Here is a 534,480-nt window from a genome sequence, read left to right on the forward strand (position 1 = left end):
AGAATATAACTAAAAAGGTATAAATTATGAAAAGCAACACTATGGAAATACTGGAGCTGAAGAGTACAACAGTTGAAATAAGTTCGCTGGGGATCAGAACAGATGTGAGCAGGCCGAGGAAAGAATCAAGAATCAGCAGATGTAAAGATGGAGCAAGTGAAATCATTGAGTCTGAGGAGCATAGACACAAAATCATGAGGAAAAGTGAACAGAGCCTAAGGGGTGTGTGGGACATCACTATATGTATCAATAGATGCATGATGAGAACCCAGGAGGGAGAGAGAGACAGAAAGACAGGGAGAGACACAGACACAGAGTTAAGACTATTTAAAGATATTAAGGCCAAACACTTTTCAAATTTGATGAAATCATAACTTGCATATTCAAAAACTCAATGAACTAAAAGTATGACAAATCCAAAAAGATCCACAAAAGGCATATTATATTCAAATTGTCAAAAATCAAATACAGGAATTTGGAAAAGTTAGAGAGGTAGCAGAGCCAGAAAAATTTGTCACCCCACCTAGAACTGCCCAGGCAAACTCTGTCTCAGGTAAATCTTTTGGAACTCTGGAGTCTATTGGAGGCTTGTAACTTCCAAGTTAAGCTTTGGACAGAAAAGGGTGGCTAATCAGAGTCAATTTTAGCTCTTAGCAGAATAGCAGTTCCCGCTTCCTACCCACCAGTGCTGTGGCGGGCAGCTGTGCATGGGTGTTTACAGCAGCTTGTGTGAGATTGGCAGGAGCCAGGCAGAGGGGAGAACCACATTCTTCAGGAACTGCACGTTTGTTCTCTAACCACTGATTGCTGCTTCTGATTACAGATGTGCAGACAGGGCTCTTGTTGCTCCTCCACCTAGTGTTGCAAGCCACATCCTCTCTGACTAAAGTGACTTCCAGGGAATGGAAAGGACCAGGCCTTTTTTTCCCTTCCTTTATTTCTTCTCTTTTCCTCATTTTGTGACCCAGACGTTGAAAAATAAGACATCCAGGAGTTCCCTGGTGGCTCAGCGGATGAGAGTCCAACCTGACAATGCAGAGGACACAGGTTTGATCCCTGATCCAGGCAGATTACCTCATGCTGCTTGGCGCTACTAAGCCGGTGAGCCACAACCACTGAGTCCGTGCTCTAGAGCCTGCCAGCCACAACTACTGAGGCCCGTGTGCCTCGAGTCTGTGCTCTGCAACAGGAAGTCACCACATTGAGAAGCCTGTACATCACAATGAAGATTAACCGCTGCTCACCTCAACTAGAGAAAGCCCATGCACGGCAACAAAGACCCAGTGTAATTTTAAAAAAAAAGAAGATATCCAAAAACAACTGCAGTACAGAAGAAATTAGAAGGTCATTGTGCATGCCCAGGGGAAAACACAGAGGTGGTCTCAGAGGATGGGGAAGATTTAGACAAGCATATTCCATGGAGCTGATCTTTGGGACTATCTTTAGTTTTTTAACAAAGGCGTTAAGCTCTTGGGAACCGTACCATCTTTTTGGGTTTTCATTAAAGTAATCGACTAAAGAAAAAGCTGTCCTGAGCTTCCCTGGTGTCCAGTGTTTCGGTCTGTTTCCACTGCAGGGAGCACAGGTTCCATTGCTAATTGGGGAAGTCCTGCATACTGCACAGCGCGCCCAAAAATAAAATAAAGCTGTCTTAATGTCCTTGTCCAGAGAAGGCAATGGCACCCCACTCCAGTACTCTTGCCTGGAAAATCCCATGGATGGAGGAGCCTGGTGGGCTGCCGTCTATTGGGTCGCACAGAGTCGGACACGACTGAAGTGACTTAGCAGCCGCAGCAGCAATGTCCTTGTCTGCTAGCTTCAGCACCTCTGTCATTCTGCATCTGTTACTAGTCATAATTTTTTTTCCTAATTATGGGTCGTCTTTTTCTGCTTCCAGGCACGCCTCCTAATTTTTTATCGGCTATTGGACACTGTAGGTGTTACTTGTTGAGTATCTGGAATTTGGTGTCTTCCTTTAAAGGGTGTTGGACTTTGCTCTGAAAAGCAGTTAAATTATTTGTGATGTGTTCAGTCTCTTTGAGATTTTTTTTCTTTTTTTTTTTATTTCATTTTATTTTTAAACTTTACAATATTGTATTAGTTTTGCCAAATATCGAAATGAATCTGCCACAGGTATACCCGCGTTCCCCATCCTGAACCCTCCTCCCTCCTCCCTCCCCTACCCTCCCTCTGGGTCGTCCCAGTGCACCAGCCCCAAGCATCCAGTACCGTGCATCGAACCTGGACTGGCAACTCGTTTCATACATGATATTATACATGTTTCAATGCTATTCTCCCAAATCTCCCCACCCTCTCCCTCTCCCACAGAGTCCATAAGACTGATCTATACATCGGTGTCTCTTTTGCAGTCTCATACACTCTTTGAGATTTTTAAAAATAGTTTATTTCAAAATAATTATGGATTTACAGGAAATTTCAAAGATCATGCAGAGTGGGCCCATTGAACCCTTCACCCAGTTTTCATCCACAACTGTCTGTTGTATAGTATTAAAGTCAGGAAATTAATGTTGATACAATGTATGTATAATTTTGTGCCATTGTATCACATGTATAGATTCATATGTGGTTGTCTTCCTTATAATGGTTTTACTTTCCATGGTCCTAAGACACTGAATAGGAAAATTCCGAAAATGAATAATTCATAAGCTTTAAATCGCACACCATTGTGAGCAGCATGGTGGAATCTCTCGCCGTTTTGCCTGGGACGTGAATCACGCCTTTGTCCTGTGTCAGCTATCAGACCAGCTGCCGCAGTGTCACAGACCTTGTGCTCAAGTGACCCTTTTTTTCCTTAATAACTGCCCCCAAAGTGTGAGAGTAGTGATGCTGCAACTCAGATCTGCCAGAGAGACACCGTAGAGCGCTTCCTTTAAGTGAAAAGGTGAAAGTTCTCAACTTGATACGGAAAGAAAGAAGTCATATGCTGAGGTTGCTAAGATCTACGGTAAGAAAGACTCCTTTTTTTCAAAATTGAGGTATAGTTGATGTACAATATAAGTTTCAGAAGTACAACATAGTGATTCACAGTTTTTAAAGGTTATATTCTGCTTAGTCATTATAAAATATTGGTCATTTTCCTTGCACTGTACAATATATCCTTGTAGCTTATTTATTTTATATGTAGTAGTTTTGAACCTGTTAATCTCCTACCCGTATCTTGCCCCTCCCCTTTTCCCTCTCCCCACTGGTAACCACTAATTTGTTCTCTGCATCTGTGAGTCTGTTTTAGTTACTGTTGTTATCGTCACTAGTTTTATTTTTTATTTTTTTTAATTTAATTTTATTTTTAAACTTTACAATATTGTATTGGTTTTGCCAAATATTGAAATGAATCCACCACAGGTATACATGTGTTCCCCATCCTGAACCCTCCACCCTCCTCCCTCCCCATACCATCCCTCTGGGTCGTCCCAGTGCACCAGCCCCAAGCATCCAGTATCGTGCATCGAACCTGGACTGGCAACTCGTTTCATACATGATATTATACATGTTTCAATGTCATTCTCCCAGATCTTCCCACCCTCTCCCTCTCCCACAGAGTCCATAAGACTGTTCTATACATCAGTGTCTCTTTTGCTGTCTCGTATACAGGGTTATTGTTACCATCTTTCTAAATTCCATATATATGCGTTAGTATACTGTATTGGTGTTTTTCTTTCTGGCTTACTTCACTCTGTATAATAGGCTCCAGTTTCATCCACCTCATTAGAACTGATTCAAATGTATTCTTTTTAATGGCTGAGTAATACTCCATGTGTATATGTACCATAGCTTTCTTATCCACTCATCTGCTGATGGACATCTAGGTTGCTTCCATGTCCTGGCTATTATAAACAGTGCTGCGATGAACATTGGGGTACACATGTCTCTTTCCCTTATGGTTTCCTCCGTGTGTATGCCCAGCAGTGGGATTGCTGGATCATAAGGCAGTTCTATTTCCAGTTTTTTAAGGAATCTCCACACTGTTCTCCATAGTGGCTGTACTAGTTTGCATTCCCACCAACAGTGTAAGAGGGTTCCCTTTTCTCCACACCCTCTCCAGCATTTATTGCTTGTAGACTTTTGGATTGCAGCCATTCTGACTGGCTAGTTTTATTTTTTAAAGCCCACATAATTGATATCATACAATGTTTGTCTTTGTCTAACTTAATTCACTTTTCATGATACTCTCCAAGTCCATTCATGTTATTGCAAATGGCAAATTTTCATTCTTTTTGTGGCCTAGTGATATTCCACTGTGTATGTATACATCTTCATCCACTCCTCTGTCAGTGGGCATTTAGGTTGTTGGAGATTTTATTACTTTCCTGCTATTGACTTCTATTTTGGTTTCATTGTGATCAGAGAACACACTCTGATTTCATTTCTTTTAAATTTCTTGAAGTTTGTTTTACGGCCCAGGATGTGGTCCACCTTGGTATTTGTTCGCCATCACCTGAAAGCACGTGTAATCTCCTGTTCTGTTGTTAGGTGGCACGTCCTATAAATGTCAGTGGGATCGAGCCGGCTGAGGGTGGCTTTGGGTTCTTCAGTATCATCTCTGGTTTCTGCCTGAGGCTTGTTTCAAACTTTTGCTAGAGGAGAGTAGATTAACTTCCATCTGGGGGTAGTTTGGATTTACTACTCAGGTATGCTGGCTCCAGGGTGTCCACCCCATGCCCCCTGCCATCACTGGGGAAGATCCTCGGGCTGCTCAGAGTTTGAACATCTTTCCTTGTTAACTCTGGGGATTTGTCAGCTCACAATTCCCTGGCTGTTCTACCTCTTTGAAGAGTTTTTCTCTGTACATGCAAGTCACATACTTGGCAAACTCAAAGGAATTCCACACACAAAGCAATGCCTCATTCTCCCCAGCCCTGACTTCCACCCTCTCCACCCGCCAAGGCCACCAGCCTCTGTGCCATCCCCTCATCAAGGATCGTCTCCACACACCCAACCAGGGCAGACCCCACTTTTCCCGGAGTGTCCAAACCCCCAACCCCTGATTGTTCAGTGTCTGCAAGGAGCTCTTTGATAGGTTTTGCCCAGTTCCTAGTTGTTTATCAAGGTAGGTTAAGTGTGATCTTTTCTACCGTATCATGCTTGGAGGAGGAAGTCTGTTTCATATTTTTAACATTCTGAGAATAATGCTTTTGCATGGCCACACAGGGAAGTGATGACAGTGGAGTTTTAAGTTCCTTTTTGTTTTAAGTGTTGCTAAATAGGGAGAAATAAAAAGTTACAGAGGCAGCCTGATGTCTAGGAGGAAACAGTGGGTGGAACTCCAGCATCCTGCCTGCTCTTCTGTCCTGCCTACCTCCCTTCCACCTCCTTTTGTCCAGAGAAATCAGACCTGTGAGTCTGATGTGACCCTCCTTGGGGCAGGCTTCCTTACCCGCCACAGGCAGGGTTAGTGGGTCTCTTTGGCAGCCCCTCTCCCACCTTGCACACCTCCCCCACCCTAGAGTTTCTCCCTCCTTCTCCTCCAACACCTGTGACACTTCACTCAGATGGTCAACACCACCTGGGAGTAGAGGAGCTGGTCTGGGAGAATGTGTAGGAGAATGAAGATCATAGATCATATCTGGAGAGCCCACAGCCTGGAGGAAAGCAGAGGAAGAGAGGAGTCCAAGGTGGACGTGGTGAAAAATCAGAGAGCTCGAACATCTTACTCAAGGCCACACGGCACATTGACCTTGCATGCTTCGATGTGCCTTTGCAGCAAAATCAAAGGCGTCCACTCTCACTGAGCTGTGTGGCCTCTCCTAATTGGCTAGCATCCACTCTGAGTAAGACGTCCTTCCCTGGAAGATAGTATTTTGATCTACTTACATATGTGTACTCTTGTCACCTAATGTGGGCTGAGACTCTGGGTCCTTGTTCCACTATAGCATCAGGAAGAGCCAGCAGATTAGGCAGAGAGAAGAAAGGTCGTAATTCTTGAGTTTCAAGTCATTTGGGAACTTCCTCACAGTGCAAATGGTTTGAGAGAAAAGGGTTTAGTGGCAGAGAGGAGGCCTTGGGGAGGCCTTTGTAAAAAGGCCTCCTCTCCTTGTGATTTAGAGTAGGGAATACACTGGTGAGCCAGATGATTTTCCATTCCACCGAGCCTCTAAAACAAGAGGACTTTCTCTGGGAAGAGGACTTTCTCTGGGCTGGAGAAAGAAGCAGTCTGGAGGGGAACAGACGGGCACACCAGGCTCCTGCGAAGGGTTCTGCCCCCCTCGGAGCTGTGGGGCAGGCCGTGTGGGCAGTGGGTAAATGGAGACCCCAGATAGCTTTGGATGGCCTTGGAGCAGGGAGAGGCAAGACCCAGGGGTCTGAGTCTACCCACACAGCCACAGGGGCACCGAGGGGGTGGGCACAGGGGAGAGGGCACAGGGCATCACACAGCCCAAGAGGTAGGAGGGTACACAGCGTGATACACAGAGTAGTCCTTGGGGATCAAGGCCATGAATGCACTGTGGATGTCAATAATGTGTGTAGAAGCAGACACAGGCCCCTGGCCTAGTCCGTGCTGGGCACCATGTGACCCTTGAACACCGATGAAGCAGCAGTAGTGGACAAGGCTGTGGTTGACTGAGTTCCTGGAACTGCATGGCTTTCCTCTACTTGAATGCCACAGAGTGGGAGCATTCACGGCATTACATGGCTGTCTGGATTTGTCCACGCAAAAGCAAAGAGGTGTTGGGAGTCTGGGTGCAGAAGAATCCTAAAGAAAACATCCTTTAGGTCTAGCTCTGGAAATCAGTTTACAGTTTCTGGAACTTAGTCAATATGGTGTTGTTATTGTTGTTGTTGTTCAGTTGCTAAGTTGCATCCAACTCTTTTTGACTCCATGCGGTGCAGCACACCAGGCTTCGCTGTCCTTCACTATCTCCCAGAGTTTGCCCAAATTCATATCCATTGCGTTGGTGATGCTTCAGTATCAGTCCTTCCAATAAATATTTAGGGTTGATTTCCTTCAGGACAAGTGTGGCTAAGTGAAAGCCACTCAGTTGTGTCCAACTCTTTGCGACCCCATGGACTATACAGTCCATGGAATTCTCTAGGCCAGAATACTGGAGTGGGTAGCCTTTCTCTTCTCCAGGGAATCTTTCCAACCCAGGGCTTGAACCCAGGTCTCCCACAGTGCAGGCGGATTCTTCACCAGCTGAGCCACCAGGGGAGTTCCCCAAGGGGACTATCAGGTGAACTGGGACTACTGCCCCATTCAGTTCACTTCAGCTCAGTCGCTCAGTCGTGTCTGACTCTGCGACCCCATGAATTGCAGCACGCCAGGCCTCCCTGTCCATCACCAACTCCCGGAGTTCACTCAGACTCACGTCCATCAAGTCAGTGATGCCATCCAGCCATCTCATCCTCTGTCGTCCCCTTCTCCTCCTGCTCCCAATCCCTCCCAGCATCAGAGTCTTTTCCAATGAGTCAACTCTTCGCATGAGGTGGCCAAAGTACTGGAGTTTCAGCTTTAGCATCATTCCTTCCAAAGAAATCCCAGGGCTGATCTCCTTCAGAATGGACTGGTTGGATCTCCTGCCCTTAAAACCAAGCTGGACTCTGTGGGGCTCCCAGGCATGGAGGTCTTTGTGTCCCCCATTTCTTGTAGGTAAGACTTCAGCCTCCCTGACCTTCCTGGAGTTCCAAAAGGCAGATTGGAACAGCTGCTAATTCAGGGAAGAGCAGCCAAGAAACAATCTAAGGCAAGATTAAAGGAATTCGAGAAGCTCATCAAGATTGGGAGACCCCGGTCTTGTCTGGCCCCACCTTTGGCCCACTGCTATAAACCCTCATCCAGTTCTCTGAAGTAGAGGCACACAGGCTTTTTGAGGAGAAGTGTGGTGTGCTTCCCTTTGCCTGGCAAGGCAATAAAGCTGTCCTTTTTGACTTCATCCAAAACTCTGTCTCTGGGATTTGTTTCAGCGCTAGCATACAGAGAAGTTGGGCTTTCAGTAACATCCTCAGGACTTAAACAAACCTGTATTCTCCACTGTTTTTTATAAGCAGAATTGTTGCCGGCAAGGGGACTCCTTCCAGGGCCGAAGAGTGGGCTTTTGTTTAACACAAATGAATTGTCCAAATGGCAGGGTCATAGCCCATATTTTAAGAACTTGGTTTAAGAACTTTGACAAAATTCAACATCCATTTATGATAAAAACTCTCCAGAAAGCAGGAATAGAAGGAACATACCTCAACATAATAAAAGCTATATATGACAAACCCACAGCAAACATTATCCTCAATGGTGAAAAATTGAAAGCATTTCCTCTAAAGTCAGGAACAAGACAAGGGTGCCGACTTTCAGCATTACTATTCAACATAGTTTTGGAAGTTTTGGCCACAGCAATCAGAGCAGAAAAAGAAATAAAAGGAATCCAAATTGGAAAAGAAGAAGTAAAACTCTCACTATTTGCAGATGACATGATCCTCTACATAGAAAACCCTAAAGACTCCACCAGAAAATTACTAGAAATAATCAATGACTATAGTAAAGTTGCAGGATATAAAATCAACACACAGAAATCCCTTGCATTCCTATACACTAATAATGAGAAAACAGAAAGAGAAATTAAGGAAACAATTCCATTCACCATTGCAACGGAAAGAATAAAATACTTAGGAATATATCTACCTAAAGAAACTAAAGACCTATATATAAAAAAAAAAAAAGTTTAAATAAAAACTAAAAGAAATTGAAAAAAAAAAAAAAGAAGACACAAATTACTAATTTCAGGAATGTGTGAGAGATCATCTCTACATTTATGACATAACAATTAGATCTTAAAAGGATAAGAGAATATTATTAACAATTTTATTCCAATAAATCCTACAGCAGAGATGAAACATGAAATCTCTTGAAAGATACAAAAAATAATAATAATAAATTAAAACAAATTTAAAAAACAATTTAAAAATGTAAAAAAAAAAAAAAGAAGAAGTTGGATACCTTGTTGGGCCTCAGGTATCAGAGTCTCTTGCATGGGTAATCAGCATTGGGTTTAACAGGCTCTGAACTGGGAGCAAATTAGTAGCTTTCCCAGGGACTTCAGCATCCCAGACAGTGGGGCCCACTTGAGAAATAATGTGGGCTGGAATGGAGACCTCCTCTGGTTGGGACTAAAGCAGGTTACCATGGCTGAGTGCCTTCTCTGTGAGGATCTCCAGAGTGGAGTATCATTTGAAATAGAATGGTCCCTTCCCAGCAAGCAGCTTCATTCTTTCTGGAGCTATTAGTAATTGTCCTCCGCTCTTCCCCAGTAGCCTACTGGACACCTTCCAACATGGAGGGCTCATCTTTCGGTGTCACATCTTTCTGTCTTTTTATACAGTTTATGGGGTTCTCACGGCAAGAATACTAGAGTGGTTTGCCATTCCCTCCTCCAGTGGGCCATGGTTTGTCAGAACTCTCCACTATGACCCATCCATCTTGGACGGCCCTGCATGGCATGGCTCATACCTTCATTGAGTTATGCAAGCCCCTTTGCTACAATAAGGCAGTGATCCATGAGGTGGGGGTGGCACTCAGGCATGAGAAGAAACTGATGTGCAGAGGTAAAATTCCTAACAAGCAGTTGCATGGGGTGGGGAAGAGGGGATTCTGAATCACTTGGTTCTGAATCTCATTCCTGAGAATTAGACTGGATTGTCCAGGGAAACCAGTCAGCACAGAGCAGCCTGCCCCCATACCTAATAGAAAATAATCTTCTTACCTGCCACATCAAGGGCTGCTGCAGCTCCTCTGGAGAATGACCAGGTGTCCTCTGGGAGCCAGGGAGGGTCCTGGGCCCTGTCAATCTTCTGGAGCCCTGAGTCCCCTTCGGGACTGAGGGCAGTCCTGCTTCCAGTGATCCTCCTATTTATATTTTGGACAGGTGGCCCTCTTCCCCGCGAGTAACATTCATCCTTCCGGTAGCCTTCCTGGCTGCACTTCACACACATCCCTTCTCCACAGGGCAGGGCTCCAATCCGGGCTTCCTGGACCCTGTCCTTCCCATGAGTTTTCACAAGGAAAGGTAGCCCTGAGGTGGTGCAGGCATGGGAGCTGCAGTTTATTTTTCTCCCTGATAGCCCACCAGGACTTCCCTGGTGGCTCAGACAGTAAAGAATCTGCCTGCAACACAGGAGACCTGAGTTCGATCCCTGGGTCTGGAAGATCCTCTGGAGAACGGAATGGCTACCCACTCAGTATTCTTGCCTGGAGAATTCCATGGACAGAGAAGCCTGATGGGCTACAGTCCATGGGGTCACAAAGAGTCAGACACACTTTTACTCTTCACTGATAGCCCAAAATGTAAGAAAGGAGTGTGCTGCCAAGGACTTTAGTGGGTGGGGCTCTTCAAGGGATTGTCACAGAGATAAGTCCTATAGGCAGTTTATTGGCCTGACCCCAGAGTTCCAAAGAATAGCAAGGAGAAATAAGAAAGCCTTCCTAAGTGATCAGTGCAAAGAAATAGAGGAAAACAATAGAGTGGGAAAGACTAGAGATCTCTTCAAGAAAATTAGAGATACCAGGGAACATTTCAAGCAAAGATGGACACAATAAAGGACAGAAATGGTATGGACCTAACAGAAGCAGAAGATATTAAGAAGAGGTGGCAAGAATACACAGAAGAACTATACAAAAAAGATCTTAATGATCCAGATAATCACAATGGTGTGATCATTCACCTAGAGCCAGACATCCTGGAGTGTGAAGTCAAGTGGGCCTTAGGAAGCATCACTACTAATAAAGCTAGTGGAGGTGATGGAATTCCAGCTAAACTATTTCAAATCCTAAAAGATGATGCTGTGAAAGTGCTGCACTCAATATGCCAGCAAATTTGGAAAACTCAGCAGTGGTCACAGGACTGGAAAGGTCAGTTTTCATTCCGTCCCAAAGAAAGGCAATGCCAAAGAATGTTCAAACTACCATATAATTGCACTCATCTCACACGCTAGCAAAATAATGCTCAAAATTCTCCAAGCTAGGCTTCAACAGTACTTGAACAGAGAACTTCCAGATGTTCAAGCTGAATTTAGAAAAGGCAGCAGAACAAGAGATCAAATTGCCAATATCTGTTGGATCATTGAAAAAGCAAGAGAATTCCAGAAAAACATCTACTTTTGCTTCATTAACTACGCCAAAACCTTTCACTGTGTGGATCACAATAAACTGGAAAATTCTTCAAGAGATGAGAATACCAGACTACCTTACCTGTCTCCTGAGAAATCTGTATGCGGGTCAAGAAGCAACAGTTAGAACTGGACATGGAACAAGGGACTGGTTCCAAATTGGGAAAGGAGTACATCAAGGCTGTATATTGTCACCTTCCTTATTTAACTTATATTCAGAGTACATCATGTGAAATGCTGGACTGGATGAAGCTCAAGGTGGAATCAGGATTGCAGGGAGAAATATCAATAACCTCAGATATGCAGATAACACCACCCTTATGGCAGAAAGCAAAGAGGAATTAAAGAGCCTCTTGACGAAAGTGAAAGAAGAGAATGAAAAAGCTAGCTTAAAACTCAACATTCAAAAAACTAAGATCATGGCATCTGGTTCCATCACTTCATGGCAGATAGATGGGAAACAATGGAAACAGTGACAGACTTTATTTTCTTGGGCTCTAAAATCACTGTGGATGGTGACTACAGCCATGAAATTAAAAGACGTTTGCTCCTTGGAAGAAAAGCTATGACAAACCTAGATATTATATTAAAAAGCAAAGACATTATTTTACCGAAAAAGGTCTGTATAGTCGAGGCTATGGTTTTTTTGGTAGTCATGTATGTGAAAGTTGGACCATAAAGACACTGATGAGCACTGAAAAGTTGATGCTTTTGAACTGTGGTGTTGAAGAAGACTTTTGAGAGTCCTTTGGATAATGAGGAGATCAGAACAGTCAGTCCTAAAGGAAATCAGTCTGAAATATTCATTGGAAGGACTGATGCTGAAGCTGAAACTCCAATACTTTGGCCACCTGATGCCAAGAACTGACTCATTGGAAAAGACCCTGATGCTGGGAGAAATTGAAAGCAGGAGGAGAAAGGGACGACAGAGGATGAGATGGTTAAATGGCATCACTGACTCTATGGACATGAGTTTGAGCAAGCTCTGGGAGCTGGTGATGGACAGGGAAGTGCTGTCCAGGACTTGTGTGCTGCAGTCCATGGTGTTGCAAAAAGTTGGACATGACTGAGTGACTGAACAAACTGATCAGGTTAGGGGATCAAGGCTGAAGAGGTGTCTAATTAAGCAGGGAAAACTGGGCTTGTAGCCATCAGACCATGAGAAAAGGTTTGTCTTGCAAAGACAACAGCGAGGGCCCTGTAAGCACCCAAAATCAGTTTGGTGAGCCTGAGGAGACCTCTGGGGTTAGTCAAGGGGAGGAACAAGAGCCAGAAAAAGTGACTAGAGTCCCAAGTCCTAAACCCTTCAGGGAGAGAGGGAGGAGACCTAGGCCCTGTGTCACTAAGCAGATTACCTTCATTTTCAGAGAAAGGAAAAGATAAACAAAGAGACTTCCCTGGTGGCTCAGACGGTAAAGTGTCTGCCTACAATGCGGGAGACCCGGGTTCTATCCCTGGGTCGAGAAGATCCCCTGAAGAAGGAAATGGCAACCCACTCCAATACTCTTGCCTGGAGAATCCCATGGATGAAGGAGCCTGGTGGGCTACAGTCCATGGGGTCCAAAAGAGTTGGACACGACTGAGCAACTTCACTTTCATTTTTCTAACAAACAGAGCTGCAGGGTAGAACAGAAGCCAGAAAGTGGTAACAAGACAAAGTCAAAGTCCTCCTTGGGAGGTTGTCCTTGTGCTATTGAGGATGGGCACTTCTTTAATGAGCAGGACAGAGGTAACCCCCACCCGCTGGGAAAGCTGGCAGGGAGGTGCAAGGACCAGTAGACAGGCTAAGAAACCAGCAGGGGATGAGAGAAGGAGGGTATGAGAGAAATCCAGGGCAAAGAGAGAAGGTGCCCATCCAGGATGCTTCCTCAGCCAGAGATTCACAGGCCCCCTGAGGAGGGTGCTTGATTACTTCCTCTGCTCAGGTGTTGATAAAGTCTGAGACCCTCACATGTAACCAGGGGTGCAATGAGGCTGTGAGCCCTGAGAGGCACTCAGAGAGGGCTGGGCCACAGATGTAGTGGGAGACTCCCATGGTCTCCTTATTTGGGCCCCCGATGAAGTTCTGACTTTCTGGAACTGGGCCAAGACTAAGAACGAGGAGGGAGGGGGAATCAGACTTGAGGACCCACGAGGGGAAACTAACCCAGTCAGGTTGCCAGTTGCCACAGTCTTAATTTGGAAGTCCAAGTGGTGGACTCTGTGGATCTTCTCAGGTCCAAAGAAATGGAGTAATGGGGAGAATGACAAACATGAAGAGAAAAGCCTTGGGCTTGGTGGGCTCCTTTGGGGCCAGAGAGCTGGTCTCCACTAGATCTCCCAGGCAGCATTAGCTGCCACCTAAGGGCTACTCAAATCTTCAGGACTAAGTCCCAGCCGTCCTCTGCAGTGGGCAGCCACAGCCTAGTAGATGGGTCCACTTTATGCCCTTTGATGTCCCTTTTGTGGTTGCCACAAAAGATGTTGCAGGAGAAGGGTGGGGAGGAGTGAACAAGGTCTCTAGCGAGTCACCAAGTGAGGGTCCTTGGCTTCACACAGGAAAGAATTTAAGAGTAAAGTGGTTGGAGAAGGGGCAGGGATTTCTAGGAACTGGGCCACTGCCCACTTTTTGCCCTCTTAGGGTCAGCCTCAAAACTGTTATGCTGCCTGTGTGTGTGTCATTTAGATGCTAACGCATTACATTGAGCACAGACTGAGGCTCAGAGTCTGCTGGAAGTCGACTCTTCCACTGTCTTGGGCCTGATTGGTTCCAATCAGCTTTTGTTGTCGGAGAAGGCAATGGCACCCCACTCCAGTACTCTTGCCTGGAAAATCCTACGGATGGACGAGCCTGGTGGGCTGCAGTCCATGGGGTCGAGAAGAGTCAGACATGACTGAGCGACTTCCCTTTAACTTTTCATTTTCACGCATTGGAGAAGGAAATGGCAACCCACTCCAGTGTTCTTGCCTGGAGAATCCCAGGGACGGGGGAGCCTGGTGGGCTGCTGTCTATGGGGTCGCACAGAGTCAGACACGACTGAAGCGAGTTAGCAGCAGCAGCAGCAGCTTTTGTTGTATCCTCAAAGTCTGTTGTTGTTGTTCAGTTGCTAAGTCATGTCCGACTCTGTGACCCAATGAACTGCTTTAATGGTTGTGCCTTCTCCTTCCTACCTGTCTCAAGAGGAATAACAACCTTGTCCTATCTTTATCACAGGAAGTAGTTCTGCATCTTAAAAGGAGGTTCTTACCCAGTGACAGACACTTGGAGATATGGCTGCTGGATCCTTCACATTTCTGTTTCAAAGTGATGGCTCCCAGGTTCTTGACAAAGACATTCCTGGGTCATAAACTTGACAAAAGGCCTATCTAATTTTCAAAAGGATTTATATATGTTTAAAAGAGATGTTGTTAATATCTATCTATAGCATCATTGGCTCAATGGACATGAATTTGAGCAGACTCTGGAGGATAGTGAAGAGCAGGGGATCCTGGTATGCGGCAGTCCATGGGGTCACAAAGAGCTGGACATGACTTAGAGACTGAATAGCAACAACAGACATTACCAAACCAAGCCTGCATCTGTTCACCTGATGCACAGCAAAGTCAACCTACTGGCACCAAGTGGTACTGAAGGAAAATACAGCGTTTGCTGCAGGACCAAGTTTACTGCAGCTCATGTGCAAAAGACTCAACTCCCCAGTGGCTTTTGGGAAGGCTTTCAAAGACAACATTAGGGGTGAGGGTTCAAGGGTATGTGATCAGCTCGTGATCATTCTTCTTAGTTGGTGGTGGTAACAGGGTGGCGTTTTGGGAATCTCGGTTATCAGTTTTTTGGCTTTAACCAGTGTAGGGTCTACATGTTGGTGGTCAGTGTGCTGTTAACTTCTTCCACCTTGTGGGGGGTTTCAGTATCTGCACAACAGCTCGAGGATATGGCTCAGGATTTTATATAGAGCCCTTGAAAAGGAACTGAAGGTTCTTGACTTTCTTATGGATCCTTACTGTCTCACTGTCTTTCCCTGGACTTTTCTGAATCAATTTTGAATCCATTCACTGGCACATTTTAGCCACATTTGTTACAATATTTTGGAAATTGCTTGACATTGTAAGAGGTAAAATGTTGTGGGTACACTGAGTACTGAAAAATCCAGAGCTGTTAAAGAAAAAAATATTCAATGACACAGTAAGACAGATCTTATTCGGTGGTGGTGGGGGGGGGTGTCGGGGTGCATGATTTCAATTGGTGTAGGGACCACTGGCATGGAACCTTGCAGTTTGGGAGAGAGGTTATGCTCAACTCTGAATACAGCAAGGGCAGTGGGAATTTATATAGCAAGGAGCAGGATGAGGTGGGTGGATGGAAAATTATCAAGGGAAACATCAGGGGAAAGGGAATTCTGGCCGAGCTGACTGGGCCTGGGTGGTCAGACATCACCAAGGCTGGTAGAATATGAGGAATCAAATCAGATATGGAGAAGTGGGGGCGGGCTGTTCTGTTTAAACTGACTTAGCAGGATTCTTGCTGAAATCTGACAACACAGAGACAAAAAGGAAAGTCCAAAAGTCAGCCTTCCTTCAGTTAGAGAATCTTCGTCAGCTTGTTCCCTATATTGTGCAGGCCCTTGGTTTTATTATTCTTAACAATGGTTTAATGTTAAAATGTTAACATATTAACAAACTCCAGGAGATAGTGAAGAACAGGGAAGCCTGCCAGGCCTGCTGCAGTTCAAGAGGTGGCAGAAAGTCGGACGTGACTTGGCGACTGAATAACAACAACGGTTTTTATTTATTGAGCCCTTGCTGTGTGTCAGACAAAAAGTCAAGTGTTTTAGATACATCTACAAAACCTCTCCACAGCCCTGTCAGGAAGATATAGTTATCTCCAACTCAAAGATGAGAATATGAAACTCAAAAAGCGAAGTGACTGGTCTAGGGTTCCATATGTGCAGACTAATAGTGTTGGAGTTGGAACCCCACTTTGTCCTATTTAAATGTCCACTGTGGTAACCTGTAAGTAGGACAATGCAGAAGACAGATATAAGCAACAGAATTCACCTCTAAACCTCTTGTCTTCCGGGAAACCCCCAGCCCCTGGCCTGCAGCCCCAGAGGATGGCACCATGACCCCTGGCCCAGGTGAGCAAAGACACACTCCGCTGTACTGGGCGAGGCCCGACCCCGCGGTAGCCAATAGCGCGGGCTCCTTTGGGGGCGGAGCTCTCCCGTTTCCGCGTCCTGATTGGGCTACTCGGGGGCTCTCCAGGATGCGCGCTCTGATTGGGTGTCTCTGGGGCGGGGCCGGGGCGGGGCGGGGCGGGGCGCGCCAGATTTGGGAGCGGGTCTTGAGCGTGGATCACGTGGAGCTAGCGCGCGGGTCCCAACTCAGGTGGTGTTGGCAGCAGCCGGGAGCTTGGTGTTTCTGGCTGTGCTTCTTCCCCCGCGGCTCCGAGAAGCGGGATCGGGTGAGTGTGGAGCGCCTTGCTGGCGCCTGGGGTAAGGGGCCGGGGAGCGCGGCCCCAGGTCAAGACCCGTGCGGTTGGGTTGACCGCACCTCGAAGGCTCGGTGCAGGTGCCGGCGGCCGCCTTCCTTGTGGAACTCTAGATTTCAGTGCAGCGCGTCACCTCGTCCCAATATCTTGCCGGCGCTGCTGTATCCAGGTGCTTCCTGTAGCCCATTTTGCAGACGGGGAAGGGGAGGCTCAAAGAGGGGGCCCCACGAAGCCCACGCGGTCCCACTGCACTTGCGGCCGCCCTGGGGTGGTGGTGGGCGAGCCTGGCCTCCCCACCCCCCACCCCTCACTCCGGCCTAGGAGACAAGCGCTGCCCTGTGGGGTTCACGGCCCAGGGCCCTGAGCGTCGAGGTCCAGGAAGTTAAGCGACCTTTGATCAACTGAGGCAAGCACAAACGCGATTAGAGCTGGCAGACTGGAAACACCAGTTCACGTTCTTATGGGCTCATAATCTTTTTACTTGCCGGAACGGGCAGTGGACGTGGGCGATTATGGTTTTGTTTAGCACAGAGTCAGGGAAAAGAGTTCAGATTCCTTCTGTCACTATTATATGCCACCTAGCTTCTGAGCCTGTTTGCTCCTTTGTAAAGTAGGGCACACACACAGACAATAATTTCCTCAGGACCAACAAGGGGCTGATCCCATTGTGTGACAAAGACCCAGGAAAGATCTGGGGGTATGGGAAGGATGGTAACCCTGGGAAGTGAATTCACTTACTCGGATTGTTTCCCTGGGCTTGAGGTGATGATCATGGACAGTGTCACAGGTAAGTGACATTTCTCCAACAGAAACACCAACAGCATGACACAGTGACAGCTGCAGTAGGTTGTGTTTCCCGGGGTGCTTAGAGGTAGTAAAGATGGCCCTAAGGTACCCAAGTCTCTTTAATAATAATAGTAGCTGCTCTCTCTCTCTCTTTTTTTAAATCTCTTGACCACACCACATGGCATGTGGGATCTTAGTTCCCCAACGAGGGATGGAACTCATGGCCCCTGCAGTGGAAGCATGGAGTCTTAACCACTGGACCACTGGTGATGTCCTGTAGCTGCTGATTGTTGAGTAGTCACTCTGCCTGGTCCTGTCTGAATGCTCTGTGTTGTATACCTTATTTAACTCCAACCAGCTCAGGACTGTTGTCATCCCTGTGTCATGCACAAGGAGACTGAGAAACAGGTGTCCGCAGCACATTAGGAAGTGGAGAGCGGGACTCAAACTCTGCAGGCTGGCTCTGCAGTGAGTTCAGCACAGCTCCCTTGGATGTGGCCTTCACTGATGGGAAGTGGGGCATGGCGGGGGTCCGACCCATGGAATGTCCACTGCTCTCACGAAATGAACCTTGATCTTCTCCAGTCGGGTTTCTCTTGTTGTTAGTTTCAGACAGGTATTTCTCAAACAGGTACACTGGGAAACAACATGAGACCTAGGTCCTTGAGCACAGTTTGAAACCTGTGAGCTCTATTCTGCCAAGGTGAGGATCTTATCTCATCCCTGCACTGGACTTTAGGCCCTCGAATCTCATCTCCTCGTCTCTGTTGTGTTCCTTATTTCTGATCCTTGACAACTGAAACCTCTTCCCATTTTCGGGCCTTTGGACTGGTGTTTGCTCTTGCCCCATGTCTCATAAGCTTGGCTCCTTTCCACTGTTCCGATCTCAGCTCAGGCGCTTTCCATGGCAGGTCTAAACAAGCCCTCTGACTGTTTATTGCCCTCTAACAGTCATCACCAGAGAAAGCGATGGCACCCCACTCCAGTACTCTTGCCTGGAAAATCCCATGGATGGAGGAGCCTGGTGGGCTACAGTCCATGGGATCGCTACGAGTCGGACACGACTGAAGTGACTTAGCAGCAGCAGCAACAGTCATCACTCCCTGATGTTATCTCTTGTGAACTTATTTACTTTTTTATATCCTGCTTCTCATAATGGCAGGGCCTCTGTCTTGTTGACCTCTGTATTCTGAGGTCCTAACTCAGTGCCTGGGACACAGGTGTCACTTAATAAATATTTGTTAAAGGAACGAATGAATCCATTGTAGGTTAATGATAGTGAAGTAAAGCTCCTAAATATCAAAAGCTTATTTCTCATTAAATGTAGAATTACTATATGACCTGGAAATTCCACTTCTGGGTATAACCCAAAAAAACTGACAGTAGGGACTGGATATTTGTGCGCCTGTGTTCACTGCAGCGTTCCTTGCAATAGCCAGGAGGTGGGAGCAGCCCAGGCATCAGATGGATGGGTGGATGGATAAACAAGCAGTCTCTCTGAACAGTGGACTATTATCCAGCCTTTAAAAGGAAGGAAACTGACACCTGCGCCACACAGTTGAACTTTGGTGCCATTGTGCTGTGTGAAATAAGCCAGCTACAAAAGGACAAATATTGTGTGACCTCATTTACAGGAGGTCCCTGAAATAGTCAAATTCACAGAGATAGAAACTAGCATAGTTGCTACCCTATGCTGGAAGGGAAGAGAATGGAGCATGCTTAATGGGGACACAGTTTTAGTTTAGGAAGGTGGAAGCATTCTGAAGATGATGGTGGTGGAGCTGCATGACAATGTGGATGTTTTTAATGTCACTGAGCTGTGCACTTCTGTCACAGTTCAAAAAAAAGTGAGAAAAGTGCAAGGTGTCCTGTTTCTCAGTCAACGTCCAGACCTGAAGGATAGACGCTCAGTGTATCTTCTGGTCTTCCCTCTGATGTAAAAGAGGACAGTCTCGGGATCTTTGTCTCACTTGTTTGCCAGCTGTCAGGGTTCTCTGCCTTTCTTGCTGTAATTTAGAATGCTGCAAGATATACATTATGCTGTAATAGATATTACAGATTTAACTGAAACAAAACAAAGAATCCTGAAGTTATTGTTTTAATAAAGAATTCAGACCTCTTTGACTTTTGGTTTTTTTAAAAAAGAACTTTAAAAAGAACTCAACTTGGGTGGATTTAATAAGAATGTGAACTGAGCACTCCATTTGGGGGTGGGGGTGACTTGACCTGAGTGATAACAGGATGCAGGGTGAGAAACACCCCCAGAGAGTGGCAGCAGGAGCAAGGGGGCCCTGCTAGCCTTGGAGGGGGGCCAACCACACAGACAGCCCTCACCCAGGGGTTGAGAAGGAACTGGGACTCCCAAGTTTGCATCTTAGATGAGAGGAGAGTTTGTTGGCACTTCCCGGGTGGTCCAGTGGTTAAAACGCTATGCTCCCATGCCGGGGCACGGGTTTGATCCCAAAAGATCCCACATGCTTTGCGATGCAGCCATAAAAGAAAGAGTTTGCTATGAGGGCAAAGCAGTCGGCTTTGCCACCCTGCGGGTGGCGATCTTAACAGGAGATGCTGAGACCACAGGCGGAGGTGGAGTGGAGTGGATCTGAGTGCCTCTAGGAGCTGATGCAGGTGTAACTTTCCTGGAAGAAGGGGGAGAAAGCATTCCAAAGGGACTTTAGTTACTTATTTGGTGGTTGAGAAATACTTGCTCTGTATTGCTTGAATCCTTTTTAACATTGAGCAGTTGGAATTTCAAAGAAACTTTTCTCTTTAAAAAGACTGTAGGACGAGTGTACCCATTTGGTCTCTGGTTTTCTGTGGGTTTGCCACCACCTGCTGAGGGCACATGGGAAGCAGCCATTGAGTTCAGAGGAGCCATTGGCCAGGTGTCCAGACCACCTCGTCTCCCTGCACCTCCGGGGGGGGGGGTGATGTGGCGGAGGCCGTGGCACCGGGGTTGGGGCCACTTCTGCCTTAGACGCATTTGTGGCCTAAGTCCTGCACTCACTGCTGGTTTTGCGGGAGTGGCCGTGTTTCTGATCCTGTTGTGCTCATGTTAAAATAATGGCTGCTTCAAAAACCCCAGTTTGGGATTTCCTGGTTAAAGCTTCCTGCTGGTAGATATTTGCTTCCCCAGAGATTAAGGAGGATACTGTGACTGGGGACTGTGTGGCTGGTTTATTTAGTGAGTATATGTGTCTAGCAAGTGATACTGCATGTGCGCCTTGTGCAGGAGAACCATGCTCTTCCTGCTGTGTCTGCTCTTGACTCTCCCAGCTGCTGTTGATGGCACCTGTGACACCAGATGACCGGGCAGCTTTCCCTCACCCAGCAGTTCTGCCCCACCAGCTTGTGTCGCTCATTTCAGCTCAGTTCTAACGTGAGCCAGAGTGAGCACAGACCCCGCAGGTTAGTCCCACCAGACAGCCGCCCCTCCTCACTTCAGATGCCAGTCACAAGTATCAGGTCCCCAAGGGACCCACAGCTTCTGTCCAGCTTGACTCCCAGGACCCTCCTTGGACTCGAACATGTTCTAGAAGAGCTGTCAGAACCCAGGCAGACACTAACTTACGTTCACCAGTTCATTAAAGGATATGACAAAGGACACAGACAAGCAGCCAGAGGAAGAGAGAAATGTTCAGGGCGAGGGCTGGGAGGGTTCCTATGGAGTTGGGGTGCACCACCCAGAAGCTCCCTGAACCCTGTGAGGGGGTCATTAACTCCATTTCCAGCCCCTTTCCCTCTCTGGAGGAGTTGAGGGGGCTGAAAATGCTTCTCATCATGGCCTGGTCTTTCTGGGACCAGCCCCAACTTGGGAGCCTCCCACCCCGAGTTGCATCATTGGAACAAGAGATGTTCCTGTCACTAGGAAATCGCAGAGACCTGTGTGTGTGTGTAATTATTTATATTCTCACAGTGCTCTCAGGAGACTGCGTCTGATGGGCTCCTTCTCAGCCTGGTGTCCTCTCCTCTAGTCACCACCCTCCAAGCTGACCTGCCACCAGCGCTTGTCCTTGTGGGCCTGGTTATCTGTCTGCATTTAGTGTGCTTGCTGTTTCCTGCTCACCTTCCCCCAGGAAGCCCCGTGAAGTTTCAGTCTGTTTGGGTCCCACTGTGTTCCCAGTCCCGACCTGTGGCTGCTGAGGGGAAGGGCCTCACTAAGTAACTGTTAAGGGAGTGAATTTGAAATGAAAGCTTATCTAATTAGTAGAAAGTACTGAAAAGTTGCCAACCATCAATTAAAGGAGGTCAGTTCCTGTAAACATTTACGCTGTCCCTTTAGCTGAAATAGCACTGAGCTCAGACTCTTGTTCTTTGTGGGCACGTATGTGAAGACACAAGCCTGCTGTACTGTGATGATGCCGAGTCCAGGTGTGTACCTCTGCCCGTGGACCTTACCAGAGGTAAGGGTCAACCCAGAGCATGCACTTTACTTGCAGCCCCAGCCACGGGACACCAGGTGGTGGAGCCTGTGTGGGGTTTGAGACTCTCCTCCAAGGCCAGTGGGCTGTGCAGCCCTCCACTAAGATACTTTTCTGAGTCTCATTTTCATTACTTGAGAAATAGAAAAAGTAATGCATAAGTCAGCAATTCACTTGTTCATTTGGCAAATATTACTCTCATATGGCTGTGCTGGGTACTGTGGGAAATTTTTTACAAAGTAACCATCAGCCCTTGCCTTCAGGAAGCTGGCTCAGTTGGGGAGCTAAGCCACAACCAGGAGAAGTTCAGGTAGGAAGAGAGGGTGCTGGACTCCCCGAGGCTGGAGCAGCCTCAAGGCAAGGAGGCCGGGTCTCCTGAGGAGCCAGTGACCTGCAGGGATCCACAGGTGGTCCCACACGGTGGATCTGCAGCAGAGTCCTCATGCTCTCCAGGCGGTTCTGGGACAAGGCCCACACGTGTGTCAGTCCTTCAGCAACTTGGGAACTGACAGGTGGTGATGAGCTGTGACTGAGTTTAATTTTCGAAGTTTTTCCATTTTTAGGTGCCTCTGAACCAGCACAATGGCAGCTCCAGTCAACAAGGCACCCAGAGATGCCAATTTGTGGTCCTTGCACGAGAAGATGCTGGCACAGCCCCTGAAGGACAACGATGTCGAGGTGAGGCTGTGGGTGTTCTCGCAAGTTCTGCTGTTGGAGGTCCTTGTTCAGGCCTCTGATTCTTACCAGAAATTAGCTGTGTTTGGGACAGCCTTGTGGTTTGGACACAGGACAGGTTTATAGACAGTGGCTACAAAGTGGCTGAAAGTCCCTTGAGGGTGCATTTAGATCTGAGTTTCTGTGAAGAGCAGTGTGCTGGCTGCTGCTGAGGAAAGGGGAAGGGGTGGGCTCACTGAGACTTGACCCTCTTCTTACAGTTCAGAGGAGCATTTCTAGAAGCATCTTTTATTTATGTATTTTCACAACAGCTTTACACATGAGATAAGTGAATGCACTTAACATACAAGTTGCCCATTTAAAGTACACAGTTCAGTGGTTTTTAGTGTATTCATGATTGCTTTTAGAACATTTTAATCCCCCCAAAAGAAACCTCAAACCCATTAGCAACTGCCCCCCTCCATCCCCCAGATTCCCAACCCTCAGCAACCACTGGTCTGTTTTCTGTCTCTGTGGATTCATCTAGGTATCTGTTACTTTAAGGCAAGGAATAAGGAACAAAGTTCAGGAGGGAAACTTGGTGAAATCTAGGGATGAAAATAACAAGGTGGCGCAGAATTTTAAAATTCCGTGGGATGCGTGTTTTAAGGATCATCTTCTCTTCCATTGTTTTGTTCTCCTTAATTCACTTTCTATTAATTCCTTCCAGGTGCTAAAAGCTTTGAGGAGGATTTCCTTTGTTCCTCAGGTGCTGTGGGAGTCATCTTAGTCTGGTTACACTTGGCTTCTGAGGGCAAAATCTGAAAGTATAAGCGTCTCTTCTCTTTACTCAGTTACTGCTCAGATCAGAGCAGATTTTAAACTGCAGTGTCCCCTTTCCTGTTTTCTTCTTGTCAGGTTTACAACATCATTAAGAAGGAGAGTAACCGGCAGAGGGTTGGACTGGAGCTGATCGCCTCCGAGAACTTTGCCAGCCGGGCTGTTCTGGAGGCCCTAGGCTCTTGCCTGAACAACAAGTACTCTGAGGGGTACCCAGGCCAGAGGTATGTGAGTATCATCCAGGCCTGCCTCCCAGGAAGAGAGTGGACATTTCAGAAAACAGCCAGGTTCTCAATGGCAGGGCCTCCTGTCCCCTCCTCTCTTAACAATTCCTAGCGGGTGGTGGCACCCATGTTCTGGGGGCAAGATACTTGGGCTCACTTGCACAGTCCCCCTGGGCCTTTCTAGAATAACAACCAGGCCCGAAGGAGCAGCTGCTGGCTGCGGCTGAGCCTCCAGAGGAAGGTTGTGTAAGCAGGGACCCCAAGGTGAGACTGACCTTCCACACTGGAAACTGGGTTAGTGTTTTAAATGCTGGGTTTACCTACCAGAGATTTCGGTCAGCTTCTCTTCCTGAGAACCAGGAGAAGTCATATTCATTTGTGTTTCTTACGGTTGTCATCAGGCAGAGATGGTGATGACAAAATTTAACACGTGGTTTTTGCAAAATTGCACACTTGTGTCCCAGAGGACATGGAAAAGGGAGGGTCACCTGCCATTCTACACTGATTAGACAGTCATAATTTTTGGACCCCCACACCCTCCCCCTGGAAGGGGGTTGTAGGGTCACATGCCCTCCTGAACCTTGTCCTGTTCACAAATTGAGTCCTTCACAATAAACCAGGGATCACGAGTGAGGTGCTTTCCTGAGTCTTGAGTTTTTCAAGTGAATTTCTGAAACTGAGGGGGTCATTTGTAGCCAACTGGGGCAGCAGTGCTGGTGGCCCAGTGACCAGGGACTTGCCTTTGGCGTTGAAGTGGGGGCAGTCTTGTGGGCCTGCGCCCTCAGCTTGTCAGTCCGCACTGACTCTGGGTGGTCAGTTTGGGAACCAAGTGGAATTGTGGGACACCAAGCTTGTGTTCAAACCCCAGGCTGCCTGGGGTCCCAGTGTTTCTAGTTGACCCTGGAGGATATACTTTGGTGCCTCTGTCCAGAGATGCGGTGCTACAGCCTTGCTGCTTCTTGCTGGGACTGAGGGCATGGTGACCATGGCACACCACCCCTGCCCCCAGCTCTGTTCCCACTACAACAGGAGGAGAGAGGAGCACCCATTCTCTGGCAGGTCAAGTTGACTTGAAGAGCATGGCTTCCGTCCCAGGCCAAAACTAGTCACAAATAATAAAAAAAACATAAGTGCATGATACATTGTGATATGCAATTATTAAACAAAAAATAAAATTTTATTAGAAATGCAAAGTTAATCCCCCCAAACCAGTAACTCCTTCTCCCAGCCCCTGGAAAGCACTGTCCTGCTCCACATGCTATGAATTGATCCCTGGGCAGCTGGCACAGGCCATCACATGGCTGTGACAGTGTCCTCAGGGTTCATCCGAGATGTGGGGTCAGACCTCCCCACAGATGGCAAGACACGGCCACCTGGGCCTGGTGGAAGCCGTCTTGTGGGTTCAGGGTGTGTGTTCTCACCCTTGCTCCTTCATCCCACTAGGAGCCTGGCCTCTGTCCTGCATGCAGAAGTGGCGCCAGTGGGCCTATACCTCCCGCCTTCCTCCGCAGGTACTATGGTGGGACGGAGTTCATCGACGAGCTAGAGGTCCTCTGTCAGAAGCGAGCGCTGCAGGTCTATGGCCTGGACTCCCAGTGCTGGGGGGTTAACGTCCAGCCTTACTCAGGTAATGGCCAGGTCCAGACAAGCCTGGGTGGCCCCCTTCCTGCCAGCCTCCTGGGGCTCCCTGGAAAGGAGAGTATAAGCAGGACACCCTGCCAGATGGGGGAGATGAGGTCTCCCCCATCCCCCTCAACTGCCTACTGCATGCATGCCTCCTGGGTACCCCACCCCTATCTCTGAATGTCCCTGCTACTTACTCGGGCACCTGGGTCCAGGAGAGGGCATGGCAGCAGCCAGGCTGTTGCGGCCACTTGTGATTGATGGCCTTGTGGGCAGGAGTAATTGTGCCTCCCGGGTCTGTCCACTCCAGGCTCCCCAGCAAACTTCGCAGTGTACACGGCCCTGGTGGAGCCCCATGGCCGCATCATGGGCCTGGACCTGCCAGATGGGGGCCACCTGACCCATGGGTTCATGACTGACAAGAAGAAGATTTCTGCCACGTCCATCTTTTTTGAATCTATGCCCTACAAGGTACGGGTGTGTGTGTCTCCACTCTGTGGCTTGTTTCTCAAAACTTCCTCACTGGCCATGCCTGTAGGAATAAGGAGCTTCATTTCCAAGGCACTTCAGGAAGTCTCGTCATCACTGTCTCTTATCTCCCTGCTCTGGGGACCCTTGGGTGTTCACGGCTCGCTGGAACCCCCCAGGGCATCCTGTCCGAGAGTGACGATACCTGACTGTTTTAAACAGTTGTGCCTGTCTTGCCTTCGAGTCCTGGTCAGGGGCGAGGGCAGCAGAGGGGTCTAGGCAAGGGGAGGGAGTCCTCTTACCCTCAACAGCTGGGTGTGCTCTGGCGGAGTGGCCCGTGTGGCTGGAGGGAGCAGTGTGAGCCCAGTCTCTGTGACATCCACAGGTGAATCCCGATACCGGCTACATCAACTACGACCAGCTGGAGGAGAACGCCCGCCTCTTCCACCCGAGGCTGATCATTGCTGGTGAGAGCGGGCCAGGGCCCCAGCCCCCACACGGGAGGTGTGCTCTTCCACCACGTGCTGGTCCCTGCTGGCTTTGCTGTGCAGCCGGGCTGCTCGGGTCTGAGTATCTCCGTCTCTCTCGGGACTGTTAGTACTGCCCTGCTCTCCAGAAGCATCTGGACACACTGGCCCCTGTCGAGCTGGAGTGGTAACAGTGGGGAAACTGTCCCCCCGATCCTGTGACACAGGAGCAGAGGACAGGGTTGCTTTTGGCACGGATGGGATTTCTCGAACCTTAGAGGGAGCAGCCCCGGCTTTCAGGCAGGCACACTGGGTGGGCGGGGCAGGGGCTCTGCTCGTACTGGAGCTGACTGCCAGCCAAGGTCTCTCCAAGGGTGACTCCACATCACCCTTGCCATCTCAGGGACTAGCTGCTACTCCCGGAACCTGGACTACGCTCGGCTGCGCAAGATCGCTGATGACAACGGGGCGTACCTCATGGCCGACATGGCACATGTCAGTGGGCTGGTGGCGGCCGGCGTGGTGCCTTCGCCCTTCGAGCACTGCCACGTGGTGTCCACCACCACCCACAAGACCCTGCGGGGCTGCCGCGCCGGCATGATCTTCTACAGGAAGGGTGCGCTTATCCCTGGGGGGGGTCGGGGTCCCGTGAAGAGCCGGGGGCGAGAGCACAGCAGTCCAGGTCGTGGGGCAGGAGGGCGGGGAGGGGTCTGGATGACGGAGCCTTTGTTTGGGGTTTCCATTCCCGAGAAGCCAGATGAGGGTCCCACGGTCCTTCAGCCCTAGATGGTACCGGTGACTAAGCTCCATCAACAGAGACAACCCACTCTGGGGACCAAGTCTCTTTGACCCCTGAAAGACCCCCTTGCCCAGCCCCTGGCTAGGGCTGGACACACCATCGCCCACTGGGCCTCCAGGGCCCTGCTGCTCCTTGGAGGCCCCTCCCCAGCTGCTTTAAGCTTTCCAAGGCCAGCAGCCTTTCCCACCCACCTGGGAGACATTTGTTTCCCTGCTGTACGTTGGTGGTACTTGACTGACCCAGTCACAGAGCAAGGCCTGGCTCTTCCACAGAAGTGCTGTGTGATCTTGGGCTAGTTGTGCAGCCCCTCTGTGCCTTGTTTCCTCACCTCCGGATCATCACAATAGCGCCTGTCCCTTGGGATGGCTGTCGTGAGGATTAAATGAATGAATTTAGGGAAGCTGCTCAGAGCAGTTCCCGGCTCACAAGAAGCTCAGTGGAGATGCTGGAAGCTCCCATCCCTGATCCTTAACTATTCTCAGAAAGGAAGCTTCTTTCCCATTTCTGGCCCAGTGAGCCCCATCTCCTCCAGAGGCATCATCTTGGACGGCTCTTTGAGAAACTGCCGAAGGTGTACTCCTTGTTCCTGTCTTGATGGAGGGATATTTTCATCCTTCCTTTAATCTCTAAAGCTTGGTTCCCCCTCCCTTGACCCCTCAGGAGCAAGCACCCTCCCTGGTCTGCAGTGTCAGCTCCAGGAGTGGGGTCTGGGCCAGGTCTGTGTCCAGGCAGGGAGAGGACAGAGGGGACAGCCTGTCCCATGTCCCATGTTGTCCTTCATCCAGGAGTGCGCAGTGTGGACCCCAAGACAGGCAGAGAGACTCGCTACAACCTGGAGTCGCTCATCAACTCTGCTGTGTTCCCAGGCCTGCAAGGGGGACCCCACAACCACGCCATTGCTGGTAATGCACCCTACCCCATGGCTTCCCTGCTGCTACCCACCCCCCACAGCCCGATCCCCACCTTGCTCACGACCCCACCCCACCCCAGGCAGAAGCAGTTCTCTGGTGGTACACAAGCCTTAGAGAATCTGTGATGACCTCAGAGTTACTTCTCCATCTTTGGAGAAAAGCAGTTGGTGGAGGAGCCGGGGTCAAGGTGTCACTTCCCTTTCAACCAGTGTTTGCAAGGAGGGATGTGGAGGAAGCAGTGAAGGGCGAGTTTTAGGTTTGGGGCTGGGCAGGGTGGCTCCCTTTACACTCCCAGCTCAGCGCCCAGGTGCCCCAGCTCTGTGATGGTGGGGTGTCCATCCACTGGCCACTCCAGCCCTTTCCACATGCTGACTGGAGGCTCCTGTGCCAGGACTCGGGCAGGTAGCTTGCATCCTCCTCCATCTTTGGTGCCCCTTTAAGCAGCCATTGGGATGGAACAAATCCAGAGGAGCCTGGATGAACTGGTGGATCGGCCACTCCTCTCCCCTGCTCTGCTCTGAAAGCTGCTTCACTTCGAATCAAAGCAGTGGCAGCTAAGTGAAGCATGTCCCACATCCACTTTGCTGGGGACAGGGAGCCGCTCTCCCATGGCGATCTTAGTCTGGAACTTCATGCTGGACAGGGGCTGCCTGAAAAACTCTTGTTTAGAGAGGTCTGGAGAGCCAGCCAGGGAACGGCAGGGTTAAAATGGGATCATTTGGGAGGAGATGTAACCCTGCCTTGGTGACACTGAGAAGCTTGGATGCCTGAGTGGAGACAGGTGTTTCTTTGACTCACGGTCTGCCTTTCATTTCCTGCCAGGGGTCGCGGTTGCTCTGAAGCAGGCCATGACTCCAGAATTCAGAGCCTACCAGCGCCAGGTGGTGGCCAACTGCAGGGCTCTGGCCGAGGCCTTGATGGGACTGGGCTACAGAGTGGTCACAGGTACAGCCGGAAGTGAGCCCATGGGGTGGCCCTGCTCCTCGTCCCATCTCCGTCCAGGTGTGGCAGTAGGTCGTGGCCTGGGCAGGTGGCCATAGCTCTGGGGTGACTCAGGAGTCCCAGCTCTGGACACATGACCTCTGGATTCAAACCTTGAAACATCCTTGCGAATCACTGGTCTTGTTTTACAAATGGGCATCTGAGGTTCCTAAAGCCACACGACTACTGGAGTTAGGGGCAGTGAGGGTAGGGGTAGGAGGATGGGTCGAGGGCCAAGGGTCAGCTTAGGCCATGAGCATTTTTGAAGTCAGTGGCTGGGGATTATGCAGGGTTCATTCACAGTGAAGATCAGGTGCTTGAGAGATGCCTGGGAGGCCAGGGGCTGTTCCAGAAAGTTCTTCCATACCCTCACCTACACCACTTTGAAGATACAATCACCTTGGCAGGATTAGGGGTAAAGCACATGATGTGCCAGTTACCCGGGCACCTCCATTGCCCCCTGCCCGCTGCCCTGAGGCCCCTTAGAGGGAGCCTTGAAGATGGATCTAGAGACAAGTGGGAAATTCCCAAGGGGGGTCGTCACCCCGACAGGCTTCCGGGAGCTGGTGGGTTGGGATGCAGCCATGGGCCATTTGGGCTGGCCATACACCCTCAGCCCCCTCTGCATTCTCCGGTTCCCTTTCTCAACTACTCTGTGCTTCATCTCAAACCCTGAGACCCTGGGTCTTCAGCAGGTGATGACAGCCCTGCAGGACACGTGGTGGGGTCACCTTCCTGACCTCACCTGCTGTAGCCCCCTTGCACCCTGCCACTTCTTTGGAAGAGGGATCCCTGTGCTCAGCACAGGATCACCTTCCATGTCTCCCACCTGGTTTCCAGGGGGTTCTGACAACCACTTGATCCTCGTGGACCTCCGCTCCAAAGGCACAGATGGCGGCAGGGCAGAGAAGGTGCTGGAAGCCTGCTCCATTGCCTGCAATAAGAACACCTGCCCAGGTGAGCATCCTTGGTCCTCTCCTGTCTGGACCTCTTGGGGCTGATGGTGACTTGCTCTGGGGACAAGATGTGCTGTGTAGGACAGGAGCCAGGCTTTCCCCCGCTGCCTGCCCCCTCTGATGAGACACTGAGCCTGCCCAGGACAGAGCAGGAGAGGGTGCGGGAGGTGGGGGCCCTCTGGAAAACTGGATTTCTCAGCGGCTCATGAGTAAGATGTGGGAGATGCATCTCAGATGCAGATGTGAATGCCTGGTGTCAGGAGCAAGGACCACGTCCAGGAGGCCACTTCCTGGTATTTAAAGTAGTGCAGCCGACACCTGGCTCCACCTCCTGGCTTCTGCCTTCCGCTCTGGCCCCCTTGGGCTGTGTCTGCTTGAGTGGTATCTTCAGGCCCATTCCTTTTGCCTATGCGTCCCTTTTTGGTTCAGGGGGGTCAGTGGGGGACAGAGCCTGTTTATCTTGAAGGTGATAAAAGCGCGCTACGGCCCAGTGGGCTGCGCCTGGGGACCCCAGCATTGACCTCCCGAGGGCTCTTGGAAGAAGATTTCCAAAAGGTCGCCCATTTCATTCACAGAGGTGAGGGGGAGGCATGGCTGCTGGCCATGCTGAGCTGTGGGATGGCGGGGGAGGACCGCTCTCGTCAGGGCCGGTGATGGCCAGGGGACAGGACCTCGCCCAGCAGAATACATGGGCAGAGAGGGTGGCGGGCGTGGGTGGGAGGCACACACTGGGGCCTGGACGGCAGAGCAGTTGGCTGGCTGCTGGGCACGTGGGCAGTGGTGTCTCTCGCTGGCACAGGCATAGAGCTGACCCTGCAGATCCAGGACGCCGTAGGGGTGAAGGCCACCCTGAAGGAGTTCATGGAGAAGCTGGCAGGGGCCGAGGAGCACCAGCGGGCCGTGGCGGCCCTCAGGGCAGAGGTGGAGAGCTTCGCCACCCTATTCCCGCTGCCTGGCCTGCCTGGCTTCTAGAGGAGCGCCTGCCTGCCCAAGGACCCAGCACCCTGTGGGCCCCACACAGGCCTTCTCAAAGGCCTCTTTTCAGAATTTGCTACCTTTTTTACCTGCTGCACAAATCAACATTTAAAGCTTCTGGGACAAGTTATGAAGGAGTATAAATCTGAACCTCACCTTCTTGCAGCTTCAAATACAGTTATCATGGGAAAATGGAATACAATTTAGCCATTCCACCTTAATTATCCAGATGAGTGTGGGCACAGCTACTGGGAAGACACTGGGACCTTTACCCCATCTTGATCCCCTGGGCTTCCCGACATTGCAACAAATAGAAGCACTGAGCTGCTGCTATGACACCAGACAAGGGCTCAGCTCTGATGTGAGTGAGGAAGGAGCATCCTGGCCTGTGCTTTCAACCAGAATCCCAAGTCAGATGATTTTGTTCAGGTGCCACCCGGCTAGGTGGGAGTCCGGCTCTCACACCTGGGGAGGAGGGGGATGTTTGTGGTTTCCTCTCCCAGTCTGGAATGGGCAACCCTGGAAGCCAGTCTGGAGCCACCAAGGTCCAGACGACCATTTCCCTCCCCTGATCAGGAAACCAGAGGTCACCTTCCCAGAGAAACTTTATTTTCCACAAATATCAAGTGCAAAACATAGATGACCATTTTTAATAAGCACAGTCAAATTTTTAACCACAGGATGTCTACAAGAATTATAGTTTTAAAAAATACAACCAATTTTTGTATTTCAAAAATATCTCAACTCAAATAAATTAATTTCTTAAAAAGTACACTTTTCATACTATTTGTTTGGCATGACTGGTTAAACTGGTGTAGCCACACCGAGAGCTGTGGGCACACACATGTGCAGCGTGCTCTCACCCTGCAGTGCCCACAGCTCACCCGGGGGACCCACACTCACACATGACAAGGAACATGCAATAATAAAATAGCCTTTAAAAAAGTGACAAATACGACTTGGTCACGCCCTATGCTTCTCACCGTGGCCTGAACGCAGCGGTGGGTGGGGGCTCCAGCGCAGCGGGCAGGGCAGCCGCCACCTCTGGAGGCTGTGGGGTCGTCATACTGCCCGGCCTGAGACAAAGGGGCATCCCCAGGCTGCCGCACGCCCACCCCACACGCCTGCTCCCTCCTCCCCACAGCAGTGGTAACCAAACCTCCTCAGGTAGGGCCAGTGTGCTCAAACCCTAGCTGAAGCTGGTTTTGCTTCTGGGCAGAAGTAGAGATTTGATGCTTTGTCTGCTAATGCTGTCTTTCTTTAAAATTTCAGTTTTAGCAGTTTCTATCACAACACTGGGGAAAAGCCAGAAAGCCAGCTGGTTTGCTTCACAGCACGAGCCAAGGCACTTTCTCAAGCCTCTAGGGAGATGGGAAAGGCTGTCCACTAGCCGAGGGCTCCTGTCTGTGTGGAGACCATGTGGCAGCGGCAGCATCATGGACTGAGTGGAGAAGCTGGCCGGGCAGGCAACATCAGGCCAGGGAGGGGGCGGCAAGCTGTGTGCAGGGTCGTCTGGACTGCTTGGCCTCTGGGGACGTGTCATGAGCTGCAGCAGCACTTGGGGGAGAATCTATCAGCCTTCCTGTGACTTGTCACTAGTTTGGGGGTGAAATTTACAATCTCTGCAGGTGGTAACTGACCTAAAACAAGATGTTAAGAACCAACTGGGAAATGACCTGGGATCAGTTTCTACTGAAGGAGCAAGCCCCCCAGGGGCTGTAAAAGGGTTCGGCGGGTGTGGAGCTTCTGGAAATCTCTTAACTGCCAGCTTGAGCAGGTTCTTCATAACCTGGACTACTTTAAAAAGGTGGTGGCAGGGGGGCGCGGTGCACGTAACAGACTGGAAGTGAAGCTGAAACCAACCTCAAGGTTTTGGTGCCTGGGCCTCCAAGGTGACACCAGAACTGAACAAGGGGTGCTAACACCCTGATTTCTTAAGTGTCTTGGTGTTTGAACACTTATTATTACAGAGCAAACAAGATGAGCTGCTGCACAGGCTACCATCGCTCAGACTGGGTGCATCTGACACTTCTGGCAGGTTCCGGAACTGTGGCAGGGCAGGGAGAGCCTGGTTCCCTTTCGAGATCCTCTGAAGAGAAACATACTTGCCATCAAGCAAGCCTGTGAAACAGCCACACTGCAGAGCTGGCGTCTAACCAACATTTAAATGCTGGAGTTCAACCACTAGTTAGCAAAGGCTACTTCTAAGTGAAGACACAGCTCAAGGGACTGGCTCCCGGGTGCCCACTCTGTGGCTGCCCCATGGCCAGGCCTGCTCACACCAGCCAGGCTTGCCCTCCACACCCTGGGGGTCTCCTGACCACTTAAGGTGTAGCTTCTGCACAAATACTCTCCAGAATTGGACTTTTGCTTCAAGGAGGCCAGTGTGACTGACCTGCTGCCCCTCCCAGCTTCCCAAGTAAGAGGTGTGAACTGCTGAGTCCATGCTGATGGCCCAGGAACAAAACAGGTGGGCCAGTGATCACCTTGTATCTGGTCACTGGAGCCCCATGGCCCACCAATCTTCCCTCGACGTAAGGTGTCACAAAAGCTCATGTCCCAGGAGGCCCAAGTAGACACAATCAGCCACCTACCTGGAAACAAAGCAGCCTCAGAACACGAGGAGCGGGGAGTGGGGAGTAACAGGAGGACAGTCTTCCTGCCTGTACCCACACTGCACATTTAAAAGCTGCCGGGCCATCCCCGGAGACGCCTCTGGGGGAACACAGGTGACAGCACAGGTACACAGCCGAGAAGACAAGGCGACACAATGCCCCCAAGGGGCCTCAGTCACAGACTCTGGAGCAGGACCAGCCCTCCAGCGGGAATGGAGGCCCTGAGCAGAAGCCCAGGCAGGGAGAAGCCACCAGACTGAGGTGACATGGAGCCAACAACACGGAATGCTGCCCCAGCAGGCTTGCACACACATGCTCAGGAGCAACCACTGTGGCTGGTTCAGGTGTGTTTATCACAATTTGGGGAAACGTAAAGCAGTAACACCAAGAGTTCTCTCTACTTTAGGAAAAACAGCATGAGGAAAAGAAGGTACAAAAGTCTCAAGATTGCAAAAACCACCCATCTATATACATCAGGGGTAACTGTCAGAGCCTCGGGGGTCCTGGTGGGTGAAGGTGTGGGGGACTCGGGGTGGGGGGGGGCTGCAGCAGAGCAAGCTGCCGTAAGGTGCCCACGCTCCAGGCCAGCACAGCCCCTGAGGCAGATCACTGAGACTGCCACACAGCCTTCCTGGAGACCCCAGCCTGGTGGCTGGCTGAGTAGGACCCAGCGGCCGCCAGGCCCGTGACACCCCACGAGGTAGTGAAGTGGTTGCAAAGGTTTGCTGTGGGTGTGAGGACTGGGGTGACCTCTGCCAACTGAGCTCCAGCCTGTCGGCAGACCCTTTGAAAGAACAGAGTAGGATCACCTGGCCAGGGGGGTGGACAGGGCTGGCTCTTCCTCGAGGAACCCCGTGGCCTTGTCTCCGGGGCTCCCCACCCCCGAGAACAGATCTGAAAATTGGGTGCCAGTGACTCCGCTCACTCCTGCTGAACTGGAGAGCCCAGTGACAGGCGCCTCCATGCCTGGTCAGGAGGTGAGGCCTGGGTAGGGTGCCTTCAGGAGCCTCCCTGAGAGGGCGGCTCCACGAAGCCGAGTGAAGAGCCTCGTCCTGCTTCCCGTGTCCTCCAAGCAACAGCTGCCCCCCTGATCTTGCTTGTGTGAGTGTCCAGAGAACCTGCCCGCAACCAGCGTGGTCCTCCACATGGGCTCTGCCCCGCTGCCCTAATCCACCACTGAGACTTTCTTCTGTCCCAGCCTCTGGGCCTGACGCCAACCACTCTCCTCCAAGGGACACTGCCAGAGGGCCAGGCCCTCCACCCTTGCCCAGAGGCACCTGGGAACCATGGCTGCTGCCTTGGTGTCCTTCCCGCTGACAACAGCAGGAGTCCAAACAGCTCAGAGGACCGCTCAGTCATGCCAACCCCTCCCCAACCCTGGGCCACAGGTCTCAGTCACCGAGGCGGGCTGGACTCAGATCTTGTACAGAAAGCTGGGCACGTAGTCGAACCTGAGGGCAGGCTGGCTGGTCCCGCGCCGCTCCTGCGTGTAGTGCAGCCGCAGCAGCTCCGCCAGGTACCGCACCACCTTGACGTCCTCATGCACTAGCCCCAGTGTCAGCTGCAGGAAGCTGGCCTGGCGACTGGCAGCCAGCTCCGGGGCCTCACCGCCGTGCGCGGGCAGGTGCAGGTGATGGCAGAAGGTGTAGAGGAAGGCCTTGGCACACAGCTGTGCGAGCATGCTCTGCACGTGCAGGAAGTAGGTGCTGCCCCGCCGGATGTGTGTACGGTGGTCCGCCAGCCGTGGCACCAGGGTGCCCCTGTAGAGCGGGCAGCGCAAGGTCTTCCGGTCCAGGTCAAGGATGCTCGTGTAGCGGCTATAGCGGCTCAGGGCGTGCAGGGCACTGGCACTGGCGGGGGATGCCACCCTGAAACACACAGATCAAGGTCAGGGGGCAGAAGCTGGGATGGGCCCCCTCTCAAGAGGCCAGCCCCGGCCAGCCCCACTCGCTGGTGCTCTCTGGAAGGCAAATGTGGTCGCGAAGATCTTCACGGCTCCTCAGCCCTCATGATGGAGGTCAAATCCTAGTGTGGCTCATGAAGCCCTGATGACCGCTTTCTGCTGGTCTCTGAGGCCCAGCTGTTAGTTCCCTGGGGACTCCCCTGCAGCCATGCCAAGCTTTCCAGTGGGGGGGCAGGTTCTGCTCTGCCTGAACACCAGGCCCTTTCTGCTGTGCCTGGCTTATGACAACTCAAACCTCACCCAGCCTCCCTGACCTCCGTGTGCACCTGTTTCTTCCTCTGTTACCTAGTCAAGTCCCTTTACTTCTGAGCCTTGTCTGTGAGGCAGATGCTGGTCCTAGCTACTGGGTCACCTCAGAGGGCAAGTCCGGGGTGCTCAGGACAGCGCTTGGCCCTTACCCCGAGCCTGGTGCTGACCAGTGTGGTGCCAGGAGCTTCTGCAGACTTGGATCTGTAACCCATGCAGCACCCTGCATGTCAGAGGCAAGAAGGTGGGTGGGGTTCGCTCAGCAAGGGAAGGAGTGCCAGGGGAGGCGGGGTAGGGACTGTCCTGGGTCCAGCTCTCAGATTCCATATTGACTTAGCACATGGGACCAAGCGCAGTGGACACACAGAGGCACCCTCTGCTTGGACCCTCTAGCACTGACCCTCAGGGGCCTCGACCTGCCTCGTTATCTCAGTGTCCAACCTACCTGCCGGCCTGGCTCACCACCCACCTCAGCTCTGAGCACCCCTGGGGCCCAGGTTCAACGTGCATCCCAGGGGGCAGCCCTTTCCTGCTCTGAAGGGCAGCTGCAGGACCCCCGCCCTAGCCTTGGTTCATCCCCTCAGAGTGCCCCCCACCTCATTGCTGCTCACTGCCCAGGACACCTTTAGAGAAGCCGCAGCAAGCCCAGTCCCCACTCTCCTCCTGGTCCTTCGGTCAACCCTCCAGTGACAGGTGCCCTGGAGGGCAAGGCCCCCAGCCTGTCCACTGTGGCTCACACCCAAGCAGGACCCTCTGGGGGCACATGTCCCAATTCTCAACCCCTGTGCACTCAGGAGCTCTGGGAGGGAGGGCTCACGGCACGAGTCATCAGACAACCTCCAAGGTCTCAGCTGCCACTGTTGACGGGTCTCCCACTTTCCTGGAGGAACCCTCCATGACTCCAAGGCCAGGGGCCAGGGCCTGGCTCTGCCCCTGCCACCCAGCCTACCTTCCTCAGGGCAGGTCTTCACCCCGTGGACATCAGAGCAGCAGACAGGGATCAGACACAATTGGCCCAACACCCAGCCCACGGAGAGGTCACAGCTGGAGTGGGAGCAGGGCAGCCTGTCACAGGGATGCCCCACTGTGGACACATCTGTAGTCCAGCCTTGGGCACAGTGGCTGCCACTTATCAGCCTCAGTAAACATCTGGCAAATGACTGCTCAGTGATGCAACCCTCCTATTTCCCCAGAAGGGAGGAGGGCCCTGCCTGGGTGCCCACTGCAAGGGAGCAACTCAAGCATGCCCTTCTCTATGGTCCAGGGACTGGACTCCAGCTATCACCCCTCTCAATGCCCGCATGTTGCAGGTGAGCAAAGGCAGGTTTGGGGAGAGGAGCGAGGAGGCTGAGCCCAGAGCACATTCAAGGACAGGAGTCCTTCAAGCTAGACAAACAGAGTGGAAAACCCCAAAAGGAACTGCTAAAGCACAAGGGAGTGAAGTGGAGACAGAGTTTTTAAGAGGTGGAGGAATTGGCTCTCACAGCCGACAGGACAGTGGAGGGGGAGCCAGGAAGGCTGCCTTTCCCAGCACTGCTACCCTCCTAAGACCCAGACCTCGCCTCAGTCATTTACACCATAGTGTGAACTAGAGACTCAGCAGGGACCTGAGATCCAGAAGTCCAGTCATTCCCAAACCTTGCTGCAAACCACGTGACTCCACTTCATACCCCAAGCCAACCCGATCAGAATCTCTGCAGGTGGGGCCAAGGAGCCTGTGATTCTAGAAATTGCTCCCAAACAGTTTTGATACAACAAGGTACAGACCAGGGTCAGGAACCACTTCGCAACCGAAGTCCCTTTGGAAAGGATCTGCCCAAAGTGACACAGTGAGTTGGTGTGGGGCCCCCCACAGGACCCATGAACCTCACCCCAAGGGATGGCCACCTGACAGCTCATCTCCTACGGTCAGGGCCTGTCCCACCCCGTGACCAGTTACCTCTGCAGGCCAATAAGCTTCCACTTCTGGAAGTCCGTGATGTGCAAAGGGGAGGAGAGCCAGTGCTTCACGGGTTTGCCATGGCGGCCGTAGCCAGGGACAAAGATGGAGAGCGCAGTCACCAGCTTCCTGACCATGGCCTCCTCTTCCCCCAGGACCACCAGCGTCCTCCCGCTGAGCAGGGAGTAGATGGCTGGGTGGGCAAACGGGTACTGGCGGATGAACTTTAAGGCGTTCTGGCCTGCCCTCTTCTTGTGCCTCTCGGAAGAGGGGCCAGCAGGAGGCATGGAGGAGGGAGTCCTGTCGGAGCTGGTGGAGGCTACGCTGCTCCCATAGCTGGTGGCATCGGAGTGGTCATCCAGGCTGGTCTTACTGCCGTCTAGGCTGGTCAGCAGGTGGCTCGGGTCCAGCTCATAAGCAGGGAAGCCTTCACAACTATTGTCTCGGGAAGAAGGACTGGCATTTTCCACCGAGAAGTCCACGTGGAACCCTTGGTCCTTCTGCCGGTAGCGCTGTGGGGGAACGCTCACGACCCCGTCCTCATCGGAGAGTGTGTGGCCTGGGGTGGAGAGCGGCACCAGCAGAGCACCAGCTTCCCTCCCGATGCAGCAGGAGGCATCTGTCTGCAGCAAAGCGAGGCCCGAGCTGCCCTCCTCGGCCTCCCCCGCCTCCGGTGGGCTGATGCCTGCCTGGAAGTGGATGGCCCCCTGGCTGCCTTCTGCGTAGGACTCCTCCTCGTTAATGGCACTTGGATAGCTGGCCTTGAAGTCGTCAGGGATGAGGGCCTCAGAGGGGCAGGTGCTGAGGACTTCGATGCTGTCCCCGCTGATGGTCCTGTGGCTGACTGCCTTGCTCCGGACGACCTGGGGGCTCAAGGGCACTGTGAGGCTGGACTGGCTCTCAGACTTCGACAGCACAGAGGTGGGTTTCTCTGTGCCCAGAACCTCGATGCTCTCTCCGCTACTAACGCTCCCTTTCATGTCCATCTCCAGGTAGTCCAAGTTCTCCTGGGGGTCAAAACTGCTTGATTCCATCACGGCCGCTTCCCTTGATGCCTCATCCCCAAGGTCCTGCTCCATCTTGATGAGCACGGACTCCACACTGGATTTGTAGGAGCCCACGCTGATTAATACTTGAGGAACCAAACAGTCTTCTGGAGACTCAGAAGGCGGCCCGTAGTGATGGGGCTTAGAGACTGTGCTCTCCTGTTTCTCAGCCAGTCTGTCGCTGACCTCCACCAAGTCTTCAAAAAGGAAGCTGGTGATGTGCTGCTGCTTCAGGAGTGCTCTGTCAATCTGACTGGTCAGGAGGTAACAAAGGTCCCCTCTGAACATGTGCTCAATGTGGCGGAGCTGCGCCAGGGTCTGGGTGAAGTACTCGGTGTCACAGAGCTCCTCCAAGGTCTTGAGCTTCTTGTCGAAACACTTGGTGGACTTTGCTTTGATGAGTTTCGGGGTGTAGGAGGGTCTGCAGGCATAATGGTCGGTGTCAGCAGACTCTTCAGGGTCAGAGGTAGTGGCTGCCTGGCTGGGCGGATCCTGGATGTGCTCCGATTCCCTAGGACACAAACTGGACCCCCTCAACTTGCGATGAGGGTATGAGCGGATCTGCCTTAGAAGGTCTTGATGTTCGATGATGGACTTCTCTACACTGGCCAGTTCATTGGCCTTCTCGATGGCCTGAGATGAGTAAAACCCTTTGTCATTAGCTTTCTTCTGGATCTCTGTCTCCGTGTGTAGCACTGTCCTGGTGTAATCCAAATCTTTCAGTTTTTTTTCAAGTTCCCCGGCAAAAGCCTTCCTGTTGCCTGTCTTCAAGCACTCTGATGCTTTGGAAAATTCAGCTGAGAGCTCCTGGAACTGCTGCATAATTTTGTGCTGGTCTGCCGAGATATAAGCCATACAAAAGGGCCTCACGAAGCCGCGGGCCTCCAGGTCGTACAGGGTGAGATGGTGCACGTAAGCAAAGGCCCCTTCCTTGGAGTCACCCAGCACCACCTTGGAGTCCTCCACAAAGTTCAGTTTGGGGTAGGCAGAGCCAGGAGGATGCCCCACGAAGGAGGCCTGGTAATCCACAGACATGATCCGCAAAGAGAAGTAATTGAGATCAAAATTACCAAAAACTTTGGTGTCATTGGGGATGGTCAGTAAGGGCTGGGGTCCCACCTGCTCAGAGAATTCGGAAATAAGGATGAAGTCCCGAGAGAACTTGGCCCCGGACAGTTTGGACCATGGATTGGCTCCTTGGCTGGCGAAGGGGAAGAGCGGCACCGAGTACTCCTCGGGCAGTGCCGGCTCATTGTAAGGCTCCTCCTCGTACTCGTCCTCTTTGGTGAAGGCCACCACGTCAGGGGCGCTGATCATATTTTCAGGTATATGGGAAGAACATGGAGAGGAAGTAGAACAGATGCGGAGGTAGCCAACGCGGGGGAGCCAGGCCTCTGGAGGAGGAAGCAAAGTCCCTGCGGAGCAGTCTTCTTTGCGTCCTCAGGGGTCCGAGGCTGCCAATCACAAACCGGAGGTTCGAGTTCTCGCAGCCCCTCAAAGGTGTGGCTCCTTCAAGGGTTCCGGAGGCCTCAGGAGACCCCAGGAACTCCGCAGGTCAGGAAGACCCAGGAGACTGGTTGCCCTTCGCCTCCTCCCGCGACCGCGGCGGGCACCCGCAGCGAGGTCACCGGCGCTCCCCCGAGCACACCACCACGGCAACAGCCCCACCTCAGGACAGTTGCCCAGTGCGCGGCTGCGGGCTGCGGCACGGACCAGCCAAGCGTGACGACTCCCACGGCCCGAAGGCAGAAACCGTCACGGCTCCTCGGACGCCACAACCCGGATCCAGCTACCGCGGCGCCGCCATCTTGGTGTCACATGACTCGAGCTGTCGTGCCGCGTGACCCGGAAACGTCCGCGTCAACTTCCGAACCGGAGAGCTGCGTTTCCCGAGAGCGGAGCGGGAAGGCAGGGAAGGGAGGCGGCCGCGCAGGGCGGCCTGGGAGTTGTGGTTCACGGGGCTGTGCGACTAGCGCTGGCGGAAGCGGCTGAAAGGCGGGCGGAAGCGGGCTGTGCGCGGGATAGCAGGCCAGCTGGAGACTCCCGGTTCCCGGGGCGGGCGCTGCAGATGCGCTGGGCCCGGGGATGATATTTCCGGCCGCCCACCGCGCTCTCCGGGGGCTGCCGCGGCCCGGTACTCGGGCCCTGACTCGCGCCGCCATGGAGGTGGCCCTGCGAGGCGTGCGGAAAATCCTTTGCGTGGCCGAGAAGAACGACGCGGCCAAGGGCATAGCCGACTTGCTGTCTGGCGGCCGCATGCGGCGGGTGAGGAGGTCCCCGGGCGGGCGGGACGGGGACGAGCGGCCTCTGCTCCCTCCGGGCGTCCCCGCCGTCGGGGCAGGGCGTCCGGGCGCCTGCTACGACCGACGGGCTAAACCCGTTTAGAAACGGAGTTAATGTCTCTAGTTTGTTTGGAGACCTTAGGTCCGCCTTGGGCGGCGGCGGGTGCCAAGCTGGTCTGAGACGCGGAACCGCCGGCCGAACTCCCCTGGCTTGCTCTGGAGCCTGCGGGGTCGTCGGTCTGGGTGCATCCGACGCGGCGACCTGCCCGAGCCCCTGTTCCGGCGGGCGAGGTGGCGATAGTGTCTGTTCTGGACCACGGGAGGCGCAGAGGAGAGAGACGGTGAAAAGGTTTGGGAAGGGGGTGACCGGAGGCCTTACAAGCTGTTCAGGAAGCTCTCAGTTACAAAAGTGGGCCCCGAAATGGTTTTCTGGACATATCTCGGCGCGCGGGTGGAAGTCCCTTCTTTCACATCTCAGGGTCCTCAGGCCTCTGCTTCTTGCCTATAGGTGGTGGGAACTGGAGCAGAGGTTGTACGGGTGCTGGCTGACAGCATCACCTGTTCCCAGAGCTGAGCGTCCTGGTGACCAGCCCCAGGCTATGCCAACTCCTAGGGCTCCAGGCTCCTTGAGATTGGCCTGTCTACACAGCTAACTTTCTGTATCCTTCGGCCTCCGTTTAAATGTCTCTTCTTCAGGGAACCTTTTCTTCACGTTTCTTTCCCCCAGAAGGGTCAGGGTGCAGTGTGATAAACTGTCACTGTGTCCCTTTCTACTTGGAATGCACCTCCTGGTTACAGTTCCATAATGTGCTGTGCAAGTTGCTCATCTCATCCGAGTCCCCGTCGCCCTTTCATGGACCCTCAGCTCCGAAGGAAAGAGCTGTGGCTGTTGGGTCCCCTGCTGTATCCCTCATACCCAATATGTGTGTGGAGTACAGCAGGCCCTCACTCAGCACTTCTGGGTGCACATTTGACCTCAGTCTTGAAGTTTTACCAGGCAGTGAGAACCACATAGGCTTCCCTGGTGGCTCAGACTGTAAAGCGTCTGTCTATAACGTGGGAGACCTGGGTTCAAGCCCTGGGTTGAGAAGATCCTCTGGAGAAGGAAATGGCAATCCACTCCAGTACTATTGCCTGGAAAATCCCATGGACAGAGAAGCCTGGTAGGCTAGTCTATGGGGTCGCAAAGAGTCGGACACGACTGAGCAACTACACTTTGCTCCATGTACCACATGTACAAAAGGCAACCCACTGGCTTGAAACAGCTTGGCAAGTTCAAAACTGGAAAGCTGAGAGTGTAGGGTGCTGGGGGAAGGAACAAGTGGGCATAGCAAGAGAGGATGAGAGAGCCACGTGTTTCATGGATGAGTATCAACTGTCTTGAAGGTACCATTCATCAGTGTTCACTACACCCCCAGTTTTGTTCTCTATTTAGTTCCAGGTTTTATCACACCAAGAGGAAATGCCGTAGCCATTAAGCAGTCACCCTCCTTTCCCCACTCTTCCCAGCCGCTGGGAGCCACTAATTTGCCTTGTGTCCCCAAAGATGTGTCCTGGATATGTCATACGAAGAGATTCATGTGATATGTGGCCTTTTGTGTCAGTCTTCTTTTACTTAGCATTTTTGGAAGCTTCACGTTATAGCGTGTGTTAGCACCGCATCTCTTTTCACAGCTGAATAATATCCCGTTGTATAGACAGATCGTATTTTGTTTATTCTTTCATCAGTTGGTGGGCATTTGGGTTGGTTCCACCTTTTGGCTGTTGGGAATAGAGCTGCTGTAAATGTTCGCTTACACGCAAGTTTTCATTTGAATACCCATTTTCAGTTCTTTGAGGTAAATTCCTAGGAGTGGTATTGCTGGGTCATAAATTAATTCTATCTTTAACTGTTTGAGGAACTGCCAAACTATTTTCCACACTGCCTGGAACATAATATATTCTCTCCATTGATGGTCTAGTTTTTTCATATTATGTCAACACTTTTTCCTTTTTTAATTATCACTGTTCTGGATGCATTCTAAGTTGCTTCAGTTGTGTTGTGTCTGAGTCTTTGCAAGACCTTGGACCAGAGCCCTCCAGGCTCCTCTGTCCATGGGATTCTCCTGGCAAGAATACTGGGGTGGGTTGCCAGGCCCTCCTCCAGAGGTTCTTCCCAACCCAGGCATTGAACTCCTTAAGTTTCTTGCATGGGTAGGCGGGTCCTTTACCACTAGCACCACCTGGGAAGCCCAGTTATCGCCATCCTCAGTCAGTCCAGTCGCTCAGTCCGACTCTTTGCGACCCCATGGACTGCAGCGCGCCAGGCCTCCCTGTCCATCACCAACTCCCAGAGTTTACTCAAACTCATGTCCGTTGAGTCGGTGATGCCATCCAACCATCTCATCCTCTGTCATCCCCTTCTCCTCCCACCTTCAATCTTTCCCAGCATCACGGTCTTTTTAAGTGAGTCAGTTCTTTGAATCAGATGGCCAAAGGATTGGAGTTTCAGCTTCAGCATCAGTCCTTCCAATGAATATTCAGGACTGATTTTCTTTAGGATGGACTGGTTGGATCTCCTTGCTGTTCAAGGGACTCACAAGAGTCTTTTCCAACACCATAGTTCAAAAGCATCAATTCTTCAGTACTCAGCTTTCTTTATAGTCAAACTCTCAGTCTGTACATGACTGCTGGAAAAACAATAGTTTTGACTAGACGGACCTTTGTTGGCAAAGTAATGTCTCTACTTTTTAATATGCTGTCTAGGTTGGCCATAACTTTTCTTCCAAGGAGCAAGCATCTTTTAATTTCATGGCTATAGTCATCTTCAGTGTGATTTTGGAGCTCCCCCAAAAAATAAAGTTTGTCACTGTTTCCCCATCTATTTGCCAGAAAGTGATGGGACCAGATGCCATGATCTTAGTTTTCTGAATGTTGAGTTTTAAGCCAACTTTTTCACTCTCCTATTTCACACTTATCAAGAGGCTCTTTAGTTCTTCTTTGCTTTCTGCCATAAAGGTGGTGTCATCTCCATATCTGAGGTTATTGATATTTCTCCTGGCAATTGATTCCAGCTTGTGCTTCATCCAGTCCAGCATTTCTCATGATGTACTCTGCATATAAATTAAATAAGCAGGGTGAGAATATACAGCCTTGACGTACTCCTTTCCCGATTTGGAACCAGTCTGTTGTTCCATGTCCAGTTCTAACTGTTGCTTCTTGACCTGCATACAGATTTCTCAGGAAGCAGGTCAGGTGGTCTGATATTCCCATCTCTTGAATTTTCCACAGTTTGTCGTGATCCACACAATCAAAGGCTTTGGCACAGTCGAAACCACCACCATACTAGTGGGTGTGAAATACCTTGTGGTTTTAGTTTGTGCTTCCCAAGTGACTGATGACACTGAGCATCTTTTCATATGCTTGTTAGTTGCTGGGTTGCCTTTGAAGAAATGTCTGTCCATGTCTTTTGTCCAGCTTTGAATTGTCTTTTTGTTATTGAGCTGTGAGTTCTTTCTATATTCAGGATACTAGGTCCTCCTTAGATGTATGACTTGCAGATGTTCTCATCCATTCTGTGGGTTGTTTTCTCTTTTGATAGTGTTCTTTGATACAAAAAAGTTTAATTTTGATGACATCCAGTTTATCTAATTTTCCTTTTGTTGGTTATACTTTTACTATCATGTCTAAGTATGACCAATCTAGATAGCATATTCAAAAGCAGAGACGTTACTTTGCCAACAAAGGTCCATCTAGTCAAGGCTATGGTTGTTCCTGTGGTCATGTATGGATGTGAGAGTTGGACTGTGAAGAAGGCTGAGCGCCGAAGAATTGATGCTTTTGAACTGTGGTGTTGGAGAAGACTCTTGAGAGTCCCTTGGACTGCAAGGAGATCCACCCAGTTCATTCTGAAGGAGATCAGCCCTGGGTGTTCTTTGGAAGGAATGTTGCTGAAGCTGAAACTCCAGTACTTTGGCCACCTCATGTGAAGAGTTGACTCACTGGAAAAGACTCTGATGCTGGGAGGGATTGGGGGCAGGAGGAGAAGGGGACGACAGAGGATGAGAAGGCTGGATGGCATCATTGACTCGATGGACGTGAGTCTGGGTGAATTCCGGGAGTTTGTGATGGACAGGGAGGCCTGGCGTGCTCAATTCATGGAGTCGCAAAGAGTCAGACACGACTGAGCGACTGAACTGAACTGAAGAAACCATTGGCAAACCGAAAGAGTTTTAGCTCTTATATTCAGGTCATTGATCCATTTTGGGTTAATTTTTCTGTGTGATGTTAAGTAACCTGTTTTGTGAAGTCTTTCCTCAGGCTCCTCTCCATCTATTTTCATCTCTGTTTCCAGATGCATTTTTCACAGCTCTTGATGCTGGGATCTCTGTCATGGGTCACGTTCCAGCTGCTTGTCCCTCTCTCCCATGCATGTCACTCTCTAAGACAGAGATGGGTCTGTTCACTTATTTAGCCCTCACACAGGGGTTGCTTCCCATGACATAATCCCTGCCTTTCAGGGACGTAAATTCTGAAGGAGGAGCCCAGACATCCACACGCAGAGCTCAGAATCAGGGGATGGCCTTTGCAGCTTAGTAGTAGAAAAGAATGGAAGTAACAAGTAATGGCACCAGGGGGTAAAATCAAGTCGTAGTTATGATAGGTAATTATTATTATTTTTTTTTTATGATAGGTAATTAGATACTCATCATGGAAAAGACTTGTATGTAGAAACATATATACGTTTGAGAGAAGTTCACTGTTAAGATAAAACCTTTTTTCTCCTGAATAGTAGTACTTAAACGGTAGTAACTACTGAAGATAGTTCAGAGAACATAAATGTGTATAAGCAGAGCAGTCCCACTTGGACAGTGACCACTGATAGTAACTCATAGATCTTTTGAGGATTTATATTCAGAAGAAGTCTTGTAAATTCAGTGGCAGCAACGTTATCACTTCCTGTAGAGCGCTTAGAACAGGGACTGCTCTGGCGTCTGGGGGGGAGTTTGTTTGTTTTCTCTAATTTTGACGGCATGGATGACTCTGCAGAGAGATCACTGAAGCCACCTTCTTGGTCTGTATACACAGTTTTCTTCTTTCTCTAGGCTCCAGAACTCTGCTGGAATTTAAGCAGCCCACTCCTGAGCACCTTACCCAGTCAATGGAATCATGCATAATTGAGTGCTGTCCTCAGCTGGGAACTTAGGGGGAGTCGGTCGGGGGCAAGTTTGAAATGCCAGGAAAACGTTTTGGTTCCTCAGGACAGTCCACTGGCGGAGACTGCCTGGGAGAGCTTTGCCCTGGGGTGCACACATCTTATTAGACAGGTCATCCCCCGGAAGAGGATTAGAACACAGTTTCAAGACTGTTCCCAGGAAAGTGGGGACCATGGACACATACCACGGGGGCTGGGCTGGGGCCAGGCTGTTGGCTGGACTCAGCCTGTGGCAGCCAGAGAGTCTGGGCCTTGGTACGTATCAGAGCCCATGCAGGAGTTTGTCTGAGAAGCTTTGATGCGTTCTTAGAAAGAGGTAGAAATGCTGCTGATTCAACTGTTTCTCTTCTCTGGACTAAAAGGGCTTAAGCAGCAGTTGCAGTTTGTAGGAAATGGCAACCCACTCCACTATTCTTGACTGGAGAATCTCAGGGACAGAGGAGCCTGGTGGGCTGCTGTCTGTGGGGTCGCACAGAGTTGGACATGACTGAAGCGACTTAGCAGCAGCAGCGGCACTAGACCCAGTGAACTGGTGTATCAGATATGAAAATAAATTCCCACTTTAAGTTTGCCATTGTGGCTTGAAGGGATCTGCACTCATTGTTCCCCACAGAAAATTTGTGTGAGGCTGGGGGAGAATGTTCTGGACACAATCCTCCTTGGTGCTTGCAGGTTCCCAGAGTCCCACTTTGCTTGTGTCTTGTCTTATGTGCTGTGTTGGTGTGAAACTCACACATGTAGTTACTTTCAACACCTTTTTGAAGGCTGGGATCTTCTCTGAGAGGGTCTCATTCACAGAAAAGTATAGCTAAGGAGGCAGGTGTAGGCTGGTTCCCAGGCCTGACTGGGACTCACAGCTTCACTGGATTTCAAAGCCAGAGAGAGGGACCTTACAGATGACTTTACTCAGAATAAAGTGAGGTTCAGAAAGGTGAATGACTTGCCCATGGTCCTGTTTATTGGTGCAGTTGTATGGCTGGGAAGTAGAGATATGTGTGAAGAACAGAGAACTGGTGACACACGTCGTAATCCTGTCTGGAGTAATTGTCACGTGATCTTGGACAAGTCCAGTCTCACCTGTAGAAACATGTCCGCTGACCTCAGTGGACATGACCAGGTCCCTGCTTTTCCCTGAGTGTGGAGGGGCCACTTCACAAATGGGCCTAGTGATCTCGCCTCGTATTTAGCTGTAGGAAGTTCTGTTGCATTTGTAATATTCTGCAGGAGTTTGCTTGATCCTTATGTGAGGACTCAGTTTGTCTTTTATGTGCTTTATATATTTTTTTCTATTTTTGTTTCACTTTCTAGAGGGAAGGACTTTCAAGATTCAACAAGATCTATGAGTTTGATTATCATCTGTGTGGCCAGGTAGGTGCTGCAGGGCTTCTATCCTGTGGCTGAAGGATGCTTTTGGATCCACCTGCCATCTTGCTGTACATTCCTTGGTGTGTTAGTGATGGCTAAAGAGAGAGCTTGTGTTTTAGAATTAATCAAGGAGAATTAGCCTGACCATTGTAGACAATACAGTGTCTTTTAAGAAAAACTGTTTCTGTGACCTGAAGATCACTGGTGACAGGTTATCATTTTATAATTCATAAGGAAGTCTATTTTTTATAAAACATGGTCCCAATGTAGCTGTCTATGACAAGAGACAAGCTAGTATACTGTAGTTTAAATATAAAAGGCATCATGGAGCCAGAATTAGAATGGTATTAATATTACTGTGGCTTTGGCTTTGAAGAGGTGTATTTGTTTATTTCTTTTCAGTCTTCTGGTTTGGGGAGGTTGTGTGTGTTTAGCTTTGCAGCAGAGCTAAGATGAGGGTACAGAGGTTTCCCACACACACACCCTGCCTCAACACAGCCCCCCAGCAACCCCCTCGGATGGCACCTTTGTTACAGTTGACGGGATACACGAGATCATCTATACCTGGAGTCCCAAGTTGACATTAGGGTTCACCCCGCTCTTGTGCATTCTGTGGGTTTGCATGAATGTGTACCTGTACCCACTATTAGGACCCCATGCAGAGTATTCTCACTGCCGCCAAAGCCCCTGTGCTCTGCCCATTCATCCTCCCTTCCCCCCAGCCCCCTGAGAACCACTTTTTTTCTCTTTGATAGAAGTTATAAAAGTTCCCTACTTTGACTTGGCAAAATCTAATTGCTAAAAGGCTGATGTAAAGTGGATAACCAACAAAGACCTATTGTGTATCACGTGGCACTCTACCCAGTGTTATGTGCCAGCCTGGATGGGATGGGGGTTTGGGGGGAAATGGATACACGTCTGTGTGTGGCTAAGTCCCTTCCCCGTTCACCGGAACTGTCACAACATTGTTAAATTGGCTGTACCCCAATACAAAATAAAAAGTTTGACGTTTAAAGAAAAACAAGGCTAACGTGAATTTTGTCCTCATTCAGAATGTCACCATGGTAATGACCTCAGTCTCAGGACACTTGCTGGCCCATGATTTCCGGATGCAGTTTCGCAAATGGTCAGTTCAATCCCTGGGGGCAGAACATTCTGATTATTACAGTGACCTGTAAAGCATCACGGGAAGTCTGAGGCATGTCAGTGTTAGGTAACTTACAGCAGTAAGATAACTGAGTCCATTCGGCTCCTGTAGCAAAACACAGTCAGTGGGTGTCTTGTGCAGGACAGAAACACATTTCTCCCACTTACAGAGGCCAGAGGTCGGAGCGCTAGATGGTCTTGAGAGCCGGCCAGGGCCCCTTATAAGAGCTCAAATGGCCTCCAGGAGGCCCTACCTTCTGGCACCATCCCACAGTTGTTGGGATTCCAGCCTGTGAATCTAGGAAGACACAAACGGCAGATACCATGGCAGTGACCTAGGATTAACTTGTTTGCTGTGAATTTTCACCACATGCTTAGAATAAATACACGCTTTCAGGTGTGTTCCCCAAAATACCCAGACCCCTGACCAAGCAGGGATTGAACCAGGGCTGTACAGTGAAAATGCCAAGTCCTAGCCACTGGACAACTAGGGAACTCCCCACCCAGACCTTGGGTTGCGTTTACCCTGTTGCAGATATACAGGAAAGGGCTCCAGAATTTCTTCTCAGCAGCTCCTGTTAATCCCCAGGGGAAGTGCCTCTCCGAAGGTCACAGTCTCACTCATGTCCTCTGGCTTTTTCTCGGGGCCTGTGTCTGGCAGGAACGCACCACCAGGGCACTGGGATGGCTTTCTCCCTCCTGCGCTGAGTTAGGATTTTGTGTTTTCCTTTCCAGGCAGAGCTGCAATCCTCTTGTCCTGTTTGAAGCAGAAATTGAAAAGTACTGCCCAGAGAATTTTGTAGACATCAAGGTAGGATCTTGGGAGACGCGTGGCCCTGCAGTTGAACAACCACCACGTAATTAAATGGAGAGGTTTCTATATATTTTGATGGTATTAGAACTGAGGTTTTCCACTAAACAAGGCACCATGGTTTAAAACATTCCCATCCTTTCTGTAGAGGTGAGGCCACTTCGGCTAAGTGGCTGAGGGCCCGGGTGAGCGTTTGTGTGGACTGTGGCCACCTGAGGAGATCTTGGGGGTGAGCGTGCTTCTGTCAGAGCAGCTCCTGCTCCCCGCACTGGAGGGAGAATGCAGGCCCTGAGTGGCCATCTGGCCCTGAACTCTGCTTTCTCAGGCTGTTGGGGCACCTGTCCTTGGTTCACTCCCGACTGGGGGCCCTTCTTGGGATGAATCTCAATTCAGGGTTGATTTTTTTTTTTTTAACCCAGGACATGGTCAGAACTCCTAGAGCTGAAAGTGTGTGTTAGAGCCAAGTTTCTGGGCTCCTCACGTGGGTGTCATGGTATAAACCCTGTCTTCTAGGAGCTCCCGGGCAGGCTGGCTGCTCTGGTGACCTAGCCTCCTCAGTGCCCCCGGTGGGGACAGGCCTCACCTAGCTGGCATCTCAAGGAGCCTCGCCAGCAGTGGGCAGGTCCAGTGCAGAGCTGTCGGGCGATCGCTCCGCAGGGCCTGCTCTTACCCTCTTATCCCAACTGGGCGTTTCAGAAAACTCTGGAGCGAGAGGCCCAGCAATGCCAGGCCCTGGTGATTTGGACCGACTGCGACAGAGAGGGTGAAAACATTGGGTTTGAGGTCATCCACGTGTGCAAGGCCGGTGAGTATCTGAGGCCACAGTGGGTGGTGCTCAGCCCAGGTCCCCCTGCCAGACTCACCAGGCGTGTGTCAGGGCTTGGCCCCCATAGCCCAGGGCTTGTTGCCTGTTTGGTCCAGGCTGTACGATGCCTGGACATTAAATAACCATTGACATCCGCTGAATGATTTCAGGTAAGTGAGAGGGTGACCTGAAGGCCACTGTTGGGCTTCAGAGAGTGGGGGTGCTTTTCCCTAGGCCCAAGGCCCAAGACAGCAAGGGACGTGGGCATTCTCGCGAGACTCACTAGGCTTCTTCAGCTGGTTGCTGAGATGCATTCAGCCCCTGTTTCTGACAGCTCTCAGCCTGGCCACCACAAGGCTTCCCTCTTAGGCAGCACATGGCTAATTTAACTGAACCAGTGAAGTTGGACACCATAGCCTCTTGGACTGGTTCACCCCCTCAGGGTTCAGGGTGGTTTGGGAGCAGCGAGCCCGTGTGACCAGCCTGCCCCGTGCCCCCTCTGTTGCGCAGTGAAGCCCAGCCTGCAGGTGCTGCGAGCCCGTTTCTCCGAGATCACCACCCGCGCTGTCCGGACGGCATGTGAAAACCTTACGGAGCCCGACCAGAGAGTGAGCGATGCCGTGGATGTGAGGCAGGAGTTGGACCTGCGGATCGGTGAGGAGGGGGCTATGGGGGTGGGGGACTGGGGCTTGGGCGCGCATCCAGCCATGACCTTGCCATCTGTGGTGTCTACTTCTGTCCATCCTCTCTGCCAGGGGCGGCCTTCACCAGGTTCCAGACGCTGCGGCTGCAGAAGATCTTCCCCGAGGTGCTGGCAGAGCAGCTTATCAGCTACGGCAGCTGCCAGTTCCCCACCCTGGGGTTCGTGGTGGAGAGGTTCAAAGCCATTCAGGCATTTGTGCCAGAAGTCTTCCACAAGATCCGAGGTGTGGGCCGGGGCCTGTGGGGCAGCCCGGGTACTGGTCCAGGGGGTGGTTTGTGCCTCGCCGTCTTCGCCCCCTTGTCATGTGTCTGAGGTGGCTCTTGCTGTCCCTGTGATGGGCCTCTCTCTCCGAGTCATGGCCTTCCTGTGTCTCCGACAGTGACTCATGACCACAGGGACGGCGTGGTAGAGTTCAGCTGGAAAAGGCATCGTCTCTTCAATCACACGGCATGTCTCGTCCTCTACCAGATGTGCATGGAGGTGAGAAGGTCTGAGAAGGTCTAGGAAGGTGGTGATTTGGGAAGACTGTCCTGGGACTTCCCAAGCTGCTCCTCTCTGTCCTGTGTCCCACGGGACTGCAGTTTTCAGCATGCATCTCAGGACATCAGCTTTTGGCACCAGTAAGACCCCATGAAAACAGTTTTGACTGTGGAAGGAAAGACTTGTAGAACTTTCAGGTGAAACCAGGAATGTTAATAAATGTGTAGCTGGAATCTGTCCCAAAACAGTGCACTCTCGCCAGAGGCAGATAAGGACCCGCTAGGCCAGCCAGGAACCACAGATCCTGGAGCTGGAAGCTGGGGAACTGGGTAGAAGCAGGTGCTCTGCAGGCCCTGAGAACTGGGGAAGATGCTTGGCCGGCCACGGTGACCTCAGCTTTCCCTATCTTCCCAGGATCCCAGGGCGATGGTGGTAGAGGTCAGGTCAAAAGCCAAGAGCAAGTGGAGGCCTCAGGCTCTGGACACTGTGGTACGTTCTGGATGGGAGTTGGTGGGGGGCGTTGTGCCAGCCCCAAGGAGCCCTGGCGTCCGTGGGGGGGCACCAGCTTCTGCTGCAGAATGTGCCCAGGGGCATCTGTCTTCCTGGTGCCACGCAGGAAGGAAAACAGACCCCAGAACAGGACGTGCTCGAGCAGCTAATAAACGTGTCGTAACTGCTCTGTGCGGGGCGTGGGGAACGAGCAGGGAGAGAAGTCACCGAAGCGTCCCAGCCTTGGGTGGTTGCTGCTGCGGTTTTGGTGTTGTCCTCTGTTTTCCCTGTCTTTTTTAACAGCGTTGTTATTGGAATAGCTAGTTTTTTCCACCAAAGTGGAAAAGCATTTTCTTTGTTTCTGCATAATCTGTGTAAACCTCATTTTGCATACCCACTTTATGAACCTGCCCCCAAATAGGGCGTCTCAAATTTTGTGACCCCAGGAAAAGCCACCTAGCAGGACACCTTAGGGTGCCGCTTCCCAGCCCCCACTCTTCAGGAGAGTTCAGGGTGTGTTCACTCTGAAGGTGGAGCCTGTGGGACGGCAGGGGCAGCACGGGTTACAGGCTGTGTGCAGTGGCCCTACGTGCGTCATCCCTTGCTGGTTGACGTGCTCAGATATGTAGCCAGCAGCATTTTCAGAGGGCCCCCCCCACCAAGGGAAGGGATAGCTGGTGACCCCCTGAATGCCTGCATGGATGTTTGTCACCATCGGAGGCCCCGAGGTCTGGATGGTGTCCCCAGAGTGCAGGTTTCAGACTGCGGCAGTGGAATAAGTCCTTTAGCCCGTTGTTAGAAACGCAGTTCCTGGCCCCGCCCCTGTCCAGCCCTCCTCGTCAGATCCCTTAGTGCCTGTGCCCAGGAGTGTGTCCACTCCTGTCCCCACTCATTCTGGCTTCTGCACTGAGTCCGACAACCCCTGGGCTGTGGCCTGACTGTCTGACGGGCCTGGAATCCTTCCCCAGCACAGCCTTTTACACGTGTGTGACGCAGCCAGGGTGATGGCCGAGGGGTGCTGAAGAAGAGGGTGTGGACGTTGTGTTCTCTGACCCATGCTCTGTCACACATCTGACAGGAGCTGGAGAAGCTGGCATCTCGGAAGTTGAGGATAAATGCTAAAGAAACCATGAGGATTGCAGAAAAGCTCTACACCCAAGGGTAAGCCTGAGTCCTCGTTTGGGAAGAGAGTTTGATGCGTCTAAATCAGGGTGAAGCATCTTAGAACTTGAGCTCGTGGGGAAACCAGACTGTCTAGATGTCACCAGCTCTCCATGGAGAGACTTTGGCCTTGTCTTCTTTTAGAATGGAAAGGGCACGTCAGAGTCACTTCAACCTAAAATAAGATCCCACAGAGTACGTCCAGATCCCACTGTTGACCTCTCGTAGACGGGGCGCGGGAACCCTGCAGGGCAGGCCGCACGTGTGGCACCTGTGTGCCTGTGGGAGGGCGGGGCTGGGGTGGGCGGCCTGGAACCGGCTCTGACCCCTCGGAGTGACCCACAGGAGTGCCTGCTGCTCCTCCCCTTGGGGTCTCGTCTCGGGACTTCCCCAGGGTTGGGCACCGCAACGTCTTGGATCAGATGGGCTGCTACTGGGGTCACCAGTGTTCTTGGGTCAGTTCAGTCGTTTCTCGACCACCTCAGCCGTTTTTCATTGTGTGTGTTTGGCCTTGTCTAGGTACATCAGCTATCCTCGAACTGAAACGAACATTTTCCCCAAAGACCTAGACCTGGCGGCACTGGTGGAGCAACAGACCCCGGATCCACGCTGGGGGGCCTTTGCTCGAAACATTCTAGAGCGCGGTGGCCCCACCCCACGCAATGGGAATAAGTCTGACCAAGCGCACCCTCCCATCCACCCCACCAAATACACTGACAGCCTGCAGGTGGGTATTCCTGGCCATGCTGCCTCAGGACCACGAGGAGGTCAGGGCTCAGGCCTAGGTTGAATCTGCTCTGTGGGATCTGACTTCAGGAACAGCGTGACTGAAAATTTCTTTTCCATTGTGGGGAAGAGATGTCATATCAACACTCTCCTCCCACAGTCTGTGCCTGGCTTCACTGAGGGATCCCACAGCCCATCCAGGCCCCGCACCATGCTGTCCCCTCCCTCCACTGCTTCCCTGACCCTCCCGCAGACCAAGCGGCCCTTCGCTGAGCCCTTACACAGCCCCCACCTTCTCCCCCTGAGACTGGGCTGGTCATGCAGCATGACATCTGATGGTTGTGTGCATGTGCTGGATTTGCTGGGCTTGGCTTTGAAGGATTGTATTCGACAGGCGTTTGCACCGTGGCTGTGTGTGTGGATGTCACATCTCCCTTGCAGACGTTCTTAGAGGAGGATTTGGGATCTGAGTGTGAACGTCTTACAGGCTCCTGCCAGGGGGCCTCACTGTGTCTCTAGTAACTGAAAGGGCAGAGGTTACCGTTACCCTGTGTTTGTGGTAGGTCTGGGGCTGCCTGAGTGTCTTCACGCCGCATGTCCTGCATACACGGGCCCTCTTGGAAACTTGCTTTCACCTTTTTTCCTGCTCAGACAGGCTTTACCTCAGAGGAGTTGCTTTCCAGTCTTGAGGGAAGGGGACTCCACTTGTGAAGTTTATGGGCCTGAACCCACAAGCAGCATGGATTTGCCTGCCCTGCACACGGGTGTGGAGCTCTGGGCTGGGAGGCAGCACTGGCCAGACAGTGTCTGGAGGCGCTTGGGTTCCTCTTCTGCCCGCAGGGGGATGAGCAGCGACTGTACGAGCTCATCGTCCGCCACTTCCTGGCCTGCTGCTCGCAGGATGCCCAGGGCCAGGAGACCACTGTGGAGATCGACATCGCGCAGGAGCGCTTCGTGGCCCACGGCCTCATGATCCTGGCCCGGAACTATCTGGACGTGTACCCGTATGATCGCTGGAGTGACAAGGTGACGCGTCTGGGCGGGGGACCGTCCTATTCCTGGCTCAGGGACCAGGTGGGCTGACCATTGCGTCTCTGCCTCTGTAGACCCTCCCTGTCTATGAGCAAGGCACCTGCTTTCAGCCCAGCACTGTGGAGATGGTGGACGGGGAGACCAGTCCCCCCCAGCTGCTCACCGAGGCTGACCTCATTGCCCTCATGGAGAAGCACGGCATTGGTCAGTAGCTGGTTGTCATAGTAACTGGTACTCCTTAGCTGAAGTGAGGCTGTCTTCTCCGTAATTCATAGCTGAAGGGCGGCTCAGGAGCAGTGAAGAGCTTGCCTCAGGGCACAGAGTGTGTGAGCCGTGAGCCCCTGGGTCCAGGTGACGCCACAGTCGGCGCCCTTGGCCGCGGCCCTGTGCGTCCGCAGGTGGACACAGGCGCTCCCCATCACTCAGGCTCACCTGGGCCACGCTGACCAGCGTTCTTGGCCCTCACAGGGATTTGTTGGTTTTTGTTGTATATTTAGCAAGGTACCAACATTTAAAACTGTGAAGACCCACGTAAAAACAGGTACCTTCTTCTTCAGGAGCATCAGGGTTTGGCGGCTTGGCAGCCGAGAGTGGCGGTTGTTTTTTGGCAGTCACGCTTGGCTTTGTTCACCTGCTCAGCACGTGCAGGGCCCCCATGCGATCTGAGTCTGCCTCTCGGGTTCTTCATGGATGACCATGTGCTTAGCTTCTGATAAAGTATTTCCCATAGTTGTTTAAAAATCAGATTTTTTTTTTTTCTTAAAGAAACTGGGCCAGAATACTTTTTCCCATTAGTCCTGTGGCCCAGGCTTTACAGGTGGGTTCCTTGTGACTGACCTGCTGCCCCTCAGTTTTCACCACAGCTCTAAGGGCAGCTGAGTCCAGGGCGACCAGCGCCACAAGGGGTGGGAGTATAGGGAGAGGGTGGAGCAGGGCAGAGCCCCAGCCCTCACTGCAGAGGGAGGTGGGGGGAGGAGCTTACAGGGGATTTACAGCGGGATGTGACTGCTGGAGTGAGTGGGTGTGAAGGAGAGGTGAGGTTGCTGCCGAGGCTTCTGCACGGCTGGCTCTGAGTGGAGTTGTGTCCCCTGGAGTAGGAAGTCCAGGCAGAGGAAGGGGCCTGTGGGGCTGGGGGCTAAGGATGAGCCTGAGTGACAGGAATGGCCTGCAGGTACGGACGCCACGCACGCTGAGCACATCGAGACCATCAAGGCCCGGATGTACGTCGGGCTCACGCCAGATAAGCGCTTTCTCCCTGGGCACCTGGGCATGGGGCTCGTGGAAGGTGAGGAGCTGGGGGCTTTGGGGGTGATGGTCACGAAGCCCCACAGTGTATCCAGGCCACACGACGCTACTCTTTTCCACAGGCTATGACTCCATGGGCTACGAGATGTCCAAGCCTGATCTGCGGGCCGAGCTGGAGGCTGACCTGAAGCTCATCTGCGAGGGGAAGAAGGACAAGCTGGTGGTCCTGCATCAGCAGGTGCAGAAGTACAAGCAGGTGTTCATCGAAGCCGTGGCCAAAGCCAGGAAGTGAGTGCTGGGCGGCCCGCTGGGCCCTGGGGATGGCCGCTCCGTGCACTGTGGCCTTGCCAGGCACTCACCCCACCTGCAGTTTCCCTTCTCTCCATCCGTTTGTTTGGCTCCTCACACCAGAGCCTTGTCAGCCTGGCAGCCACAGCCAGGAGGGTCTGGTCCAGTCGTTCTGGGCTTTAGATATGCCATCTCCATCCCATCCTGAGTTAGCAGGTGGTGGTTTGCCTGTGGGTGCACCAAGTGTGGGCGTGTGCCCCGTTTTCTTGGGCCTTCGGGGGTGCCCGTGGCCAGTAGAGTGTCTATGTATTCTGTTGGAAATAACACATTTTTTTACTCCATGCCAATTTTGAAAAGAAATGCACGAGCCATTTAGACTTGATTCCAGACTATCTGGAGTGTGTGCATGGCCTAAGGTCTGCTTGCTGTGGGGCAGGTGGTGAGGCAGGGGCACCTGCCTGCAGCTGGATCACTCCCAGGAGCGGCCACCTCGGGAGCGGCCACCTCGGGAGCAGGCCACGTGGCCCCCATGGCCCCGTTTGTGGGAGAATGCTGTGTGAGTCACACGTGCATGATGGGCGCCTGACTTGAAATGCTCTCCGTTTCCTCAGGTTGGACGAGGCCTTGTCCCAGTACTTCGGGGCGGCTACAGAGGTAGCCCCACAGGACGCCCTCCCGGCTGTGCCCGAGCCCATCAGGAAGTGTCCTCAGTGCAGCCGGGACATGGTTCTTAAGACCAGAAAGAGTGGCGGGTCAGTGTCTGGCTATGCCTCACCCTACCCCCGCCCCTGAGGCCCAGTACTGTCATGCAGGCCCATCCTCTGGTTCTGTGTCCTATTTAAAAGCCCAGACTGGGTGCTGGTGCTGAAATGGTGGCCTCGGGTGTGAGGCCTCGTGGGAATTGAGGGCTGGTGGAGGCAGGGCTTGTCCCCTGGGGATGGACGATGCTCCATGGACGGTGGCGCAGGCCTCCTGATCAGTGACCCACTGAGCCCGTCTGCTCCTCACAGAGCTGCAGGAGGGTGAGGCCTGTGTTCTTTGAGGCGCGTCCAGCTGGGGGCTCGGAGGGCACCCTGGGCAGCCAGGCCCCACTTCAGTCTGGGCGCTGGTGGCGGCTTGGTGGTTTCTCATCAGGAGACAGCATCAGCAGTGATTGAGGGGGTTTCAAGGACACAAGTGCAGGCTGGCCCTCCCGTCACTTGGTGTCACGGACCATGTCTCCAGAAGCTTGAGTATCACCTGTGATCAGACATAAGTGTCCCCACCAATGGCACCGTCCCAGCGTCGGGGCCGCCCATCTGACCCGGCCTTGCTCCCCAGGTTTTACCTCGGTTGCACGGGCTTCCCTGAGTGTCGGTCGGCTGTCTGGTTCCCGGACAGCGTGCTGGAGGCCAGCAGGGATGTGAGCGTGTGCCCAGTGTGCCAGCCGCACCCAGTTTACAGGTGAGATGGACACTCGACTGGCCCTTGGACCTTTGGTCATGTGTCAGAAATCACAAGGATCTCAGAGAACTTATGCTTATGAGGATTTACCACATTCTCAAAGTGAAAGCAGGTTTTTAAATATTTGTTAATTTGTAACAATTGCATACTAACAGATAGGTCTTTAGGATACAATTTATTTTCAAAGCAAAAAAATGAGAACAGCTTGTGTTCCAATGTTGCCAGAATAACATCTGGGTTAACAGTAGGGCAGAGCCGCTTGCTGCTGGGCGCCATTACCAAGCCATAAGCCAAGAGGCCCTGGACCTTGCTGCAGTGGGGCCCGAGGACAGGCATTTTTCAGAGGCACCTTGGTGTGGGCGGTTGACTGGGTCCCAGAGCCCACCCCCCCAGCCCCCTCCTCCCTCTTGTGAGGTGGCTGTGCCTTGTGTGGCTTCCCTGGGGTGGGGGTCGGGGACAGCCCCCTGTGGACCCAGGAGAAGACTCTTAACCCAAGGATTGAGTGCTTTGTCATCTTCTGTTCTCACAGGTTGAAGTTCAAGTTTAAACGAGGCAGCCTGCCCCCAACCATGCCCCTAGAATTTGTCGGCTGCATCGGCGGGTGTGATGAGACCCTGAGGGAGATCCTGGCCCTCAGGTTCTCCCAGGGCGCTGCCCGAGTCAGCCAGCCTGCCAGCCAGACCTCCGGCTACCTGCAGGCTAGCCAGTCCCTGAACAGAATGGACAGTGGCCAGCAGGGCCAGCCCCGGCCCCCCGTCACCAGGCCCTCGAAGGCTTTGACCAGGACTCTTCCTCCACCCGCCGTTGAGAGTGAGAGCAACTCGGTGACCTGCAACTGTGGCCAGGAGGCCCTGCTGCTCACCGTCCGGAAGGAGGGCCCCAACCAGGGCCGCCAGTTCTACAAGTGTGGCAGTGGTGGCTGCAGCTTCTTTCTATGGGCTGACAGCGGCCACCCAGGAGCCGGGCCTCCCTCCTCAGCGTCCAGACCCCCAGGCGGCCCCCTGGAACACCCCCCGGGCTCAGGGACTCTCTTGGGCGGGTCCAGCAGGCCTGGCAGTGGTGGCAGCGGTGGCGCATCCTGCCTGTGTGGCCAGCCGGCTGTCACGCGCACCGTGCAGAAGGAGGGGCCCAACCAGGGCCGCCAGTTCCACACGTGTGCCCAGCCCCGTGAGCACCAGTGCGGCTTCTTCCAGTGGGTGGACGAGAACGTGGCCCCAGGTGAGGGGTGGGGCTGCCCTCCCTACCAGGACTTCACACCCGCGGGGTCACGGGCAGCCTGCTCTGCCCCGGGCAAATGCCCGGCACTGCACAATACTCCATGTACAGCTGCTCTTGTCTCCGTTGGGTGGTGGTTGTGGTCGTGCCTCCCAGACAGGGACCATGAGGCCCACACTGGCCACGTGGCCTGTTGGGATCCCCACGGTGGGGCTTGACCTGGGAGCCCCTCCTACCGTTGTGAAGCTGGCAGGGTCTGTGTCGGGGCCTGGTGTAGTAAGACGGAAGCCCTGTCCCTGACATTTGGAACCTGCCCCACGTTACACGGTTTGAGTCGGCCCCCCGCAGATGGGTGTGGGGAGAACCACTGCCCAGACAGAGGGTCAAGGTAGATGAGGTACCTGAAGGTACCTGGTCATGTGTCTGAGAGAGACCGAATGGCCTTGTATGTCTGTATGTCCTTGAGCCGTTTGGTGTGGTTTCTCAGCCTGTTTACTCAGTAAGATGGGCGCCTTCTCCCTTTCTCTCATTCCTATTAACCTACAGCTGTGATCCTGACACATACGTGGCAGGTCTGCACACACAGGAAGAGCCCAGAGCCTGGGTGCAGGCCAGGGGTTGGAGACGCCACTGCTCCAAGGGACTCACGTCTGCCTTGTAGGAGGCAGTCTGTCTAGGAGGCATCAGGGCTGGACCACCTCCCGCACGGCGGGCATCAGGGTCTCCTGTTGGGAGGAGGTGGTGTCTTTGGTCCTGGGTGACGGGGCAGTCCATGCTGTGAGGCTCCTGAGGGACAGGGAGGGTCCAGAGCTCAGGCTCCTCGAACGGCGGGTGGGAGCGAGTGTTGGTTACAGCCAACGTGTCTTTGTCGCATGCGCACGCGATCGGGTGGCTGGGCTAATAGGTCCTCGTCTCTGCATGTGAGGTGACATGGGCCCCTAACCAAGGCCATGGTGGCAAGGCTCTCGGAGGGCATTCCCGTCTGCACTCAGCAACCTTCCATTCTCCCCACAGGGACCTTCGGAGGCCCCCTCTGGCCAGGAAGCAGGAGAGGAACCCAGGGGCTGGAGGCCAGAAGCAAGAGGCCTCGGGCCGGCTCCTCAGACACAGGGTCTGCAGCCAAGAAACCCCGGAAGTGCAGCCTTTGCCACCAGCCTGGACATACCCGTCCCTTCTGTCCTCAGAACAGATGAGGCAGCGTCGGGCTGAGGGGGCCCCCTGCCCTTCTTCCCATCCTTATGTCTTAGGAAGCACGTTGTTTCTCAGGGTCCACCAGCAGCTCTCGGGGTTTGGCCTGTTTGTTGAGTCCGGGTCCAGATCTCTCTCTGCTGGACAGTGGCCCTGTGTGCAGGACCCAGGAACACTGTGTCTACGGCTGAGCAGCCACAGAGGCTGCCTTCTGTGACTCACAGGGGCTGTGCTGTCAGCGCCTTAGTGGAGATTGGCCCTGTCTGCAAGGGGCTTCCACCCACAGATGGCCTGAGAAAGGGTGGGATGCCAGGGAGAGGCTCCTGTTTGGAGGTTGTGTCTGCAGAAGGTTTTTGCTTCTTTATTAAGAAGCTGCAGCCAGGATGCCCCACAGCTCAGGTGCCTCAGTAAAGAATCCAGCCCCTTGACCCTGGCAGTGTAGCATCTGGGGAAGTTTGGCAGGACACTGGGCAGTGCTGACCTGCCTTGCCTCCCCCAGCTCCACCACTGTCCTTTGGGGCAAAGAAGAACTGGTGCAGATGCTGCCGTTTCGGCCTCCCAAGAACCATGGAGCTGAGTGGGAGTCGGTGGACTTTGGTCTGCAGCTCAGATGATAAGTAGGAGTAAGCTGAGCATGACTGAGTTGTATGGCTGCTGAAGCAGCAACCTGTTCTGGGACTCCTGGCCCCAAACCCTTCCCTCAGACCAGCCCTCACACCTGGACTGGACAGTGGGCTGCCCAGAACTGCTCCTGGAGCCTCTGGTCACTGGGTGTTGGTCTTAGCCCAGTGGCCCAGTCCACTTTGTCCCTTTGGTTTTCACCTGTGCTGACCATCTCACATAAACAGCCGCATAGTCGTGGCCCCTCTCTGCTTCCCTCTTGGTGCCCGTCTCCTGGGGTGGCCCTCACGGTCACGCAGCGGTGCCTTCTGTGATTTTCTGACTGAGCTAGTCCGCTGTGTTCACTCGTCATCAGTTGATGGACACGGGGGTGTTTCCACTGCCTGGCTGTTGGGAGCAGTATAGCTGTAAACTTCTGCGTGCAAGTTATTTGAACACCTGTATTTTTGGGGATCCACACTTAAGAGTGGGGTTGCTGGGTCAGTTAATTCTATGCACTAAGCTCTCCACAGCAGCTGCGCCATTTTACCTTCTCACCAGAGTTCCCCTTTCTCCACATCCTTGCCGACGTGCCCTTGCCCATATTGCCATCCTCATGGGCCTGAGGTGGCATCTCATGGCTTTTACTTGCATATCCCCAGTGACCACTGCAGTTGGGCATGCTTTTCACCACTCACATGGCCTTTCATGTTTCTTTGGAGAAATGAAAGGTCTTTTTTAAGACCTTTGCCCGTTTTTCAGTGGGGTGGTTTGTGCTTTTGCTGTTGAGTTGAAGGATACGACCTTCAACTCATCTGTAGGTTGCAATCTCTCCACGGGGATCTCCCGTGCCCACCAGGACCAGAAATGCCGAGTGGGACTGGGGGTCCTGGGCTGGGCCTTCACAGGGTGTCAGGTTCTGGGGGCAGGGTTGCTGTTGGCACAGGTAGTGAGACCATCACACAGATGGGTGGACACTGTGAGGGAGATTTCCACACAGGCCTCCCAGGATGCTGGGCAGAGGCCCCGCTGCCCTCGGGGTGCATCGGCCACCTTTCCCCCCAGACCTCTGTCTCAGGTTCCTGAGCTGCCTCCGTGTTCAGCTCAAAGGTGGGAGGGGCCTGCTCCGCAGGGCAGGGGTGCACCATCCTGTCTTCACCAGTATTCATGCTGGGCAGGGGTGCAGGGTCAGCCTGGAAAGTTCCCTGAGGTCATACAGGCGGGCGAACCTGAGGCCCACGAGCTGAACTGCTGGCTCAGGAAGTGGGTGGCTTTGCTGAGAACACCCAGAGCACCGTCCAGGCCCCGTGGTGGCCCTGGGAGCACTGGGCTGGTGACACCAGCTTTGGTGTCTGTCCTTAGTGAACTGAGTGCCACCAAACAGTTACGTTACTGGGGTTTTTAACTTTTTAATTTTTTTTATTTGGACAGTATTTAAAAGACTATCCTGATTATAAAAGAATATGCTTAAAAATGCAAATGCGTCAGATGTATGTGACTTAAACCAGGCTGAAGGCTGCTCATCCTGGAGGGGACCAGGCTGGGGACAGCAGTGGTCCTGGATTAGAGGCAAGGGCTTCCCTCTCCCATCCAGCTCCAGCCTGGCCCGTCAGGGCCCTTGGACCTTGACTACAACCCGGTCAGGAGGCTTGGTGAGATCCCCAGGGACCTGAGTGTGGCTGTGCCCAGCAGGCCCCAGTCTGCAGCCTCAGCGAGAGAGTGCCTGTGCAGACTTTGATCAGGGCTTTTTCTGTTTAGTAATTGCACAGCCTGAAAGCACTGGCTGCGTCGGCTCTGGATGTGATGCACTGTCCTAAGGGGTCCTGCTTGCGAGTTAATCCATGAAAGGACTTGTCTAGTCTGGACACTTTCCAGAGGCCCCCAACTTTGACGGACACTGGACCATCTGTCTCGGTCACTGGTTCGGGAGTGCCTTGCTCTGTGCCAGCACTGGGTTAACACCCCACCCCCACCTGTGAAGTAGGTATTCTGGACCCCTCATCTTACAGGGAGGAGGCCAAGGCTGCCCCACCTCCAGCCTGTCCCCTTGCAACCATCACAGCTGCTCACCACCGAAGGCACTCAAGCCAAGCAGCTCCTGAGACCATGTGACCTAACAGTCCTTGGGGAAACCAGTCTCCTGCCCTCTGCCCCTCTGCAGAGCCACTGAGCCCATGGGAATACCCGGGAGGCAGGTCCCTCCTTATCCGCAGAGGCCACTGGCCCTGCAACCAGAGTGCCCAAGAGCACCTCCTCCAGCCTTGTCCCCATGTCCCAGGTGGGAGGGGGTCGCCTCAGGACATGGGACAAGAAGGAGGGGCCTGGCACAGCTGTGGCGGCCTCACCCCAAGCCCATGTGGCCCCAAGCCCTCCTCCCTGGCTCGTTTGCCACACGGGGTTACATGGGAGCCACAGCTCCCACAGGGACACCTAGACACGCCTGCGTCCCCGTCTATACAAAGCAGGGAGCCTGCCCTCCACTTGAGGGTCCATGTCTCTCTGCATGTGGACCACTGCTGGCCAAAGGGCCCCCTGGCAGCCCCGCCCATCCAGGTTACAGGGCTCCAGGGGTCAGGCTTTTTGGAAGAAAGAAAACCCTGACCAGCTGGTGCCTATTACTAAAGCTAGATGCCACTCCAGGTCAGTCTCCTGCTTCCAGGTTGAGCCCAAGCCCCTCTGGCCAAGCTCACAAAGCCTCAAATGGCTGCATGTAAGAGCCCAATATGCGTCTCACGGACATTTGAGTTTTTTTTTATTCTCATTCACAGTCCTTGCGGCATAGCTTTACTTCGGCAGGAAGGATACCAGAGAGGAGAGATGCCTGGGAGGGAAGGCAGACAACACCCGCCCCCGCCCAAGCCCCGGCCAGCTCCAGGGAGAACACAGGGTCAGCGAGGACAGCTGGTGTTGGCACAGTGGGGGCTGGGCTGGCAGCAGCCAGGGGCACCCTAGGCTCTGGGCCAGGTGAGCAGCAGAGAGAGCCTTGGCTCCCCCAGTGACGACAGAGCCCTCCCAGGGCCTCCGAGGCTAGAGGGGAAGGGCCTTCCCCCAGGTTAGCCCCCGCTAGTCAAGGCTAGAGAGCAAACCAGGCATACAGCACGGAAAACAGGCCTGAGGGTCAGCCAAAAGCTACGTTCTGAGGATCCCAGGTGACTCCAGCCCCGGGGGTGGGGGGGACCAAACAATGTCCACCCAAGCACCAGCAACCTGGAGATGCCCGCACCCAAGGGAAGCATGATACCCTTGAGACAGAAAATGACAGTGGCCTCATCCCTGCCTGGGACTCATGGCAGCTCCTGCAAGCCAAGAGGGCAGCCCACACCCCCTCATTCCAGCTAAAAGCAGTGGTGTCTGTTGCCCAGCTGCGTCCACCCTCTAGAGCAGCCCCTCGGGGGCCTGTAGGCCATGGTACAGCGCAAAGCCCAAGTCGTCGATCTCTTCCTCCCGCAGGCCATCTAGGAGGTTCACACTGCGGTTGAAGTGGCTGGGCAGGCTGGCCCGCTCCAGGCTGCTGAGCAGCAGCTCCAGAGCCTGCAGGAAGTGCTCCCCCAGGGCCTCCTCGGCCCAGTCAGCCTCCTGCTCGCCCAGGCGCAGAACCACCTGAGCCAGGCGGTCCCGGCCCAGCCGCCATAGAGCTGGGTGACTGCGGCAGACAGCGCAGAGCAGCAGCAGCAGCCGCCGACGGGTCCCAGCGTCCTGCTCATCCAGGGCCCGCAGCCGGGCAGCCTCAGCCGGGTACCAGTCCTGCAGCCAGAGGTTCCCAGCCAGCCCCTCCAAGGGCCAGGCCAGCAAGAGGTCTCCGTCCTGGGCTCCGGCCACGGCCAGCAGCACGGCCACGGTGAGCTCCAGGCACTCGTGCTGCACCTCCAGCAGCAGCTCATCTGAGGCCACGCATGGCCGGATCAAACACCCGAGGAGGCTGCCGATGGCTGGCCAGTTGACGGAGGCAGTCAGGGCCTTGCGGAGCAGCTCCAGCAGGACCCGGGAGGAGAGGTAGCCGCCCACCAGGAAGCGGTCCCAGGGGCTGCTCCCACGGGGGCGGAACTCCAGCTGAGTCCTACGCACAGCCCAGCAGCGAGGGTCTTGGGCTACAGTGTCTGAGCCGGCCACCAGGCTCCACAGGCCTGGCTCCAGTGCCAGGGGCACCAAGAGCCGCACAGGGTCGGCAGCTCCCACCTGCAGCCCCTCGTAGAGTGGCCCGCCGGGCACAAGCGCCCCGAAGGGCAGGTCTGGGAACTTGTTCCGCAGATAGGCCTGTAGTTCCAGGGCAATGTCGCCCGCCAGCTGCTTGGCCAGAGACACGTGAGCCCCTGGCACGGTCACATGATCCCGCTCAAAAGCCAGCAGTTTCTCCTGGAACGTCAGACACAGCGGCGGTGCCGGCGAGCTAAGCAGAGGCGATGTCTGGGGCCCTGTGTCAGCAGGCCCTTCTGAAGAGGGAAGGGGGACGGGTCAGAGACCCGCCTGGGATGGGACCACCTGAGATGGCACTGAGCTCAGTGACGCATTCTCACCATCTGAGACCCCTCCCAACACCCTGAGGCTGAAACCCAAGGTCTCAGTTCCCCAGGTGAGGGCCCCCGCCATCACAATGCTGCCACCTCGCTCTGGTGCCAGCCCCCATGGTCTCACGTCCTGGTGGCTGGAGCCTCAGCACCACGCAGGAGGGAGAAGGCATCCAACACACAAGGGAGCCCACAGGGAGCAGGGACCCGAGCAGGTCACACGGTCACCAGGGCAGGGCCTGGGCTACATCTCCCGAATGTGATCACCGAAATGGGACCCACCCAGGTCAGAGGGGAAGGGGTGCCGCTCACCTGGAGCAGAGAGTGAGGGGGCTGGAGGCGGCACCGGCTGGCTGAGGGCGGCGGGCGGGGGCCGGGACTGGAGGCGTGGCGTGGCCTTGAGCAGGCTCAGGTCCTGCCAGCTGTCCTCCAGGCATGGGGCGTCCCCCTTGGTGTCGTCCTCGTCCCGGGGGCTGGTGGCCCTGTCAATGAGCTGCAGGCAGAGGGACACAGGTGAGGGCATCTGAGGCCTGGGTGGCCACGGCAGAGCCAACCAGGCGGAGAGGCGGAGGCAGGTGCAATCTCAGGCAGTCCCACCTCCCCAGCCCTGCTGTGGAGTCCGTGTCAGCAGGCCGCCCAGCCTTACCCGCTTCACGGCCAGGGTAGCAATGCCCAGCACTGCAGCTCCGCCCACTCCCAGCACCAGGCGGGCATTGGCCAGGAGGAAGTCTACAGCGCCTCCCAGCACCTCGCCATCACGCCGCTTGCTCCGATTCTGGGAGAACTCCGCCATGGTCAGTCTGCCTGTAAGGGAGCCAGGGTGCAGGGGCCACTCAGTGAGGGGCCGGCCTGGCATCCAGGCAGGTGCTCTACAGTCAGAGTTGGGGTCACAAGGGGGCTTCCAGAGAATTTCCGATGAGAAAGGGGCCACCTGCAGGTTTTCTTGGGAGGAGACTGAGAGCTGGCCCAGAGACCTCCCCCCACCAAAACCCTCAAACAACCCACCTGTATGACTTTCTCACAGAGAAAGACCCTAAGGCCCATGGCAGGTCAGAGAAGGGAGACGATCTCCCCGATCCCACCTTCCAGGCCCCCTGATGTCGCCAAAGACCATGAGGTGGGTCTTATCAGCACCATCCCCATTTACAAAGAAATAGGTTGTGGATCACACAGTGAGTGGTGGGGACTCAGACCCAACCTATGATCCCAGGAGCAGGTCTATCTTGGTTCCTAACCAGGCCCTGCAGGAGAAAACCAAGGCCCAGAGAAGACCACGGCTTGGGGACCCAGGCAGCCTGCACTGGACAGCCTCAGGCCTTTGAGGGAACCTCAGTGAAATTCAGGGGCCCACAGTTACCCCCAAATCTCAGCAGGGCAGCCCCAGAGGCAGGGCTACCAAGTCAAAGAACAGGACAAGTGAGATGGCCCACGATACCCTGGGGGGCAAGGGCTGGCTGTCAACAGGTATGTGTCAGACAAGGCTGAAGGCCCTGCTGTGGGGACAGGGTGTAAGGGGGCTCTAAAGACCACAGCAGGGTCGGTCCAGTGCCCTGGACAAGGGATTCTAAGGCTCGGGACAACAGTGGGTGGAGAGGGGTCTCAGCTGCTGAGAGCCCAGGCCACGGCAGGTGAGCTGAGGGCCTGAGTGTGCCAGATACTCTTAGCTTGTCTGTAAGATGGAGCAGGTGCCACGACAAACCGTTAGACATGCGGAACCCAGAAGTACAGATGGCTGGGACCTCAGGTATCTTTGCCAGGCCCAGCAAGCTGAGCCCCAGACCTCAGGTCCTGAGCACTGAGAGTGTGTGTGACCAAGGGACAAGCCCAGGGGACCAGTCAGATGGCCAGGCAGAACTGTCACCCTGAGGATGCCTGAACAGATGACGCTGAGCTCAGAGCCAACTCAGCCCCAAGGACTTTTGGCTGCCCTGCTCCCAGCGGGTGCCGGAGCCCGGTTGCCAGGTGGGGCCTACAGCCCCGCACCCGCCCCCCTTTCCCAAGCTAAAAATAGGAAAGACGGCGGAGGGGGTTGACCCAGCGTGGCCCCGCGGCGGCTTCCTTCATCAGGACTGCCAACCGCCTCCAAACTGTAAAGCGCACAAAGCCCCCGCCTGTCTGACCCGGGGCGCGCAGACCCTAACCAGGGAAGGGGAGAGGGAAAGGCCAGGCCTCCCCTAGCCTCCACCAAGCCCCGGACGCGAGGACACCGAAGCCCGGGGAACGCCAGGATGGGCCCAAGAAGCGACCAGAGCTCGGCCCGATCCGGCTCTCTCCCGGCCGGAACCGCGCGGCCGGTGGAGGCCACGCCCCGTGCCCCGGCCGTACCTGCGTCGCGGCTTCGGCGCCCCGACCCGGGGACGCAGGGGGCCTCTCGGGCCGCGCCCCGGGGCCGCCTGGGAATGGAACGTGCAGGACCCGGGAGTGGAACGCCGAAGCCTGGGGCGGGCGCGGGCCCCCGGCTCGCAGACGGATGGGCCCTGACTCCAATCAGAGCGCTCAAGGCCGTGCCCACGTGCCGCCCTGAGGCGGCCTCGGCCAATGGCGGCCGAGCGCTCCTCGGGGCGGGGCTCCTCGGCGAGCACCTCCTTAAAGGCGCAGGGCCGTGCTCCCAGGACTCGTCGGTGGGAACGTGAGCTCCTTCCCGGCAAAGGAAGCATCCGGTGGAGCTCCTGGTCACTGTAGTCTGCGGCCGCCTCTCCAGTGAAGGGTATACTGGTCCTGTCACTTACTGGGACCGCCATGTGCCGGCCCAGGGAGGCCTCCCTCGAGGGGCAAGCGGGCACGTAACCGCGCACCCGGGCTGGCCTACGACCCGGGACGCCTAGGAGTGTGGGCACTGGCCCCGGAGCGTCTCCCTGAGGCTCGTGGCTCCGGACGAGGATCAGGGCGTCCTACTGCCACTGCCGCCAGAACCACCTGGGTCCCCGGCTTTGACCAACGCAGGGACAGCCGCGGGCCGAGAAGGCCCTTCGGGGTACCGGAACACCGCGCTCCTCGAGGCCCCACGCCCCAGAGCTGGCCCCGAGCGGCCCCGGGCTGAGGGGCGGGGCCGGCGCGCTCCCCGCCCCGCCGGCTCCGCGGTCCCCGCCCCGAGCGCCAGGCCCCGCCCGCGGTCCGCTCCCCTCAGCCCAGCGCCGCCATGGAGGGCACCGGGGTGCTGCCGTTCGTGCGCGGCGTGGACCTCAGCGGCAACGACTTCAAGGTGAGCCTCCGGGCGGCAGCCGGGACCCCAGGCCCGCCCCTCCGCTTCCTGCGCGCCCGGTACCGCAGACGGGCTTGCCCGGACCCCGCCCCGGGCCGACGTCCCAGGCCTCCGCCCGGCGCCCGCGAAGACAGCCCAGGCCGGGCGGGGCGGGCAGGCGCGCGCAGGGTCCCGGAGCTGCGCCGGGGCGCGCGGGGCGCGCGGGGTCTGCCCACCGGGGAGGGTACTGGCGCCTGGCCCCGGCAGGCCGGCCGGGGGTCCCGGTCGGAGCTCGAGCTCGCGCCTCCCCAGCCCTCCCCGCCCCTGTGAGGTCATAGCCCAAGCCGGGCCCTGACTCATGGTTGCGCCGCCGGCTCTGCGCTACCCGCACCCGCCACCCCCATCCTGTGTGGTCTTAGGCAAGTCACTTCCCCTCTCGGAGCCTCGTCTTCTCGACTGGTGGAGGGGCTTACATTGAAACCCCTGGAGGCAGGGATTAGTTGTGGAGGGCGTGTTGGGCAGGTGGGCGAGGCCCTGGGTGCCAGTTGTCTGAGCAGCTGCCGAACTGGCAGACCAGGGCCGCTGGGAACACCAGCCCAGCCTCGGGGCGGATCAGTGGTTCTTGAGAACTGAGAATGAGGCCGCAGGGCTGGTGACCAGAGAGGAGGCCCTGAGAGATGGCTTGGTTCCAGGATGGTCCTTAGGGCTGCAGGGTGGATGAGTGGGTCGACCCCGGCTGGCGTCAGTGGAGCGTCAGCCTGGGTCTGCAGGGTGCAGTGGTCCAGGCAGTGGCTGGGGTCAGGGCAGAGGAGACAGGCCCTTTCTTCCTGTATTTACCCACCCTTGACACCATGCACACTCCTCTGCCTCCATCCCCACCGTCCTCACCTGGAGTCACCAAGTGTCCTCTCCAGTCTAGGAGAGTGAGTCACCAGCAGGGAATGTGGATGTAGGGAGAAAAGGCACCAGTCCAGAGCACTGAAGGCATAAGCCTCCCCAGGCTTCTGGCCACAGGGCTGGGGTCCTGAGGTGGGCATTTGAGTCTGGGGGACAAATGGGTGAGTGAACTAATGAATATTCCTGTGTGGGAAAGGGTGGGGAGCTGGGGCCTCATGCAGGGGGTGGGTGGCAGGGCACAGGTGGGGCCTTGGCAGAGGCACAGTTCAACAAATTGAACAGGCACAGCCTGGATGCAAGGCGAAAACATTGAGTTGATCTGACCGCACAGCGGACTGTGGGGTGGCACCTAGAATAAGCCTTCCTGGGCCGAGAATCCAGCAGGAGAGGCGGGTCTTAGGTCAGCAGCCATCCTGATCACCAGTGGATTCTCAGGAGGCTTTTGTCATCAGAGGGCTTTCACCAGCCCTATTCTACGGGTGAGAAAACTGAGACAGAGTGGCCAAGTGATGTGTCTGGGGTCACACACCCAACTAGACGTGACTACTGCCCCCCAAAGGCTCCCACGGGCTGTGGGGGCCACAAGGTGGCAGAGCAAGGGTACCATGTCCCAGACCTGTGACATTCCCCCAGGGTGGCTACTTCCCTGAGAACGTCAAGGCCATGACCAGCCTGCGATGGCTGAAGCTAAACCGCACCGGCCTTTGCTACTTGCCAGAGGAGTTGGCCTCCCTGCAGAAGCTGGTAAGAGGCTTTGGGCAGGCAGGGGAGGGTCCTGGTGGATGGGGCTAGCCAGGTGGGCAGAGCCTGTGCAGGACATTGCCTGTCACAAGCAGAACTGGTGGAGAGGGGATGAGCACCCTTCCTGGGAAGTATGCAAGAAGAGGCTAGGTGTGCGAAAGAGGAAAGATGCAAGAGTAGACTGGACCTGGATGGCCTAGGGTGCCTGGTAGGACAAGGCTGTGGTAGCAGATAGGGGCTCTGTGGGAAGATCCCTGGGTGGGGCAAGGCCCTGGTGGTGGATGGGGGCTCTATGGGAGGGTCCCTGGACAGGGGAAGGCTGTGGTGCCAGTGGGTGCTCTGTGGATGCCCAGCCCACCCTGCTGAGCCTCTGCACCCTGTGCCGGCCCAGGAACACCTGTCAGTGAGCCACAACAACCTAACCACTCTGCATGGGGAGCTGTCCAGCCTACCATCGCTGCGGGTGAGTGCCGCCCAAGACTGCAGAACTCAGGGTGGGGCCTGGGGGCCAGGCCAGCCCCTCTGTCCAACCTGGTGTCAGGGGGGTTGGGGGAGAGAGCATGCAGTAATGACCTGAGTTGAGTAACACGTAGGAGAAAAGGTGAAAAAACCTAAGTCTGATCCATTTTGAACTGCTGTGATAGCTGATCCTGGCCGAGCAGCACTCCAGCTATTTCTCAAGGGTCTTTCATGTGATCCCAACCTCCACCAAGTTCACAGATGAGGAAACTGACCACGGGGGCAGGTCACTTGCCTGTGGTTTATCCCCAGTGATAAAGCTGGGGCAGGGCAGGGGAGGTGGTCTGGGTGGGTCATTCCTCCTGCTGTTCTCCATGGAACCTCCCGTCCCAGATCTTCAGGCCATTCCAGTGGTCATTCCCTTTAGGTTGGAGCCCTGAGATGCGAAGGGCACACCTCTGGAGTCGGGTTAAAGCTGAGCTCTGCATTTTCCGAGATGGCCCTTCAGTGACCGCCGTGAAGTGGCAGGGTGTCACCATGCAGACACTGGGCAGACAGGGAGCCACAGTGGCGGCTCCTGTTTCTCCTTCTGTCACCTGTGGCCATGGTGCCGTCCCCTGGTCCGTCCCCCCCTCCTCGGCCATCCTGCACTAACGTCCTGCACCATGAAAGCCTGAGCAGATTTCAGCCCTAAGGGCACAGAAAGCAGGCTTGCTGTGAGTCTACACTCAGATGCTTTTGGTCCAGCCTTCTTCCGTCTGTGCCAGAAACTCTGACTCAGAGCTCCATCCCTATCTTGCCCTGTGGAACTGGGAGGAAGAGGGGTTATTCCATCAGAAAAAGTTCCCTGCGTTTCTGTGTGCTGGGCTGTGAGGCACGTTTGAGTTGGGCTTTGAAGTGTGAATAGGAGCTCATTGGTAGAGTAGGAAGGGCTTGCCAAGTAGAGGGACTACAAGCAAAGACCAGAGTGGGAGAGCACTCAGGATTGGTCTCCCGTGGGCTGACGGAGAAGGTAGCCTTCCCTGACCTCTGCTTCTCCTTGGAGTGGAAGCCAGGGCTCATGGACTCTCGTGGTTTATCCCCAGGCCATTGTGGCTCGAGCCAACAGTCTGAAGAATTCAGGAGTCCCTGATGATATCTTCAAGCTGGACGATCTCTCAGTCCTGGTCAGTGGTCACCCACCACCTGGCAGTGAACCCTACTATTCAGTGACCCTCCCCCCACTGCCCTGGTCCCTGGGGCCATGGTTTTCCTATTGTACAAATGAAGGAACTGGAGACGTCCGATGGACAGTGCCTTGCCCAAGGTTGCTCAGTTCCCTGACTTAGGCCCCTTCCTCCCAGGGTCACACTGTCTCCCTTTGGCCTGGAAACCTCCTCCTCTGCTGTCCTCTCAGCACCCATCCCAACCCTTGAGCGTGTGCAGGCCTGGCGGGGTGGGGTCAGCCCTGCTACCCCTGACCCAGCCTCACTCCCTCCCCAGGACTTGAGCTACAACCAGCTGACAGAGTGCCCGCGGGAGCTGGAGAACGCCAAGAACATGCTGGTGCTGAACCTCAGCCACAACAGGTGCCGCGTGCTGGGCTGGGCCGGGGAGATGGCTGACCCCAGAAGCGGAGCGCAGCCCTGACCACTGGCCCTCTGCCCACAGCATCGACAGCATCCCCAACCAGCTCTTCATCAACCTCACTGACCTGCTGTACCTGGACCTCAGCGAAAACCGCCTGGAGAGCCTGCCCCCCCAGATGCGCCGGCTCGTGCACCTGCAGACGCTTGTGCTCAACGGGAACCCGCTGCTGCATGCCCAGCTCCGGTGGGCGCCCGCCCTCCCCACTGGGTCCGGCCTAGCTGGGTCGACACCCGCCTGCCTAGCTGTCAACACCAGGCATCCCGCCTACCCCGCCCACACCCACCCTCGGGCCCTGCCCCTGGCCTGAGGCAGTGTCTCCCCACGTCTCCCCACAGGCAGCTCCCAGCACTGACAGCCTTGCAGACCTTGCACCTGCGGAACACACAGCGCACCCAGAGCAACCTGCCCACCAGCCTGGAGGGCCTGAGCCACCTCGCAGGTGGGCAGTCCCCGGGAGCCCTCAGCCCCTTCCTTCCTCATGGAGGAGGCCGCTGGACCCTACTTCCCTAAAAGCCTCTAGGGGGAGGGGTGCCTCCAGGGGAAGGGGTGTGGTTCCCACCCATCATGTGCCTGAGGCCACAGAGCCAGAGGGGTAGCCAGGCTTCACATAGCTGCCTTGGAGCCACTAGGGGCCCCAGCTGACATGCTCACCTGTGCCCAGATGTGGACCTGTCCTGCAACGACCTGACGCGCGTACCCGAGTGCCTGTACGCCCTGCCTGGCTTGCGGCGCCTCAATCTCAGCAGCAACCAGATCGCGGAGCTATCCCTGTGCATCGACCAGTGGGTGCACCTGGAGACCTTGAACCTATCCCGGAACCAGCTGACCTCGCTGCCCGTGTGTGCAGGTCTGGGGAGGGTGGGGCGGCCATAGGCCATCTTGGCACCCACCTCAGACCCCACATCTGCTGTGTCCCCTACAGTCGGCCATCTGCAAACTGACCAAGCTGAAGAGGCTGTACCTGAATTCCAACCAGCTGGACTTTGACGGGCTACCCTCAGGCATCGGCAAGCTGTCCAGCCTGGAGGAGTTCATGGCTGCCAACAACAAGCTGGAGCTGATCCCCGAGAGCCTCTGCAGGTGCTGGGCTGAAGTGGGGCCTCCCCCGCGCCCCGTGGTCTCTGTGCATTGTACAGAACACGAGGGGTTGACTTGAGTTTGTGGATAAAGACACTGGGTTCATGCCAGTGGGTTCCCCAAGCGCCCTTCAGGGACAAGGGGCAAGGCCAGAGGGACTGCACTGCTGCCCCCTTTGAGACGCTGTGCTGCCTTTGCTCCCCGAGGTCACAGCATCCACTAGCATGGTCCCCGGCACTGAGAACAGAAGACCCCTGGCAGCTTCTGAGCTAATTTGAGGGCAGAGTGTGGTTTTTGATGCCCTTTTGCTCGTGTCCAGGGGTCGCTGGTTCTCAGAAGGCCATAGTGGAGGATGCTGCCTGTAGGAGCCACAGAAAGGGCCTCCAGTCACTCAGCCACAAGGAAACTTGCCCCGCCCCCAGCCTTCTGGGCTCTTTGGAGCTGGCTGGTTTCTTAACTGGCCGGGCTGCTCAGGTCCTCTGGTCCTACCTGGCTCTCCAAGCCAGGACTGGAAGGCCCCTGTCTGCCCACTCCTGAGGCCCGACCGTGTCCTCACAGGTGCACGAAGCTGAGGAAGCTGGTCCTCAACAAGAACCGCCTGGTGACCCTCCCAGAGGCCATCCACTTCCTGACGGAGATTGAGGTCTGGCGGGCAGCTGGCGCTGGGGGTGGGGACAGACCCCCAGGAAAGACCAAGCAATGGGGTCCTGGGGAGAGGGCAGCAGGGGCTCCTGGAGGGCTGGCCGGTGCCAGGGTGGGGAGGAGGTGATGCTTATCTGCAGGCAGCTGGCACTGGGGGTGGGGACAGACCCCCAGGAAAGACCAAGCAATGGGGTCCTGGGGAGAGGGCAGCAGGGGCTCCTGGAGGGCTGGCTGGTGCCAGGGTGGGGAGGGGGTGACGCTTATCCGGCATCCACATCACACTCGGCATTGTCACTTAAGCCTCACAGCCAGCCTGTGAGGCCGCTCTTCGCAGATGGGGAAGCCAGGCCCACGGGGGTGGCAGGGTGGGGACCTGGGCCCTTTGGCCCTGGTGGTGCAGAGGTGGAGATGGGGTTTGGGGGCACTGAGGGAGAACCGGGGCTCAGCACTGGCTCTGTTCACCCATGAGGCAGGTCCTGGATGTGCGGGAGAACCCCAGCCTGGTCATGCCCCCCAAACCTGTGGACCGTGCTGCCGAGTGGTACAACATCGACTTCTCGCTGCAGAATCAGCTGCGGCTGGCGGGTGCCTCCCCTGCCACGGTGGCCGCGGCGGCCGCTGGTGAGCATGGGATGCCTCTCTGGGCCTTAACTTACTCATCTGTAAACAGGGTGGGATGTTCTCTCTGGATAGGGGGTGTGGGGTTGGCCCCTGGTTGGCTGGATGCCCTGGGGATGAAGGGGTCGGAGCCAGCCGGGTCAGCCGTGTGCCCCTCCCTTCAGCAGGGAGTGGGCCCAAGGACCCCCTGGCTCGCAAGATGCGGCTTCGGAGGCGCAAGGACTCGGCCCAGGACGACCAGGCCAAGCAGGTGCTGAAGGGCATGTCAGATGTGGCCCAGGAGAAAAACAGAAAGCAGGAGGTAATCCGGCTAGACCAGGGCTTGGCTCTGCTCGCCAGGGACCCAGGCCGGGTGGGAGAGGGGACAAGGGCAGAAGGGCTCCGTTCTACCAGAGCTGGGCATGGGCAGAGTCAAGTCAGTGTTGTGCCCGCCCCCACCAGGAGAGCGCGGAGGCCGGAGCGCCTGGGGGCAAGGTACGGCGCTGGGACCAGGGCCTGGAGAAGCCGCGCCTTGACTACTCGGAGTTCTTCACCGAGGACGTGGGCCAGCTGCCTGGCTTGACCATCTGGCAGATCGAGAACTTCGTGCCTGTGCTGGTGGAGGAAGACCTCCACGGCAAGTTCTATGAGGCAGACTGCTACATCGTGCTCAAGGTGCGAGTCTGGATGCTGCGAGGGGCCGCGGGGGCGTCTCTTGGATCGCTCTGGATGGGGTGGGAGGGGAGAGCTCTGCAGAGCATGGCGGTGCCACTGGCAGGGGCTGACCCAGATGCTGCCCCGGCCTCCAGACTTTTCTGGATGACAGCGGTTCTCTGAACTGGGAGATCTACTACTGGATCGGCGGGGAGGCCACACTCGACAAGAAGGCTTGCTCTGCCATCCACGCCGTCAATCTGCGCAACTACCTGGGTGCCGAGTGCCGCACGGTGCGCGAGGAGATGGGCGACGAGAGCGAGGAGTTCCTGCAGGTGCGAGGGCTGGGTGGGGCTGACAGGGATGTGTCCAGTGCGGGGACAGATGGGGTGAGGTCAGAGGAGCGAGATGAGACCACTGGTTGGGAGCTGGGTCAGGTGAAGATGAGATGGCCAGGCTAGTTTGGGAGTCCGCTTGGTGGGGGTGTAGCCAGGAGAGACGGGAAGTTGAAGCAAGAGTTGCAAAGGGACTGGCTACCAAGGAGGTGGGGCCAAGGGCAGGGCCAGAGTCATCCAGTGAACTGGGTCAGTGAGAGATGCTGGCCTGCCACCAGCTGGTTACATGCAGACACCTACAGAAGATTTTGGGTACTTACCTAAGTTTGCCATGTTCTGTAAACGTGCTTGGTCCTGTCCCCTGATACGCTTGAATCTTACCATGCTGTGTCTTGTACAGGAGCAAACGGGTTCATGGTTGTGTGTATACTAACACCCCAAGTGTGTTTTTGTCTGCAGGCATAGATCTTATATTGTTTTTTAACACTGTCATGGATTCATAGCATCTGATCCATCTGTACACAACTCTGCTTCTCCTGACAGGTGGTATTTGGTGGGGGTAGGGGGGCAGTTCAGTAAAAGGTCACACACCCTTTCACAGGTATTTGACAACGACATCTCCTACATTGAGGGTGGAACAGCCAGTGGCTTCTACACTGTGGAGGACACGCACTACGTGACCAGGTGAGGCTTGTGTGTGAGGGGCACTGACCTGGACTCAGTCGGGAAGGATGGGGGAGGGCATTGGGGTAAATCTGCCCTTGGTGCCCCCCCAAGCCACTCTCGCTCTGGCCCCCAGGATGTACCGCGTGTATGGGAAGAAGAACATCAAGCTGGAGCCCGTGCCTCTCAAGGGGGCCTCCTTGGACCCAAGGTGAGCCCCATGATGTGAGGTGGTGTGCTTAACCCCGTACCTCCTCCCCACAAGTGTAGGGGGACAAAGCTGGGCTCTAGATAAGAAGCCGCCCAGCCCTTGTCCCACATTGCAAGGAGGGATTTGGGATGAGGTCAGAGGCACAGGGGCAGTTATTGCATGTGGCCCATTGCAGCCCCTCCCACCACTTCTGTCCAGGTTTGTTTTCCTGCTGGACAGAGGGCTGGACATCTACGTGTGGCGAGGGGCCCAGGCCACGCTGAGCAGCACTACCAAGGCCAGGTAAGAGGACTGCACCCTGCCCAGACATCCTGGGTGCTTTGTGCAAAGGAACATGGTCACCTGAGGAGGTATGGGCCTCACTAAGGCTTTGCATCTGCCCTCAGGCTCTTTGCAGAGAAAATTAACAAGAATGAGCGAAAAGGGAAGGCAGAGATCTCGCTGCTGGTACAGGGCCAGGAGCCCCCAGAGTTCTGGGAAACGCTGGGTGGGGAGCCCTCCGAGATCAAGAAGCACGTGCCTGATGACTTTTGGCCACCCCAGCCTAAGCTGTATAAGGTGAGCTTCATCAGTGGTCAGGATATGGGCGGGCCTTTGCACCACTGTGGTGGCTGTGGGCTCATTCTGGACTTTGGTGGGGAGAGGGTGCCACCTCCTGGGCAGGAAATGCCAGGGTCTGAGTGGGGCCGTGGAAACTAGCATCAGGCTCTGTGGTTCCAGGAAGGTGGGACTGGAGAGAAAGGCCGAGAAGTACATGGGTGCCTGGCCTGAGCACCTGGTCTTGACTCTGTGGGTGACAGGAAGATGGGGGTGATGTGGGCAGGAAAAGGACCAGTTAGAAAATCTGTAAGGACCCAGAGAGGGAAGGCAGGTTTAACAACCCTTCTGCTGGTAGGATTTCCTGGAAAGGAGGTTGGGGTACAGGGAGACTAGTCTGGAGAGGAGCAGGCTATGGACTTGAGCACAGTGGCCAGCCTAACCAGGGGCTGCTGTGGGTTGGTCTTGTGTTCCCTGGACCCACCCTAGTTAAACCCATCTCTTGCTCCTGCCAGGTGGGCCTGGGCCTGGGCTACCTGGAGCTGCCACAGATCAACTACAAGCTCTCCGTGGAACATAAGAAGCGGCCCAAAGTGGAACTGATGCCTCGGATGCGACTGGTGAGACTCACAGGGAGTTAGGCCCCTGGGCCGAGATCCCTCCCTGCTGGCTGACCCTGGCCTTGACCTCCAGCCTCTGGGGCCCCGCAGCTGCAGAGCCTGCTGGACACTCGCTGCGTGTACATCCTGGACTGTTGGTCCGACGTGTTCATCTGGCTCGGCCGCAAGTCCCCACGCCTGGTGCGTGCCGCAGCCCTCAAGCTGGGCCAGGAACTGTGCGGGATGCTCCACCGACCACGCCACGCCATGGTCAGCCGCAGCCTAGAGGGCACCGAGGCGCAGGTGCGGATGAATGCAGCTGCCCTCAGAGGTTTCCTCCCCGAGGTCCTGTGACCGCGTTTTTGCCCTGACGCCCCATGAACGGGTTACAGACTACATAACATCCCTACACAGCTTCCAGCACTGCTGCCAGCCCAGCCCCTTTCCTACCCGCCCCTCCCACTCCCAGGCCACACCCCTATAGCCCGCCCCTTCCGGCCCCGCCCCGTTCCAGGTCCCAGGCCCCACCCTGCTCCGCGGACCCCGCCTCCTTAGGCTGTGCTTTCGCAGGTGTTCAAGGCCAAGTTCAAGAATTGGGACGACGTGTTGAGTGTGGACTACACGCGCAATGCAGAGGCCATGCTGCAGGGCCCGGGGCTCGCGGGGAAGGTGAAGCGTGACGCCGAGAAGAAGGACCAGATGAAGGCAGACCTCACGGCGCTCTTCCTGCCGCGGCAGCCGCCCATGGCTCTGGCCGAGGTGGGCGCAAGCCCCGGGCCGCGGGGGCGGGGCGGGAGGGCCGGCTGTGCCGGTCCTACCGTGACAGGTGGGGTCGTACGCAGGCCGAGCAGCTGATGGAGGAATGGAACGAGGACCTGGACGGCATGGAGGGCTTCGTGCTGGAGGGCAAGAAGTTCGCTCGGCTGCCAGAAGAGGAGTTCGGCCACTTCTACACGCAGGATTGCTATGTCTTCCTCTGCAGGTGCCCTGCACCCCCCCCCCCCCCTTACCCGGCCCTCCCCCGGTGCTGGGGCCTCTGTTCAGCCCTGCCCACCGCCCTATGACCTTGCAGGTACTGGGTCCCCGTGGAGTATGAGGAGGAGGAGAAGGAGGAGGAGAAGGCGGGGGCCGAGGACAAGGAGGGCAAGGAGGCGGCAGCCGAGGCGGAGGAGAAGCAGCCTGAGGAGGACTTCCAGTGCATCGTGTACTTCTGGCAGGGCCGTGAGGCCTCCAACATGGGTTGGCTGACCTTCACCTTCAGCCTGCAGAAGAAGTTCGAGAGCCTCTTCCCTGGCAAGCTGGAGGTGTGGGAGCCTTGCCCCAGAGCCCTGGGCGGGGGGCATTCCTGGGGAGGCTTGCCCCACTGGGAGCAGGGTGGGGGTCCAGGGAGCTGCCCCTGACGCTTCCACACCTGCAGGTGGTGCGCATGACGCAGCAGCAGGAGAACCCCAAGTTCCTGTCCCATTTCAAGAGAAAGTTCATTATCCACCGGGGCAAGAGGAAGGCTGCCCAGGGCGCCCTGCAGCCCAGCCTGTACCAGATCCGCACCAACGGCAGCGCCCTCTGCACCCGGTACCTGGCTGCGGGGCGGCCGTGGGTGCACAGAGGTCGGGCCTGGCTGCTCCCTGCTGACCCCTCCCTCACTTTCCCCTCCCCTCCCCCAGGTGCATCCAAATCAACACCGACTCCAGTCTCCTCAACTCGGAGTTCTGCTTCATCCTCAAGGTGGGGTCTCGTGTGGCTGGGACCGAGGGGCAGGGTGGGGAGCAGGGTGGGCCTGACCTGACCCCAACACACCCAGGTTCCCTTTGAGAGCGAGGACAACCAAGGAATTGTGTACGCGTGGGTGGGCCGGGCGTCAGACCCTGACGAGGCCAAACTGGCAGAGGACATCCTGAACAGCATGTTTGAGGCCTCCTACAGCAAGCAGGTGACCGGGGTTGGGGCGGGTGGTCAGGTGACAGGGAGGCGGGGCTCGGGGGGCCAGGCGGGGCGGGGGGGTGATCAGGTGGGGGCGGGCAAGCAGTGGGCCCTGAGCTGACCAGCCTTCTCCCCCCAGGTCATCAACGAGGGCGAGGAGCCCGAGAACTTTTTCTGGGTGGGCATTGGTGCACAGAAGCCCTACGACGACGACGCTGAGTACATGAAGCACACGCGGCTCTTCCGGTGAGGTCGCCCCGCCACCGCTCCCAGCGTCCTCAGTCCTGGCCCTGCTGCCATGACCCTCAGCCTCTCCCTGACCCTTGACTTCCCCCAGATGCTCCAATGAGAAGGGCTACTTCGCAGTGACTGAGAAGTGCTCTGATTTCTGCCAAGATGACCTGGCAGACGATGACATCATGCTCTTAGACAATGGCCAAGAGGTGAGACCCGCCCCCCCTCCGCCCGACTCTGCCCACACTGGGAGCCTGACGGTTCCTAAAGAGGCATTCTGAGGCTGGGAGACCACGTCCCCTGCTGTCCCCACAGGTCTACATGTGGGTGGGGTCCCAGACCAGCCAGGTGGAGATCAAGCTGAGCCTGAAGGCCTGCCAGGTGAGTGGGGGAGGGGCCGAGGATGGGCCTGGGGGAGGGGCCAAGGCTGGGGCTGCCCTCACCAACCCCTTGCCCGCCCCCCAGGTGTACATCCAGCACATGCGCTCCAAGGAGCACGAGCGGCCCCGCCGCCTGCGCCTCGTGCGCAAGGGCAATGAGCAGCACGCCTTCACCCGCTGCTTCCACGCCTGGAGCACCTTCCGCCAAGCCCTGGCCTAAGGCCACCGCGCTCCACCTCTGTGGAGGGATAAGTGCCCCCCTGCCACCGTCCCCAGCGCCACCAGTGGGGTGACCCTGACCAGTGTCTCCAGGGGTCTGGCAAAGCAATCTCCCTCCACTCTGAGCTCACGTGTGACTCCCCTTCTGCCAGGGATAAAGCAGGTGTGGCTGTCCTTTAAGAGATATTAAATGCTTTTATTTTCAATATTAAAAATCAGTATTTTTAATTTTAAAACGCTAATTTAACAAAAATGACAGAAAAAAAGTCCCCCAGAGTACAATCTACAGGAAATCCATCCTGACCCCCACACGCACACGCACACGCACATGCACACACGGCCAGGCCTTGATCCTGGTTCCCGAGTGGAGCTTTCACACACACACTTGCACGCAGCACGGTGGTCGAGGGGGTGCTGGCCCAGGAGCAAGTACCAAAATAGTTTTAGAAATGACTGTGGTGCCCGGCACAGGCGTTAGAAAAATACTCTTTGTTTGCAAAAGAAGAGGGGACGGCACATGGCCTGGGAGGTGGTAGCCGTGGACCCGGCTGCCTCCCCTGTGGCGCCTGACCTTCCGGGTGGCCTCTGCCTGCAGGCAGGGCCCGGTGGAGTCCCTGAGGCTCAGGGCCAGGCTGGCAGGCCCCACAGAACCCCAAAGTTAGCAGGTGCAGGTCTACATGGAGGACCGGACCTCTGGCTCCAGCTCCGAGCAGGGCGGGGGCGACCTGGCAGTTCTGGCCTCCCTAGCAGAGACAAACAGGATCAGCAGAAGGCCAAGGAGGTCCAACGGGGCAGGCGGCCTGCCACACGTGTGCCACCAGTCTCCAGGATGGGGGGCCCTGCAGTGACAGCCTGAACCCCAAGGCGAGGGAGGGGGTCACACAGAAGGAGCCACAAGGTCTGTGTCGGGAGAGGCTGGGGGAGGTAACTGACTCAAGGGGACCAGGCTGCGCACCTGCAGCCTCATTTGATCAGGATGGCGCAGGCTCGAGCCTCCTCTTCGGACAGGTTCCGCAGGTTCTTCTCAGATTCCTCTGAGGAGCTGCAGGGAGGGGCAGCGGTCAGCAGATCTGGGGTCAGGCCCTCCTCAGTCCTTCGCCCAGCTGGGGTATGAGGTTGGCTGAAGGGTCAGGGAGGGAAGTTGGGAGCGACCAGCCCCTCCTGTGGACCCAGCCAGCTCCTCACCCCAGGAAATCCTTTACGTCCTCCACCGTCATGTCCCCCGTTGTGTCCAGTGTGGTGTCGGCACTGGTGGCCGAGTCAATGGACATAGGTGAGAGCATGGCCTCAGGTGGCTCTGGGGTGTCTGCAGGGAGGAAGTGAACAGGGTCCTTCTAGGGCTCCAAGGCCCCGTCCACACTTGACCTGGTCCCAGACCAGCCTACGGTGGACCATAGCACCAACCAACCCCTCCCCAGACCCTCTGGGCAGCTGCCTCCTGCAGAACACCCCCACTGCCACGAGACAAGCTGCCCAGCTAACGCGCGGCCTCCTCACCAGCCTCCTTGCAGATGGGATCGGGGCTTCCATCACAGCTCTGTGGGGCCAGGATGATGCCCGGGGTCCCATTAGCCTGGCTCAGCTTGGGTGACTCTCGGGACCTGTGGCTGCACAGATGGGCTGTGCTGCAGACCCCCGGCAGGCATCTCGTGGCTTGAGGGCCAGACCCCCGCCCTCCCATTCCTGAGCCCTGGGGCCAGAGGGATGACCGGGGAGGGCCACCCTGCTGCTTGCTGAATTGGGGGATGGAACAAGCCCAGCCTTGGTCCCAGCGCTGCAACCCCCTGGCCAGGGGCTACCCCTTCACGCACCTGATGTGTGTGGCACCTCGGGGCCAGCGGACGTCCAGAGAGCAGAGTGGCTCGGTGATGTTCCGGGCACTCAAGGAGAAGCGCTCAAACTCCGAGGGGGAAATCAGGTAAAACCCTAGGAGGGGGCAGGAAGCACAGTAAGGGGCCACGTCCCCGCCTCCCAGGAGCCCTGACTGCAGCCGCCGGCCCGCCTCACCCTGGCCGTGCCGCGTGAACACGCAGGAGGCGATGCCGCTGATGTCCTCCTTGCGGATGCAGGCATAGTGCACCTGGGGCCGCAGGCCCGGCACCGAGAACACGTGCACGTCACCCAGGTTAGTGAGGCAGGCCAGGCAGGTCTCCGTGTAGTCCTCGCAGGCCACGCTGGCAAAGGTAGCCAGAGCCACCTTGCGCACGCGGCAGCCCTCGTGGGCTGTCAGCTTGAACTTGGTCTTGGCGCTCACCTTGGGTAGCGTGAACACCTGGAGGTGGGTGTAGAGTGGGTGCTAAGCGGAGCCCGGGCCAGTACACACTCCAGTGCCCCCAGTCTAGCCCGGCCCCCACCACCTCCATCCAGAACCACCCACCCTGAGCTGCCACCCTGACCCCAGCTCCACAGCCCAGAAACCTCCCAGGCCCCTCCACCTGTGGCAAAGCCAGTCATGCTGGGTGGTCAAGTTGGAAGCCAGTACCCCACACCACAAGCTCCTGCCAGACCACCCAAGGGTCCTGAGGGGCACCAGGGTTCCCCAAGGTGCCTCTGCCATGGCTGGAGGCTCTCAGGAGGTCCCAGTGAGCAGGAGTGGATGCAGGCCAAGGGTCCGACGGCATCCAGGAGGCGAGAACCCCAAGGGGTCTCGGAGACTGCTCACCTTGAACTGCTCCTCGGACGCGATAAGCACAGCATGGCCGCCCTGCATGTCGGGCGCCTGTGCGAGGTCCCGCGAGGCCTCGTAGGGCTCTGGCAGTGGACGGCCGCGCCCGTCCAGCACCGCGATGGCCACCACGGGGGCACGGTGCATCAGCTGCACCTCCTTGCCCAGCACAGCCTCTACCGCTCGCTCTGGCCGCTTCTCACCACCTGCCACTGCCGCCGGCACCTCCAGTGCATAGGCAAACACGGAGCCCGAGTTGGTGCCTGCCCACATGGTGGGGCCATGGTGGGCCGCTGCAGGGAGACAGGCTGGTGAGGCGGGTGTGTGCCATCCCTCCCCTCTGGTGCCCTAGGACCCTGGACTGGGTCTCTCCTACATCCCTGGTGACCCCGGCCAGCCCCCTGCAGGCACAGGAGTGCCCTCTAGGGTCCCTCCACAGGCACATCAAACTGGACCCTGAGCTCTCAGACCTCTCCTAGCATCCCAGTGACGCGGCCCATCACCAGTCCCAACAAAGACTTGGACTTGGGCCCCACCCGCAGGGCACCCAGGCACCAAGTCCCGGGCCCATCCAGGATGCACACCACACAGTCCAACTCGTAGGAAAGGGAAGGCTCTTGAGTAGACAGTGAGCTAAAAACACTGGGGTGCAGATGGACCCGGCAGTCACACTGTGCACCCTCAATGGCCTGGTGACCTCAGCAACAATCTTAGCTGGGAGGGAGGGGATACCCGAGCAACCAATAGGTGAGCAACAGGAAGCCACGCTTCTCAGGGAGACAGTGGAACCAGGTCACGCCCCCCTCCCCCTGCCGCGGGCTGCCACATGCAGACAGTGGGAAGACCCCCCAAAGGGGCCCTCAACAAATGACATCAGAAGTGGGGGGCTCCCCTCCCAGATGGAGGAGGAAAGATGCAGAGATACCATGCGCACACGAGCTGGACGCTGACCCCATGCCAACTCTGAGAAGGCGTTTCTGAGGTGAATGGGGTCACCTGTGGGCCAAGGGTGACAGGCAACCCCAGCCATCAGTATCCACGCTCCAGGCTTCAACACAGGCCCTGTGCCAGAAGTGAGGTCCGCCAGACACACCCTGAGCTGCCCAGTAACCTTCGTTTTAAGTTGTGTTTAAAACGTGTTTACAAGATACACGATGTATGGAGAACAGGTCGGGAGTCAGTGCAGGGCTGAAATGCCCCATTGCCAAGTTAAATTGATCAGCGGCTCTGTCCATAAACCTCAACGCACCACTGCCCTGGGCAGGACCTGCTGGAGCTCTGCCCACTTGGGGTCAAAACCAGCTCCTCCCAGGCCTGCCCTCTGCTCCAGTCACACTGCCGGGGCGACTCATATCCGCCTAGGCCTTGGTGCTGCAGCCCGTACTTTCCCCAGATCCTGGGCTCCCTTCTCTGCCCAGGTCTAAGGCCGCCCCACCCACTCACCGAGCCTCACCATCGGGTTGTTCCAGGGGCTGCTGGGGGTCAGGGTACCCTGTTGCCAGTACAGCCTGGCACTCAGAAGGCACACAGTATTTTCCAGCCTTCCAGAAGGCACGGGTCCACCCCATCACCCATTTCCCAGAAGACCAAGGAACACACCACCCCTGGCTGCCCACCCCGCCCAGTCTCACCATCTCGAAGGAAGGTGTCTGCAAAGTATAGACAGCGCACAACGCCCGAGAGGGAGTCGTCGGCTGAGCGGGGCTCAATGCGGCGCTGCACGGGTGTCACCTCCACATCCTGGGGACCGGCCTGCTCCGCCAGCTGCGCGTTGGCCTCCTGCAACTGCAGGGGCGCAAGGTCGGGCCACCATCCTGCCCCCCGCCCCCATCACCCTGCCCACCTTGCCTGCTGCCCCACCTTGCTGCCGGCAACCGTGCGCTTCTTGCCCGATGCGCGGCTCTTGCGGATGCGCCGGAAGGACTGGCGCAGCGACTTCTTGAGCGACTTCACGCGGGACAGCGGCCCCTCCATGGCCAGGGAGTCGCTGGGGTGCAGGGTGCACCTGGGGGTGCAGGCCGGCCATCAGGGAAGCGCAAGTCAAGCAGCCGAGGGGCAGACCTCCCCCAGCGGGGCCCTCTGAGGCTTCCAGCACCCCAACCTGCACCCCCATGAACCTCAGGAGGGGCTTGCTCACGCCCACCTGGCCAGCACGGGGCTCCTGCGCAGATAGTCAAAAAGGCCAAAGCCGTGACTGGTCCCAAAGGCCACGAGGCCCCACTCGGCATGGAGAGTGACGGCTGTGACGGCGGCTGGTGGCAGGCACTGGACGAGAGCGCGGGGCTGGAAGCCGGCTGGCCAGGGCAGTGGTCCCAGGCGCGGGCTCAGCCGCTCATGGCCTTTCCATGTGAAGCCCTCGCGGTCCTGCAGCAGGTCCAGGCTGGCCACGCCCACCGTCTGCTCTGCCGGCGTGTCACTCAACTCCAGCACCAGCACCTGGGCGGCGGGGGACAGTCAGCTTGGAGGACAGGACACCCCCACCCCACCCGAGCCAGTGACACCACTGCCAGGGTGCTTCCAGGAGTCTGTCTGGAGAGCATCCTCTGAATAAGCACTGACTGGTGCCTACTGTATACCAGGGCCCTCACTGAGCAACACCATGGAGACCAAGACCTGCAGGCCCCGCCCTCCCAGGGTTCACTTAACAGGTTGCTCCCGCCCAGGCCCCAACCCTGTGAGGGTCCCCAAGGCCCCAGCTGGCCTCCCCCGTTCCCACCTCTGGGTTTCTGCCGGGCCAACCCCTCTAGCACCCTAGCAGACCCGCTAGAAGCCCTCGAGCCCCGCAGCCCTGGCAACACCTCGGCCCCACCTGACCCGCGGTGCCGGCCACCACCATCTGGGCCGTGTATTTGCAGAGTGCCACCTTCTGCACGCCGAGCCGCGGGTCATCGCTGTAGGGGTCGAAGCAGCCCACCTGCGGGGATGGGAGGGGAACTGGTGACAGGGCAGAGCCCAGACCAGGCTCCCCGGGCCAGGAGGGGGTGGGGGGCTCGCACCTTGCGGAAGGGCGGCCAGTCGTCCTCGGCGGCCTGGGCCAGGCTGTCAGCGTGCTCGCAGTCCGTCTGGAAGAGGCCGGCGGTGCAGAGCTTGTAGAGCGGTCGCAGGGCCACGCCGGAGGCATCCCAGAAACGCACCGTGCCGTCCTCGTGGCTGCGGAGAGGCGGCGTCAGGCCCAGGGCCCCACCCCACCACTCCACATCTGTTCAGCCAGCAACTGCTCACTGGGCCCCCAGCACCTAAGCCAAACACTGACTGGACTCCTACTGCATACAGCAAACAGGAAGCACCAACTGTATAGGGCAAGCAAGTACTGAGCACCTACTGTATGCCAGGCCACATTGCCTGGCCCTTCCCTGCAGAGACGATGAGAAGGTGCAGAAATATCACTGGAAATAATGAGAAAAGGTGCGGAGCAGTGACTCAGGGCACAGAGGACCATGGGGGTTCTGCCCCCAGGGGCCTCCAGAACACGTGACAGAGATGCCCCCAAAGCAGAGGAGTATGCTAGGGCAGGAGCAGGAAACCTGGGGAGGCCAGAAGGAAGCAGCCCAGGACATAGCCATAGAGCCCGGGTCAGGGCCCCTGGGCGGCGGCGGCAGCCCAGAGCCAGGGAGGGAGAAGCTCAAAGTCTGCGGGCTGGCTGGGACACCTCCAGAGGCCTGAGGGTCCCGGCACAGGCAGACGGCAGGGGCTGGGCAAGAAGGTGGGGCCTGAGTCACCGGGCACGTTGGCGCCCGCCAGGCCCAGGCCGGGCTCTCCGGCACCTACCCTGGGCAGCTCGGCGTGGGCTGGCCCAGATTTTCCGGTCCCGGGATAGGCTGAGTGGGTGGAGCTCAGTTTCATCAAGGAGGGACGGGCCTTAAACCAGAGTCTAGGGAGGCTTCACCTGGTGCACCCAGTGAAGAGGGTGACCTGGTCCCACCAGGGGCCAGGCCTGAGTCAGCGGGCAGGTCAGCACCCGCCAGGCCCAGGACAGGCCTCGCACCTGCGCAGGTGGCACCAGACCCTGCTCGCCTACACACACACACGCTCACATACCTGTCACAACTAGGCTGGAGAGGTATCACCTACCCGGTCAGCAGCAGGCCTCGCTGGGATGGCTCCTGAGCCAGGTTCCGGCCCCCAGTGATGGGCCAGCTCTGGGGGATGGAATTGGGTGTAAGCTGAAGTCATGCCAGGCACCACGTGCAGGACGCAAAGGCCCGGCAGATGTCCCACCTACACCTGCCACATCCCCTCCTCGGGCCCAGCCTGCAGTGTACCCCCGGGGGACCCCTGCCCCACCCTCCCCACCGGCACACACCGAGGCCCCAGAGGCCGGCTGGGGGCTCTGCTGCTCGCCAGCGCTCACGATGCGGGCCCAAAGCTTGGCGGGGACATTGGCAACGTGGGCCGAGCAGGTGATGGCGGACGAGTGCAGGGGGGCCAGGTACGGGGCGGGTACGGCCGGCCAGCCAGGCGTCTGCAGGTCCAGCACCACCAGTTCCTCTTCGAGCAGCACGGCGAGGGCCTGGGGCTCATCGAACTCTGCGGGATGGGGCGGGTGAGCGCAGCCAGAGATGCGCGGGGCCTAGGTCTTGGGAGGGGGGCTGGGTACGCACCATCCTCGGGCCGCGTGCTGTGCACCGTGAAGAAGTCGATGACGCGGGAGGTGAAGTCCAGTGTCACCAAGGTTTCAGCCTGGAGCACGCTCACGCAGTGGCGGTCGCCATAGCTGGCGCGGGGCATGCCACCACTAAAGATGACGAAGTGCTCGCTGTTCAGGGTGAGAAAGCCGCATGAGCAGCTGGTGGGGCTCCAGGAGAGCCTACCCCCACGACCCTACCCCCAGGCAGGCCCCACCTACCCAGACGCACAGCTTCGCCACAGGACCTTGTTGATGGCTTTGCAGGGGAAGGGGCCTGTGGGGAGACAGCACTGGCCTCACTTGCAGGCTTTCAGGCAGGGACCTGAGGGCCCTGGATCGCATTTCTCACCACTGCCCCATCCCCTCCTGCCTCCATCATCCCCACCGGGCGGCTGTTCCTTGCACCCCAAGGGGAAGGCATGCTACCCAACGTGGGGCAGAGGGGGTGCTCTCACCTTTGGCCTGGTCCTGCCACCTTCCACACATCCCCCCTGAAGTTCTCCAACTGAGGCCAGTCGGAGCTTGGGGTCACAGCCAACCCTACACAGGTCCCCCACACTCACCATAGGGTGTGGTGGCCACTGTGGGCTGCGCTGTTGGGGAGTCGCCGGTGTCCGCGGCCCAGATGGCGTAGCTGCCGTCGCTGTGCGAGCTGACCACTGTGTGGCCACTGCGCTCCCAGCACACGCTCTCCAGCTGCTGTGGGGTGAGGGAAAGGCGTGAGCTTGGCGGCGGTGAGCAGAGGCCCCAGGTGGCCGCCAGCCTCACCCACACACCTGGTTCCCCAGGAAGATGCGCTCAGCACAGCGAGCAGCCTGGTTCCAGATGACCAGCAGGCCCCGGCTATAGCCAATGAGGATCTTGGTGGGGTCCCGCAGGTGTCCCTGGAGTGACTCCACGGGGCCCAGTGCCTTCCCACACCGGTAGTCATCAGGCACGCTGAAGGCAGCAGAGGGAGTGAGCGGGCGGGGTGGCCAGTGGGGGGGGCGGGGGCTGGTGGAGGGGGCACAGGGAAGCTGGGTGGCCTCTCACCTTCGCAGAACCTCGTCTGGGCCCAGGGTCTGCCCCTCAAGCAGCGTCAGGGTGGGAACATCCAGGAAGAAGATGCTTCCGCCCTCGGTGCCCAGGGCGGCCATGTCACCCGCAGCCACCAGCAGGACCACTGTGATGTGGGCGAGGCTGGGCAGGCCGCTGTGGGGCCGAGGGGAAGCAGGTGAGGGTGGGAGCCCACACACCTGCTGGGGAGGGCATGGGGGCCCGTGACTGTCAGCTCACTACAGCCCCTCTGGTCTTGCTGGGCCCTGGTCATGCAGGGGGCTGGCCCCCGGGAAGGCCACGGTGGCGGCTGCAGACACCATAACCAGCTCACTCAATTATTCACCAGGACGTCGGCAGGGAGACGGATAAAAATAGGTCCCCAGGTCTTGGAGACAAGCCCTGGAGCTCCTTCCCCTACCCAGAGGGGATAGCGGCAGGAACCAGGTCCCGCCTGGGCAGGGACCACAAGCTCCAGGACTCTGCCTCCAAGCCCCACCAAGAAGCCCCATGCCCTCAGACATCTCCTGACCCTGAAGGGGGCCCCCAATCACTCCCCCACAGGAGCTGGAACACCTCCGATCCACGCTGGGTCCAAGCCCAAGCAGGACAAGCCTGTTTCTGAGCTGGATGGGCATCTTGTGACCTGGTCAGACTTGCTGCAGCCATTCCAACAAGGGCTTGTGGGCCAGGAACCGCAAGGCCCCTACTCTCCCCGTGAGGGTTGAACCCCACGCTGTTGCCCCCGGGGCGTCCTGCCAGCACCTCACAACCCAGGGAGACCCTTCTTGTTCTGACCTGCCCTCTCCTCCCCGCACAGTAGGGCCCATTGTCCCGCACCTGTCTAAGGGTCCAGAGGACCAGTGCTGAGGTCAGTTCCTGCTCCAGATGCCCCTCTCGCTACAGGGGCACAGGGCCGCTCCCCAGGCTCTGGGACACAACCTCCCCACCCTGGGCCTCCTGGGCCCTGGCAGTGCCAGGGCACAGACCCTCCCTACTGACCATGGGCTCACCTGGGACTCCCGTCTGATGCCCACAAAGTCCACAGAGCAGCTCTCTGGACCCAGGCCCAGCCCGAAGTGCACCACCCCACCTCAAGTCCCAGCCCTGGGGCAGCTTCCTGTCCCCATTGCACCTTCACAGGCCCCCCACTACATCTGGCAGCCACAGCCGGCCAAGCCCCTCGGTACCTGGCGCCGTCAAAGCCAGGCCGACTGGGTGCCTGGAAGTGGATGGCTTCCTCCAGGTGGGCGCAGCCATCATGGTGGACGATCTCCCACAGGTGGAGGCTGTCGTCATCCAGCAGGGTCAGGACTCGACCCTGGCGGGTGAGTAAGACCAGGACTGAGCTGACTGGGATCGGGGGCGGGGCAGGGGGTTTCTGGGGGCCGGCAGCAGGGCCGAGGCTCACCTGACCAGGCAGGAAATGCATCTGGGTGACAGTGGCCGCATCTCGGTGCAGGCCCGTGAACTCCACACCAGGGGCACCGTAGCTGAGGGTGACGGGTCAAGGGTGGAAAGCAGGCACAGGCCAGGACACCAACACCAGGGATCACCTAGCCCCTCCTCCCCAGGACCACTGCATCAGGCCCCCGGTGACACGGGGAGGGGTGTCACCTAGCCCTGTCCTGGGGCCCTCCCAGGTCTGGGGGCTCCTCTACGGAAGAAGCACTACGCTCAGGATGCAGACCCATTCGGTCCTGCAAGTCAGTGCTGCGTATGGCCTTCCCTTCCTCATCTGTAAAACCGGCCAGTGACTTGCTCGCCTGCCTCCTGGGGCAGACACAGGACACCTAAGAACGCAAGTTCTCCCGGCACACCCGGCCCAGGCCCAGTTCACGGCTCTAAGTCAGCCTCACGGGTCTGTGGGCGCAAGAGCTGGCCTGGCACATTGGCATCATGGGCAGAGATGCGAGGCCAGGCCCAGGAAGCCCGGGGCAGAGCAGAGTCCAGGCTGCCTCTCCACAACCACAGGCTGCTGCCAGCCGCAGGCCAGGAAATCCATGCCCTCATGGGGCTGGCAGCCTCACTGAGTGGGGAGAGGCCCCAGGGACTTGGAGAGGTGGATGCCTGGCTACAAGTGCCCAGTGTAAGCGCCAGCGTCCCAGCAACCTCAAGCTTCACCGTGGACGGCGGGCCAAGGGGCCCCAGCGGGGAAGACTAGGCTGGGGTCAGCAACGTTGCTGGGAGACAAGGCAGGAGCCGTTGCTTGGAGCTGGAGCCGGGAGAACACAGACAAGGGGACAAAAGAGGGGCAGGAGTGCTGGGCGGGAACCAGGTCGCCAGGGAGACGGGCCAGACTCGGGAGTGGGATGGCCCCTGTGACCAGCCTCAGTTTCCTAACACAGGACACGGGTAGGAGTGGTCTGGGGGACGGGGGCTCGTCCTCCTCTGAGGCCGTCTGGCCGCCCATCCTTTGTCAGCATGAGGGGCTGGTGTGTGTGCAAGGAAGACCCCGCCACCGGCAGAGACACACTGTGCCGGGGAGAAGGGGCCATGGGACCACGGCTCCCACAGGCAGGCAGCAGTTGGAGGCAGGAGCAGCAGGCAGGGAGGGGACTCCTGGGCAGGCAGCAGCCTGGGGCAGACGACCAGGGCACCGTCTCCTCCCTGTCCCACAAATGCCTCGGGGTCCACGGAAGAGGAGGGGGCACCTAGACCCAGCCCCTCCCCTTGGTCCCTGGAGCTGGCAAACTCACAACTGCCCGACCAGTGCCCTGAGTCCCGGATGGGGAGACCCCATCCCACCCTGTAGTGGCCAGCCACACCCTGCACCTGGGCCCCACCTGGGGGGCTCACCTCGTGCAGTGGGGGTGGGCTGCTCCACAGCAGGAAGGAGGCATCCAGCTGCCAGCCTCCCCCCGCCCCACCCCCTCCCCTTGGAGCTCTCAGGAGAATGGCCCTTTGTGCGGCTCACAGGCCCATTGTGCGGGGCCAGCGTCCAGGTGGGGGCCGCGCCGCGCTCACCACGCCGAGCCTGGCACTGCCCCCAGCCCTCAGCTGGACACACGTGTCTTCAGGCCGGCACACGTGTGTGCACCCAGTTCCCAGGGTAAGGCCTGTTGTGACCCTGGTCCTCCCACCACCCTTGCTGGGGACCATGTGCTGCCAGCCCCGGCCTACCTCCCCAGTCACAGCTGCTGGGACAACAGGCGGGTTGCCGAGGTAACTGGCTGCAGCGATGGGCAGCTGTGGACTCCTTCATCTCTGAGGCGCCGCCTCAGGGCAGCAGCTGCACGACCTCCACCAGGGGCCCGGCCCGGCGCCCCACACATTAGCCACGACCCCAAAGGATACATCTTGACGGCCCCAGACCGGGTGCCGATGGCCATGATACGAAGCTCAGGGTCAAAGGCCAGCGCACTGGGCTGGTTGGGGAAGCCATGCTCCACGGTCTGCAGGGAGGTGGGGGTGTCTGCAAGGCACAGCCCCCACCCGAGGCCCACCCATGGCAGTCTCCAGCTCTGTCCCTGCTGCATGCCCGGCCCCCGGACCTCAGTGTCCTCAGCTGTGAAAAGGATGACCACACCTCCCGCAGGTGAGGAAGGGCCTGAGCCCTGGCACCACCACAGGCCTTCCCAGCCAAGGCCCGTCCCACTCGACACTTGGGTCCATGACAACAAACAGAATGCGGCTCGCAAGGGAGGATGCGCGGGCACAGACGCAAACCCAGCTGCCCCACGGGGTGGGCTCTGCACCCCACTCGCCCAGGCAGACTGAAGTGGGGTGCAGTCCTTGGTACCCCACATAGGCTCTGCATGGCAGTCAGAGACCAACACGCAAGGTTGGCTAGGCAGAGGCTCTTAACTCCCCTGAACCAGGGCTGCTCCCCACTCCCAGCCCCAGAGACAGGAAGAGGGGGGCCCAGACAGAGGGTGCTTCCTGCCCAGTCCCTGAAGGTGTCACGCACCTCCCAGACTCAGGCTCCGACCTGGAAACTGGGGGACATGGCTCCCACCCATCCCTGGTCAGGGCAGTAGGCAGTGCTGCACACTGGGGGTGTCAGTGGAACAGCTCCCACCGGGTTCCCTGCTCCTGGCAAAGCCCTAGTTCTCCCACCCGCCCACCAGCACAAGGAGCCCTAGTCAACCCCAAGGCCTGGTTAGGAGCCCTCCCCGGGAAGGTGCACCCCTGGGCCCCCAGCCCCCAGTACCAAGGTGGGATACCACACGTGGCTGCCAGTTCCTCCTGACCACTGCGTCATCAACACACAGGTTTTATAAGAACCCCTAGTCCCCTGAGGCCTGTGTCCTTCTCCAGCCCCAGCCCATCCAGGCAAGGACTGAGTCGTCTGAGCAGCTGGCTCGGCCCTGGGCAAGTCACAGCACTGTCCGAGCCTCAGCTTCCCATCCAGGCACTAGGGAGCCCACCTGAGGACAGAGTGGACCACTGGACCAGGGTGAGGGGGCAAACACTGGCACCACTGTGCCCACACTGGACCTGACCAGGTCCTGCAGCCTGTTCCTCTGTTCAGGACCCTCGGGGACCTCCAGCTCACTCCAAGTCAAAAGCCTAGTCCTTACCACCTGGCCCTCTCCGACCTCCCTTCCATGGACCCCTGGCTGCTGGCCTTCCGCTCTCCTCCAGTCCACCATGGAAGCTTCCTGCCTCAGGACCAGAACACCCACCACAATCCCTCTACCTGGCATGTGCCCTCCCCACTTTGGAGCCTTCCCCCAGCTCAGCAGCTGCTCCTCTACACCCTCACCGGCCTGACTTCCTCCACAGCACTGACCACCAGCCCAGCCATTGCCAGCTGCACACCCCACTCCCTGTTTCGTCTTCTCACTGTCTCCCCAGCTAGGACACTGGCCCCTCAAGGCAGTATGTGTTAAGATGATACAGAGTGGACACACAACAGGCAACCAGGGGCAGGGGCTGGGATTTGGACCCAAGACAGCCCAAAGTCCACACTCACCCGACCACCCTCCACCCCCGGCCACTTGGGAATCTGAGGCTTTTTGTTTTTGCTTGTTGGTGTTGCCACGCGGCATGTGGGATCTTAGTTCCTGGACCAGGGATCGAACCTGAGCCCCAGGAAGTGGAAGCACAGTCTTCACCACTGGCCCACCAGGGAAGTCCCGGGGACCTATTTTCTAGTGATCAATTGCCAGTCCCTCTAGTGACCCTCAGCCTAAGTCCACCCGCCTCCTACCACTGCTGCCCACTCAGAATGCGGCCTCGCCCGCCTTAGCAGGGAGCCCAGCTTCTGCCACCAGGGGCCAGATGGGGGAGCGCCTCCCCTCCACCTTTCTGGGGCCCCCACTTCACACCTCGACTCCCTGGCTGAGGAAGTGACACTTTAGCATGACGCCTGCCCCACCACGCTGTCCTCTCACCTCCAGGGGCTCACCCTCAGTCACTCAGCATAGGAAGGGGCCACCTGGGAACCCCTGGGCACTAGCCTCCCCTCTGGGCCCCTTGGCCATCAAGCCCGAGGATCCTGGCACCCTCTATTGCCACCTGGGAAACCTTGCCTGCCCTGAGAAACGTCCCGGCCTTGGCCAGTGCAGAAGCAGTGCCCAAAGAGCGTCTCCCTGGACCAGGGTCTCCTGCCAGCCTCTCGGAATCTACAGCAGCCCCTGCAAGGGGCCCTGGCTCTCAAGCTGAAGTCAAACCCCACTGACAAGGGCACACAAAGACCAAGCCCCCGCTCACTCTGTCTCTGGCCAGGTCGTCAGTTCTGTGAACCTCAATTTTGTCACCCTCATGTGAGCATAACGACTCGAAGCCCCAAGAGCAGCAAGGGGGCATGTGATCAGAGGGCTTGGGTGTAAAACTGAGGCCAGAAGTGACACCCCTGGGGGGAGTTAGCAAGCGGCAGGCCGGGCCTCTCTCAACCACACACCAGAGCAGGAAGGCGGGGCTAAAGGCAGCCCCTTTCCCGTGGCCCCTCTGGCCCTACCCAGGAAAGAAAGGAAGGAGCAGCCCTCCACCCCCACCTCCGCCAAGGCTCCAGAAGCGGTGGGTCGGCTGCCCCCGCGATAGAGTCCGCAGCAGGGAAGACCGTGGCCCCATTTCATCGCAAGGGAAACTGAGACCCCAGGATTCGAAGTGCAGTGGGTTACACGGCCAGGCATCCCCCCTGGAGCCCCGGGCAGGCCGGGCACAGCTCAGGCGGGAGTCCCAGGCAGTGGGGGAAGGGAGGAGAGGAACCGGGAAGGGATTTCCCAGCCCCACCCCCCAACATCTGCCCCAACTCAGCACTCCTCCCCACCGTCCTGGGTGCGAAAGCAAAACAAATCGGGCCCAAAGGCTGCGCAGGGGCGCCGAGGTCCCCAAGAAAGAGATAAAGAGGCAGAGAGTGGAACCAGAGCGAGAGTTGAGAGCCGCACGGAGGCGGAGAGGCCCCTCGGGGAGAGGCCAGCGAAGTCCGAGGCGCGGAGACATGAGCGGAGGAAGCGGAGGGCAGGGATGCAGGCGCGCGGCTCGGGCGGAGCGGAGCTGGGCGGCCCGGCCCGGCGTGCGCCCCCTCCCCCGGCCCGACGTGGCTCCGGCCAGGCCCCCGCCCCCGCCCCCAGCCAGCTGCCCCCGGCCCGCCGCCGCACCTTATGGAAGGCGAAGAGCTCCTGCTTGAGCTTCTCGCGCTGCGGGTCTGCGCCCTGCCTGCGGAACCGAAACTTCATCATCTTGCGCCCGGCCGCCCGCCGCCGCCCGCAGGATGCGCCGCGCGGCCCCGCCGGTCCTGAGGCGCGGGCGGGCGGGAGCCAGGCGCGGGCGCGGCGGGGCAGGGCCTGCACGGGGCGGGGCTGTCCGACGGACGCGCCGCTCGGCCAATGGACGACCCTCACACCGCCCGCCCCCGCCCCTCCCTGGCACTCAGTGGGCGCCCGCGAGCACGCCCCGCCGCGCGTGCGCCGCGGCGCGGGGCCTGCCGGGACTTGTAGTCCGAAAGCGGGGCTTCGGCGTGGATGACTGGGGACTGGTTTTTGAGTGGCAGCGCGTGTTTCCTAACGCGGAGAAGATTTTTCCCTTCCTGCCAGGAACCAGCGATGAGCACACCCAGGTTATGAGGCAGCCCCGTCCCTAAAGCCAGGAAAGCTCTGACCCGGGTGACTCCCTAGCCCCCAGCCTCAGTTTCCCCATCTGCGCTATTGGCCCAGTGATTGCTCAGTTGTATTGTTTGACGGATTTCCCGGGACCCCACGTGGACCATACCCCAGCGGGCCAGAGTACCGCCCACGCCACGCTCCTGTCCCAGCTGGGTGGTCGGTCGGGAATGCCCTCCTCCGCCCCCAGCCCCTGGGGAACTCCTGCATCTCCAGGATCCTACATTAAGAAGCTCTGGTGGCCTCCATTAAGAAGCTCTGGTGGCCTCACGGGGGCCACCACGAGGCGCACCACGAGCTGAAGAGAAGGATGGAGACCCAGTTGGGAGAAGAGACCTTTCCTCGGGAGCTGGCATTTGGTCCTGAGATTGGATCCGGCCTTCTCCAAGATGGAGGGAAGGCCTCCCTGCGCAGAGAACTGTTAAAACAAAGCTGCACCCCTCCACTCTGAGAGAGGATGGCCTATCGCCACCCACCTCCCAGGCTTCCTTTTCTCATCTGGATAATGGCCTGAAGGCTGAACCTTCCCTTCCAAGGCTGAGAATAGGCTGCTCTGGGCTCAGGGTCCCAGAAGCTTAGGTGGGGCTGACAGACTTGGCCCAGACCCCACCAGCTGTGTCAAGGGAGGCGTGCCTGACTTGTGACCCCAGGCAGCTGCCAAGCCACAGGCCCAGCCCCCACACCCCACCCATGTCAGCCCTGCTCAGCCCTTCCTTGGGATTGGATCTGGAAAAAGGGTGAGCCGGGGAGCAGGAAAGTGAGAGGAGGGAAGATGATAAGAACAAGGCTTGAGTGTCTGCAGGTGTGGCAAGCACTGTTCACACCCCTCTCCTGGTTTCAGCTGATTAAGTGCTCTCAACAGTCCTGGGAAGGAGGAAAGCCCAGTGTTCTAGACGAGGAAGCTAAGACAGATGCTCACAGGCAAAGGTGCAAGCTGGCTGCACTGAGAAGCATCAGGCCTCTCCGGCCACTGCCCGCACCCAACTCGGGTGCTCTGAGGCCTGGGTTCTGGTGCGTGCCCTCCCACTCTCGGCTGATTTTGACTGCCTGAGCCCTAAGTGGCCTCTTCTGCAAAGTGAAGGCCTCACATAGAGAAGTATTAGGAAGGTGTTAATTCACATCCTTAGTTGCCTTTAGAAGCTGTGTGACCTAGAGCAAGACATTTAAACTGTGTCTCAGGTTTCCTCATTTGTAAAAAACGTGGGTAATCCTAGTACCTGCCTTTGTTTTTGTTGTTCAGTGGCTGTCATGTCCGACTCTTTGTGACCCCATGGACTGCAGCATGCCAGGCTGCCCTGTCCTTCACCATCTCCTGGAGCCTGCTCAAACTCATGTCCATTGAGTTGGTGATGTCATCCAACCATCTCGTCCTCTGTCGTCCCCTTCTCCTCCTGCATTCAATCTTTCCCAGCATCAGGGTCTTTTCTAATGAGACGGCTCTTCACATCAGGTGGCCAAAGGATTGGAGCTTCAGCATCAGTCCTTCCAATGAATATTCAAGGTTGATTTCCTTTAGGATTGACTGGTTGGATCTCCTTGCTGTCCAAGGGACTCTCGAGTCTTCGACACCACAGTTCAAAAGCATTAACTCTGTGGTGCTCAGCCTCTACCTGCCTTAGAGGGTCATTATGAACAAGAGGTGAATTAGTATTTGTAAAGCCCTGAGACCAGACTGTGCCAGGCAGACAGGAAGTGTCATGTGGGAGTCAGCTGTCATTAGAGTTCTTGGTAATTGCTGTTTGAGCTCCGCCCCTCTGTCACCCTGGTCCTTGCCCTTTCTCAGTCTCCATTTCTGTCTTTGAAAGGGCAGCCATGCCTCCCCCTCCACACAGTCTAGAGGGACACAGAACTGAGTGAAGACCACAGCAACCCGGAGTTTGCTGTGCTATACTGGGAATGCCGGGGGTATTGGGAACCCAGAAGAGGCATCTGACCTGGGGTAGGTGTCGTGGAAAGGGGCAGTTCAACAGTAGAGAAGGCAGGAGGGAGAGACACGAGGGCCCCAGGCAAGAGGGGGTTCCCGACACCTGTGTGAATGCCTGTGGAATGGGGCCCGAGTCTGGACTTTAAAACAGCCCTTTACCAGGTGACTCTGAGGCCCCAGCTTGGCCCCATCGGATCAGGTTGAAAGGAGTTAAATGGGTAAACTGAGACATGAGGCAGGGTTAGGAGAGGCACAGGGCAGGTCTGGGGCACCAAGGACTGCTTGTACCTCCCCTACCCCGAGAGCCTGGGCCCAGCCTGTGATCACCACGGTTGCCCTGGGGCAGCAGGGCCAAGCCTGCTCAGAGCAGGAAGCAGACTCAGGGGAGCCCAGGCAAGGGCTTGCACACAGGGTCTTCTTGACCTTGGGTGACCCCCATACCTGTCCTGGAGGTGGGGGAGCAGGAGGGCACCTGAGTCAGCACTGGAAGGGAAAGCTGGTCCATCCTGCAGCCTCCCAGCCTCAGGTCAGCCTCGGGCCAGGGACGGGCTGGGACTTCTCGGCATTTCCTGGGTGGGGTGGCCTCTCCCTACATCCTCCTCCTCCTCCTCCTCCTCCTCCTCGGCCACCCCAGGGTCCCGCCCAGCTCTGAGGTGGGACCTAGGTCTGGCTTCAGATCCCAAGACATCCTCTTGCCAACTGGGTACCCTCTGGTAAGCCATCTTACCTGGCCATCAGTTTCCCCATCTGTAAAACGCAGTAAGGACTCAATGAGTTAATTTAAGCAGGAGTGGAGCCCAAGGCTGAGCAGGATCTGTCCCTGGCAAGCCGGCTCAGAACTGGCCGCCTCTCCAGTCTTCACAGGTACCAGGTGGGCTTCTTCCTCAGAAGACCTGCAGTTGCTGTTTCCTTGCCTGAGATGCTTTGCCAAATCCCTCCCCTCCTTTTAGTCTTCCCTGGTGGCTCAGATGGTAAAGAATCTGCCTACAGTGTAAGACACTTGGGTTCTAGTCCTGGGTTGGGAAGATCCCCAGGAAAAGGGAATGGCAACTCACTCCAGTATTCTTGCCTGGAGAATTCCACAGACAGAGAAACTCAGCAGACTACAGTCCATGGGGCTGCAAAGAGTTGGACACGACTGAGCAACTTTCACTTTACTTTCCTCCTCCTTTTAGTCCTGACTTGATGACACTTGTTCAAGGAACCCACTCCCCGCCTCATGCCACCAGGGCCTCTAGATTTCCAACGCCTCCCCAGCCTGTTCCTCTCTGCCTGCCTCTTCCTCTCTGCCTGCCTCTTCTTACCCACCATCTATATATATTATGTGTCTCCCAGTTTAAGAATGAGCTCCCTGAGGGCTTGGTTTTGAATGCTGTTGTTCACAGCTGTGTCCCCAGTGCCTAGAACAGTGCCTGGCACACAGCTGATACTCAACACATTTATAAAATATATGAATTAATCTTAAAAAGTCAGAAAGCAAGTGTGACAAACTGTTAACACATGTGGTTGGTAATGTGGCTTAAGTATTTTTCAGTGTGGTTGAAATGTTGCATTAAAAATATAAAATGCAAATAACAACCCACACTGGGAGTCAAAGGTCATAGGACTTGGTGGTTGATGGATGTAGGGAGAGTAGGGGTGTCCCAGAGCCAGGCTGGCGTGCATCCAGGGTGTCCTCAGAGGCAGGCACCCCAATAGACTCTGCATTTGTGCTTTATCTGCTCAGATCTTTGCGGTGACACTGGAGGTAGTCACAAGGACAACCCTTTTTATAGACAGGAAATGGAAGCTAAGGTCCAAGGCCACCTGCTGAGAGACGGCAGGAGAAGGGATGGTGAGAAAGCCCCCCAGGGAGGCCAAACAGGGGCGGCCCAGGATGGGAGGAAGGTCTGGAGAGCCTGGCTGCGGGAGGCAGGCCCGCCTTCCAGGAGCTGGCCCAGATCCCAGCTGAGGCCGCGACCCTCCTCCTCTGCCCAAACCACACAAGCAGCTTCTTCCTGGCGGCTCCCCCAGGGGCCTGGCAGGCCCCAGGATTCCAGGAGTGGAATCTGGGCTGGGGGTGGGGTGGGCGAGGGTTCTAGCAGGGTTGGGGGGCTGACTGAGAGTACTGGGAGCCCAAGCTGGGATAGCCCTCATCCTTCATGGTGAGTTTGAGCCCGGATAGGGGAGTCCTGGTGGGCTGCCATCTATGGGGTCGCACAGAGTCGAACACGACTGAAGTGACTTAGCAGCAGCAGCCCTCTCCCTGTAGGGGTGTCAGGTTTGAGGTTCCAGGGGACTGTCACAGACCTTTTGGAAGGTGGAGTTCTGTGCTTTGTCTCTGTGGCTCCAAGTTCTAATCCTGCTCTGCCACTTCATCTTTCTGGGCCTCAGTTTGCTCATCTGCAAGATGGGGGCAAATGTTAATTGCTACCGTTTATTAACACTGAACACTTGATCTGTGCCAGGCACCATGGTCATTCCTTTCATCCTATGCCTGTTTTACATAGGAAAAAACCAAGATCAGAGAGGTTAAGTAATTTGCCCAGAGGTACATGGCAATGTCAGGATTTGAGCCTGGGCCCCAGATAAGATATATCAGAGGTTGAGATGAGAATTAAATCAGGCAGATCATAAAGGGCCTCACTCACAATGAGTCCAGAGAGGGTGGGAGTAGGGAGTTAGGTTCTGGGTCTCAGCCTGGAGTGGCAGCACTGGGTCACACAACTCTCTGGAGGTCCATGGAGCTGGGGTAACCCTGACCCACAAGACCTTGGGCCACCCTGCATACCCACCCCTGGGGCCTTGGCTGAGCCAGGCAGCAGCAGCAGCAGGGAGCCCTCGTTGTTCCCCTGGGGACTCAGCTCTCCTTCTACACCAAGGGAGGGCTGCCCCCCCACCCCTGACCACTGGAGGCACCAACACTGGGGCTCTGCTGCCGCTCTGTGGGCACCAGGGGAAGTGCGCCAGGGAGCACCCAGTTGGAGGGCCCCAGCCTCTGAAATCTCTTAATCCACGCCTACTTACCACTCAGCTCTGCAGCCCGCGGGACCCCAGATCTGCCCAAATGCTCCTCTGCTCAAAACTCTCCATGGGAAGCCGCTCCCAACAGCCAATTGTTACATTTTAAGAATTTTTGTGAGTCAGTTGTCAAACACAGCTGTTACTTAAAAGTTAAAAACAAAGGTAAAGTTCAGAACTAAGTGCTTCCTTCCTTAATTAATTTTTCCCGTCTGCTGCCCTTCCTTCACTAACTGCATCTGTGTGATGGGAACACTGTAGTAATGCTCACAGCCACCCCGCTGACAGCTGGAAGTCCGCCAGAAGGGCATACTGGTGGCTCAGCTGGTAAAGACTACCCCTGCCATGCAGGAGACCCCGGTTCAATTCCTGGTTTGGGAAGATCCCCTGGAGAAGAGATAGGCTACCCACTCCAGTATTCTGGCCTGGAAGATTCCGTGGACTGTATAGTCCATGGGGTTGCAGAGTAGGACATGACTTAGTGACTTTCACTTTCACACCACAGAAACGGGCCACCACCACAGCCAGGCTGGTTTTCATTTTCGACACCAGTGCCATCCAATAGAAACACAATGCAAGCCACATATATAATTTTAAATTCCCTGGTAGCCAGACTTATGGAGAAGGCAATGGCACCCTACTCCAGTACTCTTGCCTGGAAAATCCTGTGGAGGAGCCTGGTGGTCTGCAGTCCATGGGGTCACTAAGAGTCAGACACGACTGAGAGATTTCACTTTCACTTTTCACTTTCACGCATTGGAGAAGGAAATGGCAACCCACTCCAGTGTTCTTGCCTGGAGAATCTCAGGGACGGGGGAGCCTGGTGGGCTGCCGTCTATGGGGTCGCACAGAGTCAGACACGACTGAAGCGACTTAGCAGCAGCAGCAGCAGCCAGACTTAAAAAACAGGTTAAAATTATATAGCATATTTTTATTTAACCCAGGTGGGTCCAAAATACTATCATTTCAATGTAATCAGTAGAAAGTAACTAATATTTTTTTACATCTTTTTTTTTGCACCAGCTCTTCAGATTCTGGTGTATATTTGACATCTCAAGTTCCTCTCAGTTCAAACCAGCCACACTGCAGCCAGGCTGTCCAGTGGCTGCCAAGCAGCTGCCATGTTAGACAGCACAGGTTTAAACTTAAGACTTCAATGAAGAAAGTATTGATGATGCAGATTAAATTGGAATGTAGTGTTGAGACTCAAACATTTCAACCCAAATAAGTTTGTTCAATGATGAGAAGTCATAGGTCATATATCAAATTTAATGACACACTTATTGGGAAGAGAGGTGTAGCAGGCTGAACAATGGCCCCCATAGGTGATCAGACCTTAATCCCCAGAATGTAAATTGTTCTACATTTCTTTTAACCTTGCAAATGTGATTATAGCTCTTTACATGGGGAGATTATTTTTGGTTATTCAGATGGGCTCTAATGAGGGAGAGGCAGAGGAAGTGTGGGACACAGAAGAGGAGGTGGCCATGTGACCACAGAGGCAGAGACTGGAGTTGTGTGCCCACAAGTTAAGCAATGTCGACAGCCATGAGGCGCTGTTGGAGACAGCTGAATGTGAATGGGCAGATTCTAGCCCAGGGGTAGTGATTTTGGGTTTCTGACCTCCAAACTGTGAGGAAATCGATGTCTGTTGTTTTAAGCTACCAGGTTTGTGACTGTTCCTGCAGCCACAGGAAAGCAATGCAGGCAGATGGAGTACAACTCCATTCACGATATTGTGGCTGAATTACCACGGGTGAGCTCCAGATAGAAGAGTTCTGCAACAACAAATACAAGCATCCTGTGAGAAACAACTGGCTAAACAGAGCTTACAAGTGCTGTGTGCTCTATTATTGGTAATGTAGGTGCTACACACCTATTGGCACGACCTACAGAAACCTCGCGTGTATGTGACACACATCAGATGGTCTCATACCCTCAGCAGTCAGACACGCAGATGTTTTCTGAATGAATGGATGTGACTTCAGGCCTCAGTTTCCCTCACCACACAACAGGATTATGGAAATGGGATGGGCTGCCCAGATGGGAGAGGCTGGAGTCAGATGTTGTTAGAGCACCTACTGTACACAGGGTTGGGCAGGGGCAGAGATGGGACTCGGCACATGGCCCAGACACTGGTGCCCCAGCAGAGGTCTGGGGACAGTCTGATTCAGGGAATCGGATTTAGGCCCCCCAACTGCCTGGGTACAGTCTCAGAGATGGCATGCCACAGAACCACTGTACAGGGACAGAAACCAGAGCCAGAGACATAGCAGGACCTCCGAGGGCTGAACCCTCCATCCTCCAGCCTCATCCCTCAGTCCTGCAAGGCAAAGGGCCTCACTACTCAGGGACTGGGAAGGACCCAGGTCTGGCTTTGTCGCAGTGGCAGAGGGGAGTCTCTCGCAGTCCTCCACACAAGCGCCCATCCTGTGACCCCTGAGTCAAGCCCAGGCAGAGTCAGGGAGCTGCCCCTTCCATGTGCTCTGGATGACCTTCCTCTCAGCTCCACAGCTCGGCCAGGGCCCATCTGCCCAGCCCAGTAGCTACCCCTGCAGGCTCAACTGGCCACAGACCACAGGGAAGCTCTGCTCACCCCATCTTCATTTCACATCCTGTCACCAATCTGCAGGCCTGAGCCCTGGCCACTCACTTGCTCCCTATAGACTCTCCTCTCCCTGTTAAATGAGGAACTACGTGGCTTGCCAGGTATTCACAGCAAGAATTCGGCCAAGCAGAGTGACTCTGGGCACTGGGAGTGAATGACGGAGACTAGACCAAAGCCCTGACCAGAACCTGGAAACCAGGTCCAGGATCTGAAGGGACTAGAAGCTCCTGGGCCCTGGCATCTGCACCCTCAGCTCTACACTCTCACCCTGAAAGCAGGGGCTCAAAGGGCTGTGCTCACCACGGGGCCACAGTGAGGGCTTGGCCAGCACACGCAGGAACTTGACAGTTTTGAATGAAACTACTAGTGCATTTGCTACAAAGGCCAGGCTCTCCCTGCCTTTGCTCATGCTATTCCTCCTCCACTGGCCTGCAGCCTCTCTGATCACTCCAAAAGACAGGCATCTGCAACTTGGCAGAGCAGGATCCCGGCTCCTGTTGGTCCATGGTGCCCACAACGAGCATCCAGACACATGGGTTACAAAGTCCATCCTCACAGCAGTTCGAGAAAGACAGTGGGCGAGCCAGTCCTCAGCCCTGGGTCAGCAACTGCTCACCTCCTCTGGAGTCCTGGTGGGCAATGGACTCTGCCCTCCCACCCCCTTCAGGGTTTCAGGGCAAAACAAAGGGATTAAGGAAGAAAGGCAAATCCTCTCTTACAACAGCATCAGACAACTGTTTCAAAATATATTAGATTTGGTTTTTATTGTAGAGCACACATATCAGGGCAAAGTGCTGCACACACAACTACAAATCATTTTTGGGAAAAAAGCTGTAAAAAAAATACAACTGCAACTGCTTTAGTTACGAAGTCCCAACTTGAGGAATCCACGCTGGCAAAGGAGTTCTGGCCCCAAAAGGGGCTTCTTGATGGTGGCTGCCCAGCTCTCTGCAGCCTCCTCTTGGACCAGCCCCTGCATGGGGCAGCCTAGGGACTGGGAGGGGCTCCACTCTCAGTGAGCCTGGGTCTTAGGCCTGCTGGCAAACATTCCTAAGGAACCGCGATCAGCAAAACCTTGCAGCCCTAAACGATGAGTGGGTGGAAAACTGCCAAAAACTTTACTTTTTTCCCCTTTTGTTACTATTTTTTAAAAGCCCCTTCCCCAGGTCTGATGCCTGAGGTGGAGGAGGCTCCCACCCCATCTGTAGGCCCAACCTCTGGCCCTGGATGCATGCTGCAGGAGGGCCCTTCCTAGGGGGATGACATAGGGAGAAGGCCCACGCTGGTCGATGGACGAGAAAAGAAAAGGAAAGGAAAAAGCCAGGAGGCCAAAGGAAAAAAAATGAAAACTCACAACAAAAGAAAACAAAACCCTACCACACACCACAACAACTTTCCATACCCCAAACACTAGGCCTGGAAGGACACCAGTCCCTCCAGCTAGAAACAACTCCTAAAACTGCCTAACATGGCAGGTCTATAACTATTCCGTACAATCGCACGCATATGCTTCAAAGGAGCGACCAGCAAAGAGGCGGGCTCCCAGCAAGAGGTCAGGACCACTGCAGCCGGTTCCTTGGCAGCCGGGGACCCGTGGGCAGAGCAGGCCAGAGGGCATGCAGGAAGCCCGAGGTCTCAGCCAGTAACAGCTCTAGGGCAGCAGGGGCTGACACCATCCAGGCTTCTGCGCGTCATCCCCCCAACAGCGGCAGGAGGGGTATCCACGTGAGCTGCTGGGCCTGGAGAGCAGGTGAGCTGTGGGAGGGCAGCAGGCCCCCTGCAGAGCCAGCAGGACCTCACCCCAGTGCAGACATAGGTGGGAGAAGAGGGAGACAGAACTTCATTTACAACACTGAGAAGATTTACATTTAAAGCAACAAGAATTTTCTTAACCAAAACATTTCGCTGTTTTTAAATAACCCAGCCTGACATAGCTCTCCATGCCTCTACTGGCCCCTCCAGTGTGCGCTTTTGTGCCTACAGATGCCAACAGCTTTTCCATCCAGGAGGAAACCCAGAACAAGAGAACCAGGTCCTGGCCAATCCCGTTCTTCAGCCTTAACAGGCAACAAACCAAGGGGAAAAAAATAGAATAATAAAAAAAGGGGGGGAACCCTCAAAACAGAACAAAAGGAGGGGCAGCTAGTGAGGATCACGCGAGTCCGGAGGCGCTGGCCTTAGTGCCGCCGCATCTTCACCTTGCGGGCGGGGCTGCCCGCCGCCTCCGAGCAGTCCTCCCCGGGCTCGTAGGACTTGCGCCGGTAGTTCTCGGAGCTGAAGCGGCCTGCCCGCCGGTGTGCGGGCAACAGCACAGACCGCCGGTTCTCCTCCTTGTCCATCTCCAGAATCCGAGGCCTGTGGGGAAATGTTGGGGATGCGTTACCCAGTCACCCCAGCTGGCCAGTTCTCTGTGGGGGCAGTACTGGCAGAAGCACTGCCCCGTGCCCTGGCCCCACGAGGTGCCAGTGCCCCCAAACCCGGTTTCTAAGACATTCCCCAATCACCCTGTGGGTCTGCTGGGCTCTGAGTCTGTACCCCAGGACACTGAGAAGGTTGCCGGACACAAGGTGGCCTTCCTATCGCAGCCTTGAGACCCTGCCTGGTCCTGCTGCCTCCCTGGCTTCTCAGTCCTCCTCAACGCCCACTCTCCCTCTCTGCTCACCAGCCCCACTCCCCGAGGAACTACCAAGCTCTTCCTGTCTTGTGGTTTCAGCCTACATGACACCTTCTGACCGTACTGCCCTTCCTACATACCATCCCATCCTCCAGTCTCAGTGTAAACAGCTTCCTCAGAACCCTACTGGGAGGAAACCCTGCTCCGCAAACTTCCAAGTCCCTCACTTCCCCTCGAACTCCCACAGAACCCACAGGAGCACCTTAGCGTGTCCTGAGCAAGGGGAGGCCTGCAGCATCCCCACAGGAAGGTAGTCAGGGCTTAGCTGGGAACACCACCAACTGCAGCAAAGTGGACAGAAGGCTCTGAAAAAATGGGCGATGGCAGGCTCCGAACCACCTACCCCAGACCACCCACCCATCTCACTCTGCAGTCAGGCGGTGGCACCACTCTGCTGGCCTGCACTGAGGGACCACAGCTGAGTACCTGTGGGCAGCATCGGGGTCTGCCTTGCGGTGAGACCGCTTGGGTTTCAGAGCGGGGTCCCTGTTGTTTCCCGACAGACGATCTGAGGCATAGCTGGGTGGCAGCACGGAGCTGCTCAGGGACTTGGTTTCCAATCGGGGTGCATCTAATCTCGTCCTGCAAAGGAAACGCACGTGGGGTCACCCGTGGGCCTCTGGGGAGGACATGGCCCCATCAGACCAACTCTGGCCAAGCTAAGTGAGGCCAGCACTCTCTGTTTTGTGCTCTGGTCTCCTCGTGGGTCAACCAGGGACTGGTCTGGCTGACTTGCAAAGACTCTGCTGCCCCAGGGAAAGGACCCCTAGGCTCTCTCAGCCGGACAGGGTGGCCCCACCTCACCCCTCTCAGGCCTAGAGACCCTCTGGGGATGTGTGCTGCACCTGCCAGAGGACTGGGGATCCCACACTCCCAGACATGCCTACCCCTGCCTGGAGACCCGACAGGAAGGTCCCCAGGTCCAGCGTGTGGAAGGGCTGGAAGCGAACAGAGGCAGAGCCCAAAGAGGCCTAAGGCCCAGCTCCACATTCACTCATAGCTCTGGTCCCACCACAGCCACCTGGTAGCCTTTGCTGGTTCTTGAACACTGACCAAGCCAAGGTCAGAGGGATTCTGAAGGCAAAGCCTCCACCAAGCACTGGAACACACTGCCTAGTCAAAGACGCAGGAAGAAAGGATGGAGAAGGTGGGTGGGGGGCAGCCCAGGGCAGCGATCGAGTCCTTTATGATGTCAGGCCAGGGGGAAGCTGGTATGGGAAGCCTCTGAGAAGCCCGAGGTCTTTTGTGTGATCAGAGACAGCCAGCAAGTCAGGTGGCAAGAGAAGCCGGGGGTGCAGCTGGCAGGAGGCCCTGAAGGCACCTTTGCCATGGGCTGCTGGGCACAAAAGGCAACTGGGTCCTGAAGAAGGTGCTGTGGCCAGGCAGGACTCAAAGGACAGCCTCCCCGAGAACACTGGGGGAAAAGAGCAGAAGGGAACGTGAGAGCTGCCTTGGGTTCTTGGGAACAACTGCATCCAGTCCTCACAATAGACAGGAAAACTGGGTGAGGAGGGAGGTCATGTGTCCTGGAAGTCCTGAGAGAGCGCTAGTCTAGGTGTGACTCCAGGCCTGGCAAGTAGGAGCCACAGGGCTCCAAACCTGGGCTGGGGTAACTCTCTGGAGGTCAGCAGGGGACGCCTTTGCATCAGGGAACCAGTATTCTGATGTCATCAGACTCAAACTGGTGGACAGGAAGGCAGGGCCAGTGTCCCTGTCCCTTTGCTTTGGCCTCTTAGATGGAGAAGCCAGAGGAGCGTGGCTACACTGGCCCACCAGTCTCAGCCTCCCCTCTGGGGACCCCAGGCGACAGGACCTGGTAGCAAGAGGAAGATGCACCCTGAAGCTGCCCTCAAGAGTCAAGCTAGTCACATCCCTCCCCTTCTGAGCAAAGGCTTCTCTCAGTTCTCAGGGTCCAGAGACCCAAGACAAGCTGCCTCCTTCAGGGCCAGGGGCACTGGGAAGAAGTGGCGCTGGGAGCACACCCCCGGGCAGGAAAGCCTGTGTGGGCAGGATTGAGGGCCCAGAACCACTGGGTAGTTTCGTCAGGTGAGTGCAGACGGCCAGAGGAGAGTCTGGCCCATACCTCTGGGGCTAGAAGGCACACCCTGCCACGCAGGCAGGGCTGGCAGTCACTGAGCCTGTGGGCACTACCTTCCTGAGCTGCTGGGACTACGGCGGCCGGCCTGAACAGTGGGAGGCCCTCACTGTGGGCCCACGGGCCAGCTCTCTCTCTAGCTGCCTGAGAGAAGAACAGGAAAGGGCAACTTCCCACACCTGCACTCCACCACTGTCACATCAGCCCACAGGGAGGGGGTGATCAGAGGTGGCTCTACCAGGAGCCAGTCTCCCCAGCCACTCTGGGGATCTACGAGCTTGGGGCCCTGAAGGGCTCCTGACACTCCCTAGAGGCTATGACAAGTACATCTCACAACCAATGGAGGAGCTCTACTTCCAACAGCCACCAAGCTGCAGGAAGCCAGGCTAGAGCCAGACCTCCAGCCCAGAGCCCACCTTCAGAGCCCACCCCTCTTAAAGGGCAGCCAAGGCCAGGGCACAGGCCAGGATTCAGTGGACAGAGCCACAAGCTTGGAGGCAGAAAGCCCAGTTCCAGCTATGAGGTCTGGGCCTCCTCCAGTGGTAGAAGAAACAAAGATCTTCCTTATAGATCTGAGTCAACGTCCAGGGGTCACAGCAACGCACTCCAGGTGTGTCAGGAGAGTTCCCAAGACAAAGCATAGATTGGTTGTAGGTACGGGGGAAGCCAGAACCAACGGAGCATGGCCAAACATTAATGGAACACGTTAACACATGACCTGAGAGGAAAGGAAAGGGCTGATTGTCCCAGGCACTGCCCTCAGATTGGGGAAGAATGCAAAATCAGAGACCCAGTCAGTGGACTCAGTCCACAGCTGCTATCCCGGGTTCCCCTGAGGCCCAGGTGGGCCTCCTCACTGCGGTAGAGCTGAGAGCAGTCCCTGGAGGTGGACCACGGCTTCTCAGAGACGGGGAAACAGTCTGCTCTTCAGGCCCCGCTGCCAACCACCTGTGACTTCTGGCCCCAACGTGACCTGTGCCACAAAGCCTGGCCTTTCCAAGGGGGCAAGGAGACTGGGGTACCAAGGCAGGTACGTCTTGAGTGTTCCTCATCTTCGAGTGCCCTGGCCGCTCTAAGCATCAGACTTAGCCCATGCCCTGTCCCTCCCCCAGAAGGACCACCAGCAGTCCTCAGACAGGTGCTGCAGCAGCCTGCTGTGGTCAGGGGGCCAGAAGGATACCTGAGCAGTTCCCCAAAGAGAGAAGCAGCCCAAGCACATACACGGTCCTGGGCTTCCAGCAGACTGGCCCCTGGACCCAGGGCTATAGAACATCCAGGCCCTGAGGGCAGCTTCCTCCAGTCATGCAGCCTAGCAACCACCACACCACACCACATGAGCTTAAGCCAGAGCCCCAGGAGGCAGGGCTCCACACAGCCATGCCACAGGGCCCAGATGACAGGCGTGCAGTGATCCCCTAGTTGAAGCCCTGGTAAGGGCTTCCTGCCCTCTTCCTAAAGACACAGGCCTCCCTGCGCCTGGGCTCTCCCTCCTCCCGCTGCACCTGACTTGAGCACAACATCCTTGCCATGACCCCAACCCATCAGCTGGGAAACCTGCACTGGGCGGGCTAGGAAACAGCAACATGCCAGGAGCCTGGGGGCACTGAGGGGCTGACTGACCTGCAGCTGTGACCTTACCCCACATCCTGGAGGGTAGCCCCCTTGCCACTTAAAATACCCTCAGCCCCCCGTTCTCTACTAGTACAGCAGAGGCAAGAAAGCCCTTCTGTATGAGGCTCCAGACTCTCTCAACTCACAGCACCCACCCCAGGGTGGGGCTCAGGGTGCTCCACTATGCAAACCACCGCCGGCCACAAGAGCCAGCACCAGGAAACCAGGGTCCAAAGCCGCACTCAGCCATTTACTTGTTGTGACCCCAACACATTATCACACTGAGCTGCAGCCTGAGGAATGCACTCAGGGAGGCTCTCCTAAGGTCACTCCCAGCCTCCAGGCAAGAAACTACGACACCACGTCCTGAGTGAAGACTCAGCATTACCCACCTGCAAAGGAGCCATGTTTTGCTGAATCAGAAAGCACCTGGCCACCATCTGCCCATCTCCCCCATGAGGGCTTTAGAAAGACTACCCCAGTGCTGACCAGCCTGAAGTGGTGACAGAGCCCCCAGGCCCACTCTCAGCAGCCTGTGTGATCTTTATCCAAACCCAGGAGAAGGCAGTGCTGGCTCCCCCACCTACCTACAGGGAACAGGGCGGGGCTCAGTGCCCAGAGCCCACCCGAGGGGACCTTACTCAAGGACACCCAACAAGGCCACATCTGTGACCCCTGGCAGCGCCTAAGCCAGGATGCTCCCCTCTCCATCAAGTTGCCACCTTGTCCTTTTCCACTTGGTGCTGCTCCTCACTGCCAAGAGCTGTCCTCTGGACTACCTCAGTGCCAGGGCCCAGATGAACACGGTTCTTCCAGCCTCCTTTGCTTTCCGAGTGTCAAAATGGCTGAGCTTTGAGTCTTGAAGGACAGCTAGATTAACCAACTTTCAGTGTGTAGATGTGGGTCATTTGCGTGGGGAGTGGGGTGGCTGTGGATCAGAAGGTGACCGTGTTCGAAGGGAAAGTAATCCCAACAGAGGCCGCTGCTTCAAGAGCCTGGGACATCAGCTCACAGGCCATCCTTGGAGCTGCGGGTCCTTTAATGGCAGCGAGGAGCAGTCAACAGCCCAGACACTGAGAGGACCTGACTCTCACTCAGCAGGTGACAGCGCGGGCCTCCTCTTCTCTGCTCCCCAGGTTAGCTGCTTACAGTTGGCCACTGCATACCTCAGCAGCCCTGCACATCCACCCATCCCTTTCTGCCCCCTTTCCAAGGTCTGTGCTTCTGTCCTCCAGCCCAGTCCCTGGCTGGCTCCTGGGCCCACTCAGGTCAGAAGGTCAAAGAGCCCCAGTTACCCACAGCAGCCATTCTCCAAGGTCAGAACACTGGCAAGGGCTCAGCTGGCCAGAGTGCAGACTCCTAGCCCACCGAGCCCGAGCACACAGCTCGGGCAGCCAGGTACGGGAGCCACCACCCAAGGAAGGATGACTCGGACTCTGGCCACTTTCACCCGCACGTCCAGTGAAGAGCTCCCTGTACAGGCTATCATGATGGGCTGGGAGGGACAATGGGAGGCATCGTGTTGGTTCCACTCCCCCCCACCCCCGGTTCCCAAACAAAACCTATCTCCGGCTGTTCTTGGAGGTCCCAGGCACATCTGACAAGAAATCACTGGGGAGGGAGGCCAGAGAGGAGCGACACTCAGCTGCCTCATTTTCAGGTCATGGATTCTGGAATACACTGGGAACCACAGGAAATGCAAGCATAAAGACAGATGAAAAACCTTCTTCCGATGGATTCTGGGAATATCCTTAGGCCAGAGGAGAGAGGCTGCCAGGCTGACCGCTGTCTGGTGCTCCCCTTGGCGCCCAGGGCTGTACCTGCACCGCAGGACCGTCCACAGCTCCATTCTACAGATGACAGACTCAATGTTCTGATCTGGCAAAGTGGCAGAACCACGCTGAAGACGTCACCATCACAATACTCTGGAGTCTGGACCCAAAGGGCCAAGATGGTGAAGTCACAAACTCAAGTTAGAGAGAAAGATGGTAGGCCAGGAAGTGAGGATGCACAGTGGCCAAAGGGGAAACAAGTTGAGCACAGAATAGATACCATGAGTCCATGCTGCCATCAGGAAATGAGAGAACGAAGTAAACAAGGGGGACAGAACAATCTCCTGCAGAAGATCCCGAGTGGCCTTCAAGGAGGTGGCACTCAGCCCCCACTCCTCACGTGTGGGCCACCTATAGCGACGTCCTTGCTGAGAGGACAGCGTGGACAGGAGGGCAGCAGTGACTGTAGAGGTAGAAACCCAACATCATCACCCTAGCCAGGCGCTTGAGGTCAGTGTGGACAATGGAAGGCCCTGTGCCCGGGTAGTGATGTGACAAGAAGGGCACTGCCCCTCTGCGGCCTCCTTGCCAAACCCACAACCAGTGTGCATGAGGCAACACTGCATACTCCCCCGCTGAGGGCCTTCTGCCATATACCTGGCCGGTCATTGTTATCACGAATAAGGTCAGTGTTATTACGAGTTAGGCAAGTCTGAAAAGGTATCACAGCAGGTGTGACACAGAAGTGACATGACCACCAAATGTCCTTCTGGGACAGAAGAGGACGTGAGGAGGAACCGGGACGTGTGAATAAAGGATGGACTTGAGTTAATCGTCCAGGTCATTACTGGTTTCCCGACTGTGATGAAAGTGCCACACTGACATGAGACGTTACCAGGAGGGGACAGAGTGCACTCTGCTGTCTGCATGCCTCTATAAATCTAAATCTGTTCTAAAAAATAAGGTTAATTTTAAAAAAATAAGACAAGTTATAGGACATTCTGTTCCAGCCTGGGTCTAGGCACGGGCCCCGCCCTGCTCATTGATTTCCACACAACCTGAGCAATCAGCCAGCCTCTCAAGATGCCAGCCTCCATCCAGGGAGGACTGTCTTGACCCAGTGTCTGCACAGCTCAGTCCAAGTACCGCTTGTGAACACACACACGAAAGTGCTGGAGATGCCAGGATTGGCCATGTTGATCATTGCTTCCCTGACCCCCGGCCAAAGAGTAGGGACAGCCACAAGGCACGCACCTGCTGAACACACAGCCAGCCACTTACCTTCGTCCCCTCTCCTCACTCCCTTCTCCTCACAGAAGTGAAAACTCAGGCAACTTTACAGCAAGCTGCTGAGGGACACCTAAAAATATTCAGTGAAACGCACACGCAACAGATCGGAACCAAGGAGGAAGGGAAAGGAAGAGGTGGGAGAGGCAGGGTCGGGAGGAATACTCCCCAAACCCTGTCTCAAGACCCAGGTCACAAACCCTGGGAGTGTGTGCTTTTGCTCAGCCCTCACACTGAGGGCTACTGACAGAGGGAGCCAGACACCAGGGCACTCACTTCCTGAGGATGATGACCGCTCTGCGCTCCTTGATGTCCTGAGGCCGGATGCAGTGGGTGATTTCATCAGCAGCGTATCCACTGAAAAGAAATAGCATGTGAGCATGGATGGAGAACCAAAGATCCCACGGGTGGGGGGGCAGAAATAGGGTCCTGGTCTTATGGCCACCCTCTGCCCCCTTACTTAAGAGGTTCAAGGATCTACACAGAAGGAAATAATGTGTTAAGATTCATGATATTTCTGCCCAGAAATCATTAAGGGAAAACCTGGGATGAGGTAAAGGTGGGTCTTGAAGCAGAAGCCCAGAAGGAAATCTCCTTGCACAAGCAAGAAGCCCTTTCAAAGGGCCCCCGAGAGGGCACACCTTGAGTGGCTTTGGAGGCAGGCAGAATGACTCAGGCCAGACCACGGGGAGAAGAACCGCATCCCCTCCCCCCACCCCACCCCTGGGCTGGCAGAGGAGACCAAAGCAGACACTGATAGCACTGAGTCACCAGAGAGAACTACGGCAAAAAGAGAATTTGTCTACTTAGAAAAAAAAAGCTTTCCACAGCCTTTTTTTTAGGGGATCCAAAATCCTGATGACAGCTGTATTTGGAATGTTTTAAGAATTCCCATCACACTCAAGTATCTATTTATTTTCATCAAGCTACATGATTTTTAAAACTGCTCAGACCAGTGAGTGTGGGTAGATGGCTGTCCTCTTCACAGCTAATGTCTCTCCAACTTGGAACTTTGGAAGCAAACTCGGCTCCCTGAGCACATGCCCTCACTGGGGACCCGGCAGCCAAAAGGCACCCCCAACCCCAAGTTACCCAACTGAGCACAAGGAGTGCCACAGCCAAAAAGACACTCAGCCACAGGCCTCCTCCTCCTGCTCAGGGTCCCCTGGCCTGCCCCCCCACCAATCCTGTGTTCAGCAGTCAGTCAGCTCCTTCTCAGCTGTCAGAAACACGGCAGGTCTCTGAAGGACTTCTCAAAATGGCCAGGCTCCCCCAACTTGGGCAAGAACTGGATGCAAGAGCAAATGAAGTCCAAGAAAGAACCACGCCTGATACGAAGATCTGATTTGAAGCCATGCTGAAGGTGGGAGGAAAGGACCCTTATGTTAGGAATTTTCCCCTCTGAGCTGCTCCTCAGCCAGTTTTTCCATTTTCTCTGTAAATAACAGTCCCAGGAGAAACTACAGACAAATATCCACAGTCAAATCAATCTGAAAACACTAATGAGTTTAAAAAAGCATTGGTACGTTAAAGGATCTGAGAATTACTACCGCAAAAGAATCTGCTGACTTCATTTAACTGAGCACTGACCAAAGAACGTTCTCTCAAATAACACCTATTAATATCTGGAGGCCCAGAGAGAAATGCCATACAGGATGCCGTAGCTGAAGGGACCTGGGAAGAACCTGAGCTCTGTCACCTCAGCTGAGCTGCATGCTGGGTTGAACCCTCAGTGCCTCCATGTGCAGGGACAGCAGCAGGTTCTCAGGTGCTGGTGTGGTTGTGTTCTATGACTTATGACTCCTTAGTGGTGACTCATGCTAAGATTTTAAAAAGAGGTCAGTGCCTCCTCTCGTCCAGGAGAATTACGTCCTAGGTCTTCCTGGTTGGCACCCTGGAGAGGAGTAGTGGGAGGTCCACCTGCAGGACGACTGTGAGAATTCAGTTAGACAATGTGGGGTGCCTGGCACCCCACATTTACCAAGCAGCTGACACCAGCCAGGGGCCCTGGACCGCCTAGATCCAGGCTCTGCCTGCAGCAGAGGCCTCCTGGGCCCCTCCCAGAGCTGGGAGCTCTAGACCTTGTCCTGTGCTCTCTTGTCACTTCACTTTGGGGAAGCACAGGTATGGGCTGTGAGACAGTCCCATGTAAATCCAGGACTTTCCAAAAAGCAATCCAAGGCACATCTCTATGGCCAACATCTGTAGTACTGGCTGCAGGCAACCTTCCTTGTGCTAATAGGAAGGACCTAACTTGTGCTAACAGGTTAGTGGTACTAACCTGTCTGACTTGGCTACAGGAGCTGCCAAGGGCCCTGACTTCCCATCTTCAACAAGGAATTGCATCCCATAACACAGAAGCTGCAAATCCAGATGCTGATCAAATTTTACCTGTCCCCACCTCCCAAAGGCTGCAGAAATTCTTTCTGCAAGCCAGGCCAGGTTCCTGCCACCCAGCCCAACCTCAGAACTAGGACAGAGGCGGTACTGCACAGACTCCACCTCAACAGCTCACTAGCACTGGTTTTCCTGAACTTCTGACACAACCTACTGACCCCTCCTCAGTATCAGGCTCCACTGGAAGTAGGAGGCTCAAAGTCCTGATCAATGGAAGCTCTTCGGTCTGAATTTCAGCAGAAATGGTTCAGCAGAGACCAAAGGAGATTATTTACTGCCAAGGAACCTACTGGCTACAAGAGAAACTGTTTGAAAGTCCCATTCCACCAACTTGAAATTTAATATGCCCTGGGTCCAGTCCTACCCTTGGCATGAAGAAAAGTGCTGGCGCCTCCCACCCTTTTGTTTTCACAGGGAGAGAGGAGGAAGCACCTCGGGATGGTATGCCCCTGGACAGGGCCCTTCACAGCCCTCTCTACGCAGCAGTGACCAGTGCATCACCAGCACACAGAGCCAGAGCCTGGCTGCCACCCACCACGCTGCACCTTAGAGTGATTCTTCAAGAGTCTCTCCTCCCTTGGGAAGCTCTGCTCAACCCTCTAGGCTGGGTTTCCCCAAACCGCTCACCCAAGTCTCTTAACTACTACTGTTCGGGCTTGTGGCAATTGTCTTCCCTACAAGACAAAGCTCTGCAAAGGCCTTCCACATCTCTGCCTGCAGCAGATGGTAAATGACATCTGTGTTGAGCTCGATGTTTCTGCTGCCTTGAAGACTCAGAGACTGCACTAAGTTAGTCCTTCCTCAGAGGATTAGGTGCAGGTCAGAGGAGTCTGGAAGACTCTTTATAAGGGATTGTGCAGGACTGCACGCCTCTCCTCAAGGGGACAGCCTTGCACACAGATTTATTAAGGCACAGTTCCAAGGTGGCTGCCATTGCCCATCTACTACGGTTTTGCTCAGGGCAGACAGAACCAGAGATGGAGGGACTGCCTGATGACAGCCTCCCTCCAACGGGGGCTAGCTGCTTTGGCAGCCCTCATGAACCTGCCTCACCTGTGAGAGGCCTACAAGACCTCCTTGAGGCTTAGGGAGGGGGGAGGGGAGGGGCAGCAGGCTAGCCTCCTGGGCACAGAAGCAGAACTGTGAACTCAGGCTCAAGTTATAACCACACCTGAACCCCTAGAAGACACACAGCCACTACGATGAAGCAGTCCTGGGGCTTTCTGAACCCAGAATGAAGGCAGTCAACCCGCTCCAAGTCCCAATTCTGTACACATCAAGGTATAAATAGAACACAGCTGAGCACAGAAGCAGCTCATCTCCAGACTCTCTACCAAAACCTCAAGCTTCAGTAGTGTGAAAGAGAGTCAATCTTCCGTAACAGATCTAGGATGTCAATAGCCCTACAATGCGGAGGCAAACTAAGGGCCAGAGAGATTAAGTAACCTGCCCAAAGGCCAACAGCTAAAGTGGTGGCACTGGAACTCATATCAAACTCTTGGTTTCAGTGTCACCACTATGCCGGTTTTTGCTTTTTGGGTGGGAATGCAGTGAGGAGGGAGAGGAAGAAAAGCCCATCTGTGTTTCCCAGGGACAAGGTCCAGTCTGTCTGAGTGGGCCTCACCGACCTCGGCAAAGGATACAGGTGTTCCCACCACTCCCAGAGAAGAAGTGCACAAAGATGAACCCCTGCCTCTGAGTAGCTAGCATCAGCCACACACCAACTGCCCAGCTGAAAATGGCTCTCTAGAGCTTCCGCTGAGCTTCATGACTGAGACTGTCACCAGCCCACCTGCTTCCTTCCCTTTGCTGCCCTCTGCCTTCTAGTCAGGCCTGGGAGAACCAAGGCCAGCCAACACACCTGGCCCAGAACTCCTCCTGAGAATAAACAGCCCTGACTTCCCCCTGAGGTCCCTCCCCCTCTCATGGAATCAGAAGACTCCACACAAGAGATGTGGCCCAGACCTATCTGCCCTACATTCCTGACTATTTTAAGCCAGAAAGCTAAATTTTACTTTCAACCAGCTTAACAAAATCAGTCCTCTGCCCAGAACTGACAGGGTGCCCACTCCACCCAACATCAACTGTTATCTAGAGGTCACAGGCTGTGCTCACCACAGCATGTCTTGTGGCCGGGCGACCCTGCCACCTCAGACAGGCCTGGGTCTTTGGGCACGTGGCCACCACAACCACAACCCAAGAAGCAGTGATTAAAAATAGCACAAGTAAGCAATTAGGCTTGTAATTATTCCAGTTAATCCAACTGAAATCTGTTTTAATCTGCCATTTACTATACAGAGAACAGGAGAAGGAATATGGAATGAACTGATATATAAAAAGAAAATATAAAAGATATTTATTTCCCTAGAAAACCACATTAAGAGAGGACCTATTGAGGCCCAACATGGAAAGGTTACAAAAGCACTTCCAGAAGGGTCTGTGAGGCGTTGCTCTAAATACCCACATTTGGACATTGCTGAATCAATGTTTGCCACACACTGAAATCCATGCCAACAACTGTTAAATACAAAACTGTACTCCTGCCACGTTGCCTTGGACGGGTACACCCCCCACTGCCATGAACAACACAAGTCTGAGTCAGATGAGAGTGACTAGAACCCTCCCCATCTGTACAGAACCACTGTCTTCACCAGTCCCTTCCTATGGGCAGCTCACAGCTCTGGGCTGGGATACACTGGGAAGTGAATGCAAGCTCCTCTCCCACCAACCTGGGGAAGAGCCCAAGCAGGACTTGAAGAGGCACCACCAACAGGCAGGTGTTCACCCACCTGCACAGCAAGCAAGCTGAGAAAGCTAAGCGAGCAGGGCCTGGAGGGCTTAAATTAGTGGGGGTGTCCAGAGCCCAAGAGTAGTGGCTTTCCACTGGGGAACATTTTACCCGCAGGAGACATAGGGCAACATCTAGAGATGTTCTTCGCTGTCACAGAAGGTGCTTCCAGCCCCAGTGGACAGAAGGCGGGGATCCTGCTAAACATTCTACACCACAAAGGACAGCCCCCAGCAACAAGTAACGAACCGGCCCAGATGCCAACAGCAGTGCTGCCGAGAAGCTTGGACTTAAGAGCTTCATCGAGGCAGCCGCACCAAAGCCCCTGCCCTCAGGTCCAGGTTGGCTCTGAGAACTATAATGAGGGCCATCTGCCCCTAGTCAGCCTCGAGCCATAGCTCCTCACCTACAGCTACTTCCCAACCGCTCACTCCACCCAAACCTTCTCTGCTTGGCTTACTCCCAGTCACCTCCAAGTCACTCTTCAAGCTGCCGCTTACTTCCTCCTGAAAGCTTTCACCCTCCAGAGTAGATTCCTGCAGTTACTTTCCTGGGCGGTCACTAACCGTCTGTGGCCTCCCCCGGGCCAAGAGCTCCATGAGGGGAAGAACCCTGTTAAAGGCTCTCCCACAAGAAGCAGGGGAACACTTGTCATCCTGTGTATGAAAGGACCCAGGTAAGGGCCCACCCAGTGCTGGGCCCTCTAGGAGACACTAAATCACCAGATTTAGTTCTAACAGGCCTTGGAAGTTGACATCAACCCCACTCACAGGCGTAAAAGCCGGCTTGGAGAACGCCCACAAGATGCCAAAGTAAATGAGAGGGCAGCTGGGTTCAAAGCCCTGGGGCAGCACTTTTCAGGACAGGGCTGAGCCTCCCACGCTGACTCTTCAGCCAAGTCAGAACCCAGGAGGAAGGGACTGGGAAAGCCTCAAGACTGTATACTCTTCTAAGGAAAAGATGAAGAAAATTTTCCTGGTGATGCAATCCTGCTGCTGATCACTAACAGACCTGCACTTTAAGAACTTGAAACTTCTCTTCAATACAGGGAGTGCGTGTGTGGGAGGAAAAGGGACTCTCAAAGTCACAAACTGCCTCTTGTGCCCCTACCCTTTACACATCAGACCACTGTGAGACCTTGAGCTGACAACCCATAGATTCTGTGATTATGTGAGACACCAGTATCCCATGAAGAGACCAAATGGCCCTTGAGTGAAACCCTTTTAGGACAGAGAGCCCTTCAGTGAAGTCAGGCACCAAACTGCCTCACACAGCAGGCCACCTGGGAGAGTCTGCCCTGGAAATCCCATCCTACAGGGCTCCACTAAGACTTCAATCTGGAAGCACCACACAGATCTAAGAAGCTCAGGGTCCAGGTGACAAGTGGGCACCTGAGAGGTAAGTGGCCCTCTATTTTTTGATGCACAATGAAGCCAAAGCACTGCTTCTGCTGCTAACTTTCCCAACTTTCCCTTGGGGAGACCTTGGTATCACTCGGCTCTGCTGCTCCCCTCAATGAACACAGAAGACTTGCCTCACGATGTTAAGAGAACTCCAATGACCCTGTTTCTACCTATGACAGTGGCTTATGGCACTGACTGAACTTCAGAGGTAAAACGGCTCACAACAAAACCACAGTGTGTCCTGATCCTGTACCAGAATCTGGTGGTCAACCAAGCCGCTCTGAATAGCCGCAATCTAGATCTCCTAAGAGGTTTTGGGGATTACTTATGTACATCGCTAGATGTGCTTGTTTCAGTACCGGAAAGAGGCAGCTTTCAAATACATTTTCTGCTTCATAGAAACAGCAAAGGTGTTCCAGCAGGCAATCTCCTCCCGGGGACTAGGGAACGGAGGTAATTCTCAGCAGGATCCCGGAATGAAAACAGGCCTAGAGCCCAAGTTGTGCTGACACAACTACACAGCCGAACACCACGCAAAAAGACAAGCTTTACTGTGTTTCATCTGGTCCTGATTACAGGCACATCTTACAAAGCAGCAGTGGGCTCTTCTGCAGCCAAGGGGGGCTGCGTTTTAAGTCTGTTCTCCTGGCCCAACCACTGATGTGTTCAGCTCCAGGGCAGCCACTCCCCCTCCTGGGAACGGAGAGCACCATCAGTTAAATCCTCCTGGGGCCTTCCTCTGTGAGGATCTCCTCTGTTAAGGAATCCACGAACACGTTCTCTGACAGACCAGAAACGGCAGACTTGGGCTGACTGTTAGGCAGTAATTCCAACAAATTTTCTTAAAAACACACACACTTGGAGCTGGAGACCCCAAATGGAAAAGTGACTTGTTCAAATGAGGAACGTTAAGAGACTCTTAAAATTAGCCTTCTGGAAAAATGCCTTTAGACTAGTTCTCGGGTCAAGTCCTCGATCTCAACAAAGGTGCCCTGGGGATAGTTTTCTAGCTCCGCGGCTCTTACCGCCCGCGTTTTATACGCAGACCCCATTTCCCCACCCCCACCCCCGCCCCGCACACAAAAGCCCGGGTCAGAGGCGGAAAGCGGAGGCTCCCGTGGCAGCCCCCTCCTCCCAGGCGGTTACCTGAGCACAGTCACGCTCCCCCTGCGCACCGGCAGGGAAAGCACGGGCTCCGACACCCGGATAGGCTTGAACTGGAACTTGCAGCCGAAGCAGAGCGCGGAGTCGCTGAAGAAGGACACGGACACGATGGGGCGCTCGAAGATGTGGATGGGGTCCACGTGGGACACGATGCAGCCGCCAGGCTGGTAGTCGTTGATGACGGCGCTGTTGACGAAGCCCTCGGGGATGACGCGGTGCTCCACCAGCTTCTGGATGACCAGCTGGTGCACCCACTCGGGGATCTCGTCCACGTCGCCGGGGGGGTAGAGGCGCTCCTGGCCGGGCCCGCGCTTCTGCAGCTGCGCGCCGTACGTGTAGCCCTCGCCGAAGAAGTACTTGTTGCGCAGCGGGGCCCGGTCCACCGTGTGCTCGTTGTACAGGCCCTTTTCGGCGCGGGACACCACCTCATCGATGCGGGCCTCGATCTTGGCGCACTCGTCCTGGCTGAACAGACGCATCTGACGGATGCCGCTCTTCACCTTGCGTGCCTCCTCCTCCTTCTGCAGCTGCTGCTCCTCGAAGTCGCTGCGCTCGGGGTCCGAGTCCTCCGGGTACTTGCGCTTGGCTCCGGGCGCCGCGTAGGGCTCGGCCGCGGCGGCGGCGGCGGCGGCAGCAGCCACGGCGGCGGCGGCGGCGGCCGCGGCCTCCCGACTGCCCGCCTTGTAGTTGTCCCGGGACGTCATGGACTTGAGCTTCTCCCGCAGGTCCGTGTAGCCGCTGGCGGCCGCCATGGCCCGCGCCGCTGCTCTAGGGCCCTCCGCTGCGGGCGGGGCGGCCGGGCATGGCTCTGGGGGACGCGCCCGGGCCCCTGGCCGCAGGGGCCCTCAGCGCCAAGCCCGCGAGCGAGGCCGCGCGGCCCGGCTGGGGCGTCGAGGGTCGGCCTCAGGGGCTGTGGGTCATGCGGCGGCGGGGGCGACGGGACTCCCTCCTCCTCCGCGTCTGGGGGGGCAGGAGCGCCGGCAGGGCCTCATGCCGCGCAGGGCGGCCGCGGAGGCTCGGCCCGACTCCCGGCCGGACCCTCAGACGCCCAGCCCGGCCCGCACTTTAAAGCGCTCCTCACGACGTCACGGCCGCCCGCCCGACGTCCGCCAGCGCCGCTCCTCAGCGGACTGCTCCGAGCGCACGCGCAGTACAGCCGGCCACCGCGGCTCCGCGCGCACAGAGCATGCGCGTGCGTGCGGCCGGGTCAGCGGAGAGGTAGGCGCACGCGCAGACGAAAGCCGCTTGCCGTCCGCGGCCCCTCCCCCACCCACTGAAGGGGTCCGCGAACGCCCCAAACAGCAGCCTGCCTCCTCGCCGCGCCACCCACGCGGCCGAAGGGCTCCCTCCACAGGAATGCGCTCACGCCACCAACGCTGTCGCCGCGCTGCGTCACGGCATCGTCCGAACGACCAAAAACGCCTCAAACCCCAGCGCGCAATCACCGGGGAACCGCCACAAGCAAGGCTGCCCGGGCACCGCCCCTTTGGCGCTTCTGATTCTGTCATTGGGCCACCCGCCACGGGCCGGGCGGGACCAGACGGCAGCTTCCGGAAGTCGGTTGGCGCGCGTGCCTGTCCATCCGACGGTCGCCTTGGCTACTGCGTCCATCCCCCTAATTAGCCGCGAGCGGGATGCAAGGACCCCTGAAGGATGACCGGGTGGCTAAAAGAGTGCCTGAGTGGAGACGCGACCGAAGTGAAGCCCTTTGCGCGCAAGGGAACACTCGGATTGCTGGGTCAAGAGCTCCGGCCGAGTGCCCTTGTCCGACGGCCGCCGCCGCAGATGCCACCCCCACCCCCGCCGCCTCTCCGCGTGGACGTTGCCCGAGTCACGTCCAGGCGGCGGCGCGTGCGCGGCCCTCCTGGGCAGGGTGCCCCAGGGATGGCGGGGAGACGGGACTGGAGCACGGACCTCGGACCCGGGAGTCGGGGCTCTACCGGGCGCCTAGCCCTTTGTTCAGACCCTCCAGGCCCCGCCAGACCCGCAGGCCTACTCGCGTGGTCACGCTCCTGGGCCCAGTCCCTCCCACCCGCGCCTTCATTGTAGTTTTTGGAGGCTTGGTTCACTCCTCTAGCAGCATCCCCAGATTTTCTCTGGAATGAAATGCATCTTGGGTTTCGTAGTCTCTCCTTTCTTTTTTTTTTTTTTTCGTAGTCTCTCCTTTCCGACCGTTGTGCGCCCGCCCCATTGTCCCTGCGCCCTCTCCACCCACCGTCCCCTCTGGTCAGGGCCTGAGCTCCGGACCCTGCGACCCGGCAGGCGTGTTTTTGGACCTTTACCTCCGGCCTAGGACCCCGACAAGCTCTGGAGGCGGGAATGACATCAGTGCCCACAGGTGCGGTGGGTGCGCGGCTGAGATGCAGTCCCATATCCTGTCCATTAAGCAGAGAGGACCACTGGCCTCCATTGGGGGCCTGTTTCCACGTCCTAAACTGAGGGCCTAACGGTCTCTGCTGTGAAGTGGGGCCTGTCGTGGGGTAACTTGGCAAGGCCAGGCCAGCAGGGCCAGTGGGATGGGAAGGCCTGGACACCTGGGACTCTGGCCCTAACCCCCTTGAGAGCAGCAGCAGGTGTAAGGGAGACGGGACAGGCACCGAGCCTGTAGAGAATGGCTCCTGGCCTTTTCTGACTCAAGCTGGTGGGCATCACTTGTAGTAGTGGCAGGAAGGCAGATGCACGTGGTGAGAAGGTGGCCAGTGGGCAAGGCCAGAGCCAGGGAGCTAGGCTCGGGTTCTAGTCGTGTCTGGGCCATTCTAGGTGAAGGCTTGGGTAGGGCCCCTTTACCTACATACTGGCAGTGTGGCTGCAAGGGCTCAGGCCCTTCAGAAGCCCAGCACCCACCTCTCAACCACCCTCCAAGAGGGGGCATTGGACTCTGCTCACACACCTGGTGGCAGGGAGTTCACTACCTCAGTCGTCAGAAAGTCCTGCCAGAGCCCCCCAGTGCTTCACTCACTGGACAAATGTGGGAGTCACCTCCTCTTTCAGGGCTCCCAGACACCCCCTCTGGGTGGCTTTCCCATGCTCTGCAGTCAGGGCCCTTCTCTCTCCCATCTAAGCCTCAGTGGAAAGGGAGAAGCTCTGGAACAAGACTGCCTGTGTTTGCCTAGTCTAGGCCAGGCCAATTAGTGGCCCCTTTCACCTGTGGGGTCTCAGTTACCCCAGGAAGACAGGATGCGAGTGTGTCAGGCTTCCACGCCTCCCAGACATGTCTCCTGTTCTCACCCCACACCAGGCCGGGCACCAGGGGCTGGGTTTCTTCGGTTCTCACTCTCCCCACGACCACCTGGAATTCCTGTCTTCCTGGGACTGGGGGATACAGAGTGATCTGACTCTCCTGCCACCCCTGAGTTTTCCCACTCTACCTCTTGGGGTCGTTAGCTCTGACGAAGAGTCGACCTGCTGCTGCCGCCACAGAAGCACCAGAAGAGCTGTAAAAACAGGAGCCTCACCCTTAAGACCCAGATCCTGAAATTCCAAAGTTCTGGTGTTCTGGTTATCTGATTCTGTGCGACAAACCTTTCAAAACTCAGACCTGTCACCACCTACCACATAAATCTGCAGTGTGCCCAGGGTTGGGCCCGGAGGCTCCTCCCTGTCCCATGCACTTCAGCTGGGGCCTCACTCACATCCCAAGAGGCCTCTCACCTGGGCAGAGCCACTAACTATGAGTGACTGTGAGCAACTCCCAGTGCCTGGCATTTGCCTGGTATGCAGTGGGTGCTTAATAGGTACTGAATGAATAAATAAATCCTTCCTCTGACACTATGGCACCAGCCGATTATGACCCCACACACCCCTCCAGTCTTCCTCTCCCAAGCCTAGTGCTCCACTCCCCAACAAGTTCCTCAAAGCACTAGCACTCTCCATCAACATTCATTCAGTTACTCTTTCATTCACGTGACAAATGTTTTGTAAGCACCTACTCTGTGTTAGGCATTGTCTTAGGCTTTGAAGGATACAGTAAGGAATAAACACTGTTTTCTCTGTTTAGAATGTTCATTTTCCTCTCCTCCATCTATTCCTAGCAGACTCCTACTTATCCTTCAAAACCCAACCCCAACATCCCATTCTCTGGGAAACCTTTTCCCAGACTTCTGCCTCCTCGGCCACTGACATGTGGGACATCCCTCTCTCTCTACCACTCTCAAGTCTTTTGTGGCCCTTCCCATGACAAGGACCTGGGGTTGGGACTACCCAAAGTGGGGGAAGGTTGGGAGACAGGGGCCTGCAGGGAGAGGTAAGGATGGATATCTTTGCTGACAGCTGTGTTCAGGAGCATAACTGGGCTTCCAACTCCTGCCGCCTCCCTCAGGCTCATCTTCCAGTCACTCAACAACTGTATTCCAGAAAAGAATACAGAGAACTCCAGAAAAATATTTGCTTCATTGACTACGCTAAAACCTTTGACTGTGTGGATCACAACAAACTGTAGAAAATTCTTCAAGAGATGGCAATACCAGAACACCTTACCTGCCTCCTGAGAAATCTATATGTAGGTCAAGAAGCAACAGTTAGAACTGGACATGGAACAATGAACTGGTTCCACATTGGGAAAGGAGTATGTCAAGGCTGTATATTGTCACCCTGTTTATTTAACTTACGTGCAGAGTACATCATGCAAAATGCTGGGCTGGATGAAGCACAAGCTGGAATTAAGATTGCCAAGAGAAATATCAATAACCTCAGATATGCAGATGACACCACCGTTATGGCAGAAAGCAAAGAAGAACCAAAGAGTGTCTTGATGAAAGTGAAAGAGGAGAGTAAAAAAGCTAGCTTAAAACTCAACATTCAGAAAACTAAGATCATGGCATCAGTCCCATCACTTCATGGCCAATAGATGGGGAAACACTCATCTCACACGCTAGCAAAGTAATGTCAAAAGTCTCCAAGCTACGCTTCAACAGTACTTGAACAGAGAACTTCCAGACGTTCAAGCTGGATTTAGAAAAGGCAGAGGAACCAGAGATCAAATTGCCAACATCTGTTGGATCATCGAAAAAGCAAGAGAGTTCCAGAAAAACATCTACTTCTGCTTTATTGACTACCCCAAAGACTCTGACTGTGTGGATCACAACAAACTGGAAAATTCTTCAAGAGATGGGAATACCAGACCACCTTCCCCCATGAGAAATCTGTATGCAGGTCAAGAAGCAACAGTTAGAACCAGACATGGAAAAATAGACTGGTTCCAAATTGGGAAGGGAGTAGGTCAAGTCTGTATATTGTCACTCTGCTTATTTAACTTATATGCAGAGTACATCATGTGAAATGCCAGGCTGGATGAAGCACAAGCTGGAATCAAGATTGCCAGGTGAAATATCAATAACATCAGATACGCAGATGACACCAACCTTATGGCAGAAAGTGAAGAACTAAAAAGCCTCTTGATAAAAGTGAAGGAGGAGAATGAAAAAGTTGGCTTAAACTCAACATTCAGAAAACTAAGATCTTGGTATCCAGTCCCATTACTTCATGGCAAACAGATGAGGAAACAATGGAAACAGTGACAGACTTTATTTTTGGGGGCTCCAACATCACTGCAGATGGTGACTGCAGCCATGAAATTAAAAGATGCTTGCTCCTTGGAAGAAAAGCTATGACCAACCTAGAAAGTGAAGTGAAGTGAAAGTCGCTCAGTCGTGTCCAACTCTTTGTGACCACATGAACTGTATAGTCCATGGAATTCTCCAGGCCAGAATACTGGAGTAGGTAACCTTTCCCTTCTCCAGGGGATCTTCCCAACCCAGGAATCGAACCCAGGTCTCCTGCATTGCAGGCAGATTCTTTACCAGCTGAGCCACAAGGGAAGCCCTATCTAGACAGCATATTAAAAAGCAAAGACATTACTTTGCCAACAAAGGTCTGTCTAGTCAAAGGTATGGTTTTTCCAGTAGTCACGTATAGATGTTAGAGTTGGACTAGGAAGAAAGCTGAGCACTGAAGAATTGATGCTTTTGAACTATGGTGCTGGAGAAGACTCTTCAGAGTCTCTTGGACTGCAAGGATATCCAACCAATCATAAAGGAAAGCAGTCCTGAATATTCATTGGAAGGACTGATGCTGAAGCTGAAACTCTAATCTTTTGGCTACCAGATGCGAAAAACTGACTCACTGGAAAAGACCTTGATGCTGGGAAAGACTGAAGGCGGGAGGTGAAGGGGATGACAGAGGATGAGATGGCTGGATGGTATCACTGACTCGATGGACATGAGTTTGAGCAAGCTCCGGGAGTTGGTGATGGACAAGGAAGCCTGGCATGCTGCAGTCCATGGGCTGAGTGACTGAACAACAACTATATGGAGAAAAGGCTGCCAGACAAACCTTTTATTTGCACTGAAATGACCAAGAGCCATGAATCCAAGTTCAGCAACAGTACAGAGGGCACCTGGGATGGGGGGGACAAATGAGGGGCTAGGACAGGGAGATGGAACAGATTTGAACATCAGACCCCAGGAGAAGTGAAAGCAGGTTCAGTTTGCCTAGGCTTCTGGTGTGGGGCTACCATGCCACAGCGGGGGTCAGGGCAAGGCCACAGTGGTAGGTGGCAGGAGGGCCCACTGGTCAGTCCCTGGAAGTTCCTCCTGCTATCTGACCCCAGGTTTGCATGCTGTAACTCCATCCCAACTCTGTTGGTCTTCTCAGGTTCCCGGGGACTTGGACTTCTCCCCCTACTGCCTCTTGGTCTCTCCGAAGGTTCTGGCCCAGTAGTTCCCCTGGCACCATACAGCCAGCCTCCTGCCAGCAGGGGCCTGGGGGCTGGGTCAGAGTAGTGTGATCTCGCTGGGGGGCAGCGTGAGCCTCTTCTCGCGGGCACTGAGCAGGTTCTCCACATGCACAGCCACCACCCGACACAGCTCCAGGCCCTGCAGGAGAGACATGAGTCTGCACTGTCCAGCTCTCCTGGGGAGAGACATGGCTGGGAGAGAGGTGGAGGCCAGACTCTCCCACGACTGGGGCCCCACCCTTGTCCCCCCCTCCGCAGGGCCCTAGGAGAAGCTCTGGCAGCTGGAAAGGAATCCTGCACTGCAGGCGGGAAGGGGTGAGCCAGGTGGAGACCCACACATTCACCAGCTCTGCTGCATGTAACCTGGGCCAGTTACCACACCTCTGTCACCCTCAGCGGCCTTGTCCCTGAGGTCTCGGTTGCCCAGGGCCTGCCTCACAGGGCCGTGGCGAGGATGACATGAGACTTCAAGACATGTAAATCCTTCACATTTAAAAACTATTAGCCCTGTCAATAAATGAGCTGCCACAGTTACCACCTGGTACCTACGGCCTAGAACGAACTGGGCCCCAGCCTCAGGGATCCCATGGGTTGGGGGAAAGGGGTGCTGCAACCAAGTGGAGAAGCCAGAAAGGCTGCCTCTTCCTCCTCCTCCTCCATCCAGCTACTTCCTAAGCATCCACTACACACTGGGCACTGTGCTATGGACATCATGAGGACACAGCCCTGCCCTCTTGGGGCTCACGTTCTAATGGGGAGATGGACAACCTGAGAACCAATAGTGACTTCCAAGCCATATAAGACCTACTGAGGCAGAGAGTGAATTATCAGGAGGATCAGGGGAGGCTTCTAGAAGGAGGTGATGTTTGTGCTGAAACTGGAATAAAGGGAGGGAAGAAGCCCTGTGATGCAGTGGGGAGTGTGTCCCAGGCAGAGGGGACAGCGAGTGCAACAGGAGAGTGTTCTGGGGCAGGGAGGGGACAAGGGGGGGGTGGCGGGGGAGCTGAGGTCACAGAGGTAAAAAGAGGAGGGGGCAGGGACAAGAAGGACTGCTGGGTTGGGGCCCAAGGGCCTGCGAGGGTTGGAGGTGAGGGCAGAGGCCTACTGGCCTCCAAGGGTGACACTGAAGGAGAGAAATAGGAGGCTGTCTCGCAGAGCAGCTGTGGAAGCCTCCCTGGGGGGAGGGCCCGGTCTTGCACCAGTTAGAGCTCGTCCAGGGGAGGGGGCTCCAGAAGGGGCCCAGGAAGCAACAGACAGGCAGGTCCGAAGAGGTGGGGTCTCTGGGGGAGTCCAGGAAACAGGCTGAATCCAGGTGAGGCCAGGATCAGTGTGACCTCAGCGGGAACAGGACTGGGGGGTGGTGGGAAGCAGACTGATCTCGTCACAGGCTCCCCAAGGAGCATGGTGAGGGGCCGTGCTCTGACCTTGACCCTCAAGGGCAGGGCTAGGGTAGTGGGAGCCCCTGTCTCGTGCCCTGGAAAGCAGCCCAACTAATGTAGGCCCTGCCTTGGGGTGGGGGAGTTCTGGGCCCACATCTTGAGGGGTGCAGTGGGCTGGCAAGGACAGACAGGTGGGCCTAGCCCCATTCAGCCTCTTCTCCGGACCTCAGCCCCCTCTCCAGTAGGTGAGAACTCTGGTCTGGCCCTGCCCCGGGGGCTGTAAGACGTGGACCTGGCTGACCTAGAGGACTTGGCTTTTGAGGAACACCCATGGGTGCTGCAAATAGAGAAAGCTCAGGACAGGGAAACCCCCATCTCCATCTGTCAAGCCCCGGCCCCACAGTCCAGCCTCCAAGCTTTAGCCCAGGGAAACTGCCCATGTCCCTGCCCTCCTAGCAACCTTCTATGGCTCCCAAGTGCCCTCGGGAGGAGGCCCCAGGTTCTTAGCTTTATATTCAAGGACCCTTAGGACATCCCCAGTTTCCCATCGAATACCTCATTCTTCTGCAAACAACCTGGGCCCTCGTTTCTAGGATCCCACCATCAAGATACGTCTCCAAGATCATCTTGAGACCCGCAGGTCTGTGTAGTGTGGGCTTAGCTCTGTCCCCTATGCTGGGCTGGACACTCCCCAGAACTTTGTCAGGCCGAGGAGAGCATAGTGTGCAGAATTCGGGAGTGGGGAGGGAGGGAGCTGGGCAACTCCCCAGGGGGCCCACCTGCTCCAGCTGCAGCTGCACGGTGTGCTGGGCAGTGACATCCCCAAGTGCAACCTCCACATAGGGGCAGCTAGAGTCAGCTGTGGGCCGCTGGGTCCGCGTCGACTGGATCTCCTTCAGGGGGAACTTCACCATCAGCTCCTGGGGGGGATGGGGAGCAGACAGGCTTGGGGGTGGGACAGTCTCACCTACCGGTACCCCTGCCCTAAAGGATAGATACGCAGGGGGCAAGACATCCCAGTTCGAGCACTCATCCCCCAGTAACCGGCTGTGTAACCTGGAGCAAGCAGCTTTACCTCTCTGGACCTCAACTTCTCACCTGTGACATTACTTCAACAATGATGCACATGTGTGCAACGTGCCAGGCCCCACTCTAAATGCTAGAGCTCCAGGTAATGCCGGTGAGCCCTGACCTTCCTGCCTCTTCACACCCACCCCTCTGGCTGGGAGCATTCTTTCCGGCCCCAGGAGCTAACGCAGAGCTTCCACGGCTCTCCCCAGGAGAAGCCAGAGCGATGAGAGCCAGCGGCCCCTTGTGACAGATGGACACAGCAGACAGACACCCCAGCTTTCCGGCCCACAGAACGGGGCGTCCTCTGAGGCTGGTGCTCCCTGCTGGACTGAGTCCCAGTGCCCACAGTGGGAACCTGGATGCTCACAGGCCCGCCCCGGCTGTGTCCCCCTGGCTGTGACCTCCTCCTGGTCTCTCTTCCTCGCTCCATTGTTTCCACACAAGCCACTTGCCCTGGATCCCTCATGTCAAGGTTCACTTCCCGAGGAAGAACTAAGAATGGGGGCAGCAGGTCCCTTTTGTTCTGGACTACATTGTGTCCCCAAATCCTGACCCACCGCCTCAGAACCTGGAGACAGGTCTTTGAAGAGGGGAGTCAGGCTAGGGTGGGCTCCCATCCCATGAGTCCTTATGAGAAGAGGACCTTGGGATTCATGGACCCCAGAGAAAGGGCCATATGAGGGCTCAGCCAGGATGGCCATCTACAAGAAAGGAGGGAGGCCTCAGAGGAAGCCGACCCTGGTGGCACCTTGATCTTGGTCATCCAGCCTCCAGACCCACAGAAACAGTTTCTTGGCTGAGGCTCTGGCAGAGCCACACAGGTTCTGCAGGCCGGCGTGCTTCACCTGTTTCTCCTGGACAACAGCCTGAGTCATCGTCCCAGGTGACGAAGAAGGGGGCAGAGCCTCGCCCAAGGTCACACAGGTGTGAGCAGTGGAGCTGGACGTCCCTGTGGGGAGGGGTGGGTGGGGCCAGGCTGAGCCACTCACGTGGGTCTCAGTGCTGAGGAAGTTGAGGCCGTTCTGGTTGACAGCGAGGATGCAGGGGGCTGGCACAGCCGTGGTGCTGCAGCTCTGGACCAGGAAGAAGGAGGAGCCGAACATGGGCAAGGCGCTGAGGAGGCCTGGGGGTGGTGGTCAGGCGACAAGGGCTCATCAGTGCATAAGCCCACCCCTCCCCCCACAGCCCATCCGGCACAGGAGCCCCCAGCCCGGTGCTCCTCCTGCCAGTGCTGCCGCCCACCCCGGACCTTCCTCCATCCCCGCTGGGCCCCCAGCCTAGGTGGGGCCTTGGAAGGCCTTTAGAAACCTGACACCAAAGATGCTTCTGTACAAAGGAAAAGGCCTCCTCAGCACCCTACCCTCCTCAGCCAGGCCCCCACGACTCCCTCCCCAGCCCAGCTCCTTCTCACCCAGAAACTGGGCGCGGGCCTGGTGGGGGCTGAGCGCCTGCATCTGCTGCCGGTGCTGGCCAAGCAGGCGGAGCCACGTCGAGCTGGCCTCGGTGCGGTACAGCTGGGCTGGGATGTACCCCTGGGCCTCCCGCCTGGCGGGCAGGCAAAAGCCGGCTGACCATTAGGGGTTCCACCAAACCTCCTGACGGCTGAACGTTGGGGGAACGCGGACGACAGGGTGGGGACGGGCAGTGGTACAAGTGGGGCTGGGCACACAGCATGCCCTCAATAACCGCTGGCCAATACCACTGGGCTCCTTGCTTGCTGACAAGGGAACACAGGCTCTGAGGAGTTCACCAGCTCATCCAGGGTCATACAGTGACCCCACATAGGTTCGTCCTTTGTAGTCCCCGCCCCCTGGGGAGTAGCCGAGGCCAGAGGGGTAAGAAGGAAGCACAGGGTGGGGGAAACATCAGAGCAGCAAGCAACCCCCAGCAGTGGTCAGCAGAGCAGAGCAGTGGGCTCCAGATGATCACAGGACCCTCAACTCCCACCTGTCTAGGCCTCTCCAGACCATATGCTGGCAGCCCTAAGGCAGCCCTGGCCTCAGGACATCTGAAAAATGCCAACAAGTACCAGTCTGGGCTGCACACTGGGGAAGGGAGGGATGTCAGGGGAACCCCTAAAAGACTCTTCAGGCTACATCTTTCCTTCTCTGCACTGCTGGGTAAGAGCCTGGCCTCCGGACCTGTCCCAGGTCTGAATCCTGGTCGCCCCACTCTGGGGAAGCCATATCCCCTCTCTGGGGCTGAGTTTCCTCATCTGCAAGAGGGGACATTAGAGTGCAGTTTAGGGTATCTGCCAGGGCGATACGTGCAGATGCCACGCAGAGAGTAAGGGCGCCACAACTGTCTCCATCCGGGCCTGGTGACACCTGTATGTGCCTCCTCCACTTTCCCTCCCATCATAGCATCAGAAGGGTGTAAGTGTCGCACCCTTACAGCAGGACATACCCTGTCCACACACTGCCTTTCTTACAGTTATTCACAGCAGGGGCTCTCAAAGTGTGGTTGAGGGGCTGGGAGGGCAAAGTCGCTTCCGTAACAATCTGAGCGGTCATCTGCCTCCCCCTCGTTCTCTCACAAGTGCAGGTGCAGAGGCCACATGACCTGTGCGGTCACAACAGACTGACCGAGAAGCAGGGACGGGTTTCCAGCTGTCCGCTATTAAGCCAGATGGTACAGATTTGCAAAGGGTAAACCAGTGCAGCTCCTCTCACTGGAACTCTTGGGAAAATACACTTGTGTTTTTGTGACTTATTTATACGTCAACATTTATCTTAACATTAATATGTAGTGTCCTTGTTTTTCATTAATAAATCAGTATTTTAAATTGTTTCTGTTTTCATTTTGAATAGTGTAAATATATCAATAGATATGACCCACAGACACAGCAGCTCTTTGGGGCCCAAGTTTCAAGAGGAAGAAGATGGAGAGTGTGAGGACGACCGAGGTCCCATCGCTTCCAGAACATCAGTTTAAAGGCCACCTGACACCCCACAGTTTAAGGAATCCTCTGCTGTTGGAGATTGTCAACGCCATCACAGTGGACATTCCTGTGGCCAACGCTCTCTGCAGGGCTGTGTGTACTCCCTGGCCACAGTGTATGTGTCCTGAACGCATTTTATCACTTGTTTGCTCTGAGCTATTAATACCAGTTGGAAGCGACCTGTCCTGCTGGGAGGCAGGGTCCTAGCTGGACGGGCTGGGCTGAGGTGGGGTGGGCAGCTCAGGGTTGGGGCAGGGGCAGGAGGGCACTCACGCGCTGGGCAGGTAGAAGTGGTCCTTGGCCCGGTGCTGCAGTGCGGCCAGCTTGGACACCTGCTGCAGCTGCTGCTCGCTGGGCCGGCCAGCCGGCATGCTGCTGAAAAGGCCCTTCAGGTAGTCAGGCAGCACCTACAGGGGCAGGAAGAATGTAGGCGAGGGGCTGCAGGAGGCCAGGCACGCAACCGGGGAGGTCCAGACACAGATGCTGAGCCATGCCAGGGTCATGCTTCTGGAGAGGGGGGCGGTCACTTTCCTGGGCTTCAGGGAGCAGTGACAGAAGCACCTGGACGGTGAGCAGGGAGGGCTGTGGCTTGGAAGCCAGAGGAACTGGGGAAGCACTGGCCCCTGCTCTGCAGAGTGCAGGACCCAGGGGTCGTGTTTCCACAAGTCCCAGGGGTGCTGCTGGCTGACCCACAGGCACAAGAGCCCAGTGACGGGCCTTGGACACAGAATGGCCGCAGCTTCAGGCCCCCAGCTTCTGAGAAGCACGCTGTCTCTACCCAGCGCGTCTGTGAGGGTCCGCATACGAGGGAGACCCCGACTTTGTCAGGACCACTGCCCTGACTGAGATGACCTAGTCCAAGAGGGGAGTGACAGCGCCCCAGTGTGAAAAGGCCGGGCAAAGCCTCAGAGCGGGGGATTTCCCTGCTGGTCTAGTGTTTAAGAATCTGCCTTCCAAGTCAGGGGACACGGGTTCGATCCCTGATCGGAGAGTTAAGATCCCACATGCCTCGTGAGAACTAAGCCTGCAGGCTGAAACTAAGACCCAACATAGTCAAATAAATAAATATTAAAAAACAAAAAACAATGCTACTGAGCACAGGACAGGCGAGGTGCTCAGCGCTGGAGGAGAGCAGGAGGAAAGAGGTCAGAACGGCCTGAAAATGTGTCATCTGGGCAGCCTGGCTGGAGGGGCCCAGACCAGCAGCAATACAGGAAGAGCAGGCTGGCCCGGCTGACAGAGGCCTGAGAATTAGGAAGTGAGGGTGACGACATGCCCACATGGGGACCAGAGGCCTCGGGGCTGGAATCACAAAGACCTCGGATGCCAAGCCTGGGGGAGCCCAGAGACTCCGGAGCCTCAGAGTGGCCACACGCACGGACCTGGTTGTAGTGCATGGTCACGTAGAGCTCGTTGTCGAACTTGAGCGGCTGGTCCCAGAGCACACGCCGGAACCACAGTGCATAGCCGCCATCCACCTGCGCCATCTCTGAGGCCACATCCAGGATGTAGGTGCGCCGGCTGAGTGGACACACGTGCTGGCCTGTGGGGAGCGGGGGCAGATGTGGCGAGCCCCCTCCCCGCTCTGGGGCACAGCTTCCTTGGTGAACAGGACAGGGGGCCCTGATTTGTGGAAGTTGTGCCCCTAGGTGGGAATAACGCTCAAAGCTCAGCTCGCCTGGGCCTAGGGAGGTGCCCCACCCAGGTGCTGCTCAGAGAACACCCAGCCTTTCTCCCCTCTCTAAGAGGAGGCTACACCCAGAGAAGCACAACAGGCCTCAGGTCCTGTGGGCACCTTTCTGTAGGACTCCTATGGGGAGACCCCTGCTGGGCTCCCGGGGGTGAGGGGAGGATGCGGGTCTGGCACTGAGTGGGTCTCGGCTGTAAGTTTTTATTTCCCGAAGTGACATTTCTGCTCCCTGTCCCACACCTTTGAAAAATTTTTACTGAAAATAGGAATGTGGCATGATGATAAAGTCCCAGCTCTGACCTTGGGCAAGTCCCTTGGGCTCTGTGGCAGGCTGAGAAAGAGCCTGACCTCAAAATGCTCCCGTCCTAATCCCCGCCTGCCTTGAACACACACCTTCATGGAGAGGAGATGTGGAGTGTGATTAAGGGTCTTGAGAGGGAAGATAATCACAGGGACCCAAGTGGACCCAGCATAGTCTCGAGGGGCCTATGAGAAGGAGGCAGGAGGGTCACAGAAAGAGACTGGAAGAGGCTACGCTGTGGGCTTTGAAGATAGAGGAGGGCCATGAGCCAAGGGACTTGGGTGCCTCTAGAAGCTGGAAAAGGCGAGAAACAGACTCCTAGAGCCTCAGAAGGACTTGGCCCTGGGGACGTTCTGACTTTCAGAACCATAAGGTCATACACATGTGCTGTTTAAAGTCACCAAGTGATTTGTTATGGCAGCAACAAGAGATTAACACAGGCTCCCTGGGCCTTGGTTTTCCCATCTGTAAATGGGAAGGACAACACATTTCATTTTATGGGGTCCTGGTGGGATAGTTGATAGGATTAAGTGCTGTCAGCTGTCGCCTCTGCTCCGTGAACTCCCTTACTAAGATTATTTTGTTACTGCCTTCTCCGCCCCCCGGGTCGTGCTGGACTCAGGCAGGGCTGAGGACATGTGGTTCAGAGCTGAGTAGCCCGGGAGCCAGCTGGAGTTGGGTGGGACTGACCGGCCAGTGGCAGAAGCTCAGCCATGGCCTAGAGCAGGTGGGCTGCAGGGGGAAAGGGTTTGGCCTCATGGAGAAGGGCCAGGTGAGGCCGAGGGTGGGGCTCCTCTCAGCCGCTATGAGGACAGAGGAGGCAGGAAAAAGTACTTGCACGTGTGGGTTACAGGAGCCACATTCTGTTAAGTCCTGCCCTCCCAGACAGCAGGGCCTACTGAGCACTCCGGGGGGCAGACGGAGGCATGGGGGAGCCCTGTCTTCTGCCATCTTGCAGCCTGACAGACCAGATGAGCTCACACAGATCGATGTGGGGTGGCAGGGGTCAGATGCGGGGCTGGGGGCTCTCGGTGCAGAGGCTCCTGCACCCGGGCGGGGGGCTTCCTGGAGGAAGCGGCATCTAATCGGGGCCTTACAGTCAGGATGGGGGGGCATGGGCACAGCTTGCCTCGTCCTCTGGCCGCTCACCTCGGTTGGTGACAACAAAGATGACGTACTCGTCAAAGGCCTCGGGGCGGGTCAGAGCCATCTCAGCACAAAGCTCTTCCACCACATCCAGGGCCACCTGTGGATGGGGGAAGTGAGAGGCTGGACCAGCCAGGTGACCTCTGCCCTGAGCCCTCCCTGGCCCCGCTGCAAAGGCTAGGCTCCCCGGGCCCTGGGTCAGCCCCACACAGGAAGGACGCAGCTTCTGGAGTTGTGGGTCCCGAGTCTGCCCATCTCTCATTTGCAGCCTGACTATGAGCTGAAGGCCACCCACCTCCCCTAGGCTCGGGCTTGGGCTGCAACAGAGAGCTAAGTCCTGCCTCGTGGGGGAGGTAGGAGGTGGCTCAGCACCCTTGGGGTCCCACCCCCCAGACACCCCTTCACTCACAGTGCATGTCTTGATCTTAAGATGGCGCTCCAGGCCCCCGGGGAGAAGAAAGAGCTGCCTCTTGGAACTGCGGCCAGCCTGGGGGAGGGTGCGGAGAGAGGAGAGGCTGGGATCTCACCAGGGTCTTACCCAGCCCTGGTCCCCTCCGCAGGTGTGCCTGGGCCAGGACAGGGGTCTCTGGGTCGGCCATCCCCCTCCCCGAGCACCGCCTACGCTCACCAACATGGCCCGCAGCTCCATGCTGCCCGGGAGCTCCAGGCGGCCGCCAAAGCGCAGCGTCTTCTTCAGGTTCTGCTCACAGGCCTTGGCAATCCCTGCAGAGACCAGGGTCAGGGGGGCCGGGGCAGGCCCAGCGGAAGAGCTCCTCTGGCCCTAGCCCCAAGCCCCCTTGGTGGGGGCTGCTCTCCCTCCAGTGGCCGCAGAGACCATTCAGAGGGCAGTGACTGACCCAAGGTTAAGAGCCAGAGTACAAGCACTGGATTTGAACCCACATCCTATCGGAGGCCCTCACGCCTCAGATCCATGAGCCCCCGGAGACAGCTGGTGCTGGGGGCTTGTCCCTGGCAGCTGTGTCCATAGCCCCCATGCAAGAGACCGCATCGTCTGCTTCTCCATTTCTCTGGTTAAGCGGTGCCCTCGCCCCGCTCTGGGGAGAGGCCAAGTCAAGAGTTTGGGGGCATATTCAACCCCCTTCCCTGGAGCTGATGCAGGGGTGTTTGTTGATTGACTCAAAGAGGAGGCTTCAGAGGCAGAGAGGGTGAGGTCTCATATCTCCTCCATGGCTGCCATGGTAACCACAGGTGCCCTGACCTCTCTCCTAGGGCGGGGACCCAGGGGTTCCTCTGGAAGCTAGACTTTGGGTGAGGCTGAGGAGCAGCCCCTTTCCTCTAAATTCCGTGGTGAAAAGGCCAAGACCCTGCCACCAGCCTTGGTGCCCTCTGAAGACCCTTGTTGATTCCCAAAGACCAGAGAAAGGGCCATGCCGCCACCTCCTCCTCTCCCACATGCCACACATCATCTCGGGTCTTTATGCCTGCTACTCAGTTCATCTAGAAATCTCTCCTCCGTGCTCACTATCCAGAGCAACACTTCCTCCAGGAAGCCATCCCTGATATGCCATCCTCCCCGTCATATCAGACAACCCATGGCATCAGCCCCTGTGGGACCTCTGCCAACATTTGGGGACAGGATTGATATTAATCACCACTGCCCGGGCAAGAAGGGCTAGGCCCTCCTGCTGGCTGCCCAGCCAGTCCTCGTATGGTGGGCCCCTGGCCCTGGGTCCCCACTCGCTTGCCCCTCACCCTGGAAGGGCAGGCCTGGGGTCCGGCTCACGTCTTGGAGGAAGTGGGTGAGGTGCGGCTGGAGGACCTCAGAGCAGCTGTGGTAGGCGGCCACGATGTACAGCAGCCTCCAGCCTCGCTGGCAGCTGTCCCTGTGAGCACACACGGGCTCCATCGCAGTGGCCACTGCTCTGCAGCCACCCCAGGAGTCTCCCTGCCCGCCAGGCTCTTCTCCTGAGGATGCCCCCGCCCCTGCCCAGTGAGAGCAGGGCCGGTAGGCAGAGTCAGACCAAAGGTCCATTCTGTTGGGAATTCTGAGTGGCAGGGAGGTGGGAGGGAAGGGAGGCAGTGAAGCCCCTGACATACCCATTGTGCACAGAGAACAAGTCTTCCTGGGGTGGTGGGGGGCGACGGTCCCTGAAGAGGGGCCAGGGACCCTGTGCAGAGCTGGTGGCAAGTAAGACTGGGTGGGAGGGGCAGGAGGACGCGCTGAGTGGTTCTGAAATTCCTGGGGGATGCAAGCAGGTGGACAGGAGGGTGGCCCAGTGCTAACAAGAGCAGCACAGGCTTTGGGCCCTGCCATGTGCTAGTCATGTGTGAGACACGAATGCTTACCTTTGTGCTGCCCTCGCTCCGGGGTTTCACTTGTGGGAACCTCTGGTGTCCAGGTGCAGCACTTTGGCTTCCTTTGGGAAGCCACCCACCCCTCCCCAGGTCCCTGTGTGTATAAGAGCCAGGGGACTTCCCAGGTGGCTCTAGTGATAAAGAACCCGCCTGCCAGCACAGGAGACATGAGTCATGGGTTCAATCCCTGGGTCGGAAGATCCCCTGGAGGAGTACATGGCAACCCACTCCAGTATTCTTGCCTAGAAAATCCCACGGACAGAGGAGCCTGGCGGGCTACAGTCCATGGGGTCACAAAGAGTCAGACACGACTGACGTGACTTTAGCGTGCATATATGTACCCATGAAAGCCAAGACTGGCCAGTTAGAACCCTGAAGCCTCTGGCTAAAGTGACTGGTTCATGTCAATGGACATGAACTTGGGCAAACCCTGGGAGATGGTGAAGGACAGGGAAGCCTGGTGTGCTGCAGTCCATGGGGTTGTAAAGAGTCAGACATGACTTGGAGACTGAACAACAATAAAAAAATGGGAGCCAGGCTTGGCCAATTAGAGTTCATCCTCCCTCTGGCTATGGTGATTGGTCTGGGAACAGGCACAATTCCCAGGTCTAGCCAATCAGAGCTCTGTGGTTGGCTCAAGGATGCCCATGGGACCAAGACAGGCCAATAAGGCTGGATTTGGGAATTTTTGCTGCAAATATTGAATCAGTCTTACTTTGCCTGGGATTGCTGAGCTGGGGAATGTCCCCCCAGAGCTATCATCTTGCCAGTCTATGAGATATATTGTTTGGGAGTAATATCGACACATAGAAAAGCAGGTCCAGGTTACAGAGAAAGACTGCTTCCTGATGACACCTAGATCCAGCTATGCCTAAAGTCCTCTGTTAGACTTTTCAGTTACCTGAACCTTCTTTTGCTTAAACCTGATTGAACTGGGTTTCTGTCACTTGCAACCAAGAACCTGGACTCACCCATTATCAGTGCATTTGACAGATGGGGAGACTGAAGCTCAGAGACCAGAAAGGGCTTGTCCCAAACCAAGCAATTTCAAACATATGTGCTCTGTCTCTGGCGTGAGGAAGAGGATGAGGCAGGGAGAGAGTTGGGAGGGCACAGGCTGGGAGATGGGAGGCTGACCTGGCCTCTCTGGAGCAGGAAAAAGTGGGGAGGGGAGGACACTCACTGCTTGGTGCTCGTGTTGTCTGTGATCTGCTTCACGACCTGGCAGTAACACTCGTCCCGCATGACCTCATGGTCCCTGCACAGCTGTGGGAGGGCGGGCCAGGTCACAGGTCACATGCCCACAGGAACACAGTGGGCTCCTGAAAACAGGCCTGGCGTCCCTTCCCCAGAACCCTCCCCACCAGCGGGATGCACTCCTCGTTGGGCCACATGGTTCCCACCCCAAAGGCTGCAGCCCTGGCTGACAGATGGGGAACCCGAGCCACAGGGCAGGAGCTCCTGTAGGGGCTGGACTGACCTTCAGGAGGGTGCACAGCACGTCCAGTTCACTCTGGCCCTTCAGCGGGGCATCCCCCATGAATCGCATCACAGCTGGAGAAAACACTGTCCCACTCAGCCACCGGCCTCCCAGCTGCCTGCCCACCAGGAACCCCGGGTTGGACCCCTCCCTCAGAGGCTACGGCCAGGGCCGGTATGGGGAAGGGGGCTCCTCCTCTCCTCCCACATCTGAGGGAAGGGGTGGTGGTCACCAAGGGTCACAGTGCGGCGTCCCTCCTGGCCCGGGGCCCTGGCCGCTGTCCCACCCCCACACCTAGAAACATGTCTGTGGCCATCTTGTTGAGGCTGCTGTCGCTGAACTCAATGAGGGAGTCCTGGAGCGGGGTCTGTAGGGAGAGGAATTGGGTCATGACAGGAGGAAAAGAGAGGGGAGGAGAGGGGGAGGGGAGGGAAGGGGAGGGGGAGAGTCCTATCTTAACAACAGAAGAGTCCACACCACAGAAGGCGGTGGGTGGAACCGTGAGAAGATGAGACACTTCCTTTGGGAGGAACCCAGGCCTTCGGGCAAGGCTGTTTGGCCCATGGGCCTGGGATGCACTTTTGTATGGCTATTTCAGAGGGACCTGGGGCTGGGCACCTTCGTAAAGCAAAGCATGTCCTCCAAGGTTCTGGACTCCCGACCCTCCTTGGATTTCAGCCTGGGGCCATCCCTGAAAGGGGAAGTGGATGCTACTGATTAGTCTTGCCTCTGAGACAGCCTCTCCCACATGAAGTGGGCCGGACCCAGTGTCAGCCCACCTGGCAGCAAGGCCCCTGAGGCAGAGGCTGCAGACAAGCCCCCTCCCAGGGTTTCTCCTTCCCTCCCAAACCTGAGGCCTCCTGCTTGGGTGGCTGGGAAAAGCCCCACCCCAGTAGGACCCTCCTCAGGGCGGGCCACCACTCACTGGGGTCTCCTCTGAGGGTCTCGGAAGTACTTCTGGGCAAACTCGAGCATTGTATACGGTGGAAGAGCCAGGCTGTCCTCCCCACGGTCCATGGAGCCAGCTCTGAGTGGGGGGCCCTGCAAGAGGGCCATCGGCTACTCCCGCTAGTCAGAGCCCGCCCAACGCCAGCCCAGGCTGACTGTGCACAAACCCTCTCTGCCTGCCCCCCGACCCCATGGGCCACCCCTTGCCCCATGTGGCCCCACTGCCTCCCCGATGACCTGGTCTAGCTGACCTTATCCCTCACCCCTTTATCTCCCTCCACCCTAGCGAGCTCTGTGCCACCACAGGATCCAACCTGCCCCACTCACCAGGCCCTGCCCCGTTGAAGGTGGATTCACCATCTGGCCGCCCCAGGCTGGTCCTGCCCCACTGGCCTGGTCACTTACTCTTCCACTGACCCCACCCACCCTACCTGACTGGACACACCTCCAGCCGCCTCTGGTCACATCTGGCGGCTCACATCCCTCAGGTCATAGGTCTGGCTGACCCTACCATGCTGCCTGGTCCCAGGATGGCCTGCCCTTGGCTGACCCCGCTCCCCTCCACCTCCACAGTCAGGCCAACCCCACTGCTGTGTCTGCTCCTCTGACCAGCCCCGGGTTCTCACCTCCCTCCTGCGGCCCACCTCCTGTGCAGCGGCAGTGGAGGCCACGGCGGCGGCCACAGCGGCAGCGCGGCCCCGGCCTGGCTCCGCAGGCAGCTGTAGGAAATCAGGTGCAGCTGCAGGCTGCACCAGGTCAGAAGGGAAGCGGCCCACGCGCCCGTGGATGGTCCCAAACCTCCAGCCTAGGGGCAGAAAGGGTCTGAGCAGTGAGAGGGTATCACCTGGGGAACAGGGGGGTACAGAGTCTGTGAGGGAGGTACAACTTGTGGAGGCGAGCAGAAGGACACAGGCTTAGGGAAGGGGAGGCAGCCCCTCAGCGGCAGGCTGGAGTCGGGGTCTGCAGAGAGAACACAGTGCCTGTGGACCTTTGGACCACAACACAGAGGCACTAATGTCCACGGAGACCCGTCAGCCTGATGTGTGGACAGGGGCTGGGCTGCATGGCCATCTTAGCAGCTACAGCCTGGCAAGACCCTTGGGGACCACAGGACCTGCATTGCGCATCTGCTCTGTTTGGGGTTTCTAGGTCTGGTGGCTCAGGCAGCTGAAGGGGGGCCCCAGGGTACCCACCGAAGTCAGGGCCCCGGCACCGCAGCTCCTCCAGGTACACCACCTTCTTGCCGACCACACAGCCTGCGCTGTAGCCTGCGGGCCAGGCCCACGTCAGCACCCGCCGGGGAAGCCCCCGCCCTGCCGCCCCCACACTCACACCCCGTCCCCCCCCCGGTGCTGACCCAGTCGAGGCGGCTCCAGGGGCTGCAGGTGGATGATGTCACCCTTGTGGAAGGCCAGCAGCGCAGGGTCCTCAGGCAGGAAGTTCCTCACAGCAACCACGTAGTCCGAGTCCTGCGTCAGTCAGGGGCTGGGTGAAGGCTGTGGGCCCATGCCCTCCTCCCAGAGGCCAGGGCCCACTCCCCTGCCCCGCACACAGGCTGTGAGAGCATGGCCACAGGTCTGACCCACCCCTACCCGTCCCAGAGCCTCAGCGCTGAGGCCAGGTGCCAGGCCTGGGGACTGCCCGGTCTGGAAGAAGCATGGGGCTGGATGTGGTCACCAGGTGGTCAGTGATGGGCAGTGCAGCCCCTTGCAGGAGGGGAGGAATGAGGCTGCTGCCGAGCCCAGAGGCCTAAGTGAAGGACCCTGGAGAGGCCGGCAGCAGGGGCATAGGCCCCAGGTTGGAAGGCACAGCTCGAGCAAGAGCCTGAAGACACAGTCGCAGACACACAGGTGTATCCACCCCTCCCAGGTAGGCGTGGCTGGTACATTCAGGCCCTCAGCCTGCTGCGGGCATCTGCAGGAGGGCCCTGACCTTCTTCAGCTCCAGTATGAAGTCATCCACCAGGGTCTTGACCTGGTGAGCTCGGGCTGAGAAGAGAATAACCTTCTCACTGGCCAAGTTGAACTCCAGCATGTTCTGGGAGGGAATGGTCACAAAGAGGATGTCCGCAAAGCTGGAGGAGGGGGAGGTGGCATGAGGCAGGACACCACGGACAGAGGGACACCCCCCACCACTGTCTGCACCTCTGGCCCCTGCCTGCCTCCCCTCCCCTCCTGCCCGTGGCTCCAGCGCCCTGCCCATCACTCTGTGAACCCACAACCTCCCAGCACCCCCACACTTTGTTTTTTATTTATTTTTCTGCCTCTTGATCCAACCCCCCAGATTTTGCCCACAGATCTGTCTCCTTCACTAAGCAAACGCTCAGACTCTGGAAGGAAGGAGCCTGCATCTCACTGATGCCTGAGACTCCCCGTGCTGTGGCATAAAGGACCATGGGCTGCTGGGAGGGAGGGGTCGGAGGATGCAGGAAGGTTTCACACTCAAGCATCTGCACTTGGCTGTTCACATGCGGTAGCCCTGCCCTCAGTAGGCTCTGGGGTGGGACTTTAGGGGTGTCCAAGCTGAGGATGGGGTACTGGCTCCCAGCTCACCACTGCCTGGCTGGGTGACCCAAGACAAGCAACATCTTTCTCTGAGCCTGTTTCCTTGATTAAAGGATTTGGCATAGAGCCGGGCACATGGTAGGTACAGTCATCCCTCAGTATCTGTGGGGAACTGGCTCCAGGGCCCTTGGAGGGCAACCAAATCCATGGGTGCTCAAGTCCCTCTCATAAGATAACCTGGTATTGGCATATGACCTACGCACATCCTGTTTACTTTAAATCATCTCTAGATTACTCTTAACACTTGAAGTGAAGTGGAAGTCGCTCAGTTGTGTCCGACTCTTTGGGACCCCATGGACTATACAGTCCATGGAATTCTCCAGGCCGGAATACTCAGGGCATCTTCCCAACTCAGGGATCAAACCCAGGTCTCCCACACTGCAGGTGGATTCTTTACCAGCTGAGCCACAAGGGGAAGTCCAAGAATACTGGAATGGGTAGCCCTATCCCTTCTCCAGGGGATCTCCCCAACCCAGAAATCAAACCAGGGTTTCCTGCATTGCAGGCGGGTTCTTTACCAACTGAGCTATCAGGGAATTCAATGTAAACACTGTACTGCTGCTGCTGCTAAGTCACTTCAGTCGTGTCCGACTCTGTGCGACCCCATAGATGGCTGCCCACCAGGCCCCGCTGTCCCTGGGATTCTCCAGGCAAGAACACTGGAGTGGGTTGCCATTTCCTTCTCCAATGCATGAAAGTGAAAAGTGAAAGTGAAGTTGCTCAGTCGTGTCCGACTCTCAGCGACCCCATGGACTGCAGCCCACCAGGCTCCTCCATCCATGGGATTTTCCAGGCAAGAGTACTGGAGTGGGGTGCCATTGCCTTCTCCCTAAATGCTGTACAGGTAGTTATAAAAGAACAATAGATGTTATGGGAATAGTTGCCAGTGAGTGAAAAATTTGTTTTGCATTTTGGAATTTTCTGGAATTTTTTTTTCTGAGTATTTCCCATCCACCATTGGCTGAATCTGCAGATGTGAAGCCTGTGAACACAGAGAGCTGACTGTACTCAGCCGCCAGCCATCGAGCGAGTCGGTCCGTGGAGGAAGTGCTGGTGTCAGTCCATGCCCCGAATCCTGCCAACCCATGCCCCGCCCATGCCCTGCGTGAACCCTCCCCCTCGCCTGACGCTCACCTGTAGGTGCGCAGGACCCGCAGTTGCCCACTCGCCTCGTGGCTGCCCTTGACCACACGCAGGAGCTTGATGCCCGTGTGGGACACAGCCAGCATCTGCACCCCGGTGCCCACGCTGCCCTGGGGAGGGGACAAGGGGTCTTCCAGGCTCATTCCTAGAGCCCCTGGGGGGCAGAGAGTGGGCAGGGGGCGGGCAGGGGGCTCCTACCGTGGCAGGAAACAGGCGGGAGAAGTAGACCTCCCAGCTGTCCCGGGCAGTGCTGACCACGGCCCGCTTCACGCTCTCTGTCACCAAGGGCCGCTGCGTGTCCAGCTGGTTCTGGGCTAAGGGACATGGGTCGGGTTAGGACCGGGGCCCCCTCCCCTGCTGACCCGCAGTGCATGGAGGGGAGGTTGACCCTCAGCAAGGAGGTGTCAGACCACTGCGTTCCCAGCATCCATATGGGGAAACTGATATCCACAGACAGGACAGTGGGGACCGCAGTCAGGCCAGTATAGCCCAACCCAGACCTGCCGCTGGGCCCCGGGGAGAGGCCAGGAGCAGCGCAGAGAGGGTGGCAGGGGCTCCAGCAGACTGCCCCTCTCCCCCCACACCCCGCAGTACCAAACAGGGCTTTCATCTGGAGCCGCTCCTCCGCAGAGATGCGCAGGCAGGCCTCGGAGAGAGTGTCGTGCAGGACCTGTGGGAGGGGCGTGAGGCGGGCGGCTGCAGGGTTCCCCAAACCTGGAGCCCAGGCTGGACTGTGTCAGGACGACTGGGGATGGGGTGCTTTCCACGCAGTGAGGGCACCTTGTAAATCAGACCCCACTTCTGAGGACCCTCACCCTTCTCATCTCCACCCTCCCCAGGCCCTAGTCTCCTGATCCACACAGGGGATCTTGGGGTGGACCCTGGGGCCCACGAGCTCAGACCAGCCGTGAGTCTGCTTATATGGGATGTGGGCTCCCCAAGCCCATCCACGGCAGGGGGCGCAGCAGACCAGCTCCCTGTCCTCGCTGCGGGCAAGGACCCCAAACCCGAGCAGGAGGCTTGGCAGACGGCTGATCCACACGCCTGCTGCCCTGCTGCTACTCGAGGCCGGGAGGCGGGACAGGACCTCACCTGGCGGAACAGGAGGTCCAGCTGCACGGGGTGGCTGTGGTCGTCCTTGGGGTAGAACACCTGCGGTGTGGGGCTACCATGAGGCCCCGTGCTCCTCACCAGCTGCGCTGTGACCCCTGGCCCATCAGGCCCTGCGCCCCCTCCAGCCCTGGTAGGGCCCCAGCACCTCTTTGCGCAGGAAGATCTGCCAGGGGGTGTCCCGGTAGCCATAGAAGTTGGGGTTCGGGAGGCGGTGCAGCCGTGTCTGCACAGGATCCTCAGGAGGCTCCAGCGATCGCGAGGGCAGTGCTGGGGAGGCAGGGCCCAGGGAGGGCGAGGTTGGAGCAGAGGGGCCTCCTCCTGCCTCGTGGGTAGACACACCTGATCATGTGGGCACGTAGGCACACTCTCTCAGCCCTGCCATCCTCCCACAAACAGAGACCCAGCTCTACAGTCCTAATGTGGTGGGGGTGGAGGTAGGGGCCAGGGATACGCGGAGCAGCAGAGACCAGGTGCTGCCCGGAGGGAGACCCTGGTAAGGTGTGTGAAACAGTTCAGAAAGGACAGTGCTCTTGGTGCTGGGAGCTGGGGCAGAAATCAAATGGCGACCTGGGAAAATCTGGGGGCTGGTCTGTGAGGGGCCTGTGGTCTTGGCGGTCGGGCAGACCTCCCTGAGGAGGTGAGGTTTGAGACTTCGTGATGAAAAGGGGCCAGGCATGCAAGGATCTTCTGCGAAGAGCATTCTCAGCAGGGGGAACAGCAAGGATGAAGGCCCTGCGGCAGGACTGAATTCTGATGGGCCCAGAAACAGTGAGGAGCAGAGAGCCCCAGGGCACGGAGCAGGAGGAGGTGAGGCTGGGGTGAGCCACAGTGAGGAGCCTGGGGTTCATCCCAGGGGCCGCTGGAAAGTCGTTGGCGGGTGGATGGGAACTAACTGATCTGTTACGATCACTGTGGCTGCCATAAGGCAGGAGGTGCAGAGGTTAGGTCTCCAGCTGTGATGTCAGGAGGCCTGGGATTCTGTCCCTGGTCTGACACTTAAGAGCTGTGTGATCTTGAGTGAGTCACTTAACCTCTCTGTGTCTGTCTTCTCATCTGTAACATCTACACAGACAGTACTGTGTTGAAGAGTCTGAGTGAGGATTTAGAGTGGGCTGGCCTGAAATCAGTGCCATGCAAATGCTGATACAATTGCACAAACATCCACATAGTATGTCCACACAGGCCCAGGGACATGGACACACAGGCCACCGTCATGCAGACCAAGACTCACCTGTGCTCACACTGACTAATTCCTGCACTCAGACACCTGCCCTCCAGCCCCTCCCTCCCTCCTGGCCCTCACCTGGAGCGGGCCCCACGGATGGCCGCTGTGTGCTGGTCACTGGCTTCACCAAGGCCACGGCCTCTCTGGGGACCTGTCCCCACAAAGACAGCCCACCACAGTACACAGAGGCTCCCCCAGAGGCCCCCCTGTGTCTTCTGTTCCGCCTGGACCCCACCAGCCCCAGCCCCTCACCTGGGTGCCGGGTGCTGCCACTGGGGGGCTCATCTGCCCCCTCAGGATCGTCAGGGCCTCCTCATGGGGATCAGGCCGCTTTACGAACACCCTCCCGCCGTCCTTCCTGGGGAGCGGGACGCTGAGCCTTCTCTTCACAGCCACACAGTCCCACCCAGGAACTTCCTCTCCCCCCATCACCGTACATGATAACCCCGAGAGGACCAGAGACAGGCATGGGGTCACACACAATCCCTAGAGAGCGGTCCTGGCCTCCCTGTGCCCTTGGGGGGAGTCTCATCTGGACCACCTGGGTGAACAGACACTCCCTAAAGGCTGTTGGGCAGGGTGCTGTGAGCCCAGCAGACAGGCACATGGGAAGGCAGTCACGAAAGAGGGCCAGAGGGCTGAGTGGGTGGGCTGACCTGAGGGCCTCAGGCCGGCCCCCCCGGGGCAGCTGCTGGTGCTGCCTGACGATGTCCTTGATCTGCTGCGTGGGTTGCGGGAAGTGCTCCGAGTTGAGGGTCGAAGACCGGACCAGCTCCAGGCAGGGTGAGGCTGTGGCGGGGCATGGTATAGGGGGTAGGTGAGTCCACCCTCCCATCTCACCTTGGGAAGCCCCTGCTGCAACAGGACACTTAACTGCTTTCTGGAGAAGCCCAGCCCTGAGGCAGAATGGGGGCAGCCACGGGCTTGGTGGGCGTCCTCGGGGCCTTGGCCAGAGGGGCGGGGGCCGCAGGCTTCGGAGCAGCCTGCAGGAGCACAGGCTTGGCTGGGAGTCCAGTGCCTACGAACTTCGGCCGGGCCTCTGATGCTAAGGGTTTCTGTGGAGAGCAGAGTGTGAGGAGGGCGTCCTGGGTCATGTCAGTTTGCTCTCAGGAACCCCACGTTGGCCCAGGAGAGGCGGAGGGGGCTCCTGGTTTAGAGAGGTGCAGCGATGCTCTGGGGCAACACGGCACTCATGGGGGGCCTCTGGGGCTCACCTCTGGGGGGAAGGGTCTCGGGGTGGGGCTCAGGGGCTGCTGCTGGAGTGCCATGGCCTGCAGGGTCATCTCCCGGGCCTGCAGAGAGTTGGGGTGAGCGGGTAGGCCCAGGCTTGGGCCCCCGGCAGGACACCCCAGTCCCCTGGCACTCACCAGCAGTACTGCCTGCTTGTGGATGAAGGCTTGCTGCAGGGCCAACGTGGAGGCGTCCAGGCCTGGAACTGGGGTGACCGGGTTGGGGGGCATAGATCCAGAGATGAGGGAGGTAGGAGTGGGAATTCCCCACTCTTCCCACCCTGTCAGCTCACCCCGCAAGCCTGAGGCTGCCTCTGTTCTAGGGCTGAAGCTGCCCTGAGCACCATGGGGCCCCGCCGAGCCCAACCCTGAACCCGAGCTGGAGGAGGCACTGACTGGGCTTTGGCTCTGGGGGTCTCCTGGGGGGGCCTTCAGTGCTGCTGCTGCCATCTCCACCTGGCTGGCCTCCCCCTTTCATGCGGTAGGCAATGGCTGTTGGCTTCTCCAGGTCCTGGGGAGCAGATGGCTCAAGTGACTGCCCCAATGCCACGCTCCCCAGGCTCCAAGGCAACGGGCACCTGACACCGCCCCCACCCCCTCCCAGGGGCCCCCCTCCAGCCACCCCAGGGCCGGGCTGCAAGAGGCTCCTGTGCATGCGCCCTGCTCTGGCCTTCAAAGGCCCGATGAGTCCCTACCGCATCCCCGCAGGACAGCACGGGGTCGAAGAGGCTGTCCAGGTAGCAGTCCAGCCCCTTGTGGGGCACAGCAGGCTCTCCAAGGCTGTCCAAGTCTGGTTGGGTTGGGGGAAATTCAAATTCTTTCCTCCTGCTGATCACCCCTCTCGCCCCCAGGCTCCCTCCCCACCAGAGACAGTGGCCACTGCTGGTGGATCTTGGAGGGTCACTGTCCCTCTCTGAGGCTCAGGCTCCCCATTTGTACCGTTCTCATTGTGGCTGCAGTACCCATCTGAGTCGGCCACTACAGGCATGAGCCCCTGGGGCTGGGGCTTGGTGGGTGCATCATCGTCGGAGTCCCAGCTGTTCCCAAACACCCTGGGGGATGGGGAACACAGCAGCTGAGCCCCCCGGCAGACCCTCCTCTGTACCCTGGAGTTCTCCCTTTGAAGGTAGGCCCCCTTCCTGAAGCCCTCAAGTTCAAGTTCAGCTCACAGCCACCAGCATGCAGGAGGGGGGGCCTCGGGCTGGGAGAGACCACCTCTACCTGAGGCCTCCCCTGCAGGCCAGGGGCCCCTCCGCACCCACGAGGAAGTAGGCTTTCCGTCGAGGGAACTCCCTGAGCAGCTCGAGGTCCGACACCAGGTCCAGCACGTAGTCATGGCCGGCCAGCTCTGCCCACTGGACCCCGTTCTTCATGGCCACTGTCCAGCCTCGCCAGCCGTCAACCAGCCCCCTGGTGATAGCACATGGAGGGATGGGAATGAGGGACGGCGCCAAGAGGTACCGCCCGGGGAGACCCTGGATGGAGCCAGACACGTGACTGGAACAGACCCTCCGGGACTGGGGGACCTGGTCTCCCGCCCCCACCTCCTCCTTCCTGGGTGTGCAGGGGTGTGCTGGGCGGGGCACGCCAGGAGCCAACCTGTGCCTCAGAATGTCTCTGGCCACCTCCTCCCCCGTACTCCAGGACTGCACCGGGCAGGAGAACAGGTCACCTGGGCAGTAGCAGGGGTGGGGCTTGGCTCCAAGCATCTGCAGCCCATCCTGCCGCCTCCCCGCTCTCGTCCTGGGCCCTGGCTGCACATCCTCACAGCCCTGCTCCCAGCCCCAGTCCAGGTCCTGCCCTCTCTCCAGGCTGCTCACAGCAGGGCCACCCAGCTTCTCCTAACCCCGGGCTCTGCTGCCCCTCCATGGGAGGCAGGGGAGGGCAGCTCACCGTTGAAGCAGCCCACGTCCAGTGCCATGCCAGCCTTCTCCTGGGTGGCTGTCCACTCAAGCTGAGTTGGAGGGAAGGTGCGGGCAGCCCCAGAGACCATGGCCTGCATGAGGCGATGCTGACACACGGCCTGGAAGCCACCGCGCCCATGATCAGACACAAACCTGGCAGGTAGGAATTGGAGCAAGGATGAGGCTAGCCAGATGTGGGGGAAACCCTGAGACTGGTCAGGGATGCCCAGGCCAGCCCAGAGATCTGAGGTTGGGCTGCCAATGATTAGGGAAGCTTGGCGCTCCCAGGCTAAGCTGAAAGCATCCAGGCCAGCCAGGGGTACCTCAAGCCAGCAGGAGTCCAAGGACACCAAAAAGGTTCCAGGCAGGCCCAACTAAGCTCAACAGAGCAAAATGTCATTGCCAGGATGGGGCCTGCAGGAGGTGTAAGCAAAGACCTGGCCTCCGGGGACTTCCATTTTACCAGGCCACCCGGGTGGTCATCAGTCCTCTCTGAGCCTGCCACCGAGTTCACAGATGGCTGTGGGGGTTCCAGCTGACCCAGGGTCAACCAGCCTGCTCCCCGCCAGGGGCGGGCACTCCTCATCCGCCCCTCCCTGTGGCTGGTGGCCTGTGGCTACCACAGGGAAGCTTAGAGCCATGCCCATGGGAAGCCCAGCGGGCAGGTAGTGGCCCTTCCCCTGGCAGAGTCCCAGGGAGCTGCCCCTACTGTGCTGAGCTCAGGAAGGCTCTGCATGCTCTGCAGCTCACAGCCACTGGTGGGTCCTGTTACCATCCCCAATTCCCAGGTCAGGAAAGAGGCTCAGAGAGAGGCAGTGAGTCGCCCCAGGTCACACGGCGGGAAAGTCAGAGCTAGGTTTCGCACCGAGGGCCTGCTTGAGCTCTTTCCCATGCAAATCAACCTCGTCACCAAGGAGGGGGACATCACCATCACCTTAACACGATCAGGATGCTGACGACGGCCGTGCTTACACAGCGCTTACCACCAGCCTGTCCTCTCGGCATTTCACACGTGTTTGCATGGTTAATCCTCACACAGCCTGATGTAGGTACTCTAACCATGTTCATTTTACAGGTGAGGAAACAGACTCAGAGAGGTTATTTAAATTGCCCAAGGTCACACGGCTTACATGTGGCTGAGCTGGGATTTGAACACAGACTGTTGGAATCTACATGCCTAACGACCCTGCTGCAACCCACTGCTCACCACGTGAGAGGTCAGCACCTCTCTTCCAGATTCCCCACACCCTGGTCCGGCCACCGCTGAGCTCTGGAAGCCCTGTATCCAGTCTTGTCTGACCCCTGCCCTCTGACATGAAACCCTGGGCCAGCCCCCGAGCCTGAGCTTCCAGGCACAGAGCCTCCCTCCTGCCTGGCCTGGCATCTGCCCTGGGCCCTGGCCCCCCAGCTCCACTCACTTGAGCAGGTATTTGTCCAGGCGCGGGGATGGTGCGAAGCCGCTGAGGCAGGCGGCCAGCAGGAGCCAGCCCCGCTCGGCGTTGTGGGAGCTGGGGTTGCGCCACACCTGGTTGGCCAGTTGCGCCAGGATCTCGTCCCGCAGCTCGGGCACTGCCAGTCCCTTCTGCACGATGTAGCTCCCAAAGACGTGGTCCCGGGCGCCGTGCAGCTGGGGGTCGCCCATGAAACGTAGGATCTGGCCACAAGCAGATTCTCCTGGGCCTCTCAGAGGGCTGTTCCCACTGGTCCCCACCCCTTCATATGCATCCCTCACATGTCCTTCCCAAGTCCCCCTGCCCATATAAAATTCCCCCACAGTAAAACTGTAACAGGCTTGTGCATGCTAAGTTGCTTAAATGGTGTCTGACTCTTGTGACCCTATGGGCTGTAACCCGCCAGACTCCTCTGTCCATGAGATTCTCCAGGCAAAAATACTTAAGTGGGTTGCCATGCCCTCCTCTAAGGGATCTTCCCAACCCAAAGATCGAACCCCCGTCTCTTACATCTCCTGCATTGGTAGGCGAGTTCTTTACCATTAGTGCCACCTGGGAAGCCAGCCTGGTTTACCCTGGGCCAAGTGACCAGGGCTTGGGGAAAGTCAAGATTCTCCTGCTCACGAACCTTCTACAGCCCCAGCCCCTCCCCACACCCTGGCCTCCAGCAGGTCCCTCACCTCCAGCTCTATCCAGGCCCCAGAGGGCACTTTCTAGCATGCATACCCAACCACATCCTCCCATGGAAGCACCATCCGTGGCTCCCTTGCGCCCCTGAGAGCCCAACCTCAGCTCTGGGCTTGTTGGTCAAAGCCTCCTGCCCCTCTGGCCTTACTCTTCTGAGTCTCTGTTCTGACCATGGCAACTTCTCTCCTCTCTACCTCTCCATTCGCCCTGGCTGGGAGACTGCCGCCACCCTCCTCTCCAGCTCAAATGCCCCCTCCTCCAGGAAGCCTTCCCTGACTCTGCCCAGGGCTGCATGAGGGGCCTTGTCTGGGCTCCCCGACCCCCATCCCCCGCTCTGTCCACAGGAGTGGGTCACTCATTAGGTCTTCTCTGCCTCCCCTTTCAGACGAGGCTCTATTCTGGAAGCTCCAGAGAGGCTGGGAGGCAGCCATGTTGCCGAGACAACTGCAAGACAGGCCCCCATCCCCAGACCCCACCCCAGAGAAGAGGACAGACACTGCCTCTCAGAAGTCCCTCCCAGAAGTCCCTCCTCCAAGGGCTCAGGGCCTGGGCTGGTGGAGGGTCCAGGGGAGCAGCATGGGGGTCTCCTGTCTGGCCTCAAGGCTGGGGCTGTGATTTGGAAGGTGGTCTGTGCAGACTCATACCAGCTTGAAGATGCCCACAGCCTCCACATGGTACTCCGCTGGCAACCGCGTGAGGGGCGTCCTCAGGGGCACGGTCAGCATCCCAAAGGCAGGCTCCTGGGCACAGAGCAGGCACCTGGGCACAGAGCTGGGAGGCAGGGGCACCTCCGGACCCGCTGCTCTAGGCCGGGTTGGGGCACACGAGCCTAAGGCGCCCGGGCTCTGGTCCCCAGCATGCAGATGGAGATTCAGCGCATCAGGGCAGAGCCCCTCTAAGACGTCCCCGGAGGGCAGGAGATGAGCAGCGGGGGTGACATGCTGTGGGTCCACTCACTGCTTGTCAGGTTTCTGAAATGTTTCCAAACAGCCACTGCCGGAGCCCCGGAGGCCCCCCACCACCATCCAGGCCCCCGGAGTCCCTAGATTCCTCATGACCCAGCAACTGGAGAGCTCTGGCCTGCTCTCAAAGGGCGTGGCCAGAAGTCGGCCATATCCGAGGAAAATGCCAGCTGTCACTGGGTCTCCTCCAGCTCTTACCTTGAAGTGGCACCGGACAAACTTGGCCATGGGGTAGTTGTTGATGTCCAGAGGCAGCGTGACCCGGGGCTCGGCCCGAAGCCGAGGAGTTCGCACAAGGGCCACCCGGGGCCCCTGGGCTGTCCTGAGGCCTGTGGACAGAGAAGGTCTGAGGGGCCTGGCCCCCTGGCCAGCCCGCCCCCCAACACCGCCCAGCACTGACGTACCCGCCACAGCTTGCAAGAGCCCAGCCAGCTCCACCGGGACCTCCAGGTGCCCCACGGCCACCACCTGCCGCTTGCTCAGCTCCTGGGGGGTCAGCACAGGGTGAGGGGACAGGCCTGCCACACCCCCGCCTGCCGGCCTCCCTTCCTGTCCCCCGCAGCTGCCTGGACCTCACACCCACCTCCTGCTCCCGCAGCCATGCCTCCTCCACCCGGAGCCTCCGCTCCGCCCTCAGCTGCAGGAGAGCAGACGGTCAAGGCGGGCAGCAGTGGGCAGAGGGGACGGCGGCCCCAGGCCCACCTCACAGACGGGGGAGGCAGTGGTGTGGCCAGAGAAATGGGTGTGGGAGGAAGAGAGCAAGAGACTCAGGCAGAGGGCAGAGCAGTGACACTTTGGGGAAGGAGAGACGCACAGGATGTCGGACAGCAGCAGAGAGGTGCGTTCTGGGGCCCCTCCCTGGAAAGTGTTAGTCCTTCCGTCGTGTCCAACCCTTTGCGACACCCCACGGACTGTAGCCTGCCAGGTTCCTCTCTTCGGGGATTCCCCAGGCAAGAATACTGGAGTGGGTTGCCAATTCCTTCTCCAGGGCATCTTCCTGACTCAGGGATCGAACCCGGGTCTCCCACATTGCAGGTGGATTCTCTACTGTCCCGGGGCTACCAGAGAAGCACCTCCCTGCTGCCCCACAAAACTCCAGCAAAGGTGTGCAGCTCCTCAGGGCTATGTTTGTCTGTCTGGCTGTGGAAATGTGACAACAGGCCGAGACCAGCACCGAGACAAGGGCACAACCAGAGCGAGTGCTGCTCGGGTCGCTAAATTCTAATCATGCCCGGTTTGTAGGCCCTGCTGTGAGCCCTGTGCCGGGCCACACCCTCCCCGCAGCCTCTCATTCAACCCCTGCACACCCCAAGGGATGGGTGAGGAGAGCAGGGCTAGAGAGGGATAAGCGGGGATTGAACCCAAGCCTGTCCAGGCCAAATGCCACCTCCCCGTCCCTGCCGCCCCATGGACCCTGACGGGGCAGGCCTGGTTCCGGGGGGAGGGACGAAAGCCCAGCCTACAGCACCTTGAGGTAACGCCGGTGGCTCGTATACGTGTGCACCAGGGCCCGGAACTTCACCAGACGCCTCCTCATCTGCTGATACCGCTGCCTGGGGCACAGAGAAGAGGAGAAGGGGTTTTGAGTAGGAAGGCCGGGGGGGCAAGGGTCATGGGTGACCATGGGGAAGAGATGCCTACACCTGCCTTGTTGGGGTGTCAGTGTCCACACTTCACTCTGGGACCCAATGCAAAAAGGGAAACAAACTCAGAGACGGGCAGTGACTTGGCCAAGGTCACACAGCAAATGGAGTGGCAGGGCCTGTTGGCTGTCCCAGGGTCTGGGAGATGCAGGGTGGGGCCCCTCTTGGTTGGATGGATTTCTACCTACCAGTCACAAGGACCAGGGGGTGGGAGGGAAAGACACACAGAATCTGATCACCCTTCCCACAAAGGAAGGGTGCATGCCTCTGGGAATGGGGAACTCACTACCCAAGTTCAGGCTCGGCCTTCCTGGGGCCTGGCCACAGAAACCCAGGGAGCCTTGCCCACCCTGGGCCTGCACCTGGCCAGGTAGCCGCGGGCCCGGCTCTGCAGCAGGATGATCTTGTGGCGTAGGGAGCGGAAACGGCGTTGGACAAAGAAGCCGCGGAGGCAGCGCTGTAGTGTGACGGCCGCCAGGCACAGAACGTGGTCCCGCATGCCCTCCAACAGCTGGTGCAAGTGCTCTTTCAGGAAGAGCTGGGGGCAGCAGGCGAGCGCTGAGGCTGAGAGCTCCCGGGCACTGCCTGGGCCCGCCCTCCCCAGGAGTCCCTGGAGACAGAGGACAGGCCAGCCCCGGATCGGGTGGAGGGCGGCCAAGTCTGGAGAGGTGGGGAAGGCAGGATGGTGAATCAGACAGTGAGAGTGGCCAGGCAGAGTGTGGAGGTGGGATCAGCATCCATGCCCCAGCTTGGCTGGATGGCCTCTGGCCTGGGCACTTCTGAGCCCACAGTCTCCAGCCACAGGGCACCCAGGGGCTGAGCGTGGGTAGGACTCACCTTGCTGACACCAACACAGTACATGTTTGGTGTGACCGTGCATAGGCGGCTCAGCACCGACACACACATGTCCCCACTGGCTGGCAGGTTGTGCTGGAGGGCCACTAGACAGCGGTATCTGCAGGCCCCAAATCCAGCTATTGGACCCATCCGGCTGCCTGCTAGACCTCAGGGTCACTACCCAACCCCTGTCTCCGGGAAGCCTAGGTCCCAGCAGAGCCTTTACTCATAGTCTCTTCTAACCAGAAAAGGGCTTTCTGTCCCAAGGCTGCTTGAAAAGAGCATTAAACTATAATAAATGCTTTCAGTACAAGAAAATGCTTTAACGCCATCTGCTGGAAACTTGTCATAGTAGTAATAGGTATGAAAATCACTTCTCTTTGGAGTCAACACATACATAATAAAACTATGAAAAATGCAAAGTAGTAAATATATCTGCCACGTAACAGCTAGTACGTGGTGGTCTTGTGTAGTGTACAACCTGAGCAACCGTGCATGGCCAGCCCTATTCTGCCTGGGTTGTGAATTCCTGGGGCCATGGGGGCCTGGGTAGGGGTCTGCAGAACTCAGGAAGCACCAGACCAAGGTACCTGTCGATGAACACCTGGAAGGGCAGCCGCACCGGAAAGCCCTCCTTCCGAATCCGCACAGTCTCCAGCAGCCCTGAATAGCGTAACTGGGCCGTCACCACATCACATTCAAAGAGGCCTGGCTCCTGGGGGGAGGGCCCAGAGAGGAAGCCTGTGTATCGGCCCAAACATATGCAATGGTCTCCTCGGTGGGCTGGGCAGATGGGAGGTCCAGAGAGGCAAAGCCACTCGCCCAAGGTCACACAGCATGGGGAGAGGACTTGGCTCCCCCAGGGGCACCCCCATCATATACCTTCTTGTGGTTGGGCTTCAGGCACCGGACAAACAAGGGGTTACACCTGGGCAGAGTCGAGAGGAGGGCAGTGTGAGGCCCTGGGGATGGAGGGTGCTTGCCCCCAGGGTCACAGGGTGGGGGCACCTGCCACACCCACCTCTCCATCTTTTCCACCAGGTCCAGAAGTGACTGCTGGAACTTGGCGGCCACCGTGTGCGCCTTGTAGAGCCGGGAGACGGAGCTGCTCTTGCCCAGGCGCTGAGGGGCAGCCTGCGGGGCATGGCTGGAGAAGAGGTGTGCTACCACCTGGGCCAGCAGTCAAGGTCAAGGTGCCAGGAGACGGAAGGGGAAGGGCCCAGAGGCAGAAACAAGGAGGGAAATGGACGGAGAGAAAGAGAAAGGGGAAGAACAAAAGGCATCAGTCTCTGGACCCGGGGATCAGAAAGTGACTGCTGGACCCCTGCCCTGACTGAAAGCCATGCCCTCCCGGCTGGCATTCTTCTCAAGTCAGGGTGCTCATACCTTCCAAGTGGCCTGCCTGTGGGGGAACATGGGGCACTAGAGTCTGCATGCCTGGCCCCAAGGGGGCCTGTGACACACCTGGCCATGAACTCTGGCAACGACCTGGGGGGGATGTGGAGGCCGAGAGGACAGGGCGTAGGAGAACCCCTCAGGGAGGGATAGGCCGGGCTGAGCCAGAGTCTGGACAAAGTTGGGGAAGGGGTCTGACGGCAGGCTGGGTGCTCGGGGGGCCAGGGCAGCGAGGCTCGCTCACCCGAGTCCGGCTCCGCACAAACAGGTCCAGCACGTCCTGGCGCACCTGGTCGTGGTTCTTGTCTAGGAACTTGTGCACCTGGAGAGGGGGAGGGGAGGGGCAGTTCGGTGTGGACCCCACCCTACCCCAACGGCTTGGGAGACAGGGCGGAAGGCTGACTCATCCCAGGGTGTGTGCACCGCCTGCTCCCCTCCTCTCCCCTCCTCCTTACAGTGGGTCAGGGGCTCATGGCCCCAGGGGACCCTGGCCCTGCCCTCCAGGCCTCGGTCTCCCTGTCTGTCCTGAGAGGGACGGGTCCCTCCGCCTGCTATGGTTCCCGCCTTCCTGTCCCACTGTCCTCTCCACTCCCTGGGGAGCGGGAGAGGGGGCAGTAGCCACATGCCCAGTCCACATCGTGGCCTGTCCTCAGGACTCTGACCTGTGCCCATTCTAGAGATGAGGAAAATGAGGCCCAGTGGGGACAGAAGCTTGGAATCCTGGTCTGAGACACCTCAGGGCAGGAAAGAGCCAAGATGACAGCAGTAACAGTGATCACTGCTGATGGGCGCTCCTCTTCACCATGTCTGCCGAGCCCTGGACTTCTTCACTCACCCCGGGAGATGGGCACTATTGTTCCCACTCTTCTGATGAGAAAGCTGAGGCTCAGAGAGGTAGAGGGACTTGGCCAAGATCACACAGCTGAGGATCAGCAGGGCCAGACTGCAACAGGTCCGGGTGTCTCTGGCATGGGGACTGGGACTAGAGGCTATGTGGGCCATTCGGGATCTCACCTGGTAGGTGACTTTGCCCGCGTAGTGCTTGATGGTGAACTCGGGCAGTGGCATCTTGGGCTTGGAGTAAAGTGGGTTGGCGCCATGGTGGTAATGGCACTTCTGCAGAAAGGTGTGGTCTGTGGCCTGGGGGCAGGCAGGGGTCAGCAGGTGGGCAAGGCCCGGGCAGGCAGTAGCTGGCCTGGTGGCAAATTCTCCAGCCTTGACTGGTCCCCTGCAAGCTGCAGGGAGGAGGAGCAAGTCCCTGCTCCCCTGGCTGTCTGCTGCTCAGTATGGACAACCTGAATGGACCCTGTGGAAGGGTGGGCTCCCAGCTGCCTTCCCTCCAGCCCCTCTGTCTCTGCTCTCTCTAGTCCCACTGACCGGAGCACCCATACCACTCTCGTGTTTTCCAATCAGAATCTGAGGCCCAACTCCAAGGTCACCTCCTCCAGGAAGCCTTCTGTGACTCCACGGGCTGGCAAAGCCCCTCCTCCAGAGCCCCCATCCAGCCTCAATCACCCCGGGTTTGAAACCCCAGGTTGGGTGTCCTGAGCCCCCGAGCGGAGGCCAGAGCAGAGTGGAGTGCAGGACTCGGGCCCAGTGGGGACACGGGCTCAGAGTGCCACGTGCCCCAAGCAGCGTACTCAGCGCACACCTGGGGGAAGCAGCACTGGTCATCGAGGATGCGCAGGATGCCATAGGGCTTCAGCGAAAGGAGGTTGATGCAGGGCTGGTTGTCGGCGAAGGTGACCTCCCGCCAGTCGATCTGTTCGCGCATGTACTCCTCCTGTGGACAGCGGTCCTCGGCCTCCAGCCCCGCCCAGTGCCTCCCACCCTGTCCCCCAGGTGGACACCATCCAGAGGGGCCCAACCGGGGCACCTCCACCTGCACCCCTCCCAGCACAGGGAGCTCATGCCCAGCAGGGCAGCACAACATGAGCCACCTCTGGGCCCTGCCTGTCCCCAGCCTGATGGCCCTGCGAGGGTGAGGAGGACCACAGGAGGGCTTCTCTGGGCTCAGCACCCTCGCACCTGCCCCTTCAGAGCAGGGCCTACGCACATGCTGGTCCCTAGCTCAGAGTGCCTCGCCCTCCACTGGGCCTATGGATGACCTCTCGTTTGTCCTTAAAGAGCCAGCACAGCCTGTCTGCCTCTGAGGTGGCCCAGCGGCTGGCAGGACAGGATGGAGAGCGGACAGAGGCTTCTCACCTGCTCTTCCTGGAAGACGATCTTGTTGAAGAGGTACTGGAGGCTCTCGTTTGCATAGTTTATACACAGCTGCTCGAAGCTGTTGAAACTCAGGTCCTGCCAGATGGGCAGAGAGGCTGGGCCCTGCACTTCTGTGGCCAGCAGCCCATCTGTCCCCACCCAGGGCCTTCCCACTCCTCCTTCCCCATGCAGCCTTATCCCCGCCTTCCACAACCACAACTTCAGCAAGCTGAAGCCCTGCGCACAGACCCTCTGCTCAGACCCCTCGGGGGCTCCCTCTGGGCACAGCTGAGAGCCTAGTGGTTCAGGAACCATGGGAGGTGGCCCAGGTAGTGGCTGAGGCCCAGGCCCTGGAAACTTCTACCTAGGTTCCGACCCTGGGTCTGCCACTTTCTACCCCAAGTGCCTCAGCTTCCCCATCTGTAAAATGGGGATGACAGTGCCTACCTCCCAGGCGACTGTCAGGATTAAGTGAGTAACAAATCAAGAGCTCAAAACAGCAGCCGGCACATAATAGGTGCCATGGGAACCTCAGCGGCCGCTTCCGCTGTTCTGATCTTGCCTGTCTTTTTCCATGTCCCCCACTCTGACCCCCCAAATGACTTCCAGCTCCCCACACCCCTGAGCTTTTGCATGACTGTTCTCTCCACCTCAAATGCCTTGACTGGCTCTTAAGGAACCAGCTAGGGATCTTCTCCAGGCTCCCCCAGCACCAGGATGCCTCTGTTATGGCTCTGACCACATGTGTTTGTCCGCGTCTGTCCACTGGAACCTCACCCAGTCCCTCCTGGAAGCACCCCAAGGGTAGCGCCCAGGTCTGGTCCTTTCTGGGGTCCCTGGTGTCACCCACAGAGCCTGGCACCTGGAAGCCCCAGGAAGTGCTTGTGGGTGAATGGAGGGAGATAATAATGGGGGAGGGCCCTGAACAGTTGATGGCACTAGAGCCTCCCCTGCAGAGCCCCACCTCGAAGCCATAGATGTCCAGGACAGCAATGGACAGCGCGTCCTTCTGTGGGGACACCAGCGCATTGACCCTGGCGATGAGCCAGCTGAACAGCAATGCGTACAGCACCTTGGCGATGGCATCCCTGGAGCAGAGAGGTGTTGAGGGGGCAGGCACAGTGAGGAGGCAGAGGGCCTCAGGTGGGGCTGTGGCCTCACCTGGCGTCCACGGCGCTCTCCACCGTCAGGGGGGTGAAGATCTTCTCTCTCATGGTCTCCTGGGGTGTGGGGGGAGGGGGCTCTGAGTGACAGTGCGCTGGCCACCACCTCTGGGAAGTCCCCAGAGAACTGGGGGGAGGGGCGTGGAGCGGGGATCGTGGAGCTGGTGTGACTGGTCTCAGGCACAACCAGGGGGCAGGACGCATACCCTCATCCCTCTGCTGCCTGGCTTGCTGGTGGGGTGGGGGCTGCCCCACCGTCAGGGAGACAGGAGCTTGTATAAGCAGACACAACAGTGATGTCAGCCTCGGGAAGGGAGGATGGGCAGGGGCTGTGGGAGGGACAGGCCCAGCCAGGGGTCAGGGGTGGCTCCCTGGGAGCAGGCGATGTCTATGTTGTGTTTGGAAGGTTGAGTGGGTGTGAAAACAGGAACAGCCATGCAAAGGCCTGGAGGCTGTAATGCCTTTGGGGTCTGAGGTACCCAACTCTGGGCCCAACCCAGAGATTGACAGGAGTGGGAGGCAGGGGAGAGGGGCAGGGGGCCCACACAGCATGGGGCATGAAGCGGCCCCAGCCACCAGGGACTCACGGTCACTTTGAAGGTGATGGCCTTCTGCAGGCCCTCAGGGGAGACCTGCAGCAGCTCGGCCACGGCCTGGATCTCCCGGGCGCTCACCACAGAGGCCACCTCCTGCGCGTCTGTCTGCAAAACACCCCCAGGAGTGCCTATGGAGCTAGATGAGCTCTTTATATAAAATTCATACAAAAAAAGGGAAAGATTGAAGGCAGGAGAAGGGGATGACAGAGGACGAGATGGTTGGATGGCATCACCGACTCAGTGGACATGAGTTTGTACAAACTCCAGGAGATAGTGGAGGACAGAGGAGCCTGGCGTGCTGCAGTCCATGGGGTCGCAAAGAGTCAGACACAAGCGACTGAACAGCAACATACAAACACGGAAACAAGTGAGAACAGCCAGGAAAATTCTGAAGTAGGAATTCCAGGGACTCCATGAGATAGTAAAACATAGAGTTAGAATAATTAAAACACTGTAGGGTCAGACACATCGTTCATAAACAAATCAACGAAGCACAATAAAAAGTGTGGAATCGGACACAAAAGGACACAGGAATTGAGCATGTGATAAATATGTATTTCTCAAGTTGGGAGACTGAGTGACCATTAAAAAAAAAAAACAGCCTGGGATCCCTACCTTTTACCTTCCTAAGGTAAGTTTCTGATGAACCAGAGATTTAAATGTTTTTAAAAAATCAAACAGAAACCCTAAAAGATCTTGAAAAAATTACAGAAAAAGGCTTTTATAATTTTAAAGCGATTATTCTCTAAAAATGATGAAAAGTCTGAAATTTGTATAAGAAAAAACTTGATAAAGGAAATTTCTGAAAATAATCCTTAAAATCTCTGTAGCAAAAAAAAAAAAATCCAAAACACCAAAAAAATCTGTAAATAAAATAAAAAAAAAAGATAAATCGGAAAATATATCTGCAATTCTTACAGATTTTCTTAACGTATATAAAGAGCTCTATATACCAATGAGAAAAAGATGAACAACCCCAAATTGTGGACCAAGTGCTTCCAGCTGTGAGCTGCCAGCTCTCAGCCTCGGGGGGATGCCCATGTCCCGAGAAAGCTGTCCTGTGGCGCAGCACCCTCACCTCGTCCTTCTCAAAGTAGACATTGCCCAGGTGCAGGATGGAGGCCAGGATGCGGAAGATGCTGTCCTGGTCCTCCGCGCTGAAGCCCAGCACCTCCATGGCGGCCAGCAGCCGGCGGAAGTCGTCCGCATCGCTCTTCCCTGAGATCTCACAGTTCCCACCCTGGGTAAGGACAGAGTCGGGGTCTAGGACCCTGGGTGGGGGCCTCGGGGTTCCTGCTCTGCCCTGGCCTGCAGCCTGGCCTGGGCTCTCAGCTTTCAATCCACTCCCGGGGCGAGGGGCTCCAAGCAGCCCCGCATGCCAGGCCCTGTGCTGAAGGCTCTGAGAACATTCCCTTCATCTAACCCTCACATGCCCTGCAATGCAAAACTATTCTGTCCCCATTTTACAGACAGGAAAGTGAGGCTCCAGAGGGAAGTGTGGTTACCACAGGCCACTGAGTTCTGTTCCAGGCTCCAAAAAAACAATCACATAGGCTGCCGCTGCCTTGGTTTCGGACCCCAGTGACACCTGTCCCCCTTGCCACAATGAGACACTGCAAAGGAACTCACCCCCCCAAACCCCAACACCTTCACTGTCCATCAGGACATGGTCTCTGGGCCCACACAGCATGATGGGGCGGGGGCACCTGGCCAGGGGCCCTCAGACACCTGCTGGCACTCACCTGATTCAGGTAGTAGTAGGTCTCGGCCTCCTGAAGGCTGAAGGCCTGCCGGAGCTGGGCAGGCAGCCCAGCCAGGAGCTCATAGAAGATGTGGTAGTTCCTCTCGTTTCTGGCCTATGGAGCGGTGGGTGGGTGCACAGAGGGGAGCCACCCACCCAGGTAACCCCCAGACACACATATAAGCCCAGGTGTACCCGCAAATACACACACACACAGGCCTCAGGTGAGACTGGCGCCTCTGAGTCGAGTGACCCCAGCCTGGCACTGGCGGGGGTAGGGGGATCTGGCGTGCTGGTGGGAAGGAGCCCTGAGCAGGGTTTAACTTTGGAGAAATAAGCACAAGGTGGAAGGAGCCCCAGGAGCCTTGTGGAGCCCACCTGCTGGTGGGGAGACAGACTCCTGGCAGACCACCATGAGTGGGGAGAAGTGCTCTGCAAGGAAATGCTGCAGCAGTGGGTGGGCAGGTCTGATGGGTGGAGGGGCTGCATTTTTACCAGGGGATCTTCCCTGAGCAGGTGGCATGCTGGGGAAGACTCGGAGGAGGTGAGGGGCTTGGCCTGGCAGGTGTCTGGGGGCGAGTGCTCCAGTTACAAAGAACAGTTGTGCAAAGGCCCTACAGCAGGATGGTGTCTGGTGTGCTTCCATGACAAGAAGATGGGCCACAGGCTCACATACACACACACACAACGTACATACAGATACACACACACACATACACAGATACACACAGAGATATACACATACACACACGCATATATGCACAGATACACACACGCACATATACAGAGATACATACATGCACATACATACACACATAGACACACGTACACCTACACACGTACATACACACACACGAGGAGATGGGCCACAGGCTCATACACACACACACACACACACACATACACTGCTCAGCTAGGTGCCAGGCTTCGAGGCTCTGCATGCCCCCCACCTGGACACACAAGCCCTGGAGAGCCAGCCCACCTGAAACACGATCCTGGATTTCTCGAGCAGGTACTGGGAGGTTATGGCACCAGAGATCATGCCCCTGGGTGGGTGGGCACAGTCGGGGTCAGGGCTGCGCCTGGCACAGTGCACACAGACCCTGCAGGTTCCTTCACCAGCCCACTCACCCTTCCAGAAAGATCTCCACAAACTTCCCGAAGCGGCTGGAGTTGTCGTTCCTGACGGTTTTGGCATTACCAAAGGACTCCAGGAGGGGTGTGGCCTCCAGGATCTGAGCGCCAGAGGACAATGTGGGCATTGTGGGGAGCACGCGGAACCAGCCCAGGTTCCCCTTCATGAGGGCGGTGGGTTCCCTGCAGACCCCCGAGGCCGCCCAGGCCCCCCGCCCTGCCTCCTGCTGCCCCACTGCACCACACATGCGTGTGCACACACACCCAGTACCTTTATCTTCAGGAGCCACCAGGACCAAGGAGGAGGAAGGAACAAGAACAGAAGTGGGTCACCTACAGGACTGACCAGCTCCCCCAGGATGCGGGGTGCCTTGAATCACAGAGGGACTGGCCAAGCCCTCCAAGTCCTTGGTGGGCAGGAGAGTCGCCAGGTGAGAGCAGACCCCTGAGCCTTGGAGACCCAGGTGTCTGGGCTCAGGGACCAAGGTGTAGTCCCAGGCTGGGGGCTCTGAGGATGTCTTTGTGCCCCAGCATCCTGGAAGGGCCTCCTTCCTGCCCTGCCTAGTTCCCACCTGGGGTCCTCTGCATCCTGAGTGAGGTCCTGCCCCTGTCCCCCACAGCTCCCACCCCTTGGGCTGGAAGGCCTGGCACAGCCCCGCCTCGTCTCCTGTCCCCTCCCTCGATCTGTCCAACACTATAGTCCCCTTGACTGTGCCCGTGCTGGCCCCTGGGCGTTAAGAGTTCTGTTCCCCTGCCGCTCTCAGCCCTTCCCTGCACACCTGTCTCCTGATGGAACATCAGCCCCACAGGCAGAAATCTGTCTGCACGTGCCTGATGCCCAGGGTCCACACAAGACCTGGCACTTAGGAGGCCCTCTACAAACATCTGCAAGGGGGCTTCTCTGGAGGTCCAGTGGTTAGGACTCTATGCTTCCACTGAAAGGGGCACAGATTCAATCCCTGGTTGGAGAACTAGGATTCCCGTGTGCCACACACTGCAGCCAAAAGCAAAAAAAAAAAAAGAATCTGCTGAATGGATGAAATAGGGGTTAAAGAGCAGAGCCACCAGGGCATAGTGAATTACAGTGCCCACTTAGTAAGCAACTACTGCATGCCAGACCCTTTGTCCCAGTTACAGCATCATTAATGATCCTACGAGGTAGATGCCAGTATCAGCCATTTACAGATCAGGGAGCTGAGGCTCGGAGAGGTGTGCCGCCACATGCCCAGTACTCCAGGGTCAGAAGAGCGAGGACCCCACAGCCCGAGCTCGGTGGTGTAGGCAGCGTTTTCTCTGGCTGCGCTGTTTCCTTGGGATGAACTCTCAGGTGAAGCAGTAGGGCCGGGGATACAGAGAAGTGACACCTGTTATCCTGGCGACCGGGCCAGTTCCCTGCACTCACAGTCTAGCTTGGTCCCAGAAATATTGCCCATTGCACAGAGGAGTGGCCTGAGGCCCAGAGAGGCCTGGGGGCCAGCCTGGGGGTGCTCCAGGAATCAGGGTCCACCTGGGCTTTGGCCTGTACTATCCCTTAGTCTGGGTGCCCCTTGAGGGCATCTGGAGTGAGTTCTCCCCCTGGTGCCTGGCATGAGGCAGGCACGCAGCCCGGGGCGGGACCATCAGGGCCCTGGGGCCATCCAGCCTGGCCTGCAGGTGCGGTGGTGCTGTGTTTGGGCTGGGCAGCATTCAGTGCCCTCCCAAGACCCCACCCCAGGGACCCTTGTCACATCTCAGCCCAGACATGGAGCCTGTGGCCCAGACATCAGTTGATCAAGGCAAGACTGGGTTCCACAAGGACTCATGGCCAAAACCAGTCCAACAGGAGGAGCCCTGAGACGTGCTGGCCCCTGGGCCATGGTGCTGCAGCACCATCGTGCTGGTCAATGGGAGACAGATGAGGATGACGGTCAAGTGTGGCAGGAGTGGGCAAGACAAGAGACGTTGTTTAAGACCGTAACCCCAGTCGTGCCCAGAATGGACCCAGAGGGCCCGACTGCAGGAGCAGGCTTAACAGGTGCTGTGGCCTGCTCCCAGAGCCTAGCCTGGGCCTGGCACACAGTGGGTCCTTGGGAAGCCTTTACCGAGGTTCTAACATTCTCAGTTCAGGGAACCTAGCTTTGAGCAGAACTCCCATTCTGCAGACCCTGGCCAGGCCTTCTCAGTGTCCCAGCACCTCCTGCCTGCAACCTCCACATTCAGGCCAGTCCTGCCTCCTTCACGACCATGAAGCTGAGGCCAGGCAGGGAGTGTGGGTGGCACCCCTGGCCCATGCAGCCTCTATTTGGGCTGCTCCAGGAAGCTGGAACATAGAGCTCATGCAGAGAGATATGAGCAGGAAGGAACTCCCAGGGAGGGCAGGCAGAAAGAGTCCCCAGTCCTATGAGCCCTCCCTGTGCATCCCTGGGTGCTGGGCTGGGGGAGATGGACAGACCACGCAGCTGAGAGATGGACTCACTTGCCGTGTGACACCCCGCTTCTGACTCATGGCCGCCAGGTAGCGCAGAATCAGCTTCGTGGCCTCGGTTTTTCCCGAGCCGCTCTCTCCGCTGCCCGGGCAAAGGAGCAGAGTGAGCTGCCACCTGCTCACAGTGCCGTCCCCCAGGCTCTCCTGACCTCGCCATGACACAGGAGGACATGGGTAGGAGGCTGGTCCCCAGCCCCACCCCTGCTCACCTGATAATTATGCATTGGTTCTGTTTGGCATCGAGCATTTTGGCGAAGGCGAGATTTGCGATTGCGAAGAGGTGGCTGGAGAGACAGGCCAAAGGGTTCCTGGGCAGGCCTTGCCCCATGCCCCCAAACCTCCCAGTGGGCGGGCAGGGGGCACCTTTGCCCAGCTGAGTGGCCAGTCCTGCTCCACGCCCACTCCTAGGAGAATGTTCCTGCAAGGCTCCCTGTCCAGAACTGAGCCTGCAGTTCTGCAGAACAGTGGCCTGCAGCCCAAAGAGGGCTATGGCCAGGCTTGGGGAGAGACTGTTGGGCCACCCACCACCACCTGCCCCGACCCCCAGCTCAGACAGGGCCCCAGGAGACCCCAGGCTATCCCTTCTCCCAGCCCGAGAGACACTCACGGGGGGTTCTCGGCCAGGGCCCGCCCACTGTACTGCTGCACCTGCTCCGGCCCGTAAATTCCAAACATCTGGTACGGGTTCACCGACACCAGGATGCTGCCGATGTACGTCTGCTGGGCAGACAGTGGCCTCAGTGCCTGTCAGCATCCCTCCCTCCCCTACTTCTGGAGTCGGGATCCTTGTTTTGTGGGGACAGATGCCTGGCTGCCTGGCCCTGGTGCCTACACCTTGGCCTCTGACAGTCTGATGGGTCATCTGCTCTGGTGGTGGAGTGTCAGGCACTGACCAGGCTGAGGCCAGAGAAGGCTGAAGCAAGCAAAGCCCCACAGCCACGATGCTGCAAGGATGGCCACGACAGCTGCTGCCTGCTTCATTCATTCACAGTTGGGGCCGCCCCCTAACTGCCTCTTCTGGAACCCGGGTCTCTGGAAGCTTTAATCCACTGGACCCCTGGTGGCAGGGGTCACACACTTCTGGGTTCCCTGTCTCCAGGTCTCTGCTCCTGGCACCCACTATTTTCAGACTCTGTATTCTAGGACTTTAGGTGCTAGTGCTCCCAGCTCTTGCATGCTATGGCTGAATAGTAGAAACTCCAGCCTGGGGTGGGCAGGAGAAATCCATGCTGTCAACTGCAGCCTCAGGAGGCAGGGGAGCCGCAGCCCTCAGATCCCAGCCCAGGGAGGTGCTGGCCCCAGGCCTTACATAGATGAGATTCCGTTCAAATCTGGTCTTGAGGTTGGCCAGCACGGTGGTCTCCTGGAGGTCTCTGTGAAGGCATGGAGAGGGACAGTCAGGGGCCACCTTCCCATCTGGGCAGGGCCTTCATCAGAAAGGTCAGAGTTCAAGTCCCACCTCTGACACCAACCGTGATGCCTTGGGCAAGTTACTTAACCTCTCTGTGCCTCAGCTTTTCCATCTGTCCAATGGGCATAACAATCACTGTCCCCATGTCTCCGAGGTGGGGTTGCTCTCAGGTAGCAGATGTAAGGGCTGTCCCCATGGTTGGATAATGATATTGACCAGCACAGCCTTCACATCTGGGGCACCTCCGCTGTGCCAGCACCCCACAACAGCCTCCCCACATCCTGCAGGTGAGAAACCATGGCAGAGAGGCTGAGTAACTGCCTGGGCCCAGCCAGTAAAGGCCAGGGCTGGGGTCTGGACCCAGCCCCTCCAAATTATCGGGCTTTTGTGACACTGCCTGACCCTCGCTTTGCAGAGGAGGAAATGTTCCGGAAGGTGAGGGGTGCCTGGGCAAGAGGCAGTGCTCTGGCTGGGAGCACGGTGACCACGGCGAGCACTCACTTGAGCTGCGTCATGTCCTCCACGCCGTCTTCCTGCTGCTGCTCGCGGAGCTGTGTGGATGGTAGGTTGCGGATGGAGTGCATCTGGAGGAGACACCAGCGGTCAGCCATGCGTGCGTCCCCAGCCCCCATGGCCTGGACATGACCAGGACCCACTCGCGTTGCAGGAAAGGGAACCCTGAGGCCAGGTTGGGTGGGTCCCACGGGACCCCCACCTCGGAACGCAACCCTTAGTCCAGGGACCCACGTCCGGCCTCAGTACTCCCACATGTTCCCAAGGGTCCTGCCCAGGAGGTGAGCACATGTAGGAGCAAGGCCTCCTGCCTCACATGCTCCTGGGGCTGACCCTCTTCTCCAGGGTGATGCCCAAGTTGGCTTATGTGATGACTAGCATCCATGTCTGCTGCCTGGGGCCCTTCGAAGGATGAGGACTTTCCCATTTGACACCACACCCCGTGACCAGCGCTGAGCAAACTGAGCCATGCACACAGACCCGGGCTCAGTACTGCCTGCCGCTCAGGCTCTCCCCCAGCCCCCGCGGTCTTGCAGAGCGCCTGTGGACATGCACGCCGGCCTGTGGTCCATGGACGGGGGCACACACATGCAGCATACACTCTCAACTTCCATTTGACAGTTTCTCCCGTGTCCCGTGTCCCCGCATCTGGGGGTCTCAAAACAAAAGTCCCAATGCCCGCTCTGGGCGGCAGGGCCTCCTCTGTGCACATCTAGTGTGTACAATGGACCTGAGGATGCCACGTCGGCCTGGGCCATAGCACATGCACTCATGTGCTCTCCATGTTTGGCTGTGCTGTGGCTGAGCACTTGTTCCAGGCCTGCACGTGACCCACGGAATGGAGAGGACACCTGGGCACCCGCCTTTCCTGCCTCTTCAATCCAGCCCGCACCCCTCCACCCCTGAGAGGCGAGGAAAGGGGACACCAGGAGGCAGCCCTCGTGCTAAGTAGGGCACAGCAGGTATCACCCCAGAGGCCCTGGCCTCCCGCCCACCCACCTGCCCAGGTGCGCCAGCCACTCACATATTCCAGGGTGAGGAGGGCCCAGGCATCCTTGCCCCTTACTCCTGGGCGCCTCGTGCCCCGCTCCCGCAATGCTGCGGCCCACACAGCACGGGGCACCCGCCGCCGGGGCCAGGGCCCCCCCAGCAGCCAGGCTGCCCCAGTCGCCATGGCTGGGCCACTGGCCGCCCACTCCACTGGGCCCCGTCTGCGGAGGCTGAGAAACACACGCGGCCACTGCATGCCCCGCCCACCCCAGGTGTTCCCGGGGGAGGCTCCAGTGACCACCCCCCTCCACTGAAGGCTGCCAGCACGGAGCTCGCGTTCCGCCTCAAGCGTGGCAGCCAAGCGCGGACTTGGCACCCCTTAGACAGACTGCCTGCCTCACACCCTACAGGCGCCCAGACAGACTCCTGGCTCAACGTGAAACAGTGTGACCCCTGGGTCTTGGTACCTGCCTGCCCTGTTCAGTAAAGAGGCTGTAAGCCTGGGTCCTAAGCCCTCACATTCAGACAGTCCAATGCCCTGCAGCCCAGGAGACTGCCCTTAAGCAGGAGCCCCCAAGAGAGCAAAGACCCCAGTTTGGCAAGAGGAACAGCATGTATGTGAATGGGGGTGGGACAGGGTGGTAGGCAGGGTCTGTAGTTTTGTGCTCAGCCAAGATCTCTGCAGGGAGCTGAGGGTGGATGTGCTATCCAGGTCGGACGAGGACAGGGCTGCTTGAAGCCCAGGATGGACAAGATCCCTTCCTCCACATGACCTGCAAGGAGTTTCTGGCGTCTCTGTCCTCTGCTTGCCTGTGCCGGGCATCCAGCCCCTCATTTATTTCTCTAGAAGCTCCAAGAGGCTGTTCTTTCCAAGCTACAGATGGGAAGACCGAGGCCCAAGCAGGCAGCCGCTCTCCAAGGTCCTGAGAATGTCTCCTGCCCTGTTTCCCAGGAAGGAACCCCAAGCCCTCCCTCTGACCTGTGCCCCCATACCTTGCTCCACAAGCCTTTGGTGCCAACCTCTTCCGAGGGGCCCCCATGGGGCAGGCCGGCAGCTCCAGGGCCCAGGCGACAGGACAGGGGGCGGGTGGATACTTGCAGCTGGGGTTGGTGGGCCTCCGCAGGCAGCCAGAGGCGGGACCAGAGCAGACTCCAGGCTCTTGGCCTGGGGATGGGCTCTGGCTCCTGGGTCACCTGGACAAGGGGCTGCAGAGGGGCAGGACCAGCTCGCTGGAAGGAGCTCAGCTTCTGTATACGAGGCATGACCACTGCAAAACGCCCAGGACTTGCCTGGAACCGTTCACCTGCCTTGGGCAGGGGTCCTGGGGCCCCTGTGGGTGCCAAGGGAGCTGGGGCACTGGGCAGTGTCCCCCACCGGCGCCATGGTGGCCATGTGGCTCTCATCTGGTCAGAAGCAGCCAGCGGGTTGGAGAGACTGAGCCTCAGTGCTTTCCGATCTGAGTGGGCATCGCTGGAGGGTGTTGGGGCTGGGGGCTCAGGCTCTATTGGTGTCTGGGCGTCCCCTGGGCAGGCCTCTTCTTCAGGCTTTTTGGGGCTGGGGCTGGCTGATTTGGTCAGCTGTCCGGGTCCTGGGTCCTGGTGTCTCCCCAGGAAAATGCAGGTTGAGTCAGAGGCTGGGTCTTCAGCCTGGAGAGCAGGGGAGGGCACTGGACCCCCGGGCTGGAGGAAGGAGCTCGAGGGCACAGGGGGTGGCCTGGAGAAGCCACGGAGGCTGCCAGGGCCTCCGGGCCAGGGCGAGGGTGGGCGCTGGGTGGCAGGCATGTCCACGTCCCAGCTCGGGGCCAGCGGGGGCACTGTCCAGGGTGTCTCCGAGTCCTCGGGCTCGCCCTGGCTCTCTGGGCACTCAGGGGCGGCAACAGCCGCATGCCAAGACCCAGGCCCCTGCGGCAGCAGGAAGGGCTGGCGGGGCCGGGGCTTTACGGCCCTGGTGGGCGGCTCACTGAGGCGGCGCCACGTGCGCGGGAGGCGTGAGGGCAGGTTGAGCGAGCGGTGCCGCGGGCGGGGACCCAGCAGAGGGGGCGGTGAGGGCGGCCGCGGGGGGCCCAGCAAAGGTGAGCGGAGTGCGCCAGGGCGTGGCGAGGCTCGGCATGGGGACGGGGGCTCCCGCAATGAGCGGGGACGGCGGGGTGGTGGTGAGAAAGGCGGCCGGAAGGGGACGGCGCGGATGGAGGGCTGGGGGGACAGGGGCCCCAGGGGTGAGCAGTAGCCCAAACCGGGCCGGCTCCTCAGTGAGGGTCGGGGTGAGGGTCCAGGAAAGCCGAAGGCAGCTCCTTGGTGGCGAGAGCTCCTGAAGGAAGGCTGCGGTCCGGGGAAGGCCAGTGGGTCTGGGAGCCCCTCAGGGATCAGGGGTGGGGGCTCTGCCAAGGCCCGCCAGCTGGCCTGGGGTGCAAGGGGCACGTGAGCCGGGGCGGCCCAGGGTGGCGGGTGCAGGCGGAGGGAGCTGTAGGGCGAGATGGCCGGGGGCAGGCCTGGGGCCAGGGCGAGGGGCGGGGCGAGGGTTGGGGTGGGCGCTGGGCCGGGCATGGGTCTGGGGCCCAGACGTGGGGTGCGCGGTGGGGTCGCAGGGCGGTGGCAGTTGTTGTTGTTGCGCGCGCGTGCTTGCGCCCTACGCAGCACGATGGGCGTGCTGGGGCGCTCGGAGTCCATGCCCGCCAGCTTGTAGCCGAAGCGCTTATAAGCCGCCTCCCTGACCGTCGGGCCTCGCCCCCGGGCCTTCCGGCTGCCCCTGAGCCGCGGGATGGGCTCCTTTTCCGACAGGGTGTTTTTGAGGAACCGCGCCAGCGACGTGGCCGGGCGTGGTGCGGGGCGGCCGATGTCCGGGCTGAAGCCCAGGCCCCGGGGGCCGCCGAAGGCCGAGAGGGCACGCTGGAGGTGGCGCTGGCGCGACGTGAGGAAGCCCCAGAAGGGGTGGCCGTAGGGCACCGGGGGCAGCGGCGGCATTTCGTCCTCTTCCTCGTCTTCATCTGCATCACCCAGGGGCAGAGGGATGTCCAGGGAGGGCGGCAGGGGCACCTCCAATTTCTCCTTCCCGAACAGCTTCACCTGGGGCCGCGGGAAGAGGCGGAACCTGCGGATGAGGGACAGCTTGGACCTGGCAGGCTTGTCCATGCCCTGCTGCTCGAAGAAGGCGGCACTGGGCAGGCGGAAGGAGGTGCCCGGCTGTTCACTGCCCCCCTCCTCGGGCTCCTCCAGCTCCGCTATGTCATCCATCGGGTGGGCATATGGGTTGTGGGGTGACAGAATGGGCGGAGGCACCCACGGGTACGCGAAGGCCGACTGCTGGGGTGGAAGATAGGGCCCTTCAGGGGGGTAGACTGCCTGGGCCCCACCATAGGTGCCTTCCGCGAAGGGGACACCATAGGGCTGCGCGTAGGGATCCAGGTGGGGCACGCTGTAGGGATCCAAGTGGGGCGCAGCATACGGGAGCTCGTAGGCCAGGTCATAGGGTGGGTATGGCGGGTAGAGCGCCTCGGGAGGGGCGTAGGTCTCCGGGTAGTAGCTGTGCGGTTGCACCTCGGCCGCGTAGGCCTCGTAGTAGCCATAGGGAGACGCGAACGCCGATGGGGGCGCATAGGGGGGCTCGTAGTCGTCGTAGCCATAGCCGAAGGTGTAGTCGGGGTAGAAGGAGCCGCTGTAGTAGTCAGGGCCGTAGTAGTCATAGGGGTCCTCAGGCACGTACTGGTGCGCGTAGTCGTAGGGCGGCCAGGCTGGGCCGTGGGGGCCGTAGGCGCCCTGGAGGGGCTCCTGCTCCTCCTCGTACCGGTACAGCGATTGCTGGTCGTAGTAGTCATCGCCCTCGCGGTGGTAGTCGTAGTATTCGCCCAGGTCCTGGAAGCCCTCAAGCCCATACAGCGACCTGCGGGAGCCCGAGTGCCGGAACGGGGCCTCATCCTCAAAGGGCAGGAAGCCCACGGGCTCGCCTGATGCGTAGATGCTGTGGGCGCGTGGGAACCTGCGCAGGCGGCCCCCTGGCCGCAAGATTTCAGCGCCCGACGGGAAGGGCAGCTTGCGCGAGCCCACGCGGGAGCCCGAGCGGTCCAGCCAGGCGTCTAGTGTGGCCTGAGTGCTGCCCGACTCCTCGGCCTTCTTGATGAGGAACTTCTTAGTGAGCCAGTTGATGGCCGTGGACGCCTTGCTGAGCGACTGGGCACGCGGGCGCAGGCGGCCGTAGCCCCGCCGTCCGGGGAAGCGGATCACCATGAAAGACGGCTTCTTGCCCTTCATGGCGCGCTTCTTCTTGCCCATGCGCATCTGCGTCATGAGCTTTGACGTGGATTTGAGCACGGTGCGCGCCTTCTTCTTGCGTTTGGTCTTCTGGGGGCCTGTGTGGAGGCCCCAGAAGAAGGCTGATGCGCTCCGGAACTGGCCCTTCTTGGAGATCTTGGGCGTGCGGTCTCGAAATCCCATGAACAGCCGTGACGTCCCCTTCAGGCTCCGCTTGGGCTTCTCCGGCTCCGGCGCCTTCTTCCCTTTCTTCCCTTTCTTGGCTTTCTTCTCATCCTCATCTTCCTTTGCCATGGTGGTCACCTGCTCCCTCCCAGATCGTCTGGTGTCACAAGCTCAGGACCTTGGGGACACGGGGACCTGCTGAATGTCCTGCCTGTGGCTGGACATGCAGCCTCCTTTGACTCAGAGCAGCTGGGACCGACCCTGTGGCCTGGGAAGGTTCAGCCAAGCTCCTTCTGGCTGGGACCAGGATTTCAAGGGGGCACATTCATAATTCATCTCCTCGAGCTCCGCCTAGAGTTTCACCCTCAAGGCTAGTGGAAAGCGCCTGGGTGTTGTTTATTGGAAGTGGGGGAGGCCTGGCAGGCCCATGCTGGGGCAACAACTTAGCCTTACAGTCTCCACAGGGACAACCGTGCTGACCCCAGTTGAGTCCTCCCCAAGCCTCTGCTGACCCACCCACAGAAGTGAGCGCTTGGGTCAACTGGGCCCCAGAGAAGGGGAGCCTCCTGCCCTAAACCACACAGCAAGTCTGTTCCGGGCCACAAATGGAGCCCCATCTCCTGAGCCAGAGCCAGATGTTTAAAGGCCAGCAAGTAACCCTGGAGGGGAAGCTGGGACCCTCCAGGTCCTGGGTAAGGGAGGGGGAGGGTGGGCAAGGCAGGTGCCCAGGACTGCTGTCAGTGTAACCAGAGCTGGCCAGCTCTCAGTAGTGTGAATAATTTACTGGGGAGAACCAGGCTGCTGGCTCAGAAGGCAGGGCAAGAAGGGGGCATCTCAGTTCCAGTGGGGCTTGATGGGGCCTCTTGCCTGGCCAGGGCAAGGGGTGCAGAGGAGCAAAAGCAGTGGGTGGGGCCTGGCTCTGGCCCCAGCTCTGCCGCCAATGGGCTCTGTGGTCTTGGGAGAGCCCTCTGTCTTCTCTGGGCCTGTTTCCTCCTCTGGAATGAGTCATGACCCCACTCTGTCTCCTTCACACGGAGGAAACAAGATGTGATGGAGCTGCTGGGCAGCATCCCTGACCAGGGGCACCATGTGTGTGGCCCGTGTCCCAGGCCCCTTCCTGGCCCTGCCGCTCCTCCCGGTTTCTGCCGCTGCTGAGACAGCCCTGTGGTCCCTGCCCTTTCCAGGTACAGCTGATTCCTCCAGGGTGGCCGCTTGACCCAAAGCCATGTGCCCACTGTCCGGCCGGTGACCAGTCCACTTAAAAAACCTGCACTATGAGAGGCAGGGGCTGAAGCTTGTTAGATGAAAGGGACCAGGGGAGAATTTAGGGGCCGCACCTCTGGGACCCAAGGCCTGGGTACTGTCTCTCCCCTCGCCCACCTCTGCCCAGGAATCGAGGATCAGGACATAAGGGCCTGGGGAGCTGAGGACAGGTCTCCAGCTAACGTCAGGCTCTCCACTCATTGGACTTCCGTTTAGTCCTCGGGCCCCACAGCCAACTCTGTGATTACCTTAAGGTTTTCCTTAGAAGATCCTGGGGCAGAGGCGCTCTAGCCCTGGGCCTACCACTTGCTGACCCTTTGGAGCCTCAGTTTGCTCAGCTATGAAATGAGGACAGAGAGGCCCTTCTCAGACAAAGGAGAGGAGCCAAGAGGTGGGTGTGTGAGGAGATGCACCCCCATCCTCCCCTCCTCTCACTCCCTCTGCTCCCTCGCTTCCTTCTCTGCCTCTGCTTCTCCTCCCCCAAGACTCACCAAGAGCCCTTTGGTGCCCAGCAGTTCAGGGGATGGTGTGGAGTGCTAGGCCAGGGGCTGCTGGTGTCCCCAGGGAGTGGGAACCAGAGTAGCCAGGCACCTTCCAGGGGGGGTGGCACACAGGAACTGGGCCCCCACAGGGTGGGATCTCAAGGGGGCATCCACCCCCATCACCTCCTCTGCTGTCTCCCCCCACCTCATTTTGGGCTGTGGCTGCTGCCCACTGGAGAGAACATGGAGCAGGGGTTCACTCTGAACCCAGAGGGGCCAATACCCCACCCCCAACTGCTTCTCCCGGAGGTGGTTTCCAACTGAGACCCAGGCCACTGTTTTCCCATGAGGGTCTCACAACAGGCTATGGGTGGAGACCATCCACTCATCTCCAGATGAGGAAACAGAGGTGAAGTGACTTGTGCAAGGTCAACCAGCTAGGGATGGTGGAATTGGGCTCCGACCCAGGTCTGGTGGTCCAGAGTCACCCTTCTTACTAGGTCACCCTTGCCTCAGGGCTCCTGGGTGCTCGGGCTAGCATGTGGCAGGGGGAAGACAGTGGGTGCAAGCAGGGGCTCAGCCAGCCTTCCAGTTCTGGGGCCGAGGGCCCAGTGCCGGTGGGAGTTGCCTAGGCCCTGTCCCTGCTCAGGGCCCCCCTAGACCCCTCCCAGGCCTGGCTCCAGTCCCTCAGGACAGCAAACACTGACTTGTCTGTTCATTCACTGGTTGAGAAGTGTTTGCTAGAAGCCTGTCCTGCAGCAGGTGCTGTTTAAGCACTGGGGACGCAGCTAAGAAAACAGAAACCTGCCCTCATGGAGCTGACATTCTGGGCAGGGGGACTGGCAACAAATAAGGTGAGTGAGTGAAAGACACAGGCAGTCGGATGGTGTGAGTATTGGTGTTGAAATAACACAGGGAGGCAGCACCAAAAGGGGCCGGGGCAAGGTGCCTCAGAAATGATACCCGGGCCAAGAGCTGCAGGAGGGGAGGGAGGGAGGCCTGAGGGGAGCACAGTGGTCCTGACTTGAGGGAGGAACAACAGAGCCAGGGTGACAGCACAGTGAGGGGCAGACGTGGGGGTGGGTTCGGAGGTCATGGGTGAGCACTTGGCCAGAGCCGTAGCAGAGAAAGGGTGGAATCAGACCTCCATGGTCTTCACAGAGTTCCTCTGGCCACTGCAGAGGCTGCTGTGGGAGCCACCGCGTGAGGAAGGCTGGGGCCAAGGACAGAGTGAGGGTTGCCGATGTGTTTGCATGTGGAGACGAGACTGCCTGCCAGAGTTCCTCACTGAACCGGGCGGGAGTGGAGGCTGCCAGCAGACAAGGCTATGGGCAGAGCAGAGAGAGACTGGATGTCAGCCCTGCGCATGGAGGTCTGGGCCATCCACTGTCCGGGTAGCTGGCAGGAATTGCACGGATCGGAGCTGACAGTAGCCATCAGTCAGTGGCGTCTTGGCAGGACGGCACTGGGGTGGGGGCATGCGGAGGAGAGGCCCCAGCAATGAGCCTGGGGCTGCACTGCTGGGGACCAGAGCCGGTGGCAGAGACCAGAGGGAGGTGTGGGGAGATCCTGCATCAGTGTCACCCAGGACACTTCCCCAGAGCAGACGGGAGCCGTGGCCTGGAGCAACTGTATTTGTGATACTAATGGTAGGCTGCCTGGCTCTATGTTCATCACACAGAGGCTCTCCTCAGCCCCGGGAGTGGAGAGCACCCCAGCGCCCATGCTTGCATACAGTCGAGGGGCCCAGGGAAGAGGCCACATGACTCACTGTGTCAGACCCAAGACGGGAATGGGACCGACCGAGAGCTGAGCCTCCCCCAGAACCTCTGGGGTCCCTCTCTGAGAACATGGGCTCTGCTATGGCTGGGTTGGCCTCTCTGAACATCAGTCTCTTCATCTGGACAGTGGATTTTGGAGCCCAAGGACCTGAGGTTCCCTGCTGCCCGGCAAGTCAATGGCTACAGTCCAGTGCCAGCCTCTGAAACAAACACCAAGCTGCCAAGGACACCCAGCGTGGGCAGACAGAGGTGTGGCTCCAGGAGGAATCCCTGAGCCCCTTTCCCCACCTCAGTTTCTTCAAATTTCATGTGGAGCTGGGGGCGGGGTGGCACCCTGTAGTCTCTAAAGGGGGCCCCCTTTCTAGCTGTTGAGGGTCCCGCCTCTCTCTCGGCCTCCCCAGCCTCAGCTGCAGTCAAAGAGCGGCTGTCAGAGAACAAATCTCATTCGTTCACATGTTACCTGCCAGGCACCGTGTGGGGCTAGGGGCCACAAAGTGGAGCAGAACCAGACACAGCCTCCACCCTCCCACAGCTCCCAACGTCAGGGGTATACAGACATTAAGCAGAAAGCCACACCAATAAGGGGGGACTGCGGCCATGGGAAGAGCTGAGCAGACCAGGCTATGATGTGGGCGGGGGGGGGGGGGGATGCTGCAGGGGGAGCCTGGAGGGCCCTCCAAGATGCTAACCCTGAACCAAGATCTGTGAGATGAGGGAGCAGTTCAGACGGAAGAGGGCAGTTTTCAGGCAGATGGAATAGCATGTGCAGAGAGCAGGTGGCAGGAGGGATGGAGTGAGGTGAGAGTGCAAGTGAGAAGTAGCCAGGATGGCAGGAGGAGCCAAGTGAGGCTGGGCGCTGGGGTGGGACTGTGAGCCCTCCAGCAGTGGGGGACATGGCCGGGCTCTGAGCTGTCGGGGTGCTGCAAGCCTATCTGTGTTCTGAAAGTGGAAGTGACCAAGTGTGCTGAGCCATACTACATGCTGGGCCCCAGATCTCACACCTCCCCCACGTAGACGCGGGTCTGTAACGGGTCTCAGGGAGGTTTGGTCTCTGAGCTTTGAACCCCTGGCTGCAGAGTGTCGTGCTCTCAGCAGCTGCTCCTTATGCAGTTGTCCTGGACAAAAGCTTCTGGGCCACTGTGTGGAGATGGGGTGCAGGGACAGTGGCTGGGCCTGGGTTGGCTCTGGTAGGGGACATGCTCAGGTCAAGTGGGCAGCCCTGGAGATGGCCATGGGGGCTGGCCTGGGGCCCGAGGCGAAGTGGGAGGTGTGGGGAGATGACAAGTCTGGTCTGGGAAGCAGAAGGTGTGTGGTGACCGTGGGTCCAGGTGGAGAGTCAGGGAGGAGGATTAGGTGGGTGTTGAGGCTCCTCCAGCCCTAGGGACACCTCCCCGGCATAAGGCTCTGTGAAGGGCCAGGTCATGCTGACCTAGCCTCGCACAGACTAGACAGCATAACTCTGCTGACCACAGATCCAGAAGGCCCAAGACCCAACACAGACACCCAGACTGCCCCGGAAACAAGCCCACCCATGGGGAGGGATGTGGGGGGCCAGTGACCACAGCCCCAGTCATGCCTCCCAACCAGACACTGGCCAGGGACACCTGGACCTCTGGCATCCTCATCCTTCCCCAGCCCAACTGGGGAACAGACAGGCCTGGAGGTGACCCCTGTAAGCCTAGGGCCCTTCGCCACATGTGAGGCAACCATCACCCAGGCAGAACCCCTCCTTTGGGACCGCATGGCTGAGTTGGGCAGCCCACCATCATCAAGAGAACTGCACTCGACCTCGAGCATCACGCACATCTCACAGATAAAGAAAGCAAGGCCAAGATGGACCTCACAGTGGGTCAGGACAAGGCCCCAGCTCAGCCACTGCGCCCCCCTGCCCCTGCACCCAGGGGGTTGGGGGCAGACCCCAAGGGCCCAGGCCAAGTCACCTTACCTGGGTCCTGTGGCGCGCTCCCTGCCCGCATGCCGCCTGATGGGGGTCCTGTGGCCAGGCCCCAGGAGTGCAGCCGCCGGTGGAAAAGCTGGCCTGGAAGAGAAGCCCAGCCCACCCCGCTGCCCGCCTGGGCCCCATGCATATTTAATAATGTCCATTATTCCTGTTTTGTCACTGGAAAGGAGACTGAGCAGCTGACAGAGGAGCCAAGAACAGCAGGGAGAGCAGAGCTGTGGGCCTGTTCCACACCCCAGCCCCTCCCCAGACCCCCTGGGGCTCTGCCCCCACCTGCCAGCCAGCACTGGCTGTCCCCCCAAGTCTGTTACCATCCCCCCCATCCCTGGGAGGGGCCCCTCCACCCTGCCTGCAGAAGCAGCAGGAGCCAACCCGCTCTCACTGCAGAGCCTCCCGGGGGTGCTGGCCACCGTCCTGGGGCAGAGCCCTGCAGAAGGCCCCTCTCCCCCTCTACCCTGGTCCCCCAAGCCCAGGCTCCACCCGCTCACTGCTGCCCCTGACTAGAGCTGGCAACTGAGTTCTGCAAACTTAACACGTTGTCCTTAGTAAACAGGAGTCATGGTTACCTTTTTATTTCAGGAAGGGGAGCCAAGATTTGGAAAGGGAATGGGGTTTGGAGAGAAAACAGAGTCCAGACTCCAAACTCCCCACCCTAGGGGTATCAACCAGGCTGGGTCCTGGGTTTTGTGCTGGGCAGGGGCTGCCCTGAGAAGGGGTGACCCTTCTGGACTGGTCAGGCCGTGGGGGGCATGAACTGTGCCTTTAAAGCCCCAGATCTCTGGTTTTCATCACAGGGCAGTCCTGGGCAGGTTTGGGGTGGGGATAGGTGTTTGTCTGGGGCGGCCCCCTCCCTGAGAACCAGAGAAGCTGGCAGGAGCTGAGAGGCCCCCAGGACACAGGCGGGCCTGGGTCCCTGCCCAGCACTGAGCCAGCTTCTGCATGGGCCCCAGCGGGGGGAGGTGGGCAACCACCTTCCTCTGCGCCAGAAGCAGTGGGGTGGGCATGGGCCCAGAGACCCACATTCAGCACCCCTCGGGGGTCCGTCTCACAGGAAACACCCCAGCCCAGTCCACCCAACCTCATCCTCTGCCCAGCGAGTTCCTTATCATCTGCCCGCTGAAGAAATGTGGAAACAGCAGACGTGAGCCCCCTTCCCAGGGTGTGCGTGTATTTTGCTGGTTTGGGCTCCTGAGTCCCACGGGTGGGGGTGGGGGCACTACTTCTTGACGATCTGGATGACGTCCTCGTGCTCCATGGTGTGTGTCAGGCCCACCCGCTGCGGGCTGTACTTGGTGCTGGTACCCTGGTGGGGAGGGGGACTCATCAGCCTCGGAAGCACCCGGCCGAGGCTGACGGAGCTGCACGGGGGGAGGGCGGGGTGGTGCTGGGGTCTAAAGTGGGGGTCCCAGCACAGGCAAACCCTGCAGCTTCAACAACAGGACTCCCAGGAGTCAGACCGCCCTGGATCCCAAAGCAGGAGGCCGGTGTCCGGTCTGGGTCAGCACGTGTGCTGTATATCTGGACAGCAGGGCTGACGGACACCCTGGTCCCCAGGTGGGAGGATGGGGGCGCCTGCCTGACACCGGGGCTGCTCTGCCCAAAACTCACCCACACGAGCGCGTACTTGAACTGGCTGGCGAGTGACCGGTGGATGCGGTGGCACTGGAGGGAGAGTGGGACAGTGAGCCTCACGAAGCCTCAGCTCACAGCCACTCGGATGCTCCCGCTTCCCGCCTCCAGGGCACCTGCAGGCTGTGGGGCCACAGCCACAGGAGGACCTGGGTCCTAGCGGAAGGGGCCCTCTGCCCCCTGTGCCAGAGCAGCAGCCCTGACAGCTGCTCCCTCAGATAGGCAAGTGTCCCAGGAAGGAGCGAGGCCCTGTGGGGCAGGCCTCCCTGGGCCGAGACCCAGGCCCCTCTGCCACAAGCCTCGCCCATGCGCTCTCCATGCCAGCTGGCAGCACACGGCCCACACCCCACGATCCCTCCGGCCTCTGGGCCTCTGCACAGGCCACCCACTGCCTGGAACACCCTTCTGCTCCCAGCTTCTCCACTTTCCTTCCTGGCATGGCTGAAGCCCCATAACCTCTACAGCTGGTGGCCAAGGGCCTGAAAGGGCTGGGGTTTGTGTCCCCTGCAAAGATGCAGGGGGCAGCGACAGGGAGAGCCGGCTCCCAAGGGCACCTGGGTTAACAAGCTGCGGCACCCCCACCCTGGTCATTGCAGTCCCCACCCCGTGTGGGACTATTTAGCTCCAGGATTGTGGGACTGGAGTCTGCCGACCACGAAGGACCCAATTCTGGCAGGCAGCGGGGCTCCTTTGTTCAGCATGGACTGTCCCTGGTGACGGGGTGCAGGAAGCACTCAGCCCCTTGGGGTAGGGGGCACGAAGAAGGGCCAGCATTCGGGGTACACGACTTGGAATGAACCATCCGGAATTGCCCAGGCTGGCAGCCTTCCTGACTGAACATCTGGAGGGCCCCAAGGACCTGGCAGCTCTGGTGTGACAGGACAGTGACGACCACTGCTTCCCAGGTGTCCCTGCACCAGCAACGAGCCTGTGCCAACCCGTTGGCGTTGCTCCACGCCCGACTGCAGCCGGGTGGTGGGATGCATGTCCACTGCCTGACTGCACGTGGCTGAGGGTTGGCCGAGGGCCCAGAGGACATCAGACAGGACCCCGAGGGGACGGGAGGGGCTCCCCACCCCTGGCAGGTCTCACTCACCACGTGCTCCACAGAGGCCCCTTTCCGGAGAATGATGGCGTCCGTGAAGTCTGGCCTCTCTGCACAGGTTGGGGGGTGGGTGGGAGTCAGCAGAGCCAGGGTGCGATGCCACAAGGCTTCTCTTTACAGGAAACAAGGGCCCTTCCATTCTCCACCGACTGCCCCCCTACTCTCTGGCATACCCTCACTAAGAGTCCTGATCAGGCAGGCTCTACAGCCTTGACTCGACACAGAAAATCAAAATACACCCCCATCCAGGTGCAGACCCCTGCAAGACTGTCAGCCGTGAGAGCCCTGGCCAAAGGGACCCGCAGGAGAACTTGGACTGGACCAGCTCCAGCCGGGCAGCTCGTCTCCCTCTGCTGATGCTAACTGCCCAGACTCACCTGCGAGGCGTGTGCTCAGGGGTGGGACTTGGGGGAGGCTCCTGTGCTACCGGTTCCCTAAAGCTTGGACGTGGGGCCTGTTATCACTGGGGAATCCACTGCTGGGCTGTCTTCCCCTCAGCGCCCCCTGGAACTTGGCTTCCTGTGCCACTAGGGCCCAGGTAGAGGGTGGTGCTGGCTTAAAAACAGGAGAGGCTCTCACATGGAGCCTGCTAGGCCAGGGTTAGCAAAAGGGGGGAGGATGGCTGCGCCGGACTCACGGCCTCGCTTCTTGGTGTAGATGCAGGTCAGGGCCAGGTACTCCCACAGCATCTCCAGCAGATAGTCCAGGTTCAGCTTCATGCCGCAGCTGCCGGGAGGAAGGAGGGGTTGGTCAGAGCGGCCCTGGGGCTCCTAGCACCAGACTAGTACGGCCCTGATGGTGCTCGAAGGCAGCACACCGGTGGGCCCGACAGCTCTTCAGCTGCCATGCCTCCCATCACCATCACGCTCCTGCCCACAGAGCCCGGCCATCTCTCTGGCGCTCTTGGAGGGCCCAGGGCACGTGTGACAGCCAGGGCAGCTGGGGGCAGAGGATGACTGCACAGAGCCCTCCCCAACGGCAGCCCAGCAGGGGTTTCAGCGGCTGGGTGGGCCCTGGCTTGGTCCTCTGCTGCTGCACCATCCTGAGTGGAGTCCCGCCCTCCCCCGAGGTGAGAGTGAGCACATCAGAGTGGCTGGTGGCCCAGGTGTGGCAGCAGGAGGGGAGCAGGTGTCCTGAGGAGGGACCCCTGTGCCTGCTGCTCTCTGTGGATGCTGGGGATGCCCAGGAAGCAGTCCTCTCGTGGGCCCAGACCACCTTCCTGGTCCCCGAGGTCTTAACTCCTCAGGAGCTGAGCCCCACTGTGGTGCTACAAAGCATGTGGGTGGAGGCCGTGTGCAGCAGAGGGCGGGGCACGAGGCCAGGCTGCCCCCACAAGGCCTCTGCAGCCATGGTAGGCCGGGGCGTAGATGGCCCCCAGGACTCACCCCTCAGAGAAGCCCCACCTGAGGATGTTGGGACCTTTTCCTTCTGGTGATGACAGAAGCCACGTCTCCCAGGGCCTCAGCAGCAGCCTGGGGCTCCCTGGTTAACTGCTAAGCCACGAAGCCCTAACCACTCTCACCCTGGACCTCAGTGGACGAAGTCCTTCTGTTTCCTGAACCAGAGCTCACCCCACATCACCCGTTGTCCCAGCCTGGTCAGCGTAGGACCTGGCCCAGGTCACGAGCAGCCCCAGGACGGCCTTCTGCCTTAGGCTGCGCAGAGGCCAGACAGATTGGCTCTGCTCAGCCTCACCTGATGACCACACTGTCAGGTTTCCGGGCCAGGCGGTCTACTTCTTCCATCGAGATCTGGTCAATCTTGTTATAGACCTAGGGTTGGAAAGGCAGAGAGTGCTGGGGAGGGGAGGAGCAATGCTGTGCGGGACCAGATCCCACCTGCTGCCTCGGGGATGGGGAGGGATGCAGCAGAAGGGGCCTGAAGTCCGGCCCCCAGAGACCAGGATGCACTCTGGGGGTCAAGCTGGATGTGCCTGCATGACTCAGCAGCCCCTGGGGTGAGGCTCTTGGCCGGGTCAGCTGGGGCAGGGGTTCCTCCTCCCACAGGGCCCGGCGCCACTTACATACAAGCATGGCATGTACACGCGGTTGCCCACAATCACGTCTATGAACTCGTCTGGGGAGCAGTCTTCTCGGAAGAGCACCTCAGCGTTGAAGATTTCTGAGGGACTCAGGTTAAGGATGACCTGTGCACCAGCAGCCCCTTGCCCCCCACCCCCACCAGAAGGGCCCCAAACAGGTGGTCTGCATCACCCATCCCTGCCCCCTCCCCCTGCCCTTCTGGTGAGGATGCTGTACTCATGCAGGATTAACTGCACCAGCTTCTCTGAGCACTGAGTCAGCGTGACTGTGGAGTTGAAGGAGATGCCGCCTCCTTTCTTGGGCTGGGGGAGAAAGAAGGAGGCACCACTGATGGAGGGGCAGCTGCAGCCCTGCTCTACCCCATGTGCTGGCAGCCTAGCCCCCAGCTCGCGCCCAGGTGACAGGTGATGGGCCTCACCTTAAAGTAGATGTTGGGCTTGTGCTTGTTGAGGCGGATGCCCACCGACTCCAGCTCCTTCTCCAGCAGAGACCTGGTGGAGCCCCACGGCCTTCACAAGGGTCCCGGGCAGGCTGCACTGCCTCCATATCACAGTCAGCCCCCCACCCCATACCTGGACAAAGACCAGCCCTCTCCCCCACACCACCAGATCCCGAACATCGCTTCCAGCCACCAGAGATAACAAGGAAGAGCCCCGGACACTCTGGTCAGCCCAAAGGGAGACGGGCTGGTGTGCCCTCAGCCGCAGGTCAGGGTGTGAACGAGGCTCTGCTGCTTGGGGCTGGGCTCCTAGTGGGCTCTGGGCAGTACTCGGCGCACCCAGGCCAGCACGGCACAGCCCGTGCCTCCACACACAAGCCTCCTGGGGAGGCCGCCCACACTGGGTGCAGCTGTGGACCACCCTGCCCCTGCTCTCATGTGTAACCGGGCCAAGTGCCCTGGACCACCCACCAGGAATTCAGGGACACAAGAGCTGCAGCCAGTGTCCCGCCACCCACCCCAGGGCTTCCCTGGGCATGCCAGCCTACCCCGCCCCACCGCAGACCTTTGAACCTCGCCCTTGGTGGCGTCCAGCATCATGATGACGACATCAGCTGTGCGGGCCACAGCGATCACCTGCCGGCCACGGCCTTTCCCTGGTCAGAAAGGTGGGTGCTGGTTACAGTGACAAGCGCAGGGCTGTGGGACCCCTAGCACAGGGAGCCCAGACTCCTCCCCTTATAGACCCGCATGGATTCTGCCACCTGTCATCCTGGAGCAGGCATGTCTCTTAACCCCTGTCCTACTCATAGAGATGTCAGTTTTAGGAGGAAGCTGACATCAGCACCTAGGGAGGAGTAGCGCTCCCCACTGTGCCCCCACCAAGGCCTGAGCCTCCACCCCCACTGCCCACTCCTGCCCCCACCTTGTGCTGCGCCTTCGATGATTCCAGGGAGGTCCAGGAGCTGGATGTTGGCGCCTTTGTACTAGGAAGCAGGAGAGGAGTGAGGTGGAGCGGGAGGGCTGGGAAGGGCCCAGCTGAACCTGGCTTGGCCCCAGGGCCAGGTCTGAGCCTTGTCCCACCCCAGCCAGCCCAGCGCAGACCATGCCCTGAGAGTGGGGAGGCCTCCGGGAGGGGCCCACAGTAGTCACTGCTGGTGCTGACAGTGCTTCAAAGAAACCACCTCAATCGGTAGGTGGGAGGTCCAAGGCCACAGGACCCTGCTGCCCAGAGCTCCAGAGCTTCATGGAGAACAGGACCTGGCTGGCCAGCCTCAGGGAACCAGGGAGGGCTTCATACTGGCAGATCCTTGGAACCAGCCTGGACTGCAGGATGGGCCAGGCGTCTCTGGGGTCCCGGCAGCCCCAGTCCCCAGAGGTGTCCATGCTTGAGGCCAGGGCAGCTCAGCCAAGAGTCTCCCCCATGCGACCCCCTCCCATACACAAGCTCACCCTCCCTCCCGGGGCCCAGCAAACCCCAACTTACTTCAATGACCCCAGGGATGCAGGTCAGGGTTGTGAATTCATAGGATGCAGCCTCGCTGGCGGTGGAGGTCATCAGACTTAAGAAGGTGGACTAGGAGAGAGAAGGCCATTGCAGCGGCAGTCGTGCCCTGCCTCCTGGAGAAGCCCACACACTGGGCCCCCCCTCCCTGCCAATTACCCTGGCTGGGGTGTGATGACAACAGCTGGAAAAGTCACCTCGGGCCTTGCCCAGAGGGGGCTGGACATCAGAAGGCCCTTTCGTGCCCAAGGCCTCAAGCCCGTCTGGAGTGAGGGACACAGGGACCTGGTTCCTAAGAGGGTTCCCGGTCTGTATCAGGGCCCATCCCCAGCTCCACAGAACCCCCAGACCCTCCTGGGCCTGGCAGACTTGAACTGGGTGACGGCACAAAGCTGCTACTCCAGTGAGGGCAAGGGAATAGGGATCCTCCAGCCTGAGACAGCTGACTGTGAGGGAGGGTGCGTGGGAAAGGGTCTGGATGGACCCTGCAGCCAGTCCATCTGTGGACTGAGAGACCCGGCCTTCAGTCATCTGTGCTGGAGGACCCTGGACCTCCTCCTGATCCCAACCTCATGAAGGAGGTGATAAAACAGGGAGCACGGTGACCCTAGTGATGGATGCTATGGCCCAGAGGCCAGCAAAGCAGTGGGCAGTGCCAAGAGCGCAACCTGGCCTGGCAACCCCATCCTAGTCAGCAGGAAGCCAGGCACAGCTCACTCACACACCCTCAGGCTTGTGAAAGAATCACTGTCACACACTCTCCACACAGGGCGCCTCTTAGAAACTTCAGGAAAGATAAAAACCTGGTGGTGCAGACAGGTGTGGGCAGACAGGCAGCCCTGAGAGTCACAGTTGCCAGAGGCCAACCTGGGGGACATCCCTGAACCTGTCTGACCCCTGCAATGGGCGGTCTGGGCCCTCCTGTGCTCAGGGCCCTGATTCCCAATAGGACCCAGACCCCAAGAGCATAGCCCCTGGTCACTAGAGTGGCTCCTTCCAGCCTGGGCTCCTCATCCGGGAGAATGCCTTGCAGACTGGAAAGTAAGATTGAGGGAAAAGGGTAAGATGAATGAGTCCCCAGCAATGTTCAAGGAGTTGGAGCCTGGCTGTGCTTACTAACCACCTGCCTGGGGGCAGCTGGGCACCGAGGTCACACCTGGCCAGTTCAGGGCCTCACTGCCACCCACTCTCCCCCTCCTGCCACTGCTGCTGCGCCCCGGGCTCCACCTGGGCCTGTGAGCCTACTCTTCTTTCCGCCTCAAGGTCCACTCCTCAGGGCTCAAACACCTGCTCACAGAGCAGGCGCCCCGGCTCCCGAACCTGCCCTTCCGGCTTTCCTGCCCCCCATTTCCCAGCTAGGGGGCTCTGAGGGAGCAGGGACAGAGTGTGCCTGGCATGTGGTGCACGCTCAGTAAACGAGACCGAGGCCAGCAGAGGCTCTCTGACTGGGAGGTGACAACACCCCTGTGGGGCTGACAAAGGGGTGCAGACTGACTCTGGAGAGGCTGGCTCTCCTCCGTCTGTGGAGTCGACTCAGAGGCAGGGAAGAGGTGCATCCAGGTGGGAAAGGAGACAAGCCGCCTTCCTCCTGAGGCCCACGCTGCCCATCACTGACCTTACCCACAGAGGGAAATCCGATCAGTGCCACACGGGCATCGCCTGACTTCATGACATCAAAGCCCTCTCCTTTGGAGGAGGACGATTTGGACGGCTCCAGGAGCTGGGCCCGATACTTGGCAAGTTTCGCCTTCAGCAGACCAAGGTGGTACTCGGTGGCTAGAAGACACAGCACAAGATGGGTAAGTGTCCAGGGCGGGCTGGGAGGGACCCATATGCTCTGAATGCTGGCCAGGAGGCCCCAGAGCCAGGTAGCAATCGTTGTCAAGGAGATCAGAGGAGAAGAAGACCACCACTCAGTTAAAATGCCCTTGGCTTTTCACTTCACTTAGGACAAAAGCTCCTTACTGAGACCTGGAGACCCACTATCAGGGGTTCTCAGCCCGAGCGGTACCACTCCTGGGGGCATTCTGGGGGTGTTTTCTGCTGTCGCTGGGATGATGAAGTCCTTCAGTATTCATCAGGCAGCGGCCGAGGAAGCCAGCTGCCCTACAAGGTGTGAGTCAGTGCAGCAGAGCCAAGAACTGTGAGGTGACTTCCCAAGCTTAGAGACCGGGCCCAAACCCAGGTCCGCCAGACTCAAGTCAGGACCGCCTCCACCCACCTAACGGCTCCAGGCTGCTGGCGAGGATGTACCTGTTAGGTCTCCTCCTGGACGGCCCCCCACTAAAGGGCAGAGCGCCAACTCCCCAGGCCCAGCCGCCAGGAGACCCGGGTTCGAACCTCGACCCTGCCTATCCAGGTCGGACGCTGCTCCGAGAGCTGAGGTTCTCCACTCGGCCCTGTGGTCCGGCCCTGATCCCGCCCGGCCCCGACGGCTCCTGCCCGCCGCCCGCAGCCGTGGCGGGAGACGCCCCGCGGGGCCGGCCCTCACCCTTATTCTTCTGCGTGCGAGCGATCTCTTTCTCGATCTCGGAGATCTTCTCCAAGATTCCCATGGCGGCAGCTGAACCGAGCGCACCGGCCGGAGAGACGGCAGCAGACCCCTGAACTCTGGAACCGTCGGCTGCGGCCGACCAGCGTGCGCCGGAAGCCCACGGAGAACAGCGTCCCCGTTCGCCTGGCGCTCGGGGATTCAGAGTCCGGGCGGGAGACGTCGAGGGGAGCGACATTAGTTCCGCCGCTGGGTGGGCGGAGGCTGGGGAAGCGCGATGGGCTGGACCGGGGCGGGGCCCGGCTGGCGGGGCGGGGCCAGGCGAAAGAGGGCAGGAATGGGGCGTGGGAGGTAGAGCGGGACCCTCAGTTGATGGACTCCGCATTGCGGGTCCCAAGCTCAGCCGGCTTTGCTGGTGTAAAGAAAAGGCGCCGAGCTGAAAGCTTCGTGGCTTCTTTTGCGTTGAGGTTAAACGTCTGTCCCCAACTTCGCCTTCCTACCTGCCAATCAGATGCCTCCTCATAGGATGCAGTCGAGACAGCATCTCCTAAGTGCAATCCTTACCTGAAACTGCTGTATCTGAGTTTAGACTTGAGGAAACATCAGACAAACTAGAAAGTGGTACTTTTTATAGGACAACTGGGCTGTCTTCAAAATTGTCAGTGATATAGGTGGATGGGATGGGGGAAGGATTGTACCAGATTAAAAGATGTTAAGTATAACGTGTGAACTTTGCCTGGATTCTGGTTGAAATTTTTAAAAGGAGTTATGAGAAGACATTCTGAGGACAATTGGGGAAATTTTGACTTTAGACAGAATGTTAGAGTTTTTGTTCAGTCGTTCAGTTGTGTCTGGCTCTTTGTGACCCCATGGTTGGAAGTCCAAGGTCAGGGTGCCAACATGGCTGGGTTCTAGTGAGGGCCCTATTCCTGCCTTACAGACCACTGCCTTCTTGCCCTGTCCTTACATGGCCTTTCTTCTGGGAGTCTGCACAGGGACAAAGGAGGGAGACAGAGACACAGCTCTCTGAGGATGCTTTTTTTTTGCCAGGCCTCAAGGCATGCAGGATCCTAGTTTTCCAGCCAGGGATTGAACTTGGGCTCTATGCAGTGGAAGTGCAGCGTCTTAACCACCAAACCACCAGGAAATTCCCTTCTGTATGTTTTTAATACAAGGTTGGGAGTAGGGAGCAGGATATTGGAAATCATGCTGTGTTCAAATTCAAGGTTCATAACTGTGAGCTTGGTTAAATTTCTTAACCTCTTCTACACTCTAAAAACAAGGATAACATGGTTGTTGTAAAAGTGAAATAATTTGCTTGCTCGTAAGTCCTCCTTGAATGCCAGAGCTGCTGTCAGTTGAGTCTCCTCGGTGGTTACATCTTCCCCAGATTCAGTCCATGTTTGCCAACACCGTCATGCACAAGGCTCTGGGCTGAAGAGGGCTGTTGTAAGCCCAGCTTGCTCTTCTCCTCCACTGCTGACAAAGCCACGATACGAGCCCTGTAAAGTGCCTGACCCAGCAGCTCAAGCTGTTAACAGTGGGGCTGAGATGTGAAGCCCAGTGACTGCAGGGTAACAGGCAGACTGCGGGGAGAACACCTACATGTTTGGCTCCGTGAGGTTCACAGGGGATGGGAGGGGAGAGCCTTTGGGAACTGAGAGGTACAGGCAGGTGTGGAGCCCCGGCCCATGGAGAGCAGGTCTCTGCCCCACATGCAGCTCCTGGCTCCTACTGCCACACTTGTGCCCACGGAGGTGTGCTATCGGTTTACACTCAGGGACACAGAAATGTCCTGAAATGTGACCCACCTTCCAAGAACCCTGGACCTCTGCTGTGTCTGCTTCACTCGCAATCTCCAAAGGGTCTCTTTCTTCATAAATAATGTGGAATCAGGCCACTCCCAGGATCGAGAGAGATAACCTGAAGACCAAACCAGCCTTTCCTGTTTGGAATGTCTGGGTCCTCCAGACCCAAGCCTGGGAAGCCAACTAGGAACCTCATATGTTCGCATCACCCAAGGAATCTTTGGACTTAGTTGCTTTGCAGCATGTGGGATCTTAGTTCCCCAACCAGGGATCAAACCTGCATCCTCTGCATTGCAGTGAGTTCTTAACCACTGAACCACCAGCGAAGTCCCTCACCTGAGTAATCTTTGAGAGTTGACAAACTTCTAGACAGGCTGCTGCTGGATCTCTGAAAATATTCAACTTGTGCATCAAAGGATACCATATCAACAGAGTGAAAGGTAAACCCAAGAAGTGGGGGAAAATATCTGCCAGGTGGGTACCTGATAAGGGGTTAATATCCAGAATATATAAAGAAGTCACTGACCAACAGCAACACAACCTGATTTTTAAAACGCAGAAAAGACTTGAGTAGACATTTCTCCAAAGAAGACAATATGGCCAACAACATGTTAAAAGGTGCTCCACACCACTAGCCATTAGGGAAATGCAAGTCAAAACCAGTGAGATAACACCGCACATCCGTTAGGATGTGTGTCATGTATGTATGTGTAATGTATGTACATGTAACAAGTGCTGGTGAGAACATGGAGAAATTGGAACTCTTGTGCACTGTTGGTGTGTGTTAGTCACTCAGTCATGTCCGACTCTTTGCAACCCCATGGATTGTAGCACACCAGGCTCTTCTGTGCATGGGATTCTCCAGGCAGGAGTACCAGAGCAGGTTGCCATTTCCTTCTCCAGCACTGTTGGAATGTAGGAATGTAAAATGGTGCAGCCAACTATGGAAAACAGTATGGAGGTTCCTCAAAAGTTAAAAATAGACCTACCATCTGATCTAGCAATTCCACTTCTGAGTATATATCCAAAAGTGAAAGCAGAGACTTGAAGAGGAATTTGTACACCCATGTTCATTATTTGCAATGCCCTTCAAGTGGGAGGAATGCAAGTGTTCGCTGATGGATGAACAGATAAAGGAAAGTGGTCTATACAGTGGTCTGTTCTTCAGCCTTAAAAAGGAAGTTCTCAGACACGTTAAGTGAAACAGGGCAGTCACAAAAGGACAAATACTGGTAATTCCACTTACACAAAGTCCCTGGAGTGGTCAGATCCACAGAGACAGAAAGTAGAGTGGTGGGTGTCAGTGCCTGGGGGTGAGGAGCTGGTGTTTAAAGGGGACTGAGCTCTACTATGGGAAGCAGGGAAGGTTCTGGAGATGACAGTGGTGAAGCTTGTACACTATGAATGTGCTTAACATCACTGAATTGTACACTTCAAATTGGCTAAAATGGTCAATTTTTAAAGGATTTTTTGATGTGGACCATTTTTATTTTTAAAATTTTGTTTTCTTTTTGGCTGTGTTGAGTCAGCTTCAGCACCCAGGCTCCTTGTGGTGGCTCAGTTGTGGCACCTAGGCTTAGTTGTTCCGAGGCGTGTGGGATCTTGGTTCTTGACCAGAGATGGAACCTGCACTTTCCTGAACTGGAAGGTTGAAAATCCACCAGAACTGTCTTGATTTAGAAATAGGGCAGACTTGAAGCTTAAATACCTTTATTACTTTTTAAAAATTATTTGGACATTGATAGCTCTGCAAAATACTTCTCCCATCCCAAACTCTCACACCCTTTCCACATATCCTCCCCAAAGAAACAAAATACTCATCCTTCTGCCCATTCAAATCTAATTTTTAAAAACATGTAAGATCCAAAATCAAATATTACTTTTCTTTCCCAGAACTCGTTAGTAATTTTAAACCACAATGCACATACTCAATGGCATTTCTTTTTTAAAAATTAGCTTATCTGACTATTTTATGAGGAAAAACAATATCATTTCAAGGCCTTAGAATATAAATTCCCTGTTTCTGAAAGCAAAAGACATTGAAAAGCCCCTCTGCCCCCTGGAGTCTGCTGTGCACGTCACCCATGGAACCAGCGCTGCGCGGGCGGCACCACGCAGTCCGTCCGTCCACACGTGAGACATGTGGAGCTGGAGAGGGCGATGGGTGGGAGGGGGGGCTCCGGGCAGAGGGGGGCTGGGCGTGCAGAGCGGAGCAGAGGAGCAGGAGCTGGGTCCTGAGTGGGGACGGGAGGTGGTGGGGAGCCTGCATCTGCCCTGGTTTCTCAGTGATGAACAAGAGTGTCCACCAAAAGCATTGCACGTAGAACCAGAGGTGCGTGGATTACTGAGGAGGTTCGGGAGTGACCACAGCTGGGGTTGACGGTCCAAGCTCCCCCAGGACCTAAGTCAGGGTGGAGGGTCTGGGGGTTCCTCGGGGGATATGGAAACCCCTGCTTCTGCACCCCTGGGAGTTGGGATTTTACGAGAACCAACCTTCATCACAGGTGTGTCCCAAAGAGCTGGCAAACGTACCACATCTTCATCCCCAAACACCACTGCATTTGACCCCTGGCTCAGCAAGGAAGTCAGCCCACAGCAGAGCCCTGCCCACCTGGGCCGCCAAGCAGCAACATGCCGACACCCTGTCCAGCCCACTGGCTGCCCACTCACAGCCACACACATGGGCTCCGACCAGCTCTGGGAGGCGGCGGGGGGCGGGGCGCCTCACCCCCAGGGGTACCTGAACCCTTCAAGGAGCCGGCAAAATGCAGGCGCTGGTTACTCACTGAGAACTTGAGGGCAGGGAAAGGGAGCCTGTGCCACCCGGCTCCTGTGCTGCCAGCCGGCTCTAAAATCAAGAGGATGTTTCTGACTCATCTCTTGAGACGGACGTGAGCCATCCTTCTGCTGCAGCCACCTTCCCAGCACTTCTCCTTAAGGCTTCTCCTGACATGCAATCTCAGCAACATACAGCACGTACTTCAATAAAGGATTCTGAGACTAAGAGACCCGCCTCACCGCTCACATAGACCGGAGGGCTTTGTCTTCTCCCTCCGCCCTGGACCTGTCCCTCACGCCAGTTCCGCTCCTGTGGGTTATGGCAACACCACCTCTCAGTTAAAGCTTTCCCTCCCGGGTTTCGAATGAGTCTATAAATCACCAGAAGTCACCAAACCCACCCAGGCCTTGCCGCATATGGGGGCTGTAGCGGATGCCACATGAAGCTCTCTAAACGTTTAAACAAAACAAAACAGCCGCGCACGCCTGTGTGCACACACACACACACACTTTGGCACATGAGCCTCGGGTTACTTGAGCGTGTTCAAGCTCAGCCCCTCCTATGCCCCGACACCGCTGAGCTGCGGGTCGAGGGCTGCAGCGGCCCCTTCTGCCTGATGGGAGAGGTCGCTGGGAAGTGCTGCTGTTCTGAGTAGCGAAAGGAGGAGGAACAAGTGCTAAACTGGCCCCCCAGAATGGTCCTCACGTTTAGCACTAGAATGGATGCAATGCTGCAGAACGTCTCACCAGGTGACCAGTTTCAAACTGCTGGCTGATTAAATATACATTTACATATAGATATAAAAATTACTAAGTCAACATTTGCTGTTTTCAATGTGAAAACGATAAAATGTAATTCTGAATAATTGTGCATTTGCCATAGGGTCCTTGCTAAAGGAACCATAAAAATAATTTTGTAATAAAAAAACTTTTCTTTTTTTAAAGTTTAGTATTGCCCTCAAGTTCAAAAGTTTGGAGCAAACGTGCTGAGTGGGCAGGACTGGAGTCTGTTCCTGCCAGGGACCTGGAAGCCTCAAACCCTGTGGTCCCAACGGCAGGCCCAAGGGACCCACTGGCCACAGGCTAGCTTGGCTCAATCGCCCTCGCTGAGCACTTGGCCTGCGCCCCGCACGAACTCCAGGGGCACGTGGGAGCTGGGCTCTGCCTTCTCTTGACTTACCCGACTAAGCAGCCGGGGGCGGGGGCCCTGGGTGGGGACCACTGAGCACCGTGGCCCAGGGTGGGCTGGGGCTGACCTATGCAGCTGGAGGCAGGGGTGGAGCAAGGGCTGTGCATCTCAGGGATACAGAAGTTAGCTGTGCAGGAAGGAAAAGTGCATTGACGGCAGCCTAAAAACAGCTCACGACCAAACCTCACAGGGAGGGAGGAGGAGCCGAGGTCGCCCTCCACCTGCCCTGCGGGCTGGCCACTCCTCGGATGCTGCGGGCTGACATTCATGCTTTCGATGCAAGTCTGCTCGTGAAGAAACAGGAACACACGTTCTCCCGGTTCTGGCAGGTACACGGTTTTCCTGGCAAAGTTCTTTTTTGCCAAGTTCAGTTTGTTTGGTTACTGTTCCGAGCCGCTGTCACCGGAATTCGTAGATGGGGGCGCTGTGTTCTGGAACGTGAGTGAGATTTAGCGACTGATACCTGTGGGAGGAGAGGCAGAGGTGTTAGAGCACCCTGAAAACCACACAGGGTGTGGAACCTACTCCGCGGGTGCCAGGAGACCCCATGCCCAGATGAAATGCAAGCTTATCTCAGCTTCCTCAGGGGAGGTGAACCAGCGACAGCCTGTTAGGCAAGGAGAGGCTGGCCCTCTGGGGGAGGATGCAGACCAGGTCCTCTGCCTGCACCACCACCCTGCTTCCCTCTGAAGTCGTGCGCCCCTCAGAGCTCCCAGGGGACCCGGGCACGTGCTGATCTGCCCAGAATCTGGAGGGCTTGGAATGATGACATCACAGCCACACCCCCTACCTCAGCGACTCCATGTTCCTCCTCCCTGGACATGGCTGTGAGACTCCAGAGCATCAGGGGCTCTGCGGGGAGTATGACCCCGTGATGGATGCTCTCAGGAGTCAAACAGGGGATGGAGAAACAGGCAGGGACAGCTCCCACTTGGGGACACCCTGCATGGATGGTGTGGGTGTCAGCTCCCTCACTTGTCCACAGAGGAGTGAGGTGCAGCACAGGAAAAGTGGCTCATCTCTCCCCCAAACACCTCAAGGAAGGCCGTCATGTTAGCCGTCAGAGCAGAGCCCTCCCCTCCCGGTGGGCCGGCCGGCATCATGAAGACATCTGAGTGCTGGGGGCATGTGGAGACGCAAGAGAAGCAGAACCGTGTGCATCCCTGGCGGGAGCGGGAAGCTACAACGGCCATGGGAAACGGTTCCCTAAGAAGTGACCGCAGACTCACCCATGACCCAGCAACCTGCCCCAGCCGCGTGCCCTGAGGAACTGAAAGCAGGACCCAGACAGGCTTGGGCACACCCACGTCCACAGCAGCCAGAAGGTGGTGATGAGCCACAGATCCATCCATCCACTGATGAACAGATGAAGATAATGTGGCCCCCATCCACGACAGGAAATTGCTCAGCAATAAAGACGAAGGACTGACACGCACTCAACATGCAATATGGGGTCTTCAAAACACAATGACAAGACCCAGAGGGCAAACAGTGCACGGGCCCACATTCGTGAAGTGCTCAGAACAGGCAAACCTATACTCAAAGCGGATTAGTGGTGCCTGCAGCTGGTGGGGGCGGGGAGCTGGGTGACGGCTCCTAGGTGGACAGGGTTTCCTCTCTGCCAGTGGAAACATTCTGAAATCGGGTGATAAAACCGTGCTGACACGAAGGCCCCCTGGACTCTACACTTTCAATGAGAGGATCAGATGGCACGTGAGCTGCTTCTCAATAAAGCTGGTGATTTTAAAAGAAGACCAAAAGTTTTAAACACTCATTTGAAAACTGAACAGGTGTTGAAATCCCAACAATGTCTGTTCTCAGAGAAGCCAGGGTAGCACGGAACCCCTGGGCCCTTGGCCACTGCTGGTCAGCCCTGGGCAGCGTCCTTCATGAACCTCTAAAGCATGCAAGACTTAACAGGAAATAAAGAGCTTCAACATGCAGAAGAAATCAGGTGTTTGAGGGCACAGCCACCCTTCAGGTGGACAGGGCACCTACAGAAGCTCAAAAAGTCATGAGAGGCCCCAGAACTGCGGCAAAGGCCACACCCAGGAGCACGTGGCTGTCACCTTGGCAGAAGGCAGGCCCATAAGGCCCACGGGCCCTGGCTACCAACAGACTTCTAGCAGGAAGGTGAGCACAAAATCAGAAAGGCTACTGACAGCAGAGTTCACATGGGATCTCACACTCTAACTACCGAGTCTGGGAGGAATGAAGACAGGACCCACAAGCCTGAGATAAACGTAGCTGAAAATAGGGCTGCTTGAAAGCATTCAGCAGTGAATCCCTGTACCCAGAACTTCACCTTTGCACCCATTTACACCACTCTGGGGAGGCAAACAAGCCCCCGTGTGAGCACTTTGGGAACTGTGGCCAAGCTCTCAGTCCTTACCACTCTGAGCTCCTGTGGTAGTAGTAGCCCTCTATGGAGGCCGCTGACTTCTGGAAGCAGATGTAGTAGAAGCCGGCAAAGGAAGCACCACTGATGTCCTTGATCGTGTGGTCCGGGACTAGGAACTGCTCCTGCATGCGCACAGAGGGTCAGTGTCAAGGCTCCGGCCCCCAGGCCTCCCTGCCCCTTGCAGCTGGCTCTCAGCCTCACTGCGTGACCATGAACCATGTGCCACCTGTGTGTTCTAGACCAAGCACGGACCCACATCTCAAGGTTTCTAGGGTCAGAGCTGGGAGCAGGCTGTGGGTTGGGACTCAGGTCTGGGCCGAGCCCCGGCCCCGGTTCTCAGCACAGAGCCTGGGAAGGAGGATGCTCCAGGCTTCGGTCTGTAGAAACACTGGCGAGATTTCAAAATAAAACAGCTTTTTCCCACAGGCTGGGGGCCTGGGGTTGGCACTAACTCACCTCCTGAGCTTGGTACCCGTGGCTCTAGCTCAGGAAGTACCAGAGGGAGCCCACCCGACAGACTCTTCAGGAGCTAGAAGGGAAACCCACCCCCATTCCCTGAGCTGGAGGGACCAGGGGCGCTGTGATGGCCCACAGCCTGGGCGAGAGGGTGGCCGGGGAGGTCACTTCACTTAGGGGCTAAGAAGAGGAGTCTCCCAAGTCCATGGGACCCTCAGGATGACCCAGCCTGCAGGGTGGAAGATGAAGCCAGAGGGAGAAGGGTCACAGAGCACGGGGAGGGGTCACAGAGCAGAGAGGGTGAGGCCGGGCCCCCTTACCTTCCACCTCATGAAGACATAGTCCCCACTCTTCAGCTCTTCGTAATCAAAGTCGTCTGAGTTAAATGATTTTGCATACTGATAAAAAGCCAGAAACTTGCCCTGAAAGCCAAAAGCAGAGCAAAGGATGAGGGCTGGGTGGGAACGCAGGCCTGGGGGCGGGGCCGAGGCACTCACCCAGTGCTTCCGGTCCACGTCCTCGTCAGCGTCCCACTTGCGGGTTAAGAAAGGGTGCTTCCTGCTGATTATCTCTCCTTCAAAGAAGGTCGTGAGGGTCGGGTACTCCTGTGGCAAAAACACAAATATCAAACAAGATGTCCAACAGGAGTTCTAACTTTACACAAAACAACAAACCAAGTTCACTTTAATTTCTCCCCAGAACTTTGAAAAGAGGACCACACTGCTGGGCAACCACCCACCAGAGGCAGGTGCAGCAACACCCACGGCCGAGGAGGGAGCCTGACTTGAGGGGCCCAGGGTGGGGGTGGGATGTCTCCTGGATTCTGGGGACTCTGCCAGAAGCAGAGGACCCTTCTTTGGCGCGCTTGTGATGTGTTGATGGCTCAGAAAAGAACTTGGACAAGTTACTTCTGAATATTCTAGCATACAGAGCAGATGGTAACTTGATAGGTTTTACTTTCTAAGGAAAACACCCAGAGAGGCTACGAAATCACAGCCCCGTCTTCATGCCTCAGCCTGGTCATCGCTTCTCAGACTGGCTCAGTCTATCCCTGGTGTGCCAGCTCTTTAGGTTCGAGGGGCAGGGAAGGGGCTGTAGAATAACCCTGACGTGAGAGGCACTCGTGTAATTAATTCTATCATGTGAGCTAAGACAACTTACATGACGGGAAACACTGATGACCACGTCTGCCCCGGGAAACCATAACCACCAGAAAAGCAAACGAGTGGTCATCCTGACTGGGTGCCTGAAATGTTAATACTCCCAACAACCCTGCTGTTTGTCCCTCTGCTCATACAAAGGCACAAAAGATTTGGGAAAAGTTAATTGAAGAACAAGTAACCACTGTAAAAAGTTTACCATTTCTCTGCATTTGTAAAAACCCACCCACCAGGCAACCCCTCAGTGTCACCAGGCAGCCCCTCAGCGCTGCCTGCCAGCCCGGGTAATTCCTGGGGGTGCTGTGATGACCCCCACCCAGCAGAGCACAGATCACCATCCTGAGGTCCTGAGACCATGGAGGACCTGCTCTCTTCCTCAAACCCCACGTCAGCCCCTCTCGCTCAGCATTAAACATTTCTACCGGTTTAAATGCCACTTCTCCCGGCTTGCCTCCCAGGTGGCTCGGCGCCCCCAGAGGGTACTGCGGCCTCGCTGGCCTGGGGCTTCCAGGAAGGCCATGACCACTTTTCTGCACATGCCAAGGCAGCCTGCTCTTGTAGCAGTGAACTTGAAGCACTGCAGATCTGCCATCCCCCTAAAACTGAAACCTTCGCCCCAACGGTGGCGCCGCATTCCTCAAACACATACTGACACAGACAGAGCAGAAAAATTACAGAGACCAAAACTGCCTAAGCGAAAACCTGATTTTTAAAGGTATAAACCAAATTATAGCAATCCATTTGAGAAAGACCTGCTAAGGGAAAAAATGCTTTGTAAGCTGGCAGCTGACTTGAGACGTTAAATTAACGGCTATACAGTATACTGACTTCCTGAGTTTTGAATCTTCGTATTTTATCAAGATGTCCATAAAGAGAGAGAAGGATGAATGATCAAGTATAATAACAAAGAACAAGCTTATGTTCAAGTCACGAGTTTTCCTAACAGGTGATTCTACACCGACCTCTCTCTAAAATGTTCCAGGCAGTCTATCAGGGTGACCACTAGGTACCCACAAACTCTGAGAATTAAATAAAATAAGTATCTAATGAATGAATGAAGGAACAGAAGGAATCCCAAAGATAAAACCCCTCACAGGGCAAGCAAGGACATTCCAGCTCTGACTACAGCCAGGGGGAGGGGGTCACAAAGGGAGGGCGGGCATGGCTAGCATCCCCAGGTGCGGGCCCACTGCGCTGGGCCGTCCTCCCCTCGCTGGCTCCAGGCCCACCTGCCTGGAGGTGAGTCCAGCTTTCCGTGAAGACCCACCTTCTGGAAGATCAAAGTCTGATTGACCAGTAAGGCAGTCTCTGGGTCTGGTGGCATGACCACCTGTGTTCCAAGTAAACCCAGCACAGCCTCAGAGTGCCCAGCATTGTCCGGGGAGTGTGTGGTGGGGCTGACACCCTCCCGCTGGGCTCCCAGCCACCTATGTTGGGCTCCCCAAAGATGCCCCTCTCCCTACGGGTGGCTGGCTGGGACTGCAAAGAGTATCACTTGACACCCATTCTTCACAATTCTGGGATTCAGTTTCCACAAGGCAAACCAAACTTCCCAAACTGTGTGTTTGTGACTCAAGGCAGGTAGGAGGCCAGTCATCTCCAATCATATAGTTAGTTTTCCTATTTCCATACACATGAGAAAGACCATGGCTGATTAGTCATGTTAAAATAAGTCAGATATCTGCTATTTCCAGAACTATAAATGGAAAAGCAAACAAAAATTTTGCCACACCGTGTGGCACGTGGGATCTCAGTTCCCTGATCAGGGATGGAATCCAAGCCCCAGCAGTGGAAGCATGGTGTCCTAACCACTGGATTCCTAGGGAAGTCTCAGGCTGTACATCTTAAATGGGTGAACTCTGTGCTATGGGAACTATATTTCAGTTAAAAAGAGTTTAAAACAAGGTGAATTCAAAGACTTGGAAGACTCGGGCAGGATGACAGACCCTTAGGAAGCACAGCCCCCTCTGATGAAGGTGGCTCCGAGTGGGAAGAGCTGGCAGCGACACCCCCCACCTTGGGAACTCGGCTGTTGGGTGGCCTGGGGCGCTACCCTGCATTCGGGCCACCTGCCCCCACAGGGCCATCCGCAGCCTTTCCGTCTGTGGGTTTTTAGTCCTGCCCACCATCTGTGTGCAGCTCGCTGTGACCATTTGGAATCAGGTCCCCATTCCACACTACAGACTCTGCTGGTTTCCTAACGAAGTTCAACATTTTTGCTCTGCACTCAACACACACGTGTGGCCGCCTCCGAGTTGAGAGTGTTCTGTTGCTGGGTCTTCTCCAGCACAGACCCAGGTGAGAATCCTTCCTCATGCTGTCACTTGCTGCCCCGACTTGACCTGATATGTTTCCAGAGATCTGTCTCAACAATCAAATTCTCAGGAGTCTCTCAGCCATCTGATAGAAAAGCAGGAGAACCAGGGGGACAGGGAGACGAAAAGCAGTGCTTCCCGACTGTGGGGGCCCAGCCTGGGGCTCAGCAGTTCCGAGCTGCCCGCTCACTGATGCCGCGTCCCCTTGGGACCTGAAGCGGGCACCTGGAGCCCTCACCTCCTCACGGGTAAGCCAGCTGACACAAACAGGTGAAGGCTGTGGGCAGGAGGAGGCGAGGGTGTCTGCCAGACCCTCACTACTCTGAGCAGCGTGGCCAGGCCCCGCTCCTGCTCGCCAGTGGGAACACAGAGGGTGCTCTCTCTCGCCTGTGACATTCCTGAGTTCTGAAGGTTGAAAAGCTGGCCTTGAGGGAGGGAACAGCTCCTTCTGCAGGAGGAACCTCCAGGGCCACGGTCTTGGAGGGGTGCTGCTCATTCCAGAAAGTGAAACTGACCATGATGGCGGCAGCGATGCTCTGATTATATTTTTGTTTTCCTCAAAAAGGATCAAAGTAAAATCAGTAGTGTTGGTCACATGGTGATCTGCTGATAAACTTTAACGTCTGTGAATGCACACGTCCACACTGCCTGCTCCCGCTCCCTGACAATAACTGCACTCAAGGTATGGGGCTCCTGAGTCAGGCTTGCAGAGTCGAGCTCGCTGGCCCTTCACACCTGGGGTCCCAACGTGCTGTCCCCACCAGGCCCCCGCCTGCGGGAAGAGCACTTACCTCAGTAAGGCCTTTGATCTTCAGATACCCGCAAAGGTAGGAGTTCCCCGTGTCCACGTGCTGAAAAGACAGGACAACACAGCCGTGTCATAAACGCAGGGTCCATCGGGGACAGCGGAAGCATGTCCAGCATGCAGAGGCCCCTTGGAGGCCGGGGAGAAGGGAGCCTGGAAGCTGGTACAGCTGGGTCTCCCCGGTCCAGCAGCAAGCTGAGTGTTTAATGCTGAGTGAGGCCTCGTGTTAAGAAACTAGGGGGACTCCCCTGGTGGTCCAGCAACCAAGGCTCCACGCTCCACATGCAGGGAGCCCAGGTTCAATCCCTGATCAGGGAACTAGATCCCACATGCTGCAACTAAATATCTGCATGCCAGCAAGGAAGACCAGGTGTAGCCACATAAATAGATACATATTAAAAAAAGAAAAAAAACTAGAAACGTTTGTTGCAATTCTCAGATCTGAGGACCCTATACCTTCCAATGCACCTTCAGTCAAACACCAAAGTGGTGCTTCAAAGCTGCAGCGAGCTTGGCCAGCATGAAGCACGCGGCTTCACAAAGCTGGAGCGGTCCCATCGTCTGCTGCAGTGGATAAAGGTCCGCACCTGAAAACCACCGCAGCTCTGCAAACATCCTCACCTGCTGACGTGGGCATCTGACAAAATGGAGCAGCCAACCTGAACTTACAGGGGTCAGCAAGGGAGCTGTGTTCAAGGACCCACGGCTTGAACCTGAAGCCTTGTTTCAAGGGTGTGATTCTCACCAAATTCAATACAATTTGGGTTTCACAGCTGCCAGAAAGGGTATCAGGTGGCAAGGATACTCGCTAATAAGATTAAAAACTCAACTAAATTGGCTAACATTTTGGATGGATTATCACATGCTTGAGAATCAGAATTTCAGTTTGGCCTCCATCCAACCATGTGTCTCTCCCTCTCTGCTCAAATTGATCTTTTTGAACCAAGGGAGTGTCGACCCAGCAACCAGCCAGCATCTCAGTGAGAGAGAACAAGGCGAAGGCTCAGCAAGAAGGTGCTCGAAGCACACCTGTGTCTAACCGCTGCTCTCCCTAATATTCCTCCTACAGTGACCTGGCCCTCACTTCACTCTTGGCTTCCTGGATGGCAGAAGAGAAAGAGAGTAGTCAGAGTAACATTTAAAAAAAAAACACCACCACCAGGTCAGAACCTTACAAAGATTTGAGGAACTCTTGAAATTGCAATTTTAGGGGAAAAGAAACCACTCCAGAAGCACATGAAGAGAGGCCCATCGTTAGTCATCAGAGAAATTCAATCAGAACCACAAGAGATGCCACCTCACCCCCACTGGGATGGCTATAATCAAAGAGGGGCCGTGACAAGTGTGACAGGGACGTGGAGAAACTGGAGCCTCTGACACTGCTGGTGGAGATGGAAAATGGTGCAGCCACTTTGGAAATCAGCCTGGCAGCCCCCCAAATGTTAAACAGTCACCACACAACCCAGTATTCCACTGGTAGGGAGACACCCAGGAGAAACGCGGACAATGTACACATAACAACTCGCGCGTGTATGTGCACAGTGGTGTGTTCATGACAGCCCCAGAGTGCAAACACCCACAAACAGCCATCTATGCATCAACAAAGGAACAGAATGCTGCAGAGCCACTAGGGGACGATGACACAACAGCACAGAGGGAGGGAGCACTGGCTCCTGCTGTGATGTGGACGAACCTCAATACACGGTGCTCCGTGCGACAAGCTGGACACAGAAAGTTACTGTATGATTCCCTTTGTGTGAAAAGCCCACAATAAGCAAATCTTAGGGGAAGAAAAATTAGGGGTTGCCTAGGGGTGGAGTCCTTGGACTGCATGGAGATCAAATCAGTCAATCCTAAAGGAAATCAACTCTGACTCTTCATTGGAAGGACAGATGCTAAAGCTGAAGCTCCAGTACTTTGGCCACCTGATGCGAAGAGCCGACTCACTGGAAAAGACCCTGATGCTGCGAAAGATTGAGGGCAGGAGAAGAAAGGGGCGGCAGAGGATGAGATGGTTAGATAACATCACTGACTCAATGGAAATGAGTTTGAGCAACCTCCGGAAGTTAGTGAAAGACAGAGGAGCCTGGCGTGCTGCAGTCCATGAGCTCACAGAGAGTCGAATATGACTTAGCAACTGAATAGTGTTGGAGGGGTGTGGCAGCTAAGGATTCTTTCTGGGGATAATGAAGATGTTCTAAAATTAGACTGCAATGGCAGTTACACAGCTTTGGGACCACACTAAAAACTACTGAATTGTATACCTTACATGTGTGACTTGTGTGACAGGTGAATCATACCTCAATAAAGCACCTATGAAAAACAAAGAAAGCAGGAAAGAGGTGGAGTTACAGAAGTCAGAAGTTTCTAAGACAACAGAGCCCAAGAACCCAGTTGTGGCTGAAAAACCAGCTGATTGGGCAACTCACAGGCCAGACTGTCTCTGTGACAGTAAGACACTCACCCATCCAGGTGCAAGGTGGCATTCCTGGGTGTAACCACCACCCCCGCCAGGAGATGGCCAACTCCAAGTGGCCTCCAGCCACTGCCCAGGTTGCTCTGGCCACCCTGGGACCTGCTAGTCATGCACCAACCCAACCCCTACTCCCACCGGTTCACAAGGGAATTGGCACCAGCAGGAATTCAGAAACAACATGCTGAGGACAGGGAGGGGAGCTGCCGCAGGAACCAAGACTTGTCTGTGATACCAGGCTGCCCCGCCACTGGTCCCCAACCCCATTAGACACCATCAAACTCAACAAGGGGCCCAACTCAAGATCATCCCAAACATGACCCACACCAGGCATCTCACTTCTAGAATTGTATGATGAGCTGCAAATCTTCCTACTCAATTCTCACATTTGGAGCAGAAGAGAAGGGAGATTGCCACAGTGGTCATCTAATGGTGAGAGCTGAAATAACTCAGCCACGACCCTTTTCTTTCCCTGGCCTTGTCTCACAGCTCGCAGGATCTCAGTTCCCCGAGTAAGGACTGGACCTGGGCCACAGTAGTGAAAGCGCCAAATCCTAACCATGAGACCACCAGGTAATGCCCATCTTTTCAATTACAATAAATATCATAGCTTATATTAGAAATTTCAGTTTGTAGACCAGAGACACAATTAACAGAGATGGAGTTCTCTTGATCTAAAGTAAACAATTTGCTCCAACAAAGCAGTAAGATAAAAAGAGGCAGGTGAATGATCGGCAGTTGGTGGAGACAAAAGGTGGGAGAAGAGAGGCTGTTTGAGATTTAAAATCAGTAAAGAGCAAAGGGCAGGAGAAAAATTCTGTCCTCACACAGGACCTACATTCTACATCTACATCCTACATTCTGTCCTCACACAGAACATCAAAGCTTCTGCAAGACCTTTGAGGGGATAGTGCTTGGAGGGGCTTTTAGGCACAGCTTAGGAGATGAGGTATCAGACTGAAGACAAAGGGGCGAAGGGAGGAGGAAGTGGGTCCTGATGCAGGCCTGGGCAGATAGACAGGAGGAACAGTTTTCCAGGAAGGCAGAGCAGAAAGAGGATTAACCACAGCCGATCTCCATGGGCCAGGAGGAAATGTCAAGTGTGCTCCCATCTGCGTGAGAGGAGTGAAGTGCAGGAAGGAGCTGGGACAGGTAAAGCTAAAGTTCCAAAGCCATTAGGAGCTGGCAGCAGGTTCTCAGAAATCCAGGTCAGATGGGAGGAGGAAATACCATATGAGAAATAAAAGTGGGTGAGTTACATTTCCTAGCATGAGTATGAGAGACTAAGGAGGAAGCCCTGACATGTGGATCAAAGTTAAAAATACAGTAAGAGGGTCCCCTAGAGCCAGGAAGGAGAACAGGGAGATGGGAAGGTCTGGGCAGACAGATGGAGAGAAAAGGAGTGGACTGGAAGTGGCTAGAGGGTGGGGAGTAGGGAGTGTCAGGAGTCTGAGCCAGGAAGAGACCATGGGTTGGGGGGCTAGGAGATCAGCTTCTAACAGACTGTGAGGAGCCCACTTAGGATGTGAGTGCCCAGGCTAATGGGGCAGGAATCGGGGTAGGATGGGGGCCCTCAGGTTCCGGGGCTGATGGAGGGAAGAGACGGATGAAGCTCTGCCGAGGAGGAAACCCCCGGAGGAGGAGGCGGGCCCCAGGGCCTGGGCTTCATGGGACCGAGGAAAACGTGGGAGGCAGCAGGCACGTCTCGGGCCTGGAAGAGTCCAGAGTCAGAGGGAATCCCTGGAGAGTTTCCCGGACGGGGTCCGAGAGGGACTGGAAAAAGGACTGTTGCTGGGGCGACAGGCCACGGGGAAGCAGGGCCGGATCTGAGGCGGCCGGTCCCCGGCTGGGGCCCGCAGGGTTGGGGCGCGCCGGAGGGCCCCCGGCAGGCCCAGGCAGCTGGCCCGTCCGTGGCCGAGGGCCCGAGGGGGCGGCGGCGCGGCCCGGTCCGTGGACGTCTCGAGAGGCCGGGCCGCTGGCTCACCTGCAGCACTACCTCCACGTCGTACGAGTTCCCCTTGCTCTTCTGGTGGCCGCGGAACTTGGAGCCGCTGTAGAGCAGGCTGGTGGCCACGCCGGGCTGCTGCGTGTTGATAGGCGGTGGCGGGATGAGCGAGGCGGCGGAGGCGGCCGAGGCACCGGCCGGCGGGGGACACTCGGTGCGGACCGGCATCGCGGGGTCCCCCGGAGCCAGGGCTGGGGGAAGGGGAGGAACCGCCGCCGCCGCGCGGAAGCCGAGGAGGGCAGACGGAGGGGAGGCCGGCGCGCGCGCAGGGCGGGAGGGGTCCACCCGCCGGCCGCAAGCGGACCGAGCGCTCCGGCCACCACCGGGGCCCCGGGACCTGCGAGCAGGGCCTCCGGGTTCTGAGCGAACCCCCTCCCCGCCTGCCCTCGCACACACGCCCCTTCCGATTGGCTCGGGCGCGCTGGGGGGCGGGAGCAGGCTGGCTCGGCGCTTCCGCCCATTGGCGGGCGGGGACAGCACGTGGCGGCGCCGAGGCCCTCTGGGACTTGTAGTCTTTTTCCCGAGGAGCGGCGCGGGGGCTGGGCCGGGGCGTTTGTGATGCTGATTGGCTGCGGCGTGCGCTGAGGCGCGCGGCGACGGCGCGCTACAAGTGTCGTGCGCAACATGGCGGCGCCCAGAGATAGTGAGGGTGCCGGCGACCGGTGAGGAGGTTTGTGGAGTCTGAGCACGCGGCGTGTGGTCCCTCCGCTCCGTGTTCCCCGCGCTCTGGTCTCCAGCGGTCATTCTCTGAGGCCCCCGCGCGATGTGGAGGCGCTGCCTTCGGCTGCGGGACGTGGGGCGTCGCCTCCTGAACCTGCCCCGAAGTGGCCTCACCGCCTCCGAGGGGCTGGGGCCAAAGCTCCCTACCCCCATCCGGGCCTACGTGCCCCCGGCAGGTGAGGGAGGCCAGGGCGGAGCAGGCTGAGGGGTCGGCCTTGCAGCGTCACACGTCGGGAGGGAAGTTCCCCGCGAGGGCAGGGATCGCTCCAGGGCACACTCGCGTCGTTTCCTTTGGCAGGTGCGGTTTTTCTCTCTTTCATTGGGGAAGCAGAGGTCATCCTTGTTTTCAGGCGGGGAAATTCGACTTCTGGGTCGGGATTGCGCCAGAGGCGCAAAGCAGACTCTGAGAGGTTTGCGGGGCAAAGGCCAGTCTGCTAGGCTGCTTTCTGTGTCCCCGCGACCGGCTTTAAGTCATCCATCCCGGCCGCTTGCTCCGCAGCTGTCCTGGCCCTGCCTCCTGCTGCCCTCCCAGAATACCTGCCACCTCTTCTAAGGAGTTGACACCCCGTGCCTTCTTCCTGCATTTCCGACTCGGATGAGGCTTTCTGTAGCGGATCTTTCGTTACTCCTAGGGAGAGATTTTGGGATAAGAGTGGGACTGACTTTAAGTGAGTGAAGACAGTAACGCTTTCTTTCCAGCCAATTAGTACTGTGCTGAAGTTGGGGGTAAGGAAAAGGTCACTGTGGTGTTGGAGCTGTTCCGAGGACGCCCGTGTGGCCTCCAGCCCCCTACCAGCTGTCCCAGCCATCAGCTGCATAGAGAAGAAAGGTCTTCAGAGAGCCTGCCTGTCCAGCTGAGAAGTACACCGGTGAAGTCCAAGCTGGGAGTCTCTGCTTACAAGTTGTCTGTTGTCTGCACAAGTGGTTTAGCTTCTCAGTGTCTGCCTCATCTAAAGAGACAGCTTGTGCTGGGTTGAGGGAGATGCTATAGATAGGGAGGCCAGCCTGCCACCTGTTTTTGTAAATAGTTTTCCTGGAACCCAGCCCCCCTCATTCACTGACACACACCTAAGGCTGTTTTCATTACGGTGCAGAGTTGGCTGGTTGTGCCAGACACCGGATGGCCTGCAAAGCTTAAAACACTTTGGCTTTTTACAGAAAATGTTTGCCAACCGTGCTGTGGATGCTAGAGCGGTTTGGGGGAAAAGTGTTTAGTCATCTGGCCCGTTTATAGTAATTGCTGTGGTAGATACATTTGCCCTGAAGAATTTTTAAACAGCTTTACTGAGATGATGCACTTAGAATTCACTCACTTACCGTGTACAGTTTAATGGTCCCTAGTGGCTCAGGTGGTAAAGAATCCGCCCTCGTTGCGGGAGACCTGGGTTCAATCCCTGGGTTGGGAAGATCCCCTGGAGGAAGGCATGGCTACCCACTCCAGTATTCTTGCCTGGAGAATCCCCATGGACAGAGGAGCCTGGCGGGTTACAGTCCATGGGGTTGCAGTCGGACATACTGAGCGATTAAACACAGTATACTCAGAGTTCTGCTGCCATCAGTTCTAGAAACTTCTTATGACCCCAAAGGATCCCTGTACCCTTTAGCTGCCACTCTGAGTACCCCGCCCCCGCCCCATCCCTCCAGCCCTAGACAACCACTACTTCATTCTCTGTATCTATGAAGTGAAGTCGCTTAGTCGTGTCTGACTCTTTGTGACCCTGTGGATGGTAGCCTACCAGGCTCCTCCCTCCATGGGATTCTCCAGGCAAGAGTACTGGAGTGGGTTGCCATTTCCTTCTCCAGGGGATCTTCCCAACCCAGGGATTGAACCGGGGTCTCCCGCATTGCAGGCAGACACTTTAACCTCTGAGCCACCAAAGATCTGTATCTATAGATTTCCCTATTTTGGACATTTCATATAAATGGAATGTGGTCTTTTTTGACTGGCATTTCTCCATTTAGCGTATATTCAAGGTTCGTCCTAGGGTTAGCACGTGTCGGTACTTCATTCTTTTTCATAACTGGTAATATTCAGTTTTGGGGACACACCGTGTCTTATTTACCCAGTCATTCATTGATGAACATTTGGGTGGTTTTCATCATTTGACTATTCTGAATGCCTTTGTAAACATTTGAATACAGGTTTTTGTGTGAGAATGTATTTTCGTTTCTCATAGGAAGTAACCTAAAAATAGACAGGACATCCCCAGTGGCTCAGTGTTAAAGAATTCACCTGCAAGGCAGGAGACCCGGCTTCGATCTGTGGGTCAGGAAGATCCCCTGGAGAAGGGAATGGCAACCCACTCCAGTATTCTTGGCTAGAGAATCCCATGGACAGAAAAGCCTGGTGGACTGCAGTCCACAGGGTCACAAAGAGTTGGACACAACTAAAGCAACTTAGCACTCATGCAAGAGTAGACTTGCTGGATCAAATGGTAGCTAACTAACTTTCTGAGGATTGGCCACCCCACTTTCCAAGGTGGTCGCGCCATTTTACATTTCCCCAGCAGTGTGTGAGGGTCCCAGTTTCTCTGCCCCCTTACCGACATCTGTCTGTCTGACTATGGCCTTCCTAGCTGGTGTGAAGGACTGTCATTTGAATTTCCCTGAGGATGAATGACCTTGGAATAAAAGTTATGACCAACCTAGATAGCATATTTAAAAGCAGAGACGTTACTTTGCCAACAAAGGTCCGTCTAGTCAAGGCTATGGTTTTTCCAGTAGTCATGTATGGATGTGAGAGTTGGACTGTGAAGAAAGCTGAGCGCCGAAGAATTGATGCTTTTGAACTGTGATGTTGGAGAAGACTCTTGAGAGTCCCTTGGACTGCAAGGAGATCCAACCAGTCCATTCTAAAGGAGATCAGTCCTGGGTGTTCTTTGGAAGGAATGATGCTAAAGCTGAAACTCCAGTACTTTGGCCACCTCATGTGAAGAGTTGACTCATTGGAAAAGACTCTGATGCTGGAAGGGATTGTGGGCAGGAGGAGAAGGGGACGACAGAGGATGAGATGGCTGGATGGCATCACCGAGTCGATGGACGTGAGTTTGAGTGAACTTTGGGAGTTGGTGATGGACAGGGAGGCCTGGCGTGCTGTGATTCATGGGGTCACAAAGAGTCGGACACGACTGAGCAACTGAACTGAGGATGAATGATGTCAAAAAACATCTTTTTAGGTGCATTTTGGACACTTGTGCATTTTCTTTGGAGAAGTGTCCATTCAGATGCTTTGACCATTTCTAAGTTGGGTTACTTGTCTGTTGATTATTGAGTTGAGAGGGTTTTTTATATACTTGGCCCTCCCAGTTAGTCCAGAGCCGCCCCAGAATTGTGGGCAGTCAAAATCTAGCTGTGAGGCGTAAGGCCCGCCAGGTGGCGCTGTTTAGAAAGAGACCGCTGTCACGCCGCTCGGAGGAGGCACGGCCTCCGCTCGCGGTGCATTGTGGGGGTTGCAGTTCTGTCCCGAGCAAAGGCCTGCCCAGAGATTGAGGCTGATGAAAAGAGCACTAGTTAGCCCAGGGAGCCTGGGACAGGACAAGGAGTGTCGGGGGAGGTGACACAGAAAATCGCCTGTTTCTTTATATGGATTGGAGCAACCTTGCAGGGAAAAGGGGCCCCATGGACGTCAATTTCCACTTGTGCTCTCTTCACAGCCGCTTGTTAGCGTTCTCTGCCTATACATCCAGTTTTCTGTTGCCCAGCTTTTAAAATTCAGTGCTTCTCCACATTCGCATTTCTTTGTATCTGCATAGTCCTTAAAATTGCCATTTAAAAGGTACCACGTGTGGTTTTGTCATAGAAACAGATATTCTGTAAAGGGAGTGATTGTGCTCAAAATAAGGGTTCAGTATGACTAGCCTGTCTCTCCCATCTCCAACGATGGGGTTTCCATTGCTGTCAGCTCACCTCATCACTGAACATGTGGGTGCTTCACGGGCTCCTGGTCTCATGACTTGTCTCATGAGACCCTGGACCTGGGAGGGTCCCGGCAGAAAACCTCTGTCTTTTGAAATTGGGGAGTGTGGATTCCACCAATTGAGTTTTCCAGATCCTGTTCTCCGCGCCTGTGTGAACCCCTAATGTGACTCCCTACTCTGTCAGCCCTCCTTGCGGTGACCTGCCAGGGTCCTCCCCAGATCTGGGCCTCTCCAGCCATCCTCTGCCCTGTGACTGCAGGCTCACCCTGCCCACCACCTTCCTAGCTCTGAAACCTGCTCTCTGAGGCCCAGCACCTTCCTGTGAACGGTTCCTTCTCCTGGAAACTCCCCACCCCCATGCCCTGGAAAGCCACCAGTGCAGGTGGGCCTGCCCACTCTCCTGCGGCTCTTGGGTGCCATCTGGCTGTGAGGAGGTCTTCCTCTAGCCCAGACGAGACGAGCCTTCCCGGTGCATGTTTGCAGCTTGTCTGGTCCTCTGGCGTCCACGGTTGCTTTATTGTTCGCCTAGATTAGTGTCCGTCGTCCCATGAGACAGGACGTACCTCATGAGCAGGGTGGCTTTTGAGTCCTGCCCTGGGAGGGGGCTGGTCCTCAGCAAGTTTGTTCCTTCCCCCAGCAGAGCCCTGAGCCCACTGGCTGACATCTCTGATCAGGTGCAGAAGTGGCCTGGCTAGGGCAGAGGAGGTGGGCAGAGGACGAAGACCCCCTCAAGGGAGACCTCGCTATCCCGGCAGCTTTGTGTGGTTCAAGCTCTGTCATCCATCTCTGCCTCCAGCCACCCCCACCCCACCCCCAGCTGCCCCTCAACCCCCAGGTCTCTCGACCCATCTCCAGCCATTGGCATGTGTAGAATGCTCTGCTGGCACTTCCTGCTGGTGGGTGGGCCCATCTCCCCCAGAGATGGGTCAGAGTCTTCAGATCCCCCCACCCCAGCCCTCTGCTTCCTGCCGGATATGGCCTTGGACTTGGCTTCCCTACCAGGCACTGGAAAACGTGCTGGACATAGTCTGGACGCCTTGACCCAGGTCTCCCAACAGATGCAGGGGCCTCTGGACTCGGTCTTACCTGCTGTCTGAGTGAGACCAGGCTGGCACATAAAGCAGTGGGCAGTGGGAACTTCCTATTTGGGTCAAAAGTATGAGAGAAGTACTGTTGTGATTTCAGACAAAGGTGGTAAATTTTGCCATCGTAATACTTCATCATGTTGGTGGTCACACCATCTGTAGATTCAAGTGTGTTGTGCTGGGGGGGTGGAGGGGCGTTGGAGAAGTCTTGGAGTCAGGCAAGCTGCAGCTTCATGACACGGCCACTGTCCTTGGGAGCTGGTGGGGCTGTGGCTCCTCCTTCCCTGCTTTACCCAGTAGCTATTGACCATGTGGAGCGAGGAGACTGGGCGCTGCCATGGAAGTCTGGGTGGTCAGTGTCAGTGTCAGCAGTGAGGTCATGAGCGCCTCCACTCCTCCTTTAACTGCACTTTTTGAAAAATCTTTCCCACAGAAAGGAAAAGGTTCTATCAGAATGTCAGCATCTCACAGGGTGAAGGTGAGTGTCTGGAATTTTCTCTGCCTCTTGTTTTTGTTTATTTCTGTGAATGGGAGGTGAGGGACACTTTTCACCTCCAGCCAGCTCTTTGGTGAGCTTGTCCCAGTGCTCTTGTTGGGTATGTTTCTATAAGCCATTCCCCACGAAGGGACTTGGGGCATCTTGCATCAAATCAAGTAGCTAAATATAGGGGTGATCACTCCACTCTGCCTATCAACCTGAGAGGTTTCCGTTTGATCTTTCAAGGTGGCTTCGAGATCAACCTGGACCACAGGAAGCTGAGGACACCCCAAGGCAAGCTCTTCACTGTCCCCAGCGAGGCCCTGGCCATTGCTGTGGCCACTGAGTGGGACTCCCAGCAGGACACCATCAAGATGTACACCATGCACCTGGTAACAGGTCACAGCTTGCCCCTGTGGCCACCACAGGCTTCCTGGGGCCCTGGGAAGAAGTAGGGGTCCTGTCCTGATTCCAGTAAGGCTCTGGGAGGCCCCCTGCAGACAGCCCACCCCACCCCCAGCCCAGGGCCTGGTTCTTCCAGAGTCTTGGAACACAAGTCCTTCCCTGGCCACTTTTCCACTGCAGTAGCCACGCTTTGTTTGGTTGGCTCTTGTGCTCTGTGGTGGTCTAGGTCAGGAAGAGACAATGTGTGGAGAGTCCATGTTTCCTGGCACGTGGACCCAGGCCCCAGGCAGGCTCCTCGGCCTCAGGCCTGTGAGCCAGCCTCCCCTGGACTGTGGGGGAGCAGGGGTGACGGCTGCAGACGGAGCCTTAGAGTGGCTCTGCAGTCCACAGGGAGAATCCAGAGAAGCTGTCCTGGCCTGGCAGCTCTGTCCCCTGCCGTCTGAGCCTCAGGGAACTGGGTGATGAGCAACTTGCCCGGATCCAGCAGTTCATTCATGTCTCCTGACTCTGGTCTCCCTGGGCCTGGGTGTCCATGGCTCTGAGACATCACTGCTGTCATAGTGGTAGCATCTCCTGGAAAATAGCACAGGGCCTGGTGGTACAGAGCCTGAGACCTTGAGGGAGTTCATTCCTCCTAGGGCCTGGGCAAGGCCCTCAGGATGCTGATGGGCTTTCTCTCTGTGCCTTTGATCCAGACCACACTGTGCAACACATCTCTGGACAACCCCACCCAGCGGGACAAGGACCAGCTCATCCGGGCGGCCGTGAAGTTCTTGGACACCGACACCGTCTGGTAATGGATGTGTGGGCGGCCTTTCCCAGGGCCCCAGCAGGTCCCTCGGGCCTTTTGCTCAGAGTGGTCTCCGTGGAGGAGGCAGTGGACCCTCTGATTCCTCAGTACTCTACTGCTCTGCAGACCACGGGACAGAGGACGTGCCGGATGCACCAGTGTCAGGACCAGCCCTCCCATAGCCCGGCAGCTGCCCCCTGGCCTGGGACGCAGGGGCTGTTAGCCTCTGTGGCTGTCGCAGGCTCCACGGCCCAGGGGTCACTTCTGACCATTAGCATGTTCTCACAGGCATGGTCATCACTCCTCAGCTGGGCTGCAGATGGTCCTTGGCATCCAGAAGCTGGTCTCCTCCTTGGCTGTTTTCGCAGCCAGGTTCTTAGGGTGTTGACTGGATGCGGAAGGAACAATTGAGCCCCCCATATGCTCTGGGGTTACCACCCAGGTGGCACTTGAAGTCTGCTCCGGGGCGAGGGGCAGAGCGGGCCCCTGCAGAGGCCATGGTGCTGCTGTTGGAATGTCTATGCCATCTGTGTTGGGGACAGTTTGATGACAGGGAGGGTGCCCTTCCAGTCCAGCTCAGGGAGGGGGTCTTCTTGGGAGCATCCCAGCTCAGAGAGTAGAGCCATGGGAGCCTCCCTCTGCCCTAGGGCCACTCCTCCCCATTGGGCAGCACCCCCTCCATCCCTCTGCACCCCCACTGCCTCTCTGCCACTCTCTCACACCAGCCTGGCCTCCCTGAGCTCACCCGTTGGGTTCCTGTCCCCGGCACCCTTGAACTCAGCTGACCCTAGCTCTGTCTCTTGGTCAGAACAGTGGCCTGGCCTGAGGTGGCATCAGGCAGGGCCACCAGCAGCCGCATCTGTAATTGGGAGGGAGGCAGGCTCACAAGGGGTGTACAGGCAGCTGGGTCTTGCCGCCTCTTGGGAGAGGAGGGGACTGCAGGATGCAGTGATGAGCTGGCACAGAATCCTAGGACCAGGGGTGCGAGTCAGGACAGTGTAGTGTAACGAGCAGCACTGGGCAGCTCTGTGGGCCCTGACTGGTCAATAACCAGGGACGTTTGGGACAGTGGGACTCAAAGTCAAGGGTCCAGGGAACCCTTGGAGGGCTTATGAAGCTGCAGGCTCCTGGTCTCTGCCCTGTGATGGTGTGGGTTTCCAGCAGGTCCTGGATGAGCCCTGGGCCACTCTTAGAGAGCCTTGCTAATATAGGGGGAAGGCAGGGGTGGAGGGGTGGTGGTGGAGAGGTTTTCTGCTGTTGCCTTTCACGTTTCTGTATCTGTCACTGGACAAGAGAATTGTACTTGTTTATTAATGGAGACACTTTTGCACTGAATTAGCTACAGGGTGGAAGAACCAGAGACGCTGGTGGAGCTGCAGAGGAATGAGTGGGACCCAGTCATCAGCTGGGCCGAGAAAAGGTGAGATGCCCCACACCCGGCAGCTGGGGTCTGGGCCACACTGGACAGCCAGGGCCCTGAGCTGGTCGACATTCTGAGTTCGGGGCACCAGAGGACTTGGACAGTACAGGCCCCCTTGGGGGTGGTTGCAGCTGAGTGCTTCTGCCCCATTGGCTGTGCGACTTTGGGCTGGTGACCTGATTCCTCTGAGCTTCCCTTTCTGTGTGTGGGGCTCGTGACCCCTGCCTCCCTGGGTGTCATGAGGAGTACACGGAGTGCTGCACACTGCTGGGCACACAGTGGTGCCTCCACTGGCCACTCCCACCCTGCTCGATGTCACAGTTGCTCTGCAGCTGAGTCACAGAGCCAGGTGTGTGACATGGACACACATGGAGGACAGTCTGGGCAGGGCCTTGTGGAGGGCCAGTCCAGGGACTGGTGAGGCCCAGTGGCTTCCTTCCCAGGAAGACACTTGTGCAGAGTAGACAGACCAGTGATGTGAGCGGGGTTAGGTCAGGTTTATTTCATCCCAGGGTTGTTGGGAAGGGCTCCTAGCCTGGGCTCTCCGACCTTGGTATTCTGTAAGCTTGCACACTTAGAGTGGTTTGGACGTAGCATTTTTCATCTGTACACATTTTCTGCACCCATGATGTGTTGGCATCCTCTGGTTTTGTAGTAAGAGGTGGAGCCAGTGCACTGAAGGATCAGGTAAAACCTGACAACTGGACGCCACGAGAGAACCGTGAGGATGCGATGCTGTTTCACTGGGGAGTTCAGTGACGTGAGACATGAGCTCGCTGCCTGCAGGTTTTTGCTGTGGTACGAAGTTGTCCGCTTTTGGTGGCAGTTAAGATTTCTCACCCATAATATTAATAGATAACAGGAAAATGTGGCCCCTTCCTGTGTTTCATTTGTACTATGAGAAGCTTCAGGAAGAGTGTTTCTAAACCAATGAGAAAGATCAGTGATATACGAAAGAAAATTACAAAAATTGCTTTCATTTCATTATGTTTTTCCTGCATTTTACATAGCTGTGATTGTTCTTGAAAGTTTTGTTTTTGAAGCCAGCTCATGTCCTCTGGGACAGTGCCTTGTGTGTGTGATGGAGGCTTATTAATAAACATGTGAAAAAGTGATTGACTGATACAGGATTGTGGCTTAGTCGGTAAAGGATCTGCCTACAGTGCAAGAGACCCAGGTTCGATCCCTGGGTGGGGAAGATCCACCGGAGGAGGAAATGGCAACCCATTCCAGTGTTCTTGCCTGGAGAATCCCATGGACATGGACAGAGAAATCTGTCAGGGTACAGTCTGTGGGGTTACAAGAATCAGACATGACTTAGTGACTAAACCACAGGATATATGCAAATACCGTTGTAAGGAAAACAGTATTTGAAAGAAGCCTTTTATGATTCACACGTGAAGACTTCCTTCTGAAAAGCAGGCAGCCCACAGCTCTGATGGACCTTCATGCCAATGAGTTCGAGTTTCAGGAGCTGCCTGTGGCCCCTGCTTCCTGACTTGCCAGCCCTAGCTTCATGCATAATTGATCTGTCCTCTGCTCCTAAGGGGCAGAAGGTTATAGGTCAGGAGGCCTGACGGCAGTGGCTCCCAGAACCCCCAGTGGGGCCTGTGTGTGCTGGGCAGGCTGGGGCTTTGCTTCTGGCCGGAAGCAGGGCTGTGCAGCTGGACAGACTCACGCGGGGCCTCTTTCTTCTAGATACGGCGTGGAGATCGGCTCTTCCACCAGCATCACGGGGCCCAGCATCCCCGCCCGGACTCGGGAGGTGCTGGTCAGCCACCTGGCCTCTTACAACATGTGGGCCCTGCAGGGTGCGTGGTGTTTCCTGTGGGCCATGGAGGGTGGGCATGATGGGCATGGTGTGCAGAGCCCAGGATCGCCAGAGCACTGGGTTGGCGGGGAAGACGCTGTCACCTGGTTCATGGACTGGCAGGCTCACCCCTCCCAGGAGGACGTGGCTGTCTCCTCTTCAGGAGCCTCCATTCCAGTCCTCCTGTCCCAGCTATAGTCACAGGGGTGGAGTGCTCGCTCTGACGGGCAGAGCCGGGTCTGGTGCCTACCCAGGCAGGGGCAGAGGAGGGACTCCTGAGGAGAGCAGAGGCTCCTGAGAAGGTGGAGGGGCTGGCACCCCACCTGGTGGCTCCCTGCACATAGCAGGACCCTTGGGCCAACCTGGCTGTGTCCCCATAGGGATTGAGTTTGTGGTGACCCAGCTCAAGTCCCTGGTGCTGACCTTGGGCCTGACGGACCTGCGCCTGACGGTGGAGCAGGCTGTCCTGCTGTCGCGCCTGGAGGAGGAGTACCAGGTGAGGCGGAGGTGGGGCCCCACTGCGGTGGAGGCTCAGGGTGGCCCCCAGATGCCCTGGGGCCACCTGTGTGCTCACGGAGGCTAAGCCTGGACACGAGACTGGCACACTGTGGTCACCGAGGCTGCTTCGAGTCCATGTCTGATGTAGTGGCTCAGAATGAACAAGGCTTGGCTGCTCTGCCGTTGGTATTTTTTTAACTCAGAATCACCGTGTTCTCTGCAGTTCCTTTGTTACTTCTCCAGCCTCAGAAGGTTAATTGCTATTACAAATTGACTCCTAGCATGATGAAAAGCCTTTTGTAATGACAGTTTTTCCCAAGTTGGTCTAGTTATCTGCTTGGAAAAATGCCAGGGGGAGAAGCTGGTTTGTGTCACGAGAGAGCCGGCGACTATGGTGTCAGAGCCGGCTGGGTGGGGGCAGGGGCGGGCAGCAGGAGCAGGAAGCCTGCCTTCTGGTCTGGGCTCTGTCCTTGGCTGCAGGACCCAAGCGGGGCCGTCGTTCTCTGAACTTCACTTTCTCCCCAACACACAGTTCTCTTGAGTATAAAACGCTCTTCAGATATTCTGGACACCCAGAATGCAGGCAGATCCCAAGTGTCAGGGTGGGCAGGCCAGGCCTCCATTCTCACCTGCCGCTCCCCTGCATGCCTCCTCTCCGCAGCCGTGGGTGGTTGTGGCTCTGGCAGTCACCCTGCAGCCTGTCCCGTCCTCTCCACAGATCCAGAAGTGGGGCAACATTGAGTGGGCCCACGACTACGAGCTGCAGGAGCTGCGGGCACGCACGGCCGCCGGCACCCTCTTCGTGCATCTCTGCTCCGAGAGCACGGCTGTCAAGCACAAGCTGCTGCAGGGGTGACACCAGCCTCAGCCTGAGATGGAGATGCTGTGGCCAGCGGAGGCCAGCGTGGGCTGAGCCAGCGCGCGAGTACCAGCGACTGGTTATACCGAACATTTCTCCGCCTGCAAGTGAGAGGAGCTGCCACTTGTCTTGTTCCTACTATCTTGTCTGGGTCCCGGAGGCCACCCTGCTGACCAGTGTCCACTCACTGCCCAGCAGGACTTTCTTGTCTCGGAGGTCTTAGTGGCCCTCAAACTTTTTTTTCCCCTGGTTTTTAATCAAACTTTTAAAGTGAAGCTGTCTGTTTCTGTTTGTTCCTACTGTTTTAGCAAAGTGATTTACTTTTGAAAACAGAAAACAGTCTTTGTTGTTTCTGGGTTAAAAGCCTGGGCAAGGTCACCTGACGCACACACATCCTGTTCAAGGAGCCACTGCAGGGCCCTGACGCAGGGGGGTCTCGGGTGCCTGGGCCCAGATGAGGGAGCGGGAGGAGTCTGCAAAATTCGGGCACAAAGGCTCCAGAGCCACCCAGCCTTGCTCACCCGCCTCCCCTCTGGGCGCTGCCTCCCCAGCACTGTCCCCACACCCTGAGTGTGCTTGGAGGAGGTGCTTGTCACCTCCCCACCTCACGGGTAACACCAGCGGCGCTCTCAGCTCTAGAGGGTCCTAGGGTCCTCATGGCCTCCACCTTGGAAAGCTGGCTGGGCCCCTGAGGAAGGGTCTGCCCGGGACAAGAAGGGGCAGCCAAGAACCTAGGAGCCACTCTAAGCAGTCACCAGCTGCTCAGATGCAGACACAAAGAGGATGGAGAAAGCTGACAGGAATGTTTTATTTCTCTACCTGTAGTGGGGGAGGGCAGCCCTAGTCTAGGAGGTCCCCACACTCCAGGCTGTCCAGCTCGCTCTGCACGTGGTCGACGTACTGGTTGATCTCCTTCACACGTTTTCGGTTCCTCATGATCTCATCCTTGTGAATCTGAGGGCAAGGCGGATCTTGAGCCTGTCTGCCTGAGTCTGCCCCATCTCCACCCACGTGTGGCTCCACCCCTGGTCTCCAGGGTGAGGTCCTGCCACCTGCCCTTGCCACACATCTGCTCACCTTGTCCAGCAGGTGTGTGCACCAGGAGTTGACCCTGGTCACCAGCTCATCCTCGCGATTGTCAATCTTTAGGAGGTGGATGTCATGCGAGGCCCCAACTGCGTTAACTATCGTGTCTTTGTCAACGAAGAGCTGGGAAGGAAAGAGTGGGTGAAGGGCCTGGATCCACCCTGAGCGCAGAGCTGCTGAGCCGGTGGGGAGAGGGGCTGAGGTCTCTGGGGGTGGAGGCGGAGCCTGCTCTGTGTCCCTACTTTCTTGCTGTTGGCCCAGCAGTGCCAGTGACAGGGCAAGGGCCCCCGGGCAGCAGGGCAGTCCCCATGGGGAGCGTGCCCTTCCCCCAAAGAAGATAGGACCAGCCCTGTGACTTCACCAAGGTTCTCAAGTCCAACTTGCCTGAAACCTGCCATCAGGTGGGAAATGTGAGGCCAGCCAGGGGTCTCGGGGCTGCTCTGAGGACAGAAGGTGCCATACGCCAATGGGTCTCTGCAGCTCTCATGTCAACCCAGTAGGCCTGGGCTCCTGCCTTCATGTTCCCACCCGGTTCCCCACTGTGGATGACACTGTGGGTCGGTCCCCCCCACCCCCACCCCAGGCCTGGCTGGAGGTCCCCGGAGCGGCCAGACAGAACCCCGCAGTGCTTCTCCAGTAACTAGAGGGAATCTCAGACCTTAACCTCCTTTGTAGTCACTGCGTCTTAGAAAGTGCCAGAACCCCCACTTTGGGAAAGCAGGCTGTCCCAAACCCAAAAGGTTTCAACCAACCTGTCAGTTGAAACCACTTAGTGGTCAGGAGCTCCTCTTTAGTGGGGCCGCTCTGAGTGCTTTACTTGTTAGCCTGTCACCTGCCTATCTCCTCTTCTGCAGGTGCGAAATTAACGCTCCCGGAGGGGTTCAAGCTTTCCGGGGGGCGGGCCCCACGACGCCACCGCCCACCGGGCTCCGCCCACTGGGCTCCAGCCCCGCCCCCCGCAATCACCGAGCGCACGTCGTCCGGCAGGTCCTCGTCCATCTCGCCCTTGACTATCTTCTCCAGGATGTTGATGGCGATCTCCAGGAGCTTCTCGTGGTGGTGGTTCTCCAGGTCCCGGCACTGCGCCATCGTGCAGCCGGAGTTAAGCCAAGGCCGGGCCAAGCAGGCTGGAGCACCCTCCCCTGCACTGGCCCAGCTTGTCCTCCCCTTACGGGCCCTCCAAGCCCTCCGGCTCCCTCCACACCCCTTGGGGTCCCTTCTGGTTCCCTCCCCCACAGCCCTTTGTCCCCGCTGCTTGCAGCTCTCACTCTCCGTTGTATCCTAAAGGCCTCCTCTCAGAATCCCTTCTCCCCATCCTCTTCTGCCCCCTGAGCCGGAAACGTCCTCCCCATCTCTCCAGCTGATCCCTCTGGTCCACCCTCTGGTCCTCACTTAGTGGACTCTCCCTCAGGGAGGGTCCCGACCTCCGCTCAGCTGCTGCCATCTCTCTGACAGCAGGATTGGGGTCAGGAGGACAGGGGTGAACTTCAGGGCCCTGAGTTCAGGTGACAAAAGGCCGGGCATGCCCCACATGTCAGCCCCTAACCTGACATTGATCTGCTTACAGATGACTTGTCAGTGGCATCAGCATAGAGGTTGCCTACCCCTGGGCCCAGCACCTGCAGCATGGGCTGGTCCGGGGGGAGGATTCTGGGGTGGTCTCCAGGTGAGGTCACTCCTGAGAGAACAGATGGCCAGGACTCGTGCTGCAGGCAGCAGCCTGTGGAGCAACCCGCTATCTGGACTTCTGCTCTAACAAGGCGCCTTTGTGCTCGGGGTCAGGAAACACTCCTTAAACGTTCCAGAGGGTTGGCAAACCTCCACCTCTTGAAGGTGGGCTTCCTTCCTCGGTGAGAATGGGAGGTTTTACAACCCCAGTTTCAAAGGTGGAGATGCCCATTAAGCAGGGTCCTGTTTAATCTCACCTTGGTGGAGATACAGATCTTCCTGTAAGTCAAACGGGGCATAGGCAGTTCTGGTAAAAGTGAAGTCTGATTATAAAGCGCTGGCTTTTTACTCTCTGCCAGTGTGTCTAGGGCTCTGGTGGAGGGAGTAGGCATGGGAACCCACAGGGGGCCACCTGGAAGAGACCCCACTTATTTTCATCTTTCGTAAGCAGTGCAGAAGCTCTACCCTCTGTGTCTTTGGTTTAGAATGTGGGCGCCTCCCCGTGGGTCTGGTGGTGGGCACCATGTTGCGGGCAGAAGCCCCTGGCCCACAGTGCCTCCCTGGAGGGTCCTCAAGGAAAGGATATAGGCTCTGGACGTTCTCCACAAAGAGTCCCACCAGGTCGATGATGTTCCTTTCAAACATGTTTATAGTCTCCTGGAAATGATAAAGAACACGTTGTGTTTAGACGTGAACTCTGCACAGACTCAGACACGACTGAAGCGACTTAGCAGCAGCAGCAGCAGCCGCTGACTTCACGCCAGAGCCACAGTGCTGCTTACGGCTTACCGGGTCGTGACCCAAGACCTTGAAACTGCCTGGCCTCACAGGGGGTGGTGACCACCTTCCCTCAGCTGTCACCCTCCAGCCTGTTCTCTCGCTCACCCCTCAGTCTCAGGGCTTTAGTGGGTGCCTTCTCCAGGCCTTAGCCTGTGCTGTCTCTCTGCTCACCCCCCACCCCTCCTCAAGTATGCACACACAGAACTCTCCCACTCCCTGGGGCTTCCCAATGGCATCTGGACCCATGGACTGTAGGCCATCAGGCCCTTCTGTCCATGAAATTCTCCAGGCAAGAATACTAGAATGGGTTGTCATTTCCTTCTCCAGGAGAGTCTTCCCCACCTAGGGATCAAACCTGAGCTTCCTGCATTTTAGGCAAATTCTTTACTGTCTGAGCCACCAGGGAAGCCCCCTGCCTCCATCACCTCCGCAGAAACAAAATGAAGGAGTCGCTAGGAGCTAGGCTGCCTGCCAGCTCCACCACTGTCTGCAACTCAGGGAAAGTCATTAACTTCCCTGGGCCTCAGCTTCCTCTTCTGTGAAATGGATTTCTTCCACATAGGTTGTGGTGAAGCAGGAATGGATTTCTTCACACAAAGTACTTTGGGAGGTGCCTGGCAGAGAGGAGATCCTTGGGAGTGCCAGCTGCTCCCTAGGCCTCTTGCTTTCAAGGCTCCCACCTTTCTCCGTGAGGGTGGCCCTGCACAGCTGCATCCAGTGCTCGTTAAGGCACCGGCCTCACCCAGGTGCCACGGGGAGGGCTGCTGCCCCTGACTCGCAGGGTGGTCACTCCCCTGACCTGCCCTAGACTCCAGGGGCCGCAGGGTGGGCTGAGAGCACGGGGAGGGCAGGTTGAGTCTGAGGACTGCGGAAGCCGAGCTAAATATACATCTTTGAAATGTGTGTTAACACTCTTGTAATAAATGAAAATAGAGTCATTGATGAGACCTAAAGGAAACCAACCCTGAATACTCATAGGAAGGACTGATGCTGAAGCTGAAGCTTTGGCCACCTGATGTGAAGGGCCGACTCTTTGGAAAAGACCTTGTTGCTGGAAAAGATTGAGGTCAGGAGGAGAAGCGGGCGAGAAGAGGATGAGATGGTTGGATGGCATCACTGACTCAGTGCACATGAGTTTGAGCAAACTCCGGGAGATAGTGGAGGACAGAGGAGCCTGGCAGGCTGCAGTCTATGGGGTTGCAAAGATTTGAACACAACTTAGCGACTGAACAACAGCACTGAAAAGCAAGGGTTCTACTGATTGCTTTTTGGCCATTAGTAAGACAAGCACAAGTCCTGGAGGACTGGGGGGTGATAGAAAGGGGACTCCCTGCTTGGGAAGGTTGGGAGCTACTGCCTGAGCCCTGATGCTAGCGGGCCGTTTTCAGCGGTGCCAGAGCCCCCATGGGGAGCAAGCTCTTCTCCGAGACACGGCAGGAACCTCTCCCAGTCTGGTGGGTCACTGTCTCTGCCCAGCCCGTTCTGTTCATCACTGTGCTCAGGGCCCAGCCTTGGCTGCTTGGCTGCCTGCTGAATGCACAGGTCAGTCTGGCTGCCCCAGATCAGGCAGCAGCGCTGTTAGGCTCCTTGCTCTGCCCTGAGATACGGTAACTACAAGTGGCAGTGCTGGCAGCCTTGGCTCCATCCCAGATCTCCAGAGCAGGGGTGGGGTGGGTGGAAAGTGGGGGTCCACTTTGTTTTTTGACAGCTCTGTGGGTCTAAGCAAAGACTCTCCCTGCCAGGGCTCCAGGCTCTTCCTGGGTCAGGCGCTCACTCCAAAGAGACGAGCTCAATTCTTGTGCTGCACAAGGACCACTGGGCATCTCAGTGACTGGAAAGTGCTGGAGGCACAGAAAGCTCTCGTGTGGGCCGCCGATTCGTACCGGAGGGTTCTGGCCCCCAGGAGGTGTGGCCTTGGCGGGTTCTTTCACTGCAGCCGTGGCTCACCCTCACAGCCACACCGGGCCCTTTGTCCGATTCCTGCATTGGAGCTGCACCCAGCCCACCTCACCTCCAGCTGCTCCACCAGCTGCATCTCCAGCGTCATGAGCACGTTGAACAGCTCCGTGATGTCCTCGCTGTACTCCACTATCTTTGTCTCGATGCTACTCAGTTCACTCTCCTCTCGGATGGCATTTAAACTCTGCAAACAAAACTGTGCTTTAGGCAGAAATCTACGATGAAGTGTAATTCCTGAAATGACAGGCGATGGTTTGGTTTTGTGGGTCAGAACCTGGATTCTGGGGTTGGCCCACATTCAAGTGTCAGGTCCACCCCCTCCATGCAGGATGGAGGTGGTCAGAGCAGAGGCTCCACCAGCCAGGGACTTATTGGAGGTGGAGGGGACAATAGCTTCAGAGTCACCTGGACCTGAATCAGGACCAGGCTGGGTCACTGTGTGACCTCAAGTAACTCCCATCTCCTTGGGTGCAGGGGCAGAGAGCCTGAGCATCACAAAGCCAGGGGATGGGGTGGCATCTCTGAGGTCTTGGCTCAGTGGGGCTCTGATCAGGGAGGGGTCCACGACCAGCGGGGCAGTGAAGAGGGTTATCACACAAGGTTGGACCCCCACAGTGCCCCGTGAGCACACAGCTGCCAGCGGTAAGCAGACGCAGGTCTGTCTGTGAAAAGAGGTGCTAGTGGGCTGGACAGCATGGGTAGTCGGAGCCGCACCCAGTACCAGCCATTCACTAATGAAGGGCCTGGGGGTTCGGCTGCTGGATGCAATGTCAGTGGAGTGACCCAGCAAGACTGGGGGTGAAGGGTGCTTGTGGTCATGGCCGCCCCATCTGGAGGAAGGTCAGGCTTCTTCCCGAGCTCAAGCCTGACATGAAAGCAAATCCTGACAGAGGGAAGATTAACATGTAAAATATAAAGCCATGAAAGTACCTCAAGAAAGAAAGGGGGGGGGGGCTTTAATAAATAATCTCAGAGTGGAGAAATCCTTTCTAGGTGTGACTGGAAGAAAATATTGATAATTTCTACTACATTATTTTTTAAAATTCTGAATGTCAGAAGTGCCATAGACATAATGGTAAGACAAATAGGAAACAGGAAAATATTTGCAACTCATTTCACTGACATAATTTCTCAATCTATAAAGAGTTGCTACAAAGTAATCTAAACAACAACAACAAAAAAGAGACAGAAATAAATCAAAAACCAAATGGGTGAGGGCATATTATAAGAGCCTGGAAGAGAAGGCTCGGGTCAGCTGCCTAGTCGGAGGCGACATTTGAACATCGCCATGGTGGGGGCGTCAGCTCTCCCTGAAGACACGCCCCAGACCTGGGAGCTAGGTCAACCAGTGCGCCCGGGGCTCCAGGAGCACTGGCTGGAGGACGTCCAGACATCCCAAGCCCAGTGGCTACAGGGACCCAACGTGATGGGGATGGGGACTGGGAGACTCGGCTGGCCCAGGGGCAGCCGCCAGGGACGTTGGCAATCACAGTTCTGTGAAATCCTCCCGTTTTCAATGTCAGAAAAACGCTCAAAACAGTTTAAAACCCTCTTCAGGCCAAAGGCAATACATGTGTGAACAAACGAGCTCCTGCCCTGAGGTCTGAAGCTCTGGCTGAAGGTGTCTCTCATTAGTGGGAACCCTGGAAGGCCTGTCAGCCTGACCTATGTCACCAGGGGGGGGCGGTTTTCCTCCTCTTTAAACTAAGTCCTTAACCAGCTTCTCACTCCTTTAACCTGGATGCTGTGGGGACTCACTGGCTTGCTGTGCCAGTGGTTTTTGGAGAAAAGCAAAGTCCATAGCTTTGGCTGCTGCTACTGCTGCTAAGTCGCTTCAGTCGTGTCTGACTCTGTGCGACCCCACAGACGGCAGCCCACCAGGCTTCCCGTCCCTGGAATTCTCCAGGCCAAGAACACTGGAGTGGGTTGCCATTTCCTTCTCCAATGCATGAAAGTGAAAAGTGACAGTGAAGTCGCTCAGTCGTGTCCGACTCTTAGCAACCTCACGGACTGCAGCCTACCAGGTTCCTCCGTCCATGGGATTTTCCAGGCAAGAGTACTGGAGTGGGGTGCCACTGCCTTCTCCATAGCTTTGGAGCAGGTCAGTAATCCTGTCTGCAAAAGCAACATTAACTGAAACCACTCTGCCGGGTACACACGGCCCTGCTTGCGGTGCGGCCCCTCTGCACAGTCTGTGGCTCACCCTGCTGTAGCCCCAGGAGAGGTGCCCAGAGCAGCGCTGACCCCTAGGAGAGGAGGGGGCCTGGCTTCCCAGGCTGGCACTCACGTGCAGTGGTCATCCTCTTTGTTGTGACCACTGGGGTAATGAAACCACCGAGGCAAAAAGTCATGGAGACCCCACTGTGAGCCTGGGATAGTGGAGGAGCTGCAGTGGGTGGGACAGGTAGAAGCCTGAGTTGGTGAACTGGTGAACAGGGACAATGACCAAGGAGGGACTGGGCCTCTGGCAGGTGGGCACCTGCAGCGGGAGGTGGGGAGGGGGACGGGACCCACCAGCAAGTGCTTTTCCTCGAATTTGGCAATCTTGAGCTTGCCCTGCTCCTGGTTTTCCTGGATGGCCTCCTGCACACACTCCATGAAGGTGTCTAGCTCTGCCTTCCGCTTCTCCTGCTGCTTCAGGCCGTACTCAAAAATGTTCAGACAGATGATGACAAACTTATCCTTGTAGGTGAACGACTGTTAAGGAAGCCTGCAGCTGCCCTGGAGGGTGGGCTGCCTGGGGGGTGGGCTGCCTGGGGGGTGGGCTGCCTGGGGGTAGCCTGCCTGGGGGTGGACTGCCTGGGATGGACTGCCTGGGGGGTGGGCTGCCTGGGGGGTGGGCTGCTTGCAGTGGACTGCCTGGAGGGTGGGCTGCCTGAGGCTGGACTGCCTGGGGGTTGACTGCCTGGGGGGGTGGGCTGCTTGGGGGTAGCCTGCCTGGGGGTGGACTGCCTGGGGGGTGGGCTGCCTGGGATGGACTGCCTGGGAGGTGGGCTGCCTTGGGGGTGGACTGCCTGGGGTGGGCTGCCTGGGGGGTGGGCTGCCTTGGGGGTGGACTGCCTGGGGTGGGCAGCCTGGGGGGTGGGCTGCCTGGGGGTGGGCTGCCGGGGTGGGGGGCTGCCTGGGGTAGCCTGCCTGGGGGTGGGCTGCCTGGGGGGTGGGCTGCCTGGGGTGGGCTGCCTTGGGGGTGGACTGCCTGGGGTGGGCTGCCTGGGGAGAGGGCGCCTGGGGGGCGGGGATCTGCCTGGTGGGTACAGCCAGGTCGGGGTGGCATGTGGGCCTGGAGGCAGAGCCACAGTTGGGATGGAGTATAAGGAGGTGATCGGGCATCTCCACCCTCAGCCTGAGAATTCAGGGAGGGTCTTGGGTAGGTGGCTATGGTGACAAGTGCCCATCAGTCACATCCTCTGGGGGAAGGGATCAGGCCCAGCCTGCAGCCCCTAACCATGCAACACGTCTCCCTCTGCAAGCTTGACTTCCCCAGCTGCAAGCCGGGGTCTGGGACAGCACCCACCCCGCGGGTGGTGACACGGTTGTAAACACTGGGTGCAGAGCACACAGCAGGACCCGGGAACAGCTAGGCTGCATCCCCGGCAACCTGGGCCCTGCCGACCAGACACCCCATGTGTTCTGACCTGGTCCTCGCTGCCCTGGGTGCACTGCCCTGGGGCCCAGAGGGGTAGGGGACTCCCCCTGGACTGGTGGCCGTGATCTGGAAGGATATGCCTCCAGGAGCTCGCCCACTCCGGGCAGGTGGGACAACTTGCTGCCCTCTACGTCCTCAGCATACATGCTGTCGAACAGGAAGGTGCCATTTAGCTGCTCTACGAAGGCTGCCTGTGGTCAGAGACACAGCGGGCTTCCTGGGCAGGACCCTGTGCTAGGCACTGGGGCCATGCATGCCCAGCCCTTGGGAAGGCAGGCAGGGATGGGCAGGCGAAGGGCTGGGTGAGGCCAGAGCTAGAGAGGCAGAAAACTGAAGGGTGCCCTCAGCTTGGTCCTGCTGAGCAGGGGCACCCTGGGAGAAATGAGCATTCCCGGGGAACTGGCCAGTGGGCTTAAGGACCAGGGACTGCTCTGAAAAACCATTCGGCACAGAGTCCCCCGCCCTGGAGCTAGAGCGGGGCCCGGGGGCCGTGGGACAGAGTCGGGGGTGGGGCGACAGGTCAGCGTGACTGTCCTGACTGAGGCTCCAGCGGCCCAGAGACCCTGCGTACCAGCTGTTTTCAATCAAATGACAGGTTTTGGGGGCCTGGGCCCTGCCGACCTTCATGAACCTGCCGGAGACCGGGTGAGGTGGGGCGGGGCGGGGCGGGGCAGGAAGGGCGGGCGGAGCAGTGGGTCCCCGGCGGGCAGCCGTTCACCTTGTGCTCCTCCAGCTCCTCCCGCCGGGCCTGCTCGTCTTCTAGCCGCGCCTGCATCAGGTTCTCCCGGTGCTTCAGCTCGTCGATGCTGTACTGGTGCTTCATCTCCGCCAACTCTTTCTGTAGGAGAAGCGGGAAGGGGCACCGTTACCCTGGGACCAGGGGTCCCTCGGAGACGCTGGCCTCCCCGCATGGGCGGGGCCTGGACAGGAGTGGCTTGTTTTCCCTCCCCCACCCTTCCCAAGTATTCTGAGCCTCGGGTAAATCAGTGTGGGTGCCGCAAGGGCAGGCTGAGCGAGGATGTGGGCAGTCTCTGGGGTGGAGGCCCCCTGCAGACCCGCTGGCTCCCACACCTTCCCCAGCTGGGCTCTGGCCCAGTTTTAGGGATGCACAAGGGGAGAGCTGCAGTGGGGGGTGCGAGCCACAGGCCTGGGCACAACACTCTCAGCTTATTCTCAGCATTTGAGCCCCCGTTGCCCTTCAAAGTATTGCCTAAATGCAAAAAATAAGACTTGACAGTCTTGAAATTAAAATTTTCACAGTCCTGTCCTGTTCCTGGACAAGAGAAGGGCGTGGTTGGGGAAGGTGGGGCAACTCTCTGACCCCCCTGGTATCTGTGGACCCCCAGTCTCTGTGGATCCCCACTGGTCTCTGTGGACCCCCCTAGAAAGGTTCCTGCGAGCAGAGAGCTCCACACTTGGAAGGCGGCGCAGCAGCCAGGCCAGCAGGGTCAGCACAGAGACCCGGGGACCAGCCAGCTCTCCCCGTGCCCCCACATCACCTCAGGGCCTCCCCCAACCCCAGACACAGGCTCCTTCCTCCCAGGAAAGGCAGCAGCTTCTGATGGGGGGATGGCAAGTCCCCCACCTCCTCATACCCTGCTTTCATCCCATCCTGCTGCCAGAGGCCTCCTGTTGGGCGGGGTTTTTTTCCCCTGGGGGCAAAGCACCCACAAACTGGTCACACGGCAAAGGGTAAAAAGCTCCCAGCAGGGGTGTAGGACAGAGGCAGGGGTGGCCTGGCCAGGCAGTGGACGGCGGGGGCAGGGGCTTCCTCATGGGGTGAGGCTCCCGCAGGCCTGAGACCCTGGCTCTGGTGCAGACCAGTTGGGCCCAGCTCTCCGATGGCCCCCTCGGCCGTGGGGTCCTGGGGGCATCTCTCTGGGGTCAGCGAGGTTGGCACTTTGGAGTGCTACCATGACCTTTCAGTGTCACTCCTGGGGTCGCCTATTGTGGGGGTGAGTCCTGACTCTGCCCCGAGCTGCTGAGCCCACTGAGGGCCGACTCTCACTTAGTCTCCAGACTTGTTCACGGAGAAGCAGATAGAGCAGGACGGCAGCGAGGAGGCGGGAGGAGGCCCAGGACAGGGCCCGGCCAAGAACGTGTACCACAGTGACTGGGGCCGTTAGGGTCAGGAGCCTCCAGGAGGGGCCGCTTTCCTCTCCTCCCGTGGACGTGGCCCTCCCCAGATGCCCAGAGCCTGGATGCTGACCCGCGGAGCCCATGTCGAAGGAAGACTACCATGTGGTCGTCGAGGCGCCGGAAGTCCAGGTACACAAGGTCGGGGAGGTAGGCGCAGATGAACATCTTGTAGTCCTCATCCTCGGCCACCGGGTTCCCGGACAGGCTGAGCGTGCGCAGGGCCTTGAACCGCCGCAGGTAGATGATCTGAGGGGAGAGCGGGCCTGTCTCCTTTCTCTTCCCTCTGCCCACGCTGGGAAGCCACAAGGAGGAGCCGCGGTCTTTGCCAGGGGTCCCACACTCTGGGGGCCCAGTCTCCTCGTCTGTGAAGGGGCCGCAGGGGTGTCACACGCAGGTGTTGAGAGGACCCAACGCCACAAGGAGCACCAAGAAGAGGGCTGGCACCCGCTCCCCAAGCGCCCGCTGTCCCTCCGCCCTCCGCTCTCAGCACAGGCGCCCTTTCCACCCGTCAAGTGCTCTGAAAGGCCCTGTGCCCTGAAATTCAGCAGAACCTGGATCTACTGGGTGGCAGCTTGTGGGACCACCACTAACAACCATTTAATTTTCCTGTTGTTAGTAACGGGGGACATTCAGCAAGACCACCAGCCCCCTCATCGGACAGCATCTCCTCCCCTGTGCTAAAGACAGAAGAGAAACCTGCTTCTCTTCCTTCCTGAAGGGATTCCCTTGTCAGTTGTTTATTCGTTCAACAAACATCACAGAGCACCTGCCAGCCTGGGGACACAGTGGGAACAGAGCCTTCAGAGCAGGAGCTGACACTCTAAGGGCAGGGGACAGGAATGCTTCAAAAGTCAGCCGAGGGACTTCCCTAGTAGCACTGCAGATAAGAATCTGCCTGCCGATGCAGGGGACACAGATTCCATCCCTGGCCCCAGAAGATCCCGCCGAGCAGCTGAGCCTCCGTGCACCAAGGCCACTGGGCCCACGCGCCTAGATCCGTGCTCTGCAACAAGAGAGCCACGACAGTAAGAAGCCAGCACGCCGCATCTGGAGGGTGGGCCCGCCTCCTCCGTCTGCGCAACTGGAGGAAGCCTGAGGAAAGCAGTAAAGACCCAGAACAGCCAAAAAGAAATGTTTTTTAAAAGTCAGAGTCATTGCTGTTGGTCATAAGTACTCGAAGAACTCGAGGGGGGCAGGTAGGGAGGGAGCCTTAGGGACAATGATGGGGGTGGGGTTCCATTAGGATTTGAGCCTCTGAACTCTGAGGAAGCAGCGGGAAGAGCAGTGGCGAGTGTACTCCCAGGAGCAGCACAAGGGAAGGCTGTGCTGTGGGAAAGAGCGTGGCCGGTGCCAGGAAGCAGGGAGGGGCCAGGAGGTCTGAGATGATACTGAGAACAAGGCCAGCGCTGATTCACCCGAGACCTGATGGGCGGCGGTCAGGAGTTTGAAAGCTGTCTTAGGGAAATGGGAGCTGTTGGAGTTTTCAGGGTATGTGGGGTGGGGCAGGGGGTCAGGACCTGATTTCATTTTAAGAGCTCTCCCAGTGAGATTCCAGTTTTCGTCTTTGGGATCATCAAAGCAAGAAAGGTCTGGGAGCAAAGTGTGCTGTGGGTGGTTAGAGGGACAGGACTTCTCGTCATTGCTGCTGGGTCTGTAAGTGGTTCCACTTCTATAGATGGCCACGCAGCAAGACCCATCACAATGAGAAAATGCCCTCGGACCCAGCAACTCCACCTGGAGCAATTCATCTCCCACAGGGGCTCATCCAGGTACACAGTCAGCCCCGATTAAAGACATCCCCAACAGCCTGTGTGTGACAGCGTGAGGTCGGAGAACACCTCAGCGTCCACCCATGGGGGCTGGAGAACTCCATCCTGCATAATCTAGGCAATGGAATGGCCTGTGGTGTAGAGGGCACCAATGACTTGGGTTGGGGGGGACGACCCAAGGCAGGCTCTGGAGAGTAGCTGGACAGGTGTGACAATCGTGTGAAACATTTCGACAGTAAGATGTCTGGAAAGACACATGTGCAATTTAGGAGCAGCTGTGGCCTCTGGCAGGGGACACGGGCTGAGGTCAGGAGCGAAGGGCTCTGCTGTGCATGCCCTGAGTTCTGCTGAGTCAGCCACTTGCTTTTAATTCAATTAACAAAATGAAAACAAGCCTAATAAATACATAACAGGAAAGTCTATAATCAGATGTAAGAAACTCAGGGCAGGTAAGGACTGAAACCAGAGATGCTCTGGGCTTGTCGGCCATGAAGCCAGCGCCCCCTGCCTGTCTCTCTGGGGACCAGCTGCACCTGCTTCTCCTGTCTTCATGGGGTGGGGGGTGCGTGCCTGGCACCCAGCATGCCCTGGGGAAATGGGGACAAAAGAACAGCCCAAGCCAGGGAGGGAGGGGGGTGTTCACAGCAGGGTAGGGCACGGCCTGAGTCGGTGTCCCCTCCCTGCCCAGGCCTGGATCTGCTCAGGGTCAGGGCCAGTGTCTGAGGATGACAAGTCAGAGGCAGTCCACTCACATACAGGCTCCCAGGTGCTGGACCTACCCAGGCAGCAGCAGATCTAAGCACTCAGAAAGGTTCCCACAAGCACGATCTAGGGCTGTTTGGGGTTTACCCTTAACTGAAAATTCCTGAATAAGCACCATTTCCTCCATAGCCCCTCTGTGCCGCAGCTGCCCTACATGGACAGACTTGACCCTCACGATGGCCTGTGGGGTGGAGTGCTGTCTGTCCTCAGGAACAGATGGGCACTGAGCCCTGGATGCTGAATTCCCGGCCCAGGGCCTCCCCCCGCCGGTCCGTTGCTCTAGCTGCTCTGCCTGGGGCACTGCCCTGTAGCCTCTGCCAGCCCTGCCAGCAACCTGAGGCTGCTGTTGGTCTCTGTCCCCATTGGGCACAGGCCAGATGCCCCACAGGCAAGAGGGCCCCCCTCAGCAATGTCTGCTGAGTGAGTGGGGGTGGGGCACACACACACCCACATGCAGGCCCCCATGGGCTAAGCTGGTATTTGAATGTCCTTGAATCCAGATTTCCAGCTTTTCTAGGATGGGGTGGGGGGCGGTGGGGAGCTCCCCCCATGGTGCCCCCCACCCCTGCCAGTGCCCATGCTCACGTTCATCATGTTCCCAATATGGTTGTTGCCCAGCGACAACACCTGCAGCTTGACCAGCGCGTCCAGTGAGTCGATCTTGCTGATGCGGTTGTTGAACAGGCTCAGATCCTCCAGGTTGACCAGCGTGTCCAGACCCTCGATGGCCTCGATGTTGTTGAAAGACAGGTCTGGAGGATGGGCCTGGCTTAGGGGGACTTTCCTGGAGCTGACCCCCCACCTCGGCTCTACTGTCTCCTTCCCGGTCACAGAGGCAGGCAAAGGCTCCCATCTGTGCGGCCCGCGATCTGGGATGGAAACTCACTGGGGTGGGGTCAGCACATCTTGGGGAGTGGGAAACCCTTGAGGCCAGGCCACCCCACACTCCAGGCCCAACCCCAGCTGACCTGAGGACTCTCTCTACTCCAGGTTTCTCATCTTTGGGAATCAAACTGCTTTTTGCCACTGCAGTGTTGGGGTTTGAGGGGGTTGTGGCTGCAACACTATCTTGGAACACGGATGGCCCCAAGGCCCAAAGTGGGAACTTTTCACGAGCTTTCAGCTAAAGCCCTCGTGTTTAAGGGGCTCCAGAAGTCATTTAGCCTCCCCGGCCCCTCAGGGGATGCTGTCCTGGGACACTACCGCCCCGTGCTTTTCCTTGTTTCACCCTCACAAGCAGAGGTGTCATCACCAAGTCTTCAGGATGAGGGAGCCAAGATTCAAGGGTGCCAGGTGCCCAAGGTCAACAACACATAAGGAAAGTGAGGTGCAGGAGGTGAGCTCACATATCCAGAATGTGTTAGCAGCTCGGCAGAGTGGGGCCTGACTGGGTTCCCCTACTTCCTTTCCTGCCAGGCTCTGTTCTTTGCAGACAAGCTGGTAGATGTTTAACAAAGGGGTGGGGGGGGGGCAGCTAGGATTTGTAGCACCTGCAGATTGCTGTGGTGTAAATACTCCTACTGCCAGTGTCAGGCTACCAACAGGGCATCCCTGAGTGTAGAGTTGGGACAAGATGTGGGCAGCAGGACTAGCCGGCTCCAGCTTACCCTCAGCACTGTGACAGCAGACTGGCCACCAGCAGGGCCTATGCATGTGGAGGGGGGCCGGGCTGTGGGTACAGAAGGGGCTGTGGGTACAGAAGGGGCTGTGGGTACAGGCAGGGGCCATGGGTGCAGTCAGGGGGCCATGGGTACAGGCGAGGGGGTGCTGTGGCTTTAGGGCAGGGCTGTGGGTACGGGGGGGTGCTGTGGGTACAGTCAGGAGCCATGGGTGCAGGCAGGGGGCTGTGGGTACAGGCGGGGGTGGGCCGTGGGTGCAATAGGGGGATGTGGGTACAGGGGGGCCGTGAGTATGGCAGGGCCGTAGGTACAGGTGGGGGCCATGGTTGCAGGCAGGGGGCCATGGGTGCAGGCAGAGGGCTGTGGGTGCAGGTAGGGGGTGGCTATGGATTCGGGGGGGCTGTGGGTGCACTGAACCATCAAACACCCTCTCCTCACCCCACACCCCTGCATCCCAGGGCCCAGCTCCTCCCAGCTGTGGCTGTATCCCTGGGTGACCATCACTGGACAGAGGCTTTCCTGCTTCCAGCAGATAGAGCACCTGCTGGAGGGGACCAGCACTGGGCCAGCAGGGAAGTGGGGCTGCGTGGGGCCTCACCCAGCCAGACCAAGCGCGTGAGGTTCTCCAGGCCCTCGATCTTCTCAATGATGTTGTTGTCCAGCTGCAGCTTCTGAAGGCTCTCAAACTGCCAGAGGTTGTCGATGCGGAGGATGTCTGAAACAATGGAGGGCGCGCCCAGGTGGGTGTCAGGGTTTAGTACCAGTGTCATGGGGGCTGGATGACAGATGCTGACTGTGGGAGAGGCCCCAGAAGCCCCGTTGCCTTCCCTGGGGTGCCAGGGACCCTGGAAGTGTGGGCCCAGCTCTGCGGAACTCAGAGTCCCTGTTAGTGCTGGTGCTGGGGCCACTGCGGGCCACACTGCAAGATGGAGGCAGGTGGGCCCTCCAGGGCAAGGACTCACACAGCTCCCCCTCGAAATGCCTGGGCTTGGTCAGAGGGCACAGCAGGGCCCCCCGGGGTGACAAAGGGAATCAAGGCTACAGGGATGGCCAGTTGAGCATTTTGGGGGGTGCTCTGGCCACAAGGACCCTGCATGTCTCTACCTAGAATTGCACGCTGTGTGTCTGCCCAAAGATGGGGGCCCATAAGGGGCAGAGAAATGGCCCCCGAATGTCCATATACTATGAGGGGAGGAACTGCCCACACAGAGGTGGGCTCCTCACATCACTGATCCTGAGTCCTCTGAAGACCAGCTCCCTGTCATGCGGCTGACTGCCCCCTTGTTCCTGAGGCAAGCAGACCCTCTGTCACAGCCACCAAGAGTGCCACCCTCACTCGATATCAAGTCTAAAACCACGCATGCTGGTCTTGTGCCTTTCAACCCAGGTGGCCCAAATACAACCAAGGCCCATAGACTGTGGACCGTGTATGGAACTGGCTGCCCGCGCCCGCCCTGCCCGGCCCCGCCCAGGACACGCACTCTGGAAGTCCAACTGCAGGGACACGACGTCCTTGAAAAGAATGCCCTCCTGCTTGGCCAGCTGCCCGGCCTCCTCTCGTGGGCCCTGCTCCCCTACGGCCAACTTGAGCATGTCATCGTCCATCACTCTGGGCTCCATGTCGTACAGCCGGTTCATCCTTCCTGGAAAACACCAACACCCTGGCTGAGGCCGCCTCTCCTGCCTCCCTTTGAGGGCGGGGTCTGGCCAGTATCCTTTCACTGCATCATGGAGTAATGTTGCGGCCATGACGCTCTGAAGGCAGGCCCCTCCCACTCTTGGCTGCTAAACATGGGCCTCCCCAGACCCCCACTGGCCTGGTGCCCACCAACAGTGGCGCACCCCTTGTCTCCACAACCAGGCTGTGACCCTTACCCTGGCCCCAATATCCATACTGATCCCTTTAGCCTCTGGAGCTCAGCTGCCTGCAAAGCCGTCGCCATCTTGGGCCTCTGGCTTTCTGTGCCCACCCTTGTTGTGTTTCTCGGCACCAAGCACTGATCACAGTCCTTGGTGGCCCCAGCCAGGCCCGCCAGGCCCGGCCCCCCTTCCCTGAGAGCCTCACCCTCTGAAGGTGGCCATATCTGTAAGCATCCCCAACCACAGGTGCCCAGGGTGTAGCCACTGGTACACACAGACTCAAGCTGGCTGTTCGTGACCCTCCCCAGAGAGATGTGAACTAGGGCCACAGGACAAAGCACCCATCAGCGCTGGCTACTTGAGCTGGGAAGGCACTGGGAGCTAAGGGCTGGTCAGGGACATGGTGAGTGAGAGAGTAACAGGGCCTGTGGAAGATGGACAGACAGAAGCGAGAAGGGAACTTGATCCAGGAAAAAAGATAAAAGGACAGGCAGAGGCTGCCTTCCCCTCGCTGACTTCCCAGCCCCTCCTTCTCCAACCCCGGGCCCCTGGACCTCTGACCCCAGGCCCCTAGACAGGGCACTGACTTCACGAGTTAAATCCTCATTTCCCTAAACTAACCCAGGAGGTATCTGTTGCTACTGGTCCAAAGGGATTCGGCTGAGGCACAGCGGGGTGGGTCACAGACGAACCCACACTGCTGTTCTTGGTTGGACAGAGCCATGGTCCTGGGCAGCTTGACCTCAGTCCATGATTACCAGCCCTCCTAGCACACCCAGAAGGGCTGGACCCTGTGGGAGGGCACATGCTACTGGAAACGCCCTGATTCTGCCTCGGAATGCTCTGGACGTTCAGTCTTTCCCCTACTCTCCACCCCGTTCTCACCTGCCTGCTGGCTTCGCTTCCTACCTTGGCCTTTGCATGCCCACGCCAGGCCTCCCTGCCCCGCTGGTCCCTGATGATGCAGCCCCACAATCGACTTTTTATTCCATCGAGCGCTGCTGGGGAGACTCCTGGTGTTGGGCAAAGTGGGGCAGGCCTGGCAATCCTGCACGGGGTCTCAGAGACCCCCTGCCTGGCTGCCTCTCCCCTACCCCGCCATGCAGCTTGTGCAGTTGTGCATCTTCTGTTTCTGGAGTGTCCACGAGCCTGGTCCCGGTGGCCCCAGAGCAGGAACAGCCTCCCTCTTCCTGCACCCACTTCTCCTCTGAGTCTCCCCTCTTCCTGGGTCCTTCCACACTCTCTCATCTCCTTCAACTGATTGACTCAACCCCTGAAAGACATTTCTAGTCCTCTACCTCTCTCTATCTCCCCATTCTATGGGGACAATTTTTCTAAAATTTCCCATAACTTGACACCAGCTTCTCTCTGGGGAAATTTTAATGTGCCGTATTTGGCAGATGCTACTTGAAAGTGTTTGTGCTTCCCCCCCCCCTTTTTTTCCTTTACAGACAAGTGCTGTGCTTTGGGAAATGATTCATACTCTGATTTCAAAACTTTGGCTGACTTCTCATCACTCCTGTCACACAAGGGCCTGGTCCCTGAGCCGGGTCGAGCCTGCTTCCAGTCAGGCCCAACAGTCATCACATGGTGTGGAACATCTGTGTTTGTTACATACACCAGAGCTGGATTCGCACCCTTGGGCAACTGACTTTGCTTTCCAAGCCTTCGACCTCCTATCTGTAAAAGATGGGTAACTCCTCCCTCCAATATTTGTTTAAGATCATTTATTTAGTCCACAAATGCGCAACGAACAGCAACTACATGCATGGATAAGACTCGGTTAGTGGGTTTAGGAGTATTGTGATTCATAGACCTCCTTACCTCTGTTTCAGACCCAACTCAGAGGATCATGAAGTGAAGTGAAGTGAAGTCGCTCAGTAGTGTCCGACTCTTTGCGACCCCATGGACTGCAGCCTCCCAGGCTCCTCCGTCCATGGGATTTTCCAGGCAAGAGTACTGGAGTGGGTTGCCATTTCCTTCTCCAGGGAATCTTCCCAATTCAGGGATTGAACCCGGGTCTCCTGCATTGCAGGCGGACACTTTACCCTCTAAGCCACCAGGGAAGCCCTACAAACCTTTAACTATAAATTATGACAAGTCTGTGAGTGTAGGGAACTATGAGAACATACTTGTGGGGACCTGGGCTGAGACCTGGAGGATGGGCAGGAGAGGAGGAGGAGGGGTCTTTAGGGTGAGGGTCCTGAGCTGGGAGAGGAGGAGGCAGGTTCCACCCGGATGCCCAGAGTGGCAAGGCCTCCAGGGGTGTTGTGATCATCCCAGGATCCCTAGGAAGCTCCAAGGCATGACGAGGATGTGACGTGATCAGAGTTTAATTTGGAGAAGCTCATTCTGGCTTGTTGCACTGAGAATGTCAAGAGTCAAGACATGACTGGGCTGCAGGTAAGAAGTGGGTTTGAGAGACCTCTAGGAACGTAGTTTATGTGAGGGACTGACTCTGCAGTTTTCAGGTAAGAAAACGGAAGCTGGTTAAGGAGGTCAAGTGACACCCAAGCTGACAGACACATCCTGTGCATGCGGAGGTAGGAGGTCAGAGATGCAGAGCTCAGGCTCTTAATCAGACTCAACTGCACCCCCATGCTGTGGGTCATTGTCACAGTTCACACTGTTTCTCATAACCGTTCCAGGTTTGCTCCAAACCAGGACAGTCCTCCCCCGGGGGGGCGGCGGGGGGGTGGGGGCGGGTGGAGGGTGGGGGCGGTTTATCAGTACTTCCCCACCAGCCGGGGCTGCTGTTGACTTGCCTGACAGTAGTGTTGTTGTGGGTCGGGAGAACAGCCAAGAGCCTTACACCTCCTCACAGAGAACCAGATCCTGAATTGTCCAGCGAAACAAGGACTTGGCATCAACTGGACCTGGAAAATGGAGCCCCTATTGGCCGTGAATTGATAAGAGAAAACCACCCTCTTCTGAGTGCTCACCACGCTCTGGAGTAACGTTCATGATCAAATTACAGGTCTGGTCTGGGAGCCAGCAGAGAAGGGAGCCCTATTGGCCTGACTGTCCAGACGGGGAAACTGAGGCCTGGGAAGGGAGCTGCTGACGGGGCATCCACGTTCCAAGCCAAAACCCTTCACTAAGAGGAAGGCTAGCTCTAAGGAAAAGGAACAAGGTAGCGGCTGTTGAGAGGTCGGGCAGACGGTCAGTGATGTCCTCCTGAAAAGGGATCAGTGGGCCGGGTACCTCTCTCTGGCCCGGAGGCCGGGGGTGGGACCTTAAAGGTCTCGTTGGGGCCTGCGCCCATAGGAAACGCTTCCCGAGCTTCTCTCCCCACGAGGCCTGAAGGCCCTGACCGGCGTGGGGCGGCCCGCAGGCTCCTTCGTGAAAAGGTCAAGTCCTTCAGCAGCCTCTCGGCTCCGGGCTCTCAGCTTCTCTGGCACAGTCCGCCACCTGCTCGTGGTAGCCGAGCTGGGTTGCTAGGAGAACCAAGCGCCTCACTCCGTTGCTAGGGGGAAGTCAGGGAGTAGACATCCTGGGTGAAAGTTGACGGCCACGTGATCATATTTCTGGGCGGGGAATGTCACCCAGCACCAACCAGCCTTAGAGAAAACAAATGCTTGTCCAATCAGCACTCTCCCTGGGCGGGGACCTTACTAGCCCCGCCCTCCCCTGCCCTCTTTTTGAGTGAATGATTTGATTTTTGTCCAGTAACAGTAAGGATTCACTCGATTGACCAGTACATAAATGAATCAAAATACACAGACTCTCGTCGGGAGGCGGGCCAGGGGAGGTGACGGAAATTCCTGTGACTTAGCTAGCCACCCCGCCCAATCGGACGCTGCGGGGTGGGCGGGACTTCGCGGAGGGTGGTGTGGTTACCAATCGGAAGAGGGCAAGGCAGTTCTCGCCCAATAGGGACAGGCGGGGCGGGGCCAGCGGCGGGCACCGGCGTTCCAGAGGGTGGGGCGGGGGCAAGTGTCAGTCAGGCCCGGAGCGCGGCAGGGGACGCGGAGACCCGGCGGCTGACGCGCGCGGGCCGCTGTCGAGCCGTCCGCCCAAGATGGAGTTCCTCCTGGGGAACCCGTTCAGCACGCCGGTAGGGCAGTGCCTCGGTAAGGCCCCCCACCGCGGCGTCCCGAGGCCTGGGCGGTGCTCCGCGCGTTGCTGCGCGGTGGGGCCCAGCCCCGCGCCCCAGCCCGGCCGCCGCGGTCCCAGCGGGCTCCCTGTCCCGGGCCCGTCGGGCTGAGCCACTCTCAGCGGCGGGGAGCGGGGAGGCCGGCGCGCCCCTGGGAAGGTTGGCGGGGGCGGGGGCGGCCGCGGCCGTGCCGGTTGACGACCGGAGCCAGGGCCAGGTAGCCTTGCCGCCGACTCTCCCCGTGACCTTGTGCGAGTCGCTGCCCTGTCAGGTCTGAAGTTCCGTCTGTCAGAGGCGGCCCTCATGTCTCTGGAGCTACTGTCTGCCTGGTGGCTGTCACTTCCCAGCGTCCTCAAGTCTGCCGACGCCGGCCTTCTGGGGGCAGGTGGAGAGGGGATTACTCGGGTGTGCAAACCCTCTGGGCGCTCCGGGCACCGGGATGACCAGCATCCCTGTGAGGAAGCCCGAGGTGGAGGTGAAGGACCACCAGAGGCCCTCCCGGTGAAATTTCCTGACTGACGAGCAACGTGCCTTTTCACCCAAGGCGGGAGCTCACGCCAGGCGTGATCCGTCAAGAATGTGGATTGGTTTGTTTTAAAACTGGGTTTCTCCTGGTTGGTGGAAAGACTGGTAAAACGCCTTCTATGAGCAGGGACCTTTGGCGTCCTTATGGGCCTGGCTGGATTAGGCTGGAGTGATTTCCCTATTTCCTGCTTTGTAAATTTCCAGCTTACTTTTCAGCCTTTAGTGGGCCTGTGAAATTATTGACGCCTCTCCCGTTGGCTGACTGGCACCTGGGAGCCTGCCTTTGCTCCCTGGTATAGGGTCTCTGATAAGGGGTGATGGACACTGGGCCCTGGAGGGTCTTTTCCCACCTTTTTGGAGGTTTCCACCTCCCTTTCTTCTTCCTCAGGTGCTCTTTCACGGCATCCGTATTCCAGAAACTCATTTCTGGTATTGAATTCCAGGCAGTTGTGGAAGGGAGCCAGTAAACTTGGGGGGATTTTTTTCCCCTTTTCTGTCTCCTTTATAATAGGACGCTCTGTTACTACCTTTGAGACACCAAGGTAGCTGATGAGGGATATAAGTTAAAGGAGATTTTAAAATATACAAACATAGAGGATGTACGGGTGGGTAGCAATGAAAAGAGCATGACATTTCTCTCAGGAGGACCTGGGGTGAATGTCGCTTTGCCCATTTCAGCTGTGGGGCCCTGGAAAACGGTGCAGCCCTCCTGAGCTCCCCACCTCCTGAGGTGGGGGGCGGGGAGATTGACTTATTTCCACTTTGGAGAGGAGATGGGGGACCGCAGGCCCATCTGTGACCAGGCCCAAAGTCCACCGTCCCTTAGGACACTTGACCATGAAGAGAATGGGGCCCCTTCGTTGCCAGCCAGTGAGCCAGCAGGTGAGGCTTCGGGAATTTCGCAGCTCAGCTCAGATAAGTGATTAGAAGCCAGAATAGGTTCCAACATGTGTTCTGTGCTGTTGGGACAAAGTGTAAAAGTGACCCTCACGACATTTAGTGCTGTTCGTGTTCTTGAGAGGTATATGTGCCAGGGGTTGGTAGAAGGGAGGGAGACGCAGGAGTGAAGCCCCAGCAACAAAGCTGGCTAGTAGGAGCAGCAGGCTTACCTCACACGAAGCAATTTGACCACCGTGACTTTCTCCTGAAGCTGTTCTGCATGGTGAGTTTTATTATCCTTTCACCTTAAGATGAGGAAACTGAGGCTTAGTGGGGCAGAAGCATGGCCTACAGAGCTGTCCCAGCGCTCAAAGGGTTGATGGGGTCACCAGAGGGAACAGAGACTCGGGGGGCAGTGGTGACCAGTGGAAGGCCACCATAGCCAGTGCTGGGTTGCCTTGTGGGAACGGGAGAGCTGTCAGAAGGCTGGCACACTGCGGGGAGCTGGGCCTGGGCTGTTGGTGAGGAAGGGGAAGGAACCGCACTCTCAGAGAAGAGACCCTGTTCCGGGGATGGGTGGAGGAGGTGGGTGGCAGTGTGGCCCCCTCTGTGGTCCCCTGTCCGAGTGGAGTGGAGGTGGCTGCGGGGCATGGGGGCAAGTTGGGTTTGGGCCCAGGATGGAGCCCTGTCCTGGGTGGGTGACATCGAGGCCGCATTCCTTACTGACCTCAACTCTCAGTCTCTCTGGACCTCATTTTCCTCCCTCAACAGCTGCTGGGGCTTGTACCTAACTCACCCCATCTGTCTAATTCAGCAGGCATGTTGAGAGGGTGCTGGGTGCCAGGCCGCAGGATAGAGATGTTAAAACACTGCTCCGAGGGGCCTTCTGTAGCAGTAAGGCACCAGCCCAAGTGTCCTGAGCCGCAGAGCGTTGGGCTCACTGTCTGGGGGTGCGTGGATTGGCCTTTTACCCTGCCTCGGGGCTGGCCTACTGCATGCTTCCCGGGCACTGTTGGGTCAGACACACGGAGAGCTGGCAGCCATACCCCAGCTGACATCTGACGTGGTTTCCGGGGCTTCCCGGTCTCCCTGCTGCCCGTCGTCCTGGGAGGTGGTTCCCGAATAGAGGCCCCGGCTTTGAGCCCGGAGGCGCCGTGGTGTATACGGCTGAGAAGTACCCAGGAAGACTGAATGCTTCCTTGCGCTGCCTGATGCTCTCTTCTGAAATGGGTTTCAGAGGGTCCTGTGTTAACAGTTGTTGTGTCCGGGAACCACAAGCCAGGTCCAGGGTACTCGGCAGGTCCACAGCTCTCCTGTGTTGGCTGGAAAACGTTTTCAGATCACCCTTTTCCAGGAGTAAAGTTTGGATTCATTTAGATGCGATCAGTGAGGAGTTAGTTAATCCCGACCCGAGTGTTGGAGGACCAGCTCCCTCCCACTCGCTGCAGGGTCAGTGTCCAGGGCCTGGGTGGTGTGGGGTCTTGACTGCTGCGGGAGCCTCCCCATCTCCTGAGATGGCTGTGAGCTTGACGAGCCAAAGTGTTTGTTCCGAGAGGAGTTAGTTACCCAGTGCGAGGGGGCGGCTTCAGGGTTTTATTTAGTCTTCCCAACCCTGTGAGATAGACAGGATAAGAACGGGAAGGAACTTACAGTTTTAAAGCACCTACTTGGTGTGAACTGCACATGGGATCTCCCTGAATCCTGAGTGTGATGATCATCCCTGTATCGCTTCTAAGAAACTGGAGCTCCCGGAGGTTAAGAGACTTCTGCCAGGTCAAGGCCAGAGTCCGGCGGAGAATCCAGTCCTGCTCTGGGCTTCATTGTGGGCTGGCATGTTGCTTCTTGCCCTGCAGAGCCCACGAGTCAGGGTTGTCAGAATCCCTAGAGAGCTGGTCGAAGCTGGTGGCGGGGTCGGTTGGGGTGGGCTGTCAAGGTCTGAGGATGCTGACACTCTGGGTCCGGAGACCACACTTTGAGAACTGTTGCTTTTGATGAAAAGTTCTGCTCCTGTAAGGGAGCTGAGACAGGGACCTAAGTCAGGTAAGATGGCAAGTGTTGGCAGCAGATGGAGAGAGAAACGAACTAAGGAAATGGAGGACAGGAGGGATCATCTCCAGCAGCAGTAGTAATGATTAACGGTTTTGCTGTTTTAGAGATGGGTGCTGGCTTACTGTGTGCCAGAGACCACAGTAGGTGCGCTGTATATCTTGTGTTGCTTTGGTTCTTACAACACCGCCGTGAGCGTGCTACTCTTTCCGCTTTGGAGACGGAACCTGACTCTGCAGCTGCTGTCCTGGGGGATCGCGATGATGAGAAGGGGCATCCCAGGGGCTGGAGGAACCTGGTGCTCAGGGGGTGGGATTTGGCTCCTATTGAAGAGGAGAAGGAGGCTTGGAGGGTGCTCTAGGCAAAGGCTGGTTGTGCAGGGGTGGGGGTAAGACCAGCCGGGAGAGCAGGGAGAGGCCAGGCAGATGGTGTCAGGCCTGATTGACAAGGCTTCCAGTGTCGGCCGCGTGGTTTAGACCCTTCTGTTGGTGGCACTGAGGAGCCATGGATGGTTTCTAGGGAGGGTAGTGGCCTGGCTGTCATTAACAGAGGCAGGGAGGGTCCCCTTGGCAGCTGCCGAAAGGCCATCTCTGTCTTACTGTGAAAGCCTCCACTGTGCAGAGCGGGGGTCTGACGAGGGAGTCAGCGCACACAGTGCCAGTTCCCCGAGGTCTGGGATAGGGCCCTTCCGGGGAGTCCCCAGAGAGATGAGAGGGCACCTGCTGAGGTGGGTGGGCAGAGCACGGGTGGAAGTCTGGGGTTCTGAGAGCACCCGTCCTTAACTGCTGGGATGGCTGTAAGGGTAACCAGCCTGCTCACGTGCCCCTGCTTTCCACGCTCGGACACTCAGACCCGAGCTGAGAGGCTCCCAGGATTTGGCCAGGTCGCTGCTCTGCTTAGAGGGTGTGATGGGGCTATGAGCAGTTCCCATGGAAATGTGCTTTAAAGACACAGTGTGGACCTCTGCAGAAAGCTTGAAAACATACACTTATTTTCACTTTCATGCACTGGAGAAGGCAATGGCAACTCACTCCATTGTTCTTGCCTGGAGAATCCCAGGGACAGGGGAGCCCGGTGGGCTGCAGTCCATGGGGTCACACAGAGTCGGACACAACTGAAGTGACTTAGCAGCAGCAGCATGGAAAGGGGGGAAAATCACCATAATGTGCTTTCTTACAAACCCTTTGAGAGTCTCATCTCACAGAGTGAATGGAGTAAGTAGAGCGCTGTGTACTTCATAGTCTGTTTTCTCCGGCCTTGGAGAGGCAGTGTTGTGTGAGAGCTTTTAGCCTGTTTCTGTATGACATGCTGTGCTATGCTCAGTCGTTCAGTCGCGTCTGACTCTTGCGACCCCATGGACTGTAGCCCGCCAGGCTCCTCTATCCATAGGATTCTCCAGGCAAGAATACTGGGGTGGGTTGCTATTTCCTCCCCCAGGGGATCTTCCCAACCCAGGGATCGAACCCAGGTCTCCCATATTGCAGGTGAACTCTTTACCATCTGAGCCACCAGGGAAGTCATTTCTGTGTAATATGCCTGCTTTTTGGGCAAGTGGGTATCAGGAAAGGGAGGGGGTAAAAATGCCCAGAGGAGCATCAGTTAAGCATTGTTGCTCTTGACCTAGGAGGTATGTTACTCAGAATTTTCAGGTTAACCTACTAGTCTGCAAGGACAGAAAATAGCGTGCTGACCCTGCTCCTTGTGCCCTGAGGAGAGGCCTGTTAAAAACTAGCCTTGGCCTTGGTGCCTATTTCAGTGCTTCCCCGAACCCCCCTGGCCTAGAAGAGTCTCTGATCTCCTCCATTTAGCCCTCAAGCCTCTGGCTGTCAGCACTCACCACCTCCTCCAAGCAGCCTTCCGAGACCACCCTGCCTGTGGTGCCGTGACTCCTCTGAACGCCCGCCTGTGTTGTCTGGCTCATGCACTTGGCCTCGCCCTCCAGGGTTCCTGAAGATTAGCAGAGGGAATGTGAGTGGATGCCCAGCCCAGTTTGCACGCTGCCGCTTCCTCCTGCCGTGCTGTTTCCTGTTGTTTGCTGCGAGTCCCGTCCTGTTTATGGCCTTATCTTCCTCAGAGCAGGATGAATACCTTCTGTTTCCCCATGATCTTCACAGCACGCAGTAGAGTCTGCTCTGTGTGTTACTCACTCCAAAGGGTCCTCTCTCTCAGGCTTGTTTTCAGCATCTATCAAAGCTGAAAATAATGGCCATCATTTTCAGGCCCTGCACGGGAAGGTAGGACGCCCTGCGAAGTGCCATCCACACAGTGTCGCGTGCAACACTTTTTCTCGGGAAACTCCTGTCAGTCAGTGCTCTCATGTCCAGCATCTGGAGGCCGAGAGGAGCTGAGGGCCTTGCCCAGGGCGGGCCGGGGCTCCAGAGCTCTGTGCTGCAGCTCTGTGGCCCGTGAGCCTGGCCAGGTCCCTGTAGACGAGAAGGGGCCTCCGCTGACCCGTAGTGTGTTCCCGAGCCTCCTCGGTGCCCTGTGCCTGCCTGTTCTCTTCTGACACGGGCACCTTGTGTTTGGGTCAGAGTCAGTCCTGTCTCAGCTCTGTGTGCGACTGCCCTGCATGTGGATCCACTGACCGGATCCAGGGAAGGGATGTGTGTGACAAGCAGGCTGCCCTACCACTTCTTCTTAGTGAAATATGCCATCACCTTACCGTTCTTGCCAGGCATCATTCAGACGCATGCTCCATGATGGCACTCGTGTTTTATTTGTTCTTATTTATTTACTTCTTAGAAGTTGTAGAAAAACACGCACAGCACACATTTACCGTTCTGTTTTATGATGTTCAGTGGCATTAAGTACACGCACGCTGTTGTGCAGCTGTCCCCACCATCATCCTCAGAACTTGCTTGTCTTCCCAGACTGCACTCTGTCCCCCCCGCTAACTTGCTGCTCCTCCCCCCATTCCAGCCCCCACCATTCTGCTTTCTCTGTGAACCTGACCACTCCAGGCACCTCCTGTGAAGGAATCCGGCAGGGTCTGTTCTCTTGTGGCTGGCTTGTTCCGTCCGCAGAGTGTCTTCAAGTTTCGCTCGTGTTGGAGGAGCCTGTCTCAGAATCTCCTTCCTTTTAAAGACCAAATACTCCTCCATTGTGTGCGTAGAACTCATTTTGTGCGTTCACTTGTCCATCAGCGGACACTCGGGTTGCTTCCACTTTTGGGCCGTTGTGAATAGTGCTGCTGCGAATACGGGTGAGCACGTGTCCTGTGTTTGTGTCTGTATCCCTGCTTTCAGTCGTTCTGGATACAAACCCGGAGGTGGGATGGCTGTCCGGTGCCCCTTCACCGTGGCTGCACCTTTCTTTCCTCCTGCTAGCTATGTGTAGGGTTCCAGTTGCCCCACTGTCTCACCAACAGTTGTCATTTATTTTTTTATAGTAGCCATCCAAGTGGGTGTGAAGTGGTGTCTCACTGCAGTTTTTTGTTTTTATTTATTTTTTTCACTATGCTGGGTGGCATGCAGGATCTCCCCTGTGGCCAGGGATCACACCGGGCCCCTTGCAGTAGGAGCACGGAGTCTAAGCCACTGGACCACCAGGGAAGTCCATCACCGTAGTTTTCAGTTGATATTAAGCACCTTTTCACATGGTGACTGTCCATTTGTAAATCTTTGGAGAAATGTCTATTCGGAACCTTTGCACATTTTTAAAAGCAAGTTACTTCTGTCGCTGAGGAGTTTTAGGAGTTCTCTCCATATTTGGGATAGTAGGCCCTTACTAGATACTAGATTTGCCTTTTTACTCTGGTGTTCAGGTCTCTCGGTGAAGAATGGTGTGTCTGTTTCTCTGTGGCTGCCTGTGCCTTTGGTTTCCTGCCCGTGTTCTCAGAGGGTCTGGCATGTGCCCTGAGGACAGGCAGGGTGATGCTGGTGGGACTGGTCAGCCTGACTCCTTACCAGGTGCTGGTTGAGAGCCCCACAGGTGGCAACCCCGGAGGCGGCACTGTTGCTTACGTGTGATGGAAGAGGCCAAGGCTCGGCAGGCACGTCCTTCCCAGGGGGTCTGTGATGGCCAGTGGCAGAGCAGGGACTTGCGCCCAGTCTGTGAGTCCCTACCCCTAAACCAGGGTTGTCTGTGGAGTCGAGTGAATGTGCTTGCAGCTCAGAGTGTGGAACTGGTCATCTCAAGTTTCGACCCACCTGAACGTCACCTGGTTCCAGGGTGAATGTGGGCAACTTGTCCTCATCCTCCCAGTTTCTGGGGAGTTTGGCAAGAAGCAGTGCTTTCTCACTGCACACCCAAGTCTTCCTGGGGTTCCATCCTCCTCAGATGTGCTTTGGATCCGCAGTGTCGGGAGGAGGAAGAGAGGCAGACACACACAAGTTCTCCACGTGGCCAGCTCTCTTTCCAGGCTCACGAGCTGTTGCTTTAATTGGGAATGAAGCACAGGCCTTGTCTTCTGGGAGGCACGTTCAGAATTCTGTCTGGGGTTTTGGTTTAGAGTGGAGAGTAAGGAGGGAGGCTGGTTCCTCGTCTCAGGGGATTGGGCCCCACGCCTCTGGGAGCTGGTACGCACCTGGGCCTGGGGTCGACGCCATGGAGGTCTCTGCTGCTCCCAAGAGAGACATGTGTGAGCTCCAGCTTGAGGCAGGAGATGCAGCCTGGGGAGGGACGAGCCTCCAGAGAGGGAGTTTCCTTCCTGCTAACTCTGGAAACCCTTTAACCAGCAGTTCTGAGGGTCACCGAACTCTGGAAGGCCCTTCGTGGCCTTTGGCCCAAACACCTCACCCTTACAGAGGAGGAAACGGAGTCCCAAAGAGGCGGGTCTGTGCTCTTCTTACACAGACACTTCTGACTCCAGACCTGTGGGTTTTTCCGGACACTGGTCAATTCTGACACCAGCTGGTATCCTCAATCCAGTCCAGTTCAGTGTACTCTGACCTGCCTGCCATGGTTGTCACAGGCCCCCAGGTAAGGGCTCGGCATCACTGACCACTCCCGCTTAATACCAGCACTTCTGACTAACTGGCTGTAGATGGGGGTTCCTGTGAACCCGTGCCCAGGTTTGAGGATTTGCCAGCATGGCTCACAAGATGCAGGAAACACCTTCCTTTGCTGGCAGTCTCTCTGGCATCCAGCTCCATCATGCAGCTGCCCCAGGCTGGCCACCACTGGGTACTCTCTGCTCTGGAGAGTCCGAGGGTGTCAGGAGCCATGGCCCAGGCACTGGGCCAAAGGTCAAATGCGTGTGTCTCATTGTGTCCCAGGAGAGGCCTTGACCGGTGAGGCCTGGTGCCACTGGGGAAGGGCCTGGTGGCTTCTCCTGACCTTGGGCCCTGCCAGTCACCTGGGTGTTTGTGTCCACAGTGGGGTGAGGGAGGTTGGGAGTTCATCATCCATCACGTCATCAAGGACTCTGACTCATGAAGATGAACTTTCTGGGCCTTTCCTGGTGGTCCAGTGGTTAAGGCTCCTCACTTCCAGCACTACAGGGTGTATGGGTTTGATCCCTGGTCAGGAAGCTAAGATTCTGCATTCTGATCGATGTGGCAAAAAAAAAAAAGAAGACAACTTTTGCTTTGTTTGAATCATGTTTAGTCTAATCACATGGGATTGGTTAGTTCCAGGTTTGGTTGAAAAAGTTAGTTCATAAACTCCCCTTTACTCTTTTGTTTTACCTGCTTTATCAGGCTCCTGTCCAGAACAGAGACACTGCCCTGAGGCGGGACGCAGGCAGTCCGGGGCTGGCTGGAGTCCTGCACTGATTTGCCATGTGACTCTGGAAAGGCCGTGTCCAGCCCGTTTACTCCTGTAACGAGGGCAAGTTGAACAAGTTCATTTCTACATCTGAAGCTTAAGGCCGGAATCAAAGGAGCTTTTAGTTTTTCTTTAGACTTTAGCCTCCATGATTCACTTTCATGGGCACTGAACAATGCTCTGCGAACTTTAAAAAAAAAAAATTGTGCTGGGACTTCCCCTGGTGGTCCAGTGACTAAGACTCTATGTGCCCAACGCAGAAGTTCAGGTTCCATCCCTGGTCAGGGAGCTGGATCCCACATGCCGCAATGAAGGTTGAAGATCTTGTGTGCCACAACTAAGACCCATCACAGCCAAATAAATAAATAAAATTAAGTAAAAATTTAAAAAATTGGGCAAAAATTATATGACACAAAACTCACCATCTGCATCATTTTTCAGTGAACATATCAGGGGCATTAAGAACACCCACGTCCAGAACCCTTCTCGCAAAACTAAAACTCTGTCCCTATTAAACAGTAACTCTTATCCCCCCCGCCCCGCTCAAGCCCCTGACAACCATCCTTCTACTTTTTGTCTCTATGAACGTGACGACTCCAGGGACCTCATGTAAGTGCAATCAAACAGTATGTCTTTTTGCGACTGGGAATGGCTCCCCACTCCAGTATTCTTGCTTGGAGAATCCCATGGACAGAGGAGCCTGGCAGTCCATGGGGTCACAAAGGGTGAGACACGACGGAGCGACTGAGTGCACACAACACTCCATTGAATGTGTAGGCCGTGTTGTGTATCCATCCATCCGTTTTTGAACATGGGTTGCCTGCACCTGCTGCTGTGAACGTGGTGTGCAGGTTTCTCTTCGAGACCCTGCTTTCAGTTCTTGGGAGCACATGCCCGGCAGTAGCCTTGCTGTGTAGCGTGGCCATGTGGTAGTTCTGTTTCTGTTTGTTTTTTTAGGAGCCTCCATACTGTTTCCATGGTAGCTGTACCATTTTCTACCCCCACCAGCAGTGCACAAGGGGCTCCGATCTCTGCTCATCCTCGCCTGCATTTGTTATGTCATGGAGTTCTCATGGAGCCATCCTCAAGGGTGTGAGGAGGGTGCACACTTTTGGGGTTTGACTGAGCCCCCAGAGACTCCATGCTGTTCAGAACTCCGTGCAGGACATGTGTCTGGAGGAAGGCGGAGCACCAGGGTTCCAGATGGTGTGTGCACGTCTCACAAAGCCACTCAGGTGCCCCAGTCACTCCCCGGGAACTGTCTTCTGTGTCCGTCCTGGCACAGATCTGAGTGTGGAGGGGGCCTCTGAGCTGAGGGAAGGGGCTTTTCATCCAGGCTCCACTGGGAGCCCTGAGGGCCGTGGCATTCCCCTCACCACGCCCGGCCCTCCATCCTGGTCCTGCGGGGCCGGCTCATGGGAGCGTAGCCAGAGAGGGCGTCCAGTCCTACACCTTTCTGGAGGGGAACTGACATCACTGTTGAAGTTTCAGATGCTCTACGACCTGACCTAGGCTTGCCCTCTAGGGACCTGATCCACAGAAATGTCAGGTGGACGCACGTGCGGCCATAGCAGTTTTCTGAGGACAGAACCCCATCTCCCCAAGGAGGACGGTGTGTGCCCCCCAGGGGTGGGCACACAGCCAGGTGCACAAGTGGGTGTAAAGTGAGACCGGGGGTTGGATCCCATTACACCATGAGCTTCACGGAGCAAGACCCACACTCAGCAGCTGATGGGGCCATGGGGCAGGGGACCTCGCACTTTACATAAGGTGACTTGTGTCCTGTCCGTGTTGTCTGATTTTTAAACAAGGATGCACACATATTATTTCGCTTTATACAGACCTCTTGTCTCATGAGCAGGGCTGTGGATGCAGCTCTGCTGTGGGTAGACCCTCTACCCCACACATGGGGCACCAGGAGGACCCTGCTGCTCCCTCAGAGGAAACCCCTGACTGCCAAGGTGGGGCTGCCAGGGCGTCATGGAGCCCAGACCCCAGAGTCTGCCCCGCTTTGACCTGCCCTGTCCCATCCTCAGGGGCTCTAAGGTGGGTACCATTCACGCCTACTCCCTAAGCTTCTGAAGGTGTGAAACTGAAGACCCCTCAGGATGGTCCCTCATGTGGGCATTTGATGAAGTTCAAGCTGAAAGGCTCCTTCTGCCAACTCCCTTCTCTCTTTCTGGCCAGCTCCTACCTATCCTCCACAGCCAGGCCCCTGGTGCCTCTTGGGAGCCCTCTGACTCCGGAGGATATCTGCTCGTGGAGGCCCAGGATGCTGCTGCCCACCTGCCCAACTGGGGGCTGTGGTTTCTCCTCTCTCAGCCACAAGCCACCCCAAGTCCCCGTGTTTCATTACTGCCCTGGAATCCCTAAGGCCCTGTGGCTCCCTCCCAGAAAGCAGCTCTGTGACAGCACCAACCACGTGGCATCGCTCAGCAAGCAGGAGCCACTGAGAAATGCACACGCTGCCCGGGACCCTTCCTGGAGCTCCGCCCTCCTCCCTGTGCGCGTGCTGCCCTGGATCTCTGTGGTGCTCAGTGGTACACCCAAAAGCGTGCAGCCTCCTCACACCCTCGAGGACGGCTATTGACAAAACCCCAGGGCAAAACAAGTGCAGGCAAGGGGGTGGAAGAACTGGAGGCTGAATGTTCAAGGTCAAGGTGTCAGCAGGGTTGGTTTCTCTTGAGGCGTCCTCTTGACATGCAGACGGCCGCCTTCTCACTGTGCCCTCTCCTGACCTCATCTGTGTGCAGGTGTCCCTGCTGTTCCCCTGTGTGTCCAGCTTCCTCTTAGGAGGACACCGGGCAGGTTGCACCAGGGCCTGCTCCCTCAGGGCCTCCTTGTACCTTCTTTGCTTCTGCAAAGAGCCCCCCTCCAGGTGCAGCCACACTCAGTATATGAATTTAGGGGCATACAGTTTACTCCTGACATTTGCACAGTGCTTCGTGGGTGGCTGCTTGCCCTCCTGTTCAGTTTGGGGTTCTGGGCAGTTCTGTTCTTGGGCAGACTGCATGTGGTGCTGGTTGTCCTGTGGCTGGCAAGCTGTGCAGTCTTCCTAACCCCCAGGTCCCTTCTGTTACAATTAAACCAGTACGATAGGCTCACACTTGGAGGACCAGACCGAAGCCTTCAGCTTCTGGACCCCTGGTCCCAACTGAGGGTCAGTAATGCGTTGTTACTCAACTTTACCAAGTTAGCAAAGGATTACACTTTAAATATGTAGGAGTTCAGATGGGAAGGGAGACTAGCAAAGCCCTAATGAAAACTGAGTTAGGTGGGGACTTTCCTGGTGGTCCAGTGGCCAAGACTCTGCACTCCCACTGCAGGGGACCCAGGTTTGATCCCTGGTTGGGGAACTAGATCCCACAGGCTGCACCAGGAGTTCGCCACAATAAGGATCAAAGATCCTGCATGTCACAACTAAGACCCAGGGTGGCCAAATAAATAATAAAAATAAAATTTTAAAAATATTTAAAAAACTTGAGTTAGGTGAAGACATAATGCTGTGACAGACAAGCCAGACACCGAAGGCCACGTGTGGTGTGGTTCCACTTCCATGCGTGTCCAGGATAGACCACGTGTGCAGAAAGGGCAGGTTAGTGGGTGTGGGGGCTGGGGGCCAGGGGTCCTTTTGGGGTGGAGGAAGTATCCTGGAGTTTGGTGGTGGTGGCTACAGTGGTCTGGGAATGTACTGAAGTCCTCTGAACTGTGTACTTCCAAAGAGTGAAATTTATGGCACCTGAGTTCTGTCTCCATAAAACCATTATAAAAACATTGAACTGGGGTGGTGCCATGCTAATGTGAGTGGCTTTCCTTCTCTCCTCTGTCCTCAGGGATCTCTGTAATTACTTTTTTTTTTTCAAGTGGAAAAACCCAGAGTCATGCAGATTACTTGGAATCTAGTTTTGTGCGGTGCTGAGTCATAGCCAAGCAAAGAAAATCTCCCTGGAATATTAAGGGGTCACTTTCGCTCCTAAAATATCAACATTGACTAAGATTTGCAGGCTAAAAATAGAGAGGAAACTGGGTGTATATGTGCTGCAGCTTGACAATGAACTTGTCCCACTGTGACGTGGGCTGTCTCCTGGTCCCACCTCCACACAGATCCGTGGTTTGCAGCAGGATTAGCTTGTTGTAGTCTGATGGAGTCCAGCTGGTGCTGGGCATCAGAATCCACATTTGTTTCTGTGTGTGTGTGTGTGTATGCGTATGTCCTTTCAGAGAGCTGTTCATTCCCGGCTTGAAGCTGTTTTCAATCCTAGGCCCAGAGATTTCTGAGCCATATATATTTTTAATATATGTTAAATAATTCATCAAGGAACGTGTGTGTGCTGAAACGTCGGCGGCCACCTCACTTCCCATTTGACTCTTCTACCCAATTTTTAACCGTGTTCCTGCTGTAGGCCCCATTTCTTGGCTAATGACATAAAATCATCTTCAAAAGGAAAGCCAAAGACTCTTATGTTACCTTTTTCTGCCTTAAACCCACCCTTTGGTATTTGCAAAGGTCAGATGAGCTGTTCTGGCGGCCGCGGCCCTGATGGACGGGGAAGCGTACGTTCCCATTGGCCCCTGAGGATGAAGGATGACTGCGGCGGCCACGGCATCTGCTGTAATGTCAGGAGCGGGCGCTGGGACGCAGGGGCAGCAGGCACATGAAAAATGCAGGAGGTGGGAAGTGCCTCTGCCTCACAGCCACGGGGACATCTCCGAGAGCATTTGTTCTCCTCTGTTAAGCCTTGTCACCCGGCATCTAGTACAGGGGCTGGGGGCAGGGGCACCAGTGCCATGTCCTGTGGGGCCTTGCCCTGCCCTTGCACCGGCTTGTTTTTGTTCAGTCTTTGCCCCTCGTGGGGGTCGTCGGCTTTATTCTCAGTTAAATAAAGAGCATCCTTTGGTGCCTGGTGTGGGAGAAGCAGGTGCTGTGCGCTGGGCGTGTCTCTGTCCCCACTCAGAGCAGATGGCCTGCGTCAGTTCGTTTCGTGACCTTTCTTTGCTGCTAAGACACCAAATCTCTGATCCCACGGATCATAAATATTCTTTAGGTTTGCAGGCACGGAGGTAATGGGAGCAGCAAGCTGTCGCTATCATTTTCCATTTGTTGGAACCCTTAGGAAGGAAACCATTACAGCAGTTGAGGTGCTGTGCATGCCTGCTGCGGCCCCGGGCTTTACGGACATGTGAAGGGCACTGCAGCCTGGCGGCCTCAGCCACGGTCAGGGAGCCTTCTGCTCCATGTCCCGCCGTCCTCACCTTTCTGCTCACCAGGGAGCCCCTCCCAGCAGCCGGGCACCGTGACTCAGCCCCACTGCCCGCTCCCACTGCCTCCCCAGGGGCTGCATTCTTAAAGTCACTAAAGGTCATGATGGTCACCTGGTCTCCATTGCTCATTGTTCCGATGGGGGCCTCGCCCTGCCCCGGCCGGAAACAAGAGCAGCGCAGGCTGTGTGGGGCCCAGTGAGGAGGTGCTGGACCCCTCAGAGGTTTACAGGGAGGAGGCGGGCTGGGCAAGGACACAGTTCTGGGAGTCTTGGGGGGACCTGGAGCAGAGGGCAGCGAGGACAGTCACCCTGAGAGTCAGGCTTGAACCTTGTCTGGAGTCAAGGGGGAAGCTTGGCACATGAACTTATGTACAAAGCAGAAGCAGAGTCACAGATGTAGAAAGCAAACTTATGGTTACCAGGGGTAAGGTGGGAGAGGGATAAACTGGGAGATTTGGACTGACATAAACACCCTACTATATACAAACTAGGTAACTGCCAAGGACCTACTGGACAGCACAGGGAACTCTACTCAATGCTCTGTAGTGACCTATATGGGAAAAGAAGCTAAAAAAGAGCAGGTATATGCGTGTGTATAACTCATTCATTTTGCAGTACACCTGAAACTAACACAACATTGTAAATCCAATAAAATTTTTTAAAAGGTTGGGGAAGCTTGGGAGGTCTTAAATGTGTGTGTGTGGGTGGTGCTTATGCATCTCAGGGGAGGAGCATGTGGGGGGCCTGCCAGAGAGGGGCAGCAGCATCCCATCCTGAGGGGCCGAGGGGGCCCTCCGCCCCGCTCCAGCTCTCACCACCCCACCCCGTTCCTTCATCCTCCCCTCTGCCCAGAGCCTCTGCACCCCACCCAGTCTGCTCCCCTTCTGACACCTCCTGGGACCCTGGGGCAGGGGCTCACCCTTCCCCCGCCCCCACAGCAGGCTGGGCTGCCTGGCACCACAGGGCCCTCAGTGGAGACCACCTTGCTCCAGACGTTATGCGGGTCAGGGCTTCCGGTTGGGCTCCATGAGCCCCAGCCCTCTTGCCTGTCCAGTGGGCAAGAATGCTCTCTGCCCAGGGCTGCTGCGAGCAGGCCTCTTAGAGAGGCCTTTACCAGAACCTCATAGCTCCCTCTCCTCTGCAACCTGCCGTACACCCAGCACCGAGGTAGCTCTGACCACACGGCCTGGGGCAGGTGACTCCAGGGCCCTCTCAGCCGGACACTCAGCACCATCCTTGAGGCTGGGACTTGGGGCCCTCAACTTTAAAAAGAGGTTTAAATTTTAAATCTTTTCCTATCTCAGAAAAAAATAAAACCAGGGGCAGGGACTTCTCTGGTGGTCTAATGGTTATGACTCTGAGCTCTCAAAGCAGGAGGCCTAGGTTCCATCCCTGGTCAGGGAACTAGATCCCACATGGGCCACAACTAGAACCCAGCACAGCCAATACATAAGTATTTTTTAAAATAATAGCAGAAATAGAAACGGGGGAAGATCTCCTTCATAGGCTGGTTTTAAGATTTAGATGAGACAATGTGTGTCTGTATGTAAGTCATTCAGCACTCAGTAGCTTTCATCATGAACATCCTTTCAATAATACATCCTGCAGGATATTAGCTACTATCCCCATTTTACAAATCAAATGACAGAGGTTTAAAGCCAAGGTTAGGTAGCATGCCTGAGCTCCTGGGGCAAATGAATTACAGAGCCAGGGGTCTGAGCCCAGGTGTGACTGCCCCCCGGCCCCTACCTTCATGATGGCTAATCATTGAACTGAGCTTTGCGACCTTGAGAAGAGAAAGGGCCAGTTATGGGTCAGCAGACTAAGTTCATGTGGTCCTGCCTCTGTCTGGCGTTCCAGCCAGTGCTGATTCCTGGAAGCTGACGGCCACATACGGGGTCTCTGCAGACCCCTGCCTGCATCCCCCACCTCCTTCCCACTCCTCCTGTGGGTAGTGCTACTCAGCCCTGCAGTGGAGAGAAACTGGGCAGGCAGATCAAACACGGGTGCAGCAGCCCTTCCCTGCTCAGTCTTAGTGGGAAGAGGCAAGCTCTGAGGCTCAGGAGGGTCAGTGGTCACCTGTGGAGGCTTGTTCTCCAGTCAGGATAGTGAGGGGTGGACGTTCCAACTGTAAAGTTGCTGGGAATGGAACGTGTGAGGTTGATGTTGCCGAACTGGACAAAAGACCCAGGCTCGTCCAGTCTCACTGCTCCCTGGTGCCTTGGTCTGGACCCGCAAACACCCAAGATCAGGCAAGGAGTGCTGTGGGCAGGGGACCCACTGACCCGGAACCCTCTTCTGGAAGGTCTGGCTTAATGGGAGCCAGCATTGCCAGACCAGGACCCAGCTTCCCATCTGGCTCTGTGCACCTGTTCAGAGAGGTTCTCCATTATCAAACGAGGAAGCTGAGCAGATAAGCCAGTTGCCTGTGGCCCTTGGAGGACAAGGCAGGGACTTGAAGGGCACGTTTAGGCCACGTCCAGTCCTCTTCCTGCACGTCCACCAAGGCCTCTGGACCTCCGTCACTGAGCAGCAGGATCGCCAGGGCTGGGGGTTCCTCCCCGGGTGCTCGGCCACCCCGGGGGAATAGGCAAGGATGGCTTTTCCCTAGAGAAGTGTTCCCTTCTTTGGGGGTATGTGTCCTGGTGTGTCACGTCTGGATAGCCACCTTCACCAGTGTAGTTTCCCCAAACCAAGCCCCAGAACAGGTTTTAGGGGAAGGTAGAGAGCCCGAATGGTTATAGACCTTACAGGTAAGACTCAAATACCCTGTGGAGAAGCCCCCGCTTTGGATAGGAAAGCAAAACCAATCACCTCGTTGCTGCAATGACAGCCTGGCTCTCTTGGGACCCAGCCAGAAAAACAATTTGTTAGAATGACCCCCCCACGTAACCAGCTAAAGCTTTGGGCTGAAATCCAGAATGCTTATTATGGGAAAGTGGGGTTAAAATTGTTCCTCTGAAACTCTGTGGTTGTTTATTTGAATTAGCGAGGTCGCCCCAGTGACAGCTGTGGAGGCCAGTCTTTAATTAGGAGAAGAATTTGCCCTGAACGTCATCAGAGTGGCATTTCTGAGGCCTCGGGTGTTTTTCTTCCTGGCTTCTTCCAGCCTCGTCTCAGTCCCGGGCTCCATCCAGGGTTAAGAGCTAGCTTCTTCCCAGATGACCATTTCGCATGCTTCTAGCAGCCCCATCCCCCACCCTCGCGAGCTGGGGGCTGCTTCTGGAGCCTGGGCTCCAGATGAGGCCGTGAGTGTTTGTCGTGTGAAGTTGGGCACAGCTGGTCTTGAGCGCCGTTGCTGCAGGCCACATGCTACTCTGAAGTGTTCTATATCTGTAAGCACATTTCCATCTCGTCTTTATAACCAGCAGGTGAGGCGGAGTCCTTAGCGTCCCGCTTCACAGGTGAGGAGGCTGTGGGGCTGGGATCACACGGCTGGTTAGTGAGGTGCCCACTGCAGAGGCTGGCACAAGGCAGGCACTCAGTGGATGTTTATCGAGTCTGAGTCTCTCTCGCACCGAAACGTCCGTTACATTTACCATCTTCTGCCCTCTAGTTTTTCTTTTTTTGGCCACACTGTACAGCTTGCAAAATCTTAAGTTCCCCAACCAGGAATTGAACCCGTGCCCCCTACAGTGGAGGCCCAGAGTCCTAAGCACTGGACTGCTAGAGAATTGCCCCTGCCCTCTAGTTTTTACTTTGACTTTTCTCTGATAACATTGAATATGTTAATCTTTTCTTCAAACCTGGGTTTACTTTTTAAACTTTGAGTTACGGAGAGTTTTAAACATTTTTAAAGAGAGAGAGAATAGTATAATGAAACTCTGTTCAGTCCTTTATGTAACTTCAGCAGTCATCAACTCATGGCCTGTTTTGTCAACATGCCCATCTTCTCACTTTCCTGGCCTGTATTATTTTGAAGTAAATCCCCCAAATCATATTATTTCAGCCATATATTTCAGTGTGTGTCTCTAAAAGAAAACGAACTCTTAAAAACAACCATAATATCATTGTTGCACTTCAGGAATTAATAATAATTCCCCAGTATTGCTTATTCAGTCAGCATTCACGTTTTTGTGCTGTGCTTAGTTGTGTCTGACTTTGCAAGCCCGTGGACTGTAGCCCACCAGGCTCCCCTCTCCATGGGAGTTCTCCAGGCAAGAATTCTGGGGTGGGTTGCCATGCCTTCCTCTGGGGGATCTTCCCAACCCAGGGATTGAACCCAGGTCTCCTGCATTATAGGCGGACTCTTTACTGTCTGAGCCACCGGGGAAGTCATGTCTTTAGTTGTCTCCTGATGTGTCACGCGTTGTGTTAAAGTCTGTTTGAACAGGCTCTGATAAGCTCCGCATTGCAGGTGGCTGGTGTGTCTCTTCTGTCTCTTAGTCTGTAGGCTCGTCCTCCCTGTTTACTTCACTGTAGTTTGTATGTCGAAAAAACCGGGTCACTGGCCCTATTGAGTTTCCCACAGCCTGGATTGTGCTGATTGCATCTCGTGGTGTCGTCTAATGTGGCCACGTGTTCCCATGTTTCCTGTAAACCTCCGTCTGACCAAGTTCAGGTTGAATTTCCCAAGGAGGCAGGGGCCTCTGCTGTCTCTCTGTGATGTTCACGACCACTACTGATCAGGGCCTGTATCCCCTGCTTCTTTATGGGTTGTAGATGGTTTCCAAACTGGGTTCTAGTCCCTCAAGGGCCTGTCCCAGGGCGGGGCACACAGAAGGCTTTGTAAATCTTGGTGCCAGTCTGTGTCCCTCCGGCCTCTCCTTGACATCCTTGCTCACTGGCTGGTCTCCTGGGGAGAAGGGTGACATGGTCCCTTTGACTTGGAGACCCTGGTCTGGGCTCAGCCCTTGTGTGCTTTCCTCAGCCCCCTGCATGGGAGGGCGCTAGGCGGCAGGCAGGAAGAGCACGGGGGTGGCCAGGTGGCCCCGGGTGAGGGCTCCAGCTCCTCAGCTCTGAGAGCCCACTGCGGGCAGTGTGTGGGAGGAAAGGCTGGCTTCACTCTGCAGCCCGGAAGAGGTCAGACCAGCTGGAAGAGCCGCGATTGTGGGAGAAAACAAGTCCTTCAGAGGAAGTCTTCCTGTCAGGGTCCTTCACAGCATCGCTGTCACCCCACCCTGGGAGCTGCATTGTGCCACCTGCTCTTGGGCCCAGAGGCCAGAGCTGATCCCTGCTGCCCTGGGCGTGCAGACGGGGGCTCGGGACCTCCTTTGGGGTCCTGGCCAGGCATTAAATGATGACGCCATGCTCCAGCATGTGGCTGTATTGTGATTTAGTGTACCTTAGTGCTGGGCATTCAGGTTGTTGCCTTTGTTTTTTTCCTGGCTGTAACAATTAATGCAGCAACAAACCCTGGGAGAGCTTCAGTCTTTGTCTGCATTTCCGGTTATGATAGGGAACCCTTGTTCCCTGGAATCACCCTGTGAGACAGGTGGCTCCTTTCTGAGGGTCTCGCTCCCTGAAAGCTTCACTGCCTTTTCTTTTCTCAGCATTTTGGGGACCTAGTGTGGGTTCAGGTGTGCATGGGGCTGGGAAGGCTTCCTGGGAGAGGGCTCGCAAGGCACACTCTTGATAGTGACCGAGGGTGGAGGCATTTGGAGGGGGTGGGGGAGACCAGAGCTGTCGCTCGATGTGGACCTTGGGGAGCTGAGGCCAGAGGAGGTGCGTGAAGGGATGGGATGGGACAGGGCAGGGGTGAAGGGAGAAGGCCTGGGGACAGAGCCTAGACTTTGCCGAAATGAAAGGGGAAACCAGGGAGCGGCTCCAAGCAGGCAGTGACTGAGGAGCCTGTGTGCTGGGTCACCTGGCCACTGGGCGGAGGATGGACAGGACAGAGCCAGTTAAGCCCCTGATGCGAGAGGGTTCCTCACAAACTTGGCCAAGTTGGCAGGAGATAGTGCCTTTCACTTAAATTCACATTTCTTTAATTCCTGCTGAGGTTGGATATTTTTATATTGATTCTTCCAACTGTGTTTGATCATTTTGTGACTTGACTCAGTGGGTCCCAAAAGCCTGTCACTGCGGACATTGCGGGTGGCGAGGCCAGACTCATGGCTCAGCCTTGCATAGGAGCCCTGAGAGACCCAGTGATGAGGTGGGGCCCAGACTACTTGAGCTGCCCTGTAACCAGGGCACACAGGGTCTGCTGACTGGGAGAGCAGGATGAGTGGCCATGGAGGTCGCTTCTCTGCTGTCACATTTGAGGAAGGGGTTCAGGATGCAGCAGACTCAGCTGGGTCAGGGGTCCCCAGTGGCTGGGGGCAGCTTTGTTGAGGAAAAGCCCGTCCAGGCTGGTCTTGCCTGCAGGCCATGCGCGCTGGCTGGAGCAGAGAAGCTGAGTGAGAACAGGCCTTGGGGACAAGGTTTCTTCTCAGCCCTGCTCACAGTCCGCCTGCCTCTGCAGGTGAGCAGTGTCCAGCCCATAGACCTCGTCTATAAATGGGTTTATTGCAGGCTTTTCTGATGCCCCGGAAGCCTCCTGAGGAAATGGGGGCTGCTGGTCAAGAACATACCCTTCTTGGAAAACGCTACCTCCTAGCTGGCTGCCTCTGGGCACGGGGTCCCCTGCACTGCATGCCCCCTTGAAGGAGCTGGCTGTCCATGTGCAGCTGGGTTGCTGAGTTGGGGTACAGACAGCGTGATGGCCAAGTAATGACCCGTACTGTCTTTGCAGCTTCTGGATGGGAACCACGGGGGCCTTGAGCCCTTTCCCTGTGAAATCTGAACAGTGTCAGGGTATTGCAAGGCCACCATCATGGCCGGGCCCTGTCTAGGTTGTGCCTTCATTGAGGCTGGAGTCCCTCCTCCTTACATTTAATTTTACATGAGAACAGAACTGGGTGAGCTGACCCACCAGTGCTCAGCCGCTCAGTTGTGTCAGACTCCTTGCAGCTCCATGGACCGTAGCCCACCAGGTCCTCTGTCCGTGGGATTTCCCAGGCAAGAATACTGGAGTGGGTTTCCATTTCCTACTTCAGGGGATCTTCCTGACCCAGGGACCAAAGCCCAGTCTCTTGTGTCTGCTACATTGGCAGATGGGTTCTTTACCACTGAGCTACCTGGGAAGCCTGATCCACCAGAGCCCTCCCCAAACTGTTCCTGATTCCTGATGATTCCTGATGACCTAAACCTGGTTACAAGGGAAGTGCACGTTTTTATAGAAAAATTCTTCCCTGAGAAACAAAGCAGGGGCTTCCCTGGTGGCTCAGTGGTGAAGAAGACGCCTGCCAGTGCAGAAGACACAGTTCAATCCCTGACCCAGGAAGATCCCACAAGGTGCAGAGTGCCTGGGCCTGTGCTCCCTAGAGCCCGTGCTCCACAATAAGAGAAGCCTGTGCACTGCAGCTAGGGAGTAGCCCTGGATCACCACAACTAGAGGAGAGCCCACACAGCAACAAAGACCCAGCACAGCCAAAAACCAATAATTTTTTTTTTAATATCAAAGCAGTCTTGGACATGGCTGCTCTCACCCTGTGGTGTCCGCCTGGTTACAGCCTGGGCTGACACTCCAGGCCTTTCTCCTTCCATGGGTGCACAGTGGTTAACATAAAACTGTATGTACAATTTTTACCTTGACCTTCTTCCACTGGGCACGGTCAACCACTTGCCCAGCAGCCACGTGGGTCCAGGAGTGCAGGCAGGCCTCCCCAGGCCTCAGTCCCCTCAGGGGACACTCTGTCATCTCAGGGCCTCATGGCTTCAGCCAGGTTTGGAGCCCCCATCACATTCTTCAGATGCTTCAGATTACTGAACCTGAGATGTGGCTGCAGTGGAGGAGAGCAGGCTTCCTGGCTGACCTGCAGGTGAGGGGAGAGGTGAGAGGATGCGGTCCCCAGGCCCCTGGGACACTTGGCCACCCAGCTCCGAGCTGGCGAGAGCTTCGTGAGCGTGGCGGCCGTGCTCAGACCCCAGGGGACTTGGCAAAAAAACACCCATGAGGCCGGGATGGACGAGGCCTGGGGAGGAGGGTCAGAGGATGCGTCCGTCACTGTGGCTGTGCTGGACACTCCTCGTTTCCCCCTGACTGGGGAGGGGCTCTAGGCCCGGCTGGAACATTTTCTTACCTGGTTTCCCTTATGGCTACGCATGGCATAGGGCACAATTCTGGCCTCTGAGAGGAACAGCACCTCTTCAGCAGTAAATGGCAAAGCCCTCTGGCCCTTGTGCCTTCGTCCTGCCTGTTTCAAGGACTCTGTCTGCTAGGGCTTTGGCTGCCTCATGGATTCAGGGACGGAAGCCACCAGTCAGCACTGGTGGAGCAGGAAGACAAACAGATCCCATCCTGCCTGGGGGCCTGGTGGGGCTGCTCCTGCCTGCACTGCCTGCTTCCAGGGTTCTTACTCCATGAGAAAAGTAACCCCCATCTGCTTAAGCAACTGTTAAGTTTTTTTTTAATTGCTTGCAGCTGAATGCAATCATAACTGATAAGGTAATGTTTTAATATTTTACAAGGGGGAAATGTATTTACATATTGTGTAATTAAAAATGAAAAATAATTTAAATCCCCACAGATTTCCGGGCCCACATCAGACTCACTGAAACAGAATCTTCAGGGACGGGACTCACATATCTGTATTTTTAACAAACTCCCCAAATGATCTGATGTACAGTAAATCATTTCCATATCCATTAATATTGTCCCCATTTTATATAGGAGAACACTGAGGAAGGAGGTTAAAAAACATCCCAGTGGTAGGGACAGAATGAAGGGACAAAATAGGTGATTAAGTAGTTAATCCTCCTAGGGGATTGTAAATAGAAAAATATGGGAGACCCTTGTAAGTTAATGATGACTCAAGAAAGCAGGTTTGCTTAGCAACAAAACAATAGAACAGAAGCAGGAGACATGCCCCCAACAACAAAAGAATGGTGGCATGAGGCCCATATCCTGCCTGGTGAGCTCAGTGGGTCAGTAACCCCCAAAACATATTCTCTGGCCCCTAAGACATGTTCTTTGCACAACACCCCCCCCCCAATAAAACAGTAGTAGAAAATAAAGGCAGGCCAGAAATGTCTGACACCTGCCCCATGGTGTCATCAAGTTAATGACCCCCAAAACAGGCTCTGTGCACACAAAAGAAATCATTTACAGGAAGGTGACTTTTCAAAATGAAAGACCCTCGTTTTGTACTGAGACCTGAAAATACTTTTCCAAAATGTTAATAACAGTCCTGGCCTGACCAACAAGTAAGCTTCCTTGTCCTAACTGGGGGAGGAACTGATGATGGAAACGTGATGTCTACTCAAGAAAAACAAAGAGGTTCTTCTCCTTTCCCCACTCTGCCTTTGATTAGAAAATTGTAGCTCACTAAGTTCTCAGGGTGCGGCCTTTCTCACCTGTCTGCTAGTAAACCTCACAAGCGTCCTGTTCTAATAGAGTACTTTAAAAAATTTTGTTTATGTATTTGGCTACAACAGGTCTTCATTGTGGCATGCAGGTTCTTCAGTTGTGGCTTGCAACTTCTTGGGTGCAGCATGTGGAATCTAGTTCCCTGACCAGGGATCGAACTCCAGCCTCCTGCACTGAGAGCATGGAGTCTTAGCCACTGGACCACCAGGGAAGTCCCGTAATAAATCCCTTCTTATCTACCTCTATTCAGCTCTTGCTGAATTCTCTGCACTAAGACATAAAGGACTATGGTCCCGGAGCTCTTCTGAGCCCCGGAAACGATACCAGTCGGTTTCACCAGTGTTTTCTTTTAATTTGACTGCACCAGGTCTTAGTTGTGGCACATAGGATCTTCGTTGCAACATGTGGATCGAGTTCCCTGGCCAGGGATTGAACCCAGACCCCCGGCATTGCAAGCGTGGAGTCTTAGCCACTGGACCATCAGGGATAGTCCCTCCTGTTTGTCTGTTTGTTTTCCCCACTTTTTATGTCTGGAGGGTTCCATGAACAGAGGAGCCTGGCAAGCTACAGTCCACGGGATCACAAAGCATCAGACACGACTAAGCGACTAAGCACACACAGTTGATTAACAATGTTGTGTTACTTTCAAGTGTACAGCAAAGTGATTCAGTTATGCATATACATGTATCTATTCTTTTTCAGATTCTCCCGTTTAGGTTATTTCCCCAGTGTTTGTAAGTGAGACTTGCATCCATGACTGTCTGGTTCCAAAGAGCGCCCACCCCCTGCCCCAGCCTGCCCCTGGGAGTCCTGGCTTCCTCTCACAGTCACAGGACTTCTGAAGGGAGCTTCTAAAACAGAAAATTCAGAACTGTTTTGGACACAATTTTGCACGGCTGTTCAGGACTGAGTCCCTGCAATGCATGTGTCCCCAGGGGATGAGGCCAGGTAGGTTAAAAAACAGACTCATCAGTTCTTGGTCTCGTCTTCTTTTGAGACAGAAATTCTTTGAAATTAGTTTTTTCCGTAGACTTTCTCGGGTTAAATCACTTAAGAATTACTAGACCATCTCACCCATGAAAGGTAATTACGGTTGTTTTATGAGTGTGGAAGACATATAGCGTGTAAGTGCTCCAGGAGTCTCCTGTGAGTTATTAGAACTCGCAGAATTCATGTTCTACCAAATTAGCCATCGAGAGCTGATAGATTGTATCTGCAGTTCACCGAGGCTCTGGTCAGCAATGCACATTCGTAACAATTAAGTGCACACCTGTTCCCCCAGAGGGGCCTCTGGGCGAGGTGGTCGCCCCAAGGTTGTAATAGCGTGATCTGCGTGAGGATTGAGACTTGTGTGATGAGAGTGATCTTTTCACAGGGACAAGGGTCTTTGCCTTGAGAAGCAGGAGGTCAGTGCCCTTGAGCCCCTGGGGTGGGGGCAGTTCTGATAGTGTTCCATGGATCAAGCGTGGCCTGGGGTCAGGAGCTCCATGTTCCAGACCTGGGCCCAGCATGAGTCCACCATGTGTCAGGTCTCTGATTCCACATGGTCAGACTTTCAGGCAGCCCTGTTCCTGAGCTCCATGGTGCAGGGCATCCTGGAGATACTCCTCTAGTCGCCCTCGGGGACCACCTTTGCTGGGGGTCTCCACAGTATTGGGCTTCCCTGGTGGGCAGTGGTAAAGAATATGCCTGCAATGTAGGAGACCTGGGTTCTATCCCTGGGTTGGGAAGATCCCCTGGAGGAAGGCATGGCAACCCACTCCAGTATTCTTACCTGGAGAATCCCACGGACAGAGGACCCTGGTGGGCTACAGTCCACAGGGTCACGAAGAGTCAGACACACTGAGTAACTGGAGCACAGACCAAGCACTGCTCTGCATGCTGCATGCTGCTCTGGGCCAGCCTTAGTTCTCACAGAAGCTTCGTATGATGTGGGTGTTACTGTTCCCAATCCGTAGATGTAGACACTGAGGCTCAGAGAAATTTAGTTACTTGCTGAAGGTCACACAGCCAATAACCACAAGAGTTAGAATGGGGCTCAGTTCGGCCTGACCACAGGCATCACGAGGCCATGTGACCTGCCTCCGTGGTGCGGGTGCTGGGCAGCGGTGGGAGTGCGGGGGGCGGTGCTGCGGGAGGCCTCTGGACTCGGAGTCAGGGAGATCTTTGAAGAGGCAGGATCTAGAGTGAGTGCAGGTGAGCTGGGGAAGGTCGCAGTGGTTCTGGGAACTTGGAGGAGCCCGGCTGAGGGGAGCCTTGCTGTCACCAGGAGGCCTGGAGAGGCTGGGGAGATGGTAGGGGCGAGTCAGGGAGGGCACAGGTGCCAGGAAGGCGGAGGGAGAACGTTTTGCGTTTTATGTGATGCTGTCTTCAAGACATTTCATATGACCCTGCTCATTATTCCGTAGTACAGGAGTGGTGGCAGTACGTTCACCTCCAAGTCCCTCAACATCAGGAAGAGATGGCCACCCTCCTGGTGGAGTGTGGCTTGCTCTGCCCTCAGTCAGACAGTGAGGACCAAGGCTTCTTGTCTGTACCTTTTACCTAGGGTGTCAGGAGTAGTCATAACTCATCTCCTCTTTTATTCCAAGTGGTTTCCAGTCTTCATTCCATTTACCTTGAGTATAAATTATTATAAAAATGACCCTAAGTTCCTTTTGGAAGCAGGCCTTTACGTGTGTTCCAACACTCGGTGAGAAGAAACTTGGACTGACTCACTCACACAGTCGCAGGGAGTGGCCGCAAAGGGCCAGGAGGACAGGGCAGTGAAGGTTGGGCCTTGTGGCCCTGATGGACTGCGGGCCACAGGCTGCCGGGACCGCGAGTCTTGTCTCAGGAGTGCACGAGCAGGTCTCTGGGAATCCTGGAGTCTCCGAGTATGTAGGGGTGTGGGGGAGGCATCATCACAGTCATTGGTGACTCACTCATTCCCTGGAACCCTGGGACCAGCTCTTCCTGGGAGAACAGACTAAGGCTGTGTGGGCAGCTCCCAGCTCCCGGGGCACTTAAGGAAGCCCTCGGGGAGACGACAGCACAGTGAGGTCAGCATCCCAGTCCCACAGACCTGCTGCGCCTGGTCCAGCGGCTGAGACCCCCAGTGGAGAGTCTGCCTGCCTGCCCAGAGCGGCCCTCCTGGGAGCGCTGCGGCCACGTGGCTGTCCTGGACATTCATGTTCTGCTTAGCTTTGCAGGTGTTCTTATGAACGGGGCAGCCGAGGCGCTCGAGATGCTCTCTGTCAGGGTGCTTTCCAACCCGGGTGGTGCTCTTGGGGAGCCCGTCTAGAGTGTGTGCTGAGTTAAGTACCTGCACACTTTTCTGGAAGGATCTTCCCAGATGCTCACAGGGAATTACTCTTCCTTTAACATTCCATCCAGAAAGAGCCGAGAACCACTGCCCTGAAAAATGGCCTCCTCTGGGTTTCTTTCTCTATTCTCTCTTGAATGTCTGTATCAAAGCATGTCCCCCAAAGCCTGCTGCTCAGAGGGGGCCACCCAGGCCTTGGGGGACACGGAGTCGGCACTGGGGCATGGCATGGAGGGTGGTCTTTGTCCCCCAGCCTGGCCTCGGGTGGCTGTGCCTGGGGCGTGAGCGTTGGGAACTGGGCATGGAGACCCAGGGCCGGCTGGCAGGGGCACAGTGCGGCCTCGCCTGGCCCAGTGTGGTGTGGTTTTGTCCGCAGTCCTCCCGAGCTGGACGCCTTTCCTAAATGGTCCCTGCAGGTGCGAATGGCTCCACAGAACAAACCAGAACCTTGGACTGGACTGTGGCTGTTTAGATTTTTTGCTTGGGGGACATCTGTGCCATGGAGTCCCTGGGCTCCGAGAGGGGCCCCCACGTGGCCCCGGGGCTGTGTGGGGACCAGAGAGGGAGGGAAGCAGGGTCAGTTCAGCACAGAGAGGACCGGCTGTGTGTTCTCGCCCACAAGCACGCATTTCTGCCTGGCAGAGATCAGTCTGCACAGGGCACTTTGGCTCCGATGTTCACTTAGCATTCCTGCACTGATTTCACTTGGTGGTGAGGCTGAGGCATTTATCATTTTTAAAAGGCATGTACGTTTGCGCCTTGTGGATGGACCTCGTCAAGGGGCCGTCCTCTCGTCTGTGGAAACAGCAGAGGTTTCCTCAGTTAGGCACCTTTGCCGAGTCAGCCCCCCTCCCCCTCAGCATTTCCTCAGGGCTTGTCTGGCTGGGTCACAGGGAGGAGCAGTCTGTGCCTTTCCTACTGAAGTTTTACCTACTATTAATGTTGGAAAAATTCAAGCATTTAAGAAGAGAGACCGTCTGGATGACCTCTCCCATGTGAGTGTGTGTGTGTGTGTGTGTGTGTGTGTTGGTTGGTGTCAGTGTGCCGTGGGAGGACGCCTCGCAGTCAGGTTGGGGTTGAACTGGAAGCCCTCAATGCCCGGCGCTCTCCCCTGGCCCCTGCCCTCAGGGTGCACCTGGGCTGCAAGCCCACTCTGTTTCCCACAGCCCTAATCTGAGCCCTAGCCCCTGAGAGACCTTTTCCTGTCAACTGGCCTAGCGGGTAATAGCCGGAGACCCCCTCCCCAGCCCAGCCTCCTCCCGCGCTCCCTGCCGCCCCCCAGCCCTAGGCCCATGTCTCCCCCAGCTCCTCTCTACACCTTTGTTTACAAGACCTGGGGAAATTCCCCATCCAGACCCCAGTAGCTCTGCCTCTAGAAAAGAAAGTAAAGTTGCTCAGTCATGTACCACTCTCTGCGACCCCATGGACTGTAGCCTGCCAGGCTGCTCTCTCCATGGGATTCTCCAGGCTCTGTCTCTAGAGAACATGTATTTAAAGCTATGGACTACCTCCTCTCCACCGCCCCGCCTTCCAGGGGAATTTCAGTTAGAAAGAACTTGGACCAGCAGCCCATGCCCGCATGGATGACCAGCCTCTGTTCTCCGCTGCTGGGCTGGCCTGAAGGGCTCCTTTGTCAGGGCCTGGGAGGACGAGGTGTCCTCATTCGGCCAGGACAGGGTGTGGGATCGGCTGGCAGGGCACTGCCCTTCGGAACTGAGCTGTCCGGGTGGGAGAGCGAGCTCAGGATTTTATGAATGTGCCAGTCTTTAAAGAAAGTAGATGTTTAAAGTGAGGAGAAACCTAAATGCAGCATGCTGGTCTGAACTGGATCCTAGACAGAAGAGGGTATCTTAATGGAAAAACTGGAAAACTCTGAATAGGAGTTAGAAGTCCTGAGCTGCTGTTAGCGTCTCACTTTTGACACATGAACGGTGGCCCTGAAGGATGTTAACATGAGCAGAAACTGGGAGACAAGCCCTTGGGGATCCTTGTACTATCTTGGCAGCTTCTCAGTAAGTCTGAAATTATTCCAGTATTGACAGTTTATTAAAAAAAAAAACAACAAGGGGAGCAGCTGACTGCACTTGACCCCTCACCCTTTTCTCTGCATGCTTCTCAGCCAGCCCTTCTCATCTGAGAGATTGGGGTGGTGGTGGCATGGCTGTGTCCAGGGGCTGGGGGCCCAGGTGTACTCAAGGCCCAGCCTTGCCTGGGGTGTCAGAGTCCAAGGTCTCGTGCGCCAGGATGACCTTGGTTGTTTCTCCCTGCCGGCCGTGTGCAGTTGGGCTGTTCACCCCTCGGCTTCTCTTCTCCCCTCTGACAAGGGCTGCCTTGGAGCTGGGTGGCACATAAGACTGTGTCTGTGAAGAGGCCACAGTGTGCTCCCTGGACCCCGTGTGAGAGGAGTGACTTCAGTGGCTGGGCAATTTGGGGTCAGCGGTGTGGCCGGTGGGGCGCAGGCAGTGCTCTGGGCTCCCTGCCCCAGGATCCACGTCCAGAGTTGGGAAACATGACGTCCACTGTGAGTGACTCGTGGGGAAACTAACAGCTGGGCTCTGAGATCTGGGAGCTTCAGCGTTTGGATCCCTAAGGAAGCAGTGCCTCTGCCCTGCACGTGGGCCAGGCCCTTGTGGGGCTTCCCTCTGAGGGAGACCCTTGTGGTGCAGAAGCCCTGAATCAGACAGCTGGGTGTTTGCAGGTTCCCAGGGCATCGAGTGACCAGGGTGGCTCGTGGACTGCTGTTTACCTGTAGGTGGCAGTGGTGACACAGGAAAGCGAGGGACACCCTGGGGAGGCGGGGGTGGGGGTGGGGGTTCCAGCCTCTGTGTGGCTGTGTCGGGGGCTCCGCAGGGCTTCCTGTTTCGTGTTGAGTTCACCTCCCAGCAGCCCTGTGAGAAGACTGCTGTGATTATCACATCTTACAGACAACAGAAAACCTTGAAGAGGTCACATTCCTGGGGTCACACAGTAATTGGCTGAAGTTTGAACCCTCCAAAGCCTGGGAAGCCTGGGTTTCAACTCCCTGCTCAGACTCCACTACGACGCCCAATTCTCTGGCTTCTGAGCCCAGAGGGAGATGCTGGGGAGAGCTGGAGCCTGACTCCGATCTCCCCAGGCTGCCTAGGGCCCCAGAGGATGTGCGGTCACCACTGCTCAGTAGCACAGGCCCTTTGCTCACCCACAAGTTCAGATGGAGAGCCAGGGTCCCCCCAGTGGCTGTAAGATGGGAAGAAGCTCCCAAAACAGCATCGGGAGGCCTTGAGAACTCAGCTCTCATGTGGACCATAGACCATACCATCAAGTACGGGTGCCTGTCAGAAGCGCCCCTTGAGATCCTACGGCAGGAGGCACGGGGAGGCCGTGGAGTGGCGCTGTCCTTGGGCAGGCTTGTGGGGCACGGCTTTCCAGGCCAGAGAAGTCCCAGTGACCTCCTCAGAGCTGGACGCAGATATGAGACCCCTTAGCAGGCAGAGTCCTCAAGCCCCTGCTGGGGTTCCCGCGCTCACACTCGGGCAGATGATCTACCTTTCCCTGAGGTGAGAACTCAGCTCCACTAGGTCTTCTTATCCCTGTGTTTCTTCTCATGGCCATGGTCAGGTTTGGTAAAGCCATACGTCAGGCCCGGGACGCTGACTTCACTACTTCTGTTCAACATAGTCTTGGGAGTCTTAACCAGAGTAGTTATAGGAGAAAAGAAAGGAAGGGCATCCAAGTGGGAACAAAAGAAGTAAAACCATCTCTATTCACAGATGATGTGACCTTGTATGTAGGAAACCCTAAAGGTTTCATGAAAAAAGAAAAAAAAAAACTGTTAGAATAAATAAATAGATTCAGCAAAGCTGTAGGATATGAGTCAACACTCAGCTGTTTCTCTACACAGCGAACAATCCAAAAAGGAAATTAAGAAAGCAATTTTATTTATGATAGCATCCAAAAGAATAAAATCCCTAGGAATTAGCCAGGAGGTGAAAGACTTGTACACTGAAAACTGCAAAACATTGCTGAGAGAAATGTTTTTGTTGTTGCTCAGTCACTCAATCATATCGGACTCTTCCTGGCTTCACGGACTGTAACCCACCAGCCTCCTCTGTCCACAGAATTTTCCAGGCAAGAATACTGGGGTGGGTTGCCATGTCCTCCTCCAGGGGATCTTCCCGACCCAGGGATTGAACCTGCATTTCTCGCATCTCCTGCATTGGCAGGCTGACTAAGCCACCTGGGAAGCCCAAAAGAAATGAGAGAAGATGAATGGAAAGACATCCCATATTCATGGACTGAAGACTTCATGTTTTGAAGCTGACAATACTAACCCAAAGTGATCTGCAGATTCAATGCAATCTCACTCAAAATCCCATCAGCATTTTTTTTTTTTTGCAGAAATAGAAAACTCCATCCTAAAATTCATATGGCATCTCTAGGGACTCCAAATAGCCAAAGCAACCTTGACAAAGGACAAAGCTGGGACTTCTCTGGTGGTCCGGTGGCTAAGACTCCTGAGTCCCAGTGCTGGGGGCCTGGGTTCCATTTCTGGTCAGGAGACTAGATCCTGACCAGAAAGATCCATGTACCTGAAGATCCACGTACAGCCAAATAAATGTTTCTTTCAAAAATAAATAAAAATAAACATACTAAAAGAAAGAGGGATAGCATAGAAGGACTGACACTTCCGGATTTCAGAACTCACCATCATTAGAGCAGCGTGGCCCTGGCACAGGGAGAGATGGAGACCAGGGGATGAAACAGGGAGACCCGAGGCAAATCTTCCCATGGATGCTCAGCTGATGTCTGACACACGTGCCAAGACCAGCCAGTGGGAGAAAGAGTCTTTCCAACAGATGGAGCTGGGAAAACTGGGTGTCCACACGCACAAGAGTGGAGTTGGAACCTCACCTTATACCATCTAGAAAACTCAACGATGAATCAATTAATAGCTAAATATGAGCTATTAATAAAACTATAAATGTTTTAGGAGAAAACAGAAAGCTTCATGACCCTGGATTTAGCAGTGCAGAGTGGGAGAAGATACTTGGAAAGCATGTATCTGCTAAAGGATTAATACCCACTTCTGTGAGGTTCCTAGAGGATCAAGTTCAGAGACAAGAGAAGGGTGGGTGTCAACAGCTGGGGGAGGGGTGAGGAGTGAGGGTTTCAGGGGACTGAGCTTTGGTTTGGGAAGATGCATCATTTCTGGAGGTGGTGGTGGGGACGGTTACATGTACTTGCACTTAATGGCCCTGAGCTGTGCACCGAGAGGCAGTTATGGTGCTACATTTTATGTTACATATATTGTGAAAGTGAAAGTCGCTCAGTTCTGTCTGACTCGTTGCGACCCCATGGACTATACAGTCCATGGACTTCTCCAGGCCAGAAGACTGGAGTGGGTAGCCTTTCCCTTCTCCAGCGGGTCTTCCTGACCCAGGAATCAAAGCAGGGTCTCCTGTGTTGCAGGCGGATTCTTTACTAACTGAGTTATAAGAGAAGCCCACGTATATTTTACCACAGTAAAAAAAAAAAAAAAAAAAAAAATCACCAAGAAAAGAAGAAAAAGTGTCCATAGGCCAGTATGCTGTCAGAGCAGAGTCGGGGACTGAGGGGGTCAGAGATCACCAGACCCGCTACCTCCTTTGACAGAAACAGGGCTCAGAGGAAGAAGCAGAGGAAGCTGGGTCCAGGGCCCAGGGGTGACGTGGCACAGCAGGACTGAGCCCAGTCTGCGGGTGGTGGGGCAGGGACTCCGTCTGCCTGCCTCCCGCTGCCTGCCAGTGCACGACCCTCGGCAGTCATCAGCTGGATGGCCCTGTCCAGGGACCTCCACCCCTGGGAGCGCGTCTGCACCTGCTTTCTGCCCCCAGGCTCTGATGGGAAGGTTCAGGGTGGGACCAGGCAGGGCTGCCTCACCTGCAGCCAAGGTCCAGAGCACGATCTCCATCAGGCCCCTGCCCTTGCCCTCTCCAGCTGCGGGGTGGGTACAGGGGCTGCCGCAGTCCCTGAGGACTTCACATTAGCCCTGTCTGGTCCTTCCTGGCTTGTCTGGTCCTGTGTGCCCTGCTTGCAGGGGCCTGCTGTGGTCTGGCAGTGTGTGTACCACTGCCAGGGAGTGTGTATGTGCCAGTGCCAGGGAGGTCTCTCTCACTTCCTCCCAGCTCCATGGCACCAGGGCTCCTAGGGATTGGGTCCCCAGGCTGCCAACGTATACATGGCCTGAGGACCACCGTGTTTTATTTTGCCTCCAAGTTACAGAGGAAGCTGCCTCTGGAGTCTCTGGGCTGGTCAGGTTATACTTTGTGCACCTTCTTCCGGCCCCTCCTCTGCCTTTTAAGAGGGTGAGGGAGGAGTGGGACCACCTGTTGTAGAAAAGGACACCCCATGAAACGGGGGGGCACCCCTGAAACAGAGAAACACCTCATGAAATGGGGGGACACCCCTGAAACGGACACTCCATGAAATGGGGGAACACCCATGAAACAGAGGGACACCCCCTGAAACGGGGGGACACCCCCCGAAACAGGGACACCCCTGAAATGGGGGGACACCCCATGAAACAGAGGGACACCCCGGAACCGGGGAACACCCCTGAAACAGGGGATACCCCATGAAACAGAAGGATACCCCATGAAACGGGGGGACACCCCATGAAACAGGGGGACACCCCATGAAACGGAGGGAGTCTCTAGTGAAAGGGGAGCAGCTGCAATTAACATCCACCAGGTCAAGGACCCAGAGCAGAGGCGTCCATGGCTCTGAGTGCGGTGTTGGGACTGAGTTCTTTCCACCTGGCTGGTCCTCCTCACCTGCCTCACTGGCCTGAACCCATCCAGAGCCTAGAAGGCTGATCTCAAGTTGATGGGGCATGTTGTCAGATGAGTCCTGCCTGTGCAGACTCCTTTTCTCCTCTCCACCTCCGACAGGAAGCAGCCCAGCCACTCTGGGCTCCTTCTCACTCTTGATTATGGAGGAGGTGGAAGATTCGGCTGTTTCTCCTCCAGGCTCACCAAGAGGCTGCTGCTGAATGCAAAAATGCTAACCCAGCCCTCTTTAGCCTTCTGGTGCTGGCTGCTTCTGATGTTGCTGTATTTCACATCAAAGTGTAGAAATCAGCAGCCAAGAAACCAAGCCCCTGGACTGGACTGTCCTCCCAGCATCACGGCCCTGAACTTCAGAGCATGTGGGAGGGACATTGTGGGGCGGGGGGTGGGCTGCTACTGGAAAAGAACCTTGCCATCAGAGTCTGGACACCCCAACCAGGATGGAAGCTCAGAGCCTTAGCCACTGCATTGCCAGGGAAGTCCCAGGATTGACATTCAAGGCACCCTGGCCCCCAGCCCACACCAGGCAGGGGGCAGCCTTTTCTGAATGGAGAAAATGCCATGGCAACAGCATCAGGATGACAGGCTCTGAAGGTTTAATGGGCGCTGTGTCTGCCCCTGCTCCACCCAGCCCTGCACAGCCCTGTCCAGCTCTGCCTTGCCCCTGGCCGTTAGCATATCACTGGAGACCTCTGGAAGGTCAGCCCTTTGCTGCCCGGGTCACTGGCGCTTTGATCTGTCTCCATCCTGGGGGCTGGCTGGCGGGAATGACTTGCTCCCTGACCTCTGGAGCATTGTGTTTTTGCCGTTGCACCAGGATTTATTTATCTTCGGTTTTGACAATTTATGTGGTAACAGAAATGAGCCTGAACTTGGCGTCCTCTGGCCTGGGGAGGGAGCCAATGGGTGTGGCCACAGTTGGAGGGCAATCAGATCCAGCTTGGTCCCATGGCGGGAGTTCTTTTATGAGGAAAGGAAACCGAGAAGCGCTTTGAGCTCCTTTGTCAGCCTTCCCTGCTTCTTCTGTCTCAGCCGAGCCAAATACCCACAGTTGTATGTCTGTGGCATTTCCAGCAAAATGAAAATAAAGAGGCATTCTTCTGAGGTCGATTCTTTATAATCAAAAGGAGCCTCTATCTTTTGCTGGAAACTCAGAGCCCAGTGATTGAATAGAGGGTGCTGACCCCGAGGAGAGGTTCTCACGCCTCTGACCCCCTTCCCGGTGGTGGGGAGGAGGGGTGGGGAGGTTCACTGATGGAAGTTTCTTCTGTCAGGCCTCCAAGACAGTGTCCCCTGTCCCTGCTGGTGTCCCTTGTTCTCTCTTCCTGAGTCTGTGTGTGACACATGCTGAGATGGGACAGACCACAGGCGGACGGTGGCCCTTTGGCCAGCTGGTCTGTCCCCTCACTGGCTCCGAAGGGTAGCAGGTGAGCTGCTTTACTAGGAGGCTGCAGAGGCCCTGCTGTGTGTGACCCCAGGTCGGGGGGTCCCCTCCTCTAGGGGTAGGCCCTTGAGAGATCCGAGAGGCAGAGTGAGCAGGGGGCAAGGGTCTCGGCATGGACTCTCCAAACATTGCCTCGCGCTGCCCTCGCCTCACACAGCCTCTGCGTCCAGTCTTTCCGGCTCCGGACTGGATGTTGCTTTGGCCCTTCTGCCTGGGTGCCTGCCCCAGCCCCACCCCCATGACGATGTCCCCTGAGGGCCCAGCAGTGCTGCTTGCGGCTGGGTGGCGTGGCCTCTCCTCCGTCCTGACCTTTGCCTCTCTTCACAGGCCCCTGGCTCCTCCTCCCTTCCTCCCTCCCCACGCTTTTCTCCCCCAGTGAGGTGCCTGTGTGCGTGCTCAGTCGTGTCTGACTCTCTGTGACCTCACAAACTGTAGCCCACCAGCCTCCTCTGTCCGTGGGATTTCCCAGGCAAGAATACTGGGGTGGGTTGCCATTTCCTTCCTCGAGGCGATCTTCCCGACCCAGGGTTGGAACCCACGTCTCCTGTTTCTCCTGCATTGCAGGCAAATTCTTTACTGCTGAGCCACCGGGGAAAGCCCCCCTAGAGGAGGGGGATTCATCAAATGCTGCCTCTGCTGCAGCCAGGTGACACCATGGGCCCTAGTGAAGGGCCCCTGGCCCCCACCCAGCGCCCCGCACACAGGGCCTCATCCAGCCACTCTCGCCCCTGGGGTGGGCTTGCTCCTTTTGTGGGGTGGGGAATCTTTGGGTGTCAAGGATGACGAGTAAAGAGTGTGAAGAGGTTGAGGATACTTGCTTTTTGGTAAAGACTGAAGCAGTGAGGATCATCCACACACACCACGGGCCAGGGCACTGATGTCTGGAGCTGCGGCCGGGTTCCTGGAGTGTGGTGACTGCTGTCAATGGAGCATGAGCTCTGGGCTGCATGTGCAGGACAAGCGTGCCTTCCCCGCAGCTGTGTCCAGTGGAACCAGCCACTTCCAGTGTGCACAGAGGTCGTGGGGTTCACACTGTCAGTGGACGTGCATATTGTATGAAGTTTTTGTTAGTTAAAGAGGCTGGTGACTGTCTTGACTGTCTCTCTGGAGAACTAAACAGTTTGGACAGGGCAGCGTTGGGTCCAAACTCATGGTGCTGACAGCTGGGGCCACATCAGCAAGTGCCCAGGCATTAGACAGACAGACCCAAGACCAGATGTCAGTGCCTGTTCAGCTGTGTGATCCTGGCTAGCGTCTCAACCTCTCTGAGCCTTGCTTCCTCTAAATATGGGAGAGAATACTGCTTGCCCTAGGATTTTAAAAAAACATGTTAAAATAGGTATAACAAAATGTGCCATTCTAACCACCCTTAAGTATTAAACACATTCATGTGGTCGTGCACCCACTCTCTGGACCTTTATCATCAACTCTGTCCCCAGTTCAGTAGTAACTCCCTACTCCCTCCCCTATCCCCTGGCACCCACCATTCTACTTTCTATGTATGAATTTGATTGCTTTAGGAACCTCCCATAAGGGGAATCATGCAGTATTTGTCTTTTTGTGTCTGGCTTATTTCACTGAGCATAATTCCCTGGAGGTCCACTCATCTTGGAGCAGGTGTCAGAATTCCTTCCTTTTTAAGGCTAAGTAATATTCCTCTGTGTGAATCTGCACATTCTGTTTATCTGTCATCTGTGTCTGGACACCTGGGTTGCTCCCTGGCTGTTAGGAATAATGCTGTTGTGAATACAAGTGTGGAAATATCTCTTTGAGGTGCTGCTGTCAGCTCTACTGGGTGTGGACCTGAAGTGGAGTTGCTGGATCATACGGTAGTTCTGTTTTCAGTTTTCTGAGAACCTGCCAAGGTTCCCACAGGGACAGCTTGTCATTTTCCATCCACACCAGCAGTGCACAAGGGTTCCAGTCTCTCCACATCCTCACCAGCATTGCTTTTGTTCCTTTTTTTTTTTTGATAACAGTCATCCTAGAGAGAGTGAAGTGATATATCATTGTGGGTTCAATTTGTATTTCCCTAATGATTAGTGATACATAGCATTTTTTTTTTCAGGGACATGTTGGCCATTTGTATATCTTTTTTAAAAATTAATTAATTAACTTGGCGTGGCAGGGCTTAGTCGTGACATTCGGAATCTTTTGTTGTGGCGTGTGGGCTTAGTTGCTCGGAGGCATGTGGGATCTTAGTTCCCGGACCAGGAATTCAACCTGCATCCCTTAAATTGCAAGGCAGATTCTTAACTTCTGGAACACCAGGGAAGTCCCTGTGTATAGGTTTTTATTTTATTTTTGAGAAATGTCTGTTTGGGTCCTTTTGTTGTTGTCATTGTTGTTTAGTCACTAAGTTGTGTCCGATTCTTGGCAACCCCATGAACTGCAGCCCACCAGGCTTCTCTGTCCTTCACTATCTCCCAGAGTGTGCTCAAATTAATGTCCATTGAGTCGGTGATGCCATCCAACCATCTCATTGTCTGCTGCCCTCTTCTCCTTTTGCCTTCAATCTTTCCCAGCATCAGAGTCTTTTCCAATGAGTCGGCTCTTGGCATCAGGTGGCCAAAGTACTGGAGCTTCAGCATCAGTCCTTCCAATGAATATTCAGGACTGATTTCCTTTAGGATAGACTGGTTTGATCTCCTTGCTGTCCAAGGAACTCTCAAGAGTCTTCTCCAACACCACAGTTCAAAAGCATCACTTCTTCAGCCGTCAGCCTTCTTTGTGGTCCAACTCTCACATTCATACATGACTAGCAGGAAAACCATAGCTTTTACTATACAGATCTTTGTCAGCAAAGTGGTGTCTCTGCTTTTTAAGACATTGTCTAGGTTTGTCATAGCTTTCCTTGCAAGGAGCAAGCGTCTTTTAATTTCATGGCTGCAGTCACCATTCCCAGTGATTTTGGAGCCTAAGAAAATAAAGTCTGTCACTGCTTCCACTTTTCCCCCTTCTATTTGTCATGAAGTGATGGGACTGGATGCCTTTGCCCATTTTTAAATTGGGGTTTTTGTTGTGTTTGAGTTGTAAGAGTTCTTTGTTTATCCTAAAAAATATTAGCTCCTTATCAGCTTTGCACATATTTTCTAACATTCTGAACATATGTTACTCTGTTTTTACTCTGTTGATTGTGTCCTTTAATGGCCAGAAATGTTTACATTTTTATGCAGTCCAGTTTATCTGTTTTTTCTTCTGTTGCCTGTGCTTTTGGTGTCATATCCACGAATGAAATTATTGCCACATACAATATTATGTGGGCTTCCCAGGTGGTGTAGAACCCACCTGCCAATTCAGGTGATGTAAGAGATGAGGGTTTGATCCCTGGGTCAAGAAGATCCCCTGGAAGAGGGCATGGCAACCCACTCCAGTATTCTTGCCTGGAGAATCCCACGGACAGGGGAGCCTGGCAGGCTATAGTCCATGGGATCGCAGAGAGTTGGAGATTACCGAAGTGCCTTAGCACCCACACACTGACATCATGAAGCCCTCCCCCTGCATTTTCTTCTAAGAATTCCAGCGCCTGGGAGTTTAGTGACTGAAGGACAGTATTGGGGGTCACCCCTTGACCCCCTGTCCCAGGTGTTCTCTCGGAAACAGCCCTAGAGCTGCTATTGGCTCAGCCCATCTGCTTGAGGGGGCAGTGGGGTGCATCCGGTCCCCACTCTTTTCTGCCAGGCCCCTTATTCCAGGAGAAATGTAAAGCAGCTTTCTTTCTGAATTTGCAGAAAAGGCAACAGATGGCTCCCTGCAGAGCGAGGACTGGACATTGAACATGGAGATCTGCGACATCATCAATGAGACGGAGGAAGGGTGCGTGTCCCCTCTGCCCTCTGGGCAGGTGGCCTGTCGACCATGGAGTCCCACCTGGCAATGCTCGGATGCTCCGCCCTCCCGCCGGCGCCCCCAAAGGTGCTGCTGGAGTCAGAGCAGTGACCCCCTCTTTAATAACCTGCTTTTAATCACAAGTGAAAATGAAGTTGCCTGGTTACTGAGTCCCCTGCAGCCGATCCTCCCTCCCTCTCTGCAGCCCTAGGCTGTCTCTGCCCTGCTTTGCTGGACTGGATGGAGCCCCGTGAAGAAGAGAGCCCTCAGGGTGTTTAGTGGGCGGTGGAGCAGGGAAGACCTGCGAGGCCCAGGCGCCCCCACCCCTGTAACGCCTGGTCTGTTCTGCTGCTGTGTTTACATCCTCTTCTGCATCACAGCTGCATTCTGCATGCACTTCTTCCAAATTCGTTGGTCTTTGACTCTCTATCTGCACCATAAAAATGGAATTTATGGTAGTAGCACCCTCATCAACCACCTCCAGACCTGGGCAGCTCCGGCCTTGCCCTGAGCTCTGTCGTTACTGGCCTTGCCATGTGGAGGCTGGGGACCAGCTTTCTGATTTCACTAAACAAATATTTTCTGAGTGACCACCTCATACTCAGCCCCAGGGGACAAACAGACTCCCTCGCTCGGCGCTGACATTCCAGAGAAGGGAGGCAGGCCGTGAACAAGACACCCTGGTCAGCTGGTGACTCAACTGTGCAGAGCTGAGCTGGGGAGGAGAGGGCAGTGACCACTTGTGCACAGTCACCGAGGAGGCTGGGAGGCAATGGGGGCGAGGGGCTGCCCCTGCCCTGGGCCCCCACCCTGTATCCGGCCCTGGTTCTGCCAGCCTGTGCAACGGGGCCAGCCCCTTTGAGTGTTGAGGAAGCTGAAGCTTGCCCTGGTTGGCCCTCGCCCAAGGTTAGCACAGTTCGGAAGGGCAGATGCAGGACGAAAGCCCTGCTGACGGGCTCCAGCCCGGAAACTCTGGGTATGCTTCCTTCATTTATTCAGAGCTCACCTGGCAGGTTGGGGTCCTGGTGGGCACAGGTTTGATGTGCTCTTCCACAGGCCCCTTGCTGGGCTTGCCCTGATGCCCAGCCTAAGGTAACCTCCAGCCTGGGGCATTGTGTAGCCACCCCTGGTGCCCTGGCCCCTTGGTCACTAAGCAGCAGTGCCTGGCAGAATAATAACCCCTAACCCGGATGTCTTAGATCCTGTTTCCCAGGCATCCCTGGACTACTAGTCAGGTGCAGGCACCTGGGTTTGATGAATGCTCCCAGAAGAGTCTCATGGTGGTTCTGGTGAGGATCATGGTCATTTTTATGACCATCTCGGACCTTCCCCAGCTCACAGAGTCCTTGTGCCCAGCCTCTACGCTGGAGGAGCCCAATAACTGCAGTGGAGCAAGGGAACAGCTAGGAGGGGTGGCAGGAAGGGAGTGGGGGCATCCAGGGTATGAAGGGGGTGCAGCCTCATCCTCCTGGGACACAGGGAGGAAACAGCTCAGAAGCAGCAGTCCTGGTGCCGAAGGACCAGATGTCTTCAGGATGACTAGGGGAGCGTGGGGTCTGTGGAGACTCTGGGGAGGCCAGCTCCTGTGGCCCCGATCTGTCCCCCAGAAGCTGGCGGGTACGGTATCCCCTTCCTGCTCTCAGCCTCTGGGTCCCCGCTCTCCTGCTCCTGGCTCATGGCTGATCTGCTGCTGCAGGGAGCTGTGTGGGGCCCCCGACAGGACTTGGATCCTATCTCCAGGCTTCTCCCTGGGAGAAGGGTAAATAATACTTGCCTTTGTGCTCCCTCTCAGGCAGCACCTTCCCTCTAAGTTGGGAGCTACAGCATCTCTGATTTCCCTCCATTCATCCCCCATTGGGAGCTTGTGTGCTGTGCTCCCTGAGCCGCAAGTGAGTGCAGCCCTGGGTGGCTCTACCCATTTAGTGCTCCGTGGAAGTTCAAGGGGAGGGGATGAGACTCTACTTGATGGAGCCTTTGAGACAGGAGAAATCAATCACACTCCTGGCCTGTGGCCATGGAGCTCCACCAGCTCAGGTCCACAAAGTCCTCAAAAGCAAGAGCTTGTCAAGTCCCTTTTTGCAGAAATCAGCACCTCTTGTAGGAACTGCTGCCACATTGCACACACCTCCAGCAGGGCCTCTCCCCAGGGCAGTGCTGCTGCAGCCACACAGACACAGCACACACACACAATAAACAGACACACAAGAGCACACACACAGCACATACAGGACACACACTGTACACACATGAGCACACACAGCACACAGAGCACATACATACGAGCACACACGGCACACTGCACACACACAAGAGCATACACACAGCACACACATACACAGCACACACAACACACAGGAGCACACACAGCGCACACACATGAGCACACGGCACACACTGCACACATACACACACTGCACACACGAGCACACACAGCACACACATACAAGCACACAGCACACAAACACAAGGGCACACACACACGAGCACCCACAGGGCACACGCACACACTGCACACATGCACGAGCACGCACACACAATACACACAAGAGCATACACACAGCACACACACACAAGAGCACACACAGGGCACACTCAGTGTGTGCACCCTACACACATACACATACACTGCACACACACAAGAACACATACACAGCACACATACACACAGGGCACACACAGCACACACACAAGGGCACACACATGCACTGTGTGCACACACTACGCACAAGAGCACACACAGAACACACACACACCTCCAACAGGGCCCCTCCCCGGGAGCAGAGGACTCCTGTGGGCAGCCTGACTGCAGGCTGGTGTGTGTGGTTCCTTCTGGAAGCCTCTGCTTTCTGTCTAACTGGGCTAATTGGCAGAGCTGCTCCCTCCCCTCCCCCAGCTTTCTCACACACTTTAAAAGGACATTTTTGTTTGGCAAGTAGGTAACAAATATTTCTGAACTATCAAGATAGGAGGGCCCCAGTTTAGACCTAGATTATGCTGACCTGCAGGTGGGAGCCCAGTTCTGACAGCAGAGGGCAGGGGCTCCTGAGAGAAGGTGATGTGGTGCTGGGGGTGGGGGTTTCATGCCCAGGTCACTCCTGGCACCACGGCTTTGCTGAATCCTGGCTGAGAGTAAATGACACAATGTGTTAGACACAGGGCTGCACCCAGTACATGCCCTCCTGGGCAGGCTGGGGACCCACCTCCCAGCCATGTCCGAGGTGTCAGGAAGAGTGTGTCCTGGACGGTCAGCACATGATGCAGCCGTGTCAGCTGGAGGCCCTGCAGTTCTGCCCCAGGAAGCCTGGTCAGATCTGGAGCCTCAAACCCACAACTTCTGGACTTTTGAGCAGACTTACTTCAGTTTTCTCAGGGAGAAAGGTGCTCCCCGGAGCCAGAGGCTGGACATCCAGGCCTGTGCAGGGACTTGGCCAGGTTCCCTTCTTGAGCCCACCTGCCAGCTGGCTGGTCATTCTTCTGGAAGAACCATGCTTGCACATGATGCAGAATTCAAGGAGGCCGGAGCCTGCGTGTGACCCCAGGAACAGTCCCTGCTCCTCAGCCCCACGCCCTTCCTGGGGCAGATCCCTCTAGGGTCCCCTCCCTGTGGACATCGGACATGTGTGCTGGGTGCTCCTTGTCCTTCCAAGCTCATGTGGCAGCATCCCCTCCGCCCGGCTCTGCAAACGATGCTGGTCCTTATCTTTGGACCTGTGTGAGGAGCTTCTGCGTTCCTCAGTGCAGCTGCATGGTACTCCATTGTGTAGAGAAGCATGGTTTAATTTAACCTGATTCATGTTGATGGGCATTTCATTTGTCTGCAATCTTTCTCGTTTACAAACGGGCAGTGGCAAACAAGGTCATGTAAATGCTGTTGACACTATGGCCCTGACTCTGCAGGGTGGTGCCCAGGCAGGATTGGCAGGGTCTGCACTTGTCTCTTCTCTAGGCCCAAGGACGCCATTCGGGCCCTGAAGAAGCGGCTCAACGGGAACCGGAACTACCGGGAGGTGATGCTGGCGCTGACTGTGAGTGCCCCTGCCCCTCTCCCAGGGTGGGAGCGTGGCCAGGAGCCTCGGCCCAGACAGCAGTGCCTCCTGCTGCTGCCCCAGTGTCTTGCCCTCTGACATGCGTGAGCCCAAGTCTGATGACATGCTAGCAGGGACGAGGCTTGGACAGCGCTGTCCAGTAGAAGCCCCCAGCAGAGAAGCCCCAGGCCTGGGCATGGGTCCCTGTTGTTCACCAGTCTGCCATGGGACACTGAGGCCAGCTGCTCCTCTGGGGTCAGCTCCCTCCCTGTGAGAGTGCCAGCTCCCCCTGAGCACCTGCCCAGATGTTATACACTTTCCAGAAACCTTCCCAAGTAGGTTTCCTCATCTGCTTTTAAGGATGAAGAAACGGGCTTGGAGAGGCCCCAGATTTGCCCAGACATCACAGCTAGTGAGGTGCCGACTGGATTAAGGGGTAAAAACAACATCGCTGCAGAGGGTCTTGGGAAAATCAGCAAGTGACTCCTTTCAGGAAAGAACAGACCAGATTTTTGCCTGTCCTTGAGATGTCAGAGGGCTTCCCAGGTGGCACTAGTGATAAAGAACCCCACTGCCAGTGCCAGAGACATAAGAGATACAGGTTTGATTCCTGGATCAGGAAGATCCCCTGGAGAAGGAAAAGGCAACCCACTCCAGTATTCTTGCCTGGAGAATCCCAAGCACAGAGGAACCTGGTGGGCTATAATCCATAGGGTTGCAATGAGTCAGATACCACGGAAGCAACTTAGCATGCACATAAGATGTCAGAAAATTAAAAGGGATGGCTTCCAGTGTTATCTCTGTCTGGCAACCTAACATTTTTTCAAAGGTGGTTAAAAACCTGCCTGCTGATGCAGGGAACCGGAGAAGGCAATGACAACCCACTCCAGTATTCTTGCCTGGAAAATCCCATGGACGGAGGAGCCTGGTGGGCTGCAGTCCATGGGGTTTCGAAGAGTCGGACACAACTGAGCGACTTCACTTTCACTTTTCACTTTCATGCATTGGAGAAGGAAATGGCAACCCACTCCAGTGTTCTTGCCTGGAGAATCCCAGGGACGGAGGAGCCTGGTGGGCTGCCGTCTCTGGGGTCGCACAGAGTCGGACACGACTGAAGCACCTTCACAGCAGCAGCAGCAATGCAGGGAACACAGATGTGCCACGGGGCAGCTAAGCCTGTGTGCCACCACTCCTGAGCCTATGAGCTTGGTGCTGAAGCCCGAGCACCGAGAGCCTGTGCTCTGCAGCAAAAGAAGCCTGCTCCGTGCAACTAGAAAGAGCCCCGTGCACAGCAACGGAGACCCAGAGCAGCCAAAATAAATACATAAATAGCTTCCGAGTGTGCACCGCAGTACTGTAGGTTATAGTCACCACGTTCTCTGGACCCAAGAACTCACCCACCTCACCACTGAGACATACCCTTCACCAACCTTACCCCATCTCCTCTACCCCCAGCCCCTGGCATCCACTGTCCTAACTCTCTGTTTCTGAGTTTGGAGTTTTTAGATTCCACCTGTAAGTCATATCGTACATTATTTGTGTCTGATTTATTTCACTTAGCCTAATACCCTTGAGAATCATCCCTGTTGTTGCAGAGGGCAGGATTCCCTTCTGTTTATGGCTGAATAATCTCCCTGTGTGTGTGTGTGTCTGTGTCCCGTTTGATTTTCTTCGTGCATTCACCCATCAGTGGACACTTAGGTTGTCTCCATGTCTTGGCTGTTGTGAGCAAGGCAGCTGTGAGCATTGGGGTGCGTGTGTCTCTCTGATAACCTGAAAGCATTTCCTTTGGATGTCCACCCAGGAGCGGGATTGCTGATCACTCCGACTGAATCAGCTTAGCAGTAGCAGGACCCTCCTGTCTGCTCTCTGTGGTGGTGGCACCAGTTTACATTCCCACTAGCAGTGCACAAGGGTTCCCTTCTCTCCACACCCACACCAACACATACCTCTTTTGTCCTCAACATTCCTCAGATATTTCAATAGAATTTAGATTTTTCTTAAACTTTTTTCAGATAAAACAAACAAACAAAAAATGCAATGTTAAGAACCACTTAATAAACTCACAACTTGAAAAATTAGATAGGGATTTCGCTGGTGGTCCAGTGGCTAAGACTCCACGCTCCCAATGCAGGGAACCCGGCTTCGATCCCTGGTCAAGGAACTAGATCCCTCGTGCCACAACTAAGACCCAGTGCAGTCAAATAAATAAATATATTTTTTAATTAGGCAACAGATAAGGTGTGAGGTGATAGCTCATTGTGGTTTTTTTCCCCTTTAGCCATGGACTTTATTATTTGAATATTTGCAGCTTTCATTCTATACACAAGTTTCTTACAAAACTCTACATTCCATCTTGCTCAGTCACTTCACTCTCCATTTTATGCCACCTTTTCATGAAGAGATATTTCCCCAAATCACCATCTGTCTGATTGTGTATTTGTTGTTGTTCAGTCACTAAGTCGTGTCCGACTCTTTGCAACCCCATGGACCATGGCCCTCCAGGCTCCTCTGTCCATGGGATGTCCCAGGCAGGAATACTGGAGCGGGTTGTCATTTTCTTCTCCATCATTGTGGTTCTGAGTTGCATTTTCCTAATGAGCAGTGATGTGGAGCTTCTTTTCAGGTGCCTGTTGGTCATCTGTATGCTTCTTTGGAGAAATACTTAAGTCCTTTGCCCATTTTTAAATAGGATGATTTATTTTTTTTGCTGTTGAGTGGTGTGAGTTCCTTACATACTTTTGGATATTAACACCTTATCAGATTTTATTTTGCTGATTTTTTTTTTTTTGCCTGCTCATGGGCCTTGGCCGCATTCTGGAAACTTCCCATGTGATTCAGGCCCTCAGGCCATGGGGAGGGGTTCACTTCTTTGGCAGAGCAGCCTGCAGTGGGCTGTGCCAGCCAGGGCCCCTTCCTTCTGCAGCTCCTGCTCTGCTAGGCTCTGGGGCCCCACTGACTCTGTCTGGGGCACTTTAAGGACCAGATGAGGGGACAAGACCCTGGCAGAGATTGCCTGTCATCTGAGGAGCTCGCTGATCTTGGAGGAGGGTGGCCCATGCCTCAAGGCAGGCAGAGATGGGGGCTCAGAGTAGGCTGCAGGCCATCCCGGCAGCTTTCTCCCATGAGGGCCCATGTCTACCAGCTATTGCTGTCCACTCAGAGGCTTGTTTCTGGGGACGCTCAGTCATTGACCCCACTGAAACCCCAGCATCCTTCTTGTGCAAGAGCTGGTGCCTTCTGACTGCTGTGTAGCCCAGGGATCCTGGCCAGCAAGGGGCACCTGTGCCTGGAGTTTGCCTCTGGAGGAGCCGGTTGGCAGGACAGTCCAGGCAGGAGGTGGCTATCTGCTGCCCCTCAGTCCCGGTGGTGACCTCTCTTCCTGCCCGCATCAGGTGCTGGAGACATGTGTGAAGAACTGCGGCCACCGCTTCCACGTGCTCGTGGCCAACCGGGACTTCATCGACAGCGTCCTGGTCAAGGTCATCTCTCCCAAGAACAGCCCCCCCACCATTGTGCAGGACAAGGTGCTTGCTCTCATCCAGGTGGGTTGGTGGCTCTGGGCCTCTCCCACCGCTTCTGTAAAGGCTCCTGGTCCCTGCCTCCCTATTGCAAGTCTGAGACCCCCACCTTGTTCTGGAAAACCCCTGCTGGTTGGGTGACCCGCTCGGCCCTTGGCTGGGCCTTAGGTGTGGGCACTTGCAGGTGGCCCTAGTGGCTTGTTTGGGAAGTCTGACCCCCTCCAGACTCAGTCCCCCCCAAACAACTTTGTCCTGTGCTCACAGCCACCCCGCATGGAGGAGAGCAGGTGGACAGATGGAGAATGAATGGGGTCCTCAGCCTTCCTTCCCAGTCCCCGCTGGCTCGTGGCCATGTCCCAAGGCCCGCATCTCCCCAGAGAGCAGCCCAGCCCCGCCCCGCCCCCCCCCCCCCCCCCGCCCCGGGGCCTGGCCAGGCTCTGTGGAGAGAGGACCTGACCCAGCAGCTGGGCACACATTGCCCTCCAGTGCCTTCAGGGGCCTGTTGATGGCTGTTGGGCAGGTGCCCTGAGGAGTGTCACCGACTGGAAGGGACAGTCGAGATCGTCAACATCACTTCTGTGGGGGGAGCCCTCCTGCAGAAGTAACGGCGGAGGCCGTGCTGGAAGTAGCCACTGCACCCCTGTTTCTCCCCAACCTCCCTTGAGGCTGTGGGACGTTCTGAGATCCTAAAGTTTAGGTCCGAGACCAAAAGCTGGCCCGTTTTGAAGGTGGAGTCGCAGGACTGGCTGGGTTTGAATCAGGTGGTGCAGCCTGGGCAGCTGGTGGAGGCGGGGGCTCTGGGTGCTCCTCCTCTCCTGCCGGTGCTGCCTCTGTGGCCCTGCCGCCCGCCAGCGTCCAGGCCACACTGCATTGTGGCCACCGCGGGCCATCCTGACGTGGGCGTGAAGTCCCTGCAGGTGCAGATGGGACAAGCAGACCTCGGAGGCCGGGCTCTTGGCAGCAGGGTCTGTGGTTCGTGAGACACAGTAGCTGAAGTGAGCGAGTCTCTTTGGAAACTGACCTCGCGGCTTCTGGTGGTCAGCTGGTGAGGGACAGGTCTCTGACCTTGGGTTGGCTGGAACCCTTCTGGAGTCAGGGAGGCAGCTGTGCCCTGTTCCAGTGACAGAGTTGGCAATGGAGCAGCTCTGCCTCCTCCTCTGGGCCTGTTTTGTTGGGGGTTCCTCTGGTGGTACTTCTTTTTTTGATATATTCTGTAACTTCTGAAGAACAGAATTTTTTAAAAAAATTTAACAGTTCCATGAACCAGTGATGAGTGGCAGTCTATTGAAACGTATGTCCTTTCCTCTCTGGGTTGTCCTGATCTAACAGAACCTGGTGGCTGAGCCTCCCTGTGGACTGTCCCATGAAGGCACACGTCCCCCGACTCTGTGGGCAGCTCCTGCTTTCCTGCCCTGGCTGCAGGCACCTGCCTGTCAGACGGGTGGCCGGACAGCATGGGCTCTGGGCTCCCTGACCTACTGAGGAAGCTGGGGGTCAGCCTGGACCTCCCCATGCAGAGTGAGGAGGCCACACTCCTGTCCCCCATGGCTTGCAGCCAGTCATGGTCAGGTGTATCACCTGGGCTCAGCCCCAGGACTCGGTGGGGGAGGTGGTTTCTTGTCTCTGCTCTAAGAAGCGCCCCATGCTGGACTCGGTTTTGTGCTTTGTTTCCATCTGCATTTAGCCTGGCAGTGCTGGCAGGAGGAGCATAGTGGCTGGGCTGCAGCCCTGAGTGTCCAGTACCACTAACAGGTCCGTCCTCCCCTCCAGGCGTGGGCCGATGCCTTCCGGAGCAGCCCTGACCTCACGGGGGTTGTGCACGCCTATGAGGAGCTGAAGAGGAAGGGTGTGGAATTCCCCATGGCCGACCTGGACGCACTGTCCCCCATCCACACACCGCAGCGGGTGAGCCTCCCAGGAGCCCACTGCAGATACTCTCTGGGTTGTTCAGCCTGTCAGCAGCTTCCTTAGAGCTCTAGGGTGTCTCTTGTTGACAATAAAGCGGTGTCAGAGGGAGACAGCTGGCTGTGGGGGCTCAGTGGCAGCAGTGTCCCCGAGTTTTCACCCCATCATGGGGGCTGTGACCCCAGGGACCAGTGAGGATGCTGTCAGGAGGTGGCTGCTCCATCCTGGGAGGGTCAGGTGCCTGCTGTGCAAGCAGGTTGTCCAGTGTGGGGACTGCATCTCCCTGGGGCCCGAGCCCCTCTGGCTCCACTTCTGCATTGCAGATGGCGAGGGGCTGATGGCTTCACTGGTCACAGGGCAAAGAAGAGCTTTCAGGCTTTTCAGGTCAGGTTAAGAGGCCATCAGGGGCTCAGAGGGAGCACAGGGACCTGGACTTTCCAGCATTTCTCGCGTGGATCCACCAGGCCCCTGGCTGTGCTTTGTGGGGTAAACAGACGTGTTTTATTTTTCGAGTAATAACAGAATGGTATTGTTCATATGATTACAGAGGACAGTCGGTAAATTGCATGATTACTATTTACATTAGTCTACTTGCAAAGGCCAAAAAGTCATCTTCTGGTACCATGTAAGGGCTCCGGAAGGGCTCCTCCATAGCAGCAGGCCCTCTGCTCAGACCCCATGGTGGTCCTGACAGAGGGAGGGCAGCCAGGGCCCTCAGGCTGCGGGGTCTGCCTCTCTGGGTTGCGTGGGATGACTGTGAGGTTAGTGGGGGAAGGAGAGGTGGGGGGCGAAGGGGTCAGGCTGACATGCAGTCCTGGGCTGGGGGCAGTGTTGGGGGTCGGTGCCAGGCCAGCTGCATGGGTGACCTGGGTTGATAGAAGGCTTTGTGGTTGCCCTGCCAGAGCGTCCCGGAGGTGGACCCCGCCGCAACCATGCCCAAGTCCCAGTCTCAGCTGAGGACGAGCAGCAGCTCCTACTCAGCCCCGCAGGCCCCAGCTCTGAGCACCGCGGGCCCCATCACTGCCAATTCTGAGCAGGTACTTGTGCACTTGGGGCCACGGGTGACCTGCCAGCTGTCTGTGGTCCCCTCCCAGGAGACAGACCAGGCCTCCCTGGATGGAGCTGGAGGCGGGGCTGGGGAAATGGGAGGGGGGAAGGGGGATGGGAGTGGAAGCACATGGCCAGGGCAGGGTGGGCAGGAATCTGGCAGGAGCTGAGCTGTAAACAGTCATGACCCTGTGTGGCCTGCAGAGGCTCAGATCTACCCGGTGAGAAGGCCGTCCGCTGTGGAGGCAGAGGTGGGAGGGACCCCACCATGGCCAGCACGTGGCTTCCCTGCCCTGGGAAAAGGGAAGGTGGACACATTTGCAGGTGGATGGCCACCAAGACCCTCTCCTGATGGGCTTTCTGTGCTGGGGAGCTGGCAGTTGGGATCTGCCCCCTCCCCAGGTGGGGGCTGGAGGGGAAGGAGTGGCTCGTGCTGGCTGCTGTGGTTAGACCTTGATTCTTGGGCCAGAGTCTGCAGCTGTGAGTTTCCTGGACAAGGCCCCCAGCCCTGCAGGGACCTTGGGTGCCACGTTCACTAGCATGTGAAGGAGCAGAAACGGGCCTGAGAGGCTCGTGTCCCCTGTAGGCCCTGCTCGGCCCCCTTGCCCCATCCAGGTACTGCCCCTGGGGGCCCCAGCTGTCGGCACCCCCACGCAGGCAGACGAACGAGGCCATGTCCAGCTCACTGACCACCCCCTGCTCCCCCACCGCCCCCCGGCCCCACAGATTGCCAGGCTGCGGAGTGAACTGGATGTTGTTCGAGGAAACACAAAAGTCATGTCCGAGATGCTAACTGAGATGGTCCCTGGGCAGGAGGACTCATCCGATCTGGAGTTGCTGCAGGTGAGGGCGTTCGGGCCGGGGTCACAGGAGGTGGCTCAGGGTTTGGGCCCATCCTCGAGAGGGACCGAGCTGGAGAAGCCCGTTAGCGGCCCCATGCATCCTGGGGCCGTCAGAGGCCAGTCCCTGGTGCTTTCTTCTTTCTTCTTAAAAACCTGTTTTCCTGGTTACAAAATGCCAGTTGTAGACTATATACCCATCGAAAATGAAAGGAAGTTCAAAGGAGAAAATGATTTCCTTTAATCCAGCGTCCACATATAAGCACTGTTGGTTTTGGTGAATTTTCTTTCAGACATTTTTTCTGTGTTTATTCCATATGAGGCGATAGTACGTGTATAATTTTACGTTTTGTTCACTCAATGTTGTCACAAACGTGCAGGGACCGTCAACTCTTCCTGTTCCTAGGGGCTCCTCGTGAGACATCTGGGGTGATGCTGAGGTCCTTGGGCCAGGGTGGCTCATGTCCTTGCCCACGGGCTACCTGTAGGTCCCGGAGCCTGGCAGAAAGGGGTCTAGGAGTATGGCTGGCCACAGGGCTCCTGCCCCGTGTCCTTCCAGCCCCTGAGGAGGGGTGGGGAAGCCAGCCTAGAGGTGTTTGGGCTGTGGTCCCTGCCTGGAGGCACTCAACCATGGGCAGCCCATCTCTCTGGGCCCAGGCCCACCGGCTGCTCTCGACATGGAGTGGAGGGTCTCCCAGCTCGCCCACATGCCAGCCACGCGGCGGCCTCCACCCACGGCCTGAGGGGATCTTCCAGGCGTTACCCGAGGCTCAGGAACTGAGAGGGCCTCCTGAGGCAGTGTTGTGCTGTGTCAGCACCAAGTTCCTGCTGACCAGTCTGCAATGGGCAGAACGGAGGTCCTGGCAGCGGGCATAGTGGAACAAAGCCAACACCAAGCAGAGAGCATGCAAGCTGTGTGTGTGTGTGTGTGTGTTCAAACAAGACGGCTAAGGCTGAGCAGGCAGCATGCACTCTGTATGTGTGTGTGTGTGTGTGTGTGTGTGTGTGTGTGTGTGTTCAAATAAGACAGCTAAGGCTGAGCAGGCAGCATGCACTCTGAATGTGTGTGTGTGCGTGTGTGCGTGTGTGTGTTCAAACAAGACAGCTAAGGCTGAGCAGGAAGCATACACTCTGCGTGTGTGCGTGTTCAAACGAGAGCCAGGGCCGACCAGACAGCATGCACTCTGCGTGTGTGTGTGTGTGTATGCATGTGTGTTCAAACAAGACGGCTAAGGCTGAGCAGGAAGCATACACTCTGCGTGTGTGCGTGTTCAAACAAGAGAGCCAGGGCCGACCAGACAGCATGCACTCTGCGTGTGTGTGTGCATGTATGTGTGTGTGTTCAAACAAGCCTGTCAGCCAAGACACACAGAACCTGATCTCTTGGCGTCAGCTCACAGTTTTCAAAAATAGGTTGCTTCCCATGACGTTTCCTTCCCCTCTGTTCTGCTCTGACTCCAAGCCTGCCCACTCGCTGCTGTCTTATGAACCAAACAGTAGGGATGGCCCTGGGTGCCAGTGGGAGGCTGTCCTCTTGGCATGAAAGACTCACAAGCCGGCAGCGCTATGAGCAGACAGGGTCTGCTGGCTGCTGGCTGTGCCTCTCAAGCTGTCCCCGACGCCCCCCTCCTCCCCTCCCCCACAGCCAGGAGCCAGCCAGGCGGGGTCTCCCGGGGGTTAGGGCTGCACCGGACAGCAAGGCTCCACGTGGCAAAGTGCCACAGTCTGCTGGCAAAGGGTCGGGCTGGAGGGCCGCCAGACTGCTCAGGGCAGACCTGTCCAGAGCTCACGATGGGAATAAATGCGCTTGTCATCAGCCCACGTGTTCACGCCAGCAGAAGCTGCTGCGGATTTGAGTGTAAATTGCTGGGTAGGAGGTGTAGGACACAGGAAGAGGGAGGCAGAAGGTGTCGGGGAGGCAGAAGGTGTCGGCGAGGCACACCACAGCAACGACCAGCATCTGGGAGGGTGACCAACGGCTTCCTGCATTTCACGAAGGACCTGTGGAGCGGCAGGAGCTGGAGCAAGGTGGGCGAGGCGAGGCCGAGTCCCCCCAGGATGGTGAGGCCAGGGCCTGGAGTAGCACAGATGCCTTTCTCTGGGCCGGAGAGACCCGCTGGCAGCTGGTCCAGCCCTGCCCTATGCTGGCCCCCTGACGGCAGCTTGCCTAGCACCCTCATTCCTGAACATCCTCAGTGACAGGCCTGGGAAGCACCTCCTCCTCCAAACACAGGATTCGGATAGCCTTTGGGAAGCAGCTCGACAGAGCAGAAGAGCCGCAGCTGAGGGGTGCCCGGGTCCCTTTCCAGGAGCTTGTGACTTGGAGCCTGGAGTAATCGCTGCCCTGGCAAAGGACTGGAAAGCAGCTGAAAAGTCACCAGCATGGGGCCAGGCGCAGCTTGTCAGAGCCAGTGGGGCTGTGCATGCTTGTTCATTCACGTCCAACCCCTGCCTGCGGCCCCACCAGCTGAGCATCACAAATTCATCTCCTGTGGGGCAGGTCCTTCACTGCTGTGGTCGGCTGCCCTCCCTTGCTGGTGTTTCTCAGCAGGAGGCAGTGCTGGGGAAACTCCATCTTCCTTGAGAGCTCTCTAGCCATGTCTCCTGGCTGCGCGTGGGCTCCAGGTCTGGGCCTGAAACCTGGGGCTCTGCCTCTGTCTGCTAGAGCTTGGCCCTCAGTCGCACTCGGGAATCCAGCCTTTGGAATCCTCGGGATCCCGGTGCTGACAGCCACACCCCTGCTGCCCCCAGACCAGCCTCTGTAGCTTTGTCTGCAGTTAGCGATAATATTTAATTAATCCAATGGCGTCCAGAACAGGCATTCCTTCACAGCTGTCCCCCAGCTCCTGGAAGGCTCCTGTTAGAAGCCCTGCCCCACGTTGTCTCTTCAAATAGTAGATGGTTTATCTTGCTTCTTGCGTCTCATTTCAATAGAAGCCTAGATGGCCAGGACCGTTTTCTCCAGAGAAACCTAGTTGACTATGTGTTCAGCTTCATTATTCCCCTCTTGTCGTCAACAAAGACTTTCTCTTCCTCCGTCTCCTCTGCAGCTGCAGAGCGCAGATCTGCAGGACCCCATTCCCTGCTCCTGGGAACCCAGCAAGATGATTAAAAGGTTGTTCTGCAATGTGGGGATGAGAGTGTCCCTTGAAGAGAAGATGAAGGTGTGGGGATTAATTAGACAGGAAAAGGATATTTTGCCAGGTGCTCTGATGGATGGAGGGCGTTTGCACCAAGAGTGGTGACCAGCTGCTCACCCCGCTGTTGAGAACCAGACCCAGGAGGCCAGACAGAGACTGTCTGCGGTGAGGACATTCCTGTCTAAGCTAGGGCCGGTGGCAGGCTCTGGTCGCCTTGTCTCAGCTCAGGACCGGAAGAAGGTGCCTGTCTGGGTGGCGTGGAGCTGGAGGGAGGCAGGAAGGTCTGCCTGGAGCCGCTGCGTCTGGCTGTGGATGATCGCTTGGAGGCCCTGAGGGTGGCCGGCGGGTGTCCATGGTGGCACAAATCTTTATGCTGTGGTCTTTCTTACTTATACAATCTCTCTCTCTCTTTTTTTCCTTTGTAATTTTTTAAGATAATAACTTAAAAATTTGAAGCAAGGAGAAGGTAAAACTTTCTCTGTGCAGAGACCCCAAGAGGCCCCTGATCTGGGTCCATGTGTAGGTGAAGCTCCATGAAGGGCCCCTGGGCGCTGGCGCAGGTGTGGCGCATCCAAGGCCCTGCCAGTGGGTTGGGGGCTGTCTTGCCCCCTCCGCTTCAGCGGAAGGCCACAGGAGCCAGGCACCAGTGCACAGCTTTGGGTCTCCTTCAGAAATCATCTAGTGCCTCTCAAATGCTCTGTAGGGTCAGGGAACCCTTCTCCAAGAGTAAAACTGTACAGAGACCTCTAGCATATTAAACAGGTGAAAGCAGATGAGGCACCCTGGCTGTCGTGGCCGGGGCCAGAACCCTGGGTAGTGGGCAGGGGGCATGGGAGGGCTCTGGGCAGAGCTTCACCTCTTCTTCCACCCGCTTCCCGCCCCGGACAGCTGAGGGTCAGGACTGCTTGCTGTAGTCCTGACACCCCACAGGGGCTGGGCTCCTGGGGAGACTGACTGCAGTCCCGCCTCCTCCAGGCCGGTGCTGTCCCTTCTTCAGGCAGGTGTGCCGGGTGCTGGAGCCGCTGCCTGCAGTCCGCGGAGGGGCTTGTTCTGCTTGAGCTTGTGGCGCCTCCGCTGGGGTGGGTGGGAGCCTGGCTTTGCTAACTAGAGGTGGGGGGGGCGTGGCTGGGGGTGTGCTGGAGGCACTGAGTCGGGGTGTGTTCACAGCGCACAAGCAGTCTTGGCTGGTGCCCAGAAAGCGTTGAGATGCGTGGGGATAGAGAATGGGGCAGCCTGTCCCAAGTGATGGGGTGGCGTCTGTCATGTTCTGTTGAAGAGAGGAAGCAACTGCAGGGAATCGTGTTCTCAGGTTTTACAAGCGGTCTGTGTAAAGTTGTTCTCCGCACACAGCAGAGCGCACGCTAGAACGCTTGTTCATCTACTGGTGGGGCGGGGCAGGGGGGTCCTCCAGGCCTCGCGCACACGCCCGGCCTTGTGGTGGCTTCTAGAGCATGGGCCCTGGGGTGGCTTCTAGAGCTGGCACGCGCCGCTCTGAAGCGAGCCCGCGGTAGCCGGGCCGTGTGTCCGCAGGAGCTGCACCGGACCTGCCGCGCCATGCAGCAGCGCGTGGTGGAGCTCATCTCCCGCGTGTGCAACGAGGAGGTCACGGAGGAGCTGCTGCACGTCAACGACGACCTCAACAACGTCTTCCTGCGCTACGAGAGGTGGGGGGGGAGGGGGGGAGGCGGGGGCGGGGCCCGGAGCGGGGGAAAGGTCTGTGGCAGGGGCGGGGCCCGGGGCGGGGCAGTCCAGGGAAGGGGCCGGGGGTGGGGGCGTGAAGGCAAGCGTTGCCCTCCGTGAACCTCAAGCTGGTCCCATGTCTCCCGCCCAGGAAGGAGAACTGCCGGGAACCCCTGGTTCCTGCACCTGCTCCTTGGAGGAGCCCCTGAATCTGCAAAGGATTAAAGGGGGAAATCTCTACCAGGGAAGATTTCCTTTCCCATATTTGGAAAGGAGAGACTGTCCTCTTCTTTGCAACGTCAGTCTCTGGAGGCTCTGAGGCAAGGGGTGTGAGTGCCACGGGTCGCTGCTGCCACGGGCACTCTCTCGCTCCTCCTGCAGACAAGTCAGTTTGGGGTTCAAGGTAGCAAACCTGCATATTCTCTCCCTTCCCCGAGCCTTCCCTCTGGAAGAAGTGTGGGATCCAGGCAGTGTTAAGCAGGCAGGTGGTGGTGAGCGGGTTCCCACCCTGGATTTGGAGGGGGCTGCCCTAGGAAGCCAGAGAAAGCGATGGCACCCCACTCCAGTACTCTTGCCTGGAAAATCCCATGGACGGAGGAGCCTGGGAGGCTGCAGTCCGTGGGGTTGCTAAGAGTCGGACACGACTGAGCGACTTCACCTTGACTTTTCACTTTCATGCATTGGACAAGGAAATGGCAACCCACTCCAGTGTACTTGCCTGGAGAATCCCAGGGACGGGAAGCCTGGTGGGCTGCCGTCTGTAGGGTCGCACAGAGTCAGACACGACTGTGCGACTTCACTTTCACTTTTCACTTTCATGCATTGGAGAAGGAAATGGCAACCCACTCCAGTGTTCTTGCCTGGAGAATCCCAGGGAAGGCGGAGCCTGGGGGGCTGCCGTCTATGGGGTCGCACAGAGTCGGGCACAACTGAAGTGCCTTAGCAGCAGCAGCAGCCCTAGGAAGCACTTTGGCCAGGCCAGTGTTTTGCTGTCAGGATGAGGTGGCCTCCGGGCTGCAGACCCTAGCTGGACGACCTGGCGTCACAGAAGGTCCACATGACCAATGGGCATCTGGGCCTCAGGCTGGTTTTGCTGTGAGTGCCACAACTCTGGGCCTTGTTTCTGCTTCAGCTGTGGCGGCAGCAGTGGGTGGCCCTGTGTCTGCAGTTGGGTGATGGGCCGACCATGGTAGGAATGCGGGGCCATCCGGGGCCCCGAGTGCCAGGGGGCACAGGAGTAGAGCCGGGTCGGGGGGAGCTCCACTCCCGACCCCAGAGCCCTGGGCCCTGCTCTGCGTCTCCCGTGTCTCCAGTTTCAATGGGCTGAGCTTCTCACCCGGTAAACCCATCTCAGGAATAGGGTAACGGTAATACACGGGGCTGGCAGACCTTCTGGCCAGAGAGCCTCTGACAGGACTGACTGTCAGTGAGGGCACGGGGGAGGTGCTCCAGCACACGAACTACAGGTGGGTTAGAATTCCTGTCCGTGTAGACTGAGTACAAACCGCACCCCGGCTTGTCCTCAGGATCCCTGCTCACCAGGCGTGACTGCCGCACGTGGCGGGGACCACTGAGGGGCAGGAACCCCAGCAGAGCCCCAGCTATAAGAGGTCTTAGCTTACAGTGTCTGGGTTGCTATGCTGGTCCCTGCCTGGGACAGAATGCCTTGAGTGCAGGAGAGGAGAGTCTGTCCTTGACCAGGCTAGGTCCTCTCTCTGGTGACTGACCCCCACACAGCTGCTAGGGCCTGAGCCTGCCTTCCTCCTCCAGGTGCCAGCCCATGGGCCCCACCCTTTCCTCCAGCACCTCAGCTCCTCACTCTCCAGCAGAGCTGCCCGACAGGGAGGGTGGCAGTTCTCACCTGGATCTGAGATGCCCCCACGGAAGGTGGCTGACCCAGCGCCCCTGCAGGGCCCAGAGACGCCTGTGGTCTGGGGGGCCACAGGAGCTCAGTGAGTGAGAGTTGAGCCAGAGGAACCCATGGTGTGCTTTGATGCCTCCTGGACGTGCCAGCCAGCACCTCCTCCCTCTCCTGCAGTGCCCATGGGGAGGCTGACCCCCACCCCAGTCGCCCCATGCAGAGGCAGGCAGGACAAACTTGTGTGTGTACGGGGTGTCCGCTCTCAGGCCCCCAAATGAGCCTGGGGCTCTACTGGCCTCCGGGCCCACGGGCACCACAGCTCCACCTCCCCGTACCCTCCTTACTCCACTTTCCCTTCCCCCTTAGGTTCGAACGATACAGGTCAGGCCGATCTGCTCAAAATGCCACTAATGGGGTGAGTGTTCTTTCTCCCCTGCCTGGGGGCCAGGAAACTGGCCTGGATTTGACCTTACCTCTGGTTTTCCTAGCTATGGTTGAAATATTAGGGTGATGGGAGAGCAAACTCTGAGGGGGAGGGTGGGGAACATCCCTGGTGGGTAGGTGCAGGGAAACCCTGGGACCTTGTGGGCTTTCCCCTCTGGGCCAGCATGTCTCCTGCCTGGCAGGTGCTAAGCGAAGTGACAGAGGACAACCTCATAGACCTGGGCCCGGGGTCTCCAGCCGTGGTGAGCCCGACTGTGGGGAGCACAGCACCCCCATCTTCTCTCTCCTCCCAGCTCGCCGGCTTGGGTGAGTGTCCCTGGCCTCCCCCCACCTCCTGGCCTCGGGGGGGCGGTCCATGGGGCAGTGTGGGCCGGGTCCTGCTGTGCCAGCTTCAGCTCAAGGCTTCTCCCTAAGCTTAGAGTTTGAACCTGTTGGAAACCTGGAGTTGGGGGGTGGTGGTCCAAGGAACTGGAGGCTGTTTGGTCCTGAGGATAGGTGGCTGCTGTGTCGCACATGGGCATCCTGTGTGGCCCGAGTGATCTCCTTCTCAGTGTCAGCTGGGCCAGGGTGGCAAACTGGTGTCAGCTCCTCAGGTGCTGGACCTGCGGCCCCAAAGGCTGCTGAGGCCACACCAGGCCTGGAAGGGTTGGCGGCTGACTGGTGACATGTGGGCACCTATGTAATATTTGTCACATAAAGGACCCTGGTCCATGGCCACTGTGACTGGCTCGCGGAGCGCCCTGTAGGGCCCGCCTGCTCACTGCTTGCCCTTGTCTGGGAGCAGCTTGTGGGGCTGTGGCTGTTCTCTACCCTTCTGTCCCCCTAGGACTTCCATCCACCAGGGGCAGCCCACTGGGGAGTGGGGGGTCGTTCCCGAGGTCAGGCCCACGTCTGTGGTCACCTATGCTGTGTTCTGTGTGCAGACCTGGGTACGGAGAGTGTCAGCGGCACCCTGAGCTCGCTGCAGCAGTGCCAGCCCCGGGATAGCTTCGATGTGTTCGCCCAGACCAGAGGGAGTGCCTCGGCTGAGCAGCGCAACCCGTACGTGGGAGCCCTTCTGATGGCTCTGGGGATACTGGGGGGCTGACCCCGGCCTGGCCCCATGGCCAGCACAGTGGGGTTTTTAATTCGCCAGGGCTGGGACTTCACACTCTGGCTACTGGAACCTGGCCGGAGACACTGATGCTGCGTGAGGCCGGCATCCCGGCCGTGTCAGTCTGTCCGAGTCTGGGCTCGCTGTTCCCCCTGCTCGGCACTGTGGTTGCTGGAACTGCCTGTGTGTGTGGGGGGTGGGGAGCGGGTGCGAGGGAGGCAAGAGGATGTGGCAGGCAGGCAACAAGTTGGTTCCTCGCCCCAGGGGTGTGGGCAGCGGCCTCCCTGACAGAGACTCTGGCTACGGTGAGCCAGGTGGAATTGTGGGAGTTGATTCCAAAACACACAGCCCCCTGCATCTGCTTCTGGGAGCCTTCTGTTAAGCCTTGACCCACGTCCTAGGGCCCAGCATCTTGATGCATCCAGATCTCTGGGTCTGTGCTCAGGGCTCAGCAGGTTGAGCAGGGCCCCAGGCCGTGCTTCAGCACAAGAAGTTGGGGAGTAGAAGAAACAGCCTCACAAGGAGTGATAGACCCTGACCCTAGACTGGGAGACCCCTCACTTGTCAGATGCCCCCAAGGCCGCTGCTCTGCTTCATATGGCTGCTCTCTCACAGCACCCCGTCCTTGAGCCTTAGAGATGCCTCATGTTGTTACTTGAAAGGGGGACACTGAGGTGCAGAGGGAGTGAGCAGCTGGACCTCCTGGCTTCAGCTGCCTTCAGATCCCGGCCTAAATGCCGAGGCTGCCAAGCACTCGTGAGGAAGGTCCTGCGGCCAGAGGGGATGACCAGTCCACCCCATCCATCCCCATGACTTCCCCGTTTGTGCTCCGTTGTCCCCAGGCCCACCTACGAGGACCCCCAGGCCGTCGGAGTACCTGCTGTGGCAGTTGATGGTCGGAAACAGAGCTCCGAAGTGGTAGGTCTGGAACCCTGCTTTTCTGCTTGGAGGGAAGGCCGGGGGGGTGGGGGTGGGGGTGAAGGTGGCTAGAGAGTTAGGCAGAGCTGATGGCAGTGGGGTAGACCAGAGGGGCAGACCTGGGTGAGCCACATCAGCTCACCGAGTCCCCCCACCTTGTGGGAGACCGCAGTGTCAGCTTTTCCAGGAGGAGACAGGCCCCGAGAGGGGGAGACTGTGAGGGCAGCCCGAGAGCAGTGGGCAAGGCTGCACCCCAAGAGGTCTGACTGGGAGCCCCGCTGTGCCCCCGAGGTGGCTCTGGGCTCTCAGGGCTCCTGTGGTCAGGGAGTCTGTCCCCAGAGGTTGTAGTGCCCTGGGCTGGGCAGCACCCCAATAGGTGAGGCCCTCACAGAAGGGACAGGAGGTCCCGCAGGCCTACCCACCTGTTCCATCAGAAGGGGGTTGGTGTTCTGGGCTGGCTGGGGAGCTGGGCTGCAGGGGGATGGGCAGCGCTGAGAGTAGAGGTCAGGTTGTTGGGGCCCCAGATGCTGTGATGGCTCATTCTGCCTAACTGAGAAATGAGTGGCTGTGAGTGAACGAATGCATGTGGGGTGAACTGTAGCCCCAGAACAGCTACCCACACCTGGCCTGGGCTAGCAAGGGGCAGCACTTCCTCAGCGTCAGCCCCTGGCCTCCTGCAGCCCCATCCATGTGGCCCGAGCAGGCAGCAGTGCTGTGGCCTGCTGTCTGCAGGAAAGCTGCTCCCCTGGTCCCTTCTGGTTTAGGCAGCTCGGTGAGAGTCATGTGTCTCTCCTCACCGGCCACTAGGGGGCACCAGAGAGCCAGCTCGGCTGTGGTTCTCAGTGCCCTGCCCCCTTAGACCCCTGAGGCTAGCTCTGCTGTGTGCTCTGGTGGTCATGGTCCAGTGTCTCCTGTTGCTGAGATGCCTCCCTGTAACTCAGGGCACAGGGGGCCAGTGAGGCCTCTCCCCTGGCCCCCCCAGCCAAGCTGGCCTGGTCAGCTTCCTTCTCTGCCTTCAGGCCTGCCCCACCTGGCCCAGATGTGTCCCAATGCCAGTGCCCGAGGCTCAAGCTCAGGAACGTGGCCAGCTTCTCACCCTTCACCCTAGGCGGGCGGGTGCCTGGCCTGGCTGCCTCTCTCTCGTCAGCATCTTCACTTGTGGGAGACAGTCTGCTCCCCATGTGTCCTGCTCAGTGGAGGGTGTGGGAGCAGGGTTCCTGTGGACAGCGTGTGTGTGTGTGTGTGTGTGCGCGACTGTGGGGGGCATATGCCTGTCTGTGCATGTCCACGTCTGTGTGTCTGTGAGTTTGTGTGTCTGTGTGTGGGTATCCCTGTCTCTGTGTGTGTCTGTATGTCTGTGTCCGTGGGTGTGTCCGTCCACACACACACTTACATGCATCTTCAGGCCTGTACTTCAGGTTTTGTTGTTCATATCCTAAACAGTGCTGACCTGGAAATGAAAACTGGGCCAAGGGTAAAGTTAAGAACACAATAAAAGGGGAAAAATTGTGTAACTGCACCTCCACAGTACATCCAAATCAGGAGTCTTAACTTTAAATACTTTTACTATGTAAAAAGGCAAATTCAGCATTCTCGTTAAGAGTTGGAAAAGAAACACACAGGTAACTGAAAGGGGAAAAAGAGGAAAAAAGCAGAAATGAGAAGAAATAGAAATGATTATGCCACAGCTGCTTCTGTGACGTCGCCCCTTAGTGACCCCAAGAGTCCCAGGCGGGAGGGCATCCCCGCTGGCCTCAAGAGGTTTCCTGGGGTGGGGACAGGGCTTGAGCATGCCCTGCCCTGTTGGGATCCCCTGTACTTAACTCCTTCTTTTATGCAGGAGTCAAGGGGTGTTTGGGAGGGCGTGGGGTACTGGGTCCAGCTCCTCGGTGACTTAGCTTCTCTGTTTCCATGACACCGGCTCTTGCCTTCTTTACCACGGGTCTCGCTGTGACTTTCCTTTCTGGGACGTTTCTGTCCTCGACCCCGAAGAGAGGTAAAGGTGGGGACTCCGCCCTGGAGCCCATAGACAGCTGGCTCATAGCCCAAGGAATGGTGAGCGGTCATCAACCGCGCTGATCCCCTGTGCCCCCAGCACTTCCCTCTGTCGCCTGCTGAGCCCCTGTGAGTCGGACAGTCCAGGGCCACCCCCCACCCCGGCGGGTGCCCAGTCTCACCCTCCTGTCTGTCTCCTTAAGCCACAGACTTCCAGCCCCAGAAACACAGCTCTGGTTTTCTGCTGAGCTCGGGCGTTTGCAGGAGTGAGAGGAGGGCCCTTCCCCCTTCACTGTCCCTGGAGCTCTGGGCAGTATTCACTTTGTAGGATGAGTACGAGTCCTGTGGCCTCTGCCTGGGGGTGGGGGGCCCCCTGCTGTGAATGAGGCCGTCCTCAGCCAGTGGGGTCTGTGCCCACCGTGTCCCCCAGAAAGGTCTGCAGCCCCTGACGAAACACAGACACAACAGGAACAGAACGAGAGGAGTCCAGGGCCAGGGCACTGGGATCACACAGTCAGTCAGCCCTGGGAAGTAGGGCGTCCACGGCCAAAGCCTGGGAGAGTCCCTCCTGCCTTGTGATCAAGTGGCCCAAGTCTGTGCACAGAGGGGTCTCCTGCTCCAGCCTGCCTGCCGGGCAGAGAGCAGCTTACCTCTCACGGAGCCACCACGTGGCTACCTGCCTCTGCCATGGAAACCAGAGGTCTGTGGGTCATGGGACCAGAGCGGGAGACGCTGGACACTCCAGGAGGAAGCGGGACTGACTCCTAGGGCCCGGGCCAGGATGGGCCAGTGGAGGGCTGTTCAGGCTGGGCCAGCATGCCTGGGCCTGTGAGTGGCACAAGGTCTCCTGGCAGAGCCAGGTGTGGCAGGGCCGCTACAGCCCAGGCCAGGGTGTCTGCCCATCCAGCTTGGAGCCGGTGACTGGGCCCAGCCACATTTGGGGTTATCGCCCACTGCTCCACAGCCCTGCTTGCTGCCCCAGGCCCAGTGCCAACCTTAGAGACACAGGCCAGCCAGGCCCTCGTCTGCTTCTTTGGGGCAGGCTGGGGCTCCACCCCATACGTGTGAGTGGCCTTAGAGCAGGACTCCTTAAAGCATATTCCCTCCATTGTCCAAATTGGGAGGATCCATAGTGTGTCCTTGGACCTGTTAATCCTGCAAAAAAGGATACTGCCCACAACGCGCGGTGTGGCTCGGCAGCCAGTGGTGGCGCCGCCCCTGCCTGGCCCCACCTAGAGCTCCAGGCTCCGACTTCAGAAATAAGCCAGGCTAACAACTAACCTTGCATCTCACCTGTCTGATTGCAGTGTGTTTGTTCTTTTTTTTAAAACAATGTATATTAATTGCTTTGCCTTATTTCCCATAGTGTAGAAACCCAAGTCTTTCCAAACTGCCTGAGTACAAATTCTTTGCTTGGAAACTTTTTGTACTATTGAGTGAGACCAAGGGCTTGTAGGTGGTGGTGAGGAGGTGGAGGGCGGGCTGTCAGGAGGGTCCACAGCCCCTGGATATCACCCTTGAGTGGGATATCACCCTTGAGTGCACCACTGGCTCCGGCCTCATTGGAAACAGCGTAGGTTTCCCTGTGGGGAGGAGAGGCCCTGAGAACCTTCTGGTGCAGCTTGCCTGGGGGGTGGGGGAGGCAGTGTAGGTGCCCCATCCGGCTTCAGGGTGTTTCTGCCTCTCCGGGCTTCGGTCAGAGGGCACACGGGGCGGGGAAGGGCGACACGGGGTGGGGAGGGGGCGGGCGGGGGGAGCCAGGGAAGCACAGCAGGAACCACAGTAGGTCAGCAGAGAGTCTGCTCCAGGTTTGGGGCAGGGGCAGGGCTCCCTGTACAGACCCGCAGCCCCCAAACGCAGCCGAGGGTGCCTGGCAGTGGCTGAGCTGGTGGCAGCCCCCTCCCTCCTGGGCCGGTGAGTGAGCCAGCCAGTGAGCGAGCTGCCCGCCAGCGAGTGCAGATCAGGGCTGAGGACAGGGTGAGGGAGTCTGGCTGCAGATCCTCATCAGAGTCCCCACATGAGAGGTGCCTTTGTTTCTCTCTCCTTTCCATCTCCTTCCTCCACCTCACACTCCGCAGACCCCTTGCCCAGGAGGTGCTCCCTGCAGACCGCGTCAGAGCCCAGGTCGCTCAGGGTGAGAACACTGAGACTCCTCGGGCCTGGGGATGTGCCCGCGGCCGGGGCTGTCCACAGGGCAGCCAAGTATCCAGCGTATCTGACACGCCTGGTTTTCACAGAAACTTTGCCCTGGCGTAGTGCTCCCACATCGACCACGTGGCAGGTGGCTCGTGAGCCCAGGCGCTGCATCCACCGAGGCAGCGCAGCCCATCCCAAGGTCACGTGAGCTGTCCTGTCACCCACAGCCGACCTACTCCACACCTCTCAGTCAGGGGTCAGGCTTGGGTTTCTGAATTAGAAAAAGAATGAGCAGCCTGGAAATGAAGGGCTACAGGGTGGTGAGTGGTGGAAGCCGTCACCCCATTTCACAGATGAGGCCAGGGCCCACAGGCAGGGAGCTCCTGGAGAGGACCAAGTCCACCCATGGGAGGGGAGATCTGCCTCCGCCAGCTCAAGGGGTGAGGAGCTTCTCACAGGTCAGCGTTTATCTTCTGAGCGTGCTGGCTATCAAGATCGGTCCAGAGGGGAAAACGGGGCATGATCCCTGACCCCAGGGGATCAATTCTGAACAGTAAAGAGGGCTTAAAGCCAATGACCCCTTTAGCAGCTTTTTTCAAGCTTTGCAACCTGATGAGCCTCTCTGCTCGTCCTGGGCAGGCTGAGGCTGGTGGGCATCAGGGACCCCCTGCTCCAGCAGCTGGAGTTGCCGGTTTCTCCCTGGAGACGTGCTGACTCTCCATGCTGGGTTCTGGGAACGTGGCAGGTGGCAGGCGCCCTCCCCGAGGCCGGCATCCCGGCTTAGAAGAATCACAGTAACGAAAACTTGCATCTCCTGTCATGAGAACGTGTCGGGTGGAAACTCTGCCAGCAAGCGTGAACCTGGCAGGTCGTGCCCCGGGTGCCCCTGCTCCTGCTCGCTCGGGACGAAAGGGGCCTCAGGTGGTGCCAGTGCACACGGCGGCTCACCCTGCAGAGCAAGGACCACGTGTCCCTCAGCCTCATGGTCATTTCAGGGTGTTTTTTCATTCCAGCCTTTATAAGGCCCCAGTAGGTCAAGTAAATACAAATAATCTGGTGGAGGTTGGCCTGCACCTCTCTAAAACGCCTGTGGAGGCTGGATATGGGGTCTGCCGGCCTGGCTGTGTGGCCCTGGGGTGAACCCAGCTGCAGACACAGTGCTGGAGAGTTTTCTAGAAACAGTGGGCTTGCGAGTGGGTCCCAAGAGGTACTTCATGGGCTAACCTAGGTGAGGACACAGGTCACTTCGATCAAGGGCCGTCCACCTGTTTCTCTAGGCAGGGAGCCAACATTTCATTAGTGTGACTTCAGGGGGACTAAAGGTTACTCTTACTTCTTATCACATTACTATCTTTTGACATCTGCCAGCAGCTTCACTATTTCCAGCCAAATAGATTTTCGGGCCCTGGGCACAGGCAGCCCCGGCATGGACAAGGCCCAGGCGATGGTTGGGCACCCTCCTTCTCTCAGGACCCCGGTCCCCTCCCCTGCTCCCCCGCCCCCTCCCCTGCTCTCAGGTGCCCTTTGATGGTGGGGAGGAGGGGGCCACGTCCTGAAGGCTGGGAGGGGAGGGTGGGGCGAGAGGAGGCTGCTGCATTCAGGCTGCTTTGCGGTTTTCCCACTAAAGAGACACACAGATGACCACAGCCTACGGCCCCTCTGGTCATCAGAGTGCTTGCTTTTGCCTGTGTCTGCTGGTGGAGGAATGTGCTGGGCTGCTGTGGGCCAGGCCACCCTTAGGCCTGGGTGCTCTCCCCACTCGGAAATGCCCCGGGACACATTTCAGGATCCTTTCAGTGAACAGAGCCCAGACTCCTGCCAACCCCGCGCCCTGGGCCATGGGCCGCTGTGCGGCCTCCCCATCCTGCTGGGGCCCCGGGACCAAGGGCGGACACACTAGTCAAAAAGTTATCCACTGAAGAATGCGTACTGCACCTCCTCCCCGCGCCCACCTGGCCGCTGCCCCGCTTCGTAGAGCCGCTGCTTCCCTCCCTGCCACCTCCCTTGGCTGCTGCCCGCCTGCCCCGCGTGTCCCTCTCTGTGTGCCTTTGGTTGCCTTGGGCTGCCTGCACTGACGTGTCCGCTGTTCTGTCTCCCTGCCTGGCTGGGGGCTGCCTGGCCGCTGCCTGCCACCTCCGCAGATCCCCGTGGTGCAGCCCTCGGTCATGGACGACATTGAGGTGTGGCTCAGGACCGACCTGGTGAGACTCCACGTTTCTATTTTGGTGGGGAGTGGCGAGGCCCAGGCCGGGGCCCCTTGGGGCTGGCCTGGGGGCCCGAGGGGCTGCTCCCTGGGGAGTGGAGGAGGGAGGCTGGGCAGGCGCCTCGAGGACGCACCCTGACTTTTCCCAGTCACTCTGCGATTCCAGGTGTATGCTCTTGAATTCTTTTGGTTTTTGTGCGTTTTTTAATTTTAATTTTTTTGGTTTTCATTTTTTTATTTTAATTGTGAAATTTTCACAGTTGTGAGTGGGTGTTTATTTTTCCATCACTGTCATCGCCCTTCCCCAGCGTAGCCTGGCATCTTGGCTTTACTGGCTCCAGAGGCCACTGTCTTTGTCCCCAGAGACGGGCAGGGAGGTTAGGACATCATGTGTCTCCCCATGGCAGCAGGTTCTGAGAGGGGAGGCTGTGCTGGCCCATCCCCCTGCCCTGCCCCGGTGCTGGCCTCCTGCCAAGCACTGTTAGCCCCTGGGGGGCTGTTGGAGAAATGCACCCTGGAAAGGGGTGCTTGCCCACGTCATGGCTGACGGGACTGTCGCCCTGACCTGGGGACACCTCATCTCCTGTTTCTTGTCACCTCCTGTCAGGCCCCCAACTAGGATGGCAGACCTTAGGAGGATCTCCTGCCGCTCCGGGCCAGCACACCGCCCACCCAATCCCAAAGACAGGCTTTCCAGAGACACTCTCTGCCCCGCAAGCTGCTGCCTGGGGGCCGTGCCAGGGGAGGAAGAGGCACCCATTAGGTCCTTCCCAAGAGAACACCTGGAGAGAAACAGCTGCTGTCACAGAGCAGGCGGGCACACCTGGCCCCCCACCTCACAAGGGGGACCTGCACTCGAGGGCAGATCAGGGGTGGAGGCAGGAAGGAGGCTGGGGTCATGTCCACCACCCATCACTGTCTGTGCAGGACCCAGTGGCCCCCACATCCCCCAAACAGAACTGATCACCCAGAGCGTCCTCAGTGTCCGAATTGGGGCACAGGAAGAGACTGGCGCTGCTCCTAGGAGGCTGGAGCCCAGCCAACCCTCTGCCGGGGTGCCTTGGGGGCACCCCCATGTCTCCAGGTCTCACGCGGTTCCAGCTGCTGGCATGGCCCTGACCACCCAGTGCCATGCAGCTGCCCGTGAGGGTCTGCGGAGTGGAGGGGCGCCCGGAGCCCGGCCTGTCCTGGCTCTTCTGTGGTCCTGCCCCGAGTTTCAGCAGGGAAGGAGCTGCACAGTTCAGTTTTTTCTTTCTGACCTTTCTGGAGGATCTAGAGCCTCCTCAGCTTTTTGTTTTCACTTTTTAAAAACAGAAGTTTCTGTGTCTCCAATAAGATGAGAGCAGCATTATGCTCTTGCAGAACTCAGGTTGGGAAGTAGGAAGTATCACTGGGTGTTGCCCTGGCGGGTGGGCCGCAGGCGGAATCGGCCGTGGGACAGCACTAACACCCTCTCTCCGCTCTCCCACAGAAGGGCGATGACTTGGAGGAGGGCGTCACGAGCGAAGGTAGGCCTGCCTCCGACCCACTGTGGCCGTGCCCTTCCTAGGCTCTGAGAGCCTCCTTGCTGCCCTGGCGCCTCCCCACTCCTGGGCTCTGTCCATCCAGGTCACCTGCTGACGTGGGAGGTGCTGATAGGCACAATCGGCCATCCCAGGTCCATGGGACCCCAGACCGGCAGCACTCCTGACTGGTCTGCCCCCCACCCCCGAATGGTCATTGCAGCTGAGACAAAACACACGCCATGCGGTCAGCACAGGGGGTGCCGGTCTGGGGCCCTCTGGAGGCCCTGAGCCCTGCCGGGGTGGGGGTCCCTGCCAAGGTCAAGGAGGAAATTGCCCTTCCAGCTCTCCCTCCCTTGCCACCAATGCTGATCTGGACGATGGAAAAGCACCAAGTCAGTGATGGGGCACGAGTCATAGCTGCCCGCTTCCCTCACGCCCCCTGGGTTGTGGCCGGGCTTCCCGCCTGCCCTGGTGGTATCAGAGGAGGAAAGGGGCCCTTGCCTGTGGGATCGGGCGTGGCAGCTGAGCCCCTACCCATCCCTGCTGGGCCTTGTTCTGTGTTGCAGAGTTCGATAAATTCCTTGAAGAAAGGGCCAAAGCTGCTGAAATGGTTCCCAGCCTCCCCTCTCCCCCAGCGGATGCTCCGGCCCCAGCCTCGAATCCCTCAGGCCGGAAGAAGCCGGAGCGGTCAGAGGATGCCCTCTTTGCCCTGTGAGCTGTCCTGTGGTTGGGCCCCCCCCATGGCAGGTCACCTCTCACCCCCGGTCCACACCAGGCTCTGGCCACTCCCCCCATCCCCCGCCCCCACTTGGTCCTGCGCTGCTGTATCTCCATGGAAACACCACTGTGTTTGCTCCCAGGCCTCCCACTCGTTGGGCCCAGCTTTAGCCACCTTCTGTTTGGGAGGTGGGACAATGTCGCTACAGCTGCAGACCCTCAGCCTCTGCCCTCCTGCTCCCTCTGCCTGTTTCTTCCAGGAAGAGCTGGTGACCAGCCCAGCCCCAGGCAGGGCCAGCCCTTTGGGGCTGTTCCCGAGCAGTTCCTCTGGTCACTTGCCCACAGAGAAGGGGCTCAGACCCCAGCCCCATGCCCAGCTCAGCAGGCCTCTCCTGCCCGCCTGTGCCCCCTTGGTCCCAGAAAGGGCAAGTCTGCAGCCGCGGGCTTGGTCTTGCTCCCCACTGCCGCTCCCTGATGAGCACTGGCACTTCAGTAGGCTCTGTGGTGCCCGCGGGTGGCGTCTCTCATCTACCACCTGCTTGACCCTCTTCACTTTCTGCTGCTAGCCCAGGCCCCCTGCCGAGCTGGGACCAAGGGGTCTGCCGGGGGCCCATGGCTCCGGTGTGGGCAGAGCCTGCAGAGGTAACGTGGCGGTGGCCTCACTGCCCCCATGCACCACTCTGTACGCCGCCCTGTCTGTGGAGGGGCCTGCATGGTGAGGGCTGGCTCTGGCCGGCCCGGGAAAGCTAGGCGCCTTTCGGAATGTGCTTCGTTCAGCCCGGCCCAGGGTAGCCTCTGCCTCCACCTCCAGGGCCCACAGCAGTAAGTGGTTTTGACCCCGAGTGAAATCCCAGTGACCCAGCGGCCTGTGCAGCTCCAAGGCTCCTGTGTTCCTTCTGGGCAGGGACTCAGCCTCCCCCACAGACTGTCCTGAAGCCTGACCTTGCAGGCCACCTCAGCAGGGGGGGCGACTGGCGAGCCCCACTCCGTCCTGGGTCCTCACTTGGCCCCAGCCTGATCTAGCCTGAGCTGCCCTGTGCCCAGAAGAGCACACGGGCTATGCCCGCAGCTTCTTGCTGGCCTGGGAGCCCTAGCCCTGCTCAGAGCTCTAGCAGGTGCTCCCCGGCATCAGGGCAAAGCTGGGGTCTCCTGGGAGCGTTCAGTGCGGGGTTTGGGGCTGTGGGGGGTCCAGCAGCAGCAGGTGTGGTAGAGACCAAGGCGCCATTGGGGGACCCACACCTGGCCTGGCCCCCCCCGCAGCTCCCTCCACAGGGGAGGCCTGGGGTCCTGCTGGCACCTCACACCCCAGGTCCTCGGAGGATACCCCTCCGTGTATCTGGGTCAGCCTGCTGCACCCTGCCCAGCCGGGCCCCCACACCGCGGCTCCCCGCTGCCTGGTCCCACCTTCAGTTAGCCTTGGATGCTGAACCGTCCGAAGCCAGCTGACGAGCTGCAGGGCAGGTCCTGCTTGTGCCTGGCCACTCCAGCTGGTATCCCCAGGCCTCTAGTGTAGCCTGGGGGTGTGTCTCTGTGGGGTGGGGCCTGCCTTGCCAGCCCACAGAGGACAGTGGGCCTCTGGTGGTCAGTCAGTCCTTCGGGAGTCACAGCAGCCGGGCCCAGCATCTGCTGAGGGAGGAGCTGGCCTCCCGGGGGTCCCCAGGTGGACAGTGTGGCAGGAGCACAAGCCTGTCCCGGGGAGACCCCACAAAGCCATCCCCAGCTCCAGCTGCTCAGCCAGGCCCAGTCTAGAGAGGCCAAGCTACTAGGGTGGTGAGTGATAGTGGCCTCGCCAGCTGTCCTGGCCGGAGCTGCCCCTCCACTCGTCCATCAGGTCACAGCAGCCTGCCCCACCTGCCCCCACCACGCCCAGGAAGCAGGTGCCCAGGACGGGTGCTGCTCGCCCTTCCTGTCCTGAGGCCCCAGGTTCCCCGGGCCCATCTCACTGGTTCCCTTCTGTCTGGGAGGCTCGGCCCTCGGGCCGCTCTCCCAGGAGGGAACCCTGGCCAGAGCCTTCTGCCCAGCAGAGTGAGACCCTCCGAGCCACCAGCCTCTGCCAGTGTTAGAGACCGCAGATCCAGTATGTAATTACACTAAATTATTGCTGGGATTCCTTATAAGCACTAATTATACCTGATTATAGGTTAAAATATTTATTTTGTCAAAATATTTTCTTGGGGATGTGTTTAACCTTTTCTGTGTTGTGTGCTGAGATGTGAAAACTAACCCCTTCCTCCTGCCTCTCTGACCAGTGGGCAGCAGCAAATAGCACTGAGTTCGTATGACCAGGCACTGGTGGGCCTTTGGCCAGCCTGCCCCAGAGCGGCCCCTGCCCGGGACCCCCGGGGGAATGTGACCGACTGGCTTATCTGTGTGCATAAGGACAAGGGCCTCAGAGCTGCAGTGGCTCTTCATTGGCCAGCCCAGAGGGCAAGGTGGCCGTCTGCTATCCGTCCTTCCATCTGTCTGTCAGCCCCTCAGTGTGATCAACTGTGCTGTTGGCCCTGGATCCCGCCTTGGCTCCCTGCCCTTCCCCTCCTTACCGAGGTCCAGAGAAGGGAGCCCGGGGAGGTGGGGGCGAGTGAGGACCCAGGGCAGCAGGTGCCCAGACTCCAGCTCCTCCTGTTCCTTCCTGCCACCACAGCCCCACTTGGCCTCCGCATGCTTCTAACTCAGTCCAACCCAGCCTTCCACAGGGTTCAGGGGCTGTGGGCCAGTGAGGAAGAAACCCTGTGGAGGACAGTGGAGCCTTTTGTACTGGCAGCCCCCAGGCCCGGGCCCCCTCCCCTGTCCCCAACGTGGGCATAGCCAGCTTCACCACCCAGAAGATGCCCCAAGGCCCCCACCTCTCCCATGCCCAACTTCAGCCCTTCCTGTCCCTGGGGTGCCCTGAGAATAGCTATCAACTCAGAAGGCTCATGGCATCTCTCCAGGTGCTCCTGGAGGAAAGGGGGTGAATATTTATTCCCTTGAGTTTGCACTTGATTTGTGAGGGTTCTCAGGTTTGTTGTCGGCGTCCCCCAGCCTAGCGGTCTGTCACTGTCTGTCTCTGCCGGCAGAGCAGGACTGGAGGGTGAGTCAGTGACACCAGAGCGTCTGTCTACCCACGAGCTCTCCTAGATATGTCTGTCTAGTTTGGGATCTTGCATGTAAAATACTCCACAATAAACAAACAAACAGACTGCTGCTGTGCGATCTCTGTTCCGTCGGGCCTGCCAGAGCTGACCTTCAGCTTTGTCTAAGCAGAGGCAGCGTGGGCCTCCGTGCTGCCGGGAACGCTCGCCCCACTCCCTCTGCCTGGGGGTGGCAGTCGGAATGAGACCAAGGCCCCATGCCAGGGGAGTCTGGGAGCAGCCTCGAGTGTGGGGGCCCCAGGCTCTGTGGATGGAAGTCGTGTCCCCCTGTGAAAGGTGCTGTGGGCCCCGAAAGAGGCCTGCTCTGTGTCCCTGTTCAGTTCATTCAGTCGTGTCTGACTCTTTGTGACCCCATGGACTGCAGGACACCAGGCCTCCCTGTCCATCACCAACTCCTGGAGCTTACTCAAACTCATGTCCATCGAGTCAGTGATGCCATCCAACCATCTCATCCTCTGTTGTCCCCTTCTCCTCCAGCCTTCAGTCTTTCCCAGCATCAGGGTCTTTTCCAATAAGTCAGTTCTTCGCATCCAGTGGCCAAAGTATTAGAGTTTGAGCTTCAGGATCAGTCCTTCCAATGAATATTCAGGACTGATTTCCTTTAGGATTGACTGGTTTGATCTCCTTACAGTGCAAGGGACTCTCCAGCATCTTCAACACCACAGTTCAAAAGCATCAATTCTTTGGCACTCAGCTTTCTTTATAGTCCAACTCTCACGTCCATACATGACTATTGGAAAAACCATAGCTTTGACTAGACAGACCTTTGTTGGTAAAGTAATGTCTCTGCTTTTTAATATGCTGTCTAGGTTGGTCATAGCTTTTCTTCAAAGGAGTAAGTGTCTTTTAATTTCATGGCTGCAGTCACCATCTGCAGTGATTTTGGAGCCCAAAAAATAAAGTCTGTCACTGTTTCCACTGTTTCCCCATGTATTTGCCATAAAGTGATGGGACCGGATGCGATGATCTTAGTTTTCTGAATGTTGAGTTTTAAGCCAACTTTTTCACTCTCCTTTTTCACTTTCACCAAGAGGGTCTTTAGTTCTTCGCTTTCTGCCATAAGGGTGGTGTCATCCGCATATCTGAGGTTACTGGCCTGTGTCCCTGAGTGGGGTGCAAAGTGGGGTGACCCTGAGACATCACCGTGGATGTGCCAGGATCCCATGGCGAGCATGTGGGATGCCAGATTGGCCAGGAAGGGGAGGGGCAGCTCCAGTCCAATTCTCAGAATTAAGGACACTTTGCAGCCAGGAAGCCCTGGAGCCCTCTTCCAGGGCCTGCAGGGTGGGGAGGTCTTGGGGAGCAGCCAGAAGAGGGGGCAGTGTGGGGAGCCCTGTTGGTCAACTCATGACTCATGGCCCATGGCCCACTGCCCACTAGTCCCCCACTAAGACAGCTGAGAAGAAATCCTTCTATAGTCCCCCTCTTTTCCAAGGAAAAGGTCTCTGGGGCCCTGAGGAGCTGGGCATGGGCAGACAAGAGGCCTTGAACATGCAGGACTCACCCAGAAGTGTCGTTTGCTGTAGTGGAACCCCTGCCAGCTCTTGCTGGGTGGCTTCAGAGGGTGCGGGGGCTCCAGGCCTTCAGCACCAGGGAGTCCATGGGACCAGCCATACCCTCCCCACCCCTGCCCCGAGCTGCAGGCAGGGTGTCCCGTGATGTGAGAAGTGGGGTCAAACATGGTTAACCCAATGCCTCCAGGGCACTGCCTCGGTGGATTTCAGGGACAGAGGGGACCAGAGAAGCTCACAGGCCACTGTAGCCTGCTGTTGCTCAACTCCCATTTTTCAAGAAAAGCCAGGGATGCAGCCTTCAGTGAAATGTACACTTGACAATGAACTCAGAATCAGAACCCGCCTGTACTTGGATGTGGTGTCAGTTGATGCCTCACTCTTCCTGTAAGCCCCAGCCCTCACTGAGTTCCTGAGGCTCTTCCCTGGCCGGTGTACCCCCAGAGCAGCTCAGAGAGGGCTTCAAATGACTTGTCCAGTACACAGCAGAAGCCAAACTGGCATGAGAACACAGGGTCATCCAAGACCAGAACCAGCCATGTCAATGGCCATCTGGTTCCATTATGACCAGATGGAGAGCTGGGAGGAACCCAGTGCTCCCTGCAGGCTCTCTGCTGCCTCGGCCACAAGCTGGACAGGTCCCACCTCAGCTACTGCAAAATGAAGCACGAAAGGGCAGGCCAGGGGCAGGGGGGCTCAAGGAGTGGGGAGGGGTCTGCGTAGCCTGTGAGGCAATGCCCAGTGCCAGCAGCCCTGGCAGCTCCCGAGCTTGCCCCGCCACCCGCCCCTCAGTTCCGGCATCAAGGACATGGCTCGGCCCTGCCTGCGCTGGACACCTGCCCCAAACGGCTCTGAACCCACAGACGATGCCCCTGTGCCTCTCAGACGCCCACAGCGGCAAGGAGCAGAGACGAGACCTGCCTCTCAGGTGGACCCGGCGGGACGCCGGCTCTGGGCGGGGCGGCGCGGGCGAGGCGGCGCGAGCTGGGCGCAGGGTCGGTCGGAAGGCGCACGTGACACAGCCGCCGGGAGCCGGGCGTTGACGCCACGTCACCCCACCCAGGGCCCCGCGCCCATTGGCTGCGCCTCGGGCCGGGGCGGGGCTCGTCCGGCCGGCGACCCCGCGGCTCCCGGCGCGCGTCCCCTCCGCCTCTCTCTGCTCACCTGTGAAATGGGATGCTGTCCTCCGGGAAGAAAAGGGTTAACGCGGAAGCGCGCAGCTGCGGCGCGGCAGCAGAGTCCCCGGGAAGGCCAGGGGAGGGGCGCTCAGAGGACCGTGTTCCCCGAAGAGCCGCAGCCCCACCCGGCTTTCCCCACCCTCCCCTGGACCCCTGCCCTGCCCAGCTGGTCTCAGGCTGCCCAGTGAAACAGTGATCTCTTTGGTGGCAGATTCCTCCCCGCTCCCACGACTGGGCCCTACAGGGGGCTTCAGCCAGCCTTCACTTGAGCTGGCTGCGGGTCTCCATTGGGCGCTGCTTCATCACCCTCTCTCCTGAACTGCTGCAGTTACACGCGCATATTGACTGAGCTTGCTCTTTATATATGCGGTATAGGCGGCTACAAGACAAGCAGGCACATCTGTCTTGACCTTGACTCCAACAGACTCTGCAGGGTTACAGCAGGAAGGAGTGTTCTCATTTTACAGACACCAGAAAGGTGAAGTACGATGTTCCAAGTACACAGCAAGCAGGTGAAAACCCAGACCTGTTTCCTGACTCTAAGAAACTGGTCTTCAGGTTTCACACAGCACCCCCTCCCCTCCCTGGGAAGGCCTGTTGGAAATTTCAGGGAACTCCCCAGATTCCCAAGGCCCTCTGGGTGCTTGGCTCCTACTTGGGGGGGTGGGGCCTGGGCATCAGGATGCAGGGGGCTGTTTCCCCACAGAAGTTCATCTGGAGGACCAGGCCCCAAGGGTCCCTGAGCAGGACCACTTGGGAAACAGATGCGGTTTGGAGGTCCCCCGGGGCCTGGCCATCCCTGTTCTGGGTAATTTTCCACCGCAGCCACTTCCGGGAGGGGAACCAAGAGCCCTGCGTGTCCAGTCTGAGCCCCAGGGACTTGGGCCTCCAAAGCCTTTCTTGGCCTGGGCAACACCCCCTTCCAAAGTGCGCCACAAATGTCACTCTGTCAGAGGGTGTGGTCAGACAGGCTATATCTGGAATCTGAGCAAAGCAGTACTCAGGATGGCTGGATTCACTGAGGAGTGGGGGGTGGAGGTGGGGGTCCAGACCTCTGATAAGGCTCCTTGGCTGCCCCCTACCAAGGGTGCCTCTGCTCACTGCTTCCACACTTCCAGCACCTGCATATTAGTATCTCAGTCCACCTTATTAGGACCCTCCCTTGGCACCTAGCTCTGCCCCCAACCCACAGGACCCAGGGTCCTGGTCCAGCTCTCTCCCCAGTCTAGCTGTCTCCTCTGACCTGCCCGGGCCTGTCCCGATCCAGGGCAAGGGGTCCCAGGCCCAAAGCACAGACTGCCCCTACCTCATCCCAGCTGCTCTGGGGACGGGGTCCAGTCCTGGTACAGCTCCAGGTGGCTGTGTGAGCTTGTGCTGGTGAGCTCCTAAACTCCGGGTGCAGAGGCCAGCCCACCTTCAGCAGCCGGACTGGGCCCACTAACCCCCAGCCCTTCTGTCAGTCCCACAGCTGGATCTGGGAGGAAACCAGAGTAAGTCAGAGTGGGAAATTCTAGCCTCTTCCAGACTCTTCAGAAGATCTAAAGAAGGAGGGGCAGGCTCATCTCACAGGCCCAGCCGGCCACCGTTACTAACGTCCCAGTCAGCCTATGCGGAGACACCATCAAGCCCCGTTACAGCTGAGGAAACTGAGGAACAGTGTGGTGAGGTAACTGGCCAGAGGGCACACAGCAGGTCTTGGACTAGTCTGTCTTCTAAAGGCCCAAATCTCAGAATGAAGTTTGTCGGGTCACTTCTTGCCCCAAGTTCAGCGACATCTGGGACGGACCCAACCCGGGGCTTCCACTCGGCCTCCTTGCTCAGGGCGGGAGAAGCCGGGGCCTGGGAGCCCCGCAGCAGTCCGCGCAGGGATGGAACGGCCAGGGGGCGGGTGCGCAGGCCAGATCGGGGCCGCCTGACGCTCCTCAGGTTGGGCGGGACCGTCCACCCGGGGGCGGGGCTCCTGCAAGGCTCCGCCCCGCCCCGCCTGCCCCGCAGAACCGCCGCCGGGAACCCAGTTTCCGAGGAACTTTTCGCGGGCGCTGGGCACCACCGAGTTCCGGGCGGGACGCGAACGCGCGGAGCGGCTGCGGCGGGCCCGGCGGACCTCCGAGAGGAGGTGACTGCGCCATGGACGAGCCACCCTTCAACGAAGCGGCCTTGGAGCTGGCGCTGGCCGAGCCGTGCGAGCTGGACGCGGCGCTGCTGACCGACATAGAAGGTGCGTCAGGGCCACTGGGCTCCGCGCACGGGCGGCGCCGGGCCGGGGGCGCGGAGGGCGTCGGGGCGCGGCCCGCGCCTCTGTGCGGAGCGCTCCGCGTCTCTGCCCCGAGGGCTGCGGGCCTCGCGGTCCTGTCCCCGCGGAGCTGCCCGTGCCCGCTGGGTCCTGTAGGAGGCTCGGCGCTGAGCACGTGCGCCTCTGGGCGCCCCGGCCCGCACCCCGCGGCCACCGAGTCCTCAGTCGCGAGGCGGCGTTGGCGAGAGCCGGGGACCCGGCGTCGCCGATGCCCCGCCCCGCCCCGGCCTTGACGTCAGCAGGAGGTTACTCTCGGTCGTTCCCTCCGGCCGGAGAGTTCAGCTCGGCGCCCGCGCTCCTGCGCATGCGCGCCGCGGTCCCGCGGACCCTGACAGACCAGGGCCCGGTTCTCCTAGCTGGCTCCGGGTATCGGTTCGGCACACGTTTATCGAGCGTCTACTGAATACCAGGCCCAGTTCTAGGCACCAGAGGTTCACAGACCTGGGCTCCCCCTTTCCTTGGAAGCACAAACCCACCCTAAGGAAACCCATAAACGGATACTTATATCTGTGGTGGAGCTGGGGCAGGGTGACTGCTTCGGGTAGGGCGGTGGGGTGGGACCTGAGCTCAGCCCTGAGAAGGATGTCTTCCCCGCAGAGGGCACGGCGAGGAGTTGGAGGGGCACAGGTGAGACTGGGCAGATGGGTGGAAGAGGACTTGGCAGGGAAAGGCGGGAGCAGCAGCGCGGGCTCTCTTACACACCTAGAAACACTGCTCTGGTTGTTCTACAAAGAGGGTGTTGGGGGCGAAGCTGCAGCGGGGCCAGTCAGGAGGCTGTTGCCCACGGAGCACAGAGCACATTCCAGCCTCCGCAGGTTGCCTCCGAGGTTCCTATGCAGTTTCAGCCACGTTGGCTACCTTGCACTTGGTTGATGGGGAAAACAGGCCCTGAGCACAGGACCCAAACCTCCCACAGCCTGGATGGACTCATCCATGGAGCCTATGGCCGCCCTAGGGTTAGCAAAATGGACACAACTGAGCCAACCCCTCTTTGGATGGCTCTCTGGGAACCCAGCTGGTAGGGCCCAAGAGTTGCCAGGTCCCCTGGAGGGGAGTTGAGAGGAGGGCCAGGCAGCGTTGACTCGGAGGTGAGAGCTGAACTGGATCCCAGAGGCAGTGGGATGTTAAGTGACTTGTCCCAGGTCACACAGCAGAGCATGGTAGAGCCAGAATTCAAACCCAGGGTGGGAGCTCCAGAGCCCATGCTCTTAAATGCTGGTCTCCTATTGTGAATGTGTGTATGTGTGTGACACTGTAGAGCAGGGGACTCAGGAGGCTGCTCTATATGGAGGTATGCTGGGGGCCTGGGAGTGGGTCGAAACGGTCACAGGTCACACGGCCACCTCATCCTAGCCCAGAGCCTTTGACTCATGAGACGGAGGACTGGCATCAGGGAGTCTGCCCATGGCCCTGAGCCCCACCCAGCCTGGGCATGTGCCTCGGCCAGACTCCGTCATGTGACCAGCGCCCTCACCAGGAGCCCCAAGTCCTGTGCTGCAGGCTGGGCCCTGGCTGCACTGCACCACAACTCTGGGTAGATCCACTTGCTCCCAGCCTCCTTCTCCCGTTCTTGTTTTGGGGTCCCTTGTGGCCATTAGAGAGGGTGTGTGGGAGCCGCCTTGCATGAGTGCTGGGATTGTGTTGATGCCGTGGAGGGCCTTATCTCCCACTGGTTCATTCACTGCACTATGCTGCTCAGTGACGAAGGGGTGATTGGAGGACGCTGCTGGTCGGGTGGGCCTGGTCAAGGGGTGGCCTGGGCCTCCAGTGCATAGCTGGAAGTCACCTCTGCCTGGGCTTCCCAGTTCACTCGTCTTCGAAGTCCAGGTGTCTGCCTTCGACCCAGTCCCTAAATCAACCACAGGGACCTGGCTTCCTGGGTTCCAGGCCAGCCTGCTCAAAGAGGTACATGGGGGCCAACCTGCCCCCCCAGGCCTCTCCCTACAGTCTCTCATGCCCAGGTCTCTCCCTGGTGCTGCCAAGCATGGGCCCTCCTTAGAAAACAAGCTCAAGATGGCTTACAGCCCTGCTCTGGCCACAGCACATGCCTGCTCAGCTCCCTAACCACCATGGCTGCCCAGAACCCCAAGATACAGTCCCTTGTCTCAGTGTGGTGTTTGAGACCTGTCAGGTGGGCCGGGCCCGCCCTCCCGTGGTGAGTCCTGTCCCTCCAGGCCCTCCCCATGCCCTGGACACACTCTGCCCCCACATGGCTCTCCTGCCTCATCCTCACGTCCAGAGGTCCTGAGGGCAGAGCCTGGGAGAGGCCTCTCCCCCTGGACATGGCCCCTCTCCATCCCTCTCCTGCCTTGGGTGCCTGGCCCATCTGCCCCAGGTGGCAGGAAGCAGAGGCCCTCCCGGTGTGGCTGTGTACTCTCTCCAGGTTGCAGTGGCTGCCCTGGAAAGCTGGGGTGAGGCCATAGGTGGGCTGCCCGTGAATCCCTGTGAGTTCCAGCCCTCGCACCTGTGAGGGGGTGGGGAGAGCTGCCGGCAGTCCAGGAAGGCGAGTGGGCCAGCAGTTGGGAGCTGCCTTCTGCCCGGTGGTCACCTCACTGGATGCACACATTCTAGGTGACCTGCCCAGCCTCAGGTGGGGTCACCACCGGGCAGAGGCCTGGGGTCTGGACTTCGCCCAGCTGATAGGGCAGGCCAGGTGGCAATGACTCCTGGCCAGAGCAAGTGCCTCTGTCCTGTGTCTTGCCAGCCACAGGCCCCGTGGATGTGCCCTTTGACCCTGGGGCCTACTGGGCGTGCATACCTGCACTTGTGATAGGGGAGGGGAGAGCCTCAGAAATGCCACGGTTATCTCCTCACTGGTATACAGATTGGGGGCGGACATGCCCACTACCCCCACCTGCCCAGCTGAGGTGTGGGGAGCAGCAGGAAGGCCAGGCCCAGTGGGGATTGCCTCCCAGGCCAAGAACATGTTGCAGTAAATCCATCTCTAGCTGGCAGAGGAGGGCCCAAGCCCAGCATGTGTTTCTGGGTTTCTGGCCATAGTTGATTGTTTGCTGCACAACCGCCTCGGGGCAGCCTCAGAGATGCAAATTAAAGCACCTTCAAGGTTCCAGTCACACAGTTGTGAGGACTAAGGAAAGCACCCCAAAGTAGGTAAAAACGATAAAACCCAGTGCTGGTGATGCTCTGATTAAACAGGACACATTGCAAGGGAGAGTGTAAGGAGGTTTATTGTTCCAGAGAGCAGCCTGGCAGCTCGGAAGCAGTGTGCTGCCTTTGAACCAACACACACACTTCAGAGGGGGCAATGCCAGGGCTGAGCCTTGGAGCTTCACACTGCCTCCCCTCTGCGTAGCACTCTGCACGCACATCCTGACCTGGGATGAGTGGTGGCAACAAGTTGGGACAGAGCCAGGCTGGCCTCAGGGCTCACTCCTGCCCCTGGCAGGCGGGGCTAGGGGCTGTGGGCTTGGGGGGTTGGCAGGCCTGGGTGTAGGTCTGAGGTTCTTCACTTGGCAGTCGGAAGACCTGGGGCACATAGCCTCCCTCTGAGCCTTAGTGGCCTCATCTGGCTAGAGGGCTCATATTCAGGTTCCCCTGGGGCTCTGGCTCCGGGGCCATCTCATTCCAGGAAGAGCAGGCACCTGCCACATCCCCGGGCAGCCCCACACACACAAAGGCACCCTGTGCCCCTGCTGCACATATGATCGGCTGAGGACATGCAAACCTGCCAACCGTGCTTCTCGGGAGGTTCCAGGAGATGCTGGTGGGAGCAGCGGGGCTGGCTGGCAGGGTGCAAGCCCGCTTCCCACTGCTGCCTTGTGCCCTCCCTCACGCAGCCAGAGGTGGAGTGGTGCTGTTGCTTTGTGCTGTCTGCTGCAGACTTTGTGACCTGCTTACAAATCCCTTTTCTGCCCATTCCCTGAGAATTGGTGTTCTTAGCTCAGGCGACAGACAAACGTGGGTTGGAACTCCAGCTTTGGGCTGTCTCCTTGACCCTCTTCCTTCTTGACCCCCTCTTCTGCAGTCACACCAGCTTCTTCTTTGTCTTGATAGCACACCAAGCTTGCTCCCACCTCAGGGCCTTTGCACTTGCTGTTCCTACTGCCTGTGACATCCTTCCTCCTGGCCCATTCCCTTCTTTCATTCAGGCCTCTACTCAGATGCCCCCTCCACAAAGAGGCCTGCCCTGACTCCCTCTGTTTCTTCACGATGCTCATCACCTGCACCCCCTTCCCCCACGGATTAGTAGACGGTTGGCCTCCCTCGAACAGAAGCTCCACTGGGAGGTCTTCACGCTCTGTTCCTGCACTCGAACAGAAGCTCCACTGGGAGGTCTTCACGCTCTGTTCCTGCACTCGAACAGAAGCTCCACTGGGAGGTCTTCACGCTCTGTTCCTGCACCCCCAGCACCTGGCACTGGCCTGGCATTTAGGGACATCTGAGCTTCATGGGCCAAGCCATATGAAGGAGGTGGTGAGCTCCCTGTCCCAGGAGGCATGCAAGAAGAGTTTGGGGTGCCAGGCCTTGTGTCAGCTCCTGCGGGTCATAGGCTCCTGTGATAGTCAGAGGTGGGCTCCTGTGGGTGGGCGTGATGGGGGTCCCCCAAGGATTTCTGTCATGGCCTCACAGGATAAATAGGCCCGAGAATAAAAGGCCCACATCTGCCTTCAGAGGGAGGTTTGTAGGTAGAGCCAGGGAGGGGGCAGAGGGTTTCAGGTTTCCTGTTAGGCCCTGATAGAATCAGGGCAGGAGAGGAAAAGATGAAGCCAGGCTTGGGGAGGGGCAGGTGGGCCCCCTGAGGCTGAGCCCACACCTCCCCTCTCCCCATAGAGTGGGTGCAGGAGCTACGCAGGCCTTGAGTCTTAGGTCATGTGAGTGCTTACTTCACTGGCGGAGGGGCCCCACTGTGGGAGCCCTTTCCAGCCTTTCAGGCCCACTGGACTGGAGGGAGCTTCTTTAAACTGTGCACCCTGGAGGGGGGGCTCTCTTGCCTCCTAGAATCCCCTGCTCCAAGGCCAGAGGTGAAGGCTCAGAGAAGGAGAGTGACTTGCTTGGGACTGCACAGCAAGTGAAGGGTGGAGGGAAGTTCTGGCACCCAGACCTGGCTTTAGAAGAGAGTGAGAGGGGGCCCAGTCAGACCGTGAGTTCAGAGGGTGGTGGCCCCTCAACATGCCACCAGATGCACTGAGTCTTCGTTAGATCATGTCCCCGAGGCCAGCCCTCCTCTTGGCAGCTGTTCCTGACCCTATCGGCTGTGGGCCTCTCCCTTCTATGTCCTTGGTCTAGATGGGACAGAGCCAAGACATGTGAAATGGGAAACAAAGGGGGCGAGAGAGCATGAGACAGGGAGAGGGACGGTCAGGAGCAGGTAGGCTTGACTCTGGGTGGCCCTGGCCCTGCAGAGGCTCAGGTGTGAGTCAGCCCTGGAATTCAGGCCTGAGTGTCTCCCAGTCTCAAGGTACTCAGGTGAGGTAGGAGCCTTGCCAACACCAATGTCTTGATTTGGGGGGGTGAGGGAGGGTGTGAGCACCCACCAGCTGAGGAGGAAGGGAGGTGGAGAATTCAGTTGTCCTTGGCACCTGCTGCAAGGCCATGGAAGGACCCGAACAAAGAAGGGTGGATATGTGATGGAGAGGAGCCTCCTGGAAAGTGAGAGCCATCAGGGCCAGGGGATCTCTGCCCCCAACACCCTCTGAGGCTGCAGGACACCAAGAAAGGGTTGCAGGTGGGCTTGGCCGCAGTTGGAGGCTGGCATGAGCCTGGAGTCCACTTGGCCACAAAAGCTGGAGCTGGCAACCTGGGCTGCTGGCCAGGCTCTGTTCATCTGTGTAGAACTCGAACCTTACACAGAAGGGGAGAGGTTCTGGGCACCCCTCCAGAGACCCCCAGAGCCTGTCACCTCAGGACTTCCTCACCTTCTGTCCCAGGGACTGGGCTGCCTGTTGGCTTCCCCTGACCCTGCAGTGAATAAGTGAGTCAGGTTCACCCCGAGACTGCTGGGGGTGGGGGTGTCACTGACCCCGTCCCAGATCCAGGCCCCTCTTCAAAGGGATGTCTGTATGGGGCTTCAGCTCGGGCTCAGCTGTTACTGGCCATCAGTTTGGGGTATGTTCCCTTCCTCAGTTTCCCTGGGAAGTGACTGTTGCCAGGGGTTCGTGCAGTGAGGTGTGGCCCATGCTGGGGCGGCCTAGGAAGGGGAGGTCCCCACACCCACTGCCAGGTGGCCCTAGGTCTCACTTAAGCACTGCACCCAGTAACACCTTTACTTGTCCCCGTCGGAGCCCAGAATCGTGCTCGTCCCATTTCCCAAGAGCGAACTGAGGCTGAGCGTGGTCGAGACCGGCTCAGGGTATCAGAGAGCCGGAGACTTACCTGCGGAGCTGGGGCACCTCTAGCCCCTCGTTCCACCGCTCTTCTCTGACTTGACCGCCAGTAACCCCTGCAGACGTCGGCGCCTAGTGGGTTAAGGGCCAGCGTCCGCTAGTAACCCCGGCCCCCATGCGGCGCCGCGGGGCGCAACCCGAGCCGCGTGCCGTGGGGGTGGGGCGGGGCCGGGGCGGGGCGCCAGGAGGCGGTGGCGCGGCCGCTGATTGGCCGCGCGCGCTCACCCCATGCCCGGCCCGCCGCTACGCGGGGCGGGGCTGGCCGGCGGGGCGGGGCGGGGCGGGGCGGGGGCGGGGCCGGTAGCGGGGGCGGGGCCGGCGGGTAGCTCTGTCGCTCAGCGGCTTTAAAGTGCGCCGGCTCCGCAGGTGAAGTCTGTGCTCGGAGACCGGCAGGCCAGCCGCCTGGACGCCCCGAGGGGCGACGGGCCCGGGCCGCGGAACCATGGACTGCACGTTCGAAGGTATTTTTTGGAGGCCTCCACCCCTTTATTATAGAGCTTTCATTTCCTCAGAGGGGTTCCATCCTCGGTGCCCTGAGGGGAGGTGTACACACTCCCTGCTCTAAGAGGAGTAGGCTCCCCACGCCCACGTCCGGATTAAGGGGGTGGCTTTCCCACATCTGCTCCACAGCGGGGAGGACCACTTTTCCTCTGTCTCCTGGATCTCCCTTTTGGGGGCACCTTGGGCTTGACAGACAGTGGGAGCCCTAGGTCAGCCAGTTTCGTCTCTCGGCCTCAGTTTCCCCAACTATCAAAGGGGCTCGTGAGGCCTGGGGTAGGGGGTCCTGCGGGAGAAAGCACTGTGCACTATGACCTGTGCAGACCTGGAGGGCCTGCCAAGTGTTTGTGTTTGAGGACAGGAGGGCTGAGCCTGGCACCCACCCCCACCCCATCCTCCCTTGTGCTCTCCTGGCAGCTTGGGTCGTCCCCTGCAGTCACTTTCCTGCCTGGCACCTGTCAGTAGGAGGGACTCAGGTGACCTTGAGGCCCCACTCCGTGCAGCTGTCCTGTCACAAAGTGTTTTGTCTGTCCTGTACAGATGGGGAGACTAAGGGCTGGTGAGAGGACACTTTCGCCAGAAGCCCGGGCTGGGGGTCTGGGGGACACCTGGGGCTCCCAGGGTTTGCTCATGGGTCCTGCAGAGCACTTTGACCCAGTGGATGACTCCTTCAGTGGGTTAGAGGGCCCTGGACTGACCCAGCCAGTCTGCTGGTTGCCAGCTGGGGGAGAGGGCTTGTGGCCAGTTTGGGCTGCTGCGGGCCATGTGTCCAGTCTGTATGAGGAGGAGAGTCAGGACAGACGGCATTGGCTTTCATTGAGGGGAGACTGAAGCTTGAATGGCCGGTCCCAAGCTGCTTGGCTGCAAACAGGGCCTGGGCTTGTGCCCAGAACATTCCGAGACACACTGGTTGGCACACATACGGCCAGTGGTTGACTCTGCCCCAAGTCTCGGTTTATTGCACAGAGAAATGGGTTGGCAAAGGCAGCTCTGAATTGAGCGGTCGTGGACCTCTGCTTCGGGGGCCACTGGCATTGTCCAGTGTCGCAAGGCTGTTTGATGCACTGGGCAAAGCTCCAGATGTCCCGGGTGTCTGTGAGCGTGGGCTCCTGGGGGTGGCTCTTTGTTTCTGTGGCGTTGCTCCCACGTGTACACTGTGTCAGGGGTGGGGGGGGCGTGAAGACACACAACACCTGCTCCACTGCTGCTCACAGCTTGTCCTCCTCCCCGCAGACATGCTTCAGCTCATCAACAACCAAGACAGCGAATTCCCGGGCCTATTCGACCCGCCCTACGCTGGGGGCGGAGCAGGGACCACAGACCCTGCCAGTCCTGACGCCAGCTCCCCGGGCAGCCTGTCCCCACCTCCTTCCACGATGAGCTCCTCACTTGAAGGCTTCCTGGGGGTGACCAAGGCGACACCCCCACCCTTGTCCCCTCCCCAGCCTGCGCCCACCCCCCTGAAGATATACCCATCTGTGCCTGCCTTCTCCCCGGTGCCTGGGATCAAGGAGGAGCCAGCGCCCCTGACTGTCCTCCAGCCCACCACCCCCCAGCCCCTGCCTGGAGCTCTCCTGCCGCAGAGTGTTGCGGCCACCACCCCACCGCAGTTCAGCTCTGCTCCCATTGTGGGCTACCCCAGCCCTCCGGGAGGCTTCACAGGTAAGGAGGGCATGTGGAGGTGGGAGTCAGGTGCTTTTGGTAGAGGAGTTTGCAGGCTTTAGCAGTCGGGCCCCTGCTCTGTGGCTGGAGGCGCCTGCTCACCAGCAGTTCTCGGGCTCCTGTGGATGAAGCACTTCCCTCACTGCCCGGGGTCCACACCAGCTGCCCTTCCGCAGAGCGATTCTTGGCTAGGAGGCTGGCATACTTGCATCAGAGCCCTGGGCAGAGCCATCCAGATAGGAACCCACGGCCACAAGGGTAGTGACTAATCCCAGGTCACATGGTGATGAGGACCTGGGGGACGGGTTGGAAGTGGGTTGCGACAGCCTGTGTCCTCAGCCCCAGCCTTCATCTCTGCAGGGACCCCTCCGGGGAGCAGCTCGCAGTCACTGGCTGGCCTGCCACTGGCTTCCCTACCAGGGGTCCCGCCCGTCTCCTTGCACAGCCAGGTTCAGAGCGCGGCCCCCCAGCAGCTGTTGACAGCCACAGCCACCCCCACGGTGGCCCCTGGAGCAACCGCTGTGACCTCCCAGATACAGCAGGTCCCGGTGAGGCGGTCTGGCTGGCATCAGGGAGGTGGCAGCCCTGGGCCCAGACCCATAGCCCACGACTGAGGCCCCTCCTGTCCTTAGGTCCTGCTGCAGCCCCACTTCATCAAGGCAGACTCGTTGCTCCTGACGACCGTGAAAACAGATGTGGGAGCCCCCTTGAAAGCGGCAGGCATCCGCTCCCTGGGCCCTGGCACTGCTGTTCAGGCAGCGCCCTTGCAGGTAGGGGGCTCAGGCAGGGTGGGGGTGGGTGGCTTGGGTGGGGTGGGGGGCGGCGAGGCTTGCTCACATGTCCACCTGCTAACTCTGCCTGGCCCTGCAGACCCTGGTGAGTGGCGGGGCCATCCTGGCCACGGTGCCACTGGTAGTAGACACTGACAAGCTGCCCATCAACCGACTTGCCAGTGGCAAGGCTCCAGGCTCGGCGCAGAGCCGCGGCGAGAAGCGTACAGCCCACAACGCCATCGAGAAACGCTACCGCTCTTCCATCAATGACAAGATCGTTGAGCTCAAGGACCTGGTGGTGGGCACCGAGGCCAAGGTGTGGGCTGAGGCCCTAACAGGGTGGCTCTGGGCAAGCAGGCACCTGGGAGGAGGAGGAGGAAGATGGGGCTGGGCAGACAGTGCTGGGGATTTAGCAGGGGACAGACAGAGATCCTGCTGTTGAGTAGCTGACGTTCTAGCAGGGTGCGGGGGCGCCAGCAGAGCTGGGTTGGGGTACGCCAGGTGGCATAAGTGCTGTGCTGGAGAGAAGAGGGATGGGGGAAGTTGCAAACCTAAGTTGGGTGGTCAGGGAAGGCCTCACAAAGGTGATGCGATGTGTGAACAGAGGCCTGGAGGAGGTGAGAGGGTGAGGCATAAAGTGGAGTGATGTTGACAGCAGCCAGCCAGGTGCTGTTGTCTGTATCTTACTTACCTGGGCGGCAGGTTCTAGGGGAGGAATGTTCCCAGGGAGTAGGAATAGCAGATGCAAATCTCCTGAGGCGATTGTGTTGCAAAGCAGCCCTGCCCTCTCGCTTCAGTGCCAAGCTCTCTGGCCTGACCACTTGTGCCATCTCCCTCCCACCCCACCCCTGCAGTTGAATAAATCTGCCGTCTTGCGCAAGGCCATCGACTACATCCGCTTCCTTCAGCACAGCAACCAGAAGCTCAAGCAGGAGAACCTGAGTCTGCGCACTGCTGTCCACAAAAGCAGTGAGTGCTGGCCCTCCCTGGCTCGCAGCTCCCCCAGATCCTGAGCTCCAATTTGGGTTGAGGTGGGGTGTGGAGCTCACTCCAGCCTGCTCCTCTCTGGCCCACAGAATCGCTGAAGGACCTGGTGTCGGCTTGTGGCAGTGGAGGGAGCACAGATGTGCCCATGGAGGGCATGAAGCCAGAGGTGGTCGACACCCTGAGTCCACCCCCCTCAGATGCCGGCTCGCCCTCCCAGAGCAGCCCCTTGTCCCTTGGCAGCAGGGGCAGTAGCAGCGGTGGAAGTGGCAGTGACTCGGAGCCCGACAGCCCGGTCTTTGAGGACGGCCAGGTGGGGCCTGCAGTGTTGTTCCCTTCTTGTCATCCAGCAACTTCCTCCGAGCCCCAGGACTGGATCAGGCCCCTCACACATCCCACCTCCCCTTTTATAGACAGAAGAAAGACAGGGCTGAGGGGTTCCCACAGTAAGGCAGGGGGCAGAGTTGACCCCTCCTTCTTGGAGCTGTGCTCTCTGGGTCACGCCGCCCTGTTCTCACCGCCCTGCCCGTCCCCCCAGGTGAATCCAGAGCCGCTGCCTGCTCCCCACAGCCAGGGCATGCTGGACCGCTCTCGCCTGGCCCTGTGCGCACTCGTCTTCCTCTGTCTCTCCTGCAACCCCTTGGCCTCCCTGCTGGGTAGCCGGGGTCCTGCTGGCCCCTCCGACACCACCAGCATCAACCACGGTCCCAGGCGCAGCATGCTGGGTGCTGAGGGCAGAGGTAGGGTGGTAGGAGGGGGGCTCTCGCAGAGGTGGATCTTGTCCTGTGGGCTTGGGGCTCTGAATTTCCTGGGTGCCCAGCCTCTGTGTCCCCAGCTTCTGTCTGCCCCTAGATGGTCCTGGCTGGGCCCCATGGCTGCTGCCCCCACTGGTCTGGCTGATGAATGGGCTGCTGGTGCTCTTCTCCTTGGCACTTCTCTTTGTCTATGGAGAACCAGTCACTCGGCCCCACTCATGCCCCGCCGTGCACTTCTGGAGGCATCGCAAGCAGGCTGACCTGGACCTGGCCAGGGTAAGTGGCCAGACCCTGGGGGATGGGATCCGGCAAGGCTGGGACCCCGAGCAGTGTCTGGGAAGGTGCTGGGCATACCGTGGACCTCCCCTGTTCTTCCCACTCCTGACTACCCCTCCGACTCCTGTGGACCCCTAGGGGCCCAGCCTGCGCTGCTGGGATGGTGTGGTCCTCACGGGAGGCCCAAGGTGGAGGAGTAGCACAGCCCCACGTTTCTTACCTGAAAACCCCTCACCCCCAGGGGGACTTTGCCCAGGCTGCCCAGCAGCTGTGGCTGGCCCTGCGGGCCTTGGGCCGGCCTCTGCCCACCTCCCACCTGGACCTGGCCTGCAGCCTGCTCTGGAGCCTCATCCGCCACCTGCTGCAACGTCTCTGGGTGGGCCGCTGGCTGGCCGGCTGGGCAGGGGGCCTACGGAGGGACAGGGCCCTACAGGCAGATGCTCGCACCAGTGCCCGTGACGCAGCCCTCGTCTACCACAAGCTGCACCAGCTGCACACCATGGGTATGCGAGCAAGGGCTGGGCCCCCGGGGTCCTGCTGCCTCCACACCACTCTTGGCCTCACGCCCTCTTATCTTCCAGGAAAGTACTCAGGTGGGCACCTCGCTGCTGCCAACCTGGCACTGAGTGCCCTGAACCTGGCCGAGTGCGCTGGAGATGCTGTGTCCGTGGCCACGCTGGCTGAGATCTACGTGGCCGCCGCACTCAGGGTCAAGGCCAGTCTGCCCCGGGCCTTGCATTTTCTGACAGTGAGTAGGTGGTGACCAGTGGGGGCTCTGTGGGTAGGTGAGGGCTGCACAGAAAGGCACGTGGTTATGGGGCCGGCTGTGGGCCTGCCGTGGTCTCGGCCAGGGTTCAGTTTGACGGCCCGTTCCTTCCTCAACAGCGCTTCTTCCTGAGCAGTGCTCGCCAGGCCTGCCTGGCACAGAGCGGCTCAGTGCCCCTTGCCATGCAGTGGCTCTGCCACCCTGTGGGCCACCGTTTCTTCGTGGATGGCAACTGGGCCCTGTGCAGCGCCCCGAGGGACAGCTTGTACAGCGTGGCTGGGAACCCAGGTGCCTTCTCTCCCTGGGCCCTTCCCCGTGCCCACCCCTTTCCCCACAGCTGGCCGCCTCCTCTGTCCCCCGTTCCCATTCCTCATGCCTTTCCCTGGTCAGTCTCTTGTCCCCTGCCTCTCTGCTGTCCCGGCCCACCCTGGCCTGCTGCCCTGCCATCTGGTGTGGCTATGGGGATGTGCAGATGGGGAGGCCAACCTGGGTCTGTCTCAGCGGGGGCTCTTCAGAGGCAAACAGGAAGACGGGGCAGGGGGCCAGGGGGCTGATTCAAGAGGTGCTCCAGACAACATCACCATGCAGTGAGGAGGTCGGGAAAGGGCGTGCATCCCAGGTGGGTTATCCTGTCCACAGGTGGACGGAGTGTTTATCCACCAGCTTTCAATTGTCTCAGAGCCAGGCCCTCCCGTGCCCAGAAAAGATCCCTAGTGCAGGGAGGTGCCTGTGCACAGGAGGGGTGGGGCCATTCTCGCCCCTCCACTCGCCCACTCTTCTCCACAGTGGATCCCCTGGCCCAGGTGACTCAACTGTTCCGCGAACATCTCTTGGAGCGAGCACTGAATTGCGTGGCCCAGCCCAGCCCCAGTCCTGGATCAGCCGAGGGGGACAAGTGAGTGTCTCTGTGCACCTCAGCAGGCCAGAGCCCCCTGTTCAGTGGAGCCTGTGGGTGGCCAGAGCTGGGCCACTGTGGCCTTAGGTGCATTTCGGTTCCTCTCTGGGCCTCAGTTTCCCACCGGCCCAGCACGAGGGGATGGAGGCTCTTGGAGGAGCCAGGAGGCCAGGCTGTGCTGTGTGCAGAGGTGAGGACCCCTGCCAGCCATCCTGACCGCCCGTCCTCTCCTGCCACAGGGAGTTCTCAGATGCCCTGGGGTACCTGCAGCTGCTGAACAGCTGTTCGGACGTGGCCGGAGCTCCTACCTGCAGCTTCTCCATCAGCTCCAGCATGGCTGCCACCCCCGGTGAGCCCCCCACCTGTGACGCCCTCAGCCCCAGCGCCAAGCAGCTCAGCTTCGGGTGCAGTGTGGCTGAGTTTCTGCCTCCTGTGCCCCCTTTGCAGGCACAGACCCGGTGGCCAAGTGGTGGGCCTCTCTGACAGCTGTGGTGACCCACTGGCTTCGGCGGGATGAGGAGGCAGCCGAGAGGCTGTACCCATTGGTGGAGCACCTGCCCCGTGCCCTGCAGGAGTCCGAGTGAGCACAGGCTGCATGCTCGTGCCCCACCCCCAACCCTGCCCCCAGCTTTGTTCTATGTCCTTGGGGTCTCACCATGCTCTTCCCATGAAGCCAGAACCAGGGCAGAGGGAGGTCCAACCATGACACTTCTGCCTTGGCCCCAACAGGAAACCCCTACCCAGGGCGGCTCTGCACTCCTTCAAGGCTGCCCGGACCATTCTAGGCCGCGGGAAGGCTGAGTCTGGCCCAGCCAGCCTGGCAATGTGTGAGAAGGCCAGTGGGTACCTGCAGGACAGCCTGGCCACCACACCAGCTGACAGCTCCATTGACAAGGTAAGGGCTGGGGCCAGGGGCCTGGCCTGTCTCAGGGGCCTTGGCCTTTCCACTCCCTGGATGGTCCCCCTTGGGCTGCAGAAGACTGCAGGGTCAGCCCAACAGCACAGGACGGGGGACCCAGCCGGCCTTGCCTTCTGGCTAAGGCTTGGGTCCAGGGGAGAATGGCTGCTCCCTCTGGCCTCAATGTTGCCCTCCTAGGAGGAGGGTGGGGTGAACATGTGGCAGGGCCCTCCTTGGAGGCTGCCGCGCAGGCCGGTGGGGGCATGGGGGCCTGGAGAGCGGGCGGCCCCGCGGTGCATTGCTGTTGCATTGCATGTGTGAGGCAGGTGCAGTGCCTCGGCAGTGCAGCCCGGAGCCGGCCCCTGGCACCGCGGGCCCCCTAGCCTTCTCTCCCACAGCCAGAGGCCCTGACCCCTGCCCTGCCCTACCCACCACCCCCAGGCCTTGCAGCTGCTCCTGTGTGACCTGCTCCTTGTGGCGCGCACCAGCCTCTGGCAGCGGCAGAAGCTGCCGGCACCCACCCAGGCCTCGCAGGGCCCTGGAGGTGGGGCCCAGGCCTCTGCCCTCGAGCTTCGTGGTTTCCAGAGGGACCTGAGTGGCCTGAGGCGTCTGGCACAGAATGTTCGGCCTGCCATGCGGAGGGTGAGTGCCCACAGAGTCCTGACTTGCGATGGGGACAGACATGAGGTGTCTGAAGGGAGTGGGGCCTGACCTGAACCTCTCCTGGTTCCTCCTGCCCAGGTATTCCTACATGAAGCCACTGCCCGACTGATGGCAGGGGCCAGCCCAGCGCGGACACACCAGCTTCTGGATCGCAGCCTGAGGAGGAGGGTCGGCCCCTGCAAAGGAGGTGAGAAGGCCGGCTGGCCCAGGTGGGAAGGGTCGCAGGCCAGGTGAAGGCTGCAGAGGGAGACCATAAGACACACAGGAGCCTCGGGACTTCGAGGTGGCCCCTGATGGGAGCCCTAACCTGTGACTCGGGGGACGACTGTCCTTTGTGGAGCACTCGCTCTGTGCTCCAGGGGAAGAAGCGGAAGGGACCAAGCTGCATGGCAGCCCAAAACCAAAGGCGTGGGGGCGCAGGCTGGACCAGGCGACAGGGGCGGGGCCGGGGCCTGAGCCCCACCCTGGCGCAGCCCCCGCCCCTGACGTGCTCCCGTGTGCGTGCGCAGGTGCGGTGGCGGCGGAACTGGAGTCCCGGCCCACGAGGCGGGAGCAGGCCGAGGCTTTGCTGCTGGCCTCTTGCTACCTGCCGCCCGGCTTCCTATCGGCGCCCGGGCAGCGCGTGGGCATGCTGGCCGAGGCGGCGCGCACGCTGGAGAAGCTCGGTGACCGCCGGCTGCTGCACGACTGTCAGCAGATGCTCATGCGCCTGGGCGGTGGGACCACTGTGACCTCCAGCTAGACTCCTGCCGGCGGGCCTGCCCTAGAGCCCGGTCTCCGTATCAGCGGCCGAGAGCGACGCCGGAGATCCGGGGCTCACGCCCAGTCCACAGACTGCGCGGCCCCTGGGCGGCTGGAGACCCTCAGAGACGTCTGCTCTTGACCTGCGGGCCTACCCAGCCCGCTCCCGCACTCGGCGCGCGGTGGCCAGGATAGTGCTGGCCCCTGGTGGCCGGCTGGGGAATTACCGGGGCCTGCCGCCGCCGCCGGATGTCACGTGCTCCCAGTGACACCGCTCCTGGGTGTCATGGGCCCCCAGTCCGCAGCTCTCCCCCTCCCTCCAGAGAGAAGAGAGGGGTGCATTTCACCGAACCGAGGGACCCTACCCCCTGTGCCTCCCTCCCATCTAGGGAGACCTGTGCATAGTGTAGATCGGAGTGCACCAGCCTCCTGGCCTCCAAGGCTCAGGCGTTACTTTGCCTTTTGCAGACTTTATTTTCATAGGTTGAGAAGTTTTGTACAGAGAATAAAAAATGAAATTATTTATAATCTGGGTTTTGCTCCTTTGGGGAGAGGCTAACCAGAGGGGATTCTTTGGGCCTTCTGTCCCTCTAGCACCCAGGCAAAGGCTTCTTGTTGCCACCTGCCCTTCTGTGTTTGGGAGGCCTGGCTTTATTCCCTCCAGCTGACCTGGGCCCTGGCGCGCGCTCTCATCTCCTAACCCTTAGGGCCCTTGTGGTCTCAGCTTTTCCTTCTTGCTTCCCCTCCCAGCTTCTGCCCCCTTTAGGTCCAGGAATGATATGTTCTTGGGAATCTGTGGTGACGGGAGGAACTACAACCTGGGTCTTCCTGTGTGTCTGGGTGTGTCACCTGCCTAACCCCTGTCCCCTCATCTGAGGCCACACAGCTGTGGCAGGGCAGCAGGGGCTTCTCTCCCTGACAGCACATTCCTGTCCCAGAGCCCGCCCCTAAAGCCTGGACCCTCTCCCAGGAAAATCTGGTCAGAATCCACGGGCTGCAGAATTCCAAAACAATCGTTGTATCTTTATTGACTTTTTTTTTCTGAATGCAATGACTGTTTTTTTTTTTTTACTCTTAAGGAAAATAAACATCTTTTAGAAACAGCTCGATACACACAATCTTCAGTGTGAAGCAATATACTAATAAGAACACTAGTCGTCTTAACATTTACAGTCTTCATATATATTATATATATGTATATGTATACATATATATACACTATATAACGAGGCTGGATATAATACACACGTTCACCATTTTACAGTCATATGTACAGGAAGTTGCTAGGGCGGCCCCAGGCTGGGGCTGCGTCAGGCCTATCGAAGCGTGGACAGAGCTGAGGACACGGACAGACAGGCGGACGAACTGGTGGGCACTGGCCCGGGGCGGTGGTGGCTGCATGGGGAAGGGGGCAGCGCTGGAGCCACCTTCCCAGCAAGGGCCCCGTGCTAAGGGGCGCACGACGCACAGTGGCGACACACGGAGAAGCGAGCATGTTCCCAACATATATACATTCTATGTGACATATATATAGAGGGGCACACAGGTGTGTACATGGATCTAGCGCTGTCTCCGCTCCCGTGTGAGTGGCGCTGCGGCCCCTGGAGACGGTGGTCATGCGGAGGGTTGGTCACGCGTCTACTGGGGATCGAGACTCCTTCTGCGCTCCCAGGCTGGGCTCCAGGGATGGGGTGGGCTGGAAGGGGGACGAGCAGAAGCCAGCGGGGGCAAGTCTGCCCACACCCAGGAAGGTCGTATCCCTCGAGAACAGGCCCCAGATGCTCCGCCCTCCAGACCTACACGCAGGTTTTGGCCGAGGCTGGGCAGTTAAGGCGCCCAGCCTCCAGCCCCTCCTGCATGGGTCAGGACTCGCCAATCCCCTATCCCTACCCACACTCAGGGTGTCCGGCTGACGGCCACGACAGACCCACGTGGAATGTGTACCACGTTATCCTGGAACTTTCAGGGGAGAAGTGTGTCCCCAGGCTACAGGCCTCCCGGCTCCGCCAGAGTCTGGGGGTCCCAAGGGGTCTGGCCACTCCGCGGGCTAACCCCTCTCCAAGCCTGGCCGGGGGATGGAGGCGAGAAGGCCCTGTGCCGTCCGGTGCCAGGAGCAGACGGATCCGGAGCGTGTTTTCTACCCAACCGGGGACCACTAGCTTCCGCCCAAGGCGGCCAGATCCAAGATTCGGTTCCGGATCAGGAATCCGCTCAGGACCCGCGCCGGAAGCAGGGCAAAGGCCCGGGGGCTACGCCTGCGGCTCCTCTCCTCGGCGGCGGGCGGGCTGGCTCCGGCGGCTCCTCCGGCCGGGAGTGGATTACAACGGCAGCCTCTGCAGAAAAGAGACACGGGGCGCGCTGCCTACGGAGGTGCACGTGCCGAGGGGTCAACCCCTCCGGACCCGCCCCGGACTCGCAGTGAGAGCGAAGCCCCGCCGGCAGCTGGGCCTGGAGGCTGGCCTCCGCGCCCCGCCCCCGGGCTAGCCCCGCCCCGGGCGCACGCGGGAGTTTAAGTGGCCCGGGGCCCTCGCGTGCGCACTCGCCACCGCTGTCTGCCTGGAGCCGATGGGCCCGCTACGGAGAATGCTCTCCAGCCTGGGCCCCTCCAAGGGGGTCTCGCGGTAACTCACCTTATGTTTGGGGCATTTCAAAGAAAAGTTCTCTTCAATGAATATACAACCTATGAGCAAACAGAAGTTCGTGCGGTCAGAACCGGCATCGTGTGTGGCCGGGAGCGGGGCGCCCACCGCCCGGTTGCGGGTTTTTTTCGAAGAGTAAGTCAAACTCTGCCTGCCCTCCAGCCCCGCTGGTTTGCCTGTCCTTTACTCTGCCCTCCCCCTGGAACCCCATCTAGTCATAGGGAGGCCTCCCCTAATTCTCCAGCTTGTTCCCCCTGCAAACAGCCTAGCCAGTCCAACAGCAATCCTTCTGCCCCGCCCTGGCCGGCACTAGGGGTGGCTCTGCTGGAGGCAGACGGGCGGGAGCAGAGCTGGGAAGGCTCCAAACCTCGTCTGGGTCCAGCAGCCTCAGCTGAGCTGCTAGCTGACCACAGCCACCTGGGTGGGCTCCGCCTGGCAACCCTTATGCGCCTTCCTGAGACTTAGTAATGCAGCTAATATAGCAGCGGCACAGCCTGCCCTGCCTCAGGCCTGCTCCCTGCCTGGGGACACTGGCCACCTCCCTCTTCGCCATCCTCCCAGTGCGGCAGCCCCTGCTTCCTGTGCCAAAGCCTCTGGGGCTCCCAGGGGGGTGGAAGCAGGGAGGGTCCTGGCAGGGGAGGCCTCTGCTCTGTCGTGTGGCAGGGTTGTCATATCCTCACCCCCATCCAGGGCAGCAGGGGGCGGGGGACAGAGGTCCTGGGGCCTCCCGGAACCGAACCAGTGCTGCCCTCTCTGGGTCGTGTGCATGACCTCACTGCCTGCCCTAGAGAGCTGCAAAAAGAAACGACTCTCCCCTCTGCTTCACAGGTGAGGCCCCGACTGCAGAGGCATGGAGGGACGCACCCAGGCCACGCATGAAGGATGCCACCAGGATCAGGGGCTCCAGGCTCTCTGGCAGGCAGTCTGTGCTCTGCGTGCCTGGCAATGGTAGGTACTCGATAAACGCCCACAGAACAGACAAGCGAGTGATCAGAAAGAGCAGGGCAGGTGCGCGGGGCCTGGCGTGGCCCTGCTTCCCCCTTCCACAGCTTCTGTTTTGAATCTCCTCTCCTTCCATCCCACTCAGTTTTTGTCACTGAACTGTATCTCTCCCTTTTTCCCAAACCCAGTGAACTCCTATTCAGACTTCAAAGGCCCAGCCTGGTGGCCCTGCTCTTCGAGGCTTGAGATCCTCCCCAGCTCTAGGCACCCCTTGGCAACAGCAGCTCACATATAGCTTTCAGCCTTGTAGTCTATGCTTCTCCAGCAGGTGGCTGGGGACTGACGTGTCTCGCCAGCATTGCCCAGCAGAGGGCCTGGCTGAGAGACACCAGAAGATAAAAAACTGCTGGGGAAGAAGAGGGAAGCTCGGGGGGCAAGGGCTGAGGGTCGAGTGGGGCTGGTTCAAGGAGCTGTGCCCACATCCCCTGACTTCCTGTCCGCTAGGGCTAACTCTTACCCGCATCGCTGGCACACGGGTAATGGTAGGTGTGGAGGCATCCTTTGTGGCAGCACCCTATGGTGGCCCCCGCTTCTTGGCAGCTGGAACAAGTCTGGCGAGGAGAAAAGGAAGACAGGTGAGTCTGCAGCTGAGGGCCCGGGAGGCCCCCACCCTTTTCCAAACAGGACCTCGACCGGCAGCCGTGGGAGAGCTCAGGATGGTCATCGGTACCTTGGGTGGGGAGCTCTCCGGGTGGGATACCTAGTGCATAACCACAGGTGTCTCTGTGTCCGGCAGGTGTGGGCGAATGATGGCTTGGCCACCGTGTACTGCATGACGTCAGCTGAGCAACACAGCTCTTCCCACCTGGTGTGTACAGTGGGGCGGCTCCTGCCTTACAGGATGGTCTCAAGGCCTGAAGGAGTGACTGTGGGGGCCCAGCGGGTGACAGGAACTCACGAGGCCAGTCACCACCCGGCCATGCCCTTGCCCGTCAACTCCCCGCCACAGCCTCCAGGTGGGCTGCTTTCATGGGCCTGCTCTACAGTGAAGCTGGGGCTCCCTCCCGCTCCAGGACAGGCGGTGAGCATTGTTTCTCGCCCTTTCTGGGGACAGAAGCAGTGCTGAACCAAGTCAGAGGCCCCACCCTGAGGGGCCACTCACCACCCCCTGCCAGGACTTGGGAGGGGGTGACACAGCTGGTGCCCGGATGTGGGGTGCATGTGAACCCCAGGCCAGCCAGCAGGGCAGCCGGGCCACTCTGGGTCTCAGAAGTGGGTCTGCTGAGCTTGAGGGCTGCCTGCAGGGGGACCAACTAGGAGAGGATGGCGATGCTAAGAAGGCCCTTGGAAGAACAAAGCAAAACCTGAGGCCTGGGGAGGGACAGACCCCAGATCCCGCAGACCCCACGCCCCCAGTGCAGCAGAGGCCTGAGATAGGGGAGGAGAGCAGAGAAAGGAGCAGGCCCACGCCAGGAGGCTGAGTCACAGAAACCAGTAACTGAGGTTTGATGCACCAGGTCCGTGTGGAGGCCGTCTCCTTTTAACGACCTGATGGCACTGGCATCATGGTTCATTTTACCCAGGTGAGTGATGAGAGCTCAGAGAAGCCCAGTGAGTTGCCTGAGGGCACACAGCTCAGGAGGAGCTGGACAGGACTTTGAGCCCAGCAATGGAGCTGGGGCACAGGCTGGCCATCATGGTGCTGTGCTGCTGGGGCGGGGGCAGGTGGGACCCACTCCCAGGAGAAGGGAGGCCAGGGATGGTCTCCAGCCTCCTGGGCCTAATTCATGCCTGAGCATGCTCCCTCTGGTGCCCAGCTGGGGTGGGGAGCGGCAGGGTGGGAAGCTGGGGGAACACCAGTGTTCATATGCTCCTGCATGGCGGTATCTTTCTGATCAGGGCCAAGTCTCCAGGCCCTCCATTTCTTGGCTCACGAAGGGGTGATAAGGCAGGAACAGGCCCCCAGACCTGGCCCAGTGTCCCACCCACTGCGGCCCGTGGATGTTCTGATGGCTGAAGAGTGACAGTGGACTCCTCTGGCTGATGGCTTCTCATACCCTGTCTGCACAGAGGCCCCTCAAACCCTGGAGACGGGCCTCTAGACGTGGAAGCAGAGCAAGGCCTCAGGCCCTCCTAAACCCAGCACGCACATTCGGATCTGTCCCCCTGGGGGCGGCCAAGGGCCCCAGCAGTTCAAGGGAGAGGCAGACTCCCGGGCGGTGGGCACGGTATGGCTCAGGGCTGACAGGTGGTATGGGGGCTGCAGCAGGGGACACAGAAGGGCGTGCCCCTGGAGGCCTGCACAGGAGTTCTTGTCCAGCAGAGCGCTGATGGGTGCAAAGGTGGGAGCAAGGGCCCCTACTGTGAGGGTGCGGGGCTTATCTGGCCATCCACGCGGTCACACCCTGCTGATGGGCTTGGTGCCCTGAGACTCACAGTGGACAGTGGCTTGCGGGGGTCATGGAACTGGCTTCCTGTTGAGCTGGGACTGGGACTGGGGTCCACATGACTCCAAGACCACCTTAGGCCACCAAGCTCCGAGGCAGAAAGGGTTTCGGGGCAGGTGGCCCTCGGAGCCCTGGGCTGTGAGAGGGGAGGGGGACGAACCACGACCTGGGGAGCGCCAGACACTGCCTGTCTTCCCAGGGTGTCCTCCGGGTGGGGTGCTGCTCCTGTGAGCCCCTCAGAGGCTTCCCTGGCTGCTAGTCCCAGCCAGCTCAGCCCAGGCCCACCTCTCTAGCAGGGAGGCTCTTCTGATCCTTGAGTAACCGGTGCAGACACTGTTGCTGGTGACCAGTGAACACCCCTCCCACCCAGTTCCAACCTTTCAGGGCCGCTCCCAGGGTGGGAGGCCTCGGGACCGTTATGGAGGATGGCACAGCGGGCAGAGATGGGACCACCAGGCCAAGTGCTCCAGTACTTAATAGCCACGTGACACCAGGAACGCACAAGGCCACTCAGACCCCCCGCATCTGCCTCAGTCCAGCGGGAGGCCAGTGATGTCAGTGAGGTCAGACCAAAGCGCCCGGAATAGGCAACGGAGGAAGGACCAGGGTTGGCCCCCACCCGGGCTCAGACAAGGTGCAGAAGCAGCACAGCTGGGTCGGGGCTTTGAGGATGTGCACCTCAGGGAGGCCACCCGGCGCTTCCTGGAGGGGATCTCAGTGTGGGCGTTATCGTTCAGTGGAGGGGAACACCTGAACCTATTTCAGGGCAGCTGGGAATGAGACAGTCATGAGAGACGCGAAAACGGGATGGGAGGAAAGGAGAACTGAGCAGGGAAGCGCAGGGGCCTGGGCTGTCGGGCCAGGGGGGGCCTTCCTCCATACGGGTGGAGGCTGGCGGAGGGTTGCCCCGGCATGGAGAGGTCCTGGAGCACATCCTGGTAGCAGAGGATCAGGAAACAGGGAGATGTGGACAGCAAAGTCGTCTCCCTGGTGACAGCCAGCACAGAGCTGCTTGTCGGGGCCGGGGGAGTGGGGACCAAGAGGGAGCAGGTGGGCAGGCAGTGAGCTGGAGGGTGGCATGGTGGGTGCCTGCCCAGGAGACACTGGACAGCAGTGTGGCAAGGGGACAGGAGTGTGGTCCACAGCAGGGAGCTCGTGGAGCAAGAGAGCTGTAGTAACCAGAGTGACAGTCACTGCTGGGACACGACATGCTAGTGTCGTTGGAGAGCTGCCACTGTCATGGCCCCAGCAGTTAAGTCATGGGCTCGTGGGTAGGCCAAGCACAGCTGTGACAGCTTGATGGGGCTGTTATGCCCACTTAAGAGATGAAGAAACGGAGGCACAGAGAGGTTAGGCTACATGCCTAGAGGCACGCAGCGACTGCAGTTCCTCTGGGATGTTTCAGGAAGGGCCTTGCAGGAAAGACCCCTGAACCACCCTACCGACAAGGGCTGACTGACCATCCAGCCACCTGTTGTTGGAGGGGCTCTTTCTCTGAGGCCCTGATCCACCTCAGATCATAAGAGGCAGGCAGTTCTGAGGCCCCTTGTCATCTGGGGACTCAGCGTCTCAGTTGATTATTGGAGACGGGTGTCAGGAGGGTGCAGGGGCTGCAGCTGGAAGGGGTGGGTTGAGTGTGTGGTGGGTACAGGCTGAGCGGGCAGCAGGGAGGTCTAAGACAGGGTGGGCAACTGTGTCCTGCCTTGGCCCGGGGGTGCCTCCGCTCTCTGGCTAAGCCCCCAGACTCATTTGTGACTTGGTCTGTCTGGCCCACACCGCAGCACTGGAAAGAAGGCCTGCCTGCCTGCCTGCCTGCAGAACCCGAGGACCCACCCGGCGGGACTGGCCTCTTACCATGTCCAGGGCCACCTTCATGGCCTCCTGCAGCCCAAAGAGCTTCCCGGCCACCAGGTAGACCCCGCCTGTCCACACAGCGCAGGCCTCATGCACCCAGTGCTCCTGGGTGTCCCCACCAGGCTCAGCCGGCGGCTCCTTGCTGCACTCATGCTTGCGGCTCTTGTCGGCTGGGGCTGCCTCCTCACTGCCATCCCCCCGACCGTCACAGCAGTAGCAACTCTGCAGCCGCCGGGACAGGCCCCGGGCACTGGTGCGCAGAGAGCCCTGCTTGGCCGGATCGGCTGGGCCATCAGGCCTGGGGGGCTTCCCGGTGGTGGTGGTGGCAGCAGAAGATGCGGCAGCTGGGCACTCAAAGCCTTTGAGTGTCCTCTCAAGAGGCAGCGAGGCCTCCTCACAGGTACCCTCTAGCCGCACCTTCTCCTTGAGTTTTGGCTTCTTTTTGGGGAGGCAGTGTTCAGGGTAGTAGGGCCCACAGAGGTCCCCGAGGTCCTTGAAGTTGGCCGGGTTTTGGCAGAGGCAGCAAACAAGGCAAGAGGTACTCAGGGCCTTGGAAACCACGGGCCCCAGGTGCATGGTGGAGGAGAGGGGCAGGGAGGGCCGAGGCGGTGGGATGGAGCCTCCAGGGAGCGTGGCTAGGGAGGCCCCGGCCGCGTCCAAGGAGCAGGAGGAGGAGGAGGAGGAGGAAGGCTTCCTCTGGGGCTGGGGCTCCTCTCCCGGGGAGTTGACAACAGTGCACACGGTGGTGAACGCACCCTGCTTCTCTACCCGCACGAAGGGCGAGAAGGCGGGGGTGCGGCTGTCTGCCCGCAGCCGCTTGCAGGAGGAAATGTACTTGAGGCGGATTTCAGGCTCGGCTGGATCCAGGGGCAGCACCTGCTGCTGCCGCCGCCGCTTAGCACGCCCCTTACAGGGTGAGGAGGTGGTGCTCTTGGCCCGGCCCCGCGTGAGGCGCTTCCGCTTGGAATAGCTGCTGTAGTTGGCATGGCCCGGCTGCTTCTGTGCCCTTGTCTGGGGCTGGCAGGGCCGGCCCTCTGGGGGCTGGGCGGCCAGGCCCAGCTCCTCCGTCTTTGGCTTCTTGCCTCCTACGCCAGAGCTGTCCTCACTGCCCCCCTGTGTGCCATTGGCCCTGTCTCGGGGAGTCAGCAGCAGAGCTGGGCCGAGGTGGGGCCTTTTCTCCAGGGAGCCTTTGGGGAGTCCAAGGGCCCCAGTTCTACCTTTCCGGCTTCTCTTCTTAGGCGCCAGGGCAGTGCCCCCGGGCAGCAGGGCCTCTGGGGATGTGAAGGCCTCCGTTTTGAAACCATCGGTCAAGGACAGTTTCTTACTGTTCACAAGTTTGCCTTTTAAGGATCTATTGGTCGGATTTCTGCACAACGGCTCGGCCCCCAGAGCTGCCGGGAACTTCTGCCCAGGGCTCACATTTAAGAGACCTTCCTCTGCCCCCAGAAGGCTGCCCCCAGCGCTCTTGAGCCCACGTTCTTTCTCGGGGAGGGATGGGCTCACAGGATTCCCAGGAGGGGCCCCTGGTGCTCTGCACGCAAACTTCTTCAGGCTGGGCGAGGTGATCTTCTGCACAATGGCCTCTAGCTTCAAGCCCCGGCCTTTTCGGGGTGGCAGCACCTTGGTCTTCATGGCCCCCTGGAAGGACGCCCGTGAGGCCAGCTTCAGGCCAGTGTCCGGGGTTTCCAGGGGCGGTGGCTTCGCCGTGGGCTCACCATTGCCCTTGGTGGGTTTCGCCTTCTTGGGAGACGTCATCCTCTTGAAGAGGGTGGGGGAGCCCTCGGCCCCCTCCTCCTTCACGTCTCCCCCGAGGCCACCACTGCGTAAGACCAGGTTGCGCTTCTTAGTGGGGACGGGAGCCATGAAGGCTGACTTCCTTTTGAGAGTGTGGAGGGGTCGATCTGAGAGCTTGCCACTGGCACCAGGCTTGGGGACCCTCGCCCGCTGGCCCACCCTCCCCTCCTTCTGGGGGCTGCCAGCAACTTTGAACGTGGTGGGCAGGTGGTTGTTGGCAAGGAGCTTCTTGGCGGCACGGCAGTTTGGCAGTCGGCTCTCCGAGGGCCGCCTGCGCTTGGAGTGGAAGGCTTCCTGGGCCCTGCTGCGGGACCGGAGGATCATGGACCGCTGGTCTTTGCCTGGTGCGTCCAGCGAGTCCGTCTCCTTGGTCTTGGAGCCCATGGGGCTGCTGTCAGAGGCCACGGGCAAGGCGGCCGGGTTGCTGGGGCTGGAAGCGGCCTTTGGGGAGGGCTTCCCCACCCGCTTGCCTGACTTGAAGGCGGCTCGCTGCTTGCCCCCCAGCTTGTCTGGGGGGGCAGGGGTGGTGGGTAGGCCTGGGGGTCCGGGTGTGCGGGGCTCGCTCAAGGCCGTGAAGGAGCGGGTACACATCCTGGGAAGTCCTTCTGAGATCCCCCGGCCTGGGGCCCCCGCCCCCTCCATCTGTCCCTGGGGGGGCCCTGTGCACGATTCGGGGAGCAGCAGGTCTTTGGGCAGCGCCGGTGCCCTGCACGGGGAGTCCTCGGCCTCAGGCAGCCCCCGGTGCACCCGCCGGCTCCTCAAGCTTTTGCCGCGAGGCACAGGCTCTTTCTTGGCAATGGGGGCCTCGGGCACAGCAGGCTTGTTCGGCTTCTGTGCCAGGGAGGCCTCCGGGGTCACGGCGGCGGAATCCCCTGGGGCCAGCACCCCCTCGGGCCCCTCTTCCTCTGGCTTCATATGGGACAGGGAGGACTCGAACCAGCTCTGGACCTTGGACTCGGCGCCCACGGTAGGGCCCAGCAAGATGACTGAGTCCCCAGAGAGGGGGCACGGGGAGCCCCAGCCGGCCTTGGGGTCCAGCACTTCCTCCACCTCCTCCTTGCCGCACAGCAGCGGGGCCTTGGGCGACAGCGCATCCTGCAGGCCAGGCCTCTGCTCGGGGCTGCCCAGGAGCTCGCACAGGGACGAGTACTCCTCGGCCTCCAGGTCCTCCTTCCGGCCCGGCGCTGGCAGCAGTGGGAGGTCCCCAAAGTCGGCAGCCGAGCAGCAGTGCCGGCTGTCGTCCAGCCAGCGGTCGGCCTTGCTCACCTCGGGGCACTGCAGCAGCCCGCCGGCCTCCTCCTTCACCCCACCCGCTGTCTCCTGCTGGGAGTCCCGGGGCACTGCAGCCTTCTCCCCAGGGGGCACCTCCTCCTGGAAGCCCAGGCAGGCTGAAGCCTCCCGGGTGCCGTCCTGGCTGGCACTGTCAGTGGCCTTTCCGCCCTGCTCCAGACCCTTGGTGAGCTCGCCGGGATGCAGCCCCCACCGAGGACAGGCATCCCCCAGGTTCTCCTCGGGCCAGGCAAAGGGGTGGGTACCATCCGCCGAGCCAGCAGAGGTTGTGTCTGGGAAGCAGTCAAAAGCCACGGTGGGGTCTGAGGCCGCGGCCCCCAGGGTGGGCTTGGCGCCGAAGGAGAGGGGACCAGCTGTCTTCTTGGGGTCAGGGGTGGTGAAGCCCACAGAGGGGTCTTCAAATAGCCCCGGACTGAAGTCCTTGGCGCTGCTGCCCTTGTCCAGCTGCAGGGCCTCGGGCAGGGCCTCCGGCTCCCCTGGCCGTGGCCACGCACCCTTGGCCACAGGGTCCAGGCAGGCGCTGTGGTTCTCCAGAGAGAAGGGCGGCTTGCCGGTGTCTTTGGCCAGGCCCGGTGCCTCAGCCCAGGCCTTGTCGGCCTTCTCACTGATGGCCTCCTGCAGCCCCAGGATCTCGGAGGCCAAGTCTTCCTGTGCCAGGGCGCTGAGCAGCAGCCGCGGGCAGTCTCGCTCGCCAGCTACAAGCTTGGAGAAGCTGTCGAGAGGCAGGCTGCTGTGCAGGCTCTGGAAGGAGTCGTCGGACTTGGTGGACATGTCGTCCGGTGAGGTCACGGAACAGGTGGACACGGACTCGGGCTTGGCCTTGGAGCCGCCGTGGACCCTGGCAGGGCTGCCGCGGGCCTGGCTGCAGTAGAGGAAGCTGCGCTCCAGCGGGTCCTCAGAGCCGCTCAGGTAGTCGGCCTCAGGCGGCTCAGCGTGTGTGGACTGTGGCGTGCTGCTCAGCGGCTCTGATAGCGGTGTGCCCGCTGGCTCGGCCGAGTAGCCGCTGCCCTCGGGGCTGCAGTGCTGGCTTTTGTGTTGCTCCGGCGTCCGGGCCACCAGGCTCTTGAGGCCCTTCTTCTGAGGCCCGGCAGCCTTGGACAGCAGCAGCTGCTGCACGGTGTTGGAGATGTTCTCCACCTGGGAGGTCAGGGCCGTGAGGCTATGCAGGCTGAGGTCCGACAGCAGGCTCTCGGGAAGCTTGTCCTTCTGCAGGGCCTTGCAGTTGGCGGCCTGGGTGTCCACAGAGCTGGCAGCATCCGTCGGGGAGGGGTTGAGCAGGGGCATGAAGTGGCTGTGGTCAGTGAGGCCAGCGGGGAAGGCCCCAGGGCCGAGTGGCTGCTGGTTGTAGGGAAAGTTCTCCAGGTTGGGCATCAGTGGAGACGGGGTGGAGCTGTAGGAGGGTGAGCGGCCCACGGAGCGGGCGGGCGAGTGGCCGGAGCTGGGGCTGAAGGTCTGGTAGTACTGCTCTGGGGTCCTGACAGTCGCGTCCGGCTGACAGTAGCCTGGGCCTTGCTGCCCATAGTGTTGGTACTTTGCGAGGTTTTGGTAGTGCAGGCTTTCCTGGGCATGGTGACGGCTCTGGAGGGCCTGCTGCTGCTGCTGCTGCTTCTGTGGGTCATAGCTGAGGCGGCTGGACTGGTAGGCATGAAGGTTTGGGACCCGCTGGCCAGGGGCCAGGCTGGCGTTGGCGGTCAGCGGCCTGTCGTGGGGCTGGGCGGAGGGGGCTGTGCAGCTCTTGTAGGAGTGGGCCCCTTGCCCACCGGCCTGGCCACTGGAGGAGTAGGTAGAGGAGGTGGGGAAGGACTGGGACTGCTGGGGGAAGTGGCTGCCCTGGGAGAAGGGCAGGGGGGAGGCAAGGTCACTCTGGGGTTTCTGCCTCTGGAGCTTGGGGTATGCCAGGGATGGTGGGGGCTGCGGCAGCTGCTGCTGGACGTGGAGGGCATGAGTCCGGAAGGGCAGCTGGGCACCCTGCTCTGGGTACTGCCGGCTGGGGGGCACCACTGTCTTTTTCATCAGGTTCTCGTCATATTTGCCCACCCCGCCTGGCAGGGGCTGCGGCTGAGGGGGTGGTGGCTGGGGGCCCCCCCAGGCCTGCAGGCCCTCCTCGCCCGAGTAGCGGCCCGGGTAGGGGCTGCCGTCCTGGACAGTGTAGCCCGCGAAGGCCGGCCTCCCTGGCGGGGCCTGCGGCGAGGACAGGCCTTTGCCGGCGCGCGCGGTGGCGGGCGTGCCCCCGCCGCCCTCGTAACCGGGGAAGGGCTGCGGGCCGTAGTAGTCCTTGGTCAGCAGACGCTGTCGGTCGCAGCTCAGCCCGGCCTGGCTTGGCTGCCTGTAGTTCTCCAGGCGCGACGTCTCCTGTGAGGTCTGCTGGTAGGTCTGCTGTTTGCCATGGAAACCACACCTTTCTCGAAAAGACTGCATGACTTGGGCTGGTTATCTGTGAAAAGAGAAAGGGCAAGAGGGAGGGCGGGGAGAGGAGGGCAGAGCGGGCGGGGTTCAGATGGGCCATTTCCTTCCCTTGGAAAGCCAGCCCCCTCCCGCCCCGCCCCCTCCTGCAGCCGCCCCACCAGCTGTGCACATATTGACAACTTGTGTGTCAGGGCCGTGTGCTCTGTAATTCCCGCTCTGACGGGGACAGGGAGGTGCAGCCCGGCCGCCCAGCGCCAGCCACTGGGGAGCTGCCCCCTCCTGCCACCAGTTCCCCTCCTCCTCCCCGCCGGCTCAGAATCAGCCATTCCCGCTCCCCCATCCCCTGGGGCTGCTGGATCCGGTAATCTAGCCCCAGCGCAGCAGTGTTCAGGCGTGACCCAGCTCGTGAGTGTGTGTATGTGTGTGCGTGGCACGGGGGATGGCCTGCCCTGCCCCAGAAACCACTCACTGAGGCCTGGAGTCTATGCACATGAGCATGCACGCACGCACACACTCACGCACACACACACACACACACACATACCCCTTCTCCATCACTGCACACACACAAACAGCTTCTTCTTCACTGCACACACACACACACTCCCCTTGTCTATTACACACACACACACACATCCCCCTTCATCAGTGCACACACACACCCCTTCATCAGTGCACACACACACCCCTTCATCAGTGCGCATACACACTCCCCTTGTCTATTACACACACTCCCCTTGTCTATCATCACACACACACACCTTCATCACTGCATACACACACTCCCCTTGTCTGTTACACACACACAAACACCCCTTCATCACTGCACGTACACACTCCCCTTGTCTATCATCACACACACACCTTCTTCATCACTGCACATACACACTCTTGTCTATCATTACACACACACACTTTCATAACTGCACACACACACTCCCCTTGTCTATTACACACACACACCTCTTCTCCATCAATGCACACACCTTTGTACACACACACACACACACACCAATGCACACACAATCCCCTTGTCTATCATCACACACACCTTTTCCATCATTGCATACACACATTCACCCCTTCATCACTGCACACACACACTCCCCTTGTCTATCATTACACACACACACACACACACACACACTCTCTCTGTCTCTCCCCCCTTCTCTGTCACTGCTATGCCCTCTGGAAGCTGTCTGTTCCTTCTGGCAGGCGCTGATGAGGGGCCACTGAGCCACTGTGGGCATAAGCTGTCCCTACCCGGAGCGTGGGCAGTGGCCCTGCCTCCTGTGTTGGTGTCACAGGCACGTAAACAGGCCGCGCGGCCCTGACGAGGCAGCGATGGGGCAGAGCTGCAGTCCCTCTGCCTGAGGCGCCTGGGCCTCCAGGTCAGCCCCGCCCGCCTGCACCGGGTCAGAGCCAGGCCGAGAGCCCATCTGTTTATGATTTTCAGGGCTGGGCACGCAAGGAGTCCAGCCTGCACCAAAGCAAGATCCTGGGTCAGGAAATGACCCCAGGGTGGGGGTGGGGCTTGGGGGGGCCCTTCAGGGCAGAACCATGGGGTCACATAACAGGCCGGCTGTAGCATCCAGGCTAGCGCCCCCCCCAGACCCTTCGAGGAGGGAAGAAGGAGCAAGGACACCCCTGGCTCACGGGGAGACACACAGAGGGCTGGTCGCAGCCTGCATCCCGGCCGTTGGGTTTACCCACACCTTGCTCACCTGCAGGGCCCAGGCCCCCAGAAGGGCACAGGGGACTTTTCAGGGCCCATTCCAAACCCAAGAGGAAGGGGTGGCCTGGCGTGTGCTCCGAGCCTCCAGGGCTGTGTGAGGCACAGAAAATAAGGGGCACAGAGAAGGGTGCCGACACACAGATGTGAAAGGGAAGAAGCATTCCCCCGGGGGTCTCGGTCACCCCTTCTTCATCCAGCTCCCACCTCCTCATGCAGTTGTGGGGGTCGGGGGAAGCTGACCTGGGAGGGGCCCAAGTTGAGCAGGTCCAGCCTAGGGCAGCTGGATGGCCCCAAGGAGCCCCATTATTCCAGCCCAGGCCCCTCCCTGCCTTGGTGGTTGGCTGGTTCAGCCCCAGGGCCCCAAGCCCACCTCAGGGCCCCAAGCCCACCGCAGGGCCCCACAGCCCACTCCAGGGCCAGCCCCATGGCCATGGCCTCTCCCTGGCTCATCACAGGCGCCCTGATGTGGAGGCCCCCCTCTGACCCACTTCAGTCCATCCCGCGGCTTGGATCAAACACGACAGGAGTGCCTGCTGTGACCCAGAGCTGGAGGCAGTGCTGGTTCTAACGGGTGGCTCCTGCAGGTGGGCAGCCCCGGGGCCCCCACACCGGGCTCCCAGGTGGGCGCCCCCTGCCACCCTCAGGCAGCACTCGCGGGCGGCCCCCACTGCCCAGGCTGTCAGAGGCAGTTGGAGGCACCTCTGCTCAGGGTGTCCCCCGCAGGCAGGCAGGGTCGGCTGGGCCCCTGGGCCCTGCCCTGCCCTCCCCGGCCACGTTACAAGCCCGGAACTTGCACACCCAGGCTGGCTTGGGAGGCTTCGCCTCGTCTCTCTGCACAAATTACATCCCGGCTTTTATTAGTCCCAGATCGCGCTCATTTCCCGCTGAGTGTCTTGTGGATATCATTAACATTTCTACAGCTTTTTTTAATACACTTTTTTCACATTCCCCCAAAATGCATTACCAGAAACATTATTTAAAAAGACTGTGCTCTGACCAGCGCCCCCTCCCTGTTTAATCAGTCCAGCTGCCGCATCTTTTAATGTCGCCAAGCCGTGTTACAGCGGGTTTTCCGATACACAGGAGCAGCTGGACGTGGTGAGAGCATCTATCTCGAAGAAAAGACAGTTCAATTAAAATACGAGAAGCCCTGCGCCTGATGAAGGCAGCAGAACGCTCACCCAAGCGCCGCCCCCCAGCCTGGCGGGGGCGGGCCCGGGCCCCCCCAACCCGTGCAGGAACAAAGGCCCCGTCCCACCAGCACCCCCGGGACAAAGTGGGGCTCGGCCTCTTTAAGAGCCGCCTTGGGCCGCCACAGGCTCTGTTGTTATTAATTATTGTGATTATGATTACTTTTCAAGAGGACCATCAAAGGACAGAAGGGAAAGAGGCAGGCAGAGAGCTGGGGTGGGCAGCATCGGGAGGTAGATGGTGACCTCCGAACCTGGGAGGGAAGGAGGGGGCAGGAGGGCACCAGCTGGGGGTCAGGGGTGTGCCCAACACTCCTTCACTCCCGGTCCAGCCCGGCCTCCCTATCCCTGCTTCCCCTCCCCCTTCTCCCAAACACTAGGTTAAGGGACATCTCTGAAATTCTAACCAAATGGGAAGCAAAGGAAGAGGGAAAAGGAGGGAGGAAGAAAGTCCTGAGCTCCAGATCACCTCCCATGGTGACTCCTGCAAGCTGGCCTGCCCACCCCGTGCCCCAAGGCTTCTCTACCTCAGTGACGGGTATCCCTGCCCTGCAAGGAGATGTGATGAGCCCCAGAGCCCACCCCAGGCACAAGACCAGCAGCCCCCAAAGGTGTTTGGTAGCAGGTGAGCCAGGGCTCAGCCCTTCTTTCTGGCAAAGAGCAGAAGTCTCTGGTCCCCCTGCAGGCACTGTGGGGCCCATGGGGGCAGGGGCAGCCTTGGCCATAGGGCCTGCTCCTGCCTCCTGCCCTGTTACAGAGAATGGGAGGCTCAGAAAAGCCAGGACCTGCCTGTGAGCCACCCATAGGAAGTTCTTCCAGATGGACGCTGCAGCAGTGTGGACTGAGAATTCCCACTTCAGAGGAAGGCCCCCGGAGCATGACAAGGAAAGGGGGTTCCAATGTCCCCTCGGCAACCTCTGAGGCCCCAGAAGCGGGCTCGGGCCTGCCCCACCGTAGGGAGTCCACTCCTGGCTGCCTGTTGTGCGCTGAGCAGCCTCAGAGAGAACTCACTGGGTCCACGGCCTCTTCAGCCCCCAGGGTCAGGTTTCAGGTCAGGGAGATGGGCCTGACAGCATAGGCAGGAGCTTACTGCAGCTCCACTGGGGCTGGGGAGGGAGGGAGGGGGCGAGAAAGGAGCTTCTGTACCCTAGCTGGCTCTGGGGGTACAGGCGCATCCCACCTGCTAACCCAGAGTGGTTTTGTGACCTCGTTTTCTGACTTGTAGCTGCAGGGGAAAAGCTTTAAAACCCAACCCCCCTCAAGACTGGGGAACCAGGAGGCTGGGGTGTCCCGAGAGGATCAGAGCTGGTGGGACCACCTGGGCCTCCCTCTGAGTTGTAGGTGATGAAGACTGTGAACAGGACACCTTGATTAAAACCATCAGTCGCTAGTCAAATTTACGGCTATTCTGTGGGGTCTATTTTGAGTCCCAAGGGCTTGGCTTGAATGGAGGGGGAATGAGTTTCCAAGGAGGCCCCAAGACAAGACAGCCCAGTGCCCTCAGGCCTCTGGGACAGGGAGGGCCTAGGGGTCAGTCGCTGGGGGAGGTCTGCCTGGGGCAGAGGGGCCCATCCAGGGGCAAAAGGAATTACAGAGAACAAGGCAGCCCCCCGCCCCGTGTGTGGGCAACACCCCCATAAATGCTGTGTGGCCCTCGCTCACCGGCACCCAAGGGAGAGCCCCTCAGGTCCGACATGCCACTCTATAGGCCCGAAAGAGGCAGGCAGCCAGCCAGGCCCCTTTGCTGAGGCTGGGGTCCCAGGAGACGGGGATCTTTGAAGGATGTTGGAAGGGGGGGGTGGGGTTTCTGGACTCTGTAGATGTTTGGAATGCGCTTCCTAAAGCCCACCAAGCTGCCTCCTCCAAGGACTCCCTGGCAGAACAGCCAAGACCTACTAAGCCACCAGACCAGAGCCCCCGCCTTGGGGTTCACCCACCAGGACATGTAGTGCCCCATCCGAGCACTCCACTATCCTGGGCACTTCGGGGCACTGCCTGTGGGCTTGCTGCTCTGTTAGTTCCCTAAGGCACCCCTCCTAGGAAGGGAGCCATGACCCCACTTTCAGGAGTAACCTAACCTAATGAATTCCCACAGCACAGCCCACAGGCAGCAAAGCTAAGCTCTCAGCTCTGTTCCCTGACTTCTAAAGCCATGCCTGCTGCCCCCGCCCCCAGTGCAGCTTCTGGGATGTGAGGGCCAGTAGGTCCAGAGACCTGGGTCAGCTGGGCTGGAGGGGCCTATGGTCCAGGGGGTGAGAGGCAGATGGCCAGCCAGCCCCCTCCCCACCGTGAGGTGTGGTGCAGCAGGAAGGAGTCAGCGCCACTGTGTTGCTGGCCTCCTGGAGCCCTCCGGGGGGAGGAGGCAGTTGGCGAGGGGGGCTCCATGCCCATCGGTCTCCTGTAGATAGTAGCTGCTTTTGCATCATTTTATCCACCATTCAACAAAAAGCAACCCCCTTTCCCCAACTCTGTCAAAATGAGGAAAAAAAAACAGGGGGTAGTGCTGGGATGCGGACAGCCAAGAGGGCCAGGGTCAGTCACCCACGCACTCAAGTACAAGGGGCTAGTCCAGAGGCTGGTGTCGGGGGCTCCCCAGCTGCCCCGTGCCCTGGTCTTACAGGTGGCTACACGCTACAGACGCCAGAGAGTCCGTCTGTCCGCTGGCTTTCAGGGGAGCCAAAGAAGGCAAGGAGAGAGCCTCCCCTCTCACCCTGTGTGCCCCACCCACTGTGACCTCCTGAGGAAGAGCAAGTACCAAAGGACTGAACTGGCAGTCAGTCCAGCATCTCCCCAGGCCTCGGGGCCTTTGCACGGCCTTTCCTCTGCCGGGAAGACCATGCTCAGGGATCTCCATGGCTCCTCTGGCTCCTGGGCTGCAAGCCTTTGCTCATGTGACCTTCTCAGGTGGCTGACCCTCACCACTGTGTTTGAAACCCACGCTCCATCTCCCCTACACCACCCCTACTTCTCTAAGGTAACTAGCCACAGGGCTGGCTGGCTTCACTTTTTTCCTGTCCTCTTTAGAAAGGAGTTCCACGAAAGCAGGGATTTTGCCTGTTTTGTTCGCACCCATATCCCGAGTAAGGGCTTCATGGATGACATTAGTGCTGAAGAACCCACCTGCTAATGAAGGAGACACGAGAGATGTGGGTTCCATCCCTGGTCGGGAAGATCCCCTGCAAAAGGAAATGACAACCCACTCCAGTATCCTTGCCTGGAGAATCCCATGGGCAGAGGAGCCTGGTGGACTACAGCCCACAGGGCTACAGAGAGTCGGACACGACTGAACAATAACTGTTGAATGTATATTGTTTAAAATGTCACATGGGACTTTCCTGCTGGTCCAGTAGTTAAGACTCCACCATTCTACTGCAGGGAGCACAGGGTTGATACCTGGTAGGGGAACTAAGATCTCAGACGCTGCCAGTTAATAAAATCCAATGTCTAATTGTTTAAAAATACATACATACATAAAGTGTCACAGTATGAAAATATCCAGAACAAGACTGAGTACAGGTACAGAGCACACTTGGGTGGGGATGAGGGGCTTGTGGCTGCACCTCCTCACTCATTTGACAAAGATCTCCTTGGGGGGTGGCAGAAAGCGCACCTGTGAAGGGCGCAGGTGAGAAGGGAGGGAGGCTGCTCCAGCTGCCTGCTGCCTGTGGGATGCAGGACCCAAGGTGCCAGAGCCTCTGAGTGTTTCACAGAAAGACGAATCTCTCATTTTAAAAAACGTTATCTGGGCAGAAGAGTTAAATAGACATTTCTCTGAAGAAGACCTACAGATGGCTGACAGGCGCATGGAAAGAGGCTCATTATTGCTAATTATTAGAAAAATGCAAATCAAAATGACAATGAGGTATAATACCACCTCACACGCGTCAGAATAGCCATCATTTAAGAAGTCTACAAATAACAAATGCTGTAGAGGGTGTGGAGAAAAGGGAACCCTCCTACACTGTCGGTGGGAATGTAAATTGGTGTAGCCACTGTGGAGAATAGTATGGAGACTGCTCAAGAAACTAAAAACAGAATTACCATACGATCCAACAATCCCACTCCTGGGCGTATATCTGGAAAAGATGGAAACTCTAATTTAAAAAGATACATGCACCCCTATCTATGATCATAGCAGCATATTCACAACAGTCAAGACATGGAAGCAACCTAGACGTCCATCGGCAGAGGAATGGATAAAGATGGTGTGGCGCATATACACAATGGAATACTGCTCAGTCATAAAAAGAATGATATCATGCCATCTGCAGCAACATGGGTGGATCTCGAGATCATCATTCTAAGTGTAGAAAGTCAGAAAGATAAATACAACGTATTACTTATATGTGGAATCTAAAATATGACAAAAACGAACATAGCTACGGAACAGAAACAGACTCACAGAGAACAGGCTTGTAGTTGCCAAAAGGTAAGGGTGGAATGGATGGGCAGTTCGGGATCAGCTGATGCAAACTATCACATATAGGATGGATAAACAAAGGTCCTCCTGTAGAACACAGGGAACTGCATTCAATGTCTTGTGATAAACCAGGACGAAAAAGAATCTGAAAAATATATAACTGAATCACTTTGCTGTAAAACAGAAATCAACACATTATAAATCAACTAGACTTCTATAAAATTTAATAAAATGTTATCAACCAAGCAAAAAAGTTCAACACCCCAGAGATCCAAGAGAACCGGGCTTCAGGCTGTATCTGCTCACAAGCTCCCTGGTGTCAGACAAAGGTAGCACTTGGCCTGAGCAATGCCAGGCACCTGGGGGGTGCCTGATGTGAAGAGGTGGGAACAGGAGTGCCCAGAACACTCCCTGGACTCTGGGAGAAGCCCTGAGACCAGCACTATTCACTTAAGCTGTGGAGTGGAGCACTGGGGGCCGGGTGGAGAGCAGTACTGAGCTGCGGGGGGCCCCATGGAACCAGAGCTCTGAGGGCTGCAAAGGCTGGTGGTAGGAGGCCCAAGGCCACAGAGGTGCTTATAACCCTCCTTGGAGCTCCACCCCAGCGCCGATTAGGGAGGCCCTGCTGTCTCCCCCGGCCCCACAACATTGCTGGGTCCCTGCCGGGCTCCCTGGTGGCATCATCACAGTGGTAATTACATAATTAATGGTCTAATGAGCCACTTCACCTGTGTCTGCCTTGCTGGAAAGTAGCCTGAGGAGGGCAAGGGCTTCATCTGTTGCGTCCTAGGCTCTAAGCCTAGAAACTGCTCCAAGTACGTGCCTTTTTCAAAAAATATTTTATTTATTTGACCGTGCCAGGTCTTCGTTGCAACAGGCGGCATCTTTAGTTGCGGCATGCAGGATCCAGCTCCCTGACCAGGGATTGAACCAGGGCCCTCTGCATGGAGAGTGCAGAGTCTTAGCCACTGGACCACCAGGAAGTCCCAGTAGATGCCTATTAAATGCTGCCTGGACAGAGGGGCAAGAGTACGTTACCTAACCCTCATCACAGCCCTAACAGGATGACAGGCCTGGAGGCCAGGACGTGTGTGCAGCAGCCAACCAGGAAGGGACAACAGAACTTCTGCTCTGCCCTCCACAGCCCCTGGGTCACAGCCCTCAGTGCCCGCACCCACTCGCTCACCAAGCCCGTCTCTTACGCTGCGCAGGGGCAGAGCTGGGTGCTGAGGATCCAGAGGAAAAAGCAGTGACTTCTGCCCTCCTGAGGCAATCAGACAGGCAGCTGACTGTGGGGGTGTGACACCCACAAGGGGCTCTGGGGGTGGGGAAAGGAGGCGGTCAGGGCCAACTGGAAGGAGGGGGCCCACTGATGGGAGGCAGGACTGACCAGGTGGGTGGTCCCAGTTACCACCCCTCCCAGATGGGGAGTCAGATGCCCACTGTCCACCTGATACCACCTCCCCTGCCCCCTAGCAGTCCTGCACAGTCATCCGCCATTTGTAACTGCTGCCTGCTCACTGCTCCCAGGGAAGGGCCACTCTCCCCACTCTGTGGGGCCCACTGGTCTATAAAGCTGGAGAGGGGTCTCCTGGCTTGTTTCTGACCAGGGTGCCAGCGTCCCCCTCCACCACACCGCCAGCTGCTGTGAGCAGTGAGCCACCAGAAGCCTTCCAGGTCAAGCCACCTCCTCATTTTGCAGAGGGTTAGTGGAAGCCCAGACAGGGGCTGTGACTTGTCCAAGAGGTCCCGCAGGGCTGAGAGACCTCTACAGATCTGTGCTCCAGAATGCCCAGCCACCAGAAAACCAACTTGGAGCTAGAGGCCAGAAGTGGGGGTCCAGACCCTTCTTTTGGACATCCAGCATCCCAGGAGTCCGAGAACGCCCCCTCCTTTCCCCGGCCTGGGCAGGAACCTCCCCTCCCTTCCTTGCCTGACACCCCCGTTCCACTGCATCCTGACAGCCCCTCCCGGCGCGGTTCCACCTGGGGAAGCCGGGAAGTGGTGCCCCTCCCTCCCCCAGCCCCAAGGGAGGAAGCCGCCTGTCAGGCCGCCGCGGCGTGTCAAATCCTCTTGCTGCCTAATTGTGAGACGGCGGCGTTTAAAGAAACGCTTTTCTGGCCGTCTGCCACACCGCAAACTGCTTGGTATAATTTTATTATTAAGGAGAGAGAAAAAGAGGGAGGGGGTGGAGAGAGAGAGAGAGAAAGGGAGCGAGAGAAGGAAATTGCTTAGTCCGAGTCAGCTGGTGGAGTATTCTCAACGTGAACGCGGCCCGGCTTTCCAGTTGGCAAGCTGACTTCGTTAATTGCGCATTCAGTCTCTACTTAGGGTAATTGAAACGAAGCGGGGCCCGGGTCTGACAATTAGGGTCTGCGACTAGGCCGTTAACCCTTCCGCCCCCGCCCCCGGCTCCCACGCACCCCTGGGGGCGGCGGGCTAGCGCCCCAGCGTCGGCAGGGTTAACGCGGCGCGGGCGCCGGCCGAGCGGGGGATGGGGCGAGGATGGGGGGCGTGCGGGGGCGCTTGCGGCCTCGCCGGCCCCCCCGCAACAGATGTTTCAGGCGTGTAAGACAAAGACAGAGCTCCTGCCGCTGCCGGAGAAAATCCGCAGGACTCCCTCAGGGGCAGGTAAAATTTCACCTTCTATGTGTGTTCCCCCGCCCGCCCCCGCCCGATTTCCCGGCCTCTGCGCCAATCCGGAAAGCGCCACCAAAGACGCCGCGCCGCCGTCTCCGCCGCCCAACCCGCTGACCCCAGCAAGGTCGCGGCGACCTCGGGCTCCGCCAGCCGCGCGCCGGCCCCTCCTGGGGCGCCCCCGGCCGCAGTCCCGCGATCGCAGGCGCCGGGAGCGAGGAAGGGGCGCTTTTCTCGCCACGAGGCGGAGGTGGCGGAGACACCGCGCGCCTCCCTCCGGCCTGCGCTGGGACCCCGGGGGCTGCGCCCCTGCGGCCCCCATCATTCATCTCCCTGATTCCCGCTGTAGCCGCCCTCGGAAGTCAGCCGAGTGAAGCAGCTGTTCCTTGCACACTCCACTTGACCAAAGATGATGATAAATGAGGCCCGGGCTGCGTCGGGAACGCGGCGGCGGCGGCGGCCGCGAGGGGCGCGCAGGGCGGGGCGTACAGCCTGTACCCCCTCCCAGCGCCCCGGGAAGGGCGAGGACGCTAAGGACAGAGGCCGACGGCCGCAATCAAAGGCCCGCACTCCCCTCTCGGCGCTCCGCGCCGCCTCGATGCGGGCGGAGAGGAGCCAGGCAAAGGAGCGCCCCCAACACCGGGGCCTACGCGAAGACCCCCTCCTCGAGGCGGCACGGCCCTCCCTCCGCATCCCGGGCCCGAGTGCCTTGGTCCCCACCGTGCCCTCGCCCGCGCCTCAAACCTATTAACGCTCGTAAATAATGAATAATGGAGCGAAGCTTCCCTCCGCCGCCAGCTGCGCCCGGTCCCGGGGAGGGGGCGCCCCGGCCGGGCGCGGGGGCCCGGGCGCACGGCCCCGCACACGTGCAGCCGCGGCACGCAGGCGGGCACCCCGCCCGCCGAGGAGGGGGAATCCCGCTCTGCCCTCCCCAACGCCACCTCCCCTGGAGTCCTCTGGCACCGAACGAGGCGAGAGCGCGCGCGAGCTTCCCAGCCGGAGAGGGTTATTTTTAACCTGCCCCCCTTTCCTTCCCAGCCTCTCGGGTTTGCGCGCCCGTCCGCCTCCCCCCGCCCCCCCCCCCCAAGCAGCCGAGGACGCAGGCTCCTCACCTCGCTCAGCGCCTCCGGACTCCGAGCGCCTCCCCCGGCCCGCGGCTCCCGCCCCTGCACGGGCATCGCGCGGCTAAATCTCAGCCTGGAAAGGACCGATTAGGAGCCGCGTGCCTTTCTGCGAAATATTGGAACCGGCTGGGCTGGGGGCGGGGATCCCGGCGCGCTCGTCCCCTCGCCTCCCTCCGCGCTCGCTCAGCTCTCCCTCTGCAGACGCGGGGCGGCCAAGTCAGGGCGCCGAGACCCCCTCTGGATTTCGTCCTTCTCTCCTCAACGCCCACCCTTCTTCAATCATCCACGAAGCTGGAGCTTCTAACACGCGGACCCTCCGGCAGCTGCGGCGCCAAGTGGGGCGCTGCCTCCCCCATCTCCAGCCTCCTCCCTAAGCCGCTCCAAACACACACACCATTTACACAGCAGCGGCCTTGCACACCGGCGACTTCAAGGCGGACCGCCAGGCCCGGCCTGGGGCGCGGGGGGCGGGGGGGGGGGGCGCTCCTCCCCCAGCCTGCCCCCTCCTCCCGGCCCCTTCCCCAGCAGGCCCAGCAGCCCCAGCAGCCCAGACCCCCGCCCCCTCCTTCAGAGGCCTGGGGCGCAGGAAGTCCACGTCCACTCCCATTACCCTGCTCGCCAAAAGGCCACCCACCCAAACCCCAGCCTGTCCTTCGCCCCAGAGAGGGGGCAGGCAGCTAAGGATAGGGCTGGACCCAGAACCCCCTGGGGGCCTCGGCTGGATCAGTCACTTGACATTTTCCAGACTGCTCAGGCATCGACCCCCTGACCACCTCCCTTCTGAAGCGGGGTGGGGGGGGGGCGGGGGGTGCCGAGAGAAACCGGCTGCAGAGCCTCCAGGGGTGGGGGGTAGACTGGAGGTCTGGCCTGCTGGGAAGAGGGAAAAGGGCCTTCCCGCCCGGAGTGCTGGCCCAGTAGCAGCAAAGAACAGGGCATATTTGGGAACTGGGGCCAAATTTCTCTCCCAGGACTAGCTGAATGGGGTGGGCGGGGCGGTGGGGAGCAAACAGGCGCAGCTCCCACCCCAGGGTAGCAGCCTCTGGCCAAAATTACTGCAGAGGTAAGAAGCCTGGCCGGTTGGAGCTGGGGTGGAATACAGATGTGAGAACAGCTGGTCTGCTGACACCCTTGGCCATCTGGGAGGCCCAGCCTGGCCTGGACAGGAGGAGGTTTGAGGACAGAGCAGGGATCTCCTGGGCACACACACAGCCTGGCAGGGCAAAGGGGGGTTGTCACCGGGCTTCTCTCCTCAACCAGCCTGGATACAGAGCCTGGGGCCTCCCCCAGGTCTTGAAAATTCTCAGTAACCCTCAGACCACGGAAGCAGGTGTAACAGCAGGACAGCGTGTCCGTCCCCTCCTAGGGCCTTGGCAGATCATACCGTTGACCCTCAAGCTGCCATCTGGAAGGTGATGTAACCTCTCATTTCACAGATGGGGAAACTGAGCCCTGGAGTTGGGGAAGGGGGTGGGGACAGGGCTCCTAGCTCCTCCCACCCCAGCTTGTAGGAGTCCTCCCTTTCTAGGGCCAAGGATGACAGGGAGGCCCTGGTTCGCTCCTTTGGAAATTTCAGAAAACTGTTTTTCTTGGGAGAAAAAAAGGGCAGGGGCCTGGTGTGGTGAAGAGCTGGAGAGAAATCACACTGTGCACCAACTACCCGCCCAATCTCCTCCTCCCCCCAAGCCCCTCCCAACCCCTTCAGACTCAGCCACCCTGGTGATGAGGGTCTTACTGAGGGTCCCAGGAGGAACCTCATGTGCGGCCCAGATGTGAATGTCACAAGCTCTTCACACGTGTGTGGCTGGTTAGGACAAACCACAACTTCACATAGGGCCTGGCAGTTTTGCGTCGCCCAAACAGGCAGCTCCTATTTTGATATGAGAGGGAGTCTCCATCTCAAGGCTGGATTCTGGGTTGGGGGGACTCTGCCAGATGAACAGCTGGGGCCACCCTGTGCTCCGGGCTCCCCTGCTGCCCCTCTGCTGGGAAGGGAGCTTCCATTTCCGGGCAAGGCTTGGATGGATGCTCTGCTGCCCCCTCTGCCCCCCATTCCTTGCTCTCCCCAAAACCAGGTGGATCCTGGGCAGCCCCCCTAAACACGTCGCCTGGTGACCAGAAGCACTGGCTTTTGGGGAAAGCAAACCACCAGCTCAAACCTGGAGGCAGCCTGGGACCGCTCTCCTCAGGACGGAAAATATTTGCCTTTGGTTTTCGGCTGCTGCTTTGTCCTGGCTGACTTTCCTCTCCTCCATGCAGCCGTGAGACGTGGAGGTGCTGGGGGGCGCAACCGAGGGGAGGGCAGCTGTCTGACTCCAGCGTCCAGCTGTTCTGAACAGCACTCTGTTTCTCTCCCAGGACGGACAGGATACTTTCTGCCCATTCTCTGTGCTTGTAGCTGAAAGCATGTTTCTTTCTCCCCAGGCCCGGCCCTCTCGGGCCTCCCCTCCAACTAAACCAGATCTCCTGGCCCACCCCAGATTCCGGTCACTAGGTGTCTGGGAAGCTCCTCTCTCAGTTGTTCGCAGTGAACTCAGCCCGACCCCTGGAAGCCTGTTCTGGAAAGCTGCGGGAGAATCTTTGCTGGCCAGCTCTGCGCTGACCACAGGGAGAGGGCAGTCTTCTATCGAGACGGGGGCTCCAGAGATGTCAGAGTCACATCGGCCAGTTGTGGGGGCTCGCTGGTGGCTCTGGAATACTGGGAGTTGTCACCTGGCCCAACTTGGTCCCCATCCTGTAAAGACCTGGGCTCTGATGCCACACAGCTCTGCACACCATGCTGGGTGACCTTGGGCCGCTCACTTCACCTCTCTGAGCCTCACGCTCCCCAACTGAAGCCTGCTCGTACCCCGACACGCCGACGCGGGTCCGTGAGACTGGCAGAGATGCCGTGCTTGGTGCCTGGTGGAGGAAGCACAAGCAGCAGCGGTTTCCAGCGCTGCCCATGGGGCGAGAGCCAGACCCTGCACTGCCTCTGCCTCCCAGGGAGCTAAGGGTGAAACAGAGCAGGTCCTCAGGAAGGGGCCGGAGCCGGGGGCTGGGACCCAGGGTTAAGGTCTGTGCTCAGACGTGTCCCGACCCCCATGGCAGATGAGCTGTCCTCCCGGCTGGACTGCCGCTGTTGTGTGTGAGCTGGGTGGAGGGCAGAGTCTGGGTTTCTGTGACTCTTAACGAGCTCCCAGGTGAGGCTGCCTGCTGGCCTGGGGGCTGCAGAGGGCAGCAAGCTCTCAGCCCCTGGAGGAGGCTGGGCTCAGTGAGGGGCTCTGAGTCCTGTCCTGTCCAAGGAGGGCTGCCCAGGACCTGGCGTTAGCCTGTGGCTCCATGTTCCCGAGCCGTCTGTCTCAGAGCCGGGGTCCTGCAGCTCTGCTCCCCCGCCCCCCAGACTCTGCACCCAGCCCTGCTTCCTGGTGGCACTGAAGGGCAGCTCATGCTGCTGAACCCATGGTCACTTCAAGTCTAGGCCTCCTGGGCCTCAGTGGCCCTGTCAGGACAGTGGCAAACTGGGCTAAACTCATCCCCCCTTTCCATTGATGGTTCCAAACCCTCTCCCCTTCCCTGACCCCTTCCGAGGGGCAACAGATCCAGACCCCAGCACTGACCCCAAGAGCTGCAGACCTGGGGTGGGTACAGGGCTCACCCAGACCCATCCTCACCACCTCACGTGCCTGGCGCTGCCCTAGTAAGCACTTTCACAACAAACTTCATCTTCATGCCAGTCCCGCGGGTGGGTCCCATGACCACCCTTGTTTCACAGATGACAGCGCTGAGCCCAGAGACCTGACGCCCGAGGCCACACCCTGGAGGAGGGGCCGGGGGCGGACCTGGGTTCTCTCAGGCTGGCTCGGCCCCTAGGCGTGCCAGACCACGGAGGATTCCTCTGGGGAAACCACTCGTTTTGGCCCCTCCAGTGCTGGTGTGGATGTGATGCCTGTCTCTCCCCGGCCGGCAGCGGGCCCCGGTCAAGTTACGGAGGTGGGGGTAAGCCGGTGCAGTCGCTGAGAGAGCTCTTTGGTGAATAGGAACCAGCTGTGCCTCTGCCCTGGCCCAGCCAGGCCCATAGTGGTCTGCATTGCATGAACTGCAGTATGCAGAAACCAAAGCCCGGAGATCCTATATGTGTCCCCGTGAGGGGCTGAGGAACACACATGTGCGGAGGTCTGTACCATGGATATGGGCTTCGTGTGTGGATGGGGTGCAGCTTCTAGGTTGGTGAGCAAACCACAGTGTAGACAGTGTGCAGAGAGGCCCCACCTGTATAAAAGAGGAGGGGTACTTGATTTTTCATTTTTTACTATGAGCCTGTGATACCCACTTAGGATTTTAAGCTTACACTGTGGATAAATACCTACCCTCCAGGCTGGCTCTGAAGATGGCTGGAGAGTGCGCCCCGTGCCGGGCTCCCATCTGGCCCGGCAGTTTTCCAGTTGCCAGGCTACAGCAGGCCGTGGCCATCAGCAGGAGGGACAAGCCCAGCTGCCAAGAGGAGCAGCCTCACTCAGTCCTGCAACAGGCAGCACGGCGATCATGCGTCATCTTACAGATGAGAAAACTGAGGCCTGAACCCCTACAGAGGCCAGGACCTCGCTTCTGGGTGCACCGCCTTGGGGGCAGCTGCCACGGCCAGGGCCCTTGACGAACGGGGCCTGGGGCTCACAGGGACGGCTCCCGGTCTGTGGGACACCGAACTTCTCACTCCATTTCTACCAGCACTCTGCTCCCCTCCAACTGCCAAAACAAAGGCAACACTCGTGATAAGGGCAGAGGCGTCTCTGGCTCCCAGGGGCTGTGAGGGTGCGGCTGACCGTCTGGGAATGCTGGGCTGAGTCCCAGCTGGGCCGCCCGCGCGCCCTGAGCCTGGGCCTCAGTACCTCAGTTGTGAGCAGGCGCGGGGGTCAGTCCCTGGAGGGCAGCGTGTCTAGGGACAGTGCCTGGCAGAGCAGGGCCCAATAAGCAAGTTGTTATTTCTAAGAGGAAAACATTTGTATAATTTTTTATAATAGAGGGCAAGTTCAGGAAAATCCTTGACCAGTCCTAGTGCTGGCTGAGGAGGGGGGTCAGGAAGCTGGGAGCTGTCTAGGGTGACAGGAACCGGGCTCTGGCCTCAGGAGCAGCTGGTGCCTGCCTGGGTGGGCGGCCATGCTGTCTCGGCAGGCAGTGGCCAGAGTGAGACCTGGCTGTCTGAGTTCTCAAGCTGGCACTTTGGGTAAGAGAGACTTGGCTGGCTGGCTGGAGGCCTCTGCAGGCCCGGGCCCGTGGAAAGAGGACTCAGAAAGGCCCTTCTGTCCTCCTGGCTCTGGGCTGCTCTTTTCCAGACCAGAGCCTCCTGTGTCTTTGGAAAGAGCATCGAGTACCCAAGGGCTGCTACTGACTCGCCATGTGACCTCGGGTGAGCCCCCGCCCCCACCTCTCTGGGCCTCCATGTCCTCACCCAGGAGACTGGGCCCACCTCACGGGGTTGAGCAAGAGCCAATGAGAACATGGACAGAAAAGTGCTTTGTCATCGTCACCCTCGTAGCTGCTTCTCACACGATGCTTACGTGTGCAGAGCCCTGCTCTAAGAAGCAGTCTACATATTTTAACTCCTCTTACCAATGATGCAACAGAGGCTCAGAGAGATTAGGGCACTTGTCCAGAGTTGCACAGCTTGTGAGGACCAGAAGCACCATGATAGCAAAGTGCTGTGAGGCCTGATTTTATTATAGTTCAAGGATGTGGGTCAGGTCAAGGATAGCCAAGCTGCACACTTCCTGAGGCAGCTTTGGCCAGTCCAGGAGGGCGGGCGGGGCAGAAGGGCCCTAATCACACCTGAGCAGGAACTCAGGCTCAGAGGAGGCTTCCCGGAGGCCTCCCTGGGTCCGCGTGGCAGGAGGCCTTGGGGGCTGTGGTGAGGGTCTAGAAGTGTCAGGCAGGAGCACCGACTCAGCAGCAGGTTCCAAACACTGATGGGGAGAAGCAGGGACAGCCTCGGGGTACCCCAGAGCCCACGCTTCCAACCCACCAGGCGACACCGCCTTCAGCGCATCCACCAGCTCACCCCCAGTGGCTGCAGGGTCAACACCCTGGTGTGACAGATTGCACATCTGAGGCCCAGCAAGGGCAGGGGTTCACACAGCGTGGGGGCTCAGAACTGCTCCCCCCACCTCCCACCTCTGGCCTCCTTCCTCATGCCTATAGGCCTGCACCAGCCTCGTCCCCGTCCCTGTCCCACTGCAGGGACTGTCTGACACCGAGGGGGTGGTGGTCTCCCTCCGGTCAAGACCTCCTTGGCACTGCTATCAGTATGGATGGACGAAGCTTCCAGCACAGCGAGGACAGGCCCCTGGAGACGTGGAAGGGCCTGAGATTCCCATGGGAAAGGGCTGGCTCCAGCAGACGCCCCTGCAAGCCGGCTTTGATGGTGGATAAGCCCCAGCTGGCTCCTCAGGCAAACTTGATCCTAGTGAACTGGACAGGCCCACAGGTCCACGCGGCACCCCCACAGCCCCAGAGCTCCCAGCAGTTCCCTCCACCTGCAAAGCCAGCGTGAGGAAGGTTTTGTCCTCCAAACACCCTGTATTTAAAGATCACCGTGTGTTCCCTCTCACAGGTGCAAAAGGAAAGCTAATTAGGCCTTTGATGGACGTGAGCAAGCCAGGGGTCATGGGCCTTGTGTTTGCCAAATGACTGAGTGAATGAATGGATGGATGGATGGGTGGGTGGACAGACAGGCAGTGGGTGGAATTGCAACCCCAAGCAATGCCATTGCTCATTAGCCTGAGCGAAATAAGACTTCCTCAAGGCTTTAAAGAGCATGGCAGGCAGGGACTTCCTTGGTGGTCCAGTGGTTAGGGATTCACCTGCCAGTGCAGGGGACACGGGTTGTATCCCTCATCCAGGAAGATCCCACATGCCACAGCTAAGACCGGGTGCAGTCAAAGAAGAAAAAGAAGAACATGGTGGGCAATTTCCAGGGTGCCAGGGACCCCCTGCAACCACCCCTGTCATGACACCTGGGCCCAGAAATGGAGGGGCACGGGGAGGGTGCTGGACCCCAGCTGCACCTCGCTGTGTGGGTCATCCCGGGGCCTCCAGAGCTCATCGAGAAGCCCCCTTTCCTGGGCCCTATCCCTGCGCTTGGGGCTCCCAGCATCACCCTGACCCATAAGTGTGCCCAGGGTCCCTGGGGACCTCTTGCTGGGGACCCGGAGGGCAGGTGAGGAGGAGGGCTATACATGCCTGCTGAGCCCGCCCAGCAGCTCTGCAGAGCTGGGGAGAGCAGAATGCTTGTCATCCACGGGGACACGGGGACGGTTTAAGGTGAAATTTAAGCCCATTAGTGCCTGGCTAATGACATCAGCAGCGATAGTGAGAATGAAGATGGCAGGGTGTGCGAGCACCATAAATTGTGGGGCCGGCGCCCGCCTCTGTCCTTGGGCCTGAGTCCCGCCCCCCACCCCCAGCCCCCGCGCCCCTGCCGGCCCCCCCAACCCCCCCAACCCCCGCCCCGGCCCAGCCCCCAGGGTCAGCGTGTGGCCGGGGCCTTAGCCAGAGCGTGAGAAAAGCTGGGCTAGGGAGCTGAGCGTGCAGGCAGCATCTCCCTAATCTCCCTCCTTTGATAACTTCTGTCTTTCCGTGCATACGCAAGAACCCAGCTCAGCCGCCGGCATCTCTTCCCGGGCTTGAGCCGTCGCCCTGCAGCTAATGCCTGACAGCTCTGTTTATGTCTCCCCATAATTCTCCAGTTTTATGTTTTTTTTTCGGGGCCATTAAGCTCCCAGCCACAAGCTCCTTCCCCTGCCCCCGCCTGCCTTTGTCCTTGAGGCCTGGCCGCCCCACCGCCCTGTGGGAGAAGGGCTGCCCTCCCCCAGCAGGTGGACAGGGGGCCGAGTGCTCACTCTGGACATCCCCATCCCAGTCCCGTGGCTTCTCATCACAGGGCTCGTCCCGCTCGTCCCCAGGGACACAGGACACCAGGGTGCCGGGGAGCCTGATGAGACCCACTCTCCCTCAGACTCTGGCTTCCTTTCCTGGGTGGTCTCTGCTCTTACCCCAGCCTCGGCCACTCCTGAGGGCAAAGCCCCCTGCCTTGACCCCCCTCTGCAGCTCCAGATCCCCAGATTCAGCGCACCCATGTCACCCTAAGGCCACCTCTGTACACACCTCGTCCTCTGCCCCCATCTCCCCATGGTCCATCTCTGAGGAGGCCCCTCAGCGTCCTCAGGGCCCCCCTCCTGTCCCCACGACCACAGCCCAGGTCTGGCCACGGGTCAGACTGGGTTCCCAGATCCCAGCCTCCCCACCACGTGGCCTCTCACAAGCTTGGCCCCAGGCACTCCCTTGCTCTACAGCCTTCACTGGCTCCCCATTACTTAGTCCCTGTCCTCAGCATGCTGCTCCCACTGCCCTGCCTCCTGCACTGAGACCAGGGGAGGCTGCCCCTCGCCAGGCCCCCACTTCCACAGGCCAAACCCAGGGCGGAAGGACTTCCTCAGCAGGAAGCACCTTTCCCTTGCACTCTGGGTGCCCACAATGCCCTCATGTGGCCCCTGTGGGTCATGGAGTCCCTGGTTGCCCCGCATGGACGCCTGGCTCCCTGAGTGCCCAGGGCAGGCAGCTGCCACTCAAGAGCCAGCTTCCCCCACCGCTGTGGGGGCAGTGCCCCGGGGCCCACACAAGGCCAGGTCTCCTGAAAGAGGCCAACTCGGGATGCCAGAAAGCAGAGCCTTCCAGACCCCCTTCTCTTGCCCTCCAGGAGTGACGGAGAGGAAGAGGTGGCCCCCCAGCCCCCTGCCTGATGCCCTGTCTGCCTCCTGAGTTAGAGCCACTCCTCCTCGGCCCTCCACTTTCCTTTCAGCTGAATTGCCTTTGCAACCAGAGGCCTCCTGCCCAACCTGCCCCTTCCCTGCACCTGTGGGCAGCTGAGGCGCCGCCCCTCCCCATGTGGGTGCTATGGGACGTTTGAGCCTGCATCCCGAGGCAGGGGAGTCGCATCCCCAGGGCGTGGGTGCCGGTGTTGCACCCTATCCTCCTCTTCACAGGTACTCGGCTTGGTTTCAGTTGATTCTGACCTTGTTCTGCATCCCCTGGGGTGTCTGGCCACAGCTTGGCAGGTCCCCCCACCCCACCCACCTCCCACCAAGACTTCCTGCCCTTGGCAGGTTCCACGGCCATGCGGGCAGCCCCCGGCCCACCTCTCCCTCACACACAGCCCTGGAGCACGGCGCGGGGTGCTGGCCCAGGCCATCCTATGCTCTACTCCCTACAATCCTGTTGTTAAGAGCAGGGCAAGCTTCGTAATTTGAGGGACCCAGCGCAAGATGAAAAATCTGGTTCCAGCTCAAAAAGCAACAGAGCCACACAAGAGCAAGTGCAGGGTGTTCTGAACGCAAGCCCACAAAGCCAGAGCCACAAAGCCAGCCCGAGGAGGTGAGCTGGCCAGCCGCCTCTCCCGCAGCAAGAAGACCAGGGTCTGACCCGCTGGTCACGCCTGTAAGGATGGCTCCTATCGACTGCACACTTGCTTTGTGTTGAGAGCAATGAACATGTTAAGTCAACAGACCACCAGACTCCATGGCTCACGGGGGTTCAGGGAGGTGTGATCTGCCCAGGACCCCTCTCCAAAGGCACAATGAACTCTGCTCTGAGGAGGAGGCTCCCAACTGAACCTGTGCTGATGAACCACTAAGACCCCCCATGTCAGCTCTGAGTGGAGCCCAAGAAACCACCGTAACCCTCCCTACATGCAGAGATGTGGAAGCGAAGGCTCCAAGAGGGTGTCCAACTCCTGCAAGGTCACACAGCATGCACAACCCCAGATCCCAGCCTCAGCAGCCCTGTTTCCAAAGACCCAGGCAGACACTCATGGACTGGTGCATAAGGAACCAGGCAGGACGTGAAAGCTAGGGGGGGACACACACAGATGCCGCACCAGAGGCCCGGGCAGTGACGTCTGTTCTTCTCTCTACACTCACTCTTGGTTATTTTCTGTATTTTCTCCAGCGAGCTGAGATTTTTGAAATGATCAACAGCTCACAGTTTTTGGAATGAACGAGGAACAGAGATTTGTGGAACAGAGTCCTGTTAATGGAGATACTGTGGATACAGAGTGGGGTTTACTTGCTTCCTAAGGCCCAAAGCTTTAGGGCCCCTGGTGTCTGGGTCTCCTTCCCTTCGTCACTGAGGGTTTAGAGGGCTCATGAAAGCTTGGGGGGCCTGGGCTGCCCCTGGGATGACCCCGCCTGGTTCTCTGGGGACGCCTGAGTGCTCAGGAAGCCGTAGGCCCTGAGGAGGGTGCTCACGGCAGGTCTTGGCATCCCCTTGGCCGGTCAGGAAGCAGGGCTGGTATCCACTGGACTACTGTCCTGCTGGATCCCTACTCCAGATCTTGCTAGTCCCAACCTTTCCCTGAGGGATCCCCCACATTCCTGAGGCCCCCTCAAACATGCACTACCCTGCCCTCCTGCTCATAGCCCAGTGGATCCTAGCCGCCCCGATACCCACAAGACCAGGCTCCCCTCCAGCCCCTAGGCACCCTTTCTGGCCTCATCATCTGGTGCTGGACGCTGCCTCCAGGCCTCTGAAGCCCCCTCCTCAGCCCAGAGCAGGGGCCGCGCCCAGTTCCCTGCCAAGCGGTGGCTGCACAGCAGGATCAGGACCACACCAAAGCAGGTCACCCCCACCACCCCACCTGGCCCAGAGTGGTGCCCAGGGATCCACTTGGGCCCTGCCTGCCCCTGGGAGCCGGGGCTGGACCGGGGTCCCTCCCACCCATGTGGATGCCAGGCCTCCTGCAGACAGCTCTGGGCCGCCTCCTGCCCTGGGAGCCCCTGGGTCTCAGGCTGAGAAGAGCTGACAGCTCCTTAATAAAAGCTGCCACAGACGCGCCTGAGTGACATTGCGGCGGCCGGCGAGAGGCAGCCCACATCAAAGCCCCATTTTTCTTCTTCCTGTGCGGCACTGAGACGGTTTCATAGAGAGCCCCACGTGCATCTGCGACAAAGACACTTCTTCTCACAACTGGCCATGGCCCCAGCCTCCCCAGATGCCCCGCCGGCGCCTGGCATGCTTCCCTGAGAGTGCGGGTTTCAGGGAGCACCCTGTGCTGAGGTCACCCAGACATGGGCCCAGGGGCGGCCAGTCAAAGGAACAGGCACACTGTGTTTCTTAAAACAAAAACTGACACCAGCCGACCCTGAAGGGCTCGGACCCAGAGGTCCAAGGATCTCAGCGAAGCCTTGCTCTGGCCTCAGACAGCTGGACGGGGGGCTGGTTGGGGACTGGCAGAACACAGTGGCCCCACCAAGCGAGTCACCTACCCGCGCTGCAGACCCGGCCTGGGAGCCAGACCCCGCTCCCTACCACCACCCCCGGCTCACTACTTGGCCCCCGCTGCAGTGTCTGTTGTTATGGCTGGGGTGGCTCCAGGTGAGGGTCCCAGACAGGCTGGGGCCTAACCATCTGTGCTCTCAGCTTCAAGCTGGGCAAAGAATCACCCTCTCTTGGCCCCTTTAAGAAATACCATCTGGAGAGGTGACCCTGTGAACCATGACCCCAGACCTTTGTCCCATGCACCCAGAGTCGGGGAGTGCATGGGACCCCGACCTCCTGGCCAGCCACAGTCTCCCCAAGTGTCAGGTGGGCTCGGGTGCTCCCCACATGTGCATTGGTGCAGGAGAGTTCCGGGCTCTAAGACACATGACCTCCCTGCCACCCCCGAGCGCGCAGTCACTGGAAGGCCTATGCATCACCGTAGGTGGTGGTGGGGCTGAACGTGCAGCCCACATCCAGGCCTTGCTTCTTGGGACTCTGGGGGCACTGACCACATGTGACCTCACTGACCACGTGTGACCTTCACCGTCCAAACCCACGGGAGATGAGACTGCACTGGGGACATCGCTCGATTCTGAGGCCAAGCGGCCCGAGGGTCCAACCCACCCTCCAGCCCTTCCTCTCCTGTTCTGGGTCACTCCCTTGGTCTCCTCTCCTGAGTCCAGGGGGCACCTTCTTAACCCCGAGATCACAGCAATCCTACCTCCAGAAACACAGCAACACGAGTGCCACACACCGCCCCCAGACCCTGCGTTCCCAATGCTCCCGGACGTTCCTGGCAGGCTTAGTCGTAGGCTGTAAGCTGCCCGGACTTTCCTGGGGTGCCACACAGCATGCCTGAACACTACGCAGGAGGAAATAACCACGCTGGCTGCATGCAGCCCAGGCGTGTCAGACAACTGGACCCTCGAGACCACATGGACGAAGTTCACAAGCTGACACTGGGATCCCAGGTAGGCCAGGCCTGGGGGGACACGAGGATAGTGATGCCCCCTCCTGATGTGCATGCTGGTCAGACACTAGTGTGTCCAGTCTGTAGCAATTCATTAGCCGGCCACTCAGGATACGTGCCCTTCTCTGCATGGGATCAATAAATAGTTAAAAAATAAAACCAATGAGACCTCAGCCTCTACTCAAGGCCTCCAGAGGTGCCTCGCTTTACTCGGAATGAAGTATGGGACCCTCCTCAGCCCGGGGGTCAAGGTCAGCTCACCTCCAAATACTCCCTGCTCTCCTCGGTCAATGGTAGCCTGAATGTCCCACCCCCCCCAACCAAGGAGGCAGGGTGGCCACAGGCCCGCCTTAGTCAGTGGAATTGGACTGAAAATGACATGTCACTATAAGAAGCTCCGTGAGCCCAAGTGTCTCCTTCCCTCTGGGCCGTGCAGCCCTCACGAGGCTTCTGTGGTTGTGGGCCCCTTAGTGACCACCGAGAGCCATCCCTCTGCCATCCAGTTGCAACACACAGCTCCAGGGAGTGGAGCCCTGTCTCCAGGGGCTGACCTTTGGGGATGCTTACTATGCGGGAGCCCTCTGGCCCTCACTCATACACCAGGCTTCCCAGGCCCTCTGTGGTCTGGTCCCTGATGAGCTCCGAGAAACGGAACTGCGCTGGCCGTGAACCCCACGGGGCCTCTCCTTCAGGCACACTGTGATCGCAGCAGTTCAGACGCAGCCAGGTCCTTCCTGTCCTAGGCCTTCGTGCCTCCCCCCGGCACCCATGTCCCTGGCCTGCCCTGCCTGAGAGGACTGCCACCTGCGGCCCCAGCACTCAGGCGGCGCCAGCTGCTCCCTCTGGACACCACGGCCCAGCCCACATCACCCTCTCCTGCTCCTCTCAGGGGCTCCGTCGTGGGGAGGCATGCGGTCAGCCACCCATCGTCTCCCCCAGGAGCAGCAGGGGGTAAAGGCACACAGGCTTGGTCTTGACCACAAAGCCAGGGGTGGCCTGGGAGGCTGTGGATGCCCCAGCTGAGCTCTGGGACCCGTCCCAGACCTGCAGAGCCAGAGGGCGTGCTCTTAAACCCACTCTCCCTCCTCTGGTGTCTAAGGGTGGTCATGACCTCAAGGGCCTCTTATTGGGAAAGTCAGTGTGCAGGAAGGATCTGGGGGCACTCAGGGGAGACGGCACCACCAAGTAGCCTATTCTGGGTAATGCAGGTTACAGTTCTAGGGAAAGAACATCTTTTCCAAAGACTCTGTTTGAGGCCATGAGAGAAATGACTTCAGCTCAGCTGCAAACACCCAGTACTGGCTGGGGACCCGCCCGGAGCAGCAGGGTTTCAGAACGGCCACCACTGGGGTCCACCCTGGGCCTCAGCTGAGTCTCCAGTCGTGGTGACAGGAGCACCAAGGCGGGGCAGCGTGGGCAGGACTCTGAGCACGTCAAGGAGCGAAAACACTGCCGAAAGAACAGGCCCCATGGGCCTCCTGTCCAGGGGGCTCTCAGTTCCATTAAGTCGTCCCACTTGCCCCTCCAAGTCCGCCACCCAGAGCAGGGTCAGTGGGCACAAAGGTGATGGCAGCAGCCACAGCAGGGGGGTTCTCTTTGCCTCTGAGCACCGCACAGAACTCAGGAGCTCAGAGAGGGTGGGTGACGTGCTCAGGGTCACACAGGGAAGCAACAGCTGGGGGCTTGCTCTCCTGCCTGGTGGGCGGGCCCCTCACCGCCAGCAGGCAGATCCCCCGCCCCGCCTCCCCCCGCCCCGCGTTCAGACTGAGTCCCTGAGCTGGGCCTGCACTGCCCGCCTGGGGGCACTGCTCTCCTTTGTGATCTCATCTCCCACCCTGCCCTCCCCGCACAGGCTGGCAGTGGGTGGCGGGGTGAGGGGGTGGCGGGGTGAGGGGGCGGCAGGCATCTCTGGGCCTTTGCGCACACTGTTCCCTCTATCTGGATCACCAGTCCCCTGAATCTTCTCATTGCCCAAAGCCACCTCCTCCTGGAGGCCCTCTGTGATTGCCCGATAGCTATAGGAGCCCCTGTCCCCATGGCCCTCACCACTCTCTGCAATCACCTCCCTCCTGTACTTGTTGACTCCCTTCTGTCTGTCGGCCCTATGGATGGTGAGTCCCCCGTGGATGTTGAGTCCTGAGGATGGTGAGTCTCGTGGATGGTGAGTCCCTGTGGATGGTGAGTTCCCCATGGATGGTGAGTCCCCCATGGATGGTGAGTGCCCTGTGGATTGTGAGTCCTGTGGATGTGAGCCCCCCATGGATGGTGAGTCCTGTGGGTGGTGAGCCCCCGTGGATGGTGAGTCCCCTGTGGATGTGAGCCCCCCCATGGATGATGAGTCTCGTGGATGGTGAGTCCCCTGTGGATGTGAGCCCCCCCATGGATGATGAGTCTTGTGGATGGTGAGTCCCCTGTGGATGTGAGCCCCCCATGGATGGTGAGTCCTGTGGGTGGTGAGCCCCCATGGATGGTGAGTCCCGTGGATGTGAACCCCCATGGATGGTGAGTCCCATGGATTTGAGCCCTCCATGGATGATGAGTCTCGTGGATGGTGAGTCCCCCGTGAATGTTAAGTCCCCATGGATGGTGAGCCATGAGCATAGGGTCCCACCTGTCATGCTGAAAGGTCAGATTGCAGCTGCTTCCAGCTTCCAGGCCACCCTCACAGCCCACAGGCTCCCACCTGCCGACAGCACTCCCTCCCTCCCCTTGCACCTGCTTGCCCTCCTCCCAAGCCCACTCCCTTATTCCCAGCCCTGCCCCATGCTCAGACCCCTCCTGGCTCGCCTCTCCAGCCTGATTTCAGGGGTGCCCCCTGCCCACCTTCCCAACTCTCAAGCCTCACCAGCAGCACTAAACCACAGGGCACGACCTGCACCCACCAGCTCTCTCATCCCCGACCCCCACTTTGCACTCACTGGACTCAATCATCTTAACAAATGCTCAGGGTCACCTCCTCTCCACTCTGTGTGACTTCCCTCCCTGGACCCGTTGTCCACTGTGCCAGCAGTCTACCCACCAGGATTGACAACCGTTTGCCTCCCAGAGTGCCCCAGCACCCGGCACATAGTAGGTGCTCAGAGAAAGAGAGTGATGTGAGCTGGTGAGTGGACCAGGGCCTTGTGATTCCGGAGGCCGGAGCTGGAGGATGAACACGAGCCTCTAAGACCAGTGAGGACTCTGTTATGGGTTCCCTGGGCACCAGGGTGACAGCAGCCACTTTCATCCGCTCGCTGTACGCCAGTCATTCACACATGGATCACCTCTTCCAGCCTCGAGTCAACACCAGTGCTGTTATTATCCTCAAAGTAGAGGTGAGGATGCTGAGCACAGAGAGAAAGAACTAGCCCAAGGTCACACAGCCAGGAAGCAGAGGAGCTGGGACGTGAACCCAGGTCTGTTTGACTTCCATACACATGCTCTTCAGTCATGAGGAGCTGTGAGCCCTGAAGCTGGCCATTCCAGGAGGCTCTGGAAGGCTGCAGAGAGGGGCTGTCTGCCAGGCGTTCCTCCCAAACTGCCCCATGCTGCTCCCTATGGCCCCACCTTGTTGCCAGATGGCTCCTCCCTCCGTCCATCTCCAAATCCTTTGACTGGGAGGTAGGGGCCCCTCAGGAGCCTTTCCCAGCCTGGCTCAGGTGGCCTGGGCCATGCAGGGTGGGTCCAGTGGGCTGTGTCACCAGGGACAGCTGAGGTGACCCAGGCTCAGCCAGGCTGGGGGACATTCCCAGGCAGTTTCCACCTCTGCTCCGATAAGGTCCATGGGTGGCTGCCAGCTGAGGGCTGGGGGACCACTCTGGGGTAGGACTCTGGGTGTGGGCCCTGCATTTGGGGGCTACTCTGCAAAGCAGCGAACCTGGGGCCAAGGCACCAACTGAGCTGCCATCAACTGTCAGCATCTGGGAGCCCCTGGACCAAGGGACATGGGACTGAGTCAAACTTCTGGTTACAGTTTGGGTGCCTTTGGCTCAGATGCTGAGCCTGCCCTGAATCACTGGGCCCCTGTGGTCCATCTCTCCACCATCATAGCATTAAACCCATACCACACATTCCAGGCACTTGTCTGTCTCTCCCAAGCCTGGCAGCCCCATGCGGCCAGAACCCTGACTGGGTCCCCAGCCCTGTCCACACAGAAGAGGCCCTTATGCAAGTCTGCCCTTCTGTAATATCCCACGGCTCACCTCCTCCAGGAAGCCCTCTCTGAACACCCTGCTTCCTCTACCTTGGCCACTGCACACCTTTAAAGCACAGATCTCACCCTAAAGCTCCAGTTACTGCCAGATCCAGTTCATGGCATCCCTGTGGGCTCCACCCAACCTCTGCTCACTCACTTTTGGGGACAGAGGGCTCACTCCCCACAGCTAGAAGAGTGAGCACCTACTGGGCATCAGCCTCTGTTCTGGCCACTTGATGCTGCAGCAGGACAGCCCTGGCCTCTGGCCCCCAGAGAAGCGCTGGACATCCTAGTCCAGTCGGGCCCCTCTGGGGAGCTGCACCCTTGACAAACCCCCAGACACATGGGGAGACAGGAGCTGTTCCTAGCATGCTCAGCAGGAACAGCTGGTCACCCAGGGGTGCAGGAGGGAAGGATGCTGCTTGCTTTTAAAAAACATGTGACCGTGTCTGGTTCCAGAGTAACCGGAAACCATGATGCAGCCAGGGCATCCATGGGTGGTGAGATCCTAGTGGGGGGGCCTCATCTTCTCAGGGTTGCTGCTTATTTGCTGAGTTTCCCACAATGGACATATATTATTAGTCACCGGCGGGGGACAGTCTGCCCACTGACGCCCCCACTCGGCCAGGCCCAGGTCTGTCCTGGTTTGTGTCCCGCTTTCCAGTGGCAGACAACCAGGGACACCACTCCTCGCACGTGGGCCCTGTGACCCGCTCGCTTCTCCAGACCCGCTCCCGGGCCCTTGGCAGCCCCAGGAGCAGAAGCCTCTTAACCTGTCCATGCTATTCCCTGTGGGGTCTGTGCTGGTCAGGCCCCCACTGTATGGCAAAGTCCCCAGGGCAGGGACCATGGGTGTGACGTGGGGCTGGGCACACAGCAAGTGCATAGTGACAGCTCGCAGAGAGTGGCTGCCTCCCCTGCCTCCCACCCATGCAGGCGGTCTCTCTTCTCCAGCACTTACAGGCGATGCCATCCCCTAGCCTGGAGCCCTGAAACACTGCTACAAGAGACAACATCTGTGGCTCCTCGTAAACCAAATCCAACTCTGTTCCTCCCCAGTTTAAAACCTTCCACGGCCCCTCAGTGTCCCCGAATCACCTCCCTCAACTCTGTATCCACAGTCTTGCACCTTCTGACACCTGTTCCCTCCTGCAGGTCCCCTCCTCTACCAAAACGCCTCGACCTAGAGCACACCTGCCACCCGGGCTGCCTCATGCCTCTGGGCCTTTGCACATGCCAGTTCCTCTGTCCAGAGCAGACAGACTGGCCCCTGCTCATCCTTCTGATCAAAACCCTGGGAAGAGGCCTCCTGTCCCCGCCCCTCCTGAGTCCATCTTGTACACACATTGATCATTCCACTCAATGCAATTAGAGGCTGGCACGTCTGTCTTCTTCCAAACTGGACGCGACAGGGCCCAGGCCATTCGTCTTTGTTTTAAATCCCTGGTGCCCAGATACCGCCTGCAGACAAACAGGCACTCGGGAATGTCTAGCTGACAGGTGGGTGGGTCGGTAAACAACATCTGCACAGCCCTTAACAGTTTACGAAGCCTTTTCCAGTCCTGTGTCTCCTGTGTCTCCTGCTCCTCCACCAGGGCAGCAGGGAGCAAAGGCCCCAGACCCCAGCCCTGAACATGGGCACCGCCTCCTAGGGGCCCCGGGCCCCTCCCCTCCACCTGGGCAGGAGCTTCGCTTGGCTGGGAGCCTCCAGCAGGCTCACCAGGAGCAGCTTGGACCCCTCCTCCTGTTTTCAGCAGGAAGGAAACTGTTTCCCCTGCCAGAATGGCACCCCCCCGACTCCTGGGGAGGGCAGGAGGGTGCCCAGGCGGCGGCCTGGCCGGTCCAGGCTCGGCCGCTATCCCGCCCAGAGCCGTGGGATGCGGCGGGCTGGAGCCGCAGCCCCACCAGCGAGTCTTGGTAACAGTTGCTATGTAAAACGCTCGGAGGGGGGATTTACTGTCAGCGTTAATAATAGATGAAGGTTTCAGAATTTTTGATGCCTTACGTTCTAAGCCGTTTGATTTATAATGTCTCTGGAAAGGGAGGGATGAGGGTGGGGGCAAGGGAGGAGGCCCAGAAGCGCAAGCTGGGAGCATATCCCTGTCACCTGGCCAGACAGGGAGACCAAGGCCCAACGGTGGGGACGCCAGGGGCCTGCAGATGCCTGCAGCTCCGAATTCAAGAGGGGAACCGAGGTCTGGGCCCCTCCCGCGCCTTGGGTTGTTTTGATGGATTTCTGCTTCTCCTTTTAGCGCGAGCAGGTGTGTCTCGAGTAGGCTCCGGAAACTGTGCTGATGGTGCCCGTGGCGGGGGCTGTCGGTTACTGGCTCCACAGAGGCAAATCCAAGCCCCAACTTCCCTTCTCCTGCCAGTGGCGGAAAGTCTTCCGAGGGGAGTGGGCCTTGCGGGCAGGAAGCAGGGCTGCTGGCCGGGCCCACCACCCCACCCGAGGGGCTGGAGGAGGAGCAGGAGAGGCCTCCCCTGGGCCAAGCTGCCCCCAACTGAGGCGATTTGGTGCTGGTCTTCAGGAGGGTGCCTCCCCCACCTCCCTGCCTGGCTTCCTCCAACCCTCCACAGCCTCTCTGGCCAAGCCAGGAGGTCTTCAGACAGGCCCTGTCCTCCCTGGATTCCCAAGACCCCAGTCTTTGGGCCAAAAAAATGGGTCCCTGGGCCAGGCACCCCCACACCCAGACTGTGACCCCTCACTTCGACAGCTGTCCCCAAAAGTCACGTCATCTCCCACTTTCAAATGGGGGGTCCTCCCGCCTCCCTCCTCAGGCTCAAAGTCCTGGCAGACCCTTGCTCCAAGAACATGGGAGAGCCCCGCCCTCTCTGGCCCCCATTTCCTGGTTCGGGAATCAGGTGAAATGTGGAGGACCCCCAGCACCGCCCTGCCACCAACACCCCTTGGGGCTGCGAGCACCCTGCTAAAAGCAATGACACAAAAGTCACCACCAGAAGACCATCTTCACCAGGTGGGCACATCACCCCATGAGCAGGCAAGAAGACCGTGGCCTTGGGAGGACCCCCACCCGGCCTGCCGCCCACCTGGGTCACTACCAACCAGGTCTCTGCCAGGCTGGAGCTGGGCACCCCAGAGCCAGGACACAGAGACCCAGCTGCAGGGCTTGAATACCCCCAGAACCCTAGATGGAGGGCTGCTCCCCTGGATCCTGCAGAGCCCCTGCCTGTCCTGCTGGGCACTTGCATCAAGAAGGGCACCTATAGCAACAAGGAGCTCTCTAGGGGGGGTCTGCCCAGTGGGAGGAAGTCCTGCCACGGTGAGGTGGGGTGTTCTTCCAGGTCAGCTCCGCAGGACCCAGGAGCAGCAGCCCCTTCTTCACTCAGCTCTCCAGTCACCAGATACCCACCAAGGGCCCTCTGTGAGCAGGCCCTGTTGGGGACACACTGGGGACACATGGGAGTCTGACCTCGTCCCCACCTGGGGCCCCAGGAGACACACTAAGTATTATCTACACGGTAGTGTGGGGAGCAGGTCTGCGGGGCTCCAGGGGCCGCAATGGCTCAGTCACACCTGAGGGTACAGGGACCAGACACCGAGAAGAAGGTCCAGGGGCCTGGGAGATACCCCCTCTTCTGGTTCAGAGAAACACCTCTGCTGTGGGGGAACCCTGGATGACGGGGACTCAGAGTGCTTCCTGGGGAGGGGGCTTTAAAGGGTCATGGATTCCCAGTGTTTCCAGGATGCTCGCTCCCCAGAGGCAGGTGTCCCTTGAGGGGACTCTGTCCAGCCTGTGGGTGGGAAGGGCATCGCTCCTCTCAGGGCCCGAGGATCTTCAGTGGAGAAAGATCCCTGCATAGGGACCTCTGCTTCAGCGTCTAGCAGCCTCTGTTCTCCGGAGCTTCACTGCTGGGCTCTGCCAGCCGCCCTCCAGCCAGGCTGAGCTGGAGGGCAGGGCAGCAAAGGTGGCCTGCAGGCTTGGCCTTGGCAAACAGGAAATTCCAGCTCACTCTTGAGTGGGCTCGAGTGCTGACTCCCCTGGTCCACTCCAAGCCTGCAACCCTCCTCTCTGCACCAGCTGCCAACACCCAGGCTTCCCAGCCTCCCCGACCCCATTTCAGGCTAGGGCCTGTGGTGGGCTAGGAGCAAAGCTGTGAGGAGCCGAGAGCCCATTTAACTGGCCACTCATCATTCACAATCATGCACACGGTGTGCCCTGCCCCGTGTCTAGGGCTGACAGCCCAGAACTGGGTGCTGCCAGGCTGTGGGGACATGCTGCATAAACAGGTCACCAAACCAGGGTGACAGCACTGTGATGGAAAAGCCCAGGCTGTGTGAGCCCAGAGGCCTCTAGCCAGCCCAGGCCTCCAGGAGGTGGCGTCACTTAGACTGGTCAGCTGCATGATGTGAGGTGCTGTGGGGTGTGGCTTTGTCTACTTCCTCTCCCCGTCCTTGACCTCCTCCCTGTCCTACTGCAAAGCTTCTGTTCATTAAGTCTCCCCAGAGAGGTGGGCCTTCTCCACTTCAAATGATTAGCTCCCTGAGCTTCAGTTTTCCTGACCCATAAAATGGACCCAATGAATCACTCATGTCAACTAAAGAAATATTGACTCATCTTCTCCCCCACTCTCTGAGAGGTCAACTTCATTAACCATCTTCCTACCCCAAGCGAGACCTGTGGGCAGCCCCAGCCACTACACAACACAAGCTCAGGACTCTAGGAGCACCAGGAACCAAGCGTCAGCATGTGAGGGCTGCCAGGTCATTTGTCATGCCTTTAACGATGGAATTTACAAAAGCCAGCTAATCAGTGATAATGGGCATAATTTCTGTCACTTGGTTGTTGCTCCTAACCTGAGTTATCACGAGAGGCAGGAGGGCAAGGATAGGAGTTGGGGGCAGGCCATATGTTACGTATGCACAAGATAAGAGAAGACACTCTAGGTGCCAGGCTGCACAGCTTGTCCAGTGGAATGCAGGCTGGATTTCTGCTGGGCACTCTTGTGCAGTATACAACCTATACAACTGCACACTTTGGCCCTAGGTTCAGGGGAGTGCCAGCATGGAGACCTTTTCCCAAACAGGTCTCCCCAGCCTTTCAGACCACTCAGCCCAGGTGTGAGAACTGCCTGAAATCAAATGCAAATTGTGTGTATCTGTGCATGCACGAGCACATTTTTCTAAGGAAAATAAGAGTATTTTCCAATTCCTATAGTGTGCAGAGGCCCTGTAGTTAAGACCTGGACTGGGCCCAGGGTCTGGGATGAAGTGTGAGACAGAGGTCTCAGTAGAGTCTGGAGACACAAATATTTGACATTCTGTTTCTCAAACACTAAAACCACACAGGCTTGAAAAGGGCAGATTCTGGGTTGCTTCCCTTAAGATCTGTGGTTTAGGGGTGGCCTGAGCCCAGGAATCCGTTGTGGTACAAACTCCAAGGTTTGGATCAAACCAATGCTCCAGAAGCTCTGGTTTAATACTCTGCTACTACTGGCTTTGCAGGGCATGGTACTTTTTCTTTTGGTATTGGTGGGGAACAATGTCTACACCTCATCCAAACCCCAAAAGGTGGATCTGTGTACAGCAATGTGAGCACAGCAGTGTGTGAGCACAGCAGTGTTCACTGCAGTGTGTAGAGCAGTGGCAGTGCCCGGAGCAGAGGCTACAGAGTTCTGTCACCCCCACTCCGGGCAGAGTGAGTGGACCCTAGGCCTCCCAGGGTCTCTGTACCCAAGGTGTCCCCTGAGTAACCCTCACCAGCCCATTTCTGTACCACGCTTGCCTCTTGAGGCAGGGAGGCCCTATGGCTCTCCATGTGGCCAGAACAGGGGACCATTGACGGCAGACACACACCAAACCAGGCTTCTCCAGCCCAGGGTCCAGCCACTCACCCCGCAGTCTGGCCTTGGACATAAACCCTTCTGTGTCTTTGGAGTCAAGGGGCGTCTGTTTCTCCTCTTGAGTCCCAGTGTCCAGCACTTGGCCTGCCAAGGAGGCCTTGGGGGCAGCCAGATGAATGGATTCATTCAAAAGTATAAATTGAGCACCTACTGTGTGCCAGGTCACATGTAGGCCCTGCCTGGATGGCAGCTGGGTATGGGAGGGAGACGCACAATTAAAGGTACAACCGCACCGGAGACATCTAAAGCAGAGCAGACACGTGGTCTGTGTGGAAAGCTTGCCCAGGATGGGTGAGGGGTGGCCAGGAAAAATGACTTAGAATCCTGGAACAGACAGCGCACGTGCAAAGGCCCTGTGGCAGGAAGGGGGCCGGGTCGGCGGAGCGGACCATCAAGTGCACAGACCAGGATAAGGAGTCGGCCCTTTCAATGCCAGACCCCTAGGACGAGAAAAAACGACCAGAGTCAGAGCTGGGCCGAGGCTGCCTTTGTTCGGATCGCGGCCCACGCTCACTACCTCCATCAACACGCCCCCCGCCCCCCCCCAACCTCTGCAGCCTTTCCGGAAGCCACGCCCATCCCAGCCGCGCGCGCGCCAGAGGGGCAGAGCGCCCCGCCCACTTCCGGGCCCGGGATACTCCCGCCCCTCCGCATCATGCCGGCCAATCAGGGGTGGCGACCACATGGGGGCGAGGCCTGTGCGAACACAAAAGGCCAGAAACCCACACAGGCCCGGGCGCTGTAACCATGACTACCGGCGCCCTCACACCGCCCCGCGCGCAGCCGGGGACGCGCCCGCGAGCCCGGGGCCGGTAGGGGTCCCGCCCGCGGCCCGCTCAGCCCTCTGCTGTTGCGGCTGAGTTACAACTTCACATTTTGCCCAAGGCTGAATTCGCTCATTAATTCAACATTTATTGAGTGCCTACTATGTTCAGAGGCTAAAGATCGCCACTGAACAGGCCAGACTCAAAATCGGGAGAGAGTGCAGAAGGGAGGCAGCCAATGAGCAAAGACATAAGTAAATTACAAGACCAAGTGACTAAGCACCTCTTTGGGGAAAACAGATTGGAGTAAGCGGGGACTGTCAGGCCCCGCAGTCCCACACGGGTGACACTTGAGGGAAGGCTCGGGGGAGGAACAGGCCCTGTGGCGGTGGAGAGAGGGGCAGCCAGCCCGAAGGCCCTGAGCGTCACCAGCCGGCCAGAGAGCAAGGAGGCCCCGCGTGCGTAGCTGAGAACCGGAGGACAGGGACCAGCCGAGAGGTGCCAGCACAGGCCCAGACAGGTGCTTCCTCAGCCAGTGCCCACTCCTTCCCCTCCTTCCTTTCCTGCTGTCCTTCTGTTTCTCCTCCCTCCAGGACCAGAAGACACTCCCTCAGCTCAGGTTGGAAACACCTGGGTCACTGGTCTGGGCAGCAGACCAAGCTCTGGGGTTCTGCCAGCCTTTGCATAAGCTGTTCCCTCTGCCTGGAACGCCCTTCCAGCTCTCACCCGCCTTAGCCCTCAAGGCCTGACCAAATGTCACCTCCTCCAGGAAGCCCAGGAACTATCCCCTATACAGACCCTCTCGGACCCTGACCGACACCCTCCCACGTTCCCGTGGGTCCTCTGTCCTTTCTCTGCATGGGTGGCAGGCAGGGGGTGGCTGCCAAGTGACAGAAAGGCCAGCAAAAGCACTTGAAGTCATAACAGGCAGGGAAGACAGACCTTGAAGCTGATGGCCAATGGTTAGCAGCACGTGTGCACCTTCCCCGATGTGGAAGGGTGGGTTCTGCTCTAGCCTCCATGCACAGGCGCCCCCAAAGGGCCCAGAGCTGGTGACTCAGGAACAAGCAGAAGCCATCCAAACACACACAGCTAAGATGTCCCCTGTACCACCCCCCCACCCCAGGCGAGGACAAACCCTCACAAGACGAGGAAAAGGGGAAGCCAGTACCTATGGCCCAGGCTGCACACAGCTGCCTCCTTAAATGGCCACGTGTCTGGTGTGTCAAGACTCGGGGTGAGAGCGTCAGCCAGATCCTTTGGACAGGCGGCCTTTAGGATGAAGCAGGGCAGGGCAGCACTTGACAATGTGGGTCCTTGAGCCAGCTCTGGCCCTAACAGGTCACATGAGCCTCAGGCTCCTAGTGTGTAAACAGGGTCAATAGTAACACTGTGAAAACTGCACTGATGAAGTCAACAAACCCTGTGTCCTCTTCCTGGAGCCATAGCTGGACTGCATCTCCTGGCCTCTCCTGCAATGAGGGATGGGCATAGGACTGAGTTCCAGCCAATGGCACGTGAGCGCTGGAGAGGTGCCCCATCCAGATGGGGGACCAAGCCCAGGCCACAGGGAAAGGCGGGGCCACGTCACCACCTGCTGACCAGAAACTCTTGGACTCCTGGAAATGTTTGGGCTTGTATGTTACTACAACCAGTCTCACGCTAACTAGCTTGGGGATCCACTCACCCATTTCCTCTTCAATACATATCATGAGGGTATTGGGGACACCACTGTGGAGCTCCCTAGTCAACAAAGGCTGTGCTCAGCAAGTGCTTAGAGCAGGGAGCTGGGGACAGAAAGACTTCCCTGAGATGGGGTCTCAAGGAGAGGGGAGCAAAAGGGAGAGGCTGCAGGGGTGGGAGCCCTTCCGCCTGAGGAACACGATCCACTTCCAGGAACCCAGGTGGGGAAGGAAGCGGCCAAAGTGGTTTGACTCCCATCATCTCCCAGTTCTGAGCCTCAGTTTTCTCATCTCTAAAATGGACATGGTGCTAATAACATGGTCTTACAGGGAATCTCTGGATTTCAGGGGAGAGAAAGCCACTTGCAATGTCCCTGGATGCCCTTTCATCCCGACATCACCCAGAGAGGGAGGAAGGTCTCTGCCTGCGGCTGCACGGTGCAGGGACATGGCTCAGGAGGTAGGCAGAGCTGGTCAAGGGGGCAGGGCTGCTGCTATTAAGGCTCCTGCCACACAGGCTAAACTTCAAGGAGCGTCTCCAGCCACTAGTGCTATCAGGCAGCAGCGGAAGTGCTGGCTCTCTAGGGAGGCGGGTGAGACCGTCCCTGGAGGCAGCTCAGGGAGCTGGTGCTGAGAGCGGGAACTCTGCTGACGGGCAGATGCTGGCAGCCATTCAGCCTCCTTCTGGACAGGGGATGGGCAGCAGAGTCTAGGGAGAGGTCTGGGAGGTCCCGGGGGGCTGATGTCTCGGGCATGTCCTCGCTGCCCCATGCCAGCCTGGCTGCTGTCTCCTGAGATCAGGGGCAGGAAGGACACGGCAGGTCTGGGAGGTGTGCTTGCTGCCAGGCAGGCGGGGAGGTCCGCCCAGAGCCTCCCACCCTCACATACCTGCTGGGCTCCCCAGCTCTCTGCTGCCAGCACCCAGGCTCCCAGGACCCCAGCCTGCCTCTGTGCCACAGCTGCTCCTCAGCCATGCTTCTGCACTCACTGTTTCTTCTGCCAGGCATGCCAGGCTTACCTCCCATCCCTTTCCACCTTTCCTATCATCTTTCTAAGAGCCACTCGGAGTTCTAAACCTGGCTGAGCGAGCTGGCCGAGCAACTTCCCCTCTAAGCCATGGCTTACTCACTGAGAACATGTGGACGCTATTTCTTACCTCACAGGGTTGTTGGTGTTGGTGCAAATTAAACACGACAACGTATGTGAAAAGCACCTGACAGCAAACAGCACCAAGTACTGGGTTGGCCAGAAAGTTCATTCTGTTTCCCTGGGCAACCCCGAATAAGCTTTTTGGCCATCGCAATTGTCATTTTAAAAGTTCCCCACCCCCTGCAAAAAAAAAAAAAAACAACCAACTTCTTGCAGCAGCACCTCTTCCAGGAAGCCTTCCCCGATCACACCTCCACCTCTTCCAGGAAGCCTTCCCGGATCACACCTCCTGTATTGGTTTAAGCCTTTTTGCTGGTCCCTCACTCCTAGGGTATCCCCTGGCCTGACACCCCACGGGATGACAATGATTTGTCTGGCTTCTGCCCCAGCCCCAGTAGGCTGTGTCTTCCCTGGCGGGTGCCAGGCCCCTCAGTCAGTGTCAGACAAAGAAGTTGAAAGAAGCGTTGAATGGCACAGGCCCAACAGCAGCCTCCTCTGTCTTGCCCTGGAAGGTGAGAGGACAGGCCTCTCAAGTGCCCCAGGACTCCAGGATTCTCAGCCTCCACGCTCGGACCAGGCTGCCAGGCAGTCCCCTGCCCAGAGCAGTCCTGACCTCGGCCCAGGCCCTCACTCACCCCTCTAAGCTGCACTGATGGCGGCGTCCATGGAGGGGGGCCAGTCCACTCTACCCCCTCACCCTCCACCAAGCTGCTGGTCAGCGGTGGCCAAGTGCCAAGCGGCCAACCCAAGCTCAGGGCTGGCTGGAAAGGCGGCGATAAAATATCCCAGGTGACCCCAGGAGCCGAGGGAGGCAACGGGTGGGGGTCTGTGAGCTGTCTCCATTTCTTCTAGAAATCTCAAGGGTGCTGTGCATTTACCCCAAACACAGCCAGGCTGACACAAATCCAGCAGGGCCCTGCTCTGGGCCAGAAGGCTGTCAGCTCGAGGCCCCACTGGCCATCTCGCCCCACCCAAAGCTCAGGAGGCAGTTATGGATGTCTTTGATTAATAAGAAATGGGGGCAATGAATTAATCATTATGTAATAAATGCAGCTTGTTTGGCAGCCATATCTTTCAAAAACACGGCTCTTGTGTGTGAGAAATAGCAGAGGGGGTCCCTCAGTAAACACACATGGCACTCCGGGGGCAGCTGCGTGTTTGCCCCAGGAGCCCCTGTACCTGGTAGAAGGCAGTGACAGCCTCAGGCATCTTGGTGGGGGCGGAGGGGAGGACTTGGTTGCACCTGGCCAAGAGTCCCTGGAGGTGGCGGTGGCGGGTGGGAGTCTGACAGAGAATGGGGCTCCGGGCTCGGCCCCAATCCCCACTCCCTGCCCAGTGCTGGCAGGCGGGGCTCTGGGCCCTGGGTCTGCTGCCCGCCCGCTCTGAACGGAGAGGCAGGAACAGATGTTTCCTTGAATCAGAAAATAACGCTGGCTCCCAGATGGGCCGCGTTGTGGAGGCGCGTCCCCCCCACCAACTTTGTGCCAAGGTCTGTCTGGGGAGCAGCAAAGGGTAGCAGGTGGGGGCTGTGGCACCGGCGAGGCACCTGGTGCTCCATCATCACCCACTGGTCTGCCAACCAGGTGATGGGTGTTGACAGAGGGCATCCCACCCAGGACAAAGGCCAAGCCAACCCCCTGCCCTTCCCATGCCCTGCTGCTAAGTGCCCCCAGGCTGCGTGCAAAGGGGCTGACCCCTAGGTTCAGTGTCCCAAACCAGCTCCCGGTCGGGTGTTCCTCCTCCCCTCCTGAAGACCAGTAGGCCCTTCCTGATGCCCCCCTGCAGCCCAGCCTCCCAGCAGCCCATTCCTTGAGGCCCTCATCCCCCATCACCCTCAGCGGGACAAGAGCACCCCGTAAAGGCAGGGCCCAGGCCCATGTCAACCCTAGATCTCAGGGTTCCACACACAGTAGGTGCTCAGTGAAGGGGTGTGTGTTTGCGTGTGTAAATCCACCAAAAAAAAGAATCCAAAGGGCCACGTTAAACTGAAAGGAATGACTTCTGGGGAAACCTGGGGCGGACCTTACCTATTATCTGATGCACCTCTATTGCTTTTTCCTTCTTTAGTTAGAGCTACCATTCCTTTGAAAATTAAAAATTCGTGAATGAAAACCACACTGCACCCTGCCCTCAGGCCATCCTAGGTGAATGGGGCAGCTTGGTTCAGAGGCCAGGTGTAGGCAGGTGGGTCCCAACCCCCCGCGACCCTGACGGGCCCGGGTCTCCCCTGGGCAAGCTGGTGGCAGTGAGGGGCAGGGGTGGGTCCTGGCAGCACATGGGACCACCCTCGCCATCACGACGTGAGTGAGCCGCCTCTCAGGTACCATGCACAGGACTATGCAGGGGGCACAGGTGACTGGTCCCACTGCCATTCCCACTTGCGTCTCCCCTCCACCCCCCAAGCCCACGGGGTACCCCAGTGCCCCGCCAGGGTGCTGCCAAGCGGATGGGGCCCTGGCTGGCAGCAGCACCTAAGGGCTACCCTGGGGACTGTGGTGCAGGCAGGCCGAGGACAGGGACGCTGTGCTGGCGTTCCTGTGCCTCTTGGCCCAGGGGCCCGACCAGATGAGCCCGAGGCTGCTCCCAAGTCGGCCGGCTGAAGAGCAGTGGCCTGGTGCCCGGAGTGGACGCGGGCAGGGGGGCCACCTCCACACTAGGGGTGGGGACACTGGGCCCCTGGACACTGCTCAGGGTCCTCCTCATCCCTCTGGAACCATGGGGTCCCGGGCCAGGGGCCTGGCATACAGAAGGGCACAGGAAATGCCTGGGGCATGGAACTGAGTACAGAGTCCTTCCGAATCACAAAGGCGACATTTATCATGTGTTCTACCTACCCGGGCTCCTTTAAAACCAGGACTTGAGGACCTCTCAGGTGGTCCAGTGGTTAGCACTCGGCTCTTTCGCTGCAGCGGCCTGGGTTCAGTCCCTGGTTGGGGAACTAAGATCCCACAAGCTATGCAGCACAGCCAATAAATAAATCCAAAAAAGGTTTTTTAAATAATAAAACTGGGACAGGAATGAAGGTATTTTTAACAGCCAGAAAAGCCATCCACGTGGCAGGCAGTGGACAGTGGAGGGGCCCTCAGGGTCGCGTGGAGTGAAACCCCAGTGGGGACTGAGAAAGAAAATTTCCAGTGACAGGAGTGTGGACCCCTATCCCCCTGGGGAGCTCAGGTCTGGAGCTGTGGGAACATAAACTTCCAAGTTCACACACTTCTGTTTTGTCTTTTTTAATCCAAACAATGAATGCATGCTGTTTTTTTTGTGTTTTTTTTAAAGGATATGATTTTTGGCAAAGCTTCCAATGAATCGGTGCCAGGGGCTTGGGGGGTGCGGGGCTGGCAAGTCCTTCCAGATAGGTGACCTCAGACTCTGGGGAGTGCATGTGTACACGTGCAGTGACTCACGGGGCAAAGGTCTGACCCAACAGCCCAGGTCTCAGTAGTGAGGGTTCATTCACAAGTATTTATTCCTGTCTGCCGTGGGAAAGACTGAGGGCAGAAGGAGAAGAGGGGGTCAGAGGACGAGACAGATGGATGGCATCACTGATGCAATGGACATGAGCTTGGGCAAACTTTGGGATTTGGTAAGGGACAGAGAGGACTGGAGTGCTGCAGTCCATGGGGTTGCGAAGAGTTGCACATGACTGGTTAACTGAACTGCCATGGGTCTCTGGGCCTCTGGGTAGGGTTGGCGCTGCAGCCTGGGATGCACAGGTCCTACCTGCCCCTACAATGTTCCCCAGCGACCGACCCCTGTGGCCACAAAAGCCTACCATCTACCCTAATCCAACAGGGCCGGCAGGCACCCAAGACAGAACTACCGTCTCTGGGAGAGACACTGGCATGAGCTGGTTACTGTCTTTTCAGCAAACGTAATTCCTTTTTATTAGAAAATTAAAGGCTGGGGCCAGCTTGCCAAAAGCCAAAAGAGCTGAAATGTGCTTTCCTAAGATATGCAGCGTCTGATGAAACGGATTTGCTTGTCTGCCTCCTTTCCCACCATCACCCCCGCCGGGGCCAGCCCTCCCTCCAGTCCAGCCCCGTCCATGGGCACCGAGCCTGGCCCTGGGCTTGGCAGAGGTGGGCAGCCCAGCACCCGGATGCGGGGAGCCTCTGGCACAAGGCAGGAGCCTCCCCAGGTCTCAGCTTTCTGACAATCACCTCGGTGTTTCTCTTGCCTTCCTGAGATGCAGAGGCTCCCATGGCCTTGGCTAGGCTAGAGGGTGTCGGAAGGGAAAAGGAGGAACAATGAAGGACCGGGCTCCCGAGGAACCAGCTTAGCCACCTGGAGACCCAGGAGTGGCGGCTGCCGACAGAAGGAGGCAGCCAGGGCAGAGCGCGCTGAGCAGAGGACCGTCCCTCGCCGCCACACAAAAAGCAACTATTCAGAGCCACCCAGGGAGCTCTCTCTTATTGAAGAGTCCTTGATTCTTCCCTTTCTGCTGCAGAACTCAGGAACAAGGGCCCCGTCTTGTTAATGAGGTGATGGAGGGGCCGGGGGGAGGGTCCTCTTGAGCAGGAAGGTGGCCAAGCCCGCCCCACGAGTCACTGGAGCTGGAACTAAGGGAATTCCAGGACCACGTTCTCCTCCAAAGCCCCCTTCCTCTTTTCTTTCTTTTTCTCTGCTGGTCAGAGGCTACCTTCCTGGTTTACAGGGAACCTCAGGGGGGTGGGGTGGGGTGTAGGAAGCTGGGAGTGATGTACGTGAAGGGGTGTGTGCGTGTGTGCACGTGCACACATGGTGGGAGGGCATGTGTGAGCATGTGTGTGTGTGCGCACAGGGGCATGTGTGTGAGTGTGCGTGTGTGCTGAATGCTAAGATGGTGACCACGCTCTCAATGTGCTAACGGGCATGGGGGCAGGGGCGGCATCTGTCTCAGGTGTGTCTGCCCCGGCCCCCTCCCCACGGCCCTAGCCCTCCCCACTCCTCCACTCCCTGTTCAAGGGCACATCCAACGGGCCCTGCTTCCTTGGGTAACAAAAGGCAGATGGAGCCCCTTCCACCTGCTCAGATGCAGCCTCCACTGTGGCTCATCCCGCTTTGTTCTGGGGAAGCCAAGCTGGGGGCCCATTCTCAGCCTGTGGACAGGCCACAGCCTAGTGTGGCCCACAGGCCTGCGCTGCCTAGACCTCTCTCCTGGGACATCTGGGCCCAGGAAGTACGGCCACAAGGTCACGGGTCTGCAGTCCAGTCGCATCCCTGCCTGGGGACCATGGGGGGTGGGCCATGGCCTGAGGCAAATTCTTTCGCTCTTCTGCCCAACTTGCTGCCCTCACCTGTAGGAAGCCCCAGCACTGGGTCAGGTCTCTCTGCCCCCAGCCCCCGGCCATCTCCCGGGTTGACAGTGGAGGGGCCACTTTTCCATCGGGGGCAATGACACCAGCTCCTCAGGGGCAACTGCACAGGGTCCATAGCCTCTGGGAGGTTTCAGAAGAAGAGGGCAGGTCCCTGAGCTGGGAACCCAGAGCTTCTCTAGGTGAAGGAGGAGCTGGGACCCCTGGCTAGGGTCCTCCCAAAAGGAGGCCGTGGAACGGCGAGGGGTGGGCATGGGCCCTGGCCCAGGTGCCAAAGGTTGGCGTCCCATAAGTGCATGTGCCCCCCACCAGGTGGAGGCCCCAGAGGGTCTCCCAAGGCTCTGGTGGACATTAAGTCCAAGCCCCTGCGGTAAGCAGTCCCCATGCCCTCTGGAGCACTGACGCCTGGGCCCCTGGCCATCCACCTGGAAGGGGTTCACCTGGCATCTGAATCCCTGGGGAGCTGCAGCATCAGGAGGGCCCCCCGCTCCCTTGGTGGTGAGGTGACCAAGCTCTCTGTGCCTGGGGGAGGGGCTGCCCCGTCTGGCCCGAGGTAAGGAGGTCAGCTCAGAAGCTGACTGGCCGGCGGTGTAGGCACCAGGAACCCACCCCAGGTAGCCTCTGGGGCTCCAGGCCCCCCACCCTAGGGAGGACAGGACTCCACTCAGAGTGGGTGGTGGCATAAGTGCTCAAAATTCCCAAGCAAGAGGAGGCCAGTGCGGGCAGCTGGGGGTCGGAGGGGGGGGTGCTGGAGCAGGACGGTCTGGGGCTGAGACAGGGTAGCAGGTGGAGAGGCCACAGCCCTGGCCCCTGCCTGCACCCTCTTCCCCCTCAGAAAGCACCCCCTCTTCACTTCCCCAGCTCCCAGGGCTGGCATGTCCCTTCCCATGCATCTCTGGCCCCTACCCTTGGAGGGCAGCCCAGCCCAGGTGTCTCCCACCGAAGGCGGCTGTGTGCTTCTAGAGCCAGGGCTCAGGCAACCTTGCTGAGCGTGGTTCTCATCCTAATGTTTCCTCCATCCTCACTCCAAGTGGCCCCACTGTCCCTTGTCATAGCCTGCCTGGGGGGTTGGGGGTGGGGGAGCCCTTGCCCAAGCATTAATGGGTCCCAGGAAAACACCCCCAGCACTGACCCAGCACATTAACACCAGCAGCGAGGAGGGCAACCGTACCCAAGAATGCCCACAAACCCCACTTCCCAGATGGGGAAGACTGAGACCCCCAGGGCCTGCAAGAACCAGGCCAGGCCTGCCTGCTTCCTGGAACCTCAGAAGGCCCTCTCCCCCCTCCTCCTGGGAGCCCACCCTTCTCCCCATTTCCTGCTGGCCCTGGGGCTGGCTGTCCCCTCCGGCAGACAGGCCCACAGGCCCCACGAGGAGGCAGGGACCACCCAGGTGGAGAGAGCGAGAGAGTGAGTGCATGTGTGTGTGTGTGTGTGTGTGTGTGCGTGTGTGTATGCGCACGTGTCCGCCCAGCTGACCGCAGCTGGGAAAACAGGCTCCCTGGCGCCCCTCCCCCAGCCACAGCCCACCCCGCGGCCAGCACCTCACCAAGCCCTGAAGCAGGCACTACCTGGTCCCCTGCCTTCCTTGTCTCAGCATGAGCCAGACCCCTGGCCCACCCCCGGATCCTGGCAGATGGTTCTCCCAGTAGCCTGGCCCCTCCTGCTACCCTGGATCAGGGCCCCAGCACAGGCCACCCCAGACCCACACCTGCCTGGGTCAGACCCCCTGCAGCTCTCCCCCAGACTGTCAGGGGTGAAGGCCCAGCCTCTTAACTGCAGTTTCCCACAACCACCTGAGACTCCCGTCTCCCTAAACTGCAGCTTCTCCACCCATGTCCATGGCTGGCATCCGAGGTGTGGGGTGGCCCCCAGGACCTGGGGGCCAGCACTGGCTCCCTCTTTCTGGGCAGGGGCTCCTTGCCTTTTCCCACCCTGGGATCCAGAGACGGGATCACTGAGGCTGAAATTTCAATTAAGGAAGAGAAATAATTACTTCAGAGCTCCGGGCCAGCTCAAGTGGTGACAGTCCTCAAAATCCAGGCCCCTGGAGTTGGGGGAGGAGGTGGCCAGGACCCCGAGGTCACCCTGGGCCCAGCAGGGACTTGGCCTGCCCCCACTTCAGGCCTCGTACCCCGTGACCCCTCTGCTGAAACAAGGCCAATCTCAGGGCTGCTCAAAAGTAGGGGGTGGGGGGTCCCCAGCGGAGGCCTGGGAAGCGAGCCCAGGTGGCTCCCAGGAAGCTGAGTGAAGTGAGAATAACCATTCAGCCACAGCCTGTGCCTGCAGTGAGGCTGGACACTGCCAGAGCCCACAGGGCGGGGCTGGGGCCCCACAAGTAGGGCTGGAGGCTTGAGGAAGGGTGGGCCTGGGCAGGAGCCCACCCCACAACACCAGGGTCACAGGCCGGGCCCTCTGGGCTCCGAGGCCACCCCACCTGCTTCTCAAGAGGTATCCATGGCTGCCCTAACTGAGTCACTGTCACCTCCAGGAACTCCGTCTCCAGAAGCACCCTGGCCCCCACTCTGAGGGTGGCCCACGTCCTCTCCAGAAACCCTCCATCTGATCCAGAATGTTCCGTCTCCAGAAATGGCAGCGCTCTCCATCAAGGCTCCTCTCAGCTCCAGACACGCTCCGTTTCCAGAAATATCACATCCCTTCTCCAGAGACGTTCCACTTCAGCTCCCAAAATACCTCAGATCCAGAAGTGCCCTATTTCACGTCCAGAAATACTCTAGCATCATCCCCCAACACCCCGCTTCCAGAAGTACTACAGTCTGTCTCTAGAAACAGTCCCTTTCCAGAAATGCTTCGGCCCTGACAATATCTGAAATCCAGAAAGGCCTCATCCTCACCCCAGAAAACGCCTTCTATTCCCCAAGTGCCCGCGTCTCACCTTCCAGCTGCATGCCCCTCCTCCAGAAAACCTTCACGTCCTCTCTAGAAACACCCTCAGCCTGGCCCAGACACGCCATGTCTCATTTCTAAAAACACCCGACCTCTGGACACGCTCCATCTGCGTCTGCAAACGCTCACGGTGCATCCACAGAGGCCTCCCCATCTGGCCCAGATACTGTGAAAACCCAGGAACCACTTCCTTCAGGCTTTCCTGGTTGGGGTGGGGGGCGAGTTGAGCATTGACCAGGTGGCCTCCTCCTTCCCCCTCCTTGTTTCCACGGTCCCCTGGAACCTCCCGGCCACCCACAGGATCTGCTCTCATCCTGGGAACAAGGAAAAAGTAAGAGTCGGGCTGGCAGGTGTAGAGGTCCCTGGGAGAGGGGAGATGGCTGGTCAGTGTTTGCAGAGACTAGGAGCCTCCCGGGTCTGACCTGGAGGCAGGGGCAGTGAGGGGCCTGGGTGGGAAGGTCTGAACCAGGAAGGGGGGGCATACCCCTCCCCTCGGCACAAATGTGTCCACTGGCCCAGGTGTCCACACTCACAGCCGCCCCCTCCCAGCCCTGGGAGCCACACACGCACACAGCATCACATCATCTCAGCCCCACCCTGCTCGGCACACAGACATACCCTCCCACCCTCACCCACACTCCCTGCCTCTCTGGGCAGGTCTGGGGACCCCGAGAGGCAGGAGGCCACGGCCGGGTCCTCCAACCGGACAGGGTGGCCTCAGTTAACTGCTGTGTGTGGTCACCCAGGGAAGCCCACAGCCCAGGCCTCTGAGCTGAGGAAGAACCGCATGGGAGACGAAGACACACTCTGGATCTGCTCGCAGACCCTCTGGAGCAGCCCTGGCTGCTTCTGGGCCACTTTAAATAATAGAAAGTTCCTCTTGGGGTGCGACTGAAAGTCCTCGCAGTCACCTCTGTCCACATGGCTGGGTGCTGCTCTCCGGAATCCCAGTCTGTGTCCCGCTGAGGCTCCATGTGGAGACACCCATCCCCAGCCAATGGGAGGGTACTGGAGACAGCTGGGTGGAAGGCAGGCACGCCAAACACCTCCAGGCCCTGAGCCTGCCCGGGGGAGGGAGGAAGTGGCCCATCCATACCAGGTCTGTCCCTGAGACTTTGGACGGCTGTTCTCAGAGCCTCTAGGTGAGCGGGAGGGGAAGGGGTCCGACCCCCGTCTCCACTGCCGTCTCCACTGCCGGTGGCATCAGTGAGCTCTGGGCCACTCCCATGGGAGGATAATTACCATTTACTAAGCCTTCCGATTTAGACTCAGCCTCAATTAACTGGAACCTCTCAAGCCCCCTGTTCTGATCCTTTGGGGCCAAGGGCAGACACGACAGATCTTCAGCGTGCCCTTCGATTTCCCGCAGCGAGGGCCCGGTTGTCTGCCACCCCCAATGGCCAGCTCCTGCTCAGAATGGGGCTTCCCCATATGTCCCCCCCGAACTCCATCCCTCTCTCTCCATGGAGGACCCCTCCCCCGGAATTCATCCCACTCAGAGACCAGAGACACGAGAGGGAAATGCCCAACAGCCAAGCCCAAATATGAATGAATCTGAAAGAACAGTGGTCCCTGGGGCCAGGATGGAGAGTCGGGGACAAGGCCTCGGGGGGACGACAGGTGGGGGTCCCCGGGGCTCCTGGTTCCGGGCTTTCTGGAGAGGCCTCTGCATTGGTATTCTCCGCCCCTCACAGCCCAAATTACACTGACTCTCCCGGGACCCTTTCACCGCACGATGTCACTTCAGCAAAAGGTTATGTGCGAGAACATCAAAATCCTTCCCGCATATTAACTACAAGAGTGTTCTTTTTAAATGCACATGAACAAGCGGCCAACGTTACAGTATCTGAGATGAGAACGGGCGCTGGACTGGGAGTCAAGAATAGGGTGCTGTCGGAGCCCCCCTCACGTCTCTGCAGCCCTCCTCCCTTCATCAGAGAGGCCCGGGGCAGGGGTTGGGGCAGATTCGAGGCTAGACCAAGGGTCACGGTCACGTGTGGAGCCAGCAGAGCCTGGCAGGGCGGTGTCCAGGTGCTGCCCAGCAGGTACGTGAGGGCAGGGAGCGCTCGCTGATGCTCCCCCGGCCCCCTTCCGCCTCCGCTCTTCTCTGGCAGCCTCCACCTGGCACTCCCTTCCTTTTATTGTACTTACTTTCACCTGGAGAATTTCTGGAGACACTTTCACTGGACATTTCACAGAGGACTCCCAAGATATAATCTACCCAAGATAAGCAAAAGCTGGGGTGCCGGGATGGGAGCCCAGGTGTTAAGTGGTGTGTGTGTGTGTGTTAGTCACTCATTCGTGTCCGACTCTTTTGTGACCCCCTGTGGACTGTAGCCCACCAGGCTCCTAGGTCTATGGGATTCTCCAGACAAGAATACTGGAGTGGGTTGCCATTTCCTTCTCCAGGGATCTTCCCAACCCAGGGATGGAACCTAGGTCTCCTGCATGACAGACTCTTTACCAACTGAGCCACCAGAGAAGCCCCAGATGTAAAGGGGCTGAGGGGCAAACCTGGTGGGGTGGGGGTGAGTGGAGGTTAACTAGATTGGGCGGGGTCTGCAGAAGCCCAAGGGGTGGGCAGCCCTGTCTCAACTCTGTCTGCAGCTCTATGATTTCCAATTGTAAGAGGAGCGAAAAGTGGGATTTTTATGTGAAGCCTGGTATTATTTTTTAAGCCCTGTGGCAGGCCACATAGTGCCCACCTGAAGGTGTCACCAGGGACAAGCTCTGGTCTGGTCTGTGGTCTTCAGCCTGAGTCTCTGGCCCCTCTGGGGCGGGAAGTCTGCTCAGACGAGTGTGTGGAGGGGGTATGAAGTGGGGGACAGGGAGGGTAGGACAGTAGAAAGCTTTTCACTTCTAGGAGATGGCTTGGATGCTCTTCTGTCAGATGGGGTGACAGTCAAGCCCCCCGCCCCGCAGCGTGAGAGGCTGAGGGACCTGCAGGACGAGTGATGGGGGGGAAGGAAGTCCCAGAGGTCACAGCCCCCCTCCCCACAGGGTCTGCCCTGTTGGCTACCCCTACTGTCCAGGCTACAGGAAACCCCAGGACAATCGGAGCCCCGGACAGGTGTGTAGACCCCCAAGGAGGGGTGATCCTGCCGAGTCGCATGGCAGGTGATGCCAGGTGATGCCAGGTGGCCGACCCCCTCCAGCCACCACACTGTGAGCCGTGATGCCAGGACCCCTGCCCTTCCCCAGACAGAGGGAGGGGTGGGAAGATCTGCCCTGCCTGGATGTCATCCTGGTCTTCCCTGCCAAGACTCTTACTGGCCCCGAGGACCTTGTCCCACAGGGGCCTCCTCTGGGCCTCAGTTTCTTCCTCTGTAAGACGCAGACAACAGGAAATCTTCCTTCACAGGGAGTCTGAAGACAGGAAACAGCTAAGTGCTGGGGCCCAGCAGAGGGAGGTCTCACAGAGAGGATGCTCTGAACAGCAGGACTCCAGGTACCGGTTCTCTGTCCACTCCCCTGGCCTACCACCCTGACTTCCTGCCCTCTCTGGGCCCCTCCTCCCTCTTCCTGCTGAGCTTTCTTTTAGGGAATTATCATCTGCTGGGCTTTAATTACTGGTCCCGGAGGCCCACCACCTCCCCCACCAGCGGAGACTCTGTAATCCCTCTGGCTAGGGCACACACAGGCTCAGCTGCAGGCCCCCACCTCCCTGGGGAACGGTGCCCCAGGTCTGCACAGCAGCTCCCAGCTCCGGGGGCAGGAGGCCGCAGGAGGAGGAAGTTCCCTCCGGTCCACGTGCCACCAGCAAGGACTAGGGAGGCAGCGTTCTCAGGGAGCACACTCAGGCCCTGGCGGGTCACTCTGGTCCTCGCTCTGCTCAAGAGGGACCCTGCTGGGCCCAGACTCCTTTCAGCCTCCACCCCGGCCTCCAGCTCTCCTACTCCCAGAGCCCTCTACTCCAGGCGCTGTCCCGCCTCCAGGCCGGCTGAAAGGTGTGCTCCTTCCTCATGGAGACCATCCTGACTCCTTCCGGGCAGGGCCCGAGGAAGGAAATGAGCCTGACCTGTGACCCCGGCGCCCATCAGATGCCTGCCCAGCCTGGCTGTGGGAGCAGCTGGGACCCCAGCTGTGTGCGCAGGAGAACAGGGCAGGTGGGCGCTTGGTCCGGTCCCAGTGTGCCCTCCATTTGCAAACCCGCACTGTATGTGGGAGCGGGGCGCAAGTGCATGAGGCTAGCACCATTCTCAAGCCTGAACAGGGGGCAGTGACAGTGACCCCTGGGTAACAGCGATGAAACCTGGAGGCTGCAAATGGGGCCTGTGCTCTGAATCTGGCCACAGGCGAGTTGCCAGCCTAGGTAACAGCACACCCAAGCCAGACATCACGTGAATATCTGAGTTCCAGTTCCTAAGAAGGTGGGGGACAGCTGCTGGGCTGCATCCCCAAAGGCCACCTGGGAGAGCTGAGCTGCGGTGCCCGCCCTCAGAAGCTCTGCCAACTGGCCCCATGGGGCATGGAGGGTGGAGACCCTGGAGCTGTGCAGACCCGAGCTCATCCTTGGTCACTCCTCCGGGGTGACATGCCTGCAGATAAGCAGGGCCTCGGCGTGAGTGATGGAGGGGATGGGATGCACCTCTCGCCCTGGGAGAGGCAAGGAGGCTGATACCACATGGGTCGAGGTGCTTAGGGGATGGAACCCCGCAGGGGCACCTAGGCAGGCAGGGTCTCCTCCGGCTTCGGGACGAAAGGCTTTTCCTGGGAGGAGCCGACATCTGCCTCTCTCTGTCTCCCTGAGTGCTGCCCTTGAGAAACAACAGAGAACCTTTCTGGTCCCATCCGTTCCTCTAACTCCTCATGACACCGTTTCTGGCCCCAGAACCCTCCCTTGGCCAGGCTTCCCTCAGACTGTGGGACCTGATCCAGCAGGAACAGCCCTCCCTTTGCAGACTCTCTGCCTTTGGTAATGGAGCTTCGGGTGAGTCCAGCGAATGTCTGAGTCCCCTGGAGGCACTACTGAGACGACAGCCACCTCAACCCAGTCAGATTCCCAGAAATCCTGAGGGAGCAGCAGTGTGTCTCCCTCCAGGGGCTACCAGACCCAGGGCCCCTGCCGAGGCGACACACCAGTGCCTAAACGGACAGACGCGCCTCTCTGTGCATCTGGGTGCAGCCGAGTCCCCTCCAGTCCACTCCCCTCTGTGGGACGGGTCTTGAACAGACTTGACCTGGTTTTTCTTACCTTCCTGACAGTCTGGTCAGGAAAGAGCTATGCTCCCACTGTACAAAGGGGAAAGGGAGACTCGAGGAAGCATGAGAGGCCTTGGCTTGTGTGCTCACGGCTCCTGGGCACACAGGCTGGTGCCCACTGCGTGGAGTGGAAGGGGCAGGGTGGCAGGCCACCTTCTGGACACAAACACCAGGTGTCCTGGTTCACCTGAGTGCCTCCCTCTTGTGAACCACACCACCACCTGATTCTGGGGTGCGGGCTGAGGGTCTCCTGCCTTCTTCTTCCTATGACTACTTGTTCCATGACTGCAGGGCTTAATGGGAGCCAGACAACCAGGCCAGGCAGTGGGACCTGATCCAGACCTTTCCAGAAAGGGCTCGGCAGCATGGACCCAGAAGTGTGGGTAGACCCAGCAGTCTCACGGGGCACCTGTAGCTGGTCTGCCCTGGTCATCCACAGCCAGAGTGGATGGCCGTGAGAAGGAGGGGAGCACAGCCCACTCCAGCTAGCCAGTCATCTGCTTGCCACATGTCTGGACATCACAGCCCCGCACCCCGTGCAGCTCGGACCTCAGAATGAACAACATCAGGAGTGCTGTGAGAATGACAAGGCCTACCCTTGGGCACCTCAGCTTCCCAGGGGTCATGCAGAGGGAACATCCCTCATCATGGAAGTCTGGGGGCAGCTGGTAGCTAGAAGGGGGTCTGGGTCTTGGGAATAGAGGACTTGGCCCCCCACCTCTGGCTCCATGACCTCAAGCATGCCACTTCTCTAAAAAGCCGGAACCACAAATGCTGACTCGCAGGATCTGGACAAACAGGCCCAGTGCCCGGCACAGAGGAATAGAGATCCACAGGGCTGGTGGTGCCATCCCTACACACACAGAGGCACAAATAGGTGTGCACACACACAGCACAAAGACACAGCATAAAATGCCCAAATGTCCACACTCACAGGAGGACGGCTCTAAACCTCAACCTCTTGGCAGGAGCTCCATGGACCTCAGAGGACACACCCAGGGGTGGGTGTCTTCAAAATTCAAACCAGAAGCTCAAGTCGGCTGTGGACACGTACCCCCAGTGCCTCGCCACCTGCCCCCCAGGGCTGCTCCCCTCCAGGGGCCAGGTCCCAAGCCGGCCCTGTCGCAGTGGGACCCAGGGACCCTACCATGTCCTGCCTCTCTGGCCGCAGCCCCGGCCTCTCCCCGGCTGGGGGACGTGAGCAGGAATGGCTCAATCAGGATATAATTGTTTTTAATTAACGTGCGGATCATTTCACAGGCTGATCTCCTTGGAGACCAGAGGGAAGATAGTCTTTTAAGAATTTCTTTGCCTCCCCCCACCCCCCTCCCAGTCGAAGGCCGCCCCCCACTTCACCCACCCAGCTGCAACCTTGAAAGCGGCATAGAAGCCTGGTGCCTGCATCCCTCTAGGGGCCATTAGGAGGAGCAGTGTGTGCCCACACACAGATAGACACACACGTGCCCAAACTCGAGGGCACACTGTCCCCCGGAAACACACACAGGATCAGAGACCCATAGACATGTACACAGAGGGACACACACAGATTCACACACACACAGGTATGCATGCACGCATACGTGCCCAAGAATATAAAAACAGGGCCTGAGGCACACAGAATACACGGGCGTACACACCCAGGCTGGCAGGCATACCGACCCCCAAGAATACACAAACAGGATCAGACACACAGACATATGCACACGCAGGCACACAGGAAGGCGTCCAAGTCGAGAAAAAAGGCCCAGATACCCACATTCACGGAAGGGCCCCTTCCAGGGGTGACACAAGGCCCTAGTCCTGGCGATAAGTCAGAGCCATAATCACCTCACCCCATGCGCACCCCTGGCCCTGGCCTCTGACCTAGGGTGCCCCACCACCTGCCCCACCAGAACCCGTGACCAGAGGAGCTGCCACCTCCCTGCCACCCACCTGGTCTGGATCCTCCTGAGCCCCCTAAAGAGCTGTTCCACTCCACCTTGACCAGGGCACACAGCTCTGAGCAGCCCTAGCTCCCCCACTGGGAGCCCTGCCCTCAGTTACTCCCATGGGTGCGCAATGGGCCTGAGGGGCGGGGGCTTCCTCTCTCCTTTTGCTTTAACCAGATTCCTTCCTTCCCCATTTCCCCCCCCCCCACCATTCTAATTCATTTCTTTCTCTCCAAGCATCTCTGCTCCCAACCTTCCTTTCCTCTCCTCTTTCTCCCCTCCCTTTCCCTTCCTCCCCAGGGACCTGCTGGGGTCAAGCCGAGCCAGAGAGAGCAGCTGAGATGTCGCTGGTCTTTCCCCTCTCCCCCGCTGCAGGGTCTGTGCCAACACCCGCCCCAGCCCCAGAAAAGACCCAGAACTACTAGGACTGAAGGCCAGGGCAGGGGCACGACCAAGGGGGTCCTCTGACATCTGCAGTCCCACTCTCTCTCTGCATCTGCTTTGGCTCCTCAGCTTTTCCTCCTGGAAAATGGGATGGCAGAGAGGAAGGCGGAGCCATGGGGGAGGGGCAGCAGGGAATCCACTGCTGGCCAATCACAGGCTGGCACCTTGGGTGGCCCCAGGCACCGTAGACATCGTGGCCATAGCCAATGTGTGAGACAAAAGGGCTAAGGAGCCTGTCTGGTGCTCCAGACATCAACATCAGAGGCGAGTGGGTGCTCCTCCTCTCCTGGGGTCTCAGTGCTCCCGTGTGTGAAATGGGCAAGGCCAGCCTACAGGACCCCCTCTTCCTGAATTTGGAAACCAAAGGGCGAATCAGCACCCTGTTCTTGGCTGCTATGTGACCTCGGAATTCACTTCCCTCTGGGCTCCCATTCCTTCTTGTCAAAGGAGGGGGTTCAGACAGGTGATTCATTGCCGAGGCTCTTTCAGTTCTGAAAGAAGGTTCTGGATTGTGGAGAGGAAGTTTAACAGTGTCCCACTTATCAGGGGAAAAAAGAGGAGCCTGTTTCTTCCACTGCAGGCGTGAGCAGCGTCATTTTGAGGAAATCGTCTTAAACATCAAAAAAAAAAAAAAGCTCTCCACACTAAGAAATCCACTACCTCGTTCATCAGGGGCAACCAGCACATGGAACAAAAGGGGAATATGAAGTAAATGGTGGCGCATCCACCCTATTGGAAAAGCCTGAAGACATTAACGGCAGTGTTTATGAAGAGTTGGTTACAAAACAGGAAAAGGCTCCCATGAGCGCCAACGAAGAGAGCAGGATATACGTCTGAACAGAGAGAGTGCCGACAAGTCGCTAAAAAACAACCCAGCCACCAAGCCGAAAAGACTGCGGAAAACGACATCAAAATACTAACACTGTCACAGCCCACCGAGACTGTCTATAACCTTTTTTATTTTTCTCTATTTTTCAGATTTTCCCATTAATCATATTTTAAAACATATATATTGAAAAATCATTTTAAAAAAATGAACACCTCCAATTGAGAAACTTTCCCTTTCCATTCATTTATTCATTCATTCATTACTGGTTCATTCATCCCTGTGTCTGTCCAGCCAAAGCCCAGTGTCCATTGTGGCCAGGTCCGGCTCTCACCTGCAGGAAAGGGAACCAGTGGAGGAGGAAGACGCGCTCCCCCTCCCCAGGAATGCACCCACGGGCATGGACCCTACAGGGGCTCTAGTGAGCAGAAATCAATCCTGCCTTCCTGTGACCTCCCAGGCTAGCCCTCAGCTGTGAGGATCTCAGGGTCTAGCCTTCCGGTCAGAAACCGACCTTCACGGTGGGGCTGCGGAGTGGGGAGAGTCCCCCCACGAGGCCATAGGCTCCGGCTGCACCAGCTTTCCCAGGCTCTCCCACTGCAGCACCTTCTCTGGGCTCAGAGGGGGGTCCTGAGAAGGCACCCCTCCACCTGGTGGGAATACAGGGTGGGAACATGCTGTGAGCTCAAAGAGTCCCCACTGCAGCCTCCTGGGTGGGGGCTGACAGGGTCGGGGGAGGATTAACTCTCTCCACGCCTGGATGGAGCCACAGAACAGCCTTCCCGTGCCGCCCCCCACCCCCCCACCCCCACCAGGATCCCCTCTTTGAATAGAAGGATTTCCTTCACTTGCCGGGGCTGGCAGTCCCATCCCTGGGCCTGCTCCCTACCCCAGGAAAAAAAGGGGGGGCTGCTCTCTGGAATGTAATGAAGACAGATTTCCACGGGCTCTCTGCCCCCACTCCCACTCCAACTAGCCTTGGCCCTTTCCACCCCGCCCCTCCCCGCAAGGCGCAGAGGGATGGAGCGCTCTGTGTGCAGAGACCCCGCTGACCCCGCGGCCCCCACTCTGCGTTGAGCGCCCCCAGGCCCGCGGTCCCCAGAAATTCTCTAGGGTAGCACTCGTTTCGCAGTGCCCAGGCGGGAAAGGAGAAGTTCCCACCCCCTTCTCCCCGCCCCCAGCCCCTAGGGGAGGGGCGAGGGTCGGATCTCCGGGTCAAGGAGCAGCGCCTGCTGTGGACCGCAGGAGACAAACACCCCGTCACACACACACACTCACACACACACACCACCCTCAGGATCACCACCTCTGAAGCCCGCATTGTATGGGAAGGGCGGGGGGGGGGAGTGGCTGATGGGGGGAGGGGGACTCGACGTGCCTGCACTCACCAGCCAATCACCAACCCCAAGAGAGGCTGGAACCCGCGACCCCAGCCCCTGAACCCGAGCCTCGGGTGGCCACCGCGCACTCCACCCCGCCCGACCCACCCGATGTCAACGTCTCTAACCCAAACAAGCCCCACCCCCAAGAAGTCCCCCCTCAGGGTTCCTGGGGTTAGTACCCCCCACCCCGAGAGACCAAGCTCCGACCTCTCCCCACAACCGCACAGGCGCGAGGTTTCATTGTCAGCCTGGCCACTGGGGCGCGCGCGAGGCGGGGGTGCCAGGGCAGGGGACTATCGCAGCCAGTGGGGAGGGGTCTCCGGGGGAAGTGTTCGGAGCCGCTCCTCCTGCCCGGTCCAGATCCGGAAGCCGCCGGGGGAGGAGGAAGGCGGGGGCGGGGAGAGCGCGACCTCGGTGCTCGCGGGCGGCGAGGCGGGGCCCAGGCGGCCGGAGTGAGCGCCCGAGGCGTCGGGGGCGCCGAGTCCCCCGGGAGGCTGCGCTCTAGGGAAGTTTCCCACCGGTGGCCCGGAGCAGGACAGGGCGCGCAGCCGACCCTCCCCGCCTGACCAGCTCCGCGGCGCAGACTGCGAACTTGAGCAAAACTCCTTCCTCCCCGCGTCCCTCCCCTCCGGTCCGAGGCCACCAGCCCCGCCATCTCAGCCCTCAGCCTTCGGCCTGTGCCACGGTCGCCAAGACCTCACCAGAGTGTGGTGGAGAGAAGGGGAGGGGGAAATCCCCAGCACAACCAAACTGCGGCCAAAAAAAAAAGAAATTCCTTCTGAGACCGATTCCCTCAGCGGGTGTGGAAAACCCCAAACAGGCAGGTCTGCAACTCCAGCCAAGACCGCGGCGCGGTAGGAGGGGTGCCGGGGGCGGGCGGAGACCCCGGCCGGCAGCCTCGGGAGCCCTAGCGCCCGGATCGTCCCCCCACCCACCAAGACACAAAGCTTCGCCGCCAACAATACCTGCGGGCTCCTCCTGGGTCTCCCGGGCGCGGGCGCTGCGCGTCTCGCCACCTCCCTTCCCCGCGCGGCCTCTCCTCTGCTCGCGCGCGCTGTCCCCTCGTCTCTTCCAGAACGCGGCGGCCGGATGAGATCTTTGGGAGAAAAAAATGTGAGCGCTCGCACGATTCCTTTCTCTCCGCCCGCCGCTCGCGGCGGCCGGGGGCTCGCTTTTTTCTCCCTCGCGCTCCCGCGCGCGCCGCGCCTCTCGCGCCCCGTGTTTCCTTCTCAGCAGCCCCTGCGAGCGCCCTCAGTAGCCATTATTCACGGGCCACCGGGGGACAGGAGGTAGAGACCGCCCCATGGCCGCATCCACTCGCCAAGCGCGATGCGGGCGCGGGGCGCGCGCGGGGAGGGGCGCGCGATGAGGGGCTTGGCTGCGCGCAGCCCGCGCCCCAGACGCGGGGGAGGGGAGGAGGCTGAGGGGGCAGGAGGGAGGGGGCGGGGGAGGACTAGGAGCTGAAGGGAGCGGGAGGAGGGGGCGCCGGGGAGACGCTCCGGCGGCTCTCACCGCCGGGCTCAGGGTCACTGGTTAGTAAGCTCCGAGGCGCTTAGGGACCCGGGGCGGTCGGGGGCTGGGGGGGTGGTAAGTGTCTTCGTGCGCGCGAGCGCGCGCGCGCGTCAGAGAAGGAAGGGGAGGGAGGGGACGCTTTAATATTTTCCCAGTGACTTACGAGCCCGTGGGTGAGCTCCTGGCTGCGCGCTCGGGTCCGTGTGTTTATCAGTGTGGCTGTGTATTTCTGGTCTGCCCCCCGTGTGAATGTCACGGGGCGTGGGGGCCTGCTGCGAGCTTGTGAATGTGCTTCTGGGTCTCGGGGGGACTAAGCGATGCGGTGCCTGCGTGGGGTTGTTTGTGTGCGATTGTTTATCAAGGGCTTCGGGACTGCGCCTGTGTGGGCCGTGTCTGCGTGAGGTTGTGCGCGTGTGGGATTGTGTCTGCGTGGGCCCGAGTGTGTCTGAGGGGTGTCGTGTCTCCGTGAGGGCTTGTTTGCGTGAAGCTGCGGTTGTAGGGGCGGGGGACCAGCGAGGGGTTGGGGTGCGCCCGCACGCGGTCTTGTGTGGGACTAGCGGGGCAGTGTTCTGTGTGCGGGGCCGAGGCCTGGCTGGAGGAGGGGGTCCGCGTGGCGCCAGGGACCGCACCGCCGCAGAGGCACGAACAGGCCGCTCAGGGGTCCCAGCACAGCGCGGCGAGTGGTGGCGGAGGAGAGAAGGCGGAGACCCGGGGACCCGCATCCCGCCCCCCCCTCCGACCCCCGCTCCAGAGACGCAGTTTAGAGATCCTGGCACTGGCCGGCCCCGCGGTCCTAGAGGCACAGGGTTTGGAGGACTCGACCGGGCCGGGAAGACACCTACGGACTGGGGGCAGCGGGGGCCGAGGCTTGGAGATCCGCGAGCAGCCCAGAAGCGCGCGGCGAGGACTGCCCGCCGAGGCGGGTGGCGGTCCGGAGACGGTGGAGGACCAGGCCGAGACAAAGAAGCGCGGGGCCGGGGCCTCGAGGCGGGACCGTACCTCCGGTTCCCCCGCGGCCGAGGGGCGGGCCCTCCTGGCCCCAGTCCCGGGCCGCCGCCGTAGCGGCCCCAGAGCCCCAGGGACACGGAATTACGCGCCCCGGGCGGGGCCGAGGTGTGGGGCGAGCGGGGCGGGGGAGGGGGAGGGTTGCGCGTAGCCGGCGGGCGCGGCGCCCCGGGGCTGTGATTGAGCGCCTGGCTGCCCGCCCCTCGCCGGGCTGCTCACCGCCCACGCAGCCATTCATTCATTCATCCGTTCTCTCTCCATCCACCCACCTTCTACCCAAACACGTGTCCAGCCTGTCGTCCGTCCACCCGATTATCGCGCCAGGGATCACACTGACGCGTCAGCGCTGGCTCTCTCCACTTTCCCTGCCTGCCAGCCTGTCCGTGCCACTCTCCTTGGCCCCCACCTCGCGTCCCCCCGGGCCCCTGTCTGTCTGGCAGGGGGGAGGAGCGCACCCCACGACCTCTGTCACTCGGTCTTTGCTCTTCAGTGATGGCCAGACCCAGTCCCTACCTACTAACCGTCCCTCCACTAAGGGCTTTGTATATCAGGGCTTCTCCCCTCCCTGCCGGGCCTTCGCAGAGACCTGGTGACTCTCTGGAGGGCAGGGGCCAATACTGTATCACACCACTGCTGGAGCGCCTCCTCAGCCTCTGGGCTGGGCAGGCAGTGGAGGGGAGCAGCGAAGTGGGGGTGGAGGTGACGGGGGTGCATCGAGAAGGGGTTTTATGAAGGACTGCTGTGCCTCCAGGTCCTGGGCAGAGGGCTGTGCGGGTCCTAGTGGTCCAGAGGTCATTAGGACCCCGGTGGCCAGAACAGTCACCCCAAACCTGCCATTTGTAGGTTGTCAACTGAGAACGAAGAAAACAAGTTCCTGGTCTCTAGCCCAGACCTCATCCATCCAAATGGCCAGAGCCCCTCCACACTGTTCCTTCTGCCTGGGAATCAGCATCTAGCAGTCAGGCGTGGGAAGCATTGGCCAGGAACAGCTTCCAGACTGCCCAGTCCCGAGGGTGGCTGCCTGGTGCCAAGAGCAGACCACTCCCAGAGACAGACCCTCTGCTGACTCCAGGCTCACCAGGTGAGGATGCAGCAAACCCTGAGCACCCTGAGCACCCCCTCCTCTCCGGGCTCTAGCCCCACCCACCTCTAATATGCAGATGCTTAGTCTCTGTCTTCAATTATCTGGCCTGGGAACCAGGGTTACTCAGTCCTGAGGCCACTGCGTGCACCATTAAAAAAAAAGTCCCAGTTCCTCCTGGGACCCCTGACTCAACCTCAGCGCTGCCTGACCCTCAGCCTGTCTCTGTCACATCCTGACTCACCCACCTCCTCCAGGCAGCCCCCCAACAGGCCAGCTGGCAGGTGGGGAAAAGGGTGGTGGTGGATGCCCCCTTTCCCTAGGGACATGCACACTCTCACTCCCCTGCCCCCTTCACCACTGTCTCATTCTCACCTCGGGGCCTTTGCACTTGCTGATCCCTGTGCCTGGAATGCTCTTCCCCACCTTCTAATGTACCACATGTAATGTATGTATTTTGTAGGCGCTTTTGTTTGTCTGCTCACTGGCGCCTCCTCCGTCCCTGGGATGGTGCCTGGCACAGATTCAATAAGTATCTGGTGACTGAACGACTGAGCCTGATCCAGACGCTTCCTCTTCTCTGAACCCAGGGCCCCTCTGGAGAACAATGGGAGGGGATGAAGAACAGTGGGGCAAGGACAGGTGGTATGACTCATCCAAGGTCACTGGAGGGCCCTTGGTGTATTCTGGATTCCGAGCACGTGTCCAAGGGGTTGGGAGAAAGGAGATGGCGGAGCTGCCGCTTATCCCAAAGGAGAACGGAGCCCTTTCCCAGGCAGAGGATAGACGCCCCCACCTGGCCAAGGCCCTTCCACCAGTGCTGTCACAGCCGGGCTCTGCCCATCTCTGATTGAAGCCAGGCTCAGAGCCATCAGAGGGCTTGTCAAGAACACACAGCAGGACAACTGATCCCCACCTGACTGTAAATTTCCAGACCCTGGCTCAGTGCCAGGCCCATAGCAGGCATTCAGGATGCTCTTAGCAAAGCAATGAATGAAGCAACAGTACCAAGATTCAGACTGAGGTGTGCACAGCCCTGGACCCCTTGCTTGTTCCATCAGCCCCTACCAGCGGGATTTGCAGGATGGTGGGCCGGGCCCACCACATGGCAGGTCTTCTGTTCGTTCATGCTGAGGGGAGGCTGCCGGGCTGGTTGGCTCCCTGCTCCAGCCAGGGGTCTGAGTCCATGCCCCACCATGTAAGTCCTGCTCCAGGTTTGGCAGGGAGAGGGAGAGTCCCATGGGCCAGGGTGAACATTCACAGTCTCGATGGGGGGAAGCTGTTTCCTGGGGGGAGATGTGGTCACAGCCTGAGAGCCTGGGCCAGGATGGTGCCCATTCACTTGCCCAGCACTGTCTGAAGAGCCACCTTCCTGCAGACCCTGTGTCCAGGTGCTGTTCAGAGTGAAATAATAAATAGGGGCTGAGGAGTGGGGTGCCCAGGCAGACCATGCAGTCGGGGGCCTGGCAGATGCTGGGCTCACTGACAGGCCACTAGGGAAGGGGTTAGCCAGGGCCCACCCTCCTGGTGGGCACAAGAGGCAGAGAAGAGGGACACAGACTCCAGCCATCAGGCCCGGCAGGTGCTACCAAGAGCCAGACGTGTCATTCAAGCTCAGCCCTGGTGCGGTGACCCCCAGGCCTACTGGGCTTGGAGGGCTGTGGCTCGCGGAGGGAAGGACACAGCACCGGACACCTGGTCTGCAGGTGCGCAGGCCTCGGGTCAGAGGTGCACCAGCAATTTCAAGTTTCCATCTTGTCCTCAGCTCAGCCACCCTTCCCATTTCACAGTCGGGTCTCTGAAGGCCAGATGGCTGAGTGGCCCCTGGCACCCATCCACTTGGGCAGTATTTACAGAGCACCTCCTATGTTCCAGGGACCGTTCTACGTGTGAGGAGTCAGAGCAAGGAGCAAGATGGAGGTCCCCTTCTTCCTTGTCGGGACACAGTGTCATCCATGACACTTAGGTGAGGTGTGCTGCGACAAATAAATAAAGGAGAGCTTCCCAGGTCACGCAGTGGTAAAGAACCTGCCTGCCAGTGCAGAAGACAAGAGATTCAGGTTTGATCCCTGGGTCGGGAAGATCCCCTGGAGGAGGGCATGACAACCCACTCCAGTATTCCTGCCTGGAGAATCCCATGGACAGAGGAGGACAGAGGAGTCTGGTGGGCTACAGTCCATGGGGTCACAGAGTCAGACACAACTGAGCGACTAAGCATGAGCATGGGCTGGAAATATGGGGGTGGGGGAGCTGTTTTCCAGTCGATGCCCAGGAACTGGCACTTGAAACAGGTGAGAACAGACCTGAAAGACGAAGGCAGGAGGCAGGCAGCTACCTGGGGGCAGAGCTGCCCAGACAGAGGGGATAGCACAGGTGGAGGCCCAGAGGCTGAGGCAGGGCGAGAACCCTCATGGAGCCGCCAAGGTTGGAGTGCAGGAGCCAAGGGGCACGTGGGAGGAGACGGGGACACAGAAGTGACAGGAGCCACCCACAGGCGCTTGTGCATATCTGTGAGGCCCCCAGGTCTCATGAGGCGACAGATGAAATATCTCTGGAGCAGGCCTCACAGGGTGGGGGCTCAGAGAGCCGACAGCACATCCAGTTCTGGGTTTATTTTGGAGGACGGGCTGGTAGCATTAGCTGTTGTGGGCAGCCAGGTGGGCACGTGGAGTGGGCTCTCCCATGGGCGGACCATTCTCCTACCCCTGTGACTGTCAGTGACCCTCCTGCCCATCTGTCAGCTTAGCCAGCTTCACTTTTAGTGGGTGTGCTGGAAGCCTGCCTGATCTGCCAAGTGGCGTCCACACTGAGCCTCAGTTTCCCCCTTTCATGCATCTGTGGGCAGGCCCACAGCCCTAGGGGCTGGCTGGGGTGGGGTCTGCTCACCTTGTTTGCTGAATGTGAGGCCAAAAGCCAGTTTTTTCTCCCCTGCCTTTGATCTATAAGGGCTTCCCTCATAGCTCAGCTGGTAAAGAATCCGCCTGCAATGCAGGATGACCCTGGTTTCATTCCTGGGTCAGGAAGATCCACTGGAAAAGGGATAGGCTACCCACTTCAGTATTCTTGGGCTTCCCTTGTGGCTCAAGCTGATAAAAAATCCACCCGCAATGTGGGAGACCTGGGTTCGATCCTGGGTTGGGAAGATCCCCCGGATAAGGGAAAGGCTACCCACTCCAGTATTCTGGCCTGGAGAATTCCAGGACTATATAGCCCATGGGGTCACAAGAGTCAGACATGACTGAGTGACTTTAACTTTCACTTCATTCTGTACAACCTTTGATCTCTGCTGGCTGGGCTTCCGCTGCCATCTCTCTGTTTGTCCATCCTTCCTTCCTAGACTAGAGCCCACCAGATGAGGTTGTATAGCTTCCAACTCAGACAGGGCAGACCCACCTGCTTTGGACACTGTTCCTTGGGCATGGGACCCAACCAGGAGGCCTCTGACCTCTCTCTCACACACATACCCCTACTGGTAGACCCCTAGCCTCCCTCTGCTGGGGGTTCCCGGCCAGCACACCTGAAGCACCCCTCCACCACCATCCTCTCTCAGCGTCCAGAGCGCCTGAGATGCTGGACCATCTCGCTGAGCTTGGAGACCGCATGGCCCTGCCTTCTGAGGACAGAGGCTGGTGGTTGAGGACAGGGCTCAGTGGGAGAATGAAAAGGAAAGAGGGAAGACAGACAGACATTTGGGAAGCATGGATGAAGTCCAGAGGGTGGGGAAAGGAGTGAGGGTGAGAGACAGGAGCAGAGTGGAGGACAGTGGGGACGGGGAGAAGGGAGGCTGGAGGAGAGGGCAGGCAGGGGTCTCCAGGCCCCTCTCCCACTCTGCATTCTCTGTAGACGGCACTCTTGGCTCCTGACTATGACCATGGTCACCTGCCCCCAGTGCTTCTGGCCTGCCTGGTGTCCCGACTTGGTCCTGGGAGCAGCTCCTTGAAGCCTCATGCCTGCCTGGTGCCCAGCGGGGCTCAGCAAGAGGCAGGGGCAGCGGTGTGGCTGGGGCCTCACCGGTCCTCTGCACCAGTGCAGACTGACCCCTGACCCCCGTTACAGTGCCAGCACCCCCACCCAACCCCAGCCACAGACTGACCATGGATGGACTTCTGACTCCAGCCACAGTCTCAAGCCACAGACTGACCTCTGACCCCACCCCAGCCTGAACCCTGATGCTAGCAGAGGCAAACCATAGTGACCATCCCATGGACACGTTCCTCCAGGGACTATATGGGATGAAGGGCAAAGGCCCACTTTAGGGCCACTCACCCCCCAGATAAGAAGCACCATCAACTCAAGTGACCCCTCACTAAGGCCTCAGACCTGCCCGGGCCAGTGAATGCAGGCTGGACACACACACATAACCAGGCCTGGGGCACAGCCCCAACACAGTCCAGCGGACATGCAAAGACACACACGGGTACCAACACAGATGTGTGTACACAGACTGTCCCTGCCCCCCGCCCCTCTCGCTGGGACACACAGCCCTCCTGCCTAGGCCCGGGGGTTCCCCAGACAGCCCCCACTTTCTCACGGGCCCTCCCTGGGCCCCAGTGGCTTCCTCTGCCTGCTGGGGTGGGAGCCCAGTAAGAGGCCAAGCGTCGCAACCTCCCTTAGACCCCCCACTTCAAGGAGAGAAACTGCTCACATCACACAGTAGATCCTGGCCATCAAGACCTCCATACACACACACTCCCCTAATCAGACACATACATGCACTGTATGCAGGCCAGGAGAGCAGGTACACACGTGCAAGGGGCACACAGCAAGGATACGCAGAGCCTCCTCTCTGTGCTGGCAACACGTGCACACACTCCCACACCCGCCTGACTCACCCGTCCCCTCCCCCACGCGCACAGGTGTCTCTACCTCTGGTGGCTCACGTGACCCCTCCAGCCCCTTCCTAGCTCAGCTCAGGGCTTCTGGGGCCTTTGCTCTCCCTCTCGAGCCCTCCTGTCCGTGTCCACCTAGACCAGGCCGGCGCTGGCATGTCCTTACTAGGAGCTGAGGTCGCACCCTCCCACATACCCTGAACCAGGAACAGCACCGCCCCTGCTGGCCCCCGGGAGCAAGTCCGGCTCTGCAGCGTGCTGGCTGTGTGTCCCTGGGCAGCCCCACACCCTCTCTGAGCCTGGTTTCCACAGCTGAGAAAGAGGGGTGATGCTCCTGCTCGCAGGTGGCAGTGGTGAGATGGGGGCGGGGGGACATGGGCTGGACAGCAGGCTGCTAATACCTCTCTCCCTAAACTGAGCACAAAGCTCATAGTCTGCGGCCCAGACAACCGCCCCAACTCTGCAGCAGCTGCAGCAGACGCAAGGACCAGCCCCTCCCACAGACTGACGGAGCCCAGAGAGTCGAAGCAGCCACACTGGAGGCTGAGTGCTGCTCAGCCTCCAACATGCTCCCAAGCACCCCCAGGACATGTGGCAAGAGACCACTGGCTGCTTCCCCTTGTGTTTCTCAGCCTGTTTTTTCACCTCTCAAAAGGGAGAGCAGCAGGGCCTGGCTGTGCCAGCTAACAGAAATGAGTGTGTGGAAGTCGCCGGGGGATCTGCCTGCTTGATCTCTGGGGATGGTTACCCCTTCTGGTCAAGGGAGAGAGCTGGGTTTTCAGTCTCTGAGATGAAGATCAAAGTCCACTTTCACAGCAACAGTCAAATGCTGCATTTGCACACCCTACTCAGCTACCTGCTGGGGCAGAGGCCCCTCAGCCCCGCTTCACCCCAGAACCTCATGGCCCCTGGCATTCCACTGGGGGCAGAGAGGGACTGGGGGCCCCTGTGCCACAGACCCAGAAACGGGGGCTCAGAGAGGGAGCTGAGGGGGAGGAGAAGCAACAGGAGGACAGCGTCCCCTCCATATAAGGAAGAGTCTGTTCACAGGCAGAGCTGCCCAGGAACGAACGGGCCGCCTCTGGAGGTGGGGAGCCGCCTGTGGGCTGACGGCGTGCAAGCAGAAGGGGGTCTCCGGGTGGGGACACCACGCAGGCCAGGGGAGGGCCTTGGGCATCTCCAGTCCTGTGACTCGACCAAGGCCACGTGAGCAGGCATGGAATTCCAGAGGCCCAGAGCAGCCATGTGAAAGCCCGCAGAACTACAGACGGCGCCCAATGGGCCGGAGAAAGGCACCCAGCAGCCCTCCATCAATTCCGTAACCCCATCACAGAGCACTTAGTTTTCAGAGGGAAATTCCTAGTTTTAATTTAGAAGTTGTGAGGTATATGCAAGTAAAAAGGAAAAAAATCCAGGGTTCCCCTCGCCCTGGGACGATTATCACTAGGTCAGTTTTGCTTAGAAGTCCTGACAGGTTCTAAAGTTTTAAAACTTGAGGTAGAATCCACATACTGTAAAATTCACCCTGTCAAAACAGTTTTTGGTGTCTGCACACAGTCCTGCAACCATCACCACCATTTCCAGAACATTTTCATCAGAAGGAAAGCAGCCCCCCCACCGCAGCAGTCTCCTCCTTCTCCCCAGCACCACAGCTCCCGACAGCCACTTATTTGCTCTCTGTTTCTAGGGGCCAGGGAGTCCCCTCCTCCAGCCTCCCAGTGCCCACTCCGCCCCCTCCAGCCCTCCATCAGCGAAGGGATCCACTGAGACTCAAGTTGATCCCGTCCCACCCCCGCTCAGAACCATCAGTGGCTCCCAGTCCTGTGCAATCCGGCTTCCTCTGCCTCAGCCACACTGGCCTCTGTTAACCAGGTCCCACCTAGAACCTGTGTCTCCTGGTCTCTGCTTTCCCCACCTCTCCCCGTAGCTCTGCCTGCCTCCTCTCCTTGACCAGGACACATCGCTTGACATTCCTTCTGTCCCACCTTCTCCACTAAAATGGCAGCTTGCACCTAGCATGGAGTCAGAGGTCAGTGAATATTTGGGCTGTCTCCAGTAAAACAGGCACATGCTAAGCCCACACGCCCACAGGGCACCTGGATGAACTGGCAGTGTCTCTGCTGGTGGGCACGCCCAGTACAGACCATGCAGTGCCCCTCCTAACCCTGACAGGGGTTCTCCTGACACCTTGGATCTGGTCGCCTGGGCCACAGGGCCTCCAGACATGCAGCCCGGTCCCTTCCCAGGCCCCCAGAGCCCCCACCACGTTGGTGGCTGCTGTGCCCTGTGCCTGCTCTTGCAAGCCCTGCTAAAGGGTCCACCTGACCTACCTGCTCAGGTCCACCGCACACCCCCTCTGACAGAGCTGGGGGCACCCTGTCCACCTGGCCTCAGCCACGCCCAACACAGTAGGGCCCCTTAGGAGGCAGGCTTCCTGCCCCGAGGGTTCTGCTATGACCTGTGGGCGAGAAGGGTCCAGCTGGGGTCACGCTCAGCACTCACACTTGTCAACCTCCTGTGCACCTGTGGGAAGCACAGCAATGGAAAACTCAGGGTTGGTGCCTGGTGGGTGGGGGGTCAGATCTAGAGAAGAGGTGGGAGGACTGGAGCCCAGAGGGGCTGCTGCAGTTGGGCCCACATGTGTGTGTGTGCGGGCGTGTGTGTGTGCATGTGTATGCCAGTGTGTGTGTGTGTGCGTGTGCTGGTGTGTATGTGTGCCAGCGTATGCGTGTGCCTGTGCATGCGTCTGCCAGTGTGTCCGTGTGCACACATGCGCGTGTTCACATGCATGACAGCAGGCTCCATGGTGGCCAGCGCCTGGAGCTCTCCCAGGGCTTTGGTCTCCCCACCTGCACGCAGGGCCCCCTGACTGCCAGCCTCCCTGGCCCCCCAGCTCAGTCCGCCTCCCTATCCTGGAGAGGTTTCCGGTACTGCAGCCCTGCCTCCTCATCCATCAGGATTTTGCTGCATTCCTGTGAGTCATTCTCCAAACAAACCGTGCGAGGGAGAGAAGGGAGAGCAGCAAAGGGGAGGGGAGGGGAGGAGAGGGGAGGGGAGGCTCGTTGGGAACCCAGCCCCACCTCCTCCCTCCCGCCTGTTGCCCCTCTACACCCCTACCATGCACACATGGGGCCCCCAGAGCTCTAGTGTAAGTCTGGTCAGCTGTGCCATGGATTTGCTGTGTGACCTTTGGCAAGACACTTGCGTTCTCTGGGCGGTTGGAGAAAATGGCCCTGAAGGTCCTATCTAAGAATGCACAGGCTTCCCAGGGGGCAGTCTCAAAGGAGGCGGGGTGTGGGGGAGGTGTGCCCAGCTCCCTGAAGCAGCCTCTCCCCACTTCCTTGTCTGTCTCCCCACCTCTGAGGTGAGGGGGGGCAAGTCCTCGGTAGGCACAGGTGCTGCTGGGCAGGTGCCAAGGTGAGGGCGGAGCAGCCTGTGCCAGTCACAGGGCCTAGGCCTGTCGCGCCCAACTTGGGGCCAGCAGGGCCTCCAGCAAAAGGCCCATCTCCTGCACTGAGAGTGCTGGGCAGGTCTTCCCCATGGGCCAGGCATGAGGGGGTCTCCCGGCAGAGCCCAGCTCTGGGGAGGGGGTTATGAGACACAGCCAAAGCCAAGAGGAAGAATCGCCACAGCAGCAGCAGGGAGCAAGCCTCTGGCAGTACATATGTGTGCACACGTGTTTGTGGGCAGAGCAGCACCCACAGGAGCCAGGGGCTGCTCCTCAGTGACCAGCTTGCTTGAGGTATTTTCACTGCGGCCGCCAGGCCTGACTGGGCTCTAGGGGCCACAGAGCCCAGCAAGTGTGCACGTGATTGTGTGGCCAAGGCCAGCTGCATGTCTGTACACAAGGCCCTGCAGGGTGTGGGAGGGGTGTGAGTGCCCGTGAGCTTGACCAGTGGCAGGGGGCAGCTGGCATCCAGGGGAGTGTGGGCTGCAGGGCTTTCTCCTGAAACAACGAGTCTTGAAACTGCCTCTTCAGGCTCCCACCCTCTGGCTCCAGGATAAGCAGATCCGCTCCCCAGGAGCTGCAGGCACACATATGCCCCAGGCCCAGGGCAGGTACCCGGGGACCCCTGAGACTCAGAGCAAAGCTGCAGGCTGTGTGCCCGGGCACCCCACGGACACGCCACTCTGGACCCAATATGAGGGTTCAAGGAGCCAGAGCAGGGACCTGCCTTCCCAAAGTCCAGCTGGTCCTCAGTCAGGTCTGGAGGCTGCAGCCTGATCCAGAGTGGGGAAGTCAGGGTCTGCAAGGGCAGGGAGAGCGGGTGCACACCCAGGGCTGCACAGGATGGAGACTGGGGGGCAGCCGGGGTGCTCGGCTGCTGCTCCAGGCTGGGATGGGAGGCAGCCATGTGGCAGAGGGTCAGCTTACAGGTGTGGTGGAACAGGGGTAACTGGAGCCGGAGGCCAAGAGGCCCGCAGGAGGAGGAAGCGGGGGCTGCGGCGGCTGGGGTGGAGAAGGGGCATTCCTGAGGGAGTGGGAGCAGCTGAACCAGAGGAACTGCGAGGGGCAGGGGTGCTCCCAGCTCTGCTCCACCCAGGCTGGGACGGGACTGTCCTCAGGTGGAGGCCAGAGCACAGGGGAAACCCCAGGTTGCAGCCCCACCCCTGCTGCGAGCCCCTTCTCCCTGGACCTGTCTCCCCTCCCATAAAAGGGGCAGCCCAGCCCAGCCCATCTCGGAGTGCTCCCCCCATGCCTAGAGCTGGGGGCAGGGGCCCAGGGCTCACCCCCACCCCCCACAGTTGCAAGGTCAGGACACTGTGGGCGCTTCTGCTAGGGCCGAAGGATTTGAGACAGCACAGGCTCGGGTGAGTGGACTGGCACCCGGCCCAGGGCAGGGGCCCGGTTTCCAGGCTCTGGGCCATCACCCTGTGTCCCTCACCATGTCTGGAATCCCTGGTCCCTAAAAGGGAGTGTGGTAGAGACAGCCACCCATGAAAGACAGGGATGCGGGGACACAGAACCTCTCTGAGTCTCAAGCGTGACAAACAATGATTTGCTGGGGACGTCACAGCAGGTGTGCAGGACGTGGGAGACCATGACCGCCCCCTCCTCCACAGACCCACCCAGGAGCACTGAGATCTCGGTTCCACCTGATCTGCAGCCTCACTGGGGAGGGAGAGCAGCCGGAGGGGCAGTCAAGAAGACGAAGGAGCCCAGCCCTGTGATCTGGGCTGTGAGTACTCACATTCATCAAGGGGTCTCCTCCCAGAGAGGCCAGCCCCACCCCTGCTGCCTCCCCTGGGTCAGGCACGCTTGGAGAGGATGCAGACCCATAGGCTGAGTGGCCCTGGGGTCAAAGGGAACAGAGAAGAGGGTAAAGGGAAGCTGGAGGGGGGCAAGGCGGGGGGGTGGTGAGGACTGGGAGGGCAGGGTCCCTGCTGGGGGATGGGGTGGCCGCAGGGCCTGAGGGCTTCAGGAACCTTTTCTTGCTCTCTGGGCTCTGCTGACCCTTCCAGTCCCCAGGGAGCCTGTGAGCCCGGGGCAGCTCTTGGGGTGAAAGGCAAAGTACAGCCAGGGCCTGGAGGTCACTCCCAAGTCCAGACCCCCCGCCCCCACACTCCACCCCGTCACACTGGCCCCTTTGTTTGTGCGACACATGAAACACGTTCCTGCCTCAGGGCCTTTGCTTGGCCGTTCCCCCAGACGTCTCCCCAGGCCCACCGACCTCCCTCGAGTGACCTGCTCAGTGAGACCTTTCCTGACACCTGAATTTAAAGCTGCAAACATCTCCCCAATCCTGAGCCCCTTCCCTGCACTGCTTTTTCCTCACTGCATCTATCACCTTCTGATATCCTCCCCCTAGAACAGACATTCCAGCAGGGCAGGACCCTCACTCTGTTTCCCAGCGTGCACCCAGAGTGGCACCTGGCCTAGGGCAGGGCTCAGGAAACACATGTGCTCTGCTATGCTCAGTCACTCAGTCATGTCCGACTCTTTGCCACACCATGGACTGTGGCCCGCCAGACTCCTCTGTCCATGAGGATTCTCTAGGCAAGAATACTGGAGTAGGTTGCCTTTCCCTCTTCCAGGGGATCTTCCCAACCCAGGGATCGAACCCACGTCTCCCACATTGCTGGCAGATTCTTTACCAGCTGAGCCACAAGGGAAGCCCTAGGAAATACATGGGAACAGGTAGAACACCTGCTCTCTGGGAGAGGAAAGCCTGCGCTCCAAACCTTTATAACGCTCCCCCTGCTGGAGGACCAATTGGTTTTCTCCGGAGACAGCCCAGGGAAGACACGTGCTGCCCCTCCCAGCCCAGGCCCGTCCCCAAACCAGTGGTCAGATCTGGGCCTGGAAGGGTGGTCGCCCTTCCCTTCAGTCCACTGATGAACCTGCATCCTGGACATCACCCCGGACGTTGCTCAGGCACTGACCACGCTGGTCCCCCAACCTTCCCTGTCCCTGTGCAGGGCGTCCCCGCCCACCCTCTGCATCCCCAGGACCCAGTGGCCACCCCCCAGCTCTGCCTGCCCTTCTTCTTCAGACCCCGTCTGGCCCCTGCCCCCCGGGTCCTCCATTCAGCCTCCTACCGGGTCTCCCTCTCCAAGAGCTGGTCTCCTGTTTCACCCATGATTCAATCTCGTCCTTCAGCCAAAGGCCAAAGTCTCCTCCAGCCTGGCCGTGACCTGGCTCCAGCCCTGCTGGCCACACCCAACCTGCCCAGTTCTTTTGCCGCCTCTCAGACTTTTCTGGGGCAGAACCCTCTGCCTGACTCTGAGAGTCTGGTGCCCACCACCCTTTCAGGGTCCCCACTCCACCCACCCCTCACCGTTGCCCCACACAACGGTCTCCAGCTCCCCAGCGTCCTGTGGGCTCCCTTGAGCCGGTGGACAGGTGCTCAAGGGACACTGCTGAATGAATGAATGACTGAAATGACTGGCGAGAAGGTGAACAGATGAGGCTGTGAGTGGACAGACTCCAGGAACAGGTCAGCGACAATGTTCTTCTCTCTGCCAGATCTCCTCCACACCTCCCGGTCTCCCGCACGGACCTGGTGGGGATCAGACCTGAACACGATGCTGACAACGCCCACCATGCAGCAGTCCAGGTGGGCTAGGCTACGCTGTGGTAACAAAGCCCCCAGACCTCAAGGGCCCAAAACAACAAAGGTTTATTTCTTGTTCACACTGCAAGTCCGGCGGGGCGGCAGGGAGGCTCTTGCTCCCCAAGGCGTCCCCTCTGGACCAAGAAAGAGGCCTGGTAGGTGGCCCTGGCAGCGACACACCTGGCCACAGAAGGACACACAAGTCAAAACTGGTCACGTAACCCCCAGCCCAAGCACAAGACGTCCAGCTGCAAGCTCATTGTACTGTGGACTCAGGAGGATGGGAAACCAGGATTTTGAGCCAAAAGCTGGAATGACACCTCTGATGACACCACTGTCAACACGAACAACAAAGACCACTCACGCAGGACCTCCTGTGCCCTGGATGCTGGGCTGAGGCCTGAAGTGCAAGTTCCCTTAATGCCCACGGTGCTATTCTGAAGTGGGCGCGGTGAACAGCCCCTTTTCCAGATGAGACGAGATGACCAAAGCCCAGAGAGTGAAGTGAACCTCTGAGATCACATGGCTTGGCCCCTGAGGTCCCTGCATGGATCACATGCAGACCCTGAGGTGAGAACTCACTTCAGTGATTCTGGGTGCTCACAAACCCCACTGAGGCCCCTCCTCCGGGCACAGGCCTCAGCTTCCTCTGCTGAGGCCGGTCAGGGGCAAGGACTGCCCTGCCTCGATGACTGTCCCCAGCACAAAGAGCCTCCTCACCCTGCCGCGTCCCAGCCCCAGATACCCCTGACGCGGGCCCCAAATCTCAAGAGGAACGGAGACTGTGAGAGAGAGGCGGGCGGGCCAAGGTCACCCTGTGGGGCTCCACATGGCCGAGATGAGGCCACAAGTCCCTGTCCACCACAGCCTGACTGTCACAATGCCTCAGCACCCACAGCCTCAGCCAGGAACCCCCAGAAGTGACGGTGGTGACATACACTCCACCTTCCTGCCAGCAGGTCCACTGAGGGAGCGTCCCCAGTTCCGGACCGGTGAGCCTGTGGCTCTGACCACCTGGGCCACACTCTGAGGAGCTGGGCTGAGCGGCTGGCACCTGCTCCCAAAGACAGTCCCATCAGGGAGGCCAGAAAAGGATGGAGAGTGGTGCCACCTTCCAGGACGTCTGAAAACAAGGTTGGGGGGCCTTTGGAGAAGCCACACTGCAGGGGGGGTCTGTGCAGAGCAGTGAAGAAGAGAAGAAAAGGGGGCGGTGGGGTCGAGAGCAGATCCACCTGGAGCCAGACCCCACCTCACTCTGACCTGAGCCCCACCCCCACCCCGAGCCTTTGTGTCCTCATCTGTAAATGGGGTGTGAGTGATAACTGACACCAACTCTGGGCTCTTACGGTTATGACTATACTGGTTTTGCCCCCTCCCCCCACCAACCTGAGCCTCAGATCACAATTCATCCTCTTCCTGGGCCTTAGGAAGCTTACGGGTGCAAACTCCCACTCTGGCTGCCAGGAGAAGGTGCTCCTCTCACCTGCTCCCTCCCAAAGTCTCTGTGCCCAGGAGCAGAAAGAGCCCCCCTCTTTACAGCCCCGCAAGCAGTGCCCCTCAGGCCAGCCTCCGAGGGCAGCTGTCCTCCTCAAGCCTGGAGTTTCCGAGTACCCTGACCCACTAAATGCCCCCACCCCTCAGTTGCTGGGGTGGGGGCGGGAGAGAGGTGGGAGGCAGAACCTTTCACTGCCTGGGAAGCTCACACTCGCCCCCTGTCCCGGGCCTCAGCATCCATGCAGCATCTGCTATGTGCATCCACCTTGAGAGAGAACTGCAAAGGGCACAGCCCCCTCCCCAGGCCCATGGGAACATGCACAGGCTTGAAGGGGCACGACCCACCCCCACGTGAGTGACTCCAGCCGCTGCATCATACCGCAAGCCTTGGCACCTCCATCTGCACCGTGAGACGGGGCAGGGTCCCCGTTGTGGGTGGCACCAAGGGCTTCCCACAGAGCCTGGCACACAGCAGGTGCTCAACCACGTGAGCCTCACTCCCCCAGACGGGCCAGAGCAGAGCCTGGAGACGGCCCCCCAGCTTCCCACCACCTCATTAACTGGAGGGGACTGTCCTTCCAGCTGGGCTACCACCTGACACCCCTGGCAGTCTGCCCGCTCACCTCCATCCTGTCTGCAAGGACGTCTGGGTCAGACAGGACGGGCTGCCGGGACCCCAGGCAACCAGTAGAGGCCCGCCCAGCAGGCCCAATTGCCACTGAGCCCCACCAGGTCCCTGCCGACCCCCCACCACCACCTGCCCGCACACGGCCGCCCACAGTACACACCAAGGGCTGTGCTGTTGGAGGGGAAGCAGGCTGAGGCCAGGCTGTGTCCTGAGATGAGACGGTCAGGATTCAGTTCACTTCAGTTCAGTCGCTCAGTTGTGTTCGACTCTTTGCAACCCCACGGACTGTAGCACACCAGGACTCCCTGTCCCTCACCAACTCCCAGAGTCTGCTCAAACTCATGTCCATCAAGTCGGTGATGCTATTCAACCATCTCATCCTCTGTTGTCCCTTTCTCCTCCCGCCTTCAATCTTTCTCAGCATCAGGGTCTTTTCCAAGATTCCGGACTTTTCCGGATTCGTCCATTTTTCACATCATGTGGCCAAAGTGTTGGAACTGCAGCTTCAGCATTAGTCCTTCCAATGAATATTCAGGACTAATTTTCTTTAGGATGGACTGGTTGGATCTCCTTGCAGTCCAAGGGACTCTCAAGAGTCATCTCCAACACGACAGTTCAAAAGCATCAATTCTTCGGTGCTTAGCTTTCTTTATGGTCTAACTCTCACATCCATACGTGACTACTGAAAAACCATAGTTTTAACTAGACAGACCTTTGTCGGCAAAGTAATGTCTCTGCTTTTTAATAAGCTGTCTAGCTTGGTCATAGCTTTTCTTCCAAGGAGCAAGCGTCCTTTTAATTTCATGGCTATAGTCACCATGTGCAGTGATTTTGAAGCCCAAGAAAATAAAGTCTGTCACTGTTTCCATTGTTTCCCCATCTATTTGCCATGAAGTGATGGGACCGGATGCCGTGATCTTAGTTTTTTGAATGCTGAGTTTTAAACCAGCTTTTTCACTCTCGGGTCAGAGTTCAGAGGGACGAATCCGGCCTCCAGGAGGCAAGGAGCCACTGCAGAGTGTGGGCTGGCCAATGGACCTCTGCCCCCACTTCTATCCGTCTGTGAGTTCATGCAGTTGTCCCTCCCCTCCGCCTCCCAGGCCTTTGCTCCAACTCCCTGCTGCCTGGAAAGCAGTACCAGCCACTCTGAGGAGCTCACGCCATCTCCTGACCTTCCCAGGCTGGGCTGAGAGACGCTGCCTGCTTCCTTCGAATTGTTCCTTCTCTCACTCGAGCACAGGGATCCAGCAGGGGTCTTCGGCAGGCAGAGCCCCAAGGAATCTGACAGAGCCAAAGTAGGAGTCGGCTTCCAAGGCGGCATGGAGCAAAAGCCACTCGGGAGACAAGGGGGTGCAGACCAGAGGGAAGGGGGCTGGGGTCCCAGGGGAAGGGGAGAGGGCAGCGTGAAGAAGGGCATCTTGAGGAAATCACTGACTGGTCCTCCTGTGCCCCATTTCCCTTCTCCCCTTCCACAAGAAAGAGGACAGGGTGGGAGGGAGAGACCCAGCAAGAGAAGGGGCCATGGGCTGCCCTGGCCTGGGATCCCCCCAGCAGTTCACAGGGGACTGGGGAGGAGCAGAGCCGGTCCCACAGGGAGCATCTTGAGCCTCAATGCTCCCAAAGGTCCCCATTGCTCCCTATGGCCTCAGGGCCCCCAGCCCGGGCAGAGGGCACAGGGCAGCCCCACAGCCCCCGACCCTTGTGCCCGCTGAGGGGCATGCGGGGGCAGGGCAGTTAGAACAGGCAGCCTGGGCTGCCCCACCCCCAGCACAGGGACCAGAATGCACTGCCTCGGACACAGAGCCTCGCCTCAGAGGGGCAGGGCTGGACCTCAGGGATGACGGAGAGAGCCTTTGTTCAGGCAGCAGACTGGCCTCTGAAAGACAAGGAAGGTGAGGCCGAGAGGGAGGCGGTGGGCCTTGGAGAGGGGACGTGGAGTCTGACCCCAAGGGCCTGGCACATTGTTACTGTGGGTGCGAGAGGGTGAGGCTGGATCACAGGCAGCAGGGCCCTGAACACCAAGCCGGAGACGGCCGGGCGGCAAACCAATTATTCTAACCTCCACGCCAGCCCTACCTCAGTCCATCCAGCCTCCCCCCACCCGATGCCCTTTCCGGGTAATGAAGGCCGAAGGGTTGGCAGTTGGTAAGTGCAATTAAACCCATGCTCAAGGCCATGAAGCATCCACGCAGCTCATTAGCAGACGAACGAGAGGACGCTCTGAGGGCCGTGGGCCCCCGAGGCTGTCGGGACCCAAGCCAAGTCAGCCTGGAGGGGGGGACCCCACCCAAAGGAGCCCCATTCACAGGGGCTCCAGTCCAGGTCCTGAGATTAGGTCTTTGGACTGCAAGGCACAAGGTCCAACAGGTGTCTCTCTCCCAAAGAAACAGCTGGGTAAATGGGCCTGGAGGTGCGTGTGACACACACGGTCCTGGGCAGTGGAGACAAACCCAGGCTTCAGCCAGCAGGCACCTATTGATTCAACACCAGAGCAGCAGCTGACACTGAAGCCAGCTCTAAGCACTTAAAAATTCTCTCACTTAATTCCTCCTGTGACTCTAGGATACTTCCTAGATACTCTAGTGGGTACTTCCTGTTGTGGTCCCCGTTTAAAATATATATTTATTTATTTATGTGGCTGTGCCAGGTCTTAGGTGAGGTACACAGGATCTTCAGTTGCAACATGTGGGATCTAGTTCCCTGACCGGGGATTGAACCTGGGCCCCCTGTACTGAAAGCACGGAGTTATAGCCACTGGATACCAGGGAAGTCCCTGTGACCCCCATTTAACAGAGGAGAAAACCGAGGCCTAGACAGGACTTGATTCACCAGGTGCTCTGGCTCCTGAGGCTGGCTCACAAGCAGGAAGCCACATCACCATGGGTGAGACGGCTGGGCCGCCGGGGAGATGTGCAGACTGTGGCCAGGAGGAGGCCTGGGCCTTGGGCTGGGGGCCACACCACCAGGTGTGGCCTTGAGGGAGGCAGATGGCAATGGTCCAGGTGAGCTGTAAACCGGAATTGGGGTGAAATCTCCCAGGACTGCTCCCTGGCAACTCATTTGCTTTTTTCCCCCCTAAACACTGGTGAGCCTTCATACTGGGCCTGGGGGCCAGATGTGGCAGGATGACACGCATCGTGGCACCTGGTCTAATGCACAGCAGGGAGCCTGGCAATTAGAGGTGTCCAGAACACAGTCGCAGGCAGGGGAACAAGTGAACTGATGCCGCCCTCCGCCAGGGAGGGACCTGATGCTCTGGCTTCACCTCTTCCCAGTCTCCTGCAGTACCCGCCCCCCACCCCTCCCAGTGGCCTCTGTGAGAGTAAAGAAAGGAATGGTGGGCCTCCTGGGCCCCCTGGGGCAGTGCCTCTGGCATTCCAAAGTCAAGGCTGCTGCTGAGATATCCTGAGGGCCCTGGTGGGGAGGGCAAAGAGCACTGGGAGAGAAGAGACCTGCTTTCTGAGTTCCAGAGGTGTTGGAGCCCACAGGAGGTGGGCAGTGGCCTGGGGCCCACAGCACAAGTGTGGGTCTCCTGACTCCCTCAAGTCCTGGCTGAGCCTCTCAGGTGAGGCGAGCAGCCCCCCTCACACAGGACCCCTGCCCTCCGTTAGTTTGAGGAACTCTGCAAGACTGCTCCGGGTCTGCCTTGGCTCCTGATGAACGCGTGTTCCCATTCCTGTACAGGCCACATAATGACGCAAACAGCTGATGTGATTACTGTCTTTCCTGCTTTTGGCAGCTCCACGAGGGTGGGGCGCAGAAACACCCAGATCTCGGAGGATTCTGGTCGCACGCACAGTAGGCCTGCAAACACATCTATAGGCCAAATGAAGCTCTGTGATTACAAACAGTCGCAGGGCCAAAGGAAAAAAATGTGTGCTGGGGTGGGCTCCTGCCTCCCCAAGCCCCCCAGGACCTCCCACCTCCACACAGCAGTCTCAGGGCCTGGACGGACCTCAAGGCCCCCGTGGCTGGGGGCTGCAAGCAAGAGAGGGGCTCACCCCCTTCCCCAGCCTGACCCCGAGGCCAGCCCACCCCCGCAGCTGCCGGCTGGCCTGCAAAGGTATGGCTCCCAGGGGGGCCCTGGGCATCCTCATTAGGAAAGTAGTGACAGACACATTAGCTGCCGAGGTGGGGGAAGCTGAGGGCTGTCACGGGCTGAGGAAAACCAAATGCCATGGGCCATGTCTGGGCCGCATCTGGGTGAGGGGCTGCTGCCGGGAAAGGACAGAGGTGATGCCCCGGCGCCGTGCCACCCCCAGAGCTGGGACTCCCTCCTGGGACTCGGGCCCCAAGCCGAGTGCCCCCAACATCCCTGGCTGTCCTTGCTGCCTGCCTCTGAGCAGGACTCAACTTGCCGACCAAGTTGGTATCCGCCAACCAAGTCCTGCCTGCCCTGTGCTACAGGAGGATGGCTGGGAATCCACCCCCAGGACACGGAAGAGGAAGATGAGGTGACGGGGCTGTCGGGGGGTGCCCTGAGCAGAGCACTGCAGCCAGAGCCGCGCCCAGCATCAGGGCTACCGTGGCTATCACAGGCTGTGTGCTCTTGGACCTTGGCTGTCCCCATCCACGAGATGTGGGCCTGGACCACCCTGACCCCAGGGTTCCTTCTGGTCTCTGAGTCACAGGGCAAGGAAGGCTCAGTTCTGCTGGAAGAGTGCCAGGGGCTGCCAGTGTCTCTTCAGTCCCCAACGCCAGTCCTTCCCGGAGCCTGAGGCCCCGCCACACAAGGGTCACAGAACACAAGTGCATCAGGCATCAATTCCTCCCAGGCCACGGCTGGGGCAGCAGACAGCCCACAACCCAGTCGGTGCCACCGACTCTGCCTTTGACACAAAAGTCCTGCACCATGCCACGTGCGCACTGAAACGGGCTCACACACAACAGACACACACTCGGCACACCTGGGGCCCCACCACAAATGCAGACACACACACAGAGGAACATCTGCCCCCCAACCCTAATCCCATGTTGAGGACACAACCACAGATATGAGCACACAAACCTGCTCGCAAAACCCCTCAACTCATTCTCCAACCCCTACCCCCACACACACAGGCACCGCACTGTACACACAGGCACACTCTTAGCACACAGACTCATATACACACCTGGACACAGTAAGCATGCGAGAATCATCACCCTCCAGTATGGAACCCCCTCAAAGATGGACAGACACACAGCCCCCCACGCCCAGGAACACAAACACACACTCATCCTGGCGCCTGGTTACATTCCATATGGCAGGCAGCACCCAGCCCAGAAGAGCGGCTCCAGATAAATAAGTCATGTTCAGAGCATTAATCTCAGCCCCAACCTGGCTGCCTCCCTGCTACAGGTAAAGCGAAATGGGGCTTCAATATTTCATAAACGAATAAACCTGCTAAGAGAACACAATTTACAAGGCTGCCGGCTGCAGGCTCCCAACAGCCCTCACACATCTTTTCACTTTGGGAACATGTGGTGGTGACTGTGGGTGGTGGCCAGTGGGGCATGATACCTGGTACCCCACCTGCCCCTCTCTTCCCAGGGTGCTCTTCCCAGGGAAGGGTGCGTTCTGTGATTTTCCATCCACTAAATCCAGCTGCTGCCCAGGGACAGGGCCCTGCACTCTCTCCCCTCTTCCGCCTTCCCCTCAAGTCTTAAATGCCTTTTAAATGCCGGTCCATCCTTGGCAGCTCTGATTTTCCAAGGTCTGTTTCACGCAGGGCTGGGATGTGTCAGAACTGAACTGCTTAGGAATGAAGAAAGAAGGCCTGGCAGCGGAGATGGGTAGGGCCAGGGCAGCTTGGAGTTTAAGAGGCAGCTGAGCTGAGGGAGGCTGCACCTGGTGCCAGGCCTACAGGCCTATAAGGGGAGGCCAAGCAGCCCAGGGCAGCAGAAACCTGCTCCTAGGACATAGAGAGGGAGCAGAAGGGGGCCACAGGGCCAACTACAGGCTAAGTCTGCACCTGGCTGGGCAAGGGGGACCCGGATGTGACTGAGGTCTGGGACCTCGGTGTGGCCTTGCTGCTGGAGCCTGGTCTCCTCAGGGGCAACAAGTCTTCAACAGCTCTGCACAGGCTGGGTGGCACTGGCTGGGCTCGGTGGCCCCTGACCAGACTGCAATTGAGGAGCCAGGGCAAGGGTTCCTGGGGTCCAACCAAGATGGAGAGAGATCCAACCAAGTTAGGAAGCAGCCACCCAGTCTGACTCCTCTCTGAAGCTCCCGAGATCCAGTTCCAGTTCTCTCCAGACTTACAGACTCAGGGAAAAGGAGCAGGCTTCACACAGGAAGGGAGAAAAGCAGGACATCACATGGCTCACAGAGGAAGAAGGCGGCACCCTTTAACAAAAGACCCCAGGACAGGGCAGAGAAGAGTGAAATGAGGCTGCCTTTGGGGCCTGGGAGTTTGGGTGAACTGCTTTCCATTTGCCTTACTTTCCAGAAGTCTATAATCACTACTCTTTCTGTAGTAGGGGAGAAAGCTATTAAAACACAAGGGCCTTACAAAACCAAATATACAGCATGACTCCATATTCTATATTTATTACATATATCGTGTTGTTTACTGTATGTCTAGAGAAAAAATGCTGACAATGATTATGTTCTGGGGGTGGAATTATAAGAGGTTTTTGCTTGTCATCTGGCACTTTTAGGTTTTTCTAAAATCAACGTGGTTATAACCTGGTGAAAGTGTTAGTTGCTCATTCCTCTCCGACTCTTGGTGACCCCCATGCACTGTAGCGCCCCAGGCTTCTCTGTCCATGGAATTATCCAGGCAAAAATATTGGAATGGGTTGCCATTTCCTTCTCCAGGGGATCTTCCCAACCCAGGGATTGAATCCGGGTCTCCCACATTGCAGGCAAATTCTTTACAGTCTAAGCCATCAGGGAAGCCCTTTATAACCTGATTTTATTTTTAAAAAACCAAAATGCTCAGGCCTGATAAGTTCTTTTCCACATCAAGTCCCTCCCGCGGCCACTGAAGTCCATTCTCACCCTCCCAGTGCGAGTTCTCGAAAGGCCAAGGACAGCTGCCCCCGCCCAGGACACTTTTTCCAAGGCCCAAGACTGCACCCTTCAGCGGCCTGCCCAGGCCATGTGCGGGCGAGCAGAGGTCAGCCGAGTGCCCGGGGGAAGACGGGGGTTAAGGCCCGGGAGTGACCGGCGGGACACCGAAGGCACGAGGCCCGAAAGGGCATCAAGCAAGGCAGGCAGCTGGCGAAGGAAGGGCAGAGCCAGGGCCAGGCCCGTAGGGGAGTACGGGATGCAAGGCAACCGACCCGGACCGGGACGAGAACCCGGGGACGCCAGCCCGTCCGGAAGCCCCGCCCCGCGCCCCGGTTCCCGGAAACCAGGGGCCGTGAGGGGCGGGGCCTGAGCCACGCCCACAGCCCCGGTTCCCGGAAGTCGCGGTCTGCCGAGGCCAGGGGCGGGGCCTCGAATCCCCACCCCGCGACTGCGCGGGGCACGCCGGGATGGGCGCTGCCATGGCGACGCAGCGGCCACCCCGCCCCTCCCCGCGCCCTGGCCTCCGGAGTCGCGGTCGCGGCCCTGGCTGGGCTCGTCCGGCCTGATGCGCCGAGGCCCCAGCCTGGCCGCTTTGAGGGCGCCGCTGGGAGCGAAGGGAAGCCAGGAAGCGCGGGCGTTTGCCCTCCCGAGGTCGGGGAGGAGAGGAAATGGCCCCCGAGGCGGTAATGCAGCTGCCTCTGTGTCTGGCCTGCCGGCTCCTACCAAGCCCTCCCCGAGGTGGGGCTGCGCGCGCCTGGACAGGCGGGCCAGCCCGGGCTGCCCTGTTAGGGTCCAGGATTTGCCCCCGAGATGGCCCCTCCATCAGCGCAGGGGATGCTGGGCTCCAGGGCCTAGGACCCGAGATGCCAGCTTCTGTCCACCCACATGCCAGGCATCTGTTACTGAACAGTACGAACCCTTTGCTCCGCTGCCCTCTAGGCCCCCTCAGTGCCCTCTCAGGAGACCCAGCCAAGCTGGCAGCCCGCCAGGCAGACCCTGATCCTTTCTTGGCCTGTATCCCTGTAGGGTGGGGGTTCACACGACGGGCCAGGCCAGTCGGGCCGGATGACTATCTCCCCAGTCCTGTGTGAGTGACTCTGCCCCAGTAGGTGGGCAAACAAGCCCAGATCTGTTAAGGAGTGAAGTGGCAGGGCTGGGACACAGCCAGGCTGACTCCAGAAGCCTGTCCACACACAGTGGCACTCCCTGCTCCCTGGCCGCCCAGCCTGGGCTGGTCCAGCCGCCTATCTCTGCCCAGAGCACTGGCCTGGCCTGCAGTCCCCTCCCCCGCCCCCTCCTTCCCCTCCCACCAGCCGGCTTCCCTTCTGAGCCGCCAATCTGCAACCACACAAAGCCCTGTTTGTTTGCTTTCTCGGCTGCTCCCCCTGGATCCGATGTCTTTCTCTGCTACCTGCCGGCCTGGCTTCCTCTCCAGAAAGCCTTCCCAGACTCCTGAAAGGAAGGAGGGGCCAGTCATCCTCCCTAGAATCCACCTTCTTGGTTCTGGGGGTACCCAGCCAGAGCAGTCTGATGGCTTTGTAGCCCCCTCACTACCTCTCAGAATTTTGGGGTGCCTCCTGGGCAAAGCAGGAGATGCCTGCAGCCAGAAACTGGGACGGGGGAGGGGAGCCAGAGCAGTCCTGCCAATCTCCCTTCTTTTGTGAGCAAGGCTTGTTTTGTCAATCAGGAAGGCTGCCCCTGACTTCCCTCCCAGCAACTCAAGGGGGCTGCCAGAAGATAAGGAGATGAATGGGGCCAGGACGGCAAATTCGAGGAGGCGGAGGGACACCCCAGGTTCAAGGCCATCACCCACCCTTGCTCTTTCTGAGGGTACCCAGGCTCACCAGGCTCTAGGATGAAGGGTTACAGGCTGCACTGGGAGCCTGGCTTGGGAGGTACCCTCTCAGTGCCCACGCTAGGCAAGCACCTGGGCAGATCTGTCTCCATGGCAGGCACTCTCTGCAGTGTCTTGGGACACCCTATCAGCCTGAGCTGAAACAGGGCTTTCACAGACACAGAAAAATAAACACCCGCATTCCACACCACCTTCTCTACCTGCAGAGTAGGGGCTGCCCTCTCTCCCCAATCAAATAATGAAACCCAACACTGATACCGCACAGAGATACCACAATCCCGCCTGGTTCCTTCTACCCAGGGTTCTTTCACTGCACCGTCACACGGGTGGCCTAGGGCAGGTCCTAACCTCCCTGGGCCTCTCTCTTCCCCTTCCTGTCCCCTTCCATGCAGTTTAACCCTTAAAAGCAACTCCAGGACAAAGGTGTGGTTGTGCCCACTTGACAGATGAAAGCAGGCTCTGATTGAGAAAGCTACAGAGACTGAAACTGCTCTAGTCAGAATTCAAGCCCACTTCTGACTCCGAGGCCTAAAAAAAAAAAACCCCACCAGGTCACAGTATTATTTCATAGAGATTATCTGCTGAATGGATGAGTGACCACCAGGAGATGAATGAGGAACAGGCAGGGCCTGGCTTTGGAGCCCAACAGATTGTGGTTTCCAATCTCAGGTCTGCACTTGGTCGCTGGGTGACCTCACGCAGGTCACTTAACCTCTCTGAGCTTCAGTTCCTTGATCCATAGGAGTTGGTTAATAAGGCTTAGAGAGGACCACCCAGTGCTGAGCACAATAGCAGGTACTCATTAAATGATGGCTTTTCTCCATGATTCCTCTCAGCAGCCAAAGAGCCAGGCATCCACTTATTAGAGGAACCAGGTCTCTCCTACCTCCGCTTTCACCCACCTGTCCCCGCTGCTGGGCATCCCCCCCGTCACCATCTCTGGCCCTCTGCAATGCTCAGGCTGAGCTCCCCGGGCTCCTGTCCTGCCTGGGAGAGCAGGGCCTCTGTTTAAGCAGCCAGCACAGGGGGCCCGGGGTGGGGGTGGGGGTGGGGGTGGGGGGGGGGGTCACTGTCATCCCAAGGGAACAAAGCCAGCACCGTCCACATCCTGCTGGACTCGAGAAAAGAGAGCCACTCAATTAAGTGTGATCTGGCCAAATGTCTGTTTTTTGTGCTATTTCGGGCCACAGTGGGGATTTTCTGTGCTCCTCTCAAAGGTGTCCTAAACCAGATTCCTTCCCATTTCCCTCATCCCTGTGTTTGAAATGAAAATATTGTTCTTCCTCTTCTTTTTTTTCCTAGTTCTCTTTCCCATCTATCAGACAGATGCAAATGAGGGAAGGGGCAGAGCTGGGACCTCTCCAGAGGGCAGCATTTCCCTCCCACCAACCCACCAGGCCTCCGCAGGGCACCCCCCCACCCCAGTGCCCTGGAGCACAGCATGCTGGGAGATGCAGTTGCCTCAAACCAAGCAAAGCAGAGAGGTCCCTGGTCTTGAGGCTGGGTCATTGTCTGCTGTTGCCCCAGACACACACCAGGCATCTGCCCCTTCTACCACACACCTCTGCCTTTCTGCTTCTGAGCCTTTTCTGGGACTGCACCCTTCCACCCCCACCTCTGCCTGGATGCCCTCCTCCAAGGCCTCCGCTGCAAGGGGCGCCTTCTTAGCTGCAGCAGGGTCACAGGTGAATGAACCTACATCCACACAGTCACGTCTTTGAGGTCTGCTCACCTACCAGACTGAGGGCTTCACAAGGGCAGGGGCACAGCCATGTCGTCATGTGGCTCCAGGACAAGGCTGCCCAAACCCCTCAGCACTGCTGACGTTTGGGGCCAGGTAACTTGTGGGGGTGTGTCCTGTGCATCCCAGGATGTTGAGCAATGTCCCGGGCCTCAACCTACTAGATGTCAGCACCCCCTCCCCCAGTGGAGACAACCAAAAACATCTACAGACAGGGCCCCAGGCCACCCGAGGGACGAAATCACTCCCAGTTGAGAACCACTGCTCTGAGGCCTGCATCCCAACCTCTGCCCGCCCCCAAATGAGCAAATACACAACTCTCCCTACCCCACCAACAGGTGATTTTTATTTTACCTCTTATCATGCATGCATGCATGCGTGCAAAGTCACTTCAGTCATGACCGACTCTCTGCGATTCCATGGACTGTAGTCCACCAGCTCCTCTGTCTACGGGATTCTCCAGGCAGGAATACTGGAGTGGGTTGCCATGTCCTTCTCTAACCTCTTAGCATCATCACATGCAAATTTCATTTCCCATCATACAGAAGCTTCCAGAAGACAGGCCCACTTGACCTCAGCTGTGTATCAGTGCTGATCCACGGTTACCATTTTCTGCAGGAATAACTCTCAAAGCATCAAAGAGCACCTGAGTAAAAGCCAACTCTGTTCCCACTTCGGCACCCTGCCCTGGGCTCCTGTGTGATTGTGCTTCAGCAGCTAAATGTGTCAGGGCCTCGGAGTCTCTGCCTTATTGTAACAATTCTTTGTCCCATGCTAGTAACAGACTTACAACTTCACATCTCTAAGGAGCTGTGGCCCCCAAGAAGAAATCTTTCAAGTGTTTTGTTTTGTTAATATTTATTTATTTATTTGGCTGCGTTGGGTCTTGGCTGTGGCACGTGGGATCTCCTCTCTTCAGGACAGCGTACAGGATCTTCATTTGTGGCATGTGGGATCTAGCTCCCTGACCAGGGATCGAACCCAGGCCCCCTACATTGGAAGCTCAGAGCCCCAGCCACTGGACCACCAGGCAAGGCCCTCAGGTGGTTTTTAACTGACATATTCTGAGAAGTATTATCACTAATAGGCAACATTTATTAAGCATTTTGCTATGTGCCAACCGCAGCCAAGTGCTTTGCAGGCATCTTCTCCTTCAGTCCTCTTAGAAAAGAAACTATGAAATTGGTGGTGTCATTTCTGATACCTGATATATGAGGAAAGAGAGGCTCAGAGAGCTGGAGGAACCTGCCTAAGAACACCCAGAGGTGGTCTGGTGGCCTCCGTCGATTGAAGGTGTCAATCGGAAAATTCACTCAGCTTCAGTTCTCTTTTTAATTTACTTGCCTGTGTTGGGTCTGCAGCTCGTGGGGTCTCCCTTGTCACGTGGGATCTTTCATTGTGGCAGGCGGCTTAGTTACTCCAAAGCATATGGGAGTTCAGTTCCCCAACCAGGGATCCAACCCGAGTTCCCTGCATGGCAAGGTGGCTCTTCACCACTGGGCCACCAGGGAAGTCTCTCAGCTTCAATTCTTGATACTGAAGTTACTTTTTGAAGTCTGAAGCCCACCTGGTGCCAGGCAGGGTTACACCTTCCCAGGCGGACAGGCCTCACCCACTGGGCTCCTGAAGTAGACACCTGTCCCCAGGGCTCCTTGGAAGATTCGACCCCGGAGGCTGTGGCTTGCCGGGGTGGGGGCTTGCGGCCAGGAGTTCGGAGGGCCACCACCTGCTTCCTGGGTGTCAGGCCTCACAGAAAAGCCCTGGCTGCACTGCCCTCCCTCAGCAGGGAGCAGGTGCCGAGATTCTTCAGGGCAAGAATAAAAATGAACCATCTTCTAGCACCTTCTATGTATTTCTATGCATTAAAACAGGCTCTGTCTGAAGAATTTTACCTGCATCAACTCACTAATTCTCCCAACAAACCCATGAGGCGAGTGCTGACATACCCCCAACCCCCCGCCCCATGTCACCGATGAGCAAAGAAACAGTAAGCAGCAGGGCCATGATGCGAACCCGAGACGCTGAACTCCAAAAGGCAGGTGCTTATCCGCACTGCCGTATTACAAGTGTCTTGTGTTGACAGCTGTGTTCCCCGCACTCTGGTCTGAGCGAGGTACTATGTGATTTAGGAACAAATGCACGAAGAAATGAATGAGTCTGTGGTTATGCTGCCACCCGAGTCCACCCCACAGCACCAGGGCCAAGCCCCTTTGCAAGCAGAAATTCTGGCTGGAAAACTAATTCTCACCTGCCCCACCAGGTGACCAAGACCCATGCGATCCATCCACCTCTACCTGGCTGGGGAAGAAACAGGCACCAAACTCTCAGTTTCGGCCCACGTCACGACAGGACTGGAGCGGTCACAGCCACCTCTTCCCATAAAGTCCTTCAGCGGGAGGAATAACAACTTGAGTCTCCACACAGTAGGCTCCAGGGGCCGGGGACTGCGCCCATGTGAAGGTGGGGAGATGGAGCCCCCGGCAGGACAGCCACACCTGGACTTGACCCTGGGCTTTCCAGACGACAGAACACGCTGCATGCAGAGTTCGGACAGGAGGGGAAATGTGCTGGGGGCGGGGGTGACTTTCCTGCAGCAGCAGCTGGAACTCAAACCCTGTCCTGACTCCAAACCCAGGGCTGTGCCACTGCTCAGCCGTGATGCCCCGACTGAACCAGACCAGACCGAGGCATGGTCTCCAGGGAGGGGACCAAGTATGACAGAGTCTGTACACCTCACGTGGGACCCCTGTCTGGGGCCCATTCTGGCCCAGAGCGGCCCAAGCCCCCCCACTGACCCCCTCCGCCTCCCCCCACCCCTGCCTTGCCCTGCCCCACTGCATCTGCTCCGCTCCCCTCCCGGCTCCCTGGACCCCCTTCCTGAGCCCAGTCACCACATAGTAACTGTATGACCGCTGTCCACCGGCCTGGAGCCTCTCAGCTCTGAGCCCTGCAAGCCCAGGGCCAAGAGGGGGGGACTTGGCAGGGAGGGGGTGTCTGCTGGGTGAGTGATGGTTGGCTGGTCCCATGGGAGCCCTGGTGCTCCTGGCCCATCCTCCTGTCCCTCTTGACCAAGTGCCCTTTCCCACGTTGCTCTTTCCTCCCACCGCTACCCGCCCCCCACCCCACACACTCTTCACACGGATTCGAGAACCAGCAGAGCAAAAGCTTTCCGCTGGCAGCCTAGCCGTCTGCGCCTCCGGCCACTGGCACCCACCCTGGTGTCACATTCCAGTCTTGGATCCCAGTGACCCACCCAGGCACAGGGCACGCTCTGCCTCAGTCCCCAGGGAAACAGGATGAGCCAGTTCTTCCCACCCGCCCCATCCCCCCTCCCAGGGAGCAGTGGGGCCCCTCACTTGTCTCCTCTATGGTCTGACAAACAGAATCCTTTGACCAGCACCCTGAGAGTCCCCAAGATCCCAATAGGACCCCCAAAACAACACTGTGCCCCCCCCAGCTCACCTTCTCGCCCACCCCTTCCTGCTGGGAAGGCTTCTGAGTGCTCTGTGCTCCCCCGCTTTGCCCGTGGAGCTGCAGAGAGGAGGCGGCCAAGCCCTGGGCCTCGATGCCTCAGCCTCCTGGGGAGGACAGACACCGACAGAATTACCGCTAATTCCGTGATGAACGCTATGCTTCAGCTGTAGACAAAGGGGAATGACTCAGTTCTGCCGCGGAGGTCAGAGCAGGAGACAGGACGTCTGCTTTGGTCCCAGGAGGCAGGGAGAAAGGTGCAGGGAAGCCCAGGTGGAAGGAACAGCTGGGGCCAACGCAGCACAGAGGCAGCAATGCCAGGGCTGTCTCCGGGGGGGCGGGGGTCTGCTGCAGCAGAAGGGGAAGGGGCAGAGCTGGCGAAGGACAGGAGAGGCCCCCACCTGGGAAGGGCTCCTGAGCAGACCTTTATTCGGAGGCAACAGGAACCCCAGGGCGACACTGCCGTGATGGAGAAAGGTCACCCTGTAGTGGGGCCCACACGGGAGGGGGCAGGATGGAGGCAGGGAGGCCCATGAAGAGGTTGGGCAAAAGCTAGCCTCTCCCGTCACGGCCTTTGTGAACCAAGTCCTCCCTCTTGGCCACAGGACACAGGCTCCATCTGCTGCAGCCACCAAAGAACCACTGGTGTGCTCCCACCGCCAGGATCACCCCCCTCCCCACCTACCTGAGCTCCAAGTCCCCTCAGCCATGCAGCTTCACCTCCACAAAGCCCTCCACCTCTGGCCAAGTGAAGACACTCTCACCTCTGGACTTCATGCTCAGGCTACCCATCCCCCATCCTGAAACTGACTCATGTGGTCCCCATCTGCCCCTCCTCATAGGAACAAGTCCCGCCAAAGATGCTCCTTCCCTCACTGTCCCCAGCACACCTGCCAGCTCTTCCATGGGAGGCCCTGCTTCCCCCCAAGACCTGGCAGGAGCTCCCACTTGTCCCTTTGGGTACCATGTGGGTCCCACCCCTGGGCTGTGACCTTGCAGGCAGGTGTATTAAGCACTGCTGCTGCTGCTAAGTCGCTTCAGTCGTGTCCGACTCTGTGCGACCCCATAGATGGCAGCCCACCAGGCTCCCCTGTCCCTGGGCTTCTCCAGGCAAGAACACTGGAGTGGGTTGCCATTTCCTTCTCCAATGCATGAAAGTGAAAAGTGAAAGGGAAGTCGCTCAGTCGTGTACGACTCTTAGCAACCCCATGGACTGCAGCCCACCAGGCTCCTCCATCCATGGGATTTTCCAGGCAAGAGTACTAGAGTGGGGTGCCATTGCCTTGTCCAGTATTAAGCACAGGACTTCAAAATAGTGGGCCCTGGGAAATACCTGGTGGGCCCGCGAGCCCACGTGCCTCTCCCACGGGAACACTGCCAACCTGCAGGGCTCCACCTGGTCCTGCCTGCTGAACCACATGTTGGGGGCGGGGGGCGGGGAGAGACATCCACGCACAGCCACATGTGACTATTAAAGCATGAGGTACAAACACAGATGGCCATGGAAAGGCAGTAGTGACAATAACGGTGTCAAGGCCAGCTGGCGTTTATTGGGAGAGACACTGTTCTCAGATTCATGGGTTGCGTGGACTCATTAAAGCTTCACCACAATCCAGTGAGGCTGGAACTGTTATTAGCTTCTTTGTACAGATGGGGACACTGAGGTACAGAGATAAATAACCCATTCAATATGTGGTAAAGCCAGGAATCACCCAACACCTTCCCCTGGAGCTCCCCCTGCCATGACCCCCGCATGACCCCAGGAAGGGAAAGGGGAGCTGAGAAGAGCACGAGGCGAGGCGTGGTCCAGATCGGGGTAAGAGGAAGCTCTGTGTTTGTGTGTGTCAGACGTGTACGCACAAGTGAACAGCAAACCACATTCAAAGTGCTAACTGGGGTTACTGGGGGCACTTCTACCCTATATACCTCTGGGTTATTTGCATTTTTCACAATGAGAACAAATCCATGTGTCACCTGAGTAATTCAAAAAGAGAGACACTGTCAGGGCCTCAATTCATGTTTGTTGAATGACTAGAAAGCAGACTCATTTTCTAGGCCTGTTTTTTCAAACTCTGGGTATGACCCATTAGCGGATCGTGACATCAATTCAGGGGTCACAGAATGCAATTTAAAAAAAAAATCAAATAGACTAGAACAGAAAATATCAGACCAGGGCACAAAACAGAGGAAAGAGCTATTTCACTCAACTTTCGTTTCAGTTACACACAGTGGGCATGAATGAAGCTGGGACCTGAAATGTGTTTCTTACTGCAGGTCACAGGTGAGGTCCTGGAACCCGCAGTCCAGACCCAAGAGCCTGAGGAATCAGCCCGGGCCCTGCTGCACAGGCCTCCTGGTCCAAAGTGGCAGAATGGGTGACCTCCCTGTGTTTAGGAAGCTGCCGGGGTGCCTGGCTGTTGGAAAGGTCACACTCAGCCCGCTCTGGATCACCCGCAGACACACAATCCTGGAACCAAGGCTTCTGAGTGTGAGGGTCTTCCCCAAAACACAATGTCTGTGTCCACTCCCTCTGGGTCACCCAAAAGGCCACTGCTCCTAAAGACTCGCTCCCGGATGCTCCTGTGGGGGGGCGGGGTGGGAAACTAAAAGATTCCTTGCCAGTTTCCAGATGCGAGGCCACGTCCCAGGGAAGCCTCTGGAAACGCAGCCGTGTGGTCAGTCGGGAGGGGCCTCCACTGAGTCTGCAGCGAGGGCCGCTCCCACCCAGGGTGGGCCTGACCCCTGGCAGAGTCGGTCTGCATGGAGGATCTGGTGCGGGCAGAGAAGCAGAGCCCCCAGCCCGAGGCTCCCAGGGCGCTGGCGCCTCCACATCAGAGCTCGCCTAACTCACCCCGCCTCCCTTCCCAGGGCAGCAGACAACTAAAAAAAGATAAAATAAAAAGAAGTAATTCCCCTGCTTTGACGTCAGCTCGAGGTCTTAACAGCCCAGCAGCGGCATGAAACTGGATTGCAACCAGATGTAATGCCCTTGAATCCTCCACACGCCACTGCGTTGGAAGACAAATGGCAGGGGGTTGAGCGGGTGGAGGGAACCGTGCGGGTCCCGCGTGGGTCCCGGATGAGAGCCTGCGGAAACCCTGGGAAGCCCAGGCCCGGGTCGCCATTCAGGCGTGCTGCCTCCCCTCCCCCAGCCCCCCAGAAGCGCATTGTTACTCCGGATGGCGTCTTCATTCAGGGCCAGAGTCCCAGCGCCGCCCCTGTCGGGGGCTCCCCGGATCAGGCACGACTCGGGCCGCGCTCCGGCTCCGGGTGTGGATTTGAGGACGACCCAGAGCCCAGGAGGGGAAATCGCTCGCTGGGAAAACGGGCGCCCCAGGAAGCTAGGGCCGCCACGGCCTCGGGCCTGCGTGGTGTTTCGCTTCCCCTCCGCCCCTCCTGGGCGGCCCCCGGCAACCAAAGCTCCAAAGTCACCCCCGCGTCCTGCCACCCCCTCGCCCCCGCCGCATTTGGCGACGCCGCCTTGCGCCCGGCCCTCGCGTCCTCCTCTGGGTCTCCTGTCTCCCAGGCGCCGGCCCAACGACCTGGCCGGTGGTGCGCCGCCGTCCGTCCAGGGACTCGCGTGGCCGGAGCCCCCACCGTGACGTCACCCCGAAAGGCCCCTGCGCCCCAGGCCTGGCCGAGACGGAGCTCCCCGGCCTCCCGGGCCGCTTCCTGCCCGGTGGCGCGGCCTGCGCACAGGCCCGGGCGCCCCTGCCCGCGTCGGAGCACGGATCGGGGCTCCGCCGAGGGCCTCACACGCCGCCCCTCCCCATCACGGCCCTCGCTGCCCCGGCTCCCACGCCAGGGCCCCGATAGGCCCAGAGGCCCCCAGAGAAGTCGGCTCCCCGCCCCCCACCCGGACGCCCTCACAAAGCTCGCCTCCGGTCCCGGCGCGTCGCGAATGCCCCGGTCCCTACCCTCCGCTCGGGGTACCCCCGGGGACAAGCACGCGCACAGTCCTCGCGCCCCCGCCTCGCACCAGCCCCGGCCCTCGTCCCACGGCGCGGGGCGCCCCCACCCCGCCGCAGCTCCTCCGACTGCCATCCGGTGACCTCGCGCCCCCCGCACACAAAGCGACTTCCCCGCGGCCCCCGCGCCCCCGCCCCGGCCCTCGGTGCTCACCTCGGCGCGCGCTCACTCGGGGGCCCGGGGTCTGGCGCTGCGACTTCGCGGCCCGGAGGTCCGGGAGGCCATAGGGGTCGGGGCGCGGCGGCCCGGCCGGCCCGCGGCCAGGCAGGAAGGAGGGTGGGCCGCGGCGCCCCCTCCTCGCGCCGGCGCTCGGGCGGCGGACTGGGCGGCCTGCTCGGCGCGCTCTCGCCCGGCCGCGCCTCGCTCCGCGCCTCGCCTTCCGAGCGCAGCCTCGGGCGGGGGCGGCGCCCGGGGCGCAGGGACCAGGCCCTGGCCGCGCACCTCCGGGCCTGCTGGCGTCGCAGGGCCGCGGGGAAATGCGGTCCCCTCCGCGCAGGAAGAGCGGGCGGCGGGCGCTGCGCGGGGGGAGAAGGCGGCGAGAGCGCGAGGAGAAAAGTTCCCGGCCGCCTGGCCGCGCTCGCTCGCCGCCCGGGCGCCAGGTGGGCCGTGCGCCCCGACAGCGCCCCCTGGCGGCCCGCGCCCGCTGAGGGCCTGGGGCGGGGGTTTGGACGGGGGGACCCCAGGGGGCCACAAGGACGCGGGGGCCGGGGCCGGAACCTCGGACGGAGGACGTGGACTGGCACTGGCGCTCGAGTGCTCCGAGCTCCAGCCGAGTCCCGGGGCCAGGCCCCCGCCTTCACCCACCACGTCTCTCCCTGTGACCTCGCCTTCCCCGTCTGGGAAACGTTCCGACCTCTAAGCTAGGACGCCACCGCGCAGAGCTCTCTTCACTCACTGGCACCTCGGTGGGTTCAGAGTGAGCAGAGACAAGTGGTCCCTGCCGTCCTGGGGCTGGCGGCCTGGTGGGCAGAGACAGAGCACATGTGAGAAAGACCATTCCCGGGAGCAGTGAGGGCTACTCGGTGAAGTGAGAGGCAGGGGTTGCTTAGCTGGCTGTGAGCGGAAGGAGCCCGCCATGTGGAGCCTCAGGAGCAAGTGCAAAGGCCCTGAGACAGGTGGGACGGGGTTGGGGGGGGAGGCGGACAGGCGGTGGGCAGCAGAAGTCAGAGCCTTGGGGAGGACCAGGGTCTTCAGGGCTACCTGAGCCTAGTGGGGAATTCGGATACAATCCTGGTGCCATTGGCAGAGCCAGGGCAGAGGGATGTTGAATGAATGGGTGAGTGAACCTATTGTGACCCTACAGACCCCCTGGCAGTCCCCACCCCAGGTCTCCACTCACCCAGGTCAGGCAGAAGGTCTCCAGCCCCCATCCAGCCTCTGGGGTCTGTTAGTCCTGTGGGTGAAGGAGGGTCATCAAGGCCTCAGGTTCCCAGGGGACTCGGCCTCCTCACCTGTAGGTAAGAGCACATGGTGGGGAGGGTGCCCTTATGCTGTGGACTGTTCCCCTGTCTGCATGTCCTGTCATCTGATCCTGGCAGCCCCCTGGGGGGCAGACCCATCCCTTTTGTTTACAGGAAGCTGAGGCACACAGCAGTGAGGTCTTCTGTCCAGGGTCTCAAGCTAAGTTCCAGGCAAGACCTGCACCAGAGCCCTTCCCACCAGCTCAGCCACCCACTGCCCAGGGCGAGGGTAGGAGCCGGACAGAATCAGGATCAGACGATGGACACTGCAGTTTTCAGCACAGATTCTGGGGGAGACAGACCCAATTTCTAAGTCTGGTTGCTCTGCGCCCAGCTGGGAGGGTTTGGAAAAAAACAAATTTGCTGAGTGAGTTTCCTCATCTGTAAAATGGAGGCAATAGTAGTACCTACTTCCTGGGGTTTCTGAGGGCTAAAGGAGGTAGGTGTGTGGAGCATCAAGCCTGGAGCCTGGAGGCTGTGAATTCTGTTAGAAGTGCTTTCTGTCACAAGCTGGGGGTGGGGGGGGGGAGGTGTGGGGACGGGGCTTCTGTACGTCCAGGGGCTCCTAGCCCCTGCCCTCCCTGCCCTCACCTGCCCAGGGAGAACCCAGGGAAGGCCTGGCAGTAGGGACCTTGGAGGAAGGTGAGAAGAGGGGTGTCCCGGGGGAGGAGGGGATGGGGCAGTCCGGGCACTAACTGCTGCCATTCTGAGAGCAACCGTCGTGCTCCAGGTGCCTTCTGTGGCTGTTTCCTTGGGCTGCTGTGACAAATGACCACACATGTAGTGGCTTAAGACAACCCTGGTTTATTCTTTACAGCTCTGGAGGGCAGATGTCCAGAATCAGCATCAGCGGGCTGAAAGCAAGGTGTCAGAAGGGATGCACCCTGGAGGTTCCAGGTGGAACATCCCTTGCCTCTTCTTTTTTGTTTAAATTAATTAATGTATTTTAATTGGAGGCTAATTACTTGACAATATTGTAGTGGTTTTTGCCATACATTGACATGAATCAGCCATGGGTGTACATGTGTTCCCCACCCTGAACCCCCCCCCCACCTCCCTCCCCATCTCGTCACTCAGGGTCATCCCAGTGCACAAGCCCTGAGTACCCTGTCTCATGCATCGAACCTGGACTGGCGATATATTTCACATATGATAATATGCATGTTTCAGTGCTATTCTCCCTTGCCTGTTCTGGCTTCTGGAGGCCACCTGCTTGTCCTGCCCCCTCGGTGCCTGCCCTCCAGGAGCCAGAACACACAGGAAGTCATTGCTCCTGTTGCCACGTCTCCTACTTCCTCTCCTGACCTTCTTGTCTCTTCTTACTCGAACTTGTGATTCCAGTGGGCCGTCTGGAAAGTCCAGGAGACTCTTCCATCCTGGATTTAACACATCCTTAATTTAATCACATCTACAAGGACCCTCCAGGGCTTCCCTGGTGGCTCAGTGGGTAAAGAATCTGCCTGCAATGCAGGAGACACAGAAAATGCAGGTTCAATCCCTGGGTCAGGAAGATCCCCTGGAGGAGGGCATGGCCAGCCACTCCAGTATTCTTGCCTGGAGAATCCCACAGACAGAGGAGCCTGGCAGCCTATAGTCCCTGGGGTCCCAAAGAGTCAGACACGAGTGAAGTGGCTTAGCATACACGCATAAGGACCCTCCACCCCAACACCCTTTTTGCCACATAAGTTCCAGGTATTGGGACCCGGATATCTTTGTGAGCCAGTGGTCAGCCTCACACTCCATGCATCCTCTCAATGCTTCCTCATGACAACTCATTTTACAGGTCAAAGAATTGCTCAGAGAGGTAAATCCCTCATCCAAGGTCAATAGCAGGTGAGTTTGTTCACCTCTCCCATGGATGTTAATTGAGTGCCCACTGTGGGTCAGACACTAGGTTAGGTTCTGGGTTGCCATGTAAAAGCCACCTGTGAAACATGCGCTCTGGAGCCCAGTTACGAAGTGTCATGAGCTGAGGAATTCAGCGAAGGCTTAATTGAGGAATTCAGGGAAGGCTTCCTGGAGGACATGACCGGCCAGCTGAGATCTGGAGAGTGTTCCTTAGGTCTCTTCAGAAGGCTGGGTAGCCTAATTTAGAGAGGGGAGGCTTCTGAGCAGGGGAGGGCTCAGACTGCTGTGGGCACCATTAGGGGTCAGTCAGCAGAGCCAGCCCCTGGGGAGATTTCTGCTGAGAAGCTGCTCATCATCCTTCATGGGATGCAGGTGGGAGGTACGACAGGTGTGGACCCAACACAGACACACAGTAAAGACAGTGTTAGTACTAAGGTATTGAACTTGCAGCTCCAAGGTGGGATCCAGGCTGCCAGCTTGTTTTAATTGGAAGGTAGAGCAGTGTCTAAAGATTTGGAATTGAAATAACTTTAATGAGTCTAACCACCACCCACACCCACATTTAAATCACGAACTGCCCCCCAAGGCACTGGATTTGAGAAACAGTCCCCTCTCCCCAGGGGTCTTAAGACTCAGTTCTGCAGTTCTGCTTTGGCCTCCAATTTCCCCTAGGTTTTCTCTTTGGTCAGAAGCAGTGACTCGTCTCGGTGGGGAGAGAGGTCCCCAAGGGCTGGGAGACAGGGAAGGGGGATCCACCTCCAGAGGCCCAGACCCCGAGGGGCTGTCCTGTCAGTGGCCTACCTCCACTTCCATCTCGGCCAGTCGGGTCATCCGTGGTTCAGGAGACCGAGCACAGGGAGGGGCAGCACCTGGCACGGGGCATGCAGAGCCGAGCGCCTGCAGGTGTGTCCAAGGGCCCCACCTGAGCTCAGTGCACAGCTAGCCACCTCCCCGGGGAGGACACGCTCCAGGGCTGCGGCGTGCCTACACTGGCATCGTCTCCACCTGTGCGGGGCGTGCCGCGGGCCGCCCTCGGTGAGGACGGAGCCGGCGTCTACGTGCCAGGCCCTGCGCACTGGGGTCTGCGAGGTCGAGGCTCACCTCCGTTTTGTAGAGGAGAAAACAGAGGCCTGGAGAGAGCAGGAAACCCTCAGTCACAGAGGAGCAAGGTGGAAGGCAGACGGGACTAGCCCAGCGCTGCCCTGCACCCACAACACAGCCTCCCTGAGCCCCTCATTTCTCCAAGGGGCGTGGCCTTGGGCAACTTCGCTCTGGAGCTCCTCCCCACCAGGTGAGTCAGGCCCATGAGGCTCCACCACCCCCATGAGGAAGGCGGGAGGGAGTGAGGCACCCCTCTGTCTGGGGGCTTTGATGGCGAGCAGGGCAGGAGAGACCCTCGGGCCTCCCACCTCCAGCAGAGAGGTGAGGAGGAGGTGACAGCCCTGCTCGTCTCTGCAGGGCCGGGAGGCTCTGCCAGTGCCCAGGACTCCCTGGGCCCCATCACCCGCCCAGTCACTCCCCTACTTAATGCACAGGCACGGAGCCACGCCCATTCCAGACTCCTCTCTGGGAATGACCCAATGTGGGCCCCACCCTCACGGTACCCAGAGTCTGGACTCCTGCTGGGGGCCTCATGAGCCCAAGGTAAAAACGACTTTGACTCCCCTGCCACTGGGAATGAGCATTTCTTAGTAACAGAAGGAAACTGTTTCGTTGGGATTTTATTTTGAAAAAAATGAAGTTGAAGCTATGAAAATACCTACATTTTATCTTCCAGCAAACAAAATTTAGGTTAATTTGCTAATTCTTAGATTAATGTACTAATTCTCAGAATGCAGGAAAGTTCACTGGAGGAGGAATGGTTTTCCCACAGAAATGCCCAGGGGTCTTTCCTTGGCCCTTCGAGCACTAACTACCCAAAGCACCCAGTGCACCCCGTGGCTCTGAGTTCTGTGACATTCAACTCACTCTCTGGAGTACTGTGTTGTCCTTCATGCTGGGTGTTCTCATTCTTCAGATGTTGCTGGTGGAGCCAGAAAGAGCCTCAGCTTGTCAGCGACTGTCTGCGGGATTCCTGAGTTCTCCAGCATCATCTCCCAGCAAGTTCAGAACATTCTACAGCTTCAGCAAGATGTGAAGACTTCCTTTGTCATCAACTTGTATATGTGACTCGGACAGAAAAGATCCTGAGGGCAGAGGCGAGGAGACCTGCTGAGCAGGGCGGATGTTTGAGTGGAACTGAGTTTATAAGTGGCCAGGACAGCAGCAGCAAATGTGGTCGTGTTTTCACAGCTTTTACATCCAATGTGTATAATACTCAGCTGCTGGAGCCCGCTGTCAGAATGAGTTGCATCACCCCAGGACTGATCGCATCTAAGGAACGTCAGGGAAGATAAAGTTCCACCTTGGCTCAGCCACTGTGGATCTCTGTGACAGAACCTTGGTCTTAACTCACACACCTTGTCTCTTGGTGGTAATAACACCTTGATTTCCTGGGAGGAGCATTCCTTCCCACTTTATGCCCACGTGGTTCAGCCGGGGCTGATACTGCCTCTGGGATGCACTGATGCTCCTGTGATGCAGGTTTAACCAATCAGAGTGCTCTGTTTCCCTGGCCACAGTAGCTGGCTCAAGGATGGCCACATGACCCAAGCCTGCTGGCAGTTTTGCAGGGAACATCAAGCCTTGCTAGAACCTCCAGGGGATGTGAAGCTGGATGGCTGCGGGCCTGAGGATAAAGCCAACATGTAGGAGAGCAGTGTGGAAACACATACAGAGACACCAGCTGGGCACCTGGATCCAACTATGCCTGAAGCTTGTGATACACCTGAAGCCAATATAGTTTACCTGTCTGCATAAACAGCCTAAGTTTCTCTTCTGTCACTTGTCTCTGAGAGCACTGAGGCTGCTTTGCCTGGAGAAAGAAAAATTGGGGTGAGGAAGGTAGGGGCTTGATGTCTTCAAAGACCTGAAGGGCTTCCCTGGCTGGCTGTACGTATATGCACACTGATTTCCAGTGGGAGGAAGGACTCTTCATGAGGCAGGACCTTCCCACAGTGAGAACTGTTCAAAGAGGGCTGTGCACTGGCTCAGGAGGGAGGGAGCCCCCCTCCTCAGGGCTGGGCAGACAAGGAGCATGTGGTGAAAGGGGCTTAGGTTGGCTGCAAGGACCATGGTCCTGTCATCGGATGAGTATGGCCTGGGACCTCAGACCCGCTTTAGTGGACAGCTGGGGAGCATCAGTGACTCCCGTGCTAAACTGTAAAAATGTTTAGGATCGTCAAGAAGGTCCAAGAAGTGTTCAGTGATCACCGCAGCATCCACCATTGTCAGCTCGAGAAATAAAACCTCACCAATGCAGCTGAGCTCCTGGTCACGGAGCCGCCTCTGGCTGGAAACTCTCACTGCATGTGCACCATCCTAAGGGTGATGGAGCCCACAGGTCTTTCCTAAACAGTGAGAATTGTCCTACTTTCAGGCTCTGCAGATTTTTCGTTTATTAACAGTGGTGAAAATAAAAGTGCTTGTTGTTATTGTTCAGTCGCTAAATCTTATCCAATTCTTTGCAATCCCATGACTGCCGCACACCAGGCTTCCCTGTCCTTCACCATCTCCCAGTTTGCTCAGATTCACATCCACTGAATCACTGATGCGATCTGACCATCTCGTCCTCTGCTGCCCTGTTCTCCATTTCCCTTCAGTCTTTCCCAGCATCAGGGTTTTTGTGCTTAGCTGCTAATAGAACATGTATTTTTCCTTTCTTCCTTCCTTCTTCCACCTTCTCTCCCTCCCTTCTTTTTTTAAGGATGGTTTTATTTATTTATTTAATATTGGCTGCACTGGGTCTTCATTGAGGCATGCAGGCTTCTCTAGTTGTGGTGTGTGGGCGTCTCTCATTGCAGAGCCTGGGCTCTAGAGTGCACAGGCTCAGTAGCTGCAGTGCTCAGGCCTAGTTGCCCTGTGGCATGTGGGATCTTCGTTCCTCAACCAGGGATCGAACCCATTTCTCTGCGCTGAAAGGCAGACTCTTAACCACTGGACCACCAAGGAGTCCTTTCTTTCTTCCTCCCTCTCTCCCTTCCTCCTTTCTTTCTGGTAATAAAAAACTATTACAAAAGCAGTCCTCAAACCCTTTTTTTTATCTAGTTTGCATAAAAGCTATTCCACCCCCCAGGCCCTGGCCCCCTTGCACCCCTGCTCCGTGTCTGGGCTCCGTCTCGCCTCCCCACCCCTCTGCACGGTGTGGACAATCAGTGTAAGGGCTGTGAGGACTGAGACTGAGATGAGCTCCCCCCGACCCCTTGGCACGTCCCCGGGCGTGTGCGTGGTGTGGGCTCGGCTCTGGCATTAGAGGTAATGACGGTCATCTGGGCAAGTTGCCCCAAGCTCCCCCGAGCCCTCCCTGCTCACCCGCCTCATCCAGGTGGTCGTGAAATCCTGTCAGTTCCACCCTCTGCTCACCCCGGGCTCACAGCCTCTGTAACTTCTGTCCTGTTTCAACACCCCGTCCACCCTCCTTGCAGTGGCCTTGTTCCTTCCGCTGTGTCCGTCTCTGGCTTGCAAGGCCCCCCGCACCCCAGGGCTGACCTGTTCACATCCTACCCTGCTCGTCCCTCCTGGATGCCTTACAGGTCCCTCCATGGCCTTGTCTCCCTATTTTCCGAGCGTTCCCCCTGCTGTTACCTCTGCCAGAGACGCCCTTCCCTCTTTGTCCTTTCTGGCTGCTCCCTCCGCACCCTTCCAGGCTCAGATCAAGAGTGGACTCCTCCAGGAAGCCTCCAGACCCCCGCCAGCCCCCTCGGTTGTCCTGTGACCTTCCTGGTGATCAGTACCCTTTGCGAGTCTCTCTGGCTCCAGGTGGTGAGTTACTGGAGAGCAAGACTGCTGTCCTCCTTAGGGCTGGGCAGACCATTTTTTGCACAATCCTTTTAAAAACAATACTTCTTGCTTTTTTAAGCTCTTTGCACCCACCAGCTCATGCAAGCCTCCCAGGAGCACAGGGAGGGTGGAGGAATGTGTCGGTTCACGTAAATTCAGGGGCACCGGGTGGGTATGTGCCTCCCCCGTGGCTGGTGTGACCTGTGGCCACTGACCTGCCGCCCTAGGACTGCATAGATTGGCTCCTGCGGTCCTGGAGGTCAGCAGTCCAGCTCAGCACCACCAGGCTGATGTCAGGGTGCCAGCTCCTGCAGCTCCAGGGGACGGCCATGTCTCCCATCAGGGTCTGGGACCGCCTGCCTCCCTCACTCGTGCCCCCACTCCCACCTCCCTACCTCCGTCATCATCCCTCCTCCTGCCTATGTCAGTCCTCCCCAGCTTCTTTCTGAAAGGACACTTGTGATGACATTCAAGGCCCACCCAGCTAAGGCAGGACCCTCCCGCATCTGAGGACCTTTCCTTGGTCACACCTGCAGGGCCCCTTCTGCCCTCTGCCATCACACGCACAGGTTCAGGCCTGGAGTGTGGGTATCTTTGGGGCCATTATCCAGCAGCCACAGGAACGCCCCTGCGCAGCAGAGCTGAGACACCCCTTCACCCCCAAGTCTGGTTCTCACCTCCCGTCCTGAAGGTTTGCGGCCTGGCTGACCACACTGGGCTGGGCAGTCCAGAAAGAAGGAGGAAGTAAGCCCCCAGCCTGCAGGTAGGGAGAAAACCCACACAGCCCTGTGGGTGGAGCAGGGGCACCAGTTACATGGACCTGGTGGGGCATCACTCTCCAGGGCAGGCCATACAGAGGTGGCGACCAGGTAGCCTTCACAGAGGGTGGGACACACCTGTCCCTCCCACCTCCTCCCGCTCCACACCTGGTGGTCAGCAGGTGCTGGACGATGGTCCTTCCAGAGGATGCACTGTTTAGAACATGTCGGGCAGAGGGCCGGACGGTTTCCCCTGTCTTCCACTTAGATCTCACAACTATGATCTCTCATGTACCCATTCTATGGGCATGCAGATTGAGGCCTGTCTGCTGTGGTTGGTGTTTCTTGACCAAGCCTGTGCTCCCTGCCTTACATGTCCAGGCTCCGGGGTGCCCACATTACCCTGTAGGGACACACTGTCCCCCGTCTCATCGTGCAGAGGGGAAACTGAGCTTAGTGATCAGAGAAGTATCACAGACATGGAGGCCAGTGCCTGGCAGGGGGATGGGGCCAAGCTGCCTCAAGAGCTGCACTTTGGCATGGAAGCAGAGGGCCCCAAGGTCCAGGGTGGCTGGACCCGAGGGCCCGAGGGCCACTCCCTCTCAGGCCCACAGAAGGGCAATGCTGCAGCCACCAGGCTGTGTGTGTGCAGCCGCCAGGCAGCAGGGCCAGCTCCGTGGGAAGGGAACAGGGGACTGGGGGCGCCAGGGGAGGAAGTGGAAGAGGGGGCGGGGATGGGGGAAGGGAGTGGGAAGTGAGGGGATGGGGGGGCCAGGAGGGTCGCCATAGTAACGGAGCCAGCTCTGCTCTCAGGCCGGCCTGCCCCTGGGGAAGAAGATAAAACGTTTTCTATCGATTTCTGTCTGGAAAGTCATTGGTGATAAGCTCTTCCGGTGGAGACTGGAGGCCCAGCTGCTGGGAGCATGCAGGGCGGAGGCACAACCTGGTCGCTTGGGTGGGGAGGTGACCAAGCCAGCAGGGCGAGCTGGGCGGGGAGCCACCTGCTGGGCCCCAGTCTCCCCTCCCGCCTGGGTGGCCTGCCTCCCCTCTCCGGCTGTGGTGGGAGGGGAGGGGCCAGGGCCTCGTTGCGTGATGGACTGTGGAGCTGTCCACCTGTGCCGTCTCTGGGACTGTCAGCCTGTGTCTGCGGCTTCTTGCGCTCCACCGAGGTCATCCTGGAGGAGGCGGCTGGCTGCCCCCTGGCGTCGGACCAGAGGCCACAGGACCTCGACACCCTGATGCTTGCTGAGGGCTCTGGAAGAGGGGGAAGCCCCCAGTGCAGGGCCGAGCCCATTCACGTGTGTGCGTGTGTGTGCACATGCTGGGGTGTGGGGCACAGGTGTGTAGCACTCCCGTGCAGAGCAGGTGTGTACACCTGGCACAGACCTGGAGGGAAACCCAGGTGTGCCAGAAACAGCCTGCTTCCTTCCTGTCCTTAAACCGACTTCAGTCTTGTGCTGAGACTGCCTCTGGCTGCCTGGCAGGAAACTGGATCTCAGCAGGTGTCCCCTCCAGGGAGGAGAAGGTGTCGAGGCCACTCTGAGTGTGGCCACCTTGCCTGGCAGAGCTGCAGGCCAGCACAGGTGACCACCTCTTCCTGGCTGGCAGAGACACCAGCAAAATGGCCCGGGGAACAAAATGCCCAGCGGCCTGCCTGGGGAAGTGGGGGAGGGGTTGGTAACGTGCAGACAGAACTAGGAGGAGAACCTGAGTCTGATGTCTGGAGCCCTGGAAGCTGCTGCTCAGAGTGGTGTCAGCAGCCACTAATTAAAGGAAATAAAAAATGTTTTCTGTGGTTCCCAGTCACAACAGCCACAGCTCAGGTTTACACTACTGCTGTCCAGCACAACACAAGAGCCACACTCATGAATGGCGTGACCTGCCCATTCTACAGATGGGAAAGTTGAGACCAGACACAGCTCCCAGCCACTGGGACCTTCAGCTCCCCAAGGCTCCATCTGAAGTGTCCCCAGGGCGGCCTGGCAGAGTGGCCCTGGGCACCCCTAGAGGGACGTGGGCTTTGGGACAGTGATCCTGCCCCTGTGGGAGGTGGACACCTGACTCTGGCTGGCTGAGTGGCCCTGAGGCTCCAGCCTTGCCTCAGGCTTGGCACCTCACTTCTCGTTGGCTCAGTTTCCCTTCCAGGTGATGGAGACTGTGACAGCCTCCCAAGGCTGCTGTGAAATTTCCATAGGTTTATATGTGTGAAGTGCTCGGGACAGAGCCTGGGGCACAGTCAACACCAGTCCACCACATGACATTTCAGAGTTGCTGTCCTTCCCGCACAGAGAAACGCCTTGTGCTGTGTCCACGTGGCCACGGGTACCTGGGCTTCTCTCCCAGAGGCCAGGCTGGGACTCTCTGGGACTCAAACCCCTATCCTGTCCGTGCTTTAGCATTCACTTGACAAATGTTTGCTGAGTTTGCTCTTGGGAGTGCTAAGTTTGTATGATATAAATCTGGAGCTCTAAGGACCACCCAGACCAGGGAAAGCTGATCTGAGAATAAAGTAAGCAGCAGAGAGGGAAACCCAGGAGGCTCCCTGAAGTTGGAGAGCTGGATCCAGCTATTCCTGAAGCTGGTTTCTTTCCAGTTATGCTCACCAAATAATTTTTTTTTTTTTTGTCATCTTGCAACTCAAAGACTAATGAGAGGCCATCTCATCCAACCCCTTGCCCCCAGTGCCTGATCCTTTTCCATAGCAACTCTGAAAACTTCTGTTTGAACGCCACTTATAATGGGGATCTCACTAGCTTGCAAAGGGTGGCCAGGCTGCTTGCTGCTGGAGAATCCGTGCTGGTTGAGATGAGGCCCAAGGCAGTGGTCCAGTTTTCAGCCCGGCTGACTAGCTGCTGTGTGACCCTGAGCAAGAGACTTTCCACCTCTGAGCCTCAGCTCATCACCTGTGGCATGGGCTCCCTGGCAGTGCTCATCTGGAGGACAGTGAGGAGTCAGGGAGAGCACACATGTGAAGTGCTGGGTCCATGCTGCGCCTGGCACAGATCCTGGGGAGTGGGCGTCTTGCCCTGGAAGCGGATGAACAAGTATAGGTTCCACACATCTGAGAGGCCATCTTGTCCCCAGGAAGGGCTGGCACCAGAGCTCTGTGGAGAGCCTGGGACCATTGCCACAGCCCTGACACGCACTGCTCAAGTCCTTCCTGGCCGCTGTTCACACCCAAGCTGGCACTATCTGTTGTCATGGTGATGGAAGCCCATGCGGTCCTGGGCTGTCAGTCACCCTGGCCTGTGCTTGGGGGGCAGGCATGCGTGGTTTGTGTGCGCATGTGTACGAGTGTGTGAACAGAATGTCTGCCTGAGGCTGTGAGTGTGTACCCATCATGACATGTGGGCAGCAGGCATGCAGTGTGTGTTTCTGGGTCCCTGGCCGGAGGCGGTGTGGACAAGTGGCAGCTCAGGTGTCTGATCGCGGCCGTTGTGGTCACCCCTCCCCTTCTGAGCCACAGTTTCCTCTGCGAACATAGCACATTGTGAAAGGCAATCTCACCCGCTATTTCACATATTCATTCAGCATGTGTGTATTGAGGGCTGACTCTGCATCAGGCCCTGGGGACTCAGCAATCCCAGGTCCTCTCCTGGGCATCTTCAGTCCAAGGAGAGGTGGACAGACCAAGTCAGCTAACGAGTGCTCAGTGCGATGGGGGTGATGCGGGCAGGGTTTCCAGCAGTGGCCCGAGGAAGGAGGGACAGGCACGCAGAGGGAACGGCAAGTGCAAAGGCCCTGAGGCAGGGCTGCTGTACTGGAGCATCGTGGGCTCCAGTCTGAGGGGCTGTCAGGTCACAGGTGGTGATGGGAGCGGGGAGAGCGACCAGCGCTGTCCACAGGACTGGGCAGGCCAGGGCTTGGATGCCAGGCCGGGAGAAGGGGTTTAGTCAAGGCTAAAGAAGCCTGGACAGGTCTTCATGTTGGAAAGGCCCAGTGAGCCTGGGGGCTGGTATGGAAGATGAATGGCAAGGAGGGGTGGGCAAGAGGTCAGTGACAAAAGGTGTTGGTGGCAGACTGCTCAGGGTGACTCTGCTCTGACCCCTCTGCACTCTCTGTTCTCCTAGATGAAGTCAGAACCCTCCCAACTCGGTGAGAAGACAAATAACCCAGCTGAGATGAGCAAAGGTCTGAGTAGATGGCTTCCCAAAAAAGAGGTTCAGTGGGAACCATGCCTACCACAGCTGCCAACACGGCCACGAGGGAAAACGGGTAACACCAAGTTCCGGTGAGGATCCAGGGCTCGGATGGCGGGGGCGCTCACACGTGGCTGCGGGAACGTGAAATGTGCAGTCACTCTGGAGAACAGTCTGGCAGCTCCTTATACAGTTAAATATACACTCCCCATACGATCCAGCCTTTCCGCTCCTAGGTGTTTACCCGAGAGAAATGAAAACATATGTCCGCACATATGCTTGTGGCAGTTTTACTCATAATTGCCCCAAACTGAAAACAACCCAAATGTTCGTCAACTGGTGAACGGACGTGCCAAACGTGACACATCCATACAATGAAATATTATTCAGCAATAAAAAGGAATGAACTGTGATGCAGACAGAGCTGTCTGTGAGCCTGGAACACACTATGCCGGGTGGAAGGAGCCAGATCTTGAGGCTGGAGACGGTGTGATTCTATTCACATGACGTTCTGGGAGCATGGAGATGGCAGGGACAGAGAACAAAACAGGGCCTGGGCGTGGGGGAAGGCCAACTTTTAATGCAGGAGACCCAGGTTCCATCCCTGGGTTGGGAAGATCCCCCAGAGGAGGGCATGGCAACCCACTCCAGTATTCTTGGCTGGAGAATCCCCATGGTCAGAGCCTGGCGGGCTACAGTCCATGGGGCTGCAGAGTCAGACCCAACTGAGCAGCTAAGCACAGCACACAACATAGATGCATGCACTAAAAACCGGTGAATTTAGCTGTATGTCATTACACTGTACAGATCTGGTCACAAAGGCTGATGCTGACCACTTCCTACCATTTGCTAGAGCCAGGAGGAGGTCCGGAGACACAAGCTTGGCCGCCGGGGCCTCAATCTGGCTCCGCAAGCAGAGCCATTTCTCAGTAAATGTTTGATCAACTGCTTAGGAAATGATTCCCTCCTCAAACTGAGGGTCCTTGCTCTCAACGCCTGAGGATCAGCTGATCAACCGATCAGACAAGTTGGGTGTGCCGAGAAGTTGTGTGTGTGTTGTCTGTGTGTGTGTGTGAGTGCACGAGTGTGCATGAGGCAGTGTTCCATGTGGACTTGCAGACTGTGGCGTGTGGCCATCACAGGGGATCTGGCTCACTCCCAGCACCAGGCAAGGTGGCATGGACACCCCACTTGCTTTGATGTCAGGGTGGCAGGAGACTGGCTCTGGTCAATGAAACGTGAACAGAAGTGAGGACACCACCTTCAGGAAGCAGCTTCAAGAACAGGATTGCAGTTCCCTTTTCCCTCTGCCCAGAGCCTCCCATCCTCACCAGGACAGAGTCCCATCAGCCTGGGCCCCGGGGTGACTCTGATGAGGGGTGTCTCCCAGCCCCTCGGGTCAGATGTGCAGCCTGAGCGAGAAGTCATCTCCTTTTCCTCCTTTCTGCCTATCTCATCCTCTTGACAGTGCCTTTCACAGAGCAGAGGTTTTAAATTTCAGTGAGGCCCAGCTCATCGATTCTTTCTCTGATTGACCATGACTTGGTGATGTATTTAAAAAGTCATTGCTCAGGACTTCCCAAGCAGTCCAGTGGTTAAGATTCCATGCTTTCATTGCAAGAGGTGAGGGTTCGATCCCTGGTCGGGAAACGAAGATCCTACATGCCTCCCAGTGCAGCAAAAAAAAAAAAAAAAGTCATTGCTCAGTCTTTGTTCTTTTAAGGCTTAAAAGTCACTGAGATCTCGGGGCTGCCTGCTATCACAGCACAGCCTCACCTGTCCTAACTAACACAGCAATTAGAACTGAATTGTCAAATTGTCACCTGGCTTACAGAGTCAGGCTGCAGAATGGACTGTCCAGCTCTGCTCTGACCCGGACAGTGGGGAACCAGGGACCCTCTTGCCACTACAGCAGCCCCCCAACACTCACAAGCCTGGACCCTGGAGACTGGGTGGCAGCAGCGGCAGCAGCAAATGCCCCTACCCTAAGGCAGGAAGGAGCCTCTTCCTCACTCTCCTTCCTGGTCTCGGGGCTCAGTGCATTGTATGGTCGGGGCAATTTCTAATCTGGAACCTAGCTGCATGGGATCAGGAGCAGGGAGGTGGAGAAGGAGGCAGGAACGGTGCCAAGGGCCCCTTGACTCTGGCCCACTGTGGGGGTGGGGAGGAGGGTAGCGCTACCAACAGAAGAGGCAGAGAATGAGGCTGGGGGTGACTGGTGGGAGGGAAGAACAGCCTGAGTGGGCAGGGGGCAAAAGCAAGAGGGAGTCAAGAGGAAGGGCCGGCTGAGGGTTGGCTCTGGAGAGGGAGGCTCTGGGGAGAGGTGGGGGGTTGGGAGATGATCCTGGCTGTGGAGGTTCAGCAGTGCCCACTCCCCCAAATTCATGTTCCCCTGGTCCCCCAGATGTGACCTCCTGTGGAAACAGGGTCTTTGCAGCTGTAATCAGGTAAGGATCTCAAGGTGAAATTGCCGTGGATTTAGGCGTGAATCCAATGACTGGGGGCCTCAGAAGGGGAAGAGGGGACACAGAGACACTTGGAAGGCCATGGTCACTGTCACTCCCGGTCACAGTCAGTCAGCGACCGCAGGGAACAGGGGCTGCCTGCCTGCATGACAGGGCTGAGGGACACTGAAGACTTCTCCCAGCATCCTGGCTTCCGGGCCTGGGGATTCCTGAAAGGGAACAGAACCAAGTCCAGACTGAGGGTTAAGGGCTACCACACGAGCCCAGCAGTCCCAGAGATGCTGTGTCCACTTGCTGGCTATTTACAGGTTTGCTGACCTGCCTGTGACTGATTCTCCATGCCGGGCCTCTGGGAGTGAAAGCGGGCAGGACCCCGGGCATCACTGGGCTGGCCAGGGAAAGAAGGCACGTGGCTGCCTCTGTATCTCCTCAGTGACAAGCCTGCTGGTCGTCAGCACTGAGGTGGGGAGAGGGCTGCATGGGGCCCACTGGTCAGAGGCACCCCGAGCTTGAAGGGCCTACCCAGACTGGGACCTTGGGTGGTGTCCGCGAGGGGCAGAACCCCAGGAAGCCTCGTCAGGAAGAAGGTAAAGAGGAACCAACCAGACAGTGTTGGTGACCAGGGCGAGGCAAAGTCACGGGAACCGTTCCCCACGCCCGCCACCGCCACCCGGCGGCCAGTGCCGAGCATGCTCCAGCTGTCCACCAGGTGGCGCTGCAACCCTGGCAATGACTCCCTCAGTTTCCAAAGCGCTGCTGACGCCCGGGTTCCATATGCAGCCCTCATGTCTGCTCTCCCAAGCCGAGCTCACCTTCTAGCGGAGAAGGCTTGGCAACCAGCCCAGGGTGAGCCACCAGGAGGCTGCAGAGTCGGGAAATGGGCCCGCCCGCCTGGACGCTGAACTTTGGCGCTGCCTGGGGCTCAGGATCTGATGCTGAACGCCTGGCCAGCATACCCCGCCGGCCTCAGCTTGCTCCCAGCGTTTCTGGGGGCGGCGGCCACCTCCCACAGAAGTCACTGCTCTGGAGCCCTCATCTTGGAGTCTGCCTCCAAGGACACCCAGCCTGAGCCCCATGTGGGCCAGGGCAATTGCATCGTGGCCCGGTGGGGGTAGGGAATGGGTAGGGGGTCTGCAGCAGCTGCAGGACAAGCACTTGGTGTTGATCTGGGGACAGAGGTGGACACGGCCCGAGGGCTCACCTGCCCGGGGCAGTCTCTAGTCACGGCCAAGGGGGCCGATGGTGGTAGTGCAAGGACCCTAGGGTGTGATCCTCTCGGCACCTCATGGCATTGCCCAGTTCTCCTGCCTGTGAGATAGCCAGGGCTGCCCCTCTGCCTCCTGCAAACCTGGCCCCCAGATCCTCACTTGGACCACCCCCAGGTGTGAGTGAGCAGATATGCTTACCTTCTAGTCGATACACATCCCACAGAAAGGACCTGAGAGTGGACGGCACACCTCCCAGTGAGCACTGTGCGTGTCCTCCTCCTCCCAGCCATAAAGGTGTGTTTAAACACTTCTTTTGTTTCTGTGAGGTCAGCCCAGAGCTGGAGCTTGTCGTCGTGGTGGTTTGGAGGGGTCAGCTGTGGCGTGGGTGATAACAGCACAGCGATGGGTGGGAACGAACTGGTCAGGTTCATAAACCAGCCGCTGGGTGTTGTGCTCACATGTCACCTGGACCACCATCTCAACAATCACACAAGGAGGGAACTCCTATCACCACTGGATCGATGCGGAAACCAAGGCTTAGGGGGATTTGCTCTGGTCACACAGCTCAAGGGCTCACTTCCTGCCAGCTTTGTTCTGAGAAGTTTACCTGTGTTGATATTAATACACAGTTTTCCCAGTGAGCCTAGGAGGTAGGTGGTGCTATCATCCCATTTTACAGATGAGGATACCGAGGCACAGGGCTCACGTACAGCCAGGGAACAACAAGCTGGGGGACCACAGAGCTCACATCTTCACCCCGACAGCCTTGGTGTCCTGTCTGTGGATCAGGGAGACGACAGAGCTTCCTGAGCTGGCTGAAGGGCCCAGTGAGGCCCTGGTGCCTGGATGAGCCTAGGTCAGCACCTGGCACACAGTAGGTGCCCTGCCCCCAGCCGCTGTCGTTACCCTGGCCTCATCCCCAACCCCTCTCTCTGCTTCCCATATTTGTCTAAATGTTGTCTGCCTGGAAGCATGTCCTCCCGCCTCTGGCTATTTTTAGGTCCGTTTCTTTAGAATTCTGGATTCTACATGTAAGTCCCACAGTTATTTGTCAGGAGATGTGACAGCTGCTCAGATGGAGTAACTGGGAATGCTGTGATTATTCTGCAGAATCCACTGCCCCAGCCTTTGCTGGGCAGTGACTCACGGACCATCCTTCTGTCTCCCGGGGACACAGTGCAGCTTCACCGAGTGACTGGGTGATTGCTGGAAGAGGCCTCCTGGACAGGTGTCGAGGATACACTCAAGTCTTCCTGGGAAGATGCACAGGACGGAGCTGCAGGCGGACGGGGGAGGGTAGGCAAAGAAGCCATGGACTCTCCTCTGGCTTACCCCCACAGAGCCTCAGGCCTGGGAGGAGCAAGCGTGAGGGAGAAGCGGACTTCTTAGTAGCAGCCCCAACTATAGGGCTGGAGACTGAGGCGGACACCGTTGGTCTCATTCCTAACACCTATTCCTTTTGTGCTCACAAAAAACCTTGATTAGTTTTTGATAGAGTGCTCTAAGCCAGTCATGACCATTTTGTCATCAAATTTCCCAGTTTTTCATGCTGGTCGTATGACCCAGTTCTGGCCCATCAGTCCTAAAGTGACAGTATGCTGGAGACATTTCTGGGAAAGCATTTGCTTACCTGATGAAAAGAGGTGCAGCTACCGCAGCCCTTGACCTTTCCTTTACCTTTGGCTTGCCTGGAACCCAAGTGTGATGACTAGAGTTATGGCAGCCATCTTGTGACTGTGAGGTCAAAGCATAAGGCTGAGAGGTCAACTGTATTAGGGATAGTGGAGTCAAGATTCCTATGCTAGCAACTTCCTGTTTCTAGTTGTGGGGATAAAAGAACTTCCTATCCATTTGTTTGCTTCTGTTGGTTGTAATTTTGTATTTTGCAATTAAATGTGTTCCTCCTGATACAGACATGAAGGCCAGGTGGGCAGCTCTGAGGCCCATCTGTGCTCAGAGGTCCACAAACAGCTCCTGGGATGACCCTGGGCTAAGGCCTCTGCTGGACTTTGGTGAGGTGGAGTGATTCAGACCCACCCAGACTCACCCCTCAGGGTGTCATGGGCCACCAAAAGAGACAAGTTGTGTAACTGATCTGAACTGTTCCCAGTTTTCAGGGGCAGGAAATCCCTTTTCTTTTGGAAATCAGATTTAACTCTACCTTTGTGCTCACGTGCCAGTGTTGGAAGACCTGCCCAAGAGTGTGATGGGGGTGGGGTTCTCAGGGTCAAAGCGGGGCCCTAAAGCTTCAGCTGAAAAAGCCCAGGGACCTGGCCCTGCACACGAGGCCTGTGCAGATCCAGTGAATGTCTGGTCCGGGTCTGGGCCTGGTTTACACCAGCATCTCAGGGGCTCCCTGCATGGATGGGAGTGGAGGGCAGGAAGCCGCACAGGGTTGCCCTGGGTGGGCCTGCACGGGCCAGACAGAAGGCAAGTGGGGTACCATCTCCTCTTTCTCCTCTGCTGGGAGGCGATCACGTGCCCCCGCCCCTGTGCCCCTGTGCCCTGGATGCACCTGCATCTCCCAGTGAGTGTCCACAGGACCCAGGACTGCCCTCGCCCTACCCACACCTGGACAGACATCTGCCCGCGTTGGAAACTTCCTCGACCCCCTGGCTCTGGGCCCGGACCTCGCGTTGTAGGAGGCTGAGCAGCGTCCAGCCTCGGTGTCCATGCCACACCTCCCAGCTGTGGCAACCACGGACGTCTCCAGACTGTGCCCAGTGTCCCCTGACTGAGAGACCTGGACTTGCAGAGGGTGGAACTTTGGAGAGAGAAGGCAGCTGCCTCCTCCCCCTGGTGGGGGTGCAATGCGGGGGGTCAGGGCTGGGGTACTCTCCCTGCGCCTACAACAGGAGTAGGAACACCAGGATGGCAGTTCATTTCCCAGAAAGTCATAGATAACACAGTAACTGAATGAGATCAGCATTGCGATGGGGTCTCCAAAGGGCTGGAGGTGTCGCAAAGGCAGGGCCAAGGGCTCAGCTCCCGGGGACTTCACTTAGGTCTGAAGGCTGGGGAGTTTGGGGGGAGGGGGGACTTGGTGGGTTTGCAGGGACAGCAGGTGCATTCTGGGAGCTGGAGGTGATTTGGTGTGGGTGGAGCCAGCATGCGTACTGGGGAGCCACCCCTCCAGGAAGCCCCCTGCTCCCTGGGTCTGGTCTCCTCCTCTCTGTCCCCGCTGTCTCCTCCAGGTCCACCCTGTGAAGCCTGCTTACCCTCAAAGCCTGGTCCTTTGTCCACTGTGTCCTAGGCCCTCGCATACAGTAGGTGCTCAGAAAACTGAATGAACGAGTGAATGAACCAGTGAATGAAGGACGCCACTCATGGCGGGTCGCCTGTGCCACCCTGTGAGGCCTGGGTTTCTGTCTGAGTGGTCGGGAGCCACTGCAGGGCTCTGAACAAGGGCCACCTGCTGTCGGCGGAGGATGCTTTGGAAATGGGGGAGGGAGGCTGGGAGGCCAGCCACTTCCATTGTGCAGGTGGGAGGTGATGAGACCTGAGCCCCAGAGGAAGTTTCACGAGGTGAGGACTGATTCCTTGTGGTGGTGTTGGCAGGGGGTGGGGGGGGTGGGTGAGGAGCAGAGGTCGCTGGGTGGGGGACCAGGGAGTAGAGAGGGCTGGGGGTGAGGTGCTGGAAGATACCACTCTACCCAAGGTGAGGAGCTCGGCAGGTGGAAGGAGTCTGGAAGAGAAATCTAATGAGAAATGGAAAATCAGGAGTCAGTCATGTGCAGTGACTGGCAGAAAAAAGCACGTATATAATTCTATTTTAAGAGATACTGTAGCTATTTCTGTGTTCACAGGAAGCGGCAGTGGCACTGATGCTTAGAGGAAGGGCAGCTCTTGGCTGGGAAACACTTTCAAGAGCCCCGGATTGGGTGGAAGACCTTGGGTTTTCCTGGAAGCAACCTCCCAGGGGAAGGACTGATGCTGGAGCTGAAACTCCAATACTTTGGCCACCTGATGCGAAGAACTGACTCATTGGAAAAGACTCTGATTCTGGAAAAGTTTGCAGGCAGGAGGACAAAAGGATGACAGAGGATGAGATGGTTGGATAGCATCACCGACTCGATGGACATGAGTTTGAGCAAGCTCCAAGAGTTGGTGATGGGCAGGAAAGCCTGGTGTGTTGCAGTCCATGGGGTCGCAAAGAGTTGGACACAACTGAATGACTGAACTGAACTGAACTGAACGTCCCAGGGGAAGTCGTGCTCTATCCTCCCTGGATATGGGGGAGAGGGGCAGCCTGCACAGCAGGGGCTCGTGTCCGGCGATGGAAGCTGAGATATCCTGCCTTCTGTTTTAAGACTCCGATGTGTGATTACCCCTTACCTTGGAACTCGATAATAGGAAGGCAAATAACTCAGTTAAAAATGGGCAATGGAGCTGAACAGACGTGTCTGCAGAGGAGATGTACAGACGGCCAGTAGGGCAGGAAGAGATGCTCAGAGCTTTAGACATCAGGGAAACACAAACCAAAACCACACTGAGGCACTGCCTCACCCCTGTGAGAACGGCAGTCATCACAAAACCAGGGAGCCGGCACGGAAGATGTGGAGAAACTGGAACCCTTGAGTGCTGCGGCTGGGAACGTGAAGTGGTTCAGCAGCTGCAGGAAATGGTCTGGAAGCCCCTCAAAGAGCTAAATACAGAGTTGCCACGTGACTCAGCAATTTCCTTGCTGGAGCACATCCAGGAGAAATAAGTGTCCATTAGAAAACACCTCTGCATGAATGTCCACAGCAGCCCTGTTCACAGCCCCGGCGTCCATCAGCAAGTGATCAGAAACATGTGTCCAGCCGCATGGTGGGATGTCTGTCGTTCAGCTATGAAAAGGACTGAAGTACAGACACCTGCCACCATGTGCGTGAAGCTCACAAACATGGCACTCAGTGGAAGAAGCCAGACGTAAAAGGTCTCCTGTCGCCTGGTGCTGTTTGTATGAAATGTCCAGGACAGGCAACCCCCCGGAGACAGAATACAGACCAGAGGTTGCAGGGGTAGAAGCAGGCCAGGGAGTGACTGCCAACGGCTTCCCTGAGGATGCCAAGGATGTTCTGGAAAGAGAGGTGATGACGGTCACACAACACATGAAGGTGCTGCTGCTGCTGCTAAGTCGCTTCGGTCGTGTCTGACCCTGTGCGACCCCACAGACGGCAGCCCACCAGGCTCCGCCTTCCCTGGGATTCTCCAGGCAAGAACACTGGAGTGGGTTGCCATTTCCTTCTCCAATGCATGAAAGTGAAAAGTGAAAGTGAAGTCCCTCAGTCATGTCCGACCCTCAGCGACCCCATGGACTGCGGCCCTCCAGGCTCCTCCGTCCATGGGATTCTCCAGGCAAGAGTACTGGAGTGGGGTGCCATTGCCCTCTCCGGATGAAGGTGCTAGAGCCACCTAACTGTACACTGTTTTTTTAATATATATTTCTATTCCATTATGGTTTGTCACAGGATATCAAATATAGTTCCTATGCTATGTAGTAGGACCTTGTTGTTTATCCATCCTATACATACTGTTAATAGTTTGCATCTGGAAGTAGTGTTATTTTATTCATTTTTAAAATTTTTTGGCCGTGCCACGTGGCTTGTGAGATCCTATTTCCCGACCAGGGATCAAAAGCACATTTGAAAGTTCAGAGTCGCATGCACACTTTAACATGGTTGAAATGATTGCTTTTATATCAGTACAAAACCATTTTTTAAGTATATGGGAACTGTCTGTACCTTCTGCTCAAATCTTCTCCAAACCTAAAAGGACTCTGAAAAATAAAGTCTGTTTAAAAAAGCAGAACGGAACATGAAGTGGCCATGAGCAGGGTGCACTCCTGTGGCTCTGTGCCCCACGGTGCCACCTGCAGGCCTCTGGGTGCCGGGACACTGCCCGTCCACTCAGGGTCATCAACGCTGGAGGAGCCTCCCCAGTGCCCCAGCTCACCCTGTCTTCTTCCTGAGCTTCCCATGGTCAGCAGAAGTCATCTGCCTGGAGCCAGATAAAGGGCTCCCGCCTTTGACCCTCATGACAAGCTCATGAGGACCTGGGGCCTGGGGAGGCCAGGACATCCTCCTGGGATCAGTCAGCAGGTGAGTGCAGAGCTCATGTGCCTGGTCCCTGCAGGGCAGGAGGGTGCTGCTGTCAGGTCAGCTCCCAGCCTCTGGACAGCAGTGCTCTGAACCCTCGCATCTCTCCGGAGGAGATGCCTGTGCCCAGAGGTCAAGCTCGAGCAGTGGGCAGGGCAGCTGGATGCAGGCTCGGAGGACACAGCACTGAGAAGGCACTCTGGCCCCGACACCACCAGACAAAACCCACTCGAGGGCCGGTCTACATAGTAGGACAGTGGGTGGAATGCTGACAGGGCCTCGGTGTTAGCCGTGCTCTGGATCAACCATAAACCTGATTCTGACATGACTGTATCGAGGTTTCCTAGCAGAATGTTTTTGTTCTTAGGAGATATTCAGGGAAGGGTTTAGGGGTGAAGAGTCTGCTACATACGCTCAAATAGTTCATATAAAAATAACTTTATGAAGGGACTTCCCTGGTGGTCCAGAGGTTAAGATGCCATGCTTCCATTGCAGAGGGCACAGGTATGATCCCTGGTCGAGATTCACATGCCGAGCAGCACGGCCAAAAAAAAAAAAAATGCTGGGGAATGATAAGGGGTCAATCCAGGTGAAGGATATGGAGGTGTTTATTTCATAATTTTTGCAAATTTTTTGTGGGTTGGAAAATTCGCAAGGTAAAAACAAACTTTAATCACTTAAAAAATTACAAAGACCCAATTCATTTAATTAAAAAGTTCAAGTATTTGCTGAGATTGAAGCTCATGGGTCTTTTGGAAAGAAGGCCCAGGAGATGCGCTGGTAAATACTGCAAATTAAACAGTATTCTGATCAAAAAGAAAAGCCCATGGGAAAATGGCCAGCATCACAAATAATGGGGGGAAAAGCAAGTTAAATAAGGTACAATTATTCAACTATTAAATTAACGTAAGTGTGTTTGGAATACTAAGAGTCCATGCTGACGAGTAAGCCAGGCCCAGGCCTGTGGATGCAGCTGGACTGACTGCGTCCTCTTAACTCCTGGGGTCCCTTGCTAAGGAAACGGCCCTAAGCCAGACCCCACACTTCGAGCCAACCCTGCACACAGGCCCTGCCGAGCCTTAGCTCTGGCCAGGGGCTTCTAGCCCCTGCTCTGCCCCCTTCCTGTGCATGTGCCCTCGGGGCGGGCGGCAGGGTCTTCAGCCTGAAGACCTGCTGGTGTGCCCGTCGTCCTGAGCTCTGGGCCAGGACTGTGGGTTCCCGCACCTGATCAGCCCCTGGAGTCCCGCAGCCCTCAGAAGACCCAGTGCTCTTTCCCAGCCCCTCTCCTAGCTCCTGGAATCTGGAGTTAAACAGGAAAAGCTGCTTTTCCTAGAGTCTCCTTGCTGCCCCCACCCCCGCACGAATCACTCCAGGTAAAGTTCTTGTTGGTCCCTGGACACCTGGCCCAGGTAGAAGCACCTGGAACTCATCACTGGGGTTTAAGTAAAATGTTTTGGTTAGTTTCCAAATGTTGGGATGTGAAAGTCACTGAGCTGTGTCCGACTCTTTGCGACCCCATGGGCTGTATATGTATACTTCATGGAATTCTCCAGGCCAGAATACTGGAGGGGGCAGCTGTCCCATTCTTTAGGGGATCTTCCCAACCCAGGGATCAAAACCAGGTCTCCAGCACTGAATAATGATTCTTTACCCACTGAGCTATCAGGGAAACTGATAGTTGTCTTCCTGTTTTCTGGCTTAATCCCACTGTTTGGGAGAATAAACCGTGTGATCACAGTTCTTCCAATTCTGCTGAGATTTGCTTTATGTTCCAGTGCTTGGTCGATTTGAGGAAATGCTCTGAGTGACCTTGATAAGATCACATGTTCTTCTGCTGATGGGAGGAGGCTCTGTGGGGACCAAACCCTATGGGGTTTTCCCTGACCTTTATGCTCCGTTACCAAGGTAAATATTTTAACCCCCACAAGATATTATTGTTCAGTTCAGTTCAGTTCAGTCGCTCAGTTGTGTCCAACTCTTTGCGACCCCATGAATCGCAGCACACCAGGCCTCCTTGTCCATCACCAGCTCCCGGAGTTCACCCAGACTCACGTCCATCGAGTCAGTGATGCCATCCAGCCATCTCATCCTCTGTCGTCCCCTTCTCCTCCTGCCCCCAATCCCTCCCAGCATCACAGTCTTTTCCAATGAGTCAACTCTTCGCATGAGGTGGCCAAAGTACTGGAGTTTCAGCTTTAGCATCATTCGTTCCAAAGAAATCCCAGGGTTGATCTCCTTCAGAATGGACTGGTTGGATCTCCTTGCAGTCCAAGGGACTCTCAAGAGTCTTCTCCAACATCACAATTCAAAAGCATCAATTCTTCGGCGCTCAGCCTTCTTCACAGTCCAACTTTCACATCCATACATGACCACAGGAAAAACCATAGCCTTGACTAGACGAACCTTTGTTGGCAAGGTAATGTCTCTGCTTTTGAATATGCTATCTAGGTTGGTCATAATTTTCCTTCCAAGGAGTAAGCGACTTTTAATTTCATGGCTGCAGTCACCATCTGCAGTAATTTTGGAACCCAAAAAAATAAAGTCTGACACTGTTTCCCCATCTATTTCCCATGAAGTGATTGTTACAAACATCTAATATCAGATTTACTTTCTCGTGCTCTTCACTCCTTCCTGCATCCCCAGGCTCCCAGCTGGGATCCTGTTCCCTCTTTTGTCTGAAAACACCTTTTCTTTGCCTCCATTTTTGAGGGATAACTTCCCTGGACTGAAATGCACCTTTGACCGTCGTCATTCACTTGTGTCTTTGACGAGAGCTGACTGGTGCTGAGCGTGTGCAGGTGCAGGACATGCCCTTGCTCTCCAAGAAGAGGGGGACGCGTGTGCATGGAGCACAGGGAGCAAGAAGGGCTGCAGAGTGGCTGTGCCTGAGCCACATGGGACCTTGGAGTGAGGATCACGCTCTGCCCTCATTCTTACAGGAGCAGTGAGGCTTTTTGGAGAAGACACAGCTTTAACTGGCCCATGATGGGGGTAGCGGCATGTGTGAAAAGGAAGCAAGAAGAGGGCAGAAACAAGATGGGTTTGAGCACTGAGTGTCTGAACCAGTGCTGGCTCCATCAGGGGGTCCCAGACTGGGCTTCCTGTGTCACCTGCTCTAGGCTGGCAGGTTCCAAGCCCGCCATTCACTCAGCTGTGTGATCATGGCACTTCCCACGTGAGTCCACTTCCCCTCCCTCTCTCTTCCCCTCCCTCCCACTTCCCCTCCCTCCTATTCTGCAGCTCAGAGAAAACAGCACTGGGCTCTGGGCCTGCAGCTCTGCAAGAGCTCAGATTTCTTAGCTGGTCTTTACAGTTAGATTTCTTCTTCTGAGAGTCAGAGAAGGTTGATCAGTCACTTGCTGGAGGCCACACAGACAGGATCCTTCACCCTCCCCATTCCACAGATGGGGTCTGTGAGGCCCAGGGAGATAGTTTCCAAGGATGCTCCAGACTTGGGAGTGGCTGAATGATTCATTCACTCATTGTTTACTGAGTGCCTGCTTCGTGCGTGGAATTAGGAAAGAGCCAGGTGCCAGGGAGAGTTGTGTAGGAACAGACAAAACCCTGCCCTCTGGAAGCTCATCTTCTCCTGGGTAGGGGGGAGGGGGGACTGACACTATACAGAATAAATAAGTAAACTAAGTCCAACTCTTTGCGACCCCACGGACTGCAGTGCACTAGGCTTCCTGTCCTCCACTGTCTCTTGGAGTTTGCTCAAACTAATGTCCATTGGGCTTCCCTGGTGGCTCAGACAGTAAAGAATCCACATGCAATGCGGGAGATCTGAGTTCGATCCCTGGGTTGGGAAGATCCCCTGGAGGAGGACGTGGCAACCCACTCCAGTATTCTTGCCTAGAGAATCCCCATGGACAGAGGAGCCTGGTGGGCTGCAGTCCATGGTGTCACAAAGAGTCCGACACGACTGAACCGTTAAGCACAACATGCATTAAGTTGGTGATGCCATTCAACATCTCATCCTCTGTCGTCCCCTTCTCCTCTTGCTCTCAGTCAGACTGATTCCGTGAACAGAATGGAGACTCAAGAGTAGGGAATGGTTTAGGCTTTACCCAAGGCCACCCGTTAAGCAAATGTTAGCTTTAGTAATAAAAGGAGCCAGGTGCTCAGATGCAGGGCTGCTGGGGGAAGGGACAGTTGGAAGAAATGGCCATTAGCTTTGATCCTCTACCAGCAAAGGTCAAACTCCTGGCCAGAGAGGTCATCTGGAGACGTTTGCCTTGGAGCCTGTGACGGTAGCTGCTCATGATAAACAGCTCTGGATATGTGGAGAGGTATCTAGGGGTAAAGAGAGACAACCCCGGGGTCGGGCTGGGGGAGAAAGGAGCTATTTGTTAAAGCTCCAGAAACAGGGACTTTGGGTCGGAATCTGGAACAAATATTTTGTCCACAGAGAAGCACGCTGCCTCAGAAGTGACTTCTGTGTTTGCCAGGGATGCGGGAGGAAGCATAGCCCCTGAGAGAAGTCAGCCTGGGTGGCTTCCCTGCAAGCTCAGACTGGGGCGTTTCAAAGGGCCAGGCCGGACTTCTGGCCCCAGACACCTTCAGCAGGATGTTCCTGACCTGAACAGTTCCGATCCACCAACTACACTGGAAGCTGAGTCTGGTTTCTGAGTTTTGGAGTGCTCCTTTCTAGGAGGGGTGGAGGAGTGGATTCAGCTGGTTGTATCAGCTGTGCTGTGATCTCTGACATTTTCTTTGTTCCCACATAAACCAAGCGCACAAAAACTAATTTTCCTGGCTTAATAAAAGAACAAGGTGGGGGCGGGGGGAAGGAACGGCCACGTGGGGAGAAAACTGGGGCTCGGGTGAAATGGACTGTGGTGGGTAGGGAGTGCCCCCTGGGGGCTCTCCCCCTTGGTGAGCTCCCCAGAATCGGCTCTGGTTCTGGCAGGCCCTGCCTGGACACCCTGCACGAGGTGGTCAGTGGGCAAACCAGCCCTTCAGCACCTGCTGTGCACCCAGCCCAGCGGTGGCCAGTGGTTCTCAAGCACTTTCCAGGAGTCAGGTCCTGTGCTGTGGGTTTTACCAACAGGTACCTCACTTGTGCTTCTGAGGAACTGACAGCTGCCCACAACCACGGAGTTGGTGTGTGCACCAATGCCAGCGTCCTTCCTGTATCATGGTGGGCCTGCCTCTGCCCCATCCCAGGGGTGTTGTGGAAGTTGCACATGATTGGGCACACGGTGGCAGCTCACAAATGCCCTGGCCTGGCAGGTGCGGGGTGGAGGGGAAGCAAGGGAGAGAGGCGTGGGCTGGAATCAGATGGCTTGCCAGGCTCCCAGGTATGTGGCAACTAGCTACAAAGAGGGCTCTCTTGGGACCCAACCAGCCAGTAACCCACCTACTTTTCAAAGCCTGTTCCCTCCCACTGTCTCCCCCACCACTACTCCAGCCTTTCCAGGATTTCTGAAGGACCCCTCCTGTCTCCTAGCACCTGCACAGGTGAGTCCCTTCCTACCCCCCAAATCTGCATGTCTGGCACCTTCTCCAGCGCTATGGCCTCCCTCGGGTCCTTCCCTGAGCATTCCAGGGCAGTGCCCCCTCACCTCCCCGTTTTGCATCCCAGCTTGCAACCATTCATTGCTGCTCGGCTGTCATACCCCAGGGGACAGTGAGGGCTGCCCCGGTGAGTGCTCGAGGGCCACTGGAGGAGGGTCGCCGACTGGAAGCGGGAGGTGAGGGGCGTTCCCACCCCTCAACACTCCCCCTCGCGCCACAGTCGGCCCCCGGGAGGGACTAGGGGCTGAGTCGGCCAAAGTCCAGCTCCTCAGGGGCTAGGCAGCACGCTACTTAAACTTACGACCCGCCGCTGGCGGCCTCCAGCCAGACGACGGCCAAGAACAGGAACGCCAGGTCAGTTGGCTGACCGAGTGGGTAGCCAGGGGCTGGGGGTTGGGGGCCGGCAAGCAAGGTCCCCGCGGCTGCGTGGCAGCCTCGGGACCGGCCAGCGCCGCCGCGCACGGCCCTGGGACTTGTAGTTCTCGGCTCCGCGAGAGGCTAGCGCGAGCCTGGGAGCTCGGCGCTGCGCAGGGACAGGGACTACATTTCCCAGAAGGCCGGGGAAGCAGGGTCACGGCGAAAGGACCCCGGCCGGCGGCGCTTCTCGGGCCCGATGGGGCCGGTTCTGGGTGTCGGGGGCTTCCTCGAGGCCCGAGCGCGATCCCTGCAAGGCAATCCGCGGCCAACGAGTCCGGGCCGGGCGGGGCCCGTGCGCAGCTCGGTGGCTGCGCCGGACTGCTGCGGAGGCCTTGGCAACCTAGACTTCAGGAAGGTACCCGGCGCGGGGCGGGAGGGGTGTCGCGGGCGGGGCCTCTTCCTACGCCGGGGGGCGGGACCGCCGTTACCAGGCAACGGGGGCGGGGCGCCGGGGCGGTGTCTAGGGCCCCGCGCCTGGGCGCGTACACCTGTGTACCCCCGGGATCTCGAGGCTCCGGGAGGGCGGCGCCCGGAGCCGAGGCCAGAGGACTGGCCTCCTCCCCGGTGGACTAGCGGGGAGTTCGGGGCCTGCCGAGCCCCGCGCGGGCCGGGCCGGGATGGACTGGGCGGACCCGGTGCTGGAGACCCTCTGGCCCCCGGCCCCCTCCCTCGGAGCCGCCTCTGAGACAAGACATACACGTTTCCGGAATCTGCCACTCCTGGTGGAGCCCCAAATAGGTCTCTGCTCGAGGCCACCATTTGTGGTCCATTCGTTGGTACCGCTGGTCTTGAGCGAGAGCAGGTGTCCATCGAAGAAAAACGCACAACCTGAGGGTTGCGAGTTATGTTCTGTTGAGGGTCTTCTTGCGGACTGGAGCCCGGGAAAGAGCCTCTTAGTAGCTCTGAGAGACTGTTCCAGAGAGGTTAGGGAGGAACCAGGATATATAGAAGTTTTTGCTGGAAAAACAAAACCCCAAAACATGTGGTGGAACATCAAAAGATTACTGGTAATCATGTGCGCACACACACACAAGAAACAAACATCTCTTTCATGATTTTAGCGCATTTCTGAATCTGGGATGATGCAAGAGTCTGGGTCCTTGAAATTATTCCTTAGATCTCATCCTGTCTGGGGCCAATCTCCTGTTTTTCTCCATCCTAAACCCCCTCAGGGCACACCTGGGTTGGCAGCAGTGGCCAGTGGCCTGATGGGGGCAACTTTTGTTGCTTACTGGAATGGCAGGTGACATTCTTTGTGGGCTCTCACTGACTTTTCACTCTAGTGAGCCTGGAAACCTAAAATTCTCTCCTGGAGATAAAATTGGACCATGTTTTAGAGACTGGCTGGTGGGGAGGGGGACTGCGATCCCAAGATAGCTCATCCCCTACCTAAGAAGGTGACCTCTGATCTGAGCTCTGACAGATAAGCCAGGGGGTCAGGTTCTCTGGTGGAGGGCTGGCAGAGCCAAGGCCGTGAGGAGGTGGATTTGTTCCGGAACAAAGAGAAGCCTCACGTCTGTCCCCAGGAAGTGCTGGACAGCCCAAGGGGATGGGAGGAAAGCAGAGGAGGGGAGGAAGACTTATTATTTCAGAGAACTTTCCGTGAAGTGCTGGGTCACTCTGTGTGCCTTGGGCGGTTCAGAGCGAGCTCTCCGGTGTAATGGGCACCCAGATCCAGGTGAATGTCACCAGCTGCCCTGGGAGGACGAATGTTCCTGATGGCGTTAGAGGTCTTGAAACCCATGAGGTCCATGGCGTGCCGTGCTTTCTATCCTAGCAGATCTCAGATGAGAAGGGCAGAGATCTTGGAATGCCAGAGGGGACCCTCGGGATTGCCCAGCCTGGGGTGGCTACTTCACGGATGAGAACTCCAGGTGGAAGGATGGGCACCGTTGACTAGAGGTGGGGAGACCTTCAGGGCTTTGGGCAGTGGAGCCCCTGCAAGGTTAAGGTCTGAGCAAGGCCTGGCAGTGGGGGAGGAGGAGACTTCCTGGGTGTGTGCAGGCAGGTCTCTTCTGCTATTTCTCCCTTCCCTCTGGGGCTGTGCAGTGGGACTGATCTGGGAGCTTTCAGGAGATGGGTCAGGGTGACCCTCTCTGGCTAACATTCCGTTTTCCACCCCTGCCCATGTTGGTACAGTTAAGCTTCCTGTTGCCAACAACATTCCACGTTGTCTATTTGTGCCGCTTGGCAGCCCTCCTCCCTCCTCTGTCAGAATCTCTGGTTTGGAGAGATATTGTCCCCGGGATGGTTTCTTTGCATCCGACACATCTGAGCTGCAGGCTGGCAGCGAGCTGACCCAGCCCCATCCGATGGCCAGGGCAGGGGTGGTGGTCATGGTGAAAATCCAAACTCCTCTAGTAGCCACAGTTTAATAACTAAGAAAAAATCAGTGAAGTTACTTTTAATAGTATATTTGACCCAATACATAAAAAAATGTCGTTCTGTCATGCACCACCGCACGATCCCAGTGGCTACACACCTGCTGATGTGGGTGCAGTGCCCTTGACCAGTAGCTCCTGGGCCTGCTCCAGTGGGTTCGGAATCAGGACTTTGTTTTTAGCATAGAAAGTAGCCCCCCACCACTGCCGCCCCCTGGGCTGAGGACTGTCCCTGCTGCAGCCTCATTGACCAAGGCCCTCTCTACCCTGAACTTGGCTCGGCTCCTCCTTGGCTCAGCAGCCGCGTGAAGCCTGCTGACTGGTGGGAGATGGAGCCAGACAGAAGGGCTCCGATGGTGCCCCATGGTGTCAGCTTCTTGGGGAGCTTGGGTTGCCAGGGCACAGTCGGGGACTCCGCTCATGCCCATTTCCAGGTGGTTCCCCAGCCCTTGTCCCTTGTGAGCATGGGTGGTATAGGTGTCCAAAGGGCCCCTTCAGTTACCTGCTTTGTAAGATGAGAGCTCTGTCAGCTGTGAAGTTCAGGTGACCACACTGAGGGTGGGTGGTCTTCAGAAGGCAAGGTTCAGGCTGCGTCCAGGCCATGCTTGGGGGCCGGGCCTCTTGGGCTGCACAGTCCCTGTATGTGACTGCTCTGTGACCATTTGGGAGGCAAATCCCAGGGGTGCGGGGCATGTCGGAGCTGCCTTCCAGGGTGAGATGTTTGCCTACTACACAGAGTTGTTTTTCAAATTCTCTTGGCGTTATCACATTGGTCAGAATAAACATCAGGCCATTTCTTTGGACAACTTATTCTGTTTATTCTGTGAAGTTCTCAGTGTTTTGGGGTGAGAGTCCAGACCTTTGGCAAGTCATGTCAATGTACAGAGCATTGGTTTCTCCTGCCTCTGTTGAGATGGCCGTATGGCTTTTCCTCTTCTGTCTGTCTGTGTGGATGTTGGTTGTCGCACCAGCCCCGCATTCCTGGCGTGACCCCCAACTTGGTCCTGATCTGTTCTCTTTGTATACATTACAGGTTTTGAGTTTCCATCATTTTGCTGAGGGTTTTGGAGGGCTGTGTTCATGAGGAGTATGGTTTGTAGTTTTCTTGTAGTGTCTTTGTCCGGTTATACCGTTAAAGGAATGCAAGCCTCTTAGTGGGAGCTGGGAAGTGTTCTGGGAGAGACTGTGCGGAATTGTGGTTCTTTGTTCCTTAAATGTTTGGTAGAATTCATCACTTTGCTGACAAAGGTCTGTCTAGTCAAAGCTATGGTTTTTCCAGTAGTCATGTACGGATGTGAGAGTTGGACCATAAAGAAAGCTGAGTGCTAAAGTATTGATGCTTTTGAACTGTGGTGTTGGAGAAGACTCTTGAGAGTCCCTTGGACTGCAAGGAGATCAAACCAGTCAATCGTAAAGGAAATCAGTCCTGAATATTCGTTGGAAGGACTGATGCTGAAGCTGAAACTCTAATACTTTGGCCACCTGATGCGAAGAACTGACTCATTAGAAAAGACAGGTTGCACCTGTTTCCCCCGCTTATCCCCCAGGGGAGGTGGTCACAGAGGCCCCCTCTGGTCCTTCTAGAGGGTGGGAGGGAGCCCCCAGCCCGGATTGTCTGCTGCCTGGAGACCTTCTGTGCCTGGTGCCTGATCGAGGTCATGGCTGCCTTAGTACAGAACTTTGTGGCCCTCCTTTGTGCGTCTGCGCTAGTGCGGGGCTCACAGCACTGGTTTCCTGGTAAATGTCTCCTGAGTTGCTTGGAGGCCCTGAGATGGAGGGTCCTGCTGGAGGCCGACACACTGTCTCCAGCCTGTGCCCTGCCCTCTGTGCTGAGCGGTACGTGGGTCCCACCTGCGGTCGATGTGACTTTGACTCCTGGGCCCCTGCTGTTTGTTTGGATGTCACAATGTGACCCGGGTGCTGTTGACCCGCCACGTCTGCGTACCCCTCGCATGGCAAGCGGTATGGTCCAGCCTCTGAGCCCCTCACAGAGTGCTGCCGGGGTGCGGTAGGCGGAGCATCTCCTCTGCATTCCAGCGCTGGGACCCTGCAGCCCGTGACCTTGGAACCGCAGGAGCTGCATCATTAGAATTACCAAGAGCAGAGGGCCAGGACTTCCACGGCTTTAGTAAGGTGGGGGGACCCTTCCCATAGCTGAGGTGGCCCAGGGCGGGGTGCAGGGTTCTGGGGGCGGCACTGGGGACCCACCTGCTCTGCTCCTGTCTGACGGGGTTTTGGAGGGAGGGCCTCCTTGGGTCACGGAGATGACAGCAGCCCGAAAAGGACCTGCCAGCCTCAGAGCCTGAAGCCAGGAGGGGCCGCTCTGCTGCCACCTGGCCTGTTCGTCATTCTCTGTTCCACACGCCCCTCTCTGGGCAACACAAATCCCCCTTCAAGGTGACCAGATGCTTCCTGGGTGACGAGGGCCCTGGGACCTGGGTAGGGGCCACGGTCCTAACGGGGGGTTGGGGGGGACCTGGCTGGATGTCGGCTTCCGGTGGCCTCAGCCAGTGTCTTTCTTCTGCTCACTTGTCTGGCCCCCTAGGGAATGTTCAGGACTTATCTTTGCCCCAGTGCCTGAACCTGGAATCTGGAATCTGGAATCTGGAAGGGCTGGTCGACCTGGCCTCTGCGAGCCCCTGGCTTGCTTGTCTCCGAGCGGGCATGACAACAGGGCTGGTGCTGCTGAGTGACTGCCCGAGGTGAGGCGCGAGCACCTACGCATCAGTAGATGCATGTTGGTCTTGCTGCAGGGGCTTAGCTGGCAGAGTCCCCCCTGAGTGGTGCCTCCTGGGGGTGCTTCGTGTCTGCTGAATGTAAATACCTGAAGCCTAGCAGGAGGACCACGTCTCTCCCTGGGCCCTTTGGGGAAAGGGGGCCAGTTCCCAGTTCCCCTACTGACTTTCTTTTCTGAGGTGTAATTCATGTAGTGATGTCTGCCCAGATGGAGACTTCTCATGTACCCCTGACCACCCAGGCTCCATCACCCCAAAAGACCCCTCTGCACCCTCCAGGCAGCCACTGGACCGTATGCCGGCTTCCTCCAGCTCACTAGCCAGAGCCTGGGTGACCTCGAGCCCCTGGCCACCACCTGCACCTGCTCCCCACGTGGGCAGGCCTCACGCTTGACCCTTTGCCCTCTCTCCTTCTGGCCCTGCCAGCCCAGGTCAGGAGGCACAGCTTGAGGACACAGGGCTTCTGTGGGACTGTGGGGTTTCCTATCCTTGTACAGGTGTCTGCTGGCTGGTAGTTGAAAGTGACGGGGGCTGAGGCTGTGTGAGCGGCGGGGCCTGGAGGATCTGACCCGCCGGCAACCTCTGTGAGTTTCCCCATAAAATGTGATGGGTGTCAGGGCGGACACATTGAGTCCCAGGGTTGCTGGCACGGCTGCAGGGAAGGGTTTTTGACTCACCTCTGCTGAGTGGGGCTACCTGTGGGCCCTGGCAGTGGGGGGCATTGGTGTCCCCATGGACACGGTCGCCAGGCTTGAGGCTCCGGATTCTTCCGGTTGAGAGGAACTCCTTAAAACGGCATCTGCTGACAGTGACACCCTTGTCTGCAGAAATGCCACAGAAGCTCCCATGGGAGTTGTCGCTGTCATAAACATGTTGAGAAGCACGTTTTCTCTTCTGGCCCTAAGCTGGACATGGTGATTCAGAGGACAGGCCAGGGCTGGGGGCCATTAGTGGGAAGTATGGTTCACGGAGTTGATGAATGTGATCGAATATGGCTCAGATCAGAGCTCAGACTCTCAGTATGTCCCTGGGCTCTTCATGCACATGGCTGGTCCTCGCCCCCCCACCTCGAGCTCCGCCCCCCTGGGGACGGGAGACTGACCCGCCTTGAGTGGGTTCCACCCCTGGGTTTCTAAGGAACTGAGGACTGCACCCGCACCCCAGGTCAAGGCTTGAGAACATTGCTTGATTTCTCAGCTTAAGAGTCGCCAGAAAAACACATACTTAGGAAGCACAGCTTCTGGGCAGCTGGTGAATCTCTGGCCTCAGAAGCAGAGAGGTCTGCAGGCTCAGGGCGGCTCCCCGCAGGGCCCACTCACGTTACCTGGGCTGCTTCCTGTCTTGCTCTGAAGTCAGAGGGAGGGGGTTGAAGTCCCTGGAGCACAGGCGGCTGAGATGTCCCCTTACCACCGTGTGTTTTATTGATGAAGAAACAAGGGCCACCATTCACCCAACAAACACTCTGTGCCAGGCAGATGATACAGAGATGGGGAAGAAATGGCCCCTCATCCGGAGGAACCATCACCAAACAGGGACAGATGACAGGGACAGGGACAGATAGGGTACACACAGAAGACACAGGAGGGCCCATGGACGAGGCTACCGGACATGCTCTCACTGGGTCTTAAGGGATGAATAGGAGTTTGAGGGACAGAGGGTATTTCAGAAGGCATTTGAAAGGGTTCAGAACACGCTGTTTGTGGGTAGGGGTGGCAGGAAGAATGGCAGGTAAGACTGGTGGAGGGGAATCCATCAGAGATGTTGGGCTGGGTGGGGAGGCATGGGTGCTGGTGTGGCAGGAAGTGAGCCTTGGGAGCCAGCCCCTTCCTGGGGGTACTGGGCCACTTGGCAGAGTTTTGAGCAGGGGGATGATGGGGGCACCACCAGAGTAGACTTGCTGTGAGAGGAAGGAGCTGGCAGTGAGGCGGGTGAGCAGGAGGAGCACTGGGGCCAGTGAGGCCTCCCGGCTGAGAGTGTCTGCTTTCATGGAGGGGGCTGGTGCCGGACCTCAGCCTGCTCCGTTGGCCGCTGAGCAGGACCCAAGCAGGACTCTGGTCCATCCCGCGCCCCCTGCCCCGCCCCCCCAGACAGCATTTCAGTGGGCGGAGCCTCACAGTCAGACATGCTTAAGAAACGTCCTCTGAATCAGCCACTCCTCAAAGCTTTGGGGAGTCTCCCTCAGGCTGCAGCCTGTCCTTCCTAGGGGCTTCCACACCTTGGCAGGTGCCACCTGGCTGCGGGGGGGAGCTAGTCGAAAGGGTGGCAGCGTACAGGGTGCTCCACTGTGGCCCATCGAGGCAGGGCCCTGTGTCCAGCCTTGCTCCCCATGGTTGCTGAGGGGGCTTGGCCATCCTTTGTATCCTGCACCTGTGCTTCCGTGGCCCTGGCATGGGCCAGTGTGCCCAGCATTCCCGCAACCATGCACCTCTGATTCTTGGCTCAGCTTTTCTTCTGTCTTGGGCGGTCAACTGAGTCTGGCTTTTTCCCTGGGCCCTGCCAACTGACAGGCAGAGGAGGCCATGTGGGAGGGACATGCCAGCATCTGAGCTCCAAGATGTTCCTGAATCTTTCACAGCCATGCTCAGCGGCATGGCAGGCTGAGCCAAGCTAGGAGTGGTCACCTGTGGAGTGTCTGCAGGGCTGGGTGGCCTGAGACAAACACTTTCCGAAAGAATGAACTGTGTCTCACCATTGCAGGTGATATTATGGGAAAGACCAGAACCCCCATGGTCCTGACTTTCTTCCCAGCTGAGGCTTATTTTTATTGTGACTTGCATGTGGACTAAAGAGCCTCTTGATAAGAGTGAAAGAGGAGAGGGGAAAAGTTGGCTTAAAACTCAACATTCAAAAAACTAAGATCATGGCATCCGGTCCCATCACTTCATGGCAAATAGATGGTGGAACAATGGAAACAGTGAGAGACTTTATTTTCTTGGGTTCCAAAATCGCTGCAGATGGTGACTGCAGCCATGATATTAAAAGACACTTGCTCCCTCGAAGAAAAGCTATGACCAACCTAGACAGCATATTAAAAAGCACAGACCTTACTTTGCCAACAAAGGTCCGTCTAGTCAAGGCTATGGTTTTTCCAGTAGTCATGTATGGACTGACAGTTCGACTATAAAGAAAGCTGAGCACCAAAGAATTGATGCTTTTGAACTGTGGTGTTGGAGAAGACTCTTGAGAATCCCTTGGACTGCAAGGAGATCCAACCAGTCCATCCTAAAGGAAATCAGTCCTGAATATTCATTGCAAGGACTGATGCTGAAGCTAAAACTCCAATACTTTGGCCACCTGATGTGAAGAACCGACTCATTGAAAAAGACCTTGATGCTGGGAAAGATTGAAGACGGGAAGAGAAGAGGACAACAGAGGATGAGATGGTTGGGTGGCATCACTGACGTGATGGACATGAATTTGAGTAAGCTCCAGGAGTTGGTGATGGACAGGGAAGTCTGGTGTGCTGCAGTCCATGGGGTCACAAAGAGTCAGACATGACTGAGTGACTGAACTGAACTGAACTGCATGTGGAGAGGTATCATGGATGTCTAAAAACAAAAAACAGAGAGTGATGCAGTAACTTAGCACTCAGAATATCAGTGGTGTCTCATCCTTTTTAAAGAAAAAACTCAGTGCTGGAAGCATCTGGCTGTCTCCTCCTTGTCCCCAGAGGCCAGTGGGGGGGCAGATCTCAGTTCTGTCCCCAGGGATGTCTGGGCCATGTCTGGAGCTGTTTTTGGTTGTCATAGCCGCAGAGAGCTACCAGCATGGAGTGGGTGGGGGCCACAAAGAGTGAGCGGCCAGACGGTGGACAGGGAGAAGGTGGGGGAGACCTGGCCCAGGCACAGGAGGGGTGCTCAGCTATATGGTGGTAGTTCCTGAAAATGCACAAGGGCTCTGGGGCGCTGCAGCTTCCTCATCCATTTGACGTGTATTTGAAAACAAGGCAAGTTGGCACAGACCTGGTCTGTTTAAATTCTCTAATTGCTTTGGGGTGGTGCATCTGGTTTTCCCAAGCTCCTGTGATGCACACATGTTGCATGCGTGCCGATAGGAGCAGCCATGCGCACATGTGTATGTTCCCGGGGCCGGTGCCTGGGGTTGGGGATCCCACCAACACTCAGGAGCGCAGTCCAGCAGGTGGGAAAAGCCACTGCTGCTCTTTTTATCTGGTTCTCAGATGCTGAGCATCCTCACACGGGTGTCGGCCCCTCAGGTTGGCTCTAAACACCTCCGCAGGGTCCTGGTTACCCTAGTGGGGTCACTGCTCCACCAGGTGCTGGATACTCACCTTCAGAGTCACCGATTTCCTCCCTGGCTTCCACTGTGGCCCAACCGCCCTCCAACAGGCATAACACGGCTGGCTGGGTTTTGCTTTTTATCTTCAGATTTATGAGATTACACTGTAGTAATGTTTGCCGGACTTGGACGCACCAGAGCCTGCCGGCCTGTTCCTGGAGGGTAACTTTATTTCTGAGCTCTGGGCTTGTCTTCTCTCCGGTGTTGGCCAGGTGGGGCCAGGTGGGGCAGGCCCGTCTCCCACTGATGCCACTCTGTCCCTTCAGGCAGACCTCTGCATTATGACCCGGCTGCTTGGCTACGTGGACCTCTCGGAACCCCACTTTGTGGCTGCTGTCCTTGCCATTGTCTTCAATCCGCTCTTCTGGAATGTGGTAAGTGCGCCCAGGGCGGGCTGCATGGATAGACAGGTGGACAGACGGACAGACTGGCGGCTCTTCCCTCCCTGTCTGTCTCTGGTCAGCGTGGGAGCATCCTCCTGCTTCCCTGCCAAGGTCGGCACCTGGGGAGGACGCCCCTCCCCTGGGGTCCTGCCACATCTTGGCTTTAGCAGACAGCCCAGGGCTGCCCTGTGTGCCTGGCGGGGCCGCTGTTCCAATGGGTGAGTTGGAAGGTCTAGGCTGGGGTTGGCTCCTCTCCTGCTACATGCGCAACAAAGCCATCTTCTTGTGAATCTCCCACCCCAGCACCAGATGTGCTCTGTAGCCATGGTCACTTTTCCCAAATGTGGCTTCCCTCAGAGTGGTCTGCAGCCCCTGGGCTGACAGGCACTGGGGAGCAGGAAGGAACCCACAGCAAGTGAACCAGGTGGCAGACCCCCGCCAGGTCATCTGTGGGCACGGGGCTTTGCGGGGGCTGGGTGGGAGGTGGAGAGAGGGCAGTGGGCTCTGGGCCATCCCTTTGCCAGCCCTTCGGGGAGACGCCTCTCCCCGGCAGGATGAGGGGAAGCTTTTGGGGCCTCTGGTCTGCTGTCTGCAGCAGCATCTTGGGGGTGGGGGAGAGGCCACCCCCAAGGCGCCAGCTGGCAGAGCTGTGGACGCCTTATGCTCACCTCCAGGGCGTCGGCACATGCTGTTCCAAGCTTTCTTCATCTCAGGTGGCCACTCGGTCCCCGGGGCAGAACAGGACATATTTGCATTTGGTTGACGAGTTAGGTCTTCTCTTCATCTGGTGGGAGCAGGGTGGGGGCGGGGCTGCTCATCACAAAGAGGCCACAGACAGACAGAATGGTCTCCTTGAGGGGAGGGCCACGCCCTGGTCAACATGCTGTCCCTCCCGACAGACACACTGGTCTCCTTGAGGGGAGGGCCACGCGCCCTGATCAATGTGCCGTCCCTCTGTCCTGACAGACTGGTCTCCTTGAGGGGAAGGACTTGTGTCCTTTTCCACATGCCCTGCTGGTTTCCCTGACATGTGACCACAGGCTGGGTAGTCCAGAACAGCAGGGACACTCTCCCCCAGATCTAGGGGCCGAAAGCCTGAAACCAGTGAGCAGTTACACAGAAGCTGGCGTCCGGAGTTGTCCTGGAGACAGGCAGCCAGCGGGGTCGGGGCTCCTTGGCTGGACTGAGCTTCGGGAGGAGCCAGGCAGGGGTGGGTGGGGAGGTGGACAGGCCGGCGGTCCCGAGGAAGGACCCCTAGTGCTGGCCTGCACCCTGGTTGTGTCTCAGGCAGCAGTGAGATGTGTGTGAGAGGTGCACACGTGGCTGTACATGCATGTGCACATGTGAGCACGGGGAGCTGGGCTGGGCGTGGACAGGCTGTCTGACACCCTTGCTCCCATCTGGCTCAGAGTCTCACTCCGAGGGCACGGCTGTGCACGAACTGGGCTCCACAGCGAGCCGGATTTTTGCAGAGCTATGGGGTGTCTGGCCTCGGCTCCCAGTGGGGACGGTCAGCCCAGTGTCACCAGGACCCACGCTCTCTCCTCTGGCCTGGATGTGCCATGGCATGTGTGTGTGTGCTTCTTAGGATGTGCAGCCCTGCCCGCCCCATGGCCCGAGCCCTGAAGGGAGAGCTGTGTGGGGCAGCGGGCAGCAGCTGGGCTAACTTTAGAGTCTAGGGGTCTGAGCAGGGCAGCATTAAAGCATACCCTAACCCTAACCCCGACCCAAACTGGTACGTATGGTACCAGGTAGCTCGCCAGGCGCCCAGACCGTGTGGTGGGCGAGGCAGTGAGGAGGGAGTCCCAGCAAGACCCCACCTAATTGGGCTGCTTCTCCCCCCAGCTCCTGACGTTCCAGGGGTACAGCCTGAGTTTCCTCTCAGTCCTGCTGGGGCGTGGGGGTAGACAAAGCGCCTCTCCTGGGGTGCTTCACCGCTGGAGGTAGTGGTGGGCAGTGGGGCAGCATTTGCATCCGAACTTGTGTTGATTTGGTAGGACAGGTGTGGGGGGCTGGTGGGTTACCTCTGGGGTCCCTGATGCACGGAGGGGCGGTTTGATGACACATACCCCCTGGGTCTCCTCGCATGCCCCCCACCCCCCCGCCTTTGCAGGGTCTGCTCCCTCCGAGAAGGGCCCCCCTCTCCCACCAGCCCTCCCCGAGCCCTGGCCCCAGCAGACGTCTGTGGGCCCTGATCCTTGTGAGTTTGCGTTTCGCCCCTCCTTTAGACCGAGGGCTCCTGGGAGCTGAGGGTAGGGCCTGGCCCAGTAAGTTATTGTGGGTGAGCCCTGAGTGGCCTGGGGGCCAGAGGCCAGGTCGTTTCTCCACTGGGGGCGAGTAGTAGGTCCTCCCGCTGACCTACAGTGCCAGCCTGGCTGTGTCGTCGGCTTTGCACCATTCCTTGGTCCTCCTCTGAGGCCATCTGAGATTCAGGAAAAATGTCCAAGGCGTGGGGTTTGTCTCTATTTACTGCCCACTTGCTCTGGCCTGGGCCTCAGCTGTATCATCTGAGGTCTGGAGGGTGTTGGGGCAAGGGGTGGCCTTTGTCCAGCTCTCCTCCAGAGTGGCTGCCAGGCGGCGGGGGAGGGGAATGGGTGTGAAGGGTCTGGAAGCCTGGGCCACACTTGGCCAGGAGGAGCAGCCATAGGAGCCCGTTCATGCCGCGTTTCCTCTGATCCCGCCTCCTGGCCCTGCCCTGGCTCCCTGAGCCTCAGGGGGGCTAGGGTGGGAAGCGGTCAAGACCCAGCCCGAAGACCCTGGGACTCGATGCCCAGGGCACCTCAGGGAAGGCCCCTGGGCACACGGTGTTTCTGGACCTGAGATCCCTGTAGTTTCTCCAAAGAGGCATTGGCCTTGGAGTGTGGGCTCCAGGGGACAGAGGTCACGAGAGGGCTCCGGGGGACAGAGATCACGAGGTCGGGAGGGACCCAGAGTCCTGGGCAGAGAGGGATGGAGAACCAGGCCACCTGATGCATCTGGGGAATCAGGGGAGGGTAGGATTGGGGCTGCAAAGCTTCCTAGACTAATTTGTCCAAATCCCGTACTTGTTGTCTGAGGCTCCAACCAGTCTTGGAGGACAGTTCCTGTGCCCACGACCAGCTTTGCAGGGAGGGGGGCTGCCTTGGGAGATGATGAGCTGGGGGGTCACTCCGGGGCTGGGCCTGTCTTCACTGCCTCTGGGACCCACCCCCCTCGGGGCAGACCCACCCTTGTGCCTGGCGGGGACAGAGGTGAATCTGCCCGCGCTCAGCTTTCCCTGTCCTCTCTCAGGGTGTCAGGCACGAGCACTGCTCAGCATTGGGGAGCATGGGAGGAGGGGGCACAGGCAGAGCTCTCCTGCCCAGTCTCTCTGCTCTCGGCTCTGTAGAGTCCAGCCTTGTTCTGCGGGTCCTGGGCGAGGTGGCGGGCGGGGGTCAGCCAACTGCTCTCAATGTCCCCAGCAGCCTTGGGTGGGGGATCAGGGGCTGCTCTGCAGCGAGGGGGGCGGGACAGAGACTGGGGGCGCTGGGGGCAGGTGTACTCACTGATGGCCGTCCTGAGACTAAGCATTGTTGTCACCACCTCCCCAAATGGATTTGATGTGCAGACTCCTGGGGGGGATGGGCGGGTCCACCCCAGATTTTTTCAGAAGTGGCAGCTAAGGACCAGAGAGGTCGCTTGACCTGCCTAGGTCACACAGCTGTGAGAGCAGAGCCGAACCTGACAGCTGGGGCTCCTGCTCCTGTGCGTTACCCCCTCCTCCCCAGGCCCCCCTCCTCCCCGGCCCCCCTTCTTCCCCAGCCCTCCTCCAGGAGGGCCTTCCCGGTGCAGACACAGCCCTGAATGGCAAGCTGGCTGGCCCAGCTGGGGCAGGACCAGGGGCCCTGCTGGCAGGAGAGGCCCTGTCGGGGGTCCAGCCTTGCAGCCCCACCCCCTGCAGCCTAGGATGCGCCTGCTGGGCTGGGGTGCACCCCACTCTGACAGTGTATGGGCTCTCTGTGGGGTGGCCTTGAGAGGCAGCCACCTAGGAGGGGTGCCAGGGGCAGGACGGCTCCAGTGACTTTGGGCCCATCCTTGGCTGCTTGGCCCCAGAAGCCAAGTGCAGCTGTGCCTCTGCCCTCCTAAGTCCTCCCTGCCTGTCTCGCCAGCCCAGGGAGGGGCATGGGCGTCTGAGCACAGTGGCCTATCCTGCTGCTGCGGTCTCCTGACCTGGACCTGGGTGGGAATTTTGGCTTCTCTGAGCCAAATTTTGGTTTTTCTCATCTGTAAAACAGGCACAGTTGTCAGGGTCTCGAGGTTGGACTAGAAGTTTGCTTGCAGCTGGCTGGCAGCTGCCACCCCTCCTCCTCTCTGGCCACCTGGCACTCCCTGTTGGCCTCTCCTGGTCACTGTTTGTGGCTGGGCTGCCCGGGCAATGGTGCTATCCTGCAGTCACTTGCGGCTCAGCTCAGGGCAGGTTCTGGGACAGTCAGTCCATTGTCAGCCGCACTTGGATGCCACATCAGCGCCTCTGGAGCCCGTAGCAGGCGGCTTGGAGGTGGGCGGGAAGCGTGAAAGGGTCAGCCCTGACTGAGGCTGCTGCCAAGGGAGCGGCCAGGTCTCACAGGTCGGCTGGTGGCGGAGGTGAAGGGTCCTGACCGCCAGAAGCTGTCTCCTTGTACCGACAGCGAAACACTTGCACCAGCTGCTTTCTGAGAAGCAGGCGTGGGGAGAGGGCAGGTGTGGTCGAAAGCACCGGGTTTCTAGGCTGGCAGGACCGTGACCTCCCTGAGGCAGCCCCATGGATGCGACAGGCAGGGGCAGGGCCCTGCTGGGAGCACCTCAGGGTCCCTCCGAAACAAACCCCAATGGCAGTGGGAGGGTGTTCCAGCATGGGCTCAGCCCTCTGGCAGCTGAGCCCCGACGGCAGCCTGGCCGCCAGGTTTCGGGCAGAGTGCACTGGCCGGGTCTTCCCGTCTAGGGGTTAGTTGGAGCCCTGACCCTGGTTCTCTGGCCCAGGTCTGAGCGTGGCCTACAGGGCATCTCAGCACTTGGTCCGAGGACATGGTGGGGACCTCACAGCCTTTTTATCCCCCTGCCTGCCAGGTGCCCTCACGTTTGAAATTGTGCAAATGGTGACCGGGGGGCTGGGACCCCGAGGGCCGTGGCATACAGACAGGCAGCCCGCCACCCGGCGGACGGAGCAGCGTGTCCAGAAGATGTTGTTCCTGATACAGATTTGACACCTTTCTGGATCAGCGCTGACCCCCCCTTCCCCAGGAGCTCAGAAAGTCAGGTGTGAAATCCAATGGCCTAATTTTAGACCTTGGGTGTGCATGTCAGAACAGCAGGAGAATTAGAGAGGGAACAAGGACAGCTCGGCCTCACCCCTTGTTAGCTGTGAAGCCAGCACGTTCCCCGGGGTGGGGGAGGTACCACCGGTGGCCTCAGTGGCGGGGGAGTGGACAGGAGCAGAGCTTCTCTCTCGGGGCCCCTCCCGGGCGGAGCTCAATGGAGACACAGAGACGGACTGGCCAGAAGGTGGGCCATGGCCTCCATTGCTGGAGGGCAAGTCACTGGGTAGACGAGGCAGGTTTGGCCAGCACCTTCTGGGAGGAACCTGCTTCGGGCAATATTTCCCCGAACTGGTCAGGGAAGGTCCTCCGGCCCTGCTCTCCTTGGGAGCCCAAGGGCTCAAGAGGACGGGGCACAGGGGAGGGGGTGGGCAGGCTGGGAGGCGGGCCCTGGGCTCATCCAGTGGTTCTGACCCCTTGCCTGCTGATATGTCTGCTGCCAGCATCTTCCTCCTGGCCTGCCTCTCACCTGCTGTATGGGGCTCCTTAGAATTGTATGTGAAGTGCAGCCATGTCCACTGGAAGCAGTAGTCATCGTTCCCCAGAGGGAGGGGGTCACCCTGGAAAAGCGCATGACCCCCGTCTCCTTGGTCTTGAAGATGTAGGATCTTTCGGCTCTGGCTCCCCCTGGGGTGGGGGAGGAGGGTCTCTTTTTTTTGGTCTCTCTGAATTTAGTCTGTTAAAAGTTTAAATGTTGGCCACACACATGCATGGCCCACGGCCCACCATCTGCAGATGGTGGTGGTAAGAATGGCCGTCTGTCCCCTGCCCCCAGCCCCGGGTGTGCTCTGTGTCAAGGCTCGGGTGCAATGAGACGCCTCCTGCTCCTGTGGCAGGCCCAGTAGGCCCCTCATCCTCTCCTTCAGAAAATCGGGGGATGCTGACCTCAGAGCAGTCGTGGGAACCGGCCTGTGTTGGGGTTTCCTAAGCGTTGGGCCCTGTTCCCGTGACCCTCCATGGAGACTTCCGCCTCCAGAGGCCTCTTCGCTCTCTCAGCCCCTCATGGGGACATGCTGTTCTCAGCTCACTGGGCTCCACCAGCAGATGAGCACCGGGTCTCAGACTCGGCCCATAAACAGCCCCAGAGCAAACGTGCTCGTCCTGCTTATCTGCTTATGTCCAGGATCCACTTTGGGACCTGGCAGCTCCAGGTCCCGGGGCGGCAAGGCTCTGATGGGAAAGATGGCCGGGAGGCCCAGGCCCTGTGTCCCGAGGCTGAATGGAGGCCAGCTGGCCAGGTGGTTCGCGCATGATCCTTGACCCCCAGGTGCCACAGGAGTCCCAGAGCCCCTCGGGAGGCCACGCAGACTCTTCCTGGAGAGAGCGTGCTGTGGGCGGGACCGCACTGTTCCGTATTCTGTCTCGTGCGTCCTCGGGGACACAGAGCCGTGATCATTGCCCCCCGCCCAGGTCCCAGGTGTGTTCCTGCCCTGCTGGAGGGGGAAGATTAGCTAGCCCAGAACACGGTATTTTGACCCAGGCTGTACCCAGCGAGGAGAGACTGTCCCCAGTCGCACGGCTCTGTGAAGGGGATTGGGTTTCCGTCAGGATGAAGCCTCTCTGTGCTTCTCTGCTAGGGGTGGCATGGGCGGGGAAAGCCGCTGCTGCGTCTCCACAGCCTCTGAAGGACTCAGGCCCAGGCGGTCCGTGGTCGTGACCAGGACGTGCCGCCTTGCAGCGCTCAGGCCCAGTGGGAAAGCACGAGTTCTGCCCAAGGAGGGGGTGGATTTTCTTAGCTGCAATTGTAACAAGTGGGCAGAGGGTCTGGGGGGGTGACAGCCTCGTGGGGAGGGGGGTAGTAGCTGGACATGGGGACCCCCATTCTGTCTCTGCCACTTTAACAGAGTCTTACTTGGGTCCAAAGTAAAAGGCCAGGCTGTGGTCACTGCAGAGCTGGACCCGGCGCCGGATCAGGGAGACCTCTGGACACGTCATAGATTGGGCACGTGTGCGGCCGGTGCCACCTCTACATCCACTGCCTGATGGGCCTCCTGCCCATCTTCAAGGCCTGTGTCCACACCTTTGGCCACTGACCGTGGGGCCTCTGGGCCTCTGGAGGCCACGGGCATGATGACTCCTCGTCCTTCTCAATGCCTCTTGAATCTTCCACCATGGGTTCCCCTCCCGTCAAAGTTCCGGGCCTCGTACTTGCTCCCCACTGGACACAGGCAGCTCCCAAGTCTGGTCTGTGGACGGCAGGGCCTGATCAGCTGCAATCCTTGTGAGGTGGGGTGGTGCTGGTGGGGTGGTGCCGATGGACCTGGCCGTCATGGGTTCCCCCTCTCGGCCCCTGTGTTTGCCCCTCTGACCTGCTGGGTCTGGGGTAGGAATTTCCCTCTGTCTCTGGCTCCTCTGCTCTGCTGTCTCCTCTGGTTGTGTGATGTCCCTTGTTTCTGAGACTGCCTGGCCCTCCTAGCACCTCTGGCTCTTCCTGATAAAGACACCTTACCTGCCAAATACCATGTCCGAGGTGTAGAGCGGAACCCCGGCCCACTCTGTCTACCCTGAGCTGAGGCCGGCACACGGCCTGGCCAGCTGGATGGGGCTCGCTGGTCTGGGCAAGACAGTGCCCCGGAGCATGGCAAGCTACCTGCCCCTGCTGCAGGACCCTTTTCTCTGCACTGTGTCAACCTCCTTTTCAGCCCTCAGGCCTCCAGTGAGGGTCATCTGTCAGGGAGGCCTCCCCTTGCCCCCCATGCCAAATTATTCTTCCTCCCAGCACCTGTTCTCATCCAAGGTGATCACATCCTTGGCATGCCTGCCGACACTGGAGGCCCCGAGGGCAGAGACCACACTGCCCTGGTCACCTCAGTGCCCAGCAGCTGCTGGGAGCCTGGCCTGGCCTGGGCTGCTCTGTAAACACTTCCCTCTGGTGCCCCTGGGTGCTGGATTAACTGTCCTGAGTCTCTGCCCCAAGGAGGTCGGCCCCGTTGTCAGCAGCTGCAGCAGGAGGGGAGCTCAGCTCCGGCCCTTGAGGAACCGCGGGCTCCCCCAGCCTCAGGGGGTCGCCAGGCTCAGCCCTGAGATCACGTAGACTTGTGCGGAGGCCCAGCCGCCGGCCGCCTTGTTCCTGTCCTTTAAAAGGAAAAGAAAGAACACAGTGCCCAGTGGCCAGGGCCGGGCTAGGCATGTGGCAGAGGGCACGACCCCAGCTCGGTGCTGCAGCAGCTGTGAGAGCCCGGGTGCGCCTGTCAGTACCGGAGCCTGGCAGTTTTCAGGAGCTCTGGGACTTGGTGGAGGCCCCGGGTCATAAGCCGTGGGCTATAACCCTCCCCTGGGATGGCAGCCCCTCTTCCCCTGTTACAGCTGAACCCCAGGGGTGACCAAGGTAGTGTTGATTCCCACCCCACCGGGGGTGAACAGTGGGGTCCCCCTCCCTGGGCTCGCTTGGTTCCCAGCATCTTTGTTCTGGTTCCCAGCCAGAGGCTGGTGGCCAGCAGGACTGTGTGTGACACAGTCTGTCACGCCCACCGTCCCCAGCCTGGCCTCATCTGCTTCTGCTCAGAAAGTCCCGCTGCACCTGCCAGGGCCCCAGCTCATATGAATGAGTGCTCAGTGAGTTGGTGGGTTCTAGGCTGCTGGGCGGCACCAGCCCTGTGGGCTCCTGCCATGACTGGGCTGAGTGACACACTCTCACCGACACCGTCACTGCCCTCCTTCCCCCTCATGGCTCCGACTGGGCTCCTGCACACGCAGAGGCGGCCACGGATGTGGGCTCTTAGTGGGTTGGGGATTCAGCCTGTGTCCACACACAGGATGCCCAGGAGGCTCAGGGAGGCTGAAGTGGCTCCACGTGGCTCCCAGGCTGCTTGGGGAGGGGGTTGCCTCTGGAAAGACTCTGGGGTTCAGAAGATGCCCCAGGGGGAGCAAGGTACAGCATGTGGGCCCGGGGATGGAGGGGACAGGGTAGAGACCCCTGAGGATGGGAGGCAGAAGGAACATTGATTTTAATTGGCAAATTTACATCCTTGGAACAGAGAGCAGCCCGCGTCACCCAGGTCCCAGGACACCTTGCACAGTTGCTATCCCCACGTCTCCAAAGCTGAGGACGTCTCCTGCCTCAGCACGGCCTCATTATCAGGAGAGGGAACATCGTGAACAAAGTTTGGAAGCAAAAGCAGGGCTTGTTCTGTGTTCTGGAACGAGTAGCTGAGTCACAGCTCACCCCGGAGATGGGGGACAGGAGAGGCCATCCAGACCCTGTGGTGGGGAGTCTGCACACGGTGAGGCCGGGACCCTGGTTGCAGGACGAGGTGGAGAGGCTGCCTGAGGAGAACCTCCCTCGTGGCCGACAGCATGCAAAGGGCGGGGGCAGCCCCTCCAGGTGGCAGAAATGGGCAGGAAGCTGTGGTGTCTGGGCAGATGGACGTCAGGGACACAGGGCCTGCGGCCTCTTGCATGGGCTGAGGTGCCTGGGGTTGACCTACGTGGCTAGGCTCTGTCTTGGTGGTTCTGGCCGGCCTGCCTGAAGTACCCAGGACCAGTCCAGCTCTGCAGGGTGGGGCTGTTCGGGGGCCCGGCGACCAGCCCCCTTCGGGAAGCTGGGGTGCCATGGCCCTCATGACTGGGAAATGCCCGGTGGGGCTGAGGGCTGCAGCCAGGATGGCTCAGGAAGGAGCTCAGGGTTGTCACCTCCACCACCAGCGCGCCTGTCCTCACTCCCACCAGCATTTCGAGCTCCCATGATGGAAACACTGAAGGCTTCTGCAGAGCAGTGGGGTGCGTCCCCACCCCTCCCCCTTCCCTGGCTTCACATGGGCAAATTCCTGGTCTGATGGGAGATGCCCGATGGGCCGCCAGCCTGCCCCTCAGGAAGTGGGACTCAGAACCAGCAAATCAGAGGTGGGGGATGCCTGGGGAAGGGGTAGCCAGGAGGCCCAGGGGCTCAGTGGTTAGAAACAGGCTCTGGGTTCCAGGCGGGCTTTCCACTTCACAGCTGTGTGGCTTTGGGTGGGCCACTTACCCTCTCTGTGCCGCTGCTCCCTTGTGTGTAGACTGAAGCGCTTTTCTGGTGGGCGGTGGCAGGGACTGATGGTCCCCGGCGGGTGCTGCTCACAGCTGGTGCTGTGTTCTGTGAGAGGTGCCAACTTCTCCCGGGAAGGCATTCCTGGGACCCCTCAAAGGGCAAACTCCGTCTGCGAGCTTGTTGATACAAGTGCCTGACCGCTGGTAGGGTCCCCTGGAGAGTACTGTGCATGGTCAAGCTCAGGCATCAAGGAAAGCAGGAGCTTGGTTTTGCTGTGTGCCTCCACCCGTTCTCCGACCCCAGCCGGCCCCAGGGGTGTGCAATGCCATGACTACTTCTAGAACGGTAACCTTCAGGGGTCTTCCCATGGGTTGAGAGAGCTCACACACCAGCTAGGACCCGAGGAGTCGAGTGTCAGCAGGGTGGTGAGTGTGCCCCAAGGGGCCCAGGGCTGGCTACGGAGGAGCCGAGTCAGGGGCCAACGACTTCCGGACCCCAACCTGTCCTGGAACGGCACAACACTCCTCCACAACCCCAGGTGTCTGGTGGAAGTTCAGACTCTGACTCGGCGGCCACCCTGCTGTTCTGGGGACCACGCTGGGTTTGAGGAACCCACTTAGAGGCAGCAGGAGGCCAGCCTCAGAAGGGAGGCAGCCAGGAGGAGCAGTACCCTGTCCCCAAGCCCTCCTGGCATCAGGAACCCCAGACAGGGCTGCATCCCCGATGGATGGCACCACCAGGCCAGCCCAGAGGCCTCAACCTATGCCCCCGATGACCTCAGGGAAGTGAGGGCTCCAGGCCCGGCTCATCCCACTCACACCCGGGGCCAGAAGGGGTGCCGTCCTGGCTGAAAGGTTCAGGCCATGCTCCTGCCTTTCTTCCTTGAAGGACAGTCCCACCAAGTGCGAGGCCCTGCCTTGGCCAGCTCACTCGGGGAGGCCGGTGGTGGCCAAGAGACAGGCCCCTCCCAGCCTGACGCCTGGCCAGGTACGTCCTGGAAGTGAGCCGGGATGAGGGCCCCAGCAGGGTGAGTGCCCTTGGTGGTCTGAGCTGGCCAGCTCCCTGCAAGCCGGGCCTCCTCAGGTTGTGTCACCTCGGTCCATGGAGACCTGCCTCTCTCCTGGATTAACTGTGAGAAGCACAATTAGGCAAAGCACTTTGCTCAGTGCAGCGCTGGCCCCGGGGGATAAGAGGATTAGCTGCACCCTCGGGCTCAGCACTGATGTTCTGATATTCCCCGGGGGGCTTCGCTGGCCCCATAGCACCTTCTCCTAGGTGGCGCTGGGCACAGGCCCATCCTCTCTGGGCAGGGGCTCACAAGCAGGCCTCTCTGTAGCCCTGGGCACAGCCCCGCTCTGTCACGCCTATCTCTGAACACTGAGGTTACCCCTGGAACATGGACACGTAGCTGTTGATCTCTGGGGCCTTCTCTCCCCTTCCCTGCACCCTCCCCGGATCCCTCCTGCACCCTGCCTGTGGCCCCACTGGCCACCTCTGCCCTGGACCCCTCACCCCTTTCCTTTCTGTGCTGCTCTCCAGTCTCGGGAGGGGATCTCCGTGCCCCACGCCTCGGCTTCTTGCTGTCAGCAGGAATTTTGCCCCGACCTGCTCTGAGCCTCCGGCTGTGGACTGTGGGAAGCGCCCCCCAAGGGTCTCCTGCCCACCCTCCTGGGGGTTGCACAGCAGGGGGTGGGTGGTGGGCACAGGCGCCCAGGCCACTGAAGCTTGGCTTCCCTCCAGCCCCGCAGCCACATGTGCTGTAGGGCCCCGGCCAGGGCTGTGGAGCCAGCTGAGGTCCATCCACGCACAGCACCCTGGATGGTCTGGTGGCTGAGGGAGGGCAGCTGCGGAAGGCGGGCTTCCGTGTGAACAGGCGCTGGAGAAGGCTGGACAGGGCAGAAACCAGAGCAGAGGCTGGTGGGCAGGGACGGGGGTAGATTGAGGGGAATTTTCCAGTCCAATGGAAGTGTCCTCTGCCTCAATGAATTTTACTTTACCTCTAAATCTGCCCTGAAAGAGTCTCTTCTTCTAAAATAAACTACTCTTACCTCAGAAAAAAAAGAAAGAAGCCTCCTGGCTGGAGGTGCTCGTGCTGGGCTGACACTGATGTTGGTGTTAGTGATGGTGTCGGTGGTGTGACCCACCCAGCCCGCTGATGCCGAGGGAGGCCCAGCCAGCCGCTTACCGAACCCACATACCCACACAGCCACCCAGCTGTCACCAACACGGCCAAATTTCCTTGCCAGGGCTGAAGTCCATGTAAATATTGATCAGAGAAGGAAGGCTGGGTTTTGCTGTGTTTGGTTAATAGTTGAAGAGCCACTAGCTCCTTGGCTGTTTTCCCAGTGCCTTCATACCAGTGGGCCTTGTTTCATTTAAAATTTTAAAGAGATCCTAAAATGCTGTGTCATTCAAACGCTGAAAGTGCAGGAGGAAAACGCTCATTTAAGTGAATACCCGAGGACCTCTCTCAGTAGGAAGTCTCCCTGTCTGTTTAGTGTATTGATTATATAAAACTTAAAAACGGGCAAAGAGAATTTTAGAACCAGTCTGTCAATTTGCAGCAAAAAGCCTGTTAGGATTTTGGGTTGCTTAAGCAAAGACCACGTCGTTGGGATGCCCGGGCCTGCCAGGCGTGGGGCTCTTGGGCCATGCAGCCACCTCATGGCCTACTGAGGGTGTGACTAGCTTTCTTGTGGGGGTGCTGGGGGTCTTTCCTGCTGCCTCCGGGTGGGCATAGGTGGGGTGTCTCCAGCCCTGGCCCAGCTGTGGGTCCAGGGAGGGTGGGCTGCCGGTGGGGCCTCACAGCCGAGCCGTCCTCTGAGGAATTTGCCATTTGAGAGCCTCCAGACCACCCCATCCCAGACCCTGCAGTGGGAGGTGAAGGCAGCTCACTGCCCCCTGGGGTGGGGGAGCATGACGGCAGCCCCGGCCCCACCCTCAGGTTCGTCCATCACATCTCCTCCTCTGCAAGTCATGTGCATCTAAGACATCGCTGCATGACTCAGGGCCTATGGCTTTTCTCGTGTGTTTTCCTCTAGACCTTTCATGGTTTCAGGTTTCGTACTCAGACTGTTAACCTGCTTGTGTTCATCTGTGTGTGTGGTCTGAGTTACAGGTTCTGTGTGTGACCCCCAGCCCCGTTCCCCTCTGTCCTTTGAACTGATTGCCCTCGCACTTGGCCACACATCAGTTAACCCGACACACGCAGTCCTACTTCAGGACTCCCTGTTCTGTTCCGACGGTCCGCGTGTCTGCCTTTGCACCAGCACCACAGTCCTGATCCCGGTCGCTTTATAACATGGCTCAAAATCTGCCGAGTTGGCCCCGCTCTGTTCTTCTTTTTCATTTGTTTTGGCTATTCTGAGTGCTTTGCATTTCTGTGAGAATTTTAGAACCAATCTGTCAATTTGCAGCAAAAAGCCTGTTAGGATTTTGATTGGGGTCAAGTTGAATCTATAGACCAATCAAGGAGAACAGACTTCTTACTAATGCTAAGCTTCCAGACCCATGGACACTCGGTTTTTTTTTTTTTTAAGATTTTTTTTTTTTTTTTGATGTGGACCATTTATAAAGTCTTTATTGAATTTGTTACAGAATCGCTTCTGTTTTATGTTTTGTTTTTTTGGTCTCGAGGCTTGTGTGATCTTAGCTCCCTGACTGGGAATCAAACCCACATCCCTTGTGTTGAAAGGAGAAATCTTAACCACTGGGCCACCAGGGAAGTCCCTCTTCGTTTATTGAAGTCTTTTCTCAAGTTCTTAGTGAAGCTTCAGTTTTCGGGGTACGCATCCTGCACTATCTGTCGATTTCATCAGTTTGTGTAGGTGATTGCGGGTCATGCGTGTTTCAGTGGACATGAGGTCTTCTTCCTGGCCTATGGGAGCATCTGGGGTGATGTCAGCAGCTGGGTTTTCACAGATGCCTTGCGTTCGGACAAGGGTGTTCCCTATCACACCTCCCGTGCTGACTTTCTGTCAGGAAGGTATATTGGATTTTTGTCAAATGTTCTTTTGTGTCTCTTAAGGCGATCATAGTGTTTTCTTCTTATGTAGTTTGTTTATATGGTAAATTACATTGATTGGTTTTCAAATGTTAAACCAACTTTTCACTCCTGGTATAAACCTCACTCGGTTGTGCGGATGTATTGTCCTTTTAGTATATTGTTGATTCCATTGGCTGATTCATTAATGTTTTGTCTAGAATTTTTGAGTTTTGTTCAGGAAGGGTCTTTTTCTCTATTTTTTTTTTGTGTGTGTGATGTTTTGGTATCTGGTAATGCTGGCTTCATGGAGTGAGTTGGGGAGTGTTCCTTCCTTTTCAATTTTTGGGAACAGTTTGTACATAATTGGGATTATTTCTTCCTTAAATGTTTGGTAGGATTCACCAGTGAAGCCTTCTGGACCTGGAACTTTCTTTTGTGAAGACTTTTGACTCCATGTCAAAATACATGGATGGACATAGTGTATGCTGGTTGAACCCTCTGCTTCTTTTCCTGCACAAGCTTTGGTCAAATTCACTGGTGTAAAGTTTTTCATGTATCCTTTTTTGCCCTTTTAATGTCTGTAGACTCTAGTCTAGATGTTGAGAATCTGTGTCTTTTTTTTTTTCTTGCTCAGTTTGAGTAGAGGTTTTAGAAGACCAGCTCTTGGTTTCATTGATTTTTCTCTAGTGTTTTTCTATTTTCTATCATTGATTTCCACTCCACACTTTCTCCTACTTACACGGGTTTCATTTTCTCTCCTTTCTCTAGTTTCTTGTGGGAGCTGAGACCAGTGACCGAGACCTTCCTTCTCTCTCCTGTGGGTGTTCAGTGCCATAAACCCTCCCAAGCCGCAGCATCCCACAGATGCTGGTATGTTGTGCTTTCATTTTCACTCAATTCAAAATCCTTCTTGTTTCCTTTTCCATTTTTCCTTTCCCCCAGGAGTTGGTTTTTTAGGAAATGTGTTACTTAGTTTCTAGATGTTTGGGGATTTTTTCAGAGAGCTTTTTCTGTTATTAATTTCCGATTAACTCCATTGTGGTCAGAAAACACACGTTGTGTGATGTGGAACGCTTACCGTGACTTGTTTTACTTCCCGGAATGTGCTCTATCTTGGTAAATCTCCTGTGTGCACTTGAAACTAATTTCTTTTCCTGTTGTTGTTGAGTGAAGTCTTTTATAAACGTCAGTATACCGACTTCCCTTTCACTTTTCACTTTCATGCATTGGAAAAGGAAGTGGCAACCCACTCCAGTGTTCTTGCCTGGAGAATCCCAGGGATGGCGGAGCCTGGTGGGCTGCCGTCTATGGAGTCACACAGAGTCGCACGCGACTAAAGTGACTTAGCAATACTGAGTTGGTTGACAGTATTCAAATCTTTATCCTTACCTGTTCTATCAGTACTGAGAGGGGTGTTGAAGTAACTATTTCTGTTTTGCAGATTTATCAGTTTTACTTCATGGACTGTAAGCTCTGGCATCAAGTGCATGAATGTTTAGGATGTTATGTCTTCTTGGTTAATTGTGAAACAATCTTCTCTATCTTGGTAATAATGTTTGCTCTGAAATCTACTTTGTCTAAAATTTATACAACCACTCAGCCTCATTTCCACCAGTGTTAGTAGAGTGACTGTCGTGCCAGCCTGTTGTGGTTAGCTGGTTTGAATCTTTATAAGTGTATTTTGTGTAGCCAGCATGCAATTGGATCATTTTTTATCCAGTCTGACAATCTCTGCCTTTTAATTGAGATGCTTGGCCATAAGCATTTAAGTTATTATCGATGGGGTGAGGCTTAAATCAGCATCCTTCACGCCTTCATGTCCAGTGTTTGGAAAGCCCTTGTATATTTGTCTGTTTTGTGTGTGTGTGTGTGTGTTTCAGGCGAGTGGGTAAATGCCATCCTTCTTGGCTAGAAGTAGAAAGGACAGCAGTAATAAATGTCATACAATACTCAGTCTGTGTTCAGTTCTTCTTGATTGTGTCAAAACTATCTTGTTCCAGTTGGTGTGTATGCATCAGGATCCAAATGAGGTCTGCACGTTGCACTTGGTGGACGTGACTCCTGAGCCCCTCACTTTCTTCCATGTCATCTACTTGGGGAGGAGAGTGAGTCACTTGTCTAGTAGGGTGTCTGGGTTTGGGTGATTACATCTTTGTGATGATGCACCCCACTCTGTCCAAGGGTCCCATTCAGTGGCGGGGGTGGGGGGCGGCTCTGAGAAGCAGAGGGAGGAACACGCCTGCTCCCACCGCACCTGGTGGTTCCCAAGTGTGGGGGACAAGTGGCGGCCTGGGCCTGTGGTCCTCCTACTGGCCTGCAGGAGGGGTGAGGAGGTGACTCGGTGGCTGATTTTGAAAGCATTACCTCATCAACAGAGAGAAAAAAAAATTATTGGCCTTTAAATATGCGTCTTGACATACCACACCAGAAACAAGGTTTTGTGCCTAAGACAGCATTTTTGAAGAATGGCTGAGCCCCTCAGACAGAAAGGGTGCTGGGCTAGGAGCTGAGGAGCCACTCAGATTCTCCTCTTACGGCTGGGTGGCCCTTCTGGTCACTCCTGAGGAGCCCTGTCTTCCCCACATATAAATGGATCTCACCCCACCCACCCCAGGCTGGTTTTGAGTGTTAAATGAGCTCAGATGAAAACACTTAAAATTGTCTGGTGCTGAGTTGATGTTGGTGTGATTTTTACTGTTGGAATCTTGACATCCCTGGGTTCTTGGAACAGTGTGGACGTCCTATCCATCCCTGTGGCTTGAGCCTGGGGTCCGTGTGTGAACACAGGCTGCTTCCTCTGGCCAAGGACACTTTACCCTACAGGACCTCTCATCACCCCTTGGTGGACCCCATCTTGGCCCAGCTACTCTGGAGGGGGATGGTCCCCCAGGCCCCCAGAAGGAACCATGCGCAGGTTCCTGTCCTGAAAACTGACCATCCAGATGCCCTCCCGACTGAGAGTGAGTCAGCCAGCTGGTTTTCATGCCAGAGTGACAGGCAAGGGGATTGGGGACAGTAGAGGCAGGAGGGGCCCTGGGGAGCCCACTCCCACTTTGCTCCACCATTAGCTGCTGAAGGGTGAGAGTCTGGGCCTGATGAGTTTGGAAAAATAAAAGGTTTCTGTGGCTAAAAAGTGAAAGCTCTGGGAGTGTAGAGCCAAGGGTCTGGGACAGTGGGCGTGTCCAGGGGGAGGGGGTGGCGCTGGGCTCCTCCCAGATTCCCTCCCCTCCATGGTCCCAGACCCCATGTCCATGGAGTGTGTGATTCCGAATGTGTTCCGGACCCTGGGTGAGGGAGCCGAGCTGCTCAGGGCCAAGGGGCTCAGCTGCCCCCAGGTCTCCTGGCCTCCTCCTGCTTCAGTGTTCAGCCATTTCCAGAAGGACTTTGTGTTCTGTTTGCACAGGTCGTCCCCCGCCGTGGAGGTGGCCCGAGACCCCTCCCCGTACCCCGCCCCTGCATGACCCCCCCACCATGTGACCGCCCCCCCCACTCCACCCCCCGACAAGGGCCCCTTGGGTCTCAACTGCTCTCTCTGCACATAGGTTGCGAGATGGGAACACAAGACCCGAAAGCTGAGCAAGGCCTTTGGGTCCCCCCGCCTGGCCTGTTACACCCTGGGTGGGGCCATCCTGCTCTTGAACGTCCTGCGCTCCCACTGGTAAGGACCCCTCCCCTCCCCCGCTACCCCCAACCCCACCCCAGGCCCCTGGGGGAGCCCCCTCCTCCATCCCACCCCAACCAGGGAAGAGGTGGGAGGTGCCTGGAGCCAACGTGAGGGGCGGGGCGCGGGGACTAGGGGGCTGCTCTGAGCCCATCTGCCCCACTGGCTCTGCTGGCTCAGGGAAACCCCTTCTTGGGCTCCACCTGGAGAGGTGGCCCCACGCAGCGAGCAGTGACCTGGGTGTGGTGGAGAGGGCAGCTAGGCAAGCTTGGTGGGATCCCTCCACAATGGGGTTGGCTGCTGCACACCCCCTTCCTCCCCCAGTTACTCTGAAAACTCAGCTTATGGTGGTGTGTGGTGGGGGCGGGGTGGGGGGGGGGATAGACCCAAACAGCCCCACCTGGTGGGCAGCCCAGTGCAGGAGTCTTTGCAGGCACCCTGGCCCTTCTGAAGGAGTGAGCGAGTAAATGAATGAATGAGTGAGCACACAGCATCCCCCATGGCCCCTTCTCCCTGGCTGTCACCAAGGGGGCATTTAAAGCTCCTGAAACATCACATCTCAGGAGACGGGACCTGCTGCCTGTTTTCCCTTCCACAATGTGCTGTTTCTAGTTCTTGTGTATTCTTGGCCTCCTGAGTCCACCATGTAGGGAAAAAAAACCCTGGACCCCAGGCCCAGCCCCACCACTGTTCCTATGGGGTGGAGCCGGGTGGTCCATCCTACCCTGCAGGTGGACTGCACCAAGGTGGGCGGCCAGGTGGGCGTGGGGGGAGTGGAGGGGCAGAGGGCAAGGTGATGGAGAGCCTGTCTGTCTGGAGGGCTGACGACATCCTCCATGTGGCCCCAACTTGAACCCCACTGGCCTGCAGAGGCCAGCAGAGGCGGGTCTATAGACAAGCTGCTGTCCCTGCCATCCTACCGCAAGGCTGGTGCTGGCAGGACGTGTCGCGTCCTGGGCCCCTGAGAGGCCTGGCAGGGGAGAGACCCAGGCCCAGCCCCTCTCCCTGCGTCCAGGCCTGTGTGTCCCTCTCCCTGTGTCACTGTGTCACTGTCAACCTTTTGGCTACGGCTTTCCTCCCGGGTGAATTAACCACCCAGGGAATTGGGGGGCCGAGAAAGGACCCCTCCACTGCAAGCAGGCCTGTTTTCCCTTCTCCCCTCTATGGTCCTCCTCCTGTTTGCCCCCCGCTGACAGGTGTGGGTGGGGTTCAGGTGCAGGGCTTGTGGGAGTCCTGCCCACCCGCCCCCACCGCCGCTCCCCAGCATCCTTCCGCTGTCGCTTTATGTGGTTCCTGCAGGTGGGTTTTCTGTGCCTGTGTGTGGGTGTGGGTGTATGTGGTAAAAGACACATTAATAAAATTGACCCTTTCAGCCACCTTGAGGTATAGTTTTGTGACATTTAGGACCTCTCCCTGGGAGTGGTGTCCGTCCGTCAGCTCGCAAGGCTGTGTCCAGGCCACTTGCTCTACAGACAGGAGAGGTGGAGGGGTGGGAGGGGGCTGAGCTGTGGCCCGAGCTGCCAGCTCTCAGAACTGTGGGTTTATCAGAGCCCAGGGAGGGTGCAGGGGTGGGGCATGGGCGTGGCCACCTGGCACCACACGGGGTGTGCGGCTCTGAGCCAATCCCAGCAGCTCAGCCTGGAGCTGCAGGGTGACCCTGAGCCCAGCAGCAGGAGAGGTGGGTGGAGAGCAGGGGGCGTGGGCAGTGTGACCAGGGGCCAGGTGTGCCCTGACACATGTGCCACTGTTTGACAGGTCACCGTGCAGGCTTCTGCCCGTGGTGTCCTGTTTGCTGTTCAAACAGATGCTTCTCCCGCCTCCCTGTTCCCCTTTCTCACTTTGGGGAAGGGGGCTGCTTTTCCTGGTTGATGAACACAGACTGTGATCCCTTCTGCCTGGCATGGGCTGGCGCCAGGGAGGTGCTCAGGGGAGAAGCCTCTGTTCTCCAAGAGCTGACTGTAGTCTGAGGAGAGAGTTATAGGGAGGCGGGCTTTAGCTCAACCTAAGGAGTTTGACGACATCCAGCTAATGGAGTGGACAAAGGGAGATGGAACTTGCTCTGCTAGAAAGAGCCTGGCAGGGTTGTCCAGTGGTTACGGCTCCTGCTTCCACTGCCGAGGGCGCGAGTTCAATCCTGGTCAGGGAACTAAGATCCCACAAGCTGTGGGGTGTGGCCAAAAGAAGGAAAGAGAGGGGGAGGAATGGAGGATGGAGGGCGGGTAGGCGTGCTCACAACGGAGGGACAGTTGGGTGGAGGCATGATTCCCGAGTCTCCTTCCCTCTGCAGTGCCAGTCATCCTCAGACTGAACACCCTGCTGTCCTGCAGAGTCTAAAATGTTGTCATTCATAATCTGTTTCTTAAAACCACTACGTGTTACAGACAACTCAGGATTTCTGGCTTCTCTGGAAGCAGGCACCAGCCCCCTATTCCGGTCACTTCTTCCGTGGCGGCCCCTCAGCAGGCCACTTGACTCACCCTCAGGACTTGCCTGAGACCCCTGGACAGGCTGCTCTGGGGGCCTGGGGGGCAGGGTGGGCGGCCCCTCTGTGTGGCGGTGACCTCCCCGCCCTGCCCGCAGCTTCACGCAGGCCATGCTGAGCCAGCCCCGGATGCAGAGCCTGGACAACCCCGCGGTCTACCACGTGGGCCTGGCACTCCTGGGAGTGGGTGGCGTGTTCGTCCTTTCCAGTTTCCTGGCGCTGGGCTTCACCGGGACCTTCCTAGGTAAGACCCTGAGTGTGGGGGGCCAGGGCCCTGCTCCCCCCAACTCCAGGCCTCAGCCTGCCCTGCTCAGCGCTGGGGGGCAGACTCTTAAGCCCCAGCCAGCTGCTTGGCCTCCAGGATGGGCCGGGCTTCTGTTCCTGTGTTCAGGTCTTGGGCTGGCAACAGGTGGGGGCGCTGGCCCCTCTCCTTGCCCGTGGCTCCGGAGCTTTGGGGCTGAAAACCCAGTGCTGGCAGGGCTGGACGTCCTACAGACACCAACTCCCAGTCTGGGACTCTGGGGGGAGGGAGCAGGGCGGCTGATGTGCGCGGGTCAGTGGGGCCAGAGCAGAAGGCCAGCCAGGGATCACATCACTCAAGTCCCTGAGGGCCATGCAGGAGACTGGGGCGTCCTCCCAGGAGGAGGGTCCCACAGGGGAGGTCCTCTGGGGGCCCAGGAGCAGGTGGGGATCATTGTGTGGGCCTCACAGGGGTGGGGTGGGGAAGGGAGCCAGGGGAGGGAGGGGTGGTGGTGTAGCCAACCTCAGGAGACCAGGGGTTAGCAGCCCCACAGCAGCGGCAGGGGAAAGGGCAGCCAGGGTCTGGAGGAGGGTCGGGGAGGGGCCTGGAAGCCGCCTGTGGGGGAGCCCCAGGAGAAACGGCCTGGAACGTGGGGCCCTCAGGCTCAGGAATGTAGGTCAGAGTGGCCGAGTCCCCGCCCCCCGCCATGAGCCACCCTGAAGCAGACTTCTGTGCCACCGGGAAGAAAGGCTCCCTGGCCGCGAGCCCTGTCTCCAGACAGCGGTGATGGTGATGCAGCTGCTACTCCTCCAGGCCCACCTGTGCCTGGAGCACGAGGGATACACCATGGGGCCCTAGTGAGCAGCGCTGCTCCCTGTGGGCCATGCCCGGGCCAGGCCGGACTGCGCTGGACACCGGGTCTGTGTCCCCTGCCTCTCGGACCGCCACACCCTCCCCTGGGAGAAGCTCTGGGCTGGCTGCAGGGGGAGAGCTGATCTCCAGGCTGGTGGCCCAGGTGGGAGTGGCCCAGCTGAGGGAGGAGGGGGACGTGGAGCAGAGATAGTGAGTAGGGGTAGGTGTGCTTTAGACAGTGGGGGGCAGGTGAAGGGAAGGGCGACAGGAAGTACCACAAGCCGAGGAGGTGGCAAAGGAGGAGAGGTGTCCAGAGAGCAGGGAAAGTCCCCAAGCAGAGGGGACAGAACATGCAAAGGCACAGGCAAGAGCCGGTGGGGGCGCAGCCCCTGGGCACACCCCCAGTGCCTGCACACCTCCCTCTGGATGGGGCAGCCAGGCTATGACCCTCCTTCCTGCCCGCCCTGTTTGCAGGCGACTACTTCGGGATCCTCAAGGAGGCCAGAGTGACCATGTTCCCGTTCAGCGTCCTGGACAACCCCATGTACTGGGGCAGCACAGCCATCTACCTGGGCTGGGCCATTGTGTGAGTCAGCCCTCGTGCCCCATGGAGCCCAGGGCGCTGGTTAGGGTTCCTTTCCTGGGGAGCTCCTCACTGGTGGGAGCAGAGAACATCCTAGAATGAGGTTGGCAGACTTCCTCTTAAAAGAGTGGGAGGCTCCTGGGCAGCAGGTGACGGAGTGGCTGTGGTTGTGAAATTTGAATTTCACGTCATTTTCACAAGTCACAAAATATTCTTTTGATTTTCTTAAACAACTACAAATATAAAAACTGTTCTTGGCCTAGGGACCACAGGCTGCCAACCCAGTGCTGGAACTGGGCAGGGAGGCCCCCTGCCCACAGCCAGCCTGCAGGATCCACACCCCACAGACTAGGGCTCCTCCGGCCAGTAACCCACAGTCCAGGAGCCTGGTACACGTGCCCCCCACGGCATCTCCCATCTGTCCATTTTCTGGATTAGAATTTCTTCCATAGAAAGGTTTTCTTTGTAGAAACAATTCTGCTTTTACTGAACGCTAGAAAACAACTTTCCAGGAAGGTCACAGGTGCCCCCAGAGTCCAGAAGGACGAAAGGACCTAAAGGAACAAACCTTGATGGTGGACCGTCTGGAGCGGACGTTCCCCCACCAGCCCCACCTTCAGGGGTGGGGGGGTACATGGGATCCAGGCTCTGGGCTTTGAGTGACAAGGAGCTGGAGGGGCACTTGTGGGTCTGCTGGGACCCCCCGCCTGTGCCCACTTCAGACCAGGAAGCCCCCCATCCACCTGCCTTCAGCCTGGCCCCTCTCTCCTGGACTAGGGCAGTGGGATCCAGGGAGGCAGGCTCCCCCCACAGGCTTACCCACTCCCCATAGTGTCTCCTACCTGAGACTGGCAGGGTGAACCCCACAGAGGTCCTTCTGCAAACTTCCCTGCCAGCACACCCACCTTTCCTCTCACTTTCACTCCCAGTCAATCTTTCCAAACCCAACTTGAGGTGTCCCCTCCTCCAAGAAGTCCTCCCTGACCTCCTGATATACACACACATACAGGTTCTTCCTCTGTGCTTAGACGGGGCCTCCCAGGGCAAAATCACAGAGTGGGTCTTCTCTGTCTCCGGGAGTGAGAAGTTGCCCCCTCTACAGGGCTGTTAGGCCAAGGCTCTCAAGAACATATGAGGAACCCTAGGGGCCCAGGCTCGCACAGGCCCCTCAGGAGGGCACCAGCCATGTGGGATGAGGAGGGGCCTCAGTTGTGCAGGGGAGGGAGCCCTTCATCCGAGAGCTCATTAGATATACTCCATTACCTAGGGCCGCCAGACGCTGACCCAGCAGGGCTGCTCCCAGCCCTTCCCAGCCCATCTGTCCCCGACCTGGGGCCCCACAGACAGAGCTTCCCGTTGGCCCAAGCAACCAGATGTGTGGAAGCCCCAGAAGGTCCAAGGTGCTGGGATTCCTAGGGCATCAGCTCGTCAGCCTGAGAGACGCCCCTCCCCAAGGTGCACAGCTGGGTCCCTGGGACCTCCCCAGCCCCACTCCAGGCTCTGGGCTCTGGCACATGGGCCAGAGTTTCCCTGTGGGCCTCAGTTTCCTCATCTGCAGTGTGGGATGATCACTTGCACACGGCTGTTTGGTGACAGTGCTTTCAAGGTGTGGAAGTTCACACAGACAGAACAGAGAAAGGCATTTGGCTCCCGTTCAGGGTCTGTGCCCGGCTGACAAGGGGCCGGCTTCCCAGGCTGGGGCTGGCCACCTTAGGGATACTGTGGCCACGGAGCCCTGGCCCTGAGGTCCCCCGGCGGGTTGGGGGTGGGGTGGGGGGAGGCTCTGCCCACTCCAGGAAGCAGCACCAGGGCCGTGAGCAGGGCCTCAGGAGGGCAGATCTCGTTTCAGCCCCAAAGCATCTGTGCCCTTGGCATGTCCACGTGGCAGTGCCAAGGACCAGGTGGCCCAGCTCACCCTCAAGGTCAATTTGAATGGAGCCCACAGAATGGAAGGTGGGGGTGTCATAGGGGGCACTTGGCCTTCACTGTCCCTGAAGCCCCCAGACGGTGTGAGGTTCTGGGGAGTGGGAGTGGGCAGGCAGAGGGTCCCTGGTCGGGGGTAGCCATCTGCCTTGAGCCACCCAGCCTGGGCCTCATGCTCCCCTCCAGCTCCTGGGCTCCAGGACTTCCTCTTGTCTCCTCCTCAACTCTCTGGATGTGGGGGCCCAGCCTCGGCAGCAGTCACCAGCAGAGAGCCCGTGAAGGGGCTCCCTGGACACTCCACCTGGCTTTGGGTGCCCTGGCCCCATTTCTAGAAAACAGCCTAAGAACACGGCTTCTTGTGGGCAGAGGCCCCACGACCTCCTGTGCGGAAAAAAAACATGCTGACCACTCGGGTGATTCGGGGAGGCCAGTCGTTCGTTTCTCCCTGCATTCTCCCTCCACTCTGTCCTGAGTTTCCAGCTGCAGCTGGAGGCCTGAGGCCCGGGCCTGGACAGGCAGTGGTGAGGTGGACCCTTGTCCGAGAAAAGGCTGGCCCGGGCCTGCCCCTGACCCGGCGTTTCCCCGCAGGCACGCCAGCCCCACCGGCCTGCTGCTGACCGCGCTGGTGGCGCTCATCTACATGGTCGCCATCGTGTATGAGGAGTGAGTAGGCGCTGTCGCGGGCTGGGGACGCCGTGTGCCTGTGGGACCCGCACTGGGCCTTCCTCTCCCTACAGGGCCTCCCTGTGACCCTGGCAGGTGGCCATGGCCAGGTCACTGTCAGAGCAGCAGATGGGCAGCTGACCGGGTAAAGGACAGGCCTGGGAGCCAGGCTGGCAGTGCTGGCTCTTTCTGGTCACACACGGACCCCCCACCCTGTCCACCCTGGGTGGGGAGCATGGGTGGCAGTGTCAAGCTCAGCACCAGCTGACCGAGCCTCTCTCACCCCTGCAGGCCCTTCACTGCCGAAATCTATCAGCAGAAAGCCTCCCAGGCCTACAAGAGGAGCTGACGGCCATGGCCACTCTGGGAGAGTTCCCACCTCAGGCCTGCCCCGAGCACAGGCCCCTCAAGGGGGGAAAGCGGTGCTTGGCGAGGACTGTCCAGTGCCTTGCAAACACGGCTTGAGGGCTCTGGACAGGTGCCTTGTGGCCCCAGAGCCCCCTGCCCTGCTGCCCACCTTGTCCTGACTAATAAAAGGCACCTGACCCATACCCCTTTGGTCTCCATCTGTCCAGGTCAAGGAGGGGCAGGCTGGGGTCTGGGAGAGGGTCCCTGAGCTCGGAGGGGTGCTGTCATCCACACTGGACAGTGGGGGGACTCTCCAGGCCTTTGGGCCTCCTGTGCCCCCCACCTTGCCCCACTTTTGCCCTTCTGGGGGACAGCCCACCCTCAGCTTGCTGGGAGGGAAGCACTGAGCCCCTCCCTGGCATCTCTGGTTACTCTGACATTTCTCTCCTAATGACCTGTGGACCTCACGTGGCCACAAGGAGCAGCCATGGGGCCACCAGGCCTGTGGTCAGGCCTGACTGCAGAGCTGTGGGCACAGGCTGGGGCCCTTGTCCAGGCCCAGCCTCATCTGCACAGCCCCTGGCCCCCAAGGCCACAGAAGCTACTTTACTCCCTTTGGGATGGGAGACGGGGCTCCACCTGTGCACCTGGCCCCCTAGCCTCAGCACCTCACCTGCAAAGTGGCCCCTGTAGCCATGCTCACCCTGGGCCCCTGGGCGCTGTAGGCAGTGCCAGCTGGCCTTGCCATGGAGCTCTTCAAGGCTGCCCTCTGGTGTCTGGGATTCAGAGGTCCCAGGGTTCGAGGAGCTGAAGGAGGCATGGAGGCAGGTCTTACCAATGCCTCTGCTTGCATACGTGCAAGGACACGAAGCTCACCACCTGTGGGCACCTCTGACGTCCTGGAACCATGGCCTGAGCTGTCTCTCTGTTAGGGCAGGACTGCGTGACTCCTGGGTCACGCAGCTATGGGAGTCAGGCCTGGGGTAAGGAGGGTCTGCTGTGATGGGAATAGCCCACAGCTGAGGAGGAAACTGCTGGACAGCTGTGACCTCGGCTGTGGAAGCAAGGTCAGAGGGGAAAGCAGCTCTGGTTAGCTGTGTTCTCTTCGTCAGGCCGTGGCTGTGGGCTGGGGTGACACAGGACCCTCTGTACAAAGAGCTGCTGGGGGCAGTCTCGGGCAGCAGGCCAGCACTCAGCATGCCTCAACACAACTTTCAGGAAACTTCTAAACCGCTCTTTACCAGCAGACCAGGCCATGGTGGACACTTCCTGCCTTGGGGGCCAGCTGTCTGCTTCCAGCCCACCCCCAATATTTTACCAAATGGTTTAAATTTTCCCATTCCACTCTGAGCCAGAAATTTGCTGCATTGCAAAGAAATCATACAGGCAGGTGCCCAGGCCCAGAAAGCAAGACCACCGGTATCATCATAAACCTGGGCAACCTAGAATTAATGCAATGGCTGGAGGGTGGGGGCACACTCTGGGGAAAGAACGGCAGGTGGGTTCAGGGCCTAATGAACTTAGCTGACTTGAGGGACAAGTCCTAGAACCTGGCATCTGTGGGCAGAATCATGCCCAGGTGCCAGGAATTGAGGTTGAGAACCCAGGCTGGGCTCAGTACCTGCCACTGTCACCAGCTGGAAGGGGCCAGGGGAGTGAGGTCATCCCAGTCCTGACATCTGACCTGGGGTCGGGGAGAGGAAGGCTCTGACTCTGGGCTGGGTCCTGGCCCACTAGCCTCCCTAGGGAGAGCTGGACCCTGCAGCTGTGGGACCTGGGCAAATCATTCCCCTGCCTCAGTTTCTCCATCTATAAAATCAAGTTAGTAATAGTTTCCACCCCTCTAGGCTGCCACGAAGAAGGACTTAAGGACTGTGCCTGAAAGTGAAAGTCACTCAGTCGTGTCCAACTCTTGGCGAACCCATGGACTATACAGTCCATGGAATTCTCCCGGACAGAATACTGGAATGGGTAGCCTAATCCTTCTCTAGCAGATCTTCCCAACCCAGGAATCAAACCGGGGTCTCCTGCATTGCAGGCGGATTCTTTACCAACTGAGCTATTTAGGGAAGCCCAAAGACTGTGCCTGGGATGGGATAAATGGGAACCAACCTTTTCCTGGCTCCCCTGCAAAGGGCAGGAAATTCTGCTGGAATCCCGGTCACACAGGGCTGCCTGAGAGGCCCGTGAGAGTCCAGAGGCCCCGTGCAAACCTGTGTGTGGACTAACCCAGAGCTCGGCCTGTGTGGATGGGTGGGTGGTACCAGGTGATAGCCCTGGCTCTCTCCCAAATCAGAAGCTGAACACAGCCCAGCCTCACCTGTCACCATGGGGAGCAATGGCCTTTCCACCAGTTCCAGGCTGGAGTTGGCCAGCTCCGGCAGCCTCTTCCCAGGCCTTTCAGCAGCGGCCCACTCCTGGTTACTGACCAGCCTGCTGCCCCCTGGTTTGTTCTGCGGCCTCGTGGGTCATTTACTATTGTTATTACCACAGCCCTACACTGTTTGCAAGTTCCCAACCAATCAGAGCCAAAGCTCCATCTTCCAGGAGAGGAATACCAAGTCCAGAGAGGGCCAGAGACTGCTGTGATGCCCACGCAGCATTCAGGGTCATCCTGGCTTCCAGACTATCTCCCCCAACTAGAAAATGGGAATGCTGGCCCATGAGACTCCAAAGCACAAGATGCTATGGGGAAGGGAGGGAGGGGACATGGGCCTGACTACTGAAAGGCAAGCCTCTGGTCCTTCCAGGCTCCAACAGGAAGACGGCAGGGGCAACCTCTGGCTGAAACTCCTGCCAGGAACCAGCGCCTCTCTGGCTGGGAGAAAGGAGCTGAAGCCTGTCGTGGGGCGCGGGGTCCTGAAGCTCCGGCTTCGCGGATTCCAGCCCCGAGCTCCGAGCTCCCGGGTCCCGGCTCGGCCGGCGGGGCCTCGGCTGCCCTCTGGCGGCGGGAGCGCGCCGAGCCCACCTCCCGCTGACACCGCCGCCCCGGACTCCAGGGGGCTGGGCCTGCCCCGTTCTCAGAGCTGGTCCGAAGGTGAGCAGGGACCCGGGAGCGGTGCCTGGCACCTGGCACACACCTGCCGTCGTGCTGCCCAATGTTGTTATTCTCCGAGGAAAGTGCGTTCCAAGGAAAGCGTGCGCGTGTGAGTCCTGCGGTGGGGAAGCGGGTTGGGGGAGGGGGGGCGGTCCTTGCAAGGGGTCGGAAGCACAACCAGAAGTGGGTCCCCGACGCCCTTGCGGCCGCTGAAGCAGCGAAGCGCAGGGTCCGCGCGCCCGCAAGCCGGAGGCAGACCCTGAGCTGGTCTTCCCAAGTCCCGCCAGCGGGAGAGGGCAGCGGCCAGCGGAGGTGGACGGAGGGTGCAGTGGAGCCCGCGGGAGTGCGCACCGTGACGCGCAAGGCGGGGCGGGGCGGGGCGGGGCGGCCACGCGGGCTGCATATAAGGGCGGTGCTGGACGCGTAGAGCCAGAGCTTTTGTCCGGAATCCAGAGCCCCGCTGAGCCCAAGCCCGAGCTGCCGGCGGAGCCGAACTCTTCCCTGCGCCCCAACCACCGTCTGCTCGTCTCACGGCCCCGCGCCCGGCCCCCTCGGTCCCTCTGCTCAATGAAACTGTCCGCGATGATCAAGAAAATGTGCCCGAGCGACTCGGAGCTGAGGATCCCGGCCAAGAACTGCTACCGCATGGTGGTCCTCGGCTCGTCCAAGGTGGGCAAGACGGCCATCGTGTCGCGCTTCCTGACGGGCCGCTTCGAGGACGCCTACACGCCCACCATCGAGGACTTCCACCGCAAGTTCTACTGCATCCGCGGCGAGATCTACCAGCTGGACATCCTCGACACGTCCGGCAACCACCCATTCCCCGCCATGCGGCGCCTCTCCATCCTTACCGGTGAGCCCGGGCGGCCAGAAGCGGGCATGGGGAGGGAGCGCGCCGCCCTGGTGACGGGGACCCCTTGTCCCGGGCGCGCGGGCTGGAGGCGCGGTCCGTGCGCCACGATGGGCGCTGGAGAGGTCAGCGTGCCCCTCGCAGCGGCCGGAGCCCCTGAAATCAGCCCGCCTCAGCTGTCCCCTGGTAGCCGCCCTCACCCTCTTCCGCTCTGTCCCCCTCAGGAGACGTGTTCATCCTGGTGTTCAGCCTGGACAACCGCGACTCCTTCGAGGAGGTTCGGAGGCTCAAGCGGCAGATTCTCGACACCAAGTCGTGCCTGAAGAACAAGACCAAAGAGAACGTGGACGTGCCCCTGGTCATCTGTGGCAACAAGGGGGACCGCGACTTCCACCGCCAGGTCGAGCCGCGCGACATCCATCAGCTGGTGGGCACCGACCCCGGGCGCTGCGCCTACTTCGAGATCTCGGCCAAGAGGAACAGCAGCCTGGATCAGATGTTCCACGCGCTCTTCGCCATGGCCAACCTGCCGCGCGAGATGAGCCCGGACCTGCACCGCCGCGTGTCGGCGCAGCACTGCGAGGCGCTTCACCAGAAGGCGCTGCAGGGCAAGAGGCTGCGGCGAGCGGGCGGCGACCGCGACGACGCCTTGGGCATCCTGGCGCCCTGGGCGCGCAGGCCGAGTGTGCACAGCGACCTCATGTACATCCGCGAGAAGGCCAGCGGCGGCAGCCAGGCCAAGGACAAGGAGCGCTGCGTCATCAGCTAGGAGCCCCCGCCCCATGTGGCCGCAGAGCCTCAGGAGGCCCTGTAGTTCGAGTGTCCGGGCCACGTGCCCCAAACTGCGGGCGTATTCCTACCCGGCGCCCCAGCCCGTGCACCGGGGAGAGTCAGTGAACAGAGAAGGGACCGTCATCTGCTCCGAAAGGAATGAGAACTGGCTGAGGCCCGACTCCCCCCACTTCCGATGCCTGTTGGCGCCCACCACTTTTCTCACAAAGCCCTAAAAATGGGGGCGGGGATGGAAGTTAAGCTTGTCCTGCTGGCAGGAGCAGCGGGGGCATTATCTGTGTGATTGGGGGTTGCCATGACAGCTGGCCGGAAACCAAGGGTGGGGTCAGATCATAGGGAGTGACTTGTTTACATGTGTGTGCAATTGCACAAAGCAAAACATAAAACTTGCACTTTATAAGAGTTCTGGTGTCACCCTGGACATGAACAAGATCTTACCTAAGTGTTTGTACTGCATGTTGAGTCTTTAAAGTTATCGTTACTGGTTTTTTACTATAAAATAAAGTAATTTAAAATGGAAAACCATGCTTCCTCTGGCTTTAGAAATCGGGGAGGAGGGAGGGCAGGTCTCTACTTCTGTGAACTGGACTAGCTTTTCCCAGAGCTGCAGATGAACCCTGGCCTGAAAACAGCTCCCTGGAGACAGGCCCCAGAAAAGCTCCCCAACAGCTGGAAGCCCTTCTGTTTTGGGAGCCACTTGAGAAAGCCAGGACACAAATAAAGGGCTTCAGGGTTCAGCCATGCACCACCTAACTTGTCCCCCCACCCCCTGCCCCTCCAAGGGCCTCCGGGACTGACCAGCATGTCCTACGCTCAGCACAGGCCCAGGGCAACAAAACATCACCAAACCTGGAACCATCAACGGTTCGAGGGGCCACTCCAGCCCTCCTTTGTGCAGGACCCTTGTCCTGAGTCGGTGCAGGCTCTGCCACTGAGCTACCTGGACCTAGTTACCATTTGTGGCCCTGGCCCCTCTGGCCTCCCTCCCTCCTCAGGGGGGTCCAGCACCCCCTCTGCAGCTGAGGGCACCAGCTCCCACCTGGTGACCCGGTTCCCTCCGCCACATGAGGCTGCACAAGCCCAGGGCAAGGGACAGCTGGCAAGCCTGACTTTCCACCTGTGAAACACGAGAGAGCAGACGCTTTTGCTGGGGGCTGCTCTGAGGGCCGTGGGCAACGTCTCCGCATGGTGCCCGCTGCCCAGGAATCCAAGTGAGGAGTCCAGGTGTCCCAGGGGAGGACTGTAACTCTGCTTTGGTGGACTGCTCCCTGCCAGGACCCGACCTACATCCGCAAGGAGGGATGATGGCCCAGGGGCTGACCACAGGCAGGACGACCCTCCGGGCCACCTGTACCCTGGGGTCGGATGCCACTCCCAGAAGGGTCATCCCATGCTCATTCTGGTGTAGCTAGTGTGGCCATGTTCTCGGGCTGGGGGCGGTTGCTCAGTCTCTTCTGCGTAAAGGGGAGGTTTTCCTCTCAACTATCACGGGGATGTCCTAATGTGAATGTCTCAGTACAGACCCACGATGTCCTGACAGCAGAGCACAAGTTCTTTTAATCACACTCTTGAAAAGCGTCACAGGTCACAACACCGGAGCACAGAGGAGACCCACGAGGAGCCCATGTCCACTGCAGTCTCGCAGCAAGCTCCGGCCGCCTGGTATTTCTGAGCTTCACATTCCATGGTTATTTGGTTGGAGCCTTAAAATCGGCCCACACAGTACTGTACTCTTGAAACTTCAAAAAAATAACTGACTCAGTTTATAACAGCCCCACGGCAGAGCTGGCCTCAGGTGACACCCACTTAAATTCAGAGCCTGCTCCTCTGGATGAGGCTGCTGAAACCTCACCCTTCCCCTGGACACGTGACAGGTGGCTGCCAGCAGACTCAGACAGAACCCCAGCTTGGAACACCCTTATCCTACATTCCTGCCAAATGGCGGGCGCCCGTCATCCCTGACGCGGCTGGCACAGGGATGAGCCCACTCTAGATCTGAGTGATACTCGCCACTTGTCCCCACGTTTCAGAAGCTTTCGCCTCAGGCTGGTCACACAAACGCAATTTCTGTCTGGAGAAACAAGGGTGTTTATAAACATCTATGAACCAGGACTGGGCCGCACGATTGCCAGGGCCAGCTTCCCCCACCCCAAGGGGCCGTCAGAATCACGGCCCAGTTGTCCTTTTCCATGTGACCCCCGAGTGCACGCAGTGAGGCCAGGGGGGAGGTCATCGGTGAACCAGGGACAGGACTTGGGAAAGCTGAAGAGGGTGTCTGTTCATCTCATCAGACCACAGCTGATGAGACCACATGGTCTGAGGTGGTCTGGCCATTCTTGGGCAGTAAATGGCTAAACGAGCTGACTGAAGGTAACAGGGGATAAAGGAGCAAGAGCTACAAGAAACAAGGACATGGGTGGCAGAGAACCTGGGCGGGGGGTGCCTGGTGGGTTCCTGGTTGATACCCCATGAACAGTAACACCCATGCCTCAAACAGAAAGAAACAACTGTTCCAGGGCAAAAGGCTACCCCACAGTCTCTGAAACCATGCATTTCTCTCAAGGCCTTTCTCCATGCGTGTGCAGGCCTAACTGTCCACACACACTGCTGCTCACTGGACACCAGGTTCCTGGTGCACCCACCGTCCGGGGTGGGTGGGGAGGGGCAGAGGGAAGCCGCCTCCCTTCCAGCTGTGTCCCTCCCCAGAGGCAAGAGGCAGCCCCACCTCCCAGCCTCAGGAAGCCTTCCTCCTTCAGCAGACAGTTACTGCGCATCTGGATGGGGGCACAGTACACGAGGATGCCCAGGGAACCAGCTCAGGCACTGGCTCTGCAGTCAGGGGTAAAGTTCAGCTAGGCAGGCAGTACCAGAGTCGTTCCACAGGGCTGGGAGACAGGACGCCGGTGCCCCAGCACTCCTCCTGGGGTCGGCTCGTCACTCCTTGGGGATCTCAAACATGCACAGGCTCTTGTACTTCTGCAGCAGTTCGTTCTTGGTCCGGACCTGCTCTCGGAGGCGCTGCAGCTGCTGCTGCTGCTGCTCGGGGCTCAGGTGGATGCCAGGCATGGTGCTAACCACCTTGCGCATCTCCTGGAATTTGGCCTTCAGGGTGTTCAGGTCCTGGTGGATGTCGGGACTGTCCTTGTCCATGCTGCGGGGGCAGAGGGCAGGCGTTAGCACCAGCAACCTGAGAGCTCCCTCCTCACTCCCCCAAACCCCGCATTAGAATGCCTGTCACCTGTCACCTGCATATTGATCTGTGCAATGGGGGATGGGCAGGCACCCCTGCCCGCCTCCCCGCAGCAGATGCACACGGGAAGCAGAGCCTTCCTCCAGGGCTGCCTCCCCAGCCCAGCCTGTGGCAACCAAAGTAACATTTGCTGAAAGAGTGAACACAGATAAGTTCCTACATATCTGCTGAATGAATAAAAACCATCACCAACATCAGGCAACAAGTGGCAAGCAAAACCTAATGAAGTACCACATTCCTTCTAACGTGAGACACTACAGGCCATTCAGGAGACGATCAATGAGCAAGAGCTAATTTTAGCTGATGTTCTGATCCCTGAACCTGTTAACATGCAGTCTGATTTCCACAGAGCTATTCATAAATTTTACATTAGTCACAGCTACTGGAAAACTTTCAGCAGATACTCGCTCTCTCCCACCTCTCCCACCAACTCGGGTAAACTGAGCCTTCTGGTCCCGCTCACTTTAAAGGTGGGATCATATCTTCACTCGTAGCTATTGTCGGCTTCCCGGAGACCCATGTTCGCTGTCAAGTTAAAGGAAGCAAGAACAAAACCCTTCACCTGAGAACACAGAAAGAGCCCATCAGTTGCTCCTGTATATTTTTTAAAAGTTAGGAAATGGATGGATGAGCCTTTGAAAACAGGTGGTTGAGACTAAAATCTAAAAGCCGATGCACAGGCTGTTTTAAGTCACCCACTGAGGCACAAGAGGGGAAAGCTGTCAAGGATCATTTATTTCTTTCAATAAACGTTCATCCCTATTGGGCAATTTCAACCCAGATGGTGCTAATTCATGTTTATTAGTAATCATTTCTCTGCTTACGCAGACAGAAGAGCCATCTTTCCCGGTGATCCGCTAGTTAGAGCTCATTCCTGACAGATGAGATGCACTGGGGCCTGCTCACTGTTTATCAATAACTCGAACTCGGAAGCAAGATCTGGAGAATCAATAGTTTATTCTGGGGAACAAATAAAGACATCTCCTGTTGTCTTCTGAGGCCCTCGATTCACATACACCAACTCTGGTGCACCTCACCCCAGCTTCAAGGAAGCGTTTTATATTCTGTTTCCTTCATGTCTCAGCTCTGATCTACAACTCTTGACAGACACCATCTGGACTTCTGAATTCATTCCACTTGGATGGCATATGTGCTAACACGTTGTTACAAATTTAAGTCCCAAGGCAATTTTGAAATTATAGTTTTAAGAAAACTGATTCACAACACATAAGTCTGAAAGGACAAGGTATAAACAAACAAAAAAAATAAAAATTTTCTAAACAATAAGGTCCTACCATATAGCACAGAGAACTATACTTAATAGCCTATGACAAACCATAATGGAAAAGAATATTTTTAAAAAAAGAATGTCCACATATGTGTAACTGAATCACTTTTCAATTTGTTTTGACAAAAACGTAACCACACTACACACATGGTTCTGATTCTTGCTTTTCTCACCTGAAATGCACCTCGGACAGCTAGATGAGCTGGCTGTTATGGGTATGTGGATGTTTGTAACTGATCACCTGCAGGCCGAATGGGGATGGCCACCCCACACCTGCGCCATGTGTGTGGGCACCCACCGCCCCTCAGTTAGTGCTGCGGCTCTGCCTGCCACCACCCTCAGCAGTTCATCCCTGATCCCCCTCCTACTCCCCAGCTTCCTGTGGACCCCAGTCCTCTCCTCCTCCTAAAGCCCTCTGTCCCATCTACCTTCACAAAACCCAAGCACTAGCTCAAAAACTTCAGATGACTCCTCGACTCCCCACTTCAGTGTCTCTGGGGTCAGACACCCAAGAGAGTCTATTTTCTTTGGCTGCCAGTTGAGAAGTTGGGGACAGGAAAGGGGAGGTATGGGTGAAGGGTGGAGCCGGGTCTCAATGTCCAGTCTGTGGACTTGCTCTCAAGCTCCTGTTCTCAGTACGGCTCCCCTCCCCCAGCCCCCACAATGTGCCTAGTGTTCCCCAGTCCAGACACTCTGGCTGACTCTTTCCTAAAACAAATCTTGGCAAAGTACAAGCCTTTAAGCTGTCTGACCAAGGTCATTCAGCTGGTACCTTATAGAGCTATCATTTGTGGTTCATTTTTGGATGGCAACACCTATTCAGTGGACATGAGATTGAGTAGACTCTGGGAGATAGTGAAGGACGGGAAGTCTGCTGTGCTGCAGTCCATGGGGTTCCAAAGAGTCAGACGACTGAGCGACTGAACAACAAACAACGACAATTATTACTCATATATTAGAGATAAGAAAATCAAGGCCTAGAAAGGCTATGCACTTAACTAAGATTCCAACACAAACAAGTATCAACATGCAGATCTGAACTCAAGAAGATCTGACTTCAAAGTCCATGTTCTTTCTTGTGGACAACGCAGCTCCGTCTTTAAGGCCAGCCCAACCCAACTGCTCTATCAGGGTCAAAAATAGACTCTGAGAATGTGTACACTGTGTGTTTTCATTTTTCTGTATTTTTTGTAAAACCCGAATAAGCATATTTGGCTTGATCCTGGATAATGCCTGGGACTCCAGGGCTGCTTCTGTGTTTGTTTGCTTGGTTTGTTTGCTTGGTCACTCTGCCTAGAAGTGCTACCTGATTACAGGCTCCTGGGAACAGAACAGTCTGCCTTGCCCAATAAACACTATGTTCACACCAAGTGAAGCCAGATGAACTTAAGGTCTACTGTGACTACTGAGAGAACAAAGTCTTCACAGTCGTCTGAAAAGCAGTGGAAGCGTCACATCATCCCAGGGCAAGTGAATCTAATCCGCCTCAACTCTAAACCAGCTAGGCCATCAGCAGTACGTTTCGTATTGTGAGTATCGATTCCATTTCAGCAAAACATCCAAGAGCATGTTGATGTTCACTTGAATGTTACTGTAAAAGTAACTTTGTTGTAATCCACTTTGCTTTTATTTTTTAATGGCTGAATAAAAAGTTCAAGCCCAGGGGTTTAAACTTTGCTATCATGTGGACATAAATAACAGTTAAAAATAATTTGGGCAAATGTGAGGATTGGGGAGATTTTGGGCTGTGTGTGTGTCCGTGTGTTTTCCTTCTAAGGATAAGTTTGAAAACTCAGGTGATCTGAAGACTGGCCAAAAGAAGACAATCACCCCCTGTGTCGCCATGACAGGGCACCCAAGTGCTGGCAGGAGGTCAGCGCCCTACTCCTGTAAAGTTCCCAACATCACCCCTATAATCTCTTTGCATTATGGGTTATTCCGCTCATGAGTTTCCCCTTCTAACTGGTGAGCAAGGTGGGGATGAAAAGTCGGCCCCTCCACGTGTACACGCCACAGCACTTAGCAGTGTGCCACACATGGAAGATGACCCGTATCTATCGGATCTGTGGGAAAACAGGCTCACCAGGCTGCACCCGAGTGGTCTGCCCGCAGCGTCTGCGCACTTGCTGTCTACACTGGCTTCGTTTTAAGAACGCTGCTTGCCAGCACGGGGCCTGGCAACTCCCAGGATCGACTGCTGAACACTTGGGACTGCTCGTGGTGGCCTCTGCGTGGCCGCTCCCCTCCGGGTGTGTCTTCCCTTTGGTACCGTGGGGCGCCCCTGGATTTCGGACACGTGACGGGCAGCGGGGGGCGTGCGGGCTGATTCCCCCGGGCCCTTACCATTTGATGATGCTGTGAACCAAGGGAAGGAAAGAGCAGTTCTCCTCCGCCTTCACGCCGGCAGGGGATGGAGGCTTCGGCACGGGCTGCGGCTGCTGCGCAGAAACAGACGGCGGCGGCTGTGGCTGCGGCAGCGGCTTCATCTCCGGCAGCGGAGGCTCGGCGGGCGGCGGCAGCGTGTCCTCAGCCTGCCGTCCGGCAGCAACACCCACAGAAGCCATCGTGTCCGGGACCCCAGCAGCCGATCACCGGGGCAGGCGGCTTCGCGCGCCGGAAGTGTCGCTGATTATGACGTCACCACCGTGCGCCGCGGAGGCGGGGCCGGGCCTGGCGATCGTTACTAGGCAACAGGCGGCTGGTCCTGGGTGGCCTGGATTTCATGGTGCGCAAATGTTCAAGCTGGTTTTAGAAAAGGCAAAGGAACCAGAGATCAAATTGCCAACATCCGCTGGATCATCGAAAAAGCAAGAGAGTTCCAGAAAAACATCTATTTCTGCTTTATTGACTATGCCAAAGCCTTTGACTGTGTGGATCACAATAAACTGTGGAAAATTCTGAAAGAGATGGGAATACCAGACCACCTGACCTGCCTCTTGAGAAACCTATATGCAGGTCAGGAAGCAACAGTTAGAACTGGACATGGAACAACAGACTGGTTCCAAATAGGAAAAGGAGTACGTCAAGGCTGTATATTGTCACTCTGCTTATTAACTTACATGCAGAGTACGTCGGAGAAGGCAATGGCACCCCACTCTAGTACTCTCGCCTGGAAAATCCCACGGATGGAGGAGCCTGGTGGGCTGCAGTCCATGGGGTCGTTAAGAGTCGGACACGACTGAGCGACTTCACTTTCACTTTTCACTTTCATGCATTGGAGAAGGAAATGGCAACCCACTCCAGTGTTCTTGCCTGAAGAATCCCAGGGACGGGGGAGCCTGGTGGGCTGCCGTCTATGGGGTCACATAGAGTTGGACACGACTGAAGTGACTTAGCAGCAGCAGCAGTAGCAGCAGAGTACATCATGAGAAATGCTGGGCTGGAAGAAGCACAAGCTGGAATTAAGATTGCCTGGAGAAATATCAAAAACCTCAGATATGCAGATGACACCGCCCTTATGGCAGAAAGTGAAGAGGAACTAAAAAGCCTCTTGATGAAAATGAAAGAGGAGAGTGAAAAAGTTGGCTTAAAGCTCAACATTCAGAAAACGAAGATCATGGCATCTGGTCCCATCACTTCATGGGAAATAGATGGGGAAACAGTGGAAACAGTGTCAGACTTTATTTTTTTGGGTTCCAAAATCACTGCAGATGGTGACTGCAGCCATGAAATTAAAAGACGCTTATTCCTTGGAAGAAAAGTTATGACCAACCTAGATAGCATATTGAAAAGCAGAGACATTACTTTGCCAACAAAGGTCCATCTAGTCAAGGCTATGGTTTTTCCAGTGGTCATGTATGGATGTGAGAGTTGGACTGTGAAGAAAGCTGACCACCAAAGAATTGATGCTTTTGAATTGTGGTGTTGGAGAAGACTCTTGAGAGTCCCTTGGGCTGCAAGGAGATCCAACCAGTCCATTCTAAAGATCAGCCCTGGGTGTTCTTTGGAAGGAATGATGCTAAAGCTGAAACTCCAGTATTTTGGCCACCTCATGTGAAGAGTTGACTCATTGGAAAAGACTCTGATGCTGGGAGGGATTGGGGGCAGGAGGAAAAGGGGACAACAGAAGATTAGATGGCTGGATGGCATCACCAACTCGATGGACGTGAGTTTGAGTGAACTCTGGGAGATGGTGATGGACAGGGAGGCCTGGCGTGCTGCAATTTATGGGGTTGCAAAGAGTTGGACACGACTGAGCGACTGAACTGAACTGAGAGACAGCTAAATTTTTCAATAGTCAGAAATAGCAGGTATACTTCAGGAATAACATCTTATTCCTATTTACGTTACAAAGACAGTCCAAAAGCAACCTGTACAGGAAGATAAATGAGGCCTCAGGAAGAGTGGACAGCACCTCCCGCACCTGCGGGTGTCAGGCCCTGGGCCTGCGGATGTGGAGGATCCGAGGGGAAGGACCCATGGCTCCCACCTGCTCAGAAGCCTCCAGGGACGAGGCCTTGCACCTACCCTATGGACCCAGAAATAAACTGAACAGTTAATATGCATCTTCTGGGTGACACACGCTGTGCTAACTGTGGGGGAAGGGTGGGGGGGCTGTCTCAACTTCCTCCGAGCTGAGATGGTGGAAGGGGATTAGTGCCAGGAGTAAATACTGTATCCGAGGGAGAAGTCAATGTCAGGTACTCTCCGTACCTGTGGGCTAGCTCCTGAAGCCCCCAATCTCAGTGTGCTCACCTCTAAAATCTTTAGTTCGGGTTCATGGCAGAGCCCAAACCACTTTCCAACTTCAGACACATGGCTGACCTTTGAAGTTGTCCTTTGCATGAGCCCTGGGCTCTTAAGTCAAAGTAGGGGACGCCTGGTGGGTTTGTGGGTATGTTCCTCAAAACAAGCCCTCCTGAGCCACAATGTGGGGGCTGTGTGATGGGGACTGGCATCCTAGCTGAGAAGTGCCCCCCTCATAGGCTTTAGAGAAGTGAGGAGTCCACAGTCAGTGGCAAGATGAGCAGCAACACTGAAGAGCAAGGTGACTGGTGTCAAGGAAGCATCGGTGCTGCTATTTCAGAGGCATGTTGGAGGAGTCTGTGGAGGCAAGTCCCGGGGAGGAGACTGTGGAAGGAAGTGGGGAGGCCGGACGGTGTGTCAGAGGCACTTTGGTAATAGCCTTAGCACAGCTTTCTTATAAAAACTGCACCCCACAGGTGAGCACAGGGAGGTGGGGGGCTGCTGACTGTGGGCCTCTCCCCCTGGGGGGAAGTTCAGGGTTCTGGTGGAGAAGGAGGAAGAAGGTCCTCCTGGGACAGGACCCAGACAGGCTTGAAGAGGCTGTACATCCTTGGAATTGCCTGGGGACATAAGGGTGGTGTAGTGATAATAATAGTAATTACCACAACTTCTGTGGATTGAAAGCAGGCACAAGGGACAGAGCACAATCGTCTCATGTAATCCACAGAAAACTCTGGAAGGTAGATGTTAGCGTCTCTGTATTATAGATGGTTAAGAATCTGACCCAGGTCACGCAGCTGTCAGACAGCAAGACTCTAGTCTTAACCAACACAGAGGAGACCTCAGGTCCCTACCAGCCCTGTGACTTTGTGGTTCAAAATGTTAATGTGAGGTTTTTATTCAGAATTGGAAAAGAATTCCGTGTTCATCAATAATCTCCCTGTAGAAATCGCACGTCATCTTTCCCTCCTGGCGTTTTTATAACTTCATTACCAGCCCCATCTTTATCATTGGTAGAATGATGAGGGTATCTCTTTAAAAAAAAACAAAAACACTTCAGGTATAAATAGATATGGATAAAGAAAATGAATTGAAAATGTAGGAAGCAGGAATGGAGTAGGTGCCTTGACAGTTTGCCCTAAAAATAGTTAATTAGTGGCGAACAGTGGAGCTGACCTCATAACATTTCAGGCAGATGTCAGAGAAACACTGCCTATGCTGGCTTCATTAAAGCTGAAATTAACACAAGTGTGTGTCTGCTCAGAACTTCCCTGTTGAAAGTAAGAAAAAAAAAAAGGCAGAAACCCCACAGAAACAACCATGTGGCATTGATGCCCAGAGTAAAGCTCGTTGAGTCCTTGGGCAGCTCTCCCTGCTTCTCAGGCCCCTGTAGGCTGCTGGTGGCCAGGCCAGGCCTTGCTCAGCCCATCTGAGGCTCATAGCTTCAGAGTCTGCATAACCTCCCAGGAAGACTGCTGTTATATCACCTAGAAAAGTCCCCGGGAGCAGTAACAATCACTTCTGACGATTGAGACTTTCTCCCAGACTTAGGGCATTTAAGAGGAGTGAGCGGCATGAGCGCCCTCGACAGAGACAGAAGGCAAACCACTGTGTCATTTTCAATATTCTGGTAGCCACACACAAAGAATCAAAAGAAACAGGTGAAATTGACTTTGGTAATGTATTTTACTTAACTCATGTATCCAAAATATTATCATTTCCACATGTGATCAGTACTAAAAATTATCAAAGAGGTATTGGAAATCTGGGCTTCCTCGATGGCTCAGCAGGTAAAGAATCCACCTGCTGATGCAGGAGACACAGATTTTATCCCTGGGTTGGAAAGATCCCCTGGAGAAGGAAATAGCAACCCACTCCAGTATTCTTGCCTAAAAAATCCCATGGACAGAGGAGCCTGGTGGGCTGCAGTCCATGGAGTCACAAAGAGTTGGACATAACTGAGAGACTAAGCACTCTTTGAAATCTACTCTGTACTTTATATGCATAGCCCTGAGATCCAGCTGAGATGCTGGAATAGCCACGTTTCACACGCCCAGGAGCCAGGTGTGGCCAGTGTCCATGGACCTGGGTGACACATATCTATCTGGACATATCTCAATCCTAACTGTGAGAGGAAAAAAACTAGCAAGTCATATGAAGCAAATAGAGTATATTGCTACTTATACATATGTTTGCAACATGAAAAATAACAATGTATATTATCCACAGATACAAAACATACATGTCAAAATGTTTTTAAAAAACTGAAGGGTGCACCTCCTGGTCACAGGGCTGGTGAAGTTGTATAACAGGCCCTGCACCTTTCTGTGTGGTGTCAAATTTCTTTTATAGATTATAAGGAAAACTAAACAAGTGACAAGTGTGGGAGTGGGTACCGAGGAACCCAGGCTCTGCTCTTTCTGGCTGTGTAACCTTGGACAAGTCTTCCCATGCCTCAGATTCCTCACCTGAAAAATGGGATCATAACGGCTCCTAATGGGAGGTTACCCAGGAGGTTACTCCTGAATGGGTTACAGGAGTTACCCTGTGGAGAGGACCCCAAATGGCCCCTGACACGTAGGAACCGCCACTGAAGCTTTAGCTACTACTGCTACTGTTTTCGGAGAAGGCAATGGCACCCCACTCCAGTACTCTTGCCTGGAAAATCCCATGGATGGAGGAGCCTGGTAGGCTGTGGTCCATGGAGTCCCTAAGAGAGCGACTTCACTTTCACTTTTCACTTTCATGCATTGGAGAAGGAAATGGCAACCCACTCCAGTGTTCTTTCCTTGAGAATTCCAGGGATGGGAGAGCCTGGTGGGCTGCCATCTATGGGGTCACACAGAGTCGGACACGACTGAAGTGACTTAGCAACAGCAGCAGCAGCAGTTACTGTTCTAATAAGTGTCTCAAAAACCCCTCATGATTACTCCTGAACACACTTGAGAACCAGGCTACATCAAAACCCTGAGCTCTCTGATTCTCTCAGCGGACCTACACCACAAATAGCTGTAAATAGGCTCGTGATATATCTCTGCTACGTCAAATCCAAAAATAGTCTTTCCTCTGTCAAACATCGTGGGGATTGTTAAACTGATATTGTCATTGAGTGATCGGGCTTTTTCTTCAAACCTCTATCTTACATCTGATTCATCCTTTTCTTTCATTAACTGGAGCCTCAGGCGAGTTGGAAAACTACATGATACTTTGATGTTTGCAAGTAAAAAAAAAAAGGCAGTGATCACAGTTCAGATCAGCACAGTGCTACAGATACCTGGAATCAGCTAATCACAGCCATGACTCACCGCTCAGGCCTTATCTCAACCCACCCTGAGGATGGCCTTTCTCCTTTCCAAATATTATTTCATCTTCTTTTTATTCCTTTCAAGCACCCTCTTCTTATTCTAAGCTCCTCCGTGATGACCAGTTTCTCCACTCACTTATCTTAGTGTTTCATTTCTCAGAAGCACTCATTTCAGCACACAAATTCGACTAAGTTTCTTTCATACTCAGAATTTTCTCCATAAAACCTTAAGTCTTTATTCCTTCTTCTTCTTCTTTTTTTTTTTTTTTGCCATACCTCCATCCACTTTGGATGTAATAAAAATGAGAGGCAATCCCTTCCAGGAAACAGTTTGGTCTAAAATGGTTTGTTTATGTCCTGATGCCTTACGATGGCTGACCTCCTCACTCACATTTTCTCTCAGAGGATATGTGAGCCAAGCTTTTCAGTCTCAACGGGCTCAGCCTGAGCTGGTCCTGTTAACCCTTTTCCTCACTTGAATTCCTCCCTTTTCTGGTAGTTACTTTGTTTCTCTTATCGGATTTACTGTAAGACTTTTGACTTTTGATTACTAACTGCAGTTGCAAAACTACAGTTAAAAATTATTATGTAGCTGGCAGTGCTGCTGGAGATGACCAGGCATGCTGCCTGTGAGCTGGTCAGGTGGCCCTGGTCCCGTGTCTGGGTTTCTGACCTCTTGGGGTGGGAGGAGGTGCCGGTAATAGCAGACATTTAGAATGTCCCCAGGCTGTAAGGACGACAGGCTCCAAGCTGAACCCTGGAAGTGGCGTCGAGATGGACCAGCAGCCTCTGTCCATCTCTGCTCACCACATCTCTGGAAAGGTGTCCCTGTGAGCGCTGAACATGTCCCACCAGTCTTTGGCTCAGCCACATGGTGTGATCTGAAGAGTCATCAGAAGACCCGCCTGCCAATCCACACAACATGTCCTGGCCCCTGGTCTGTACCAAGACCTGCCGGACAGGGAGGAAGGAGACCCCAGGCCCAGCCGCAGAGAATAGGCCTGGGGGCCCCGGCTTGTCCCCGTGGCACCCTCATCTTGTAGACTAGGGAGCAGGGCCTGGGGAGGTGAAAGGAGTCGCCTGTTGGTGGGGGAACCGGAAGGAGCCTGCGACACTGACTCAAGGACAAAATCAAAATCGGGAGGGGATATTCAGGGACGATGGCGTTTCCGGTCTCCATGTGCTTCCTCCACAGCATCTTCACTGGGTAGAAACCCGCAGGAAGTGCTCATTGTTGTTGGAAGAACTCAGGGCTGGTGATGAGGAGAGTGCTTAGGGGCCCAGAGCAAATGGGGAGTGGGTGTCACACCTCTGGGAGCATCGCTGGCTTACCTGAGTCGTGATTTTTCTGGTGGCCTCAGTGACAGTTGACCAGAGGGCCGGCTTTTGTCATAGTCCGACCAGTGGCTACTGTGGATGCAAGGAGAGGAGACAGTGTGTAAGACTTTTCCCCTAACTCGGGGTCCCAGGAGCTCCCTGCCCACTTTTAAAAAGTCCTGGGCGGCCAAATTACAGAAAAACCAGGCTTGGATGGAGGGCCCCCAGGGGCCAGCGCTGCCCTCCAGGTGGACCCTGGTGGATGCCAGCGAGTTTCCTGGGTGACAACTGGGTTTTCATGCAGTGAGAACTGGGGGGAAATAGCCAAGGTTCAGAGTTAACCTGAGGCAGTGACAGGAGCCCCTCCACCATGTGACCTCAGGCTTTAGGGGACAATGTGCCCTGGGGACAGGCCTGGAGAAAAGGCTCCCACCCAATATGTGCCAGGTGCCACCAGCTCCATGCCCTCAGGCAAATGATTCCACCACCAGTACACAGGCATCTCAGTGGTACCCATCCCTGCCCACCCAGGCATGGGGGTGGTGAGAGACCACCCCGTCCAGGGTGAGGCACAGTGCCCGGGGCTTGGGCCCAGGGAACGGAGTTAAAAGACAATTTCCTGTTTGTTCTTCCTGCTCCGTGGCTACTCATCTGGGAAGCTGTCCACACATGCTGTCCAATTAGCCAGCGGTGCAGGAAGAGCAAGGCGGCCCAGAGCTAACAGAATCGTCACTGTGTCTTCTTTCCTGCTCTTTCTGCATTTCAGCTCTGGATTCAGCGTCATATGCAGCCAGGCTCACAATCTCATCATCGTGTGATGCAGCGCTGGGGGCAGGAGGTAAGGGGTTAGTCAGCACTGATGGAGCCTGGCCAAGAGCAAGGAGGGGAGGCTGAGAGCACTGGGTGTGACTCAGGAAGTGATTTGTGTATTGGGGGTGGGGGTGAGGGACAGAGCGTGACCCAAGGCACAGGGATGTCTGGCATTGGCCCATAATTGATTTCCCCAGAGACGATACTTGCTGACCCTCCATCCCCACGTACCAGGGGCAGATGCCACTGCGTCTGGTCTGAACAGCGTGGGCCCCACCAGCTCGGGGGGCAGGGAGACGGGAATGGCAAGCTCTCTTCAGGTGGCCTTGGTGGGAAGATGGGAGAGGGGTGGCGTGGCTGGCCAGCCTTCACATACCCAGCTCCTGTGCAGCAGCCACTCCCAGAAACTGCCAGGTGTGCTCTTGGTGAATGAGATGTGGTCGCTGCTCCTGGGTGGTGGTGGGGGAACGGGGGAGTAGTTGGGGTCTCTCCTTGGGTCTCTGATGGCCTCATTTCACAGCAGCGCATGCAAACTTCCAGGCTTATTAGGTGGGAAAAAGACGACTTTTAAGGATTTTTTTTTTAATTCTAAAAATAATATTCCCTATTTTAAAGTCCGGTAACAAAAAATATTCGATGAAAGAATTTTGGGGACGTGCAAAAAAGCACACAGAAGAAGAAAAATGCAGTCTTCCAATACCTAAATATCCATGCTTAGCATTCTGTTGTCTGTCTTCGCCTACATTTTAAATATATACATTTTTTTAAAAGCAAATTTGACATCATGTTGTTTTGTAATCTGTTTTTTTCCTCAACAATTTGCCATGAATGGCTTCCCATAGAAGCTAATATTTACCTACAATTTGGTCTTCAATAAAAGGATACATGCAAAAAAAAAAAAACGTAAACTAAACCATGGAGAAAAAAATACAAATTCCTTAAAAGGGGCAATCATAGCCAAGATTCTATGAGGAACTGGGCTCCCTGAGAAGCCTTGCAGAGTTTGGGGAATCACAGTGATGGCAGGGAAGCTCTGGGGACCCTTTTTATTGAAATGAAGCAATTTTCACTTCCTCTGAGATTCCAATTTTTTTTTTTTTAAGTTATCTTGGATTCTAATTTCAGTCTCTTAAACATTTTTAAAAGGAAAATTGGTTTTTATCAGTTTCCTGTCATCTCTTTCTGCCAAAGGGCCTAGGCACTGGATCTTAAACGTGACATGTATCTGTACACTCACCTATGGCTCTCCATCAGAGCCATGCTGCTCACAGCTGGGAGCAGGTGCCCAGCAAGTGTACTCTGTGCTGGTCTGGTCTGTGGCCTCTGCCTGACGATGGCTGTTTCAACTGAGTCCTGAGTAGACATGTCCTTGCTTTAACGCTCTTCCCTCCACACATGGTTCATCAAGGTCTCAACAACCAGGAGACAAAACAGTGTTGCCTTAAAAAAAAATCACTGGAGAGGGACACAGGCCCTCTGTCCCCTGCCTGGCTAGAGCTACACCTGCTCTGTTCACCCCAAAGGGCACCCCTGTGAAGCCCCAGCTTTTAAGCAGCAACACACAGCCTCCCTCCACGGGCTAAGTGAGACCCAGAAGGGCTTTGAAGGACATCGTGTCACACCTTCGTTTGTTTTACAAAACAGAAACGTAACTCAGCTCTACCAGGTGAGTTTATCATCTAAACACACACCCACATCAGAAAGAAAAGATTAGAAATTACGGTCAAGGACAGAGTTGATCTGTTTTGTTTTCATTTGGGTATTAGAGAACAGGACATTGGGATTCCCAAATAGGCCATCAAGAGGTCAGTTACCAGGGTTACCAGATAAAACTAAGTTTTGAAATGTGAGAATGTGGTCCAGCAGGCAGACAGAGTTCGTGTGAGCAGCGAGCTGACTTGCACATGGTTCACTGTGAAGTGACAACCTGTTCCCGTGTGTCCAGGTGCTGAGACATAGCAATAAACTCAACAACAACAACAAAAAATAAATTAAATAACCTGATTAAAAAATGGGCAAAGGGCTTGAATAGACATTTGTACAGTGATGATATAGAAATGACCAACAAGCACATGAAAAGATGCTCAACATCAATAATTATTAGAGAAATCAAATCAAAACACCCACTAGGATAGCTACTATTTTAAAAAAAATCTAGGGAAAAAAAAACCTAGAAACTCAGCATTAAAAGAACTAAGGTCATGGCATCTGGTCCCATCACTTCATGGCAAATAGAAGAGGAAAAAGTGGAAACCATAACAGACTATTTTCTTGGACTCCAAAATCACTGCAGACGATGACTGCAGCAATGAAATTAAGAGAGGCTAACTCCTTGGAAGGAAAGTTATGACAAACCTAGACAGCACATTAAAAAGCTGCTGCTGCTAAGTCGTGTCAGTTGTGTCTGACTCTGTGCGACCCCATAAATGGCAGCCCACCAGGCTCCCCCGTCCCTGGGATTCTCCAGGCAAGAACACTGGAGTGGGTTGCCATTTCCTTCCCCAATGCATGAAAGTGAGAAGTGCAAGTGAAGTTGCTCAGTGTCCGACTCTTCTCGACCCCATGGACTGCAGCCTACCAGGCTCCTCCGTCCATGGGATTTTCCAGGCAAGAGTACTGGAGTGGGTCCAGTGCCTTCTCTGATATTAAAAAGCAGAGACATTGTATTACGTTGTATACATTGCTGTATTAAAAAGCAGTTGATATTACTCAGCCAACAAAAGTCTGTATAGTCAAAGCTATGGTTTTTCCAGTAGTCATGTATGGAGAAGGAAACGGCAACCCACTCCAGTATTCATGCCTGGAAAATCCCATGGACTGAGGAGCCTGGTAGGCTACAGACCATGGGGTCGCAAAGAGTCAGACACAACTCAGCGACTTCACTTTCACTTTCATGTATGGATGTGAGAGTTGGACCATAAAGATAGCTGAGCACTGAAGAATTGATGCTTTGAAACTGTGGTGCTGGAGAAGACTCTTGAGAGTACCTTGTACTGCAAGGAGATCAAACCAGTCAATTGTAAAGGAAATCAGTCCTAAATATTCACTGAAGGGCTGATGCTGAAGCTGAAGTCCCAATAGTTTGGCCACCTGATGTGAGAGCCGACTTATTGGAAAAGACCCTGATGCTGCATTCCCTCCCTACCTGAAGGCCCTGGGGGCTCCAGTCTCACCACTCCTCTGGCAAGTGGTTCTTATAATGAGTACAAGACACACCTCAGCAATAACCATCAAGGAACTTTGGAAAAACAAGATTTATTACTAACAAGTCCTGGAAGGTACATGGCACACCCAGGGCCACCCAGAAAGATAGGAGGAGGGTGGGTACAGATCTGGGGTTCTGCCTTTACTGGGGTGGAGAGTGGGGTACCTAGAATTTTGTAGGTTTACTCTTTGTTGATGAATTTAAAGCATAAGAACAAGAGTTGGTGTGTCGGAAAGGAAAAACGGGGTCCCTCAAACAGGCAGTTATCTGGGTCACCCAGGGCTTTCTGACTGGAGAACTTGATGGTGAGGTGGCCTGGCTCTTCATCTGCTGTGTAACTGGTAACTGTGTCACACAGCTGGCAGTATGTTTATTCGAGATGGATGTCTCTGAATTGGCAATCAAAAGCTTATTGTCCAGGCACTCTCTTTATAGCAAGGATGGCGACTGCTATTAACACCTGGGGGCCTATTTCTAATCGGTCTCTAAGGCCTGTTCCTGGAGGTCTTCTGTGAAACCTTTTATTATCCATAGAATCACCCCAAGGTATCAGCAGCAGGACCACATGTCAGCAGGGCCCTGGGCTCCCCTCTTCCAGCCCGAGGTTAGCTTTTGTGGCTCACTCAGGCTACACAGTGACAGCCAGACCTGCTTTCTGGGATGGCTTGTGGCCTTACAGATGTTAAACTTACCTGCGATGTCCTGGTTGGGCCTGGCCACCTATACTCTGGGCTACAGACGTACAGAACAGTGACCCATGGGCCCCCGTGTCCCTCCAGCGAGCTGACCTTATCTGTATCTTTGTGGACAAAGCGCCAACTCCCCAGACTGAACTAGCAGGCTGACTCCCAGAAGATCCCACCCCATCTGCTTCAGGGCCAAGCACTTCACAGGTCCCCGGCACACGGCAGACCTTCCGCATCCTCCTTCCTCACCAGCAAGGTGTCTCCTGGAACCTTGGGTGATGGCCCTGATCTGCCTTCTACCCTTGGTTCTCCTGAGGTCTCTGCAAAGCTAGGGTGGTTTTGTTACCTTGCCTGAGGATGGGGCCAAGGGCCAGAGGCCAGGCCACAGCCCCGTGATGGCCCTTACCGCCCCTCAGTCTTCTTTCTCCATTTCCAGCCATGCTGGAATGTGCTCTGGCTTCTGACGTCCAGCCTTGCAAGGACACTCATGGGGAGGTTGTTGCTGCTATCATTTAAAAAGTCCTCTTCTTCTCCATCTGTTCCTCAGGGATCATCCTGCCTACGGGGTCAGGCCCAGGGTGGTTCCCTGAGAGAGAGAGAGAGTCGGTTTCTGCTTTTGGAGAGTTTTTGTGTGTGTGTGTGTGTCTTTTTAATAGTTTTAAGCCATTTGCTCATTTTATTAGTTTTATTAATTTTTTTTTTTGCCATGCCTTAATGTGAAATCTTAGTTCCCTGACCAGGGATGGAACCCACACCCCCTGCACTGGAAGCACAGTCTCACTGGGCCACCAGGGACGTCTCTGGAGGGAGCTTCCCCAAAGCATCCCAATTCCTCTTTGGACCCTCCTCAGACCGAGCTGGAGTCTGCCTGCCAGGAATGAGCAGAACATTGTAGACAAAGTGCAGTTGGCACCCCTCGTGCAAGACATTGTCTTCCTTCTCTAAATCCAAATATTTTTTTCTAATAAAGGAGGTTTGGGGGAAAAAAGGTCTCAATGTAAATAGATTTAATAGGCACCTGTTGGCTTCAGCTGGGCAGTTTTCCCATTTGCTCTTCAGAGCTTCCCTGAGACAAATACCCAAGGCTTCCTGAGCTAGGTGACACCTGGGAGCCAGTTTCATGCAGGGCTGTCATGAGAATGACATTATTGAGAGTGAGATAGAGAAAATCTCTGGGAAAATGTCAGGAGTGTTTTAAGGCTCCTGAAACGAAGGCACAGTCCTGGCAGTCAAGCCACCGCCCAAGCTGCACCCAGGAGAGCTCGGAGTTGGCCAGGGAGGCAGGCCCAGTCCATCTTGAGGCCCAGGTGGAGGCCCTGCTAGGACAGGGGCCCCCGCTAAAGGCCCAGGAGGGGACCTGACAGAGGTGGAAAGCTGGGCGGAGCTGTGCCTCCAGGCAGCCCACCTACGCTCACCCCTTGGACACACCCCTGTGTTTCTAACACCAGTGACTCCAGCTGGACCCCTCAGGTCAGGGCCACTGTGAGGGTGCTGCAAACTGGCCACTCCTCCTGCTGGCCTGTGAGCTTCCTGAGCTCTGGCACCTCCTGCCGTAGGTCCCTGGCCCTCTAGGGGCTCCAGGGGTTCCTCCACAACGCCTGCTCCAGGTATTTCAGTGATGCTGAACTCATGGTTCAACATGATAGGCAGTCACTTTCTCCCAAACTCCCCAGCATATCCCTATCTGCACTAAGTGCCCCACACTGCGGCAGATGCGGGGAGGACACTGAGCAAAGATGGGGTTCTGGCTCCTGGAGCCTGTCTTCCCCACTTCCACCGGGCTCGGGTGTGCAGCAGTGGCTCTCTGGGGAGTGAGTGCAGGCCACACAGGGACCCTTTGGTGCTGGGTCACTTTCTGCTCACAGAGGACCTCCCAGACACCCCACAAACACCTCGCCTTTGTCTCTCCCACAGCACCCGTGGGAGGAGGCAGCTGGTCAAAGGAGATTCGGGAATTGACCTGAATCTACATGACTAATAAATAAAATGAGCCCTTGTAGGCTTCCTGTCTGTGGAGAAAAAATGAGGACAATTCCTTCTAAAGATTTGCTTTGCTCTGAAAAACCCCATGAAATTAGTGTTTTTCTGTAATTGGGGCAGTCACAATGGAACAGCACAGCATTGCCTGCCCTCTGCTCTCAGCTCGCGTTTGAATGAGGCCCGTCTGCCTGGCCCCCGGGTCGGGATTCAGGAGAAACTGGGTTTCTGAGGCTGTATGAGTGGGATGGGGAAGGCGGCCATGCAGACGGCCCTCGGCCCCCCATTCTGACCCAGTTAGCAGCACAGGACCAGGAACAACCCCACAGGAAACATGGGGCACCCCATAGGCCGAAGGAGGGTTGCCGGGGTCTCTGGAACCTGCGCCTGCAAAGGAAACCCAAATGGGAAAGGGGACAGGTGACACGCCTCCCCACCACAGGGACGCACCCCCACCACAGGCTTCGTTCCCAGGGTTTCAGGCGTGAACGGGTCTCCACCTATCTAGTTCTCACCCCCTGCCCCGGGCTGTGGCTGGAGGGTTCTCCAGGCCTGATCTACAGTACTGACATCTGGGTCAGGAACCCTGATGCTGCAAGTCCTTGCATGGAGGGAAGGGTCACAGCCAGAACTCGAGTCTGAGATAACACTTGGCAAGGCCTCTGGGCTTAACTAGGATGCTCGGTGCTAAACAAGTAGCCACATTCTAGACCTCTAAGCTAAGCTAAGCTAAGTCACTTCAGTCGTGTCCGACTCTGTGTGACCCCATAGATGGCAGCCCACCAGGCTCCCCCGTCCCTGGGATTCTCCAGGCAAGAACACTGGAGTGGGTTGCCATTTCCTTCTCCAATGCAGGAAAGTAAAAAGTGAAAGTGAAGTCGCTCAGTCATGTGCGACTCTTCGCGACCCCATGGACCGCAGCCTACCAGGTTCCTCCACCCATGGGATTTTCCAGGCAAGAGTACTGGACCTCTAGGCAGACAGATCTTCTAGATACATGATCTTTAATTTAATCTTCGTAAAAATTTACATTCAGGGAACTTCCCTGGTGGTCTAGTGGCTAAGACTCCACGCTCCCATTGAAAGGGGCCCAGGTTTGATTCCTAGTCAGGGAAATAGATCTCACATGCCACATGGCGACCCCCTGAAAAAATCTACACTTGGTGACAAATCTGCTTCTAGCCATGCATTGTTCTAGGTGCAAGGGGTACAGCAAGCAGCAGGAAGATACTCAAGAAGTCTTGGTCTTTGCATAATTTCCAAAAGGGGAGGAGAGAGGCATCATGTAGCAAAGTAGCATCAGATGGTGAAACTATCAGCTTTGATTTCAAATAGCTGTACCCTTGGGTTGTCCCCAACATCTATGTTCTCCCACAGCAATAGAACCCCAGGCTTCCCCTGTGTGCGTGGTAACTTGAAACACAGACTTCATTTCCCAGGGCCTCTCTTTCTGCTGGTGAAGCAACTGACTAATTTGCGGCTAATGGGATGTAAGCTGAAGTCATACGCAAAGGCAAAGGGCATGACCTTCCTCCCTGTCCTCCTTTTGGCTTCCTGGATTGTGGCTGGAGCTCCAGCATGTGGTTTGGACCATGAAGAAAAAAATAAACTAGTTTGATAAACTATGAGTCTTTGGGGTTTTATTTCTGTTCTTCACAGCTGAACTTAATCTGAACTACTTTAGTCACCTTTACTAATTCATTCCCTCTTAATAAATGTGTAATTTTGAGCAACTGGCTCAAGCCTTCTGAGGTTCCTTTACCTTGGCAATAAAGCAGAATACACTGTAGTACCCACTTCACAGGGCTGCACGAGCCAGTGGCCTGAGGTGCAGAGTTACCCGGAGGTCATTAAAGCACGGAGCACTGAGCCCCATGGGCAGAACTTCTGATTCAGTGGGAACGCAGAGATGTTCATTTGTACAAACCCTCAGACACCGCTGCTGGTCAGAGACTGTACTATAACTACAGCCCATGTAAGCACCAAGGCCATGCAGCCTCCCAGGAGGGACACAAGAGAGGTCCAGATTGCACCCCCAGGGGCAGCATCCTGTGACCTCTCACCTCTGGGGCCCCAACCCCTGATTTCTGGAGGAGTGAGCCTACTTTAGACGCCGAGTGCAGAGGGCTGCAATGGGAGGCTTGGGGACCATCCCTAGGGCAACCTCTGCCCACTCCTCACCTGCGGGGAAGTGGCCTCCACTCTGATGAGTCATGGGGCGGCTCAGGTTGCTTGGCAGTGAGCACCACCTTCCAGGCCCCCCTTCTGCCTGATACAAATACAGATGTGGCTGTAACATGCCCCCAAAGCCCCCCAAAAGCCCCAAAAGCCAAAACTAAAAACCAAAACTCAACCTGGGGGTGGGGACCACCCACGTGAATAGTGCTGACATGTGCCGTCCTACTGCCTGCAGTGGCCAAAGGGGGGCCAGCCCGGACCCAGGGCTCCTCGACACTGAGCAGGGCAGAGGCGCACTCTGGACACACACCCCTGTACTTGGGAAGTCTCCCGTGCCCAGGAGTCCTTTTGAGGTCAGGTCATCCCCTCTCCACTGGTCGGCAGAGCCCACCTCTTGTGTGAGGGGTTCTGGGCACCAGCTGACACCACGAACCCCTTCCCTCCCCAGCCACTCCAGCATCATCAGGGGAGCGATTGTTCACTGCCAAAGGCTTTACCAAGAGGTATGACCTTGGGCAAGGGGCCACACCTCTCTGAGCCTCAGGTTCCAACTCTATGAAGTGGGGGTTACCATGGTCTATACCCTACATCAATCCAGGTGCTTACTGTGGGCAACAGAGAGTTGATTAGCTGCTAATTTAAGCAGAAAGGCATTTCCAAAGAGGATACTGTGGGATGTCTCTCGTGGTCCAAGTGGCTAAGACTCCATGCTCCCAATGCAGGGACCCAGATTCAACACCTGGCTGGGGCACTTGATCCTGAATGCTGCAACTAAGACCCGGTGCAGCCAAACAAGTACGTGAAACAAATACACATGGAAAGGATGTCGACACAGGAGACTTCCGTGGAGCCCCTCGAGGTGGCTCTTCTCCACCAGGCAGGTGGTTGCTCAGGTCCCTCTAGAGCATCTGATCTGGTGGGAGGCCCAAACACTGCTGCTGTTATTTTTTAAGCTTCCCAAGTGTCTCCAAGGTGAGTCGAGGTTGAAAACTACTGCCCTGAATCTTTGTATTTGAATCCTGGAAACTTTTTAGAGGGAAGTGTTGAAATGCTCTAACAGCCTCAGAGCCTGCAGAGTTTCTGCAGGGCTGCCTGTTTCTTTCAGTTTCTTCAGGGCTGCCACCCCGGCTTTAGAACAACTGAAATACAGTCCTCAAGGCTGAGCAGACTCGGCCAAAGGCCTTGTTTAAAAAGTCCGCTTTTGAGGGGCATGCGAGCAGGTAAAATCTGACTCAGTCCACTGCATCATGATTGCCGTAAACAATCTCCAAACAAGATAGAGAAGAACAAGCCACACAGTGCGTTTGAACGCCCGGCTGGTTCCGACGGGCTGGTGACCAGCCGACAACGCAGGACCAGTGCCTGCGGTCTGGGCTGTATTTTGGCTTCAGGGAGCATTAAAAAGAAACAAGGAGGGGACTGCCAGTGGCTGGGACTCTGTGCTCTCAATTCAGGGAGCCTGGATTCTCTCCCTGGTCAGGGAACTAGATCCCACATGCCACAACTAAGACCAGGTACAGCTGGATAAATAAATAAAAAATAAATATTAAAAAAATTTTTTTAAAAGGAAACAAGGAAATGAGGAGGAACAGAGCTGAGGTCACTGGAACTGGGAACCAGCCAGGTTACTGCTTCTTGGGTCACTCTTGGCTGTTTTTCCTTCCCTGTCTGGGAAGGCGTGAGTGGCCACAGCTTCCTGCAGCTGCCACAACAAATGACTACAAACTGCGGGCTTCCAAGGACCCAGATTCATTCCCCGTCTGAACTCAAGGTGGTCCCGGGGCAGCGTGCCCTCTGAGAGCCCCTGGCAGCCGTGGCCGCTGCCCTCGGCCTGGTGTGTGCGTCCGTGCCTCTGCTGTCTCTGACCTGTGCACATCAGTGCATTTAGGAGCCACCCGGGGAACCCATGGGCTCACACCTTGAGATCGCTTGTCATCTGCAAAAACCTTGTGTCCAAGTAAAGTCGCCATCCCAGGCTCGGTGATGAGACACACCTTGGGGACCGCTGCCACGTTTGTTCAAAGTGTGTTTCTACGTGGAGCCCGCACTGGTTCAGGGTTCTGACACCAAAAGCATGCCTTGAGCCAGCCCTGGATTCCAGATTTGGGTAAAAACATCAGCTCCAAAGGGCCTTGGCTGAGCAGGGGCCCTGATTCTCAATCCCTGCTTCTCCTTTCCCATGGACAGTCGGGGATGGGGGAGTGGTCATTTAAAGTTAAGTAAAATGCAGATTCCAACTAGTGGGCCTGGTATAGGGCCTGACCCGTCTACGCTTCTAAGGAGCTCCCAGGTCTCTGCCGGTCCAAGATCCACAATAAGAAGCAAGCCTCTGGTGAGTATGAGAAACACCAGGTCCCCCCACCCCTACCACCCACCTAGCGCTCATCCAGGACGGTGCATGCCAGCAGCCTCTGTCACCTTCCAAGAACCTGGTCCAGAAGCCCCCACTCCAGGCCCAGGAGCAAGACTATGGTGCCACCGTCAGGAATTCCAGCGGAGCCCACAACTCCCCCGGAAAATCTGTGCTCTTCCCACTCATCCCCCTTTCCTGCCCTCTGACGAGTCCACAGTCCTCCACTCAGGCCAGACCCAGCCTGCCCACTGCCCCCTCGCCCACCTGTGGGGCCCACAGGGTGCCCCTCCTTTCCGCCAGCCTGGGTGCAGCAAGGTGACAGACACAGGGACAGCAAGGAGGACAGGAAGAGGCTGGAGATCGGATGTGGCTCCAGAAAACCACGTGCTTCCTCCGCTGTGTGAGGTGAGCACCTCGCCTGCAGCCAGCGCATGTGTCCTTCCTGGAGGGCGGCATGGGGGCCAGCGGTGCAGGGGTCCCGGGAAGGAGGCTCCTGCTTCCGTCCACCCCCTGGGCCCAGGGGGAGCCAGGACAAGGGTGGGCTGAACAGGGCTCAGTGATGAAACCACCCTCCCCTCATTCAGCAAATGGCAGCCCCATAGCCAGTGCAGACGTGTCCCCCCTGGACTGACCAGACACCGAGACACCTCAGAACTGTGCCCGTGTGTTTTTGAGCTTGAAGTCACTCACACAAGCATGAGAGGGAAACAATTAAAAAAACCTTGGACACATTTTAACTTGACCCCCACTGTGTGCGGCCGTCTGTCCCCTCAATCTGACATGAGATGGGAGGGCCAGGCATCGATATGATCTGTAAACAAGGCGAATTCCTCTGGGAGAAGGTCACGCTCCGTGGACGGGATGCTTATTCGTGGTTCGCCGCCCCAGCTGCGACCTTCCCCATCTCTCTGTTTACACTGGGCCCTGGAAGGGCCTGCCTACTGCTTGGCTGATGTCAACAGCGACCTTCCAGGAAGGCCTGGAAACCAGGCATCTATGGATAGCTTACCCCGGCCCTTTCCTCTCCCCAGTACCCTGCCTCCTCCAGCTAGGAAGTAGCTATTTGGGGCAGGGAAATGAGATGGCAGGACTGTCCCTCTGAGATCAACTCAGCGCTCTGTGGCTCCCTGGATAATGGTTCTGTGTGTCCAGCCCATCCTCCGGTGAGTTTCAGGCAGAAGGAGGGAAGGGGGGAGAGGATGGGTCGTGGTGGTTAGTTATCCTGGTATGAGGCCGGACTGGCCCAGTGGGGGACAGACACCGACAGGAGACCAAGTCCACAGAGGGAGTCACTCCTGGACGTGGTGAGCTCCCCGTCAGAGAAGGTATGCAAGCAGAGACGGATGTGAGTGTGGGGATGGAAGTGGACTGTTACTGTTTTCAAATGAGTCTCCTCACAGCTCTGATTCCTCTCCCTGCCCACCACCCACCAGGCCTGGGAGCTGCCCTGCTCACAGCCAAGCTCCAGGAAGGAACCAGAGATGAAGGGAGTCCTCTGGACACTGTGGAGCCTGGAGCCAGCGGCCACAAGACCAGTGTGAGCTGAGGTTTCTGTCTTGCAGGGTCCTGGCTAGTAACCCGAGCAAGTACTAAATTGTGCGGCATTTCTTTTGAAGATTGTGGCTCAGCAATGAGAGAGAAGGGAGATGGAGCACTTTAGAGTTTCCCGGCAGTGCTCATAGTGGGTGAGAACATTTGGACCATCCAGGAAGAGAAGGACACATAGGTGCTGCCACAGGATGGGGGATGTGCCCTCTTGGGGCTCTTTGCAAGGCTGGTGTGGGCTCCCCGGTGATGGCAGGGGTGTAGGAGGGTGAAGGAGACTCATTAGGAAATGCAAGTTGAGCTGTAACTGGGAGGCTTGGAGAGCCAGAGCATATGGAGACTTGAGCACCTGGATCCAGCTGTGCCTGAAGCTGCTGAGGTCCATCCTTGTTCTCTCCTATGAGGTGGGGCAGTAAATCCCTTTTTGAGAGGATTGTTTGTTTGTGCTAAGTCACTTGAGTTGTGTCTGACTCTGTGACCCTATGGACTGTAGCCCACCAGGTTCCTCTGTCCATGGCATTTCCCAGGCAAGAAACACTGGAGCAGGTTACCGGTTCCTCCCCCAGGGGATCTTCCCAACCCAGGGCCCAAACCCGCATCTCTTCCATCTCCTGCACTGCCAGGCAGGTTTGTTACCACCATCACCACCTGGGGATCTCCAGCGTTTACTTTTGCTTAAGTTCACGTGAGGTCATATTCCATCATCACAACTAGAAAATAATGGGGTTTGCAGTAAAAACGAGCGAATGCAGCAGATTTCATGTCTTTATTAAAGCCTGGCAAAGACCAAGGATTCCCACGTTCCTCTCTGCAGCCTCAAAAACAGCCCTTCCTCCACCACCCAAGGGAAGAAGCTAACAGAAATGAGAAGGGGCGGACAGACTACAGTTTGTGCCAAATGCTCTGCAGCTAGCTGGCCCCACCCGGAATAGGTCTCCAGTCCCAGCTGCCCTCAGAGTCTGTGCTTCCTGTTTTCACGGCCAGTTTCTGCACGGACGTTACCAACCAACATTTAAAAACGGCTCCTCAGATGGTCTAAAACACGCAACGCTTGTTCTTTTAATGACAACGAGAGTTGAATGAGTCCTGAACTCCACGCTGGGCATCAGGCCAAATGCTTTAACCTCCAGTATCTCATTCAGTCGCCAAGCCAGGGGAGGCGGTTTCTATTATTGGCCCAGTGTTACAGGTGACCAGACCCAAGCCCCAGGGTTCGTCACTTTCCCAAAGTTACCAGCTTCTGGAGTGATTCAGCACCACCACTGTCGCGTTTCACTCAGTTCCTTGGTCCTGAAACATCCTTGCACATTCTTCTCTCTCGCTGCCTCGTGGTCTGGCCCTGGCAAAGGGCTCGACATCAAAACACAATGTCCTCTCCCTGTTCTTGGCCACCATCACCCTCACCACCCAAACCTCATTGTCCTGAGAAAGCCCTGTTGGGATTCTTGGGAAGCCAAGTGTCCAGCACCCGGCTGGGCACTTCCCGGGCACCTGTGCACATCTAATCGTGTTTTCTGTGTCAGAAGAGCAGGCTGTGCTCGTCAGAAGCCTGGTAGGACTCTGGCCACAGGGTTGTTTGTGATTTCAGGGCTGGGCAAGGAAAGTGCTAGGCGAGGGTTTTGGTTCCAAGTGGCCTCCTGCCGAGCAGTGAATCAAGCATCGGGTCGGAACTCACCCCGCCCCACGCTTTCCTGTTTGTTTTCCCCAAACTTGTTTACTTTGCCTCTACAGATGAAAGCCAGAGAGTATACATGGCTACCAGTGGGCGCTGGGGGCAGATTGTTCTCGTCCTTCCAGAGACAGAGCAAGCCGGGCTAGTCCCTTTCTGCAGCGCATCGAGCCGAAAGCTAAGAATTCGTTACTTCTCAGGCCTGGGAGGTGATGTCAGTCAAAGCACCAGCAGCCCTGAGCCAGGCATCTGCCATGAGGTCTTGTCCACTCCCAGCAAAGTCCCATCAGGGCTGCCTCGGTGTTAGGAAGTCCTGGCGCCTTGCTCGTGCCAGCAGGAGGACCAAGGCTTCTCCTTGAGCCCAATTAAATGTCAGCAGGATCAATCTTCTTTTCTAATTATGTTTTTGTGTCATATCCCCTGGAGGAGGGCATGGCAACCCACTCCAGTACTCTTGCTTGGAGAATCCCCATGGACAGAGGAGCTGGTGGGCTACAGTCCATGGGGTCCCAAAGAGTTGGGCATGACTGAGCAACTGAGCACAAGCACAATCGCTGTGTGCCAAGCACTGCTTAAGGTGATTAGACTGTACATCAGTTTCACTGGACTGTACATCAGACACATTAGACCGTATATGGTCTGTATGGTACAGTCTAATGTTAGACTGCACATCAGTTATCGGGACTCCCATGGTGATTAGACGGTACATCAAGTACATTAGACTGTACATCAGTTACATTGGACTGTACATCAGACACATTAGACCGTATATGGTCTGTATGGTACAGTCTAATGTTAGACTGCACATCAGTTATTGGGACTCCCATGGTGATTAGACGGTACATCAATTACATTAGACTGTACATCAGGCACATTGGACTGTACATCAGTCACATTGGACTGTACATCAGTCACATTAGATCATATATCAGTCACATTTGATTGTACATCAGTCACATTGGACTGTACCTCAGTCACATTGGACTGTACATCAGTTACTGGGATTCCCATGGTGATTAGACTGTACATCAGTTACGTTAGACTGTACATCACTTAACGGAGCTCCCACAGATGGAGATGGAGCAAACAACCCACCAGGTGGCATGGCCTGAGTTTTGCCAGGCCCGTGCATGTGTTGGGGTCCCTTGTGCTCTCCATAAACTGGGGTCCTGGGCTGTGGCTGCATCCAGGTTCACTTTTCTTTCTTTAGCCAACTTCGGCAATGGTGTGGGGCACCAGTCCTGTGTCTCACCTGCACATGGCCATCTGTCTGTTTTCACAGGCTGAGGTGAGCCAGGCCTTTAGCACGGAATCTCAGGCAGAGGAGAACCATGCGCACACAGACTTGGGTTTTGGAAGGTGCCCTCTGGCTGTGGGTGGAGGATTCAGGTATGACCTCATCCTCAGGACTGGGGGTGGGGATGGCCATGGGGCGTCTTTGCCATGTTAGGGAGGCAATTGACATCAGCCCCTCCTCAAGGTCACTGAGGTGGAGAACGGAGGAGGACGTGGCCTGAGAGGCAGGCAGCGAGTTTTGCTTTGGACACGTGGAATCTGAGAAGTGGAGACGTGGGTGAGGGGGCAACTGGCCAAAGCTGACCTCCAGAGAGATGAGGGAGGGAGCAGGAGCCCTGCACCTCCTGAGCAGAGCTGTAGGAGTCAGACCTCTGGGCTCGGGTCTGCAGCCCAGCCCGAAGCCCCAGAGCCTCTGGGAGGCGAGCTCATGGGGCCTTGTGGACGGGGAGGCCTGTGCTTCCTGACCGTGCACCTGAGAGAACCCTTCCTGGGCCCAGTGCCACCGCTCGCAGAAACGAAGAGGGACTCGGTCTCCACAGGACATGCCCAACCAGGCACCAGGAGCCCAGCAGCTGTGTTCATAGCAGCTCCACATGGGGACACTGCCCACAGCAGCCACTAGGGTGGGAAGAAGACTGTGCCTCTCTACCGCTTGGGCCTGGGGAAGAGAATGGAGAGAGAACCAGAACATCCAGACCTGCAGAGTCAGAGGTCAGAGGGTGGTGCCCCTGGGAGACGGATGATGTCTGTATAGGGGTGCTGGCGGCATGAGGACACCCCCTGTCCATGTCCAACTCTGCGAGAACAGATCTGAGACGAGCCCCAACCCTAACCTCAGGCCTCCACCCCTTCTGCCCAGGTCACCTCTGTGCAGCCCAACTAGTCTGACAGGCTTCTACACATCCCATATGGGGCACTCCTGGCCCCACCCAGAGGGGAGGGGGTGTAGGTCTCTGCATAAGGGACTGTGAGACCCCCATGCTCCCCGTAGCCCCAGAAGTGCAGGAGCCTGCTTTGTGCTTGCCCTCAGAAATGTTTGTCACGCTTCACCCACGTCAGGCTAAGCGATGGGAAGAGCAGGAGCCCTGAGTTTCTAGGAGACCGAGGCTCTGGGGCAGGAACTGTGACCTGGACCACACCTCTGTCCTCAGGCTCCAGCATGTCCCCTCCATGTAGCCCTGACTCTCACTGGACAGGGCAGGAGGAGGAGGAACTAGCTGCCCATCACATTCGAGCTGCCGCACAAGCCTTGGGGCACTCTGGGTCCCTTCTGGGGCCAGTTTCCTCGTCCGTCAGATGACGCACCTTTCTAAGGGCTATGTGGTAATTCACACTGGCCCCTTGTCTGTTTTCTAGAACAAGCCAGGCTCGCTGCCTCGCTGCCTCAGGGCTTTCGCACTTGCTATCCCCCTTCCTGGAATGTCATTCCCCCAGATAGGTGGCACCCCTACTCTGTGCTCAAATGCATCTTTGCTCAAATGCCACCTTTTCTGGGAAATCTGCAGAGTTCCTGGCGAGGAAACTCATCCCTTGTGGGTGGCAAATTGCAAGGCAGGAAGTACAGTGAAATTCCACACTTGTACAAAGCATTTCTAAGCCTGACTGTGTAAGTTTGCAAGGGCATAGAACACAGTCTGGAAGAACATACACTAAGCCATGTTAACTGTAGTTCCTCTTGGAAGTGAGGCTGGGAATTTTCTAGATACGTTTGGGTCCTTTTGTAGTATTTGAGTGTTTTTAAGAAGATTGGTCCCTTGTCACTTTTTTAACTTAGAAATTAAAATCAGGAGTGTGCTCCTGTGGGTCATGGAATTTGCAATCCGATCCTCACGAAAGCCCCGCTGAAGTGGAAGTTGCATCTGTCACCCATTTTCCAGATGATGGAACTGAGATTCAGAGGACCCTGAAGTCACAAGGTGCAGGGCTGGCATCTACCAGGTCTGGATTCTTAGCCACGCCACTTCCTTTCCTCAGAAAGGAAGACAAGGGCCATCTGACTCTGCTTTTTAGCACCAGAAGCCGTTCTTCCAATGAAACTCTGGCTGGAAGCCCAGTTTGTAAAATGGGTAGCAGAGGGGCTGCTCTGGTGCAGAAGTGAGGCTGAGAGGCTCTTGAACCTCTGCCCCTAGGGCACCCCAGCACCCAGGGGATCTGAGGACCCTAGCCTGAAAGTTGCCCAGCGAGGTGACTCGGAAGGCCAGGGTTCTAGCAATACCGCTTCTGCTGAAAGGGACAAAGACAGAAATGTGTTATGGGTCATGTAAACAGGTGAGGAGTCATCTTGCTTTAAATAAGATTGCCCTCAATTATCCTGAACCGTGGCCCCCTTGGAGAGTTTTTGTGTGGAAGACTCACTTAGCCTACTTTGGTTTCAAAAACAAAACAACCCTAGACCCTGGAATAAATGCAAGCCCTCACTCTCCCAGCCCTCATTAGAACAGGCCCCAGTCTCCCCTGTGTCCTTTGCTGCTGGGCCTCCAGAAGTGCCGGCACAGGGCAGGGGACCAGTGATTTTTGTCGAATGAACGAATGACTGAATGAGCGAGCCAATGAACGAACCAATGAATGAACGGACAGACCAGGCCTTGATTGGTCGACCTTCTTGCATACTGACATCAACACAGAGCCTTCAGCCACA

The 534,480-nt window shown here is 57.5% G+C and overlaps 19 protein-coding genes and 4 long non-coding RNA genes across 78 annotated transcripts; 11 read left to right on the forward strand and 12 right to left on the reverse strand.

Moving 5' to 3' along the window:
* Window positions 1-2,833: 2,833 nt before the first annotated feature.
* Window positions 2,834-31,929, forward strand: SHMT1 (serine hydroxymethyltransferase 1). 5 transcript variants are annotated; one of them, XM_027519655.1, is made up of 14 exons: window positions 16,426-16,549; window positions 20,639-20,770; window positions 21,697-21,765; window positions 22,347-22,461; window positions 23,356-23,501; window positions 25,013-25,128; window positions 25,435-25,595; window positions 25,978-26,059; window positions 26,463-26,675; window positions 27,644-27,760; window positions 28,592-28,714; window positions 29,591-29,707; window positions 30,173-30,283; window positions 30,506-31,929. In XM_027519655.1, the coding sequence occupies exons 4-14, from the start codon at window positions 22,366-22,368 to the stop codon at window positions 30,676-30,678; spliced, it is 1,455 nt and encodes a 484-aa protein (XP_027375456.1). In that variant the 5' UTR covers window positions 16,426-16,549; window positions 20,639-20,770; window positions 21,697-21,765; window positions 22,347-22,365; the 3' UTR covers window positions 30,679-31,929. The 5 variants fall into 5 exon arrangements, with proteins under 5 accessions (XP_027375459.1, XP_027375455.1, XP_027375456.1 ...); XM_027519657.1 differs by lacking the exons at window positions 20,639-20,770; window positions 21,697-21,765 and adding an exon at window positions 17,994-18,065; XM_027519656.1 differs by lacking the exon at window positions 21,697-21,765.
* Window positions 31,304-39,971, reverse strand: SMCR8 (Smith-Magenis syndrome chromosome region, candidate 8). The gene is made up of 2 exons (XM_027519650.1): window positions 37,445-39,971; window positions 31,304-35,164 (listed from the first exon to the last, which is right to left on the reverse strand). Exons 1-2 carry the CDS (start codon window positions 39,805-39,807, stop codon window positions 34,711-34,713), a joined length of 2,817 nt encoding a protein of 938 aa, XP_027375451.1. The 5' UTR covers window positions 39,808-39,971; the 3' UTR covers window positions 31,304-34,710.
* A 415-nt stretch (window positions 39,972-40,386) lies between these two features.
* On the forward strand, window positions 40,387-62,137 carry TOP3A (DNA topoisomerase III alpha). 2 transcript variants are annotated; one of them, XM_027519648.1, is made up of 19 exons: window positions 40,387-40,755; window positions 47,275-47,334; window positions 48,384-48,457; window positions 49,213-49,288; window positions 49,985-50,093; window positions 50,604-50,747; window positions 50,849-51,019; window positions 51,176-51,276; window positions 51,691-51,765; window positions 52,844-52,926; window positions 53,446-53,653; window positions 54,493-54,678; window positions 54,759-54,888; window positions 55,856-55,969; window positions 56,052-56,217; window positions 56,829-56,969; window positions 57,538-57,660; window positions 58,190-58,878; window positions 59,890-62,137. In XM_027519648.1, exons 1-19 carry the CDS (start codon window positions 40,576-40,578, stop codon window positions 60,066-60,068), a joined length of 3,009 nt encoding a protein of 1,002 aa, XP_027375449.1. In that variant the 5' UTR covers window positions 40,387-40,575; the 3' UTR covers window positions 60,069-62,137. The 2 variants fall into 2 exon arrangements, with proteins under 2 accessions (XP_027375449.1, XP_027375450.1); XM_027519649.1 differs by lacking the exon at window positions 48,384-48,457 and having other exon boundaries at window positions 40,493-40,755.
* Window positions 62,138-63,398: 1,261 nt separating this feature from the next.
* Window positions 63,399-67,928, reverse strand: MIEF2 (mitochondrial elongation factor 2). Of its 2 annotated transcripts, none has more exons than XM_027519651.1 (4): window positions 67,810-67,928; window positions 65,815-65,972; window positions 65,481-65,661; window positions 63,399-65,093 (listed from the first exon to the last, which is right to left on the reverse strand). In XM_027519651.1, the coding sequence occupies exons 1-4, from the start codon at window positions 67,907-67,909 to the stop codon at window positions 64,039-64,041; spliced, it is 1,494 nt and encodes a 497-aa protein (XP_027375452.1). In that variant the 5' UTR covers window positions 67,910-67,928; the 3' UTR covers window positions 63,399-64,038. The 2 variants fall into 2 exon arrangements, with proteins under 2 accessions (XP_027375452.1, XP_027375454.1); XM_027519653.1 differs by lacking the exon at window positions 67,810-67,928 and adding an exon at window positions 67,494-67,770.
* Window positions 67,763-80,349, forward strand: FLII (FLII, actin remodeling protein). Of its 2 annotated transcripts, none has more exons than XM_027519642.1 (30): window positions 67,763-68,370; window positions 69,880-69,990; window positions 70,341-70,450; window positions 71,532-71,612; window positions 71,929-72,014; window positions 72,097-72,258; window positions 72,411-72,514; window positions 72,737-72,912; window positions 72,998-73,155; window positions 73,711-73,795; window positions 74,268-74,415; window positions 74,577-74,713; window positions 74,854-75,066; window positions 75,201-75,380; window positions 75,982-76,064; window positions 76,180-76,254; window positions 76,453-76,536; window positions 76,641-76,812; window positions 77,307-77,411; window positions 77,502-77,693; window positions 77,961-78,149; window positions 78,233-78,372; window positions 78,463-78,694; window positions 78,808-78,962; window positions 79,055-79,115; window positions 79,192-79,320; window positions 79,450-79,556; window positions 79,648-79,753; window positions 79,860-79,925; window positions 80,010-80,346. In XM_027519642.1, the coding sequence occupies exons 2-30, from the start codon at window positions 69,924-69,926 to the stop codon at window positions 80,142-80,144; spliced, it is 3,738 nt and encodes a 1,245-aa protein (XP_027375443.1). In that variant the 5' UTR covers window positions 67,763-68,370; window positions 69,880-69,923; the 3' UTR covers window positions 80,145-80,346. The 2 variants fall into 2 exon arrangements, with proteins under 2 accessions (XP_027375443.1, XP_027375442.1); XM_027519641.1 differs by having other exon boundaries at window positions 68,246-68,370; window positions 70,379-70,450; window positions 80,010-80,349.
* Window positions 80,310-95,167, reverse strand: LLGL1 (LLGL scribble cell polarity complex component 1). Of its 4 annotated transcripts, none has more exons than XM_027519646.1 (23): window positions 95,019-95,167; window positions 91,768-91,865; window positions 89,882-89,963; window positions 89,661-89,791; window positions 88,468-88,626; window positions 88,212-88,374; window positions 87,999-88,134; window positions 87,655-87,709; window positions 87,410-87,564; window positions 87,112-87,335; window positions 86,880-86,947; window positions 85,805-85,958; window positions 85,618-85,722; window positions 84,952-85,244; window positions 84,669-84,813; window positions 84,440-84,593; window positions 82,806-83,101; window positions 82,151-82,415; window positions 81,955-82,069; window positions 81,641-81,750; window positions 81,329-81,449; window positions 81,099-81,185; window positions 80,310-80,886 (listed from the first exon to the last, which is right to left on the reverse strand). In XM_027519646.1, exons 1-22 carry the CDS (start codon window positions 95,097-95,099, stop codon window positions 81,107-81,109), a joined length of 3,189 nt encoding a protein of 1,062 aa, XP_027375447.1. In that variant the 5' UTR covers window positions 95,100-95,167; the 3' UTR covers window positions 80,310-80,886; window positions 81,099-81,106. The 4 variants fall into 4 exon arrangements, with proteins under 4 accessions (XP_027375447.1, XP_027375448.1, XP_027375446.1 ...); XM_027519647.1 differs by having other exon boundaries at window positions 81,641-81,744; window positions 95,019-95,166; XM_027519645.1 differs by having other exon boundaries at window positions 81,955-82,415; window positions 87,999-88,131.
* An 8,621-nt stretch (window positions 95,168-103,788) lies between these two features.
* ALKBH5 (alkB homolog 5, RNA demethylase) lies at window positions 103,789-122,274 on the reverse strand. The gene is made up of 4 exons (XM_027519846.1): window positions 120,225-122,274; window positions 112,767-112,847; window positions 106,152-106,307; window positions 103,789-105,406 (listed from the first exon to the last, which is right to left on the reverse strand). The coding sequence occupies exons 1-4, from the start codon at window positions 120,992-120,994 to the stop codon at window positions 105,229-105,231; spliced, it is 1,185 nt and encodes a 394-aa protein (XP_027375647.1). The 5' UTR covers window positions 120,995-122,274; the 3' UTR covers window positions 103,789-105,228.
* A 4,274-nt stretch (window positions 122,275-126,548) lies between these two features.
* On the reverse strand, window positions 126,549-173,628 carry MYO15A (myosin XVA). The gene is made up of 65 exons (XM_027518110.1): window positions 169,611-173,628; window positions 167,616-167,698; window positions 167,013-167,076; window positions 166,311-166,420; window positions 165,913-165,987; window positions 165,695-165,785; window positions 163,511-163,516; window positions 163,237-163,340; window positions 163,088-163,151; window positions 162,107-162,220; window positions 161,443-161,604; window positions 160,356-160,469; window positions 159,767-159,825; window positions 159,570-159,693; window positions 158,606-158,701; window positions 158,052-158,183; window positions 157,415-157,540; window positions 156,645-156,722; window positions 156,027-156,175; window positions 155,888-155,933; window positions 155,596-155,720; window positions 155,006-155,123; window positions 154,531-154,706; window positions 153,994-154,078; window positions 153,109-153,162; window positions 152,930-153,011; window positions 152,724-152,854; window positions 152,208-152,303; window positions 150,844-151,079; window positions 149,415-149,578; window positions 149,121-149,193; window positions 148,743-148,931; window positions 148,461-148,573; window positions 148,217-148,311; window positions 147,918-148,032; window positions 147,660-147,727; window positions 147,507-147,584; window positions 147,167-147,347; window positions 146,949-147,081; window positions 146,545-146,650; window positions 146,371-146,443; window positions 145,213-145,334; window positions 145,047-145,106; window positions 144,549-144,624; window positions 144,153-144,268; window positions 143,946-144,064; window positions 142,180-142,321; window positions 141,605-141,716; window positions 141,441-141,515; window positions 140,874-141,052; window positions 140,225-140,340; window positions 139,918-139,990; window positions 139,594-139,666; window positions 139,300-139,373; window positions 139,003-139,085; window positions 137,217-137,347; window positions 136,132-136,226; window positions 135,913-135,990; window positions 135,507-135,603; window positions 133,749-133,909; window positions 132,640-132,773; window positions 130,837-130,970; window positions 130,415-130,548; window positions 129,134-129,274; window positions 126,549-127,114 (listed from the first exon to the last, which is right to left on the reverse strand). Exons 1-65 carry the CDS (start codon window positions 173,154-173,156, stop codon window positions 127,013-127,015), a joined length of 10,461 nt encoding a protein of 3,486 aa, XP_027373911.1. The 5' UTR covers window positions 173,157-173,628; the 3' UTR covers window positions 126,549-127,012.
* Window positions 173,629-179,058: 5,430 nt separating this feature from the next.
* Window positions 179,059-187,928, reverse strand: DRG2 (developmentally regulated GTP binding protein 2). The gene is made up of 13 exons (XM_027517814.1): window positions 187,724-187,928; window positions 186,848-187,008; window positions 185,215-185,304; window positions 184,654-184,714; window positions 184,294-184,384; window positions 183,708-183,780; window positions 183,501-183,591; window positions 183,271-183,368; window positions 182,943-183,019; window positions 181,885-181,973; window positions 181,239-181,297; window positions 180,122-180,175; window positions 179,059-179,816 (listed from the first exon to the last, which is right to left on the reverse strand). The coding sequence occupies exons 1-13, from the start codon at window positions 187,785-187,787 to the stop codon at window positions 179,730-179,732; spliced, it is 1,095 nt and encodes a 364-aa protein (XP_027373615.1). The 5' UTR covers window positions 187,788-187,928; the 3' UTR covers window positions 179,059-179,729.
* Window positions 187,929-191,224: 3,296 nt separating this feature from the next.
* GID4 (GID complex subunit 4 homolog) lies at window positions 191,225-205,753 on the reverse strand. The gene is given in 8 exon segments (XM_027517021.1): window positions 191,225-193,961; window positions 195,891-196,021; window positions 196,676-196,777; window positions 196,853-196,960; window positions 200,622-200,681; window positions 205,093-205,393; window positions 205,395-205,481; window positions 205,483-205,753. Coding segments are annotated over 8 exon segments (1,110 nt in total). The 5' UTR covers window positions 205,740-205,753; the 3' UTR covers window positions 191,225-193,897.
* ATPAF2 (ATP synthase mitochondrial F1 complex assembly factor 2) lies at window positions 205,715-217,432 on the forward strand. The gene is made up of 8 exons (XM_027517022.1): window positions 205,715-206,009; window positions 211,269-211,313; window positions 211,560-211,705; window positions 212,414-212,511; window positions 213,848-213,928; window positions 215,627-215,739; window positions 216,119-216,234; window positions 216,955-217,432. Exons 1-8 carry the CDS (start codon window positions 205,877-205,879, stop codon window positions 217,090-217,092), a joined length of 870 nt encoding a protein of 289 aa, XP_027372823.1. The 5' UTR covers window positions 205,715-205,876; the 3' UTR covers window positions 217,093-217,432.
* Window positions 217,433-217,879: 447 nt separating this feature from the next.
* On the reverse strand, window positions 217,880-237,910 carry DRC3 (dynein regulatory complex subunit 3). 3 transcript variants are annotated; one of them, XM_027518766.1, is made up of 14 exons: window positions 237,588-237,910; window positions 237,149-237,259; window positions 234,005-234,166; window positions 233,122-233,238; window positions 231,490-231,656; window positions 228,473-228,619; window positions 226,953-227,072; window positions 226,313-226,425; window positions 225,103-225,277; window positions 222,641-222,772; window positions 220,436-220,506; window positions 219,148-219,271; window positions 218,173-218,304; window positions 217,880-218,049 (listed from the first exon to the last, which is right to left on the reverse strand). In XM_027518766.1, exons 3-14 carry the CDS (start codon window positions 234,159-234,161, stop codon window positions 217,936-217,938), a joined length of 1,569 nt encoding a protein of 522 aa, XP_027374567.1. In that variant the 5' UTR covers window positions 234,162-234,166; window positions 237,149-237,259; window positions 237,588-237,910; the 3' UTR covers window positions 217,880-217,935. The 3 variants fall into 3 exon arrangements, with proteins under 3 accessions (XP_027374567.1, XP_027374566.1, XP_027374568.1); XM_027518765.1 differs by lacking the exon at window positions 237,149-237,259 and having other exon boundaries at window positions 237,588-237,850; XM_027518767.1 differs by lacking the exons at window positions 237,149-237,259; window positions 237,588-237,910 and adding an exon at window positions 236,208-236,284.
* Window positions 237,911-238,263: 353 nt separating this feature from the next.
* On the forward strand, window positions 238,264-309,837 carry TOM1L2 (target of myb1 like 2 membrane trafficking protein). 9 transcript variants are annotated; one of them, XM_027519275.1, is made up of 16 exons: window positions 238,295-238,456; window positions 277,534-277,618; window positions 281,577-281,655; window positions 285,051-285,200; window positions 286,947-287,081; window positions 287,984-288,118; window positions 288,855-288,971; window positions 293,638-293,771; window positions 296,015-296,063; window positions 296,275-296,398; window positions 297,016-297,133; window positions 298,028-298,103; window positions 300,096-300,158; window positions 304,376-304,435; window positions 305,909-305,945; window positions 306,509-308,823. In XM_027519275.1, exons 1-16 carry the CDS (start codon window positions 238,405-238,407, stop codon window positions 306,655-306,657), a joined length of 1,563 nt encoding a protein of 520 aa, XP_027375076.1. In that variant the 5' UTR covers window positions 238,295-238,404; the 3' UTR covers window positions 306,658-308,823. The 9 variants fall into 9 exon arrangements, with proteins under 9 accessions (XP_027375081.1, XP_027375079.1, XP_027375076.1 ...); XM_027519276.1 differs by having other exon boundaries at window positions 238,314-238,456; window positions 285,051-285,182; window positions 306,509-309,837; XM_027519277.1 differs by lacking the exon at window positions 238,295-238,456 and adding an exon at window positions 263,172-263,196 and having other exon boundaries at window positions 306,509-309,837.
* Window positions 309,838-314,442: 4,605 nt separating this feature from the next.
* On the forward strand, window positions 314,443-330,555 carry SREBF1 (sterol regulatory element binding transcription factor 1). Of its 3 annotated transcripts, XM_027516999.1 has the most exons (21): window positions 314,456-314,756; window positions 315,618-315,621; window positions 321,533-321,577; window positions 322,848-323,276; window positions 323,637-323,824; window positions 323,909-324,046; window positions 324,147-324,365; window positions 324,904-325,018; window positions 325,126-325,346; window positions 325,572-325,773; window positions 325,886-326,064; window positions 326,306-326,567; window positions 326,646-326,812; window positions 326,950-327,118; window positions 327,617-327,725; window positions 327,965-328,074; window positions 328,173-328,305; window positions 328,455-328,620; window positions 329,065-329,265; window positions 329,365-329,473; window positions 329,796-330,555. In XM_027516999.1, the coding sequence occupies exons 1-21, from the start codon at window positions 314,607-314,609 to the stop codon at window positions 330,026-330,028; spliced, it is 3,549 nt and encodes a 1,182-aa protein (XP_027372800.1). In that variant the 5' UTR covers window positions 314,456-314,606; the 3' UTR covers window positions 330,029-330,555. The 3 variants fall into 3 exon arrangements, with proteins under 3 accessions (XP_027372799.1, XP_027372800.1, XP_027372798.1); XM_027516998.1 differs by lacking the exon at window positions 315,618-315,621 and having other exon boundaries at window positions 314,443-314,697; window positions 321,483-321,577; XM_027516997.1 differs by lacking the exons at window positions 315,618-315,621; window positions 321,533-321,577 and having other exon boundaries at window positions 314,460-314,697.
* Window positions 330,556-331,029: 474 nt separating this feature from the next.
* Window positions 331,030-434,250, reverse strand: RAI1 (retinoic acid induced 1). 9 transcript variants are annotated; one of them, XM_027516993.1, is made up of 8 exons: window positions 354,494-354,918; window positions 350,727-350,889; window positions 349,445-349,500; window positions 346,099-346,242; window positions 337,910-343,427; window positions 334,126-334,219; window positions 332,658-332,707; window positions 331,030-332,360 (listed from the first exon to the last, which is right to left on the reverse strand). In XM_027516993.1, exons 5-8 carry the CDS (start codon window positions 343,409-343,411, stop codon window positions 332,346-332,348), a joined length of 5,661 nt encoding a protein of 1,886 aa, XP_027372794.1. In that variant the 5' UTR covers window positions 343,412-343,427; window positions 346,099-346,242; window positions 349,445-349,500; window positions 350,727-350,889; window positions 354,494-354,918; the 3' UTR covers window positions 331,030-332,345. The 9 variants fall into 9 exon arrangements, with proteins under 9 accessions (XP_027372794.1, XP_027372795.1, XP_027372790.1 ...); XM_027516994.1 differs by lacking the exon at window positions 354,494-354,918 and adding an exon at window positions 351,947-352,667; XM_027516989.1 differs by lacking the exon at window positions 354,494-354,918 and having other exon boundaries at window positions 346,132-346,242.
* Window positions 398,586-402,524, forward strand: LOC113877151. Of its 2 annotated transcripts, none has more exons than XR_003506702.1 (2): window positions 398,586-399,202; window positions 401,739-402,524. It is a non-coding gene; the product is annotated as an uncharacterized LOC113877151 (long non-coding RNA). The 2 variants fall into 2 exon arrangements; XR_003506703.1 differs by lacking the exon at window positions 398,586-399,202 and adding an exon at window positions 399,410-399,491.
* Window positions 434,251-437,689: 3,439 nt separating the features above from the next.
* Window positions 437,690-440,860, forward strand: LOC113878315. The gene is made up of 3 exons (XM_027519337.1): window positions 437,690-437,695; window positions 437,996-438,614; window positions 439,341-440,860. Exons 1-3 carry the CDS (start codon window positions 437,690-437,692, stop codon window positions 439,490-439,492), a joined length of 777 nt encoding a protein of 258 aa, XP_027375138.1. The 3' UTR covers window positions 439,493-440,860.
* Window positions 440,861-448,801: 7,941 nt separating this feature from the next.
* On the reverse strand, window positions 448,802-454,760 carry LOC113878089. The gene is made up of 2 exons (XR_003506907.1): window positions 449,882-454,760; window positions 448,802-449,772 (listed from the first exon to the last, which is right to left on the reverse strand). It is a non-coding gene; the product is annotated as an uncharacterized LOC113878089 (long non-coding RNA).
* Window positions 454,761-462,093: 7,333 nt separating this feature from the next.
* On the forward strand, window positions 462,094-497,802 carry PEMT (phosphatidylethanolamine N-methyltransferase). Of its 24 annotated transcripts, none has more exons than XM_027517169.1 (9): window positions 466,960-467,294; window positions 467,712-467,868; window positions 468,399-468,485; window positions 472,471-472,574; window positions 493,088-493,233; window positions 494,557-494,668; window positions 495,933-496,120; window positions 497,177-497,251; window positions 497,543-497,802. In XM_027517169.1, the coding sequence occupies exons 4-9, from the start codon at window positions 472,482-472,484 to the stop codon at window positions 497,598-497,600; spliced, it is 672 nt and encodes a 223-aa protein (XP_027372970.1). In that variant the 5' UTR covers window positions 466,960-467,294; window positions 467,712-467,868; window positions 468,399-468,485; window positions 472,471-472,481; the 3' UTR covers window positions 497,601-497,802. The 24 variants fall into 24 exon arrangements, with proteins under 24 accessions (XP_027372977.1, XP_027372981.1, XP_027372974.1 ...); XM_027517168.1 differs by having other exon boundaries at window positions 466,972-467,294; window positions 472,467-472,574; XM_027517179.1 differs by lacking the exon at window positions 495,933-496,120 and adding an exon at window positions 490,389-490,504 and having other exon boundaries at window positions 467,075-467,299; window positions 467,741-467,868; window positions 472,467-472,574.
* Window positions 463,486-466,461, reverse strand: LOC113877234. The gene is made up of 2 exons (XR_003506720.1): window positions 465,669-466,461; window positions 463,486-463,742 (listed from the first exon to the last, which is right to left on the reverse strand). It is a non-coding gene; the product is annotated as an uncharacterized LOC113877234 (long non-coding RNA).
* Window positions 497,803-501,065: 3,263 nt separating the features above from the next.
* On the forward strand, window positions 501,066-502,800 carry RASD1 (ras related dexamethasone induced 1). Its single transcript, XM_027517352.1, has 2 exons — window positions 501,066-501,489; window positions 501,711-502,800. Exons 1-2 carry the CDS (start codon window positions 501,204-501,206, stop codon window positions 502,253-502,255), a joined length of 831 nt encoding a protein of 276 aa, XP_027373153.1. The 5' UTR covers window positions 501,066-501,203; the 3' UTR covers window positions 502,256-502,800.
* A 1,009-nt stretch (window positions 502,801-503,809) lies between these two features.
* MED9 (mediator complex subunit 9) lies at window positions 503,810-509,453 on the reverse strand. 2 transcript variants are annotated; one of them, XM_027517353.1, is made up of 3 exons: window positions 509,160-509,448; window positions 505,524-505,658; window positions 503,810-505,429 (listed from the first exon to the last, which is right to left on the reverse strand). In XM_027517353.1, the coding sequence occupies exons 1-3, from the start codon at window positions 509,378-509,380 to the stop codon at window positions 505,213-505,215; spliced, it is 573 nt and encodes a 190-aa protein (XP_027373154.1). In that variant the 5' UTR covers window positions 509,381-509,448; the 3' UTR covers window positions 503,810-505,212. The 2 variants fall into 2 exon arrangements, with proteins under 2 accessions (XP_027373154.1, XP_027373155.1); XM_027517354.1 differs by lacking the exon at window positions 505,524-505,658 and having other exon boundaries at window positions 509,160-509,453.
* An 18,775-nt stretch (window positions 509,454-528,228) lies between these two features.
* On the forward strand, window positions 528,229-530,931 carry LOC113878274. Its single transcript, XR_003506961.1, has 3 exons — window positions 528,229-528,657; window positions 528,766-528,869; window positions 530,609-530,931. It is a non-coding gene; the product is annotated as an uncharacterized LOC113878274 (long non-coding RNA).
* The last annotated feature ends 3,549 nt before the right edge of the window (window positions 530,932-534,480 follow it).

The sequence above is a fragment of the Bos indicus x Bos taurus genome, chromosome 19 (assembly GCF_003369695.1).
Source record: "Bos indicus x Bos taurus breed Angus x Brahman F1 hybrid chromosome 19, Bos_hybrid_MaternalHap_v2.0, whole genome shotgun sequence".
In the NCBI taxonomy this organism is placed as follows: domain Eukaryota; kingdom Metazoa; phylum Chordata; class Mammalia; order Artiodactyla; family Bovidae; genus Bos; species Bos indicus x Bos taurus.

Coding starts and splice junctions, on each gene's coding strand:
- SHMT1 (XM_027519658.1), top strand. CDS start 22,366: ATGGCAGCTCCAGTCAACAAGGCACCCAGAGATGCCAATTTGTGGTCC. Junction 25,596..25,977: donor TTGAATCTATGCCCTACAAG/GTACGGGTGTGT, acceptor TGACATCCACAG/GTGAATCCCGATACCGGCTA. Junction 29,708..30,172: donor CAATAAGAACACCTGCCCAG/GTGAGCATCCTT, acceptor TTTATCTTGAAG/GTGATAAAAGCGCGCTACGG.
- SMCR8 (XM_027519650.1), bottom strand. CDS start 39,807: ATGATCAGCGCCCCTGACGTGGTGGCCTTCACCAAAGAGGACGAGTAC. Junction 35,165..37,444: donor AAGCTTATTGGCCTGCAGAG/GTAACTGGTCAC, acceptor TGTGTGTTTCAG/GGTGGCATCCCCCGCCAGTG.
- TOP3A (XM_027519648.1), top strand. CDS start 40,576: ATGATATTTCCGGCCGCCCACCGCGCTCTCCGGGGGCTGCCGCGGCCC. Junction 49,289..49,984: donor AGAATTTTGTAGACATCAAG/GTAGGATCTTGG, acceptor TGGGCGTTTCAG/AAAACTCTGGAGCGAGAGGC. Junction 51,766..52,843: donor CTCAGGCTCTGGACACTGTG/GTACGTTCTGGA, acceptor CACATCTGACAG/GAGCTGGAGAAGCTGGCATC.
- MIEF2 (XM_027519651.1), bottom strand. CDS start 67,909: ATGGCGGTCCCAGTAAGTGACAGGACCAGTATACCCTTCACTGGAGAG. Junction 65,973..67,809: donor CCGGATGCTTCCTTTGCCGG/GAAGGAGCTCAC, acceptor GCTCCCTTACAG/GCAGACTGACCATGGCGGAG. Junction 65,094..65,480: donor CCCCTCACTCTCTGCTCCAG/GTGAGCGGCACC, acceptor TTCCCTCTTCAG/AAGGGCCTGCTGACACAGGG.
- FLII (XM_027519641.1), top strand. CDS start 68,308: ATGGAGGGCACCGGGGTGCTGCCGTTCGTGCGCGGCGTGGACCTCAGC. Junction 73,796..74,267: donor ACTTCCTGACGGAGATTGAG/GTCTGGCGGGCA, acceptor CCCATGAGGCAG/GTCCTGGATGTGCGGGAGAA. Junction 76,065..76,179: donor GACACGCACTACGTGACCAG/GTGAGGCTTGTG, acceptor TCTGGCCCCCAG/GATGTACCGCGTGTATGGGA.
- LLGL1 (XM_027519644.1), bottom strand. CDS start 95,099: ATGATGAAGTTTCGGTTCCGCAGGCAGGGCGCAGACCCGCAGCGCGAG. Junction 86,948..87,111: donor AGCCGGCCTCTGGGGCCTCG/GTGTGTGCCGGT, acceptor TCCATCCCCCAG/AGCTGGCCCATCACTGGGGG. Junction 81,186..81,328: donor GACGTAAAGGATTTCCTGGG/GTGAGGAGCTGG, acceptor CCCTCCCTGCAG/CTCCTCAGAGGAATCTGAGA.
- ALKBH5 (XM_027519846.1), bottom strand. CDS start 120,994: ATGGCGGCCGCCAGCGGCTACACGGACCTGCGGGAGAAGCTCAAGTCC. Junction 112,848..120,224: donor GGGAGCGTGACTGTGCTCAG/GTAACCGCCTGG, acceptor ATTTCTTTTCAG/TGGATACGCTGCTGATGAAA. Junction 106,308..112,766: donor GCGGTCATCATCCTCAGGAA/GTGAGTGCCCTG, acceptor TTTCCTTTGCAG/GACGAGATTAGATGCACCCC.
- MYO15A (XM_027518110.1), bottom strand. CDS start 173,156: ATGGCAAAGGAAGATGAGGATGAGAAGAAAGCCAAGAAAGGGAAGAAA. Junction 158,184..158,605: donor TCGTCTTCCAGGAAGAGCAG/GTGAGAAGCCTC, acceptor CGCTGTCCACAG/GAGGAGTACATGCGCGAACA. Junction 144,065..144,152: donor CCCGCCTGTTTCCTGCCACG/GTAGGAGCCCCC, acceptor TCCCCTCCCCAG/GGCAGCGTGGGCACCGGGGT.
- DRG2 (XM_027517814.1), bottom strand. CDS start 187,787: ATGGGAATCTTGGAGAAGATCTCCGAGATCGAGAAAGAGATCGCTCGC. Junction 187,009..187,723: donor TCGCACGCAGAAGAATAAGG/GTGAGGGCCGGC, acceptor TGTGTCTTCTAG/CCACCGAGTACCACCTTGGT. Junction 180,176..181,238: donor GGGCCTCTGTGGAGCACGTG/GTGAGTGAGACC, acceptor CTCTCCCTCCAG/TGCCACCGCATCCACCGGTC.
- ATPAF2 (XM_027517022.1), top strand. CDS start 205,877: ATGTGGAGGCGCTGCCTTCGGCTGCGGGACGTGGGGCGTCGCCTCCTG. Junction 211,314..211,559: donor CAGCATCTCACAGGGTGAAG/GTGAGTGTCTGG, acceptor TGATCTTTCAAG/GTGGCTTCGAGATCAACCTG. Junction 212,512..213,847: donor TTGGACACCGACACCGTCTG/GTAATGGATGTG, acceptor GCACTGAATTAG/CTACAGGGTGGAAGAACCAG.
- DRC3 (XM_027518765.1), bottom strand. CDS start 237,648: ATGGGCGCAGGCCCCAACGAGACCTTTAAGGTCCCACCCCCGGCCTCC. Junction 228,620..231,489: donor ATATTGGGAACATGATGAAC/GTGAGCATGGGC, acceptor CTCTCCCCTCAG/ATCATCTACCTGCGGCGGTT. Junction 227,073..228,472: donor GGCGCCTCGACGACCACATG/GTAGTCTTCCTT, acceptor CTTCTCCTACAG/AAAGAGTTGGCGGAGATGAA.
- TOM1L2 (XM_027519274.1), top strand. CDS start 238,405: ATGGAGTTCCTCCTGGGGAACCCGTTCAGCACGCCGGTAGGGCAGTGC. Junction 296,064..296,274: donor CTCAAAATGCCACTAATGGG/GTGAGTGTTCTT, acceptor CCTGCCTGGCAG/GTGCTAAGCGAAGTGACAGA. Junction 304,436..305,908: donor TGTGGCTCAGGACCGACCTG/GTGAGACTCCAC, acceptor GCTCTCCCACAG/AAGGGCGATGACTTGGAGGA.
- SREBF1 (XM_027516999.1), top strand. CDS start 314,607: ATGGACGAGCCACCCTTCAACGAAGCGGCCTTGGAGCTGGCGCTGGCC. Junction 323,277..323,636: donor CCCTCCGGGAGGCTTCACAG/GTAAGGAGGGCA, acceptor TCATCTCTGCAG/GGACCCCTCCGGGGAGCAGC. Junction 326,813..326,949: donor GGGCCTTGCATTTTCTGACA/GTGAGTAGGTGG, acceptor CTTCCTCAACAG/CGCTTCTTCCTGAGCAGTGC.
- RAI1 (XM_027516986.1), bottom strand. CDS start 343,411: ATGCAGTCTTTTCGAGAAAGGTGTGGTTTCCATGGCAAACAGCAGACC. Junction 334,220..337,909: donor TGAAGGTGGCCCTGGACATG/GTAAGAGGCCAG, acceptor TCTCCTCGCCAG/ACTTGTTCCAGCTGCCAAGA. Junction 332,708..334,125: donor CCCGTGTGCCAGCGATGCGG/GTAAGAGTTAGC, acceptor GTTTGCTCATAG/GTTGTATATTCATTGAAGAG.
- LOC113878315 (XM_027519337.1), top strand. Junction 438,615..439,340: donor CTGGAGCTCCTCCCCACCAG/GTGAGTCAGGCC, acceptor CTCATTCTTCAG/ATGTTGCTGGTGGAGCCAGA.
- PEMT (XM_027517155.1), top strand. CDS start 462,982: ATGGGGCCGGTTCTGGGTGTCGGGGGCTTCCTCGAGGCCCGAGCGCGA. Junction 472,575..493,087: donor ATCCGCTCTTCTGGAATGTG/GTAAGTGCGCCC, acceptor CCCTGCCCGCAG/CTTCACGCAGGCCATGCTGA. Junction 494,669..495,932: donor TACCTGGGCTGGGCCATTGT/GTGAGTCAGCCC, acceptor TCCATTACCTAG/GGCCGCCAGACGCTGACCCA.
- RASD1 (XM_027517352.1), top strand. CDS start 501,204: ATGAAACTGTCCGCGATGATCAAGAAAATGTGCCCGAGCGACTCGGAG. Junction 501,490..501,710: donor GCGCCTCTCCATCCTTACCG/GTGAGCCCGGGC, acceptor TGTCCCCCTCAG/GAGACGTGTTCATCCTGGTG.
- MED9 (XM_027517353.1), bottom strand. CDS start 509,380: ATGGCTTCTGTGGGTGTTGCTGCCGGACGGCAGGCTGAGGACACGCTG. Junction 505,659..509,159: donor GTTCACAGCATCATCAAATG/GTAAGGGCCCGG, acceptor TCACTCTTTCAG/CAAATGTTACTTTGGTTGCC. Junction 505,430..505,523: donor TTGCACAGATCAATATGCAG/GTGACAGGTGAC, acceptor CTGCCCCCGCAG/CATGGACAAGGACAGTCCCG.